At 39.0% G+C, this 419,716-nt stretch overlaps 1 protein-coding gene, 1 non-coding gene and 1 pseudogene across 3 annotated transcripts; 1 reads left to right on the top strand and 2 right to left on the bottom strand.

Annotated features, from left to right (window-relative positions):
• Window positions 1-14,819: 14,819 nt before the first annotated feature.
• DYNC1I1 (dynein cytoplasmic 1 intermediate chain 1) lies at window positions 14,820-322,375 on the bottom strand. Of its 2 annotated transcripts, XM_042977393.1 has the most exons (17): window positions 322,318-322,375; window positions 295,442-295,558; window positions 287,934-288,048; window positions 285,116-285,206; window positions 270,623-270,682; window positions 252,269-252,384; window positions 139,807-139,896; window positions 132,202-132,364; window positions 130,086-130,185; window positions 121,251-121,376; window positions 85,055-85,201; window positions 80,770-80,883; window positions 78,155-78,288; window positions 74,545-74,689; window positions 36,698-36,838; window positions 32,577-32,702; window positions 14,820-15,773 (listed from the first exon to the last, which is right to left on the bottom strand). In XM_042977393.1, the coding sequence occupies exons 2-17, from the start codon at window positions 295,547-295,549 to the stop codon at window positions 15,663-15,665; spliced, it is 1,887 nt and encodes a 628-aa protein (XP_042833327.1). In that variant the 5' UTR covers window positions 295,550-295,558; window positions 322,318-322,375; the 3' UTR covers window positions 14,820-15,662. The 2 variants fall into 2 exon arrangements, with proteins under 2 accessions (XP_042833327.1, XP_042833328.1); XM_042977394.1 differs by lacking the exon at window positions 270,623-270,682.
• Window positions 113,083-113,236, bottom strand: LOC122236805. Its single transcript, XR_006215054.1, has one exon. It is a non-coding gene; the product is annotated as a small nucleolar RNA SNORA62/SNORA6 family (small nucleolar RNA).
• LOC102968731 lies at window positions 264,124-264,923 on the top strand (annotated as a pseudogene).
• Window positions 322,376-419,716: the final 97,341 nt, after the last annotated feature.

Raw genomic sequence — 419,716 nt, 5'->3', positions numbered from 1 at the left:
GATTCTCTGCAGTAAAGGAGAAACCAGAGGGACCGAGAAGTCAAAGGAAGGAGATGGGGCCAGGGGACTGTGTTTCTTTAAAATCCTGGGCTTATTCTGTCCAGGATAGGCAGTGACTGGAGACACTTTGAAGGAGGCCTCATTTCCATCTGAGTTCTGCTCAGTGGGTGGCGTGACTGTGACATCCTTGAATAGGCCTGCAATCACCATGTGGTGAAAACCACGTCAAATTTGTTCTGGGTTTTCCTTCTTCCTGAAGTGACAGCACAATGCATCAGCAGTGCTGCGGCTGCCGTTCATGCAGCCGGTCATTGCCCTCCTTAACGCTGAGGAACTGAACGATGTGTGACTCCCACACGCTGCCTGCCCACCCAAGGGGGCCAGCCTCGGAGTCTTTCAGCTCTGCCCTAGGCCCGCCTCCTGGTTGCTTTGGGGGTGGGGGAGAGGCCTGATTTTTGTAGCAGCTTTTTTTTTTTTTTTCAAGGAGGGGAAAAAATGTGAAGCTGACCACAAAGTGAACACACTGATTCTTGGGTTCCAGTCGTGGCTGGGTTTCTTGAGGCTGGGTGGCATCCTGTCGCCAAGCTCATGCTGCACCTCATAACCCACAACCATTTGCTGAGCTCCCTGGGGTCGCCTTAATCCCAGCAGCCAGGGTTGCACAGGGGAAAATAAGAATTCTGGCACAGAAAGGAGTCATTTAAGTGCTTATTGCATTTCAAGCTTCAGTTTTTACTTAGCTAAAATATTTACCATTGCTGGAAAACAATGTTGAAAATTTTGTGCTTATATGTTATTTAATGGTGTGGCCTATGTAAACCTCAGGATGCTTACATTTTGACAGTCTTCTGGAAATGTTTAACAGCACATAACTCAGTGAGCAGGGAATAAAAACGGGAAGAAATTGTGCTTGAAACTGTTCGTAACCTCGTCCGGCTATAGGTCTTCAGCAAGTTGCAGTGGAATTCTTCAGGTAGAGGGAGTGAGGGTTCCCGTAATGGAATTTGAGGAGTCCGCTGCCTTGCAGGCCCCGTTTATCAGCCTTGTAGATAACCCTCTCTAAAAGTCATCCTGTGCCTTTTTTAACCGCAGAAGCCATTCTTTTGGGGATGCATTTGTATCTCTGCCACTGAGCAAAAGCCCACTTTAAATTCAGGGTAATCAAATGCTTTCAGGATGTGGATTTTTCCAAAGATGTTTAAAAGACGCGTTCATTGGTAAGAGCAGTGAAATGTTCTTTCCCCAAATGGTCCTGCCCACAGAGGGGGTGTGCCTTTTGTTTCCCCTTTGGGGAATAACCCAACCCTCACCAGAGAGTTCTATTTTCAATGTTAGGGAGGCTGCAGGGGGTCCACTGCTTCATTTTAAAGGCCAAGGCAGCTAAAAAGCATTGCACCCCTGTCTTTTAAAACCATGCAGTCTTTACTTTGAAATCCCAGACTGGGCTCGAACAAGGGTGGAGACCGAGGCTTTTGTTCAGTTTCCACACTACCTGGAACTTAGTAGCCTCTTGGTTATTATTTTCAAGGATGGATGGATGGAGTTTTGGGACATAGGTTTGTTTTGTTTTGTTTTTTTTCCAATGAGCAATCTCTGTTACTTTCCTACTTTACAAGCCTTTTCCGCTGCTGGAGTTAAAACCATGACTGAAAACAATCACAGTCTTCTGTATTGATCACATCCTTTAGAAGTCATAAATAGGTCTTTTATTAAAAAGTTACAGCTATTTAAAATTGGTTTTAATTACTTATGTTGACTTAGGAACTGTCATACAAACGAGAAGATATTTAAATTTCCTGATCATTGTTAAAAATAACAGCCTTTAAAAAATCGTATCTTTTGAGATTAGTGTCACGTTAGGGTTGAGATATGTCACTGTATCGTATGTTTTCCTTATCGGTGAATATTAATTATTTACAACTCATTCTCTTGGTTTCTCTCACTGCCTGATGTTTGTGTCCGTAGGAGCACGGTGGCAAGCTTTCCTTTAGAAGCTGCTGGGACAACGGGAACTCTCTTTCAAAAGGGTTTGTTTTTAGCTAATGCATTAATTGACTCCAAAAAAGAGTCCAAATGGAACACTCCACTTTCATCTGCTGGGGTAACCTAATAAAATAATGTTTGTTTTTAGATTCCCGGCTGTTAAGGGGGTTTTGCTCAAGGCAAAACCACAGTCCCCTCGAATAACTTCAGAAGGAAAGCTAAGAAGACACACTAATTGTGCCTGTCTGAGGCTTGCTTCTCCCGGGTCCCAGGCACACCCCTAGCACACTGGGCTGGCCACCCGGGCCTCAGTGCCCACCACCACTTTGATTCCATTAGACCGGGCTCCTGCCCCTTTGCAGGACGCTTGGTTTGGCAGTGGAGCTGTTCTAAGGTGATCTTAAAATAGACGCAAGCTCTCAGAACAGACTTGTGCAAGCATACCATAGTCTGTCCTGTATGGCGGGGAAAGGGAAATTCGGGGCTTAAGGCAAAAAGACTGATTAAAACACCATTCCCTGTCTCTTATCACTCCCCTCCACCTTCTTTGCTACCTATCCCAGCTCTTGCTCTGGTCTTACTGGGCTGCTTTCAGATGAGAGAGGGACAAGTCATTCTGCCTCCACCCTGGAGTATTTTGGCCACTAAGAACTCACTCATTAAATATGAGGCTTGACATGCCAGTCATGATCTCATTCAGTCCTCTCCACAACCCTTAAAGTAGGTACTGTGCTTTTTCCTATGCTACAAATGAGGAAACCCAAGACTCACAGAGGTGAAGTGTCTTGTGCACGGTCTCTGCTAGCAATGAGGGGGCTGGAATTTGAATCTGGGTCTGATGGCAGCCCAAGCCCTGTCCTTTACCTACAAGGGTTGCTCAGCAAAACTCAGTCCCTGAAATTCTTATGATAGTCTTTGCCCAGATTTCTTATTGGCCCCAGTTCTCAGAATCAGACGTATCACTCCTTAGCATAGAAGGGAAGGGTGATCACTGATTATTTACCATAGTAAGTACATTTGCTGATTCAGAGAATTGCAGAGCCTGAGGACCAGGTGAATCCTAACAAGCCTTTTGAGGTCCATCTTAAACTATTTTATGGCCTATTAAAGTCAGTAAAGAGAGCATTAAGGTAAACTCAAAGCATTTGCCCCATGGTAAATGTCTAAGATGGAAAGGTAATGTGGAAAAAGCAGAGATAAATTTACAGACTGTTACTGTGCAACGCGATATGATGTGAACTGAATTGGACCATCTTAAAAATCTCTACTATAATTAGAAAATGCCATTGTTCTACAGAAGTTGGAAATAATGGAAAACCAAGTTAAAAGTAAATATCTATGGGTACTTGGCCTCAAATTGTGTCTGGAGACAGTTTACAGAATGTGGGATTTGCTGGAATTACTTTGGGTTGTAAAATCTCCGTCACCACTAATGGTGGAAAAGTCTTACTGTATTCCCAACAAGTTCCCTGCACTCCCTCAAGCCAAAGGAGAGGACATGTCCCACTGCACTCTGCTGTCCCCTCCACCATTCTTATGTAAACCAAAGCAGAGTAGTGACTGACCCACACTAAAAATTAACTGAAAACATATATATATCTTACAGTGTGAATTTGTTTTGAGGCAAGATTTACCTACATAAGTTCTGAATATACAAGTGTGCTCTATCAATTTGAGAATTTAGATCTGACAGCCACTCGTGTAAGAAACTACTTTTTCTGATAACTTTGTCATTTGAATTAGCTTCAGAGTTCTAAAAGGCTTACCCTCTTGTTAAAGTAAAATCAGAAAAAATGAAAAGTTGGGGCTGAGAAAAATTGAAACGGGGTTCTTTTTTTTCTCTTAAGACAGAGGTGAAGTGATTGCTGATGCCTGTTGAATTTTATTGCAGAAAGTAGAGATTTCTCCACATGTACGGTCTCAGCCTTTGTCCTGCCTCACTACACAATGTATGTATTTCCTTCTTTCTAACTAAAGAAGCAGTTCATAGGCTAATATCTTGGCTGCTGTAGTCTGAGGTAATAAATAGTAGGGCAAACAGTAGAATAACCAAAAACTTTAGAGGATCATCTGGGGCATGAGATATCCATGGGGCTTTGAATAGCTCTAGCACATGCCTGAGCATCTGGAAGGACACACAAACATACTCAGAACAGTGCGTATGCTCAGGAGAGACCCAAGAAGGCCCTAAGCTCTCAACTTCCTTCTAACCTTGAGGCTCTCCAGAAAAAGGAAGTGAAGACTAATGCAGAGTTGTAAATGGACTACCTGAGTGTTGAAAGTGCACCTCAACACACATGAGCCCTTTGGCAAACACTGGAAGAGCCTTTTGGTTTTAGGCATTTACAGAAACCTCTGTCCACTTGTTGGCTAAATATCAAGTTAACAGAGATTTCTTTAACAAAGGGCCACACGTGGCACAGAATACATATTGTATGGAATTCAGAGAATTTGCTAAACAGTGATTACAATAAGCAACAACAACAAATCCTGGGGAGGGGAGGAAATCTGATTTCCAGAGTTGTACATTGTAAATATTCAAAACATCCAGTGTTCAACGAAAAAGTATAAGACATGTAAAGAAGCAGAGTATGGCATATACCCAAGGAAAAAAAAAAATCAAGAAGAACTCTGAGGAAGCCCAGAGACTGGATTTTTCTTTCTAGACAAAGGTTTTAAACCAGCTATTTGAAGTCTACTCACTGAATGGAAACCAAGTCTAAAGAACTAATGGGAAGTATAGAATGTAGTAGGCAGAAGAAAGAAGAAGCAAATGCGAGGAAGGAGCGTTTGAAATATGCAATCTAAAGAACAAAAAGGAGAAACAAGAAATTGAACACAGACCTGTGGGGCACCATCATGTATGCTGACGTTGCACATAATGGGAGTTCCACAAGGAGACAGAGGAAGGGCAGAATTGTTGAAGAGAGAAAAGTTGAAAACTTCCCAAAGTTGATGAAAAACAATCTGTCATTCCAGAAGCTCCATGAAATCCAAGTAGGACAGACTCAGAGATCCAGCATAAACACATCATAAACTGTCAAAAGTCAAAACCCGGGAGGCCATCTTGAAGCTACAAGAAAGAAGCAACTCCTCATATACGAAGGAGCCTAAATAAGATTAGCAGCTGATATCTTATCTGAAGCCATAGAAGCCAGAAGGCAGTGGGATGAAATATTCAACGTGTTAAAAAAAAATCTGTCAATGAAGATTTCTACTTCTGATAAAATTATTCCTCAAAGATGAGGGAGAAATAATATTCCCAGATAAGCAAAACCTGAAAGTTTGTCACCAGCAGCCCTGCCTTACAACAGGCTCCAAAGAGTCCAGGCTAAAATGAAAGGACACTAGAGGGAGATTTCAAAATAATAAAAGGGTCAGTTATTGAGAGGATATAATAAACGAAATATTTAAGTATCTAGTAACAGAGCTTCAAAGTGCATGAGTAAAAACAGAACTGAAGGGTAAATAGACAAATCACAGCCATATTTGCATATTTTAACATTCCCTTCTCAGAAATTGATAGAACAGAAAATAATCAGTAAGATTACAGAAGATTGAAACCATACTCTCAGGCAATTTAATCTATTTGACATTTTTAGAACCACAGGCCCAGTATCTGAAGAATTCACATTCTTTTTAAGTGCACGTGGAACATTGACCGAGCTAGACCATATGCTGGCCCATAAAATAAATCTTAATAAATTTCGGAGGATTTGAAATATAGAGTATTTCTTACTCTGTATGTTTTCTTACCAAGCAGAATCAAACTAGAAATAAAAACAAAGATACCTGGAAAGCTTTCCAAATATTTTGAGGTTAAACACACTTCTATAAAGCCCATGGGTCAAATAATACATTACAATGGAAATTAGAAAATATTTTGAACAGAATGATAACAAAAACACAACACATCAAAATTGGTGGGATACATACAGTAAAGGCAGTACTTAGAGGGATTTTTATAACTTTAAAGGCCTAAATTAGAAGAAAACAAGTGTTTTACAACCAATGATCTAATTTCCACTTTAGGAGGTAAGAAAAAAGGGCAAATTAAATCCAAAGTAGAAAGAAGAAAAAATGGACAAACTAAATAGAGAAAAATAGGCAATTCCAAAAGCCAGTTCTTTAACAGATTAACAACATTGATAATTAACAAGACTATTTTTTTAAAAAGACAAGTTACCAATATATCAAGAATTAAAAAGAAGACATCACTATGATCATATATATATGTGTGTATAATGATGCAATAGAAGACGAATGTTAATGAATTTGATAACTTAAATGGACACTTCTTGAAGAAACACAACTTGCCAAAATGGAACGAAAAAGAAATAGAAAATCTGAATAGTTCTATTTCTTTTAAATAAATGAATTTGTTATGGAAAAACTTCCTTCTAAATAAAACTCCAGGGCCACATGTCTTCACCAGTTAATTCTATCAAAAATTTAAAGAAGAATTAATACCATTATTACACTCTTGCACAAAATAGAGGATGTGGGAACATTTCTCAGGTCCTCATGTAAACATAATCATATAACTAAGACTGACAAAGACATTACAAGAATAGAAAATTAAAGACCAGTATCCTTAAGGAAAAATTATGGGAAATTTCTTAAGTTATCAGCAAATAGGGGACACCTGGGTGGCTCAGTCAGTTAAGCATCCGACTTTGGCTCGGTTCATGACCTTGTGGTTCATGAGTTCAAGCCCTATATTGGGCTCTGTGCTGACAACTCAGAGCCTGGAGCCTGCTTCGGATTCTGTGTCTTCCTCGCTCTCTGCCCCTCCATGACTCGTGCTCTGTCTCTCTCTCAAAAATAGACATTTTTAAAAAATTATTAGCAAATAGAATCTAGTAATGTATTTTGATCAAATGACATTTATGCCAGGATGGCAAGGTTGGATTAACATTCAAAAAAAACAATCGCCCAGTGTAATTCATCACATAAATAGAGTAGATGGAAAAATTCTATGACTATATCAGTAGATGAAGAACAGAAGTATAACCTATTCATAATAAAGCCTTTCAATAAGCTAAGAATAAAATGGAATTTCCTCATGATAAAAGTGAAACACTGCAACTCTTATAGTAAGATCAGGAAAAAGGTAAGGATGTCTTCCTTTACCTCTTCAGTACAACATTGAGCTAGAAGTGCTAGCTAGTGTTGTAAGGCAAGAAAAAAAAAAAGGCTGGAAAGGAAGAAATACAGTTTTCATTATTCTCAGTACAATTTTATATGTAATAATAGGATCTATGAAATCTAGAAATAATATACTTAGTAAATTTGCAAAATATAAGGTCAATATACAAAAAAACATTTCTGAAAACTGGCAAAAACTATTTGAAAAATAAAATCTAAATTACAACATTTACAATAGAATAAAAAAATTAAGTACCTAGGAATAAATCCTAAAGATGTGTACAACCTACATACTAAAAACTGTTGTGAGGCAAAGAAGACTCAATGAATGGAAAAACATAACCTGTTAATGGGTTGGAAGATGCAAAATTGTTAGTATGTTCATTCTTCCAAAATAGCATATAGATTAAATGAAAGCCAAACAATACGGTTTCCTTTTTTACATTTTTCAATGATTCTAAAATTACATGGAAACACAAAAGATCTAGCATAGCTAAAACAGTCTTTCAAAATGAATAACAAATTTGGAGAACTTACACTACCTGATTTCAAGACTTAGTAAAGGCTATAGCAATAAGACAATGTATTATATAAAAACAAATTGCTCAATGAAATAGGATAGTGGTTCCATAAAAATACCTGTATGTAGGGGCACCTGAGTGGCTCAGTCGGTTAAGCGTCTTGATTTTGGCTCAGGTCCGGATTTCGTTGTTCATGGGAACAAGTGCAGAGCCTGCTTGGGATTCTATCTCTCCCTTGTGGCCGCCCCCCGACACCCCGCCATTCTCATGTGCACACACATGCTCTCAAAAATAAACATTAAAAAAAATTACCTGTATGTAATCATCAATTGACTTTTTACCAAGGATGCTAATTCAATTTAATGATCAAAAAGAAAATGATTTGTTAGTATATATTGCCAGACTAGCTAAATATCCACAAACTTAAAAAAATAATCAGTTTCGACCACTGCCTCATTCCATACGCAAACATTAAGATACATCATAGAGCTAAATGTAAAGCCTAAAATAGTAAAATGTTTAGAAAAAAACAAGATAGTATCTTTGTGACCTGAGGCAAGCAAAGACTTGCTAGGAAGAACCGTAAAATACTAATCGGAGAGGATAAAAATGGGCAAATTGGATTGCAACAAAACTTGACATTTTTGCATATCACAGTATTTTAAGGGAATGAAATTCTAAGTCACGGATTAGGAAAAATATTTGTAACACATATATCTGACAAAGGAGTTCTATAGGGATTATATAAAGAACTTCCTTTAATAATAAAATCCAGTGTTTAAAAATGGCCAAAATATTTGAGGAGCTGTTTCACAGAAAAAGATGTAATTTGACACGTAAGAATGGCCAATAAGCACACACAGAGGTGCTCAAAACCACCAGTCATCACATATATGCAAACTAAAACCACAGCCTGATAGTGTTTCATACCCACCCAAATGGCCAAAATGAAAAAGACCAACAATACTAGATACTGGGGCAGTTTGGTACAGCTGGAACTCTTGATGCTTTGTTGGTGGGAATGGGAAATGGTACAGCCACCTTGGAGAGCGCTTACCAAGTTTCCTGGAAAGTTAAACAAAGATCCACATATGACCTAGAAATTCCACTCCCAGTTTACCTAAGAAAACATGTTGCCTACAAAAAGAACTGTACTAGAATATTCATAGCAATGCTAGACAAAAAGTCTTCCAACTCGAAATACTAATGTTCAGTAGCTGGTGAGCGAATAGATGAATTGCAGACTAGTTGTAAAATGGAATACCAGTCAGCAATTAAAAGGAACATATTACTGAAATATTCAGCACATGGACGAATTTCAAAGGAATTCTGTCAAGCAAAATAATCTAGTCATAAAGTAAGACATGCTGTGTTATTTCACTTACATGAAGTTTAACAACGTAACAGGCAAAACTAATCTGTGTCGACAGAAATCAAAACAATGATTGCAAGAAAGGGCCATGAGAGAATTTCTGTCCTTATTAAAATGTTCTGTATCTTGTTTTGTCTGCTGGTTACATGAATGTACACAGTTGCTAAAACTTGTTGACCCAAACACTCCACATCTGTGTATTTTATTTTATGTGAATTACCTCAATAAAAATAGAAAAACACTTTTTCTCATTTTAATTTCACTTATAATTTTTAATTCTCCCTCTCAGTACTCTAATTGGGAGCATCAGACGCTTTTAAACTCATCTTCAGTTGTTTGTTGTTACTTTAAACTATGACTTCTTATTGATGTTGATATTAAGCTGTTAGGGAACCTATTACTTTCACAGATAAACGGTTAGTTGAAAAATCAGAGGAATGACCTTAATTATATTAAAGGGTGAAATTTTGAAATATGTGCATGGAGGTTTATAAACTCAGTGCTTTCAGCCTTCTGGACAGAAGAAACAATGAGTACAAAGGCCCTATGACTAGAAGTGCTTGATGTGTCAAAGAGTGAGGTCAGAGAAACGGGAGTGGTTTAGCAAAGATTAAGTAACAGGATGTAAGTAAGATCAGATAACAAGTAAGAGTCAAATCTTATGGGGGCCTGTGGGCCGCTATCAGGATTTTGACTTCTACTCCAAGTGATGTGAAAGCCATTTTTGTGTTTTGTTTTGGTTTGTTTTTTATTGAACTAGAGTTGACATCTCATGTTATATTGGTTTCAGGTGTTCAACATAGTGATTTGACATTTAATACATTACAAAATGCTTAGCACGGTAAGTGTAGTCACCATCTGTCACCATACAAGTTATTAAAATATCATTGACTATATTCCCTAAGCTGTTCTTTACATCCCTGTGATTTATGCCATTGGTATGCTTTGCCTGAGGAGTTAAGTGTTGTAACAGTATCATTCAAGTGACTATATTGAGAAGAGGCTGAAGAGGTCACAGGTGGAAGCCAGGAGGTCAGTTAGGAGATCACTTCAAGAATTCTTGAGTGAGGTGATGGGGGCTTGGCCTAGGGCAGTGATGCGTATATGTACTTACTTCTGGCCACTTGTCCTTCCACACAAGGTATGTGACTGTGTGTATAACTCACAGCTCCATCGATTGGAAAGTTTTTCCCTCTTTACTGTCTTCCAAGGTTACCCTTGAAAATGGTTATAATGTAGCTGTCATCCATTCTTTTTTCCTTTTCTTTCTTTTTCTCTTTCTTTCTTTCTTTCTTTCTTTCTTTCTTTCTTTCTTTCTTTCTCTTCCTTCCTTCCTTCCTTCCCTCCCTCCCTCCCACCTTCCTTTCTTTTCCTTCCTCTCTCTCTCTCTCCCTCTCTCTCTTTCTCTCTTATTTTTGAGAGAGAGAGAGAGCCTTAGCAGGAGAAGGGCAGAGAGAAGGGGGTGCAGAGGATCTGAAGCAGGCTCCGCCCTGACTGCAGAGAGCCCAATGCAGGGCTCGAACTCATGAACCATGAGATTATGATATAAGCTGAAGTCAGATGCTCAACCAACTGAGCCAACCAGGTGCCCCAGCTGTCATCCATAGGTAAACCAGGCTCTGACCTTTCCTCTTTTTTCAGCCAGTCCTACCAAACCCATACTCCCCACATATGACCATGTACACAAGCATGGCCTTCCTTCTGTGTAGCATGGGAAAGGGGTGCTGGTGAAATCCTGTTGGGTGACATTGGACTTCTGGGTTCCTTGCTCATGCAGCTTCCTCATGCCCTCTGGTTCTGCTCAGATGTACATCCTGAATGCACAATTTCCTTCTTATGGAAGAGGTTTCAGGTGGATCTTTCTGACTTTATGACATGGTGAGGCTGACAGGAGTCGACTTATAATGGGCTGTTTGGATGTCTGGTATCTTCATATTCCATGGTGAAGAGCTCAACCTCTTCCATCACCCAGTCACATGCCAGGAGCTATTTCTCAAAAGTCACCTAATTCTTTGCTTCAGATAGCATGACTTTCCTTAGGAACCCATGGGCCACTGTTTTAATTTCCCTACTGGGGCCTGCCATAAGTTGCCATATTTTTTTCCCACCATTGACATTTCTAATACCATGGCATCAGCTGGTTGAATGGCTGAGTAGAGCTCCTTGCACTGCAGTTTAGATCTGCTGCAAGGTCCTTTCTTATTCTGAGCCCTACCCAAAACCTTGCAAGCCACCTGGTATAACAACAGACCAGAGCAGTATTCTTAGACACGGAGTGTGTTGCCTTGAGAACCCACAGAGGCCTACCAGGTGCTGTGCCTCCCTCTTGTGTTGGGAGTTCTAAGGGGTATCCCAGCATAGACCTATCCATTGGATTTCTAAAAACTCCCCTGAAGTAGCGAGTTCCCACATCTTCCTTGAAATTATCTCCCACCCTCTGGAGTATATATACCTTATTGGACTTCTGGTGCATTAGTCAACCCTTGTTTATCCTGCCCAATCAGCGTGATGCCATTGATGTGATGGATTAGTGTAATGTTCTCTGGGTGTTCAGTCAAGTCCAGACCTACATAGAATATGGTGTAGGATAAGAAGTGAACAGAGACAAAAGTGTAAATGAATATTGTTCTTATTCCCGCATAAGTATAAACTCTTTCTGATCTTATTATATAGTTGGAATAGAAAGTAATGCATTCATCAATCAGCCACATACCATGTACCAGAGGCCTTATTAATCTGTTCCAAGAAAGATTTCACATATGACACAGCAGCTATGATGAGAGCTCCTATTTGGTTTAGCTTACACTACTCCAGTTATTCTCCAAGATCCATCTAGTTTATGAAAGGGCCAGACTGGTGTATTAAATGAATAAATGTCAGGGACCACCACTCTGCATCTTCTAGGGCTTTAAAAACATCACTAATGTTTGCCATGCTCCCAGCCCTACCCTAAGATGTAATGTTTTTCATTTACTGTCTTGGCAGGAGGAGGCGGAGTGTGGCAGTTTCAGAGATCTCCACTTGGCCTTCCTTCTGTGTAGCTCTTACTCCAGAGGCCAGGGACCCAATGCCAAATATGTTAGTTCCAGTTGAACACGTAGGGATTGGGGAAATGGTCACTGTGTGGGTCCACAGACCTAATAACCCCATTGTGACCTAGAAATGAGTAAGGACTTTATATACTGCCTAGTCACCATAAATTACCAGTCTAACTGGGGACTGTGACACAGATTTGGGTTTCAGTCTGAACTGAGACCCTGTATCCAGTAGTTGTCGAGGTATCTGATTTTTCTTTCTGCGTTGTGCATTGATCTGAATCAATGGCCATAGGTCCCTTCAGGGAAGGACTGAGGAAGTCGTCACAATACATGTTTGCCATGATGTCCTTCCTGCTAGCAAGCTAGACACCTCTTCAGTCGGTGAGTTCTAGATCAAAAAATTCGCTCAGGTCTGGGTAATGAGCAAAGGATTGTGATTTTCTATTGAGGTAACTGATTTCAGCTTCTTGCTCCTCCGTTCTTACTTTTATGTTTTTGGTTATAGATGTTAAGCACCATTTGAGCGGACCTGTTTTTCTCTTAGGATGCCTTGTTCTTTGGATGGGTAAAGCCTCCTTAGCTGCTCCTCTGATCTAGCTGGCCATTACAGTCATTGTGGCTTCCTGGCTTCTGGGGGTTAACTACCACCAGTTAACTAGCCACTGTTATTCTAGGGTCTTATCCCCATAGATACTAAGAAGTCCTGCTCTGTGACTGCCTCTCAGCCTTGGTGTACAGAGAAGGTCACCACTAAAATTCCTAGAGATGCTTATGCTTTTCTCACTGGCTCGTTGCTGATGGTGTTGGTGAAGAGTGTGTGCTCTGGGCCTTCCTATGGAATATAATTCTTGGATGTGTCTTCTAGCCTTACATAATGTATCCATTCTAACCTATATACTTCCTTCAACCTCTTTGTTCTTTTCTGTACTATCGGTCAGGGCAACTCAGACATTTTCACTTCATGAAGTGAAGGCTTTTCAAGACTTCTAAGAACTACTGTATCAACCATCCTCCTCTGGGGTCTTTGCCAGAGTATAAAATCACATATCCTGAAAAAGTATTTCAAAGTCAGTGGATTCTTGCCTATCCAGTCTTACATTCTGGTTCCCTTAAACTCCTCAAAATCCAATTTCAGTGCTACTCCCCTGGCCCCTAATGGTATATGTTAATTCTTGCAACTCTTTTGGCGAATAGTCAATCTCTTTACTCTCTTATCAGGCCCAGCATGTCGTCCCCACCTAGATCATGCTGGGCAAGCCATCAGACAGTGATATTGGTCTGACCCTGAGAGAGAGAAGATAGGAGGGAGGGAGAGAAAGAGGAAAGAAGATTAGTTTTAGATTGCAGTACAGTTCTATAAGGTTTTAGTAGTGCTTAAGGGGAGTCCCTGAGCAAGTTACCTCTCAGAGAAGTTTTACATCTCCTAGGAACAGGACTGCCTCAGTATCCCTGCCGTGCTGTAGTCAGCTGAGAGAAACCTGTGGAAAGCATGACCTTCAGCAAACATGGGGGTGGATTTCAAAGCAAAGCAGCTGGAGCTGTCAGTCAGTTATAATCTCTGCAGTAGGAGATCAGAGAGGCAAATTTTCATGGCCACCACATCCCTTCCAGGACACAAGCCGGGATGACTTGAATAGTTGCGGGCTGGCTAGGGGTCTGTCTATCCTCATGGCCTCTACATGGTCACCTCAGGCCTGTGTGTGGCCCAGAGGTCTCAGGATAGTTGTGCTTCTTTTACAGATACTTGTACTTCTTGGCTTAGGGACCAAGAATGAGTATGCCCAGAGACCTAGAAGGAAGCTATAAGTCTTCTCACAACCGTGTCCTGGACCCCACACAGCATCACTTCCTCCATATCCCATCATTTATACCAGGTCAGCCCAGATTCCCCACGGAACAGCACTATGCAAGACTATTTTGGAGACCAGCTACCACAGTGGGATGTATATGTATATAAACTCATGTAATGTTTCACGTGCTTACTACAAGGCGCTCTGGCCTTTGTACTTTTCAGTCTTTACTCATGGAATCATTCAGAGTTTGGTCTGTAATAGCTACATATGGGTTATTGCTTTATTCTTGGTCGTGTGTATAAGCTTGAGAGACTTTTTTTTCCCCCTGATGCTTTTATTGGATTGTTTTTAAACCTATTTAAGACCCTCATATTTTATTTTTAAAAATTTAATTCCTGCCTTCAAAGAATTTCAATATCTATATACCATATGGCACTTCAAGAAAAAGCATATCATTATTTTTAAAAGAAATTCACAGTTCAAGGAGTCCCTACCACCATGGAGATTATCTCCCTGAAAAACTAAAAGTCTGTCTTGAGATGTTTTAATTCTCTCTAGGCATGAAATGATTTTTGAGAAAATTTTCTGTTAAAATTGTTTACAGACATATTTCCAAGTCCAATAGCAAGAAACATAAATTTACGGTGTAAATTTTTTAAAAAGAAATATGTAGACCATTTGGTATCTCCATCTTAACCTGTTTTTCTTATTTTAACATTTGAGACCGTCTTGGGGCAAGAGTGGCTCGGGTAAAGGAGATAAGGGAAAGCTTTCCAGAAAACCACACACATTCCCTCGTAAAAATAAAACCAGAGTCTTGGTTTAAGTCCAACCAGGCTGGTTGCCTATAAGTTCATTATCAATCTTTAACATGGCCCTAATGTATCTCCCCCACCTCCTTGTCATAGCAACATTCGAATCAGTCTTTCCCCAAGCACAGGATTTATCCACGCTGGTGCAGACCTGGTTTGGAACGTTTTATTGGCAATACTGGTGTCATATTCAGGAACCACAGACTCTTGTTGGACTGTGTTAGCTTGAATGACAAGTATCAATGGTCAACTATATTTGAAATATTGTCAAAGTACCTAGAAATAATAGGCATTAAAATTCATTCCGTTCATTGCAACGAACCTCTAAAGATTTCTTGTCCTCCGTGGAACTGGCATACTGTAATTGTTCTTTGGAACTTAATGTAACCTCAACAGCAGCAGAGAGACAATACAGTCCTCTCATTATGCACATGCTCTAGGATCGTTTATTTTAATGCTTTCAAATCAATATGTTCCATGCAGCACACCACAATAAATAAGGAGCAGCAATGTTCTTCTAGTAAATCCGTTCATAATGTGAGTCACCATGTAAAACACCACATCTCAAGTCTTTGGCCCTGTGCCATATCATGAAGCAAGCCACATCTGCACCTGATCATATCTGGCTTCATATGGATTTAATAGGACTATGCCAGAAGTGCATGTAAGAACAAATTTAACCAGAGGTTTCCAGCTATTAAATACAGCTACTAAGTAGTTAAAAGGCAACAACTAAACCCGTAAAGCCTCCCCCTCCCTTCCCCCCCATTTTTGAGACAAATAGAAAGATAGAAATGATCTGGTGAATTTCAGGTCAGGGGAAAGCAGGGTGGGATACATTTGGAATACTTGGAGCAAAGCTGGCACAATATGACACCCAAAATGTCACACAACACTGTTACTGAATGGACACTGGATACAAGTGGAATCGATGACCGCAGAGCTGAGTTCTAGAAGGCGAAGGTGGGGGCTAGGGTGGGGATGGTTGGTTTCCATTAGGCAGATAACTCAACGGTGCCTTCTTCCTCGCTATCAGCTCTGTTGGCACGAATCTCCACGAGGGTCCTGGCAAATCGGGTCCATTCATCATTGTGGGGAACTGCAAGCTGCAAAGCGATTAATGGAAAATGGTGAAAAAGGGATCTTAAAGGACTGAAAGCCTTGACGCCCACAGGACTGTTCCTCCTGAAGCAGCCATTTCCCTTGGAATATAAAGGAAACCAGATCTTCGTCTTCCTTGAATCGGCCCTGAAGTGTTGCTCTTAAACTGACAACTTAAGAGAATAAAGTCACTCATGGAATTTATGAAACTTAAAAAAAAAAAAAAAAACTTTTGTAAACTATACTATTACAGTAGCCAGTTAAAGAACTTTCAGTAATGAAAATTCATCATAAGACCAGAGTTAAAGTGAACATAGCAGATAAAAACTGCATATAATTGTCTAGGATTTTGAAATAACTGTGGTGTTGCCTTTCTAAGTCAATGCTATTGATCCTTTCTTAAAAGTGTTGCTAATGTGCTAATATGCATGGCAAAAGTATAGCTTACATATACAAAGAAATCTTACAATGAAATAATGATACGGCTTTTTCAGCAAGATCTTACATGGTGATAAGTAGCTAACATTTGCCAAGAGTTCTGTTCTAAGTGCTTTGCATGTATTAACCCATACCTCACAGCCCTAGGTAGGGTAATCTTGGTATTTCCTTTTTACAGAAGAAGAAATCGAGGCACAGAAAGATTAAATCATCTAAGATTGTGTAGCTAGCAAATATCAATGCCAGTGCCATCTAACTCCAGTATCTGCATCTCTAGACAGTATCCTATACTGGTTTGCCAAAAAAGGGAGGTTTATAAAATTTCCCAAAGCATATCTTCTTCTCTGCACAATTCAGTGAGGAGAAAATTAATCCCACCGGATACAAGCTACATGTATAAATTCTGTTAGCTGATTTAAAGGATAGTGATTTCTCTACACAGCATCCAGAAATGAACTGCTTAAAGATACATTGCGAATGTTTGGAATAGAGTAGAGAAGTATTTGATGATGAGAAGCATGATCAAGTAGAAGTCTGAATGGTTTTTATATAGAATAAAATTGATGTAGGATGTAGAGTGATTTTCTTAGAGGATTGCCCTGTAAGAGGGTATAATCCATCTATAGGTACTAGGTTCTATAAGCATTAATAACACATTCGTCTCAATATACATTTTTGAAAATAAAAAACAGGAAGCAAATAAAGCTAAGCTTTGAGATCATTTTTATAGCTGAAAAGTTACCTACTATATACAGCTAAATGATTAGAACTTAACATTTTTATTACAGGGGATGATAATGTCAGATGCTAAGACAACTTTTTGGAGGATGTCATCAGCAGTCTACAGAGTATATCTTGCAATTAGTGTTCTAGTACTGAGGTTTAAATGTTTCAGTAATATAATTCTGGAAATGATATATAGGTAGGGGAATAAGTTCTACTGATTTTGAGAAATGCAGTACCAATAAGAATTCTCATTTAGTCATATGAATGAGTTTTGAATGGTTACTTCCCTAGTTATTGAAATGAATTCAAATTTCTTCTTAGGCAATGACATAAGTTCACAATAGTATCGAATGACACTGTTACCCCCTTTGCTCAGTCCATTTTCCCTACTTTGAGCTCTTTTCCTAGGTTCCACTGATCTTCATTTTTCTCTTCAATTTTAGAAAATACCGTACTGGGGAAATGAGGCCTTCAAACTTCAAATGCTACTACAAAAGAGCTAACAAAAAGCAGGAGCAGCAAAGGGTTGGTATCATATTTATATGAAAGAATAGGTTCACTACTTCCTTTCTCTCCTCCAACTCCTAACAAGTCCTCCCAAAAAGAACCACAAAACTAAAGCCTAGGAAGAGACAAAGCCAATCATGATAACATGATTATGACTTTTTCCAATACATAAAGGATAATCAAACTCTAGCTAAGGCACCTCATAATTTCATATAACTTTAAGTCCTGGAAAAAAGCAGTCCTCACTAATAATACATTATACAATATAGAATAGAGTATATTGCTCTAGGAGTTTGGCTCTTTAACGTAACAGTATATTCTTGGTTGAAATGGTACAAGTTAACATATGATGCCATGCATAATGTTTTATTGATAGCAATATATAGAAACTATATGCTGAAATAAGAAAACAGGTAAATATGTTTCACATAGTTTCATCCAGTAGTAATGGCAAGGCCATTAAGAAACGATACTAATTAAGACTGTGAGCCATTAAGGTTTGAATATATGCCCAGATACAGTTTGAGACAGAACTGAGTATCATTTATGACGTTTAAGTTGCATATCTAACTGGTTGAAAGTGAATTTTATCAGATTTAAATGTTTCTAATAAAGGAACAAAAATACCCTACAATGGAACTACATTTGAGCTTTTCCCCAGGGATGGGAATAATAGTACTAGAATACCAACACCTGTCCTTAAAAGTACAGGTTTTCCCTCACAAAAGCGTTAATAGTATTCTAACATATCTTGTCCTCTCTTTGATCTGTGAAAGTTCCATTTAGGTTGGAAATATTAGAAGTTTAAAAAAAAAAATCCTGCCAAGTATTTTTCTGTCTAGAATACCATAAACTTCACAAAAATGTTAGTTTGCTTTGGTTCACAAAACACAAAACCACAACAAAAAACATTCCAGAGTCACACACAGTGCAAACACAACAGCTTCTAGAAACTTAAATTTACCTACCTCATCCTATTACACTTTCTCATTTAGTTGACTATAAAAATAAGCCACGATGACTGTAATGTTAGATTTAGAAGGTGAACTGCACACTGCCCCATTTTTAGAATTCAGTATCACCGTCAGGAAGCACTTTAAGAATAATCTTAGCTTGAATGTGTGAACGTTCATTCACAGGCTGTTTCCACACCCAAAGTAACAATTTTTGGCATTTGAATTACTTGTAGGTAAGATCAAACAGGGGTCCTAACAAACAAGAAGACCAATCCTTTCATTTTACATCTGTGGCTGTAACCAGCATCCATTTGGACAGAACTGTCCCTCTTATCCTTGGCAGTTCCTGGCTTTTCTAACCTGGTTCTCTCTGATTAGAAATGGCTGGAAAGGGGGCACCTAGGTGTGTCAGTCGGTTAAGCATCCAACTCTTGGTTTCAGCTCGAGTCATGATCTCATGGTTCGTGAGATCGAGACTTGTGTCAGGCTTTGTGCGGACAGTATGGAGCCTGCTTGGGATTCTCTCTCTCCCTCTCCCTCTCCAAATAAATAAATAAACTTAAACAAACAAACAAATAGCTGGAGGCTCAAGAGCAAAAATTCATTTCAGACTTTCTCTAGGACATCTTTAATCCAGTAATACCCTAATCATTAAGTAGGAAAATTCTTTGTTCATGTTTCTTAGTTAAAGAGTAAGACTGCTCTCATGTTCTTCTAACCAGAACACAAACGCATTCAATCAGCATGGACTGAGGACCAACTCTATGCCTGGCACTGTGCTAGGGATTAAAGATACAGCAGTGAATAATATTTTCTTAGGTCAAAATGTGTGAATACTTGCACAGGTGGGGTTTTTTTTTGTTGTTTTTTTTTGTTTTTTTAACTTCACTGACATTCAAAACATGCATAGCCTAAAATTTATTTTCTTACAGTGACAACCGTAACGTGTCCCAGTGTGTGTTGTGTGTCAAGTAAGTAGCAGGAAAGCAAATGGCATGTTAATGACAAGGCTTCAGCATCTCTTTAAGTTTCCATCAAGGCATTAAAGGCTAAACCTAGAGCATCACTGTGGATTTGTTTTCCACTTGAAAAAAACAGTTTAGAATAATTTTTGAACAATCTCTATTTCATGATAGGAAAAATAGTCACAAGTTTTTCATCATGATGAATAATTTTAATTAAAAGAAAAAAAGCACTGTGAAGGAAATGGCCCATTGTTATATCAAGGGAATACCATAAAGAAGGATTTGTAAAAATTCTTCCAGTATTGTACTGAACCACAGTGGATCTGGAAACATTTTCTGCCTTCAGATTCATCTGCCAAAGTCCACATCCTAGGTCAGGGATGATTCAGATTTTCCCAGTGCTTCATGTACAAGGTGCACCCAACAAGCCCATTCACACCCCCTACTAGAAGACTTTTCTAATTTTTTTTGTGAAATGTATAAAGCATTTTTATGCCACAAGCACTCATGGCTCTAATTCCCGAGATGATAAAATCTTCCCTCTAAGAGTGATGACCTTGTATAGATATGATATGAGCCTATTTTTAGAACCGAGGGAACTAAGAACATAGATAGTTTCTGAGGTAGCAATTTGGCCATAAGGAGGAGGTAAAATGGAGCTCAGATTTGGACAGGAGACTTAAGTCCCGTTCTCATCTTGGTACTGGCAATGGTCAGGCACTTAACCTCTCATTGCCTCAATTGTAAAATGAGGATGATAGTGTCTGACCCATTTATCAACAGAGATGTGAAGAGGATGAGAGAGGTAATCTAAGTGAAGAAAATACCATGAGTTCTTCATGGAATAGTCATGCATTCTTTCTCTTTAAACTGTCACTCAGATTGAACATGTTCTTCCAAATGATATATGTAAATGGCATGCATATCGATTCAATAGCATTTTTGTGGGTTTGTTTTTATTTTCTTAAAATAATTCTGATGTTTACTATGTGAGGACATTAAGGAACAAGGCATGGACCTCTTTTAACAGGTAGGAAATAGAAGACCGGGGAGCTAAATGATTTGCTAAAGATCGCCTAACTTTCACACGGTAGAATGGGCCAATCAGGAGCCTCGCCCCTTTAGGAAATGCCAGCTTACTGGCAGAATGGCAGGCAAGTAAGTGTTTTGAATCACCTGCTAAAAGAGTCTAAAGACTGTATTTAATCTTCTAAGATTCTTAGAAGATAAAAGGTCAAAAATAAAAAGCAAAAGTGTAAAAGCTGTGGAAATTTTATCGAAGTTGATCATTTTAGTCCCCTCGACTCCCTACTTCTGAGGCTGTTTCATGGATCTGCCCCTCCTGTCTGCCTGAACGGAAGAGAGGGCACCTCTGGATGCTGCCCCAGCCCGTCCCCCCCAAAACTAGCCTGACCACTAGGTGTCTGGCCTGGGTTTCTGGTGCACTTAAAGACAGGCAAAGATTGCAGAATAACTAAATTTTAAGAATGGAGCCAAGGTTGACTTTTTCCACCTCCAGTATCAGCCAGATCACAGTTTCTTTCCCTGCTTTGCCACTTACTTGCAGTATGTCCGTATGAAGACTGTTTTAACGTCTCCAATCTTAACTTCCTCATTTGTGAGAAAGGAATTTTGAGACCCATCTCCTAGGAGTGTTGCGAATATTAAATAAGAGACATGCACACCCCCTCCACTGCCAAATATAATGGGTTTAGCACAGTGCTTGGCACATTATGAAACTGGAGGAAATGATGGTTTTTTCCCTATTTTTCCTTAATGCTTATTCTCTTTTCCATTTGGGGGAGGTAATTTTTGCTCCTTTCCTTTTCTTTCTTCCATTTCCTTCTTCTCACCTGTATAGAGCTGCATTTCTTTTTAGAAATATACCTTATTTTTATTACATTTGATTTCTTGAAAGCCCACACAAATACTTTCCTAAATAGTCATACTTTTAATAATACCTAAAGTTCATGAGCTGGATATGAGGAAAGGGTTCTTTCAGATCACAAGAAAAATTCTGTCAGAGTACTTTTTATTGCTCATTTAAAAAATCAAACTTAAAGTATAATTACTCCTTGTAAATATACACATCCACAGATATGTCTACATATACATGCATATTTTTAATTTCTCAGGTACGCCAATCCAGCTTCCCCTAGCTCTGTCCTTGTTATGGCACTTTCTACAGTGGGATTCTACATTTTTAGCTCAAGTTATAAAGCTTTGTAACCACTGAACACGCTGTTATAAAAATCAAATGGCTTTTTATGACCAGGGTTAAATATCATTCATGTGTCCCTTTTTATAAGCACATGGCTAACAATTTTGAACAGTCCACAGTCAAGCCTCCCTCATTTGTTAGTAATTTTAAGGGGTTTATAGTACCTGGCAGCTGATTTGAAAAAGCTGCATTATCTGCAGTAACTCCTACCAGCTCAATGCTGAATTTTTTATGGTAAAAATATGTCTCGAGCATTGCTTATATAAAAGTAGGTTAATTTTTAAAAATCTTGGACAATTAAGACAGAAAGCTATTTCGTAATTTCAGTTTGGTTTCTCAGACACATTAAGCACGGCAAACAAATGAAAATGAGTAGGCCTCCAAGTTTGGGGACTAGTATTCCATCGATGTGTGGTTCATCAGCATCTTTGTAATCTTTTAATTAAATGGAGTCACTATAAAAAAGCCTGGGACGATTATGTTAGCCATCGATTATGAACAGGTAAATGACAACTTCTGTATGAACCCCAAAATTAAAGTTTTCTGTTAAAAAGATATCTTGCAAATTACCCTTTCACTTTAATATGCATTGGTTTTTTGTTGTTGTTTTTAATGCATTTACAGAGACCGTGGAAGCGAATGTGGGTTTCCACAGAGACTAAACCCCTCTAAGCTTTAAAAGGTTTTTTAAAAGTGCAATTATTAACGGCACCCCAAATCAGGAGATTGTGGATTTACTGGTAACACGTTTGTGTTCAGAGGAAGCCGATATTTCTTAGGACAATTCCCTTTGCCACACACACAGAGGGAAGCAAAGTGGGAGGTAACATGCAATGAAACAGCCGCTGGAAAGACCAAGCTTACTCGCTTCACATAAATACAAGCTCCACTGTATTTAACTCTTGGGGGAGTCTAGCATCACTGGTAACAACGGATGAAACCACGGACCAAAATTCCAAGCCAGAATGCAGTATACAGAAGGGGTAAATACACTGCAGTATTCCACCACAAAAAGATAGTCTGTGTGGTAACTTAGTATTTACAGCACTTTTAGGGAAGGCCAGAAAGTAGAAGTTACATTAGTCTCCATTCTGTAGCATCTGCTGTTCCTGGTCAGTAGGTTAAAATTTCTGTGAAATTTAGCAGCATGCAAACCGAGAGTAATCTGATGATTATTTGGCTATTTTTGGTGAAGAAAGAAAGAATTTATTTTATCATAAAATCCTATTCTAAGGGACCCCTCATCCACCCGTGAAGCTTGAGATCTCTCTGCGAAAGTTCTCTTCTCTAGTATCTTTAAATGGGTGGTTGATTTTTATAGCAGGTTAGAACACTACTTTAAAAAAAATCCATTACCACCCAATTAAGGAAAGAAGGACGAGACATAAAATCAAAGGTAAATAGTAATAAATATGGGTCTATATCAATTTCAATAAGTCAGCAACCATTGAAGGAAATAATTTTAAACACTATTCTTAAAAAATAAACACTTCTTCATGTTAAAATTTCACATTATAGGAAGCATGACAAAATTCTGGAGTTTTTACCTGCGGAGAGGGAAAAAAATCACACAGCTGAAGAAGAAAGAGTTAATTTACTAAGGTCTACGGACGACCTTGTTCACATTTGTATTAAAATCTCATCCTTTTTTCTTGAGAAATCTCTTAAGCATTATTTTTTTTCTATTATTTGGAACAATCTATTCCTCTGTCCAAAAGATGGAAAAAGTGCTAAAAACATTGGCTGATGGGCAATAATGGAAAATAAACTTTTAAAACTTTAATTACCACTCTTTTTCTAGAACAGAAAAGATCAAGAAAATGACAGGGAAATGAAAAAAGCATGGGCTACTCAAGCTAGTCTGTCATATTAGCTGACTAAACATATATCCTTTCTCTTCCTGATATTATTAACTATAGGTTTTCTAGTAAATTCCTAGCAACCACTGCATCTAAGCAGTTTTGACAAAAAGAAAGCTTATTGCTAAACACCTTAGAAACATTTACCGAGGTAATAAAAGAAATGTCATTCCCTCCTACTGAATGTTTGGGCATAAAAGAGGTATTTTTATAATGTAGTTCATGATTTACCATATCTATAGTGTCCAAAAAAAGCACAATGAAAAGGAAGCGTTTTTCCAGTGGTTTGACAACTATTTGAATCAGCTGTTAGGCTTTCATTACACTAGTGGCCAATCGCTCACTTTTAAAAGCACAAGAGGGCGGGGGAGTGGGATAGAGATTGGGGAAGAAGGACAAGCCCTCTTTTTAAAATGTTTTCTATATATCCTGCTCAGTGCAAACATAGTTAAATGGATTATTTTTCCTGTCCATCAGTCGATAGCCAACTTGGAGGCTGCATTCTGAATGCTTCACACAATTAAGCTTTCCCTTAACCTTCAACTTTCACGTGTGAAACATTCACCCAAATATTTATAGAGTGCCTGTTATGTGCCAGGCACTGTGCAAGGCTGGGCTATCCCACTCAAATAGACAATTGTTAAGTATCTACTTTGTGTATGTTTCTGTGGACATGCCACTCTAAACATTAGAAAAACCTTACTGAGGAATGTGATTAACCTAAGGAGGGCTGCCAAACTGAAAAAAAAAAAAAAATCTAAATCAAAAGGGTGGCTGGTTTTGAGGCTACTAGAACACGTTCACTTTTTTACCAAAGGTTCCTTAATGTTAAGATAAATAAAAATGAAGTATTTCATCTACATATTGAGAAACTATTAGCTGGCCATGAGGGAGAAAGATCTTAGGGAATGGACCACTGATCAGTTTTATCTGCCACCCTAAAAAGGAAGGGTGCAAAATTTCTTCAACAATGTTAAGCTTTGATATTTCCTAAATGATAAATAATTCATGTTTTAAAATGGAGAAGATGTTCTGATAGCTGACATTCTCAGAAATCCATGCAAACCTTCTTTGAAATTAGAATAGAATGATTCACTCCCTCACTTTGCAAGTCCCACCTATATAACATAAATATTTACACATAAACACGCATAGGCAGGTACTTGATTTCCTATCGTGTCTTAGATGCACCAATAGTAACACCTGTACTCCTGTAAGAAACAAACAACTCTCCATTTCCATCCAGGCCAGTGTTAATCTAGCCTCACAGATGATTGGAGCCGCTTCATGCTCGGCTGGTCTAAGCTGTGATTTGAGGCTACTGTTCTAAGCAGTAATTTTTCAAGATAAAATTTAGCAGTTTTGAAATTCTAAAACTAAACAATTTTGTCAGCCATGAAAAAATTTAACACTATAATTAATGACTGCTTCAAGATCCAAACTGCTATTGAAGATGACAGTTTGAAATCACAGAAGAATCATAAAGATGATTAATTATACAAACTGGTACTTGTTGCAGAAGGTTTATATTCATAGGCCATTTATCACCAAAATGGGAATATATGAGTTTCATTGAATATTGCAAATTACTATGCACACATTAATTTGGTTTTTATAAAGTTAGATATTAGGGTTTTCTTTCCATCAAATCAACTTCTCCATAATACATAAAAGTCGTTAAGTATTTTCTTATCAATCCAGAGAAAAAGTAGATTGAAAAGATATTAATCCTATAAATTCATTTTTATAAACTAATGTACCTGAATAAGCATACTATTTATATAATAATTAGTTTAATTACAGTCTTTTACATATATAATTATCAAAATGAAAACCATGACTACTACATTCACTATAAGATGAGTAATTATAACATTAATTGGAATTAATAGTGCTTTTTCTTTTTCCTTTTTCAATTAAGCACTTTTCCTAGAAGAAATCAAGTTAATATTAAAATTACAATCTTACATTTTAACCAAATTATCTTATTTCAAATACATGTAATTTATTATGACAAGAAAATGAATTAATATATTACTTCAAAGTAGCTTATTTTATGTAATTATATTTATTAGCACCCCAAATCTGCTCATACGGATATGCCTTGGTGTTTTTTGACTTAACTGCACAGTGCTGTGGCTATGGCAATTAAAAATTCAGGTAAAAACTGAAAAGTGCCATTGAAAATCCCAATGCTTTGTTTCTATGTCATCGAATATCTAGATATTGTCGACAGAACTAAGTATTTGGATTTTCAGTTTTTATCTGGATGTTTGGCACCACAGAATAACTTACGCCAAAGTCCTTTCTTCTCCATGGAGGGATATCAGAAGAAGTGTTTGGCATCGGCTAAAGAAAATAATATTGTTTATTCACTGAAGAATAAGCCAGGACTTGCAAAGACCTTCAAGAATCTAGCAACTTGTGGCCACACTCACTTAATGAGAAACACAAGTGTTTGGGGCGATTATAACTGGACCTTCGTAACCCGAGCCCAGCTCCCTCTCCCTTCTGGAGGCTCAGCCATGCTCTCAGCTTCGTCATCAGCGGGGGATAATAGCCTTCATAAAGCACCATCATTAAATGAGCTGATTTCAAATCCAGTTCTTTTTCATTATGGGACTCTTATTTGAATTAACCCCAAAATCTCAGTTAAACTTCATATGTTGTGTTCTGCACACCCCTTCCCCACGGAGCGGGGATTATATTCAGGGCACACACTTCTTGTGGAAAACTGACCTAGGCCCTGTCCTACTGGCAAACACAAAGTAGTTCCACAAAGCAAACAATTATCGACTAAGTGTAATCCACTTACAAACCAGAAACGCATTGTATTTATTTTGCGTCAAATTCTTTTGCACTCTCAGCACTGCCAGTTTCTCAGATGCCTCTATACTGAACTGATATTTTAGGTGCAAGAGAGATGGCTGATCGAATCGCTTTCTTTTATCCCTGTGCTAGCTGGCTGGCTACAGAAACTGTTTGAGGCACTTTTTAATAGTCCCTGGACATTACACCTGGACTACCATTCTGAAGTGTATTTCACAGGCCATTTTTCCTGTCGGGATCCCAAATAAACTGTCATCCTAATTTTTCATTTGAGCTTTAAAATACACTCAGATGAAGATTTAAATCGTGCAGGTACATTTAATCTCTCCTATTCACCTGCAGTTTTCCTTTCCAAGAATTTTGCAAGACCCTTGTAATATATTAACAAATGTCCAATTTACTGTATTTATTGAAATCTGTAATAAAATGACTGCTATTCTTTTAGCCCCCAAAGAGTCGTATGAAACAAGCGATTTGAAATGCTGTCAAAGTTCAGGGTTAAAATGCAAAGATGAATTCATGTTTCCTTAGGTAATTAGTGCGTGGGATACCAAACCAATAATAGCTAAGGGTGCACAGATTTATTCGTCTCCAAGTTTGTTTTTAAGTTGCCGTTTTATTTTTCAAGTTCTGCTGTAAGCTGAAAATGACTTTGGAATCTTATCATTTGGCTATTGTAGAAATATAATCAGGGATTTGAAACTTATGTGTGTTTATCACAACTGAAAACAAAATCTTCCCTGGAAGAGGTTAATGGAAAAAGAAATAACAGGAGGTGGAGAATAAACTGCTTTTTTTTAAACTGGAGCTGCAAACAGCATTCTAACTAATTCAGATAAGCAGCAAACATAGTTGTTAGGGGATATTTATGACAGCCCATCTATGTGACAGCACTGAAGCATTAACAATAGCAACGGGCTTTCTATAAAACACATCTGCAAGACAGACAGGTAGATAGGCTGACTATCAATCATCAGGACACGTGAATAATTCTATACTCACTGGCCCATGTACTATTAAAATCAGCTTCATATATATATATATATATATGTGTGTGTGTGTGTGTGTATACACACACACACACACACACACACACATACATACATAAAAGCTTGCTCTTCAGTAAAGGAGCCATGGTGGTGGGTAATTCTTATTTTTAATTCTTTAGAATATGTGTGTTCACACATCATTTAAAAAATCCAACAATGATTAACAGTCCTCTTTGGGTGTATTCTGAAGCGGCATACACACAGTATTTTCAGGTTATATTGGTAGTTAACTTATGACTTGTTATCTTCTCCGCGTTTCAGTTAATTGAATGGGATCATACAGCTTCACAACAAACAGACTGCATCCCACAGTTTGAAGAGAAAGATCCTCAAAACTTATTCAAGAGCGAGGCTCATCTTTAACTTTACATTTTAGAAAATTTAAATGGTGCATGCAAGCACTGTCTATTTTAATAACTTTTAAGATGCACAAACAGAATAAAAATTATAGCCAAATACAAGGGATCTTCTCTGTCTTTCACTGAATTCACATAACTTCCATTTATGCTAATGGGAGTTGAGCACCTGCTCCGCAAAGAAAATAGACCCCTGTCTGTGAAAATAAATGTGTGCAGTATATTTTCCAGCTACAATGCTGAAATCAAACAACCAAAAATGTGTGCTATATAAACAAAGCATCATGTGGCCTACCTGAAAACACTGCTGTTTTATACTTTACCTCATTAGTCATATACCCCAAGATATTACTCATACCTTAGCCATTTAAATGCAACAAAAAGGAAAAAAGGGGGTAGGGGGCAGATGGACATACTCAATCTGGTGATTTCAGTGAGCTCATACACAATCCTCTGTTTACCCCTTCAGAAGTTCATAATAAATTGCATCAGCAAATCTGGATTCGGGCCATTTCTCTCTGCCATCATCTTAAAAGTCATGGAAGATAATTGTATATAATAGAAGAGGGCATGATCATGTGCTGAGACTCCCGGTGGCAGCTGCAGCCTCAGCTGGGACAGGAGATGAGGCAGACGGTTGTTAACCACCGGTGGCACCCAAGTCCCTTTCTGCATGGCTCTTCTGGTTGGGCATCAGGTCTCAGAGGAAGCAGGTCTACCTAGACTTGAATGGGGACATCTCCACTGGTAGTCACAGAAGTCTCTTATCAGGCAGTACTTGATGATGGTGTGACAATTAAGTGACAGAGAAAGGCTGTCCCTCTCCACTCCAAGTGTAGTAGGCATCATAGAGATCTTTCCCCCAAACTCTATTATACTTTCGGTTAAAATTACGGTATGATCAAAACAAGGGTATGGGGAGTGAATGAGAATATCCATACGGTTTCAGCTCTGTTCTTCTGGGCCTCATGATGTTTATAATCTACAGCCTTTGCTATTCCATTCAACATTTTTAAATAGTCTTAAGACATAAGTAATAATAAGATCATACAACATGTGCTACAAATGACCACCTTTCTAAAGACTTCTCCTTTTTCCTAACAGTCTAGGTCAAGGCCATAATTTTTCATTTCTGATTTGCATCATGAGTAGAATTAAGAACAATACTCTTGTGGCAAAGACTGGCTACATAATTTTGCAGGGGGGGTGCAAACATGAAAATGTGGGGTGCCTTGTTGAAAATTTTCTGAACGGTTGCAAGACGGTGACAGCCAAGCATGAAGCCAAGCTGAAGGAACCTCTATGTACAGCACCTGTGAGACTGCACAGGTAACCCAAGCATGAAGCAGGAAGCCAGCCTCACTCTCGGAATAGGACCTTGGTGAGAGGGAGCCTGCTGCCCCCTCCCTCTCCTCAAATCAACCAGGGAGAAATGAACGTGAGGTGTCTTCCTGCAGACAGACACCTATTCAGTGTACTGAGGTCTCAAAGAAAATGGATCAACAAAGCATACTCTAGAAACTACCATTTACTTTCTTGTGCAGATTGTATTATAAGGCTTATTTAAAAGTGTTTCATCTTCTTTCTGAGAGGGTTCCATAAAGCAAGATTTTCCATCCAAAGGCCAGCATGACCCTGGTGAGGGGTTCAGTTTTAATGGGGACCAGAGGACCAATTCTGAATACAGATAATGGTAGCACAGTCTACTAGCAATTTGATCCTCAATGCCATATGTTTTCTTTCTCTCTATATTTTCCCCTTTTTAAATCACTTCCTGCTCAAACCCCTTCCCTCTTGTCACCCATGCACGAGCCTTAGATTTGACCTCAAATTCTAAATGGGGCCAGTTTGCTGTGAAGACACTCTGTCTGGCTTTCTGCAGTTTAGGTGATTTGGAAGGCTGAGGACACACTGCTCAGAGGGTGCCCTTCTCTTGTAAGTACAGCTGAGCTCTGTGAGTTCTAGACTGGTGAACGAGACAGCGGTAATTACAATAATGGCGGCATTTGCCCAGGAAGTGATCTGCCATCTCTCAGAAGTGGACTTCAGCTAAGCTCCGCTTCCCTTTCAGTACATGGAGACTCTATATATAGAGTTGGCCGTCAGAGATTTAGAATAGGCATTAGAGATGAGCAAAGAGAAAAGGACCTCTCCCCTTTATCTTTCCAAAGAAACAAATATGAGCTACATTTGTAAATACCTTTCAAAAATACTTAGGAAAAAAAAACTACAGTGAAGACAAAATTATCTTAAGTCTGAGTTTTTCTGAGCTATAGATTGCTTTGTGTATTGACTAAACAATACAGAAAAAAAAAACTGTTCAAATGTATAAGCCTATCCTGATTTTTTTTGGTCATTCAGGGAAGGACTAGAAGATTATATAATATTACCTACTCTCAATAAAATAGTATATCCTTTTTTTTCCGGGTAGTGAATTTGTAGGGATAAACAACCCTACAAATTGTTTGGCCTATTATGTGTCACAGAGATTTTTCTATAGTCTGTCTAGACTCCAGACAATAGACGAGACTGGTCTATAGTTGCAGACATTTCTATAGTCTGTAATATCACTTAGGAAAGTAAGAGCAATAATACAAAAATGAAAACCAGGCTGACCTGCCACTACGATAGTAGAAATATGAGTATAACAACACTTTACAATTTCGAAATGATGATAGCAACCTAGAAGGAAGTTTTAGCAGCCACATATCAGCCAAGGCAACTTTTGCAAAATCATTTTTTGCTCCTAAAATATGAGTCATATTTGAGTAATTCTGTCCACAGGCTATAAAATCACTTTATTACAGAACATTCTGTATATATGTCATATTGTGTTTTCTTATTGCATGGGGATTGCGTGTATGTATATATGTATGTACGTGCATATACATTATACATATATGTTACATATAGATAACAACAAATACATATATGTGTGTGTGTGTGTGTGTGTATATACATATATATATAAAATATCTGTGGTCAACGTAAAGATTTTTCAAAAACTTTTCTTGAAACAGACCAGATTGTTAAACTATTCTACTTTCCATCCCTCTTGGACAAAACATTACTGTTGCATATGATCTTAAGAGGATTAAGTGACATTATGTATAAAAAGCAAGGGAGGTAGAGAAAAGAGTTTAAATTTCATCTACTTTCTGCCATTTCATCTCTGAGCATGCCTCCACATCTATTTCTCTCCCACAATTACATTTGTTATAAACAAAAGAGAGAAAAAAAAACCTTGTTTTTTAATGTTCTTCTTTGCTAGCTTTTTAATTTTTTAGTAAATGAACTAATGAAGGAGGTTTTTGTTGTTGCTTAGTTTTATTTTGATGAAGACAGTGTAAAAGATGCATTGAATATAAAGAATAATCATTGAAGAAAACATTGCTATAAAACCATTGGCAGTGTTTTTGATTCAGAAGGTATTCTCTTTCCCAAAGACTCCAAACTACGTCAATAGTCACCAGACCATTTGTATCTTCACCACTGGGGATGAATATTAACAGAGTCTTTGTTGCTGTTGGGATGACTCAGCTTGTGGCATCGGGAGTGGTTAAGGAGGTGTCTAATGAAATAGATAACATGCAGTAAAGCTGAGAGGTTTCTGAATGTTTTACTTAGCAGTGCACATCCCCAAATAGAAAATTCCCATCTCAAGAGTCCTTCAGTTTCTCTTTCTGGCTGAATTAAAAGCAGCAGCAGCAACAACAACAACACCTAGTTCGTTTCAACATAATCAACCCCACATACAGTAGTGTATAATAAATCGTTGCAGTGTAGGACAAACCATCCGGGACTCTGCCAAATGTACAGAATGCCGACTGATGAAACCATACGGAACCTTGTCAGTGTGATCAGCTAAACCCATCCACCAGGCAGGCACAGAGTACTTCCTAGGTCCAGGGTGTTATACATACAAATGTGGTACATTTTTCCCCTGGAATGCAAATTCTAGATTCATATTACACCAGAATAGCATTACACAGCACTCTTGTTTTGTTTTGCTTGAAAGTTCAATATTTTCTTTGTCTTTAAGGAAAAAATTCTTTAACCTCATTGCAAATGAAAGCTTTTGTCGACACTTTCCCATTTAGTAAAAATAGATACGTTTAAGTACAATTGATTGATAATGTAATATTTAAATAAAGATAGCATAAAAATTTAAAGAGATTTATCTGAAATACAAGATATAGATTTTTGCTCTTTGATATGTGCCATGATGTTCAGGAATACTTCATATATAATGTAACACATTATGTACGTAATACAATGTAGCTATACCAGAGATATATATCTTGTAGAATAACTTTGAATATCATGAAAATAGTACAAATTCGGATTCACTTCAGCTTCTTTAATATATATACTATGAAGGGAGCACAACCTCAGCCTCTTTAATTGGCTACATTTTAACTAAAGAGTAATAGTATACACTTTAAGTGAACATAATGAAAACTGGACTTTTTGTTTGTTTAACAAATTCCAAATTCAATGCTAGCATGATGCATTGGACAAACTTTCCATTCTCGTGAAATTGGTGGGAAGTGCCATGCTTTATCACAGGATGGGTGGGAATTCTATAGCTCTCTGAAAGAGCCTGGATCATTAACTAAAGCGGCCCATGTGTGGAGACAGAAGACCAAATTAGGCCCTAAGGAAGTCTTACCAAACTCCCACTGAAGTCAGTGGAAATTTGTAAACGCACTTGAGAGGGCTCTTGTCGCCCACAGGTCATGTCAATAATTTCACTAGATCTTTAGACACACAAGTCAAAAAAAAAAAAAAAGAAAAAGAAAAAGAAAAAGAAAAGACAGAAAAAGGAAAAGAAAAGAAGGAAAAAGAAAAAGAAAAAAAACAAACCAAAACACCCAAACCTGTAAACCAAAAAATATGTACCTCTCCAACATCGTAGATCCAAATTCGGCCTTCTGAGTCTCCAACAGCAACTTCTTTCCCGGCTTGAGCCCAACGAACACGGTTTAGGGCAGAAGCCCCTTCAATGGCCACACTTGCTGTCGGGACCTGTCAAAGAGGTTACAACAGCAATAAAGAATCTCTGAACATGAATTTAGATACACAAATTTACCATGATACGTTTAACTGGGTGAGTCACCACTGCCTTCATGTGCATGAATATACATCCCTGTGCAGGGGTAAAAGGATTCATTGTTCTTAAATCATATGCTCCACTGAATTAAGGGGTAGAGAGGAGACACTTTAACAAAAAAGGAAAAGAGGGAGAGTCTTTTTCCATAGTCAATGGGCAATGAGTGACAAATATTTCTCCGGATTATGCAGGGTGTACATCCAACATACAAACACAGCAGCTAAATGTGATACTTCACGATCAGGTCATGATTTATGGATCGATGGAGAGAGAGATTTCAGGATTTACCAAGATTAAGGATACTATAAAAGGCAGGAAGGGGGTTTATGGTGGAATAAAGGTCATATTAATGTGTGTCTTCAGGGAAAAAATATGTATTGATCTCTCAAAACCTCATCAGGGAAGGGATGATCAGAAGAAGACAAAAAGTGCAGGTGGAAAAGCTTCAAAACCTCAAATTCTCCTCTTTCTTTTTTTCTTTTCCTTTTTCCTATTTTCCCCCTTCCTGTCAGTACCAGGATGGACGAAGCACTCTATAAGTTTGGAGATGTCCCCAGGCTGGTACCCTGATGGACTGCAGCCCCTGTTTGTAGAAGAGGCCTTCCATGTCCTTTAACAAACACTGAAACCTGCCAATGCTGATAATTACTATCATACTAATTATTGAAATACACTGAGGTGCTGAAATGGAACCTGCAGCATTTATGACAAGAGCCGTAGTATTCGGAAGACGTTTTAGGAGGCCCACCCCTCTGTATCAACAGTCGTGTAAACTCTTGTCTTTAAGTTTGGAACTTTATACCTGATGTAAAGATCGCATCTCTGCTTCTTCTCCAAGAACGTGGAATGGGAAATGACAACAGGCCATTAAAAAGCAAAAGAGTAAATGTTGAAACAAAAAGAAAAAAATAGAGTGAAAGGAGGGCCCTAGAGATCATCTCATGCCACTGTTTAAGACCTGTGTCTCCTAAACAGGTCGTTTTAGGATGGAAACTCGACGTACTGTGCCTCAGCTCTCCCGGCGTTCTGCTATTCAAGGAATTGAAACCATCTGTTTATGTGAGATTATTGACCCAATACCTATCTTTAAAATAGCAATAAAAACTCCATCATATGTAAGAATCTATGTTTAAACTTAATCTTGAAATCAATAAAAATTCTTTTACCTGCTTAAATCACTGTATGTCAATTGTGAGCAAAAATGTAAAACGAAAGTCCCCAACTCATTTATTTTTTTTAAAAAATACACAATTTCTACAATAAAGGTGCCTGCTGTGCCAGCAGGAGGTTGAATTTTTAACCAAACCTTTCAAAGGCCAAAACAATGTGAATTTAGATGGGCCATAATTCTGTCAATATGCTTTATTATTAGTGCGCTGCTCAGAAAACAAATCTGAGATTCAGCCATACAGTTTTCAGAGTTAGTTTTTAACAGCATAATTTAGGGAGATCGTACAGGATCATACTTTATAAACGTAACTCTGTTCAACATCAGATTTTATCAATGAACAATCTCAAAAATTGAATAAAAATTTTGAATCTTAATATGAATGTTAAAAATTAATCATTCAAAATAAACTGATTTCTGATACACTTTAAATTATGCCTGATACATTTTAAAGAATCGTATTTATTAAGAATTAAGTAATATATAAAAAACTGGGACAAATACTATTTTAGCCATTTAAAAATACCTTCATTTCAAGTATTATAAATGGTTAAAAAAAAGACTATCACAGCCTATTATATGTGCTAAAAAAGTATCAAATGCATGAAGGAAATGATAAAATATATTTTATTAGTTTTACTCATAATGACCCTTCAACAGCTGATCAATCTATAACGAAACTAATCCATATATTGAACTCTATCTCTCTTACTTCTGTACTTTGCTTTCACAGTTATTTTCACACTTTTTAAGGCTCAATCATTTTAATTGCAAAGACAGGTTATCTACTGCCTAAATTACTACATTGTGTGGAGTGATACTCAGGTAGGTGAATATGAACTATCCTTGCATAGGAGCAATTGGAATAACTTGGTCTAAAGGTACAGTAATTTCAACAACAGAAATCCAACATTCTGAAAGCAGAATTATGGTTACCACAAAACTAAGCAATCTGCATGGCCCATAATGATTTTTAAAAAATATTTATCTACAAAACTCTTATGTGGTTGTCCCTTGATACCTAGAGAAAGAGAAGGGAAAAATTATATTTGGCAATTAATTTCCTTTTTGACAATTTCATTGTGGACACGTTAAGTTCATTTTACCTAGAAAACAGACTACAAACAAAATAAGAACAGCTACATAGGAATTATTAAGGCATGGGTAGAACTCACTCCACTGCATTGTAGTTGGGCATCACCTAAACATCATTTCTACTAAATCTGATTTCTGATACAAGGGGTCTCCTAAGCCAACCTGGAAAACGTGTGTCTTTTGGTTGATTTAAGTGAATGAGTTTATTCTAGCAGATAGAAGCAATATGATTTTAATCAACAGTGATGAAAGATTTTGGGAAACCATCACAATGTGGAATAACAGCATCTTTCTATGAAGAGCAATAATGTTATGAACATTTCAACATCCAAAATATGATGGGCATTGCACACATTTATGCCTTTTGCTTATTTTCAAAGATACTTCATCACATAACTCTTATCTTTGTCACACAATTCTTGTAGCCAAAAGAAAATAAAAAAGACTCAAACTGAAATATTTGAAAATGTAACTATTTGGCAGTGGTCAGAGATGCATATAATTTTGCAAGTTACAGAGGCTCCATAATAACACCTGAGGGATATTTCCCTGCCCCCTCCCACAGAAAATACTAGGGGGCCTGCTCCTCCTCAGATCCTCCAGCTATAGGCTTCCTAATTAAAAAGGCTGAGCTGCTTCCTGCTCAAAACACTTCAAAAGACCTTTCTCTTGTTCTCCACTTGACATACAGTTTACATGCTTGTTCCCCTTACCTGTCCCTTCTTATTTACGGAGAGGTGCCCTGAATCAGAAGCTGGGAAGTGCTGAAGAGAACGTTTTATTTTTCTAAATCGAAGGACATTTAATATTCATGTTAAAAAAGACACAAGCCTTCTCCCCAGTAGCTGAGTTAGCACCTCAGTACTGTTGAGGGTGTGGGCAAAAGGAAAAATGCACATGGCAGAATTTTTTAAAACATAAATGTATATAGCATAATTTTTAAAAAGAATATTTCCTTATTATTAATTCCCCCCTTTAAAAAAAAGGGGGGGGGAGGCCATTTTTCACTTCTCTGAATGTGACATGTTGATATCCCGCTTTTTTTTTCAAACACTAAGTTTAACATACATGTTCAGAGTTGCAAACTATTGTAAAAGTCTGCCTGTAAGTTCAGCATTTTAGATGAAGATGATTTTACCTTGTAAAAATCAAATGGAGGATGGATCTAAACATAAAGGGTCAACAGAATCATCTTTTATGAATTTAAAATAGAAAGTGTACCAATAGCAAACACTGACAAATAACCCTTTTTAAAAGCTCAATCTCGAGTCAGCGTCCACAAAAGCTTACTTTTCCAAGTGCTTGCCAATGGAGTTATTTCAACACTGCTCTGAAATATGCCTGTGCATCCTTTCCCGCAGGGAAAGGCGTGAACACACAGCGTTTTGCTTTTTGCAAAGAAGGGTCGTCCATTGTCCAGGATCGGCCACGGTTTGGGGATGACGTGAGATGAAATGATTTGGGGCCAGTGCATCTGCCAGTTCCCTTCAGAGCAGTCAAGAAAGGGGGTCGGCAGCCCAGCTGCAGTTGAAGGGTCAGTCCAAAAAAGGCCGTTGGGGAGAGAGAGGGGGAGACGGTGAGAGGCCGGCTGCGCCCTCCTCCCAGCCCTCCCCCCCCCCCAACTCGGGCGCCTGCGCCGCGGCTCACCTCGGTGTCATTGTTGAGGTTCCAGAGGTCCAGGCGCCCCATCCCGTCCACGCAGGCAAAGAGCGCGGGATGCACGGGGGACCACATGACATCGTACACATAGTCTGCATTGTCTTCAAAGGAGTAGAGCGGCTTGTTGTGCTGTAAAGCAGAGAGACCGTGAAGACTTTGTGGCGCTGCCGCTGCCTCGGGCTGTCTAGCGAGCCTAATTAAAAACTTTGCACATTCACAAAGTGTCATAAAACTTCCCGAGATGAAAGTCCTCGAAAAGGTGAACCGCAGCTTTAATGTGACTAGAACTGTCCAGTGGCATAAATAAATACCGGGGGGCGAGGGGGTGGGTGGGAAGGGGGGACTCTTAGGGGACTGGGGGCTGGGACCGGCGGGGCAGGCGGTTTCAGACACAGGCGTACGAGACATTCCATGCAGGTGGACGGGGCTGCCCATTAGCTCGGAATTCTCGCCAGGCTACGCTCCGCGAGTCGCTCGGAGCCCAGACCCAACCGCGCTCGGCCTGCGGGGATCAGACCCGCGGGGATGCTCTGGAAGCCCCCGCTTGGCCCGGCGGCCCCGGACCTTTTGCATGGAAGGCAACGCCTGCCACCTCGTGGTCTTTTTCTGTAGCTGCATGTCTGCTTCCAGGCCAACTCCAGGCCAAATTCATACTTTAATGGTTCCTTTGCGGCGGGAATGGGAACACATATTTTGAAGGGATTTGTGTAGCTCTTTTGGGAGGTTAAAAATCTCGCGGTTCTAAGACCCTAGTTTCTCTGCCTCGTCAGGTGGACTGGCGTGGCTCAACGTAGAATCCCTGAACCTTCACAGATGATGAACCACATTTTCTAGATCACCCAGTATTTCCAACAGCCCTGAAATTGGTGCTTTGGGGGAAAACATTAGCACACCCCCCACTGCATACAAATGCTTCTACTCCAGAGGGATACAATAAATTAAAATGGCACTCTTGATTTCCAGTGAATATTGTCACATCAAAATAGCACAGAAGTCAGAGGCAAGTTTGAAAGTACACCAGAAATAAAACGTAATTGGACTTCATGAATTATTCATTCCATCTGGCTTGTCTTATTCTAATTTCTGCATAATGGCTTTACTAATCCCTGATCAATTAATGTAAAATGAAATTTAAATGATAATGAAAGCCCTAGAGATAAAAGAAATTAAGTATTCTTATATCCTCTGACAGAAATCTAAACAATGGGAGTTTTTTTCCACAATGTCTTCTTCATCCAGTCAGCTGTCTGTATTCTCTTCCTGGGTTCGGCTAAATGCCTGTGCAGGCCAGAGGAATAAGATCAAAAAATATAACACACAATATGAACAATCAAATCCTTTATGCATAGAATGTGCAAAGAATGTTTCTGTAGGTAACAGCTCCAAATGTTCGAGTGAACTCCCAATGTGTATGGGTAGCAAAGGTAAAATGCATAGAATGCACTTGCTGATGTGAAAGTGAGAAAAATCGGTGAGAGACAAAAACCTAGAGCAAAGATTTGTTAGGGTAGTAACTGTAAGTGATTTCTCTTTCCATGAATTATATCGCTTTGACATTGCTCAGAAATGAACACAATTCTAATACTATTATAGCAACACAGAAGATTTTAGATGGGCCACTGTGCATGCAGGGGGTAGGCAGTAGATGTGTGAGATGTGCTGTATTTGCAAGAAGTGTCTAATGGGGGAGTGATTTGAAAAAGAACATATGATATTGAGACCTCAGAAAGAATTAAGTGGACATCAGCCTTACATTTTTGTATTTTAATATTCTATAACTCTTTTATGCCAGAATGTTTATCATATACCATGCTTGCAGTGTGATTTTGAGGTAAAGTTACTTGTCAACTTGCTATTTACGAATAGCTTCTTTCTTCCTCTCGAGCTTTGGACTAGGTGATTCAAACTTCCTTCTCCAGAGAATCTGAATATCCAGTGACACCTTAAAGTGGCATGATTGTATCATTTTTCCTTACTGAGATGGAGTAGCTGGTCCTTCACTGACCACTTGTAAATATTAAATTCTAACTCTTAGTAAAAGACTATTCCCACCCCAAATTCTTGATTTTGTAGCTAGCCAGTCACTATTTGTTAAACAACATGAGTGACACAATTTTCTCAAAGTCAAAGCGTGGAAAAGACATACTGAAAAAAGTCGATTCTCAGTATCCTCTCTCAATAACCCAGCTGATAGCAGAACTGAGTATACAGAGGTCTAGATACAGACTTACACATCCAGACAGACATTAAACACAGATCATATTTACGATCCTTGTTTTGATCAATTATAAAACCACCCAACCTTCAACAGCCATTTTCTAGAAAGCTGATATTATTTGATACATTAGTTCTCCCAATAAATTACCCTGTTAATCTCTACTTTGCTTCTTTCCTTTTTTTCTTTTAGTTGCTGCTTCTGTGAGAAACCCAATCAAAATTGTAATACTTCCTGGAGACTTCACTTTTTAAACATCTGGAAATAACAGCCATTGTTCATGCTACCAAAATCCAATTGTCTCATGTTTAATAGTATTGTATTGAAATGCTAGTACTGTCTAGGTTTTTCTCCAATTTCCTTATTACCCCAGCCTCTAAGACTGAAGCTTGCATTGCAAAAACCACCGCCACGTTATTCTAGGCTGCAGTGTGGGCAAGTTTAGGGGAAGGAAGAAGGGCATACGTTTTCAAGGGCTTTGTTTTAACCTTGATAGATTCACAGGTTGGGAACGTCTTGGTCAGGATTGAACCCACTGTCAGGGGACCAAGTGGACTGACAGCTAGGCACCACTAGTTCCTGAGTACAGCATTGTGTGAGCTGTAGGCATGAGCTAACACCCCTCTTACATCCTTAGGCAGTGCTATTTTGAATATTAGCTGTACTTTTGTTGATCAAGGAATTCTTCATTCTCTTTTCTTTGGGGCTCAAAAGGTAACCTGAAAACCTCATTAAAAGTTTGGTGATGAGTGCACTCGTCGTGTTGAGCACCTGGTGATGTATGGAAGTGTGAGTCACTGTATTGTACACCCGAAACTAATACAGCCCTGTATGTTAACTAACTGGGATTAGACTAGAAACTTAAAATTTTTTTGCCTCAAATGCTTACTGTAAAACATTTTAGAGTAGATAAATAAATCATGAAATATCAACTTTTTCATCAAATGTATCAAAAGCATCAGGATCTAAAGATTCTGTTTTTGAAGTTTGAAACATAAATGTCTGCATCTACAAAACTGCTGTAGCTTTATCACCGGTATTAGAATACTACGAGTTTTGAAAAGGTGCACAGTGTGGCGACAGATCTGACCAACGATTTTTGAGGAGGATCCAGTCATATCATTTGTGTATATTAAAGCTGCAGAAGCTTGGGGATTTTAAATATTCACTCTGTAAAATACTCAAGGCCATCTAATAAGCTAAATATGGCTTCACAGCACATTACTGTAGAAAGCGTTTTTCAAAACCTTCAAATTTCATGAGACAGAAACCTCTTCACCCGTGTGTTTCCATTCCCAGTGCCGTGTTTAGTATCAGCACACTGTTAAAGAAGAGAGACAAGGACACTGCACTGTTACCTGACGCATTGCATGTGTGATGACACATGCCAGTGAACTAAAGCCACGACACCCTGTGCTTTAGACGAGTTTCCGGGGCTGTGCCAAAAATCCAAAAATATCCAGACACAGATCAGCTTGACTTTAACATCCTGACTCGCAGAGCAGAGAAGCGGGCGGCCAGTCACCTCCCAGACAGACATGAAGGGCAGGGAAGGGTAAATTGTTGGGTGTTTGTTCTGCATGACTCTACACACACATTGTCTAATTTAATCCGCATAAAATCTCTGTAAGGTAGACGGTATTTACAGAAAAGAAAATTATAGTTCAGGAAAGTTAGTAGCTTTCTCAAGGCCACGAAGATTGTAAGCGGTGGAGGTGGATTTGGTTCTCTGGTTTTCCTAGCTGTTTAAGCACATCCTTTATTTGAGGGAACCGTGTGGTCCTCTATAAGACATAGCAGTGGTCTTCGGTCTTCAGAGCAAATACAGCAGCTCTGTTACCTGTCGTTCTATTCAGTTCAACCAATATTTACTAACCACATGCTGTATAACTTGTAGAAAGGGTTAAAAAAAAAAAAAAACCCTCACAGAATGTCGGTTGCATTTCCCGAGTTGATTATTAATAGTCGTGAAGACGTTACCCATACAATTCCAAGCATCCTTAGCACCTTTTGACACCGGCAGAAATCTTTTTCTTCAAAAAACTGGGAATAGGATGGAATGGCCCTTTTGCCAGCAGGGATAAACAGGGGGCCACGCGATGGAGGGTCTAATAAAACGATGTCAGGAGGCAGAGCTCCGGGTTCCAGCTCACCAAATGTCTATATAGCTTCGAGTGAGGGGTTACAATTACACGATCTGAAAGCTGAGGATAACATGGGGAGTGTGGGCCAGAGAAGGTAGTAGGAGAAAGTGGACACAAACTACAGACCATGGAAAATTTCACTGAACAGCCTTGGACCTTAGTGTTTTCATCTATAAGATGGAAGGTGGGAGCTACTGACCTCAAGAGTTGCTGCTGGCTTTCTACGACTCTGTTCTGCACTAAGGATTGACTGGAATAAAGTTTGCAAAAGTTTTTTAGAAAGAGCTATTCAGAGATAAGTATTATAATCAAAGCCATCTTGATGCTCTGTGAAATCCGTTTCAGTGATTTTTAGAAATTTTTTATTTCATAAAAATATACATATAAAAATGTACCAGTGTGGTTTTTGGTGAAACACCGGACATTATGAAAGTAATAATAGGTCTCTTATTTGACCAAGTAAAGAAGGCATAATGGATATTAAGTTTACACGAGAGAAGGAAGCAAGGAGTGAACTCTGTTCCAGAGTGAAACTGTACAACATCCATGAACGTTTTACAATAAAGACTTGATGTCTAGATTTGAGCTTTGATTTTATAAGTATACTTCTGAAAATGACCAGAGCTGCATATTTTTCCAATCAGTTAACTATAAAATCACTTCATGAAAGATTAATTTCTATTTCTGATGTCAGATATATATATACACCGAAGTCACATTTAGAGAATATGTTTGTTTTATTTTCTCTGTGTTATTTATTTTCCTCTCATCAGAATCTCTAGGCATCCCAATAGGGTTTAGAATTTTGAAGGTTGGTGAATAGGAAGATTTGTGTTAAAATGCCTCCTAAAGCCTCCAAACACTGTGGTTCTTGAGGTTGTATTTGCCTCTAAATGATTAGCTTTCAAAGCAGATTTAGTAGAAATGTTTACCCAAACCATGAAAATTTCTTTTGGAGTAGAGGGGAAGTGGGGTGGGTGGTGGGGGGTAATGCATGGGTTGGTGGGGAAGGGGCCAGGAAACTAAATGTAGAATTTCTGTATCTTTATTCTGAAATAAAAAGAAAACAAATGGAATCTTACCTTGAAACTGTATCCTGTTGGGAAAAAAATGATGACCAAAATACTAAACAATGAGTAATAAGAAAATGTCCTTCAAAAATTGTCATGTGGGTTCCTGTGAAGTAATTAAAATAAATAGCCAGCCAGTTCTTCCAGGAAACATTAAAATGTGAGACCACAATATCACTTTAAAAAAACCACCAAAGGACCCCAAAACTTCAGGCTCACACAAAAATGGATGCCTCTACCATAAAAAGAAAGTGCTTAAACAAACAAACAAACCAAAACTCACAAACCAAACCAAACCCAAAAAAAACCAACTCTCTTGGCCAAAAAGAGGTGTTGTGAATTTGGTACTATCATTAGAAAACATTATTTGCAACTTAATTTGGAGTCTTGTAAAGCATAAAGTATCTTGTATTTAATCGTAATTTCTATGGCTAAATATTAAAACAGTACAGACCATACCTAAATGGCATCTTTGCCTGTTTCTATCATGATCAGAAATTCGAAAGTAGCCATAAACACTTTGGGTGAGTTGAGCTTAACAGCATATGGATAGTGTGTCAGTTTGCCGTTTACATGTATTTACCAAAAATATATTAGGACTTTAATTTGAATTAGTAAATTTACAGTAATTGCAAAGAAATTTATAGAAATCCAGGAATGTAGCATTTGTCTCTCAACAAATGTAGAAGTTTTGCTAAATAAGTACTGAAGCCACATAAAAGGTGTTCTTTGTTGCACTGCCTTCCTCGACTGCTTATTTGCATGGAAGAATCCTCCTAATCCAGGAGGCGCCACCAATAAAGAGGATAATTATCCATATAAAAGAATGTATACATATTCACAGGTTTTGACTAGTATTTGAGTGTTTAAAGCCACGATAAAAACTACAAGCTTTGCCTAATTCATAAAAGGAATATTTCCCGCACTGGCATGATTTTTATGAGTATCAGGTCTACCTAATGGTTTTTTAAATGGGCATTTTCAGGGCACCTGGGCAGCTCAGTAGGTTAAGCGTCTGACCCTTGATTGCAGCCCAGGTCACGATCTCATCGTTCGTGAGACAGAGCCCTGTGTCGGGCTCTGTGCTGACAGTGCCGCAGAGCCTTCTTGGCTCTCTCCCTCTCTCCCTCTCTCTGCCCGGCTCCTGCTCATGCTGTGTCTCTGTCTCTCAAAATAAATAAATACACTTAAAAAATAAAAAGTAAAAAGATAATACGGGCATTTTCATAGCACGAATCTGTACAGAATCCATTCAAAAACACTAAACAAACTGGGATGCTCTCTTAAATTGCTGTTTGTATCCATCTCAGCTGCTCTGGCTCTTTCGGTATGTTCTGCCTTCTTGCTTGAGTAGAGAGAGGGCAGAGAGGGTCACTGTATTGCCAAAACCAGGGGCAGCAGAATTGCCTCCTGAGTGCCATGGAGGTGGCTGGTCTCTAGACTGGTTCTCTCTGGACTGATAATTCTAAGGACCACGTGGCTGTAGGAGGCAAGGCATACAACAGAACCACTTTGGTTGCTGCTGCCCCAATTCTGTTTCTCCTATGGCTGAGCGGTTTCATATCCAACATGGTATCAGTTAGAAAAGAAGCATTCAGGATATGTACATAAAGATCAGGTTGCTTAGAGGCTGTATTAGAGGTGGGAGGGAAGGATGTTGGTATTAAGGATGAGGGGGTGTAGAAGATGATAACAGATTGGACCTAGAAGCAACCAGAATTGTGGTTGCATTATTGTCTTGGAGACTTGAAAAGTTAGAAGAATGAATACATAAGGCAGCACAGTTTTGTTTAATCATTTATTATTTAATGTCAAATTGTTTAGCTGCATTTTACTAGTGGGTAGATACAGTGGCAGAACATTTCACTCTTTTTTTTTTTTTAATGTTTATTTATTTTTGAGAGAGAGAGAGAGAGAGAGAGCGTGAGTAGGAGAGCGGCAGAAAGCGAGAGGATGAGAGAGAATCCCAAGCAGGCTCTTGCTTCAGCATGGAGTCGATGTGGGGCTCGAACCCATGAACTGTGAGATCATGACCTGAGCCAAAACCAAGAGTTGGACACTCAACTGACTGAACCACCCAGGCACTCCCAAGATATGTATAATTCTTAAAGAAAGATTTAAAATATATAAAATTATAAACCTAGATACATGCATTATATCTTGATTCATATTTATTTCTAAAGTGCCAGGTAAATATTTGCTATTCTCCAGAGCTAATCTGACATTAGTGGTCTCACTACACTTAGTAAATATGACATTTAGACAAATTTTGTTTTTGTTCAAGAAGTCCCATAACCCAGATTTGTCTAATCAAATGGTTTTAAAATCTAATGGTAAAATTATTTAAATTAAAAAAAAATTTAAACGTTTATTCATTTTTGAGAGATGGAGGGAGACAGAGCGTGAGTGGAGGAGGGGCAGAGAGAGAGGGAGACACAGAATCCAAGGCAGGCTCCAGGCTCTGAGCTGTCAGCACAGAGCCTGACGCAGGGCTCGAAGTCACGAACTGTGAGATCATGACCTGAGCTGAAGTCGGAGGCCTAACCTGACTGAGCCACCCAGGCACCCCAAATTATTTAAATTTTTGATTCTACTTCCTGCATCAGCAATTGCTGATCAGCAATATCTCATATATTATACACACACACACATACACGCACATAGAGGGCATATTTTCAAAGGGTCAAAGCAAGTAGGTTTGCACTCCTGTGTCTTCTGGTGTTAAATGTAATATATCTTTTATATTATATCTAGGGGTCTCTGGGTGGCTCAGTCGGTTGAGTGTCCGACTTCTGCTTGGGTCACGATCTCATGGTTTGTGAGTTCCAGCCCGCGTTGGGCTCTGTGCTGACAGTGCAGAGCCTGGAGCCCGTTTCAGATTCTGTGTCTCCCTCTCCCTCTCTGCCCTCCCTCCCTTGTTCGTGCTCTGTCTCTCTCTCTCTCAAAAATAAATAAACATTAAAAAAATCTATCTAATCTAATATTAGTATAGCTGATACTTGTATTTATTTCAATCATGGCATGGAAAAAACCAGTAAGGAGAATCCCACAAAGCAAAAGTTCAAAATATTCTGTTTAAGTGTTTATTTATTTTTTTTATTTTTGAGAAAGAGAGAGAAAGAGTGTGCATGTGCACAAAAGGGGGCAGGTGGGGGTGTGCAGAAAGACAGGAGACCAGAGGATGTGAAGCCTGACGTGAGGCTTGAACTCACGAACCATGAGATTATGACCTGAGCTGAAGTCAGATGCTCAACTGCCTGAGCCACCTAGGTGTCCCTAAAATATTCTGTTTATCTGTAGAACATATACTTCCTATTTTGCAACAGATTTTCTTACCTTATTCTGTTTCACCTAAGCCAAATTGAAATTAATTTCTTTAAAAAAAATTTTTTTTAATGTTTATTCATTTTTGAGAGACAGAGAGAGCACAAGAGGGGGTGGGGCAGAGAGACAGAGGGAAACACAGAATCTGAAGCAGGCTCCAGGCTCTGAGTTATCAGCACAGAGCCCCATGCAGGGCTCGAACTCACAAACCATGAGATCATGACCTGAGCCGAAGTCAGACAACTGACTGAGCCACCAAGGTGGCCCTGAAATTAATTTCTATTCAAAAAGCAAACAGAAGCTAAACGTGAGGTAAAGAGATTCAGGACATTGTAAATGGCCATGGGAAAATAAACTACATTAATTATGATCCCTGAACAAACTGCAAGTTTAAGAGGTCACATGAGGCTGGCCAAGAGGGACCCACACTAGGGTTTGGTCCCAAAACAATCACTTCGGGTGGTAAAGATGAGTTTTAATTTATCTTCCAACATCAGACATACAATGTAGTTTAAATCAGGAGGCGGGGGTGGAGACATCTTAGAATCTCATAATTATGAAGATAGTGTGTCTGTTATTTGTTATTCTCATTCTCTCTTCAGTATTGTTGCTTGGAAGGAAAAGGGTAGGGAAGGCAACTCATGAAATAAAAAGGCAAATGTTTCCACTCAGGTTAAAAGAGCAAAAAAAAGGATTCACAGCCCTGCTTGCACATTGGGAAAGCCCAGTCAGTTGAGTGAATCTTAAGTCTCAAAAGTGTTTGTACTTATATGGATTATTCACACCTTCTGTATAAATAACAGCTACAGGTACATGTTGGTGGGTGAATATGGGGGTGTGTGGGTAGGGGTAAAAGGACAGGAAGTATGAACACAGGCTAAGTCTGGCTATGACTTGATGATCACATTCTTGTGGTTTCTTTCAAAGTTAAAGTCTTCTCCCTGAGTGAGCTTAATAAAGGAACCCCTCATCCCCCTCAACCTCCACTCCCTCCCGCTAAAAAAGAAAAGAATTTGATGACTGGCACATGTAGTTTTATCGAAAGCCAATGTTAATGTTTGCTATTTAGTGCTTGGAAGGGAGGGTAAGGGGGACTGAAAATAAAGATGAGAGGAGAAAAAAGTCAGACACCACCTGAACGTCTTGTTTATCAGAAAGGCAGCCAGCAGGGCTTTGGGGTTGTGGGGGGGAAAATGCATTCTGTCGTCCGGTAAGTGTTACTGGCAGTGAACTATTGATTTTGTTAATCTTCTTTCCTATTTTAAGTGTTATGCTTAGATACTGGAATAGCAAAAACTTTAACTTGTGATTTTTATTGTGTTCTGATATTTTAAACATTTCACAAAATGTTAGCAGAAGGAAGTATGCTCAAGTCCCTTTGTTAGAATTATGTAATTTTTAGATGTTTTCATCTCAGTTTAAAATAATCTAACCCATTTTAACAAAGTAGGTTGTTTTACTTAGGATACCCACATGTATTAATCCACCAACAGTGGATTATTAAGGACCTACCATATGCTTTCCACTTTGGGCAGGCAATAGAAGAAATATAAGATCTACCTCTGTTCTTAGGGACTCACAACCCAGGTAGGAAAATGAAAATTGTGAAATAAAAGGAGAAGGATATTATCTATTTGGAGGTCTATTTTCTCAGTTTGTTTCAAAAGGATTTATGGTGTCTTACAAATTAAGTGTTCTATAAAGTTAAGAATAAACACACCACAGAGGCAGGTGGAATAGATAACTTTTACTAGGATTGTGAGATAAGCTGATTATTACAATCTGGTACTGAAACAGCCCTAAATGTCCTGATAACTAAGACAAAACACGTCGTAACACAAGAAGGTATGTAAATTTCACCATCTGAAGAAAGAAAGATTACAAATTCCTCCTCCCAGACACATTTTTTGGGAAAAACTCAAGGAGGAATTTACCATGTCTGTGAATCCCTGGAAAAGAGACTGGCTTTCTGTCTTGTTTATACCAAAGAAAGAGAACAAGGATATAGCCAGGTGCTAAATTCTGTGGTACAGATGTTCGGTGCCAGAGGAATTCAGAGATTCGGGGTGGGTGGGGTGGGGGAGTGGGTGTTGGTGGTTACCATGGTCTGATGTGGTCAAGGAAGGGATTATCTAGGACAGGTGATGGAACCCGCCTTGAAAGATGCCTAGGCTTTGACAGATGGTAAGGAAGCCCGTCAAGGAGGGGAAAGCAAAACATGCAAAGACCTGGCTGTGTAAATCGGCACGGAATTCCCAGATGAACGGAAAGGTGAAAAGTGGGGACAGCCTGGTGGACTCTGAGAATTTGTCCTAAGGAATAACAGGAAATAATTTGGTTTGTTTAGGGGGGGATTGGGGCCATGTTACGAATAGTCTTGAGTACAGCGTTCACACTTTTTGATGCAACGAGCTACTAAGCTATTAAACATGTATTGGTAAATGGGCAGAGCATTGTAGTTTGCGCTGAACTGATGCAGAGATGTCTATATTCAAGTGTTTTCAGCTTTTCCAGTGTGGGCAACTGAATGATGAATATCATTAATTGAGTAGAAAGAAGAACAAACCGAATAGAGGAGGAAGATCTAGTTTGTAATATTTTAAACATGGTGCATTTGAGTCTCTGGAGATGACACTCAGGTGAAGTTGGCAGTGGGAATGTAGGTCTGGGATTGAAAGAGAGGACAGGCTTGAAGTCCATGACAAGGAATCATTCACAAGAAATGCTGAGGGACAGGAGAGAGCAGGGAGGAAGGAGAAAGAGAAGACTGTGACAGAAATTTTGAAAAACTGGGCTAAGAAAGTGAAGAGGAAAGAACCAGTGGAGAGGTCTAAGGCAAATCCAAATCAAGAGACATAACTAGGGCTAGAGAGGGCTACAGGAATGAGAGGTAGAGAATATAAGATGAGTACTAAAAAGAAGCCACTGCACTTAGCAGTTAGGGGCTCATCTTGGTCTCGGAGCAAGAAGTGTCTGAAGATTAAGAAGGTTTGCTGAGGGGTGGTTGGGAAATGTGGCAGAGGTCGGTATGGATGCACATTGGCTCTTCAAGTGGTTTGGCAAGCTAAACCAAATTTTAGGACATGGTCGTGATATTTTAAGTTAACCCATCCATTAGATGTAACATCTTTGACATTTTAGACCATTTCTTATGAGGATTTATATCTCTTTTTAAATCTTTTAAAAAATTTATTTATTTATTTATTTATTTATTTTAATATGAAATTTATTGTCAAATTGGTTTCCATACAACCCCCAGTGCTAATCCCAGCAGGTGCCCTCCTCAATGCCCATCACCCACTTTCCCCACCCTCCCACCCCCCCATCAACCCTCAGTTTATTCTCAATTAAAAAAAATTTTTTTTTAATGTTTTATTTTTGAGACAGAGAGAGCGTGAGGAGGGGAGAGGCAGAGAGAGAGTGAGACACAGAATCCAAGGCAGGCTCCAGGCTCTGAGCTATCAGCACAGAGCCTGACGCGGGCCTCGAACTCACAAACCGCGAGATCATGACCTGTGATGAAGTCGGACGCTTAACCGACTGAGCCACCCAGGTGCCCCTATTCTCAATTCTTAAGAGTCTCTTATGGTTTGCCTTCTTCCCTCTCTGTAACCTTTTTTCCCCTTCCCCTCCCCCACTGTCTTCTGTTAAGTTTCTCAGGATCCACATAGGAGTGAAAACATATGGTATCTGTCTTTCTCTGTAGGACTTATTTCACTTAGCATAACACTCTCCAGTTCCATCCACGTTGCAACAAAAGTCCATATTTCATTCTTTCTCATTGCCAAGTGGTATTCCATTGTATATATAAACCACAACTTCTTTATCCATTCATCAGTTGATGGACATTTAGGCTCTTTTCATAATTTGGCTATTGTTGAAAGTGCTGCTATAAACATTGGGGTACAAGTGCTCCTATGCATCAGTACTCCTGTATTCCTTGGGTAAATTCCTAGCAGTGCTATTGCTGGGTCATAGGGTAGGTCTATTTTTAATTTTTTGAGGAACCTCCACACTGTTTTCCAGAGCAGCTGCACCAGTTTGCATTCCCACCAATAGTGCAAGAGGGGGATTTATATCTTGAACACTTGGCATCAAGCCTTGCAAGTAGGAGACAGACAAGATGTATTGAAAGTGGGTGATGAAGCAGGAAGCATCTAGGTGCAGTCCCATTTCTGCCTGACACTCATGAGAAGAGCCTTGAACTTTCTTCTCTTTGGACCTGCAATTCTTTCTTAGTCTCCTCAGGGTTAAACCTCTGCCTTCCCTGATTAAGTTTTGACTCAGCATCCTCCTTGGCCTACTTCTTGTTCTTCTGGCATGCTACTTTGGTTTCAGAACCTTTCCCCTCACTCTGGTACCTTGAAACCTAATCTCTGATGAAGGTCATGGTTGCTGCTCAGTCATGGCCAAGATTTCAGCAGGCTTGTCCACTATAGGCAAGGAGCCAGGAGCAGGGTACTATTTTGAAGAGGAAAAGTGATATGAAAAATAGTAATAGAAACTAGCCTACTAGAGACTTGGACAGCAGGAAATCTAGGCAGGAATTTCCTGTGTACTATAGGAAAATGTATGTCCTAAAAAACAAACAAAACTTATCCTTGGATTGAAAGCATCAGTATGTACCTGAGATGTTTTGTAAGATATACATGTCAATTGGTGTGTGAGTATTTGTATGTGTGTGTGTGTGTGTGTGTGAGACAGACAGACACACACACATACATACACACTTTTCCATGGAATATTCTTATTCTTATATACTTATTTGTCTGGAGAAGAGCAGTGATGTCCAGGAAGAGGAGAATGGTGGACTATGAAAACCCTGAATCCAAATAGCACCACACAGCAGCCTGATTACCCTGCACCAGTTAGTAAATGTATTCTGAACATGGTGACAACGGTGAAATGGGTCTTTGGATTCAGCGACCACAAAGTCACTTCTTACATTAACACCATTGCACCGACCATTCTTGTTACTGTCCCTCAACATCCACAGGTCCCTCAGGATTCTGCTGCCCCTGGGAGTCAGCCTTGGGTGGACTGGAGCTCTTCAGGCACTAGGAATGAGGTGTGTGTATGTGAAAGAAACTCATGGGGAATTTATTACTGTTAACTTTTTTGTCCCTAACCAAGGGTCAATTGTGATAATGAAATATTCTTAGCTCTTGTTATGGGCTGAATTATGTCAGCCCCAAAATTCATATATTGAAGCTCTAGCCCCCCAGTACCTCCGAATACCACTGTATTTGATGACAGGATCTTTAAAGAGGTAATTACGGTTATGGCGGGCCCTAATCCAATCTGACTCGTGTCTTTCTAAGAAGAGGAGATTAGGACACAAACATGCACAGAAGGAAGAGCATGAGAAGACACAGGAAGACCCCTCCCCACCTGCAGGCCAAGGAGAGATGCCTCAGAAGAAATCAACTCTGCCCATACCTTGATCTTGGACTTCTAACCTCCAGAACTATGAGGAGATAAATTTCTGTTGCTTTAGCCCCTCTTCTGTGGTACTTTGTCATGGAGGCCCTAGCAAACCAATACAGTTCTCAAATGAAAAGGAGCCTCTCTTTCTTCTTGGCCTCTAAGGCACACCCACATGGGCACATTCACCCTACAGTTCTGCACAAATGGAATTGCCCCAAGAGTGCAAGACACATACTGCTTCTGAGCAGCTATTTTCTCCTTCCTGAACGCGTCCCCTTGTGATCAGTGATGGCACTATCTTGCATTTTACTGCACCTTCCACTAAGGGGGCCTCTGGCGAATATAAAAATATCCCCCTTTTGGAGACGGCAGAGCCTCTTTTAAATTTCTCACTTAGCTTTAAATCATACCTGTAGTTCTGCAGTGTTGTTGAGACACTGGGGACAGGTGAGGACGGTGTGGGGGTGGGGGCGGTGAGAGGTGGGTGGAAAACTGTGGAATTCAATGTGATCTCAATACAAATGGGCCAAACCATCACAGGGATGGAACGAAACAGGAACCAGAAATTACAGTTCTGTTCAATTCAGTCATTTTAGCATGAAGACAGAGCTATTTTTTTCCGTGCTTGAGATTCGAGTTTATTTTGATTTAATCTTGTCACCCTCTGCAGGCTAAGTCTTGGCTCCCTTTTCTTTTAGGAAAGGTAGTTGGAGGGTGAGATGGGGGATGGGGTCAGAGGGCAGGAAAAGGCAAGGCAAGCAGGCAGGGCAGACGGAGAATGACTAGGGTCCTAAAGCTGAACGTTCTCATCCAGGGGTTGGGCTTAACCTTTAAACTCGAGCAGGCAGGCCCCTGCCCAGCTTTCCTTATCAGCCTCCTTAAGGCTAATTACTGCTGAATGGATTCGTGAGGTTGGAAAAATTTCAAAGAATTTTTGAATACATCTCTACAGTTCTCTTCTCTTTAACAATAGGATCTATCAAACAGCGAGGGGAAGGCTCTGTTTAAAAGCACCGACAGGGGATCAGAAGAATGTGTTTGATTGCTAAAGTGACTAATTTATTTTTACACAGTGTTAATGATGCTACAATAACCAATATCTATAGCCTGGTTTTGACAGTTTACTGCACGGGTTCTCATTGTTTAAAAAAAGAAGAAAAGGGGGGGAAAAAAAGAAAGTACGAAAGAAAGAGAGTGTTTTATTTTGCTACATTTCCATTTGTTAACAAAACTCCTCATAAGCAAAACCAGAGGTCATTAGCAAACAACCAAAACATGCCTGTCTCCAGAAGAATACAACTCCCTTCATCATTTAAAATAGAGCTCTGCCGAAAACCCAAATCATGACAAATCCTTAACATGAAAAATTCAGTGCAGACTTGAAACCACCTGACTTTACTTTGGGTTTGTGTTCCTTAAAATTACCTAGAAAATACCATAATCTTCTCTTCGTGGGGCTGGATGGGGGCCAGGGCCCTGGCTCCAGAGGCAAAGGGCAAAACTAAAAATCATGTCTGAACAGACAGCTCCACCCTCTCTCCCAAGTCCACTTGGCCCCGTGACAAAAAGCGAGGTCTAAAGCACATTCATCCACGGCCTGGGTTTTTGGCCAAAACTCAAGACTCTTATGGGACAAACAAAAATGAAATCCAAAATGTTATCACCCTCGCCTTTAGAAGTCAAATGGGCTTAAATGATCACACCGCATACGGTGAGTAGTTCACATCTGCAGGGTGATAGGGAACAACAGAGCCATATTAACATGTAGCTTTGTTTAGAAGGATCCTTAGCTGAGAGTTTAAATTCCAAATAAGTTTGATATTGTGTGTGTGCACATATGTGTGCATGCGTGTGTGTGTGTGAGAGAGAGAGAGAGATATTTCCACACCAAACGAAATGCTTTGAGAGTGAAAGGTAGAAGGCGGGCACTGGGGACTCCACTGTGGGGGCCTGTTTGCTTGGCGCCCCCAGACCATGGCTAAGCCTCTCTATGCCCTTCATTCTCCTTCACCGAAAGCTTCAGTTCTGAAGAACTCCCTCTCCCCAGTGCCCACCCACTCTGCCAGCCTGACTCTCTCTCTCACGCTTCAGATGGGTGAGAGCCAGGAGAGACTGTCAAGTAATTTTTACCTCCTGCTGAGCTAGTGACAGACTCAGTACAAATAGCTACATTGAGAAAGCACCTCCACGCCACAGATCGCAGGGCCAGCTCTCTAACAAGGCAGTCCTGGGCTATGATACCGCCATCTGGTCCCACTGGGGCAGATCAGTGCTGAAATGGTAAGGCCAGGCTTTTCAAATATGCTTTCCCCTCCTCCCCTAATCAAAACCCTGTGCTCTAGCCAGCCGTCTGCGTTCACAATCTCCTCTGCACTCTGAAAACCTTCTGGCCTTCAAGACTTTGTTCGTGCTGCTTTCTACCCTTGGAGAATATACTACCCTCTCTCCTCACACATTGTCCAATCCTGTGGTCCCAATCAAGCCCTGCTTAACCCACATTTCCCCCTCAAATACCCACACAGGCACAGAGATGTCTCCGTCCCCCAGGCCCCAGACGTTGTTTTCTGACTTCTTTTTAGGCACTGCGTCTGGGGCTGCCTTGGAGTCTGTCTAATGCAGTTATATTTAAATATATTCTTACTTCATTCCTAAATTGTTGTTTAGTTTTCCATGTAGAGTGAGGTTTTTTTTTTTTTTCCTTAAGACTTCATTATTCAGAGCAGTTTTATATTCATAGTAAAATTCAGCAGAAAGTACAGAGATTCATTTCCCACATATCCACACCCTTCACCAGAGTGGTATATTTTTACAAGTGCCGAATCTATAGTGATACATCATTATCACTCAAAGCCCATAGATTACATTAGGGCTCACTCTTGGTCAGATACACTGTATGGGTTGGGACAAAGGTGTAATGACATATATTTATCACTGTACAAGGCAGTTTCATGGCCCTAAAATGCTTCTGTTAGGGCAAGGTTTTTCAAATAATTCTGGAGGGCTGGGGGTTTAATTCTTGGGGGGAGGGAGATTCTAGGAGTTCTCTGGGAGAAATATTAATTTTATATTTTCCTTTAGGGAAGAGCCAAGAGATTAGGTTAACCTGCTTCGGATCAGCCAGATGCTGCTGCCTTGTAGATGTGCGTGTCAGGGTCAGGCCTGCGGGAGTGTTTCAGTTCAGTCATGGCAGCCTCAGGAGAGGAAACACTGAGGAACCGTGAATAGAAAATGACCCATTCGTCACTCTTGGAGTCATCACACAGCAGTGAAGATACAGTCACTGTATCACCACTTCACTTTCAGAGGAACCTGATGTGTCACACAAAGTTAATGTAGTTCATGTAAGTGGTTATTTTGGGGGGTAAATTTAATTTGTAATTTTGGGGGAGCCGTAAAATTATTTAAAAGTTATAAGCTATGGCTGATATATATTTTAAAACCCTGGGTGTCTTCTCATTTCTCTTTAGAATAGAATCCAAGCTCCTCCTTAGGCCGCAAGGCCATGTGTTGACCTCTGATTGCCGTCTCAACCTCCTCTCCTGCCATTCTAGTTTTGCTGAAAACATGGAGGCCTTTGTCTCGTTCCTCATACAAAACAGGTCAAGCTTTCTCCTTGCTTCTCAGCCATTTACATTTGTTCCCTTCACCTACACTAGCCTCCTTCCCCTCACCTTCACAGAGCAAACTCTTTTTCATCACTCATGTCTCTCAGGTGTCCCCTCCTTGGAGAAGACTGCCTCAGTCATCCATCTAAAGTAGCTGTCCCTGGGGCACCTGTGTGGCTCAGTTGGTTAAGCAGACAACTCTTGATATTGGCTTAGGTCCCGATCTCACGGTTGTGAGATTGAGACCTGCATCAGGCTCTGTGCTGAATGTGAAGCTGCTTGGGATTCTCTGTCTCCTCTCTCTCTTTGCCTGTTCCCCACTCATACTCTCTCTCTCTCTGTCTCTCAAAATAAAGAAATAAGCAGTTAAAATAGCTGTCCCTAATGTTCCGTCACTCTCTACCCCAACCCTGTTTCATCAGCTTCCTAACACCTACCACTATCTGAAATTTATTACGTGTAGATAGTCCTTATTTATGCATGGATTCTGTATTTTGGATTTGCCTACTCTCTAGGATTTACTTGTAAGCCCCAAATCAGTGTTTTGCAGTCATTCATGGACAAGAGCAGAGAGGAGAAAAATTTTTGTTCATTGCCTGGGCCACAGTAAGTCCTCAATACTTATGTATTAAATGAATAAATACAAGGTGTGTATACCTTATTCTCTGTTTATATGCATTTGAATTGTAAGAAAATAATTTATATAATAATAATAAGGTAATGCTGGAAGTTTTTTCTTTAAAGAAATTCTATTCTTTACTCAGGTTTGAGTAACAAAATGTATACTATGCATCCATTTGTAGCAGGAAACATGTCTCTTTTCTACTCTCGTGGAAGTCCTTGGCAGGAGGTTGAACACACATTAAGTCCTTCTTGACTGTTGGTTTAATGAATGAATAATCAATCAAATATACTATTCTTTTGATTAGAAGGATAGAGAAGGCAAAATTTGCCTTTACTTAATGGCAGAATCTTAATTGTTATCATGGGAGTGAGAACACAAGCCACAGACTGAGAGAGGATATTTACAAAAGACACATTTGATAAAGGACTGTTATCCAAAATATACAAAGAACTCTCAAAACTCAACAATAAAAAACAACTTGATTTAAAAGTGGGTCAAGACTTAACAGACGCCTCACCAAAGAAGATACACAGATGACAAATAAGCATATGAAAAAATGTTCCATATCATGTCACCAGGGAAACACAAATAAAAACGTCAATGACATACCACTTACACACCTATCAGAAGGGCCCAAATCCAGAACACTGGCAACATTACAAGCTGGTGTGGATATGGAGCAACAGGAACTCTCATTCACTGCTGGTAATAATGCAAAACACTACAGCCATTTCGGAAGACAGCTTGGAAGTTTCTTACGAAACTAAACATACTCTTACCGTAGAATCCAGCAATCCTACTCATCAATATTTACCCAAATGAGTTGAAAACTTATGTCCACACAAAATCCTGCACCCAGATATTTATAGCAGATTTATTCATAATTGTCAAAATTTGGAAGCAACTAAGGTGTCTTTCAGTAGTAAAAAAAAAAAATCCTATGGCATAGGAAGACAATGGAATATTACTCAGCACTGAAAAGAAATGAGCTATCAAGCCATGGAAAGACACGGAAGAACATTAAATGCATATCACTAAGTGAAAAAACCCAATTTAAAAAGGCTATCTACTCTAGAATTTCAATTATATAACATTCTGGAAAAGGCAAAACTTATAGAGACAGTATAAAGGTCAGTGGTTGCCAAAGGGCAGGGATAAGGATGAATAGGCAGAGCACAGAGGATTTTTAGGGCAGTGAAAATATTCTGTGTGATAATATAAGGATGAATATATGTCAACCTACATTTGTCCAAACCCACAGAATCTACAACACTAAGAGCAAACCTTAATGTAAACTATGAACTTTAGGTGATTGTTAAAAAAAATTGCACTGTTATTATATTCTTACATGTTTTGCAGTGACAATGTGTAGATCGGTATGTATACATTTATGTGTTCATATGGCTGTACAGTTGGTTGGACAGAAGGGGGAAAAGATCAGTGGAGTAGAACGATACATGGAGAATGCAGTTTTCAGAAATATCAATAAAGAAAGAACAGTGGTGTCTTTGTAGGTCTGTAGGATGCAGTTGTGTTTCAGTCACGGGGGAGCCTGAATGAGGATTGAAATAAATTTGCAATAAATATAAAACTTCAGAGTTTATTCTATTGTTAATCAGCAATATAACTGTTACTGGATTAATTTAATTTGTATGTAATTGGTTAAGGAGATAATCAGCCTACATTAGATGTTAACCATTTACTACTCTGACTGAAAGCAATGGAGAATACAGAATAGATATGAAATATGGCCACCGACCTCCAGAAAGCTCATAGTTCAGTGGAAAGAGGGAAACAATTAACAAATAAATACAACAAAAGACATTTACATTGTATTTGAGTGCTCAGGTTTTTGGTGTTGATTAAAGTTATAATAAGAATAGTTTCATGACCATAGAGTGATGCATTATTAAACCAGATAAAATGGTTAAAGTTATTCAAGCATCTGACTCCACTACTAAATGGCAAATAAAAATATTAAATGTTAAAACTGTTTTTTGTTTGTTTGTTTGTTTGTTTGTTTTTTAAAACACTGATTTCTGACTAACTCGATTATGATCCATGTGAGACAGAAAGAGAATGGGACTAAAAGGATATCTGAATCACTCCTCTCAGGACATTGGTTTTCTTTTTGAGAAAATTTGGGAATTAAACAGGGGATCTGTAGACTTCCCCTCAGGTCTGATATCTATGACTTAAACCAGATTTTCTCGTTGCCTTTCTTTCTGATTTCCACACATGGACTTTGATTCTATGAAGGACATAAAGTCTCTTTATTTTTTTAAAGTGGTGTATTTATTTAATCATGATTCCATGTGGTACTGGCATCGGACCTGACTTCACAGAAAGCTCTTTCCATGGCTTTCAGAGTCTCGTCACACACCTCCATCTCCAAATACTGTTTCTAAACACTTCATTCTTCCTATACTTCAGTCTCTCTCTATTTTCTCTCTAGATATATTCAAATTCATTAATCACTTCCGTCCTTACTAGATTTGTTTTTATTTTTGTTATTTTTTTGTGTTTTTTGCTTACTTGTTTGACATTATTACTGGAAACACAAATTGGAAAGATTGTATTTAGAACTTTTGAGACTAATGGTTAGATGTTTGTCCAAAAGGGTAGAAAACCATGAAATGCAGGTTGAGGTGTTTGAAATGATTAGGAAAGCAAGTAAGGCCATGTCAGTCAGAGTTTCCAGAGCTATGTTCCAAGGAATACTGTTCTCTCAGTATGCTTGGGCAAAAATGAGTCCCATATCCAGATAAATTTGGGGATCTCTGCATGCCATATATCCAGCCCATTTCTGAAGAATAAGTTAAAAAGACCTCCCTGCTAAAGATATTCGTTCACTTTAACTCTTTCAGTATCTTTTAAAATCAAGGAACTCTTTCTCCCACCATTAAAAAAAATTCCTGTTTATGTTCCACAAAATACAAACACTGTTTCATGTTGTACTAAAAGGAGATGGTAGAATGAAAGGTTATAGGAAGATTACCTAGGAGGATTATGTAGGAAGAATGAACATGGAGAGACACCAACCTCAGAGACATTGGTATTAATTTTGTCACAACCTTGACATGGTCATTCCCTGCTCTTAAGGAACTATTTTTCCAAACAGACAGACTTTTTGAAGGGATGGTGGGGGGCATTGTTAGAAAAGAGCATGGCTGTTCTAATTCATTACAGATGTAGATTAACACAAAATACTGTAGAAAGAAGAAACAAGATCATACACACGCACATACTCAATAGATATTTCACATTTCATTTTGATGGTGCATTTTGATGGATTGCTATATTAAAGAAATTGTCTTACTAGCAAAAGAATTAAAATCTCAGTTCATTTACAGATCTTTGTTAAAGGAGGGCAATTAAAGGAGAGAAAAATCAAACCAATCAGGTATAAATTAAATTTCGTAAGTGGGTAGAAGCCAAGAGCCTCAAGCATAACCTTCCTGGATTGGTGACCCATTACACCTCTTAATGTAGCTGGGTCTGGCAGAGTTGTAAAGGGGAAATCTGGTTTAAAAGTTAAGTTTTTAATCATTAAGGAAGGTCCTAAGTGAGGAGGAAACTGACAACTTATAAGAGACTTCTTCTTACTTTTGACTTGGGCTTAGTTCAAGCCAATGAACCAGGGGACAGGAGAGAACACTATTTCACTCTACCGCCAATTCCACAACATTCCTCTCCAGAAACTTCCACAGAGCTGGTGAGTTTCCAGTAGTAAACACTGAGGTCTGTTTCCCCAGAATTTATGGGAGGGCCTTTTACTCTCCTTTGGAAGAGAAAATAAGAGTTTTCAAAGATTAAGTGTATTTATTTTTCCTCTACAAAACTTTTATTTATTCTTTACAAAGTACTAGAAGAACGAGAACATTCTCCCAATTTTTATTGTCCTAAATTGATAAAGTAGTAATTTGTCCTAATGGTCCAATTCTACTCGTTCCATACTGAGTACAACCTTGGCAAACTAAAACATATCAGACACAGGATAGAGATGGACAAAGTAATATCCTTTCCGAAAAAAAGTGTGCAAATTGTACTAAACAGTCAACAAAGTTAAAGAAATAAGTAGAAATTGTAAAAGTAATTGGCATTAGAATATGCTAAGAAAAAATCCTTACACGTACTTTCTTTAGACCTGGGACAAATGACAGTTTCTCCATCTTCTTGTCCTGCCATATTTAAATCCTCTTTGAGAAGTCAGGACATGATGGGGCAGGGACAGGTGTGTAAAAACTAATGGGCTCCGGGTGAGAATTAGAAGCACCAGTGACACAAGTTTCTTGAAACTGGGAAAGATGAGGAAGAGAATATACCTTTGGCTCAAAAACATAAAAATAATTATAAGTTGATAAAAAGAAAAGTCCAATTGCAGATACACTGTAAGAATAAGTAGGGGCGCCTGGATGGCTCAGTCGGTTAAGCGCTGACTTGGGCTCAGGTCATGATCTCACGATTTGTGGGTTCAAGTCCTGAATAGGACTCTGTGCTGACAGCTCAGAGCCTGGAGCCTGTTTCCTATCCTGTGTCTCCTCTTTCTGCCCCTCCCCCAGTCACGCTCTGTCTCTCAAAAATAAAATAAACATTTAAAAAAATTTTTTAAAAAACAATGGAAGAACAAGTAAACATAAAGCTGGCAGAAAGTTCAGATGAGACAATTTTGCAGCAATCCATTCAAGATGGGGTCCCAGGGCAGCGTATTTACAAAAATACACCTAAAATTATGTGACAGCACTAGTACAATGCGAGTCATGTGGAAGTGTTCAGTTGAATGCAGCTTCTATTATTATGATTATTATCATCATTATAATCTTTATCATCATGATTGGGCTTCATCTGCATATTTACTTTATTTATTTATTTATTTATTTATTTTTGAGAGAGAAAGAGCATGAGTGGGAGAGGGGCAGAGAGAGAGAGGGAGACAGAGCCTTCTGAAGCGGGCTCTGTGTTGACAGCAGACAGCCCGATATAAGGCTCGAACTCATGAACCGTGAGATCATGACCTGAGCTGAAGTTGGATGTTCAAGGGACTAAGCCACCCAGATGCCTATCATCTGCATATTTAAGTGTAGTGGTGAATTGGGAAGGAAGCCTCATGAAGGGTTGCAAAAGCAAACATTCTTGTCAATCAAGATGCTCCTATTGAATATGGTAGAATTGGAAGAGTGTTCATTAATGCTCCAATCAAGCAATGTTGGGATAGGAGGGGCCAATGGATGTGTGGAGGAGTTAAGGTGGAACCTACATATTGCTGGTAATCTGATGAAGCAGTCATCACATGTAGCACATTATGCTAATGTTGTGGGTCAGAGTCCTGAGGGGAAGGTGACATGTCTTCAGTGCTTAGTCTCATTCTACATGACATTATGCAACAGGCGATGAGGCCCCATTTACCATGAGTTATGGTTCTTATCATCTTCAGAGCAAAGTCTATACTCCAGCATGGCATCACAGACTGTCTTTCATCATCTGGTCCCTTTTTGTCCCCAGAGGCACCCTTTTATTATTCCCTTCTAGTCACCTTGCACCACTGCTCCAGCCCAACTAAACCAGTTTAAAATCTAAATATCAACAAAAACTATATTTAATAGTAATAACTATATTGCTACTCCTTTCATAGTACTTACTACTCTCTGCCTGGCATTGTTTTGAGAGCTTTATATAGACTTAACTCATTCAAGCTTCCCAAGTCCCCTATGAGACAGGCAGTATTGTAATTGCCATTGTATAGATGAATAAACAGCAGCACACAGAGGCAGAGTAACCTTCCTAAAGTCACACAAGTAGGGTGTCAATTATCCCATGCTTTGGTTTTTGGATATTCAATTCCCTTTACTTGAATGTCTTTCCCTGTTCTCCCTTGACCTAAATCTTTCAAACCTCAGTTTGGATATCACCTACTTTGAGAAGGTTCTTTAGCACATTTCCTTCTCTATCCTTTCCCCATGAGCTTCAGTTTGAGTTAGGAATTTTTCTTATAAGCTATGATTTAGAGAGAGTTGAGCCCCCTTTTTTCGGGGGAGGGGGAGTCATATTCCACAAAGGACAGACTTTCCCAGGGGTATCTTTAGAAAGCATTCCTGCATGCACCTGGGCACCTGCATGCACTGAAAGGGGATTGCCAGCCTGTTGAGGAACCTCTTCTCTTGCTCACTCGGGTAAATACGCTCTTGAGTGCAAGACATGGCTAAGGACACATATTCTGGTTGCCCAGCTCTTCAGATCATTCTCACAAATTAATTGGAATCCTACTCATCTACTTTGTAAGAAAAATATTTAAGAGGCCACTCTGCTCCTGGATGGTTGCCTTAGATTTTTTTCCCCCAAAATTATATTTCTTGAATATTTCCTAGTAGGATTTTTAAAGCTTAACCTCAGTTTTCTAATTATTATATTTCTAAATTATGACTATGAGTTTTACTGCTCAAAACCACTGCTAACTAAATATTTGTTACAGTATGTCTTTAATATACATCTCTTAAAAACCCAGGGATTATTCATCCATGTATTAATTCAATGATTTATTAAGTGCTTACCAGGTGCCAAGCAGTATGCCAGGTACTGGGGATACAGACAAAATAATATGAGCCTACTTTCAGGGAGCTCATGGTCTTACAGGGAGAGGATAGAAATTCTACATACACCAAATGTGATTCAGTGAACAAGACAAAGCTATTTTTATTATTGCAGTATGTGTAATAACATTTTGTGTATTTAACATTTATTATAATACATAATCATCTCTGGTGAATTCATTTTAAAGGGAAAAAACAATGTTTTTCTTTAAAAACAAAATTTTTCCAATTTCTTTTATTCATAAAAAATTGAAATTATCATTCCTTCCTAGTAGCTAAGATGGAAAAAAAAATCAGGTAAGATTGTCATCTTGTATTTAAACTCTGGCAGAGGATGTCATTGTGAAATAGGTAATATTTATTGATTTCACAGTAGTTGCTTGGCAATTGAAGATTATCTTTCTAATTTGTGCAAAGTCATCATCCTTCAGGCACTTGGAAAATCTGGTTCTTAGATACTCCGTTTCATTAAAAGATTAGAGAGAGGACTGAGATGTGGGTTAATTGTACAGTGTCAAGACACATTTGAGAGAAGTTCATGGTTTCCATCAGTCAAATGTGTGACGTGAAAGATTCTTGGATAACAGCATCCCAGGGTGCTGTCCAGAAGCCACATCCAATGCCAACACATGGGTTAAGTCAGACTGTACACCTGACCAGTCAACAGAAAAGAATTGAATTTTAGGCCCCAAAGTTTTAACACAGAAAGGATTCAGAAGCTATGATCCATACAAGCGAAGAAATTCAAATTCTTTGAAGACTAAAGGAATAGACTGAGCTGGCAAATACACAAACAGTATCAAGAACCTAAATCCTTATGAAGCTGTACCAGGACCAAAATAAATATTAACTCAATATTTAATTGGAGCCCAATGAAACTTTCCAAACTGGATGCAATGATAAAAAGTCCAAAGACTCATAACTTGTCTAGCCACTAAGCTAAACTACAGTACAGGAAAAAAATTACCCAAAACCTCAGCAAACAGAAAAGCTGAGTGGAATAATGAATGTTTTAATCCAGCCAAGAGTTCATACTTCATTTCTAAGTATCAACTCCAGTATTTCTTGATGGATGGGAAATGTAATGGGCTAAGATATAGTAAAAGGTAAGAGTTGGTACTCAATTGAATTTATTCAGGCAATGCATTTCTTTTTATTATTTTTTAAAAGAATCATCAAAGATAGACTTTTAAGTATGCAGCTTTTTACTACTCTCTTAAAAACAGCCTCACTGATATATTAAAGAAGGATGCTCCAAGGGACTATTCAACATTACTGAAACAGCAAAGTCATGAAAGGAAATGAAAATGGCAAAATGCCCACGGATCAGGCAAGAAGGAGATCAGGGCAATTTTTGAAGGAGGAGGTTTAGTGGTGATTATGGAGATAAAGAGGTTGTAGGAGGTAAAACTGCAGTTGGTGGGAAAAGGCAGAAGATAAACAGGATGGGAAAGAGGCAGCAAGGTCAAGAGTGGGTGTCTGTGCTTTGTTGTGTTTTCAAAAAGTTAGAGGGAAGGGCAAGTTGGGCATATGGGGAAGAGAGACAGATGATGCTTATTGTGGGACTTCACATGGGAAGATCTCCCACGAGAAACTTCCATGTGGACAGGTAGAGAATTCACACTCTCTGTAACTTCCATGTTCTACCTGCACACACCCGTTAGGACACGTCTGATTGCTTGCTCTACCTATTGAGGTTCATTTGGGCCCTCTCATATACTGCCTCTGTGATAACCAACCATAACAATACTATTTTTTTAAAGTTGATTTATTTATTTTGAGATAGAAAGAAAAAAAATAGAGTGTAAATAGGGGAGGGACAGAGAAAGAAGGTGAGAGAGAATCCCAAGCAGGCTCTGCAATGACAGCGCAGAGCCCGTCTTGGGGCTCGATCCCAGGAGATCATGACCTGAGCCTAAATCAAGAGTTGGAAGCTTAACTGACTGAACCACTCAGGCATCCCAACAGCACTATTTTCTACACATGGTTATATTTTTACTCTTTATCCACTAAGGCAAGGGTCATTCTTTCTTTCCCTTGCATGGAGTTAAAATACAGTATGTTGATAATCAAAGTGATGAACAAAGCTCTCTTGCTATCAAAAATGGTTGTGCTACTATGCTTAAAAAAAAAAAAAAAGTACACCATTAATTATTTTGCCTTAGTTTCTGACCAAAAAAAAAAAAAAAAAAAGAAAAGAAAAGAAAGAAAAGAAAGAAAGAGCGAGCCTCTGTCACTACTTATTCTTTCTTACTAAGTTAACTCTGATAATGAAACCAGAAAGAATCGTGTTAAAATTTTAAGGTCCTGTAACACCGTTAGGTAGGTTAATTTTCCACCTACAGCCAATGCAGTTAGTTAGTGTTCATGGACTAAACCACTCTTTTGGGAACTGCTCAGAAGCCCAAATGCCCCCAAAATATACAGTATTATGTCTTTCCTTTAGCCTTTCCCAGTTCATAAATTCAACCTGTACGATCTTCATGGGAAATTTAAATGAAACCATATATAAAGTTCACAGTAATATTAATTTTTCAAATCACAAAGAGGATTGGCAATGATTAGCATTTTCTCCAAATAAGCTTTTCCATTAAACTACAGTGTTTCTGAAATCCTATGTACAGAAATTTTATGTTTTGGTCTTGATCTTTGAAGTCATAGCTTCTCTCTGTCTAAAAATGTGTGAAGTGCTACTGTCTCTTTGGCAATCACATTACTTATGCAGAGTGAGTGGATATGGACTTTGCTGCAAGCCTCAAGATTGCATGCATTTTGCTCAGTGTGCTAATTGCGGTGTGACATTCTCCCCTGGAATACAGATGTTCTGTCCTAATATTCTATATTTGTGTTAGAAATGTGAATTCTTGGTAGTAGAATATATGAAATGCATGTGTGGGGGTGCCTGGGTGGCTCAGTTGGTTGGGTGTCTGACTCTTGACTTTGGCTCAGGTCATGATTTTGCAGTTTTATGAGTTCAAGCCCCGTGTCAGGCTCTGCACCAGGAGCACAGAGCCTGCTTGGGATTCTCTCTCTCTCTTTCTCTCTCTCTCTCTCTCTCTCTCTCCCTCCCTCCCCAGCTCATTCTCTTTCTCTCTGTCAAATTAAATAAATAAACTTAAAAAAAGCTCTTTGGGGGTTATCTTTATGCTATGCTTATTTTTATACACAAAGTATTATATTGCAGCTACTTTTAAAATTTCACTCCTGACTGGTTCAAAGTCTTATTTCTTAGCATCAACTCTTTCTACCATCTGAAGGATTCTTTTTTATGTTATTTAATTTGCAACTTGCTATGTTCTGAATGTTTGTGTTCTCTCCAAAATTCATATGTTGAAATCCTAATCTCCAATGTGATGGTATTAGAAGGTAGGGAACTTTGGGATACACTGAAGCCATAAGGGTGGTACCTCATGAGCAGGATCGGTGCCCTTATAAAAGAGACCCCACAGTGCTCCCTAGCCCCTCTGCCATTTGAGGATACACAAGGAAGTGCTGTCCGTGAACCAGGAAGAGGGACTTCACTAGAACATGACCATGCTGGCATCTTGATCCTGGGATTCCCAGCCTCCAGAACTGACTGAAATATATTCCTGTTGTTTAGAAACTGCCCAGCCTGGGTATTTGGTTATAGCTGTCCAAAAGGACTGGGACATAATTTTAAGTGTGGGGGGATCAGTAACTTGATTATCAAGTGACCAAAACCTTCTTCACCTTTGTTTAAATGATCAAATGACTCCAAGTTGCACAATGAGTTTAAAATAAAGATTACCAAGTTAACCATTATTGTCAGAAGCATCCCAGAAATAATTACCCATCTGATTTTTGTCTCTGTTCTCCACCTATCTGAAAATTCTCATTGTCAATAAGAATAGAAAAAAAAAAAACTCAAAGCCTTGATATCTAGTATTTTCTTTCTTTTTTTTTAATTTCCAGTATTTTCAGAACAGTGTTAATATTTTCACTTTGCCCTTTATATGAAGACTGAAAGTTTCAGTAAGTCTTGCAAAAGCGACTAGTAATTTTAGATGTTGCTACCATTTCCTTTAAATTTTACACATGTTTAGATTAAGAAGAGGAAAAGGACTCTAGCAGGTGTTGCCAAGAGTATAAAGTGTAACCATTGCTCCTAGGACATCATCACAAGAGGTTATGATTAATTTGGTGTTTCAAATATATTCATAGTACAAATCTCTGACCAGAACAAGTAGGGTATTAATTGTACCAGGAAACCTGATTTGGGGAGTGGGACAATGATTTTCATTCTCCTCCCTGCCTCCTGAACTAGCGCCCCAGTTTCCTAACACAACCCTGAGGAGAAAGGACCCCTCAAAATAAATGAACTGTCCCACCAGCTCTGTAGGATGGGAGTTTCAGACCGAAATTCACATTGGATTAGAGCATGGCTCTTCAAATTCTGGCAGCATGGGGATCGCTTGGAGACTTATTAAAACACAGATTGCTGGCTCCTACTCTGTGTGTCTCTAGACATGCAGAATGTCTGGGGTGGGGGAGCATTAGACATCACCTATGAAATGCATCTTTGATATTTGGCCCCAGTTGGTCCTCAAATTGGTACCATCCAGACATCTTCTGGAGGCAGGGGGCTGTCCCTTCTCTTACATGACCTGCAGCTCCCCTCCTCTCCCTACCATATCCCACTTCCCATTGCTGTCAGTGGATGAGCACACCTCTGACCTCACCAGAGAACAGGGACCTTCTCTCTCTGCTCTGCCTTCCACTTGCATTCAGCTAAACCCATCCAATCTTTCTCCAGCCTTAGCAGTGTCCTGCCTCTACTCCCCTCCCCAACCCCACACTGGCACCTGATATCATCCTTCTCAATTTTCAGTCTACTCACTATCAATCTGCACTTTTCACTGGCTCCTCCATAAGATAAAAACAGAGAGGAAGACAACCATAAAAGACTCTTAATGACAGAGAACAAACCGAGGGTTGACGTGGGAGGGGGGAGGGGGCATGGGCTAGTGGGATGATGGGTATTAAGGAGGGCACTTGTTGGGATGAGCACTGGGTGATGAGTCACTAAATTCTACTCCTGAAATTGATACTACACTATATGTTCACTAACGAATTTAAATAAAATCTTGGGGGCACCTGGGTGGCTCAGTTGTTTAAGCATCTGACTTTGGCTCAAGTCATGATCTCAGTTTGTGAGTTTGAGCCCCTCATCAGGCTCTCTGACGCTAGCATGGAGCTCCCTTCAGATCCTCTGTCCCCTCTCCTTCTGCGTGTCCCTTGCTAGTTCTCTCTCTCTCTCTCTCTGTCAGCATAAATAAATAAAATCTTGGGAGAAAAAAAAAGCATAATAACCAAGCGTGGGCCTGGCTTTTCCTGCTAGCCACCACTCTGTCTCCTTCAGTTCTGGCCCCTAGTCTGAAAGAGTGATCTTTGTTTTCTTGTCTCCTGTCTGCTCTTCTTGTTCTGCAACCAGCCTCAGTCTGTCTTGAGGTCAATGTCACCCTCTTCTTGTCTTTTCCATCCATGTATTCCTTCTCTTCCTGAAGCAGTTGTGGTTCCCACGTTGTACCCTCTCTTCTTCAATTGACATTTTCTTCTTAATTTTCTCTTGGAATCAATGACTGACTATAGGTTGATCACTGCCATATCTAGATTTTTTTAAAAACGTAAGCTCTATGCCTAACGTGGGTCTTGAACTCACAACCCTGAGATCAAAGCAGATTTTTACCTACACTCTTAACCCTGAGTTCTGGTATTTTCGATTATCTTTTAGGAATTTCCAGGTGCCTCAGCTGGAGCATGCCCCAGACTGCTAATTTTCTGTCCCCAGCATAAGCCTGCTCTTCCTCTATTTTCTATCTCAGTCACTGGCACCATCAGTCTTTTACTCAGATGCCTAAGGCAGAAATATCAGAATCGTCATTGACTCTGCTCTCAAATCCAGTCACTTGGTCACATCTGCTTGTTTCTTTCTCTTAGACTTGTGTTCTCCAGAAACTCACCATTGCTGCCACTGCCAAAATTCTGACTCTCACCTGGATGGTCACACTAGCCTTAAAACTGGATGTCCTGTCTCTGGGCTTAGCATGCTTGTGTGGAAAAGATCACAGCTTTGGGGGTCACACTCATTTGGGTTTGAATACCCCAGGCTCTCATTGAGCACACCAGGGATGTTATTTCAACTCTCTTATGTCTATTTCTTCTTCTACAAAATGGAGCAATGCAACTACTCATGAGTTTACTGGGAGGAATTAATGGACTATGTATTGCATGTAGTATATTTAGCACAATGCCTGGCATACTGTATGACCTCAGTAAATGGTGGTCTTGCTCCACCACCCCCAGTCCCTGCAAATTCATCTTCCATAGAAAACTCCCTAGAATTAAGTTTTGATTAATTTGGTCCTAAAATGACTTGCCATAATTTATAAAATAAAAATAAATCTACACAACCAAGTATAGACCTATCTTTCCAGTTCATCGCATGTATTTCCTGAGTGGATCCCTACCTTTTAACCATACAGATGAAAATGGCTTCTTGTTGATTCAGCTGCTAGAATGCAGCCTTGTCCTCTGTTTGCCAGGTAAAGTGCTCCAACAAAGTTTCTGCTTCAATGTGAAGCCTCCCCTGACTGTGGTTTAATGATGAAATCTGGTGTGATGGGGAGGTGGAGGGTGGGCAATGCAATGTACTTTAATCCTTTCTTCTTGCTTGCTGTCCTCACTAGAATTTGCAAAAATTAGCATTCTGTTCAGAATTCCAGGCTCCTTTTTTTGTATCTCCCCTCCCTATTTTTGCTAAATTCTCATAGCATTGTCTAGAAATCTCTGTTAGTACTTGTTTTACCTGCACCAACCACTCAGTGCTCTCCCCCTTTCTAGATGTTTCCACCATGCTCTCCATGTCCCATTCCATGATGAACTCATTTGCCTCCATCTTCAGGCTTTTCATGGAAAGCTCCCTCTGCTTCCTGTCTCAGGGGAACCTCCCTCCCCACTTCTCTCATAAGCTCACCACCGCCCCTGCTGTGTCCTCCAGGAGAAAGTGTTCATTACTAGATATTCTATTTCAGAAGAGGGAGAGGGTCAGCTTCTTATTTGCTCTCCAGGGTGTAGATGTCCTATAAAAAGTCCTGCTTCTTTTAAGCTCAGGCCATTCTCTGTATCATCCTTACCTTTTCTGATCTCTCTTCCTAATTCACTGGTGACTTTAGCATGGGGCTCGCTATGTACTTTTCTATCCCAGTCAGACCCCCTCAGCTCCAATGAACTTCATGTCTGCTTGACTTCAGTTACAATATGACCACACCCTGGAGCTATTGCTTTGTTTTGTTTTGTTTTTACCACTTGGAATTATTTCAGTCGTTCATTACTAAATCCAAACATCCCAATTTTTAACAATAATCTCTTATTTTACTAATTCTCTTACTCAATTCCTTCCTTCATACCTATTCTTTGATCTTCTAGAGGCTTCCAACCCCTTGCTCTTTTACTTTCTCCTGTTTTCATTTCCCTTCAGCTCCGGAGCATAGAATCCTTAGCCTCTAACATCACACATGCTCTTGTCCTTATTTCCAATCTCATGTTCTATTGTCGCGCCATTGCACTCTGGGAAAGCTTTGGCCCTGGATCTAACTAAGTGTCCCCCTCATCCATATCCATATCTCTGCTGCTAATTTCTCTTGGAGGAAGTCGGCCCTGAAGATAGATGCCACTATAATTAGAATGACACCTCCCAGAGTCCATCTTTGCTTCCTTAATCAGCTCTTCCTCTTCTCTCCCATGGCCAGCTGCAACCTGCTCCCTTCAGCACCTCAGCTTCCCACTCAGCAGACTACCTCACATCCTGCTTCACTGAGAAAACCCAGGAGGGTTCCCTCTGCTTTCGTTCACCACACCTACCCACTTGCGTATTCATCCCCTTCCTTTCCTGTTCCTTTGTTACAACAGAAGGCATGCCACTGCCCAAATATCAATATTATCCGTTGCCCATGCTATGCATCTCATTTACCCCAACACCTTCAGGGCCCTTTCTCCATTTTACACTTGCAGGTTTTCTACTCTTTTTCTTTGCTGGCTATTCTACAACAGCAACATCCTCAAGTGTCTCTGTGATCTTTAAAAAAAAAAAAAAATAGAAAAAAGGAAAACTCTCTCTCTACCTCCCATCTTCCTCTCCTCATAGCCAAACTTCTCAAGTTTTCTTCAATGCTTCCTTCCTTCTCACTCACTCCTTAACTCCTTGTTATTCATGTACCATCCTCAACATGCCAGTGGAACCGTACTTGCCATGGGCACAGTGAGGCTGCCGAATACAATGGATGCATTTTAGTCTTGACGATACTTCCATGAAGTATTTGTTACTGTTGGTCATTCCCTTCTCTTTTGTTTATTTTTTTTTTAGTTTCTTTTTTTTTTACTATAGAAAATTTTAAATGCATTCAGAAATAGAAGAATATCAATATCCAGCTACAATACTTATCAATATAGCACAATTTTATTCATCTATATCCACATGCTCTCCCTTCCCAACTGATTATTTTGAAGCAAATTTCTTACATCATGTGATTTCTCTTGTAAGATTTCAGTGTGCATCTCTAAAAGGTAAAACCACTTAAGATGATCAAAATATAATTATCACATCTAAAAATAATAATCCGTAAATATCATCAAATGTTATAGTCAATTTTCCCATTTTCCTGATAACCTTCCACTTTTTTCAAAGGGTTGCTTGTCTGGATCAAGATCTATGCAGGATTAGTATTTTAAGATTGGTTGAAATGTCTCAAGTATTGTTTGGTTCTATTTTGTTTTGATACATAGTTTCCACCTCCATTTCTTTTATTTTCTTTGAAAAAAAGGTTTTCAAAGAAAATGTTGCAGAAAGGAGATCAGCTGTGCCATAGATTTCTCCACAGCCTTAATTTGACTGATTCCATCTCTGTAGTATTATTTAGTATTTAGCTTATTTATCTCCAATTGCTTCTAAATTTAGAGATCTGGTGGATTGATAGGATTTGAATTTTATTTGGGGGACAAATCTACTTCAAAAGAAGTATTCTATACTTCCATAACTGTGAAAGTTGTTTCTATTTTTATAATGTTATCAGCAATAATCATTACCTAAATCATTAGAGGTTCCAGAGTGGTGATAAGCAAATCTTATCTTCCTCTATTAGCTGGAATATTTCTAGAACATCCCTTTATCAATTATTTAGTAGCCCTGACATACAAATCATATAGAAAAGACAGAATAAATGTTTAAATCTTTCAGAATAAATAATTTAAATAATTGATTCTTTCTTTAATTTCCAAAATATTGAATTTGTTTCCCTAAAATTCTCCAAATATGACTAATGAGGTTCTTTCCCCCTTTTTTCAGTATTATTATGAACTCATGAATCTATTACCTTATTGATATTCTTTGGACAGAAGCCTATTCAAATTGGCTGCTAAGACCTTTGACAAGAAACATGCAGTGTTTGGTAGCTTCCTTGATTTCTATTATGATGAAATATTCCAGCTTCATTTTATACATTTCCTGCTCCAGATCTAGAATCAGTAATTTCTTTTAGAATCTCTGGTTTCTTTTAGTGAAACTGGTATTTACAGAGCACAATCTGGACACCAGGAGTCTCATTGCTATTGAATTGTTCATTGTTTCTGGACCTTTTTGGTAAATAGAGCTTTGAATATGTATTTTTTAGATTTAAAGGTTTTTTTTTTTTTTTTAACATTTATTTATTTTTGAGACAGAGAGAGAGCATGAACAGAGGAGGGTCAGAGAAAGAGGGAGACACAGAATCTGAAACAGGCTCCAGGCTCTGAGCTGTCAGCACAGAGCCCGACACGGGGCTCAAACCCACAGACTGTGAGATCATGACCTGAGCTGAAGTCGGACGCTCAACCGACTGAGCCACCCAGGTGCCCCTGTATTTTTTAGATTTAAAGGTAACATACACCACAAGTTTTTACTGACGCATACAACCTGTATTCAGGATTACTACAGAGATTTTACTCAATTCATGCATTTGTATCTTCTTTCAACCCAGCTGATATCACTCTTCAATGACACAAATGCAGCCATTTCATTTATCTCGTGATACAAATACAATGGTATGAGAGTAAAGTAACAATACAACCACCAGCAATGTGAGTATGAAAAGTAGTTAAAAATTTTTATCGAGTTCCTGTTATCTTTAAAATATATCCTTTTCGGGCTGTAGAGTCAAAATACAGGATTTTAAAGTCACTTTGAATCATTCCATACTTACTATAAGGGTTTGCTTCCTATTTGAACCACAGTAAGGGTGATTCATTTCATGTTACTTCACATTTTTTAGGAACCACTTTTAAAATTTATTTCATTTTGTAATTATGAAAAATATTTACATCGTTCCCAAACCAAAAGTACACAGTATTTAAAAAAAAAAAAAGTATAGCTATTCTCTTTGTTTCTTTCAGCCTCCTGCCTCCCTATGAGTAATAATTTTGTGTATATGTGTCTATCATTCCAACATCTTAAACATGTATAAATATTAAACAATGACAGTGTACTATTTATACTTTTCTCCACCTTACTTTTCTCATTTAAAAATACATCCTAGGCACCACTCCATACTAGTATGAAGAAACCTTCTGCATTTCTTCCTCTCCTTGAATGGTTCTCTCTTGTGTGGATGTTCACTACTTTTGATTTGTCCTGAGCCCTACTGATGGACTCTTGGGTCCTTTCCAGTCTTTTGCTATTCAAAGTAGCCTTTCAATGAATCTCCTTCTGCAGATGTCTTTTCTTATTTTTGCTAGTATACCTTTGGCATAGATTCCTAGAAGCAGGAATTGCTCTAACAATGAGCAAATATGCATGGTGAATTATTTTTTATATATTACCAAATTCTTCTCTCCAGTGTTGTGCCATTTTCCATTTGCACCAGCAATGTATGAGAATGGCTGGTTCTTTCTGTCTTATCACAGATTATATTGCTTTTGAATTTTTGTCAGTATGATAGCTGAAAAGAAGTTTCTCAACTTGGTTTTAATTGAATTTCTCTTATAGGTGAGTTGTTTTTCCTATAATCGAGGCCAATTATGTCCTCTTCTTCTCTATTCGTACCCCAAAGTTGTAATTTTTCCCCCTATTTCTTGGGTTGGTGCTCTTTTAAAAATTTTTCTTTTTTAACGTTCATTTATTTTTTGAGAGACAGAGCATGAGCAGGGGAGGGGCAGACAGAGAGGGAGTCACAGATTCCAAAGCAGGCTCCAGGCTCTGAGCTGTCAGCATAGAGCCCAGTGCGGGTCTCGAATTCATGAACTGCAAGATCATGACCTGAGGTGAAGTCAGATGTTTAACCGACTGAGCAACCCAGGCGCCCCAAGGGTTGGTGTTCTTTTAATCTTCTTTTCTAGTTCCTAAACAGTCCTGTTTTTCTGGATCTACTCTTCACATTTATTTTTTTTAAGTTTATTTAAATGATTTATTTTGAGAGTAAGAGAGAGAGAGAGAGCATGAGCATGCAAGTGGAGGGAGAGGCAAAGAGAGATAATCCCAAGAAGGCTCTGCACTGTCAGCATGGAGCCCTATGCTCCATGCCCTATGTAGGGCTCAAACCCACAAACCATGAGATCATGACCTGAGCCAAAGTCAAGAGTCAGATGCTTAACTGACTGAGTCACCCAAGCTCCCTGTTAGTCTTAACATTTCTTTTAAAATACACTCCTTGGACTATAATAATGATTGCTATTCTTTTTTTTTTTTAACGTTTATTTATTTTTGAAAGACAGAGAGTACACCTGCACAAGCAGAGGAGGGGCAGAGAGGGAGACAGAGGATCTGAAGTGGGCTCTCTGTCCCAATGCAGGGCTTGAACTCACAAACCCTGGAATCATGAACTGAGCCGGTCAGATGCCTAACTGATTGAGCCACCCAGGTGCTCTGTGATTGCTATTCTGACTGCTACTAAGTACGTACCCGCAGTCGAGAGGTCTCCCTCTGCTTCCATCCCACATATCAAACCGTCTGATGGAGATCGTGAATCGTGCCACCCAGGCACCTTAAATTTAACCCGCACAATGCTCTTTGCCGACGCGCCCTTCCTCTAATGTCTCCATGCAGTGAATGCCTTGATAGATGAGCACAGATTGCTAGTTGCTCTAGCCATAACTTGGGTTTTTTCCTGATGACTCCCTCTCTCACCATCTTTGTATCAGATCAGTCACCAATTTCTGTTGCCTGTACCTTATAAACAGTTCTCGAATCCATCTGTTTCCTTCCACCCCAAACTACTGGTTTATGCTGCTTTCATTTATTCCCTGGACTACTGCGCCTTTCTTTTAGATGGTCATTCCTTTCTTGGCTCTCCAACATGGTCAGAATTGCCTTTGAAAACACAACTAATACAGTGCCATTTGCCAGCTTAAAAGCCACCAAGGGCTCAAAAAACAAACAAACAAACAAACAAACAAACAAAAAACCCAAACCCCCAAACCAAAACACCAAGTCTCAAGTCATATTTCCATAAGTACATATGCATGTAAGTCAGTGCTTACCGAACCCACACTAGACTGCTCCAAGAGGGTCACCTCTGGGGAGAGGGTTCAGATGGTAGCGCGGGAGGGGATGTTGTGGGCAGGATTAGTGTTAGCAAAGAAGGACTTCCATTTTATTATTGTTTGAACTGTTGGGACTTTTCACGTTTAGAATGCTTTCAAGTATTACTTACATATTTTAAAATAGATAAAGTGGATGGAGAAACTGAGCTTTTAGCTCTGAGGCAGACTGCACTCACCAGCAGGCTGTGAACAATAAAACTGTCCTCTTTGCTTATGTGTTACCTGAGATCTTAAATCAGGGTATTCTTACCTTTGTGGTCCACAGTTTGACGGTCCAGTCAAATGATGACGTGACAAACAGGTGTGAAAAGTCAATTGGGCCCACAGCCATGTGGCAGTTAATTCCAGTCACTGGCCCTTGGTGACCTTCAAAGACCTCACCAATACCTGCTTTGCTGCACGAAGACCACACATGAATAGAATTTCAGTGACCTCTGCAAAGCAGCGATTAGTTAAAAAAAAAAAAACAAACCAAACTTGTCTCTGCATGATTACTTCTCTGTAATTTAGAAAAACAACCATAAACCACCAAAAATGAAACCACTTTCACAGTTATCTTGAGAGAAGTAAAATTCTTGACTACTTTTAATGATTAAAAAATAATATGGAGCAATATAATCTTTTTAACCTTCACAATTTAGTATCAAATTTTGTCATTTAAAATTCCTTTTTTAGAAGTTTCTCAAATCCTATCATCGTTGGTATAGCACATCAATGGAAAACATACATACTTTTTTATCTCAGAAGCTTTCATATTTATTTGATAAGACTCTTATGATGACATTGGACACACATTCCATTTTAACTCCTTCGGGAACCCCATTGGCTACAAAACTCCACATATCCTTGTATACTTGCATTTATCTTTTCAAGGGAATTTCTTAAATAAAGTTGACTATCTGAAAAGGTGCTATTTTGTGGAACCCCTTGCCCACCACAATATGATATGCAAAACTTCAATGTGATACTTAGAAAATAATGGTTTTGCTAAAAGAAGTTTTCAAGTCTATGAAATATAACTTCTGTAAGGGCTGGTGCTTGGTTTTTCTTGTTGCCAAGTGTTTGGCATATAGTATGTGCTCAATAAATATTTGTTGAAAGAAACCATAAAGGAAAATAGACAAACTTAGGCCTTCCTTCCCCACCCACCAAAAAAAAAAAGAAGCACACTTGAGAAGTAGTGATACATATTTTGAAAGTTATCCGAGGACATATGTCGCTTATTTAACTAAGCTGGGATTATTTCCAGCCCTGTTATCACACAGTAGTCTGCACATAATCATACCCACTTAAAAAATATACCAGAAATTCTGGATTTTAAAAATCCATGTGCATGAGGTTATAAATATGACAAATACTTAGGGATTGTGGAATCTAAATATTATGTCAAGAAGAGCGAAATGAATTAAGTTATTAAAACATTTGCGTTTCTGGAGCACCAATAAATGTCAGTGTGCTCGGCAAAATCTGAAATCATGAGAAAATGCTACAGTGCATGTTCCATGTAACAGGCACTCAAAAATTATTCCCAGTGAAACTGCTAACAGCAGTTCCACACGTGATCATTTAAACTGTTCTAAAGAACACGAGGAACTGATCTTTGAAGTGGCCCCTGGTGAGACTCCACTTGCTCTTAACAGCATCCTGAAAGAGTTTATAGGGTGCAAAATGAGGACCTTATTTAATTTATGGAAGTGGATTTTCACCTTCTCTACGTTAGTTGAAAAATAGAAATCTCCCACCACTCCCCCGTAGCCCTATGTGACCCATTTAAAATTACTAAGCCAAATTCTTGCTATGTTACAACTTTATTAAGATCTGTATTTTATATTTCAGATGGATGGACCAATGTAAGAAGCAAAATCAAGCTCGTTGTAAAAAGATTTGTGGTTTTTACCTTGGGTACCCTTCTTTGGAACCATAGTGCATATTCTGATTGTGCTTAAAAAGGACAATAGCCACAGAGCAAAAATGTTCATCATGTAAAACGGTATTCACATTAGAGAAATTAAAAAAGAAAAAAAAAAACCCCTGAAGGTTATCAATGAACATGTTCTGTAGCCTTCAGATAATTAAGGTCCTGAATTACGCCACCAGAACCTATATGCCTGTTGATTCTAATAAATGTGTAGATAGACCTGTGACTCCATAGTTGGTCCACAGCCCTCTCTGTGCCTCTCTTATGCCACGTATGACATTCTACCTGTACGGCAGATATTTGTGCATTTATCTTTCCCACTATCATCACTTTCTTGAAGGCAGAAACCAGGTTTAAATAATGTCTGCGTGCCTGGAAGCATCGAGCAATGTGCTTTGTTCAAAGTAGGTGTGCTGCGAATGTTTGCATGAATGAACAATTTTATCAGATCTTTTTATGCTCTCGTAAAACCTTAATGCATGGTTTTCGTCAGTTTTATGGGCATGGAACCATGAGGCATATCTTCCTACTCATCTTTAAATTATGTGAGCAGGGGAAATACTGCTTGTTGCTATGTGTAGAACAGTAGGAGCGTCACAGCTCATATTGTGTGAATGGAAGAATCACATCACTTATCGCTTCTACAAATCACAAAAACACAGGAGCATAAACTTGGAACAATTTCTGATTTCTCATTAAATCTAAATAGCCTGGGCTGAGTAGAAGAGATGAAAAATCAATTGAATTAGAACTCCTAAAGTGAAAGAAAATTAAGTACCAGGGCGAACACAGCGAACCTTTCAAGAGATGGTGAAGCCACTCATTAAGCCTTGCATGCAATTTTACAATAATTCTAATTATTGGATTCTACTTCATCTTGATGGTTTTCCAGGGGCATTTGCCGATCTCTCAACCAAGGCCGAATTCTTATCACTTACAAACTTCATGGTGACTTGCATCTCATACCATTCCAGCCTCCCTGAAGGGGAGGAAGAGCCCCAAGGCATTTCTCTATATTATTTGGAGACTGTCATTTCTCTATGCTCCATATAGATTTTTAGCTCCTCACATACCATGTGTCAGGCCCCGGGCAGAAAATCAATGATGAAATGGAAAGAGTTTAGTAAGAGAAAAATGGCAAATGAATGAATAGTTGAAATAAAATGCAATTAATGGATTGTAGAAGCAGGTATAAAAATATACAAAATAGCAAACCTATCTTACAGCCCGTGGTCCCATCTCATTTATTCTACTTAAATGTTCTCTATAGTACTATCATCTTAAGCCACATATTTCCTTGTGTATTAGTTTATTGTCTTTCACCCTCAATCAGAATATGATCTCCACTTCTGTTTCTTTCCTTACCACATCCTCATGATGTAAACGTGCTGGGCACATGGAAGGTTCTTAGTAAGAATTCCTTAAGGACATGAGCGAATGAAAGGAATGAAAATTCTGTGAAGCCATAAAGGAGGAAGTGGTTTTGTCTGCTTAAGAGAGTCAGGAGAGGCTTCAGTGTGGAAGGACCTCTGCTCTGGCTCTTGAAGTCCAAGGAGTTAATCAGGCCAAAAAGAGAGAAGTGCCAGACCTGATGGAAGAAATGGAGTGTGGGGACATATGGAGGTGTGTGGGATAAGCAATATTTGGGGGCTGTCTTCCCTGGTGTGTGTGTGGCTGGTGCCTGAAGGCTGAGGCTTGCAAGGGTCTTACATGATATGCTAAGAAGCTTGGACCTTTTTCCTCAAGGCCTGTGAACCATCCAAGGCTCACTGTGGTTAATGATCAGAGCAGATGGATGCCATAAGGTAATAAAAACTTGAGGTGTGCTTTGTATGCCTGCAGATATCGCCTTTCTCATAACGCAAGGTGGTTATAATCCAGAATGCGATAACAGACTTTCGGAAATGAGAAACACGTCATCAGTAAGAAAACACAAAATCACCTTCCATGACGGCAGGCTGTGTAGACCGTACCCTCCTCACTGCCAACCACGAAGTTATTGACGTCTCCCGTCGGGAAAGCCATTCCAGTAACAGCCACAGGCTTGGACTTATTGTACACCAGCTCCATGCTCTCCTACCAAAACACGGCGTGGTTATATTCCTTCTGTCAACTCCTTGCCATGCCAAAGACAGCATGGAAAAATCATTTGGCTAAGTCGTCTGTTTGCTTTTCACACAGCGTTACAAAAGACCCTGGCTGTGCCAGAAACCACGCTTTACTGCCCCTGACATTCATGCTTCTGTGTATCTCTGGTTTCAGGCCGGCTGAATCTCATCAGCGTGTGCTGCTGCTTCTTAAGTCAGGCAGAGATGACAGGTGAGAATTTCAAAACTAATGGTGCAGAAACTAAAGATAATACTGTAATGGTTACACTTGTCAGCCCCAGGCTTTAATAAAACACACAATACCCTTGTATTTACAAACATTTTCAAAATCAATTGTTCGTGAGAATACACGTGTATTAATATCAGATGTACTAAGCATATTGTCAAAGCAGGAGTGTGTGTCCTCCATGGACTAAAACCAGAAAGTTGTCACTCAAGTCATAAAAAACAGATTTCAAAGGGGACATGATTTCATGAAGGGCAACCGTTGGGTGTATAGGCTATATGCCTACAGAGGACGGTATTTAAATAAGTCTTTAAAATAACAAAGGAAAGCCTTTATTTTATCTAAGATTATTTTCAAAATCAGGAATCCATGTATCTTAAGAGACATTCTGCTGAATGAAGTTTAATGACAGTGAAGAGTAATTAAGTGTAACCAACATCCCTAAATGTTTCTGGCTATTTACATCAAAACAGCCTACTTTGTGTACCTGAAGTGATTTTAAAAAATCATTCTAGGGGATCATGCCATTATAGTTGCTAAGGAGTTTAGTCTTTTTGTGCAAATGAATAAGCCAGGTCGTCTTAGCCAAGGAGTCCAGAAATTGGCTGTGTGTGCTAACAGTCTGGGTAGATTGTGTGGTCATGTGACATGCTCGCAGTACATGAGATCCACACACATAGTGAGCGCATCAGGGAGGGGGCATTATGACAATACAGAAAACGGAACCATCCAGTGGTCTGCTCCATTGCTAAAATTAGCAGCAGGAAAGGTACGGTCTCTCGGTCACCCACTTGGAACACAGAGGGACCAAGGTGATGACTGGATGCTGTCTGCTTGCCATCCATGGATATACCATGAAGCTTTCAATCTCTGTACCAGGACAGGAGTCTGCAGGCATGCTAAAATTAATAAGAACCATCTTGTATCCCCTGTACGACTGGTTTTAACTTAAACAAGTACACATTTAATCAGCCAAATGGGCAATTAAAAATTCCTAACTAGAGGGTTCACTCTTATATCTGTTTGTAATCTCCATGCTTTTAAAAGCAGAGAACATATTGCTGAGAATTTTAAGACAAAGCTATAAAATACCCACACACAACTCCCAACTTGTATAATGGTAATGCTTAGTCAGAATAGATGAACTTAAATAGTAAGGAGCCTATTAGCTCTCTCTCCCCCCACCCCAAATTATAAAAAGAATTTACTTAGTCTTAATATTCTCCACATCTGTATTTTTGGAGACTTATAGGAGGCTGCTTATGGTTTCCACATTTCCTTATGTGTCTTGAAACTCCAATGTCTTCGAAAATTGGGAGGCAGACATTCTAGGGTCATTATTCCAGGAAAGGGAATAGGAATGTTAAAATTTCGAATTATCTCCTAGATATGTTTATAATTTTCCTGATGTTTCCTCACATTTTTGTCAAAGTCTCTAACAGTAAACTCTTCTCTGTGTTTTTAGTTGGAGGACAATGAACTATGTTTTTTACCATAAAGAAATGTGGACAGAGTGTGTCTATGCATGTGTGTATGTGTGTATGCATGCATCTTGAATACATAGATATATTCTGCAAGTTGCATTTCGATGGCTCCCTGCAGTGGTCTCTTACCCTTGTGCTTATTTGTTTGGTTTCCATTACTGTAATCAGTAGTGGTTTGGACATTTTGGAACATTTTCATTTTCAACTTCTCATTTGTTGAGCAAGGAATGGCAGGAGCCATCCTAACAAACATTCCAGAGGAGAAAACAGATGGTTGGACAAATTCTTCATACACACAGGCATCCGTCTAGGCTAAGGATGCAAGCAAGGGCTTGGGTTTCTGTTTTGTGGGGATACCTTTCCTTCAAGGCAAGTGCCCTTAAGGGATTGCTCTGTTGAGCTCCAACTTCGTTTGCATTTGTTTAACAATGCTTTAGGGTAAGTACAATTCATACCACAGGCAACTTCTATAATTACTATGCTTTAAAATGGATTATTTCATTTTCACTTGAAACTGACCTAAGGATTAACGTATTACAATAATTACATGATTTGTGGTAAAGGAAATGGGTTTTGGCTTCGGGAGGAGACTGCTGAAAGCAGGCCCCACTCTTTCAAGTGCATCCATTGGTTTTAGCTCCCATAGGATGTGAGGGTTTGGCTTTTAGGAACTATGTTCCATTAGGCAAGTATCTCTTTTAGCCAGGATGCTCTTATGTGTAGGGGAAAACAAACCCACCTGTGGAGTTGAGAGCATGTCCAGGCTCCAGGAACACATTTTACCATCGGTAGAGACAGTGATGAGGTTATGAGCATTCTGGGTCCCAACAACATTTACACAGTACACGGGATGCTGCAAAAACATAAACATGGAGGATTAGACGCCAATCCAGGAGGAAATGCTTACGCTGAAGTGTCAAACACATTACTCTAAAACAAGGATTAAAGGTTGACATAAGCCTACAATAATACAAGCCTCAGGTCATTTGCCACTTTTGATTTGAACCTGATTTCTTTCTAAAAGCTCTGGCATCAACATGTAGTAGTGGAAATACTTACCAAGCTTCACCTTGCTCAGTCAGAGGCGGTCCAACAGAGCCGAAGGAAGCTGCAGCCAATGATGACTGATGGGGCAGAAGCAGCACATAGTTTGGCTTCTAAGCTCACCATGAGTGATGAAAACAGACAGCTTTCAAAAGAGTGGAACTATTGACTTTTGGAAGGAATATGTGTTACTAAATCTGGAGTTTAATGCATTCTAGTCACCGTGCCAAACATTTGTTAACATTCTTTATAAAAAGTGGTTAATATTCATCAGCCTCTTTAATTTGAGGGGGAGATATTGGTAGCGGGACTTACTGGCACAGTGCACCTCGTGATAAAATTAGGTTCTTTTATGTTACTGCAAAATCTAGGATAATGATAGATTTATTTTTCAAAATATCATCTGGGCTACTACGGAGGCTTCGATTTGGCCAGGGCCTTGATAAAAGTCACTTATACATCCCGGGAATCATAAGCAAGATGCTCTTACCTCCTGTCATAACTCTAGCAGGCAATCCCCACTCTGTAGAATCCTAAATGGTAAGCTAAAATCATTTGCAGCTGCACATTAAATACTAAATGGAAGGTTAGCATAAGCAGAACCTAGCAGTAATGTGGGTTAGATTTCAGGCAGTTTAGCCATCACGGGCCAAACCACAACTTAGTTGGTGCCTCTCTGTGCAAATAGCTGACAGCCTAAGTCTTACTCTTGATGAGTTACTGTCCATAATACCTAGCCACAATGACAATGAAACAATCTTTAATATTGGAAAGTTGATATTATATACAGGATGGTTCCCAAACTATTATTATCATATAAACTCCTGGTCAGAAGGAGTCATAATAATCATCGAGGACAGCTACTCATTTGTCTCCACCAAGAGGTGGATCCAAACTCTTCTGAAACACCTTTCTCAAGGGTAACCAGTTTTTTGCCCTGATTCCTGGGGAGTTCTTCTTTCCACCACTGGGGATAAAGAAAGCTCAAGGAGATACTTTAGTTCAGTGCCTTCTGGGATCCTACAGATCAAGTCCAAACAATATTTATAGACTGTTGTTTTCTCACCCCTCCCTTCTAGTCTTATCTAACTCAGACTAATCATCGCCAATTCCTCCAATGGTTCTCGAGTACCTGGCTTTCAGGCTTTCAGTTCCCTCCTCATCCTGGTCACTCTCTTTTGAATATGTTATATTTTGTCTGAGATCCTCTTACAGTGAAGTTATGAGAAAGAAACACAAATGTCGACCTATATTCTGGCCAAGAAAATACAGAAATCTAGGGAGTGTTGAATTGTCACCTCTCATATGATAAAAAGTACACCAGTGGTATTGTATGCTAAGATTACATTTGCTTTTTTGGCAACTGTGTCATCCTCTCTTTTACCCATGCTGATGGGCATCCAACTGAATAAACCCCTAGGTCTTATTCACACCATATTCCTGCAGAAATTTTCAATCAGCCTTGGTGGATGTGGACAGTGGTGAGTACGTCAGGGATCTGAAACTCAATGGTATCTTGATCAGGTCTCTAAATTTCAAGAGGACCGACTGGTTGTGGGACTGTGGACAAGGGTTTTTCCCAAGCCTCTGGTGTGTGCAAAACCTGCAGCAGTGAGCGTTCAAACTCAAGGCCCAAGTCACACAGCATTCAAATCAACTAGGAGAATGGAGGAAACAAATTCTCACCTAAAAAGAGCAGACAGAAGAATGGAAGGGGAGGTCCAAACACTGTTATGAATCTGAAATCCACCTAGTGTTTTTCAGCAAGAGTCCAATGGGGTTTCTTTGTTAACCACCAAGCATCAACGCAAAGCACTAAAATCCTAGTGGACTGGGACTCCTAAGGGTGCGTATAGAAGGGAAAGGAAAGCATCTAGAAGAATGTATAGAGCCAACTGCCTGGAGTAAGAATGTGCATGGTAGCCCCTCCCTGGCTTTAATCAGTACTACTGGCCTGTGCTTTCATGAGTAATAAAACTTGGCTTAAAAGAAAAGAGAGAGATGTAAAGAAACCAGAAGTAGACACGTGGGCATGCCTACACACACACACATACACACACACACACACACACACACAACTCTATTTAATGGAAAGAAAAAAACTCAATGCTACAGCTCATTTTTCCAGTATAGATGCCAGATTGTTTTTATTTATTTAAGGAATAAACTTACTGTGTGGCAGAAGGGTTTTGCTTTAATTAGGATTTCCTGTTGTCCCAAATGCATATGTGTGGTGGGTGTGAAAGGAAATTAGTAATCTGTGGCAGGCCTCTTTTTCCTTAACCACTTTTGATCCTGGTACCAATCAGCCAGGCATTAGTGGAAGTTGAAAGGCAGTCACAAAATTAACTGTGCCCTTTTAGCTACGGATTCAACAAAATGCAGCAAAAGAGAAAAAAAAAGTTTTCTTTTCAAACAGAAATATGTTACTGTTTGATAATAATAGTATTTAAATTTTTTTTAATGTTTACTTATTTGTTTTGGGGGAAAGAGAGAGAGAGCGAGAGAGAGAGAGCTCTCACAAGTGGGGAAGGGTTAGAGAAACAGGGAGAGAGAGAATCTCAAGGAGGCTCCATGCTGTCAGCGCACAGCCCAATGCCAGGCTCCATCTCATGAACAGTGAGATCATGATCTGAGCTGAAAACAAGAGTTGGATGCTTAACCGATTGAGCCACCCAGGTGCCCGATAATAATCGTATTTTAGCTGTGATGATCATATCCTAAGTTACTTGAAAAAGAAAGCTTAACTCTTTGGAAGAGCTCCTGGATTTGGATTTTCCCTAAAAGCTTATTGCTCTAACATTTGGATTTATAATATTTGCAATTTCACAAGATAGGCTCATAAACACACCAGATACGCACATACAGCCAGGAAGAGGATTCATGCTACTTGAGCAAACACCTGCATCAAGCCGTCTTCTCCTGGGTCACAATTTTCTGTTATTAGTTTGGAGAAGTGGGGTAGGCAAGAGCAATTTTCCAAGATTCCCAAGAACTAGTTTCACCTGCATGTGTCTCAGGCCCAAGTCAATCAGAATTAGGGCTGACTTGGTATTTGTCACTTCCCATTGTCAATCTTACAAGAATGGAAGAATTTTCTTCTCCATGGTCTTAGGTAAAGCAGCTCCAGTCCTTTTTTAAAGCTAGAATGGTTTTGAGGCCAGCTGATGAAACAAATGAGGCGACCACATTAAGGAAATTGAAACAATAGTAGAGCTGTATTTTTGGGCATAATTTGGGCATTTCAGAGAAAGAACATCAGTTACTCTGAATGTCAAGGTAGCAAGGATTGATGGAGACATGCCTGTCTTCTCATTCCTCCTAACAACTGCTAAACACACCTGTCATTCTCTTAAAGGAAATGACAGAGTAGTTGTCTTATGAACACTATACTGAACCTCTTCTGCTAAATTGTGGGTAATGGTTTTGAGATGTTGACTTTTAACCCGAGGGATTATATTGTCACTGTAGACTTTACCGTTGAAACTTACAACCATGCATTCCAGAATTTAAAGTCATAGCACTCCCTCAAATCACAAATGGAAAAGGGCTGTTGGCAAAAGTCCCGTATACCATCCCTCGACATGAAATGCTTACTCCTCAGGGCCCATTTGAAAATACGAGTTTCCATGTTATACTGTTAACGTGAAGGGTTACTTTACAGCAATTTCACTGATGCCTCTTCCAAAGTTTCTCCCTGTGTCTTTTTCAGTTTTAATCCATCCTCACCTCACCGATGGTCTTTGGATCCAAAGAGATCCTTTAGATGTGCGGAAACTTGTAGACCATTAAGAGATTTTTTTTCCAAATTCAGTGCTTCCTTCGCCTACTTTTCACGCTGCTTTATTGGTCAGTCAGGTTACGGTCACTATAAATTACATACATTCCGGCTTGGAGTTACTGACTGCATCCGTACTTCCATCAGTCATCCCCTTACAGGGCTTGGGTGGCTGACAGGGAAGTGACAAAAGCTGACTTACAGTGTGTGCAGCAGCTGACAAGGGTGTCCTCTGCACCGGTGTCCTTCGATGACTGCGATTATCCCACAGGACAATCTGGCCCGAGTAAGTCCCACCAACCACCAAGTTGGGATGGAAACGAGCGAAGCACACTGACATCACAGAGGACTGGGAGGAGAAAGGGGGAGAAATGTGTACTGTGAAATGGTTGGAGAAGGCTTGTTTCTTCCTGAAGAGAAAACAGTTCATCACATCAACTCAACACATCCTGGAAAACAAAAAGCAGTTGTTAAATGCAAAATTAGTAGACCATTTTGTACCTAAATGCAGACTTTTTTCTTGAGAAGGTTGGTCAATGGTTACCCCTTGAAACTTGAAATTTGATGTCCTGGCCATGTCCTCAAATAGGCATAAAACCTATCTTATGTGCATCTTTGTTTTGTGGTATGTAAAGCTTGGTTTGTGGACACTTCCCATTTATCAATAAAATTGCATCAGAACAAATATTAATTCTCCACTAAAATCTTTACAAAGTAATTCTTTACTCTGAGGGCATGGCTACATGAAATTATACTATATACAGTGTTGGCAAAGCCTCAAGGACTTTGAGACGTGGTGCTTTTTTGGGATTTTTGTTTTTGGCTTAATGTAGACTTCTAGGAAGTATACTGACCTCAGACTGATCAACTGGTTCCTCCCTAAATTCCCTCACCTCCCATGGGCATTCTCCTGACCTTAATCCTGCCCACTTCAGACAATTCTTAATGTTATTCTTTGCCCTATTTTAACAAAGTCAGGAGTGGATTTCAGTCCAACTCTACTAGGGCCTGTCACAGCATCACGAATGTGGTTTTTGAAATTCCACAAAAGACTACTGGACACTACATTATATAGGAAATTACTTAGGACCAGGATACACTTAAAATCAGGTTAAGTTGGCTGTTTCACATTTGTTAAAAAGTCCATTTTTATTCCCATAGAGCTTTCATGTTTGCATTTATTTATATGTGGAAGCAATTGTTTTTAAGAAATGCATTTCATCCTTCCAATTAAGTTCAATGAATGACCTTGTGTATAAGAAAGGCACTGTACCAGGCATAATGGGAATACAAAGGTAGTCATTGCCCTCAATAAACTTGCGCCCTGATAAAGGAAACTAAAAAGCATGCATGCTGATGACCAAAACTGCATTTGCTGCTAGTTCATACATGCTAGTCCAAGCCTTCATATGAAATAGAAAAGGGTGCCTCTTTGCATAGACATAGTCACGTGGGAGAGGTACCTGCCATGGCTAGTGGAGAGTGAGGTGGATCTTTGTCCTCACTTGTCCCTTGGGTTTGATATCCTTGCACAAATTGCACACACAAGTGTGTGAACATGATTCATGCCATGACTAAATCACAGCAGCATGTGTGTGTGTGCATGTATGTCTTTGTGTGTGTGTGTGTGGGGGGTGAGTGTGGAAGATTAGCTGGGAGAGGGGAGAAAAGAGGAGAGTGGAAAGAGTGGATGGTTCAAGAGACCTCATGAATGGGAATGAATCACCCCTTGAAGTACAGATGGAACGCTCAGCATGTGGAGAGAAAAAGAAGCAGGCACTCCTGGGAGATGAGATGATAGGGAGAAGATTACAGGCACCCAAACAGAGGTTGGTGAACAGCCCACAGTCTTGTTTGGCTGGGAAGAAGGTTGCATGGTAGAGGCAGACGGTAGGGAATGTGGCTTAAGAGGCCACCCGGGCCGGACAAGAGAGGGCCTTGAATGGCAGACACTGTTTGGAATTTTTCCCACGAGCAACAGTGAGAAATCACAGCATTCTGAAGAAAAATGGGAGAGGATCAAAGGTTGTAGCTGATAAACCAGCAAAGCGGGAAAGTGAATGAAAAAACATTATGATCTTTTCCTGACTGGGAAGCTAGACATCCATTTCTAAAGAAGATCAGATCGACTATCAACCTAACTCTTCCTTGTCTGAAACAGCCTCGGATACGCTGAGGTAGAATAAAGAATGCAGACTATTTTTCAGTGTCATGTTTTCCTAGTTTGAATGATTTTCAGTTCCAATTCCTTGAACACGATTAGATGGAGAACATGCTTGTGCCCCAATCTGGTTTTCATAAAGTTCAAGAACAACTCTCAATAATGATACTGAATTAAAGAAAAAGAAAATAATGCTGGTCAGCTTCTTGTTTTACACATCCCACAGAAATGATTCTTAGTTTTCAACTGATGAAATTCTTATGTTGTTTGAGCTATGTTGGAAACATTTTCTTTAAAGCTTCAGACTTAAAATTATCCAGGTGGTATCAGCAACTGAATTTACCAAAGCTCCAATCAATATGGATAAAGGAATGCCATTAAATTAGGAAAATCTAGAATTCGACCACTTGATTGCTTTTGTGTTTCAGTTAATTCCCAGCAAACACTGTTCCAAACTTTGAACAGTTTGCTAAGAGACTAAACTAGAGAAAAGTAAGCAGTGGATGTACTTCTACGAAACTGAAACGCATAGTTGTCAATCACCTAGAATCCAACTCCAGGAAGTGAGAATGCTTTCTAATTCCTACTTTTTCATTCATTCACTCGTTTTTCATTCATTCATTCATTCACTCATTCATTCATCAAACACAACGCCCACTGAATACTAATGAAACCATTTCAAAGATTTTTAAATGTGATAAAAACTCCCACTCTTGAAATCAGAATTCTATTTGCATTTGACAAAAAGTCAAATTCATGCTAAACAGAGTCACAATCCTTTAGAGCCCTGGAGTTCTGCTACCAGCGTCTACTTTGTTTTGCTGCAAATCAATCTTTACAACATCTCCATGAGGAAAAAGAGTAGACACAATTTATTTTTATATTTGGAAGATTAGAAATGGAAGAGTAGTTATGTGATTGTCAATTTCACTTATATTTTAAGCTCCATACATTAATTATAATATGCATTCTACATATTACAGACTATAAAGGTTCAAAACAGATCTCCAGGGTATGCTACACTTGACATACTATCATTCATATGGAAACACTAAGGCAGTATGATCTCAATTATCTAGATGTAAAGTTTAAAATTTAGTCATTTCTTGAGATGTTTTTAAGTGCCCCAATGTTTGATGTAATGGTGACAAACATTTGGATGATTGACTGAATTTTTTATTTTTCATCCAAATGTTCAGGTTCTGTCAGTCACATGGGAACTGTCCCCTAATTGCAGAGAAAGCTCTTCTTCTTATTTGGAAAGTCTGCATCAACCCCGAGGAGTAAAGTCTTGGAAAAACCCCTGTGATCTCCTGCTGTTCGTACAGTTCCTGATCTACTTGTTGTTGCCAGTTGTCTTGGAAGTTATTGACTGTCAGCATAGACAGCAAAGGATGATATCATCCTGTCAGTTATATCGATTTGGTAAAGGGTAAAAATAGCATTCCAGAAGCATTGACTGACACTATTAAAATACGTGGGTTTTCTTGTTGTTCTCATTTGCACACTACATTTTCTGAAGACATATTTTATGGAAAACATTATCAATAATATTAAAGTTACTTTAAAAAATGTCATCACTTTCCTAAGCATTTAAAATTTTGTAATTAATTCAGTTATTCAGGGTCATAATAAAGTGCTATTAAATTGTATGGTAAATACAATTTAGACAAGCAAAATTAATTGAAAACAAGAAGCTTCCCTACCTTGTTATTCTTAGTTTTATAAGAATATGTAACTATATAGATATTTTTGGAGTTTTAACTTATTACTTATTTTATTTTATTCTTTAAAATATAAGAGGCTTAGATTTATTTTGAGAAACAGCATATGCCTTTAAACATTCAAATCAAGTAGTTTACACGAGTGGAAAAATAGTGCTAAAGTTGATGAGAATTTCTGATAATGTTAATGTCTAATCAGTATAAGTTTTTCTGACACCACAGTCGAACGTTTTTATAAGGCTAGTGATTTCATCAATATGGCTCAGAAATATGATTAACTAGTTACTAGTACGTTAAAAACTTGATGTAAAACTGGTGAGTGTGACCTGATATATTCCAACACAGGTAACACAGAGACAGTATCACACCAGGAACCACTGTATCCAAGGGGGCAAGCACCACATTTTGATTATTTCTGTATCATAATTCCATCGAATCAGGACAAGCAAGGTTTTGAGACTATGTTTTAAGGATCAGGGCGTCTCTAGTGACAGGTTCTGGTTTCCTACGCAGACATGGCAGCCCAGATGGTCCTGGGGAAACTTTATTTTTCAATCTTGAGCAGACCGCATGGTTACTGGCCGTCCCCGCAAAGGCAGGCTTCCCCTATGCCTGTTGCCACACGTTCACTTGCACACGAGCTGACCCACTAAAAAGGATTCCATACCCTCATCATCTATTTCAAGAAAAGGCAGTTTGTGTTCCCCCATTCACAGGGTGAATTCAGAGACGAGACGGGTGGAGACGCCACTTTCAACGTCTCCCTTCGCTCCCGACAAGCACAGCATTCAATTGCAGTCTGCCCCAACCCCTCCTTCAGCGGCTCTGGGGGCTGTTTTCTATTTTATAGAGCTAATCCTGGCCAGTTGAGGGTCGGTACTTCCCCTTAACCACAGACCCAGATGCCCAGGGCAAACAGCCTCTGGTCACTGTTGGTTGGGCAGCTTGCTCCTTATGTTCACATTTGATACGGTTGCCCGAGTCCTTTTGTGTATGGCACCCTGCCCACTCCCCAGCCACCGTGCCTGGGTTGGTGGGGAGAGGGGTCCTGCATTCAAAAGCATCTCCTATTTCAAGTACCATCTCTTCTGGGGAGAGGTTGGTCCCAAGAGGGAATGGCCATATTGTTGCCATATGCTCTTTAATGGTGGCTGACATTTTATTTGCCTAAAAGTAAATGCTTAACTGTCAGAGGGCTGTGAGGCAGACAGATCAGATGCTTCTGGCTACTAGTGAGCTAGAATATATTTCTGCAAGTACCTAAGAAACCCACAAAGATATTTCTTTTGTTAATGAAAACACGCATAATTAGAGAAAACTGCTGTCGAAAACCCCTCTTACAGGCAATCATGTAGCACCAGGCATCTGACAACATGGAAGGTGTGAAGGTGGTAAAGCCAAGACATGAGTCATGAATTGGGCACTTAACTTTAATTGAAATGAAGGAACGGGTCTCTTTTCCTTTCAGAGCTCTCTTTTCTTTTGCCTAAGTCTCTATCCCAAGGTGCACAGTTCATTCATCTAAACTCTAAGAGTGACCATCTACTGAAAGTTCTGACCCCATTAGCAATGGAAGTGCCCAGGAGCAATGACTAAATGAGCTTGCTTGCTACCTCTTGACTCAGTTTATATGAAAAAAAAAAAAGCAGCTGATTTTAATATTTGATTTCCCAAAGATTAGGAACCTCTCATTATGATCATCTTTCCTATGATCCCTTGGGATTTTTGTACCTTTCAGTAGTGAGATGCTTCCGTGTACCAAGAGACAGACCTGGACTGTGTACTGAGAATACAAAGTTGGTGGACAAACCACAATGAGATGCCCACGAGGATGGCTATGATTTAAAAGTGTTTGCATGTCAATTACACCTCAATAAGCTGGGGGTGGGGGGGAACCAAAGAAGGGGGGAATACCAAGCACTGGTGAGGATATGGAGAAATGGGAACACTCACACAATACCAATAGGAATGTAACATAAGGCAGTCATTCTAGACAACATGCCGGCAGTTCCTGAACAAGTTAAACACAGAGTTAACATATGATCCAACAATTCCACTCCTCGGTATACACCTAAGATAACTGAAAACATCTGACAATGCAGAAACTTGTACATGCGTGTTCATAGCAGCATTATTCATTATAGCCAAACAGTGCAAATAACCCAAACATCCATCAACTGAGGAGTAGATAAATAAAATGTGGTAAATCCATACCATGGAATATTATTCACAAATAAAAAGGGACACAGTACTGATACAAGCTATAACATAGATGAACGTTGAAAGCATCATGCTAAGTGAGACAAGTCACAAAAGGCCACATATTGTATGATTCTATTTATACGAAATGTCCAGAATAGGCAGATTCATAGGGACAGAAAGCAGATTAGTGGTTGCTTAACATGGAGGTCAGGGGGACAATGGGGAATGACTACTAATGGGCATAAGGTTTATTTTGGGGGTGATAAAAACTTTCTGGAATGATGTAGTGGTTATGGTGGCACAACTTGGGGAATACACTAAAAAAAAAACCCACTGAATTCTATACCTTAAAAGGGTGAATTTTATCTCAATTTTTAAAAAAGTTAGTATGCAGACACCTTTTGATTTCATGGAGCTTACCAACCTTATTTCTTATCTTCGGGACAATTGTCTGGACTATTTTGATCATTCTTTCCTCAAACAAAGTTATTTGATTTTTTTTTTACTTCCCCTTGAACATTTCCTTCAATTTCTACTCTTTGAGAGGCACTGAGGTGGAAAGGGAGGGTTGGCACACTTGAAGTCCCTAAAGCTGACCTCCTGCTCTGACGCCTGCTAGCTGTGTGAATCTTCTAAGCCTTATTTTTTTTTATTTTGTGCACATTTTCAAATTATTTATTTTAAAAAAACTATGGTGAAATACACATAAAATTTATCATGATAACCATTTAAAATGTTTTGTAATGTTTATTTATTTTTTAGAGAGAGAGAGAGAGAGACAGAAACTGAAGCAGGCTCCAGGCCCTGAGCTGTCAGCACAGAGCCTGACGCAGGGCTCGAACTCACAGACCGCAAGATCATGACCTGAGCCGAAGTCAGACGCTTAATGACTGAGCCACCCAGGTGCCCCTCATGTTACACCATTAACCACTGGTGTAAATGTTACACCATTTTTAAGTGTACAGCTCAGTGACATTAAGTACACCCACACTGTTGGGCAACCATCACCGCCATCCATCTCAGAACATTTTCACCTCCCCCAACTGTAACTCCATGTCCGCTAAACACTAATTCCTCATTCCTCCTCTAAGCCCTTAGCAACCACCATTCTACTTTGTTTCTATGAGTTTGACTATTCTGGGAGACTCACATACATGGACTAGTGTAGTATTTGTCCTTTTGTGACTGGTTTATCTCACTCAACACAATGTGCTAATGGTGTTAGTACACCCATGTAATGCTCCAAGTGTTACTACATTCATGCTGTAGCAGGTCCCATAATTCCCTTCCCTTTTAAGGCTGACTGATATTCCATTGTATGTTTATGCTCCCATTTTGTTTATCTGTTTACCTGTCAGTGGACATTAGGGATTGCTTCCACATTTTGGCTATTATGAATAATGTTACTATGAATATGGGTGCACGTACAAATATTTCTTCAGGATCCTGCTTTCAGTTATTTGGGGTATATAACTGTAGGTGGAATTGCTGGATCATACTCTATTTCTAATTTTTTTAAACTGTCATACTGTTTTCTATAGAGGTTACATTTTACATTCCTACCAGCCATGCACAAACGTTCTGGTTCCTCCACATGCTTGACGGCCCTTGTCATTTTCTACTTTCATCCTGTTTTGTTTTTTATAGTAGCCATCCTAATGGGAGCCTGAATTCTCAATTCATAACAGGAGAATGATAGTTCGAGCCCTGTCTACAAGCAGGTCATTTTCTTTGCCTCTGTTCCCTGGGGCTGTTGGAAGATTTGAATTTAGTAATGCAGTTTAAGACTGATAAACAATATGCCCCCATATAGTGCCACACATGACTACTTTGAGATTTGGAGAAACATTCCTGTGGAAAATGAAGGTCCAGAGGACTCCTCATTTTGCTTAACGAATCCTTCCTAAGCAATTCTCATAGTAATGCTTGCTCCTGCCTTGATGATCGAGGTTGACAAACTGTCTCCAGAAGTGTTACTGCACCTTTTGTTACATGGTTTAACTCTTTGGAGTCCTTATTTTTGACAAGCCCTGCTTCCTGTCTGGGACACTGACTCTATTTCCTTTTCCACAGACCTTCATGGCTGGTTATACTTCCTGTTGCGGGTGGCAATTCCAAGTCCTGATATTTAATAAGTTTGGATAATGAGGAAGAGAAGGAAGAGGGAAAATGGTGCAATGTTGGCACCAGAAATGACTGCAATAAAGACCAAGATTAGATTCATGTCACATTGTCGTTCATATGCATGTTCATAAGACAAGCACTGCAATTTTGGGTGACATTAGGATCTAAATTGTAGTTGGTAGTACATTCAGTGCAAGTACTTCTGAATGCCACAAAATTTCAGGGCAATGGGATAATCTGCACACTACTCCCAAAAAGTTTTCTGAAATCAGATTCTTTTTTTTTTTTTTAAGCATATTTCACACCTTGAATCAGTGCTAGGAAACTACTTATATGTGATGTGACTTTGTATCTAATTATTACTTACTCATCATTCACCTGTATCATCCATATAGGTGTGTGGACCCCTTAGGCTGTGTTCTAAATCATTGTTACTCCAAATTTGCTTGTACCTTAGCATCATCTGAAGAGCTTAAAAAAAGATTCCTCATGCTCAAGGCACATCCCACACTAACTAAATCAATTTCTGGGGGTAGGACTCAGGCATCAAAATTTTTAAAAGTTCCACAGGAAATTTCATGCGTAGTTAAGTGAAAAGTACGGTTTTAAATCAGTGGTTCTCAAACTTATCTGAACACAAGAAGCACTTAGAGAGTTTATTAAAAACAGATTCCTGGGTCCCAGCCTGGAACTACTGAACCAGGATTTCAAAGAGGCCTGGTGGTCCATGGATTTAACACATGCCTAGGGTCTTGTTGAATTGTTGTTGAGAAGTTTGGAGAACCCAAGTCGAAAACAATGAATTCGTAGACTATGGCCCAGTCACAGTGGGATGAGTTTCCTTTTGCATCAATATAGGCCATGCCTGGGATGTTTCCTTCATGGATCACATGCTTTTGGTCACAACCCGCCCAACAGAGACACATGTAGTATAATAACTGTTCATCTGCTACAATGCCTCGCTTAATTCCCTTCAATTTTATTTGCTAGCTTTTACATTTCCTTCCCCTTTCTTCTTCCTCTCCCTTCCTAAAAGATTGAGCTCTTAGAATAGCATCAATAAAAAGGGCAGTGAAGGTTTGGTTCCCAACTTCCCTTCAGCATCGCTCTTCACGCTGGCACCAAACATCTGAAAGTTCTTATTTATTAGTAAGAGCGATAACAAACATCATCGTCACACCATTTACATTGTTATGCGCTGCGGGGGTGTTCCAAAATTTTTGAGTACCTACTAAGTGCCAAACCTGGTATATATTGCTGTATCAGTCCTACTAGGTGAGTAATTTTTGCCTTCATTATTTCAGGTTAGGAAACCCAGGCATGGACACATAAAGCCACTGACTTGGATCAAATGAATACCAGGTGGCAAAGCCCAGATTTGAACTACAGTCTGGCTGATTTAGAAGCCAGTGTGCCACGAAACGTTGTGTCAGTTGAAAACCAGGTGCATTTTCTCTTGGAGGTACACAAACTCCCGCTCCTAAGCGCCACACCTCTGACTTCACACTGTGGGACTGATAATCACTAAGCCTCATTCATCCCCACATGGCAGACAGGGATTTGGGGCATCCTGGCTGCTACAGTGGCCTTGAGTCTCCAACCCCTCTCGGGCTGGACTTATGTTGCTGGTATAGAGAATGATCACGTGACTCAGCTCTTAGCCTACCAGTTGTGACAGGTGACAACAGAGCTAATTAGTACCAATTGTGGTGATATTTACCATGAGGTGGGTACTTCCTGCTGCGAACTGATTGAGACCAATTAATCATTTCATAGGAGTCTACTGAACAGCTAGCAGCTGGAAACCGATTGCATCACTACTGACAAGCTCTGTATTTATTGTCACTGCTTTGGGAGAAAAATGTTGTGTTTTCATCTTGTCACTATGCAGCCAAACCAAAAATGCCGTTCCAATACAACAATTTCTTCGTAAATGAGTGTTTATCCCCCAAATAATTATGTGAATTGTTATTAATTATTGTAGAAGGGAAGAGTGCCCCTGAAAAAGCATTAACAAGACCGACCCAACAGCAAGGTGGAAAATCTTGGCAAAAAATCCTTTAAAATGCAAAGCCATTCTGGGATGTCTGGGGTGGCTCAGTTGTTTAAACAACCGACTTTTGATTTTGGCTCAGGTCATGAGCTCATGGTTGTGAGACTGAGCCCTGCACTGGGCTCTGCGCTGAGCCTGGGGCCTGCTTGGGATCCTCTCTCTCCCTTGCACTCTGCTCCTTCCCTCCTTTCAAAATAAATAAAGAAACATTTAAAAAATAAATAAAATGCAAAGTCATTCTTAGAAAGTAACTGCTTCAGACTATCACCTGCACAAAGCATTGGAAACATTCCTTGTGCCAGGTGTTGGCCTGGATAGGACCCACCTGGTGTTACACTGAACAACAACTAGGAAATTCCTATTTCTTTATAAAAGGAAAGTTTGTTTCCTTTACAAACTTGGTTTATAAAAGGAAAAGTGGCTCCTAACCCCCCCTTTTTTAATTAATATATATATTTTTAATTTTAGTTAACATAAAGTACAATATTGGTTTTAGGAGTACAATTCATTTATCCATCACTTACATACAACACCCAGTGCTCATCACAACAAGTGCCCTCCTTAATGCCCATCACCCATCCAGCCAACCTCCCACCTCTCCCTCCGTCAACCCTTAGTTGTTTCTCCTTCATTAAGAGTCTCTTGTGCTTTGTTCCCCTCTCCCTTCTCCCCCACCTTCCCATATATTCATCCGGTTTGTTTCCTAAATTCCAATCCTATTTTAGTCATCACAACTAGTAAGAGTTCTATAGAGAAGTTGGCACAAATTTATATTTTATTTTTTCATAAATTCCTTATAATAGTTCTAGATTTTTAGAAAAGTAGTGAAGATAGAACAGTTTCCATACACCTCACACCCTTTTCCCTACCGTCAACACCTTCCCTGTTGTTACATTCATACAGCACATTTTTCACAAGGAACAAAGCAATATCGATACACTGTTACTGAAATCCATGCTTTGTTCAGGTGTTCTTAAATTTTACCCAATGCCCTTTTCCTGCTCCAGGATTCCATCCAGGAGACACATCACCTAGACATCATGTCCCCTAAGGTGTCTCTAGACTGTGACAATTTCTCAGACTTCTCCTGTTTTTGATGATTTTAACTGTTTTGAAGAGCACTGGTGGTCAGGAATTTCCTAGAATGTCCCTCAACTTGGGTTTAATTTTTTTTCTTATCATTAGGCCTAGACAAAAATCTTTTTAGGTCTTACAAACATTTGAACAAAAAGAAACCCGAGTTCCACGTCAGTTAGTGAAAGGGGATTATAACACACACACACACACACACACACACACAGTCCATTTTTATAAATTTGTTCTGAAAACTTTACTATGGATAAAGCAAGGTGGGGCTGTACCCCCATATCTGGAAATAAGGCTCACTAAAACATTCTCAGGTCAAAGAAGCTTTCTCAGTACAGACTTCTAATCATTTACTCATCATTTAGTGTGTTTTTTTCAGGAAATAAGAAACCCAGTTGCTATGCCTGGGCTGGAATAGGATTGTGTTGCAAGCTGAAAGTGAACTTTTGCTTTATAAAAAGGACAAAAAAGCATAGGAAGAGATGAATATAGGGGTTGCTTTATATGTTAATGAGCACCAGCTTTCTTCAAATCAAATGTCTAAATCCTGCTTAATTAAAAAAAAAAGGAAGTTGATATTTGGATATGTCATGTGTTGACATCCACCACTTTGACTTATGGGGGTACGAACTAAAGAGAACAGATTACTTTATTCAAGAGAGAAGGAAAAGACTTCCAATTTGACAGGAAAGAGTGTAGGCGGCATTAACTTCAGTACTTGTTAAAACATGAAGGATTAATAGCGAAAAAAGGGAGGGAAGAATTGTGAATGTCTCCAGCTCAGTATCTTCAAAAATGCTTGTGGTTTCTGAGAATGGCACACCCGACCACATGAAAGTGACACTAAGGGACTCAGCCACACGACTTCTCTAAATCCAGAGCTGGGACTGCTCTACTTTTACCATCAAACCATCTTACTTGAAGTGTAGCCACAAATTAAATTTATTTTTTATTGAAAAAGTACTAAGTCCTTACCAAGAGGGCAAACACAGCATTCAGAAACACTGGTCCCTCACCCCCTTCCCTGCCTCCTGCCCCCACCCCCACCCAACCTTGACAGAGTAAGCCATGTAAACCATGTAAAGAAGAGCCAGTTCGTAGTCTATGAATTTTTCCTTGGCCATGTACAAAAGGCAGTGATGGCTTTCAGCTGAATCTAACAGCATCCGGTTATCAGCTATTCTTTTTTACAAACACAATAATAAACAGGCTGATCAGATTCAGAACTGTTGTATTGGCAAGAATGTCTAAAAACGATTGCACGATAGATCTGTCTTGCTTTGTGGACAATTTCTTTCTGAATTTGTAGGATTTGGGTTTTACGCTTGAGATGCAAAAAGGAGGAAGAAAATACAGCCTCCCTCTGTCTGTCACTCAACAACCCCCTGCTGATAAAATAAATCTACATTTGGAGCGTCCACCTAAAGAGTCATGGAATGTCCCACATTAGATTATTACCAAGCCACTTAGATCAGAAATTATAGGGGGACCATTAAAAAAAAAAAAAAAACAACAACCTAAGGCATTCCACTATGCAAACGCTCTTCACATGGGTTTTTTGATTGACTGTAGTGGTTTTGCCAGCTGTGACAGTGGATGGAATCAGTTGGATCGTTTTAAATTTAGCAAGAAAATAAAAGAATTTTGCAAAAATAGGTCCTTTTTCATATTAAAACTACATGGTGAATACAGACCTTGGGGGAAACAAATGGGAAGTGAGGTCCTCCAGCCAAGAAGTGATGTGGCACAAAGGCAGAAGCAGCCTTTGTCTCTTTTCATCTGCCTGGAATTACTTAGATATGCTGATGCCTGCAGCATGGAGATGAACCAGATGACCTGTTAGACTGTGTCTAGCTTGGTGGTTCTATTGATACATTACTACTTTGAAGTGCTGAGAAGGACCAGAAAAAAATGGTGTAAGTGCCTGCTAAAAGATGAATGCAAGAGACAAGGGTGAACTGACTTTTGTGATTGTCACCCAATCCCGAGGCCCACCCAGCCCCCAATTTCCACACCAATGTTTTTTCCACTGAAGATTCTTTGATGTTTAACAAGAGACCCAAAGAACGAGAGAGACTAGAGTGTGGAAAGGGTTGGAAATCTGTCCTGGTTGCTCATTTCTAAGCAGAAAGAAATCCCCTCTCAACGTAACATGTAGGTGTACTTAGAAGACCAGAGGATAAATAGGTATCAAATTCCCCAGTGTTCAACCTGAGCTGGTTTTTATTTTTTATTAAAAAAATTTTTTTAATGTTTATTTATTTTTGAGACACAGAGAGAGACACAGCATGAGCAGGGGAGGGGCAGAGAGAGGGAGACACAGAATCCGAAGCAGGCTCCAGGCTCTGAGCTGTTAGCACAGAGCCCAATGTGAGGCTCGAACCCACAAACCACGAGATCATGACCTGAGCCGAAGTCGGATGCCTAACTGACTGAGGCACCCAGGTGCCCCAATCTGGAGCTGGTTTTTAAAAGAGTGACAAAATAGAGAAACAAATTCAGTGACAAACAAAAATGTATGAATAAAAAATCCTTTGGGATCAAATGGCTAAATTTATAGCACTTTTGAGATTTTTCTCTGTCCTTTTTTTGTCTCCCAGGGGAAAACCCTACCTCACAAAACTCAGAATGTACAAATTAAAGGCCATTCACATGGAGTTTGAAGCTTCTAGTTTTGGGAAAAGAGTGTAGAGCCATATGAAAGGCTGTCTGTCAACAGAATCCTGCCTGAACCATGTCCTTCATTGGATGATATGGGTGATAGTGCCGGTCAGCTGGAAGAAAGAAATGTGATGGTAATTCCTAAACACATGTGTCAGAGTAAATCCAATATGCATGCCAGTCAGTTATGATAATGGAGTGGAATACGTTACTTTGTGCATATCTAAATAAAAATACACACGGACAATATTTCTTTTCCTTTTCCCTAAAAAAATGATTTTATGTAAAGAATAGCAGCAGTTTTTCATAGTAATCTGAATTTTGTTTATAGACTTGTGATGATGAGCATTTTATTTTTGGAACTGGTTGCTACCATTTGCTACGAGATTCACAAAGTGCCCAGCGTTATTTCTCAAGTGTCGAAAAAAGAAAGGTGTCCAGTGTTCCTGGGGAACCAGAAACAATATGAAACCAGATGATGAAGAGTTAAGAAAAACTTCTCAGCCTGCTAATGAACTCCATCCTGCCTTGGTGAGACCACCCTCCTTTTAAGTAAGAGGTAATTTAATATGCATCTAACTCAGTTGTGTTTGGGTTTCATCCAATCTAAGAGTATCAGTGTGATAAATTATAATGAATTGTCTGCAATACTTCACAAAGTGACTATAACAGAACTGAAAAACAAGATCTCTCAGCCTGATTTTCCAACTCCGTTTGAATACTTTTTGCCTTATTCTTGTCAGACCACTCCGAAACTTGCAAATGTTTCTTATAGCTCCCTCACACTGAAAAGTTATGTGCTTCGAGCTCCATTTGATTAGATCCACAATTGTTGGCTGTCTCTATTAAATCAAGCCCCACACTTGAAAATGACACCAACTGTGAGACCAGCCAAATAATATAGCAAGAGAACTAACATGGCTTCTTTAGTTTCCAAAAGGTTTCTTTACATGTTAATTTCCTTTTGTAATCCACACTGTGTGCTCGGAAGTAGGTTAATGAAATGGCCTCCAAGCCTACTTCAGATTTTGAAAAAGCCAGCTGGATCCAGACACCGTAGTGTCTGTAGGAAAAATGGGCAGAGGCTGAAAAGGGGGTCAGGAAACTCAAATTCTAGCAGGGGCTTGTGGTACAGCTGTGTGACTTTGCTCACGTGACTTAACTCCTTTAGGATGTACTTTCTTCATTTAGGTTAAGAACCACTGTCCTAGGGAAAAGGCCTTTTCATTTAATGGCTTTAGGTAGCTCCAGCTCTTCAGAATGCAAAAGCAGGACTGTTATTCTACAGATGATCCATCCTACGATCTATAGATGATCTATCATAAATAACGAGGAGATTGGCATTAAGCTGTTTCCTGTGTAGGTTGGAAGACAGCAGTCTTTAGGGTGACACATGAAATTTGTGCGGGAGGACCAGGATGGGATTTTTTTACCCCTCCTATTCATAGACTACGGATGTGTAGAGATTCATGGGTTGGTGATCAAGACCAATTTTCTGTGCGAAAATCCTGTTAATTCTATCAGGCTTAACGTCCTCATGGGCAAAATACTGGGCATATTGGACTTGTAAGCCTCACAAGGGCAAGAGGTATGCTTTTCTTTTCTGTGTTGAGCTTTGTGCCTGAGACGGTTCCTGAGAACTAGTAGGTACTTGTATTCATTTCCTATTGCTGCTGTAACACTACCACACACTGAGTGGCCTCAAACAATACAAGCTTATTACCCTATGCTTCTGGAGGCTAGGAGGACTAAAACTGAGGGGAGAGCAGGGCTGCATTCCTTGCTGGAGGCTCTAGGGGAGAATCAGTTTCCTTGCCTTCTTTCCAGAGTCTACAGGCTGGCCCCATTTCTTGGCTCACAGCCATCCTCCATCTTCAAAGCAGCAATGGCTGGTTGAGTCTTTCTTCTATCACATCATTTTGATTCTGCTTCCATCATCACACTTCCTTCTAAGCCTGGCTCTCCTGACTCCCTCTTTCACTTATAAGGACCCACCCTTAAAATTACATTGGGCCCACCCAGATAACCTGGAATGATCTTTTCTTAAGATCTTTAATTCAATCACATATACATAACTGCCACATGAGGGGACATATTCACAGATTCCTGGTATTAGGAGGTAGACATCTTTGGGTGGCCGTTATTCTTTCTGCCTACCACAGTGTTCAATAAGTATTTGATCAACTTGTAAATATTTTGCAAAAATGGTAGGGTAAATACTTTGAGTTATTTGTAAGGTTAGCCAATTCCCATCACCCATCACTAACCAAAGTCATGGTCACGTGTGCATGTACACTTCTGATCCCGCTCAAATCTACAACCTTCATACTCATTCAGGCTCATGCTCACCTGACCCTGTTTAGGCTTTAAAAATGCATGCTGGTTCTATTTTACTCTCTTTCATCTGGTAGACAGAATATAATCTGTTGTGACAGATTTTCCTGACCAAGTTGAGTGAATTGCTCACTGTCACATACAGACAAAAACGGAGCCAGAATAGAGATGTAAAACCCCTTTCTACTTCCCTTGCATCCCATCTCATACTCAACTCTTTTCTCCAATTACCATTGCAAACAGATCAACCAACAAAGAAGAGAGGGTGGGAATCTTCAGGCAGAAGTAAAGATGCATGCATCATATTGCAATCCTACCGGTGAAAACCCAAACTTCGTTCTGTTATTAACAACCTCCAAGTCATGTACCTTCCCCACCAAAATAAATGCTTCAAATCGAAGCCACAGTCCCTGAACTGCTCTCCCACTAGAGATGCTACTAACCACCATGTCGATCAAGACCCATACACCTTCTGTCAAAACTCTTTCAGGTTTTTCTCTTGGCATTAAAATATATATGACAGCAAACTACCTCCAACTGCCACCCAATCCTCCTCCCACCAACACAGGTAAAGTTTCAGGATGATTTTGGCAGGCAACCCATAGGAACCTTAGTGGCGGACAATTACCTATTTTCATTTTGAAATTTTCAATTATTTTGAAGCAACTGATATTTTATGCAGGTTAGTTTGTGTCATTTAGGGCAAATTTCTACCACTTCTCAGTCAAAGCAATTACAGGAATCCTGTCTTATCTTTGACTTAACTGTAACATTCAGAAAGGGATGACAACCTACTGTATTTGTTTAATGTCAATTCTATCAAGGCAGCATATATAACTGGTATCAAAGAGTAATTGGGAATAATTGTAAATTAATTTAACACTGCACTTAAGATAACGACAATAAGGGATAAGTAATGAAAACTTGATTGACACGAAACAACACTTCAGCATTCAATACCCCAGGCATTCTCTTCTTTTAAATCTGGCAACCAACCACACCACATTATATCGGTGACAAAGTCCACAGATTTACTTACTGGTTATCTTAAGTACAAATAATATATCTCTCTGTGGCCTAGAGGAAATAATTGTGCGAGACTTATAAGGTGTAAATTCTCCAGAATAATTTTTCCTGCAGTTCTAGTAGATCACCAAATATTTAAAACCTACTGTTTGCACATATAAGCCTCCTGCGGTGGGTCTGACACAGCACATAGGCTCTCACTAAGGAATGTGAATTTATGGGAAAATCTAGTTCAAAGGTAAATAAACCTCTAATACGTATTTTTTTCCTTATTTAATTCCATATTCTTGATCATGAGCCTTAAAATGTAAAGAAACTGATCCGGAATTAACATCAAGAGGCAGGGAAAATAAACACAAAATAAAGTTTAATTTCTAAATAACTACTCCTGGAGTCAGAAAATGCTGTAACTTGGTGGTGATAATGTCTTTCACATGGCAAATACGAGGTACTGTGGAAAGTTCCATCTATGTCTATATTGGCCAGCTCAAATGTAGAGGTGAAGAACTTTGTCAAAAGGCAAAACAAACCAAAAAACCCCAAAAACCCTACAACTTTTTAAGGCAATGAGGCTAGGAAGGCAATGAGAGTTTCATTGTCCTGTATAATTTGAATAACTACCTGAGTTTTTCACCCCCCTTTCCAAACTGTAGACTAGGGTATAGCTAGCTACAAGCTGTCACACATCTGGAAGACTATTTTAAAACACATTCAAATGTTTTGACTACATGATGCCAAGCATCTGGCAATACAAACTTCTCTTAGGTATTTTTCTGCTATAGAATTCAGTCTGTGTAGACAGTCGTTGTGCCAGATTTTGAACTACATGTTTTATTTGCAGAATGACAAAAATATATATGCAAAGGTAAGGTTTTCCTTATGCTTTTGATTTAGGTAGACTTAACTTAATGATGTTAACAGAGTTGCCATTGATTCTTGCATTACTTGAACTACTGTCTAGTGGTGTTCTCCCCCTGTCCCCAAAAGCCCTTCAGTGGCCTCTACTGGTCAGTTCCTCCCCAGGAACATTCTCTCCCAAACGGACAGCATTCACTCACTTGTCTAAATAGTAACTGACTTTATTGGTTTCATTCCACAGCAAGGATGAGGGAAGGCGAGGTTTCTAGTTTTCCCTGTCTAATAGGAACCAGCCTTAGGCATACCTGTGGTTCACCACCCATCCCCAAACCATTTGCAGGATCTTGAGGTAGGAGGTAGGTATTCTTCATGTGAGGTCGCCCTCCTCCTAATGCAAGCTGGCTCAGACTTCCAAAGGCTGTTTCCACAAACTAACCTAACCATCCCTATCTCCACACCACTTTCACCTTTTCACACTAAGTCTTAAGTCAGATGACCCCCACAGTGGGGGGTGTTCTGGGTAAAATATGCACTAATTATTTCAGTTTTATAGCTTGCAATCTACTGCAGATCGCTCATTCTTGTTTTTGACCTAAGAGAACAGGGATAAATTCCTCACAGGCAAGGTACAGACCATATTCACCATTGTGGCCTTGGCACCTAAGCAGGGTGCTAGGCACAATAAAGGTCTGTTCAATTGTTCTGGATAAAATGCAGTCCATTCCGATGTTGAAGTAAAGATCACTACATTTCAACCTTGAATTAAACTTAGCCAGGGAGTCCAGTTTGGGCCTAAGCAGTGTTCGCAATTTGGATAATCATGAAGAGCAGGCGCATGGGGTGGGCCTGCCAGAACTCTAATAGCATTAGGGTGCTACTGGTAAAATATAAAAACTGTATTTTTTTTGTATTATGTATTATGTATTATGTACTTTGTATTATGAACTTTGGAGCCATGTATTATTAAGGCCTCCTTGACATAAAGACTACACACTTAGGGGAGAGAATCTCTGTCTCCCTGTTTGTGGACCACACCCTGACTGGCTTGTTCTGGAAGCTGCTGGGCTGTTCAGGGCTCTGGAACACGATCAGCAACAATGGCTCCGCAGCAATGAAAGCCAGCACATGGCTGTGAAGCTCGCTCCGGAGGTGTGTGACGGCAAGCCCTTGGTGTCTGATGGGGTGGGAGCATCGGGGAAAGTGGCGGGGCTTGGATGCTGGAGGTCCAGCAAGCTGCCTTTAGCATCATAGGCCATCCTTGAGACCTTATTCGTGAACATACTTGTGACTCCCACTGGGAAGGCCCAGAAAACAAGAGGGAGGATTTGAAGAGCCCAGAGAGCTTAAGTTGCAGATGGGGTGAGAACTATAGATGTATGGTTTATGCTGTTAACAGACCTCATTAAATCAGTCTGGTGTGGCTTAGGAAAGCCAGGATTTGACAGATAGATGGACTAATACATAGAGGGAAAATGAATTCGGTGACATCAAGCAATATAATATTTTTCTATTTTATAATATATTTAATAGCATAAGATGTTGCTAATATATTTAATAGCATAAGATGTTGCTATTTCCCTTTTAAATATATTCCAAATCAAGTATTTGAAGCAGTTTTATAATCCTCTGAGCTGAAAATATAGCTAAGACACTCATAGAAAGTCTCCTAGAGGATTAACAGTTCCATGGTAGAGAATGTATTTTAATTCAGAATTCGTCAAGTAAAGCAGCCTCCTCTGTAGGTTTTACAAATAAAAGCAACTGGTGGCTAATATTTCTAATCTTCAATCAGTTTTCTGTGGATGAAAAATCAGAATCAGGGATTATTGCTTTTACAAAGAATGTTTAGACATCCCAGTGACATGATCACTATATAAAATATAATTCAAATGATCTCAGTTTAAACACTGACTTTGACAGTAAAATCATTTCATTTTCTACTATGGAAACTATTTTAATAATTTTAACCACTTTTAGATTATATCAATTCTTTGAGATGAAGGACGATGAAGAAACAAACTAATCTCTGTAAATTGAGCTCCACTGCAAAAATGATCTCCATTCTTCAGCAGGGATATTAATGGGTAACCTTTTGAGGGCCTCTTCCTTGTATTTCTCTTCTTCTGCCTCTTCTGTCTCACACGGCTCAAAGGAAACCTAGCTCACGAAAACAGACTTACTTAATGATCCCCTTCCCTCGGCTTTCTCCCATTCTCTTTCATTCACATTCCCAACTTTACATCTCTCTTCTCATTTTCCTTGTTTCTTTCCGGGGAATGACCACCTCAAAGGATTAATTCAGAACAGGCAGCAGAAAACGGTAACAAGAGTGGGCAAATCAGGATGTGGATTTAAAATCAAGAGGTATTTTAAAGGAGGAGAGTTTCTCAAATTAAACATATGTTAAGAATATGGGTTTGTTGTTCATGGCATACCTGCTGCCTGTGATCCCACCCTCATCGGATCAGCCTTCAAGGGCAGAGCATTCCCTAGTGGAATAATAAATACAGCAGCTTGAGTGAACATGGATCTGGGCAGCCCAGCGACCCTCCTTTCCTCTTGGTCTGACTTCACTGTTGGAACACAGGTGGTCACTGAATGGCTGAAGTAGTGAAATGGATCGTGGCCCCTTGGGCTCAGAGCCAGAGATAGAGAGAAAATTCAGGTTCCAAAGAATCAGGCTTTGGGCACATAAAAATTCTAATGTTCAGTCCTGGCATTTATACTAAACTTTGCTTTAACTGATACTGCCTCTTTTCCAAGGCATCATCTTTCTTACTTTGTTATATGTGAACTAGGCAACAAAAATCCATTAGACTTTCGAAAAATAGGTTGTACGGATGCTTAGAGTGCTTCTCTTTGCGCTGACCTTCCATCAACTTAACAGTATGGCAAACTGTATTCTGTAAGTAAAAATGAAAGCCTTGCCTTATGTCAGCACTTTCATTCTTCCCGGTGTATCATATCAAGTAGTTCTCTGCTGTCCCAGAATTATGTGCCCAAATATTGTTGATAGGAACCAGTCATACTTATGCTCATTAAAAGGTTTCAGTAGGAACTATGCAGAATAGCGATATATTATGTATTTGTTCACATATATCCTTCCTTGCTTTGGAGGAGTTTTGAGGTGGAGAGCAGTAATTAAGATACTTATGATTTGAATGCACTCTACTGATAGACAAGATTCAACAGTCTTGGATCTCTCAGGATAAGCATCCCTGATATGAACATAAGAAATCCATGTGGGTTTTGAGGGAAATATTTTTAGTGTGGTGTTGAAATAATATAGGTATGAGAAGCTCAAGACCCCTCTCTCCCATTTGTTTTGATATTATTCTTAGGAAACAAGAGCTGCCTAACAAGCTGTGAAATTACCACAGAAGAATAAAGGATAACTGGCTTCCTTTTGCACTGTCTGAAAAATAGTACTTTCTAACTAAATGAATAGTGTTGGGGAACAAATGATTTCTGAGTCCCTCAAGCATTTCATAAAAGTCCACTTATGAAGTATAGCATATAAACAACAAAACCTTCCTAACTCTTCGTTAAAGCAGTCAGGCCTCTGACATTTGATTACTAGTTCAGTTTATCACACAGTCTTGGTGTGCATATATTTTCGTATTTCTGTAACAATGTCCCAAATCAGCAGAGAACCTGATATATGAAAATTCCTATATATACAAAAAATAGTTTAGAGGATGTGATTATTTGCTTTTCAAAAAAATTCATTTATTTATCAAGGTCTCCTTTAGTGAGCCATCTCTGATTGAGAACTGGCCGCCTTTCTCCATGTTGTCTGAATCTGTGATGTTTTAAAGAACTTGGCTCAAATGTCCCCCTCACAAAGGGAAGAACATATTATAATGTTCTAAAGGCAGGAGGTTTGTGTTAAGCCTGTCTCAGCAGCTTCAATATAGAGACAGGAAAATCCAACGAAACCCAGTTCCAAAATTTAGCAAGTCCTCATAATTTGAGCAAACACATTAAAGAAGATGCCATGAAGCAGGTAGACAGTATGATCAAAAGTGTGGCTTGGGAGGTCAGGGGAGGAGAGAAGGTAGAGCACAGGTAGAACTCTCCTTCCACTGGTCACCTTCCCCCAAAGTGAAGTCTCATCAATTTTAATGGCCATGGGTTGATACCACGTCGTTACACCTTCAATGAAGTGATGTCAAAGAAAGCCAGCTGAGGACAAAGATGGTGAGACACGTGAAGAAGGGGATGGGAGGGAGAATACTGTATTTATGTGTTCATCCCCACTCTTGCAGAAACCCAAAGTCAGCTGCCTTGCTTGAGGGATTGTTCCCCTTGACATTCCAAGGTCATGTTGCCTCTGTCCGTGATCCATAATCCTTTAAGACAAAATGCCATTCTGCTGCAAGCACACTGGAAAACTCTGCAGCACTGGCCAGAGATGGGATGGTTTGCTCTGGGACAGGAGCATGAGCAATGCTCAAGCCAGGCAAGATGACGACTTGGCAGGGGAAGACAGAATCGAGAAGAATTAGAGAGAATTCAGGCATCAAATAGGTGGTTGGCCCAGAAAATCACGAAGTTTCCTTCAAACTCTGAGATTCTACAATTCTGCATATTAATAGGTCTCATGGAAAGAGTGTTAACCCATATATGAGAAACAATGTACACACGAAAAGCAAAAGGGAAAACAAAAAAATCCCTTCCTACACCCCTTAGATTACAAAATGGCTAAACTATTTAAAAATGGTAATTTGACTTAGCTAGGGATTTCCATTTAAAAATGATTAGAAGATGCAACAAAAATATAATCTCTGGTTACAAATATTAAATGGGTATGGATGCAGAACTATGGGTCAGTAGTTAACATTGGCCAATGCAATGTCTCTGCTGCTCAAACAGAATTCAATTAAATTTATGATGGAAATCTCCATGAATGCTCACGAAGTATGTGCACAGGGTCTGTCCTCTCTCGCCTACATTTCTGTGTGTGTGTGTGTGTGTGCGCGCGCGCGCATGCACGTGCGTGCGTGCTTGTACTTTGCTGCTAACAGAGCACATTTGCTTTGACTGTGGAGCTCTTTCCAGACATTAAAAGCCACAATTCTAGTTTTTATACTTAGAAAACACTCAAAATGTGTTTCTTTCTAGGGGAAAAAAATACTGTGCCACCTTTGAGAGTCAAGCCCTTTGAATCCCATCAACTATTGTGGGAAAACTTCTGATTCTATTTTTGCAGAATCTTTGTCTCGTATTTTCTGAAAGGCTTTGAGCTCTTGCACGCACAATCTTCTAGCGGCAATTTTAGCACAGTTGAATGCTTTTATTTGTGTGGCAGGTAGGACACACGATAATACACATCACTAAATTAGTACTGTTCCCATACAAAAATTCTTTTCTAGGACCTGCTTGCTGGTTGCCTCACTGAGGGATCAGAAGGTGGGATACTTTGATTTTAAACACAAGGGAAGGGACAGTGGGAGCCAGGCTTTTAGTGATGGAGCCTTTCGGGGCCCCAGGGTAACTGTTACACATCTCGTGTGGAAGAACACAGTGTGTGACATCAGTGTCCACACACAGCCCCCACTGAGATTAAAAACCACATGTAAGGCAAAATAATTTACTAAAATGTTGACAAGAGCACTCTGTTTACGAAACATTATGTGCAGGGGGAAACGCTGACTAAGCCAAAGGGAAAACTTGCGTGTAAGCTGCTTATCAACTATCCTTAGCAAGGTGAGGCGATCTTGGCAGCACTTTGGGGGACATTTTGACTTCTCTTTGCTTCATGCTCTGGAGTTATTTTTTCTATTTTTTTTTCATGCTGTCTCTGTAACACAACCTCTTTACATAGTTTATCTCAGGAAATGACAATTGGCTGTCGAATCCCATACAAATTGATTGGATATGACAGCTCAAAGGAATAAATATTCTGCAGGGAAGAAAGTTTCTACTTATACTCTTGTATTTTCAATCCTTTTTTTTTTTTTTACCCCTTCTTCCTTAATTTTATTATTTCAATTAGATCATTTAAAAATCAACACATCACATACCAACCTCCCCTAAGAGCAATCATAAGATTTGATGATTTTTCTGATACACAGGCTAGGGTTTCAAATTTGCATTATTTTATCTACTGAATTAACTATGAATTCTAAACCAAACTAATGCTGCCATGTGTTTTTAAACATCTCTAATCTAAACCATCTGGAGAGGCATGGTTTTGCAAAGGCATCCTTTTCAGGACACTCTGTGGATTTTGTCACTGCTTGAGGTTTTGGCAAACCATCAACATTACTATAATTCTCTTTTATGAAATATAGCTTTTGACTAGGATTTTAGAGTCTTGGGTGTGTGCGTGTGTATTTATATGAGTGTGGGCACTTGTGTGCAGTTTTTGCTTCTGTCCCTTTCTTTTTTCAGAAGACGATATTTACAATAAACTTATTTTACTTTTTTAAACTTATTTAAAGAAACAAAGGTTTTTATTGCATATAAGGAATAAATTTTATTTCATCTACTCAACATAATGTCAGACCAAGTTATTAAGAAATGGAGAAGGACTAAGGAATCTACTCCTGAAATCATTGTTGCACTATATGCTAACTAATTTGGATGTAAATTAAAAAATAAATAAATAAAATTAAAAAAAAAAAGAAGTGGAGAAGGACTTTTAAATTTTTTTTTTTTAACGTTTATTTATTTTTTGGGACAGAGAGAGACAGAGCATGAATGGGGGAGGGGCAGAGAGAGAGGAAGACACAGAATCTGAAGCAGGCTCCAGGCTCTGAGCCATCAGCCCAGAGCCCGACGCAGGGCTCGAACTCACGGACCGTGAGATCGTGACCTGAGCCGAAGTCGGACGCCCAACCGACTGAGCCACCCAGGTGCCCCGAGAAGGACTTTTAAATAACCCACCTTACTGGATGTAGGTGCTGGGAATACTTTCTAAACAACTCATTAGAAGAAAACATATCAGCTTTAGAAACCACAACAAAAAAAGTGTAGATATAAAATTATTATGGCAACAATGATTTGTGGGCATGTAAGATATGAACTCAACACATTTATAAGGAGATTACAACTGAAAATTGACTAAGCTAAATATTTTGCCTAAGAAAAGCAACACCTTATTTATTTCTTTGGCTAATAATGCCCATTTCCTTTAAAAATTAGAAATCAAATACAAGCATGGTAAAAGCAAAGTGTAGACTACTTATTACAACAAAGGTTAGAAAACTTCTCCTGGAAGTAAGGATGATGATTCTACTTTCATGGAGTCTCTTCAATAATAATGCTTTCAGGTAATTTCAAGAATTAATCACAAAAAAATGGAATGGATAGCCTTTTGTTGAGAGTCATTGTCTGAAATCAATTAAAATAATAATGTGACTAATGGGGAATATGTACATCTCTGTAAGTTATAATGACGTGGCATGTTCAAACAACCACTTTCATCCAAAAATATTAGGCAACTTAAAGATACACATAAATCAAAAGGTTTTGGTCAAGTTTGTAGAGGGGAAAAAAAGGTCTATTTTTAAGAAATACAATGGCCTGGATTCCAGAAATGGATCTGTGCTTATGAGATAAAGATGCCAAAGCAATGCACTAGCACTCCTCTCAGAGGTGGTCGCACCTAGAACACTCTCAGTGGGTGCTAATGCGGCCTGGGGCAATACTACAGCCCACCTTTCTGTTGTTCACTGTTTCCTTTCCCGAAATGACATCCTCCATAGCCACAACTTTGAGGGAGAGGATTCCTTCCGAGACTCTTTTTTTTTTTTTAAGAATTCCTGATATTCTTTTTTTTAACTTGTTTTATTTTTTTATTTTTTTTTAATCTACATCCAAATTAGTTAGCATATAGTACAATAATGATTTCAGGAGTAGATTCCTTAGTGCCCCTTACCCTTTTAGCCCATCTCCCCTCCCACAACCCCTCCAGGAACCCTCAGTTTGTTCTCCATATTTATGAGTCTCTTCTGTTTTGTCCCCCTCCTTGTTTTTATATTATTTTTGTTTCCCTTCCCTTATGGTCATCTTTTTTTTGTCTCTTAAAGCTCTAATATGAGTGAAGTCATAGGATTTTTGTCTTTGACTGACTAATTTCACTTAGCATAATACCCTCTAGTTCCATCTACATAGTTGCAAATGGCAAGATTTCATCCTTTTTCATTTCCGAGTAATGCTCCATTGTGTGTGTGTGTGTGTGTGTGTGTGTGTGTGTGTGTGAGTATATATATGCCATATATATATATATATATATGGCATATATATATATATGGCATCCATATATATATATATGCCATATATATATATATAGCATATATATAGCATATATATATATAGCATATATATATATAGCATATATATATATAGCATATATATATAGCATATATATATACCATATATATATACTATATATATATCACATCTTTTTTATCCATTCATCCATCGATGGACATTTGGGCTCTTTCCATACTTTAGCTATCGTTGATAGTGCTGCTATAAACATTGGGGTGCATAGGTCCCTTCGAAATAGCACACCTGTATCCTGTGGATAAATGCCTAGTAGGCAATTGCTGGGTTGTAGGGTAGTTCTATTTTTAGTTTTTTGAAGAACCTCAATATTGTTTTGCAGAGTGGCTGCACCAGCTTGCATTCCCATCCTGATATTCTTTCAAACCTGCTTCTGTCTATATTAAAATGATGAAGGATAAAGGAAAAGCACAGTCTGATATTCCAGAGAATGAAAGCCCCATGTAGGGGGGCCCTGGGTCATATGTCTTTAGGAGGGACAGCTCTTAACAGGCATGCTAATTTGGTCTTGGAGGAAAGTAGAACATTTGTCAACCCCATCTTCCTTACTCTTGCTTCAGGGTCTCCAGAGTGGGTTCAGTATGGCAAATGGCCAGCTAGTCTATATAGACTTCAGTGAAGCCATATGAGCTATGTAGAGACCAGGGGGTTCCTTTATGAAGCCTGTGCCTGAGGCAATCAGAATGAGTAATTAAGCCAAAGAAGCAAATACATCTGTACCTAGCACATGGTGGAAGCAGAGTAGCAGGGATGATATTGAAGCCATACACCAGTACAACATTACCCGTTATCAAAATTTCAAGATCATTTTGTGCTTGTTGGTAAGATGCCTTCCTCATGTTCTCCCAGTGCTCCCCTGATTTCCAGTCACCCTGGTCCCTTCCTTCTGCACGCCTAAGTCACCGTCTCCCCCATTCAACAACTACAGATGCAACACCTAATACAAAGCGGGGCCACATCTGTGCTATCTGGATGGTGCCATACAGATTACTACATATTTGGAATTTCATTCCTGCATGTTACATCACTGTAGCTGACACTGAGCAAGCACATACTCTGTGCCTGCCACTAAGTGCTTTATATATATTCATTTATTTTACTGTCGTGTATGACTTGCCCATGGTCATAGAGCTTCTAGGTGGTGGGACCCAAATTACAATCCCAGGCTGTATGGCCTTATATAGCGTTTACCTGTCTCCTAGGACCCAGTAAGTATCTCATCATCATCAAGTTATGAAACAAACATTTAAATGATTGAGATAAGAGAATTTTGGAATTGTAACAGATTCCGTCTTCACCTGGCAGATCATACAAAAAGCACACACAGGGATCTGACCGGGGATATGACCAATGTGAGGGGAACTGGCCGAGTGATGGGAAATAGGGCATGGTGGGGACTGGGAAAAAGTGAATAGCTCTTGGGGAGAGAGGCAGCTTCTTCCCAGCTCCAGCAAACTGCTGTATGAGGACCTGGTCATGGTGGATACTCCATAAATATCTGTTGAATGAGTGAATAAGTGAATGAGTGAATGAATGAATCTAAGTTAGGTGAAATTCTTTAGGAATATATTCAAGCAAGAAAAATAAGAATGCCAAGGTTTAAGCTTCTTCCCACGTGACCATCATGCAATGATACTGAAACAACCATATGTAAAGAAATGTTCACCTACTACTATAAACCAAATTGTATCCCCCACATTTTTTTTACTTGTAGAAAGAATTACTATCAAACTCCACTCATTGGGCCAGAGAGCCTTGTGGTGTTAGCAAAAGACTTGCCCTTCATGTAACACACTACCAACACTTGTGAGTTCTTCGGCCAGCCAGCAACCTCAACTCCAAGCTCTCACAATGTCCAGATTCCTTCACAAACATATGTTGAAGTCCTACCCCTCAATGTGTTTTTAATGGGAGATGGGGCTTTTGAGGTAATTGGCTTTAGATAAGGTCATGAGGTTGAGTCCTCATGATGCTATTAGGCACCAGAAGAGCTTGCTTTCTGACCTCTCTCTGCCAAGTGAGGATATATCCAGAAGGCAGGTGTCTATAAACCAGGAAGAGAATCCTCACCACACCAAAATAGCTGGCACCTTGATCTTGGGCCTACCAGTCTCCAGAATGATGGGAAAATTATTTTCTGTTGTTTAAGCCACACAGTCTATGGCATTTTTTATGGCAGCCCCAGCAGATTAATACCCCTATAGAATCTCTTTTATCCCGACAATAATCTTCAGAGGTAAATAGAATTCGTTCCCTGAGAACACCCGTTCCCCTTAGACCGAGGCTACCCTGACCTCAGTGAATGGCTGGGTGGCAGAGTGGTGAGGACAAAGGGAGGGACAGGCTAGAAAGCTTGCTCATATTGCCGTCTGGCTCTCATTGCACAGCATCAGTAATTCCTGGGGCAATTCTCTGATGAGGCACACCTGGAGAAAGCCCAGTTCAGACAGTGTTAGTCCAGGGCATGGGAAAGGAAAGAAGGGCATTCAAGGACTGAATAAATCTTCAGTGTTGGGGTTCTGTGCCTTCAGTAATATATGCACATGAATGGGGCAGAGCAGACACTAGTTAGTCTCAGGTTTCATCATAATATTACACTGCAGCATGATCACTTGCAATATGAGATGGCAAGACAAAGGAAACACTTAAGAAATGATCTGTTCAAAGGTGTATTCTCATGGCATTCTCTGTATCAAATAGCTCACTTGGTCCCTCGTAAGGTGTACAGCCTCCTTCATTGCTATTTTCAGATAATGGATCGTCTACGATACAATCCATTTGCTATAATCCTGCTGATAATTCTAATTTCCCTAGATGGATTCCAATGATCAATTCTGTTTGTGCTATTTTTGGGGGAGAAGATTCCAGAAAGAGGGCAGATAAAGAGTGAGAGCTGGCAAGGCATTTTCCCTGCTTCCAGCTTCCTGGGCCAAAAGAGAAAAAGAAGCCCCTGCTGTTTGATTTAATAAGGATCAGTGTCTAGCTCAAGCCTCAATCATCAGACCAGTCATACTCAATTGGTATAAAAGAAGTATTTCCGAATGTCCGTGTTTCATTTCAGCACGTACATGTAAACTCCCTTAGGCTTTTTTCTAAAGGCACAAAACAGCCGCTGTGCTGCTGTTCCTCTTGTTCCGTCTATATAACTTGTATCTTTTTTGTAAGAGCTTAATTTTACATTTACACCATATGCATTCTTCAATTTTCCATAACTGTGTACTTCAAAAAGTGTATCATGATCTACACAGCAATGGTTGAGGTGTCCTCTTCCGGGCTTCTCCAGCCTGCAGTACCTCCATCATCACAATGAAAACTGGGTTTTAATTACATTAGTTAGCATGTTCTTTGTCTGTCCACTTTGTTCTCTAATGACTAAGCACCTATTATATACTTTGATTTTGTCACCCCGGGAACTCATTTTGAATATAGAGTCCTACTTGTCAGAGAACTTTCTATTCCTTCATCCTGTTACCCTTACAGGTAAAAACTGCCAGTTATTTTACCAGCAAAACATGGGTTTATTCAGGAAAAAACAGAATTGCAATCCAAGACAAACAAGGTGTAGCAAAGCCGTAGGCAAGAGGGGGAACAAAGGAGAGGCATGCTTTTTGAGGAGAAAAGGGGTAAGTTGGGAAGGCTGTTGTGAACTAAAATCCACTGGAGTAACCTGGGAGCTCAAAGTGTGGTGGCTTTTCATTGACTGTTGCCCATGCAGGGGATGAGGAAAGTGCTTCCTCCCCTGCTGGAGTAGTAGAGCAGCATCCTTGTGCAAGGTCAAGTCCGTCTCTTCCTCTTGGGTCTGCAATTGACTATGAGCCATAGGGCATGCATGAGACCTCCCCCTGTCAAAACCTCTTGACTATTTTAGTGAAGTTTCCTGTTATTAATTTTCATAATCCCCTCCTCTTTTTTACTTCTACTAAGTAACCTCTCCTTGCTATATTCCAGAGAAAAGCTTAGAAAATACCTTTTCTTTCCTTTTTTTTTTTTTTTTTTTTTTTTTAATCAGCCAGGCCATATGAAAGTTACCCTTCCTTTAAGTAAAATAAAAATCCCTGAGCGAGATTCTAACAATTCTCTGGTCATAATACTCCTTGGAAGATGCATTTAAATTAATTTATGTCTTTGTGTCTATAGCTGTTTTGTTGACTTGGATTATGGACCACAAGCTGGGCTGGGGAAGGGACAAAAACTGATGGGAGAAGAAATCAAGTTCATTGCAATAAACCTCATAATTCCATTGAGATGGCAGGAAGTCTCTTTTCCACAACGTGACAACATGGCCTCGACGACTCCCCCAGGTGACTCAGCAGTGTGGTCAGCTAGGACCAGGGCTGCAAGTCCTGACTTTCCGTCCCCCTGCTGACCACCAGTCTACATTCCCTCCTGTGTTATCATCACTCTTCGTGAGGGCATCTCTCTTCACGGTCAGCAGGAACCTCATCCAGAACCAAACACTGGAAGGCCAAAAGCCATGAATTGCAATCTCATCTGTACCCTTTACAGAATCTTAAGGAGAAGCAAAGCCACACATAAGAAGAAAGTTAAGTGAGGATTTTAAACACTGGCACCAATGAAATGAGTTGGGATCACTCCACTTCCCGGTTCTGCTTTCCCTCTGAAATGAGGAGGGTTTCAGGTCATTGTCAGTTTCAGGCCATTGTCAAATAATCTTTACAAAGAGACTGCTAAGAACAAAGAAACCAAATCAGGAAAAAATAAAAGTAAAAATAAAAACCTCTGACCAAGCCAAGCCTCTAAATATAGCTTTTCCACTTACCTCAATGCAGATAATTCTAAGATCTATATTCCTGATTCTATTCATTCCATTTAAAAGAGAAAGACCACACCAGGGTAAGCAATGCAGGGTGGTCAGAATGCATAATCTAATGACAGTGTGTGCAAGCCACTACAGAAGATGTCAGGAGCACTGCCAGACTGTGTGGTGGGCTGACTGCCTGATTTCTATGCACAGTCCACCAATGTTTTCCAAGTATGGACACAGCTCCTACAGAAATGAAAATAGAAAATGCAGGACCAGAGCCCACACTAAAAATTCAGTTTAGCAAAGACATGAAACTGCCCATGGAAGTAAAAGGTATTTGGCCTTGCTTTTCTTAACAGGGAGAAACGAATCTTCATACTGCAATCTTTTTATGATTAGGATAAAAGCCTGTCAGTCTTTGCAAAAGAACACTGAGCTGATGTCTGTGTTTTCTGCATTTGCTTTCTAGGGCCTGAAATAATGCTTTTCTGAGCTATTGGATTTGTTTGCAATTATAGTGTTCTGGAGATTATGAAGAATCAACAAAGATCAGCAAGAAATGGATAACTAACGCAATATTTAAAAATAATAACAGTATAGTCATCAAAAGGCACCCATTGCTTCTTCCTATCTACACTCCTTCTTCCTACTAAGCAAACTCTCTAACTTTGAAATTACTGGAACATCACAGATGAATGAGGAAGCACATTCAGACTACCTGATTTCAGCGAGATAGTGTCTAGAAGGGACCAGTTGTAGTAAGTAAATTTTACGGAAGATCAGAAAGGATGTAGAAGAAAAGTGATAGGTCAGTGAGTTGGGATTTTGGTTTTTATCGTATGTATTTTAATTCTGTGGGCTCTCCAAATCCTCCTTTATGTTGAGAAGATGGTAAGGAGAGCCATGGTAAAGGCCATGTCTAACTGATCTCTTATAAAATGGCACGCTGCCGAAAATACATCCTGTATGAACTACACAGCCTTTGCTCTCAAGCCCCATCTGGCCCCATCACTGTGGAGCATGGCCTAGCTGATGGCATGATATAGCTGGTAGAATGGGCCTTGGTTCCAGTATTGGTTCTACTGCTCATGAGCTGCAGAACCCTTCAAGTACAACAAAGAAGTAACATCTTGGCTCCTTCCCTGTTGTAAGGATCAATGAGATGATAAAGGGAGAAGCACAAAAAACGTAAATTATTTGAGTTCAGCGCATGGTAACCAAACTGCCCTTATTATTCCCCATCCCCCACAATAGTCATCCGCTAACTCATCTATGATTTCCCTGGCTGCCAAGTTACCCCTGGTTTGGTCTCCACTAACTCAGGCATACTCAATATTATAGCACTTAGGTTTTCTTTTGGTAGCTACTGGTATTACCTGGCTTTTATCCTACTTTCAAGGATATCCACTTAGCAAGGTGTCTCACTATCCCAAAATAAATGGTACTCTCCAATTCATATTCTCTCTATGTCATATTCAAGGGGGTCTTGAGCCCATTCCTGGAAAAACAACTCTGGGTCTTCTGATCATTCACCACAGAGGCAGATCCCAGCAATGAGTGAGTTGAGGAAAAGAGTGTGGGTCTCCAGGGTGAGGGTGGGTAAGTGGGAAGGGGCAGGAGCAGGGGAATTGGTTAGGAAATTTCTCAGTTTGAGTCAAGTAGGAGATCAGTGTCAGAGAAATAAAGTCAAGACACAGAGCTCTAGTTTGGGTCAAAGAGGAAAAGGGACATGTGGGGCAAGAAGAAAAGTCCCACACTTCCAAATAAAACAGCCAACTACTTTTGCCACCTTATCATCCCCTTTCTTCATATCTCCTCTACATCCTGGTGGTTCCTGCATATTCATATTCCTGCATATTCAAACGAGCTGGCAGCTTTTAAAAATGCCCAGGCTGGACCTCAGACTAATGAAATCAGAATCTCTGTTGGTGGAATGCAGACATCAGTAGTTCTTAGAGGTCCAGGTGATTGCAGTTTCAGATAAGAAGGTGAAAACAGCTCTGATCCATTTCTTCTCCATTCACCCGTCCCCCATGACACATAGCTAGAGATGTTACCTGGCTGAATCCCCTACTAATGCGGCAGGAGGCAATACATGTGCTTTGTGGTAAAAAAGACCTGATTTCAAAATTGGCTTTGCTATTCACAGATACCTGCCCTAGTTTCATGACTTCTCTGAGCTGCGGGTTCTCATCAGGAGAGTAACAGGGCTTTATGACAGTGAATGTAAAGATATAAAGAGTAGATTCTCAATACGTGTTAGTACCTTTTTTTTTTTTTCATAAATTCAATGTCATGGAGACATTCTCCATGTCCTCAAATTATTGCTTTTTCTCATGTCTTAGGAAAGCTCCCACTCACTTAAAGTCTAATAATTTCAAGGTTGATCTCTCTAGGTATATTTGCTTATTAGCCCAAAGTGATATGGAATTAGTAGGACTCCAGGAGTTATTAAAGACATTGATTTCCTGGATCGCTCTGAGGTGAAATTCAGGTATGATGGTTGATTTTATGTGTCAACTTGGGTAAGCTATGGCACCCAGGTTTTGGTCAAATACAAGTCTAAATGCGGGTATGAAGGTATTTTTAAATGTAATTTACATGTAAATCAATAGACTTTGAGCAAAGTAGATTATCCTTCATAACGTGGGTGGGCCTCATCCAATCAATTTAAGGCCTTAAGAGCAAAGACCAGTTTCCTGAAGAAGTACCAATTCTAAACCTCTGTCTCTGTCTTTATATCTATCTATCTATCTATCTATCTATCTATCTCCTATTGGTTCTATTTCTCTGGAGAAGTCTGACTAATAATACAGCAGGGATCCTCAGAAGGGCTTCATAATAATGTTGGCTATGCCCACTTCCTCCTTTTCCTCCACTTCAGAGAGGGATCAAAGCTCTTTCCCGTTCACCTTCCCAAAGTTGGTGATACATTCTACCCCCTACACTTAGGTCAATTTAAGAGAAATAATTTAGGATCAGAAACTAGGTACTGTGATGGTATTTAGCAATTAGGTTTCCTTAAGATTTTGTAAATGCGTCTCTCATGAATATGAAGGGCCATTTATATGAACTACTTGTTTATATCTGAGTAGCACAGTCATGATGTTCAATATCTTAAAATGTGTGTGGTTAAATTCTGTAGCTATCATTTGATACCTAGAATATCAGAGTCCTCACGGTCTTTTGCACGTGTCATTTAACCAACTCCAAAGTTTAAAAGTATTAGAATCCTCACTTTTCTCCCAGTGAGAAGGCTGGGCAGAGTTTAGAACCTTCTGGTCACCAGAAGAAGTGAAGATAATAATAGGAATTTGGGGGATAGCGGAGATATTTTAGTCAACATCTTTTGGTCAGATATGGAGAGTACTTTTTTTTTTTTTTTTTTTAATCAGGAGTTTATTTTCTTCTAAAATACACATATTGGATCATTTAAGGGAGAAACTAAAAATGAAATTAAATGTGCACTGGTGAAATCTTCAGTAAATGATCCCAAAGTTACCAGGACAGGAAAGAGAAGATGCTCCTTTCAGTCAATACTGGTATTAACTATTGTGTGATAAAATAGTTAATTTTAAAATTCCAGGCAATTCCAAAGACCTAGGAAGTCTGCTTTTTCATTCAGCATTATTAGGTTCCTATTGACCCTTACTACGACGCAATGTTGTGAATAGTAAGCATATTATTAAGTGGTTATCGTCACAGGCTACCTATAGCCAGTTAATATAATAAATTTAAAATATGATAGACATGTACATTGAGCAAAACAATAAAATGTGTTACCTCATGTTTTTAAAAAATCAAGATAAGCCTTTAACAGAATGAAAGTAGCTTAAATGGCACTGTTTTACAAAAATGTGCTTCTGCTTATCCCATAATCCTTTCAGTATTTTCCTGGTAATTCAGCAAACTTCTTAAAACTGAACAAAATTAGGATTTTGTGCTTCTATGTTTACAGAAAGAGCATATCAAACTGACAAATTTGATAATCTTAAAAAAAAAGAAAGAAAAAACTGTTCTTATTTCAAAGGTCCAAAAAATAAGGGTTATTTACTATGCCGACCTAGACTTCTTGTTGTTTTTAAGATAGTAAATTAGAAAAACATGGCCAGAGTTAGAGGTTACTCAATCAGGTTGAAGCTGGGACTTTTATTCCAGCAGCTCCTGTTCCCCAAATTATATCTGATAATGTTCTAAGTCTAAACATATTTTAGTTCAAAATGATACTCAGCTCTTAGATACAAAATGTCACTAAGCTTCCAAATATCAACAGGTTTACCTACCCTCCTCAGCTGGTGTATTTGTATTCAGAGTAATCTGCCACTCAATACCTCTGAATTGTAATATTTGAGGAACTGAAACTTTGAGCTGGTATGTTTGTTTTGTATTTTCCTATACATAATCACAGGATAGGAACATTAATAAAGGGGTTGGTGTATTGGCCACTGCAGAGGCCTATGATTTAGGTAGAGTCATGGCAACAAAGCAAAGCTGAATGTGTGCAAGTGTAAAATAGATCTCAGCCTGTACTGTGTTGAATAGAAGAGAAGACAAATGTGTCAAAAGACACAAGGAGTAAAATATCCAAAACTGTTTGAAATGATCATTTCTCAAAATTCAAGAAAGGTTCATGATAAGTACTCCCCTACACCAACTACAAAAACATTATTATCTGGAAGCAAGATGGCACCTGTAAACTTAAAATTGGCCAAGTTCCTTTGAACTATATCTCAAAGAGAGGAAGAAGCTTGAAATGGTAGTGATCTGAGGATGTCCACGTGGGTTGGCAAGCATATGTTGCTGCTAAGCAGAGGAAGTGGTACACCAGGATTTCTTCATAAGCGTGAGCTCTTTATAAACTCATCCTCATGAGGGCTGTTTTAAATAGAAAGAAAATGACACACAGTCCCCGACTGGGCTTCCTAACTGTTTGGAAAGAGTTGCCACTTTCCCCAAACGTTAGGTTACTGTGGGGGAATTTTCCAAAACTGTCAACAATTCCATTTTTATACTGGGTTCTTCCTCTCCACATAAGACAGATGCAAGGCGGCATGAACTATATTTGGTCTTGTAGGAGACGTAAGTTATTTTTACTATGCTGACTCCTACCTGACAGTGAAAGACGTATTCTGGTGTGGTTTTCTTAAACTTCATGTTCCAGACCAAGGCCACTCCATCTGGTTCATGGGGAGCATCTTCATTGTTGTTGTAGGAAGCAACCATCAGCTCGGGGTACTGGATGGAAAAGGTCACAAGGATGAATTATGTCAAATTGCCAACACAAGGAAACTTCCTTATTCCTACAGACACATGCTATATTACATCATTTAAATGACACCGTTTTTAAAATATAATTTATTGTCAAATTGGCTAACATACAGTGTGTACAGTGTGCTCTTGGTTTTGGGGTAGATTCCTAGGATTCATCGCTTGCAAACAGCATCCAGTGCTCATCCCAACAAGTGTCCTCCTCAATGCCCATCACCCATTTTCCCCTCCTCCCCCCCCCACCATCGACCCTCAGTTTGTTCTCTGTATTTAAGAGTCTCTTATGGTTTGCCTCCTTCCCTCTGTGTTTGTAACTATTTTTTTACCCTTCCCTTCCCCCATGGTCTTCTGTTAAGTTTCTCAAGTTCCACATAGGAGTGAAAACATATATCTGTCTTTCTCTGACTGACTTATTTCAGTTAGCATCCAGTTCCATCCATGTTACTGCAAATGGCGGGATTTCATTCTTTTTCATTGCCAAGTAGTATTCCATTGTATATATAAACCACATCTTCTTTATCCATTTATCAGTTGATGGACATCGAAGCTCTTTGCATAATTTGACTATTGTTGAAAGCACTGCTATAAACATTGGGGTACATGTGCCCCTGTGAATCAGCACTCCTGTATCCCTTAGATAAATTCCTAGTGGCGCTAGTGCTGGGTTGTAGGGTTGTTCTATTTTTAATTTTTTGAGGAACATCCACACTGTTTTCCAGAGGGGCTGCACCAGTTTGCATTCCCACCAACAGTGCAAGAGGGTTCCCATTTCTCCACATCCTCTCCAGCATCTATAGTCTCCTGATTTGTTCATTTTGGCCACTCTGACTGGTGTGAGGTGGTATCTCAGTGTGGTTTTGATTTGTATTTCCCTGATGAGGAGTGACGTTGAGCACCTTTTCATGTGTCTGTTGGTAAATGGCACTTTTTTTTTTATGTTGTGGCATACTTAATACCAATGACTACTTCAGCCTCTTACAATCTGCCGTCTGCTTCCAGTGTTCCAGGTGTGCTTACCACAGTCACAGATAACTACCAAACTGCACACACATTACTGGGTCTCTTTGCATTATCTGACATTCGGGCTGCTCCCTCCTTTCTCTTATATTGTTTTCCATACATCTTTCTCTCCTGATTCTTTTCCTCACCATTATTTTTAATCGCTATAGGTTATCCTTCTAACACCTATATTCCAGTGGGGTGGTGGACTGTTTTCTGCCCTTTTTACAAAACTCTGTCCATACATTCTCCCTGGGTGATCTCATCTACTCCAATGACTTTAATAAGCTTTAAAATGCTGACAATGTTCAAATCTATATCTCTAGCCTTGATTTCTCTCTCAGCTACAGGCCTTTTTCACACTGGAGATTTCTCTGAGCTATCCATAGACACATCAGATACAATGCATACAAAATGCATAAGAATGAGCTTATTGCCTTCTATAAAAACCTCTTACTCTTCTACTGTACTCTCTTTTTGGTGCCTTTCACCTAACATTCACCTAGCTGCCCAAACCAGACACTCCATGTTCATTTTTACTTCCCATTTACTGTGTTTTACTACCTCCTTAAAACCTTTCAAAGGCATATTTTCCTTCCACCCATAAAGGGAGGATCTCCTAAACTAATTTCTTATCTGAATACAAGCTACAGCTGCCTAAATAGCTTCCTTCTTGCAGACTTTCCAGGCCCTACCCTCACCACTCCATTCTCCATCCTTTGTTAATATGACTTTACAAAACATACATTGGGCTAAGTCACTCCTCTGCTTAAAAAACTTTAATGGCTCATCATTACTCTCAAGAGAAAATCCAGGTCATATAGGGTCCTTCATGATCGGTCATTTTCCACCTTCTCTGCTTATCTCTTACCACCTGCCCTCCCTCCTCAACCCCCACACCCTCATGGACTAGTTCTGGGGTTCATAGGTATAGCCTCTATGCCTAGGAGTTTAATACTCACTCTTACTAGAATACCTCTTACGTGTTGTTTCATTAACTCATTCTTTTAAAAAAAATTTTTTTTAACATTTATTTACTTTTGAGAGACAGAGAGTAAGCGGGGGTGGGGCGGATGGTCAGAGAGAGAGGGAGACACAGAATCAGAAGCAGGCTCCAGGCTCTGAGCTGTCAGCACAGAGCCCGACACGGGGCTTAAACCCACGAATCGTGAGACCATGACCTGAGCAAAGTCAGACACTCAATCGATGGAGCCACCCAGGCGCCCCTCTTTTTTTTTTTTAAGCATTTATTTATTTTGAGAAAGGGAAAGTGCATGAACAGGGGAGGAGCAGAGAGAGAGAGGGAGAGAGAGAGAATCCCAAGCAGGTTCCACACTGGCAGTGAGGAGCCTGACGTGGGACACAAAACCATGAACCGTGAGATCATGACTGGAACCAAAACCAAGAGTCAGATGCTTAACTGACTGAGCCGTCCAGGCACTCCTGACATTAATTCATTCTTTAAAATTCAACACATGAATCAAGTCCTTCAAACAATCCTAACTTTCTACCACCGTTCCTCATCTCTCATAGGCTCCCTTAGCATTATTGTGTGTTCCCCCATTAGAGCACTTGTCAAACTGTACTATGGTGTTTTCCCACTTATGTCTCTTACTAGTTTGTAAGCTCTCTGGGTGTAGGGACTTATTCTTATTAAGTTTTAAATCTAGTATCTTGTAACCTCTAGCACATAATCAACTTGTGTCAAAATCTGTTGAAATACAGATGCTGTTTTTATTTTAGTGACTCTGTGCTCAGTAGAAAGACATTATATTTAATCTTTTGTTGTCAAATAATGTCAAAATTAAAAGCATAAGTGCAAGAACCACAATGAGTAAAATAATAAAGACTCTAAAGTGAACAGAAATACCTACTTACCCTGTGTGAATTCTGTGCTGTGTGTGTAATTAAACAAGCTGGGGATGAATCTTGTGAGGGGTGTTTATGAGTTAGAATCCATTTCATGAAAATGCCATTCCTACCTGGCATTCCCATAAGGCGGCACCATTAAAAATAGCATCAGGATTATAGCAGATTATATCACTCTTTGCTCATAGATAACTTAATTTTCCATTCTTTCTCACTATTATATATATATATATATATATATATGTGTGTGTGTGTGTGTGTGTGTGTGTGTATGTATATACATACATATATTTATATACATACATATATATGTACACATACATACACATATACATATACCTACACATACATCTTCTATTAGAAGATGGTCCTTATAACTTTAAACATCAACTTTTTTTCTATCAAAAACAATTAAACCTGAGTCTTCTAGGTGGCTTTATTAATTTTGCAGCAACCTCAGCTTAAGAAAGCTGCAGGAAGTTACAATTGGTTGGTGCGGAGGAAGTATAATCCTACAAGACACACGTATGCAGCCACCAGGGGAAATAATCATTCTTTATTAGAAAACGTTCCTCAGTGGCTGAATCGAAAGCCCATTAGGAAAGGCCTTTTATTCAAAGCCCATTCAAAGAAACTAATATCCAGATAAACACAGAAGTCTCCAGGTTGTCCATCTGAAGTTTAACTATGTCACATGTGAAAGGCAACTCTATAAACACCAACAGCCCTGCCGCAGTGACCAATGAGCAGCCAGATGTGTCTGCAATAATATCCCACAGCTTCACATCTGGGTCTCATAGTTGGCTCCCACTTGTTTTTTTTTTCTTTTTTCCATTAAAAATAGTTAAAATCATTTGGCTTTAAAGCTTATTTTGAAAATAGGGAGAGTTTTAGTAAAATACCAGTGAAATGCCTTTCATGTAATTTCTATAACTGGCATCACAAATCCCAAAGATACTGATTTAACTCATATCTCATGCAGGCTTTTATGATTTCAAAGTCCCTTCTTATGTGCCTTTTCCCATTGTTTGTTTGAACATGACTAGTCCTATTTTCTTACTCTCAAATGAAAAGCAAATATCTGAACAATTATTTAAAACCTGAATGTTAAAATTATGATGTTAAAGGGAATATGAACAACTAGGAAGTTTATAGTTACTCATCAGGCTGGATTATCCAATCTTTAACCTAGGAGAATTTTACGTGGAGATTACCAGATCTGTTCTCAAGTTATTTGTTCTTACAGAGAATAAAATCAGACATTTATCAGAGAAGAAGGAACCAATATGTTTTCAGGCCCATTACGTGTCAGACGCTGAGCCGGGTGATACATTTACTCATTGGCTCCTTGCCATCCCCAAGAGCAGAGGTGGTTTTACCAGCCTTACAGATGAAGAAGCCGACGGTCTTAGAGTAAGTAACTCATTGTGAGTTATGTTGCTAATAAATGAAGATGTGAGAGCCTTACTTGAAGTCTGTTTGGCTTCAAAGGCCATGTCCCTTCTAGTCCACCGTGACGTGTCCAGTGCCTCCTACGTATATGTAATTCACTGCACCAGGTGAAATGTGCGACAAGAATGTCAACAATAACATGCTTAGCTCTATAGAAGCTCACCCTTACGTAGAGGGAGGAAAGGTAAGACACAAGTATGAATAACTACAATGCAAACTTAAAGGCAGAGCATGATAATGTGCTACGGTGGAAGTGTAGAAAAGGTTCCTTGGAAGTACAGAGGAGGAAAGAACCACCTTAGTTGGGATAGGATGTGGCAGGGAAAGAAACTGGAAAAGACTTCTAAGAAGAAAGGATCCATGCATTGGGCCTTATCAATGGGTAGATTATTAGGAGAGAAGAGAGAAGGGAATGTGGGCAAGGGTACAAATATGAGTGCAGGAGATGTATCTTGGTCATCTGCCTGGTTCACAATAATTCTCTCATTTTTGGAGATTCCCTCAGTACATAGGTATTTAACTTCTCAGGGACAATTACTTCATTGCAGGGTTGATACTTGACCCAGCACAGATCACATCCCCTGAACTGGCTATGGTAAATTTTGAACTGAGACACAGAACCTGTGGGCTGGCATATGAGTCAGGTTATGACAGCATCCTATTGGTGAGGTCCCTCAAGCGGCCTGGATCTCTACTCTTCCCGAATCCCAGTTCTTCTTTTCTGTGGATTTCCTAAGTGCATGGGTACCTCTCTAGTAAATCACCCGTTTTGCTTACGCTAACCAGAGGTGAAATTTTCTTAACTAGTGCAGCATGGAGCATATTCAGGAGGCTTCAGGTTGTTGCATTTGGCTTGGAGGTAGGTTATATGAGGATGTGAACAAGCAGAAAGAGCTGGAAATGTGTCTGGGCATCCTCATAGATGTTGCCAAGTACAGGCTGATGATGTTAGACTTTACTTTGGGGACACGAGGAGTTATATTCAGCAACTACTAATACTACTGCCACTACTACTTTCACTGGCCACATTTATTGAGCACTTTTCATGTACCAGATGCTTTTTAAGTCCTACTGCTTTAAGTACATTAACTCATGTAATAGTCAGCATATGAGTGAGGTATTTATACCATCATCTTATGAATGAGGAAGCTAAAAGTAAAGAGAAGCCAGGCAACTTGCTCAAGGTGATACTGAGAGTTTATAAGTAATCTTTACAAATATTAATCTGGTCAAAGTGCTTATAATGGATCAACAGTATACAGACTGGAGGTAGAAAGACCAGTGAGGAAGCCACTTCCTAAGATAAGCAAGAAGTAGAGGGCATGGCATAAAGTCAGTGTCAAATCCACCTGCTAGTGGACTTGAGCTGGTATCCATGGGAGTCTTCTTGCTACTATAAATTTGATTGGATGTGGAAACTAAATGAACTATCAAAGATTACTCAGGTTTGTACCCTGGATAGCTGCAAGGTTGGAGGATGCATTTTACATGGGAGAGGAGTATACATGGTAGGAGTAAGGTCATGGATGTGGTTTTGTACAAGCCTGGAAAAGCTATCATGCGGTATGTGGACAGTATTATTGGCTCACACTGTTCAGCAATGGTCAGTGAACGACAGGGCTGACAGAATTGCCCGAGTGCCACTGTTTCTTCCAGGGAATGATGTTTGGTGGATATTTACAAATGTTATAAAGTTAAAGTGTTCTTGCTCCAGAAGCCCAGAAGATCAAAGCAAAGCCATGCGGAAACCTTACGGTTTTTTCCTTGTTCTCCCCTCTGTTCCACTCAGGTAAACACCCTAGACATACAGGCCACTATTAGACTCTGAGACTGTTTCTCTTGCTCTTCTTTCTTAACATTACTGAATTGCATCCAGAATCATTTAGAAGAGTCTGCATCCCGTAACCATATACACCTGGTCCTTGGAACCCCATAAAAATCTTATGATGTAGGAGCCAAGGATTCCAATTCCTTTTTCTCATGCTCCACATAAAACATGCTTTTCAGAAATGCAAACCTCTCCTCTACAGTGTAGGTGAGTAGGTTATACAAAAATGGTGAAAAGTACATGTGGTCTCTCCATGGTAGAGTTTTTGCTCTTTACAGTTTCAGTTCTTGCAAAAGACGATCACACAGACCCCCATGTGGAAATAAATCCTTCCAAGGCCAATACGGCCATCACATGCTGCGGCCATGCAGGGCCCAGCCCCGCTGATGCTCTCTCCGCCAACTCCTCAGGGAGCATTACCAACAGGCCCCGGGAACACGGTAGAAGTCACCTTTGAGGAATGTGTCAGATAAGGTTCCTGTGTAATTTCCAGACTCAGAACAAGTGAACAAGCCGAGCTAAGTGTTTCCTCAGGCTTGGATCCGATTTCTGTGCATACACCCGAGCGTGCTCACAGACCACCCACACACTGGCGGGAAGTGGCTGGGCCAGCCCTGCTTATATTAGTCTCTGCACGATCATGCACTGTGTGCTCTGTTGTTTGCATGTAAAAGGAGGTTCAAGAGGAGAGAACACCGGCCCACTTGGTGGTTGATGACAGTCCAGTTGTGAGGGATTACACTCCTCTTCAGTTCTCCTGTTCCCCAGTAGGATTAAATGGGGCTCTTCACATCATCTGTTTCACAGCTCTGCCTAGAACACACTCTCCTCCCTTCCATTGGTCTAAATCCTAGTCTCCCAGAGAGATCCTGCACTTGCTATCTGCCCCATATCATTCAGCACTTATAACCTCTCTTGGTTCCAGATTCAAAAGTCCTTTGTGAAAGGCAGTGGTAAAGAGAATAGCCCTGAAGTGCAAAGGACTTGAGTTCAAATCCCCACACTACCACATCCTGACTGAGTGACTCTTAGCAAGTTACTTAACTTCTCTGAGCCTCAATTTCTTCAGTTGCAAAATGGAAATAGTAATGACTGCCTCATCTGAGTTATGAGGCTGAAATAAGGTAATGCCTTCAGAGCAGCCGGCATAGTGTTTAGCACATAAGAAACACAAATTAAAAGTTAGCCATGATTTAAAAAAAAAAAAAAGCTAGCCATGATTATTATTCCCAATAAAAACATACCCTATAAGAAAACAGAAACTGTGTTGCACATCCATGCCCAGAACTTACTCCTATTTTCCTCATTGCCATTATGTCATTGTCATTGCAGGAAGGAACATAGCGTGGTTGTTACAAACGTGGGCTCAGAGGTCAGACCACCTGGGTTCAAACTCTGGCCACCTCACAACTAGGCTGTGTGCACATTATTTAACTGCTCAGTGCTGGGTAATTTGTCAAGTAGTTGAGTTGGCTCTTCAGCAAAGTGACTTTTGATAAATTTGCCTACTTTCACTCTGAATACCACACTAAGGAGCATAGGATTTTCTCTTAGAGGCAACAGGGAGTTTTAATCCAGGGAGTGGCGTGATCAGATTTGCATTTTAGAAAGATTATTTGGCTAGGGGTCCAGAGGGAAAACCATAGATGAACAAGCACGGATGTAGAAAGACCACTTAGAAGGTTAGCATTATCACAGATGTAAGGTGATGCATATGAGTGGAGACAGTCTATCTTGGTGACAGACTGGGTCTGGAAGATTAAGGGGGGAAAGTTGCTAATGTTAATGATGAAAGTTCTGCTTTAGGCCCTTGGGTATATTGTGATGTCTTTAACTTAAAGAGAATGCAGGAGGAAAAAAATTCAGATATGTGAAAATAATGAATTAGTGATTACAGATTCTAGGAGACACCTGAGTGGATCTGTCTGGTGTGTAAAGTGGAATTTAGGAGGGGGACGGGTGGGAGATATCAATAGGCTACCATGTAGTGCTTGAATCCACAGAAGTGGAAGAGGTCTCCACCAGACAGCATATTGGGAGGAAAAGGAGAGGCTGAGGGCATGGCCACGAGGACCACAGCAGTGTACGAGAAAAAGAAGTTTTGGGGAAGTCTGAGAACTAGCAGAGAGTAATGTTGTGGAACTCAGTGGAAGGATATTGTTCTTAGAATACGAGGAAGTCAACTAAGCTGGCTGACAGAGAAGTCAGGGCAGATGAGGGCTTAAAATAGCCCACAGGATTTGATGGATAGGAAATCCCTGGTGACCTTAATGATAGCAGTTTTACAGACAAGATGGCCTGGCTCCTTGTCTGGTACCTAACACATAGTAAGAACTCAATGCATATGGATGACAGGGTGCAAAATTTAAACTGAAAGTTTAGTAAAATGGGAAAGAAAACCAAGAGGCATAGAAGAAGATTGTAGGTTGGTGAACACATCTAAAGTAACGGAGAAAATCTCTCATTTTTAAAATACAAATGCCATGAGGACACAGTCCAGTTTGTCTCGTCCCAACAATAATTCTTACCTGCAGGGACCAGTCCATGCAAGTGACTACTCGGTGCTTGGACCAATGCTCATCGTAGAATTGACGATTGAAAGAAAGGTTGGCTCCAGCCTGGACATCCCTAGGAGGGTTTAAACATCAAAGACAAATGTGATGCTTCAGAAAGGGGCTTTATCTCTGCTGCTCATATGGAAAGAATGAAATGGCAAGAGCATGGCACTCGCTGAGGCCAAAGCATCAATTTACATAGCAAGCGCTGATCATAAATAAATGAACTAACGGTGGTGTCCTTTGTGAAAAGTTTTCTCTAGCCTGGCCCAGGACAGGTTTCCATGTGTTGTTTTAAACCTGGTATGAAATGTCAAATAATTATTTGGCTCTCACCTTGGCCAGTCCCGAAAGCCTTCTCTTCCTCCTAATAAGTTCTATCTGGAAGCAGAGTTTACTAGAAATCTCCCAGCTACCAGGCGAGCAGAGCCCACTTGCAGATTCTTTGATATCAATACCACCTCATCTAGCCTTAGACCAGAGATGATATGCATGTTTCTATTTACCTGTGATATCTGACTGGTTGTAGAGTTGCCTCCCTGCTCAATAGCAAGTGGTAAGTTTTATCATGAGACAGGCATAGTGGAGAGTGGGGGATTCACCAAAAGTAGTAGATGCTTAACATAGACCAAAACATTATCTGGGCACAGGGATACATTTTGGCCAGTGTTTGCTTGGCTGATACTCAACTGGCCACAAAACCTCCTTTGCAGAACCCTGCACTGGTCATGCATTTGCTCCACAAGACTGAGTGCAAATTGAGTATTGCTGCTTCTGTGCCAGTAGCTTTTGGACCTGCACAAAAAGCTACCTATATTTCTTTAGCATCAGTTCAAAAATTCCTCCACACTCACTTTCTTCTGTTCATTTGCTTCATCCCACTGCCTTGCACCCTGTATCACTTGTCTTATACAGCTCTTGTTCAGATGGTGACTTGGCTCCAGACTATTTACTTGGGCTCCAAATTGGCTGACTTAGGACTCTTTTTTCCTGCTAACCCTTCTTCAACTCCACCACTGCAAACTCAGGCAAGAGGTACGCACACCCAAGTAACTGCCAGGCACCCAAAAGGAAACAGGACACAGAAAATCAACTGAGCCACAGAATAATGGCTTTTTCAAAGAACAAAAGCATCTCATAATGTGTATATGCAAACTATTAGTGCCTCTTTGGAGTAGTCTAATGATGCTGTCAACTGCTTAGAATATTTTCAGAACCTCCTTTTGAAACTGCTTTTGGAGCCTCTGTTACATTCCCTTAAGCATCCTCAATGATGATACACTGTTCTTTGAGAATGTATTTGAATTCTAGAAACAGCAAAAAGCCAAGTCTGATGACTAAGGCAGGTGATCTCAACTTTTCATATTGTTGTTGGCCAAAAGAAATCAGTGGCTAGATTTATTTCTTACAAATTCTTATAAAGTTGTTAATAAACCTGGCTAGATTTATTTCTTATAAAGCTCATAAAGTACTTTCCAGTATACCCATGGTGATGGTTGACGGCCGCTGCCTTTCACATTACATATGCTACGGTCTCAGAGAAAGTCATTTGGAGGATCATTTGCTTTTATTGATTAGTTTTAGATATATCCCTGCACAGGTGTTTCCTATAAGACATATACACATATACTCATGGTATCAAAAAGAAGGGTTGCGGTCTCTCTTAGCTGTTCCCCACATCAGTGAAGGGCTCCCATATCTCATGTTTATTTTGTTCAGCTTCCTGTTTGCTTAGACATCAAAAATAGATCTGCTGGATACAACACAAATCTCCTTTGCTGCTTATAAGAATGTTTTCTCAGAGGACAATGTACGTGACTCTGCCAGTCTCTATCACCTGGACTGTTCCCCAGATATCAAGTTCAAAAGCATTTCACGGAAGCACATGATAATTACAGGGAAACTCTAAGCCAGAAGTTATAACCAAAGCCCTTAGTCAAAGCTGTTCAGCAAGATCAACCCTGGAATTTCATCCTCCTCTGATTTGTTTGGTTTGAGATTTGCCTAGTCAATACATAAGAGAATTTAGAATCAACAATAATTTATTGCAGTATTTTTTTTTAAAAGAACATGCACACAAGAAACTAACCCATCTTTTTCCTCTAACTCTCGACCGCTGTAGTCAAAGAAGATGTCAGAGTCTTCTGCTAGTGCTCTTTCAATTACCCGTATTGTCCGGTCAAAAAAGATGAGAAATTCCTCTGAATGAAGGATCTGCTGTTTTTCTTCCTCTGTCAGCTCCCGTGGAGGGGCTTTTTAAGTAAAAGAGATTGTCAGGAAAGAAGAAAAGGACAATTAAAACATTTCAAGAGGAATCCAACTCTTGAAAGAGACTATTTACCAGAAAAGTGATCAGACAGTGAAATAAACCATTGTTAATATTGATTCTAAATAACTCCTAAATTCACACCAAAGGTTTTTATAGATGTTTCCCCTGATAATTACAAAAAAGATTTCAAAAAGACTAATTTACAAAAAAGATTTACAAAAAGACTAATTACTACTTTGAAGAGTTGAAAAATGAAAATGAAATGAAAATGAAAGTGAAAATGAAAACTGAAAATGAAAAATGAAAAATGAAAATGAAAATGAAAATAAATTGGTGTTTTTAGCAATCAATTCTGAACGTTACTTTCTTTAAAACAGAACTTGAAAAACAGCTCAAAGAGTACATAATAGAAAAATCTGTAAAACTAAACATATTGCATACTACTATAAAGCTGCACATGTGAAATCACTAAGAAGTATCTATAATATCATCTGGGTAGCATCTTTCCTCTCTCTACTAGATACATTCATTCTATTTTAGATGGTTAGTTGCTAAGGCCGGCTGACTGTTATATAGGTTCCATTCAAAAACTGAAACATGACCTTCCAAACCTGCTTTCACCTGAGATACCTTCTGCTTCTTTTAAAAAAAATTTTTTTTAAACATTTATTTATTATTGAGAGACAGAGAGTGAGTAGAGGAGGGGCAGAGAGAGAGGGAGACACAGAATCTGAAGCAGGTTCCAGGCTCTGAGCTGTCAGCACAGAGCCCGACGCAGGGTTCAAACTCACAAGCCGCGAGATCATGACCTGAGCCGAAGTCAGATGCTTAACCGACTGAGCGACCCAGGCTCCCCGATACCTTCTGCTTCTAAACAAATGTGGAACAAATAAACACTTCTAGAAGACACCTCAAAATAATTTTTATGCCTTTCTTTTCTAGCATGATTAATCTTACTGAACTAAATTTGAAGACATAAAATGAGAAAAAAGAGATTAAATAATTAGCAGTATGTCACAGTGTCTGAAAGTCAGCTAACCTCAGAGTCATGATTAGGTAACACAGACTGTTCCTTCAGTGGCAAGGTTTACATAAAATGATAGAGAAAGGATTAGGAACTCCCCCAGACCGAAAAGCCCTCAGAGGTAGAAACTGTCAGCTGAACCTCTGTGGTTCTTCAGAAACCCCAGTTCAACAACCTTGCAGAAAGCACTCAATACATGTTTGATGGCTTACTTTCTGTAGGACCAGACGGTCCTGGAATTTAAATGACAGGAGGAGGGTAGTGCAGTGCAATCAGTGTCGAGTTCCTAGAGGAGTCTCTCACCCACAGTCTTGCCCAACACTTCCGCTACCATCCCCATAACCATTTCTACCTGACCACTGGCTCAGAAAATCATGTAGGTGCAGTCAGCGGTAGCAGGTTTTATGCAACTTTTATTTGTTTCAATTACTAGCACCCCGAAGCCATTGTCCTGTGAAATCTGAACTGTCTGGAAGCCCTCCTGTAGACCCAAGGATCTCAAGCCTTTGATGTTCATAGTGTCTTCCCCCATCCCACCTCCCCGTCCCTGACCCAGACCACAATGCAGGACATCTGGCAGGTCTCCAGAATCTGTATATCTACAAGAAACTAGAATTATTATAATGCAGTTGGTTCACACCTTGAAAAATGCTCTCCGGACAATACTATAACGAAACATGATTCACCTACTAGAACAGACGATCATTTCACAAAACAGTTTACCCTGAAGTTTCTAGTAGTCCTGCATATAGTTAGATATATTTCTTTGCTGCTGAAGCCTCCAGGGCCCTTAATATGCCAATGTGTATTGGGACTCTCCAGGAACCTCCATCAATACCTGCTGAGCAGAGTTGCCCACACACTAGTTTGTGAAACGGTGAAACTGGCAATGCGTGGCTGTCAATAACAAGGACTCTACAAAACCAACCTGGAATCCAACATTGACTCTGCCCTTTGCTAACTTTGATTTTTTAATCAATTAAAGCTCTCGGAGTAGCAGTTTTATATAAAATGAGGTAATGATACCAAAACTTTAAGTCAAGCATTCAGTAACTGGTAATTGAGTAGTAATTTATTAGTCTACTTTCTAAAACTCCCATAAATGAGGCATTTGGATTTTTCACTCTTATGTAAGGTCAAGAAAATACTAAAACTACTAAATGTAACCAGGCAAAAGGAAAAAAAAAACCCAAAAAACTTTAGGTTCATGTTGTTTCGATAGTACTGTCACATAAATAAATAAACTTCACTAAACAAGGATACTATAGGGTCAAGAAGAATGTCTTATTCTAAAAGTCCATGTTCATATCTTAGTTACTATTGATGTATGACTTGAGACCCATCTGAAATTAAGCAGAGATATGGTCATTTGTTTCTCCTTATCCTTTTTAAAAATAATATTAAAAGTATATAACCTACTCTCTGTTTATCTTTTTGAGTTACTTCTATTTCACCTGTATCTTTCCTTACAGGTCTATTACCTTGAATAAAAAGTAGTATCTGTGTAATTTTCTGTAATTTTTTCTTCCCTGTAGCTTATTGTCACTTTGATCTCAGCTTTCAAGACATACAACTTCTTCTCTGAAAGAAACATAAATGGCTGATCAAAGTGTATTTGCAGAGGCCAAGTTCAGGTAGGTGAAGCAGTAACCTCTCCAGATATTATGTTTGACAATACAATATTTGGCTTGAAATTAAATTGCTACTGAAGCAAAACAAAGGATATATTTTATATTAAGCTTTGATGTCTAACAGGGATCAAATGACATGACTTGTTAGCATAAAATAATAAGATGCATGTACAGACAAGTACTTTTTGAAAGTCATAAACAATATTCAACTTAGGAATTAAATAGGGCTATAGTTATTTTTGATAAAAAAAATCCCAAACCTCCCATATTTAAAAATCTTTAAATTGATAAGTGTTGTTGCAATGTAATGAAAACATAATGGAGTATCCAGGAACCTCAACCAAAAGCTGTATTCAGAGATAAACCTCTCCAGACATCATATTTCATGAAAGAAAATTGGTTGATTAATGGAATCCGCAAGGTTCAAATTACAAGCACAAACAATTAGAATCAGAATTGTATTACTCCAGGGTAGACCCCAAATTCTCCCTGATATATCTGTTTTTGTAGCTTTTCCCTATCCCTGACACCTAACGAATTATTTTCAACATGTTCACTGCATAAAAAGGTATTAATTAAAGTTATAGCAAAAGACATATGAGAGCAAAATATATAATTTTTGGCATTGGCAATCATTGGTTTTTCTTATTAAGTTAAGCAGAGCTATTATAGCAGGTTTGTTGTTTGTTTTTGCAACACAAAACGTAGAGTATTTCTGCCAAGAGCTAAAAATATTTTATGCATGTAAAGTGGCCTTTTTTTTCCTTAAAAAAAGAGAGATTCTTTATGAAAAGTCAAACACATAGATAAAACTAACATCTGATCCAAATGGAAAGACAGTTTTCATACTTGCCAAAATTTACCTGAACAGTTATATTTAGCTTGAATAACAGCTGTGAAGACAATGTACTGAATTCATGAAATCTGAAGTTTAGAAGATGGTCTAAGTCTATGACTTCGTGGTTGCAAGATTAAAATCTAGTATACGTTTTATTTTAGAGTCTTCTTTTTTTTATAATAGAAATGTTAATTTCTCTTAGTTTTGTAGATGAAAATATTTGTATATGTGTCTTTATGATGATTCTATCCTATTTGGTATGTTTTCTTTAGTTTTTTTTTTATTGACATTAATAGGTATTTTTCCATTTATTTTTTTAATTTACTCTATTTACTATATATCATATTTTTTGGTTTCAGGCTTTGGGGATTTTTTTCTCTGTAAATCTATAAAATTCATAATGAAATTCACAATTTATATTGAGTACTTTACAATCTTTCCCTGAGTTCAAGAGCTATTTTACAAAAATATTCATTTCAGAAATGTCTTGCTTTGTTTAAAAGATACAGCTTTGAGTTTCAGTATGAAAAATTAAATCTTTTAAATATTCTTCAAGAATATATGTAAAAGACAAAAAATAAAGAAGTAAATTCCCACATAGCTTAAATATTAAACCCAATTAAATAGGGACAGTGGCTCTTAAGGGATTTTACTGTGAGATCATTGCATAAATATGAGCAAGAAAACCAAACCAAGCTAATAAAGAAGGATATCCTCCTCTGAAGTTAATGTGAGGTTTATGAGTTAATGTGCATTTACAAGAGCTAGGTCTGATTCTGTTGTTTTAAATCTCTAAACATGAAGATCCCTGAACACTCACATATAGAAATTTCCTAAAATTTGATTAAAAGCTAACATGTACCTGCTGTTTTCTCTACTCCATTGTGGAAAAATGGAGTGAAAACAGTAAAATATCAACCCTTATTTCTTTACTGCTTAGTGCATTTTGATATCACATGGGCAAAAATGTCAAAAGTTAGCACTGTTTTTTTTCCCATCTCCTGTTCACCGTTTTTTTTTTTTTTTTTTTTTTTTAACTCCAAAAAAGGCTAGATTTCTCAAAAATGTGCTCCCTGGTTTGAAACCGTGGATGTCAAGTTTCAGCCCAGAGCAAATTTTTATGGCTGAGTAATAAATCCCTGAAACTCAAGGTTCGTAAGGGAAGTGCTGACACAGCCCTAACTACTATGCAGCCGTGTGAATGGCGCCACGATTATATCTGCTAGAGATTCTTTAAAAAGTTTGCAAAATACTGTCTTGCTTAAAAAAAAAAAAAAAAAGCTAGAGAGAGTTTGATGCCAACATAAACATGCTTTTAACCCATTATGTGCTAATTTGCAGAAAAGCCATTAATAGAGAAAAAGGCACACAGAGCAGCAGTACAGGAAATGTACTTCAAACTCCTTTTTGACTTTTAACAGGACTTTAATCAATTCCATGAAGCATGAGTAACAGTTAAAACTGGAGGGTGTTTTTGCTCAGAACTTAAGAAGGGGGTTGCAGTGCTTTGCCAGAGAAGACAATTTGGGGATTGGGGCGGGGGGTGGGAGGGAATCTGTGCCAAGACACACACGAGACACCTTGGCTCCTTATCACCCAGAATAGCTTAAGGATGTTTTGCAAGAGGAAAAACCTTTTATTTGTTTATTTTAATAAATCCTGACTTGGTTTGTCTCTTGCTATACCAGTGTTAAAAAAAAGTTCTTACAATTTGAGGTAAAATCTCTCCAATCAAATGCATTTAGACTCTCTCAGAAAAAATAACTCTCATGCCTTCTGTGGATGCCACTGTTAAAGATGCTGAATCTATTCCCTGCCTTTAGTCGTAGCCCAGAACTTGACAGTAATCAAAATCATTCAATGCCTGAGCAGGCTGAAGTGAGTACATATGATCAATGTGTACCCATTCCTATAAAAGTCCCCAGCGACAACGGTGTGCCACATACTATGCTGGAGCCACAGGCATCTTTAATTTAATTTTTTTCTTTATTTCAGAGAGAGAGAAAGAGAGAGAGAGCGTGAGTGAAGAAGAGGGGCAAAGGGAGAGAGGTAGAGGACCTTAAGCAGGCTCTATGCTCAGCACAGAGCCTGGTGCAGGGCTGGACCCCACCACCTCTGGGATCATGACCTGAGTCGAAATCAAAAGTCAGATGTTCCACCGACTGAGCCACCCAGGTGCCCATCACAGGCATCTTTAAAATTTAAAAATCAAATGAACTTCTTATTTTTAAAAATTTTTTTTAATGTTTATTTATTTTTTGAGAGAGAGAGAGAGAGAGAGAGAGAGAGAGAGAGAGTTTGAGCAGGGAGGGGCAGAGAGAGAGAGGGAGACACAGAATCCGAAGCAGGCTCCAGTCTCCGAGCTGTCAGCACAGAGCCCGATGTGGGGCTCGAACTCACAAGCTGTGAGATCATGACCTGAGCCAAAGTCAGACGCTTAACTGACTGAGCCACCCAGGCGCCCCTCAAATGAACTTCTAATTAAACTTCTGTTGGTCTATATTTGGGACTCAGCAGGGAATATGGAAGTATCTTTTAATTTTTTAATAATGTATATTTATTTTTGAAAGAGAGAGACTGAGTGCAAGTGGGGCAGGGGGAGACACAGAATCTGAAACAGGGTCCAGGCTCCCAGCTGTCAGCATAGAGCCCAACGTGGGGCTCAAACCTACAGATCACAAGATCATCCGACCGAAGTCTGATGCTTAACGGACTGAGCCACCCAGGCGCCCCTGGAAAAATCTTTTAAATCTGCACTCTGTTTTCAGACATACTTCGTTTGTCGGTGAGAATGACGATTTCAAAATTCTTTTATCTCCTTGGGCTAAGAATTTCACAGGGACACAAACTTAGATTTTTAAGGATAGAGCACCTGGAGTATTGATTGTCTTCCCTTTTCTTTTTTCTTTCTTGCTTTTGACACCCAGTGCTATGTCAGGATGATACCATCATGATAAAATGTATAGTCTTTGCTGTCAACGGCAAATCCTGCTCATGCACTTCTACAGTGTGTGTCCTTGGGTAAGTTTTTAGACCTCTCTCTTCCTGGTTCTCCATCTATAAAGTAAGAATAATAGTAGTATCTGCTTCAAAAGGATGTTCTGAGATGTAGATAATATCTGTAAAGGGCACAGGAGAAAGCTGAGTACACGGGAAGCCCTTAATAAATGCTCATCATTATTATCACTGAAACATGGAAAGTTTCGCTCTTCATACAGGCAGAGCTATGGAAGCACACTTTGAACAGTAGAGTTAATAGTAATGATCATTGCTAATATTTCTGTGTACATCACATGAATAAACTTCAGAATTTATTAACAAAATAATTATATCTGCTTCTTCCCTTTACTATTATCATTCAGAATATCCGATGCGGTGAACTAGGTAACATGACAATTGATAACAATTATCTTATGTTTTCACTCTTTAGTAATAATTTTACTGAATTGTGACTGGACTTGTTGCTGGAATTGTGGCTAGCTTGCATTTTATTTACTTCTTTCTCTCGCACATGAGAAAGTGGCAGAGAAAGAGGGAAGGAGGGAGAGAGAGAGGGAGGGAGAGGGAGAGGGAGAGGGAGAGAGAGAGAGAGAGAGAGAGAGAGAATCTTAAACAGGCTCCAGACTCAGCACAAAGCCTGATGCAGGGCTCAATCTCATGACCATGAGATCATGACCTGAGCTGAAATCAAGAGTCAGATGCTTAACCCACTGAATCACCCAGGCACCCCTCTATTTTATTTACTTCTATCAGTCAAAAAATAGATGACTCTTGCTTTGGGGATTACAGTTTATGGTGCTAAATGTAATGTGCTGAAAACCTTCCACATAGGGAGTATGTGTTTAATTTTTACTTACCAGGATAGCCCCTAAGTTGGTAAAAAAAACAACAATAACAATAAATTGATGACTAATTTACCTCCCATACCATACCTTCTTTCACCTCCTGTTTTTGGTCTTGGTTTTCCAGTTCTGAATCATGGCCAACTTTAGGTTCTACCATTTCCTCATCTTCCTCATCCTCTAGAAGAAAGAAAGAGAAAAATGCATTATTTTCTTTCCTTCAAATCAAAGCCTTTGGTTGATGGTGGGAGGTAGGGCCAAAGGGTAAAGTTCCAATCATTTAGGGCAACTTCTAAGTAAATCAGTCCTCAATGAATGCCCAAGATATATGTTCATGAATATATGAATAAATTATCTCCAAAAGGGGCCTCTTTGAAAGTCCCCCAAGCTGCTGAGAAAACCACCCGAGTCGGCACCTGCTAACATCCATCTCCAGGCCCTCACCACATGGGATGTCTTGGAATTGCCTCTCTGACCTCTGAAGCTTCTTCAGAGATGACCCAGGAACAGATCTCAAAATGTTTCCACCTGGGGCACATTCTCCACAGGGAACACCTGCTGCACAGACGACTCATTTCCAATTTAATTCTCACCAAATTAATTTGTTTTTGACCTACAGGAAAGGGTTAAATACAGGTCTGACCCCAGGTCAAATGCCATTGGCAAGTAAACAACCAGGGGGTAGAGTCCCAAAAGTCACTGCCATTGGCCTGGGAGAAAGCAACCAACCTGAAATCGCATTTACACATTCAGAGCAGCTCATGCATTAATGTGAATTTAATGAGCACCAACAAATGGACCCAGTCTGCTACCACTGCCAGATGTTATAGTGCCCTTCCTGCCCTATGCAAATGTGTGCTCGTTCTGTCTGCTCTCAACCTGCCTTTCTTAGAGGCCCCTTTCATTATAGAGTGCTTGAAATCATCAGCCACAAAGTAGAAGATGTAGGGGGGAGTCAAGGTGTCACAAGAAAATCCAGTGTAGAAAAATAAAATAATACAAAAAATTAAAACTTGCTTTCACAGTTTAAAAAATATATTGTCTTCTCTCTTAAGTATAATATTCACTGTAGGTTATTTATTTCATTGGTTCAAATGGAATTTAAAAGAAATGACTTCACTTCCTCCCCTGCCCCTACATTCATTCATATATTCATTCATCCATCAAATATTTACAGACTTTCTGTAAGATCTCAAGCTCTATGGATAGTCTCATTTCCATCATAATAAATCCTGAGATTTACATCAACTAAAAATTTCAGCCCCAACCACTTAGGGAATGCATTATAAATGCATACCTAAATGCCCAAATAAATATCTATAGCCTGAAAAGCAACTCCAAAAGTCTGACTACATTAAGCAAGTGATCTGGGGAAGAAATATCAACTTTAGAAATTTGAACATATTAAGTGTAGCATTGCAATTTAGATATTAAAAATTTTTTAATGTAAATTTTCATTGAAATACAATACTCTAAGTGCATATGTATATACTGTGGAACCAACCTCATTACTTTATAACCACACTATAAACATATCAGGAAGAATGTAGAACACTTTTAAGGAAAATGGTCATTTATTAGTAACACATTTATTATCAGTACATTATTTCTAATACATACCTAAGAGGTAAAGAGTTGCACTTGGAATTTTGAAAAGAACACTGAGTTACTCTGATTTTTAGACAAATAAACCCTTAAAGTGTTAAGTTATAAGCAGCACATTTAAGTCCTTATCCATATATAAAGATATTACTGCTATCTACCCATTAACAACCTGCCTGAAAAGTCGTGAACCTGCACATCATGTATCCTGATCCAAAGACCTGACACAAAACCTTAGGAGGTACTAGCCTCCTCTTCTGGTAAACCTGGGATGGAGAGGCAATCTTCAAAAGTCCACTAATCTGCTAGTAAGTGGCTCTATTTCTGAAACTTCTAGAGACATTTATTACTTTTTTTAAAGTTTTAAAAAATTTATTTAAATTCAAGTTAGTTAACATACAGTGTAGTCTTGGTTGCAGAAGTAGAACCCAGTGATTCATCACTTACATATAACACCCCGTGTCCATCCCAACAAGTGCCCTCCTTAATGCCCGTCACACATTTGACTCATCCCCCCATCCTCCTCCCCTCCAGCAACCCTGTTTGCTCTCTGTATTGAAGAGTAGAGACATTTCTTTAAACTTACTGGATTTAGCAGCAATGCCCTGACACTTACAAAATGCAAGTAAATACAACAAATACAAAACTCATAGGGCATGTATTATGAATTGAGTCCTGTTTTGCCTTCTCCCCAACCAAATATTTGTATGTTGAGGTTCTAACGCTTAGGATTTCAGAATGTGACTTTATTTGAAAATAGGATCATTGCAGATATATTTAGTTAAGATGAGATCAGACTGGAGTAGGTGGGCACCTAATCCAATATTATAAAAAGGAGAAATTTAGACATGGGCACACATAGGGAGAATGCCAGGGGAAGCTGAAAAAGACTGGGGTGATGTTTCTACCAGCTAAAGAGTGCCAAAGATTGTTAGCACACAACCAGAAACTAGGGAAAAGGCACAGAACAGATTTTTCCTCACAGCCGTCAGAAGGAACCAACCATGTCAACACCTTGATCTCAGAATCACCTGGCCTCCAAAACTGAGACATTCCATTTCTACTGCTTAAACCACCCAGAATTGTAGTACTTTGTAATAGCAGCCTGAGCAAACTAATACAGCCAGTAGAGTGCCCTGCTTTCTATGACCCTATAAGGTAGTGGAAGAGATACAGGACATATACCATAATAACACCTAAGGCAAGGATGTAAAATCTAATTTATTTACCAGAACTTGGTACCATCAGTCTAACAGATGAAGAGAGAGATTAATCTCCCCCAAAGAAACTCACAACCACATCAAATTTTCAAGTTTTGTCTGGTTCTGCCTGTTTTCAGATCTACGATCTGTAACCATCAGGAATACAGCCTCCTTCGTCAGAGCATGATGTGAAATAGAAAGACCTTGCGGAAAGGCCTAAAGTAGAAGCTCAGTTGCAGTGTAAGGACAGGCTTGGAGAGGCTCTTCGAGGTGGATATGGCGTCGCCTCCATAAGAATCGCTCTTCTGCTTCTAAGAGGCAAGTGCACACAAGGCTCAGCTGAGGAGAAGTTAGGTTTCACATCCTGGACCGCTATATATGATGGGCTGTCTTATTTATTAAGGATACATATGCTGCATCCACATTCTATTCACATTCTCATGTTGGAATCCACTGCCCTGAGACCAGACTGTCAATGCCTACCACAAAGCATTAGTTCTCTGGCTGAACAGATTCACAAGTTGGGCAGGGATCAGCACATCAAAGGAAGTAATTGATCTGGGTCTGAGCCTGGAGTCTACATCTTGCCAGCCCCTCGATTTTACATAATTCATAGAAACTCTTGGAGGCCCTGTTTCTTCATCTGCTGAATTGGGATAATAATCCTTTCTTAAAATCCAGTGTTGTTGTAAGAATAACCAAATTAAATAATTGATCTGAACTTTCTTTTTAAACCAAGAGAGTTGGGGATACCTGTATACAGAAACCTCCAAACAAATGTTGCATTAGCTTGCATATCAACCAAACATTTATTGAGCACTTACTGTGTACCAGGTGCTGGGAATATGAGAAGGAATAAGACAGAAAAAAAAATCCCTGTGCTCATGGAGCTTCATTTGAGGTAGGGGAGAAAAACAACAAACAAATAAACAAAATATATATTATATCTGATAAATGTTGTGGGGGAAATAGAAAGCCAGAAAGGGAGACTGGGCATGCTGGTAAGGGGAGGAAGAGTTGAAATTTAAAATAGAGTCATCAGAAAAGGCCACACTGAGGTGACATTTGAGCAAAAAGTTCAAGGAGTCAAGGGAGTGAGCCGTGTGAAGATCTTGGAGAAGACCAGTAACAACAGATTCTTCCATCTTATTCTGTGGACCCAGGGGTTCAATGGGTCACGGTTTAAATTAATTTATTATCAGTTCCTTTGACTATAGAAAATAGCTGTGCTTTCATTAGAGCCATCTGTTTGTACATTCCCATCTTCTAGTTCTTAAAATGAAGTCGGTTTCCCCAAATGATTCGGGTTAGTATCACATTGTATCAAATTCTTGGGGCACCTGAGTGGCTCAGTTAAGCAAAGAACTCTTGATTCCAGCTCTGCGCTGACAGCATGGAGCCTGCTTGAGATTCTCTCTCTCTCTCTCTCTCTCCTCCTCCTCCCCCATTCATACACTTTCTCTCTCTCAAAAATAAGTAAATAAACATTTAAAAAATAGTATCAAATTCTCATCTTTCACAGCTATAAAGGTCTTTATTTTCAACATTAGTTCCTGGAAGAGTCAAAATGCAACATTGTGACGGAAAGTGTTCTATAAGGGCTTGGCTCTAAAAAGGGCTAGGTTTGTGATAGCAATGTGTAGGTTTATACACAAAGTATGCAGGAAAATCGCAGGTTATCTAATTATTTAAATAGAAAATTCTTCCCCAGAGAACGTTTTTGACTGAATGTAAGAAAACCAAATACTTACAGCGTTTATAATACGTGCAAAGTCCTACAATGAAATACTGTGAATAATAGAAAAACAAATAAAAATAATAATATCTGACCTTTTAAAGTGGTTAAAAACCAGTTGCAGGCATTAATTTTTTAGTGGCCACAGAATTCTTTGTCTTTCAGCCTTTGAAAGACACAAAGCAAGTGTTTCAGTGGATTTGTTAAGGAAATAAAACACAAGAGACTGGTTCGTTTCTCTGCATACTGATATGTTTGCCTTGCTCAGCAAAGAGAGTGTATTTTTCTTTAAGACTCTGGTTTCCTTTCTGGTGCAATTGGAATTACTTCTGTTGAAACCATTTTCAAAACAGTTAAATAACTTTAAAGAAAAGGATTTATGTAGACCCGCTACAGACCACTGATATATGAGTTGTGCCACTAGTTCATACCCGGTTACATTTCCTCTGAGATTGGAGGGGAAAAAAATTACCACCCATGTATGGTTTCCTGTACCAGGTCCACACAAGAAATTAAACTAGTGTAGGCAGAAGTTAATTACCTGTCAGTCCAAGGGGCTAATTTCAAACAATGGCATCTTTTAGACACTTTATTTTATTTAGCACCCAAATTCTGCTGTCCCCGGTCGCTGCATGCATTCCTTTAAAGTTGGGGAGATCTTTGGTAACCACTGTCCTTCTCCTGAAGATATCCTAAAGGTCTAAGAACGAACACTTGCATGTTCAGCGGCAACCACACATAACACACTTAGCACAAGGCCTGACCCTCTGTGTGAGCTCTGGAAGGGTTGTCTGCTCTAACCACCTGCGTTTCAGAGTGAAGTCAAGGTTGTCCATTTAAACGTGCTGCGGTCCTTTAATTGTTGATCTGCTCTGATGGCCTCAGAGTTGAGACTTTGGAAGGGGAGTGCCGGGGAATGTCTGTCACTGTTTGGCAATACAGTATGAAAACTCCTTTCTGCCCGGGGGTATCCCTCTTGCAGTACTGGTATATTGGTAACATGCTGAGCCCCCGCTTTCTTCTCCTGAAGCCCAAGGGGAGACATCTTCCTGCTCCCCAGCTCCTACTGACCAGAACAGAGGCAGGATCCAAGCGATAGTCAGACTGGATGTTCCTAACTGGGCCTTTGTCTTTGCAGCCAGGAGGCAAAACCAAGGGAATAGTAAGGATTAATTTTTGGCAGCATGCCGTAGTAGCAGCAACACCCGACATCCTGGCCAGATTGTTCCAGAGGTCCACGGTCTGGGTTCCCTTGGTCTCTGCTCCTTTTTAAGCCTGTTCCTTCTGCCTCCTGTTGATCCTGTGAGCACCAGATTTCCTTCCAATAAATCTCACCAGGGGTGATGTCAACACCAGATTTCCTTCCAATAAATCCCACTGGACTTAGTGCCTGCTGCTTGCAACCAGAACCCTGAGCAACACAGGGCGGCCCTCTGTGAAGAGAAGGGCTTGTTTTTACAAGGTCAATGGGTTCTCACTTTCCTCTGCTCTCTCAGGGACTGCAAAACCCCAGGACAAGAGGGTCTGAGTGCCCAGCCCTCACCCTTCCTGCCCAGCTTCTGGCTTTTCATGAGGGGGCTCTGGCCCCTCCATGTAAGACCATTGAGTCTGGTCAGGTGGAGGAAGGCTGCAGGGAGCAGAATGGGTCATTTCACTCTACCCTTCTCGATTCCAAAGGGCATCTTGCTGTTACCAAAGGGGAAGGCACAACGCAATAACACATGACTTTGAATCCAACAGGCTAATGACTCTAGATGCACAATTACTTTATGTACCACTTAGAAAACCGATTACTGTTAATTAAGCTATAACACATCATGAATTCTAACATGAAAAATTGTGAATGCTGGAATTGATAAAATAATTTGTGGCTTAGAAATGAAGAGAAACTAGCTTCCCAAAGATAAAAGGGATGGCAAGGACACAGAGTCAAGTCTAAATCAAGCTTGTTGGTATACTACTATCAGTGAACAGATTTGGAGATACAAGGCACATTTGTTTTAAAAGATATATTGCTTTCAACCTAAGAACAAATGCTCTAGCCATTTAATATATAATTCTATGTATAAATATTTCAGAGGATAACTGTTTTAAAAACATATATAAAATTTTTCAATAGAAAAGCAGCCTGGAGCCTGCTTCAGATTCTGTGTCTCCCTCCCTCCCTCCCTCCCTCCCTCCCTCCCTCCCTCTCTCCCTCTTTCTCTTTCCCTCTCTCTCTCTCTCTGCCTCTTCCCCACTTGCACTCTGTCTCTCTCTCTCAAAAATAAACAAACATTAAAAATTAAAAGAAAGAGAAACAAAGAAAAATAGAAAAATTAGGATTTATTTTTCAATTTAAAGCATAATTAACTCTAAGGAAGGTATTCTTTGCAGGTCTGTGCTTTGCTTCATCTTTTCTCATATCAAGTCCACTCTGGATAATACTTACACCCATGTCTTCCATCATCACCCACAAACTGAAACCTTTCCAGACTCCAGATTCTGTATTGCACATTCCAACATGAATGTATCACAGGCATTTCACATTTGACATGTTCAAATCAGAACTCCTGCCTTCTCCCGAGACCTGCTCCTTTGATTACTTTCTCTATCCTACCCTGTGGTACCATCATTCACATGGCTTCACAGTTGGGCACCAGAATATATATCACCCTTCAATTTCTCTTGGGCACCGGGACCTATAAGAAGGGGTCTCTAAGTCCTGTCAATTCCTCACTAACAGTTTTGTTCTGTATTTCTAGTAGTTTTATTTATTTTTTATTATTTAAAAAATACATCTATGTATATTTTCTACACCAAAACAACAACAATGACAAAATTCCACCAAACCAAAAACAAACAAACAACAAAACCAAAACTCTGTAACTCCCTAAAAATGTTAGGGTAAAATCCCATAACTCCTTGTCTTTTCCACCTCATCTTCTATTCTGGACAATGCACAACCACCCGATGTCCCAGTAGGTTCATGCCTCAAAAGCACTGCATGTAATTTTTTTGTGTCTGTGTTGGTCTTCCCTTCAATATCCAGGAGTTAATTATAACTAGCCTTTGGTGATACAATTCCAGAGCTTTAACACTTCCTCCCAACAAGATTTGTTGACCCCTTTCATTGTTCCACCACCCCACCTTGTACCTTGTATATATCTCTATGACAACACATCTCAGACCACTTAAAATTAAGTTTATTCATCTACCTCCACAACCAGATGTAAAGTCCCCAAAGACCTACTCTTGTTAGTATCATCAATGTCAAGTACTGAGACTAACAAAATCAAGACAGGTGCTTGATCTGGAAAGATAGTTATGAATCACATCGTATAGGACCTTGCATGACAGAGCAAGTTTGGACTTCTTTCTAGAGATGAGTATCCTCCTTTTAATAAACACAAATCTCAGGTAGTCCATATTATTTAAAATTTCAAAGGGAATTCAAGGCAATGGTAATGCCAAATATGGCTTTTAAAACCTCACTTATCTCCTTGCCAGTCAGCCCTTTATGCACATTCTAATATATTTAAGAGGTGGCTTGACTCTTGATGAAAACTATTCTTCCTAACCTTCCTTACAGAGAACCAGAGGCTTTTAAAAACACAAGAGAGAAAGTCTGATTTTGTTTAAGAATATGGAGGCAAGATGGAGAGTGGAGGAAATTGGGAAAGCCTGGAATAAGGGAGACAGTGAGAAGGTAAACTATAGCTGTAGTCCAAGCAACAGACGATGAGAACTTGACCTAAGATGGTTCAGTTGCCAATGGGCATGATGAATTGGACTGAATTTAGACATATGTTTATGCAACAGACAGTGAGGGCTCTCGTACAGAACTCATTCAAGTCACCCTATCCTTGGACCAACTTTGTGTACAGTTAGCCAACTTTGCCAGGAGTCCAAAGAGAGCCACCCTCCCGATATGTATCACGGCGGCCAAAATAAAGTATAACGTGCACCACTGAATGCTTACACAAACCAAGGTGAGCGCCTCTGTGCTTTAAAAATATGCAGGAAAGACATATTTTGTGGGATTTTCAGTAAGCACTTTGTTAAATATACTACATGGTAATATTTAAAAAACCTTCACTTTCTGGTCTAGAAAAATCTGGCCAGAGTAAAGAAAACATACATTTCTCATCGTACAGAGCGCTCCTGTTAACACTCTAGGCCACATCAGTTCTCTCCTGAGGCTCTAACATGACAGTACTTGGAAAGTGTACTTCCTGGTGGAATGACACCCAAGGCATTGCAAATGGGAGGAAATGAAAGAATATGTTCAAGACGAGAAAGGAAGCCAGAGAATAGTACTTTTTAGCAGCTGTTTCTGAAACTTGTAACTGTGCTGATATATAATACGTGTGCGGTAAATATGTGTTGAATTAAGCTGACACAGGTTAGCTAGCTCTCGTGGAAGGGCGGAGACCAGGAAGAGAACAATGCCCTTCTCAGAGATGTCCAGGCAGGAGTTCATGGGTAACTTTAGCACTTGATGTTTGGGTATGGGAAGGCTTGATTGATCTGTATTTCCACAAATTTTCCTGCTTAAAAACCTTTAATGGCTCCCTATTGCCTAAATTAGCTCAGCATTTAAGGCTCATCCCCGTTTGACCCCAATTTAATTCTCCAATGTTGCTCAAAGCATAATAGTTCTTGATTCAATGTGTATGAAATAGGCCAAGTTTGTTGTCAGTAACCACCCTCCATCCTACCCCTCTTCAGTCTTGTATATATTTCAGGCCCCCTGTCTCTCAAGCTTTCTCAGGAAGTCATGGAGTCTGCAACCACAGAGGAAAGCAGTTGGATGAACTAATTCACACCAATGGATTAGAGAATGACAACCCAAATCAATTAATCTCCAAAGGCAAACTACAGCTTTCACAGGACTTGGGAAGAAGAAAGATTTTGAAAGAGCAGAGCCAACCCTCAAATCAGTCCCCTATTCTACATTCTTGGAGGCAGAACCACCCATTGCACAACTACAGAAAGCAGCATTCCCATCGTGCTCTATGTGAATATGTGAATAGGGCTTCCTGGAGTTACATAGAGCAGAGACTCTGTGTCTATCCTTAACAGTCTTATTTGTATAGATGTCTACACACACATACACACACACACACACACACTCACACACACACACACAATCAGGGCAATAATTCAAAACACTTGTAAATGTAGTTCTTGGCTGCTTGGAAAGGAAGAAGCTCTAGTTTCTCCTGTTCAGACTTAAATCCTTTTGCTGCCTACTTTTGAATTTGGATAATCCTATACCCTATTCCTTGTTTCCTCTACCATTTTTCCAAATGTGCAAATATGTACTTGTTCCTAGTGGGAGTGCTGTTTGTGAAATGAAAACTGGGCTCCCAGGGAAAGAGATGCCATCATATTTACTTTCAACAGCAAGTGTAGATATGTCCCAGAGGAGGGTGAAGCTCAAGGTCTCCAGGTGCTCAAATGGTTATTGTGTTATGTTAACTGGTAAAAACAGAGGAAAATAAGTAGAAGCCTTTTAGAAACATTATGTTGCCTGTAAATAAATTGTTCATAACAAGAAAGTGCTACCTTCCATCTCTAAGAATTGTCAACTCTATTAATGTCAGAACAATGACATCAATCACGGCGCATGTAGATCATCCACTGTTGCATGTCCTCTGGTATTCTTTTTATTCATAGGATCAAATCTTGTTAGTTCTATCTCTTGGTATCTCTTACCTCTTATCTCTTTCTCCATGCCTAGCCGTGCTACAAACAGCATTGTCAGATTAACCCTATTAAACAGAACTCTGTTCACATAAATTTCCTTGTGAAAGCTGTGATGGGTCCCATCACATGCAGAACAAAAGCTGGATTCTTGGCCACATCTTCAAGTCTTCTACGGCCTGGCCCCAGCATGTGCTTCCTGCCTGAATTTCCTCTACTGACATTATGGCTGCTGCACAAACTTCCACATTCCAGCTACCCTTTGGTTCATGCTTCTCCCTCAGCTAGACTCTCTCCTTCCCTTCCTTTTACAAAATATGAGCCTAATAATGTGTCAGGCACTATTCCAGGTGCTGGAGACACAGCAGTGAACAAAACTTCCTGCCTCCATGGAGCGTGCATTCTAGTAGGGGGGGACAGATAACGGAGAAGATAAGTAAGTCAAGTATGTGGTAGGTTGGGGAGTTTCAAGTGCTGAAGAGAAAAAGCAAAGCAGGGAAAGGAGGCAGAAGTGGTAGGCATCACAATTTTTACACAGGTAGCTCGAGAGGTCCTTGCCGAGAGATCCCATTTGAAAAAAAACCCAAGGAACTGAGGGATCAAGCCTTGTGGATACCTGGGGAAGGCATTCTAAGTAGAGGAAACAAAAGCTCAAGGGCAGGATTTTGCCTGGAGTGCTCAAGCCCTCAAATGCCTTCACATCTTCCCCACATGTAAAATACAGCTGTACTTCAAGATCCGATTCAAATGACCCCCAGCTCCTAAATCTCTCCCATTCTCCCTCATTCGGAGGGATTTCTTCTTCATTTAAGGCTTCAAAGCACTTCATCTGGGTCTCTTTTAACTACTTTTTTTTTTTCATCTGAAGAATTATTATGTTTAAGATGACAGCATTTATCATTCTCCACTTGATCTACTACATATTTATTTTAAGTAGAATACCCCTGTACTATCATGAGTTTACTTCTCCAACTGAGAGTCTCCATTTCTTGGGAGTAGGATGCATTAATTACTCATATTTATTGATCCCAGGATGATTGTTAAGTATTTTTTACTGTTTTAAATGTTAGTAATCTCGCTTCTCCAGTAGTTCCAGTAGTAGATTTTCTGAGGGGTTTCTCATTGATTTAGCTGGATCCCAAATCTCCTCATTCGATTTCAGATTCTAAGGTTCTTTTCCTTGATCATGAGGTCTTGTCATCACCGACAGCAACAAATGTCAAAACTTATTCAGAGACTCTGTACACTCCTTGCGAAGTTCATAGTCCTTGGCTTTGTTTCTTGTCCTGGTCACTGTCATTAGATACTTACTCATCACCTAACACACGCTCAGACCTGTTCTAGGCCTCATGGAAAAATGATAGCTATTAGTTTATCAGATCATATGCGTCAAGCTTTGTGGTAAATTTTTTATGTCCATTACCCTGTTTAATCCTCATAAGGACTCACTGAGGCAGACACAGTGGGTTCTCTCTATATATGAGAAAATTGGGGCTAAGAACAGAAAGATGATCTGCCTCAGGTCACAGAGTTACAGGAAGCAAAAGAGCCAAGATTCAGACCCATGTTTCCCCAGCTCCCAAACTCTCTCAATTTACTGCTAAAGCCTACCAAACAGTATAAAGGTGGAGAAGGGAACTGTAATGGACATTTGTGGCTTTGACCACCCAGAATCCACCATCCCACTTCTTGGAATAATAGTCCCTTTATTCCTCTTTGGTGCACCCATCTCTTCCCAATCCCAGCTAAATAAATCCTACCTAAGATTTGGGGGATAATTTTGTATCTGAGGCAACGACCAATGAGACTTAATCTCAGTATTTTAATTTGCACCACCAGTAGAATGACCATATCATCTAGTGTCCCATTTGGGATACTTCTGGAAGGAATTCAGAGCAATGAATATTTAAGCAGGGCTGGCAGATTTCGTGAAGGAGGACTGCCTGGGTAAACTGGGACATGTGGTCACTCCCTGCAAGAGGGAAGTGGAGACCTCTCTTATATTGGACTGCATGACTATTCTAGCTAAACCAGGATACATGCTCACTCTAACCATCAGGAGGTGGATTCCTCTCCTCCACTGGACTGGTGTTACACTAATGTGGCACTGAAGCTGTCCTTCATCTGACATATGGAGCGTGAGCAAGAATCAGTAAATAAAACAGGGCCAAAAGACGGACAGTAGTAAGTAACAGTTTGACACCTAAACTGAACAGTAGCTGAAGCCATCATGTGCCTAGAATTTAGGGCCTAGATTTTTGTTCGTAAGAGCCAACAAAATTCCTTTGGGCTTAAGTGATTCTGTGTTGGTTTCTCTGTTCCTTATAACCAAAGAAAGTTCAAAAGGTCAATAATGAATCATTGTTGAGTACCCAATTTTGTATTCTGTATTTTCACTACATCATCTCCTGGAGCATGCAAACTATCCTGCAAGGTAGCACAGAGTTAAATGCAAGAGTTCCGTGCCATGCCACTCAGCTTCAACTCCTCCTACCATTTAGTAGCAACTTTTGGCTACTGACTCAACTCCTTGTGCCTCAGTTTCCTCAGCTGTTGAATACAGAATTGCCCTCCTTGGAAAATGACGATTTTTGAATTGCTTAATATATGTAAAGAACATTTTATATTATTGATGAGGAAACTGAGACTCAAAGAAGTTACATAAGGTGCTGAAACTCAATCGGCTACTAAATTATAGAGGCAGATTTTGAACCCAAGACTTTGAGGCGCCAAATTCCTTTCTGTTTCAGCACTGTGTCCACAATGTCTCCTGGTTGCTTGAACTAGGCTCTGAAGGATGGAGATACCTCAATGGTTTCGGAGGAGAGAAGAAGCATGGCCAGTGGAGAGTAAAGTTCATGAAGTGGCAAAACCGTTTAGGAGCACAGTTGAAAAACAAAGCTGCCCCCATGTTCTGTCCAACAAAGCCCAGCTTCCCTTTCCTTGCCTATTCCAGTTTCTGTGTGGCTTTAGCACTGCAAGGAGGCTGCATCACAATCCATGTGTAGGTTGAGAAGTGTTTCTATTTACTTCAGGGAGGTCCGCTCGGACAGTCTTGTTTTCTCCAGTACAAGACCATGCCTACGGGACATGCCCTCCTCCAGCTCAAACTGCATGGTTACGTTCTTCCCTTGCTGACCTGCTTCAACCGAGCTAGCTTCCTAGGCTTTTCTTGATCCTGCCAGGAACTTCCACGTCTCCTAGTTTTTGCATTTGCTCTTCCCTCTGCCAGGAATACTCTTCATTCAAATATTCACGTGTCTTTCTCATGACATTTTTAGAGTCCCTGTTCAAATGTCACATCATCTGTGAGGTCTTCCCTACGTGACCTATATAATATAGCAGCATGCCTCCCCCCCACTCTGCCCTGGCACACGGCACTTGTTCTCCCCTTACTCTGATTTTTTTTTTCATTTCAAAGCACTGGTTTTGTACGTTTATTTATATATGTATTTACTGTCTGTCTCCCACCACTGGAATGGGAATTCTACAATATCAGTGACTGTGACTCTTCTCTGCTGTATCCAAAGCACCCAGAAAACAGCTGGGTATGTGGTAGGTGTCAATAAATATTTGTTGGATGGTAAGATGACTGAACACACAAAGACCAGCAAGACAGTGCTGCATCTTGAAATAAGCATGTAATTCCTGAAGGCAGCAGGGTGATTGAAGTCCCTGTTATGGAAATCAGGACTCCTCCTACCCTACTACCACCTTGTCATGGATGTCCATGACCCTACAGATCTTGTTCCTTGCAATGGGAATTAACTATCCCTTCAGCATTCTTATTCTCTAGAAAATGGAAATGAGATCATGAGTACTTTTTACTGACTGTCATTTCAGCATTTTCTCATTCTGGTGTCCAGTCCCCAGCCCAGAGAGAACTGATACATTTTCCATCTGGAAATACATCAAAATTCATCACAGTCCAATTCTAAGGGAAGATCATTAGCACATTTGTTTGCTTTTATCCTGGCATTAACAACTCTATTTGGGGCTAAATTATTTCCCCTGGTTTCAATGTCAAGTTTTCCCATTGGCTCAAATATGAAGTCCCTTGTCTGTCAGTGCAATAATTTTCTATTAATTATAAAAGAAGAAAGCTGGCAGTTTGAGAGTCTTAAGGGAAGCATTTGTCTAATCCAAGAAACGGATTTTCCAGTTACTTGGACTAAGTACAACTCTCAGTTGTGGTCAGATTCACAGATTTCAAAGTGCCCCTTGTTTTTACTTTCTGGTCAGTCTAGACAGACATGGTTCTTTCCTTCATTTTTCAAGCTGTTGAAACACCACATTGGTCACAAGAATCTGAATCTCCAGAGAATCAGTGGAGCAGTCCTTCACCAGAGACTCCATAACTTTCTATTGAACACCCCTCTGAGTAGAACAACTTTGGTGGTGCTAGGAGAGACTTCACTTCGAAGTCTCAGTTTGAATGTAAAAATGATGCCGTGACAACACAAATAATGGTCACTACTGTCCTATCTGTAATGGAAACATAGTCAAGTGGTTAGAGCATGCAGTCTTTGCCTGTTCTCAGTTATTTCAGTTTCATGCAGAATGTCCTCACCCAAATGAAATTGCCCTTTTAAAAAAAAAAAAATTTAACATTTATTTATTTTTGAGACAGAGAGAGACAGAGCATGAACGGGGGAGGGGCAGAGAGAGAGGGAGACACAGAATCGGAAGCAGGCTCCAGGCTCTGAGCCATCAGCCCAGAGCCCGACACGGGGCTCGAACTCACGGACCGCGAGATCGTGACCTGAGCTGAAGTTGGACGCTCAACCGACTGAGCCACCCAGGAGCCCCTGAAATTGCCCTTTTAAACAGTAATTCTTCTATTCATTATAATTGGACAATGTTCTTGAGAACCTGCTATATGCAAAGCCTTGACTACATCTCATGTGGGCCACAGAAATGAATCTAGAGAGATGCTTGAACGCAAAAAAGTTTGGCATTTGAACAGAGGAATGACAACTGCATGAAAATATCTCCATCAGAGGAGAGAATGCCTGGAGAAGTGCTATGGGAATTCAATAGGGGTCAAGTTAACTTCTGGCAGGGAGAGTACAGACAGAGAGAGAAGAAAGGGAAACAGATTTTTTATGGACTTTAATTTTAGTCAGATCTTGAGGACTGGTGGCATCTAGCTGGGGATGTAGAGACAGGAATGCAGAGTATCATTCCAAGAAGAGGAAAGAGCATTGCAAATGCATGACAATAGAAAGATGTATTAATATCAGGATAAATACCAGGTTAAGTAAATACACATTTGCTATTTGATCCACTCAGCTCTGTTGAGAAACAGCACTTTAAATCCACATGGCTTCCACTAATGCCAAAGAGGGTTAAGGAATCCTAGGTACTTAGTAGTGCCATGACCCAGGAGGATGATTTTCCCATCAGACGTTTTGAGGTAGGTAAATTCTGTATACGTTTCTTCTCCGGAGATAGCATAGGGAGAACATGACCTTATTCATGATCGTTTGTTATATGATGAGTAAAAGATTGATTTCTAGGCTCCTGTAAGATTTATTTTCTCATCCGTAAACCAGGGATGCTAATTAATATCTATGCTAATTACATAACAAAGCTCTTGTGTAAAACAATGAAATAATGGATATAGAGATGCTTTATCAGTGGTTAAAGGGCTACAAGGTGTTATTTATTAAGGTTGGGTAATTGTAATAATAATTACAGCTTACTTGATGTCCAATGGCCCACATAGCCACAAAAATGTGCAAGGTTGGAAGAAGATTATGCAAGAGAAAAGAGGAGAGAGGCATTCCAGTTAGGACTCATCATAGAAACAAAAGGCTGGAAAGATCCACAGAGACAGCTATTATTGGGTTGTGGTAGGATTTGGGGATAAAGAGTGTAAAGTGCCTCACGCATCAGAAACAAAATACAAAACAAAGATTCAAATGTGTGAGACAGAGTCTAAGTCCTGTCGAGACGAGAAAGAGTGTGTCAGCTGTGGGTCATTAGACAAACGTTCAGGTAGAGCTGGGGCTTCCTGCAGACATGAGCTTGGCTTCAGAGAACAGGTAAGAGTAAGATGGGCAGGGGGAAGGGAAGAGCGGTAGCATGTATATCATTTAGGTGAGATGTTCTGGGTTTCCATTCCACCCAATATTTCCCTCTTTAAAGGCACATAAACATTAAATTCAGAATTGACTTTTCTCTGTACTCTTAGCTCCGAGCCCAGTGCTTGGGCCATAAAGGGACTCCTTACTTTTGTGCTGAATCATTCTGGGTATGTGACGAAGGAAGGTGTGAAGTCAGGAGAGAATGAGCACATATTCCAGGGGGAGGGAAGAAAGTTGTGTGATAAGGGAGCAAGGGACAAGAATGGTGGTAAGGCAGGAAGCTATGTGACAGCTTGAAAGCTAGGCTAAGGCTTTGGGTTTTGATGGAGCAGTGAGAGCAGGGAACTCACTAGATTTAAAATCACCATTACCTAGTAGCAGTATACTGGACAGGCTACCGCTTCAGCCCTAGCTGTAATGCAATCTTTAGGTGGACCAACAAAGGAGAAAGAAATAAACATGACCACCATGATTTAATCATGGTGCTCTATTGAAACATATTTTTTTTCTACCACACATGCCAACCTTCATTCCTGCCCCTGGCTTCAGTTGAGGAAGCCTCAGGGCTTTGAAGTATCACCTCCTATTATACAGGGAGGCTTTGTCATCATTTTCTGCCATTCCATATTATTCCTATAGCTTTCACATAAATGCAGAATCATAAAAAAAACAAACAAACATACACTTGAAAAGATCCATAAAGAGCTAGGGAGGTACTGTTGGGAGATTTAAGGAGTAAGTGTATGAACCTCATAGTATGGTGCTCTGAAAAGTAGAAAACTAGGTAAATGGAAATTACCATTCTTATTTTCTTCTTCTTTTCCTCCTCTTTCCTTTCACCTTCCTCTTCCTCTTCCTCCTCCACTTCCTCTTCCTCCTCTTTCCTGATGACCCAGTCTTTTCACTTAGTGGATGAGCTATGGCCATCCATGGAGTTCAAGGCTCTGCCCAAGTTCCCATAGCTAGCTATTCAGAGCTTGGACTGCAACTCAAATCTGCCAACTCTGTCCCCACAGCTCTCCCCACCCCTCATTCTGTAGCAGCAAGATTATCACAGGGAGAAAGAAGAGCCCCAATTCCAATTAGATTTGAAGCAGAAATGCACCTCTGAAGCGGATTATCTGACACTCTCATCAAGCTTCACCTCTCAAGATGGCTACTATTGCATTTACTTACCACCCCTCTCTAATCCAAATTTTTCTTTCTAAATGAAGTCATTAAACCATACAAAGTCATTAAAACACCCTTGTGACTTCCAGCCAAACCACTGCAGGCCATCAAACCTTCATAGAGCCCATACTTGGAAGAGGGAAGTTTGCAAGCACAGCTATGCACCATTAAAATTTGAAGATTCTCTTTTGGACAGGCTAATGAGAGCAAATCACTCAAACAGGTCTAGACGATGCAAGGTTTTGTACCTGGGTCAGAGCCTGCTGGGGTCCCACAGGTTTGGCTGCTCTCCTATCCATCTGCAAAGGCACTTTCTTCCCTGTTTTGTATAGTGTCAAATATTGGTCTTTTAAGGCAAAGTGAAACCTTCTGGATCCACATTATCCGCAGCTTCTGGGGGCCAACTGAGACAGGATATTTTGTGCTAACATACTCAGAACACCTCAAGTTTCCCTTACTGTTTTACTTTCCCTTCACTTGGAAGCAAGCAAAGCAAGTTGGCAAACAGTTTTCTATACACTTAGGGGGACAAGAACAAGGGAAGCTGGTGGGCCTTTTCCTCCAACCACTTCGTGTGGTGTTAGTGCATCCCTTCCACAATGTTGTTGATGTGATTATTCTAAAATGAAATTTGTGACTGTCATCTCCTTGCTTAAAATCCCAGATTTCTTCATTCTTCACATATGATAAAGGTCAAACTCCCTAACCTGGCATAGAAAATCTTCTGTGATTTACCGCCTGCCTAGTTGGTCATCCTTATGACAAACCACTCCCCTAGTCCAGGCTACATTACTTGCTAAATGACAAGCACTTGCTCACAGGAGGCAGTGTGTTAAAATGGTTCTGAGTACAAGCTCTGAAGTCGGGCTGCCTGGGCTCAGGGATGCTGCCTTGTGTAACCCCAGAGGGGAATTCTTCACATTATACCTAATATTTATTGAGCACTTAAGTGCTAGGCAGAATTCTTCCTAATGGTTATCGCACTTAATCCTTACAAAAACCTACCAAGTAGGTACCAGCCCTATTTAGCAAGTAAGGAAACCAAGGCTCACCTAACTTCTCTTGCCACATTAGTTCATGCAGTTGGTAGATGACAGAACTGGGAATATAAATGTGGGTCAAATTTAATTTCAGAACTCAGGTTTTTAACCACTCTGTCTCATTGTTCTTCCCCCAAACTCATCTTCCTAGATTCTCTTTTACTTGAGATTAAGAACCAGTCAGGGGCGCCTGGGTGGCGCAGTCGGTTAAGCCTCCGACTTCAGCCAGGTCATGATCTCGCGGTCCGTGAGTTCGAGCCCCGCGTCAGGCTCTGGGCTGATGGCTCGGAGCCTGGAGCCTGTTTCCGATTCTGTGTCTCCTTCTCTCTCTGCCCCTCCCCCGTTCATGCTCTGTCTCTCTCTGTCCCAAAAAATAATTAAAAAACGTTGAAAAAAAAAATTAAAAAAAAAAAAAAAAGAATCAGTCAATGAGCCAGCTGAGACAGAACTCTGGCATCCATTAGAAATGCCCCTTCTATGTCAAGTCCCTATATTCCATCAATTGATAGATTGGATCTTAATCGCTAAAATTTGGTCTTCTCCTTCCTCTTTAACCTACTGCCTTGGACTTGTTTTATGTCCCTATCAATTTCCTCCTGAATTACTGCTGCTCCCTCCTTACTGGACTCTCTGTTTCTGGTCTGAGCCCTTCCATTTATCCCCTACACTGTTGCTGAAAGGAGCTGCCAAAAGGCCCTGTCTTGTACCTGTTAGAATTCTGCTGGTGCATTTCCATCACGGCTTCAGGCCCAGCACCCAAAGCCCTGCAAGATCCAGCTCTGACTCATCCACTTCATATTATACCCTGCCCTGAGGATCCCTTGGGGCATTTGGGATCTCTTGTAGTTCTCCATATTGTGCTATTTTATCCCTCTGAGCCTTCATATGCATTTCTCTGTCTCCCTGGAACATTCTTACCTGCTTCTCCTTTCAGTTAACTCCTATTCATCCTTCAAAACATAGCCTTATGGCTTCAGTTTCATCTCCTCTGGACCACTTTTCCTGATCCCCATTTGATTCAACTGCTTCTCCTCTGTGGGGAGCAGCCTAGTCATTTATCATTTGTAACTGATGATTGTCTGTCTGTCTCCTCCATGTTCTAAACAATTAAAGAGCAGTAATGTTTTATGTGTCTCTCATTGTCAAAACTTGGTCAAATGCCTGCCATGTAGTAGATGCTTAATAAATATTTCTGTGTATTAACAGACAAGTTATTTATGGCACATCTTGGGACAGAGGCAATGTCAATTCTTACTGGTATAGTTTAAATATTATTTATCTTCAGATGCTGTACGTGGTAAGAACTGCCCTTTGATTGGCTCTGAAAATTCATGTCTAGAAAAAAGAGTTTTGATTGCTTTAATTAGAACTCAACTGAGTGTCTCAAACAAGTGGTGGTATACATATTTTTTGGTTACAGTATGAAGTATACATTCCTTAATCATTTTCAGAGACTCCTAAAGTTAAAGTTATCAGATCTTTCTGAGAAATAACAGCACATCTGGAATCCTATGAGAGTCTCCATATGATAGTGGTTCTCAACCCGGGGTGATCTTGCACCCCCTGTCCCCCACCAGGGGACATTTGGTAATGTCTGGAGATGTTTTTGGTTGTCACATCTGGGGGTGGTTGCTACTGGAATCTAGTGGGTAGAGGGCAGTGATGCTGTTAAACATTCTAAAATGCACAGAAAAGCCCCCCACAAAGGACTTAAGCAGCCTCTAATGCTAAAAATAGTGAGGTAGAGAAATCCTTGTTTATGGTTTTTCAGATCCACATGCTCTCTGAAGATACACATCTGAAACTGTGATGACCCAGGGAACTCTCAGCCTATATTCTTCCTTTCAGTGGAAGCTCTCATGAGGGGTGGTATTTCCTGTGGGTGCGAATGTGGCTTTAAGACCAAGGCCAGAACGATGAGCTCTTTGTGCTTAAGGATGGAGACCTTCACTCCTTTCAGAGCCTCCTTCTGTCCATGTCTTCTCCTATAAATCCCATGGTCAGCAGAACATACTGTTGCTCCAAATGAGTTTCCTCCTCCTGAGTGCTGTCTCCAGATGATGGATTCAGGTTGTAGGAGTCATTTCCCCCATCTTGACACATCCAGTTCATGTGAGTTATTGGGGGAGATAAAACCTGCATGCTTGCAGGCCTCAGCGTCCTCCTTCCTCAGGTCAGTAGGCTCGAGTCAGGAATTCCCAGACAAGACCCAGAGAGTGGTTTCTTCTGGAGAATGAATAATTCAGAAATCTTGAGGTGATGAGTAAGCAGCAACAGAAGGTAAACAGCTTGAACAGTGCATTTATTTGGGAAGGAAAGTTGACTTTAGGGTCAGTTATGTGATGCAAAGAAATGGAAATGGGGTGAGGGAAGCAGATTGCCCTGAGATCCACCTTCCAAGTACAAGGTTTTGGTTTTGAAATTCCAAACAACAACTCCCAACATCCTCTGACACTTGAAAGTTTTACAAAAAGTTCCAATGAATACTGGCTAATTTCTAGTGGTAATATTCCATGTAATGAGTATTTTAGCCTCATTTCATAGTAAAATATTTATAATCATCTGTTCCCTATATTACCTCTAACATATATATTATTAAAATATTATTATTTTAAGCTAAGGAACAGCAGTAACTCAGAATAAGGGTTTTTTGGTTACACAAGTCATTGATCTAGCTGGACTTTAAACTCCATATATCCAGGACTGCAGAACAACCAGATGAAGCAAATATTGATGTAGTGATCTGGCACCATATTGAATGAACTGAATGACTAACTTGATTATTAAATGTGTTTACTTTTTTTTTTTAATTTTTTTTTTTTAACTTTTATTTATTTTTGAGACAGAGAGAGACAGAGCATGAACGGGGGAGGGGCAGAGAGAGAGGGAGACACAGAATCGGAAGCAGGCTCCAGGCTCTGAGCCATCAGCCCAGAGCCCCACGCGGGGCTCAAACTCACGGACCACGAGATCGTGACCTGAGCTGAAGTCGGACGCTTAACCGACTGAGCCACCCAGGCGCCCCTAAATGTGTTTACTTTAATAGCATCATGTAGTTCCAAAAACCGATCAAATGAGGAGCCTTAATGAGTTTCCACTGTGCAAGTTGAGGGAGATAAAGGGGGTTAAATACAGCTCCTTCCCTTGGAAAGCTCAGAGTTCAGTCAAAGAAAATAGCATTTAAGCACTTAATACCACGTATTTACTCAGCAACTCAACATGTATATTCTAAGAAGATTCTGGTCTTTGTGCTGGGTGACCTGAGTGTCACAGAGTAACTTCTCCTTTGTGCTGAGATACAGTAACATATTTTTCAAGTCAAATACTGTAATACTTTTCAAATAGTAGCAACCTTTATTAGCTAAAGCATAAATCTTCCCAACTTGGCCAGACATACTAAGCAAGCACATGACTCTCAATATCAGGCACCACTTCCCCCTTCCTCCCCTCAAAGCTCCCAGAGATAAGGAATGTTACATACAAATGGAGCTAGGTTTATAGAAAAGCGCACCTTGCATTAACATCCTTAATACGCATTCAAGAGGGAATGAGAAAACTACTGTAGATTAAGTTCACATTCATGTGAAATAATGACACATTTAATATATTTTTTTAACCCTGAATTGAGCTTTTATTCCTTTCATATAAGCTGATTCTATCTGAAATTTTTCTGCGAACTGAATCATGTGTTTCTGAAGGTGAAAATTTTCATACATCTTTGCTTCTTAAGCAAAGTGATGGGCCAGTTTCCTTCTTTTTAAAAAATTTCTACCATGTCACAGACTGACCTTTTTGTAAAATACAATCTACATGAATGACTGGAAGTCACTGTAATGCTGAATCCCTAAATGTCTAAATGCTACTCTCGTTAGAGTGGGAGAGAGCCAAAGCATAAGAGACTCTTAAAAACTGAAAACAAACTGAGGGTTGATGGGGGGTGGGAGGGAGGGGAGGGTAGGTGATCGGCATTGAAGAGGGCATCTTTTGGGATGAGCACTGGGTGTTGAATGGAAACCAATTTGACAATAAATTTCATATATTAAAAATAAATAAATAAAAATAAAAGAAAAAAATAAATGCTTACTCTCACTTTCTTTACTTACTTCATTATGAGTTAAACAGTCTGTGGACTGGACCCTCTGTGGAGCACATGTTACACATATGATATTCATGTGACATATATGATATTCAAAGACATTTAAAAGCCATAGTAAAGAAAGTAACCATCCATGTATCTTTAACAGGAAAACAACAGATACAAAGTCAGAATATCCAAAATGGAAAATGTTTAAAATTTTTTTAACGTTTATTTATTTTTGAGAGAGAGAGAGAGAAAGAATGGGGAAGGGGAGGGAGAGAGAGGGAGACACGGAATCAGAAGCAGGTTCCAGGCTCCAAGCTGTCAGCACAGAGCCGGACACAGGGCTTGAACCCACGAACTGTGAGATCATGACCTGAGCTGAAGTCGAAAGCTTAACTGACTGAGCCACCCAGGTACCCAAAAAATGGAAGTATGTTTAAATTTTAGCATTCAGCCCTTAGTGCCTAGACATTTTAAATGCCTGGTCAACGTAAAGGTGTCGAGTGGCTAAAGAGCAAGAGATATTCTACAAACACTATTTATGCCGGCACTGTCCAATGGACCTTTCTGTGACGTTGGAATTTTCTATCTGTGCTGTCTGATATAGGAGTCCTGAGCCACGTGTGGTTATTGGGTACTTGAAATGAGGTTAGTACAAACTGAGGAACTGGATTCAAAATTTTATTAGATTTTAATTATTTCAAAATTTACATAGCCTCGTGTGGCTAGTGGCTCCTATACTGGACAGTGCAAGTCTGCCTAACGGTGATAGCGACAGAAATATTTTTAAATAAGCAATTTTTTAAAAGAGTTGGCATGGAAAACATTAAAGAGTGGAATTGCCTCTTTCTAGATTTGAACCCACAGACCCTATCTCTCTCTCCTTCCTTATCTGCTGCACCCTCCCCACCCCTCAATGTTCTGGCCTTATTACCACTTTGGAGTTCATGGTTTCTTTCAGCATCCACAGGGCTGTTGCCAGAGCAGTGGATGATGACAGAAAGTATGTGAACCCCTTTTCTGCAAAACGGCTCATGTTAATGAGGTCTCCCCTGTTCTCAAGACAGTCAAGGCTGCCTGGCCAACGTGTTGAACCAAGGTGTTTGTGCCTGCACAGAATTAAGTCACAAGGAAAGCACTTATTTCTGACAGCAGATTTATAATAGGAAAATCTCAGCAGGGACGAAGAGTTGGAGACCCCAGCCACAGGCTTTTCATAAACTTTGCCTTGATTTAGTGACTCATTCGACCAGCAAGGAAGGCAAACTGCAGAGGTAATCCTATCATCTTTTCTCCAACCAGCCCTGTTCCATCTTCTTGGCTTCCTCGCGCTGCTAACATGAATTCAAATCATCTGTGTTTAAAGTTAAACTCCATGATTGACAGTTCTTTATAGTCTCAGTCCTATTGAAGATTGTTCTAGATATCTATCAGTTATTACTACAAGCGCAGTATGATATTCAATACCGACAGTGAAAATTGTTTTTAACAGTGTAATGTCTGATCTGTTTTGAAAGTGATTTTAAAATAAAGAACTAACCATAACCAGGTGGTGAAAACCCAAACATGTTTCTTTTTTCTTTTCCTTTCCTTTCCTTTCCTTTTCCTTTCTTTTTCTTTCTTTTTTCTTTTCCCCCCGATAGAGCCAAGAGAATGCGGGAAGAGAAAGTAAAATATGTCCTGCAAAAGGCTGTCCTACTCATACGAAAAGAGACAAAGTATTTTGCTTTGATTTTGCAGCATCTGTTTCTTTAAAAAAAAAATGTATAGTAGTGAACAAGGTATTTACAGTCATTAAAACTTTGGTGATTTTATTTTTTTTTAAGTTTATTCATTTTTGAGAAAGAGAGAGAGCAGGGGAGGGCCAGAGAGAGAGGGGGACAGAGGATCTGAAGTGGGCTCTATGCTGACAGTAGACAGCCCGATGTGGGGCTCAAACTCACGAACCGCAAGATCATAACCTGAGCCAATGTCGGATGCTTAACCGACTGAACCACCCAGGCACCCTTGGTGATTTTATTCCTAAAAGATGCTAGAGTTACTTGTAAAAAATGCTATTGCCTAAGAGATTATGAAAATATTCTCTAATATGTGGGTGTGTATGGATGGATACTTGTCTGTTTTGTCCTCCGTAATATCCTCAGAACTAGAGCAGCTAGGCACATAGTAGGTGAATGAATATTTGATGAATGAATGCAAGAACTCATTAAGATATGGACCTAGCATTGTAATTCATTACTGTGCCTGATGAAGGCCATCAGCCTGTCTGAACAGTATAATACTGTTCCATGGAGACCAAGTAGTTTTTCAGTCTGGCCTTAAGCCAAACTCTGTTGGATAAGCAGACACTGAAGGTCTGATGTGATCAGTCATTTCCTGAGCTCCACTCTGAACTCAGCCACACACCTTAGCAAGTGTGTTGATAAAGGTCAACATGATGAGTAAAAAAAGGACAGAGGAAGAACGAGAGAGAGGGAACAAGCTCATAAAGTGGAAATACATTGAAACATTTGGTTTTTTTTTTATGCTTATTATGTGGCACCTACAAATTTTATATCTCCATTTACACAAAGAGGGTTTTTTTTTGCCTGATACAGAAATAACACAGCATTCACTTCAGAAGAGACTGCAAGGGGGAGGGGAGCATAAACGCACTGAGTGGGGCCATGCATACCCTTGGGTTTGCTGAGGTTTTCCGTTAGAACCTCCAGGTCAGGAAGTAGAAAGAGGTTGCTTTGGTTTTACTAGTAAAGTGGGGATAAAAGGAGTGGGGGGGGGTGGATCTGGGGCTCTGGGCTTGAATGCACGTCTTCATCTTGATGAAGCACCTCTTGTTGCTGACTTCCCAGTGGCATTTTCAGGATTCCTGTAATCACTAGTTGTCACTCTCCACCATTAGTGAAAGAAGGGAGTTGCAAAGGGGAGGAAAATACAAGCTAAAAAAAATCTACTACCTTATGTCAGAAGTGATAAATGCATTAACAGCGATTCAGAACAAATCTGAGAGTCGGAAGGACAAAAAGATGCCATCAAAAGGAAAAGAAGGTAAGCAGGCAATCTGGGGCCAAACTGGCCTTAAAAGAGCTAGAACGCAAAAAAAAAGAGAGGAAAGAAGGACGAGAAGAAAATGAAAGGAGAGAAAAAAAGTCAGGAAACAGTAAGAAAGATCATTTTGCTCTACCATCAGACTTATTCAGAGCCCGAGCACACATTTCAGAATCAAGCAGGCGACCAAATGCATATTAAATAAAAAGACCCTTCCTTGTTTGTCAATTTGCCTTTTTTTTTTTTTTCCCATCTGCAAATAATGAAACACAAATGGTTCCGAGGGAGACTGAAGGGAATACATTCCAGGAGGCTGTGGAGAACCACAGAGAAACATTTACAGAAAAGAAGCGTCAGGGCGGGGTCCTTCCTGACCTCCACTTGGCTGGGAATCTGGCTGAAGTCTCCCAGGCTAGAGGCCTGAGGGCGCTCACACACAAGTAACCCTTGAGAAGTGCAGCTCTTCGCTGCACAAACACCACAACACACAGAAAATCTGCTGTGTGGGCGTGCAGTCCTCCCACTTGAAAAGAGATGGTGATACGCCGTGTGGTGGAAAGATTTTCTTTCTCATTGTGTGAGCTGGAGGCATTTGCAAAGCGGGTAAGGCACACGTTTAGAATTGTGCCGTAAGAAGAGATACTTTAAACTTAACCTCAAATAAGAAGGTTGTATTGGATGTATTGTTTAAAACTGTACAGACAAGCAGTGGTAATGAAGGAAAGAAAAAAAGACTTCCTCAGGTGCTAAGCAAACTTTCAAAAGCCAAATCCGGAGAAGACTTATCCCAAATTGATCCTCAGTTGGACCACCCCTTGTTTTATCTCAACTGTGAAAACACAGCACCCCCAGAGCACACCCCATCCTTCATAAATACAGCCCATGACTTTCAAGGCCTTACGAGTTTTGTGAAGAGGAAGGCCAAGGCTATATTAAGGACGAGATCGAGTGAAGTCATGTTTTCTTCACCACAGATTTGGGGGCAGGCCTGGGGAGGAGAGCTGGAGCCTCAATGAAGAAATACCAAATATGCTGCCTAGTAAAAAATCAATTTCAATTATATCACAAAACTTCTGGAACTGGTGCTATCTACTGAGCAGAAAATAATGATAATAGTAAAGTGCTATTTATGAAAACTTTAAAAGGTATAATCACTGTTACCAAAATACACTGCTCTATTTTATTCAACCCTGTTCATTCTTAGTTCAACAGATCATTTTATTTTGAAGAGTTACATGACTAGTCACAGGGAGAGAAAGACGAAAGGAAACAGTGATGCTTTGCAAACAGGTACTGAACTTTTCACATACCCTGACATGGAGGTGATCTGAAACTTAAGTGGGTCATGATTATTCTACACTGGGTTAATTATCATTATCTTCACTGCTCGGTATTTTTATCAGTATGCTTTTGTTGGTGTTTCTCAACTGATCTTGGCCCTGACTGTCACTTCTGTTTTATAAGTAAGTATGGTTATAGTTCCACCTTTCCCAGCTGACCATGGTATTGCTTCAACATCTGTGCCTTGTCTCTTGGACTGAATGTGACCTCTTGACTCTCTGGTCATAACCCTTAATTCAGTTTTGCCAAACTCTGCTGAGAGAGTGGCAGATGTCAGAACCGGACCATGAAAAAGGAAACTCATGGTTCACCATTCCTTACTAGCAACACAAGCTACTTATTTATAAACATGTTAGACTTAATGGCATATATTGAACAGATATATCAATAAGCTTTTTCATTGATTATACCATACTAAAGTATATTTTTCGTCAAAAAAGCAAGGAGAAATAGATGTGGATGAGTCATGGCAAGTCCATTAATGTTCATGGAAAAAGCAAGTGAACAACAAACAAAATCAACCAAACAAACAGCAATAACACAAAAACCCAAAGTGAACCAAAGCACAACTTTCAAAATGTGCCTTAAAAATAGTGAGGAGTGGGGCACCTGGGTGGCTCAGTCGGTTAAGTGTCCAACTTCAGCTCAGGTCATGATCTGACAGTTTTGTGGTTTTGAGCCCCACATCAGGCTCTGTGCACTGACTATGTGGAACCTGCTTGGGATCCTCTCTCTCCCCCACCCCCCAACTCATACTGTCTCTGTTTCTCTCAAAGTAAATAAATAATAAAAAAAAATTTTTAATTGTGAGTAGTAACATTTTCATAGTCTAAAGATAGCAACTGTTGATCATGATATGTTCCTAATGCTCTGTAATAAGAGTCCTTTTAGAAATATAAAAACCTCACACAGCCCTTACATTTTCTAAGCAACCATTTCCCCTATTTCCTTTAAGGGATACATTTTTTTAAATGAAATATTTTTATTTTTTTTTTATCTTGTATAGATAAAGGAATTTTTTTTTTTAATTTACATCCAAGTTAGTTAGCATATAGTACAGCAATGATTTCAGGAGTAGATTTCTTAATGCCCCTTACCCATTTAGCCCATCACCCCTCCCACAACCTCTCCAGTAACCCTGTTTGTTCTCCATATTTAAGAGTGTCTTATGTTTTGTCCCCCTCCTTGTTTTTATCTTATATTTATATTTATTATATTTATTTATAATAATTATATTATATTAATTAACTATAATATATAATTATAATATAATTATATTAATTAATATTATATTATTTACATTATTTTTTGCTTCCCTTTCCTTGTGTTCATCTGTTCTGTGTCTTAAAGTCCTTATATGAGTGAAGTCATATGATATTTGTCTTTCTCTGACTAATTTCGCTTAGCATAATACCCTTTAGTTCCATCCACATAGTTGCAAATGGCAAGATTTCATTCTTTGCCATTGCCATTGCCATTCCAATATTCCGTTGTGTGTGTGTGTGTGTGTGTGTGTGTGTGTGTGTGTGTATATCTCACATCTTCTTTATCCATTTATCCATCGATGGACATTTGGGCTCTTTCCATACTTTGGCTATTGTTGATATAGCCATGCTATAAACATGGGGGTGCATGCGTCCCTTCGAAACAGCACACCCTAGGCTAAATGCCTAGTAGTGCAATTGCTGGTCGTAGGGTAGTTCTATTTTTCATTTTTTGAGGATCCTCCATCCTGTTTTCCAGAGTGGCTTCACAGTAAGCATTCCCACCAGCAGTGCAAAAGAGATCCTCTCTCTCTGCATCCTTACCAACATTTCTTGTTGCCTGAGTTGTTAATGTTAGCCATTCTGACAGGTGTGAGGTGATATCTCATGGTGGTTTTGATTTGTATTCCCCTGATGATGAGTGATGTTGAGCATTTTGTCATGTGTCAGTTGGCCATCTGGATGTCTTCTTTGGAGAAGTCTCTATTCATATCTTTTGCCCATTTCTTCACTTGATTATTTGTTTATTGGGTGTTGAGTTTGATAAGTTCTTTATAGATTTTGGGTACAACCCTTTATCTGATATGTCATTTGCAAATATCTTCTCCCATTCTGTCGGTTGCCTTTTAGTTTTGCTGATTGTTTCCTTCACTGTGCAGAAGCTTTTTATATTGATGAGGTCCCAATACTTCATTTTTGCTTTTGTTTCCCTTGCCTCGAGAGACGTGTTGAGTAAGAAGTTGCTGTGGCCACGGTCAAAGAGGTTTTTGCCTGCTTCCTCCTCGAGGATTTTGGGCTTCTTGTCTTACGTTTAGGTCTTTCATCCATTTTGAGTTTATTTTTGTGTATGGTGTAAGAAAGTGGTCCAAGTTCATTTTTCTGCATGTCACTGTCCAGTTTCCCCAGCACCACTTGCTGAAGAGACTGTCTTTTTTCCATTGGATATTCTTTTCTGCTTTGTCAAAGGTTAGTTGGCCATGTTTGTGGATCCATTTCTGGATTCTCTATTCTATTCCATTGATCTGAGTGTCTGTTTTTGTGCCAGTACCATACTGTCTTAATGATTAAAGCTTTATAATACAGCTTGAAGTCCATAGGGATACATTTCTTTATTAAAAAAAAAAATATCAAGCCTCCTAGGATTGTGATAAATATTTACCAACAGGGGAAAAAATTCAAAGCGAACCCATCTAAAAATCAAAGATTTCTAATATACCAGTTAAAGCATTTTGAAGATTAGATTATAGGAAAAAAAAAACAAAACAGAACAATGAGAGATTAACAGCAAATTAGTTCAAGGCCCTTTATTTAAAAAATTTTTTTTAAACGTTTATTTATTTTTGAGACAGAGAGAGACAGAGCATGAACGGGGGAGGGTCAGAGAGAGAGGGAGACACAGAATCTGAAACAGGCTCCAGGCTCTGAGCAGTCAGCACAGAGCCCGACGCGGGGCTCGAACTCATGGACCGCGAGATCGTGACCTGAGCCAAAGTCGGATGCTTAACCGACTGAGTCACCCAGGCGCCCCGACAAGGCCCTTTATTTAAAACAATTTTTTTCTAGTTTTATTGAGAAACAATTGACATACATCACTATATAAGTTTTAGGTTTACAGCAGGATTTGATTGACATGTATTGTGAAATGATTACCACAAGAAGTTCACCAACATCCATCTTCTCATATAAGTAGGATAAAATGAAAAGAAAGAAAAAAGAAAAATATTTTCTCCTATGATAAGAACTCTTAGGATTTATTCTCTTGACAACTTTCCTATATGTCACACAGCAGTGTTGGCTCTAGTCATCATGTTGTATGTTCCATCCCTAGTGCTTATTTATCTTATAATTGGTCATCTGTGCCTTTTTATCAACTTCCTTCAATTCTTCCTCTGCCCACCCTCTGCCTCTGGTAACAAATTAGATCTCTTTTTCTATAAGTTTGGTTTTGTTTTTGTTTTTGTTTTTGTTTTTTGTTTTGTTTTAGATTCCACATATAAGTAAGATCATACAGTATTTGTCCTTGCCTTATTTTGCTTAGCATAATGTTATCAAGATCCATCCATGCTGCTGCAAATGGTAGAATTTCCTCATTTTTTATGGCTGAGTAATATTTTTTTATCCATTCATCCATCAGTGGACGCTTGGGTTGCTTCTATGTCTTGGCTATTGTAAATAATGCAGCAACGAACATGGGGGTGCAGGTATCTTTTCAAGCTAGTTTTTTTTCCCATTCCCTTTGGATATATTCTCAGAAGTGGCATTGTTGAATCATATGGTAGTTGTATTTATATTTTTTGATGAACCTCCATATTATCCTCTGTAGTGGCTGCGCCAATTTACAACAACACCAACGGTCCACAGGGGTCTCCTTTCCTCCACATCCACCCCAGAATTTGTTGTCTCTCATCTTCTTGTGATGGCCATTCCAACAGACAAGGCCATTTATTAATCTCCAGGCCAAAGGGAAAACTAACAAGTGCACTGTTTTGTGGATTTATAGACCTCTACTATTGAGGTCCACTTTGGTTATAATGGATGTGGGTTTTTTGTAAAAAGGACAGTGTTTAAATCAGCTGAAAAAAATACATCTCCATCTCATGCATTTGCCTGCTAATTACAGTCCCTGGCAGTAGTAAAGAACAAGAACAAAATCCTCTCAAATCCTCACTGGTGAGAGCTCCATGCTGAATGACTTTCATCTCAGCATTTAAAGGAAATCCAGCCAAGCTACTGCACGGGCCTCATCTACCAGTTCTGACAATCCTCCGGGGTTTATTTTTTCCTTTTCCAACAATCTTAAGAATTTTTCTTGTAGGAAAGCAAGTCCTCATTAAAAGCCATCTACTCTGGTTTGAGTTACTGGCCACTGAAAGCCAAACATTCAAATGTGCAATAAATTAGCTTTCTTCAAAGATGGGGTTTCCAGAAAGTGTATGCATCACATTCTCCCACCCCTCATTGGCCCTGCCCAGGGCAGTCACGGTTTTCTAAGGATCAGTGCACCTGCATGAGTAAATGTATAAATCCCAAAGATTACTTATATGCACATTGTAAGACCAGACCTTGAGATGCATCTATTTCTGAAGTACCGTTTTCTAAGTACCTATATTTTTCATATGAACACTTTTACCTTGACCACATTCTCCTTTTTGTTCATCTCAATTTGATCTTGGCTCAAACGCAAACCTTGTTTACTTCTTCACAAAGCCCATACACTTCCTGACTTTCATCATCATTGTCTTCCGCTCTTGTATGCAATGGGCCACATACCTGCCCGTGTTGAGTGGGGTTGTCAAGACAGAAGGAGACCTAGCATGTAGGACATGACTCAGGAGACTTTACGGTCTAAAAGGAAACACCAGACAGATGTAAATGAAATTACATCATCACCCTGTAAACCCCATGCAGGCACTAGTATAAACATCTGTATAAGGCAGGCAGCCCATCCACTATTAAAGAGTTGCTGCATTGGTTGCTTCTTTGATGCCCACTTGTCACAAAGTTTGCCCTCAGCACTCATTTATTCCACATGCTCCAGTTTCCCCAAACCTGTGCTTGGGTCAAATTATGCCTCTTTGTTTAGAAATAACAATCATAGTACTTACCTCAGGAAGTTGTAAGAACTAGACATTGTTAATTCACCTACAAGCCTGTGCAAGCCTTTCCTCACACTAGATCTGCAGTAAAGGTCATGGACAGCTCTGGATGCATTTAGCCCAAGGCAGCTACACCAAACCTACTTCCTTTCTGTTCTAACAAATCAAAGGTGTTGACTCCAGACAAATCTAGTGAACTGTTTTAGTTAACAAAGCCATTTCCATTTTGTCATTTCTGAATGTGGTCTTTGGACCTCCACAATGCAGCTTGACAATATGCTGAATGGTAGTAGCACTGGTCCATTCAAGGACCTTGAGAAAGCAATGTCTTCCATTGTATCCATTCTCTGGCAGGTCCAAAGGTCCACTCAGATCTTCAGCTTCAGCCTGACTTTCCTGTCACCATCCCGAAGAGTTCAGAGTCTTTGCTTGGGATGCACCTGAAGCAAGTGTCATACACACATGCATATCAGTTGAGGTTATCTTGTCCTGAAGATCAGTATACTAACGGCTTCAAATCCTCAATGCCCTTGGGAGACTCTTGAGAATATCTCTGCCATGGAGGGATGATCATCTGTGGCTCCTGCTTCCTGCCTCTGCAGAATTGTTATTCCCCCACTCTTGATCACATGGCTTTTCATTCTTTTTTTTTTTTAAGTTTATTTATTTTGAGAGAGAGAGTGACAGCATGAGTTGGGGAAGGGCAGAGAGAGAAGGAGAGAGACAGAATCCCAAGCAGGCACCACACTTTTAGTGCAGAGACCGATGTGGGGCTCAAACCCATGAACCATGATACCATGACCTGAGCCAAAGTTGAATGCTTAACCGACTGAGCCACCCAGGTACCTCTTTTCATTCATTTCTGTCCCGATGTTGACCCCCAAATGGAACTCACCTCTTTTCTATAACGGCCACCCAAAAGAATCCATATGCAAAGGCCTGTTTTTGTAGGAGACTTTATGGAAGGTTTGAAGAAATGGAAAGAATTTACAATGCAGCAATGCAAACCACTTAGAAATGCTTCTTGGTCTTTTCTATTCTTAAAAGTTCCTTGGCCACTCTACCATGATGCTTGAAGAAGTATTTTCCTCCTCCTTTTTCTGTCTTCTCTCCCTCTCTGGTGCAAACTTCCACCCTGCTCCTAAATTTCTCCCACTGTCTTATGCAGAGGATTTCCACTGCCTTAGCTCCCGTACATGCCCAAGCTGGAAAAGAAGAAACTGGAGAGAGGTCAGGGTTCAGAGGAGTGGGGGATGGAGGACCTGCTCTGTCACCTTATGGGGACATGAGTTTCCTAGGGATTGAGGGAGCTGAGCATACCCCACCCCCAATCCTGCCATCTATAGTAGAGGCTCCGGGGTAGACCAATGGTGGTGGGGCCTAAGAAAGACAACCAAAGCATGAAGCAGTACTTCATGGATATCTTGAAACTGTATAAAACAGTTGGTTGTCTTATGTTTTCTGTAGCACAATTTGGTAATGATTTTGGCCCTAGTGTTGAAAAGACACAACACTCTCAAGGAAGAGAGACTATAAAGATGTAGACAAGCACATACACCAACATGATCAGGGATTTACAGTAGAAATGCACCAGAGATTCACAGAGCATTCACTGTATGCTGGGCTTCTTGCACACTCTATGTCATTTAATCCTCATCAACCATCCTTCACTGTTACTTCCATTTTGAGCACAGAAGACACTGCCACTCAGGGAAGTTAGTTAACCTGGGTTGTCCCTCCAAGATACTAAGATTATTATCTGCATCAGTTCTGCCTAGACTCATTCCCTTCAGTGATCCAGGGCTATCTTTGTTCCTTTCTTCATGCCTGTGTCTAACTTTAGCAGATGAGTGAGGTCTTGCTGTCTACTTTATACAAAAGAGCATCCCCCTTCCACCTGGCTCTCTGTGTCTCCTCTACTGTGCTCTTTTCTCCTCAGTAGCACAGACCACCATCTGACACACTCTGTATCCACTTGTTCAATTTATTATTGTATGCCCCCCACCACCAAGATCAAAGTTACATGAGGTAGGGGCTATGCCTGCCGTGTTCACTGTACTGTCCTTAGCACCGAGAAAAGGGCCTGGCTCAGGGTGGACACTTACTAAATATTTATCAAATGAATTAATTAATTGATGAATGAATTGTAATTGGCACAGCAGAGACTCTACTCTATTTTCAAATGGTGCCCTCAGAGAATGAATGGGGTTTATATTCCTTACATGCTTGAATATGTAGTAGATTTTGAGTGACAAGAATCACATCTTCTGGGGTGCTGATGAAGATTTTGTGGAGTAGGTAGGATTTTACAAGCTTTATTATATTTATCTACATGTTTATTTTAGCACCTCGTATCATCATGCTTATGTGTTTTCCCAAAACTCTAATTTAAGATGAAACCATCCAAATAGGAATAGCTTTCTCCTTAATTATTCTATATTTTGATAAACTGGTGTTTTTTAAAAAAAATATCCACCCCACTAATTCTTCACTAAAGAAACAAAACAAGCATTTACCCCATTAATCCTCCATAATAAAAAGACAGGTTCATTTCTTTTGTATTAAGTGTCTCTTGGGTTACAAAACACTTGATGTTTAATGTTAAGAAAATGAATAGTGCTAACTTAATGCTTCAGAAACTTGTCCTTTTCCCAGGAGTCTTTTTTAAAATAAAGAAAACAAAAACAAGGTATTCTGAAGTGAATTTATTATAAGAGATAGCTAAATTACATATGGCTATTTCATATCAATTACTTTAAAAGGTGTACATTTTCTCCTTCAAAATCCAGACCCAAGTTGACAACAACTATGAATTAAATTGAAGGAATAGTTATAAAAAATTAGGAATCTTGAGTAGGTCAAAGAGACTACAAATTTAGTAGAAATACTCTATTTAGAAGACTTTATTATTAAACTGATATTGTAATTTACTACAAAATAAAGCCCTTTCCAGAAACAATAAAACATAGAATAAACATTAATTTTCATTATAAAATTTTGAGGGGCAAATAATACCTCTTTTCCCCCCCTCTCCTTCCAAATATACACAAACTGTTTATTCTACAATGATTTTTGGAGTGCCTGAAAAGATACTATCATAAATGCATCTGATTAAGATCAAACTTTTATCCACAAGAAACTTGTCTTTAAATATAAATATCTCAGTAGGGTTACCCATTACTAATATTTCTCCTACTATCACTCTTTTATGCTACACTGTTACTAATTCTTGCTACTGTAATTAATACTGTTATGACCCACATCCCGCCCCACCATCACTAGCCCCTTATAGTTGACGGAAAGCTTTTAATAAACGATCTCATTATATCGTTGTAAAAGACCTATGAGATTTCCATACATAACTCACAGTTCATATTGCACATGAAAACACTGGGCAGAGAGAACTGTAAGGTTAAAACCTTGGCCAAACTAAAAAAGTAGCAAAGTCATTATTTGGAGCTGGGTCTATTTGGTGCCAAAGGGCCTTTTACAAAATTAGGATGTTACAGTAAAAGTATTCTAATTTTTTTAAATTTTTTGAGGAACCTCCACACTATTTTCTAGAGTGGCTGCACCAGTTTGCATTCCCACCAACAGTGCAATTGTGTTCCGGTATTATGGCTGGAGCTAGATTAATAATAGTAACAATAAAAACTTTAAGGACAAGCAATGTGATTTTTTCAATGTTTCTTCACTTCTAAAGCGAAAAGTTTCTTCATTCCCTAAAGAAGAAAGTAATAAAACTGATGTTAAATATAGGGAGATCAAAATCTCTCTCATGAGGATTGCAAACTGGTATAGCCATTCTGGAAAACAGTGTGGAGTTTCCTCAAAAAATTAAAAATAGATCTACCCTATGACCCAGCAATAGCACTGCTAGGAATTTACCCAAGGGATACAGGAGTGCTGATGCATAGGGGCACTTGTACCCCAATGTTTATAGCAGCACTTTCAACAATAGCCAAATTATGGCAAGAGCCTATATGTCCATCAACTGATGAATGGATAAAGAAATTGTGGTTTATATATACAATGGAATACTACTTGACAATGAAAAAGAATGAAATATGGCCTTTTGTAGCAACGTGGATGGAACTGGAGAGTGTTATGCTAAGTGAAATAAGTCAGGCAGAGAAAGACAGATACCATATGTTTTCACTCTTATGTGGATCCTGAGAAACTTAACAGAAGACTATGGGGGAGGAGAAGGGAAAAAAAAAGTTAGAGAGGGAGGGAGCCAAACCATAAGAAAGTCTTAAAAACTGAGAACAAACTGAGGGTTGATGGGGGGTGGGAGGGAGGGGAAAGTGGGTGATGGGCATTGAGGAGGGCACCTGTTGGGAGGAGCACTGGGTGTTGTATGGAAACCAATTTGACAATAATTTTCATATTAAAAAAAAAAGTATTCTACATTCCAAAGCAATAAATTTCCATATGTGATCATTCTGCATTTCCCCTAATATGTTAATCATCCTTTTTAGCCCCCAGTCTTTATCTTTTCAATATGAAAAACAATCCTTTATTTCATTAGCTAAACTGCAATGTAGCCACAACCAATGAGCTTCTGTCTTTGGAGACTCAGAACTTTATCAAGTTCGCCGCCACCGTGAATGTTATTATAACTTGAGAAATAGGTAGTTTATCAGATTAGCCTGCTAAATAAAGTATCAGTGAGCAAAGATACACAACCAATTTGTTATGTGTAAGATTTACCCACCTAGATAAAAATGCTCTTTGCCCTTCTCTGGGCTAAGGTAAATGAGAGAAAAATACCACTGACCAAATGGATGATAAGAAAACATAACAAACTGCTAAGGTCTCACCAAGAGGGAATTCAGGAGCATTTTAAGTTATGCACAGTAAAGGCAAGCCTCAGGCATAAGAAGGAAGAGATATACCCGAGTAATAACAAGTATAACTCCTTTTGCTGGAAGAGATGGGGACAATAAATTACAGTTCATGTGTACAGTAAATACTATGTTTAACCATTAAACTATTATATGATTAACATTTTTAATGTAAAAAGAAAAATATACATTGTATGTGAGTATATACATATATTGTGTTATGCATGTACACATACATGTGATGATGTATTTATGTTATCAAAATATTCGTACATAATATATATTATGACTACTATACACACACAGCATCAAAGTGCTAGCACTGCTGGGTTAAGATGTAATTATGTCTGCTTGTAAACATTCCTTTTTTGTTGTTTATCTTGCTGTATTTTCTATCTATTCAACATTGAAAATGGATTGCTTACAGAAATAAAAAGTAAAATGTAATACAATTTTTGCATATTTTTTGTTTTAATATTGTGCTGAATGATTTGGAATGTTTCAGATATCATGATACTTCATTCTTAATTACTTAGCAAGGATTTCATCAAACAAGCACATCCTCCTCCTAACCACAATCCCATTATCACACCAAGAAAATTAATGATGATATACCAATATTGCTTAATATCTGATCGTTATGCACATAACTTTACCTGTCCTTCAAATGTCTTTGATAGCGGCTTACTTTTTGAACCAGGACCCAAATAAGGCTCACATACTGAATCTGGTTGTTATGCCTCTTCAGGATCTTTCAGCCTAACTGAGCACTATCCCTAATCTTTGTTCCACCCCTCCCACACATAATTTTTTTTTTAAGGTTTTTTTTTTTAAGTTTATTTTGAGAGACAGAGAGAGAAGAAGAGGCGCAGAGAGAGAGAGAGAGAGAGAGAGAGGAAGAGAGAGAGAATCCCAGGCAGGCTCCGTGCTGTCAGCATGGAGCCCGATGCGGGGCTTGAACCCTTGAACCGTGAGATCATGACCTGAGCTGGAACCAAGACTGACGCTTAACCAACTGAGCCACCTAGGCACGCCACACATAATTTTTTTTAAACGATATTTGCTTTCGGTAGATATTCACATTCTTGTAGACTATCTCATATTCTGACTATGTGTAATCATTTCCTCATGGAACTTTTACAGTTTTGATTTGTGAAACTCCTTGTTCTCTGTGCTTTTTTCACAGCATCTTGTTCTTACTTTAGGAGTGTAAAATCATCTCTTATTACTCAAAATATATCAACTACAGCACTCTTTCCTGGGAGAGGGGAAATTTTCCTCTGTTCCTTGAAATATCTTTTTCCTCCAGACTACTTTTTGTTTGTTTTTATCTTTGTTTCATGTATATTTTACAAACACACTTGAAAACTAGCCACAGATGAAAATCACAGATGTGGTTGTCTCTAAATCTGGGCAATATCTTAATGTCTACTTCCCAGAGTCTAAACATTCGGAACTTATTTTTAAGAGCTGTTCAGCTTGTAGCTATTCTATCTGGGACTCTCATTGATCAAGTCCAGGGAGATAAATCATTGCTAACCACATAGCAACCAACCTTGGCTTTAGGTTTCCCAATTATTTTCTTTTCTTTCTTAGCATATCATCTGCATATATACTTGAATCTTTTTTGGTTCCTTATTTTATATGGCAAACACACATATGTTATTAATTTCTTAATAACTCTTTCCCTGTAATAACTATTCTTATTGTACATATATATCATTCTTGGCTTAATATTTCTTTGCCTAGTTAGTAGCTGGAGGAGAGTATAGTAGCAAATTTAAGGCATATGTAGTTACATCTGATTAGCTTTGCTAATGGACAGGAGGGAATGGATTATCTGTGCTATCAGATACTTCAGCTAAGATTTAAAAATTAAACAAAAGCTTCAGTGTTTTTTTTAAGTTTGAGATGCTACATGTAGTTTTTAATATATTAGTTTCATGTATATTTATCTCCTTTCCTTTTTCTGCTGCTAATAGTAAAACGGGTTGCAGGGCGCCTGGGTAGCTCAGTTGGTTAAGCGTTCGACTCGGTTTTGGGTCAGGTCATGATCTCACAATTTTGTGAGTTTGAGCCCCACATCAGGCTCAATGCGGAGCTTGCTTGGGATTCTCTCTACCCCACTCTCTCTGCTCCTCCCCCACTTGTGCTATCTCTGTCTCTCTCAAAATAAATAAATTTTAAAAAAAGGGTTTGCATTCTAAAGTGATGGTATGAGGTGGCAACTTTAAAAGTCAAGGAGAGATTAGAGCTCTCAGTTTTCATTTGCTTCTTCAGCCTTCATGCTGGATGGCCGGTATTTCTTTGTGCATGAACCTCTGCCTGAGAAATGGTCGCTTCCCCGTAGTCTAGACACGTGTTAAAATTCAACTTACCTCTAAATGATTTGCCACACCAGATTTTTTGAGGCGAAGATGGCGGCGTAGGAGGACGCTGGGCTCACCGCACATCCTGCTGATCACTTAGATTCCACCTACACCTGCTTAAATAACCCAGAAAACCTCCAGAAGAGTAGCAGAACGGAGACTCCGGAGCCAAGCGCAGACGAGAGGCCCACGGAAGAGGGTAGGAAGGGCGGAGAGGCGGTGGGAGCTCCAGGGACTGGCGGGAGGGAGGGAGGGGGGGAGAGGCGGCCCGCCTGCCAAGCAGAGCCCTCGAGTCTGGCTGGCAAAAGCGGAGGGACCGGACGGAGTGTGCTCCGACAGCAAGCGGGACTTGACATCTGGAAGGTTATAAGCTAACAGCTCTGCTCGGAGAATGGGAGGGCTGGAGGACAACAGGAGGGAGAGTTGTTGAGCCCCGGACGACAGAGCGCAGCTTGGTGGGGAATAAAGGTGCTCGCCAGCACCATCTCCCTCGCCCATCCCCCAGCCAAAATCCCAAAGGGAACTAGTTCCTGCCAGGGAACTTGCTTGTACCGCGCAAACACCCAACGCTGTGCTTCTGTGGATCCATCCCTCCAGCGGCTCTGACTCACTCCCGGTGCCGCAGGGCCCCTCCCGAAGTGGATCACCGAAGGATAAGTGAGCTGAGCCTGCCCCTCCCGCCCCTGTGCACCTCACCGATCCACCCCAGCTAATACTCCAGATCCCCAGCACCACAAGCCTGGCAGTGTGCAAGTAGCCCAGACGGGCCACACCACCCCACAGTGAATCCCGCCCCTAGGAGAGGGGAAGAGAAGGCACACACCAGTCTGACTGTGGCCCCAGCGGTGGACTGGGGACAGACATCAGGTCTGACTGCGGCCCCGCCCACCAATGCAAGTTATTCAAGACAGCACAGGGGAAGTGCCTCGAAGTCCCACACCACTCCAGGGACTATCCAAAATGATGAAACAGAAGAACTCCCCTCTAAAAAACTTCCAGGAAATAATGACAGCTAATGAACTGATCAAAAACGATTTAAACAATATAACAGAAAGTGAATTTAGAATAATAGTCATAAAATTAATCGCTGGGCTTGAAAACAGTATAGATGACAGCAGAGAATCTATTGCTACAGAGATCGAGGGACTAAGGAACAGTCAGGAGGAGCTAAAAAATGCTATAAACGAGCTGCAAAATAAAATGGAAATGACCACAGCTCGGATTGAAGAGGCAGAGGAGAAACTAGGTGAACTAGAAGATAAAATTATGGAAAAAGAGGAAGCTGAGAAAAAGAGACATAAAAAAATCCAGGAGTATGAGGGGAAAATTAGAGAACTAAGTGATGCACTAAAGAGAAATAATCTATGCATAATTGGTATTCCAAAGGAGGAAGAGACAGGGAAAGGTGCTGAAGGGCTACCTGAAGAAATCATAGCTGAGAACTTCCCTGATCTGGGGAAGGAAAAAGGCATTGAAATCCAAGAGGCACAGAGAACTCCCTTCAGATGTCACTTGAATCGATCTTCTGCACAGCATATCATAGTGAAACTGGCAAAATACAAGGATAAAGAGAAAATTCTGAAAGCAGCTAGGGATAAACGTGCTCTAACATATAAAGGGAGACCTATAAGACTCGTGACCGATCTCTCTACTGAAACTTGGCAGGCCAGAAAGGAATGGCAGGAAATATTCAATGTGATGAACAGAAAAAAAATATGCAGCTGAGAATGCTTTATCCAGCAAGTCTGTCATTTAGAATAGAAGGTGAGATAAAAGTCTTCCCAAACAAACAAAAACTGAAGGAATTCATCACCACTAAATCAGCCCTACAAGAGTTCCTAAGGGGGATCCTGTGAGACAAAGTACCAACATCACTACAAGCATGAAACCTACAGACATCACAATGACTCAACCCGTATTTTTCTATAATAACACTGAACGTAAATGGACTAAATGCACCAACCAAAAGACATAGGGTATCAGAATGGATAAAAAAAAAAAACAAGACCTATCTATTTGCTGTCTACAAGAGACTCATTTTAGACCTGAGGACACCTTCAGATTGAGAGTGAGGGGATGGAGAATTATTTATCATGCTACTGGAAGTCAAAAGAAAGCTGGAATAGCCATACTTATATTAGACAAACTAGACTTTAAATTAAAGGCTGTAACAAGAGATGAAGAAGGGCATTATATAATAATCACAGGGTCTATCCACCAGGAAGAGCTAACTATTATAAATGTCTATGCGCCAAATACCCGAGCCCCCAGATATATAAAACAATTACTCACAAACATAAGCAACCTTATTGATAAGAATGTGGTAATTGCAGGGAACTTTAACACTCCACTTACAGAAATGGATAGATCATCTAGACACATGGTCAATAAAGAAACAAGGGCCCTGAATTATACATTGGATCAGATGGACTTGACAGATATATTTAGAACTCTGAATCCCAAAGCAACAGAATATACTTTCTTCTCGAGTGCACATGGAACATTCTCCAAGATAGATCACATACTGGGTCACAAAACAGCCCTTCGTAAGTATACAAGAATTGAGATCATACCATGCATACTTTCAGACCACAATGCTATGAAGCTTGAAATCAACCACAGGAAAAAGTCTGGAAAACCTCCAAAAGCATGGAGGTTAAAGAACACCCTACTAAAGAATGAGTGGGTCAACCAGGCAATTAGAGAAGAAATTTAAAAATATATGGAAACAAACGAAAATGAAAATACAACAATCCAAACGCTTTGGGATGCAGCGAAGGCAATCCTGAGAGGAAAATACATTGCAATCCAGGCCTATCTCAAGAAACAAGAAAAATCCCATATACAAAATCTAACAGCACACCTAAAGGAAATAGAGGCAGAACAGCAAAAACAGCCTAAATCCAGCAGAAGAAGAGAAATAATAAAGATCAGAGCAGAAATAAACAATATAGAATCTAAAAAAACTGTAGAGCAGATCAACGAAACCAAGAGTTGGTTTTTTGAAAAAATAAACAAAATTGACAAACCTCTAGCCAGGCTTCTCAAAAAGGAAAGAGAGATGACCCAAATAGATAAAATCATGAATGAAAATGGAATTATTACAACCAATCCCTCAGAGATACAAACAATTATCAGGGAATACTATGAAAAACTATATGCCAACAAACTGGAAAACCTGGAAGAAATGGACAAATACCTAAACACCCACACACTTCCAAAACTCAATCAGGAGGAAATAGAAAGCTTGAACAGACCCATAACCAGCAAAGAAATTGAATCAGTTATCAAAAATCTCCCAAAAAATAAGAGTCCAGGACCAGATGGCTTCCCAGGGGAGTTCTACCAGACTTTTAAAGCAGAGATAATACCTATCCTTCTCAAGCTATTCAAAAAAATGGAAAGGGAAGGAAAACTTCCAGACTCATTCTATGAAGCCAGTATTACTTTGATTCTTAAACCAGACAGAGACCCAGTAAAAAAAGAGAACTACAGGCCAATATCCCTGATGAATATGGATGCAAAAATTCTCACTAAGATACTAGCAAATCGAATTCAACAGTATATAAAAAGAATTCTTCACCATGATCAAGTGGGATTCATTCCTGGGATGCGGGGCTGGTTCAACATTCACAAATCAATCAACGTGATACATCACATTAATAAAAGAAAAGATAAGAACCTTATGATCCTGTCAATCGATGCAGAAAAGGCCTTTGACAAAATTCAGCAACCTTTCTTAATAAAAACCCTCGAGAAAGTCGGGATAGAAGGAACATACTTAAAGATCATAAAAGCCATTTATGAAAAGCCCACAGCTAACATCATCCTCAATGGGGAAAAACAGAGCTTTTTCCCTGAGATCAGGAACACGACAGAAATGCCCACTCTCACTGCTGTTGTTTAACATAGTGTTGGAAGTGCTAGCATCAGCAATCAGACCACAAAAGGAAATCAAAGGCATCAAAATTGGCAAAGATGAAGTCCAGCTTTCATTTTTTGCAGATGACATGATATTATACAGGGAAATCCGATAGACTCCACCAGAAGTCTGCTAGAACTGATACATGAATTTAGCAAAGTTGCAGGATACAAAATCAATGTACAGAAATCAGTTGCATTCTTATACACTAATAATGAAGCAACAGAAAGACAAATAAAGAAACTGATTCCATTCACAATTGCACCAAGAAGCATAAAATACCTAGGGATAAATCTAACCAAAAATGTAAAAGATCTGTATGCTGAAAACTATAGAAAGCTTATGAAGGAAATTGAAGAAGATATAAAGAAATGGAAAAACATTCCATGCTCATGGATTGGAAGAATAAATATTGTCAAAATGTCAATACTACCCAAAGCTATCAACACATTCAATGCAATCCCAATCAAAATTGCACCAGCATTCTTCTCGAAGCTAGAACAAGCAATCCTAAAATTTGTATGGAACCACAAAAGGCCCCGAATAGCCAGAGTAATTTTGAAGAAGAAGCCCAAAGCAGGAGGCATCACAATCCCAGACTTTAGTCTTTACTACAAAGCTGTAATCCTCAAGACAGCATAGTATTGGCACAAAAACAGACACATAGACCAATGGAATAGAATAGAAACCCCAGAACTAGACCCACAAACATATGGCCAACTAATCTTTGACAAAGCAGGAAAGAACATCCAATGGAAGAAAGACAGTCTCTTTAACAAATGGTGCTGGGAGAACTGGACAGCAACATGCAGAAGATTGAAACGAGGCCACTTTCTCACACCATTCACAAAAATAAACTCCAAATGGATAAAGGACCTGAAAGCGAGACAGGAAACCATCAAAACCCTAGAGGAGAAAGCAGGAAAAGACTTCTCTGACCTCAGTCGTAGCAATTTCTTACTTGACACATCCCCAAAGGCAAGGGAATTAAAAGCAAGAATGAACTACTGGGACCTTATGAAGATAAAAAGCTTCTGCACAGCAAAGGAAACAACCAACAAAACTAAAAGGCAACCAACGGAATGGGAAAAGATATTTGCAGATGACATATCGGACAAAGGGCTAGTATCCAAAATCTATAAAGAACTCACCAAACTCCACACCCGAAAAACAAATAACCCAGTGAAGAAATGGGCAGAAAACATGAATAGACACTTCTCTAAAGAAGACATCTGGATGGCCAACAGGCACATGAAAAGATGCTCAACGTCGCTCCTCATCAGGGAAATACAAATCAAAACCACACTCAGATATCACCTCATGCCAGTCAGAGTGGCCAAAATGAACAAATCAGGAGACTATAGATGCTGGAGAGGATGTGGAGAAACGGGAACCTCTTGCACTGTTGGTGGGAATGCAAACTGGTGCAGCCACTCTGGAAAACAGTGTGGAGGTTCCTCAAAAAATTAAAAATAGACCTACCCTATGACTCAGCAATAGCACTGCTAGGAATTTACCCAAGGGATACAGGAGTGCTGTTGTGTAAGGGCACTTGTACCCCAATGTTTATAGCAGCACTCTCAACAATAGCCAAATTATGGCAAAAGCCTAAATGTCCATCAACTGATGAATGGATAAAAAAATTGTGGTTTATATACACAATGGAGTACTACGTGGCAATGAGAAAGAATGAAATATGGCCCTTTGTAGCAACATGGATGGAACTGGAGAGTGTTATGCTAAGTGAAATAAGCCATACAGAGAAAGATAGACACCATATGTTTTCACTCTTATGTGGATCCTGAGAAAGTTAACAGAAACCCATGGGGGAGGGGAAGGGGAAAAAAAAAAAAGAGGTTAGAGTGGGAGAGAGCCAAAGTGTAAGAGACTCTTAAAAACTGAGAACAAACTGAGAGTTGGTGGAGGGTGGGAGGAAGTGGAAGGTGAGTGATGGGTATTGAGGAGGGCACCTTTTGGGATGAGCACTGGGTGTTGTATGGAAACCAATTTGACAATACATTTCATATATTGAAAAAAAGAAAAATAAAAGTCAAGGAGAGGTAAGGGAAAGTCAATGTGGGGTTTCCAAAATTTACAAGTAAAATCCACCAAGGTGGATAATATTTTTGATGATATTGGCATTTGACTAGGTGACCTTAAAGTTCCATTCAGTTCTGGGGGTTCTTCATTCTATGACTTTGGTGTTGTATTCTATAACTTTGGTTTTAGTCTATGAATGGCTGCCTTCATTCTCTGTCTACATGAAGCCCAAACAACAACATAATTGTGTTTGTGAGAGCAAACTATTTATCAAACCATTTTATTTGTGGATATATAACTGATTGGTTTTCAATGAGCTGTTTCATTATTTTATATGTTTAGCCACAGTTTTAAATAATGGATGCCTTAAGAATCTTGCCCCTAGACCTACTAAGAAGAAATTCCTACTTGGATGTTGATTATGGTTTGTTTGCCTTGCCTTTCCTAGCAAGGGCTATAATTTGGGAAACAAAGCTCTTGTCTGTAATTTAATATGTGCCCCTAATACCTAATAATGTACCTTGCAGGAACTCAAGAAATACTTAGTGACCATCTATTAATCTGACAAAATGTCCAGTATTGTTTCACATCTTCCACTCATTGAGACTAGTCATAGCTGGTTGTGCTCAGGCTGTTTTCTCTGCCTCCACATGGTTTCTAGGCCGAGAAATTAAATAGCAGAGTTTCTTCTAGTCAATTCCCTCTTTTCCTCTGTTCCAAGACCAACAAGAGATTATTGCTGGCACTTAAAGTAGCAAAATCTCTTCTATTCTATTGTAAGATATGGACTGTGATTGTTTTCTAGGCACATCTTGCAGCCACACCAATGGTGACACAAACTGAACTAATGAATTAAAAAATAGGTGGTTCTGAGTATTGTGTTTCATTTCACGTTACTCCTTTTACTACTACGGGTCACAATAAACCTAGCTAAGAATAATGAAGGGGAAAAGACTGTGGGAGGCATAGAAAGAGGAAATTCAGGTGAGTGTCTCATCAACACTAAATATTTACCTGATTTTGTGTGAGGTTTAAAAACACACATCACTCCCTTCAGTGCAGTTTCACATCACCTCCACAAGAGTTTGGATTCAAATGGTATGTCTATCATAACCCAAACTATGAAATGTTTAAAAGGTATTTGCATGCAAATGCAGGTGTTTGCCAACCACTGTTGCCATTTCTAAAATGCCAAAAATGTTGATTCACAGGAGCATCAGTTGCTTTACTAGAAGCAAAAAGTTGCTAAGATGACTCCAGCTAAGGTTGTTTATTTGTAACCCAATGATACTGTGATGTACATGAACAAATGGCCTGACAGTGTCAGGAAGAAAAAACTTCCAAACTGCTTAGGTCATTGATCACTTTGGACAATTCTTTGTTGTGATTGCTGAGGCAACCTAATGTTTTACCAGAAACCTAACTATTCTATTATGAATTTTCATACTTAAATCATATATTTTTAAAGCCTACAAATACCAATTTTCTTACAAACTATAAAACTTCTAAACCATGTGCTATTGTAAGTCATATTCCCCTTGAGTTATAAAAATGCCAAGCTGGTGGAACTGGAGTCAGTTGACAGGGTAAGTCATCATCAAAACCTACTACTGTGATCTTACATAAACCACTTAAATTTTGTGAGGCTCAGTATCCTCATCTAGAAACTGAAGGGGCTCAACTTGATCACTGTGGAGTTTCCAGAATCTTGACATTTTATGGTTTAATGTTTCTAACACACAGACTGTAATCTTGACATTTTCTCTGACTACAGTTCACATGACGGCAAACTTACAAATACCTAACCTAAAGACACTTCTAATTCCCTCTTATATCTTTTAGGTAAAACAACTTTCAGTTCTACTCAGACCTTTTCCCAGAGTAAGCACTGCCTGGAAATCAGAAGCATTAAATGCCTGTCCTGAGTAATGTGCAGTGCCATGTTTTAAGTCCCTGAATAAGTTAACTAACCCCTCTTTCTTCATATGAGCATGATCATTATGTAACTTCTCTGCTGTAAAAATGTGCTCCCGGGTGCCTGGTGACTTGGTCTGTTAACCACTGACTCCTGATTTCGCCTCGAGTCATGCTTTCACAGTTCATGAGATGAAGCCCCACGTTGGGCTCTGTGCTGACAGTGAGAAGCCTACTTAGAATTCTCTCTCCCTCTCTCTCTGTGACTCCCCCCCCCAAACTTTCTCTCAAATAAATAAATAAACCTAAAAGGTTTTTAAATGTGCTATCATATTGCATATATTATTTTCCATTATTTACAGGGAAAAATAGAGATTTTTCACTGGTTTTTAATGCTGCATTCTTTTTAACAGTAAAAACTGAAAATAAACTGCATGTTCACCAATAGAGAATGACAAAATAAATTTAACTTCATCCTACTATGAACAATATGCAACAGCTAAATAAACATAATGAAATAGAACAGCATGTCTTGATATGGATGACAGATCATAAAGGCATATTGTTAAATGAAAAACTGCATGGTATAGAACAATATGTACTACATAATACCATCTATATAAAAATAAATAAAATTATATATAACTTTATATATATATATATATTAATATCACAAATAAAATTACATGTTACTTTAAATATATATAATTGCAAAGAAAAATATCTAGTACAGGGGTCAACAAACTTTTTCCGTAAAGGGCCAGTTGGTAAATATTTCAGGCTTGGAGGGCCACATGGTCTCTGTGTGGCTACATGATTCAGCTATTACAGTGTGAAAACAGCCTGAAACAATATGGGAACAAATGGGCATGTCTGTGTACTAATAAAACTTTACTTATAAAAAGAGGTGATGGGGAGCTGGATTGGAACTTGGGTCATAAATTGGCTGATTTTTGATATAAAATAATACATAGTAACCTGATTTAAGAGTTATCTATTAGGAGGAAGCCAGAACTGATGAGGAATAGTCAAGGGGATTTTTCTTTTTATCTTTATTGTTAGATTTTGCCTGTATATGGAGAATGTATTCATGAATAACCTGCATAATTAAAAACAAATTTAAAAGAATAATAATAATTACAATAATAATTAAAAGTGATTTCACTTGCCACTTAAAGCAGCAATACTCTCATTTGACAAACTTTTCTAAGATCTTCCCAATATGCATCCCATGAAGCAAACTTCCTGCCCTGAAAATACCAGGGTGTTGTTCTCCTCTCAGCTGTCCTGGGCACATCAAAGTATGACAGCCCAGAGCATGCAGGGCTGAAGGACAAAGAACACCGTGGCAGAATCACACTCTGAAAAGCTCGTGGAGCAACCAACCTCTCCAGTAAATGAGGACAAGCTGCCCTGTGTTATGTTTCCTTTTTAAATATTTTTTTTACATCAAAAACACATTGCAGGGTAGTGAAGACTTCAACGGGCATCCTACAAAAACAGGCTGCATAATTCTGATATTGAGAGCCAGCCTAGTTTTAATTAACTGCCAGTACTCAGCCACATCCTCAAGCTTCAGATAGCCAATAACAATCTTGTAATTTCTAAATGTGAATGCCACTCAGGTGGAGACCAAATAGGGAGGGTTTCAGCTTACCTTTTAAAATGTAAACATGAAATTTCAGATATCCATAGCAACCAGACCTCCCTCCACTTTAGACACCTCCAAAAAAGGGGGGGGGGTGTGGGGGGGTGAGGAAAATGCATTTCTGTGGTGGGTGGCATGTAGACAGTTGCCTATTAAAACGATAACATTGAAATAGAAACAGCCAAACCTTTCATCATTTATTGACAAACGACTTACAAGACTGCTAGTGAAATCCTTTAAAAACCTTTTCAGACATGTTGGAAATTAAGACGTCAGTAGCAAGTGAAATTGACAAGTAATTACAATTAATGCCACCACAATCATTAGTAAAACACATTTGGCTATATATTTGTATGGCAATAGTTAATAACAAAACAGAATCCTAAGAACACCACCATGCCCAAAAGCTATCTGATTTTTACTAATTTAGTGATGAGCCAGGCTAAAACAAAATAAAGAAATCATGCGCTGGGATACTAAAGCATCCTGATTCTGAAAAACCTTGCCGGCTCTGGATATTGGGAGCCCTGAGTCATTGCTCATTTCCAAGGTTGAGAAATCAGGGCTGTCTTTCCAGCATTCATGAATGTAACCTTTCTATCCAGTCACCATTTCCTTGGAAAGTGTTTTTTTTTTTTTTTTAATGTTTATTTATTTTGAGAGAGAGAAAGAGAGAGAGCGCAAATGGGGTGGGGTAGGGGGTAGAGAAAGAGGGAAAGAGAGAATCCCAGGCAGGCTCCATACTGTCAGCTCCCAACATGGAGCTCAGACTCACAAACTGTGAGATCATGACCTGAGCCAAAATCAGAGTTGGACACTTAACCAACTGAGCCACCAAGGCACCCCTGGAAAGTGTTTGTTAAAAGCCAGTTGTTAGAATCCAATTCAGTTCACAAATTAGATACTCTCCAGTGTAACATCAGCAGAATGGAAAAATAAAGGGTACGTTAATGGGGCAGGGTAATGGGCAAAATGAGGAATGGCAGAAACAGGCTTCTAGTTATGGAATGAGGAAGTCATGGGGATAAAAGATACCACATAGGGAATACAGGCAATGTTACTGTAAGAGTGTTGCATGGTGATAGATGGTAGTTATACCTGTGGTGAGCACAGCATACCGTATACACTTGCTGAATCACTATGTTGTACACTAAAAGCATCATGTGTCAACTATACTTCAATAAAAAAATAAATGGTACATTTATACAGTGGAATACTATATAGCCACGAAAATAAATGAACTACAACTACACACAAGAATGAGTTTCTTTCTTTCTTTCTTTTTTAAGTAGGTTTCCTGCCCAGTGTAGAGCCTAATGTGGGGCCAGAACCCCCGGCCCTGAGATCCAGACCTGAGCTGAGATCAAGAGTCAGATGCCCAAGTGACTAAACCACCCAGGTGCCGCAAGAATGAAGGGATATCAAATATAATGTTAAAATAAAGATACCAGACATGAAAGAATACATATTGTAAGATTACATGTGTAGAAAGTTCAGTACCAGGCTAATGTTAGAAAGTGGGAGAGCAGTTACCCATGGTGGGAGCGAGGCTGAAGGTGGCCTTCTGTGATTTTCCCATAGACTCCTGATACTTCTAATAATCGATCTGCAGGCTGTTTGCATGGGTATGTTCACTTTGCAAAAAAATCAAACTGTGTACTCTTGATTTGATTACTTTTCTGTATGCTTATTCTGCTTTCAAAGAATTTATGGACAACAGCCAACAACCCCAATAGAACAATCATTGGGCAGCAGATGTGCCAAGCATATGCTGGATCGAGGATAAATATGATAATCTTTATCTTCCAGAAATTTAGAGAAAGAAAGAGTGGGGGAGATGAATTTAAAAAGCAAAACTGCATGATTTTAACATGGCATGGGCTATTGAAGAGTTAAGTAGAAGCTCTGCTGGAGCCTCACTGTGAAAGAAGTCGACAGAAGGGGACACCAAGCCACACCTTGAGCAATGAATTCATAAGCACAGAGTAAAGGAAAGGGGGCATTCTAGGCATGAGCATCATGGGAGCTGAGGGCCTGGCAGAATGGAAGAGCAGGACGCACAGAGTGTTAGGAAATGAAAATCACCCACCTGGGGGGTGGGCGTTGACAATCACAAAGTACTCATCTTGATGTATTTGTTGAGTACATAACTTTTTCAAAGAGCACTTTTTTCATATCCAAGTGCAAGGCTCTCATCTTCAAAGAAGTACCTCTAAACACAGTTGAATCAACTATGCAGCACCAATAAGTTTGGGGGAGAGAAGAAGAGAGGGAGAAAAGAAAGAAGCCAGGCTGCTAACAAGAATATTCATGGCCAGCTCAACACCAGCAGCAGCAATAACCACCATTTATGCTTCACACTTGATATGCATTTTATCCTCACACCAATTCTAAGAGCTTGGAACTACTATTGTGTCCATTTGGTAGATGCCAAAACTCAGGCTTAGTGAAGCCTAAGGCCACATGGTTGGTAAACAGCAGAGTCACAGCCGGGACCCCAGGGATCTGATTCTGAGGCTGGCCTCCCCCAGTGGCCACATTGAGCTGCACATGGTCCTCGGGTGTTTGGTATCACCTCTCTCCTTGCAGCCTGTGGACCAGTCAAAACGCCCCTGGAAGGTGGGCTCAAGACAGTCACCAATCCACCCAAGTCAGGACTGCAGCTTCTCACGCCTTACAACATCTGAGAGGTGACCAAGTGACCACTCTGGAGAGATCAGGACAAGCTAATGGAAAATATCCTTCCCACACTGTCTACTTCCACCCTCCCAGCCTAAAGGGGAAAGCCGACCTCAGTGTTGCTAATTCTGCTTCCTGGGTGGAACAGTAGGGAGACACAGAAGACGTGACTATCCACCTCTGTTTCAGGCTGAGAGTGGCCTCCAGGAGCTTCTCACCTCCCACTGTTCTCACTCTGAAAGGTCTGTAAATCTTGTAGCACCTGGAAAATGTGCTTCTTGAACAGAGGTGGCTTTAAAAGGTGAGATATGTGGACTAGTTCAGGTCTGAGCCATAGTGAGCAAATACCTGGGGAGAGGTTATTGGGAGACCAGAAATGAGGACTTGGCATCCTTTTGCTGAAGCGACAACTGGACACTGAGGACACTGCAGCGCCATCTGAGAAATATCTTTAAAGAAATGTGTGCTATTCTGAGGGAGGAAGCAAGGCAGCATTCACATGGAAGGCATAAAGCTTTGTTTTCTAAGTCAGACTCTCCTTTTTATTTGTCCTGACTGTTTATCCCACAGTGAAGGGTCTGATAGCAAATGGCTCAAACCACGTTAAATGTGGCCGGCAGGGCACAGGCTTCCACCCCGCCCTACCACACAGCCCTCCTGCTATTTCAGGCCTTGGGTTCTGTAAAATAGATGCCACTGCCCTCCATCCTGGGTTGTGTGAAATTATGCAGTGGTTTGGTGAAGTCAACAAATAACAAGAATGAACCACATTTGGGGAAATAAAAAAGCAGCTGGCATCAGTTCTGGTCTTCAAAAGGCAGAAAATAAGGATAGCTATCCTCTGTTGCCTCTTATCTGAAAGTTGGATTTTTAAAAACTTTTTATTGGGAAATGATTTCAAATGAAGGGATAAGTTGCAAAAATAAAAACAGAACAAAGAACACCCATATGCCCTTTGCTCAGACCCATCTATTATTAATATTTTACCCCAGTTACTGTATCATTTGTGCTCTCTTTTTCCTCCATCCCCCCACCCCCTGCCCATACTTCTTTGTGTATTTCCTAATTCCTGGGATATACTCGTACATGACTACAGGACAGCTATCAACTTCAGTACATTGAACATTGATGTAACACTTTCAACTAATCTATAACTCGTATTTGATTTTGAAAGTTAGCCCAATAATGTCTTCCAGCCCAACACAAATGCTACCTCTGCCATGGTCCTATCCCTGACATTTTTCTCTCCCTTTGAGACACTTGTTTAGCACTTAGATATACTTCTCTTTTGACTATTATTATGTACTGCCTTGTATTGTATGGTCATTTACCTCCTCTACTAGACTGTAAGTTTCTTAAAGGCAGGGCAAATGTCTCTTGGATGAATTACCAGGTATGCATGTGTACATATATACTAATATTAATGGATATAGAGTTAAGTAACTTGTATTAGATGTTTTAAGACTTCCATTACATCATCTTAGGAAATGAATAGCTTTTCCTTCTTAGTCCAGGAAGATTCACATACTTTACCATAAGAACCTTGAAGTGGAACTATTAAACCCACAACAGTCTTTGCTCATGAGGTGAGATGACTTTGTTGAAATATGTTTATAAAAACTTCCTAGTGTTGTCATATATTTTGGGCACGTGAGAAGATGGGTTACGGTCTCAGGGCACCATCACAAATGAGAGACATAGTTTGGACAACACAGTCCATATGTAGCCATGCACTGGGCATTAAATTAAAGACAGTATGGCAAGGTCTATCTATATTGAAAGTCTCAGGAGGTGAGGGGTGCCTCTTCATGATTATAAAAGACCAAGGGTCACCAAGGTAGCTATTAAGGTAACTATGAGACAGAAAAGTTGGTTTAAATCACAATGTAATTTCTTATATCCCTCACTTGCATTTTACCCTCACTACAGTTTTGTGTACCTTTTATTCATCTAACCACATATAGAAGGATAAGATAAATTAGAACATCCTCAAAAAGAGTGTCAGAAAACTGTCCATGAAGCCACAGCTGTTCTACCTTCTCAAACAGAAGTAACAAATAGGTTTCTTTTTAAAAACCCTCTCAATTCTATCATCCGGCAATAACCACCATTAATACTTTGGTATAATCATTTCAGTCTTCCCTATGCATATGTATAAAACAGATATTATTTTATCAGGCTCAGATCATATTCACATACATTTTTTGTAAGCTATTTTTTCCGGAATATGTTTTATTTTATGTTTTCACTTAAAAGTATATCATAACCTGCCATTTTTAATAGATATATAGTGTTTCATTGTATGGATGTATCATCACGTATGTAACTAGTCCCCTAGCAATAGATCTATCTATATGTTTTAATTTTGTGATTGCAATATAAAACAGGGAGCTATTTTAGTTTCAGTTCTAGTTTTCAGAAGGTAGTAAATAGGACAGGTATCTTCTGTTGCCTCTTGTCTGAGAGGTGGATTTTTAAAAACCTTTATTGGGAAATGATTTCAAATTAACAGATAGGTTGCAAAAATAAAAACAGAACAAAGAATATCCATATGCCCTTTACCCAGATCCATCGATTGTGAATATTTTAAACAATGCTGCAATAAGAATTCTTGTAGTTTTAGTCATATCTCTTCTCTCATTCTTAATGACTTCCCTCAGGAATAATTCCTAGAAATGAAATCACTCAGTGTGTACAGTTTTAAAGCTTATGATGATAAGTATTGCCAAGCTGCCTTTCAGCAATATTGTGACAATTTTAACTCCTGTAGCAATGCCAGAGAGAGCCTCTTCACCGGTTACCTTTGCCAACACTGGGCATTATCTTTGACAATTAATTATATGCAACACGGCTCCTTGTTTAAATGTGGATTACTTTGATTTAGACATCACGTGAAGCATTAAATAGTTGAATTGGAAATTTGCAGTCTCATTTTGGGAGTTTGGGGCCATAAATATTTAAAAAGATAAAAAGAAAAAGTAAAGAAGATAAAACAATATTTAAACATTATTTTAAATCCAATAAAACATAATTCCATTCTACATAATAAAACAGGCATAAGAAGAAACAAGGAAGGTTTGTTCCAAGTTTAAGCACAATGTCACTTGTGAACACAGCTCTTACTCTGCACCTATGAAGGATCAGATCATTTTCTAAAGTGCCTGTCAAATTTTGGCTATTTTCTATTTTCTAGAGAGCTGAATGTTAAAAATCAATAGAAATGTTACAGCATTCGTGCCGCCTTTACAAGGGTTAGACAGACTCATGCCCGCAACTTTCAAAGCCATTTCTGTTTAGAATCTTGGGAAGGAACCTATTCCAAACTTCCAGAATCACAGCTGGCAGGCTATAATTTAGAGTTGCATACAGGATAATGTGTATTAGTCCATTACCAAGCTGTAAGTTGACACCAACCTTTGGAATTGCTTTCTCAGAGGAAATGTTGAAGAGCCAATGCCTCAATCATTTCCAACAGGGCTGGGAAAAACATTCAGACAACCCATTAGATCCTTTCATCTCACATTTTGATGATTTTCATCAAAAGGGAGGTGGAAAGGGGGTGATTAGACACAAATTTTCACTCCGGTAAAAATCCAAACATGTATTTTTAAGCTCAAGACATTGATAACATATTGGCAAGTTCTTGTCCTCACTTGCGTGAGCCATACAGCCACCCAGAATATCCTAATGGTAATGAACATGTCCAGAAAGAGGGGATGCTGAGCAGATACTAAAGCAAATACTGCAATCCAAATTTGACCACCAAAGGGCATTTTTGTGAATACCAACAGAAACCTAAGTCACCAAGGATCAGGTTTGAGATTTTCAGTTGCCAAAGTCTCTGCTGAATTGCATTCTAGCTGTGAGATGAGAGGGTTGTTCTTTAGTGATCTATAGGAGTCTGTAGTGGTTATACAAGTTTGGCTAAGGCCGCATTACAGTCAACGGAGGAACTCAGGGAGAGCCCACTCTAGGACAGGTCAGAAATGTAGGCTCCATTCCTGCCCACAGAGTCTAGGTTGCTTTTGCCACAATTCAGGAGAGGCCAGAAACTCTGGCGTCGGCCAATACAAGCTGACCACTGTGCTGTACCAGCTTTCCTCATCAACCGGATCCAAACTTTGTCTATGAACAAATAGAACCTGATCGAAATCTAAGCTTCCCATCAAAATAGGTGAAAAATTTCCTTCCATTCTTATCAAAAACAGAAAAACACTGTCTAGTATCTAGATCAGCCTGTCCAATGTAAATACAATGTGAACCACATATGTAATTTATAATTGTCTTGCAGCCACATTTAAAAAAATAAAAAGAAAAGATGAAATTAATTTTAATGATATATTCTATTTGACCTAATACGTCCAACATATTATAATTTCAATATATAACCAACATAAAAAATTATTGAGATAGTTTCCATTTTTTTCCACTCTAAGTCTTCAAAACCCAGCATGTGTTTTATATTTACAAAGCATGTCAATTTGAACTAGCCACATTTCAAGTGCTCAATAGCTTCATGTGCCTAGTAGCTACTCTATCAGAAGGAACACAGGGATTAAAAGGTGGATCAGTACTACCAAAGCCCTATAAGGACAATGCAAGGTGTAAAACACAGAACACTGTCTCCTGACCCTTATACTCCATAAACCCAGTAATGCAAAGAAACTTGGAGAGATGCTCTGTGAGTCATCCATTCAGTGACCATGCGTGCTTTCTAACAAGCTTGATGACACTGCATTCCAGTGAGGAAAACTGTTCTCAATAGTAGCTCCAAATGCAAAACCAGAAGCCTCTCTTGCTCCCCCCTTGACAAACAATGCAGCTGTAAAGAGGTGCCCAGTGTAAAGAACATACACAATTGTATCCATGCCATCATGGTGCCAATTCCTGAAAGCCATTATGCCAACATCAAGCTCCTGGAAGTGACTGCCATGCAGGGCCTGAATTTTAAAAATGTATTAGTAAGTACTACCTCATTATAATTTTCCCCTTCACTCAAATGCCATTTGTATGATGAAGTCATATAATTTCCATATGTGTGCATTTTGTTCAAAGCGATTAAAAAATGATGAGCAGGTATTATGAAGAAGTTTAAATTGCTTCCCCATAATGACATACCATTGTTTTAACTGTGTAGAGAACTCCTCAAAATAAGCTGTAAAATGTTGCTATCCCACAAAGATGATTCTTCAAGCACAGTCTTCCTCCATATAACACAACCTATAATTTAGCAATAATAATAACACTTTACAAGTGGATGGTCCTTTACTGTTTACAAAGCATGGTTTATACAGTCTCATTAAGCTTCACAAGAAACCTTGTGAGGCATGGATGGCAAAGCACAAATTCTTTGCCACTGGCTTTCTTCCAACATTTTACTTCCTTTGGGCACACTGACTATTTACCAGGTCAATGTAGGGGGTCTCTCTGTTTTTTTTTTTTAATACTATCAATGAATCTTTCAGGTTGTTTGACAAACCACGTCCTAATGGTCATTTGGTTTTCACACTGAATAAGTCAAAGTTCTTGTCCTACTCAATCCTGGTCAAATAAATTCTACTAGCCAAAGAAATTCCCTTATAATTCAGTTAATTCTCATTTTTAAAAATGGTAGGCTGAAGTTTTGACCCAAAGACTCATTTAGCCTTTAAGTCACTTTATGTGTAGTCCTGCCTGATGTGTAAACAGCCAAGCCTCTGAAGAAAAACTTCCTGTTGTCCAGTCTCACCAAGAAAAAAGGTGTGAAAATAAAAGGTCCCTGAAGAAATTAAAACTTGAAAGTCAAAAGACGGACTTCAGATTTTTCTGTTATGAGAATAGAGCCAGGAGAGAGGTTTGATAGGAAGAAATAAGAGACTAAAATAAGAGTCTTGCAAAATGAGTGTGCTCAAAACCAGATAACTCAATGCCCATTTTCAGGGAGGGGGGAAAATATATATATATATACACACACATATACACATATATATATGTACACACACACACACACATATGTATGTATGAAAACTAAGAAGGCTTTTGAAGTCATAAAATAATTAATTAAACAGCTCCACCTTTTTCAAAATCTTTAAACATTCTTCAAAAACTGGAGCCCTGGCTCAGCTGGGTGTTGCTTTTCCTTGGTATCTACACCTAAAACCCAAGGAAGAAGGTTGGAGGGAACATGTTTGTGCATGGAATGAACAACAGACCAGTTCGCTGACTGTGTATATGCTACCTACATCCCAGCTCACTGCCTGACACACAGCCCTGCTCCCCCAGCATGGAAACAGGAGGGAATGAGGAGAAGGACCTGACCTTCATGTGTGGCTTTCACTTTCTCTTATTTTAAATGCCACACATGGAGTACAGTAAGAATGCCAAACCGAGCAAAACAGGTTCTGGTTTCCTTAGTTAAACAGCTCTGTATAGCTGGAAGTCCCCTCACGCCAAAGCAAGTTAGCCAATCAGCCCTTCCCCAAAGAGTTTTGCCTTCTGTGTCTTACAGAAATGTAAAGTTACTCACTTTGGTGTAACCTTTGAAATACATTCAAAACATACTGGAGCATGTTTAAGGAGGTTTTTGAATGGCCAAAACCACCTTTCAGTATTAAAAATATTAAAAGAGAAAAGAAAAAATCCTGAAGAAAAATTTGATTTGCCATTTGATTTGAAGGAAGATTAAAATATAACATAGCAGCTGTTCAATTTTATGTCATTGAAATTCCAGTTTCATAGTTTTTAATTGCTACTATGAAAAATTCTTTGATTGCACTTGATGAAATTAAGTTTTGCCTTTTTAATGATTAAACATGGGAAAATTCAAGTGTGTTCTAGTTAAGAATTTAAATTATTGTGTGTGTTTAAGAGATGAAGTGAAATCTACTGAGACATTATTTTATCTCATGGCTAGATACAATATGCAGTAATTGCATACAGCACTTGCTGGCTCTCAGTTCTTTCAAAATGACTAAAATATTCCTTCAAAGAATAAGACAGCAAGGATTTACTGGGTTAAAGGAAAGGAAACCATAGGATCACACTGCTCATAACTATATTGTGACAACAGTTGTTTCAGAGAAGGAAAATGACATATTCATCATCACTTGTGTGATAGTCCCATGAGTCACTGGTCAGTCAACACACTCATAAATATGGTGCACATTCAGCTTCCAGGATTTCATTTTGGAAGACAACCAGGGTGTCTGCAGACAAGAGAACAGCCAGGGAACCCACTGGCTCCTCAAAGACCTCCAAATCACACAAAGATTTTTGATGATGAAGCCCAGACCATGTGTTTCTTGCTGTAGACAGAAAAATCCATCCCAGACTATAGCCGAAGACTACAATGAAAAAAGTGAGCTACAAAGGAAATAATGGATGTGAAATGGGACTGTTGGGCTACACAAAAGGGCTCTCCCAGAAAATGTCTCTTTGTCCTACAAATGTATGGCATGTTTAGAGATTTATAATATTTTTCAACTGTTTGCAGTCATAATAGCATACTATATATAGTTATGAAATAATAAAGCTTCAAAAATGTTGATAGCTCTATCAATACCCATGATAAATTTTACATCTCTTACGACCAGTCGCAATTTTTGGATGAAAAATTCATTACTTCATCTCAAAGGGAAGATGTTTTACTTTCTTTTAAAAATAACTGTGCTTATTAACACAAAAAATACAATGTCATTTCAATAAAGACTATAACAAACTTGATTTTATGAAGTTAGCAATCATATTAGCAGGGATTGTGCATACAGATCGAGAGAGACCACTTGATTATTATTACTTCTAAGCAATCACTGAAAACTATATAATTCTTGACTGAATTCTAAGGTGGCCACTCACCACTAAGTAACTCAGTTTCCTTCTTGGTGGGTGGTCATGGTAATCCTAAATATGGGGAGCAAACTTTCTCATACCTTGCACTAATAAACACTTTCACAAAGTAGAATACTGGGTCTATTTATAAGCAAAGTTAATCATGATATTCATACTCCACAAATAGCACCTTTAACAATTACAACTATATAAAATAGTAAAGCTTGGAGAACACGTGTTATCCAATTTAAAGTCATCTCTCAAAAATCAACCACGCATTAGGACAATAATATCATTGAAATGAAGGGCTAATACAGGATATTAAGGATTGCCATTTTATTTTATTTATTTTATTTATTAGTTTTAGAGAGAGAGCGCAAGCAGGGGAGGGCCAGAAGGAGAAGGAGAGAGGGAATTTCGAGCAGGCTCCATGCCCAGTGCAGAGCCCAGCTGTGAGATCATGACCTGAACTGAAATCAAGAGTAGGACGCTTAATAGACTGAGCCACCTAGGTGCCCCAAGGATTGCTTTAAAAACAAAAAACAAAAAGAAAAACGAAAAACAAAAAACCTTTAAATTTTAGAATAGTTTTAGTATTACAGAAAAGTTGCAAAGATAGTACAGAATCTTCTCATGTACCCCTCACCCAGTTTCCCCTATCATGAACATTTTATGTCACTATATCATTTGTAACAATTAATGAACTAATCTGATATATTACTATTGTCTAAAGTCCATCCTTTACTCAGATTTCCTTAGTTTTTACTTGATGTCACTCGCCTGTCTGAGGGTCCCATCCAGGGTACCACGTTATATTTGGTCATCATGTCTCCTTAGGCTCCACTAGACTAACAGTTTCTCAAACTTCCTTTGTTTTTGATAATGTTGAAAGTTTTGAGGATTACTGGTCTGGTATTCTGTACGATGCTCTGCTACTGGAATTTGTCTGATGTTATTCTCATGATTGCAGTAGGTTACGGCTTTAAGGAGGGAAAACTACAGAAGTAAAATGTCATTCCCATCATATCATACTAAGGGCACATGTCATCAATATGATTTATCACTGTTGATGTTAACCTTGATCACCTGGTTAGTGTCTATCTAGCTTCTCTATCATAAAGTTACTCTCTCCACCCTCTTTCCATACTACAGTCCATGGAAGGGAGTTACGATGTGTAATCCACACTTAATGAGTAGGGAGTTATGCTCCACCCCCTTGAGGACGTAGTATCCACGTAAATTCTTTGGGATTATTTTGTATGGGAGGTTTGTCTATTCTCCCTGATTTATTTAGTTATTCTATTATTTATTTACATCATTACAGACTCATGGATATGTCTTTTACACTTTGAGTTATAATCCAATACTCAGTTTTGAATCACGAATTCGATCCATTTCAATGATTTGCTATTATTTTGTTGCTCCAACTGTTGCAGCTTTGGCCATTGGGAGCTCTTTTCATTCACTCCTAAATGTTACTTTTTAAAAGATAACTACATCTTTCCTGTTTTCACTTAATGTTTTCCCCCAAATTATATATGAGAAGAACATGCCAATTTTCATGTTGGTTTTTTACTCTTTTAAATGTCAAACCCAGATTCTTAACTTTTGTATGCAATGGCCCACATAAAGAGGTCATCAGGGTGAGTTCTTTCCTTATGCAGAGGACTATCAAATTCTTCCCTGGAGCCCAACTATTCCTCAGAATGGAGACAATGGGCCATTCTAGGTATTCTTGTAAACTGTTGTAATTTTTTCTCTTTTACTTTGTTTTACATATTTTCCTATAAAGTTTTGGCTGTGTAAAAAAGCTAATTTCTAAATGTTTACAAATACAAAATTGAACATCACATCTAATTAACCTTATGTTTTTGAAGCTAACCTATTTGTGAAAATAGAATGGCCATCACATGACATTCACAGCCAAAATTACCATGGCCTATTTCTAACTAGACAAACCAGAACTAGCTTTTTTCTCACTCTGAAAAAACCCCTATGCCAGTGGCATTGAGTCTGTAATCAAATTCCATGTCTGGATTTTATTTTATTTCTTTGGAATACTGTAACTTATAGAAAACATTATTTAGCTATTTAAGTAGAATTAATTGCTAATTTATAACAATGCATAGCCTTATATAAATATATAAAAATATATAGCAAAATTCTAAGTTTACCATTGAGAAAAAAAATCATCCTGGTGTAATTAAATTTTGGTTTCATGAATATCTGGGGGTTGCCTGCCCTGTGCAAAGGTAACAGCTTACTCAGTGTCTCTCCCGTCTTGTCTTTCAAGGCAAGAGTAAAAGGGGTTTCTAAAACTGTTGAGCAGTACTCTTTAAGATCTCGTAAGATTTAAGTTCTGATACACTGCCTATTAAAATGGAGAAGGCATGAATTTAGGGATATGAAAAATTTTTAAATATTTGTTTAAAGGAAAAAATGGGAGAATGGGGATATAATAAACAAAAAAATGTGTCCCAACAATAGAGAATTTAAAATAAACAATACAAAGCAGCTTAGAGAAAAGTCAGCTCTGCATAAATGTCCCCCCAAGGCCTCAGCAAACTTCTGTTCACCTCTAGGAAGTTAGTTCTTTCTTTTTCCTGAGAAATTTCTTCAGCCTGACTGCTTAAAGGTGCCAACAGCAACAAACCAGGACAAAAAAGCCAACTGCTAAAAGACACACACACACACACACACACACACACACACACACGTGCACGCGCAGGCACACGCGCCCTTGCTCTTCCTGCCTTTTTCCTTCCACATTTCCATGATTTCCCTCAGGAACCAGAAGCTGTTTTGCCTCCACTAGGAAGAGTGGGGGCACCTCAGCCTGTCTTCCTTGGTTAGTAGGTAATAGAAGAGGATACAGAGAAAGGAAATGGCCAAAAAGAAAACTTCGGCCACTACAAGCCCACGTTCCCAAAATAACACCAGGGAGTGATAACTAGTGGACACTTAAATCTTGGGACAGAGAGTTTATAACATGGTCTATACAGTGTGGAGAGGCATAAAGAAAACCTGCCTGGGGAAAATTAAATTAGCTGGATCACTTCTCACTGGTAATAAAATTAAATGGATTCTCCTGTGAAGCAGAAACATAAGGCTTTTTACCTTTTTTTTTTTTTCCTTTCAATGTGAAGAAAGGGAAACAAAGGCAGAAGGGTCAATGGACCTTCTGAAGGCCACCCAGAGAGCCTCTTGGGCTTCAGCTTCTCTTTAAAATAAAGGTTTACTTTAGATACTCAAATAGATATTTTTAAATGTTGTGCAAATCCAAAACCTCAACCACTGGTCCCATGTTTACAGTTCAGGATTATACAGATTTCCCTTGGTCCTTCGAGGCCTCACCTAAGAGGTTTGATTGATGATCTCCTGCAGCCCCAGGCCAAGGGACAGAATGCTTCACGGAGAATGTAGCCATTAGCTAATGGAAGACATTTTTCATCCCAAGGAAGGACAGACAACTGCAGCCAGCTACAGGGCCAGCCAAAAGTGGCACCTACCAGCTATGAAGGACAGCGAGTGCCCAGTGCCCACATGGCGAAGAAAAACTGCATTAAACAGAGTTCAGATTCACCAAGAACTTTATCAGGGTGTTTTGGAGCTCCTTGACACCACCATAAAAATGAAATGCAGATGTGATTATCGTTGCATTTTGCACCACAATGTCTTAAATAACTTGGAAATGTTCCTGGTTGAGTAAAGGGTGGGGGAGATACCTGTGTAAGTGGTGGAGGTTCTAGAATTTCTTTGTAGAAAGAGCTTAGGTATAGCATTTTCTTTGGAAGGATACTAGGGAGAGAGTTGGCTAGAAATTTTTGACTTGAAACTGTGTTTGCATAACAGTTTATAAAATACTGAGGGGCTGTCAGTAGTTCATCTCAAAGAATGGAGGTCCTGGTAGAGATATAAAGGTTGCTCCTCGGTTTGGTTCTTAGCGTTACCACTACAAGAAGAGAAATGCCTGCACGAGAGGAGAGAACGCTTTTGAGTCTATAAATTCATTCCCACTTCCCACTGACTTCTGTCTACCAAGGCCTCCGACATCCCCTCCCCAGTCCACAACCCGATGGCCAAGGTTGCACATATATTTTCTTGTCATTGTACCAGGTCAGGGGATAACTGGCAAGGCCAGCTGGAAAGGGAAAGTGTAAACAAGTTTTTATTTTCCCCTTCTTTTGGCTCTCCATGAATAGAACTTTCACATAAGAACCTCAAGCTGATGGAAAAATTAGATAATCACACCCGGTTGCCCTGAACTCATCCTTACGGTGGGTCAGCTAAGGGCTCTGCAGATGTGTGAAGCAAAACTAATTGCCCAGTTTTATTGATGCCTTTGGGGAGATGAGATGGCAAAAGACACAAAGAAATAATTTTGAAAAATTTAAGACAGTGTTCTCATTCTGATTGCTTTGACTGAACAAAAATAATTTCCTTGTATGTTTTTAAAAGTGCTGAAATCAGGCAGTAAGTAGTTTTCTAAAAAGTAAACCAGCAGCGCCCTCTACTGGCTGTTTTCTGTAGTTGTGTGAAATCTAAAATAGGGCAAAGTAGCAAAGCTGGGTTGAAGAGACATAGGAGAACGTCCAAGGGGAGACTGTATGTCATGGAAAATCATTGATATTCACATACTAAAGGTTAACTGCGAAATCTTAGTCATTTATAAATGTTCAGGTAAGTACTCTAAGACATATAAAAACCAGGCCTTTATAATAGAAAATACATAAAGAAAATGGAGAACAACGTATTTTTAATAGAATACAAATGTCTACTGATTATACTACTGTTTTTATAAATAAACATATTCAAATATTAAACAAAATTTTCCCCTTTAGAGGAAACTGTACAAATAAACACATAGTGATATTTCTGAAATTCACATAATTTAAGCCAGTTTTTCCACTCTTATCCAAGTTCTGCTTACATACTCCAGTTTCAAATTTAAGGCAAGGAAAAGCTCGCCAATCAAAGGCTTTTATTGGCAATGGAAAATAAAGTCCCAAAGCCCACAGCTAACTGACTTTATATGGGAAATATTTGATTTTGAGAAATGTTTTTATACTTGAGAAAGATAATTTTTAGTTAGAAACATTTCCATCTGTGGTAGTTTCTTTTAAATAAATATTTTGAATACAGGGACCAGTATGACTTCTAACTGTTCTTTGTTAGGCAGTTCAGACACAATGTTCTAGTACTGAGCATATACTCCCATAGACAAATCAGTTCTCAAGGCTGTGTGAGCCCACAGATTCTTAGAGGAGGGATAACTGGTTATTTACCCGAAGGCAAATCAACCTCCTTTCATTTCGGTGAGTTCACCTCTGTTTTCTGTTGTTGGACGCATACTAATGAATAGACTACCAAACACAGCTCCAGTTTCTGTGCCTGTGAGCTGGAATGGGGGACACTTTTTGTTGACATGTCCCGACTTAAACAGAAGAAATATTCTAACCTTTTTGTTGACATGTCCTGACTTAAACAGAAGAAATATTCTAACCTTTTTGTTGACATGTCCCGACTTAAACAGAAGAAATATTCTAACCTAATTGAAAAGCAAACAAGTAAAATATTCTGTCTTTGTTCATGTATGGATTTACATTATATAAATGTATATAGCCATTTAAAGTGAAAAGGAAAAACTTCTGATTTCATTTCATTGACAGAGGAATTCTCATCTCTAAATTTACGGATTTTATTTGACTGCAATTTGCCAGAGTCTGGTAGGCAGTAGGCACTCAGGAGAATTAACTGAGTATTTTGGAAGTTTCTCACACAGGTCAGCTTGTATAATTTTTACAGTCATAAGGGAATAAGAGGATCATTTGGTCCATTCCACTCCATCAGGATGTGGCTGCTCTTAGTAGGCAATAAATTATTTCAAAAATTAGCTTTTTCAGAAGTGTACAGAAATACAACATAAATACTCGTTAATGATTTGGGTTCATAAAATGCAAATTAAATAGAAAAATAGAAGCTTCAGAGATCTACCTAGGTTCAAATCCCAGCACTACATCTCTTTATAGCTGTGTGACTTTGTACACGTCAATTAAACCTTCTGATCCTCTGGTGCCTTATCTGTTCATACTTTTCAGAGTTGTATTGGAGAAGATGTTTTAAGATTTCTGGCACATAAATGTTTAATGAATGATAGCTATTACTATATTTATTATTGTTATGTGTGTGTCCTCCTTGGCTGTCTTTGTGACTGTACAAAATCTTATGCTTTCTGAATTAGGAAGAGGTTAATTACCTCACATGGAAGGAAATGACAACACATGAAACAGCTCATTCGCTTGTCTCATTGAAGCTGTAACTGAGTTCATTCATGTCAGGGTCAAACAGTGTATCTTGAAGAGTGTAGAGTAGAAAATAAAATGCTGGATGACTGAATCAAAAGAATCTCATTTTGATTAAAAAGCAAACATATGAGTCACTTTAAAAGAAGTGTACAGCTGGGGCACCTGGGTGGCTCAGTCGGTTAAGCATCCGACTTCGGCTCAGGTCATGCTCTCTCGGTTCATGAGGTCAAGCCCCATGTCGGGCTTTGTGCTAACAGCTCAGAGCCTGGACCTGCTTTGGATTCTATGTCTCCCTCTCTCTCTGCCCCTCTCCCACTCATGCTCCATCTCTTTCTCTCAAAAATAAAAATAAACATTAAAAATTAAAAAAAAAAAGAAGTGTACAGCTGATTTTACTGGCTCACTTTAGGACACGATCACCAGACTCTGGTTGCTCAAGCAAGACCACCGTAGGTGAAGGCTGCAAGATCATGAGCCACAGGCGGGCACAGCTGGTACCCAGAGGAGAGAATACAGGGTAGACCTTATAAGAAATTTAAGGAAAACATGAATTAATGCAAATGCCAATTCCTCACAGGCAGATTTCATTCTCAAATTGCATACCAGTGAAGCCACTAATAAATTATTAGGTATCTTCATATTGAAATGCTTGTCCAACATTAACTAATTTGACCATATGATATTTTCAAAGGGATAATTATCATTCTCATCTTGCAGATGGGGAAATAAAGCAGGATGATCATCACATTTAAAAAGGAACATTATTTCATATTATGACTAACATCATATTCAGTTGCCAATTTTATTAAAGGGTGAAAATATTGTCTGCATACAAAAATGACATGACTGACCCCATATGGGCACGGCACGTGTTTTGAGTTTTCCTTTTTAATTATTTGCTCCCTCACTTAACCCACAACCCACAAAAAAGGATTTCAAGTGGCTTATAAAAAGAACCAAAATACAAAAGGATAAAATAAATAACCAAGGAAGTTCTGATGAAGAGAAATAATAAAGCCATGGACAAGAACAGCAGCCCCATCATATCCAGCCTCTGGAAGTGGCTCAAAGCTTCCTGGTGGATTAAGGAAATGAAAACATGACTCATGGCAGACATAAGACAAAATGTGCTTTGGTGTGTGTGTGTGTGTGTGTGTGTGTGTGTGTGTGTGTGTGTGTTTTCCAGGAGTGACAGGTCAGCTGCTTCTAGTGTGCCTCCTTGCCTGGTGTTTCCTGTCACCTATCAACCCAATGCCTACCTGAACTAATGTATATTGTTTTGGCCATGAAATAGGTCAAAGCTAAAATGTTGGCAAGTGGATCAAATGTACAATTCTGCCCAAGCGCAGAGCTTCTTGACTCTTTACACTTACGGGCACTTCACTTATGAGTTAGAGTGTGTTGTGAGCTACCGATCTCCTCAACCTAGGTTGAGGATGAGAGTGTCTCCTCCATTTACCACAGTGGGCCACACAAATATTGTCATTTGATGTCAGAAATATCAGGAAGTACATCTCTACACAACTAATGGACTAATAAACCATTGCTTTATTAGTGAATAGCCTCAAAATCAAGCTTATAACGCTAAAGATTGGCAAGGTACCATTTTCTTAATTCTCTGTGTCATCCATGCTTGGCATTCCCCGTGAAGCTCTTTTCTTTACCTGAATTCCCTTCCTTTCAGTTCTCACATCATGAACCACCTTACTTGGAGGCAAAGGCCAGTTTCTGGAATAAGGGTCAAGGTTCAAACTCATTTCAAGAGAACCCATACATAATATCCATCCATGAACCTGAAGATACAACTATATTAACATCTGTTCTTTCCACCCAGTGTAGAGCCATGAACTGGGCTCTGGCTCCTAAATAAAGACGCACATCATGAAAGGAACACTAGCTTGCCTTAAGTAAACAAACTAAAGGAAAAAGCCTACATAAAAATATTAACAGACTATCTTTGCCAATGGAGGTAGAGCGTGAATCAAGAGAATTTCATCATTTTTTTTTCCCACCAACTTGCAAAAGTTGATTCTCATTTTGGGCATGGGGGAGTAGCTATTTCCAAGGATGCATAAAACCAACCGATTGCCACAATGCTAACACACAGGAAGTTCAACTTAGTCTGCACCCCACAGATCTCCTGCCCTTAGGACGATCCTCCCACTGTTTAGAAGTTGATCCAAAGGCAGAGGAAGGACAACAGCTGTGGGATGTTAGCCCTGATTAGGGTTAGTGCTAATGAAGGTCTAGACACAGACACAGGCTGCACATTCTCCTCCTGCCTCACACTGGTCCAAAGAGAGGGGCAAGACTATATGCCTGGTTAGGACAGTTCCTTCTCCACTGCTAAGGAGCTGCTTGATGGAGATTCTTCCAGTGGGAGACTCTTCACATGATCAGACTCTTCAGTAGCAGGACTGGTCTCATTATTAATTATGCACCCTTTACACCATTGCAAATCAAGGGGTGGAAAGACGTGCTGTCTAACCTGAGCCACATTAGCTGTATGCCTTGAACAAGAAAGACTCAATGTCCTCTGTAGGAAAATGTCCTCATGCTGTGGAATACAGAACAAACCAAAGCAACCCCTTCACTCCCAAACTGTTTTTCCTTTTCTTTCTCAGCATCAGTGATTAGCACTAAATGATTAGCACTACATGAGAAGTCTTAAAAATAGATTGGGTTAGCTTACACGTTCATAGATTTGGATGCTTGGGATTCATCCTAGAGATGAGGAGTAACCTTTAGAAACTCTGAACTTTTCATACAGATCATTTGTAACTAATTGCAGAGGCCTGGAAATATTAGCCACATATGTGTGTGTGTTTGTATACTTTAGCCATAAATATACTTCTAATTTCACTGAATGATAGCATAGCCCCCTGTAGAGTGGTGGTTGTCAAGATGGAGCCCCCAGACCAGCAGCACCTGGGAACTTAGTACATATGTAGATTCTCAGGCCTCACCCAGACCTGCTGGGTAGGAAAGTGAAAAGGGGGATGGAGGTCTGCAATCTGGTTCTAGCAAAGGCGGTTCTGATGCTTGCTTAAATTTGAGAACCACTGCTTCCTAGTATTCTTTCCTATTTCCCTAGCTGGTTCAACCATTTTTCTGAAGTTAAGTTTGGACCTCTCTATCCTTCATGAGCCCTTTTCCAATGAGTCAGCCAGCTCTGGGGAGCAGTGCTTGGTTTTGTTCCTCCCATCCTTGCTTTCCCTCTTCTAACTTCCAACTGGCCATCCTTGACATGTGAAGGAATCATCCAAGTCCACACAAGCAGTGTCTCCATGCTCTCTGGAGACTCTGCACTGACCCCACTTCATCCATCTGCCTTATTTTCGGGCTCTGGATGCTTCCCTCTCCTCGACCTGATTTCTCTTTGCCAACATGACTTATCTCCTGGCTTCACAACACTTAGCTTTGGTCACTGACAAGTTCAAACCTCCAAACTTGTGAGTTTTCCCTGACTTCAAGATCCCGGCCCTATCCCAATATTTGGCAATTGTGGGATTGGCTAGTCTTGTTTGTTTGCTTTTTGTCGTGTGCCTAGCACTCATAATTCTAGCTATTATCTGAGTTCTAGCTGCACCCACACTTGGGTGAGATCACCTGTCCAGAACTTTTCCAAGCCAACCTCCTGAGAGTCATGGCCCCAAAGCGTAGCTTTCATTGTGCTAGCCAGCCCTTCTCACATCCATTTTTAAAAGATTATAAATCTTTCATATTCACCCCTGTCCAAAGGAATAATGGTCACAAAACAGGGTGATGACGGTGAAGATGATGATAGCTATTATCATGACAACCATTGTTTATTCCATGCCAGTCATGTGCAGCAGTGTGTTACATGCATTATTTTATTTCATTTTCAATACAACCTTGTGAGAAAGTATTGTTATTAGCTTTATTTTACAGCAGAGAAATCTGGTGCCTTTCATGGGCATGTAACTAACCAGTGATAGAGTTAGGACTTGTACCCAGTCTCTAACCTATAAATGGTCATAATACTAGTATTGATCCCTAAGCTTCCAAATGCCTTGACAAGGCATCCAAAGCCCAATACGTCCTGATTTCCCACTATTCTTTTATGAGGACACTCTACTCTATTTGCTCCAGCACACCAGCTTCCAAATCCTTGCTAATATTGGACCCTCTGCCTGGGAGGCCCTTCTCTTCCTTTGAGCCTCTGTCTGTTTTCATCCATGCCTCAGAGACCAGCTCAAGTTTTACCACCTCCAGAGTGCTCCACAGATAAGTGCTCACCTTATGTGAATCATACCTGTGTGGATGAAGGGCTGGAGTCATCAGATATTATAATAAGAAATACAAAATATATGGCAGCTGGACCAGAAGTCCTGAATGCCATTTCATCTGGGTGGGAATGGGAATAGATGGGGTAGTGGGAGAGTAGAAATCAAGTTAGGAAGTCATGTACTTCAGGTATGATGCTACAATGGCTAGAGTTAGAATTTTAGCTCTAGGAGTGAAAAGAAAGGGACAGGAATCAAAAAAGTATAAAGAAAGAATTCATAGGCCTTGGAATAGACTAAGTACGGGATGGAAATGGAAGGAGGGACAATTCTGGAGTGAGTCTTCCTTCTTGATAGGTCAAAGTAAGGAATGAAGCTTTCAACCCTATAGCATCCCTACTAGGATGACAGGGTAGGGGAAAGCAAGAAAAAGAGACCAGGGAAAGTCTTGTAGGGACCCAGCAGCACAGGGTCAACTCTGCAACCAGTCTCCTGACCTGATTCCACTTCCAAAGTGCTCTTGACGCCACAAGTGCAAACTAAATCTGCTCATTTGTTAAAGAGTCACTGGAACATTTGGATACCAATTTATTTAATGGGACAACTTCAATGAGATAATCTGTGATTTTATCTGTCATGGTTGTATTTTAACACTCATCTCCGTTCTCTGCCCATGTGTGCTTTCCATCCTCAATTAATCATTTAATTAACATGCTGACACTTCCTCTATGACAATCAAAGAAGAATGCAGAATTGAGCATCTATTAAATGCAGAAGACACTTTGGTTAACGAAGCGAAAGTATTCCAAGTGTAGACAGAATAACAGCACTCCAAAGATGTCCATGTTCTAATCCCTGAATATATGAATATGTTATGTCATATGACACAGGGAAATGAAGTTGCAAATGGAATTCATGTTGCTAATTAGCTAATTTAAGATATAGAGAGTAGCCTGGATTACCAAGTAGGTCCAAAGGAGGGGTCTTTAAACGTGGAAGAGACAGTGTCAGAGTGAAGCAATAGGAGAAAGACTTGACTGGGCATTCCTGCCTTTGAAGATGGAAGAGAGCCACAAGCAAAGAAATGTGGTGGCCTCTAGAAGCTGCCCAACACCGGAAGGTGGATTCTTTCCTAGAGGCAGCAGAAAGAATGCAATCCCTACTAACGCCTTGAGTTTAGTTTAATGAGGCTCATCCCAAGCTTTTGACCTCCAGAATGGTAAGATAACATGTTTTGTTGTTTAAGCTACTAAATTTGTATCATAACAGCTCCTCATGAAACTAGTAATCTCTTGGGGAGGAGGCAGGGCACGGGGATAGGCAAGAAACTAGTAAATCTACAACAAAAACGTGATTAGAAACTGAGGCAAATGTCATGAGTGAACAGATCCAGGTGCTGTGAGAGAGACCTTTTCAACATCACCACGCCAGGGCACAGGTACTTTCTGGGTGAGGGGGATCAGATAAGGTGCAGGTAACCAAGTGGAGACTTACGATTCAGACAAGTCAAAGGGCTGGAAAGCCAAGGAATCCAGCCAGGCAGAAGGAGTGCTCGGATTGTAGTCCTTGGTTAGTCAATGCAAAGCACATATCCAGAAGCCAAGAAGTGATGCAGTATAAAAGAGAGTAATCAGGGCTCTGGGGCCCTGGCAGGAAGGGGTCTGGATTCCGGAAGTCTGGGAGGAGCAAGAGGACAGTACCTGGAGTTCATCTCACAGACAGTGTCTTGTGCTTTTTGTGCCCATAGAGACTGATTGCTGTGTGTAGATATCCTGGGGCTGTGTTTGCACAGAGAATGAACTGCACTGGGGGGAGAAAAAGTCAGCTCTGTATTAGGTTGGGGGTATAAGAGAACACCCAGAGTTGCTTGTACGGTTATAAAATGCTTACTTAATTAACAAATTAGTATTCATATTTGATCTGGAAAATGAGCTACATTTTGGAATTAGGACAATGAAGTCAACAGAACTTGAGGGATATGGTAAGGCTAAGAGGGCATGAAAACACAAGTGGTTGCATTGTCTGAGGAAAAGGGTACTTATTGAAATACTGTCCAAGATTCAGCTGAGCCAATAGGCAGCTGCAGTGCTGGCTTCCTTACCCTTGGAAAGTGAGTGAGTGAGTAGTTGTGATCATGTATAGATTCAGTCGGGGTCTTCCTCTGCTAAGGACCATTCAGAGAGGCTCAGAGATAAGAGTGTGGCAGGCCTCCATTTTGTGAAATCACAATATGTTTTACTAGGAGGGGAGGAAAGCTAAGGCATCAGCAAACATTTCTTTATCCAACACTATTTATTGTGGCAGGTGGCAGGCAGTGTGCTGGGTACTGCAAGACAGACGCCCTGAGTTCATGCGGATTACGGGCGAATAACCCAATCAGGAATATAATTGTAGGTTACAATAAATGCTATACAAAAATAGGGTGATGTGTCTAAAGTAGGTGGTAGTGGGTAGAGAAGGAGTGGGTGCACTGTTGGGTCAGGAGGACATGACTGAGGAGGTTGCTTGTGGGCTGAGAGGCCCCGGGACTGTCCTGAGAGCTGCAGAAACTGTGGGTCAGGTTGCTGGAAACGGGGCAAAGGCTGTGAGTCAGGAAAGGACTCAATGCATCCAGAAGGAGCAGAGAAGAAACTAGTGATGAATAAGGATGGAGAGCGAGTCTCAGACCAGGTAATGCTGGCCTTGAAAGATATGGTAAGAGTTTAGATTTCATTTCGAGGGCAACTAGAAGCCATGCAGGGGTTTTAGGTAAAAGAATGCTGTGATTTATTTATATTTTATAAAAATCTCTCCAGCATCATCCTGTCCTTCTTCTGCCAGTTCTTGGTCTTTCTCCTTCCTCTCATTCATGCTTCAGGATCCAAATTCCTTTACATTCTGGGAGAGTAGAGGGGTGTGATCAGGTCAGTGTTGTCCACCCTGTATCCTTGGCTCCAGCACAAGGAAGGCATGTGGAAGATGCTCAATAAACATGTGTTAAATGAATAAGTGAAAAATGAATCTGAACATGTCTTTGTCTTACATGTAATCTGCAATAACAAGGTTCGTGCAGCCAAGGATGTGGTTAGAAAAAACTCCTCATTTCTACTACAAAATACAACTTGGATATTTTTAGTGCTCAACTTTCTTCCCAGTTCCTCCAGAGTTTTCAGCTGGGCTCACTTTGCTATTTCATTACTGGACTCCTCTTCTCCTCCCCATGAACTTTTGTCCTGCCATTCTTTCCCTTTCATTCATATTTGCTTTCAACCCAAGTCTGTCTTCGCTATTTAATCATTCTTTACATCCTCCCTTTTCTTTCTGTTCCGGTAACAGCCCCAGCCCAGACACTGTCTGGAGAGCAATTCTCAGCTCTTTAATTTCCCCCCTTGCAGTCCCATAGACCTTCTCTCAACCTCTATTCCCTGAAGTTTCTGTCTTGTCTTGAAGGTAGTCTTTTGTTTTTTGTTTTTCTGTGTGTTTTTGTTTTGTTTTGTTTTTAGAGGTCGAGATCACAGTTAACAAGGTACATTTTACTACTGGCTTTTGATAGAGCAGAACACTAGCTTTCCAGCACTTTCCACTGGGAGTGCCCTGTAGAAAGCCCCGCTCACTATGTATTTAAGCCTGGCAGACTCTTTCTAAGCCAGACGCCAGGGAGAATCACATCCAGGAATCCTAGATTCCTGGGCTGCATATGAATCCTCAAGGGCTGTGGATGCCCTCCTACATCTGAGGAATGGGAGAAAACCCTCCACACATACCTCTCCCCACCAAAAAGAGGCCAGACTACCAGCCTAATTCTACAGATCAGCTAGAAAACTGCCAGGTTGAAGAGATGTTCAACTGGTAATATTTAACCACTTGGTGTATTACTTCCTTTTGAAGGGAAACCATGAGTCATTTTTTATTGTTTTCTGACACAAAACGCTGCATAGTTTCCCCAAAACTGTTAAAATTATCTCAGTAATGCCTACCAATGTTTTTAAAATATTAGATATTTAGAGTATAACATATAGATGCTAAATCTACTTATAGATTCAGGTGCCATTCAGGTGCTAAATGCTTGCTTTTAGACTGAAATGTAGAAAAAATAACTTACTTGCTAAACTAGAGTTGTCCATGATATAGTTCCATAAACAAATACATTTATTGTTTCATTAAACCATATACAAAAGTGTATACATTTATACTAAATTTCAGATGTATGATCAGAAATACTATCTCCGTACATGGTTGCTTTAACAAAGTGAAGGAGAATATTTCATGATCTTCTTCCTTAGACAAGATACTCATAGACTGTTTGACTGAACTTTCCAACATCTAAACACCATTTTTTAAAAAGATTTTTATTTTTAAGTAATCACTACATCCAACATGGGGCTTGAATTAATGACCCTGAGATCAAGAGTCACATGCACTACTGACTGAGCCAGCCAGGTGCCCCTGTGTTTATTAAAATATAAATTATAGAAAGCAAACCATACTCATCAATTGTGTAAGCTTTTATATATAACATTTAGTTGATTTTTTTACTTGCAGACTTTTCATTCCTTTTATTTCTTACCCCTCATATTTTGTTTTTAAAAAAGTAAACTCAATTTGCCTATGATTTTCTAACTTTCCATCTGATAATTCCTTTAAACAATATTTACTGAGTGCTAAATACATAAAACACTTTCTGGGACACAAAATGTTGAATAAGACACATTTTCCCACATGGGGATTGCATTCTGGTTAAGAATTCATGGAATGAGGACCAAACTGACTGACTGGTACAAAGTGCAAGTTGGAGAATGAAGACTCGTACTAAGGAGGGCTACAAAATCTTTGTGAGGAGATGGGTCTTGGGCTTTGACCCATGGAATAGGTAAGGTCGAAACAATTAAACAATAGAAGGAAAAGCATTTGAAGGGTAGGAAACAGTAAGACCAGAGCAACAGGGACAGGTATGTTGACTTTAGTGAAGAGATCATACTAGACCGAGCCAAGGGCTCACAAGGAGGAAGTAAGGAGAGGTTAGGCAGGTAAACTGTAGAAGGTTTTATGTGCCAGCCTACTCTCCTGGAAGACAGAAGTCCTAATGTTTCTTCCCAAAATGCATGGAGTCACTCTGGGAATTATATGATGGCTTACAAAAGTACTCATTTCATGACCTTAACTCATTTTTCTGGTACTCACTTACTTAAACTTATGAGAATAATGCCCCTTAAAGCACTAAAACATGGGGCAAGAATATGTGCTTGTATCCAAATATTTTTCACTGTTTTTGCATTACCTGAGAAGAATGGGACAAGAAAAAGCAAGTAGCTCAGAGATCAACAGCCCTGTCTCTGAGCTGCAGATTTCAAAGGAGATGCTCTGCAAGCAGATCTCAGTAAGGAAGCTGGGAATTGCAGCTGCTTGGAGAGCTTAAGTGATTTAGTTTAATTCCTCTGTAAACTGTATTTTAAATGACTATGAAACCACATTTCTGTGACTGGTATTGTTTAAAGGGATGGAAGCCCAGCTAAAATGCTTTGGTTTTCTTTCATAAATACTCAGGTTTATTCCACTAAGGTTTATTCTCCCCCACCTCCTTAGTAGTCTCTGAGAGTCAGCTTCTTGCAAGTCGTGAAATGACTTGGGCTGCCCACTGTACATCTTGGGGGCTCTGTGCTTGGCACATGTGCCTTATTTTCTTGGAGGTCTAGTGGATTGTGCTCTTTCAGGTTGTCTGATAGGGTTGCTTTCTATAAATAGAAAAGGCAAGAGCAAACTCACTTTACTCTGACTTCCACAAAGATAAATGTTACCCTGCCTCCCAAAATATAAGTATTAAACTTAAAGATCTGTTTCTTACAGCAATGCTAATTCTTGATTTCACACTGAAGAGAAAAGCCCATTCTAGGAATGAGTGGAAGTAGAAAATAAATCCTTCACCACAATCAGGGACTCATTGCGAGCACATGGTAGAAAACCTCTAAAGGCAGTGTTTTTAAAACCATTGGAAAATTTTGATTAAAAAAGAAGAGCCATATCTGTGTGAAAACAGGAATCGGCATCAGTGAAAACTGAGCTTCTCTGTGTCAAGTGATCAAGACCTTTTTACCTTTATCTCATTTAATTTCCATGATTATCCTCTACAGTTTTCCCATTTTCAAATGTAGGAACTATAACTCAGGAAAGGAGAGGAAGTAATGTGCTCAAGATCATAGTTATAAGTGACAAAACAAGAATGGAAAGCCCTGTGTCTCTGGCTCACAACAGCCCATGATATACCCATTACACCACAGCAAGGAGGTTTCCAGAAATAGTAGAAACTTAAACACGTAACTGAAAAGGGCCATTGTCAGAACATGTCAGAAAAATTACAATTATTTCTCCCCAAAAAAGTATGTCTCTGAGTAATAATCTTAAAGGCATCCTTAGTGGTACGGCATGATAAGAAGGATCCCCCCAGAAGCATGCAAGCCAGTTGGAGATTTTAGACACAAGCAGATTAAGACATAGGCAGATTAAACAATTTATAAAAGACAATTTATCATTAATATGGAAATGAACGGTACAGGTTACAAGGCGATATAGTTGAGATGAAGGAGAGTTCTTTTTATGTTGGGGTGGTCAATGAAGGCGTCAAAGCAAAGATGAAATTTAGGGCTTGACCCTGGAAGATGGGCAAATTTTAATGTACTTGAAATGTTGGCAGGAAAATGAAATGTCATCTGTAAAAAAGAAAAAACCTGGACACAATAGAAGGTTATCAGAAGCTCAGTCTCCATCTTTTCTCCAAGAGAGACAAAGCCCCCAGAGAATGATTCTGGCAATAAAGTAGAAGATAAATCATTCAGCATGATCAGGGACCTCATGTGAGGGAGAGAGGCACAAGGCAGACTAGAACAGTCAAAATTAGAACGAATCTTTGAACCTAGTTGATAAGTTGGGGGGAAGAGTGGAAATAAAGTGGACTCTTAAAAAAAAAAAAAAAAAGGCCCAGAGATTATGGGTCTGCAGTTGACTAGGTCTACAACTCAAAAGTACAGAATCCTGTCAACACACATATTTTTAATTCCTGGGAGCTATCCAAGGTACTGACCGATTCCATCCCAATTTCTGACCCAGTGGACCAAGGTCTGTCCCAGTGTTTCTGCACATGTAACACATTAACCTCTTTACTTTTACCACTCTGGAGATAACTGCTATTTATGACTTCAGTTGCTTTCCAAGCCAACTTACACCTTGTCTATTTTCTGCTTCAGTTTATAATTCTAAGCCATCAACTTTATGCCCCAATTGGCATTCCACTAGGTAAAGAAAATAGTAGAGGCATTATAGGGAAAAATAACATTTTAAAGAAAGGTCAGAAACAATAAATTGACCCATGTGTTTAAACTAGTTACTGCTACAGGGAAATTGTAGAAATGAGCCTTGAAATGTAGGTTGAAATTAGCCTATAAAAAGTCTTCATCTCAATAATAAGGAATTTTGACTTTATAAAATAGGCAGTTTCAAACTTCTGAAACTTATTCAATGGGAAAGTGATGTGACAAAAAGAGTGTTGGGAATATCATGCCAATGGATTAGAAAGGAAATATTCAAGAGGTAAGGCAAATAGCTCCTTCTTTGGAGCTATATATCCATATCTATATATCTTTAACTAACAAAGTCTTTTCAGGGATTTAGGATTTCAGCAAAGGATTTTCCAAGAATTCAAGATCACATTCCATTCTTCTCTGTACAAAAAGTGTATTCCTAAATCCAAATCTAGTTATATTTAATCAACTTGTAAATTTAAAAAGAATGTTTTTCTGTTGTGTCCTGTGCCTGTCACTGACTGATAATGCATCTTTTCCTCTCCCAGTCTCCTGCCATTTTTGTTATTAATAATACGACCACTTTCTCAGTGCTAAATATCCGTCACTACTCTCATGCAAAATTTCCTCAGGTAAAATACATAACTTATAGCTCATTATTGTGTCTTCCTGAAACATAGCCTCCTACTCCATCCAGCAGTCCACCCAGCAGTTGCTTTGAGATCCTGCTGCCTCTATCTTCCATAGATAGAGGGAAAGAGGAACTAGAATCAAGAACCTGAAGTCTGGCTACAGTCCAGGTCCTTGCTAGAAGGACTCTGAAAGTGATGTAGTGTGGATTATGTAATGCTGGTGATCCTGTACCATAAGGCAGTTGCCATATTTGAGACAGTCTACGTCTTATATATCCCTTAAAATAAAGGGATCACTAAGCTCAGTTGTAAGAATAGTATATATATCTCCAACACAGTAAAGCAAAACTGGATTTTTAATCTTCTATTTTAGCTGCAAAATGTTGCCAAACTGTCAACACATTCTTAGGTCACTGTTTGCCTTTAGGCTCTCTTTGGTAGTTCTTTCTGCCCTAAGCCAAGTTCTTCCACAGGAACAGCCACTATTTCCTAGCATTCTGGCATTCAACTAACTGCATCTTGCCAATGATGCACATTCTCATTCTTCAAAGTCAAACAAAGAAAGATTTAGATTCTTCCCCTACTAGTTATTGGTTGTGCCCTTAGACAAGCTGTGCAAACTCTCTAATCTTCAGGTTTCTTATCTGTCAAAGAGGAATGGTTGGCCTTGTGCCTCATAGAGTTGTGGTAAAGATAAAATTAGAGATAGGAAGCACTTAGCAAAACTTGACAAAGGGAAGCATTCGATTAGGAATTGTGGTGGTAATGAGATGATGATGATATTCTATCATTTCTATTCTGACAGAATATTCATCTGAAAGCCAGTTTTCCATGGGTTGAAACACTTCAAACCTTAAGTCTCCCCTTGAGTCTGCCTCCTTATGTATGTTTACCTTTTATCACAGTGCCATATCTTTTCTTCATCTTTCCATTTTCTGGGTTCCAGTCCTTGGCATGAGTTACTACTGAGCTAGAACCAGGTATGATTAGCCTTGCCATGCTCTGCTGGAGGTAGACAAGAATGCATCAGAAAATACAAGGTGCCTCAGTCTTCAAAATAAACATTTTCCACACAATTTTCAAAGCATCAGGGTAAAATACGACAAAGCACTTTGGAGAGGTGGAGTTTGATCTAAGCTTGAAAAGTGGGAGAAGGTAGATATGTTCTTCTTTCCCACCTTCAATATATTTGCTACTAAGACAATAACTGTATTAAATTTGTCCCACACTTCAAGTTTCTACTTAGTGGGGGTAAAGGTAGCAAAGGTAGATATGGCTGTGGAGTACTTCAATACTGTGCACTACAAATGGCATGCACCCCTAGGATACCTCATGCCCGTTGACAATTTTGCAGTGCTCAATGACATTTATGACTGTCCCTAAGTTAGCCTGGAAACAACCAGTACTTTTTTATTTTTATTTTTTTTAATATGAAATTTATTGTCAAATTGTTTTCTATACAACACCCAGTGCTCATCCCAACAGGTGCCCTCCTCAATACCCATCACCCACCCTCCTTCCCTCCCACCCCCCATCAACCCTCAGTTTGTTCTCAGTTTTTAAGAGTCTCTTATGTTTTGCCTCACTCCCTCTCTAACCTTTTTTTTTTTTCCTTCCCCTCCCCATGGTCTTCTGTTAAGTTTCTCAGGATCCACATAAGAGTGAAAACATATGGTATCTGTCTTTCTCTGTATGACTTATTTCACTTAGCATAACTCCCTCCAGTTCCATCCACTTTGCTACAAAAGGCCATATTTCATTCTTTCTCATTGCCACGTAGTATTCCATTGTGTATATAAACCACAATTTCTTTATCCATTCATCAATTGATGGACATTTAGATTCTATCCATAATTTGTTGAAAGTGCTGCTATAAACATTGGGGTACAAGTGCCCCTATGCATCAGCACTCCTGTATCCCTTGGGTAAATCCCTAGCAGTGCTATTGCTGGGTCCTAGGGTAGATCTATTTTTAATTTTTTTGAGGAACCTCCACACTGTTTTCCAGAGCGGCTGCACCAGTTTGTATTCCCACCAACAGTTCAAGCCAGTACTTTTTTAAAAGCAAAAATTGAACTAAAAAGATAACTTTCATAGTATTCTCCACGATGGAAAGGTGGGGTTAGAGTTTTCAAATGTGGATTAAACCAAACTGAAATACGATGGCTGATTGTTTTAATAAACTGAAGGCATGCAGCTGGGTTTTTCCTTGGCAGTAATTCTAATAGCCTGAATAAAGAACATGTTGAACTCCCTACTATAAGGAGAAAGCACTTGGAATATTTCGTTAGGAACAGGAGACAAGTGGATTTAAAACATATCATGTTTTCAGACGACTAAGTTTCCCTTGCAAGGAGGCATGGTATAAATATTACTTTAAAAATGCCATGTTTCTTGAAATTGTATGGTTTCCCCAATATATAACATGAATGTAAACAAGATGTCTGTCAAGCATAGCTATAACATATTGCTTAACACACCAAACTTATAATACTCACCTATTATTCTCGGTTCTCTTAATGAAAGAAACTAAGGACACTGCATAAATTCTTCAACACATGTTTCATTTCTCCAGCTGCCTTGTGCTGTAGAACATCATGCTAACAAGAAGTGATGCTAACAAGAAGCTAAAACCAGTATAGCAAATGGGGCATTTAAATATATATAAACATACTGGCATTCACAAAGAAAGGAGTTATTTGGGGGGAACTAAATGGATCCCTAGACAGGCATAGTTTAGTTTAATATTCCATGTATTTTTCTACATGCTAACCGTTTTGGTCTTCTCAGTGGCAGAAAAAAATATTCTGTTAGAGAACAAGAAGTAAGCATGAAATTATCTCCTGGATTTGTATTCTAAACACAATTATTTGGGGGGAAAGTTAAAGGTAGCCACCTGAACTTCACCATCTTTCCTTGGTCACTCGAGGACCACTTTTAAATACCAGTATTCGCAGATAGCAGCAAAAGAAACAAAAGATTGCACTGTTTTTCTAAACAAACATCCAGGCAGCTCATGTGACTTCAGGGAACCTGGCCATTTTATGCACTGGTCCACTGGAGCTGGAGGATAAGTCTGAGGTCTCACATCTTACTCTCCTAAATGCTCACCAGGGAAATCAGTTCTCGTTGTTAACTGAGGCCAAATCTATATAGCAGTCATTTCTAGTATAAGTTCAGAATAAAGAAACGACTGGTCTTTTAGCCCAAATTAGACAGATACTTGGCCAACCCTTAAGCATAGGGAGACCCTCATCTAATCATTCAAGGCTTCGTTTGTCCATTCACGTCCTCTGGACTCCACAGCCTCCATCAGTAAGTACTCTCAGTGAGCAACTTTGTAGCAGAGAGTTGAACATCTTCAAAATGGCATCTTTTGTCAATTAAAGCCTGCTTCATATTAAAAGGGGGATTTAGGGTCCACATACACACAAAAAGCAACATATTGAAAATCAACTGTCTGCAGGGACGGGATTGGGGGGGGATCAGCTGGGAAAGAGCAAAACTATTCTTAGAATCAAAAGACCTGTCGACCTAATAGACTATTAGAAGTGGTGTTCAGCATACACTCTGCTTCAGCCTGAAGATTACAGTATACTCTGGTTCATTCATTATTGTTCTTTAATATGGTAAGTTGTAGCAAACAGATGCAATGATACAGTCTATTAAACATTCAGAGAACCCTGTCCCTTGACCTCAGCCTGTATAATGCCTCAGGTTCCAGGAAACCAGTCTCACAGACAGTCACAAGTTGGTCTGAACAGGTTCCAAAGAACTCTGCTCCAGCCCAACCAGGCATTGGTCAATTACTACAGAGCATCATTTAAACTGAAAGGGATAGTTATCTAGGCCTACAATCAGCTGGAAACAGAGCGGCTGCCATGTCAGCAGTCTGCCTTTCCCAGAGGCTCCAGCACACTTAGTTTGGTTCTTTTGTCACCAGTCATTTGCATCCAGGCTGACGTGGTTGCTTAAAAACAAAGGCTGCCAAGTTTGTTAGTCACACTTTATTTCCTTTTCTTCCTCCTCTATACCAAAGAAACAACCGAAAAGGAAATTAAAGATTCCTTTAATAGTTAACATTTCATTTTTATACCATTTCTAAATGGGGTAATATTTCATTAATACACTCAGCTTCTTTGGAAGGGCACAGAGCAAAGTAAATTCTTTGTTATTCCTTTAACAATGTACAGCTCATTCCCTGTATGCTATTTACACTGAAAATCCCAGGGGAGACAGATGGTATAGATCTTCCCCAAAAAACTTTTCATTCAGTTTTTACTAGAGTTTCTTTTGGAAATGGAGGATGGATGGCAAAGATTAAATACCATAGAATCCTTTTCCCAAATAAACCCCAAGAAAAGCCCAAGAAAAGAAAAGCCCAAGTCTGTTTGGGGATCAAACCCTTGTATTTTCCTGTTCTGATATCATTCAAAACGAGTTTTAATGGTGAGTGGATAGTTTCCATGGGACAACCATTTTCCACACAAATTTCCATTCCGAATAGCCTTAGCAATGACCTCAGCTTGACTCCAAATTTAACTGTACACATCTAACCTCAAGTGCAGCTTCTCCAGCAAACCCCAGGTTGTCCTTATTTTGCTTTCTAAAGCAATGTGTGTACTGTAACCAGTCCATGATGATGGTGATTATTATATTAATAAAGCTACTGTTCCTTGGAGATGTGGCTTTGTGGTTTCCAAACAGCCTTCTATCCTAGCCAAGAAGGAGGCAAAATTCTTGTACGGGTTGTTTTGCAATGGTTTGTGGCAAAGAACAGCAGAATGCCATAAGAAGGAAACAAGAATTAAAAGGGAAGGGAAATTTGAAGAAACACACAAACTAGGATTCCTTTCCAGTGGTATGCTAAGCATAGACTATAGAGCACTGCTGGAAATAAAGTAGGATGAGACTCCCAGCCCATGTAGCCAGAGGCGCCCTCTATAGACGAATTCTCCAAGTTTGTGGCTAGAGAAGGCAATGGAAATACATAGGCAAACTCCTTGCAGTCATCATCAGGGCAAAATTATGTGCTTCATGGAACAGATGATGTACGTAATACAGGTTAGCCCCTACCATGATAATAAGTATATTATTTACCTGCTAGTTCTGCCAGCTACTCTAAAATCAGGAACTTGGGGGAATGAGAAGGTGAGAGAGATTTAGAGGTAGAATACAGATCAGATAACAACGAGGAGTCAGAAATATCTGAGAGATATTCATACAAAAAAAAAAAAAAAGAACATTCCAAACTTGCTCTAAGATAAGAAATGTAGTGATGTAACTTTTCTTCTCTCTGCTCTGAATATCCTAACATGCTGGGGATCTTGAATAAAAGTGGTTCCACATGTAGGGTTATCCTTACCTGTGATTTTCAGCTGGTTAGTAGTTTCATCCCACAGTGTGCCCAAGGGAATGGTTTTGCTCTCCCACCAACTGTTATTCCCATCTCCATTTTTCAAGTTTTGACTGAGAACCTCAAATTGACAAAGTAAGAATGTCCTGGATGACTTCTGGCTTAGTGGGACCAACAGAGCAGACCTGGGAGTCTGGAGTGGGTAAACCTGGAATCCAATCTCCAGGATACCTGGTTTGTGGAGAGGCTAACCATTGAACTTCACAACATTTCTACTAAAGAGTGACCAACACAAGATTCTGATTTAATAGCCCAGGGAAAGTTCCAGGCATCAGGTTTTGTTCTTGTTTTCTTGTTTTGTTTTTTGTTGTTGTTGTTGTTGTTGTTTGTTTGTTTGTTTTTTTTTTAAAGCTCCCTTGGTGATTCTAATGTACAAGCAGAGTCGGGATCCCTTACACAGAGAAAGGTCTGTCATTGAGGACTTCCACCTCTGGATATAACAGGGTTCCCGCTCTGTTGCTTTGAAACTTTAGAAGTCCAAAGGAGTTTATTCATTTATTTAATTAATATCAATTGATTGTCTATAGTTTGTAAGGCACTGTCTTAGGTGATAGCAATATACAATGAACGAGACAAAGTCCCAGACTCATTCCTGAGTTTACATTCTTGGCAGGTAAAATATTTTTAAAGTATGTGGAGAATCTGAAATGTAAAAGCCTACCTTTGCCTGGGGAGCAGCAAATACAAAACCAAAACAAACAAAACAAAACAAAACAAAACAAAAAACAAAACCACATACAAGTAGCCAGATTGTTATCAATAAGGAATAACTTTTTTAAAGAGATTCCCGTTCCCAAGAAGAAATCATAGGGCCTCACTGCCAGGATAAGCAAAAACAGTCCTCATTTTTTAGGGCATTGAATTTAATCGATCTCTTCTTCCAGTCCATAAAAGTTTTCCTCTTTTACCTTGTGCATGCTGAAAATAGTCATTTTAAAAAGAAGACAAACTCACAATTTAAAAGTACATAAATAATTCCTCCGCATAATCTCAGGTTGAGGGAAGGCATGCAGCTGAAAGGGACTCTTCCCTTTGTAAAAAGCAGTAATTTCGTGGATTTTTCTTTCAGATATAAAAACAAAACAACAACAACATAGAATGTGGATCCTTCCCTGTTTACTATTTTACCCACACCATGAATTTTTGTAGCTGTCTTAATCCACAAATCTAGGAACAAGTGTCTAGTAAGACATCATTTAGAATGACTCATCCTTTATACCCAGTCACCTCAGGATGTTATTTATGTAAATGGAGTACAAAGGAGAGAAAGGATGGAGAAATGGGGCTTAGGAAAAATCAACCTTTTGGTCATGTTATCTAAACCAGGGACAGATCAGAAATACAAGAGAGTCTTGGAACAGGAATCCAAATTCAGCAGTGAGACGATCGGGTAAAAAACTCTGTGGGACTTCCTAAATTAACAGAAAACCCAAAGCCCCCTGCAGGTGGCCAAGTTTGATATCCCAATCATTAATATTTTACATGTGGAGTTTTCATTAGGACAAGTTTACCATATGATGGACAATCTGTGTATATTTGCAGATGTGGTGTGCGTGGCCGTCAACCCTGCGTGGAGAGGATAATTCCCAGCAATCTCCACCTGACTGTTGCTGAAGGCAATGTCCAATCAAAGTGCAGAGCTCAGCGAATAAATGAGTTGCTTTGACAGGAAATTCCAACAGCAATTTTAATTCTGATCAGGCTTCAGGAAATGGAAAGAATAAAAACACATCAATTATAGTGACAGGAAGTTTTAAATCACATGGCAAGCAGCTGCTGCCAAAAGATGTGTCTGCCAGCTTTGTTAAGGAGCCCGGTATTTTGGTGTGACCAAAATTTTACACCAAAATGTTATAGGCTGACATCACTCCCTAATTGCATGTTATCTCTCTACAAGGGTAAAGAAAATGACACGCTACTGAAAGCATATCATTATTACAAAAAAAAAAATAATAACTCAACTGTAGGGGTTTGGAACGCATTTTTAAAAATGAACACATACAAACATACTCCTCTACAGAGAAAGCAGATCTGCCTGCCAATTAAATTTTGACTGTCCACAGATCATTCAAACCTTGTTTAATCAACACTTGGGGATGAGTATTCATTCCATTTCATGATAAGGGGATATAGATCCTTCTTGAATAGTCTCTCTCCCTTTCTAGTGTATTTCTTAATACTTTTAATCTAGGTCCAAAAGAAAGGATGTCAAGAAGAAATCTTAAGCAACAGAGAACAAGTCAACACAGAATGGTCCATAGGGCTTGGTGGGGGTCGGGGCTGGAGGAGAGGTGGTTTTCTTCATAGTATATCGAGTAGGCTCTACTTTCAAAAGAATTTTAACTTAGAGTCACTCTAGACAAATTATAATATAAATTCATTTTCCTAAGATTTATAAAGTGCCTTTCTATAAAGTTCAAAGGGAGCTGAGAACTTTCTCTGGTTTGTTGCCTTTCCTGCTTCCTGCTTAGGAACCTGGGGATAGATGTTAATGACCATGTGCTCATAAACGGCCCATGGAAGAGGTTATAACTCAAATTCTACTTTTCCTCACCCAATTAAAGGCTTCCCCTTTTCCTAAAATTCCATGGACCCTGACATTTAACTGATAAAATCCCAGTTTATCAATCTCCATTGATAAACTAGAGACAAATTTTCCATGTTGGTCTTATAGGTTGGAGGCAATGACACCAAGCACGTATTTAAAAATCCAACTTCTAGGTAATATTTACTATTCTCAGTATGTTACACTAATATAATTAGTACGTCTAGCAATATTTACCAACATTTGACACACATCAGGTTTTAGAAATTTAAAAATATTCCCTTGGGTTGGATACAAACAAAGCAAATGTTATTTTTTAGCTTTTGTTTGAGACTAAATAGAACAGAAACAGAACTGATGAGAAAGATCATGGATTGACATTCTAAGCTTCTGGAGGGTAGAAGTAATAATTAAGAACCATTTGTAGTTCCCACAACACGTAGCAACACCATGAAATAATAAGCAACTTGCCTTCTGATTTTTCACCGGCCTTTCCTGTATTTGTTTTTGGGCTGCATGATTAGGTGGAAAGAGTATGAGATTCTGATTCAGACTGAGCTATGTTGAATCCAGTTCCTAGTGTTAAGCTGCTGTGTAACTTTAGGCAAATTTCTTATTCTCTCTTTGTCAGCTATCTCATTTGAAAGTAGGAATAATGATAGTATTTAATTCATAAGGTGGCTGAGAGGATTAAATAAAACATTGAATTTAAAGTACTTGGTGTAAGACTTGACATAGAGCAAGTATGTAATAGACATTAGATGATATAATAATACTTATTCTTATTAATGTTGATATTAATAATCCTCTCCAGTTTATCTCTTTGCCTCACATTTTGCCATGATGTTTATGACACTCAAGCTTGGTACATTTCTCCATGAAAATCTTTCTTTTAGCTTAGTGCTAAAAGAAAGGACACTAGCTTAGGGCTCAGGGTTCTTCACTGGATAAGCCTTAGCAGATGGTCTCCCTGTTCTAGTCCCATCTAAATCCCCTACATGCTGTGTCTAGATCTGCCTGAGAAAGTAGCTCTCTCCAGTAACCAAGCTATTGCCAACCCTAGTTTCTCTGCTGTGGCCAAGCTCTCTCTATAATTAGCCCAGCAGCCATGACTTCATAGACTGTGGAGGCTTAGTGCCTTCTGCTGGCTCTTCCTGCAAATAACTGTCCTGGGAAGGGAAAAATGGAGAAGATGGTTTCCCTGGCCTCCTTTTCTAGCTTTCCCTGAGCTCAGTCCTTCTCCAAGGCCAACCAGCCTTACTTTCATTATGAATCACTCAGATCATACCTGGCATAAGATGGGACTCATATTATTATTACCTACAGGAATCCATGAAGAAGTGGTTACTACTTAGGTTTAGAAGCAGATGCACACTCATACACCCTACACTTGTACTGGTAACAACTTTGGATCTCCAAGGATGCTGGATCTGGATGGATGAGTGACAGGCAGGTAATTAACAGCATCACAGGATAGTAGTATAAGACTAACATATTAAATAGCTAGCAAATTTCTTCATATGCAACAGCAGAGGACAGAACTCAGGGCGTCATCAGATATTCTATATTGTTTGGGAAATGGTTATCCACTGAGAGACCACATATATTTTCATTTCACTTCAAAATCTTTATTTCAGCCCTTCACGGGGTGGGTTCCAAACCCAATTCTCCCAAGTCCCAACCCAGTCAGCACACCACTGTTTCATTTAATATTTTTGTTTCCTGTTCTTGCCACTTGGCTTTGTTTGACATCTGTCTATATTAACTATATTTTTCATTGACATTACTAGCTTTGGCAGCTCAAAGAAACAAATCCTTTGAGTCTGGCTGTGCTATTCTTCGGTATTTCCTAGATCTCCAGGTTATGCACTGTCAGCAGTCTTTGTACCTAAACCTGCATGCTTGGTAGTTGACATTCATGGAGTGCCAGCAATGTGATGGACCTTGGATAGCAATGGGAGGAAGGTTCATGTTCTCAGCTCAGCAATTTATGAGAGTCTAAAGCCCACACAGCATTTCTTATTACATTCAACTTTAAGGGAATTATTGGCAGTGATATTTTACACTTGTCATTTGTAGTCTTAAAAAGGACTAGACACTTGCTAGCCAAACTGCATGAAATCCAAAAGGTCCTTTATAAAGTATTATTGATATTTCTGCTAAAAAGACATTATATCCTTCCCTACCCTTCCCTTCTCTGATTATAAAAACCCAGGGAAAATCTCGAGAAATATATGCACAAGACTTTCTGAGTCACAGGTCCATATTGCAAGTGCTAATTGAAGCACTCTTTTATTTATATTTTTCAAATTATTTTCATATAATTGTTGAGTGTTTCCTCTGATTTCTCAACATCACAGCCTTCAGAATTAATAAAGACATCTTACTTTGGAAATGAGTCTTATTTGAAGTATTTTGAGAGAGTTCTGACACACGCTAGTGTTTAGTATCCAAAAACAAAAAGTTATTTTTTAACCCTCCCTTTTCAAAGTCCACTGTGCCAAAATATATAGTTAGTAAGAAACTAAGAAAAGAAAGGTAAGAACCTAACAAATTTAACTATATTTCTATTTGCTTCTCTTACTTATTACTGGTTTTGATTTTTACCTAGACTAAAATGCAAAACAGTAAAATAAGCTTTCTAAATGGCTATTTCCTTTTGAAGACCATAATCTGTGTTAGTTTGCTAGGGCTGCCATATCAGAGCACCTAAGACTGGGGGTTTTAAATAACATAAATTTATTTCCTCACAGTTCTGGAGGCTAGAAATCCAAGATCAGGTGACAGCAGGGTTGGTTTCTTCTGAAGTCTCTGTCCTTGACTTGTAGATGGCTGTCTTCTCTCGGTGTCTCCACATGATCTCCCTTTTGTGTGTGTCTGCGTCCAAATTTCCTCTTCTTTCAAGCATATAGGTCATATTGAATTAGGGTCATTCTAATTACCTCATTTTAATTTAGGTGCCTCTTTAAAAGACACTATCTCCAAATACGGTCACATTTTGAGCTACTGGGGGTGGTTAGGACTTAAACATATGAATTTTGGAGTGACACAATTCGGCCCATAGTATCCACTAAAAATCCTTTTCAGGTATACCTTCTATTGCATCACAGATTTATTTCTTAGAGTTATGTTCAGGCTGAATTTTAGTAAACAAGCAGTTCTCAAACTGTGGTGCCTAGCAGCATCAAGTTCACTAGATAAATTGCTAAACATGCAAATTTAAGGGACACACTTCAAACTTTCTGACTCAGAATTTCTAAAGGGGTTAGAGGCTGAGCAGCCTGTGTTTTAACATACCTTCTACATGATTCTGATGGATGCTAAAGTTTGAGAACTATGTAAATTAACCACATGACAATTTTAACATACTATAAGAGATATTTTGAATGGAACACTGTAGTAGATTCTTTTACAAAGCAAAGAGCCTTTGTGAAAATATGAATAATCACCTTTTAATTTTTGTATTTTGGAAATTCTGAATTTTAATGCTGGTGGTTTTTTTACAGGAAGGCACATCAGTATTTCATCTAATTAAGTCTGATGTTCATTCTTGGCAATTATTTTGAAGTATGCATATATGTGTGAATATATATATTGCTAACCCATAACTTTAGCTTATTAATTTTTACTAGGTTCACTAGTAACTGCCTCCTGTGTTCTGTTTCAGTTTATTCAGGTCAAACCCCAATTTCAGTTCCTTCCAACTACTTCTCCCAAGCATTTCTCATTCCTTGAAAGGAGATCTCCCATGCTGAACTAAGCACCGATCAAAATTCTTTACATCACATTACTTCAGAATTACCAAAATTACAGATTTAAGTGGAGGTCCTTCCAGTTTTTTCCTCTTACATTCTAGAATTACAAATCAGTTCAATTGAGAAGACAGATGCTTTTCTGGCTATTTTGTGCTCAGGAATAGAAAAATTACCTCTAACAGTTACTAAGTCATGTTTTCATTGTTGTTGTTGTAGTCCTAAATATTTCAGCAGCAAATAATGAAACACACGAAACTCAGAGGTGGCTCACCAGAATGAATTTTATTCCTTTTGCAGACCACCAGATCTTTGACCATTTTTGTCTAAGAAAAATTATATTTTGATAAACACTTGCATACACACACACACTTTCTCACTCACTCATACACGCAGATGAGCACTTTACTCCTGTGGAGGCACTAGACAATGACCAGGTCACTACTCTTTTATCATCTAGTAAAAGTAGGAATTTTGACCTTTTCTAAGCCAGTTAAAAAAAAGCACCTTCAATCTAATTTTATTTTCTAAATGTTTTTTTTTCAATTTTTTTTAATGTTTATTTATTTGTGTGTGTGTGTGTGTGAGAGAGAGAGAGAGAGAGAGAGAGAGAGAGAGACAGCGTGTGAGCAGGGGAGGGGCAGAGAGAGAGGGAGACACAGAATCGGAAGCAGGCTCCAGGCTCTGAGCAGTCAGCACAGAGCCCAATGCAGGGCTCTAACTCACAACTGTGAGATCATGACCTGAGCCTAAGTCAGACGCTCAACTGACTGAGCCACCCAGGCGCCCCTAATTTTATTTTTCATTTAAACAATGTTTAATCATCTGAATGATATGCTACGCTTGATTAGTCTTTAGACTAATGCTATTTTCGTGAATCCATTCAACCTAAATGGAAATGGGATGTTCTAATATTTTTTTAGGTTTATCTATTTATTTTGAGAGAGTTGGGGTGGTGGGTGGGGAGGGGAAGGAAGAGAGGGACAGACAGAATCCCAAGAAGACTCAACACTGTCAGTGAAGAGCCCCATGTGGGGCTCAAACTCACGAACCATGAGATCATGACTTGAGCCTAAACGAAGAGTCGGACGCTTAACCTACTGAGCCACCAGATGCCCCAAGGTGGGGTGTTCTAAAGCTATGCTAGCCTGGCAGAAAGAGAAATAGAACATTAGTGGCCAGCAAACAGGGCCACTGTCATCAACACATGCTGAGTTAAGGAGATTTATTCTGTAGGACAGTAGCTCTTAACAACTCAATGGATCATAGAAACTTTGAGATTCTAATTAAAACTATGGAAACTTTCCTGAGAATAATGCACCCAGACCCGTGCACCTTTCTAAATATAGTATCAGTAGGCTTGCAGGTACTAAAATAGGAACTCTCATTGTTATAAGATAGACCTTGAATCTAGTCTTGGACTCCATTCGAACACCATCAGAAATGGAGGATGGATATTGACTCTTTTCTCCAAAGATCTGTGTAAAGAATGTTTGCAGTTTGAAATATATATACTTAATTTTTTTAGTCTGTAGTGTATAAAGAAATCAGTAAAACCTAGTCCCTACTCATGGGGAAGGGTGATAAGAGGTTGTGACAGGAGATACAGATGCCATAATGGGGCATAAAGACATTTTGTAGAAGTTTAAATGACAGCGATATGGCATTCCATTAAGGGCGGGGGGGGGGGGGAAGGGTAGAGCAAGAAAAGCTTCATTAGAGAAAAACATTTACAGGATGGGAAGAATTTTAAAGATGTAAACAAGACAAAAGAGGTGGAAGAGAGAAGAGAGAAAAGGCATTTCAGGAGAAAAGAACTTCAGTAAAAAAGCACAGTCAGGAGACAGAAGTTATTTTCCAAATCTCCTTTGATTAGAAAAGTGATCCTTAATCCTGGCTGTGCATTCTCACTGCCTGGAGAGTTTTTAAGACCCTACCCCAGCCCCATTAAACCAGAATTTCTAGGGGTGAAGCCCAGACGTCTGTATATTTTCATAGCTCCCACGTGTTTCTAACATGAAGCCAGGGTTAGGAACCACTGGACCAGAGCAGAGAGACTGAGCTGCAGACGGTGGGAGATGACATGAGACTTGCTAAGTAGGTCAGTTTTGTGCACTGGAGGGCCTCCTATGCTCACATGGCATTTTGCACTTAGCAAGAGGTCACAGAACATTTTTTGGGAAGGGGTGACATGATGAGAGCTGTCCTTTTGAATTATTTTTGGTGGAAAGCTGCCCTGTCATATACATTAAACACATACAGATTGAGTAAATAGAAATGGGACATTGACTCTCTCTTCCATGTCTAGTCATCATGGCAACAAAATGCCATCACTTATAAAGGGCGTTCTTCCAACATGTTCTTTGTGATTACTGCTGCTCTCTTCCATATGTTCTTCAATGAAACTGAAGATCTTTTCACCTATTTTCTCTTGATTATCTGGAATTCTCTAAAAAAGTTTTTTTTCCCACTTTTTGCCTCCTTGGCAAGGGTTTGTGCAGTCAGTTAAGCAGCACAGTTGGTCAATGTGCTGATGTCAAAATAAGATAACCCTAAAAATGCCTTGAAAAAAAAATATGTATTTTCTTCTAAAGGAAAGAGGCTGTCTGGTTTGAGGCAGAGTGGTATCATGGGAAGAAGCTTAAAGTCAGGAAGTACAGAGTATGGCTCCTGGCTTGGCTATTTGTCAGCAAGTTAAGCTCTCTGAATCTTAGTTTCCTTATAAAATGTGAGGTGGTGCAATCTGTCTGGCATAGGAGTGAGGACTGTAGAGAAAATATGTGGATAGCAGGTCGCACAGGACAAGTAATAGGAGCTCGATAAAAGGCAGCTGCTATTTTTAATTAATGTCACAAATCTTAAAAATCTTAAGATTTTAAATCCTCCTTAAAAAGTAGGATTCATAATATGGTCTTTGATAGCTCAGCTTTTCTTCAAAGAAGTTATTTTCATCTTCCAAAATTAGGGGACAAAAAATGAAGTGCAAAGAATATAAGTTTTTAAATGTCTTGCTTCCTATTACTCAATGACATTTTTAAAGAGATATTGCTACCTAAAACAATTCCAGTTTTAAGAAGCTAAGACCAGCTGTATATCTCACAATAAAATTTCTAAAGTAGCATGCCTTTCAAATCTGGAAAAAGGAAGGGTTTCTGGAAGTGAGAAGATATTTGGTGATTTTGAATCCATACATGGAATCTTTTATGGAAACATTAAGACATCTAGTTAGAATGTGTGCAAATAGTAATTTTTAAGCAAAGATTTACGAATACTGATCACAAGCATTGTGTTAAGCATTTTACATGGAATTTTATTTTTACATGTACTACATTTGATTTTCACTACAACCCTATGAGGTTTCTTCACTTGAAGAAACTAAGGCTGAAAGAAGTCACAGAGGACACTGCTATGTGTGCAGCCTGTAAGCTATTTTGTCTCTGTTATTTCTTTAACCTCTCTTCATTGTCATGCTTGGTGTCTGTTTCATTGACTTCTCAGAAAATCACAGTCCCAGATTCCCATGATCATTGAAACACTTCCTCTCTGCAATCTTACAGAGTCTCCTGACCGTGGCCCTGCTGGGTTCTACAAAATCATTTGACATTTTGTTATGTACTTAATATGGGGAATACCAAAGATTGCATTCCTTGGTAGTGTTTCACCATTTTCAAAGACTAAATATGGGGCGAAAAGGGTCAAAATGAGTTACTTTGGTGCTGTTCTCCTATCATTACCATCAAAGACTAATTTCTAGAACCAGAATTTGAGTCCATTCAATCAGAGGACTTCACTGATACCCTCTACAGAGTATATTAAATAATTAATTCTTTTAAAATATTAAGAAAATGAAGATGTCTTTATTTTTAAAAAAGACGTTAAGTTCTATCATTGATATCTTCCAAAACAATGTTTAAAATGGATGCTGAGAGCCATCTGTATTATAATTCTTGTTTGTTAGGGAAGAATTGTTAAAACTACCTGGCCAAATGAACTAAATTTTAAGAGGAAATTTCATAATGGCCTATTTTTTTTTTAATACTTCAAAGAATAATACATATCGCAGATCTTCCAAAGTGTTGCCAGATTGGAATTTCTTAAAAATCTTTCACTGCCAACATATTGCTGGTGTTGAAATACAATCCATGTCTCTCCCAGCTTTGACAAACATATTTAACACATTTATGCATACATTAGTTAGTGTAAACATGACTCACTTAAGTAGAGAGGGTTTTTTTTAATTTTAATATTTCATCACCATGTCATTCCATGGAAACTACCTAGAGGCTACTATGAGGGAGTTTCAAACATCTCTCATATAAAACATCATTATACATTAGCAGAAACTCCATTCAGTCAAGAAGAATGGCATATTGGCTGGAGGCAACTCTATAAACCACATGCAGTTTTAATTAAATTCATTAAAAATGCTGTGTCTCTCAGTAGATTTGAGGGCAGATAGAACCACTTAACAATAGCCAAGACCTAATCCAGTTTGTCAGAACTAATAATAATACAAATGCAACTTCTCACACAGGGACACATCCAAAAAAGTTCACAAATGAGCAATTGTGGTGATATTTTTTAAAGTAATATTTATAAATTATTGCAAGATGTTACCAGTCTCAGACCATGGTTGCAATGTCTAATTCCAATGAGTTGATAAAAGGTGCTATTAATAAAAAGGCACATCTTGGGCAGCTGACATAACTAATTGATCAAGTAATTTGAGTAAAAATACAAGATTTACTAGGAAACCCGGACAGGGATGAAATCACTCAATTTTCCAAAAGCCAGAAGGCCTTGAAAAAAAAGGAGACCACAGAACACTTTTATGTCTAACCGAAACCAAATAAAATGATCCCAGCGTACAAATAGGCTTCAGATGATATAATGTGACGAGAGATTTCAACTATGTAGGCAAACCTTTCATTTTCTTACCCAAATATGCCAAGCCAAGGATTACCAAAATAGAGAGGGAGGGGAAAAGTCCTATTTCCTCAGTATTTTGTCTCTAAGGGTGGCAAGGAACATTTTTTCTCTCCTCTTTAAATTTCACCATACCTCACTAAACTAATGCTCAACATAACACTTGGACCTCACGATCTGGGTTAAATAAAAAAAAAATAAGATAAAATGGACCCAGATGAACATGAATTTACCTAGGCTGACACTTCTAGAAATGGTTATCGGAAGATGCATCACCACCAGCCCACCCATGAATCCCTTCAGCAGCTCAAATCACTGCCTCTCTGGAGCACCTGAAGACAACTGGGACATTATTTAGTTTTACCAGATGACTCTGCTGAGGTTTCCACTGTGTGTGAACTAAAGAGAGAAGGAAACAACTGGTCAAATCCAGGTACTTTAAGAAATATGGCATATCTGTCCATCCTCTTGGGGAAACAGGCACATTCCCCCAAAACACGCTGTAACTAAGAAAAGCCCAATTTTGGCAAGAGCACTGTCCTGATCCATCTCATGAAGGGAAAATTGGTAATACATATGTATTTCCTCAGTCCTCCAGCATTGAAATCAATCTCTACCATTGAGATAATAGTTTAAGGAAAGGCATCTTCCAATCATTTTCTCACTGTATCTTCATAATATCTTCTTAAGGAAAGGGTTGAAAAGAGATGTGAATTTTATGATGTCTAGACATATCAAGAATGGTTGTTCAGGAGAAGAATGATTCTTTTGTAAGTAGAAGCTGTAGTGGAAAAAACAGGAAAGGAAGGGAATTTTAAATGGTACCCAAAGATAGGAAAACACATATGAATGTGGGTATCTTCAGCCAGAGAATTATGGAACAAAGGGAATTAAGAGATTAGTGATGCACAAAGCACATCTCACCCTCTGTGAACAGTTAATAAATTACAAACTCATACACATTCACCATATTCTTACATGTTTTGTATTTTCTTCCTGCCTTGGAACTCATATTACCCAGCATTCCATTCCATGCATGTCCATATGTCTGACCCCAATTGCTTACTTAATCAAGAATGTGAATGGATTTCCATTCACCAAATGACACTAGAGAATAATCAGGGCAACTTAGTTTATTCCCACTTTCCTTGAGCCATCTGCTAAGTCTTACTTCCCAATACCAGAAAAACATAATGGCAACAGCCAAAGCCTTCAGTATGCCACACTTCTAGAGAAAATGCCACTTGCTTTATTGACTACAAGGTATCAAATTTCACAGTACAACTTTTGGGCTGTTAAGTGAAACCAACTATTCTCCCATAGTCCAAAAACTTCCTGATTTTATGAAAAGGAAAGCCTCTCAGTTCAATTTGTTTTCCTGCAACAAAATTATCCAGATTGTTATCAAAGTTAGAATCCCGAACTCATAATTTCATAGGAAATCTTATTCCACATTAGGGCTATGATAATAACCAGGGGCTGATTTGTTTGTTTCCTTTTTCACAAGTCATCAAGTGTAACAGCTTTCATGGATCTTAGCCCTCACGAACACTTCCTAACTTGCACAGTCTCCCACAGACAGGTCCGACATTATACACATTCATAGACAAGTAAAAGAAGTTCAGAGCTCAACATCAAGTTGTCTTTATTACTGCTTCCACTCTGACCTTGAGATCCACTTCTATAAATGAGCTCCTTTCTTGTTGCTAGAATGTAAACCTCTCCCCTAAACACTGGTTACTTTCTTTTCATCTAATTACCTAGGGTCATTAATGTTATTCTCAGTACTTTCATCCCTCCAGAACTGATATCTTGCCATGATTTTCCTAATACTTGTTGAGATTCTTAGAGGACCAAATAAATAGCACCCGAATGAGAAATAAGACAAAGATAGAAGTGCAATTTGACCAAAATAACATTTTCATTATGGATAAAGTCTGAGTAAGAACGTAGTTTACTGAGAAAGCCAAATAGACTTGGCTAATTATTTTCCTGAATTAGGCAGATTTACCCACTCATTCACAGCTAAGGCCAGGCTGGATAGACCTCCCCATTTGAGTGTAAGAAGGACTAATGGCACAAGGGAGCAGAAAGTAACTTGTATGCTTGCAGGTATCCTCACTCCAGCAACAAAAGACAGAGACTGCCCAGCTTATATTTCTAAGCCTACTGATCAGATAAGTCACCATATCTCCTCTGAGGGTGGAGACTGGGGGTAGAGGAGAGTGAATAAGGGGTTGGCAAGAAGCCAGGGATATTACACTAACTGAGCTTAATACTGAAGGAAACAACAGATGTGGTCAGAAAGAGCAGTCAGTTGTTTCAATTCTCTCGTACCATGTGAGAGGCTTGGGTTAGATTTACAGGCTATGCACCAAGATAGCAGGGTTTGAAGGGTCAAATTAATAACACTATTCTTTCCTGTCCAAGTTCTGAATTAATTGAGAAGTAAGGATGAAAACAAAGACCAAACTATCATCATTACTACAGATAAGGGAGAGGCTGGCAATTGTAACTTACTGTGAAAGCAAAACTCGACTTGCCGTACCTCTCCCCCAGATTTGGGACCCTGGAAAGGCTCACATGTGGCAAAGCAAGCACTCTTACTGATGTCACTACCTCTACCTGGTCTGGAAATGACAGCAGTATAAAGAGACCAAATTTCCCATGCCTGGGAACACAGATTAGTTACAATCAAGAAATGCTGGCCATTAATTATTGTCCACCAATCTTCACACAATTCTACTCTATTCGGGGAAGAAAGGCACAGGAGTCAAGGGTTTTGAGGAAATTTTGCTCTTGCTGGAAATCAGAAGAAAAGAAATGTAGGCATTTCCTTCATACTGTGCTGCCCCCCCCCCCACACACACACACAATGAAGCCTAGGTCATATAGTTGAATGTCCATTGTCTTCAATTGGATATCCCAAATTTGAACCCTTTGTTTGTGTAAACCATATGGAGATGGTGTGGAGCTCTACTGCCCCCATTTCTATGTTCTTAGCTAGTTATTTGTTTACAACTTTTTCTGCATGCTTTATGACACAAGAGCTGAGCATGTTTCTCTTTCTACTTCTTGGTTGCCATCACTTACTCTACTTTGACAGTTTCTCTTCTTTGAAATTACTTGTTCTTTACTTCCTTGCTATTGCTCAAATAGAGTTCCTTTTCACTTAAGAGTTTTAATGCTAGCTACTATACACTATAGAAAATCAGCAAAGAAAAATACTGGATATTGGAACATTTCTTTAAATAACAAAATACTCGAAAGAGTTATTATTCCATAGTTATATATAATAAAATATAACTGATAACAACTTTCAGATTTTCATTGTCTCAGTCCTGACTCTCCTAAGAGGTGGTTTCATCCAATGTTTGCTAACAAAAGGCATGCTTGCTTCCCCTAGATGCCCATGGAAGACATCTTTAATTGACACAAGGATGGAGAATCAGACTCCTTCTCAATATAGCAATCCAGATGGTCACTACCAGTGTCTTGACCTTCAAGATGTATTTCTATTTTGGATAATTTTATCCTGTCATTTTTTAAAAATGTACCACTTACCATCAGAAGTTTTTGATACTATGTTATCTTCACATGCCAAATTTTCGGCCACCTCAGTATTTTCTCAAAAAAAGTTTTTTACAACTTTCCTTACACCTTTTTCCACTGCAAACTACTATTCTCATGGTACCATATTTCACTCTTGGACATCTCTTTGTAGGCCAATGCATGATCTCTTTTGGTTATAATTTGCTTGCCTATACTGCTACCATATTCTCCTATCACACACACTTGCCCACTATTTGTATCGACCCTGTGGAACCCTTTCTGGCAGTTCTGATGTCATCAGGGTTCCCACTGTCATTCCTGTGCCATCACTCACTAATATTCTAGAATGAGATTTATACCTGCCATTTTATTTTTGTTTTCTGTATATCTCATGTCTAGTTTTCCTTTTATTATTCTTTTGCTGCTTTCTTTTACATTAAGCAAATCTTTTCTGATAGAACATCTTAATTTTAAATAATTTTTTCACTATTTTTATTTCTTGCTTCAGATTTATGTTAACTTAATTCCAATGAAATGTAGAAATGTTACACCTATATTGCTCTATTCCCCTTCCCCATTTTATGCTATGTTATTGTTATGCATAATATATCTATACATGTTATAGAGCCAACAATACATTGTTATAACTATTACTTTATATAATTTTATGTATCTTAAAGAAGCTAAGAGAAGAAAGAAGCAATTACGTACTTATAGCTTTTTTAAATTTAGCCTTTGTACTTGGTTCTCCTCATTTTTTCTTATGCATTCAAATTATCATGTGTAGTCATTTCTGTAGGCAAAATGCAGCTTTGTGCCCACCCCCTTCCTTTGTGTGGCTACCAGCAATAAATTTCTACATATTATAGTTCCAGCAATATAATTCTATGCATAGTGTTTTATATAACTGTTATTTAAATTAGTTAAGAGAAGAAAGAAAAAGAAATATGCACTTATATTGTCTTCTGTAGTTACATAATAAATTGCCTTTACTTGCCTTCTTTGTTTTCTCCTGTGGATGTGAATTTGGGGTCACTTGCTCCTAGCCTGAAGAACTTCCTTTAGTGTTTCTTTTTTTTCTTTCCTAAGTTTTTTTATTTTTATTTTTGAGAGACAGAGAAAGAGCATGGAGTGAAAAAGGGCAGAAGGAGAAGGAGACACAGAATCTGAAGCAGGCTCCAGGCTCTGAGCTGTCAGCACAGAGCCTGACATGGGGCTCGAACTCATGAACTGTGAGATCATGACCTGAGCTGAAGTTGAATGCTTAACCAACTAAGCCACTCAGGAACCCCTAATGATTCTTATAATGTGGTTCTACTAGCAGCAAATCCTCTCAGTGCTTGTTGATCAGGAAATGTCTTTATTTCACCTTTAGTTTTAAAAGAAAGTTTTGTCAGGTTCCCATTTATCGTTGCCAGTTTTGACTTTCAGCACTTTGAATACGTTATCCCATTGTCTTCTGGCTGCCATTATTTCTGATGAGAAGTCAGGTGTTAATCCTATCAGGCTCCCTTGAAAGTGAAAATTCATTTTTCTCTTTCTGCTTTCAATATTTATACTAAGATGTGTCTTTCGTGAAACTCTTTGAATTTATCCTACTTGGAATTTGTTGACACTTTTGGGTTTGTAGATTAAAGTTTTCATCAAGTTTTAGAAGTTTTCAACCATTATTTCTTCAAATATTTTTTCCTGCTCCTTTCTCTCTCACCTTTGTCTGGTACTCCCAACACATAAATGCTGGTTCACCTAATGGTATCCACATTTCTCTGAGGATCTCATTTTTCTTCATTCTCATTGCTCTCTGATGATTAGATTGAATACTCTCTATCAATCTATCTTTGAGTTTGCTACTTCTGCCAGTTTAATTTACTGCTGTGCTTTCTGATTTTTTTTTTGAGTTTTTATACTTTTCAAATCCAGAACACATTTGGTTCTTTTTTTTATAACTTATATGTCTTTGCTGATATTCTCTATTTGATGAAATAATACAAGCACACCTTTACTTACATACATAAATATATGTGTATGTATATGTATATATATATATGTGTGTGTGTGTGTGTGTGTGTGTGTGTATAGAAAGAGAGAGAGAGAGAGAGAAAAACTAGTACTATTTTGAAGTTTTTATCTGTTGTATCAAACATCTGCTCACTTTCATAGGCAGTGTATTTTGTTTTGGTTTGTTTTTTTGCCTGCTTTTTTCCTGTCAGACTTTCCATTTTCTTTGTATGCCTCACATTTTTTGTAGTTGTTGTTGGAAACTGGTTATTTTAGTTATTATATAGTAGAAATTCTGGGCTCTGGTTGATTCCCTCCACCTCCCTCCCCCCCAGGAGTTGGTTATTATTATTTGCTGCTTTATCTGTTTAGTGACTAGAATTATTTTGGTATAATCTGTTCTCCCCCCTCCCCATATAGCGTGAAGCCTCTGACATTGCTCCTTGGAGGATGTAGCCTCAGACATGTGCAAAGTCATTCTGGAATGACAATATTTTTCAGTCCCTTAAACTATCCCTTTTCTTGACTATACTCCATCCTTAAGTTCCACTAATTGTTGGCAGATTATGCTATGTCATGGAGCACAAATTTCTCCATGGATTAATCCAATTAAATTCAGAGTCCTTTACAAAAATAGTTCTTGAGATCAATTTTTGAGACTATCTGATCCTAGGAAGGCTCTTCTTAGCTGTCTATTTCTGTGGTTCTATCTGGTAAACTAGCTAGCCTATGGTTTCGCTTCTATCTCAAATGCATCTACCAGTTGCTTCTTAATTGCTTTACACCATAACCTCCACTGTTTTGAGAATGTCCTTTGGCCTGAACATCCCCACACTCTGTTACAAATGAAGTCAGCTTCTTTGGGAAGAAGCTCTATGTTTTATGGACTGCCTTTTCCCCTGAACAAAATCTCTGAACCAAGGCTGTGGAACTGAGGGAGGGAACAGTGGCATACTTCTCTCTGAGTGACACCCTGCTTTCAGAGCTGGATGCTTGGCAGAGTGGGGTCCTGCTGTAGCCTCTGGTCTATTTGGTTTGCCTCCCCTAAGTGGAACCTCTGCTCTGCCTATGAATTAGGGTGAGGGGTGACTGAGGCCACAGAGTTTTTAGAATGCTGAATCTAAGGTAAAGTCTCCATCCCTCAAGTCTGGGCTAGGCTGAAGAAGAGAATACCCACCTCTCAGTTGCATTTGCTTGAAACTTAGGGTCTATAACATCTAGTGGCAGATATGGAAATGCTAATGTCCTGCCCCTCCCAGAAAGATAATGTAGCAGCCTTCCAACTGGGAGCTGGTGGGAGAGGCAGGTCTGTGTTCTTTGCTGCACTCATTTTGCTACAAGCTAAACCAGGAAGAGACAGGAGGGATTTCAAATACCACAGACTCTTCCTGTGCTTACCAAGTTTTAGTAAGTTTTCTTGAATAAATGTTTTTTTCATTTTCTGTATGCCCTTGGGATCATTTCCAGAGACTTTAAATAGGTGTTGTTTTTTGTTTTTTGTTCTCTCTGTGTGTGTGTGTGTGTGTGTGTGTGTGTGTGTGTGTGTGTTTTAATAATGCTCACTAGCTTTACTGGGAAGCAAATCCACAAAGCTCCCCATGTTGCCATGCTGGAAGTGAAACCTTTATATACTTCTTGAGTTAGTCAATATAGCAATTGTTATTCTGCCGGAAATAAAAAGGTTTATTATACCCTGTTATTTTCTTTAATCCTGGTATTTCTTGAATCTATTATTGATGAAGAGCAATGAACAGAAACATCCTCTTCATTTTGGCATGCAGTGGGACTTATATTTGAAGAGTATTAATGTGCTTTTCTATTTGTCTTTCTGAACATAATGATCTTCACTCTAGTCTACCTAGGGCACTCATTTGCTAGAAGAGAGATGAGAATTTGATACAAAAGAATGAAAATAAAGCAGCTCAGGCAAGATTCAGTTCCCTTCTCAAAACAGAGTTAGGTTTAATTGAAGGAGAAAGAATATTCCAAATTCCTTTTCCTTATCAGTTAGAATATCAGAAACTGTAAAGATCATTCCTTCCATGCACACCTTCCCCCAATCTATGGGGGAAGTTAAACACAGGAGTTTATTTCTAGGTAAGTGGCAAGGGAAGGAGCATGAAGAAGAAGAAGAAGAAGAAGAAGAAGAAGAAGAAAAAGAAGAAGAAGGGAGACATTTTTAGACATATCTGGACTTCCGCCTTCCACTTTCTGGAGAGAAGCATCGGGAAGGGTGTGATGTTAAATAAACTGAAAAGAGATAAGCACAGGGACCCTTGTCCTGTTTGGGAATCTAGGAGGAGACCATTATGCAGCAGGTCTCATTTGCCACAAGGCACCCCAGCATTACGGGTGGTTGGCAAGATAAAACAGAAGAACTGATGAGTGCTGCTGAGCCTCCATCAGATCCTCTGAGGTATGGACACTGAATCGAGGACCACTCTGCCATGAGGGTCTCCTGTCGTAAATAAAGAGACTATGTGGCTTGGGCTGGGGATTGACTTCTAGACCAGGGGCTGGATAGAGGACAGGGCATTCACTCAAGGTCTGGAGACAGTGAAAGCTGAGAGAAAATCGAATTATCAAGAAGGAACTCCTAGGAACATTGCCAAGGCAGAGGGACAGAAGCTAGTCCACCAGCCACATGCTGTAGCACTGGCTGCCGGCGCCCAGGTGGTCAAAGAACATTATATCAAAGAACAGCAGATGTAAGCCAGCTTACTGTCAAGGACTGGCAAGAGGCCAGAGTCCCTGTCATCCCTCCCACTCCACCAAGACCATGAGATCACGTAAACCTCACCTTTATCTCCTCTACTCTTGCCACGTTCTTAGGAAGAAGGTGGGAGTGACATTTGAGCGTTTCCACCCAGTTTTAACAGCACATGCCAATGACGCTGTTTAAAAAATAAGAGACTGCACTAACGTTCATTTCATACATTTTCTCCATTTTCCTTTGACAGCCAGTAGTATTATAGATAGCTGCAGACAAAATGAAGGGGTTCCATTCTCTTTGCACTTCTGATTTATAAGATGGGTAAATTCTATAGCAACACTGCAAATATATGAGCTTGCTGGGCACATAATAAATATAATTTTTTATCCTCCCTTTTTTTCTTTTCAGATCAGAGTAGGCATTTTTTAAATATATATTTTTGGCTGCCCAGCATCCAAACATTTTTTGGAAGGGAGTATACCAAAACAGATCAAATTAGAGTCAGAGCTTCCCTTAGCGTTATGGAAGTGGGGCTAGGGGAGTTATTCCTCTGCCTGGCCCCTCATAGTAATGCAGGGCATGTAACCCAGGTCTAGCTAAGTGGACTTCCATACCGCTCTTTAAACCTCAAGGGACTATTGTCAAGGTTCAGAGAGAAGTACAGGTTTTCAAGGCAACAGTGACTACAGAGATTAAATTCTGAGCGTAACTGTGAGTGTCCAATAACAGGAAGTCCAGGATGCTCAGGTCTTACCAGCCTGAACAGACATCAGTGGCATGACCTTGAGAGCTGCTGTCTCCATCAGTGTGGGCTGCCGTCACAAAATACCATAGACTGAGTGGCTGAAACAACAGAAATTTATTTTCTCACAGTTCTGGAGGCTGGGAAGTCTAAGATCAAGTTACTAGCCGATTCAGTTTGTCAGAGCTCCCTTCCTGGCTTGCAGACGCCTTCTCACTGTGTCCTCACATGGCCTTTCCTCTGTGTGTGCACGTGGAAACAGAAAGAGACAGATCTCTTTGTTCCTCCTCTTCTAGGGCCATCAATCCTATTGGATTAGGATTCTACCCTGATGACCTCATTTAGCCTTAATTACATCCTAAAAGTCTTATTTCAAATACAGTAACATTAGAGGTTAGGGCTGCCTTGCTTCTTTCTATTCCTGACCTAATTCTAATTCACCAATTCTATCAAGTATCTCCTATCTTTCCAACAAATCCTTGTTCTGTTTAGGCTAACCAGAGCTAATTTTTATTATTGGCAACCATGAACCCAGACTGGAACAGATATTAGTATCAGAAGACAATCACTCAGGGAATTGGTGTTGGTTATTTGCCCTAATAGGGGCTAAAGAAAATGAAAACTCAGAGTTTGGGAATGAGGACCTGTCAGCCATAACAAATAGCTGGATAATTTTTCTCCTGTGGTGATCTTTAATGAAGTGCCCATTGAAAAGAAGGATTTAAGGGATCAAAGTGTCACTGCCACTGAACAGTGTGAATGGCAGGAAGAATTTAAAGACATCAGGTTGAGGTGGATGCTTCTAATGAAACTGGACAGCTTAAAAAAGAGATGACAAACTCAAATCTCTATATTTTAGCTCAAGGCATTGACCCAGGGAATTTCTCTGGTTGTGATAAACATCTGCATAAATGTCTGCCAAAAATCAAAAGCAAATTTTAAATTTTGTGGGCTCCTGAATAAAGCCCTTTGAGTTGCCAGACTCACCAAGTTGCTCATGTGAAAGTGACGGGGCTGATTAGTAAATAATGGAAAACTGAACTTGGGGAAAACTACCGAGGCTTGGGCATAGCCCCAAACCACATTCTACACTAAGCCTTGCTTGACAACCGGAGGAGACCCACCTCATTTCTTTTTGCATCTTGGCCATCTTATATCAGGGCTGAGCCAGCTCTCTGGCTGTATCAATGGACCTTGATCATCCCACCTGCCACACAGAGCATCATCCCAGCAGGATCTGGAAAGTAAGCTTTCACTGAAAAAATAACTAGTACCAAGCTTCTCTTGGTTTCTGCCTGTCCTCTGAGCCTTCTTTTTCAATCTTCATTTTTATTCTGTCAGTTGCAGAATATCCTGCCATTCAAGCTCTTTCTTACTCAAATTAACCATAGTTTCTAGTGGTTGAAACTGAAGTCAGAAGCATTTCCCTCACCTCTTACCTTTTGACCTACTTTTCTTTTATTTCTTCCATTATCTGGTTCATAAGGCAGACAGTTGTGGTTAATCTTTGAGCCAAGTCAGGTCATCCATCCATTCCCATACCAAATATTAAGCACTGTGGTAGGCTCTAGTGGTACACAGAATTAATGTGTCTGTGACCAGGGATAAGGACCTATGAGAAGGAATGCCCTGAAGGGTCAAGGGGACTATATTTGTAAATGGACCTGGGAGAAGCAATTAGTGATCTAGGATTACATATTTACTTGATATCTGGTCTATAATTTGGTACTAGTTATTTTTTCAGTGAAATTTACTTAGATCATCCACCTACAATGTGTAAGACTTGGAGTCAGATTAGAAAAAAAAATCTTAGAACTGCTTTTGTGTACTTAACATGAGCTTCCAGTCCTGTAGCCTTAGTTGAGCCTCATTATTCATCTTCCTGCTATGAAGAGGCCCTTTAGGATACCTTAAGGTTGTAAGAAATACTAAAGGGGTGGATCCATCATAGTAGCTTTAGAAGAATAATGTTTTTATTTCATGCAAAATCATTTACTTCTGAACTCCATCAGCACATTAGCCCTTGACCTAGAGAGTATATTATGTTAGTTAATTAATTAAGTTAGTTAGCTAACTGATGGTTAAACAGAAAGTTACTAGACCATCTGCCTAAGATATAACAGTTTATTTTCCAGTATGGTATTGTAACCACGACAAAATCTCATTTTGAGCTTAAAGTTTACGTGATGCTCTAGAGCCATTTTTCTCAATTCCCATCCCCCTTGTATAGAACTACAAATAACAGAGGTATAGGAAATAAGGCAGTGTGCACCGGCACCAAGGCTTGCTCTGCATTTTTTTTTTTATTGCATTCTGGTTTCCTTTTTAGTTGTCATTTAGCACGCTTCTGTTTTTAATTGGAAAGAATATTTTGGATAAATTAATTTATTTGACTGTACCATCTATGGCACTATCACTAGGTGCGTAAAATAGTACGTTAACTTTTACCGTGAAGCTTCTCCTTTGGAATATCAAGACTGGCTAACATCTAAGCCAGTATTTATTTTAATGTGCAATCTAAATCAAGAACCAAGCCATCAAAGCTCTCCTGACCAACAGCTAAAAAGGTGTTTCAGAGACAGGGAAAACAACTATCTTTTTTTTTTTTTAACCAGAAAATTTGTCTATTCAATGTAATAATATCTAAAAAATAATGTCTAAAATGTCTATGTTCCTAAAGTAGCCCATCTTTTTGTGTTTGTTTGTTTGTTTTGGTTTGGTTTTGTCTTTCAAGAGACTTGCCAAGATGATACGAGGTTAACACTACTAAAGAAAACTAATATGCTAGGAGAGGATCCCTCAGCCACTGACCTTGTTAACAATGGGCCTGAAGCCTCTACAGTTAGCTCTGAAAGAAGATTAAAACTTTAATTAAGTGTCAAAGGAGAAATAGCAGGCATATTTCAAGAAAGCAAAACATGGCAGATGTCAATATTCTTCTGGAAGAGTACCAATTCTTATCTATGGAACTGAAACTAAATATGAAATTAATGTGTGTCATCTTCACTAGGGAGTTTTAATTTGCATCCAGATGCCAACATGGGTTACCTCCAAATACCTGGCTGTTCTTTAAATAGTATGTTTAGAGAATGTGGTCACCAGAAGAAGAACTTGAGCTAAGGCTATAACCCCAAAGCCTGTGGTCTCCCATGTTATCTTCAGAGGTTTTAGGATTTGCTTCCACTAAGAAATTATAACCCTAAGAACTGCCTGGTTTCGTATTTAAGGCTCCAAATAAATATTTCCACTTTGATTCTCTGGAAAATGACTTTATTTGGCAATTTTGTAACAAAGAGTTACGCTCTTGGGGCCACTAAGGTGTAGGGAGATTTAAATTTTTTTTAAGTTTACTTATTTTGAGAGACAGAGGGAGAGTGCAAATACACAAGTAGGGGAGAGGCAGAAAGAGAGAGAGACAGAATCCCAAGCAGGCTCCACATTGTCAGCACAGAGCCTGATGCAGGACTCAAACTCATGAATGATATCATGACCTGAGCTGAAATCAAGGGTCAGATGCTTAACTGACTGAGCCACCCAGGTGCCCACACTAGGCATTTTTAAATGTACCCAGTGAAAGCCATTACCAAAGTGATTTGCTATCCACCAGCATCCATTTGAAATTACTACAACAAAGTCTTCTTTAAGAGTCATTTTACATTGTTATTTTCTCACTTCCCCCACAGAATTTTGACCCAATGAAATATGTATATTTTTGAGAGTTTTTTTAAAATCTATTATCCTGTTGTATTTCTATGCTACCAAAACATGTTTATAAGTGGGAATTATTTTCTTTGTAATTTTGTAAAGCTCTGTGGTTAAAATGTTTTTCTCTATTATTATAACATTTTCATTAACTAATAATTTACAAAACCAAAGGAAACATATTAAATTTTTGGCACATCAGTATTGCAAAAACATAAAACCTCACTTCTTTAACAATTCTTCTTTTTTAATGTTTATTTGTTTTTGAGAGAGAGAGAGAGAGAGAGAGAGAGAGAGAGCACAAGTGGGGGAGGGGCAGAGAGAGAGAGGGAGACACAGAATCTGAAGCAGGCTCCACATTGTCAGCACAGAGCCTGATGCGGGACTCAAACTCATGAATGATATCAAGACCTGAGCTGAAATCAAGGGTCAGATGCTTAACCGACTGAGTCACCCAGATACCCCAGGTGTAGGAAGATCTAGAACTCAACTTTAAGCAGTTTAGAATTCAAATCTTGATCATTGTCTCCAATCACTTCACACAGAAAGAGAGGGGAGCAGGAAGAGGGAAAAGGGCATTAAGTGTAGAGAGCTAACAAGGAGGTCATACACGGTCTTTAGCAGTCCTTTGTATAGCATGAAGACACAGCAGAAACAATGAAAACCCCATTGTTTATGGGAGGTCTATGAAGGGAGAACCCAGAGGAGAGCCCACAATTGTCTCTATCATGGCAGAATGAAGCTTATTTGTGGACTTGCCCTCCTGGGCATACAACTTTGCTCCTGTCCAATCATCTGACACCTGCTTCGACATAGCTGATCTCATAAAAAGGAAGAGAATCTATGACATCATCATGCCCCTGGGGGAGCTCTCTATAAGTCAGGGAGGTCTCCTCACGCAAGTGTCTCTGTCCATCCATGATGAAGTGAACACCAGGCTGGCTTTGAAGGTCTCAGCTTCTGACTCCGTGAAATGCTGGTCTGTGGTAGACTTGAGCTTTCCAATAAAGGAGGTATTAACCCCGGGTGGCTACTGAGTACTTGAGATGTGGCTAATGCAACAGAAGAACTGCATTTTTACTTTTATTTAACTTCAAACACTGGTATTTGATTCTATTACTGAAAAGCTTTTAAATATGTTTGGGGCAACTGTGGCATATGAATCTGCTGTTTCAGCTGTAAATTTTAAGAAATCTAATTACTATTCAAGTATTTCCAATGAAAATTAAGTGTCTGAATTGGGATATGTCCTAAGTGTAAAATACAAGCCAGATTTTGAAGACTTAATACAGAAAAAGAATCTACAATATCTCATTGATAAGTTTTATACTGACTACATATTAAAATGATAATATTTTTAACATGTTGGATTAAATAAAACATTATTAAAATTAATGGCTCATTATGTTTCTATTGGACAATGCTAGACTAGACTACTCTAGACAACCCTCATACTTACAGCTTCTGTATTAAGTGTATGCTGAAGAGGATGGGAAGCCGAAGTGGAAATGCTCTTCAACCAGTTAAGAAAAAAAATGTTTTTAAAGTGCAAATGTGAAACAAGAACCTTCCTTAGCCACTTTTCTGCACACCTCTTCCAAGATCAAAGTATTTAAATAGTGTCTCTGCTCTCTGCACAGTAAAAACTTGGTGACTGCTTTGCTCTACCCTGGTCATCCCATGATTTTCTCCTTCAATTCTCAGAACTGTGCCATGTTCATCAGCAGTTAATGCTTGCACCAGCCCCAGGACTGAAATTAGTGGCCTGGCGGAAATGGCAACACTGAACTCCCCTTACCACACAATCTCACTCTCATGACTTTTCCTTTAAAAATCCATAAACCAATGTAGCCGTAATGCATAGATCATTCTCCTTCCTCTCTGAAGGATAGTGAATACCTTTTCTTCCTTCTTTCTTATTCCTCCAGTATCATGTCATTCTCCATTTCTTCCATTGATGTCCATTGAGCCCTTTCCTTGTGCCAGGCACTGTGTGCAGCATGGAAGTGAAGGACACACAGCCTGCTTCAGACAGACATTTAGATAATTGTTAAATGCAGCACAATAAAGGAGAAATGCACTGTGCCCACAGTAGGAGGGATGCCTACCGGAAGTGTAATTACCAAGGAGCTGACCTTTGACTGTTCCTTCTTCCTTTGACTTCCCAAAGGAAGGCAAATAGGAGAGATGGCATTCCGGGCAGGGGGGCAGTAGGTGCGAGTGTATGGAGGCTGAGGCTGTGTGGCACCTTGGAAAATGAAAGCAGGTTGGTCTTTCTTGGGTATAAGAAATAAGGCATGGGAAGGAAGTAAAAGGAAGGTGAGTAGCCAACATGAAGCCATTAAGTTCCCATTTATAAGATATCATGAAGAGGAGAGGAAGATCAGAGAATACCTCAAAACTATCAACAGGTTGTGTAAGTTTCTTCCTCCTCCTTCCAGAGCAGCTTACACATTACCAGCAAGCTAAGAAATCCTCATTCTCCCAGAGGTCATTATAGAACTTAGGAGTTTCCAATATGTCTGTGGCATCATCACCTCTGTCATTCAATAGCATTTATTGGGTACCTAGCATGAGCCAGTCACTTACCTACTATAATAAGGATGCAGAAGACCGGCTTCCTAACTAATTTCAGGAAGTCACAGTCAGTCCAGAGAGTATTAATAACAGGCAACGCACAGGTAGTTTGGCAGGGATGCATAATTTTTTCCTTTCTTACTACTTGGGAATAAAAGGCATGTGTTTAAAATGTTTTGGGAGTAGAAATAACCTGCTCCCCAAATCAGTGTTTCCTATTCTCAGCCTTTTTCTCTGCAACTAATGACCTAAATTTGAATTGAAAAAAAAAAAATAGTATTCACATGGACTTCATTCCCCAATCTTCCTGGTTTAAATCACTCTCTGGAGTGTTTCTCAGAACAGGCCATTATGATCACAAGTTAAGAGAATGTTGGTGGAGAAAAGAAGCTTAAGCTTAGGCAAAGTACCTTCCCCTTCATTTTAAAGTGGTAACATGTAAAAAACTGAATTCACTTGAACTCCATTGGATATAGAATGTATCAATGCTCTGATTTCACTCATTTGAATATTGTTGAGTTTCCCATAGTTCCAAAATGACTTTAAAAATAGTATTCTTTCCCACACTATGGGTAAAAATATGCTATGGGTCTTAGATACACCACAGTTTTAAATATTATCCATGCAAGAGCTTCAGTGTGTCATAAAATTCAGTAGTTCATTGTTTCCTACCTCCGAATGGCTGCAGTTGTCATGAAAACATTGCCATGGCTCAAGCCCCAAATCAGAAGCCAACCCAAACCTGCCATGTGGTCGATTCTCCCTGCAACTGCCTGCTGCTTTCCCCAAGCTCCCCCTCTGCCAGCTCCCTTCACCCAGCAGGTAAAAGGCAAGCAGTGGGCACATTTGTCAGCCAGGCAGCTGGGCGACTGCAGGCAGCCAAAGGTCAAAGAATCATCTGTGGTAAGAGGACAATTTGCTGAACCCAAATCTAAAGTTCTTCCAGTCTAAACCCATCGGGCAGTGCTTAATGTCTAGAGCTACAGTAGCTAGCTTTGAGTTCAAATCTGTATTGTGGAATTTGAACCATTGAAACACCCATCACCACAAAAAACCTCTATGAATCTTGTTAACAAAACAGGAAGACCTTCTGCCAATAGCTGAGAAATAAATTCCTTCTTTCCTGCTGCTTGGACCACAGCATAATGAGGGCTCCCAAGCTCTCTTTACAGTAATAAAACAAATGCCCAGGCTTTTCCTTTTGATGTGTTCCAGTTTAAAAGTTTAGAGTTGATGCCTTTTCATCCTTAATTTATCTTCCCTTGTAAATATTTCTGTACCCTTTCCAGTATCTGAAGTCTACACATTTTCAAAGTATAATTCACTCCTTCTCCGATTTCAGTTGTATAACTTTATGTTATGGGTCAAATTTTGGGCTAAATAAACATACCTCAGGCTACAGACCTGCAAATACCTCTGGCAGCAAATTAACTCAAACAAATGTTTTGGTTGGGTGGTGAGGTTGTTTTTTAATAATCTTTCTGATCTGCCTGGAGGTCCAAGGATAGCCTAGGTGAACTCCAAAAAGCTTTTCTAACTTTGTATTTTCTGCTACATTAATAGAAGGTTCTTGAAGTTGTTTAAGTGGTTGGTTTAAAATTCCACCACCAGAGGGTGCTACTTGTTTGCTTCTAAAATTCATTTCACTCTCAGATTTGAAAGATGGAGGCCCTGTCACCAAAGACTTGTCCCTGCAGCACCCAGTATTACCCAGGAAAGGTTTCCAGAAGACCTGTACGCAACGCTCTACTTCAAGGAATCAGACTTCACTTCGCTTTGGACATTACATGTTTGGAACCAAAATTGAAAATCTCTGTAGCTTGCACAAACCCAACTGCACTAATTTATATATTCGCTGTAAAGCAAGCAAGACATTCGAATCATTTTCCATCCTCATGACTTGTGTTCAGTATTTACTACATGATGACAATGAAACCCAAACTCAAACATTCTCTTCACCACACCAAAAAGTAAAATAACATAAAGTAAAAAGAGAATTTGCCTAGCTATGCCAATCATGCTGTTTTCCAACAATGTAAACAACTCTTACACACATACATCTCTTCTGCTTGAGTGTAATGTCTCATTTCTAGGGAGCATTTTATAAGCTTCAATTTCTCTTACTGTATTTTTTTTAATGACTGGGATTTGCATCTGACTTTTCCACTTGACGTTTTCTGGTATGCATGAAGAAAGCATGGAATTCACTTCCCATTCACCTATGCGGAGTGTGCATGGAAAACTTTTTTAAATTTTAGATTTTAAGTTTTAAATGGTAAGACACTCTAGTGTGTTGTCATCTGAATAGCAAAGCCAATCAGGGGTCAGCGAAGTTTTTCCATAAAGTTCCACACTGTAGTAAAGATTTCTGGCTATATGAGGTGTAAGTTCTGTGTCACAGTTACTCAATCCTACCATAACAGCAAGAAAGTAGCCACAAAGACTATAGACACCAATGACTGGTTGTGATTGTAGTTCAGAATACTTTATTTTGGGGAACAGGTGGTGTTCTGCTACTTGCTGACTCCTGAAAATGATGAATCTTAATGTACACATTGTTTTTATTGATAAAATTCAGAAAAGTTTCTATAATGTCATCCTGTGATGATTTTGTCCTTCGTCATACAGTTGTGACAAAGCGTGACCTAAGTGATCCATTTTAAAGCTCATGGGTCCTTTGGAGGAGTACCACTAGGCTCCCTGTCCAGAACTGTCAAAATCTGAGCCAAAGGAGATCTGCACTTTCAGTGTGTCATCATGTTTATGTCTTATGAAGATTGGTTGTGGTAAAGATATAAAACCAAGAAGGATGTGACACCCTGGCAATTTCTCCTAGAGATAATATGGAAAGCAAATAAAAGACATAGCTTATTTACCTTCAGACTGATGTGTAGCCAGAGGAGTCTGGGTCTCCTTGGAGTACGACACAACTTCCCTGGGCAGAAAATCCACCTGGGTAACCTTCGACACACCCAGCCTGTGCAGTCTTCGTCTGTAAGTAACAAAGGACAAACACTTAAAAGAGGGAAGGCGTTCTTTGCAGAAAAGCTATCAGTAATAACGCACAGGACCAACACAAACCCCAACCTGCAGTTTCTCAGTGCAAGGGGCTTGGGCTGGACGCTGGGACACTTGGCTTCTTGGCCCACGTTGGCCCTAATTTTCTGGTGATGTCAGATAGGTCCCTCATGCTGACCCTCAGTTTTTCTATCTGTAAAACAAGGTTTTGGTCTGGCTCAGAGGAGATGCTTCCATTCTGAGCACCTTTGATTTTGCTTGTTTTAAATCAATAAAGGGAATTTTCATTGGTAATACAAGATCCTAGCCTCTTACATGAGATAGACAAAGGAAAAGCAGTGATTCTCAAGTCAGAAGAAAAGAAAGATGATTTCTTAATGGAGTAACATGTTTGCTATGATAGCATCGAGAGGAGCACGTTCCAAGAAGGAGTATAACACTTCTCAGTTCTCCAGAAGAGGAAGTAACACAGATCAGCATGTGAATCTGTGTAAAGGCACATTGCTAAAGCATAGGTGAGTCAAGAGGGCACTGGGCTAAGAGTGACAGGATTTTAGCTTGGAATTCCCCAACTGTGACCATGTGCAAAACAATTTCTAAATATTTATGTCACGCTTCAAGTGTTTTCAGATGTTTCTAACATCTATCACGTCATCTGTTCTCACAACACCTCTAGGAGGCATATGGGAAGATGTTATCACCATCTCCATTTTATAGATGAGGAAAATGAAATGCAGTGTAAGAGACATGTCCAGGTATATAGAACTCATACATGGTTAAAGTACTGTTGGCCTGAATCCTGGTCCAGTGCCTTTTCCACAAAGCCAACTCCTACCTAGGGCTCTTAATGGTGGTTTCTGAGTTACTGCAGAAATCTGAAGTGCCTTCTGAGTCCCCCAGGAACATCCAAATCATGGCGGCAGCAGAGTCTGGTGGTTAAGCGCGTAGACTCTAGCCCCCCCACTTACCAGCTGTGTGTGTGATCTTAAACAAGGTGCCTAACCTCTCTGCACGTCAGTTTTGTCATCTATAAAATGGAGATATTACTATTACTTGCTATTAGGATCGTTATGGGAACGTATATATACGACACACATATGATGCATATACTACATATGTATTATGTGCACATATGTACATAATTTTCACACTTACATCTTAAAACAGTTTCTGGAACATTATTTTTAACAAATAGACTTAATATTAGGATGGGACATATTCTACTGTGTTTCTTAAAAATTTCCAGGCATAGAGTATGTATGCTTCTCTCTGACAGGTAATGAAAACTGAAATAAATGCATAGCTCAATAGCACATACAGGGAATCCTAGTTACACTCCCTAGTTCTCTATGGCCAGTAGAAGCACATTTTATTCATATTACTGTTTTTAATTATTACTAACAGATGGCACAGACTCATTGTATTTTTAGCACTTCTAGCAATAACAAAATTTTAAAAATGCGTGTCACAGCTGGAAATTTCCTTGTACAATCTCCCAAGCATTCTAGGAAAAAAGTTTTTCTTCTTTTCTAGGAGTTACTCAAACAACTGAGGTGATAGCACAGATGTGTACAGAGTAGATGTGCACAAAGTTCTCTAAACGCCGGTTAGAAAACAAGCCTGTTTGGCCATCTCTGAAGTGGCCATAACCAGGACCATAGTCGTAGCTGCACACAGGCCTGGGCCTCACAAGCCTCACTCACTCACAAGTCTGCACCGCAGAATGTCAGGCTGGGTTCCCAGAACTCCGTGCAGCCTCCTCACACAGAGTTAGTGGAAAACACACAAAATACACTAGAAACAAAGTTGCCAAACAAGGTAAAAGGCTCAAAGTTTCAAAGTAAGAAACTCAGGTATTAGTTTAACATCTTAAGTCAGAGAAGAATGTTTTCTTTCCTGAAATAGGTCTTTCTCCAAGCACTTGAAAAAACAAGCATGAATAGACACCCCAGGACTGCTTGGGGTAATGCCCCTCCTGCTGTTTCATAGCCCAGAGCATCTTTCTGAGGTCGAGAGAGGTCAGGCTGCATCACACAAGCAAAGATATGGAAAGAAATGTATGCTGGTATGACAGCCCCACCTTTTCAAATGAAGTCACCCCTGGCATGAAGGGATTGCCCTGGATCCTAGACTTCTATGGGCATCTATGTGAGGCCCAGAGATCTCCATACTCCCACTGAAAGGTACCTACACCTTCAGGCAGGGATTCTAGGGTTTCTTGCTGATGGGATATAAGCCATAGGCCTATCTTGATGGGTAACCATCAGCAGGCACTGGAAATAGGAGGCTGACATATAATTTGATAATCCACCATGGCAAATCAAAACCAACTGATAAGACAGTATGGCATAATGGTCAAGTCATGGACTCATTCAGAAACAAATACGGCTTCGAATTCTATGCTTGGTCACTTATCAACCGAACGGTAGGTGAAAGCTTTGAACAAGTGACAAACCCTACTAAGCCTCAAGTTTCTTATCTGTAAAGTGGGTACACATCACTGAGTGGTTGTGAAGACAGAATGAAGCTAATACTTGCAAAGCACTTACTTGTGTGCCTGGCACATAGCAAGCAGCTCCTGGCTTAAACATCTCTACTTTTAATTTATTTATTTTTGACTGGTGATGCTTGTATTTGTTTTAAAAAACCAGAGAGGACAGATTTATGAATGCTCTATATTAAACATTCTTTAAGACAGCAGATTTGAAGATGATCTCTTTCAATGAAGCATGAGAATCACCCACCAATGTCTTTATATGGGCACATGTATCCTTTTGGCTGCTTGGGAGACCCTATCTGCTTTTCCTTTAACTGAAAGCATTATCACCATGACACTTCTCAGCTGTCAAAACTTAGTCTGCATGAGTGAGCTTATCTCACTAAACAAAATGTTTCCTTTTCTCAATAACTATCAAAAAGTTTCCACCAGTCCCTCACTGATGCTGTATTTGCAAACCCAGGGTCCCAACTCAACCCATGCCATCAAGAATAAATAAAAGTTAAGTTGTGATGAAGTGATTCTCCACATGTGCCGATTGGTTGATACATCAATGAACTTGTCCTTTTCCCTTGAGGGTGATTTTGTCTCAAATGATTTATAATTTTAAAGCAACGGCTTATAATGCTTCTTACTGGGTAATGGATAGATTACTGTGTCTTTCCCTGCAGTCTCTACATTGATTCAGCTGCATTTATAGCAAATGCTTTTATACTTTGTGGCTATTCTGCTGTTGCTTTAGTAACTGTGTAGTTATAATGCAGATAAACACTTTTTATATATTATCTTATTATAGCCTCATTACAATTTTACATCCTATTCCATTTTTACACTTTAAAAAATTAAGGTTCAGCGATAGTAAGTCGTTTGCTCAAAATCACAAAGGTAGTAAGTGACAGACCCAGGCCTTTGGCTCTGTCAAACAGCAAGTTAAGGGCCATGTTCTTAGAAACTGTTCTCTGTTGACCCTGTCCTCTGATTTTTTTTCCTAATGCTTTATGAGCATAGCCTCACTGAGGCACACTCTTACAACCTAATATAGTAGAGGGTCAAGCACATGTGATCATTTTATATAAGTATGAGAAAGGATTCCTGAGACACAGCGAGGCCTATATTATTGGGACATAATCGAAGGATCCTGTTTGCAAGGTGAGCACCACACAATGGTTCCCAGTCCTAGCTGGTTCAGACAGGCTTGCCAGTAGGTGGCACCCTTCCACAGCAAAGACCTTCCTCTTAGGTGTGTTCTCTGAGTCCTCCATTCTGAGTATTTCCTAGACCAGTCCTGGGGCCTGCATGTCAGTGGATCCAGAATCCATCCATTTATACAATTCTGTGATCGAGGCCTTCTTCAACTTCCCTTTTTGTAGAAAAACATTTCTACAATTTTATCAGCTGAAAAAATTATTATAAAATGTTTAAGACATGAAGTACACAGTAGTTATTTCCTTTAAGTACAAACTTTGAGCACCATATATTTTTTATTTTTATTCAAGCCTTATCAATTCATATTTCTTTTATACAAGGATACTAATTAAACTGCTTAGCAAGAGAGGGGGGGAAAAAAACCAATGTAGCACTAATGTTACTATAATTCCTTTTCCTTCTAATCAGGCTATAAATTCCATACTGGCTCTTCAGTTCTGGCTCTGGGATCACTTAGCTGCCATCCCACTCCCCCTCCTACAAAGCTCATGCTCTCACCTACGTGCAAGCAGATACTTCTGCTATCACCCCTCGTACAGGCCACTATATTCACCTCTTTTCATGTCTGATATGACTGCAAGCTTGCTTATTTATCCCTTACTGATTCATCTCTGTAGCTTGGGCCTCAGTTCAGTGTCAGGTACAGAGGAGGCACTAAATCAATGTTTGAGGAAGGAAAGGTGGGAAGAAGAGAAGACTAGAAAAGGGGAAAGGCAGAAGGCATCCTACAGAAGTGTAAACTGAGATTTGAATTATCAAATGCCAGGTGGACATGGCATTATTATTAAATTATACTGTGTATTTTCACCTTGGTAGTTTATTCTAAAATAAGAGGCTTTAATAGAATTTTAAATACACCGAATTAAATGTGTATCATGTTCTAAATAATCATAAGAGAGCGAGTCAGTGTCACTTAAGAAGTACAATAAGGCTTCATATATTTGGATTCACTGTGACCACATTTAATAAATATAGAGGGAACCCAAACAGAAGTCCTAGAGCAGGGGCTCCCAAAGTGTGGTCCTTGACCAGCAGCCGCAGTACCGTTTGGGAACAGGTAAGAATGCAAATTCACAGGCCCCACCTGAAAACTACTGAACCAGAAACACTGCGGGCAGAGTCCAGTGATTCCAATGCCCATTAAAGCCTGAGTACCAGTGAGTTAGAAATACTGGACAGAGACTTCACCGTTTAACCATATTCACCTGGGGATCCCCGAATGTAGCCAATTCCTAGAGGATGAGGCCTTAGTCCCACTGAAAAGGGAGGAGAGGATGTCCCTGGACCAAGTTTATAAAGCTCTATGAGACGGGCCAGACGCAAAGATGAACAAAGATGAAGAAGAGGTAAGAGGCAGGCAAAGAGACCAGTGCAAGTCTTTCCTATATCTAAAAACTAAAGAGTCAGGCAGAGGATGCCAGAGACACTGGGCAATGAACCCCGATCCCTCACAAGCTAACTTGGCATGGTCCTAGAATGACAGAGGGCCCGTATCTCCCCAGGGCTGGGGTGGGACTCCCACTAAAAGTCCTGGAAGCCTCCTTGTCAACTAATCCTGTCAATTTGGCTTAACAAGCTGGCTGAGGAAAGTTGCAATGTTTCTTCTGAAAAGAAAGATCAGATTTTGACAAGGAATAAAAAAGTGAAGCTATCTGAAGTCTGAGAAGGTCACTGGCTGGTGCTCAGGATGTAAACGTTTCCAGTTCACCACAAGCTACCCAGGTTCTGTCCATTTGTCCTTGGTTGGACATTCTGAATCACAAGAAGAAAACTACTCCCTTGAATGAGTGGAGACAGACCCCCATTATTTTTTCTGTTTTGAGTTCCACTGATATCTATCCAACCACAGTAAGGTTAGCATGACTTTGCTAAGCTGCTTACAAAGTTTCGTTATTCAAGAAAGAGGAAAACCCCAAGTGTGACCTAAGCATTGTCTATGATGTCTACCAAAGTTGACGAAAATAATGGTTATATCCCAAATAGAAGGGTTCTGTCCTATCATTAACAGCATGAGAAACATGCGCATTGCCATTGGAATTCTAATAAATATATACTATGTGGCTCCCATTTCAAAAGTGGATGACAGTGAAGAAAAACTTCACTGATATTTTTTAAGTGTTTAATACTTTAAACATTCTTTAATACTAAAGAGAGAAAATACTTGCAAAGCAAAGCGTTATCTACCAAAATCGATACCCTGCTCTTGTGCCTATGTTCTGAAAAGGTCTCCATTCTTTTCAAAGCCACGAGCATCAGAACTTCAGCTTCTAAAGCCAGTGCACCTGCAACCTGAAAATATGGAGACAGCCATTGTTTTGGGCCTACATGTGGAGTGCTAAAGAACACCCACTAGTTGTCAAAGAAACTACTATCTATTGCCTTTAAAAATAAAGGTGGGGTGCCTCCAAGAGACTTGGAACTCATGCAGATAAAACCCAGAACAGATATTCTCAGAGACAAGGAGTTATTCAGCCAGATGCCAAAGTAGGTCAAGGCTAAGGAATAAAAGAATGTCTTCACTGGACCCAGACTCAATCCTGCTGGGTTTTATTCCTGCATATTTGCATGTGAATATTTCATCCCATGATACATTAATGGTGCCGCCAAAGAATGTTTCTAGTGCTGCTTCTAAAATTCCTTGAGGCTTCTCAAAGAAGATTTCCTAAGACAGCAAGAATGGGAATGGTTCCATTTTCCTTCTTGTCCAAACATCTTATGTGGGTATGCACAGTGTCTTTGACAACTGGCAAAGGAACCACTTCAGCCAACATCATTATCAGCAACCACAATTTTTGAAACATGACACTATCCCAGATCCTAACATTATGAGCAGAATAAAGAGATCAAACATATACATCAAAAGGAAAATAGGAATGAAAAGTAGCAAATAATAAAAGCCAACATAAGTGATCTGCACAGTAAGTGGGACAGGAGAGTATAATGGGCAGATTACCATGTGCTTCAATAAATAAAGTTTCACTGAGACTGAAGGCCTGATGTGAGTCTTGAAGGATAAGATAGGTGAGTCTACTCAGGTAGAAAGGAATGAGGAGGGTAACCTAGGGAGGCAGTCTTGTGCAAAAAGATCTGGAGACCAAATTCACATTTCATACCTGACAGATCAGGTTTTCAGGGAAAAAAAAAAAGTTTTAAGCTGAAGAGCAATGGAAGAGTAAGTTTTGAGAGGTACACTGTGAGCAGATTATTCTTAGAGGGCTTAAAATCTTGGGCTAAAGAACTTGAACTTCATGCTGTAAATAATGGGAAATTACTGAAAGTTACTGAGTAAGAAATTGACCACTGCAAAGAAACATTTCAAGCTTGTTAGCATAGCAACCATGTAAAGAATGGTATCAAATCTCTTTTTGACAAGTGAGCAACCAGAGGCTGTGTGTGGGACCTTACAAGCTGAGTGTGGGGGGAACCGCAAAAGGATCTACAAGCAGAGGGTGGGTGGGTTCAGTAACCAAAGAGAAAATCCAGGCAAAGCACTAATTCAAAGGACGCAGCCAGAGACATGGTTATTGGATTTGTGACCGGCAGTCTAAGAAATGTGGAGACTTGGTCCAAGGTGATAAGAAAGCACTCAGTAGTTATGGCACAGGGAACAGAAAGGATATGCCGTACTTTGGTGACTCTAGAAAAGAAATGAAGGTAGACCTTAGCAGTTTACTTGGTATGGAGGGTGAAGGAAAAGGAGCAGACTGGTGATTATTTCAAGGCCTCATGCCTTATGGGAAGAAAAGTGAATGGTATAACTGGAAGACAGAGGAATCCACAGAAAGATATGCTTTGGGGTAAAAAATGAGTACCTCAGTGGATGAGTTTCTGGTGAAGGGTTATCCCATTGTATGAGATATAAGACCAAAGCTCAGAAAAGAAGACAAAACAGAAATTATGGCCCTGGAAGCCACCAAATGAGAGTCAGATGAGAAAATGCTGCATCCATAGAAAGAAAGAATATAGGCAGCCAAGGGCACAGAAACTCACATAATATGAAATGACAAAGGGTAATTTGTTTTCCAAACACTGTACCATAGTATAATTAGTTGTGTCAAGGTGTGACATCTCAAGAACCGATTCCTTGGATTGGGAATGGGACACCACGTGGAGGAAAGGTGACGATGGGGCACCACACAATGGAAGTGAACCTGGCAGGCAGCCCCTTACCACACTCCCTTTATCACCTATGTTCTAAGTGGGTGTTTTCCTCCAAGAACTGGAAAGCAACTTGATGGCTGACCTTTTCTGATTACCTCAAAAGAGATGAGTTTCCATTTTCTATGTTCACATTTAAAAAAATCATTTGAGAGGTATTTATTTCATTTCCATGATATTTACTTCTTACTGTGCAGAGATATTAGTTTGGCAGCTAAAGTATTTTTGCTGAACAGAAGCAAATGTCAAGTCTGGCTCAGTCAACAGGCACAGCCAAAGGGTTTGCCTTGAATTTCATAACACAAGTAAATCTTGCAAATTTCCAGGATAAGAGAAAAGTCAAAATAGTCACGGTTACAATACAGCTTGGCAATATGAGTGGGGGTTCTGCTGTCACGTGTCCACCTTACAAAGGAAAACTGAAAGTTCAGAATTACAAAAACAGGCAGCACAGAAGTGTGTTCTCTCCAATATTACATAAAAAACAATAATAATATAAAAATTTGGTTGAAATGGCCTTTTACTGACTTAATATTCATGAACAACCTTCTGTAGAAGTTGCAACATAAAGCTATAAATTTAAACAATTCTTTAAGTCACTTAGGACCAAAGTATAAGCAGACATCCTTGCCAACTGGTCATACTCATTTTTCTGAAATGGAATAAAAAAAAAAAGAATAAAGTTTTATGAAAATCCTGCTGCTGGTGTGGAACTGAAAATATCCTCTACCTGCTTACTCAAGGTTCTTGAGAACAGAAAACAAAGACTGGCTGATAGCAAGTAGCTTCTCAAGAAATGTTTGAGGACTGGATAAATGAGTACCTTAAGAGGTAAGTAAAGTGTTTTCTCTCTCTCTTGTGACTTTTAATTGAATCTGTTAAAACCAGTTTATTGAAGTTTTTCATGGGTCAAATTTTACTATATACTTACAGACTCTGAAATGCATTTTACCATTACCTTTTGATACACACAGGTTATAAGCTGCTGTTCCATATTTCAATTTCCACAGAGTGTGTGATTAGGTGTTATTAAAAAGGCAGAGATTGACAGTTCTTGAGTTCCAGCCCTGCATCGGGCTCACTGCTGTCAGCTTGGAGCCTGCTTCAGATCCTCTGTCCCCTTCTTTCTCTGCCTTTCCCCCACTCATGCTCTCTCTCTCAAAAATAAATAAAACATTTTTCAAAAAGGCAGATATTGGGGTGCCTGGGTGGCTCAGTTGGTTAAGCGTCTAACTCTTGGTTTCGGCTCAGTTCACAATCTCACAGTTTGTGGGTTCGAGCCCCACATTGGGCTCTGCACTGACAGTGTGGAGCCTGCTCAGGAATCTCTCTCTCTCCCTCTCCCTCTACCCTTCCCTTGCTCACATGCTCTCTCTCAAAATAGACAAATAAACTTAAAAAAAAAAAAGGCAGAGATCATCCATATGCTCAAGAAGAATACAACCCACATTTTTCTCAAGAAAATACTAGACCTTGTTACATAGGAAACCTTAAAAATTAATTCAAACCAGGGATTTAAACATAATAAACAACATTTGGTAAAACTTGAAGAACAAGCAAAAAGAGGGTTACTTCATCAAACGCTAATGAGGTTATTACTGTTCTGTTAGTCAAATCAAAACCATTTTAAATGTGAAAAGTCCTCTAAAACTGCCTGTCTAGATTTTCTCAAACACCTACCACCCTCTTGAAAATACATGTTTTTCTAGTGCCTTCATAGAGCTACTTTAATTTCTATTCTTGACAGAGTGATCTCTCTATTTCTCCACAGCAGTATGGGATGGTGCCTCGTGGATTCAGGAGTTAACACTCGCCCTCTCTCTCAGCTGAGAATAAAGGAAAGGTTGAGAGGTAGGAGAGGTCACCACCTTCTACCAATGTCTCCCAAGGATAGAAGGCATCCCTAAGTGCCTCCTTCAGGAAGGAGCAGCCACATCCCTCACAGCAGGTTTCTTCTCATTCTCACTTTGTTCCAAATATTTTTAAAAACCTACCAAGAGTTTAATATACAATGACACAGAGGACATACAGTTGTGAGGCTCCAGTATAATCAGAAGGTACTAAATATTCCTATATGCTATTGGGTTTAACAATTTTGAGTGATGGGCCACAAAAGACCCTTATTGCTTATTGATATCTACTCGTCGTTGAGAATCTTTGCTTCCCTCTCCCCTTGTGCTGACTCAGCACATCTCCCTAAATACTGACAATCTCATGGTGGCATCTGTACTTATGTTTCCTACATAAAAGAACAAAAAATATTTAAAATATAATCCCTCTCTCAAACTTCCCCATCACAACCCCAAATTTCACTTCCCAGTTTATGTAGATTTGTTTCTATACTGTGATCTTTTAATTGACTCTTTTTATCCTATTATTTCACTTTCTACTTCTATCATCTTCAATTCACTTAATTTATTGTAATAGCATAAGAAAGCAAAGCATTTTTGGTACTTTCATAAGTATTTGGTTAAAAACCAAATGGGTCAAATTTATTTTCTCATTTTATTTGGAATTTTCTTAAAGCTTTCTTTTTCCTAAATGTCATATTATCTCCCTTATTTGTCTATGATGCCATTTTCTTTACTGATCACATAGATAACATACAAATCAGAATCAAGTGACACAATATTTGTCCTGCTAGCCAGGGTGGAGTGATAGAAAACAGATTTATTCTAAAAAAAAAAAAAAAAAAAAGAAGACAGCAGTTTGAATGAAACAACGGTTTGTAAGATACTGGGGGTCAAGCAATGATGAACACTAATATATGAAAGAGGGAAACAAAAGATGAGTCCAATAACTGCCCCAGCTTACTGCATTCAGAGAGTTCTCAGGCCATGGCGCAGAGAAGTAATCCAGGTGAAATCTAGCAGACTCCCTAAGTTAAGGAGACAACTGAGAGTCTAGGGATACCAAGGCAGTTAGAATTCACAGGACAGAATAATAGAAAGGAATACTACAAAAAGAGAAAACTCAAAAGATCTTCAAAGGGTTTCCCTTGAGGATTCAGCTTAGTGCTAATATAGTGCAAGTATGTGAGGAAATCATCTGAGGCCAAGGAAAGAACTACCTGAAAAAATTAAAGGTAACAGTTCTGGGCACTCACACAGTTAGTGCCTGTTCCCACCGACTAGGCTAGAAAACCTCAAGATTTATGGGTCATTGTGTACAGTGCAGGAATTAATTAGCCCCAGGCTGAGCACTGCATCAATCCCAACTAAGAAATCTTAAAAATAGGGCTTGAAAGGATCAAACTGTTTCCAAGTGAATTAACTGTATCTTAGAACAAATCTCAAGAAGATTTCTATAAATTCAGATATAGACAATACCTAACAAACTAATATTCACAATGTCTGACATAACCAAAAATCAGCAGACCTACAAAGAAACAGGAAAAAAGGACTATAATGAAAAGATATGTCAACAATTGCAACTGACCCAGAACTAAGACAGATTAACACTGTACTTCAAGTGTTCAAAAAGTTAAGTAGAAACATGTAAGATTTCTCCTTTTAAATTTATTTATTTATTTTGAGAGAGACAACCAGCACAGAGTTCAATCCAGGGCTCAAACCCACGAACCATGAGATCATGACCTGAGCTGAAGTCAAGAGTGGGAGGCTTAACCGACTGAGATACCCATGGGCCCCACGCATATAAGATTTCTTTAAAAGACCCAAACTGAACTTCTAGAAGGAAAATTACAATGTATGAAATTAAAAAGTCATTGAGTACTTTTTTTTTTAAATACTAGAAACCACAAAATAAAAGATTAGTGAACATACACACACATACAAACAATGGAAATTATCCTAAATAAAACACAGATCCCCTTTCTCTCTCCTCCAGCTATCCAAGATGCCGAAAGGAAAGAAGGCCAAGGGGAAGAAGGTGGCCCCAACCCCTGCTATTGTGAAGAAGCAGGAGGCCTAGAAGGTAGTCAATCCCTTGTTTGAGAAAAAGCCCGAGAATTTTGTCATTGGACAGGACATCCAGCCCAAAAGAGACCTCATGCACTTTGTCAAATGGCCCTACTACATCCAGCTGCAGCAGCAAAAGGTTATTCTCTGTACGTCTAAAAGGGCCTCCTGTGATTAACCAGTTCACCCAGACCTTGGACCACCAAAGAGCTATTAAACTGCTTAAGCTGGCCCACAAATACAGACCAGAGACCAAGCAAGGGAAGAAGCAGAGATTGCTGGCCCGGACTTACAAGCTGCCGGCAAAGGGGATGTCCCCACTAAAAGGCCACCTGTCCTTCAAGCTGGGGTTAATTCTGTCACCACCTTGGTGGAAAACAAGAAGGCTCAGCTGGTAGTGATTGCACATGATGTGGATCCTATTGAGCTGGTTGTCTTTCTGCCTGCCCTGTGTCATAAGATGGAGGTTCCCTAATGTATCATCAAGCAGAAGGCCAGCCTGGGGCACCTGGTCCACAGGATGACCTGCACCACTGTCACCTTCACACAGGTTAACTCAGAAGATGGAGGAGCTCTGGCTAAGCTGGGGAAGCCATCAGGTCCAATTATAATGACAGACACGATGAGATCCGCCGCCACTGGGGAGGCAATGTCCTGGGTCCAAAGTTGGCGGCTCGCATCGCCAAGTTGGAAAAGGCAAAGGCTAAAGAACTGACCACCAAACTGGGCTAAGTGAACACTGTTGAATTTTCTGTACATCAAAGTAATAAAAGGCTCTCTTTCAGCCCGTGTCAATTGGCAAACACCAAACCAAACCAAAACAAACAACGACACAGATAGAAAAGAAAAATAAGTAAATAAAGCAATTTAACCATGGAAAATTTTCAAGTAACCTAATATACATGTGATTTGAGTTCCCAGAGGAGCAGAAGGAACAGAAGAAAATATATGCAAAAATAATGGTAAAGTTTTTCCAAATTTGCTGAAAACTCTAAACCTAATGATCCAAAGACTCTCAGTGAACCCAAGCACATAAAACATGGAGAAAACTTTATCAAGGTACATAGTAATCAAATTGCTCAAAATTAGTGAATTTCTGCCTTAACAGAAGACCTTTCCTTTAAGAAATGTTAAAGGATATCCACCAGGCAGAAGTAAAATTATACCAGGTGGAAATATGGATCTATACAAAGGAATGATAAACATCAGAAAAGTATTTACTACATGAGTAAATATATAAGATATTTTTTCTTAATATTTTAATTTCAGTGATAATTGGCTACTTACACAAAAATAAAAATAAGGCAGTGTATGCTTTATAACAGAATTAAAAACAAAATGTATGACAACAATACCACGAAAATCAAGAAGTTAAATATAAATGTAAACATATTAAGAAGTTTTTGTACTATACAGGAAGTGGAACAATATCATTTGAAGGTAGATCATGATAGATTAAAGATATACATTATAAATACTAAAGCAACCACTAAAATAATAAAGCAAAGAGATACAGCTAATAAGTCAAGAAAAAGTTAAAATAGAATAATAAAAATTTCAATAATACAAAAGGAAGTACAAAAAATAATAATAAAAGGAAAGAAGAATACATAGGACAAATAGAGAACAAATATCAGTAGTACAGATTTAAGCCCAACCATATCAATAATTACATTAAATGCAAATAGTGCAAATATCCCAATTAAAAGACAGAAACTATTAGAACAGATAAAAATATAACACCCAATTACATGTTGTCTATAAGAAATGTACTTTTAATGTAAAGAAACAAATAAAAGTAAAAGTTAAAGAGTGAAAAAAGATATACCATGCTAACACTAATCAAAAGAAAGCTAGAGTGGCTAATATTAATGTCACACAAAGGAGATTTGGAGCAAAATATATTACCAAGGACAAAGAAGTTCATTTCATAATGATAAAGACATCAATTTATCGAGAGACATGAGAATCTTAAACATTTCTGCACCTAATACAATATTTCAAAATACATGAAGCACAATCTGACAGAATTGCAAGAAATAGGAAAACTCAAAACTGTAGTTAGAAATTTCACCCTTCTAGCAATAATTGATAGAGCCAACAAACAGAACATTAGCAAAAGATACAGAAGATTGAAACAACATAATCAACCAATTTGACCTAACTGACATTTATAGAACATTTATGGAACAACAGCACAACACATCCTTTTCAAGGGCACATAGGACATTTACTAAAACAGATCATACTATGGACCATAAACTAAGTCTGCACAAATTAAAAGGACACAAATAGTACAAAATATGTTCTGTAACCAAAAAAAATTTAATTAGAAATCAATAGCATAAAGATCTCTGGACAAAACCCAAATATGTGGAAACTAAATAACACACTTCCAAATAGCTCATCACTTAAAGATGAAGTAAAAAGGGGAAACTGGAAAGTATTTTGAATTCAATGAAAATGATTGAAATATATCAAAATTTGCAAGATGCAGTAAGTAAGGGGAATTTTATAGCACTACATACCTATGTTAGAAATGAAGAAAAGTCTCGGGGTGCCCGGGTGGCTCAGTTGGTTAAGCATCTGACTCTTGATTTCAGTTCAGGTCATGATCTCACAGTTTTGAGATTGAGCCTGCACCAGGGCTTGGGATTCTCTCTCTCTCCCTCTCCTGACCCTCCCCCATTTGCACTTTCTCTCTCTCAAAATAAATAAACGTTAAAAAAAAAATGAAGAATGATCTCAAGTCATTGCTCAAGTCTGCTTCTACTTTAAGAAACTAGAAGAGGAAAAGCATATTAAACATAAAGTAAGCAAAAGAAATATCAGAGTAGAAATTGGTGAAATAGAAAATAAAAAAATAAAGAAAATCAATGAATCCAAATGCTGGTTCTTTGAGAAGATCAATAAAATTGATAAACCTCTAGCCATACTTACCAGAAGACAAAGATATAAGACAAAATTTGCCAATATCAAGAATGAGACAGGTGACTATATCTACAGATTCTGTAGCTATAAAGAGATAATAAGAGAATACATATACAAAATAAGATAATAACAGAATACATATACAATTTTAGGCCAATAAAGTTGCCAATGGAGATGAAACGGACATATTACTTCAAAGATACAAACTGCCAAAGCTCATTCAGAAAAATACAGATTTCCTCAATAGCTCCACTACTATTAAAATTATTGAATTTGTTTTTTAAATAGTCCCCACAATAAAATCCCAAACTCAAACCATTTCATAGACGATTGTATTCTACCACCTATTTAAGGAATCCTTGATATTAAAATTATGTCACCAAAAGCATGATCCATAAAAGATCAAATTTGTAAATTGGAATTTGTCAAAATTAAACAGGTTTGTTTTCTTAAAGACACTGTTAAGAGAATAAAAAAGACAAGTCACAAGTGGGGAGAAAATATTTACAAACTACACATCGAATGAAGGATTGTATCCCAAATATATAAAGAACTCTCAAAACTCCATGATAAGAAAACAACCCAATTCATAAACAATAAGGGCAAACGATTCAAGCAGACATTTCATCAAAGAAGATATTCATGTGGCAAATAAACACATAAAGAGATATTCAACACCATTGTCACTAGGGAAATGCAAATTAAAACCACAGTGAGATACCACTGCACTCCTCTAATAGTGTTTAAAAAAATTAATATTTTTAAAAATCCAAGTCAAGTGTTGTCAAGAATGGGGAGGGATTGAGGGCTTCATGCACTGCTGGTGAGAATGTATCCTGATAAAACCGCTTTGAAAATACCTTGACAGTCTCTTAAGTTAAATGTACATGCACTATATGATCCAGCCATTCAATTTGGTGACATTTACCCAAAAGAAATGAAAATATATGTCTATAAAATGATCTGTACATGAATGCTCATCAGTTTTATTTGTAATGGGCAAAAAAAACCCCTGGAAACAACTCAAATGTACATCAAAGTGGCTGGATAAACAAACTGGCATATCCAGACGAAGGACTACTCAGCAATAGCAACGAATGAACTAGTGATACACATCTCACGTGAATCAATGTCAAAATAGTTATTCTGCATGAAAGAAGTCAGTCAAACGAGTGCCTATCGCATGGTTTCATTCATATGATATTCTAGGAAATATAAACGAACGTATAGTGACAGAAAGAAAACCAGTTGTTTGTTTTGAAGGTTGGGAGGAAGCAGGATGAGGGTTAAAAGGGCTGTGAGGAAACTTTTGGGGATGATGAATCTGTTTATCATCTTTGTTGTGGTGATGGTTTCATAAAATGTGTACACCTGTTAAAATTTACCAATCTGAGTAAATGTGTGCAGGGTTTTTGTTTGTTTTTTGTCAATTATACTTCAATAAAGCTGTTTAAAAAAATCAAGTGAATGTCAACTATCCTTCGATTAAAAAAAACAAAGGGACAGGGCAAGCCATGGGCTATGGTCAACCCCATGCCAAGCATCAAGAAGAGGAAATAAAATCTCCAGAAAAATCTTGTTGCCAGAAGTATACTCCATAAAACTGTGTATGAGAGAAAGACTGCCCTACACCAACTGTCAGAAAAGGGAAATTTTCACTAATCAGTATTTGAAATTGTAACTTGGCTAAAATCATCTCTTCTCTCAAATAGTCTGAATGCTCCTTACAAACTCTCTACGACCAACCACTCAGCGAACAGAAAATCTCATTTCTCATCTTTCTCTGACTCACTGGACCTGCTCTGAAGTAAAATGTGACAGGCAAGGTGGGAGCCACAGATACGCCACCTCCCCAGAGTAAGTCACAAGTTTTAATCTGCATAGTCAACTGAGTTTTAGCTTAGAAAACACATATAAATGGGAAAATTCCCAACTGTTCCACATCAGCAAGTGTAATTTAGCAATGCCACAATCTGTCTAAAAATCTGTTAATTTAAGCGCATCGGGTAGAGTCTGTGCCAGTTCCATCCTCTATTTTTTTTTAAACACAATGAAATATTGAAGGATTGCACTCTGAAATTCCCCTGAATTGTAACATGCTATATCTTCATGTTTCTGTGCTTGATTTAAGCCACATTTCTTGGTCATTCAAATAATAAAAATTGAAATATGACATACAATACACTACAAAACTAAATAGCCAAGAATTTAGTAATGTTGAAAAAGTGTTTTCGGTTAGCTACCTGAAATGTTGGGATATTTCTTTGGTTTAGCAGGCTTGTGGGTTTCCTGAGAATTCTTGCATACAAAGGGACACGGGCAGATGGCATTTAATCTAACACCCAGCCAGCCCTTCAACCTCCCGGGACACCTACAGCAGGCACTGACATTGATAGAAACCCACAGATACATGCCCAGGAATCTCAGAAATTCAAAATAAATAATAAATAAACAAACAAGTAAATAAATGGCCACTTTGAGATTTATGGGGTTAAATTTAGAAAAAAATGATAATTTTATAAAATACTGTAATAAAGTGTGCTATTCACATATGGAGGGACCGAGTGGCATATTTGGTAAATGTTTGTTAACTGGCTTGAGGGAAAGGGAGCAAGCCCTGGTTTGTAGCATTTGCCAATTTTTATAGTGTAAATACTTCCACCATGGCTGATTTCACTGAATGCAAAGTTGGGAAGAGAAACACACAGGCTGGCTGTCCTGAGCTTGAGCAAGAGCTGGTATAAGCACCCCTCTGGAAATATCTCATGCATCACTATGGCTAACTCCAGTCCCACAAGAGAAATAAATTCAGTTTCTAGGATATGCTTGTGTGTTTTATTCTTTGGGAATGAGTTTTCCATTCTGAAGCTATCTTTTAACCTGTGACAGTACAGTTCCATCTGGAAAAAAAAAATCTTTCCAATGTAGGCGATATTATCCGTCAATATTTGAGATTTCTTAATTTTGAGAAATTGAACAAATTTGCTTTTTCTTTAACAGGAATCTTTATATGTTCAAACTTAATTCAAATAAATGCTTCCTGTGACTCCCCAAAAAAGTAAAAAGGAAAGGAAACACACAAGACAAGACATTTTCATATCAATTTGAGACAAAAATTAACCCTAAGGCAATTTGTTAGTAGAAGCAAAGGATGGTAAGGGTATACTCAAATGTATCTCCTCCCACAGAATACTTGTGCCCCACCTTGAAGCAGAGGGGTGGGTGTAAGTTTATATTTTTGTTTTAGAAGAGTGTTGTTTTGCAGTGATAGGAATTAAGGAGAAATCAAAAGCCACCTTTTTGTGGTGTTTTCCACAAAGAGGGACTTTCTTCAGAGCTTAACTTTATAAGGAAAACTAACAGAAGGAAATAAACTTCTCCAACTGGAAGTTCAACAAAAGGGGAAAAAAAAAAAAACATGAGCAAACAACAGCTCCAGCATTTCAACACAACTATAGCAAAGAAATCATAAAAGGAGTAACAAAAGAGCAGACATATACCCAAGTTCTGAGTCTGACTGCAGCTGGAGCACTGAGGGGTCTGTGTCCCACTGCAGGGTCCTAATCGTGCAGCACAAAGGAAAAAGAACACAGAGAATTAACAAAAGGGGAGGGAAACAAACCAAACCAAACCATGTCATTCATCAAGGCAATGGCATCTACAGCACATACACAGAACATCTCCCCGCTTCTCCACCCCGCTCCAGCCCCAGGTTCAAGGAAGACCCCATGAATATCAAGTGACCAGAGAAAGTGAGGAGCAGTCCTTTCCTTTGAACATCTGTTTGATACTGGAAGTTATGCTTGTTTTCATGAAAGGAAGCCTTGAGCTAAATACTGACACTCTACCCACATCCCCACCCCTTTTTGGTTGGTTCTGCTTTTTACTCAAGCCTGACTGATTTGATCATGGAAACTGGTTCATGTTTCTCTGAAACCCTGGAGCCCATCTACACCTGGGAACATGGAGCATCTCCCTTGTGGAGAAGACACCAAAGGCAAGGCTGCAGGGGGGCCAGAGCAGGAGCGTCTGGGAGGTCAGACCAGATGGAGGCTGACTTCCAGGCCTGCTGAACTGCTGGCTTCCTCAAGTCAGTTACTGCAAGTATAATGCATTGGATTTAGAGGCTCACGAGTATTTTGGTGTTCCACTGAGATGATCACCAGCAATAACACTTGTCTCTATGATACCAGCGATATCATATCTTTTAAATATTTCACAAGAAACAGCACAAATTATCAACAGTTACCAAGGCATTCAGTTTTTCTTATTATTTCTCCTTCAAAATGAAAAGGGATGGGGAACCCGGGTGGCTCAGTCAGTTAAGAATCTGACTCTTTTTCACATTTCTGCTCAGGTCATGAACTCAGGGTTCCTGAGATCCAGCTGGACGTCAGGCTCTGCACTGACTGTGTGCAGAACCTACTTGGGAACCTCTCTCTCCCTTTCTCTCTGCCCTTCCCCCACTCATGCTTCTCTTTCTCTCTCCCAAAATAAATAAACATTTTAAAAAATATATAAAAAAAATAAAAGGGGATAGATCTTCTATAAACTGAGTGCACACAAGAACCTTTTTCAAACCCCATTACCTTTTGATTAATCTAAGTGTGGCCCACAGACCAGGAGCAGCAGCATCTCTGGGAGCTTGTTGGAAATGCAGACTCACATCTCACCCCAAACTCACTGACTGCACACTACTGTTTAATAAGGTCCCAAGCCGTTTGCAGGCGCCTTAAAGTTTGAGAAACCCTGCTCAGTTTCCTGGTCTCTAAAGACTTACCATGGCCTATGAGACAATTTAGTTTTAAGCTGACCTGGCCTATGGAAATCTTCCAAACATGTTTAACCACTGTCTCCCACTCACTGTGTCCTCTTTGATATTCTTCCCCTTAAGAGCTGTATGTCTTCCCTCAAATGCCACCTGCTCAGAGAGGATTTCCTTCTCTCACTACCTTGTAGCACTTCCTTGTCAGTCTTCATCCCTGTCCCTTACACCATTTTCCTTTCTTCATTACACCTATGGCTTTATTATGCATCAGTGTATTTATTACTGTTGGCTATTTCATCTAGATTTGAGCCTTACAATAGGTGGGGGTGGCTGGGTGGGTGGGCTATATCCCTAGATTATAGAGATATGCCTAGAAAAGTGCCTGGCATACATACTTACATAATACAATATTAGTTGAATGCATGCATGAGTGGATGGATGATCTCCCTCTGGTTTTCTACAGGGATTACATGCAATTATACCTATAAAGCTCAAAGTAACTGTTTGGTAAACAGTAGTTATTCTTATTACTACCACATTCACTATATCTACTACGGATATTTCTTTGAGTCAATATCCTACCTATAGGCTCCTCCTGCAAAGGTAACAGATGCAGAGTCACAGCTTTCCTTACCAGCTCTGGCTGTGCTCTTGTCCTCTTACCTGGACGTTCTGAAACATCACAACTAAAATCCAGTGAGAATACTAATCAGCCACTGTTTCTTAGACCAGTGCTTCTCAACTTTCAGTGTGCATACACATACCTGAGAATACTGTTGAAATGCAGATTCTGATTTAGTAGGTCTGTGACATTTCTAACAGGCTCCAGGGGACATAGATGTTACCAGTCTGTAAGACCATACTTTGAGTAGCAAGTCTTGACTTAGATCAGTGGGTTTTCAAACTCTGACAAGGATCAGAATGATATGGAGGGCTTACAAAACTACAGAATGCTCATCTCCAACCCCAGAAATTCTGATTCAGTAGGTCTGGGGTGGGGCCTGAGAAGTTGTACTCTAACAAATTCCCAGGTAATGCTTATAGCTGACCCTGGAACCACCTTTAGAGAATGACGGGGCTAGACTACTGCTTTCATTCGTCAGCAGACAGAAAGCATCGTAGATCCTCAAATATGTCAGCCTCTAAACCTGTGATTAACTCAAACCTGGCCTAAGGCCCAGGCCACTCTCAGACCAATTAAATCAGAATGTGCAGGGTGAGATCCAAGCATCTGTATTTCTGAAAACTCTCCAGGTGATTCTAATGTGCAGCCAGGGGTGAGAACCCCTGGTCTGGACTCTTTCTCTGCTCAAGAAATGCAGCCTTTTCAGGTTCTGGACACTGATTCCTTCACCTGTTTCAAATGGTGGAAGTAACAGAATCTGTTACAGTGATTCATATTTGCTAATCATGTATCCCTGGAAATCAAACCGCTTATCTTTAAGGGCATTTCTTTGGCTATAGACAGAACAGCAGCCTCTGGCTCTGGCTGACTGTGAGAAGCATTCCCCTATAAGGGGTGGGGTCAGCTACTTGGCCCTCAATTTGCCTTGAGGTTCCTTACAGGGCGACCTTTTTTGATCTTTTCACTTGTCCCAGGCAGGTGAAGAATGCAGCCGCTCCCAGGTGGTCTGGCTGTCCTGTTACTTATCTGACAGCTCATCTGTACTCACTGTATCCTTAAGAGGTAAAAATGATGATTCCATCAGAACCACTCAAAAAAGTCTACAGGTCAGCAGTCTGGAGTTTGCCTTTACTCAGGCAGAACAACAAGGGCTGGTCTATGTAACAAACCCACAGCGGTCCTGCCCCACAGTCACACATATATTATTTAGTAAAAGAAACCATAGTCATCGTCAGTAATGAGCAGTGGGATAGGGAGTCAAGCCAAGGATGCTACCAGGTGTGCCTCTTTTATTTTCTTCTCATTTTCCCATTATTATCTGTGGGGGTGGTCAGACTTGCACAGAATGCACTCTCTCTTTGAAAAAGAACTTAAAGCCAATACATTAAATGGGCAAAGGTTGTCTCTGTCTCCACGAGTAGCCTAGACATGTGTATGAAACGTGGGCTGAATGCCTTCTGTGCAAGCTTGCAGAACTTCTCCATAGATGGCAGGACCTTGGAGAGGGCCACGCCTGGTTCTCTGGGTGGGAGATTTGTGTTTGGGATGTGACTGTACTGTGCATCCTGACGGAGCTCTCTGTCCTCAGCAAAATGAAGATGCTGGCCTAGAGACCATTTAAAGGCTTTTTGTTCTGTTTTGTTTCTGCCGAATCTTTTAAATCATTGGATGATTATTAAACTGCCTTTCAGTTCTCTCTTCTCCAATTGGTACCGTTTTTATAACCAATTGACACAGACCTTACTTCCCGATCATCTTCATATCAAGTTAGTGTATCACTGAAAATAAAATGATGGTTTCCCCACAGCTTCTTGGGTAGTGTGAAATCTTGCCAGGTAGCTTATTTTTTTAAATGAGGAAGTAGTGAAATTGTAAGTAAACAAACATTTGTGAACCTCATGTACTACCCCAAAATATTGTTATACAGAAATCACCCTGCTTAGTAGAGTAATTGGTTCTAGTCAGTCATTTTTGGAATGGACCAATCAATGCATGCAGGGAGAGGATATTTTTGACAAGAGCATTCATTTTCTTATTCAATAAATATCTATTAAAGGCCTAACATATAAAATACTATGAAAGAGGATGAAAAGAATTCTCAAGAAAACTACAACTCTTATAGAGAGATAAAACATGTATAAATAGTTTGGTAGAACTAAGCAGAAAGTAAAACATGCCATATAAGCCACAGATATGGTGTGGGACACGCATGGGACTTGCACTTAAGAATCTTACATTTTAGTGAAGGAATGAGAGGTATGAATGTTTGTACTTAATGATATAATGATAACATAGACACAAAAAAGAAAGTAGTTGTCATTACTTGCCCAGGCCTGGCACAGTTTAAAGTTTCAATAAATGTTAGCTGAAAAAATAAATAAATGCCACAAGAAAGATGAATAATAATGACAGCTATCATTTCCTTTCAGTGAGTGTTTACTCTGTGCCAGCCTACCAGGCATTGGACTCTACTCATTATCCTTTGGAAGCAAGAGAAGAGGAACACTCTCCCTCTAAAAAGATCAGAGATTCCATTTGACCTGGTTTTGGAAGGACAGGGTTAAGATTTGGATGTAACAGACTCATTTTCATCAGTGCCTAGTTTATTGGGTTTAAGCAGTTGACACGGTTTACTAGGTCTATTAAGAGCCTGTTATATTTTAGGTGTCAATTTACCAATTTATCATGAGAACAATAACTGCCAGGCAGAGCAGTTACACACACTGGATGAAGTCTTCTCTCCTTGAAGGCCAGCATCCTGAGAAGCCAGATGACCAGTAGTGTGTTTGAGATTAGAGAAAGTAAAGCTGAATGTTTTACTACTACAGCTTTTCCCTGCCCTACCCACACCCCCACCCCCTGCCCCACATCATGTCTGCCTCTTTCCACAAAACAAGACATACTCCCACTCAGTGCTCTCAGAGTCTCCCTTTTCCCCCAGTTATGGGATTCCCAAGTAAACCCTTTCTGATTGATGAAATCTTTCTTTAACTATGTCTGTTAGATTTTGTCTTCTGTTCCTATATGGAAAACCATCCTGGCATTATTTGTTTGTTCATTTTTAAGAGCTGCATTTGTCTGCATTCATTAGGTTTAGGTTATTTCTTAGATTAACTCTCTGAGGATCTAAGAGAAGATTTCTGATCTTTCATGGAGAACCTGATGTTTGCACAGATTCAGAATAACCCAATAATTCTCTGCCTACTCTGGACTAAGGGGGCGCTGTCATGGTTCTATGGTCCCACAGTTAGATTGGCAGTTTGAGACCTTTCCCAACTTTGTTTCAAACTACTACGTACAGAAGCTTCCCACCTCATGGAAAGTAATCATTCACTTACTCGACCCTATACGTGCCAGACAATGTAGCCTCTGGCATCTCATCTCAAAAAGCCTACCATGTAACATTTAGTTTACAATTTGGGAGACAAGGTGTTTTTCAATACATTTTTTTAAAAAAATAGACAAAATGTCAAAATTCTTCATTAGCAGTGACCTATTCAGAGACTAACAGAACTTTATATTTTAAACTTTCTACCAATTCATCAGTAACTTCTTATAAAATTCTCCCTCCATTGGTCCAATTTTATTTGCCCAGTTTCGGTTTATTAGATAGAAGTAAAAGTTCAAAAACAAAACAAAACAACAATCATCCCTGGCCATTTGTTCAAAGTATAATTTAGGAGTGGAACACATGAAGTCTGTATTGCATATACCTTGCTCTCTGATGAGTGTGTAACTTCTCCCTGTTCAGCTTTTACCAACAGCAAGTTGCTGGTTTCCATTCTTCTTCCCATCTTTATTAAACCTCTGAGTAGAAAGCCTTGAAATTCTTCCCTAAAGAGTGTCTTTGCTTTGGCCTTTTCTTTGGTTGTAAGAAACTAATGACTGATAAATATTTGGAAGCCAGTAGTTAAGAATTCTGTCATTTGTCATGCTAACACTCAACTTGCATACACTTCTGGTGGCATTTAAAATCAGTTGAGTTCTTTTGAATAGCAGCATGCCAGTGTGTAGCAATAACAATTAACACAGAATTATTCTGGACTTGTTTTACTTCCAGAAACTCAACCTATGGAAACAAAACATGATAAGCAATAATAAAAACAAAAATGATGCTGATGGTGATGGGATGGTGGTGATGGTGATGATGATGACAACCTCCAAATCATCAAATCCCATGGCCAATTTTGGCATCCCTACAAAGCCAAGCACTCCCCATTCAGGGGTACTCCTTCCCTCACCTCTGTACCCTAACCCTAGGTCATCCCATCCATGTCTATTGACCTTCTGCAAAAAATAACCACAAAGTCCTCATCACTGTTGAGCTCCAAGTCCACTTTTTCACATGCCTTTTGGAGATACTCAAATGCACACCAGAGCCATTTCACCCTTTGCGTCTCATCTGTCTTTTGTTTCCTTTTCCACTCCACAACCCTTGTTTAGGCCTTCAAGGCTTTATATCAGACCAATACTTCCCCACCAGTCCTCAGAGTTGAAGGCTTTATAAAATTACAGTGTCCCAGGCCTCACCTAGACCTGCGGTTCAGGTACCTGTGTTTGTAACAACTTCCCAAGTGAATTCAATAAACAGCCACCAGGAATGGGAGGCAGGGACTGCAACTATCACAAAGGTCATCCTTTTTTTCCAGACTCAGCACCTTAACATGCATTCTACTTCCCATACTCCCCAGCCCTTTTCCATTGTGTACGCATTTCCACCATCTGGAATGCCCTTTCTCCCAACTCGACTTGTCCAAAGCATATGCATTCTGTAAGGCTCAGCTCAAATGCCATGCTCTCTAAATATATTTGTCCTCAATAACCTCATAACCTCATTCAGAAATAACTTGTCTCTCTGGGACAGAAATAGAGAAACACTTGGGCTTCTTATTTTGCAGTTCTCTTTGATAATCTACAGACCAAAACCTGGATTGAAGACCACATCTGAGGATGACTTACAGGAAATAATGAGCACTGTTAAAAAGCCCAAAGGTATCAGCATCAAGCCAAACACACTGATAGTCCCCACTCTGACTTTTTGCCCTGACTCCAGTGGCTGGATTTCTGCCTTGCTTCTGTGACAAAGTCCCCGCCTTACACCTCAATCCTATAACCACTGCCAGTAGTTCTCCTTCAGCAAAGTCCACCTTCAAGCAACTTGTCCAGCGACATTGAGCTATCCTGCTGTTACCTCTGTCTTCATCACTCTTCTTGTCCTGCACCCATCCTACCCAATATTTTGCAAGCTGAGCCTGTGCATAAGTATGTGCACATAGACACACACACACACACACATACACTCAAGTCAGTAAATATTTACCAAGTACCTAGTATGTGTCAAGACTCTATGTAGGGTAGTAATGAAGCAAAATCACTTGTCCCAAATGAATATACTACAAATTAATTATAGATAATTTAGGAATAATGGTTTATGACATCACTGCTCATCTCTATGAGTACAAATATTTGAGGGCTGTAATTACATAGCAATATATTCTTAGATGGCTTCAAATTAAACCTGTCAATTTACTGGAAACAGCCTCCTTACAAGTGAGAAAATTCCTTCTCTTTATCTTCCTTGCAGGTCCAACATTTACTGTGTATCTTTCACACAATAAATTCTTAACTATTTAGTGAATGAGTAGATCTGTTCTTGCCTTTTCTGTCAATGGGTGGGAGGAGTGAGGGCAAGTTGATTCCCAAAGAAATAGTTTTTACTTTCTTTACCAGAAAAGGAAAGAATAAAACAGGGCATGTCTGGCCTAACACCGTTGATGTTTCCCAAGCTGAGAGCTGTGCTGAGAATACAAAGGCGGCCAGCTATCTTCTCTGCCAAATGAACTCAGCAAACTTTATTTAGTCCCTGAAGCCACTGCACTGGACCTCAACTTCTCACACACATTCTTCCTTTTCTAAGGTGGAGCGACAGCTCAAGGGCAGGATACCGAACTCCCCTGAATCCCAGAGTCTCTGAACTCCTGTTCCACATGTCTTCTCTGTCAAACAAATCACTAGTCACTAATCAGATAAAACAGTTTGGGCCAGTGTAAGCATAATGCCAAATAGAAAGCCTCCAGTCAGTGTCACCCCCAAACACCTATTTTTCTAAGTGCCATTTCCAAAGGTAATGCACTGAATAATAAGAACGTTTAAAAACCTGGAATATCACTCAATCTGTCACTGTCCTTAACATGATGTCAATTAATTAAGGATGGCATTTAAATAATGTGTTCACGTTTTACTTTCCAACTCCAACTATTTCCTTATGTGGGATTGGCAATGATGATGATAAAGATCTTCTGATATCAGAAAGAAGACTGAGACAGTGAGATACATACTTATATTGGGTCTTTTAAAAAGTATTTTTCTCAGTTTACTGTGTGAGAATCTTTCCTCTGTTGGCTACCGAACACTGAGCTCTGCTACAGGCCACACCAAAGCCATGTAGGAAGCCCATCTGAGCTGGTTTCAAGAAGAAACTTAAGACTTCTCATCACAGAGCTAGGACATGTCTTTCCACATCTTTCATGGAGGCTGTGCTGTTAAGCAAGCAGTTTTTCTACGAGAAAGCTCAGCAACCCCTTGCTTGCTGTGTTACTGGGACCATAATGTGTATGCTTTTATAGTACATTCTCCTGAAGACAAAATAGTAAGATATCACAAATGTTTCATCCATTCACATGCTACATAAAAAGAAAATCATAAGGTGTGCCTTTTATTTTAATGTCCAAAGAGACTGAATTCTAACCAGCCTTGAATCAGTGATATTGGTCTCCCTGAAGTGCAACTAACTGGTGGCATTCTATCAACTTTTCCTTACATAATGGTAATTTAAAAAATTCTGTATATACAAAATGTTAATAGGCTTATTAAATTTCCTCCAAGGCTTATTAAATAATTACATTATTTTATTGTACTTTTTCACCTTTACCAAAACCTTAATATCTTCCCTTTAGCCTCTGCTTCATCAGAGCCCCTTAGAAAAGGATGATGGTTTCACCAAAAAAGGATCAAAAGTCCTTTGAGGCTTATCTAGTGCTAGAGAATCCTATGAAATTCAATTGTGTATAAAAACGAAAGTCCTAAGATTTTCTGTTGGGCATTAACCCCATGTTGCCTCTTAGCACATTTTCCTCTCCTGAAATCACTGAGAGAAGAAAGTGATAAGTAGGTGCAGCCCGCACAACTTGACCACAAACAAATTATTCTACTTTCCTTATTTGAGAGTTCATTGGGCAGTAGATCAGGGAAAGACAGAGTTTATCAAATATCTAAATTTTACCGAAGGATTCTGTCAACATGAAACTTAATATTTACTACATAGAAGCCTAGTGTTTAAATCAAACAGCATAGGGTGTGCAGACAACTGCTCCTTTGTCCCAAATTCTAATCTGGAGTGCACAAAAAGCTGAAAGTCTGAGTGACCTCTAATCCATTCCCCTTTATACCTTTGTTCTCCTGTTCAGTGCTTCAGAAGACATTTCTTCTGCTGCTGCATTTAGGACCCCTTGGGAGGGACCTTACCTCCCTAGAGAAAATCTATGGATATAAGAGTTCTGGTTAATAGATGCTGAGAGCTGGGAGGACAGGGATCGATTTTAAATACAATAGGATTATGTTGGGGTAATTGGGGAAATCTGAAAAAAAGTGTAGATATTAGATAAGATGAAAATGTATTGAAATGGAAAAAGAGAGACACTCAATTAGAAAAGCAAATTCAACAGCTTGTATAATGATATCATTTAACATATATATGTTTTGGACATATATATATTTTGGACATATATGTTTTGGACATATATATATGTTTCAGACATATATATTTTGTGAAAGAACATACACTAAGGTGTTAAGAATATACACTAAGAATATAATTTCCAGTTGTAGGAATATGAATTTTCTCTAATTTTTGGTTGTCCATATCTTCTAATTACACAAAATGCACGGATGTTTTTTCCATAATACTAAGAGGATATTAAAAATAAAATGTGAGGGAACTCAAATGTCCTAATCACTTGGAAAATAGAACTAATGATGGTGTTAAGACCATATACAGTTGAAAAAGAAGACAGAAATTAATTCTTTTACTACCATCACCCCATGCCACTTCTCACCAAAGGCAAACATCAGTAACCTCTCCTTCTGACTATTTTGCTATGGGATAGGTGTTATTATTATAATAAATTGTATAATATTAACATATTAACACATACTTTATTTTTCAAATCATTTTGAAAGTTTTCTTCCTTGAATCAGGTTTGGGACATGGTATTGCTTACACCCTGGTAGTCAGGCGAACTTTATGAGATCAATACACCTGCCTGGGTTTAGGCAGGCTAGTACAGCCTCCAATTTAGGTTTAGCCCTGAGAAGCCAAAGGAATCTTGGCTAACCAAGAGAAGGACCCTGGTGCAAAGTCCCCTGTGATCCATCCATGTGAATGAGAAGAATAAAGGTGGGTGAATGATTACCACTTAGATTCATTTCTGGTTGAATCTATGAAAGTTAGGGATTAAGAGTTGGACAACCCAGAAAGTGGTGTCCAGGGACATGGACCACAATCCATCCTTGGCCTTGTCACATTCAACTTTTTTACATGATTACTTAGATGAAGATACAGCATCATCAAACTTGAAAATGACGCCAACAAATTTTATGAGAGAATCTAAAGAGATCTCTTCCCACTGGAAACAGGTGAAAAAAAAAAAAAAAACCACAATAGCTAAAACTCACATATGCCAGACTCCTTTCTAAGTGCTTTACAGATACTAATTTATTTAATACTAATAATAACCTTTTGGGTTAAGTCACCTATCACCCTATAGGTGATATAGGGATATATCACCTATATCAACTGTTGTCAGAGATCATGTAGGGTAGTGGTATAGATTGTGAACATTTCTGACAATCTGTCTAAGTTAAAACCTAGCACTGTAGCTATGTTCTGTGTGAACTTGAGACAATTATTTATTCTGTCTATGCCTCAGTGTCCTCATCTGTAAAAATTAGGAAAATAGTTGACTCATTCAACCAACATTTATCAAATATCACTCACTCCCTGACCTCAAGGAACTTGCCATTCCTGAGGAAGGGAGACATGTATTATTCAACTAAATATAAGTCATTCTTCTTTCAGGGCTATAAAGTGCTAGATGCATCACTCTTGTGTATAAAAGATATAGGCTGTTGGTTTGAGATTAATACTTAACATTTTGCGAAAAAATATTTTTATTCTTCATTTACAAAAAGTTTTAAAATATGGGTATAGGTGTTTAAATTTCTCAAGTACCATTTAACTAAATACTACTAAATGATCACTCTTCCTTCTGTGATCTTTTGATATGCTGAATTATGGTAACACATTTTCTACACTAAAATATCCTTGAAATTTTTAACCAATCCTAATTAATCATAGCATAGTACCTTCTTAATACTGTGTTGGATTTCAGTTGCATATAGTATATGCAGGATTTTTAAATCTAAGTAAAACTAGTCTTCCAAATGTTTTACTAATAAAATAGATTTTTTAATATCTAAGAGCTTGTTCTTTGCCCAATATGATTAACTGAGCAATGATTGCTTCCACCAAAATTAAGAGAAAGAAAAATGCCACAAATGTAAATTGCAAATGAGAAGCAGGCAATGCCAACAGAAGCAGAAACTGCAAAACAAATTGTGACCCTTTAAGTTAAAATTAAATCACACTAGTATAATTGAAAAATGATTACATATTTCTACTTTCTATTCACTGGTTTTAAAACCTTTACTCAACTGCTCTTAAAAATCAATAAAAGTAATTTTTGTTATACTTGACTTTTTTAAAGCCCTACTTTAAACTTTTCCGTAAGGTATATTAAATGTGCCACTTTGCAAATTAACCACTCACAGAGGTTACATAAGAAATGTTTGCCAGTTTAGGCTCTGTAAAGAAAATTTCAGTTTTGGTTTTAGATTCTGACAGATGGATCAGAGAATGTATGTGCACCGTTAGGTAGGACCAGATGTGTTAATTTTATTTCTGAGTTATTTTCTGAAAGATTTTCCACTTTTCAAAGAGCCCAAATTCCACACACATCAGCAAATTTGTGACTATAGAGCTATATCCTCAGGATTTACCAAGTCTTTTTCCCAGTCATGTTTTATGACGTGTTAAAGTTAATAGTAATTGTTTTCAAAGAGGTTTCTTCTATAGAAAAAGATATTCCAAGTGGAATTTTAAAAACTGAAGTTTTAAGGTTCTCTTGAAATTAATTCATATCTATTTATAGAAGCAAAGACATAAACTTGCATGGGATTTTCCTTAGTCCAAAATAAGGGCAAGATATCCTAAGATATTCCTAATATTCCTATTCCTCAAGCAAATCTTGTGCTCAGTTTTTCTGAAAATCATCATTTCCTCAGTGTCAATTTTCTTGCATTCCTATGAAACCTGCATCCAGGAAGGAATCTGCTCATTGACTTCTAGTTGCCCACCCTTGCCAGAACGGTCCTATCAAGAATGGAAGCTAGTTGGAATTTACTCAGGGTGGGAGTAGACAGTACCTCTTCCAAAGTGATTCATTAAGTTACAAAAACATCATATAAGTGGGGGAAAAATGAAGAGTGATGTTCTCTGAGAAGAAATATTTGCTGCTGTCCCCAAAGCAGTAAGAGCATAGGTCAGCTTTCTCTACAGAGTTTTCAAAAGGGTTCATCAACTGTGAAGTCAGTAATAGAATTTAATGCTGCCAAATGCACCCCTTGAAGCTGAGCATTAATGACACAACACCATCATTGTATAGAAACAGGCAAATATATTAACTTAATGATAGGCCAATGGACCCCCTAAGGAATGTAATTATATTGTGCCAGCTCTTGAACAAATGTTAGATCTTACAGAACTGTGTTATTGTTACTTTTTTCCCTCCTCTCAAAGACCTTTTGAAGTGTTCAAAGCAAAAGATGAGAGAAGACGTGTGCTGCCCCCAAATCACAAAGGCGATTTGCTAAAATAAACCAGCCTGGTACCCACAGAATCTCTACTTCCATTTTTCTCAAACTGAAAGTAGTGTCCACTGGTTTCAAAATTCCCTGTATAAAACAAATACTCAATTCTGAAACACACCAACAGGCAGATATGGGTGAGACAATTCCAGTCTTACTTACATATTGGTTTCAGAAAGAAAAAAGGAAACATACACAAACAAAATGCAAAAACGCTACAGCTCAGGCTAATACTAGACTATTCTGATTTCCATATTTTTCTCTACCAAAATTGCCTCGGCCTCGAAATAATGTCCTTTCAAAAGAAAATGCTTATGATAATGTGTTAAATGGAAAAAGAAAAATGCAAAATTGTCTACCTGTCACGCAGTAACACACATGGTAACAAGAAATATACACAGGTAGACAAGGATAGAAAGATACATGGACAAGGCAAAGGCTGATTTGTTAGAACACTAGTGTGGTGGATGATTTTTTTTTTATTTGAAGTTTTAGTAAAGCATTTTATTTTATTTTATTTTATTTTATTTTATTTTTTTATTTTATTTTATTTTATTTTATTTTTACTTTTTTTTTTAATCTTAATTACGAGTCAAAGACAGAGGTCACAAATTGCCAGCCCAGAGACAAAAGCCGCCCCACAACTACTTTTAACAAAGTCATTAACGTTTAACATTAAGGAGATTTTTGCATGAAGCCCTTAATTTTTGGCTTCTAATGAAAAATGGAAAGATGTGGAAAAATCGGGTCCGTATTTCCACATGAGCTCAACCAGCCTGAGCTGTGAGGAGACCATCTGGCCTAGCCATGGTGCTTCCCAGCCAGTTGCCGCAGGCCCCCACGCCCAGCTCATTAACATCACCCGCCTGTGGCACCTGCATACGGGAGTCCTAGCAAAGGCAACTGGCTTAAGAAAGTTACCATGACTCCATGCATGTTAATGAGACTTCTCTTTTCTCTCTTCGCATCTTTGCCTTCTGGATACCCCTTCAGTGGTCAAATTAGAAAATGTCTATATATTCACTTTCAGAAGTTACCTAATCTTCTGAGTATATATAGTGTAATAAAAATCTGGCAATTGACTCAGAAGACAGAGCAGTCAACTCTGATGATCATAATAATTAGTAATAATAATAAAAACACTTTGGGGACTGAGTTATCAAATTAGTCAATACTATTAAGTCAATAAGCACCACGCTTAAAAAATTAAATTAAGGGTTAGAACATGTTAGTGTTCTATTAACAAAAATTCCCATGGAAACCAAACCAGAGTAGAATAATAAGAAGCTGGATATATATTCCACTTGCCTTTGATCCTTCTCTTTCTTTTAGGCCTAAGCTAATGGATGTGGTTGTGTTTGTCAAACAAGACACATGGTGCTAAATTAGCCCAATCAAGGAAAAATAAGGTAGAAGTTTATCATTTCTAGTACTCAAAATCATTTCTATGCCACTAAAACAGCAAGCCACCATAAATCTAAATATAAACTGACTGAGTATACATGCAGATGCATGGACATTTAATAGCACACAACAGAGTGGCATGGTGTTTTTTGGCCTCTGTTTTCTTATAATATTGACATCCCCCCTGGCCTTTGTTAGAGGGACAGTTCTTACCTTGTTAATGGTCCCAGGTCTCCTGAGTCTTGGCTTCCAGCTTCACTGGGAGTGCTCACTGATTTCGAAGAGGGAGACATAGGGGTTGGGACTAAATAATGAAAATAACAGGTATCCCATGTTAAAAAATGCAGCGACTGCACTGGAGAAGAGCAGTGTCAGACAAATCAAAACAAATGGGCCCAAATTAAAGTGGTTGTATGGCCAGGAGAGATTAAGATGGGGTAAGGAAAAAAAAAAAAAAAAAAAAAGGAAAGAAAAGGAAGAAAGTCAAGTGAATTTTTCATATTTTGGAAATTAAAATTTGAAATGAATTTAGACAGAATTAACTTAGGGATTCTAAGGCCATGTCCACCTTAACAAAGTGAAATGGAGAATCAAAATAGCTATCCAGATATTTCAACTCAAATATCTCTCTAGGGTGACCTATCCAGATAATTTCAATTCTCCACTTTATTTTGTTAGTATAGATGTGACCTATTAAAAAAGTGGGTGTCTATAAAACTTTGAAACATTATGGAATAAGTAATTCTGAATAATTTTAAATCGTCAAAGAGAGAGAGGAAAGTCTGTTGTATGTCTACATTGGAGGGAAATCAATTCTCTGTGGAATATAAACTGCATTTACTATGTGAGACTAAATGACAGATAGAGAAAGGGTAAATGTTAAACCTGGTAATTTAAAAATCTTTTTCAAAACAAAGGAAAATGCCAGGTGGCTTTATTTTTACATTTAATGAATAGTTTCATCCCATTGTATTGTTTACTGTGTTCGGAACTTGCTTCCCTTCGCCTGCGGCAGCGCTAGAAGGCACTGCCATGGGCACAAAAGTAAACAGCCATTCTAAAGACCGGAGAAATAAGTTCGAAGATTGAGGTCAGTGCAAGCTGAAAATCTGACACAAGGATAAGAAAAGAAAAAAGGTACAGGAAATGTAAATGTATATATATATTTTTTCTGTCCTTCAGGTACAAGCCAAACGTCCTTCAGATAGAAGCTGCACCAAATAGCCAAGATGGCTCCAGGCCAGACAAATTCAGGGGGTTCTCAATATCACACATGCCAAAGAAGCCATATGGGCAGAAAGAAACTTCAATACATAAGTGTAGATTCCCATTTGGTTTCAATCATGTGCAATTTCCTTTTATTTATTTAATAGAGTAAAGGGTTTAACTATTTTGTCCAAATCCTATAACACAACGGCAGATCTGTCATGGAACTGGGAATTTCGTGAGCTCCCATAATTAATTCACTGATTACCCTCCGTAGTAAGTCAGAGGGTAAGTTGGAGAGATGGATGAAAACTGAAAATGGGCGCCACTCTCACCAAGTCAGGAATGCAGGGATAGCTCAGAATTTGGCCATAGTGGTCATGGTTTAGAGATATTTAACTGTTTTGTTCTTAAAGTTTAATTGCTGGCTTTATTTATAATAGAGGAAAATAGGACATGCGACTATGGGGCTTAACCAGTGTTCACACTGCAACAGAATCTCAAAGGCTATTTTGAGGCAAAAACATAATGGATTACTGCAAAGTGTCTACATTATGTCACAAGTCAACTAAGTATTAAGAAGTTTGTCAGCTCCTCAAAGAAGGTCCATCAGCCAAATATCCCAAAGGTTACATCTTCCATACCATAAAGGAGTTAAACGAAGTAACCAACATCTTGTAGGGGCTCCTTCTATAATTGTTAGACATATGATTTTACCTAATGCAAACTGAGGGTCAGTATAAAATACTTTTTTATGGTGTTTTAATTGTGTGTATATATGTTAAATTATATCCAGTAACACTTAATAATTCATTAGCTTATTACATATTGCTTTTTCTTACTTATATTAATAAAATACTTGTCATTTTGTTGTACATGGGACAATTTTTATTCTTAGTTTAACTATGGAAATAAATAAAAATTTATTTTAATATAAAAGCCAATGGTGGGATTTAAAAAAACAAAAACTATTTTGAAATGAAGACTTGATATTGTATCTATTTATATGCATTATTTTTAAAGTCTTTTTTTTTTTTTACTATATTGGCTATCATGTAGTTTCACAGACACCCCAGGATTATCCTGAAATGTATGGAAAGTAAATGGATAAAGAGAAATAAAATAAATGATCACATGAGAGGTACACAATGAAGTGACAGAATAAACACATCATGTAGAAGTTTACCTTCAACACACATAAACCAAATAATTCAATATCCAAACCCTAGTCACAAAATGAGATTGTGGACAATTAACTACAAATGAATGAGTTGGAGGAGGGGTGTTGCAATAAAAATGCCAATTAGCAGTGAAACCAAGATCTACAATAGACTTGAATAATTTAAACTTGTTAAGTAGCTGTTAATTTGTCACTATTTTAAGTTTTCCTTCACATTTCCCACTGAGCTTTCTATTTTCATCATGGAATAATTCTATGCCTGTAGTGGTTATGAAATTCATAACCAGATTCACAGTATTTAGGTTGGCAGAGAGAGGCTGGGATTCAGTGATGGAAATGAAGAACAATTTAAGAAAAAAATTCCAAGATTTCTTGTGTTTACCATGTGGCAACTCGTTTAACAAGTATAAAATAATCTACTAGTACACAGTAGAGAAGGTTGACCATATAATCAGTCAATAAGCAGCAATCTGTCTTTCCATCTCCTTCCAGCCCCCTCAATTCCAAAAATAAATACAGCTGAACCATAAGCCACAGAATTTCTTCAAAAATAAAAATAAAAGAAACATAAAAGAACAGTAAACGCTGGACATGGTAAATCCCATGCAAGTCAAATTTAAGAAAACAGTAACACCGTTCAGGTACCTAGAGGGGGCTCCGGTGATATACCAATGCTTTGCAAAAGAGCCTCTGTCTCTCTGCGTTTGCGATCCAGATCAGAGTCGTCCTGAACAGGTTCTTTCTTTTGCTGCATATCAGCCTAAAAAGAGTAGATGCCAGTAAGAAAAGTTAATAACAGAACTAAGTATATGCTTTTCCTGGCTTAAACTGAAAGTGGTAAATGCGTGGCAGTGAAGACCAAGCAAAAGCCATAAATAGATATAATCATGTGTATAAAGGATGAAAAAACACTGCAACTGCTCCACTTAATAATTACTAACCCGGTGCTTTCTCTTTTGTTTGAAGGTTTTTTTTCCCCTGCTTTTATTGCATGGTATGAAAGTTTCTCTCACTCAGTTTTGAAAGAAACCATCAGAGTTAAGTATTTCTGGCTGGGATAATATGGATTATTCTTTTTTTTAATTCTGTTTGCCTTTTTCAACCCCATTGTCCCTTCTGGGAAGACATACTATCTATCAATTCTTGATGAGTGCGTGTTTATAATATTCACGCCCCATGTTGGAATTACAAAAACAAAGAATTACTGGGATCTAACTAAAAAATAAAACTAGTTCTGAAATCTGTAACTGTAAAATATAGTCTGTATCAGCAATCTAAGTTTACCATGGTTTAAAATAAACCATGCTACAATATTTATTGAGGCATGTGAGCAATATTGATATCTAAGTGTTGTAACTTAATTCTGATTTTCACAGGCTTCCATTAAATATATTAACTCAAGGGAGAAAATTATCTTGTAGAAAAATATAGAATAAAAAAAATCATTCAGAAGAAGTTTCCCAAATTCTGTCAAACAAACACAGGGCTTCATATAGACAGATCCTATGTCTGGTTCGTGTTTTCTATAGGATAGGAACAACAAAATACAGGTTAAAGAAGGTCATCGGTGGGATTCTGGGCTAATTAAACATTCAGGTCTTTTCTATTTCCTAACACAGTTAATTACTTAAGGCATTTATCCCACATCTGAAACATGGTAACATCCTGCTTCATGATAAAGCTTTGAGAGTTTACAAAAGTGAAGCTATCTTAAGGTTGTCAAAGCCAATTATCCAGTTACCAAACACACCCTCCTCCCGAGGGGCAAGTTGGGTACCCTAACAGGTATATTATCTGCTTCAAGGGTAGCCGGGTACATTTCAAAGCACCAAAGCATAATTTACATCTTGGCATCTGAAGCAGAAAAAGTCCATGCAACTTTTACTTCCAGATGACAACCTACACAATGATTATAAGCAAAATGCATCTCTGCACATAATGCTGGGCTCGACACTTTTGTTATTATTCATCTCAGGCTTAAAATGCTCTCATATTTGAAGTCTATCTGTCATTTGAGGAAAAACTGTCATTGTGGGGGTTGATGAAGGCTAATGAGAGCACTAGAGGCTTTCTGGCACTCTCACCTAGCCCAAAATTCTGAAATGACAGTTTAATCTCTATCCGTGAAGATAGCAAAGTTCACATTCTTTTCCAATTTTAACATTTAAACTTATTGAAGAAAGTTCCAAAGTGTATGCGCACAACAGAGGCAAAGATAGAACTAAAATAGGAAGGAGGGCCTTGCAGAGTGAGGATCTATATCAACATTCACATATCAGAAAGTTAAAAAAAGGAAGGAGGAAATCAAACAAAAGGGAATTACCATAGAAGTTACTGAAATACAAATGGAAAAACTAAGATAAGCAAAATCCATCTTAGGAAGCCAGTATGAAACAATATGATTTTACAGTGGAGAGTTTAGCCATCACTGGACTTTCAGCTTTACTGAGAGCAGATATGTGTTTATTTTGTTCACCACTATATCCTCACAGTAAAGCTGAGAAGTTAAGTGTCTAACTTGAGCTCCGGTCATTAGCTCTCAGTTCAAGAGTTTGAGCCTCATGTCAGGCTCTGTGCTGACAGCTCAGAGCCTGGAGCCTGCTTCAGATTCTGTGTCTCCCTCGCTGCCCCTACCCCACTCGTGTTCTGTCTGTCTCTCTCTCTCAAAATTTAACATTAAAATTTTTTTTTAACGTATTGAATAAATGAACAATTATCTCCCTTTGGTAATTGTTATTCTATAACTATAGAATCTCAGAATTCTACATCCTTCCGCCAACTGCACTCTGTTCAGCAAGCGTCTTTACAACAGCACTGTTAGGAGTCCTCTGAACTTTCAGTGACCCAGTGTTCATAACAGAGTCATTGCTATATCCTAGCAACAAAAAGAGTCATTAACCTTTCCTCATTCTTTTAACAAAAACATAGTGAAGGACAACAGAGTGTCAATGGTAATGAGACAAGGAGGTTCTAATGGAGCTTAAATAGAGTGAACCGAAGAAGATCTGCCTAATCCTTTCCTTTCCAATAAACTTAGAGTATATTATCTAAAACTTTCTGTCATGTATGTCCTATGCAGAAAGGCACAGATTTTTTTAAAATTTATTCTTTAAGCATTAAACATTTAAGAAACACACTAGAGGGCATGTCACACATCAGCATGCATAACCATACACTGTGCAAAAACAGCACACCTGAACTCCTCCTCCAAAATTTCATTCCTTTTCATACAGGTGCCTCTACAACTCATTCTCTGCCTTCCACCTTCTTTAATTCTTAAGGAAGAAGGCAATATAGTGACATATATTAGTAAGGACAAATGTCCATCTAGATGTAACAAAAGCTTAAGAAAGCTATCGGCACTCAAAGGTGACAAGGAAAATGCAAACTTAGGTAACTGGGGCTTATTAGAAATAAAGGCAATTCCTATCTGTTACCAATTAGTACCTTAAACTAAACAGAGTGATACTACATCCAAGGCAGTTAGTTATACCAAGTGCTCTAGTCACGAAACTTTTGATTTTCTCCATGTAATTACTGTAGAATCCTAATATATTTTAATGACTCAATAGGAGTGATTTCGCAGTGCTAGCAATTAAAAAATGTGCTAGGTGTCTTTCCCAGAAAACGATATTTCTGTTTGCAAAGAGTAATCACAGCTGAGACCCAGGGAGGAAAATCAAAGAAAGCAAATTTGTCAGCTGAGAACTGTCAGTCACTTTTTCAAAGACAGCTCCATAGTTATTAGAGGAACAAGTGAGGACAGGCCAGGAAACCTCTGTCTGTCCTACCTTACAGCAATCCAGCAGAAGGTCAAGGACAGGACGAAACTTCAGGGTGGCCCCATTAAGGACACCTCATTGCATTAAAGCCAATTTTTCATGAAGCTGGGACTGAATCTGAAATGGTGGCCACTATATTTATTTTGAAATCAGATTTCATCCATAATACCACAACCAAGAAAACAGTTGACATCCAAAGAAGCACAGAGTGGTAATTTTATACATGTATAGCTTTCTGGATTCTGTGGAGATAATCAACCTAGGTGGTCCTAACTCACACCAGTTTTCAGTCCTGGTAAAAAAATAGTCACTCAGATTGGCATTAAGAAGCATTTTGTTTCCTTTTTATTCTAAATTTGTGTCATTTAAAATATAAGCTTAAATAAAGTTAAAAATCAAGCCTATAAGTTAAGGCTATTGCTAACACTCTACAAACACCACAAAAACTAGACAATCTTAAAACTCAGGAGTCAGTGACAGTTGACTGGGGCATCCCATAGACTCAAGATCAGAATTTCCAAGGATATTTGCAGGAAAGAATTCCAGATGTTTGGAAAAGGTGTCTGTGACCAGCATCTCAGACTAGTGCTAACTAGTTGCTGTGTTCACTCACGCACTCAATCATTCTTTGTTTAACCCTTTATTGAAGTCCTGCTAGGTGGCAGGATCTGTGCTAGACATTCACTTGAAAAACACCAGCCCTGTCCTCAAAAGCCTGCCCTCTCTTAGGAGAGAAAGACGAGTGAAGATGCAAACATACTGCTTTGTGCTAACTGGTTTGATGAGGTCAAGGATAGGGGCTGGACTAACTAGTCATGGTGGGAGAAAGGTATAAGAGAAGGTTTTCTGGAGGAAGTGACGTTTGAGGTGAGAACTGAAAGACAGACAGTTAACAGTCAGGAGAAGGACAATAGAGAGAAGTAGGAGAATGGTACAAGCAGTAAGTAAATATTCACAAACTCCCTGTCAAGAGAGAGTGTGGCCCATACGGGATATGTAAGTAGCTGAGACTGGCCAGAATGTGGATTTAAGGAGAAAGAAGATGGGGTGAAAAGAAAGTGCTGTCTTGTCCACCCAGGATCTGATGACCACTATAAGTTGGAGAAGGGGTAGTAAAAGAATGACCCCAGGTTTCTGTTTAGGGCCACGGGCTGGAAGAGGGGATCCTTCCTGAGACTGGAGATAAGGGCGGCTACCCTTAAGGCTTTGACTTCTGGGGCCCAGTATCCTCATTTGAAAATTCCAGGTTTCTTGCAGCTACAAAATGCTATAATTCCAGGAAACTGGAAGACTTGAATTATAAGATCCGTCCAATAACAGTATTTTTGGAAAACGGCCTCATCAGCAGGATCCTGATAAATGTATGTAGCCAACCGTACGGGGTTGCATTCTCCTATTCTGGTTGCCAATCTCAAGAGCAGAATAACCACTGCTTCCTACTGACCAGTTCCTCTGTGCCTTATGTTCTCCTTACATCCTCACAGAACTCTGTGAGGTAGGCACCAATATTTTCCCCATTTTACACAAGGGAGAACAAGGTCAGAAGGGTCTCATACTCACTCAAGGCCATTCTGTGAAGGGCAGAGCCAGGTTTCCCAGCCACATCACCTCAAAAGCCTTGGGGCAAAATCACTGAATTTTCCCGCTTCTGTCTTACGGCAAAGTCTGCTCAGACAAACCAACTCATCACAGTCTACAAAAGTTACTCTGACCCAATTAAGGAAAGATCTTTTGCAGGGGGAAACGGGTTGCCGAGGAACAAGACAGGTTTTAAGGATGGTGTCATCCAATGAATCGCAAAGTCTGGCCCTGGTCGGACCTTTCGAATCAAAACCTTTGAGATGGAGAGTGAGGGCTCTGTACTGCCACGGGAGCCCATGGAGCAAGGTCAGGATATGACAGGCTTAACCCTGTGGAAACAAGGAAACTAAGACCGTTGCTTTAATTCCAGGCCCAGAAAATACAGAGCCCAGGTGTACCACACTCCTTACCACCTGCCACTGGCAACCTCCTAGGGCTCCATCTGCTGTGTAACGGGCCAAATCCCCATCGGGCAAAGCTGCCGGGTACAGAAACAGAAAGGATGGCCTGTTTCGATCAGCCTTGTTTGCCTGCAATTCCCCGTGCGCACCCGCCCCCCCCCCCCCATGGGTGAAGTGACAAAGACGAGGCAGACAGCATAATTTGGAACCGGATTTCCCATACCACATCACATTTTGTAGTAATTCTATGAAATCCAAGTTGAATGTTAGAATGTCAGTTTAAAAGGAAACTGGTTATTAGTAAAGGATAACAGGTGCTATAAAACTATAGTAAGTGTTGACATTTGAAGGAAAGGAAGCATAATAACCTAATGCCTTTTTTGGCTTTGCCTGGAAATGAATAGCCATTCCTTGTCAACTCTCACCTCTACTTCACTCAAAGACTGCATACATAATAGCAAAGATCACCAAGAGAAAAACATTATGTGCACTGTCAAGGACAAATAAGACTGTGGCATCAATCAAAGTGTAATGGAACGGGAGAGATGTGAGCTGGCAGGAGGCTAAAACACAATTGCAATTATGTTTTACTTTGTTGGGAAATAATTGTTCCAAATCTGTTACCTTGGTCTCCCACCCTTATAGTATGAAACAGAGCCTATCTAGATTGTAAGGCATCAAAAGACATTTTCTTTTTCCTTACAGAAAGACTCCAAGTATGGGACAGCTCTGGTTTCTAAACACACGAGTGTATCACACATAAAGTTTCCTTCTCAGAAAACTATTCCAAACCACCTTTGGCATCTGGTTTCTGTACAAGATGTGGGCTATTTCTACATGACCGCAACAAATTGGAGAATTAAAAATAAATTATTTGTTGGATTGAGCTAGGAGAAGAAAACATGACATGACAGCAACGCACTGAACTGGGAATCCAGAGCCCTGGATTCTGGGTGTGGCAGACAGAAAGTGATATTTCATCTCTGGGTTTCTGCTACTTTGTGGGCGTAACGAGGTGTGTCAGTAGAAAGCCTCTAAAATCTCTTCTAGTTTCAAAATGTCATAATTTTATGTCCATGGAGCAGAGTCTACTACCATACTACCTACCCTCTCCCCAAGACGGGGACATACTGCTTTCCCTCTATCAGACCTAGGATCCTTGTTTATGCTGAAAAACACACATCCTTAGGAAACCATGGAGATCCATTGGCATCATTTTTCTATTGTTCTCCTAAAATGTTCTGGCTAGTAGTTTGTGTGTGTGTGTGTGTGTGTGTGTGTGTGTGTGTGTGTGTGTGTTTTAATGTTTGTTTATTTTTGAGAGAAAGAGCTTGCAAGCAGGGGAGGGGCAGAGAGAGAAGGACACAGAGGATCCAAAGCAGGCTCCGCACTGTCAGCACAGAGCCTAATGCGAGGCTCGAACTCACGAACTGTGTGATCATGACCAGAGCTGAAGTCAGACATTCAACCAACTGAGCCAGCCAGGCACCCCAGGCCAGTAGTTTTGCAAAATTTTTTTCTTAAAACTAACACATATTGGGGCTCCTGGGTTGTTCAGTCGGTTGAGTGTCTGACCCTTGATTTTGGCTCAATTCATGATCCCACGGCCTGTGGGATCAAGACCCTCATCAGGCTCCATGCTGAGCATGGAGCCTGCTTAAGATTCTTTCTCTTGGGGTGCCTGGGTGTCTCAGTGAGTTGGGCATCCGACTTTGGCTCCGGTCATGATCTCTCAGTTCATGAGTTTGAGCCCTGCATCGGGCTCTGTGCTGACAGCTCACAGCCTGGAGCCTGTTTTGGGTCTGAATCTCCCTTTTTCTCTCTGCCCTTCCCCCGTTCATGCACGAGCATGCTCTCTCGCTCTCTCTGTCTCTCAAAACTAGACTTAAAAAAAAAGATTCCCTCTAAAATATAAATAAATAAATAAATAGATAGATAAATAAATAAATAAATAATTCTTTTTAAGAGCCCTAACACATATTAAACACTTACCAGAGCCTGGGTACTACCAAGTGCTTTACAAGATTAACTCTTTTAATTCTCACAACCCCACAAAAAATATATATTAGTATTCCTATTTTAAGGATAGGAAACCAAGATACAGAAAGGTTAAGAAATTTCTAACAATAGAGATTTCACGGACCACTTTCAGGTGCTATTCAAGTCTAAGGTGAACCTAGGGCTTGGAGACCTCTGGACCATAGGCGGTGCTTGGCCAGGACACAGCAGGTGACAACGATCTCGTTACTCTGGGTATGCAGATACCCATTCATTTTATTCAGAGATCCTAGAAGGATTCTTCTAGAGCATCCTCTTAATCATTTGACCAGTCCCTTAGAATCAAGTGATTTTCCTTTTTCCCTGCAACACCCCAATACCCAGTATTTACCTCTTTCTTTTTCCTCTCTTCTTCCTTCCGTTTCTTCTCTTCTCTTATCTGTGCTAAGCGCTGTTTTTTGCGCTCTAGCTCAGCTTTTAAGTCACTTTTGTCAGACATGTTGGTTTCCTTGGAGGAAAAGAAAAAAATGTGAATATATAAAAATAACTTTTCTGTATTATCATTGCAAAAATCATTCAAAAGCTTGAAAATGTGACTTTTTGACCATAACAGGTTGTATTACGTAGCCTATGTCGAAGAATCAAAGAAACAAATGAAGTTAGATCTGGTCTCATGCTATGTAAATATCTTCCTTTTTATGTATTCATAAATATTTGAAGAAATACAATGGTATAATCTGTTCTGGTCTGAAGAATAATAGCAACTTCAGAATAAGCAAGACACTTTCTGTGCAAGTTTCTTAACAAATAAACAACAAATAAGTAAATACGTAAATAAATAAATAAATAAATAAATAAATAAATAAATAAGAGAATCAAAAAAGAACTTTCACCATGACTTCCAATTTAGACGACAATGCACCAATTCATCCCCACACTGAGGAAAGAACATAGGCTGTCATAAACCCTTAGAGATGTGCCCTGCTCAAATTTCTATGGACTCTGTAAACATTCCTCCACTGAGCCTGGGCACATAGATTTCATTTTGCCTAGCATTATATGCATCAGGGAAGACAGCCACTAAAGACCTAACATGTTAATCTTCTTTTTCTGTAAAACTCCTCCCAAACTGTCACAATTAATTTTGTCTCCAGTACAATCCTATCTCTATAAAACGTTCATCTGCATACTGAACACAATAGTGCTTATCCTGGCACTTTCCCTTTCCAAAGCAAAAGATGTCTATGAACACATGAAATAGTAGGTAACACCATGGCAAGTTCTTGGGAAAATTTATCTGAATGAAATTTAATTTCTGTTAGTGGGCATGGTGATGCCAATGGTGATGATGCCAGAAATATTTGCAAATACAATATGTTCGGAGAATACTGTCACCAGTTACCAATGATTAAATTTGCCTGTTTCATGCTCTCAATTGGAAACTAAGAAAATGGAAACACTGAGAAATGAAGAACCCCCTTCTGACCCAAATTCCAAAAATAAAGCAAAAAAACAAAAAAAAAAAATCCAAAATGTCATGAATATTAATTTACATATTATTTATATGCAGCTATGATGAATATATAATGAATCCCTAAGTAGATGACAGAGGAATGAAAGGCAAAAAAGAAGCAAAGAATACAAAAGAATGAAATATCCTCAAACTTCCTGTCACTGCCTTTAGAAGGTAATCAAGAAGCTGCAGTTACCCTAAGACACACTTCCCCAAAAATACTCATAGTTGTAAAATGCACTTTACTGTACATATTCCTTCTGGTTCATGGTGTAATGGCAAAGAATTGTGAAATAATAGCAATAATAATCACAATAATTAATCTTTGTAATCAATTCATGAACACACCCTATCTTCATTTTTCAACAAATATCATCAAATAATTAATCTTTGCCAGGCATGGTCTAAGGCATCAGAGTACAAAGATGAGGAAAATCAGATTCTCCCCTTCAAAGAGTGCATAACTGCACTTTGTAGGCATGTGGGATGGCTGGAGATGTTCTCTGAGATACTGGCCTGTGGGCTTCTGAGTGCCAAACATTTATTTGTTATCACATTTAATCATAACAATCCAAGGAGACCAGTGTTGTTATTAATACCTTGCTTGCATTTCAGATAATGGAGGCTCAGCAAGACCTAAGAATGCATAGTCAGTACATGGCAGCGGCTAAATTCAAGCGTGCCCATGCTCTGAACTACTCCACTCTGCTGACCCCAACGTACAAGTTAGGCAGAATGCAGAGCAAAAGAATAATTAAGATCTACTAGAATGAGCAAGCATATGCTTTGAGGAGGAGAGGAAATGTAAGGTGGATATCAAATGAGGTCAGAAACTAGCAAAGAAGGGAAGATACCGATATGCAAAGACCTATAGAATGGGAACCAGCAGGCTAAGAGATGTGGATGAATCCAAGCCAAGAAATATAAACTTTAGTTGGTAAGAATGTATTTGTGGTGGCAACAGGTAAAGCCTTTGGAAGACAGAAGAGTTCCATTTGGTATAATGAGAGATGGGAAATCACAGCAGCTTTTTGAAGGGGAAAGTGACCAAGTAAAAATGGAATCTGCTTAAGCCTACTCTTGTCCCTGCCTGGAAAACAGATAGGAGCAGAAACTAGAAATCAAGCAAGCTGCCTAGAGGCTGGTGATCTACCTGGATCCATTGCACCTGCATGAGGATGGTGGGTGGATGTAGAGACCGAATGTAAGGAATGTGGGCAGATGAAAGCATGCTAAGAAGGAAGAAGTAACTCTTGATAGCCTTTAGATATGGAAGCAAAAGAGAAAGACTCAGACACAATTCAACTTTGAGAAAGCAAGGAGGATAGCAGCGAAGCTGGAAAGAGAAGGCAGGAAAGAAATAATGAAAAAACTTGTAGTATGTTGTGATTTTGGTGTCAATGGGATTTCTGGGCAGAAAGAATGCATAGATACTATAGATGGGATGAGAAGCTGGATGGGGACCGGAGCTGTGGAACAGAATTCTGAGTCATCCACCTACGAAGTTTAAAGCTGAATCACAAATTCAAAGTCCTACAGGAGCCAGGCAGATAACATGAGGACACAAAGCAGTGATTAAGACCAGGCAGAGAGGAAATAACCTGCCTGAAGAAGAAAGCTCTATCCAGCTCCATGGTTGACATGGAAAAATATGAATCAAAGCAGTTAGATCTTCTGATTTCTTTTTAAGAGAAACCATGGAACTGACAAAAATCAGGTTTATCACTAAAATATCATTTGCCAATAATTTTCAACACCAGTGGGCAAAATTCCTGGCAGGAGAAAATACGACCCTAATTCCAGAAGCCATCTGTGAAATTACAAATACTCTTCCTTCTCCCATGGGGACCAATCAGATTTATGTTTTTGACATTTTTTTGGCCGTCAGAAATGAAATGTCCAATCAAAAAGATCACTATTAAAGCAATAATTGTGTCATTCTGAACACAGCCAGTGGAAACTACTTAGAATTTTCTCCCACACATTTCCCCAGTTGCAATTGGACTTCTTCTAGTCCACCGAAAGGGCCTGCCACAAATTCAGCTATATACTATGGTCATTAAGGAGCAAACTATGTAATAAGAACATCCTATATTTGTTGTGATTTTCTGGTTGACCTTCATTCATGAGCAGGAAGTAAGGTGTATATTTAGTACATTTCTGCAAAAAGCAAAGTTCTTCTTACAACTGATAAACGTGTATGACCATGCTGGTAATTTAAGTTGGTGTTACCAGCCGCACAGCCAACATTTTTAAAATAAACAACAAAAACGCCAACGGAACTTTTAAAAAGTATTAGGTAGTGGTGTTTCAAGCAACACACTTTTTAAAGGTCGTAGAGACACAATGGCAAAAGATAGCTATAGAGTATCTTCCACTTACTGATTTTTTGGATCTACTCCAAAATAGACATTTTGCACCAACACCAAGTAGAATAAGAAATCTCAAGAGAACACCTCATAAAGGGTTTGGGAAGTATACATTAGAGTAAATGAATGGCCCTTTACACACAGTAAAAAGGCTGCAATCGTGGCACTAAATGCAGTGTCAGCACTAAACTCCCCAGGCTTTCCCGGGGGGCTTGCCACTCCGACTCACTAAATCTCCCTGCACATCAAGCAAAGCAAATTGAGGAGCAAAGCATGGGGGACATGAGTTATAGAGCTTCCTGTGGCTAATGTAGGTCATTGCAAAGGCAATTCTGATGCTCTCAGTTTAAGAAAATAAGAGTCAGAGCTACCCGCTGCTAATTATTGCTCACCTACTTCACACACACACACACACACACACACACACACACAAACACACACACACACACACACACACACACACACACACACACACAGCTGGTCTCTTTCATTTAAAAATTAAAAAAGGGGTCAGGAGAGAAATCACACCACCTCTGGGTGTAAGTCTGTTCATCAACCTACTCTGCCACCAACCATCCAACTACAGTTTACCTCTCCCTTGTCTTAGGAACAATTACAGCTCAGCCTCGCCCACTCCATCCATTCCAGGGTCAGATGATGTACTTTTATGATGCCTGCTCAGCTCTCCTCAGAGCAGAGTCCCATATTCCAAATTTGTTTTCTGTTGGTGACATTCCTCTTACCCACACTCTCTTACAACCTACCTTCACTTACCCAACTCTCACTTTTTACCTCCTCCCACCCTGGCATCTTAGGCCATGCTCTCCTACAAATTCTCCAGATTTACTACCGCTGAATACAACCCCACTTCATCTCTTTTCTTTCTTTTCTTGTCCCCCAAGTTACCCACCCCTCAACAAGAGATATCCAAAAGTTCAAATCAGCTACTCCATGTCCTCTGGGCTCCATACACTAATCCCCAACACTTATTATTATTTTTTTTTTCAAATTTCAGTTCTCTACTTCTGATTCCCCCCCCTTTTTTTTTAAAAGCAGAACATTATTATATTTCAACACACAACTTCTGTACAACCAAAATTAAAACATCACAGTAAGATGTTGGAGACAAAACACGGCATTTCATTTACAATGCATGGCGAATGGTTAACATTCCTTAGTCATAAATAATCTCTTACAAACCAGTAACAAAGACACTAATATTCCAAGGGAAATGAAAAAAAAAAAACAACACAGAGGAAAATGAAATAACAAATGACTATTAAGGTTTAAGGACATATGAAGATAATTGAACTGAACAATAACAGAATAAAAGCAACTTCTTTGTAGTATCACATTGACCAAGATTAAAACATTGACATCTAATGTTTGCACAGTTTTAGAAAAAAAAAACAAAAAAAACACTGGGAGACAAGATTGATGAGGACAGTCTATACAATTGGGGGAAAATCTCTACTTTTGACTCAAAATATAAATTTTGGATATGATTAATTCCAATGAAGTGGATATACTAGGACTATTTCAACAAATTATTTGGAGAAATTCAAAATAATTTACATATAAGCATGTTCACTGCACAGAAAATTTGTAGCTAATGGATTTCTCTTTTTATCCCTGGTTCAACCTTTATTCCCTTGCTTCACTATAACTCATCTCCACCCATCCTCCCAAATGTCTCAGTTCTTATAACTTTTGCTTCAGTCCATCTCTGAGCCCAGTAAAAGGCCATTTGATCTCAGTTAAATGAATCAATATAAGAAAAGAACTTAGAATCATGCCTAACAAATATTAAACACCCAAGAAAATTGTTTTTCCTCTTCCTCCTCTTCCTTCTCTACTTCTTCCTTTCCTTCTCTTCCCCTTTTTATATTATTATTATTATAATCATCATCATTATTATTATCATTACTATTACTATTACTGTTTTCTACCATGCCAACCCTTTCCCCCATCACTAAGTCCACCTTAATTCAATAACCAAAGTCATCATTCAAAGTTCACTGCAATCATTTAAAAAATATTACAGTGAGAAATACATTAAAGGTATATAGCACGTTACTGATTTAGTAGCAATATAATCAGAGTAAGAAAACCCAATCTGTGATCCAAGAGAGTCTAAGGCACTTCAGAGCAAATAGAAGGAGCTTCTCAATCTAATGGATTATAAAATGGAAGTTATGTGGTTAAAGAGATGTTACTCAAATAAAAATATTGTAAAAAATTAAATGCAGTCATTTAATTTAGTAATAGTAAAATTCTTCTCAATTTTTCAGTTGAACACAGGAATTACATATCAAGCTGTCCCAAGTAGACATCCTCCCGTATCTCACCCACTTCCGCCCAGAGGATGGAGAGGCACATGGAGAAATGGTTTCTTCTCTAACGAAGAAGTTAGTTGCAGGGAGGGTTAATCCTGCCATTCCATTATAGAAATGGCTCATGATCCTAAGTCTCAATGGAGGTAGAAATGGGGAGAGAAAAGAAGGAGGAAAATGTATGAGAGAAAAACATGGACACTGAGGAAGGAAGAAACAACACAAGTGATTTTCACACTGGCCCTTGTCTTTCCAGTTAACCTTGCATTTCCTTCACACTTCTTAAGTCCACACACATCCATAAAGAAAAGAAAGTTTTCAGTGTTTCTTGAATGCAATGAGACCTATAGCCTACATTTTCATTTTTGCATGTACCATCATGGGATGGTCGGGTCCTGTTTAGAACCAAGTATCTAACAGAGGAGAAGCAAAGGGTTTAGCTCTGTTTACACAGCTGCCAAGTAATAGACTCTCCCAAGGCTCAGCGTTTGAACAATATAGACTTCTATTTCCTTTTGGTTGTCTACGTTGGCAGCAGTTTGAGATTCCATTTCTAATGCTGGCATATGCAAATGTATTTTTAAGCTTAAAGTCAGAATCCTAGGAGGTTTAAATCATTGCCCAGCTGTGGCCAGACTCATTGAAAAAAATATCCAGAAACAAGTTCTCTTTTTCTGCCTGAAAACAATTGCTCTTGTCAGCTCTTTACTATGAGCTATTGAACTTTTCATCTGCCACTAGGTATGCATAAGAAATTTGATCTTTCCCAACCTTGTTTCACCTGCCTGGCTTTTCATAAAATGCAGCTGACTTCTCCCAACTGGATAGGTGGACAAGGGATGATACAGACCACAACCATTTGTCCATTTATACAGTGATATCTTGCCTTCTATAAAAGGAGGGTTATAGAAGTCTCAAGAGGGATTTGGCTGGTGAAAGACATGAGAGGGTTATTTGCTAAATTTTTACAGCCAACAGGACAATGTGAAAACAAAACTTTTTTTTTTTTCAGTTAATATTCTTTTTATTATGTAATGTGAGCTTGGTCGCAACAAGGTATACCTCTTCATCAGGAGTTAAGTCTAGAATATTTTCTGAGACTTGTTCCCTCATCTAGGTTGGGTTTTTTTGTTTTTTGTTTTTCGGGGTTTTTTGGAATTTACTGTCAAATTGGTTTCCATACAACACTCAGTGCTCATCCCAAAAGGTGCCCTCCTCAATATCCATCACCCACCCTCCTCTCCCTCCCACCTCCCATCAACCCTCAGTTTGTTCTCAGACAAAACTTTTAATAAAATCCATCTCATAGTCGGAAGTTGCCCGGGTATGGTCTACTCACACTGTTAGATGAGCAGTTTTTAAACGTTTTGCTTTCAGCATCCCTTGATACTCTTAGTTCTCAGTGACCCCAAAGAGCCTTTGTTTATGTGGGTTACATCTATCAACATTAACCATGTTAAAAATTAAAACCGATAAAACTTTAAATATCTAATAATTCATTTTAAAATAACTATAAACTTGTTACTAATATAAAATTTTTATGGAAAAAATAGCCATACTTCCCAAGGCAAAAAAACAAATAGTAAGAAGAGTGCAATTCCTTTACATTTTCACTTATTTCTTTAATATCTAGCTTAATAGAAGTCAACTGGATTCTTACAGCTGCGTCTGCTTCCAGTCTGTTGTGATATGCTATTTTAATTGTGAAGAAAATCTCGTCTCACATAAATATGTATTCCAAAAAGGAAGAGTATTTAAATAGCCTCTTAAGGTAATTGTGGACATTCTTCGATATTACACCAAAATTCAACAGATGTCAGTTTCCTAATGTTCTGTTGCAATGTAATTATGAAATGACATCAATTGATGAGCTTTTTGCACTCTTTTTGCACATTAAAATCTATTGGTCTATCTTAAACTTTGAATGAACCTTTGACCCATGTATGATTTTATAACATTATGCACTGGTTATCTAGAAAATTATTTAGAAAAGTATGCAGACTTCTCAAATGTTGATACATGCCACTCTCCAATATCCAAAAATCAGACTTGGTAATATCACTACCAAACTCTTAGGAAAACTCTTTAGGTATGGTAAAGCTGATATAAATTTTCAAAAATTCTGATTTTTGCTGCAAATCTTAAATTTTGTCATTAGCAGCAAATATTGTCAATTCTGACAAGATCATGCCACTCTCATTGATTTTTGAGAAAATTTCTGCCAAAAACCCAACTCTGAATAATCCTAGTTTGTCTGTGAATTGTACTTTCAAGTAAAAAACAAAAACAAAAACAGTGTTTCATGAAAAAAGGCAGGTAGTTTGGCTCACAACTCAAACTACTGCACAAATCCTATCTCGAGACAACCACCGAACTTTGGTAGGCAGCAAAAGTGCCTTATGTGTTCCCATTTGTCACACAGTAAAGACATGTGCTCAAGGGTAGAGATTTAACATAACATTTTTTTTTTTTCTGCTTCATGAAGGACATTCTTAAGTGAAACAGGGTTGGTTGGTTGGTTGGTTGGTTGGTTGGTTGGTTGGTTTAAACTGCAAGTGTGTGGCAGTGAAGGTTGATGCCAGTACTGGTCTAGTTTGGTGCCACTGTCTCAATTCCTGCTAAGTATCAGCAGTGTCACCCACCATTGTTTTCACACCATCACTGCAAATGCCAATCTGGTGAAAAAGAAAATAAAAATAACATTTTGTGAAAATTGTCTTGACCTTACAGGTTTCTGAAAACATCTTAGGATCCCCAGAGACCCTCAGACCACGCTTTGCCTTACCTGCTTCTTATAAGGTGGAGTTGATTCTAAAGCCTATAGAGACTGAACGAAATTTTGCTGTTGATATAAATAACCTAAACAGAAGGGTTTGAGTTCTTTCTTCTGCAGAAAAGAAAAAGTGAAAGACACAATAGTACAATCACTGAGAACAGAATATTTCAGATTAGAGTCAAGCAACTATAATGATTTGGAAATACCTGGAAGATCTAAGACCTGTGGATATAGCATACGGAAAAGTGGAATTACAGAAAGAGTAAGGTCTTGAAGGAAAGATTCCATAAAACTATATGTGAAAGACTTGCTTAAACCAGAAAATAGGTAAGGAAGAAAAACTGAGATGACTTCTCTCACTGCTCATTCTCCTTCTCCCCTCACTACACACACAAAAAAATTAATGGAGCTCACTCAGCCTTGCTATGAAGTAAACTAAACTAGTGGCTAATAAAATGCAGACTTCTATGTTGTGAAAAAAGTGTTTTTCTTTTGTTCTTTTGTTCTTTTGTTCTTTTAATTTTGCCATTTTAATAATTACAATTATACATGTTTGTTTCAAGACAAGAACATCAAACATTATACAATCCAGTACCAATATTTTACCCATAAATAGGGAAAGCGAGATGCAGAAATCTAAGCTCACCACCATTAAACGGACAAGTCAGAACTGGAAACACCAGATCTCCTTATTCTTGAATACTTTCGCCAAATAATGCTTCCTTTTCAGCGTTTACTTAAGATTTTACTCATTTGAATCAAAAGGAAGAGCTTCTTAAACAAAAGGCTTTTATGGTGGATCTTGATCTGTTTATATCCAGTCCAATCTTGTGGTCGCTCTCTACCACCACCTGGTGGCAGAAAGTGTAAATTGCATGGGAGAGCTGACAACACGAGAAAAGGCTTCACCGTTGAAATTGCCAAACACACCACCGCAGCCAATACTGGGTAGTTCAAGACTCCAAGAGTTTCATCCACAGACGAAAGATCTATTTATGTCAGTAGAGAACTACTGTTTTTGAGGAGGGGAAAAATTTTAGTCCATGAGTCTATGGACTCATCTATGTTGATTTTTCTGGGGTCCTCTTAATTTTACTCACACTGGGTTAATTCTTGACTAGGAAATCAAGCGATACTGCTAAATTAAGCCTTTCATATCTCTCTTGCTGGATTTGTGAGCTATATTTAAGATTGTTGTGTCTGCATATCATCTCTAGTCCCACTTGCACTGTTTCATGATTCTGAGCTACCCAAGTCGTACTGCTAAAGCTGTAAATCAAGCATTGGCAATTGCAGCACATTAAACAGAAGAGACTCTCAAGCACTCAGCACAGAAGCCCATTATGCTAGAGAGAAAAATCAATCCATAGGGTATCTGCCCTCTCATCTAGTTAACAGAGTAGAGATGAGAGCCCTTAGAAAGTAAAGGCCTCAAAAGCCGTTGTCATCTTTGCCAGAAAGTTCTGGAAAATTTTGAGTTATTTCTGACCCCAACAGTGCATCCCACCAATTTAGAGACTCAACAAGCTTCTCTTTGTTAAAAGAATTGTTCCTCAATTAAGGGAATCAGTCATTCGTATCTTAGAGTATCTTAGAGGAACTATCAGACAATATCAAGAGTCCTTAGGAAATGAGCATCTCAAGTAGCATCCTTGAAAGAGTATAAAACTGAAGATGGAACAGTTTGGACAATGAGAGGGCAGTATTTTGGCTCTGTGGCCCTAAGAATTAGGACAGAAAAGGAACCAGAAAATAGAAGAAAGGAGACAAGAGCCCTCTGGGGAATAATACCACAAGGGAAACTAGAACAAATTAAGAAGTGAGACCTTGAACAAAGAATCCTATAGAAGTACCTAACCTCAGGTCAAAATAGATGGGAACAATGCACCACCTGCCCAGGCCACATATCAGGTAAAGAAGCCAAGTAAATAAGGGTTCCATCACTATATATAATATGAGATCACGTATCTGGGCTCCTGGAAGTTCAAAAGCACTTCAGAGCAAACAGAAAGGAGCTTCTCTACCTAAATAGGCACTCTCGAGGAGTATGTGAAAAAGGGCGACTTCTCCACAGACCATGATGCACAGTGGCTCCTCAGCCTTATATTGCACACCTAATGGACATCCAATAAATACCTGCTGTCATATAAATGGTTAAAGATGGCCCCTATGTTATTCACTTATTGACATTATGCTAGGACCATCAGTTCAAAGCCTTCTAGCACCAAACACAAATTCTTACACATTCAGTTGCTTTAAATACAACTCAGATAAGCTTGTATTAGCCATTTAGACCCCACCTGCTTTACATATCCCACAAAACTACACCCAATACTTGCCAGCTATAGATAAAACAACCGCCAGAGACTCCCACCTGGCTATGGAACAGCATCACCTAATGGGTGGTGGTGCCAACCTGCAGTGTCCGGGTCTCCTGCTGTGCAGGATGTCCCTTCTCATGCAATAATATCCAAGTACCACCCACTAAAATGCGTTGTGCAATGCTGCCACCTCATGGTCCTGTCTTCCCCTTGATCAGCCCTGAAATCCTCAAACTCACCACAAAGCCACAGCCAATTTTCACCGTGCCTTCCAAATTCATCACCTAATATTTCCAAACCTGCCCTTGCCTACCCATGTCCATTCATGCTACCCAATACCAGTCTTCACCTGGCTCATCTGACAACCACGATGCTCTTCTAACTGATCTTCCTGTCTCCGTGCTAACCTTACTCCCTGATGACTTCCACATCCTCCACACTGCACTAGGGTGATCTTCCTGTCACTCAAGTCCAATGAGCTCACTCCCTTACCTAAAACACTTCGACGACTTCCTTCTAGATGCAAAACATGTCCCAACTCCTTACCATGTGCAGAAAATGCCCTTTTTGCCCATCCCTCTCTCCATATATCCCTCTACTTCCTAGTTCACACTTTCCTGTATCGAGCTGTTTCCTTCCTCTGTACCTTTGCAAATTCCAGAAATGCTCTTCCCATCGTTCATTACCTGGTGATTCCTATTCATCTTTCTCAGCTCAATCACATTCCCTCTAGAAAGGCCTCCTAGGGCTTTAAGGCTGGGCCAACCACTCTGCCATGAGCACCCAGTACATGGTCTGCTGGAGCATGTGCCTCCCTGCCTATGTTCTGTTTGTGTGATTCTCTCCTCCTGTTACATTGAAAGCTCCACGAAGGGAAGGGCCATGTCTCGTCTATCTCCATACTTCTGGTGCCTGGCAATGAGTGCTCCTGAACTGCTAAATAACCATTAGACAGGAATGAGAAATCTGTGATTTCACTATCAGGAATTTCCTGATTGTCAATAAATTGTGTCAGTGCATTATGCTTTTAAATCACCGAACTCAGAAGTTCTTCCTTATAACGCAACCAAATTCTAGTCCCATGGAAAGGGGGTGGGAATTGATTTTTCACCCACTAGTACAAATGTGCAACCAAGACATGATCCTAATGTTGCCTAATCCACTGAACTATCTTTTCCTAAATCACTACCATTATATGCCCATTGATGTAAGTTTTTCCTGTCTGGTTTACAATTTGAATCTCAGGTGTCTGACTCTAGAAGGATTATTTAGCAAAATCCATTCTATTTATAATTGGCAGCCTCTATTGTTTACCTTAACCAACAAATTCAAAAAATCTGGAATCTATTGCTTAGAATACCTTGAGGATAAATAGTCATACTGACAGTTGAGCATTCTTTTGTAAAGTGATGTAAAAATATCAGTGCTCTAGAACAGAGCCATATATTGTACTAGAAGCTGTTTCTCTGAGTTGCAAAGATGGTCAGTAAGCATGTCTAAAAATAAACAACTCTCAAGTAACCTGTGATCTTTAAAATAATTGACAACAAGCAAATCTTCAGACATGACCAGCTTTGGCTTTGACTCTGCTGTCTCCATAAAAGGGCCAGATTTTCCACGCAGCAAAGTTAAATCAGCACTGGCCAGTCGGCCTGCCTAAAATGGGCACTCTAGCCTGATAGAAGACACTGGTAAGTTCAAGCCACCCAGATGTTCTTGCACCTTACAAATAAGGGCAAATTTAAACTATCATACCAAAAGAAATACAATCAGGATATATTAATAAAAATAAGGGGAAGAAGAGTTTTAATGCTTAAATCATGAAGTCAGAGTAGATTTTCTCAAAGTAACTCAACAATATAAACGTTCGGAAAGTCAACCTGTTTTAATCTTCTAAAAATACAAGCTATTAAGGTATCTCGACCTCTTAAAACCAATTAATTCAATACCCTCCCAAATTAACTACGAAATACTGGTGAATTTGTAATTAAGCCTGCCTAATTTTAAAAACCATCGATCCCTGCTGATGTTATGTCGAGCAGAGGAACACTCCTCAGAAGAGGGACTCAAATCAACACCTCTGACATGTGCAAAGCCAGGATACCCTAGTGTCTGGAGCATGTGCTCTTAACTGCTGCATATGCCTGTGCTTTTAGGTTTTCCTCATCCTCCCTTGCTCCACTCTACTGGCCCTGGCATCTCTACTGGTTCATTCTTTCTCCTTTGTGTTCTTTCCTTGCTGAAGCCACCCACTTTATGTCAGCAGATTTTCTCCTCATGTTTGTTCTACAGGCGATAAACAGTAAGAAAGCTGAGAAAAACACAAAGCTACTAAAGATCCCACAAATCCGTGTAGTCAGTGGTACTACTGTGCTCACAGGACACAGGGAGAAGGTTCCTCGGAGAGGGTGACATAACAAAGTGTCACAGAGGAAGATGAGACCTGAGGACAGCAGAAGAGCAGTGTTTCCCAGGCAGAGGGAAGCAGAGACAAAGAAGGAGAGGTAGAAACAAGAATGGCCAGTCTGTGGGACAAGTAATTTGATATGGATGGAACACTGAATACAAAAGGTAGAGGAAATTGAGGGCGGAAATGCAGCCAGATAGCAGATCCCAAAGGTTGAGTGACCAGCCACCCCAGTTTGCCAGGAAGTGAGGGGGTTCTCTGAATGCAAGACCTGCAGTGCTAAAACCAGGAACCCCCAGGCAAACCTGGACAAGTTGGTCACCCTACAGCCAAAGGGCTGCTATGCCATCCTTTCGGGAGGTCTGAACTTCTCTGAGGCAGCAGGGAAACATGGAAGGATTTGAACAAGTACAAGACCAGGTATTTCATTCCTAGCTTGCAATACACACTACAAGAGCCTTTTTAGACATGGGTTGCAACTCACTGGTGAGTTACAAAATCAAGTCAGCTGGCAGGTGCAGGGAGCAGTTTTACATGGTAAGGGAAACTACTGTTTCATCGAACTTGTTTTGACATACATATACTCACTTTTAGGTCTGAATATTATTTATTATTGTTAGTTGCAGTTAAAGGCATTTGAGATATATTGAACTACATCAATTTTAAAAATGGCAGATTTTAAATTATAAAGTATTCTCTACCTTTGTCCATTCTCAGCCAACATTTAGCATGACAGGACACCCATAGATCATGATGATATTTGTACAGGACACTCGAGTATGCAGAGAAAGCTTTTCACCATCACAAGAGACTGACTTGGGCTCTGCCTATCCTGAGAGCCAAGAGATTAATATCCAAGTACACATGGAACCTGTAGTCCCTTTGCAGAGTACGGGTGGGAAAGCCTACCATAGAATGACCAAAGCAAGCTCAGCTCTATTTGTTTAAATCTACCAGAGAAAGAAAGTGGAAAAAAAAAAAAAATCTATCCCTGGATACTTCAAGGCACAAGCACATCAAGACAAATTATACTTAGAAAGATTAACTCGCTTTTCCAGTTACCCATGAATGTCCATAAGAGTGTGGAAAATCAATACTGCCAGAAATGCAGGACCATGACATATTTCCTGCAGACGTGTCAGCATAAATGCCGAATGACCCTAGGATTTGGGAGTTTGCTATTTGTCCCATCAGCACAACTTTTATATTCCTTTTAGAAAGCAAATACCCATCTGAAAAGCTTAGCTGCAAAATCCCAAGCCTGGCCCTGCACACAGCATTCTGTATGTGAAGACAGAACTTGGTGGTATGAGGCAGTCAGTGTTCACAACAGATTTCTCAACCAGTCCTAAAAGGCTTAAACCTTTCTGATATTCATGTGTATTTTTTACTTCAAGACTTTAAAAAAAATTTTAGCTAGAGTCACTTTCAACCATCTGTCTCTTTGAGTGAAAATAGGATGCAGGCTTGTATGTATTGGCTTTTGAAGAAAACCAATTTGGCAGAAAGAATTAAAGAGAAAGAAGAATTATATCTCAATTTTCAAGACCACACTAAGGCGTAACAAAATATCCAATGTAAGTAGTAACTTACAGGGACACACCTATCTCCTTTTCTACCCATTAAGCTGTCCCCAATCCTGACCATTCTTGATTGAACATCACTCAGATTAGATCTGTGTCACCCGGTCTTAGCCTTGGGAAGTGGCAGAGTTGAGACATATGAGTGACTGTCCCAATTTGAGTAGCATTACATGTGATGGGAGATGATGATAGCAGGTACACTCCAAGAATTTGGAAATAATGGAAATATGGCTTGATCACTGTCTGAGAGTTCAACTAGAGTTTATCTTAAAACACAGGACATCACCCAAGTTAGAACCATAATGACAGTACCAAAACATCACAGCTAGGGATGGCAAAATGTAATGGAGAACCACCACATAATTAGTAGTGAACAACAATAAAAACTGTTATAATTAAAGGAAAATGTATTTGAAATGATAGGAAAATAGGTGTGATTTTTTTTTCAGGTTTTCCGTAGTATGTCCAGGGAAAAGGACATGCTTCTCCGGTCGGTTGACAAAATTGCTTCTGTGCATCCATCAGGAGGCTCAGTACAGTTGCATCAGGACACCATCTTGAAACATCAGCTGTGACAACTGCTCCCCATGCTCTGGTTCCATGTACATCCAACCTTCAGTCTTCCACACTTCAGTTCAGTGCAACTCCTCAGTCAGCCTTCCAGTTAACTCAGGCCAAACACCTTGGAGCCATCCTTCATATCACTGTCAAATCCCATATCCGAACCATCAGCAAATGATTCAAGCTCTACTTTCCAAACCCTTCCACAATCAGCCTGATTTCACCACCTCCCCTGCCATCACCCTGTCCAAAGCACCAACATCTCTCATCCTTATTATTGAAAAAGCCTCTGAAATGGTCTCCTACCTCCTACCCTTGCTCCCTCTGCCTTGCAGTGTATTCTCAGCTACGACAGTAATTCTTCAAAACACAAGCCAAATCATGTCACTTCCTTGAATAAAGCTTGCCAATGGCTCCCATGTCAGCGTAAAAGCCAAAGTCCTACAACACTCTCCATGGCCCGACACGAACCAGCCTCATTACCTTTCAGATCTCATTTCCAGAGAGGTTGTTGCTATTCCTCAAATACATCAGGTACACTCCCACCTCAGGGACTTCACATTTGCTAGTTCCTCTGCCTGATACTAAAGTCTCTGAACAACTGGCTTCTTCAAAATATAAGTCAAATTTCACCTTCTTGAGGCCTTACTTGATGACCCTCTTCAAAAGAGTAAACTATTCCCCTCATTGCACCTGAATTCTCAAGTCTTTTCTACTGTCTTATTTTTCTTCACTATGTGTATTACCACCTAACATATTCTATACCACAGTTAATTAAGTATCCTTCATTGTTTGTGCCTTCCCCCAGAATTTAAGTTCCAATGAAGGCAGAGATTTTGTCTGTATTGTTCACTGATGTATTGCCAATACTTAGAATAGTGAAAGGTAGAGAGTTCATAATAAATATTTGTTGAATGAAGGAACACAATTGGCTTCGAAAATGTGTCTGCTTGAGCTCCTTCCTCTCCTCCCAGCCTCATTCTCTGTAAAGTGTCAAAGCTCCATTGGCTTTGAGATTCTCCTAGGTTTGCTCAGCACCCTCCTTCTCAACCCTTTTGCCGTGATCCGGTAACTTTAATTGCCATATGATTGCCACACCTAGAGTCTGCCTCCCTTCCCAGTTCTTTTGAATGTATTACATGATTGGGTCTCTGGACCAAGCATCCAGGATTACCCTTAATACTCTTTGGCTAGTACTGTCCCAACCATGCCCAGGTTGGGTACCAAGGACCTAAGAACCTGAGTTCTCAGATTTCAGATCACTGACCTATAAGCGAGGGCACTGTGATCCTAACATGGGAAGTTAGGTTTCTCTTGCCAGTCATTAAGTGGACAATTTATATTTGTTGCCTAATATATAGTCTATACTTGCACTGGGTTGTGTGAATTCGTCACTAGACTGCTCAAGAATTTTGGCTACATAAGAACACTCTAATATCTAGACCCTCAGAACTAAAATTCAAGACCTGAATCCTGACTGTGTGTATAGCTGACTGCTGACTGGCCCTGATGGTGGCTCCATCTCTGCAGCTGCAGTGCAACAGCTAACTTGCAGGTAAGAGTGTTGATGCCCAAGAGTGTCGCCTGCTCGTCGTGTTCTTAGCACAGGAGCATGAACCTACATGCATATGCACATACAGCCACCTGACCCCAAAACCCTTGGCAAATCAGAGCACGTTTTCTCCCCACCTGTCTGGTCCCTGCACAGTGACCCTCTATAGGAAAAAGCGGAGGGTGGAGGGGAAGAATGGGATGGTTTTCCTGATGGAAGGAGATGTGAGAATACTTTGGTTATCTGGGCAAGGTTCCCCAGAGACAGAAGCACACTAATCAACAAAATGTTCTAATTTACTGGGGCACCTAGGTGGCTCAGTCAGTTAAGCGTCCAATTTTGGCTCAGGTCCTGATCTCGCAGTTTGAGTTCGAGCCCCGCATCTGGCTCTGTTCTGACAGCTCAGAGCCTGGAGCCTGCTTCAGATTCTGTGACTTCCTCTCTCTGCCCCTCTCCTGCTCTCTCTCTCTCTCTCTCTCTCAAAAATAAACATTAAAATTTTTTTTTAAATGTTCTAATTTACTAAGAGCCAAGAAGTCCAAGTAGCTGGCTCCTGGATGCTAAATGTATCTTTATGTTAATGTAATTTAATGAATACTCACTGAGCCCCAGTGAAGCAAAGCACCATCCTGGATGCTGTCAGGCTTACACAAATGATTGACTTACATTTATCGCAAAAAGCTTATTACACGTGAAGGGGAACAGAACATCTCACCCCAAAATATGCCTTTTTGGCATAAGGATTATATGAAGCGCGTTACTTTTAAGAAGCAGCAGATACAGAAGAAGCTCTAAAAACCTAGTAGAAATTACCCTTTTGTAAGAGACACTTCAATTTATAAGGAAAGTTTGCATTTGTGAGTGTTCTCCCTCTCTGCAGGAAGAAGAGGACGATTCAGTCTCTAGGAACTATTATCAGTGAAGAAAGCATGGACTTAAATCTGTATAACACGCTTATTCTTGGTGACCTCCCATACCTGACTCCCCACCCTCAACATCTTTTGCCTTTAACTGGAAATGGTACTTAAGGTGGTGGCTTAATCCATTTTGGAGAGTTACTCAGTTTTCCAGGGTCTCTCCCATATATACAGGAGGTATACAAGTTATTACAATTGTTTTGTTTTCCTCCTGTTAGTCTGTCTTTTATTAGCGGCAGAGGAGGGGGGGGGGTGGAGGGAAGGTTCTCAGCCAAGAAGAACCTAGAAGCGTAGAAAGAAAATTATGTTTCTTTCCCCACATATAGTAGGATCTGAAAAGGGCAGTTCCACTGCTAGGGACAGTGGGCTAAGTGCGTAATAAAGGTTTAAAGCACAAGGAGGGCATGTAGGAAGTAGAGCAGAGTGAGTGAAGGAGGGGCCATGAGAACCAGACAGGGAAACATGGGTAGGATGCGAACTGGGGAAGCATTTCCAGAGGAAGGAGATGAGCATGAGAAAAATGACAGCCACAGGAGGTAGCAGTCTGAGCTTCGGGGAATGGCAAACAGTTTCATTCGACTATAGGCTAAGGTCAAATGGGTTCAAGGTGGCAGGGGTGCAATGAGGGACAAGCAGGAAAGGTTTGTGCTGGGTGTTACATTCTCAGGTGATAACTGAGATCAATTCTTTCTGCTCTTTGGTCCTGCCTCCCTTCAGAATCAAGTTATCTATTTTAAAACCTGCAAGGGTCTTGGAAAAAAAATCAAACATTTCCATGTGAAGCCAATCCAATCTATTCAAATGTGTTAAGCAATGCAAACAACTAGAATTAACACTTCCCTTCCATATCACACCTTTACTGTATATGATGAAAAAGTGAGAAATCAAGTGCTCAAAATAGACACTTTAGCATTTGTGATAAGCTCTTTGCATAAGATAGGCATTAGGGTGGGGACTCTACCCCGCCCCCAACCCCAGTAGGCTCCTAGTTCGCTTTTCTTCTTGCTGTAAAAAGAAAATGGTAGTTGGGGATTTCTGTCATATGCCTTTGAAATGATATATTTTCTAGCCTCTGCTGCTAGCAGGATAGAGCCAATCCTGAATATTATCAGGGCACATTAAGAGATTACTCAATGAACAAATACATGAACAAATGAAAGAGTGAGCCCTCAACTGCAAGATCATGTGGCCAGTTTGGAATGAAGCTAGATGCAAACATTTTGTGTTTGTTTTTAATGGTTGTCATAAGCTGTTAAATTTCCTTCCACCCGCCCTGACACTGCTATGGCATTCCCAGTGTCTGGCAGGAGTTTAAGGAATGTTTACCTGAATGAAAGAATGAATGATTGAATGTTACAACTTGAACAATTCCATGGGGAAGAAAGTAGACACGGATTGTCACATTTATTTTTCCAGTTTGGCATCTGCCCTCTTATTTATGCTGCCCCAAGTGAATGGCAAAACCTGGCCAGAGATAAGAGTGATGCAAAGCTCTCTCTAGTACATAAAATCACAGGTTCTTAAATCCGGAGAAAAAATAACATGGATATTACTAAATCCAGGTCTGGCCTCTCATTGGTAGAATAATCTCTTCACAGAAAATCCTCACTTCCCTGGTGACATGCTTGAACTCTCACTACCATTAAGGTAGCCCAGTCTTTTTTTCTTTTCTTTCTTTTTTTTTTTTTTAACTTGAGTCAATCAAAGGTTCTGCATTATATTGATATGAACTTTCCTTTTCCCTGGAAGTTTGGGCTAGAGAGGTGTCCCTCATACTTACTTGCCAAAAATAGAGTCCTCGTGCCCACACTTTCACCTGCTTACAACCCACAGGCTCTCTGCAGCATTCAGTCAAGTTCATTCACACTGTACTCAAGGAGTGGTGGGGGAAGGGAAGATAAAAAAAAAAAAAACCACAGAGGAGAGAAAAGGTGTACATCTGCCAAGATGAGCCACACAACCTCCTCTCCATCACAACCAGCCTCTAGCTCTTTAAACCTTCACCTGTGGTATGAGTCTTGAGCTCCTGCACCTTTTAATTTTCTGGACTCAAACACACAGAATGCTTGCATGATTTAGCCACAATGGATTTGCATCACAGTAGATTTTAATTTTACATCGCTTTGAAATGCTGGGGATAGAAGGAGGGGGGCTAGGAAATGTGTCCTCAGTAGACCTGAATTCCAGGATAAGAATGGAAGCCAACTTGATACTCTAAACAACAGTCTCTAGACTAAGGTTGCCTCACAAGCCAGGGAAAATGCAGGCTGACCCTTATGTTGTACTCACCCAGAGCCCAGCACTGCTCTGTTGGGCATAGACAAAAATGTTCAATAGGATCCTGATTCAGAAGGCAAGGCTTCCAGAATCCCAAGTATTACCAAGCCCACATTCATTTGGGGCCCAGAGACCCAACGGATGACACATTCAGGAAGTCAAATGTTTGTACTGAACACATCAAAATGATCCAGGGGAAAAAAATTTAAATCATATAAGAAATGGAAAATTAAGTAGGATTTATTCTTTCAGACTCACCACAATATTAGGAAGTGGCACTATTATTATCACTCCTGTTTAATAGATGGAGAAAATGAGATACAGGGAGGCCAAATAACTTGTCAAGGTCACACAGATAGTAATGGGCAATGCGGGGATTTGAACTCCAGCTGCAGAGGCCAGGATCTCATACTGCCTCTTGACCACTGTTGTGATTTGTTTTGGGATCAGATCAGATCAGACCCAAGAACAAAAAATAAAGATGAAGATAAAATATTAATGATTTTGCCTAGTTGACATTGGTGTCTGGTGAGCTTGAAAATTCAAAGAAGTGATTATTCAAAGAAGTGATTAGTTATTAATCACTTCCTTTCTTTGAACTTTGTTATTCCTCTATTAGGTATTTACCATGTTTTATCTCATGTGAGGTATGTGGTAACACATATCCACATGTTATATATATATTAAACTTTTCTATTTTTCCCTGATTAGACATCAGTCCCATAGTCCCTAAGGTCTATACCTTGTTCATTTTCATGCACCCACAAAGCATTCAGTTGTACTCATTATTCATTATTAGTAAAATCTAGATTTGGAAGCTCACTAATTCCAGAATGCTGTTATTACTCATGAGGCTAAAATCATTCTAATGAATTTCATACTCTATAAGAGCATTCTTTCAGGTACAACTAAAGTTGAATACTGAAACCACCACATGTGGGTTGCATGTCAGTGAGCTTCCTAGGGATGCCTTTTAGAAACTGTGGTTAGCAGCAGGAATAGGCAGAACCCAGGGAAGTTCACCCCCTTTTTTTTTTTTTCCAGGAAAGTTCACCCCTTTAATAGTCATTTAGGTTAATCACAAAAATTCCTGTTCCCCCACTCTGAAACTCTACCTAACAACTCGTTGGTAGCCAGGCAGGGCCATCTGATTTGCTTCTGTCAGTGACCATGTATGAGATTGGGGCAATATATATCAAGATGAAGCCTCTCTCAGCATGGGTCTCTGAGTGGGTCTGGTGAACGGGGCCCCTTGTTGGCTCACACCTGACATGTAACATGAGCAAGAAAAATCTTCTGTTGGGTTACTCTGCTGATGCTTGGTGGTTGTTTGTTACTGCATTGTGATGCAACCTAACCCGATAAATACACTCCTGTGGCCCAAATCCACTCCAATGATCCAGCATTCTCATTGCTCTCCACCTTTGGATTTAGTGTTGGTAACTGCAAGTACCCCCTTTTTATCATCCCCACCTGCACTTCGCTATGGAATGCCCACTGAGAGGGTGTGCCAAGGATTCTCTCCTTGACCAAATGGTAGTCAGTCTCCTCCAAGCTCTTTTTTAACTTGGCCTCAATCCCTTGGCATGCTTTCAAGAGTCCCATTTTAGCAAAAGTCCTGCTAAGTCAGTTTAGCCAGAATCCCCCACCTTCAATATCTGATCACCAATATCAAACTGATATCTGATGAAGTTCCTCATCCCCTACCATCTTCCAAGTGGTGTCTGATCACCTCGCCTGCCTTCAGCAAGAATCCTGTTAGGTTGGCTTATCCTGATTCCACTCCCCTTACCCTGGATGTTTCCTTTTAGTAATTTTCCATCTACTGACCCCCACCCTGCTCCTTGGCTATAAATCCCACTTTTCCTTAGTGTATTCAGAGTTGATCCCAATCTCTCTCCCCTACTGCAAACCTCCAGTGCAGGGGTCTAGACATCTATCAGAATAGTCCCCCTGAAAAAAAGCCTGCCTTACCATTTCTTTAACAAGTGTATGATTAACTTTTTCTTTAACAGGCATAAAGACTAAGAAAGGACTAATTGTCATTATTAACCACACGGTCACCAGAACATGTGTCCCGGTTAAAGCAACTTTCATTCTGAATCTTCCCCCAGAGAGTTTAGAAAATACTCTTTCCGTGTGCTGCCCAGATGTACCTGTCCAGGGTTGGGGAAGGCAGAGGTGGTATTGGCAATGTTAAGAGGTGATCTTTCCAATTCCCTGGCTTATCCCCAAAGCAAAGTTCTGCCCATTTTACTCAGGTAAATGGCTCTGCCTGGGCAGAGTGTACTAGGGAAAGGGAACATTTGAAGAAAGTATTTTCCTTTTCCCCTACAACTGTTTTGTAACCTGACTTTTCCATCTATTTTAAACTAAAACCTACAACTTGTTGTTCTTTCAATTTTAGCTATTCATACTTTTTAATTTTTAAAACAAGGAGTTCTCAAAGAAAATGGGTATGATTCTCCCCTTCAAAATCTACAGGGATATGGGATTTCATCCTTGTTTGATATGCCAATTACTTTTCAGCAGCATTTGAAAAATATTAAAAAGCTTAAAAGAGGAAGCAAGAAAATCTGTATTGGAAACCCCAAACCATGTCCCTGGGTGGTCCGTATTTGCATTGGGAGATTTAGTTTGGCATTTTAACTTATGTAAATAGATTCTCACTTTCCTCTGAGTCTGAAAGCATTCAAAGAGGGAAGATCACCTTTCCAAATCAGCGGTAACCTATACCCTCTGAGAGTGAACAAAGTCACACTTTTCAAGGAAACAGGCAGAGAAGTTTTTTGTTATTCTTTCTTCCACAAAATACACACCAATTCCCACAACCCCTTGCTATTTTGATACTAGTGGGGCAGACAGTGAAACGGGAGACGTGCCATCATTTTAAAAGGGGACACTGTCAAAACACACATCCCCCCACAGGGCCTGCTAACTAACTTTCCAGCCACCCAAACCACCAACTACTGAAATTCCACAAGCTGATTCCGAGACACAATCCCATGGTCATCCTCCAAGCATGGGCTCACTGTAACACTCAACAACTAGATAAACTTGTAAAGGCCTCTATATGTGCCTCACAGGATCTAAATTGCTTTTAAAAGGAGTGGACTTCATTCCATTTCAATTACTAAAATCTTCTGCTTCTTAAACAAAGAAATGGGTACTATTTCAGGTCAGAGTAGACCATCTAGCTTGCATTCTAAAAGGGAAATTGATGGTAGGCAAAGTCTATACAGTACTGTGTCACCATTTACTCATTGGGGCTATTTAAAATATACACATTACTCTTGGCTTCACTCTAGACATTAGCATAAAATAGAAATCTGACAAATGAATCAAAATCTCCCTTTCTCCCACTGGAAGGAAACAAAAGACACCAAACCAAAGATCAAAAAATTAGCCCAAGGGGCTCATAAAAGAAACAGAAGACTCAAACCATCCTGCCTGCCATTTCTAGAATGAAAAGTTGTCCCTTTCAAGATCCCTTTCTCACAGCAGAAATGTTCCACATGATCCTAATTCAGGAAGGCAAGGATTCCAGAATTCTAGGCATTACCAAGTCTACATTCAAATTGGGCCCAGACGTGCAATGGAAACTACATTTCAGGAAGTGACTGTTTTTACTAAACACATTAAAGTGATCCAAGGGGAAAGAATTAAATCTTATAATAAAAAGAAAATTAAGTGGGATTTATTCTGGCTAGTATTTCAGATCAACAAAGCTTCTTGAGCCTCCACCATGTGTAAGACCCTCAGCTGAAAGATACAAGGGTATCTCAGGGAGCCTGGAGTGTAGTGGGGGAAAGAAGCATGCATATAAGTAGTACAATTCAATATAAAAAAAAAAATTTTTTAAGCATACCTTTGGTTCAAAGGAAGGCAAGATCACACATATCCCTGAGAAGAGAAGGCTAGAGAATGATATAATTGCTGCTGGATAATAAGAAGCATCTTCCACACACTGAGTGTGTAACATGCATTGAACCCTGTTTTCTCATTATCTGTAATCCTTATAATAACTTTGCAAGCCAGGTATCATTATCCCCATTTCACAGATGAAGAAACTGAGGCTCACATAGCTTAAGTGAGATATCTGGCTTCTTCTTTCTTTTGTCTTATGCTGTCTTTCAGATGTTGTACTCTTATGTTGTAAAAGACCAAACAAGGAAATGGACTTAAATTACAACAGGAAATATTCAATAAAAAAACAGAGTGTCTATTGACATTTTGAGCAGGATAATACTTTGTCACAGGAGTTGTCCTGTGCATTGTAGGATATTCAGCGGCAGCCCTGACCACCACCTATTAGATGCCTGTAGCCACTCTCCCCAGTTTTGATAACCAGAATTGCCTCTAGACATTGCCAAATGTCCCTAGGGTGGACAATCACCCCTGGCTGAGAAACACTGATCTGAAACACATTAGAATAAGTCAATTTCTTCTGTAAATCACTACATAGGGGAAAGACAGCCTCAGGGCAGTAGATGGGACTTTGCAGGTCCTTCCAGCCCTGCCCACTTTGAGTCTGAACCACACAGACAGAAGGCCAAGGACCTAACTCCTGGCCACTGCCTACAATGACCCATAACATACAACACATGTGCTAAATAAATGCATGCTCTGATAATTGGCATTGTGTGCCCCTGGTGCCCATCAAGGGTTTCTAAGGACTGTGCAAGCATAAGAAGAACTAATGACATTTTAGTTTCCAGATCTGAAGCTTCTGTCTTTAATCTTTCCAGAAACTGACCTATCAGAGAACATGCCTGTGATTTAGAATCATTCAGGGCTTCCTTTCCCACCTCCATTTTTGCAAAAGCCTTTCTTCCCCATTACCAGAGGGGAAAAAAAAAACCATGACACTTGAAGCCCCAAATCCGACTGTGATGCTTGACCACAAGGTATAAATACACCCTTTTGTTGAGGAGCTTCTTCAGGTATTTTTTATAGAGAGATTGAGATAGTATTTAGATTGTAATTGAATTCAAAGAATTACATCATTTTATTTTTAAATATCCAAGTTTACAATATTCTGGAAATCACATTCGTTGTGATTCTTCAAGTTTACAATGAAAACAGTTAGATGCCAACTTAAAATGTGTAGCATAAGAGAGCAGCAGAATTTTTAAAAATCTTTAGAGGTTATAGAAGAAAAAAAAATTGAAGCATAATAAAGCACACTGGTATTGCTTCCCAGGCAGATCTGTTGATCAAGTGCAATCATCCTGTGTAGTGCCAGAGACTCATTACTTTATTATAAAGAATGCCCTTGACTCCAACATAAATTTCTGCTTTGTGTGTTTGCCACACTGATGGCATTAGCTGGTTTGTGCCCCCAAAATAAAAACAATGGGTCATTCTTTAAGAGTATAGTAAAAATATGGGTGAGGATAGAAATGTTAGGGATTCAGTAATATTTTGGAAATAAAACTGCTGCTTGTGAGGATCTCAGGATTGATAAGAACCAAAAACTAAAGGGTATGTAGGTTGTCTGGTAAGCAGAGGTGCTCCCAAGATTTAGTGCCAAGTTAGTGTTCTGGATCATGACACAGTCACTATATCAGCTAAGCCCCAGAACACTGAGCAGCTTCGAATTCAGCTTTGAAATAAATTCATCTTTGCAATGAACACAGTCTTGGTTTACATCCACTCCTGCAAAGTCAACTTTCTAGACTGTCCTCGTTGTAAACCGCTATGCATTTTGTGTGCAGCCTGATACCTAGTGACACTTGAGAATTAAATGTAGGGGCTTTAGCACACCTCAAGGGAAAGCAGGACTTGCTTATTCTCCAGTACACTGAGAGACGTCTAATTTTCTTGTTCTCTTTTGATAACACATCTAGGCTTTTCCCATCAGCACGTGGGGGACTCTCTGTCTTGAGGGACTCTCTGTCTTGCCACAATGAAAAGCTACACTAAACGGTATTTTTTGGCATCCCACATAGAAAAACAATGACATACGATGGGAACAGAATAAACAAACTTTGGAATCTGGCCAACCTGCATTTGAAATCCAGCTTTCCCACAAACTGGTTTCAGGTGGCCTTGACAAAGTGGCTTCATGTTTCCAAGCATCAGATTCTTTGTCAAATGAAGATAAAAATGTCAGTCTTACAGGGCTGTTAGAATGATTTGATGAACCTAAACATGAACAGGGTAAGTACCTAATGGATGGCAAGCAACGCTAAGGCTTCCTGCCATTCTTGAAGATCTCACTTGGTTGCAGCGTGCATTAGTGTAAGTTGGTGCCACCTCCCCCCCCCACCCCCTGCCTTCAAAATGCCTTGGTAGCAAAATGCCAACAATGCTCTGGTAGCTACAAACATTTTTTTCTTGATTGGTGCTCATAGCATAGTTTTGCCTTGTTTTCAACACATTCAGCTCCTAGCCCCTCTTCTAAACTGTGCCTCTGAACCAGTGGTTCTTAATCTCTTTTTGGTCACAAATCCCACACCCCGCCCCTTGCCACCAGAAAGTTGCATTTCTATACATATGCATTAAATTTTGCATCAGTATTATCGGGTTCGGTGACCACCAGAACACCATCATGTGTCCGCTCTCCACAATGCCTAGGACTCCTATTTAAGAAGCCTCCTCTGAACAAAGAATCAGGAGATGCTTTACGAACATGTGGGCTCCTCAGGGTTTGCACCTGGACAGTAGTGTCTATGTTCCAATGCAAGCTTCACTCTGACATTCTGGTGCCAGGCTTTCTGTAGAGAGGAAGCAAAGAAAATCAGCCCAGGATATCTATGAAAAGTTCTTAATCAAGAGGAATATTTTTTACATGGATCTGGGCAAAAGTTTATAAATTTCAAAGAAATAAAATGAGAGATTAACTTAATTCTCAAAAGAAGTGAACCCTAAAAGTTCATTGTCCTAGCAAAGTTCCCCAAAGAACACATTTTCTCACATTTTATAGGGGGTGTAGAAGTCACAACATTTTCTAGTAAAAGGGATCCCTGATCAAGGAAATGACTATTTACATGGCACTTGGGATCCACAAAGTATCATGGGTAATTACCTAATTTCATTAAGGAGAGAGAACCAAATTGGTACTCGATTTCAGAAGAGCTATAGTGCTACATTGAGTTTGCCATATCATCCATAGTTATCAATCTGCTGACAAAAAGTATGGCCACCATTGAGGCTTAAAGGACATGACAATGGTCCTTAGGGATGTTAGGTAGCAAACCTGAAAGAGACAGACGAGTTCACCTTTTTCTTGTTTCTGATAGGGGATGCTAGCAAAACTGGGTGAGCTCTGGTTTGGGAGTCAAACAGACCTGATTTGAACCCTGCATCTGCTATTGATTATCTATAACCCTGAATATGTCACTGAACTCAGTCACATCATCTATAAAATATGGTCAATAACATCTATTTCATAGGATTCATATAAGGATTAAAATGAAATAACATGAGAAAAGAGCTTGGTATTCAGTATATGAAAATTAACCAATATAATTGTTCTGTAGTATGGAAGAATAGATTCAGACTGCCTAGGGTTCAAATCCTGCCTCTATAATTTATCAGTTGAGCAATTTTCAAAAAAGTTAGTTGGCATCTTTGTATCTTTGTTTCCTCATCTGTAAAATAGGATTATAAATAATATATAACTCATAAGATATTTGTGGATTAAATAAATTAATACATGGAGAAGTAACGTAAAATCCAATGCCCGGGCCAAATGCTCAACGCATTTTAGCAAATGTTTCGGTAAGGTAATACATTTAGGAAACTGCTCAGTGTATTATTAACCTTTGCTTTACTTGACAGAGCAAAATGTAAGGCAAACAAAATGATGAAGGATATACTTAGCTTTGCAAAAGACCTTTTCCTCTGAGGCTAGGTTAAGTTATAGAAAGAGGGGCGCCTGGGTGGCTCAGTCGGTTAAAAGTCCGACTTCAGCTCACAGTCCGTGCGTTCGAGCCCCGCATCGGGCTCTGTGCTGACAGCTCAGAGCCTGGAGCCTGCTTCAGATTCTGTGTCTCCCTCTCTTTCTGCCCCTCCCCTGCTCATGCTCTGCCTCTCTCTGTCTCAAAAATAAATAAAAACATTAAAAAAAAAAAAAAAAAAAAAAGAAAGAAACAGGTGATGGAAAGAATCAGTAGCCCATTTAGGTAAATCACTTTGGATGAAGCCTATGCACAGTCTGTGTTGAGAGACATGGTTTGAAGACTTGGTATGTATTTTACAAGACCAGACAGAGAAGTATCCAAGATGAATCCCCAAAAATTACCTGACTCAGTGCTGGAGTCAAGGAAAAGGCTTATTGGGGCATCAGTCCATTGAGTATCCAGCTCTTTTCAAAAAATTTTTTTAAACATGTATTCATTTTTAAGCAACAGAGAGTCACAGAGCATAAGTGGGGGAGGGGCAGAGAGAGAGAGGCAGATGCAGAATCTGAAGCAGGCTCCAAGCTCTGAGCCATCAGCACAGACCCCAATGCGAGGCTTGAACCCACGAACCTCAAGATCATGACCTGAGCCAAAGTCGGACACTTAACAGACTGAGCCACCCAGGCACCCCGAGTGTCCAACTCTTGATTTCGGTGCAGGTCATGATCCCAGGGTAGTGGGACTAAGCCCCTCATGGGGCTTGTGCTGAGTGTGGAACCTGCTTAAGATTCTCTCTCTCTCTCTCTCTCTCTCTCTGCCCCTCCCCCATGTGCGCTCACACCTTCTCACTCTCTCTTTCTAAACTAAAATTAAAAAAAAAAAAAAAGGAAAGGCTTATTTATTAAATGTAGACTTGGGAAGAAATGTTTGGGGAAGTAGAAGGGCTGGTAAGAAAGTTGACAGAGCCCTCTCAGACACAAAGCATGATGACACAAATGCTGATTGACTTCCTCTTAAATTTTATTTTTGTGAGAGAGAGAAAGAGACAGAGAAAGAGAGAGAGAGCGCGTGCATGCACACACACACACACATGCACACACACAAGTGGAGGAGGGTCAGAGAGAGAGGGGGGGACAGAGGATCCAAAGTGGGCCATGTGCTGACAGCAGACAGCCCAATGTGGAGCTTGAACTCACAAACCGTGAAATCATGAGCTGAGCCTAAGTCCAGAGATTTAAGGAACTGAGCCACCCAGGTGCCCCTGACTTCTTCTTATAATCTCAGAAGTTTGTCAGAAACTAGGCACCAGGGACCACCACTGTAAGAATTACCCCACTTTCTTGTGGGTTAAATTTTTTCTCTGTCCATATCCCTAATAGTGATTATACCTGATGATGTAGATCTCAAACACCAAAGAGCTTCAGGACATGTTTCAGTAGAAGAGGAAAGGCTGGGGGTGTGGAGGGGCTGAGCCATCCCTGTGCAGTTGGGCACTGTGTGCCTGCATCCTTCAGGTCCAAGTGGAGAGGAAGCAGGTGCATCAGTGCCTGAGGCCCAAGACAAGGACAAAAAAGAGAGACATAGGGGATGTGCTGGGCCAAAAACTAGGGCCAGACTGGACAGGCTGTACAAAGCCTCTACTGGGCACCAAAATATATTGTCCTAACGTCCTAATGATGATGCTGCAAGATCTTACAGAAAAATGGCTCTTGGAGCACTGAATCCTCAGAACTTAAAAAACATTGGCAGGTTGGTTCCCGTGAAGAGAACATTTTGATGACTGAGTATATTTTTATTGAGAAACATGGTCAAAAGAGCAGAGTTTAAGGCCTTTGTTTCTCACACAAAGAACTTCTGGACAAAATTTGGCATTTTAAATCATCAGAGGAAGTATTAATCACATTCCCACCGGCACCCTCAGGATGCAACTTGCACTGAAGTCTCCATTCCGAATTTCCTAACGCTGTCTCTCACTATAATTTTCACAGTGAAAATATGTTCATAGACCGTCACCCATAGCTGTGCTAATATTAGCCATACGCTGTCTTCTGCAGTTACCCATGCCTTACTGTCAGCTATGCTTTCTGCTAATCTGGAATATTTGGGAGCAATTTTTCACAACCCTGAACTAGAATAAGTCTACAGTGCACACTTGAAAGGCATTCCAGGCAAGAAAATGGCTGGCCATTTGTTCTTGCCCCTTACCTAGATGAGGTAGAGGCCAGAATAGACTATATTTCATCTTTTGCATTTTTGCTGAGTCTCCGATTTCCAAAGTAATTTCCTGTCCTGATCCTGGGTTTCCACTTAACCTTATTAACCAAGACACAAGTCATGAGACTCTCGCACACTCAGTTCCCATCAGCGCTGCTAGGATCACTGCCCTAATGATGACGACGCACAGATTTATAAGGCCACAGCGATTCCAGAGTGGGGGTAGGAGAGCCACGCGGCTAGGAAGGTGTTTACGAAAACACATCCCCCAACCACACTTTTTTGCAGCAGTGAGAGAAACTGGCATCTTCTTGCGTGAGTGTTTAATTAATGCCCTGCTGGAAGTACATTCGCTCCCTCCGACTTGGCGGGTAGCAACAGCATCTAAGAGCTCTGCAGACAGCTGAAAATGTAATCAAACAGCATCCTTTCCCTTCCCTCTGCAGCTTCCCCTCCCCCAGGGGCCGTCAGCTGGTGGCCCACAGGGGTGCGGATCTCACCGCCGCTAGCCTTCTGCCGCCCAGGACCGGACCGAGGCGGGGCACACTGGGACGCCCCTCCCAGCCCGCGAGGTGGGCGACAAGGTGATGACACCACGACCCCTCCTCTTCTGCCCCCGCCTCTGGGCTCTACCGGGGGAAACTGCAGCAGGGGGGTGTCGCTGGGGGGGGGGGCTCTGGCCGCCTTAGGGCGCCGCGTGAGCACGCAGGAGCCTGGGGAGGGGGCCGAGGCAGGGGTCCGGCTGCGGCTGCGGCGGCCCAACTACTGCCCGGCTACCCGCGCAGACGACCCTGGGGCTGGGAGGGTCGAGGGGCGACGCGGAGGCGGCGGCCGGGAGAGCGCGACACCCCCCTCCTGTTTACCTGGACGCGCTCGGCGGCGGCGGCGGCGGCGGCACTGGGCTCCCCGAGCGAGCGCGGCAGCGGCCCCCGGGGGGCGGCGGGGTCGAGGCTCGAGCGGCTCCAGAGGGCGGCGGGCCCGGCGCGCGCAGGATGTGCTGTCTCACGCTGCGCCGGCCGCTCGGCTCGCGCTCCTCGGGGACCCAGCACTTCCTCTCTCTCCGCGAGCCTGACACTGACAGCTCCCTCGGAGCACCCAGTCTGCGGGGCTCGCCCCGCCCCCGCCCACGCCCTCCACGCCCCGCGCCCCTCCCGCGGGAGGGCCCTCCGCTCGCAGCCTTCGCACAGGTCTCGCAAGGGAGGGGTGGCGCCGGCCCAGCAGCGGGTGGCAAACCGGGGGCCTGGGGAGGTCAACCCGTCTATCTGTACAATCGGCAGGACTCACCTAAGTTGCTGCCAACAGAAGAGCTTCGGTGTTTTGGGAGCTGTTGCTGACATGCCAACATTGAACAACTTTCACTCCCAGACAACTACTTTAAGGTCATTTAAGTAGAAATAGAGAAAGCTCAGCTCCATCTGCTACACACAAAGACATAGGTCTGATTTATCCCCATTTTTTTCCCAGAAGAAAAAAAATGTATATATAGCTCGCCTCCACAACGTTGCTTCTTGGATTCCTAGCTGTTAAAAATCTGGGTAACCATTCTTGAACTCCCTCAAAGCTTACTGTAACAGCTAAGTGGTAAACCCAGAAATGGAGTTTGGGCTTCTAATCAGTGCAGATTTGGCACCATTTTATAGCTAAGTTTTTCGTTGTGCTTCTTGAATATCTGTGAGGTCACTGTCCACATTAACATGGAAGTTACTGAAGGACAAAGACTGTCTTCTTCGCTGTTGTATTCCCAATACCTACAACAGTGTTTGATGCATAATAAATGCTGAGTAACTGTTTATGAATTTATTTAATCAAGTGCTACAGTAATTTCAAAATAAATAAATATAGAGGTAACTATATTATTATACTTACTTATGAAATGGCCATCTTTTTTCCAATTTTGCCTTCCTGGCAAATTATTGTGACCATAAGTCTGGCTAAAAAATAGACAAGTGGAATGTCTTTTGAAAGAAGGAATTCAAGATATTGCAGAGAAAAAAACTTATGAAACAAACACTTGCCATTGCCATGTATTGGATACTTAATAGAAATCAAACTCTACTTACATTTTTCTTTTAAGTTTTTTATTAGCACTGTGTAGTAGATAAAATGTCATCCCCATAGTTAAAGGACTGAATCTCAAAGAAGTTAACTACTTTGCCCAAGTTCCCCAGCTACAGAGTGATGTCGCTGAGATCGGAACCCCTGTTCACCTGACTTCACTGCTTGTACATTACCAACTGGTATTACTGTCTCTCCAATATGGGGGTTATTGTATGCCCACTACCTGCCAAAGCTAGGAACTTCAGGTGGTCCAAAAATGAGGAGAATATAAGCCCTTTTTACAAAGAAGTTAAAATCCAGTTGAAGGTAGAAGGAAGGGTAAACATGTAACTAAAGGCAAACAGGGGCATCTGAGTGGCTCAGCTGGTTGAGCGCCCATGTCTTGGTTTTGGCTCAAGTCATGATCTCATGGTTTGTGAGATTGAGTTCTGTGGTGGGCTCTGTGCTGAGAGCAGGGAGCCTGCTTGGGATTTTGTCTCCCTCTCTCTCTGCCCCTACCCTCCTCATGTGCTCACACTCTCTCTCTTTCAACATAAACTTTTTTTTACAGGCGAACAATAAGGAAATGGCCAAAGCAATACAATATGTTAAAAGAACTCCAACAAGAGCTCATCTGGTTGGAGTGGGGAAGGTCATAGGAGAAAATTAGAATTGTGATTATGGATAATATTTGAAACAGATAGATAGGGGTTTAAGAGTAGAAATGAAGAGGGAAGAACATTTCCAGGCATAAACAAAGCTCTAGAAAAGAGAAACCACATGTACCCAGCAAATGCTGAGTGGTCCAGCTTTTTGAAGTATGGCAGACTCATGGGGGAGCAGATTGAGACTTAGGAAAGGCTGAAAAGAAGATAGTGGAATACCACCATTACAGATATTTGAGCAGGAAATGACATTTGGAAAGAGTCATCCAGGAGCTTCTATGGATAAAGGACTGAAACAAGTAAAGACTAATTCAAAGTTCATTTTAAGAACCTAGGTCAGGATTAGGAAGGCCTGAATTTGTCAAGTTGTGTTTATCATAATGGCTTATATCCCCAGCACAAATTTTTTAAAAATGCTTATAATTATTTTCATTATCATGTGTAGAGGCATAGTATAGATATTGGGTGTAGGATTAGAAATAAATAAGAAATGAATGATCTCTATATTCCAGAGACTCAAAATCTAATGAAAAGACGCAATTGGCTTTAATACCAAACAGGCTAATAAAAGTAGAATAAAAAAGGTAGAAAGACATTTGCCATGAGAGATCAGGAAGGGGAAAATGCCTTACAGTAGGGCATCCTCATGATCTGGAGGCATTTGTTGAAGAGGTTCTGGGTGTATGTGCACAGTTGGATACGAATCTTGACAGATGGCAATGTGCATTTCAGAACGGGGTTAGATAGCATGCATAGACTTTACCTTAGTTTTATTGATAGATCTTATTTTTTTAGAGTATTCTAAGTTTACAAAAAATTTACGCAGTAGTACAGTGTTCCCCCTATACCCCCTACAAGTCATAAACTGCTCATTGCAAATATACCCGTTTCACCTCTTAATCTACTTAATGCTCCAAAATTTGAAAGAAGAGCCCCAAGAATTAGTTAAATGGTTACTATAAAAAAACACGCCGGGCAAATTTCTAACTTACTAGCCTTTAAGAAGTTGCTAAAGAGTCTTGCAGAGAGACAGTGGTGTGGCTAAATTCCCCTACTCTGGAATCAGACTTTCTGAGTGTGAGCTTAAGTCAACTGCTTACTGGTTTTGTATATTTGCACACGTTAGTAGACTCTTCTGAGACTCAACTCTCCTAGAAGTCAAAAGGGGGTAATAATGACACTTGTCACCTGTGATATTTCAATGAATTAATCTATGTGAAGCACTTCACACAGCCCCTAGCATATAATTAGAAACATTCAATAAATGTTAGCTCTAGTTTGCTATTATTAGTTCAGTCTGCATGAAAAGTCCCAGAGCTTTGTACTCTCTAAATTCAGTGTCCAATCTGTGATATTACCAGACTTCAGGGACTACTGAGACCTTGGAGTCACTACCAGCCTTCAAGAAAGAGAGTCTTCTGTCCTCATGCACCTCATACATCAGTGCCAGATACAGGTGTGGCCCGCAGCTGGCTCCCTTGTCTAACTCACTTTCCTAGAACCCCATTTCACCCAGGTTCCAACAACATTCTTATGTACCAGATTTCTTCCTATCTGCCCGAGAGTCTCCTCTGCAAGTTTTTCTTCAGTCCATTATATCTTGGTTGGAAGAAATAAAACTGAAGATTAACCTCAGTGATCCAAAGGCTCTAACACCACAGAAAAGAAATGTGAGCCATCTGAGTTGGCTTTTCAAATTGAAAGATAACCAAGAGGAAAAAAAATGCTTGAAAATATTCTCCAGTTAAGACAACATATGTTCTAGATAGTGCTCAGAATAAAAACCTGTAAGGAAACTAATTTAAAACCACTGATGAATGTCATATATAGTTTTGTGTAGGATATATATCAAGTGAGACATGTTTTATGTATTTTTCGATTATATGACTAAAGATGGTCGGTTTGTGCCAAACCAAAACAATAATAGATGTTCAGAAAAAAAGGTGCATTATTAGTATTTTAAGATTTACTAGAAATCGAAGAGTGAGTTAGGATGAAATCAATGATTGCAATGTATAAAGCAACTCTTGCTTTTTGTCTTCTGGACACTTCATTACAGCATGTTGTCTTTGTTTTTATAGATGCAAAGAACCTACAATAAATAAATACACTCACATAAAATTTGCTATCAGTTTTGGAAGAATGAATTCAGAGATATCTGTTATATAGTTTTAGATTTTTTAAATGCTTTTTGAATAACTTCCAAAGACAACTCCACTTATACTATAATTACCTATATTTGGCATGTAATTGTGTTATAATCACCAACCCCCTTCACTTTTGCCTTCTTGTATCTGTCCCTCCCCTTCCCCCTTACATTTCCTTCCATCAGCTTTTCTTTCAAAGATGATGCTAAGCCAAAATGCATATGTTTTAACAATCCATAATAAAATGCAACCATGAAAATATCTACACGTCAAAAATACAAATCTTCAGATCTTAAAAAATCATTTTAAGCACTTAAATGTATAAGTACAACTCCATTGATTATAAGACATAAATTATTTTTCTTTAAATTCACTTCCGTCAGTGTCTGAATATAAATCTTTATTTTTCCCCAGCTGTGAAACTGGTGTCTATTTCTTTGTGTTCTTCCCCATTACTTGTTATTTCAAACGTACATTTCTAGGAATCAAATAAACCTACCTTGGGAAAAGAAAGTAACAACACTTTTGGTAAATTATTTCTCTAGATTCTTTCCTAGAAACAGTATTTTATTGTTCTTATAACCACTCCTCAGAAAGATTGTTCCTAAATCCTGATAGCTCTATCTTCCAGAGCTCTCCTAACACTTTAAAAAACCTATCTGTATTTATTTAGAAGTAAGTAAATATATATTCATTGGGACTGTTTGTGTGCCTTTAACCAGCAAGTCTGAATATTTTTCTTTATGGTGCTTCATTAGTTATTTCTCATGTGCTAACTCTTAATATTATTTGACTATTTGAAAAGTGAAATGTAAATAATTTGTATATCTTAGAAAGAAAATTTTATATATTACATGTTTCTCACCTCTTTTCCTTCTTATGCTTACTTCATTATAGAGTAATACTTTAAGAAGAATTATAAAACAGTCTGTATAAAATAACACAATTTTTAGTACTAAAGGAATGTATAGATCAGAGATATTAAATTGAGGTCAAGAACCCAGGCCCTGAGTCAAGAATACCTGGGTTAACTAGCTCCTGTGATTCACTAGCTATGTGGTTCTGCACAAATTGCTTAATCCTGTTAAGCCTCAATATATCTTCATGTGTAAAATGGTCATTATACTGCCCATCTCTTAAGATTGTAATAAGAATTGGGGCACATGGGTGGCTCAGTCGGTTAAGAGTCCAACTTCAGCTCAGGTCATGATCTCACAGTTTGTGAGTTCCAGCCCCACATCGGGCTCTGTGCTGATGGCTCAGGGAACCTGCTTCAGATTCTGTGTCTCCCTCTCTCTCTGTTCTTTCCCCTACCTCACTCTATCTCTCTCTCACTCAAAAATAACTAAACATTAAAAAAAAAATTTTAAAGATTGTAATAAGGGTTAAATGAGATAATTCTTATAAAAAATTGATACAGTGATTGGCAACAAGTAAATTTTAAATGAATGTTAAATATTGTTATTATGTGCATATGCACAGCAAAAGGAATGAAAGGTAACAGAAAAATATTACCAAAATGCTGGCTATTTTGGGTGATTCCACTACGGATTTTTTTTTTACATGTTCCAACAAGCCTGTTAGATATGAGGAATATTCCACTAACAGCATTAAGTCACTTAAAAACAATAGAGGTTTATACCATAAGCTTCTTTCTTTTATTTGTTTATTTTTTTACATTTATTTCTTTTTGAGAGATAGAGACAGAGTACAAAGAGGAGAGGGGCAGAGAGAGAATGAGACACAGAATCCCAAGCAGGTTCCAGGCTCCAAGCTGTCAGCACAGAGCCCGATGCAGGACTCGAACCCACCCACAAACTGTGAAGTTATGACCTGAGCCGAAGTCGGATGCCCAACCGACTGAGCCACCCAGGTGCCCTTAAACTTCTTCCTTTTAAAACTCCCTAAAACGTACACTAAATCTTATTTGGCAACAGTTACAATATACGTTGTAGACATCAGAAACAAGAAGCTAAAGATGGATGAAGGCTTTCACCTTCTTCCTAACAGAGGAGTCAGGATAAAGATGGAGTCAGGATCAAAGAAGATGATTGTGCCCTCTCACTTCTTGGATATATACCAAGTATCATGTTCTTTTCTCCCTGCACACCACTTCCAACACATACCACTTAGGTAGTTATTGTGCTACTCTGGTTCCATTGAGATGCAATGAGCCATGAAGGAATCCCTCCCCAGGGAGCTTATAATGATATGCTACAGTATTCTCTGGAACTAGAAATATACACTGCCCCTGTCTATCCTCCAGAGAGGTGCCGTTCACGCTAGTGATGAATGGATAGAGCTATGTGGCCAGCGGTGCCCTTGTGACCTCCAGGTCCTTGCTCTCCTGCATTTGCTAAGTATTCAGGTGAAATCCTTTATTTAAGATATGAGTTCATCGAGAGGACATGACCACCTGTTGACCAGCAAACTGGACCCAGCAATCAGAGACTCCTCACCTCCTCCCTCCCCGTCCTTGAAATGTACTTCTGCCCTCTTTTCTCACAGTGAAAGCCGTTTTCAAGGACAGCCTTGAGAGAGCAATGTTATTGAGAGAGAGAGAAAAAGAGAGCATGAGCAGGGGAGGGGCAGAGAAAGAGGGAGACACAAAATTCCAAGCAGGCTCCAGGCACTGAGTACAGGCAGTACAGAGCCCTATGCGAGGCTGGAACTCACAAACTGTGAGATCATGACCTGAGCTGAAGTCAGACGCTTAACTGACTGAGCCACCCAGGTACCCCATAAACTTTTAAGATTCTGGCAGGTGGGCATGGAGAGCTACTCCTCTTGTGGCCGCTCCAGACAAGCCTCTGATGTAAGTTCGCTTGTGTATAAAAATCGCCACTTATCAATCTTTTTTCCGTCTCTGTCTTCTGTCTGTCCTTGCCTTTCATGTATGGGGGCCAATTTGCAAACCAACAGGGTAACATAATTCACATTTTTTGACCAGATGATTTCTGAAAATACGGCCTATCAAATATAAGTTTAACTCATTTATGGGAAGATAGTGAAAGAAAGAGATTATGGTTCCATTTAAGTTTTTAGCAAGAAAACCAATTAGCACATGAGAAAGCTTTCAATATTTTAATGCTCCCCTATAAGAACAAGATCTTAAGGCTTACCCAGACCATTTCTTTGCCTCTTGCGTTTGCCTACCATATTTTGAAAGATTTCCAAATCGATACTTTAGATTGAATTTTTTATTATTGCAAGTGTATGTGTGTGTATTCAAATTTTGAATACTGGTCTGAAGTGAATAAAGGATGATTCATAAATATTTTAAAGAGTTAGCTGTATGTCCATTTGTCATGGAGCCTTCGGGTAATTCTTTGCTTTGCTTTCCTCAGTTTGCAAGAAGTGATCTAATAACAGTAATGAATAAACTTTTTTTCAATGTACTTTAAAGTTCAATTTAATTTTTCATCTTCTGTTAGTGAACTATACTTAATAGTCTCTTTTTCACATACCTTTTTTATTACGGTTTTCTTACCATATGGGTTAAAAGCAATAGAAGATAAAATATCATCAGCTGCCTAGAGGTACTGTATACCCTTCATTACTTTGACATCCTTCATATTACATAATCATTTGTAACTCAAGCTTTTTCTCTCACTAAAGGCTCATGTTGAGGAGATAAATTGCCAAATTGCTGAACTGTTCAAGTAGTTTCTTAATGTTCCAACTTGTAAAATATAAATAAGGTCATATAAAATCAGGTTGAATTAGATGATTAACTACCATTAAGAGTCTGATAACATTGTTTTTTTTTTTCTTTATAGTAAAAGAGTTAAAAATACAAATAAATATGTATATTTTGAGAAAATCCTTTGAAACATTTCAGGGTAACCAATTAATAAAAATCCATGTTTTGTTCAACAGAGCCAACAAATAAGAATATATTTCATGTTTCATTTCTGTGGTGGAGTGGAGGAAAAGAAAGAGAAAGACAGACAGAAAGTTCCAGAGAAGCAGAAATAAAGAAGAAGAAGAAGAAGAAGAAGAAGAAGAAGAAGAAGAAGAAGAAGAAGAAGAAGGAGGAGGAGAAAAATCAGAGACAGGGAGTCCATAAACTTTGAGATTAGACCTCATTATAAGGTAAAGTAGTCCTGTCATTATTTCAAACAATTTTGGACACTGGATCAATTTTAATTGGTCTAAAAAATGGTTTAAAATGGTTTAAAAATGTTTAACAAATGGTTTAAAAATGTTTCCATCTCTTCTTGGAAGGATATGGCTTACTTTTTTCTTTCCCCCCAAAATATTTGGGTTTTTTTTTTCAATTTTATTTAAGCCCAAGTTAGTTAACATATAGTATAATAATGGTTTCAGGAGTAGAATTTAGTTATTCATCACTTACATATAATACCCAGGGCACATCCCAACAAGTGCCCTCCTTAATGCTTATCGCCCCTTTAGCCCCATCCTCCCACCTAACACCCCACCAGCAACCCTCAGTTTGTTCCCTGTATTTAAGAGTCTCTTATGTTTTGCCCCCCTCTCTCATTATATCTAATTTTTTTCCTTCCCTTCCCCTATGGTCATCTGTTTTGTTTCTTAAATTCCACATATGAGTGAAATCAATATGATACTTATCTTTCTCTGACTTATTTCACTTTGCATAATACATTCTAGTTCCATCCACGTTGTTGCAAATGGCAAGATTTCATTCTGTTTGATCACTAGTAATGTTCTATTGTCTCTCTCCCTCCCTTTGTCTCTCTCTCTCTCTCTTTCTCTCTCTCTCTCTCTATGTACATATACATATACATATACATATACATATACATATACACTACATCTTCTTTATCCATTCATCAGTCAATGGACATTTGGGCTCTTTCCATAATATGGCTATTGTTGACAGCACTGCCATAAGCACTGGGATACATACACCCCATCGAATCAGCATTTGTGTGTCCTTGGGTAAATACCTAGAGGTAAAATTGCTGGGTCGTAGGGTAGCTCTATTTTTAATTTTTTGAGGAACTTCCATACTGTTTTCCAGAGTGGCTGTACCAGTTTGCATTCTCACCAGCAATGCAAAAGTGTTTCCCTTTTTCCAAATCCTTGCCAACATCCGTTGTTTCCTGAGTTGTTCATTTTAGTCATGCTGACTGGTGTGAGGTGGTGTGTCAGTGTGGTTTAATTTGTATTTCCCTTATTATGAGTGATGTTGAGCATCTTTTATTTAAAAAAAATTAACGTTTATTTATTTTTGAGAGAGAGAGAGAGAGACAGAGTGTGAGTGGGGGAGGAGCAGAGAGAGAGGGAGACACAGAATTTGAAGCAGGTTCCAGGCTCTGAGCTATCAGCACAGAGCCCAATGTGGGGCTCGAACCCACAAACCATGAGATCATGACCTGAGCGAACTCGGACCCTCAACCAACTGAGCCCCCCAGGGGCCCCTATTGAACATTCTTTGATGTGTATGTTGGCCATCTGGATGACTTCTTCAGAAGAGTGTTTATTCATGTCTTTTGCACATTTCTTCACTGGATTATTTACTTTTTGGATGTTGAGTTTGATAAAGTTCTTTATAGATTTTGGGTACTAACCCTTTATCTGATATGTCATTTGAAAATATCTTGTCCCATTCCATCGATTGTCTTTTAGTTTTGTTGGTTGTTGGCTTTACTTTTATTTTCAACCATTAAGGTTTATTGTTACAGATTTATTTTCCAATGGAATTTTTAGATTTTTATGCATGCATGAGGGGATAATTTAAGGTTGACACATTCACTCAACTCTTAAATGTGTTCTATTCATGAATTTACTAGATACATAGCCTCAGTGGCCCTTTGAATTTCGCAGCTCTTTAGATTGCCTTTTGCATATGTGTGAAATTGCTACCTCATTCCACAGTGCCCACAGTCAGAATCAGAATATACTTTTGAGCCATTTTCTCCAAATCAGATATAAAGTTTGGTTACATAAGTATTCTATCAGGTATAATTTATGGATGGACATTGTTTAAGGCAGGAAAAAAATAGGAACAATCAGTATTTTAACCACCATTCACAGATGACCAACTATTTTTGAAATCTTCAGATATCCTGTAAATAAGAATGACAGGGTGACAGGAGAAGAGAGCAAGGGTGGCCTTTTTTATTGGTTATAACATCATTGTCAAAGCAATACCAGTGTGTAGTTTATGCTTTATGGATATGAGTCATCCATAGGATATACCTCAAGTGTTGGAGAAATGAGATGGTTTTGAAACAATAGAAAAGTGGGGCACCTGGGTGGCTCCATTGGTTAGGGATCTGATTCCTGATCTCAGCTCAGGTCTTGGTCTCAGCGTTGTGAGTTCTAGCCCAGCATTGGGCTCCATGCTGGGTGTGGAGCCTACTGAAAGAAAGAAAGAAAGAAAGAAAGAAAGAAAGAAAGAAAGAAAGAAAGAAAGAAAGAAAGAAAGAAAGAAAGAAAGAAAGAAAGAAAGAAAGAAGAGAGAGGAAGAAAGGGAGAGAGAGAGAGAGAAAGAGAAAGGGAGGAAGGAATGAAGGAAGGCAGAAGGAAAGAAAAGCATAGGGTTTGGCTCTCATGAATGACAAATTGCTACTCTTGTCAATGTATGCTCCTTTTTTTTTTTTTTTTACATTTACTTATTTATTTTTGAGAGAGAGGCACAAGTGGGGGAAGGGCAGAGGGAGGGAGACAGAGAGTCAAAGCAGGTTCCAGGCTGTGAGCTGTCAGCTCAGAGACTGACACAGGGCTCGAACTCACAAACCGTGAGCTCACAAACCTGAGCTGAAGTAGGATGCTGAACCAACTGAGCCACCTGTGCACCCCAGTGTATGCTTTTCTATTATAACAACTAACATCCAATAAATAATTTTCCAGCACCTGCTATGTGCTGAGCACCAGGGATGCAGCTTACTACTATGTGATAGGCTCTTCCCTGTACATTATCATTATCATCATGCTGATGGTTGATGCACAGCAAAGCTGAGACTCAGGGAGGTTAAGTAACTTACTCAAGCTCTTACAGTTTATAAAGAGTAAAAGCCAGGCCCCTAAATCAGGATGTTTGCTTCCAGAACCCAAGAGCTTCACTTACTGTATAAACACTGTGTATCTTCTGGGGTTTCATTCAGTTGCTATAACCAATCTTGCATAGATGTCTCAGAACTGGAATTTAGGCCAGGATATCTAGGTCAGAAAACATTTACTTGACCTTGGACAAGTTATGTAATTTCTCTGACTTGGGTTCTTCATTTGTAAAATGAGAATAACACCTACCTGTTGGAGGAGGTCAATGAGATGACATGACTGTCAGTTGACCCTCAAACTTGACCCAGGCAATAGGACAATAGGAGGCCCCTATCCCTCTCCCCTGAGCTTGGAATGTACATTCTGTCTCCTGTTCTCAGAGCCAGAGCTGTTTCAGGGGCATAACTTGGGACAGCAACGTGTTGTTGAGCCCATCTGCGTGGTATACATGAACCACCCCGTTAAGGCCTATATATAAACTTTTAAGATTCTGGCAGGTGAGCTTGGAGATCTACTTGTTTTTGTGGCTGGTCACGATGAGTTTTGTACTGAAGCTCCCTTGCTTTTTCAGCCTGCCACCTACCAACCTGGAGTGGCCTGTCTCTTTCTTCCATCTTTCCCTGCCCTCTGTGTATGAGTTTCAGATTTCACCCAGGAAGCTGCCAAGTTTGGGAAGCAACACCACCTCACTGGACTGCCCTGAGCATTAAATGAATTAGCATGAGTGAAGCATTAGAACAGTGTCACATACATAGAGAGGATCATTGTTAAATCTTGTGAACTATTTGTTATTTAGCACTGTATTCTTACAGATTTTCAGTTTCCGGGGGTATTTGGTTTTTGTTTTGTTTTGTTTTTAATTCTCTACTTTTGAAGTTGAAAGATGGTAAGACAAAAATGGTAGCAGCTGTTCAGCTGTTAGTGCTAAAGGAAGAAAGCTGCACAAAAAGGCAATGGAAAAAACATAATTACTTCAAGAGACACTGAAAGGAAGAAAAAAAAAGAAGAATATCCCATGTTAGAAGAAGGGTTTCTAAAAGCTACCCTACAGTAACACACACACATGCATGCACATCCTGATAATCATCTCTATAGAAATCAAAACCTGGGGATTTGATAGTGCAAACTAGCACATTACATCCAAGACAATAAATACGACGACACGGTAAAATAAACAGGATATAATAATACAATCAGATATTCAGAAACCTCCCCACACTCACTCCCAGGCATTTTCTCCCTGCCACCTGCTCCTGTTCCTGAGGCAGCCGTGTTCAGGGCCGTGCTTACCTTGGGTCTGTGGCCTCCCTCCACCATGTCTATGTGCCTTGTATAGTCGGCCTTCTGCAGCTTGTGCTACACTCTGGCTTTTAAAAAGTTTTAATCAACAATGGTGTTCAAAGTCACGGTAAGTCCTCTGAATCCTAAACACAGTCAGCCCTATGGACAATTTTTACCGACCCTTTTGTAGCAATGGGTGGTAAGGAAGAAAAACATCAATTCTAGCAGCAAATTGCATGAGGCTGGTTATTACTAATTAACCATTACAAAGCCAATGGAGAATGTGCTCAGAGTCTCTAGAGTCAGTGCAAACTAATGCTGCTAAAAATGACCTCTTAGGATATGGCTCCATTAACTTCAAGTCTACGTTTCTTTTTCTGTTCTTATTCTTTCAATTTATGTAATAAGCTTTGACCTTTTATAGAAAGTTTTGATCTTTCTCTTTAAGATTCCTAAATAAGGGGCTTTTCTTCATGTGTGTGCATGTATGTGTGTACCTGTACATATGTGTGCTTGGTAGGGGCAGGTAGGTAGGAAGATAATGACACTCTAATATGTGTTTTTGAGCAAATGTTTAAGACCTTGACCAGGTCACTTTCTTACTGATGGCAGTACATTTCTTTCTTTCTTTCTTTCTTTCTTTCTTTCTTTCTTTCTTTCTTTCTTTCTTTCTTTCTTTTAATGTTTACTTATTTCTGAGAGAGAGAGAGACAGAGTACAAGCTGGGGAGGGGCAGAGAGAGAGGGAGACATGGAATCCCAAGCCGGCTTCAGGCTCTGAGCTGTCTGCACAGAGCCCTAAGAGGGGCTCAAACTCACAAATTGTGAGATCATGACCTGAGCCAAAGTCGGAGGCTTAGCCAACTAAGCCACCCAGGCGCCCCAGTGCATTTTTTTTTATCAATTCCAACAGCAAAGTTTTACAATTTGATGGTTCTGTGACTTGGTAACTGATCTCGTGGTTCACAGACATGCTTAGCACCTCTACTTGGTTTCTAACTATGAAAAAACCACGATGCCTTTGTTAAGTGGGAAGAAAGTAAAGTTAACCATTTAAGTGATTAATTTACAAAATGAAAAATCAAAGAAGACAAAAACTCCCACTTGCCAAGTCACTCAACATTTTACTAAACTCTGCTTTATAACTTTGGTCTAAAGTTGAGGCAGTATAACTAAACAATTCCAAAATACAGTGATTTAAAGACAATGGAAGCCATGCTCACTCAGAGACTCAGGTTCCTTCCACCTTGTTGCTTTGTTAGAGCCAGACCTTCGCCTGCACGGTGGAAGCCGGTCCCAGGTAAGGGGCGTATGGGTTGTATGAAGTGGGAAAGAAGGCAAGCCAGCCCACGCCTTATGGCCCAGATGCTGAAGCACACAGGTCACATCTCCATACACTTAACCAGGAGGAATTCAGTCATGGGAGCACACTTAGCTAAAAGGGTCTGGGAGCTATGTCTCTACTGGTACCTCCGGGAGCCCAGCCACGGGTCTTATACATAAAAGAGACGTCAAAGTTTGGTGGATAACCAGCTCTTCCTGCCACATCACCTGAGTTCCTAAATAAGACTTGGTAAAGTTCTAGATATTACTGATCATGTTTTCAAATATCCAGAAATAAGATCAATAATTTGTTTTGAAAAAAAAAATACTGAGTATAGGATGTAAGATGGCAGGAAGTAGATAAATAGAAAATCTCATATACTTTCAAAGAGATGTTTGGTCATTATTTTTCTGGAGGATATTTGGTAATTAGCCCAATACAACATCCTCAGTAGTGGAAGTTGAGGTGGTACAGTCAATTATTAAACGGCCTTGCCATCTGGTTGTCAAGCATACACATAGAAACCCACGGAGTGTAAAGAAATGTTCTGTATTTCAGAAAAGAGCCATATTTTCCAATACAAAATGAATCCAGAATGGTTCAGGGGTTTGAAAGTAGCTTATTTACTCTCTTCAACTTTTTCTCACATCTACTTTGTATATTTATGCCCTTTTGCCCAGGCTGACAGTGCTTTCCCATAAGCCCAGATCTTAGTAATCCTTGGGGAAAATCTTTCTCCTCCTATCCTCCCCCAATCAGCAGTTTGTAATTTTTACCTTTTTGACTCCTTTTCCCCCAAATCTGGTTCCTTTAGCAAAGCAAACTGTTAATCATTTGGATTCATCCAGATCTAGTCTGGGTGATGTGAATCTGGTAAAGTACCACAATGGAGTGTGCGTGAAAAATCAGCCCCTTCATACTGCCATATTGATCTCATCTTAGGATAACTCTTGTTCATGGTTTTGCTTTTTTTTTTTTTTTTTTTTTTTAATTCTCCTTCTCCAAGTCCTACTCAAGGTTTAAAAATAGTGAAGGAAGGGGGTGGGGAGTGATCTCCAGCTTTTCATAGGTCAGATAAGGCCTTGTCTAGGTTTCCTTCTACCCCTGTAGGGAGCTGTCCTTTATCCTCTGCTTTGAATCCTGAACCACCCACTCATCTTCAACAGTGCTCCAGGTTTTTCTTGGTGCTTCTCCTAAACACACTGATTAGGCCCAACAAGCCTACATTTTACCAGCTCAAAATTTAAATCCTTGCAGGAGACCTGGCCTCCTCCCTTTGGTGGGGTGAGAGCTATATCGTCCCTATCCACGTTTCAGGATTCTTGGCCCACATATCACTCTCGTCTTGCTCCTTTTATCCATTCATCTTCTAACTTCTCTCACAAAACCTAGAGGATTTCTTCCTGGGCCTCCCTGGGAGCATGTTAGTTCTGTCAAGGATGCTGCTGTCCCCTGCTCTGTATCAGCTTCCTCAGGAGTAGGAAGCTTGTGCCTAACAGACCATGCTTCAGTCTTTACTTGGTGACATTAGGAATTTGTTTACTATCAGTACTTGGTGACATTAGGAATTTGTTTACTATCAGAGCTCACTCCTAGCAGTCAGGTATCCTACCTGAGACCATGGCACCGTTCTTAGGTGACTAGGTGGTTGTTTTCAGTGTCATTTATCCTATAGCAGCAGGCAGCCTCTAAGCCTCTCAGAATTTTCTTTTACTTTGTTACATACGGGAGTGAAATTATTATTTTATTCCCATGTCGTAACCAGACTTTGAAGGAAAGCTGGCACCACTGTCAGGACCTGGAGATAAATAAGTAATAAGTAAAATAACCACCTTCTTAGTGGTATTGTTTTCAGGAACTAGGAAGTGTATTATGAGATTTGTTTTGTTTTGTCCTGTTTTTCTGGAGAGACTGAATTTGATTCTTTTTTTGAATAATGGAAGTTCAACCTTAGATTTTTGGTAATCCATAAATTAGAGGATAGCTCTAAACTATTTTATTCCTTTTAAATGTGTTGAGATTTGTTTCGTGGCCCAGGATGTGGTCTAGCTTTGTAACTTCCACCTGCACTTGAAAATAATGCATGTTTTGCTACCACTGGTTAGAGTGTAGTATAAACTGTCAGTTAGGTTAAGTTGGTTGTTCAGGTGGTTCAAGCTTTCTAGATGCTTTTTTCTTGCTGTAAGGATAAGAGTGATAGCTTCCAAGTGCTTTACATGTCACAGCTGAAACCAGAAGTTTCAAGAAATTTAGGTAAAACCTATACGGTAAACCCAAAGAAGCCCAAGGAAGGAAATTATAAAAATAAGGGCAGAAATCAATGAAGTAGAAAGCAAGCTTCTGATAGCAAAAGTCAACAAAAGAGGAAGTTGATTTGTTTAGAATTGATAAATATCTAAAAGACTAACCAAGAAAAGAGAGAATGGACAAATGTAAATATATCAGGGCTGGGAAGGGTGGATCTCACCAGAGATCTTCTAGGCAATAAAAGTAAATAAGAGTATATTAAGATATTATAAACAATTTTGTGCCAATAAATGTGAAAACATAGATTATATGGATATATTACCAAAAAATACCACTTATAAAAGCCTACAGAAGAGGAGCACCTGGGTGGCTCAGTTGGTTGAGCATCCGACTTCAGCTCAGGTCATGATCTCGCAGTCCGTGGGTTCGAGCCCTGCAACTGGGCTCTGTGCTGACAGCTCAGAGCCTGGAACCTCCTTTGGATTCTGTGTCTCCCACTCTCTCTGCCCCTCCCCTGCTCGCATTCTGTCTCTCTCTCCTTCAAAAATAAATAAACACTTAAAATTTTTTTTTAAAAGTCTACAGAAGAAATAGATATCAAAATAGACTGATAATAGTCAAATATTCACAATTTCTATAATGTAGATTAACAGTAAAGATACTAATCGTTAACAAAAACCTTCCTGTAAAGAGAACTCCAGGCTCTGATAGATACACAAACAAGTTTTATTTTTTAAAAAAGCAAGAAATAACTCTAAACTTTTCCAGCAAAGTACAGTTAGGGGAGAAAGAATGCATATGGGGTATTGAGCAGCCAGTGAACAGCTGATATTTGCCAGTGATCTTTGCCCAGCAAATAAATCCCATTTATATTGTGAAACAAAACAAAATAAAACCTGAAAACAACCCCGCCCCCACACCTCACCATATATGAGTTCCTGTAAGAGGCAGAGATTTTATCTCACTATGTTAACTAAAGAATACTAAATGTTTCCTTACTTACCTGGGATTTTGAATGTGGAAGAAGAAATACAAAGACACAGAGAAAGTTAGAGATAATTCATGGTGATAGAGTCAATATGGTGCCCAGCCACCACAGTGATCCTCATAGACTATTCCTATGGCACAACCATGGACATGCTATCTGCTTCCCAGTCTAGTGGGAATCCTGCCTGTGATTTGAGCCAAAGTCTTTCACGTTCTGTTCTTGTCAGATCTGTGAGCTACATAATAGCATTGTAATAAATTGTTTTTCTGTTTAGTTTCGCCCAAGTTCAGAGAAACACATATATGCATTTACTTAGTTCCATGAGGGGATATTGCTGAGAAATTACTAGCTCCTTCCACAGCCCATTTATGTAGTATTGCAGTCCCTTCCAGAAACTCTCATTAATTACTATTAGTTTATGCTATTCCCAGTGTAGGGCTCTGGCCTTTAGAGAAGACTAATCCTTTCCCCCACTTGAAGACTCCATTATTTTCTGTCACTTTAAATCTTTCCACTGAGCTCTTTCCAGACTTCCACTCTCATTTGGGATTCCTGTGAAAGTTTTAAGTTACTTAATTTATGGCTGCTGATAGATAGCATAGCCTTCAGGTTGTAAGTCCTTTCCATCCCATACAGCAATAAAATAGTATCAGAGATTTAGCATAGTAATGTAACAGAGCGCCTATACTTTTTATTTCTTAGCCTTGACCAGCCATAGAAGTAGAAAGTACAGTTTGTGGAGTTTCTATCTCTTGCTACCTATTCAGGCTCAATTTAGCACTGGTAAGGACATTAGCAGTAGTTTGATATAAGTCTACACTATATAAGATATTGTAACTCATATAAATCATAAAATTTAAGTACCATATCCTTCCTTATCTCTAAGAATTTTAATTTATGAGTGATGCAGCAGATCTAATTATCAGACTGAATCAACCTAGCTAATTCTATGGGTTTCTTTCCTTGAAGGTACTCCTGATGCAATATCACTTTCAAGCCTTCCAACTTGGCATTTATGTGAAATAGTATTAGGGTTGAGAAAATTCAGTACACCACTTAAATGTTCAGCATGGCTGCTCCTAGATTTTTTCTCACCTCTCTCACTGAAGGATCCAGAGGTCCTCAATACTTTAAATTCAATACTATTCCTTGGCTCTGGGCTCATCTCCTGTTGAGAAACAATGTGTTCATCATACGTCACAAAGTTGCCACAGTGCCAAACCTTATCAAGGTCAGTTCCAACCCTGCCTCCTTCAGTAGTCTATGTACTCAGGCTCCTTCCAAAGTCCCTCTGAGGACATCAGAACTTTCATGTATTTAATATTTCTTTCTGCTGTTGAAATGTGGCTGGGCTTTTAAAATACCCTGAGTCATTCTTTTAAAACTGGAAAAATTCTACCAGACGTGGTATCTCCCTTCTTATTCTCTGCATTTATGAGTATCTGACAATAAACCCTTATAAGACCACAGATCCTAGCCCAACAGTCTATGATATTCTGAATTCAAAGTACAATTTATTGGTCAAATCATTGTTTAGTTCACAATTCCTACCAAATCCCAATTTTTTCCAGAGTTTCCTGCATACCATGATAATTAGCTATACCTCAGGATTCTAAGACATGAATTTTCTGTCTTTAATTAAAAACTCTTAAATATGATCTCTTAAATCATTTATCTCAGGATGATTTTTCTTTTAAAATTTTTTATGTTTAGGGGCGCCTGGGTGGCGCAGTCGGTTAAGCGTCCGACTTCAGCCAGGTCACGATCTCGCCGTCCGTGAGTTCGAGCCCCGCGTCAGGCTCTGGGCTGATGGCTCGGAGCCTGGAGCCTGTTTCCGATTCTGTGTCTCCCTCTCTCTCTGCCCCTCCCCCGTTCATGCTCTGTCTCTCTCTGTCCCAAAAATAAATAAAAAACGTTGAAAAAAATTTTTTTTTATGTTTATTTATTTTTTTAATTTGTGTGAGAGAGAGACAGAGCATGAGTTGGGAAGGGACAGAAAGAGAGAAGGAGACACAGAATTTGAAGCAGGCTCCAGGCTCTGAGCTGTCAGAACAGAGCCTGACGCGGGGCTTGAACCCACAGACTGCTAGATCATGACTTGAGCTGAAGTTGGATGCTTAGCCAACTGACCCACCCAGGTGCCCCTCTCAGGATGATTTTTTTTCTAAAACATATTCCCTATTGTGTTATCCCATTCTGTAAATTCATGTACCTTCTTTCCTACATTATAGGTTTACCTTTAATAATTCCCTGTATTCTTTGTGCCCTAAAAAATCACCAAGAACAAAGCCATCCAAACTAATATCTGAAAGTCCTCCCACAGTTTCCCTGCTTCTAGCTACCTTCTATATAGCTGCCAGCACTCGTACACAGAACATGTTCTGAGATTATGGCTAATAACCAGAAAAGGCTAACTAAATAACATGTGTCTTAGCCTGGGTTTACCAGAAAGCAGAGCCTGAATAAAAGGTTTATGTCACAATACCTAATTGGGGAGTGTGATCAGGGGGCAAAAATGAGAGAAAATGGTAGAGAAATAGGAAAAAAGAAAAAGAAAAAAATGCATTATTGGTTTGGTTACCCCTTTGTGTGACTTATTGCTCAATCCCATGGGATTGCCTGATAGTAAATATTAAATTTATTTCAATATAATATAATTTACTTTAAAACTGGAATGTTAAGTTGTTAGAGAATATGTTCCTTGACCACGATGGTATTAAATTAAAAATCAATAACAAAAACTGGAAACAACCCAGTTACCCTTCAATGGGCGAATGGTTAAACAAACAAACCATGGTCCATTCATTCCATGGAATATAGTTAGCAATGAAAAGAAACAAACTATTGACTTAGATGAATCTCTGGAAAATTATGCTAAGTGAAAAAACAATCCCAAATTTTTACATACTGAAGTGATTCCATTTATGTAACACTCCTGGGATGACAAAATTATAGAAGTGGAGAACAGATTAGTGGTTGCCAGGAGATAAGGAGCCTGAGAGAGTGGGAGGAAAAGGAATGTGGCTGTAATGGGCAACAGGAGAGATCCTGGTAGTGATAGAAATATTCTGTAACTTGATTGTATCAGTGTCAATATTTTGGCTGTTTTTCAAGATATTGCCATTGAGGGGTAAAGTGTACGTGGGGTCACTCTGTATTTCTTACAACTATCATGTGAACCTACAATGATCTCAAAATGCTCAATTTAAAGAAATGAAAAAAAAAAAATAACCCCTCTCCACAATTCACGCGATTATCATTATTTCACTGTCATTCAAGTGCTAAAACCAAAATACAACCCCAAAATCTTACTTTCCACTTGTGTCTCATTCCATTAAAATATAGATGAGAACCTTAGTAATTAAAATGCTACTGCGTGCCAGAAGTTATCGCCATACCATGTGACTCCAGGAATTGGATCCTTGTTGCCTTCCAACTTGTGAGTGAACCAGTTTTGGAATCCCAACCTGAGGGTCTGCTTTCAAGGGCCACTGGTAATACTGTAGACTGGTTCCCCAATATGCAAACTCTTAGACAAATCTTAAATGCCAATACTTTATGGAAGAGGGTGATCCAGGAAGCAGAGAGACAGTGAGATCAAATCACATAAGAATCAAGAGCTAATACCAAGATGGATTCTCAAGATGGCCACTCCTATGGATGACTGCTTATGTGGTAGTCAGAATTCTAGAGATAGTCCCCAAGACACTCACCTTCTGGCTATTCAACCAAACACTAATCTAGGTACTACAGTGAAAGGACTTTGTAGATGGAATTAAGGTTACTAATCAGTTGATCTTAAAATAGGAAGATTATTTTGGATTATCCAGGCAGGTATAATCTAATCACATGCATCTTCTTAGAAGCAGACAACTTTTCCTGGCTGGAGACTGAGAGAAGTAAAAGATATGGAAAAAGGGGAGATCAGAGAGATTTCAAATGTGAGGAGGGTTCAACATGCTATACTGTCTCTGAAATGTAAGGACTGGAGAAGGGACCTAGGAGCCAAGGGCATCCTCCAGGTAGCAGCCAGCAAGAAAACAAGAACCTTGGTCCTGCAATCACGATAAACTGGATGCTTCTAACCACATGAAAGAGTTTGCATTCAGCTTCTCCCCAGATCATCTGGAGAAGAGTCTCTAAACCAGCAGACACTTTGATTTTGGTCTTGTGAAACTAAGAGCAGGGAAGCCCACCAAGCCAACTTGGACTTGTAACCTGTAGAGTTTGAGACAACAAATTGGTATTGTTTTAAGTCACTAAAGTTTGTGGCAATTTGGTATGGCAGCAACAGAAAATGAGTACAGTTTGCTGCCTAAAATGTAACTCCTGACTGAGTGCCTGAGAAAGAACCATTTATCCATTGAGTCTCATCTCATATTAGTGAAGGTGACTCCACAGGGTGATAACTGCCCTCCACTTTTGAGTTACACATGCATGAAAGTCCAGCAGTTTCCTACCATCTTCTCACAACATAGCATCAATTAAAAAGCCCTGGGGCAGGAAATGATTAGGGCAGGCCTGAGGGAAGGTGCTGTCATGATACACATGTAAGAAGTGGCCAGAGTCCAATTTGTTTTCATGTTTACGCCATAAAAGTGAAGACTGAGAGAGAGAAAAGAGCAACTATCTTTTTCAGGATCCCAGATCTATAATGCATCCAGCTGTGACACCTCTTACTTTGCACAATGTCACCATATGTGCTAGCAGCAGTCCCACTGAGGTGGCATAAGGGAGATCATTGAGGCCAAGGAGGCAAGAGCTCAAGGTGCTTGAAGGATCATTGTTATGAACTGAATGTCATGTCCTTCCAAAATTCATATGTTGAAACCTTAACCTTCAATGTGATGCTATTAGAAAGTGAGACTTTTGGGAAGAAGTTAGGTCATGAGGGTAAAGCCCTCAACAAGTGGAATTAGTGCCCTTTAGAAGAACCCTCAGAGAGCTCTTTCATTCCTTCCACCATGAGAGGACATGGCAAGAAGAAGGCAGACTGTGAACGAGAAAACTGGTTCTCACCGGACACCAAAGTTGCCAGCATCTTGTCCTTGGGCTTCCCAGCCTCTAGAACTGTGAGAAATAGATCTTTGTCATTTAGCCACCAAGTCTAAGGTATGTTTGTTACAGGAGCCTAAACAGACAAAGATTGTCATAGAAATAAATACCAGAGTAACCTGAGCCACTTGTTGGCAACATTTGGGCCCTGGTGTGGAGTAGAGGATACGGATAATTGTAGGGAGGTGGTGTCCCTCCGGCTAAGTGACTGCTGGGGCCCAGCATGAATTTCTCCACCAGGAGCCAAACCTTTTTATGGATGAGTTGTGAGGCTGGGCAGATGTTCCTGAGTCCTCTGAGGCATCGTGGTCCTTGTTTTTCTACTTTGAATTCCAAAAGAGAGGTTCCGACTTGCTGCTCCTCCTTGACACAACCAAATGCATCTACGTCCAGGCTATGGGCTGGGTCCTGAGAGCTGGCAATCCCCAGCCTACACGAATGTCATCTCTGGAAGTAGGTCGTCCTCTCCTGTGTGGTGATAAGAGTTACTCCACAGCTTCTCTTTCCCGTCTCTCCCCTTGTCCGGAGACTCCCTGGGCTCCAACCACCAAGCATTTCAGTCCGCCTTTGTCTTCTCCGATTTATTATTCTACATCTACCACTTGCCAGCTACTCAAGCTTGGGCCAATCATTTCAACTTTGGTTGCTTCTGTTTCTTCATCTGTAAGATGGTGACAAACAAAAAAAGGCAACACACATACTGTATAGGGCTATGGTTTGGCTTAAATGGGTTAATATAAGTCAAATGTTGAAAACAGCGTCAGAGTGAGGGCTTGCTAGTGGTAGTTAGTCGTCGTCATCGTGGTGGTGGTGGTATCAATATTATTTTTTTTTTAATTTTTTTTTAACGTTTATTTATTTTTGAGACAGACAGAGACAGAGCATGAACGGGGGAGGGTCAGAGAGAGAGACACACAGAATCCGAAACAGGCTCCAGGCTCTGAGCTGTCAGCACAGAGCCCGACGCGGGGCTCGAACTCACGGACCGAGAGATCGTGACCTGAGCCGAAGTCGGACGCTTAACCGACTGAGCCACCCAGGCGCCCCTAAATATTATTATTAAATAGCAAAATACCCATATCAACCTAAATATAGAGACTTAAATAAATTATAAACAGCCATGAAATGGAGCCCATACAGTTGTTTACAAATGAAGAAGACTTCACAAGACTTATTAATCTGGGTAAACTGCACAACAGCTTATCTAATATTTGTGTAAAACAATATGGCAAAGGAATATATACTTATATTTGCTTGAATATGCATAAAATTGCTCCAGAAAGATAACACAAGAAGCTAATAATAGTAGTTTTTCTATTGGGAGCATAAAAACTTGGCAGATGGGTGACAGTGATGAAAGAGATTTTTTCACTGCTCATTTTCATACTTTTCAATTTAAGAGCCATGTAAATATATTATCAGTTCAAAAATACAGGGGCGCCTGGGTGGCTCAGTCAGCTGAGCATCCGACTTTGGCTCAGGTCATGATCTTACAGTTCATGAGTTCCAGCCTGATGTCAGGCTCTGTGCTGACAGCTCAGAGCCTGGAGCCTGCTTCGGATTCTGTGTCTCCTCTTTCTGCCCCTGCCCTGCTCACACGCTGTCTCTCTGTCTCTCAAAAATGAAGAAACATTAAAGAAAAAAAATTTTTAGCTACAGAAAATACCTCAAAAGTGAAAACATAAAAGAAGGATTCTAACTTAATTCACTGGAGCTGGGGAACCCTGAGAGTCATACTGAAATCTAGGCTGCATAAAGGGCATGACTGGTTTTTTTTTCTTTGAGAATTTCTGATAAATTACAATACTGAGAGATGAGAGCTCACAAGACTTATCTCATGGCAAGGGTGGCATCTGCAGGACAAACTGAGAATTTATTGATTTATTTATCTTTGCTGAGCAGAAGCGCACTGCAGTGGGGCATGGCTTTAGGTGGGAGATCTTGGGTTTCCCACTAGAACTGATAGACAAAAAAGTTTGCGTAAGCATTGATGCAAAGACAGCAACAAAGGCAGGTTTCATAGAGGGCGTCCAGGAAAAGCACTTCTCATTCACTGTGTCTTTCAGCAAAGGCATTTAATAGCCTCCAAGGCATGGCTCCTTCAGGAATAAAATATGGAGAATGAAGCCCGTTTTTCAGACTTGTATGGATTTGAAAAAAAGTGTATGAAGTTCATTGTTTAGCTCCTGGCTGAACATTCTAGGAATTCAGTAACTAGTACCTATTAATATTGTTAATAGCCATGGTCCACTTGCTGCGAATCAGCCCATTTGCCACCTTCCAAAAAATATTCAGTCACACCAAGCATGACCTAATTTTTGAGATTATACTGAAGAGTCACAAAGCAGTCACCTGGGCAGTGATCAAGTGCCATCCGGGACCCTTCTCCCTTGTAGCATATGGCTTCTGGGACCCCTGAGTCCTTGCTCCAGAATTTCCCCTGATCCAGCAACTCCCTACCTGTGCCTCCTTCCCTCCTTCTCTCACTTCTTACTTGTACAGAACAGCTATCCTTCCATTTCACATTTCTGTCAGATAAAATTTTAAGAAATTGGACTGAGGCACCTGGGTGGCTCAGTTGGTTAAGCATGCAACTTTGGCTCAGGTCATGATCTCTCAGTTCATGAGTTTGAGCCTTGCATCTGGCTCTCTGCTGTCAGTGTGAGCCCACTTTAGATCTTCTGTCCTTCTCTCTCTCTTTCTCTCTCTCTCAAAAATAAATAAACATTAAAAATTTTTTTAAAAAAAACTGGACTTAAGTGAGTAGAGACTATGTAAAATACTATTCCAGCGGTGCCTGGATGGCTCAGTCAGTTAAGACTCTCAGTGGCTAAAATTAACAACTCAGGAAACAACACATACTGGCGAGGATGTGGACAAACGGAAACCCTCTTGCACTGTTGGGAATACAAACTGGTGCGGCCACCCTGGAAAACTTTTGTGGAGTTCCTCAAAAAATTAAAGATAGAACTGCCTTATGACCCAGCAATAGCACTGCTAGGAATTTACCCAAGGGATACAGGAGTGCTGATGCATAGGGGCACTTGCACCCCAATGTTTATAGCAGCACTTTCAACAATAGCCAGATCATGGAAAGAGCCCAAATGTCCATCAACTGATGAATGGATAAAGAAGATGTGGTTTATATATACAATGGAATACTACTTGGCAACGAGAAAGGATGAAATCTGCCATTTTCAGCAATGTGGATGGAACTGGAAGGGAATTATACCAAGTGAAATAAGTCAGTCAGAGAAAGACAGATGTCATATGTTTTCAGTCACATGTGGAACTTGAGAAACCTAACAGAAGACCATGGGGGAAGCGAAGGAGAAAAAAAGAAGTTTCAAACAGAGAGGGAGGCAAACCCATAAGAGACTCTTAAATACAGAGAACAAACTGAGGGTTGATGGGGAGGAGAGGCGGGGTGGGGGGAGTGGGTGATGGGCATTGAGGAGGCACTTGTTGGAATGAGCCCCGGGTGTTGTACTTAAGTGATGAATCACGGGAATCTACCACTGAAACCAAGGTCACACCGTATACAACATATGTTAGCTAACTTGACAATAAATTATATTTAAAAAAAAAAAAAAGACTCTGACTCTTGATTTGGGCTCAGGTCATGATCTCACCATTGTGAGAGGGACCCCTGTGTCAGGCTCTGCTCTCTCTCTCTCTCTCTCTCTCTCTCAAAAAGAAAAAAAAAAAGACTATTTCAGTAGGAAGAGGGAGACTTTCTATTAGGGAGGGAAAAGCTCCTCAAAGATCTAAAGCCTGTCAATGGTCAGGCAGAAAGGACTTTTGTTTTATGAGAAGACAAGGCTAGAAAAACTGTAAGTGGGGGTGGGATGTGCAGGTGGTGTAATCGGACAGTAGAACAGGAAATATTGTTAAGGAGGAATTGCTCCAATGCTCGCTTAACCTCAGGGGCCAGAGTTTAGCGCTCTGGCAGAAAGAGAGAAGGCTGACTAAAGTTTGGACAAGGTATGGAAGTGGGCATTTTTTTCAAACTAGCCGGTAGGGACAAACAATTCAGCTTCTCTGTGATGACAAATGATGGGAATTTGGAGAATCTGTGTCTGGTTTTGTCTTAAGCAAACAAGGGTCTTATCTCTGAGTCTTATTTAAGTTGTGTGGGAAGGGTGGTTCTTTGCAGTAAACCTTTTCTCAGAACACAAGAAAATGGGGGGATTTCTTAACCAGTGCAGTTTTCCAGGAGCACAGGGCTCAGGTCAAGTGCAACATTGTTACTTCCAAACTAGCACATCACACCTCACCTCCACTGCTGGATGTTTGGGGCCATTTATTCACCATTCTCTGCCTCTATTTCCTCACCTTTCTATATTTTCCAGGAGAAAGAATTACTGAATTATAAATTACAATATATGTAGTAATATACAATATGGTACATTATTATATATTATAATGTGATATTAATTATATGTTATTTGTTTTGTATTATAAAATATAATTATTATGTATAAAATATATATGTAACATATAGTATATATTTTATATGTATTATTATATATAATGATTACAATTCATATTACTGACGAGAAAATTGGATCCCTACAATTATATTAAGTTGCACACATCATATGTCACCCTAAATACTTCAAGATGCCTTTCCTAACGACATTCTTCCATGTAACCACAAGAACAATATCTCACCAAAAAATTAACCTCATTGGTATAACATCTTCTAATATGCAGTCCATATTCTCATTTTCCTAATTGCCCTCCAAGTGACTTTTATTGCTCCCTTCATCCCTGAAACAATATCCAATCTAGATTCACACACAGCATTGGATTTTAGGTCATTTTAGTTTCCTTGAGCTTTGCCACTCACAGTGTGATCCACAAATGAGTATGATCAACATCACCTCAAAATGCAGAATATTGGAATGCAGACTATCAGGCCCTGCCCAGACCTGCTGAATCTGAAGCAAGTTTTGAACCAGATCCCCAGGTGATCTGAATGCACCTTAAGGTTTGAGAAGCATGCTGTAGCACGGCACTTCCACTCCCCGCCCCGTGATACTGATACTTTTTGAAAAGTCTAGAACAGTTGTCTTTTTTTTCACTACTACCTTTATAGTCACTTATCTGAATATAAAAGTCACAAGCATTCTAGAATGTTTAGGAAATGGGTTTTTTTTTTCTTCTCCTTTGCACCTTTGTGTCTGAGTATGCTTTGATATGTTAAAAGCATCCTTTTCCTTTTCCCTCCTTTCTTTTGATAATGTAAATAACATATGAAGACACTATTGTAAAACTTTACATAATTTAGACCTCTACAATGAAAAGTTTGCATTATCCTTTATATTTTCTATCACTTGTATTCTCCTCGTCAGATGTTAGCTACTGTCAACTGATTCATATTTTATCTGTATCATTCAGGGTTTAGGCAGGGAAGCAGAACCATGATGAAAATTATGGAAAAAAAGACATTTACTATAGGAATCAAACCTTACAAAAATGCTGGAAGTGAGGAAATGAAAGTCTGGAAGGGCAGTCAGAGCATAGGGTGTGGGAAGCAATAGCATGGGGAAGCCCAGTCCTGGAGCTTGTAGGGAAAGCTGAGAAGCCAAGTGGGTCTGACCAGTAGTGTGGGCTCTGGAGTATGAGCTCGTGGAGAGGACTATGGGAAGCTATTCCTTCTGCATAACTTCCTCTCTGTGGATCCATAACCAAGCATCTTCTAATCAGCTCAGGGCTGCTATTAGACATCCGGGCCAGTGATCAGAAAGACCACACAGACGGGGAGCTTTGCCTCACCTTCAATCACCATATCTGATCACGGTAGCTTCCTGAGAGTAATGGCTGCTGTTTTGCTTCCATCTTCCAAATGTTATATAAATTCCCTTACGTCCACCTGTGGCTTGAATAGGAAAAGAAAGCACAATCCGGCACAGCATCCTAGTCAACCCCTTTAAATAAATCAGTACATATGTATACTCACATTCTTTGTAGAATTGGAATCACAATGTGCATTTTGTTTGCCACTTTCACATATTGCTTCACAAAGTCTTTTGAGGTCCTACAGTACATGTTGCACACGAGACCAAAGTACTTCTTTTTAGTTTTTGCATCCCCTTAAGGCAGTGGTTTTTCAAACCTTTGTGGTTCATGGAACTAACTAGTGTGTCAAAAGCCCTATTAAAAAGAATAGGATAGAATAGAATAGAAAATAAAAAAGTGTGTCTCCCTCTGTAAGGATAATTATTGCTTTGTGAAACATTTGTTTCAGTTAAATACATGTGTGTGCTGTGGAAACAGCCTGAAATACATAGCTTGCTGTGAGTAACAGTGATTAAGAAAAACACTGCCTTGAGATTTTCTTTTTTTTCTTTCTTCTATTACCTCCCTCCATTTTTTCGTTATATGTTTATTTTGACAGATAACCCAAGTTTGGGAAGGAATAGGTGATTTGGGGGGCCATTGGTTTTTGAAATAGAGAGAGAAACAGTTAAATTCACCTTTAAAACATAATATGGCTATAGATAGTATCTTATCTATTCTCAGTCCAAAGTTGCTAATGAGCATTAGAAGAAGGTTCCTCAGTAACCTGTGTAAGGAAAGATTTGTGTGACCAGAAAATCAAGTGAAGTGGCCTCAAAAGTGCAAAGAAATCTCTTTGGAGACTACTGAAAGAGATTACTAGATACAGTTTCTAAACTTCCAAAATCAACAGAACATATGCTGGTTTGTTTGGTAACAGAGACCTCTAGAGAGCTCATGTTAGAATTGCAACAAGATTTCCCCCCTCCCCCTTTTTTTTCAAATAATTTTAAAAGCTAACAACTTTGGTTGCCAACATAGATTTTTTGGAGCTCTAAAAAAACATAGAGATCATTTAATTCTGTGTGTGTGGGTCCTCCTATGATTTATTACTCACTTTTGATATGGCAAACAATTTTATAAACAATATCTAATGTGATTTCCACAACAATTCTATGAGGTAAATATTATCACTTTCTTCTTGGTTTTTAAAATTCATTTTAAAATGTATTTTTTATTTAATTTTTCTTTTTTCCAGCTTTATTGAACTATTAATTACAGATAAAAACTATATTTAGGTTGTACATGGTGATTTTTTAGGGTATTTAGCATGATTTATTATGCATATAATTTTTATGCATAATATTTATGCATATAATTATATTATGCATATAATTATTATGCATATAATGCATATAATAAATAAACATTGTGAAATGATTATCACAATCAGGCTAATTAACAAATCTGTCACATAGTTACCTTTTATGTGAGAACAATTAAGATCTACTCTTAGCAAATTTCAAGTATACAATACAGTACTAAAATCACTGTGATGTGCATTAGATCCCCAGAACTATTCATCTTATAACAAAAGTTTGTGCCTTTTGATCAACATCTTCCATTCTTTCACCTCCTGGCAACAACTATTCTACTCTCTGATTCTATGAGTTCAACTATTTTGATTTCATATTTAAGTGCCATCATATAGTATTTGTCTTCCTGTGTCTGATTTATTTCACTTAGCATAATATTCTCCACGTTTATTCATATTGTCATAAATGGCTATTCTCAAAAGAACAAGAAATAATAAGTGTTGGTGAGGATGTGGAGAAAAGGGAGCCCTTGTACACTCTTGGTGGGAGTAAAATTGGTATGCCATAATAGAAAACAGTATGGGGGTGCCTGGGATGTTCAGTGGGTTAAGCGACAGACTCTTGATTTTGGCTCAGGTCATGATTGCACTGTTCATGAGTTTGAGCCCGCCATCAGGTTCTGCATGGACGGCACGGAACCTGCTTGGGATTCTCCCTCTCTCCCTCTCTCTCTGCCACTCCCTGCTTGCGCACTCTCTTCTCTCTCAAGGTAAATAAATAAACCTAAAAAAAAAAAAACAAAACAGTATGGAACAACCATATAATCCAGCTATCCAACTTTTGGATATATATCCAAAGGAAGTAAAATTGGTATCTGGAAGAGATATATACACCCCATGTTTGTTACAGAATTATTCACAATAGCCAGGACATGGAAACAACCTAAGTGTCCATCGATAGATGAATGGATAAAGAAAACGTGGCACATATACGCAATGGCATATTATTCACTTTTATTTTGTAGAAGAAATGAAGTCTCAGGAAGTAGAGCAATGTACGTAAAAGCAGAAAGCTAGAAAATAACAGAACCAAATCTAAAATTCAGGACTCCAGAATACCCAGGTCAACAGTTGTTGGAATATACTACAATATCAACATCATTCACTTTTTTAAGTGAAAAGGACTTAAAGATCATTTAACTCATTTTCTGTTTTCCTAAATAGGAAGACAGACGCACGGAAAGGAAATAGTCTGGGGTCACACCGCGAGTAAAGAGCAGGGCCAAGGATAGCATTATTGACTCCTGGTTTTCAACCCCCAGCTATTCCAACTTTGACAAATGCCTACACTCACGTAACTACCATATTACTCAAGATGTAGAATAGTTCTATTGCCCCCAAAATCTCCCTGTGTCACTTCATAGTCACACTTCCTTCCTGTCCCCATAGCCTGCAGCCACTGATTTTTCTGTCCCCACCATTTGCCTTTACAAGAATGTCATGTAAATGGGATGGTAGAATATTGTAGGTTTTTTTTTTTTTTGAGTTAGCTTCTTTCATTTGGCATAATTCCTTTGAGATACATTCACATTATTGTATTAGGAATTTGTACCCCTTTATTGCTATCCCATTGTATGGATGTAATATGGTTTGATTATCCAGTCACAAAATTGAAGGATATTTGGGTTGTTTCCAGTTTTCGGTGACTAAATAAATTTGTTATAAACATTCATGATTAAATTTTATGGAGCAGAGGAGTAGGATTATTGTGTTGTATGATAAAGATAAACCAAACTTAAACTTTGTGAGAAACTACTAAAATGTCCAAAATGACTATGCCGTTTTGTATTCTCACCAATTATAGGTGTTCAAGTTGCTCTGTCTCCCTCGCAGCACTTAGTATTATTGTTTTTCAAATTTTAGCTATTCTGATATGTGTGCAGTGGTATCTCATTGTACTTCTAATCTGTACTTCCCTAGTGACTAATGATGTTGCACATGTTTTCATGCACTTTTTTCCCTATCTGTATATCTTCTTTGGTGAACTATATGTTCAAATCTTTTAATCATTTTTTATTAAGGAGTTTTTAATCACTATTGAGTTTTGAAAATTGTGATTATATATTCCTTTTTAATTCAACTTTTTATTTTGACATGATTGTAGATTCACATGCAGTTATAAAAAATGATGAACATCCTACCCATTCTTTCCTCAGTTTCTTCCAATTATAATGTCTTGCAAAACCGTAGTACAATATAGTAACCAGGATATTGACAGTGATAGAGGCAAAATACAGAACATTTCCATCAACAGAAGGAACCTATATATTGCCCTTTCATATCCACACCTACTTTCCATCTGCTTACATCCCTTCCTTAACCCTGGTTGACAACTAATCTGTTTTTTTTATTTCTAAAATAAAACTCTTAAATTTATTTCAATAATGTTATGTAAGTGGAATATTACATTATGTAAACTTTTGAGATTGGCTTTTACCATTCAGTATAATTCTCAGGAGATTCATCTAAGTTGTTTTGTGCATCAATGGTTGTTACTTTTGTTTCATTTCTCTATTTTTTTAATTTTACCAATTTCTGCTCTTTATTATTTCCTTTCTTCTGCTTGTTTAGATTTATTTTTCTCCTTTTCTTTCTAGGTTCTTTTTTTTTTTTAAATTTATTTATGTATTTTGAGAGAGAGAGAGAGAGAGAGCAGGGTAGGGGCAGAGAGAGAATCCCAAGCAGGCTCTGTGCTATTAGCACAGAGCCTCAATTGAGGCTTGATCTCATGAACCCTGAGATCATGGCCTGAGCCAAAATCAAGAGTCTGAAGCTTAAATGACTGAGCCATCCAGGCACTCCATCTTTCTAGGTTCTTAAGATGGAACTTTAGATTATCAGTGTAAGATTTTTTTTCTATCTTCTAATGTATGTACTTAGTTCTATAAATGAGGATTGTTTGATGATATATATGGTCTATCTTGATAAATGTTCCATGGGCATTTGAAAAGTATGTGTATTCTGCTTTTGCTGTAAAGAGAACTCCTTGAATGTCCATTAGATCCTGTTAGTTGATGGTATTATTGAGTTCCATATCCTGTTGACTCTCTGCCTAATTGTTCTATCAGTTGTTGACAGAAGTGTTACAGCGTCCAACAATAATTGTAGATTTGTCTATTTCTCCTTTGAGTTCTATAAGTTTTGTCTCACACACTTTTCAGCTCTGTTGTTTGGTCCATACTCATTCAAGATTACTCTCTTCTTAAATGGGCTGAAACTTTATTGCTATATAATGGTCCCCTCTCTCTTTCTGGTAATGCTTTTTTATCTGAAGTCTACTTTATGTGGAATTATAGAGCCATTCCTATTTTATTTTAATTAATGTTTACCCAATATATCTTCTCCCATATTTTTGCTTTCAACCAATAAGTATTATATTTGAAGTGAGATTTTTTTGTAAACAGACTATATAGTAGGTCATGTTTTATGATCCACTCTGCCAACTTCTGTCTTTTAATTGACATATTTATACTATTTACATTTAACAAAATTATTGCTATGTTAAGGTTAAAGTGTGAAGTTTATTTTTTATTTTACTTTTATTCTTTTGTTTTTATTTCTCTATTTTTCTCTGCCTTACTATAGATACATTGAATAGTTTTTAGAATTCTAATTTCATTTATTTATCGTTTTTTGAGTGCATCTTTTTTTGTATACTTTTTAAAATGGTTGTTCTAGCTATTACATTATGTATATGTAAACCATCATGGTCTACTAGTGTTATTATTTTACCAGCTCATGTGAAGCATAGAAATCTTTCTTTCTTTTGTGTTCCTTTCTCCTCTCCCATTTATAATCGAATTTTAAAAATATTTTCTGTAAATAAGGAGTGTTCTCCTCTGCATATCAGACGGTGTTATAATTTTTGCTTCAACTATCAAACATAATTTAGAAAACTCAAGTGGAGAAGGAAAGCCTATTGTATTTACCCATACATTTGCTTACCATGTTTTTCCCCCTTTTTCCTGATGTTTGAATGTTCTCTTATCCTTTTCTTTCTGGTTAGAGAAATTCATTTAACCATTCTTTTCTTTTCATTCAGCCTTTGCTGGTGGCAAATCTTCTCAGTTTTCCTTTATCTGAGAATGTCTTGAATCCCTCTGCATTTAACAAATATTTTCACCTGGTATAAAATTCTGGGTTGGCAATTCTTTTCTTTCAGCACTTAAATATAGTGCTACTTTCTTCTGGCCTCTGTGATTTCTAATGAAAAATGTGCTGTCATTTCAATTATTTTCCTCCTACAGGTATAGTGTCATTCCTTTTGGGCTGCTTTCAAGATTTTTTTGTCTTGAGCTTTTATAAGTTTATTTATAAAGTATTGGTGTATTGGTGTGCATTTCTTTAGGTTTATCCTGTTTGGGATTCACTGAACTTTTTGAGTCTATAGATTTATGTTTCTTGCCAAAATTTGGGATTTTTTTCAGCCATTATATCTTTAAAGTAATTTTTCAACACTGTCTTCTTTATCTTCTCTACATGGGACTCTTGACACAAATGTTAGCTCTTTTCTTATAGTCTAACATGTCTCTTTGTCTTCGTTAATTTTTTTTCAATTATTTTTCTCTTGTTCACTTGGGGTAATTTCAATTGTTCTATCTTCAAGTCACAGATTCTTTCCTCTTTCCCCTCCCTTCTAGTGTTGAGTATATCAATTGAACTTTTTATTTCAGTTATTTTATTTTTCAGTTCTAATATTTTAATTCGATTATTCTGAGCATTATTTATTTCTTTGCTGAGACTTTCCATTTCCCTCCTGAAGCTTTCTACTTTCAAAAATTTATTTTAAGTAAGCTCATGAGTATTTGTTGAAGCATTTTATCATGACTTCTTTAAAATCTTTTTTCAGACAATTCTAACATTGCTATCATATTTGTGTTGGCAGCTATGATTGTCTTATTTTCTTTCAGTTTGAGATCTACCTGATTCTTGGATGACAAAAGATTTTCTATTTAAACCTAAGCACTTTCATACTAAGTTATGAGATCCTGGATCTTATTTCAACCTTCTGTGTTAACTGCTTTTTTGTCATTACTCCACCAGGGGAAGGCAGTGCATTGCCTCATTCTTGTGGGGTAGAAGTATAGTCACTCAAATCACTCATGAGCATTTATAGTTTGTGCTGAGTAGGCATGGGTGTTCCAGTGCCCCCTGTGATCTCTACTAACACTGTGGTGGAGTTGGCTTTGTTACCACTGGGCAATGTGAAAATCCTGACTGTCCACTAGGCCTCCTCTGACACCACCCAAATGAGGAAGGGAAGGGTGCCTTCTTACTACCAGGTGGGATAGGAAGTCCACTGACACCGTGGTGGAAGGGGGCTTTGTTACAGAGCTGTAGGAATGAAAGTGCCAGCTCTCTGCATGGCCTTTGTTGATATCATTCTGGTGGGTGTGTTATGGGTCTTGTTATATTCTCCCAGGGTGGAAGTCTATGCCTCAACTCAACCCTTGCTGGCATGAGTGGGAGTGGAGTTAGAGTGTTTTCCTGTGGCGTTTGGCTGCAGTAGAGTAGTTATTGTCTAAAATGTCTTGTCTTTCTAGGTTGCTTCCTTTCTAGTTCTTAGCTAGAGATAGCGGGCTTTTGTTGTTGCTATTTTTACCTGTTCCCATGGGAATTTCTGGCTGGCTACTTCTTTATTACCAAGTCTGGGATATAGAAGACAAAAAGAAAACCTAGGGAATTCTCTACTGTGTTGTTCTTCAAGTGCCAAGGTCCTTAGTTTATCTGCATTCTTTTTACCACCTTACAGAGTTTTCTTGTTTTTTCATACATAGTGTCCAGGATATTTAGTTATAGTTATTGGAGGGATAGACAAGAGTACATGTACTCTATTTCTCTGGAAGTCAAAGTGATTGTATAAATTTTGAAAATATTTTCTCCCAACCTATGATGTGCTTTCATATCCTTAGCAATGTCTTTGGGAGAGCTGAATTTTTAAACAATTTTCTTGAAGCATAATGACATGCAGTAAACTGCATATATTTAAATTTACAATTTGGTAAGTTTTGATGCATATATACACTTATATGCATCACTACAATCAAGAAAATCACATATTCCTCATCCTCAAAATTGCCTCATTTCCCCTTTTAAATCTTCCTTCCCACTTGTAACTGCTCCCCCATCTCTGAGCAATTATTGCTGTTATAGATTACACTGTCTGCTATAGATTGCACTGCAATATACATACACTATATATTACTGTGTATAATCACTGTATATTACTTTGCATTTTCTAGAATTTTATATAAATGGAATCATATACTGCATACTCCTCTTTCTGCTTTCTTTCATCAAGCATCATTTTGACATGTATCAGTAAATCATTCTGTCGTACTACTGAGTAGTGTTTCATTGTATGGATATTTATTTATTTATAAAATTACAATTTACTTATATATTTACCCGTTGATAGGCTTGGTTTGGTTTCTGGTTGAGTTATTTCAAATAAAGCTCTGTGAACATTTGTATATGAGTCTTTTTAAAAATATATATTTCTTTTCCCTTGGGTAAGTAACTAATTATGGAGTGGCTGGATTACATGGGAAATGAATGTTTATGGTTTTTTTTTTAAGTATATTTATTTTTGAGAGAGAGACAGACAGAGTTTCAGCGAGGGAGGGCAGAGAGAGCAGGAGACATAGAATCTGAAGCAGGCTCCAGGCTCTGCATTTGTCAGCACAGAGCCTGACGTGGGGCTCGAACCCATGAACCGTTAGATCATGACCTGAGCCAAAGTCAGACGTTTAACCAACCAAGCCACCCAGGTGCCGCTGAATGTTGAAGTTTTTTAGATACCACCAAACTCGCAAAATTCCCACCAGCATGGTGTGGGAGCTTCAGTTGCTCATCATAACTGACAACATCTGGTTTTGGATAGTCTTCCTAATTTGACTCATTCTACTAGGTGTGTAGTGATGGGTATCGCACTGTGGCTTTAATTTGTATTTCCCCGATGGTTAATGAGAGTGAGCATCCATTTATGTGCTTAATTCCATGTATCACCTTTGGTGAAGTTTCTGTTAAAATATTTTGTCAATTTCTATTAGGTTAATTTTTTCCTTATTATTGTTGAATTTTGAGAATTATTTATGTATTCTGGGTACAAGTCCTTCATCACATATGTGTTTTGCAAATATTTTCTCCTCTGAGGATTGTCTTTTCATTGTCTTAACTGTGTTTTAGGGGCTTTTTGTTTGTTTGTTTGTGTGTTTGTTTATTTTGAGAGAGAGACAGAGAGACAGAGAGCAAGCAAGTGAGAAGCAGAAGGGCAGAGAGAGAGGGACAAAGAATCCCAAGCAGGTTTCATGCTGTCAGCGTAGGGCCTGATTCAATCTCCAGAATGGTGTGATCATGACCTTAACCGAGATCAAGAGATGGACACTTAACCGACTGAGCCACCCAGGTGCCCCAGAAATCTTTTATTTTGAGGGAATCCAATTTATTACTGTGTTCTTTAGTGGATTGTGTTTTTGATGTCTTATCTAAGAAACTTTTGTCTAATCCAAAGTCACAAAGATTTTCTCCTACTTTTTTTTTTGGTAGTTTTACCATTTTTAGTTTTACTTTTCAGTCTAAGATCTCTTTTGAGTTAATTTTTGTATAAGACTGTGGTATGGATTCACGTTCATGATTTTGCATAAGGATAGGCAACTGTTTCAGCACTATGGTTAAAAAAGCTATCTTTTCTCCACTGCATTGCCTTTGTGATTTCAGAAAACACACACACACACACACACACACACACACACACACCAAAAAACAAAACAAACAACGAAACCACAACCAAAAAACAAAAACTCAGTTATCCATGTATATGTAGGCCTTATCTCTGGAATCTCTCCTACCAGGGGTTGGCAAACTATAGCCTGTGGATCTAATATGAATAGCTAGCTGTATTTTTTTTAATGTTTATTTATTTTTAACAGAAAGAGAGAGATAGACACAGAGTGCGAGGAGGGGAGGGGCACAGAGAGAGGGAGACACAGAATCTGAAGCAGGCTCCAGGCTCTGACCTGTTTGTACAGAGCCCAACATGAGGCTTGAACTCACAAACTGTGAGATCATGACCTGAGCTGAAGTCGACACTTAACCAACTGAGCCACCCAAGTGCCCCGCTACCTGTATTTTTAATGTCTATAAACTAAGAAAACCTTCTACGTTTTTAAATGGCTTCATTTCAAATACATAAGAGCTTCGATTTTGCTTCTGAGCCACTAAGCCTAAAATATTTAACATATGTGGCCTTTTCACAAACTCTTGCTTTAGACTGTCCCATTGATCTATTTGTCTACTTTTACACAAGAACCATGCTACTCTAATTGTTGTAGCTTTATAATAATTCTTGAAATCAAATAATATCAACCTCTTTAGACAGCAGAAGTTTTACATTAAAAAAAATTGTTTTTAATGTTTATTTATTTTTTAGAGAGAGACAGAATGTAAGTGGGAGGAGCAGAGAGAGAGGGAGACACAGAATCTGAAGCAGGGTCCAGGCTCTGAGCTGTCGGCACAGAGCCTGAAGCAGGGATCGAACCCACGAACCGTGGGATCATGACCTGAGCCGAAGTCGGATGCTCAACTGACTGAGCCTCCCAGATGCCCCAGAAGTTATACAATTTTTACTACGGATTGTGCTTTTGATGAAATATGTAAAAATTCTTTGCCTAACCCAAGATACAAAGGATTTAGCTAATCTTTTTTTATACACGTTTTGTAGCTTTAGATATTACATTTAAGTCTACAATCCACTTTGAGTTAATTTTTATATATAGTGCAAGGTCTGAGTCGAAGTCTCTTTTTTGTCCCTCTGTATGCATGATGTCCCATTGTTCCACCATGATTTACTGAAAAAAACTATGCTTTCCCCATTTAATTGTCTTAGAATCTTTTTGTTTTTTGAGAAATTGAATTTTGTCCTTACAGTTAATCTTTTAACTGCAAATCAACTGGAATTGTGTATTTAGCCATGAAGTCAACAAAAGTTGCATAAAGCACATTACCTCCAAAGCTTTTGCAGCTGTAAGTTTGAGTGTTTTGAGTATTACGATTTTTCTTGTGAAATACAAAATTTCAAGTTATGTTTACTGTAACACTTTCTACTCATATAGTCATGGTTTTTATGCTCAAATTTAATTATCGTTTGGAAAACTAATGTTGTATTGAAGTAGCTATTTATAATCACTAAGACTCATAGTGCTTTCTAAAGCCCTTAAACACTTACTGTGATTCAAAATCAAGTTGTTATTTATTCTTTTTAATTTTACATAAGTTATTTAAATTAAAAACAAAACAAAACAGTTCACCCGTTTCTCCCACACCCCCATCCCTGTCTCTTGCAACTACCAATCTATTCTCTACATCATGAGCCTAGCTACTTTTTCTTTGTCTTATGTTATTCATATGATATTTATCTTTCTCTTTCTGACTCATTTCACTTAACACTCTTGAGGTCCATTCATGTTGAATGAAAAAAAAAATGAAAAAGAACAAAATAACAAGATTTCATTCTTTTTAATGGCCGAATAATATTCCATTCACCTTAATCCATTTGTGCACTGATGGATACTTAGGTTGTTCCATATCCTGGTTATTGAAAATAATGCTGCAATGAACACGAGGGTGCAAAATCTTTTTGAATTTGTGTTTTCATTTTCTTTGGATCAATACCTAGAAGTGGAATTACTGAATCATATTTCTATCTTTTGGGGGAACCTCCATACTGTTTTCCATACTGGTTGCAGCAACTTACATTCTCAGAAACAGTGCACGAAAATTCCCTTTCCTCCATATTCCCTTGTCTTCTTGATGCTAGCCATTCTAACGAGTATGAGGTGATATCTCATTGTGGTTTCTTTGCATTTTCTTAATGATTAATGATATAGAGCATCTTTTCATGTGTCCAGCTCTTAGTTTTGTTGATCTTTTCTATTGTTTTTCTAATATCTATTTCATTTACCTATGCTCTGATCTTTGTTATTTTCTTTTTTCTACTAATTTGGACTCTGTTCATTTTCTTTGAGAGGTAAAGTTAGGTTGTCTATTTGAAACCTTTCTGTTTTTCTCAGTGTAGGCATTTATAACCATAAACTTCTCTCAAATTACTGCTTTTGCTATATCCCATAAGTTTCGGTATTTTGTGTTTCCAATTCATTTGTTTTAAGATGTTTTTTATTTCTCTTGATTTTTTCTTTGGTCTATTGGTCATTTTGTATATGTCTTTGTTCAAAAAAATAACTCAAATTTAGTATTTCCTCATTTTTTTCTGTCTGGATGATGTATACATTGTTTAAATTTGCGTATTGACGTCCCCAACTATTATTATATTATTTTCCCCCTCAGATCTGTTAGTATTTGCTGAATATATTTAGGCGCTCTAATCTTGAGTGCATATATATTTACAATAGTTGTATCTTCTCGATGAGTTGACCCCTTTATCATTATTTAATGCCCTACTTTGCTCTTCTCATTATTTTTGGCTTAAAGACGCTTTTGTTTAATATAAATATAGCTACCCTCACTCTCTTTTGGTTTCTACTTGCATGGAATATCTTTGTTCATCCCTTCACTTTGAGCCTGAAAATGTCCTTAAAGCTGAAGTAAGTCTCTGGATGATAGCGTATAGTTGAGTCTTGTTTTTTAATCCATCCAGCCACTCTGTACCTTTTGATTAGATAATTCAATCCATTTACATTTATAGTATTTATTTATATGTGTGGACTTTCCTAAGGCCATGTTATCAATTGCTTTCTGGTTGTTTTATAGTTTTATAATTCCTTTTTTCCTTTCCTGCAGCCTATCTTTGTGAGTTGGTGATTTTCCATGGTGGTATGTTCTGATTCCCTCCTCTTTGTCTTTTGTGAACCTACTATATGTTTATGTGGTTATCATGATGCTTGCACAAAACATCTTATAAACAGTCCATATTATTCTTATAGCAACTTAACTTTGATTATATACAAAACTACACTTTTATTCCCTCCTTTTTAATCTTTTTAATGTTACAACTTATCTCTTTTTATATTATATTTATATAATATTTATATTTCTATAATTTAGATATTAATTTATATAATATTTTTATCTTATACTAGCTATATTCTTAATATTTTTCCTTTAACCTTTATATTATAGTTAAGTGGTTAACACACCATCATCTTACAGAATTAGAGCTAAATCTGGCTGCTGGCATATTTAAGAAAAGAAGAACAAATTATATTCAAAATAAGCAGAAAAAAAAGAAATAATTAAAATTAGGGCAGAAATCAATGAAATTGAAAATGTGAAATCAGTAGAAAAAAATAAGTTAAACAAATAGTTGGCTCTTTGAAAAGTTTAATAAAACTGACAAGCCTCTGGCCAGCTTCACCAAGAAAAAAAGAAGGATGCAAATTACTAATATTAGAAAAGAAAGAGAAAACACCACTACATATTGCCCTCACATTAAAAAGGTGAAAATTCTATGGACAACTTTAGGCCCACAAATTTGATAACCTCGATGAAATTTACAAATTCTTTGAAAGCTACAATCTGCCAAACACTAACAAACAAAAAAAAAAATAGACAATCTGAATAGGCCTATTTCTATTAAAAAATTGAATCAATAATTGATCACCTTCAAAAAAAGAAAGTGTCAAGACCAGATGGGTTCACTAGTGAATTCTACCAAATATTTAAGGAAGAAATTACACCAATACAATCCCTTTCAGAAGATAGAAACAGAGGGAATACTTCCAGACTAATTTTTTGAGGTCAACGTTTCCTAAAATTAAAATCAGAGACATTACAAGAAGGGAAATTAAAGACCAACATCTCTTGTGAACATAGATGCAAATATCTGTAATTTTGAAGGTAGATCATTAAGAATTACAATATCTGAACAACAGTCAAAAAGGCAATTGAAAAAAAATTAATAGAACCTTAAGAACCTATGGAATAATAATATAAGATATAACATTTGTGTCATCAGAGTCCCAGAAGAAGAGAGGAAAATGTGTGGGGCTGAGAAATTTTTGAACAAAAAATGGTGAAAAACTTCCTAAATCTGACAAAAGACATAAACTATAGATTCAAGAAGCTGAGTAAAGCACAAACAAGATGAACCCAAAGAAGACCATTCCCAGACATATCATAATCAAACTTCTGTAAACTAAGGACAAAGAAAAAAATCCTAAAAGATCCAGAAAGAAAAACAAAAACAAAAACAAAAAACAACCACATTTCAAATAACACAATTCAAGTAATAGTGAAATTCTTATCAGAAATGATAGGAGTCAAAAAGAAGTAGCAAAATATATTCAATTGCTGAAAGAAAAGAACTATAAACCCAGACTTCTATAGCCACCAAAAACAAAAACTTTTTCAAATGAAGACAACTTAAAAAAAAAATTGTTGTCAGTAGACCTGACCTAAAAAAATTTCTGAAAGAAGCTACTCCAACAGAAAGAAAATAATAATAGAGAGAAACCTAGAACATCAAGAATAAAGAGAGAGCCATAGAATGGGTAAATATATGGGTAAATAAAATAAAATATCATTCTCCTTATGAGTTTTGAAAAATTATTATTATGATAGTCAAGTGAAAGTAAAATTATAAAATTTTCTAATGTGTATCTACATAATTAAATAACATACTAACAGAGTGAATAAACACCACGACCAAACTATATGCTATTAGCAAGAAATTAATTTTATTTATTTGTTTGTTTGTTTATTTATACTGAAGTACAGTTGACACAGACTGTTACATTAGATTCAGGTGTACAGTCTACTGATTCACTAAGTCCATATGTGATGCTGTGCTCACCACAAGTGTAGCTACGATCTGTCACCATACAACACCATTACAATATGATTGACTATCTTCCTTATGCGGTAACTTTTATCCCTGTGACTTACTCCTTCCATAACTAGAAGCCTGTATTCCACTCCTTTTCAGCCATTTTGCCCATCTCCTCACCCACCTCCTCTCTAGCAACCATCAGTTTGTTTTCTGTATTTATGGATCTGTTTCTGCTTTTGTTTGTTCATTAGTTATATTTTTTAGATTCCATATATAAGTGAAATCATATAGTATTTCTTTCTCTCAGTCTGATTTCACTTAGCATAATACCCTCTAGGTCCATCCGTGTTGTCACAAATGGCAAGATCTCACACACACACACACACACACACACACACACGTGCACACACACACACATACATCTATATACATGTATGTAGATATATACATGTATGTATGTATGTATGTATATGTGAACGTGTGTATGTACCTACACACACCACATCATCTTTATCCATTCATCTATTTATGAACACTTAAGTTACTTCTATACCTTAGCTGTTGTAAATAATGCTGCAATAAACATAGGGGTGCATATATGTTTTTGAATAGTGTTTTTGTTTTATTAAGGTAACCAGTAATGGAATTACTGGATCATATGGTATTTCTATTTTTAACTATTTGAGGAACCTCCACACTTTTTTCCACAGGGGCTATACCAATTTACATTCCTATTAATCTACCTGTATGAAGGTTCCTTTTTCTCCACATTCTTGCCAATACTTGTTATTTCTTATCTTTTTTATTCTAGCCATTCTGACAGTGTAAGTGGTATCCCACTGTGGTTTTGACCTGCAATTCTCTGATATTAGTGATGTTGGGCATCTTTTCAGGAAATTCATTTTAAATATAATGATGTAGTTAAGTTAAAAGTAAAAAGGTGAGGAGTGCCTGGGTGGCTCAGTCGGTTGTGTCTCCAACTCTGGCTCAGGCCATGATCTCACAGTTTGTGGGTTCGAGCCCTGCATCAGCCTCTATGCTGACAGCTCAGAGCCTGGAGCCTAATTCGGATTCTGTGTGTCCCTTTCTCTCTGCCCCTCCCTTGCTCACGCTCTGTCTCTGTCTCTTTTTCTCTCTCAAAATAATAAATAAAACATTAAACAATTTTTTTAAATTAAAAAATAATAGAAGTAAAAAGATGGGAAAAGTATACCATTCAAATACTAATTAAATAAAGTGAGAGTGGCTATATTAATATTAGGTAAAGTAGACTTCAGAGCAAAGAAGATGCAGCACATTACATAATAACAAGGATCATCCATCAAAAAAAGACAACACAATTCTCAATGTGTGTATACCAAACAACCAATCTTTAAAATACATAAAGCGAGGGATGTCTGGGTGGCTCAGTCGGTTGAGCGTCTGGTTTTGGCTCAGGTCATGATCCCACGGCTTGTGAGTTCGAGCCCCGCATCGGGCTCCGTGCTGACAGCTCAGAGCCTGGAGCCTGCTTCGGATTCTGTGTCCCTCTCTCCCTCTGTCCCTCCTTAGCCCATTCCCTCTCTCTCTTTCTTTCAAGAATAAATAAAACATTAAAAAATTTAAAAAAACCAAAATACATAAAGCAAGAACTAAGAGAAGTGAAAAAGAGAAGAAGATCAGCAAGGATATAGCAGAACTGAAAAATACTATCAATCAATGTGATCTGACTGATATTTATAGAACATTCCACCCAGAAACAGTAGAATACAAATTCTTTTCTATTGCACACAGAATATTCACCAAGACCCTATCTTTGGTTTTAAGACAAGCCTCAGCAAATGTAAAAGAATTGAAATCATACAAAAAGTTGAAAACAGAAAAACAATAGAGAAAATCAATCAAATCAAAAGCTGGTTGCTTAAAAATATCAATGGAATTGATAAGCTCATAACAAGATTGATAGAGAAAATAAGAGAAAAGATGCAAATTACCAATGTTAGGCATGAAAAAGGGAATACCACTACAAAGCCTGCACGTATCAAATGAATGATAAAGGAACACTATCACTGACTGTACATACATACATTTGATCACTTCGGTAAAATGAATGAATTCCTGGAAAACCACATGTATTGAAACTCACCAAAAATGAAACCCATAATCTGAATAGTCTGATAACTACCAAATACATTAATTTAGAAATTAAATAGCTCCAGAAAAAGAAATCTGCAAGCCAAGGTGGTTTCAATGAACATTTCTCCAAACCAGAATTAACACCTTCTATGTAATCTGTTTTGGAAAATAAAGGAGGAGGCATGTCCAACTCATTTTATGAAGCTAGTATCACACTCATACCAAAATTACAGATATTAAAAAATAAGAAAACTATAAACATAAAAGTTCTCAGTAAGATATTAGCAAATTATATTCAGTAATATACAAGTATTCTGTATCTTATATATGTATGTATACGTAAGATATGTGTGGCTTATAGTATAAGAATTATGTATCACAACTAAGCAAGATTCGTTCCAGAAATAAAAGTCAAGTTCAATATTTGAAAATCAATGTAATCTGACATATTAATAGATAAAAGAAGAAAACCCACATAATTATATAAATAGGCACAGAAAAAGCATTGAAAAAATATTCAACGTAAATTCTCAGAAAACTAGGTATAAAGGGGCATTTCTTCAAGCTCATAAAGAGCATCTATAAAAATCTACAGCTAACATCATAGTTAATGGTGAATACACAAATGCTTTTTCTCTAAAGTTAAAAAGCAGGAAAGAATGCTCACTCTTATCACTCTTAGTCAACATAATGCTGGAAGTCCTAAGCAGTGCATAAGCCAAAAAAAGAATATCAGGCATACAGATAGGAAAGGAGTAAATGAAATTGATCCTATTTGCATATGACATAATTGTCTACATAGGATATCAGCAACCTTTTTCTGAAAGGGGGTAGGTAGTAAATTATGTTCAGTTTTGCAAGCAATATGGTCTCTGTCACAACTATTCAACTTTGCTATTATAGCATGAAGCAGCCATAGGCAAAACATAAACAAATTAGCAAGTTCTTATGAAAGTTTATTTATAAGAACAACGGGCTGAATTTGTCACCATCCATCCCTCAAAAACAAAACAAACCCAAAAAGCCCTAGAACTAATATGTGAGTTTGGTAGGATCAACGGATACAAGAGCAAAACACAAGAACTCAGTCATATTTCTATATACTGTTCATAAACAAATGGAAACCAAAATTTAAGAGATAAAATTAATTTAAATATTTTTTTTTTAATTTTTTTTTTCAACGTTTTTTATTTATTTTTGGGACAGAGAGAGACAGAGCATGAACGGGGGAGGGGCAGAGAGAGAGGGAGACACAGAATCGGAAACAGGCTCCAGGCTCCGAGCCATCAGCCCAGAGCCTGACGCGGGGCTCGAACTCACGGACCGCGAGATCGTGACCTGGCTGAAGTCGGACGCTCAACCGACTGCGCCACCCAGGCGCCCCTAATTAAAATATTTTTAAAAAATGAAATACCAGGCATAGGTCTAACAAAAAGTTTATAGGACTGTATGCTGCAAAGTATAAAATGCCGATAAAATAAATACCAATAGAATAAAGCAGCAATAAAATAAAGAGAAACACTATGTTCATAGATTGAAAACCTCAACATAGTAAAAACATCAATTCTTCTTAAATTTATCTAGAGATGTGATGCAATTCATATCAAAATTAATATCAAAATGTATTATTAAAAATATAATATTTCTGTAGATATAGTCCATCTTAATATAAAATTCATATGGAATGGCAAATAAACTAGAATCCGCAAAAATATTTTTGAAAAAGAAGAATAAAGTTGGAGAAACCGGAGTACCTTATTTTAAGTCTTATTGCGTGGCTGCAGTAATCAAGATAGGTTTATAGAGGTATATACACATGGATCAATGGAACAGAAAAGAGAGATTAAAAATAGACCTACACAAGTATGGCCAACAAAGTTTTTAAGAAATGTTTATTTATTTATTTTGAGGGGGATATGTGCAAAGAGAGAGTGGGAAAGAGAATCCCAAGCAGATTCCATGCTGTCAGCAAGGAGCCCAACATGGACTCAGTCCCATGAATGTGAGATCATGACCTGAGCTGAAATCAAGAGTTGGGCACTTATTGAACTGGGCCACCCACGCATCCCCATAGGTAACACATTTTTGACACAGATACGAAAAAAATTCAATGAAGAAAGAATAGCATTATCAACACATGGTGCTAGAACAGGTGGACATTCACAGTAAGAAAGATGAATTGTGGGGCCCCTGGGTGGCACAGGCAGTTAAGTATCTGACTTCAGCTCAGGTTATGACATTACAGTTCATGAGTTGCAGCCCCACATGGGGCTCTGTGCTGACAGCTCAGAGTCTGGAGCCTGCTTCGGATTCTGTATCTCCCTTTCTCCCTGTGCCTCCCCTGTTTGCTCTCTCTCTCCTTCTCTCTCTCTCTCTCTCTCTCTCTCTCAAAATAAACATTTAAAAAATTAAAAAAAAAAAGAAAGATTAATTGTGATGTAAACCTGCCAGCTTGCACAAAAATTAACTCAAAATGGAACATAAGAGAACATGTAAAACTATAATACTTTCAGATGAAATCATTCAGAAAAAATCTTCATGACCTAGGGCTAAGCAAAGAATTCTTAGATATGACTGAAACACTGAAATGGGCACTTAACCAAAGAGGGAATATGGGTTGCAAATAAGCATAGAAAGAACTGTTCATAACATTCATCATTCTGAGTGAGGAAAAGCCAGTATTTAAGGTTTGCATACAATATGATCCCATTCCTATAATTTTGAAAGGACAGAATTATAGAGATGGAGAAGAGATCAGTGCTTGTCAGGGATTAAGCAGGTAGGTGGCAAGAGGGTATGATTATAGAAGTGTGGCACAGGCAAGGGCCTTTGAGATGAGGGAACAGTTCCTTATCTTGATTATGATAGCAGCCATGTGAATCTATACAAGTGGTTAGATTTCTTAGAACTACAAAATGTAGCACAAAATGTAGCCTGGTGGAATCCAAGTAAAGTCTGGGTCAAGTCAATAGAACTGAGCCAATATCAACTCCCTAGTTTTCATATTGTAGAATGTTACTATTAGGAGAAGTTGGGTGAGGGGTATACAGGAACTTTTTGTACTATTTTTGCAACTTCTTGCAAGTCTATAATTGTTTCAAAAAATTATCACAAAGGAACCCATGAGCTGCCAATGCTACTGACCCTGCAACAACAATTTCATGCCAGTGACTTTGAAAACCTAGATTAAATGGGCACATTTCTAGAAAAATATTACTTACAAACCTGACTCAAGAAGAAAAAGAAGGTGCGCCTGGGTGGCTCAGTCAGCTGAGCGTCTGACTTGGGCTCAGGTCATGATCTCGCGGTTTATGAGTTCGAGCCCCGCGTCAGGCTCTGTGCTGACAGCTTGGAGACTGGAGCCTGCTTCGGATTCTGTGTCTCCCTCTCTCTCGCTGCCTCTCCTCCACTAGTGCTCTGCCTCATTCTCTCTCTCTCTCTCTCAAAAATAAATAAACATTAAAAAAAAAAAAGAAAATTTAAATACTTCATGTATACACATTTGTAAAAGTTGTAATACATTTCACACAGTAAAGACACCAAATATATTGAATCAAAATTACAATACATTTTCCCACAGTAAAAACACCAAATAAATTCTATATAACTTTTAAGAATAAACCTTATTCAAGGATGTAAAGACGTGACACTCCATAAGCCAATGTGAGTAATGTCGCTGATACCAACTTTGCCTCTCCGATAGAATATGTACTGCTAAATTGATTTTGTTTTCTCCATTATCTTATAATTTTAAAAATTATGTCTGTTCCAATGTTTCATTCAGAGTTTGATATTAAAGATACTTCATAAATCTGGTAATTCCTATCATCCAGGTTGTTGAAATCTCCATTACAGTGTCATCTGATCAGCCCAGAACCCCCGGGGTCATTATCTCCATCACAATATTTATGATATGCAGCACCATCTGCTTGGAAACACAGGGTTCTTTCTTCCCTTGTTTTTTTCCCCTAATTCTGTCTAGATCCTGCACTACTTTGAATCATAATCACCATATCCTTTTACTGCCTAGTTTTCTCTTCTTTAGTTAGTCTAAACATCATAGGAGCACAGAATCAACCCTCCTTCTATTTTAGGCATAAAAACTTAACTCTATACTTATTTTCTTTAAATAATCATACTTGCCTAGTTTGTTACCCTAGCAAATATTCCTTTCACTGAGTTACAAAACCTTTCACATTTATTCATGGTTTAAAATTACTAATGAATTTCTTTCAGCTCATGACCTCAAACTATTTTGCTTGAGTTTTTCACGCATACAGGAGCATATCACTCTAAAAATGTGATACTGTGCATATTTACATAAGGCTAACAGAGACTCAGAAGAACCTGTATGTTCTGAAGGTGAGGAAAGGTCAGGCTCAAGTTTAATTACAATCCCAGAGGAGAAAATGTCATGTCATTATGTGGATAAATACATGCTGGTGTCAGTTAGGTCACAAAAACTGTATCAACGTAATTCGTGATATTTTTCTTGCAAAATGAAACAGACACACAAGAGTTTTCAAAACCGGTCCCAAATATTGAGAGCAGTGAGGAGTGGGAAGATGGGCGGTGCTGGTTTGCTATTAAGAGATTCATGACAGCTAAATTGTTCTTGGTGTGATGAGCTTGCTCATGGGAAGTTGAGAAAAGCTAAATAAGCCTCCAAGTGGGGGCTGGGCTGAAACAGGACGAACCTTGTAGGGCGGCTGGCCTTGTGAGCATAAGGCTACTGAAGGATACTAAAGTACAAGACTATGCTGGCTACTGGCTACTGAATACTGACCATGTGCCTGGCCCCAGATTTAGCACACTATATGTACTCTTTCCAATATTATACAGCTCTTCAAATGGGGCATGTTTGTGCATGTGAAGATACTAATGCTCCCAGAACCCGCAGATTATTTACCTACATGATACAGCAAAAATGTGCAGCCTCAGCAATCTTAAGTTTATCTCACCACTCTGCACTTCCTACCTGGTGTGACCTGGGTAAGCATGTCTTTGATGCAGTCTCATCAGTCATTGGTAAAGCTTTTCTGCTTAACTATTCCACTGGGGACTCAGCATTCACTCTTGCCAATGCACGTCTCTCACAAAAACCTGATATCAACAAACAAAAATTCTCAGTTTGTCCTGCAGGTGCCACCGTGACCATAGACTATCTCTTTCTTGGTCTTCAGCTCTGACATCTCAAGACTGCCGTAGACCAGAAATTCTAGAAGATGGAAGAAACCACTTTATGTGGCTGACGTTCATATTCATAAACCCACACATGTGTTCCGAATTCTACAACTCCAAGATACGTAGTAGGGTTGTATTTTCCCTTTTTTAAAAAATCATTTCTAATGTTTTGAATAGAGAATATTTATATGATACAAAGTTCAGAAAGCATGGAAAGGTATATAATAATCTCCCTCTCATCTGGCCCCCATCTACCTAGTTCTTATTCAGAATGCCTCAAAACAGGTAACCACAGTAATTAGTCTCCTGTATCATTCCAGAGAATTTTAATGCATATGTACATACAAATATAAATACATTATTTTGCCTCCTTTTATTACATATGACAACATATGATACAGACTGTTCTGTACTTTTTTCCTACATAAACCTATATATGAGTTTTCTATAGTAATGCATAAAGAACCTCCTTATATCTTTTAAACAACTACATACTATTGCATTGTATGAATGTACAATTATTTATTTATGGGTATTTAAGCTGATTCCAATTTTATTGTCTATAATTATGTAATACTAATAAAAATAGCAATCGATTTTTTTTTCTATTGTTGCTGTAACACATTACCATAAACTTAGTGGCTTAAACAACCCCATTTGTTACCATATGTTCTATAGATCAGAAGTACAGAGGAGTTTGACTGGGCTTTCGGCTCAGGGACCAACCAGGAGAAAGTTAAGTTGTTGGCTCAGCTGGGCTCTTATCTGGAGGCTCCACTTCCAGGTTCATTTTGGGTGTCAGCAAATTTCAGTTCTGGGGGTTGTGGGACTGAGGTTCCTGCCTCTTAGCTGGCTGGCAGCCAGGAGCCCCTCCCTGATCCCCAGGAAGACTCATTCCCCTCCCACAGCCCCTTCATTCCTAATTAGTATGGACACGCAGCACCAAGTTCTTCTCACAGCTTGGAATCTTTCTGACTTCCCTTTCTGCCACCAGAAGGAGGAAGCTCTCTGCTTTTAAGGAGTCATGTGATTAGGGGCACGTGGGTGGCTCATTTGGTGGTTAAGCATGGAACTTTGGCTTGGGTCATGATCTCACAGTTGGCTCAGGTCATGATCTCATAGTTCATGAGTTCGAGCCCCAGGTCGGCTCTGTGCCAATAGTTCAGAGCTTAGAGCCTGCTTCAGATTCGGTGTGTCCCGTCTCTCCCTGCCCCTCCCCCGTTCACACACTGTCTCTGCTCTCAAAAATGAATAAACATTAAAAAAAAAAGTCTTCTAAAAAAAAAAGGGGAGTCATGTGATTCTATCAGACCCACCCAGATGATCTCCCTATCTTTTAGAAATCTACTTACTACGCTATCACTCATCTTGCATGTACAGCCTTTTTCCACATGCATAATTTATATTACATATCCTTTCTACAACCCATTGCATTCGGATGCTATTTTCATTTTACAGATTAATAATCTGAGAAAAAGAGAAGATGTGTAACTTGCCTATGGTCACAAAACTGTGAGTGGTGGAGCCAAATGCAGTCATTCTGTCCCCAAACCTGTGCTCTGGAGTATGTCCCCTTGCTGCCTGTTGCACGTGGAGCTGTAGTGGCTAATTCTTTAATGTTAGTCGTTGCACCACCTAGAGTCCTGCAGGAACCAGGATATGTTCAAAAGAGTTTAACTGGAGAGAGTATAATGAAGTGATCATCTACAGAGGGATGGGCAAGATTAAGGGAATCCTCAAAGGATGGTGAAAACTAGAGATGAAGCCAAATCCACAGGTGGTTTAGCATCTCTGGGATTGAAGTGAAAGGAAAGAAAACTGTGTTACCTGGGGCTGGCAAGAGCTGGGAATGTGGAAGACAGAAGCTGTGACCATAGAGGAACACAGGAATTGGCAGAATCACAACGAGGCAGGGTGGGGGGGGGGGTAGTGAGAGTAAGTCTCTGTCTGGCCTTTCCCTCCTCCTGACTTCCAGTCTCCTTGCATTGCTCAATCCCAACTAGAAGCCAGAGAGGAAAAATCCCAGGTGGTGCACTCTCTAAAGTTTAAGTGCTGGGGTTCAGAATAGGGTACAGAAGAATAGAGAATGGCAATGAGTGAGTTTGGATCATATGGTGGCTTGCTGTCCAGGGGTCAGAAATGCAGTTTCAGCTACAGCCCAGTTGCAAGCCAAATGGACAATATGTATTGACCGAAGAGGCTTTAATTCAAAACCCTCTCTGTATATTATCTATACTGGAATTAAAATTAAAAACTTGGTAATAAAAAAAACCCCTCAAGATCTTCCCTGTGATGTTGGGCCTTGCAGAACATTCATATAGCATCCCTATCTGCCATTGTCAAGTAAAGGCAGGACTGCTGGATCATATAAGTCCCAAGAGCAGGCCAGTTGCACCTTAGTCTCGATCCATGGTATCCTGGACCTACCTCATACTGTCTGGTAAGAACCAACTATTAAATTTTCAGAAATTTTGTGAGTTAGTTGATGTCACATTGGTAGCTTGGGATTAGCCATGATGGGAGTATTGACACCATAAAAGGTAGCAAATGCTACAAATTAGGGTTTTGTTTTGTTTTTTTGTTTTTTGCATTTTCTGGAGAACTATTATTTTTATTTTATTTTATTTTATTTTATTTTATTTTAATTTAATTTAATTTAATTTTATTTTATTTTATTTTATTTTATTTTATTTTATTTTATTTTATTTTATTTTATTTTACATCCACATGAATTAGCATATAGTGCAACAATGATTTCAGGGATAGATTTCTTAATGCCCCTTATCCATTTAGCCCATCCCCTCTCCCACAACCCCTCCAGTAACCCTCTGTTTGTTCTCCATATTTAAGAGCCTCTTATGTTTTGTCCCCCTCCATGTTTTTATATTATTTTTGCTTCCCTTCCCTGGTGTTCATCTGTTTTGTGTCTTAAGGTCTTCATATGAGTGAAGTCATATGATATTTGTCTTTCTCTGGAGACCTGTTATTAGACATTTATCAGTATACCACTGGCCTGACTATTTTTTGCTCAAGGCCCCAACAAAATTGGTTATCTTATGGGTTAACAAATAAAGGCGCTGCAGCAATGGAGCCAAATATGGAATATCTTGGCTCTAAATTCCAAAGAAGCTCACTATACATTGTCTCTATTTATTTGCAGTGATATTGTTGGGTGTAGCAACTAGTCTCTCACACAGATGCCCAGACCACTGACCCCTAGAGACTTCACTGATAGAACAGGTTTCTGTGCTTTCACAAGGTTTGTCTCCTCCTGTGTGGCATGCATGTGTCTTTCTAAGGTGCTTGCTACTTCCTGTTTACCAGCTCCAATCAGCACAGTGTAAATTTAATGGGTCTATGAGTCAAAATACTCTGATTACCATATGCACCCTGTGACTTGTTAAAATAATCATTCCCGTTTTATCTCTAATGGTCAAGCAAAGCCACTTTGATAACTACCATTCCAGGTAGATGACATCTACCATTTCCACTGAAATCAGGCTCATTTCTATGGAGGCATCTCCCATCACATGCCTACCAAATCTAGCTTTTCAAAATAGTGCTTTTTAAGGATGCTGCTGTTCCTTTCACCAAGGCATTCCTTAAAGTCTTGGTAAGTGTCTTCTGGTCCTCTTGCTGGCTATAATTGGGATGGAAGGTAGTTATGCAACCTATGTATAAATAGATCCACTTCTACATTCCCATCAACTTAAGCCTTTGAAGTATGTCTTCTACAGCTTGCTCAGAAAGTTCCACCATCACGGCCTCACTAGCTGTAGGCCCATCACCTAGGTTTCAAGTAACTGCAGCTAGTTGCTTGAGTCAACACATTAAACCACACACCCTTTGTGGGATTCACAATAATATATCTGGCCTGATACAGCCTTATGTTTCATCTAACACACTTAGAATCAATGCCAGTGTTTTTTACCAATAGTCCTGCTAATACAAATGAATATACTTTATCTCCTCCCAGAGAAGACCTTGCAATTCTCCCTTTGGACTATCCAGTGTTTAAGTATCATTATGGGTCTAGAGGTAGATTAGGGTTGGTGAGTCTGGGTGGAGGAAGATTTGGCTCCCCTTATGAGGTGACTGCCGTAAGTTTAAGTCAACAAGAGAAATGTATGAAAAGAAAGTCAAGATCCCTGGGGAAAGAGAAGGAAAGGATGGGCTGTTTACTCAGGGTGGAAAGATTTAAGGAGATTTCAGTATTCAAAATTCTCAGCCTCATGTATAGTTACCCAAATGCTCTTATTTCAAGTCTCTGAATCCCACCCTCATTAACTAGTGTCTTCACTGGCATATGCCACCTAGAGAGGTTGAACATTCAGCTAGTGCTGTTTCTCTACAACACATACAGTTGGTCTTTGGGCCTGATTTTCAGTCATTCGTGCCCTCTAAATAAGAATTATTTAAGGCCACCACTGAGACTTTTTGATTCTCTTGATTCTCTTCTTGTTCTTTGAGTTGAAAGTTGAAGTCTTTAGGCTAATTCCCACCCCTCCCTCTTTTTGTAAGCTCTCCAAGGCAGTCAGGAGAAGCCAGGATAAAAATTGTAATCCCCATTGTTACCAGAGCAGTCAAGACACATAGTCATTTGATCATGCCTTGCCATCCACTTGTACTACATCCTATGCCAGTAACTCGAGTAATTATGACATTGCTACATACCATGAATTGCTAGTACACTACTTCCTCTGGCAGTGGATATCTGTGAGATTATCAAGGATATGGGCAACAGAATCCATTTTGAGAGTATGTTCCTTTGTACCATTCTTGATACTGGTTAATGCATCAGTCAAGGCCCCCACAGGACAAAAATGACATATTCAAGGAATTTAACTGAAGAGAATTTAGTGAAGGAAATATTTTAAGATAGATGGTACAATAGTTAGGGTTCTCCAGAGAAACAGAACCAACAGTATAGATATAGAAAGAGATTTATTATAAGGAATTGGCTCACAAGATTATGGAGGCTGACAAATCCAGAATCTGCAGATCCAGTGTCCCAATCTGAGTCTGAGGGTCAGAAGATTCTGTAACACCAGGAAGAGATGATCTTCCAGTCTGAACACCTTCAACAGGAGAATTCTCCCTTATCAGTGGCAGAGTATTGGACTTTTGTTCTACTAAGGCCTTCAGCTGGTTGGATGAGCCTCACCCACGTTATAGAGGACAATCTATCATTCAGTCTACTGATTTAATGTTGATTTCATTGAAAAACATAAAACTATTACAGATAAGTAGGGTTAAGGGAACTGAAAAAAATGATGACTACCAGGGATTAGCTGTAGAATATACTTGTCACCAACATTTTGCCTTCAGGGACAATGGGGCAGAATTGGAGTCATTAGAGTCTGGTGATGGCTATAGTTATGGAAGGGGCCAATTGACATTAGCTGTAGTGATAGAGAAACAAAATCTCTTCCAGAATCACTCTTGTCAAGGCAGGAGTCTGTGGAATAAATATCTTGACCTCTATCTGCCTCTCCCTCTCAATCTCCTGCTGATGTTCCATCCCTCCATTAACATTAATCCCATCTGAAAAGTAGTCAGAGGTTGAGGAGTTTGTGTGATGCACTCAGTAGAGATCAGTCTCCTGGACCAAAAAACATAGCAGAAAAGGACTAAAAATGGAAATGGAGTGGAGAAGCAAATAAAGAATAATCAGAACATCGGTCTTTCTCTTGTACATGTATATACTAAATTCATAGAGGTAGTCTTTTTGGGTCAAAGGGCAAATGCATTTGTAATTTTTATAGACTTTCCAAATTTCTCCACTTAACGATTGTAGCAATTTATATATGATCCAGTCCTCTATGTGAATGCCTTTGACTCACCACTTATCCAACCACATGTTATCGAGCGTTTGGATTTTTGTCAATCCAGTGGGTGAAAAATGTTATCTCTATGAAGTTTTCTTACGCATTTTTTTTTCTGAAGGGGCATAACATATTCATATAAGTTAATAAGAACCAATTCAGTTACAAAGTAGCAGAAAACTCAGCTTAATCTGGTTGAAGCAACAGAGAAGAAAAAAGATTCACATTAAAGAAAAGTCAGTGGTTGTATTGAGAGACATGCCTTGACCCAATGACTCAAAGGATGTTATCAAGCCTGGCTTTTCTCCCTATCTCTCTGTGTTCCCGTCTCTGCTTTACTATCTCTCTCTTTCTGTGTCTCTCTCCCCTTCCCTCTGTTTGGCTCTATTCCCAGATGGTCTCCCTCTTGTAGTGGCCCCAGACAGCACCAGGCTTTTGTCCCCACAGTTCCAAGTTCAGCACAAAGACCTAGACCTGATTCTTGTTGACTTCGCTTGTATCACATGTCTGTCCTTGAACCATCACCAGGGCAGGGAGACGTGCTGCTCCATGTGTCCAGGCCTGAGTCACAGGATCACACACCTTCCTACCTAGGCCTACATCTTCAAAGATGGCCATGTCAATATAATGCAGCGCCACTATTTACAATAAAAGTTGTGTTCATCCACATCCCAGAAGGAGATGGGATAAACAGCCCTAAGCTCATAAATAAAGCAGTTATTGCCCCAGTCCAGAATATGCAGGTGACAAGTATTCTTAGTTGGGTCCTAATGTGGCTTCTCATAGTCCAGCAAATGATGATTAAATGAAAACCATCACTCACATTATACATTTACAGGGAGAGATAATGACAATTGAAATAAAAACCTTCCACTTGGAAGAGAGAAAAATGGGGAACAGCCCACAGTGGCCTCTGACCTTGAACACTTACCAAGACTGCTGACTCTGAGGTGAAATGAGCTCATTAGTCATACAATGTGACCACTCTGGAAGGCTCTCCCTTCTCTTTATCTTCCATGGGCCCAGGTGAGGTGGGGACCTTTGGTGAAGATGCTTCTTTATGGTTGCATCTGTTTAGCATCTTATTTCCTGAAGGAGTAGGTTTGCAGGCCTGGAATAGCCTCAGAGATTGTACAATTGCAGGCTACTCTTTGTTAGGTTAAGTTTTATGTGGCTGTGAATCTCCCTTAAGATGTCAGGAGGCAACAGCCCTGCAAGGTATTATTATCCTCATTTCATACATGTAGATTCTACAGCTCAGAAAGAAATGTGAAGTGGCTTTGCCTAAAGCCATTCAGCTGGGGAATGATACAGCCAATATTTGTGAAGAGGAGTCCACCTTTTCCCCTCTGTTCCACAGTGCTTCCCTGTGTACCTTATAAAAAAATAGTTTTTCTGCAATATCTCTATTATTATTAGCAAAAATTTCATATCTAGCAACTCTAGTGGGAAATTCATGTTCACTGCCTCTCCTCCATGCCCTACTAAATTTCTCTGTCAATCAAAGTAAAATAATGAAAGAAAAAAAGAAAAACACAGAAAAATTCTCACTTTGTCCTGCAGGTGCCACCCTTGTCATAGAACATCTATTTCTAGCTTTACAGCATAGATCTCTCAGGGCTGCAATATACCAGAAATTCTAGAAGAAGCAACAAACTGACTGCAATTTATGTAGTTCAGTGGCAGCATCCATAACCTGTTTTTATTGTTCTGTAGTTCCTGGGTACTAGTTAGGACTTGTTCAATGTTTAATTCATTTACTTTTTGAATAGGTAATATGTTTATGTGACTCAAAAACAAATGAAAAGTACAAAAAGAATATAGTGAAAAACTTCCATTTCACCAAGTCCACACCAAGACTACCAATGTTATTAGTTTCTTGTGTACTTTCCAGAGGATGTTTTATTCATATACAAGAAAAGATTTTTTTTAAAGCCACTTTCTTTTATTCTGTGTGTTAGTATATACACTATAACATTTTCACCCATCTTCATTATTATATACAATGCTGTAGCTTGGAAACAAGTTTATTAGTATGCAAACATTTTTTCTCTCCCCCCCCTTTTTTTTATAGCTTCAAAGTATTCCCATTGTATGGATGCACCTAAACTTCTGGACTCAGTTCTCCACTGATCAATATGTAAGTTGATTTCTTTGCTATAAAAAACAGTGCTAAAATAAGTAGCCTTATGTATAGTTCATTTTGCTTGTGTGTGAAATATCTGATGACATTTGAGAATGCATGTATTTGCAATATTTATAGGCATTTCCAAATTGCCCTTCACAAGGCTTAATCCAGATTATTCTCCTGCCAGGGATATATGAAGTTGTTTATTTCCCCACAGCTTGGCCAACACAGTATGTTTGGGGATTTTTGTCAATCAATCTGAGAGTGAAAAAAAGGTATCTCAGTTTTGTTTTTTATTTTTCTTATTATAAACGAGTTTGAACATTCTTGCTTAAGAGCCATTTGAATGAATTAGAATCCCTTTGACTGCAAGTGATAGAAAGCCCAATTCCATGGCATAAGCAAGAAGATATTTGTTTTCTCCTGACTAAAAAGTTTGGAAGTAGATGTAGAACTTTCAATGGGCCTTATTTGAAAGATTTAAATGTCACCAGGGCCTGTGATTTCTCTTGTTAGTTAGCTCATTTGTGTTCTCTCGCTCTCTCTCTCTCATTCTTTTGCTGGCTTCCCCTCTCACTCTTTTGCTTCAGATCCATTCTGTCTATACCCTATCTTCAAACAGTCTCTGCCCTAATTCATACTGACTTGCATTGAACTGGGCATTCAGTACTTTGATTTTCCAGGCTCGAGTCACATGACGGAGTCAAAATCCCACCAACTAGATGGAGTGAGTGAGGGATGGGCATTCTGGCTGTTCAGTGGAAGATCAAAGAGGTGTTACACGGAGCAGGATGAGTAAGCACTGGCTGATGAACAACACAGATTGGTGCTGTATGTAATCTACTCCCTTAACACCACAACATCTACACAGGTACCCTTTTATTCACATGTATCCCTTGAAAAACACACATGCCAAAATTGTAATGCAGCCATAGTCCATGCTGTAAAACTGTACTCATCCCCTTCCCAGAAGGAGACATAGTGACTTATCTAGTTATTGGTCCAAGTCCAAGATTTCTCGGTGATGGGCAGTCTCCTTGTCAGGTCCTGATGTGACTCCTCTCAGCCCAGCAAACTATGGTTCCAGTATAACCATAATACACACATGAAGGGTCAGAGTAAGAACAGAATAAATACAACAAAACATCCACTGGACAAGGAGGAGAGTGGGAAATGGCATAAAGTGGTCTCTGGTCCATGGCATTTCACATGACATACAGGAGAGGAAGAACATATCCCTGACAAGGAGGTAATGTGACCTGGCTATTCTGGTCCTCTGGAAGGACCTCCTTTGTCCTGTATCTGCCATGGTCCCTATGGACCTGGTTACTATGGAGGAGGAGGCCCCTTCTGTGGGCTACATCTCTTTAGCAGCTCTCTTCATGTTGGAATGGACCTGGGGTGGGGGGGGGGTACATAGGGGGTTAGGATTACCTTAAGCGTTGAATAATTGCAGCATGTTGTTTGCCAGACTTGGCATTTCTCTAGCAAGATAAGTCTCTTAAAACACTGTAAGACACTAACCTGCAATATAGACAGCATAGTTCACATTTTACAAGAGTACGCACCATGGCTCAGAAATATTAAGTTCCTTTACCTAAAGCCACACAGCTGGGGAGTAATAAAGAGTGGATGACAAAGCCGCTATTTGCAACCAATGTTGTTTATCTCTAAGGCCTATGCTTCCACAATGTTTATGTAAAAATTATACTCACAATAACTAGCAATCCTAATGGGAAAAATCACCACTTCTCCTACCTATGCTTTGCTAAACTCCTCTCCTATTCTTCCCCATTCCCTGGACCCAAAGGACAAACAAATTGAGGTATTCTGTTTGTCCTGTAGGTGCCGCTATAACCACACGATGTTTCTCTAGTTCTGCAGTCTGATCTCAAGACTGAAAAGGATCAGGAATTCTAGAAGATGGAGTCCAGTCTACATAAAATTCAGTCTAAGACCCCCCTCCCACTCATGGATTTAATTTCCCTGGCTTCAACATATAAGTTAGGACTCTTTTCCCCTGAAATTTTATGTCTTTCATTTTTGAATAGGTTATACAGGCATAGGTTTCAAAAAATTAAAATGTACCAAAAAGTCTTCTTTGAAAAAAAATCTCCCTCCATTCCCCTCCCTTATCTACCAATTTCCTCCTCATAGCCTTTACCATGGTAATTCTACCAATTTCCTCCTCATAACCTTTACTATGGTAATTCATTTTTTTGTCTATGGTCCCAGAGATTGTAATGCATATGCAGCTAAATATTAACACAGATTCCTTTCCCCCATTCCTTTTTAATCCCATTTCCAGCCTGCTATTCACATTCCTCTGTTCCTTTTTTTCTACACAACTATATATTATGAGAGATTTCCATGATACGTTCTTAAAGAAACTTAGTTCTTCTAATGGGTTTAGAATTCTCCACTACGTGAGGGAAACCAGTTCTCCATGAATGACGAACATTTAGGTTGATTCTTGAGTGTTTGCACTTCCGAACACTGCTCCACTGAATAACCTTGTGCACGTCTCATCTTGCACGTGTGGATTTATACACCTGCAGGACAAATTACACAAAAGCATAATTACGAGGTCAAAGGATACATATATTTGCAATTAGACAAATAATGTCTAATTTGCCATCTTTAGGGATTGTTAATTCACGCTCTTCCCAGTAAAATAAAATATTTCCCCACAACTTGGCCAATATAGCGGGTGATCAATTTTAGTTTTCTTTTTTTGCCACCAGGTGGAAAATACTATCTCATTTTTAATGCATTATCTTTATAATGAGTAAGGTTGAGAAGCTTTTAATATGCCGCATTAGAAATGATTAGGGGTCAGGGCATCTGGGTGGCTCCGTCAGCTGAGTGTCTGACTTCGGCTCAGGTCATGATCTTGGGGTTCATGAGTTCAAGCCCCACACTGGGCTCGCTGATGTCATCCTGTCAGCGTAGAGCTGGCTTAGATCCTCTGTCCCCCTCTCTCTGGCCCTCTCCTGCTTGTGCTCTCCCAAAAAATAAATAAATATTTTAAAAAATAAAACAATAAAATAAAATTTTAAAAAATAAGAAATGATTAGGGGTCTTTTAACTACAAGCAACACCCCCCCACCCTGACCCCACAAAAAAACAAAAACAAAAACAAAAGCATAACCTCACTCTGGCTTTAGAAAAGGGGATTTATTGACTTTACAACAGAAAGGTCAAGGATAAATGCAGAGCATCCAGCATGTCTGGATCCAAGAGTTCAAACAGCGTCCTGAAGCCCTGCTTGCTTTCTTTCTCTCTCCTGCTCTACCCCTCTCTCTATATGCCTCTTCCCAGTCTCCCTCACTTGTTGGTCAGGCAAGATCCAGGACTGTATCCTTGAGACCCTTCTGTGGGCTGTGTTTATTTAGCATCTCACTTCCTATTGAAGTGGTTTCAGAGAAGGCCTGGGGATACCAGAGGCATGGAGCACTCACAGGCCACTGGTGGGGTCAGGGTTGGTACTACCTCAGTGACTCAATTCACTTCTAATATTAATAGGCACCAATATGATCAGGTAGTTTTATCCACATTGTACAAGTAAAGAAACTATGGATTTTAAAAGATATCAGTGCCTTTGCCTAAAGCTGCACAGGTAGTCAGTGATAGGGACAGTATTTGTATCCAGGTGGATATGACAGTAAATCTACAGACATTAGCCAAGTACTTTTGTTCAGGAACTCCAGTGGAAAACCAATCCCACCCCCATCATGCCTTACAGCCAGCTCTTAGAAAAAAATAAAAAGAAAAAAAGAACCAAACAGAAGATTCTCAGTGTGCCCTGTAGATGCCACCATTGCCACAGGATATCCTTTTTTCAGCTGCGCAACAGCTCTTCAAAGCTAGATTCTAGAAGATGGAAGAAAGCCTGCTCCTTCTATTCATGCGGCTGATATTTCAGCGCAAGCATTCCACACAGAACTTAGAATTCCAGAACCCCACTCTGCTGTGACTGTATCTTGCTTTAAAAAAATATCTGTTGAAAATACTTGTGAAGAGTTTATACAATTCCAAAAATTTTTCAATACAGTGAAATAAAAGGTATACAGTGAAAAATCTCCCTCTGAATCTTATCCTCTAAATATTATCTTCCACTGTCCCACCCGATGGATAGCTACTCCTCTGTTTCTCTTCTGTCTTTCCTGAAAGATTCATACACATGTAAGCAATGATGAAAAGATGTTTCTTTCCTCCCTCTCTTTTTTAAACAAATATTTTACATGAATATATGCACTTACACATTTTTCTCTTAGTATAAATTGAAGATATGTCCATATTAGCACAAAAAGAAATTCCTCATTCTTTTTTACTGCTCATATATTCCTCTGTATGGATGTACCTAATTGTTTCATTTATCCAGACCCTTATTAATGGATGTTTAGACTGAATATTTAGTGTTACAAACAGTGCTGTAATGAATAAATGTCTTTTTATTTTACATGCTGTAGAAGTGAAATTGTGGAACTAAAAGGTAAATGCATTTGTAATTGTGATAAACATTTCCCAATTACCTCCCTTATGATTGTACCACCTTCATACTTTCACCAGTAAAATATCACAACTACTATTCCTCCAAAGTTGGTCAGTATCATGAGTTATCAAGATATCAGTTATTTGCAAATATGATAGTTGAAAACTGGTATGTCAGTGCGGTTTTATTTTTATTTTCCATATTGTGAGTGAGGTTAGGCATTTTTTCATTTATTGAAGACCCATTGGATTTAGTTGAGATTTTTTTCACTTGCAAGTCTAGAAAACCCAACTCCTCGTGACTAAAATGCAAAGAAGAAATTTATTATTCACATAACTAGACGTGAACGTTCTTGGAGATGGAGATCTCTCTCTGTCTCTGTCTCTCTCTCCCCCCAGCTTCACTCTATCTTAGATAGGCTTCTTTCGTGTGGTGACCCCTGGAGTTTGTCTTAAAACTTCACAGCTCAAGGGCACCTAGGTAGTTAAGTCAACTGACTTAGCATCCTACTCTTGACTTCAGCTCAGGTCATGATCACAATGGTCATGGGCTCAAGCCCTGAGTTGGGCTTGCACTGAGCAAAATTGCTTGGGATTCTCTTTCTCCTTCTCTCTCTGCCCCTCCCCTGCTTGTGCTCTCTCTCTCTCTCAGAAATAAATAAATAAGCTTTAAAAAAAAAAACAACCCAACTTCACAGCTCCAAGGTTAGCAAGAACTTCTGAACCAGATCCTCTTATTATTGACTCAAATTGAATTTTATGTTTGTATTATTATGTCTGAAGATTATAGTGTTCTGATTGTCTTGGTCTGAGTCAAATCTCTCTTGTGCCAGAGATGGGGTCAACTTTACCCACACTAATGTGGATTAAGGGTTGGAGTTAAGATTCAGGGATTAGGATTAGGATTTCCTTGAGGAAAATTAGAATTGTGTAACATAAAGAAAAATGAATGAATACTGAAATAGGTACCTAGCCTCCACACTTATCCTTCTTGTGTACATATGTCTTAAGAAATGCTCATATCTACAGAAAACATTAAAAATAATTTACCCCTTTCTAGATGGGTGCAACCTATTCTTTATTGCTTCAAATCTGGGATACATAGGTGATACCCAATCTTGGTCAGATCTAGGCTTGAATCCTCACAATTACAGGAATTTTTAGTAAGTGTTATATTTACTGTAAATAAAATATTAGAGCAATTTCTACTAGATCATAATATTAGTCACTCAATCGATACACAAACTATTCACTGATTAAAAAAATACTGTAATGATAATAAGAACTATATGGGAAATGTAGAAAATGGGGAACACAACAGTGATGACCAGAACATTACCCATATTGTGTCTTAGAGTTCCTTAGTGATACAATCTAGTCATTCTGTTTTTTTCTCTAGGCCATTTTTCTTTGTTTGAAGTAGTCTTATTGGGCTGTGATCTTTAATAGCTCACTTCCTGTTGGAGTGAGTTTGGGGGACCTGAGATTGCCATAGGGATTGAATATCATGGACCCGTTGTAGCTGAGTTTTAAAAAGAAAACTTTAGTGAGCACCACATTGACAAGGGTGGTGATAGTATCTGCATTTTACAAATGGGTAAACTAAGGCTTGGAGAGGTTAGGGGGTCTTTGCCTAGTTACAGAGGTATGAGTGACAGGGAGAGAATCAGAATCTTTCTTTAACACACTGCCATCCCAAACTGCTGTCTATAAAATAGCTTTGTTTGCAGAGTTTACATTATTAATTATTAAAACTTTCATTTCTAGCCACAGCAAAGGGAAACCCAGGATCACAGTCCCTCACCATGTGTCTTAAACTCTTCTGCCTTTAAAGGGGGAACAAAGTAACAAAAAATTCTCAATTTGTCCTGTAGGGGCCGCCTTAATCACAAAATATCTCTTTTGAGACTGCAGTCCTGAGCTTTCAGGACTGCAATAGACCAGAAATTCTAGAATGTAGAAGAAGCCCAATAGGTCAATATACATCAACAGTTCAGTGCCAGGATCCCTACACACATGATTAGTTCTAATGAATAAGTCAGGACTCTGTTATTTTCTTTTAAATACATGTACTGAATTTTTTGAATAAGTAAAATACTTATATGATTCCAAAATAAAAAGAATAAAGGGATATTCACTAAAAAAATCTCCTTTTTAAACTTGCTCCCTATCTAAGTTCCCAAGCCTGCTTCCCAAATATTTAATAACTCATTAATATCCTGCATACCCTTCCAGAAAGTTACATGTATACAAATATATATTCTGTCTCATTCTCTTTTGATACAAGTGATAGCATAAAAATAATTGGTTCACAGAAGAACATATTTTAAAAATACTACACATCAGAATAAAAATTCCTGAATGTTTTTTTTAACATCTTTATAGTATGCCACCATATGGATGTATCATACTTCATTTAATCTCTTGAGAAGCATTTAGTTTGATTCTTATCTCTAATCGTTACAAACAGTACTGTAATGACTAACCTCATATATATGTTGTTTTTCACATGTGTAAGTACATTTGTAGAACAAATTTCTAGAAATGGGTCTTCTGGGGCAAAAGTCCATATATGTTTAATTTTATTAAATAGTCCCACATTGCCCTTCAAAAACATTATAACCAACTTATATTTCATCAGAAACGTTTGAGGATGCTTATTTTTTCACAGCTTATCCATCATGGTTATGTTACCAAAAGTTTGGATCTTTTGATCTAATTGATGAAAAATGGCATCTCTTTCATTTTACATTTTTTTGATAAGATTGAAGAATTTTTCAAAAGTTTAAAACATTTTCAATTTTCAACTGATAGATTCAGAAAATCAAACACTATTAAGCTAACGGGAAACAATGGTGATTAATTTTTTTGTAAGGCATGTAAGTACTTCATTTTAGCTTCCAGATTTCTGGTGACTTGACCCTGTGTAAAGTAAACCTCTGAGAAGCATCTAGGTTTCATCTTCCCCTCAGTTCCTGTGCTACAGAACAATGATGGTGTCTTGGTCCTGGGGCTGTTATTCTCCTCCCAGATGTTAACCAGTCACCACCAAATGTGGGACTCTGGGTGAACAGCTTGCATGGAGGTATGGCAATGAGCTACTTACATTAATGAGGTTTTTGAGGGGGGACAGTGGGGTGCATGGGGTCCAAAGCTGATGACCAAGAAAGAATTCTTGAAGACATCTTTGGTGCAAAAAGGTGATTTTATTAAAGCACGGGGACTGGACCTTGGGCAGGAAGAGCTGCCCCCGGGAAGGTGAGGAGAGACTGGTTACAGACTATGTAGTTGGGGGAGGTAAAGTCCAGGAGAAGTTTCCAATGAGATTTTCCTATGCTAAAGAAAACTCCCAGGATACTGGAGGCCTAGCTATTGTCAGCTAGGGTTTCTCCACCCTTCTCTCCTCACCCCAGCAAAGCACTAGCATTAAGACAGTAGGGAGTTCCTGGTGAAATGTTTTGTCTGTCTGCCTCAAGTATTTGTTAATGGGTTGCACGTTATAAAGAAATTTAGTTCTATCTGCCATTTCCTTCTGCCTTTGTTTCCCACATCACTATGGAGGGATGATGTTGGGACTCCAGGAAATAAGAGCCTATAGTTTTCTGGAGATTAGGCTCTTGATTGCCTTTTTAGTAAGATATTTGTAAATAGATGGAGACTCAAGTCCTGCAAGACTATGATCTTTATCAGTTAACCATTTGTATTTCCCCTTTCCTTTGTTCTTGGGCAGCCAGGAGTGCCCAAGGAATATCACACATATCTCACCTGGCGGTGGGGGAAGGTTGTTTGCGGTCTGTCAGCTTGCCTTAAGCTCCCTCATCAACAAGACTCATTCCACCTAGGAGTGGATTTTTCTAGCTATTTCTTTGCTTCTCCTCAGCATGTAGATCAAACTCCTTATAGAATTAATTTACTCAGTCTCAGGCTCCAGTTCAAGATGGTTGCCATAGTCACTTGGTCACACCAAAAGTGTTTTATCTTTTAAACCCAGCAAAAGCAAAATCACTCTATTCTTTTGTTCTCTTCCCCAGAATGTGGTCCATATTTCTTCCTTTTTGGTCAGCCATTTCCACAATCATCTCTTCCCACCACTTCCATAGTCCTGTATGTCATTTCAAAATTACCACAACATACATTTATCATCATGTGTATGCTATTGTATTTATTATACAACACTCATCCCCACTCATTTGCTTTACTTACCTGGCTCCTATAGTTAACCTGTCTTTGGACCTATAATTAATCTTTTGTATAATTTGAGGGAGCAAAGCACAGTAAAGGTCACTTTCAAATTCCAAGTCCAAATAGAAAGAGGAAAAAACATTCTGGAGTGTAAGACTATGCCTACATTGATACAAAACCAATTACTTAGAAAAAAAAAAAACAACTGTTGTCCCTCCAGGAAATTCAATTATTTATTTCTTTTTTACTAAATTGGTTTAATTGACCAACTGTTTTGCTTTTAGATGAACACAACTTCAGACTGCTGTTTTATAAGCTAGTTAGAAGTCACAGACTAATTAGAAAAGCCAGGAAGTCCGTGATAAACTAGAAAATATTTCAAAGGATTAGATGAGCCTCTTCACAAAGAGTCTTTGTGTAGAAGCTGTACATGTACATTTGGGAAGAACATGAGTTTGGAGCCAGCAAGCCTACATCAACTATAATTTTAGTCATATTTTTTGCTGGGGTGCTTGAATAATTATTAAACCTCTCTGAGCCCACATATAAGATCATTAAGAATCTATTTTCATTTACTAAATATTAATTGAGTCCACTATGATGTAAGCTCCATGACATTTGGAACATAGTAAGTAGCCAGTAATATTTGTTGTAGTGTTGATTATAACCTCGACTATGTGCTATATCCCCTGTGTACGAAGGGTGATCAAGATATAGCTCCCTATACTCAGGGACATTTAGGAACTGTATGACCAGCCAAATAAGAAAGCAGAACATTTCAGTATCTATAGGGGTTAGTGCAGGGAAGAACATATGAATTTGGGAAACTACCATCAATTCCCTATCCCTATACAGTAGCATAGAGGCAGAAAGGAATGGTGAGCCATGAGTTTGGAGAGAGAAAGTAGGGATATATCATGAAGGGTCTGGTGGGTCTAACAAAGGCATTTGTCTTCCATCTCAAAGCAAAAGGGAACCCTTGAAGAGTCTAAGCAAATAAGTGTCATGATTGGACGTGTGTTTTCAAATGTTTTCTTTAGCTGCTATGTGGAGAAAGGACTGAGAAGGAGCAAGATTCTGTAGAGAAACCAGTATATGCAAGAAAGAGTGGTAGCCTCAACCAGGAAAGAGCAGTAGAGATAGAGAAAAGAGAATTAAAATGTAGAAGCTAAGTGTAATGATTGCTTAGTTGGGGACACCAACGGAATAGGAGGAAGCTGAAATTTTTAGCTCTTATAACCATGTGGATAACAGTGCTATTCACATAGATAATAAGCACAGGAAGAGGAACAAGAACTTTTGGGGGAGGCAACGGGCAGAAATAATGAAAAAAAATTACATGTGATAATCATGTGATATTAATGGTATATCTGTTGGAGCTGTTCAGTTGGCTGTTGCAGATATGGATCTAAAGCTCAAGAGAGACATTCATGAGATATCAGTTTGAAAGTCATTAGTATGTAGATGCTAACTGAAACTAGGAGCAGATGATATTGGTCAGGGTGAATGCACAGAGCAGAAAATAAGAGCCTAGAGTCTACAGTGGCCTTAGGCCCAGCAATACTCAAGGCAGTGGCTGTGAAAAATGGCTACATGCTGAAATCACCAGGGAACTCATAAAGAACAGTGATGCTAGAACCCTACCCCAGACCAATTAAATCAGAATCTCTGGAGCTGGGGTCCCAGCACGAGCATTTGTTGAAAGCTTCCCAGGTGATTGTAATATACAACTATGGCTGAGAACTCTGACTTAACGGGTATGTCGAAGCAGGGGAGAGTTTGGGTAAAAACCCAGATAATACGGTCTCGTAGAAGTTCAAAGGACAGAATCTTTAGAAGAAAGGGAGTGGCCAACAGTGTCACATGCCTTGAATAGTAGCAAAAATTATCACTGATGGTTTGAACAGTATCAGGAGCAAAAAATTATTGTCAGATTGCTATAGATTATTAGTTAGGATTCTGATGCTAAAAGCCTCTAATAGCATTGGCTTAAATAAGACAGAAGTATATTTCTTATTCAAGTCCAAGATATCTGAGGATTATCAGTTCGGTCTGGAATGGTATTCCATTGTTTCAATTCCCAAGAGCCTTCCACCTTGTTCCCATGTCATGTGTGGTTCCCATGTTCCCAAGTTCTTTTCATGACCCAAGTCAGCTGCCAGTGTTTGAGTTATTTCATCCACATTCTACCAGTAGGAAGGAGATAAAAAACAAGAAGTGCATACTCTCTCATTTTAGGATAATTTCTCCAAAGATACACATACTACTCCCTATCCAATCAGTCAGAATCTAGAGACATGGACACACAGCACAGCAAGGGAAGCTGGGAAATAGAGTCTTTATCTAGATAGTCCAGTGCCCAGCTAAATATTGGGGTGCTATTTCTATGGAAAATGGGGAGACTGGACTGTGGGGACAGCTAATATTATCTTTTAAAATAGAGTTGATAAATGAATGGGAGCAAAATAAAAACAATGTAAGAAAGTCTTTGAAGATTTTTAGCTTTGAAGAGGAAAAGAGCATAAGGCATTCACCATCTGGGGACAAGAGGATACAGTGCAGTTCTAAACAATGGTTTGAATGTTTGTTGATTTAGAATGGAAGAGACTAAAACATGTTAAAAGGTTAGTAAGAGCACTCAAAAGAAAGAGAGGGTTTGCAGTCAGAGAAGACACAGGGAAGCTTGATAAAGCCAAGTACCTGAGAGGCAGGGAAGGGCGGGCTTCCTTTTTTGAGCTGAGTTTCTAAAACTTTTTTCATTCTTTACCACAGCTATCACAAACTTTCTTCATTCTCTTCAAGTCTCCCGCTACACTACCTCGGTCCTAATTCTTAGTAGATAAACTCAAGTCCTACACTGAGAGAAGGACCCATAAACTTCTTTCTGCCCTCCTCCAGAATAACTGTATCTGTACCCAGTCTCCTACCCATTCTCTCATCTAGAGTTCATCCTGCCAACCTGAGCTCTAGGACAACAGCATCAGTATTCCTGAAAGCATGCTAGAAATGCAGACACTTAGACCCTACCCAGACCCGCTGAGTCATAATTTGCATTTTAACATGATAATGGGAGATGACTAGAGAAATACAGAGTGGTCAGATGATGTTGAGGGCTTAAATGAGGGTGCAGACCACACACTAGTGGTGAAACGGATCTGCGTGGTTGTATCGCTTTCTCTAACAGTACTCAGCAGCCCAGGTGTAGAAGCATAAAAAATGGATTAACTGCTTTGAGAAAGAAAAGTGATTCCATTCGGAGAGTACCTAGTGCTGTGTCTGGCACCTAGTAGACCCACCAAAATGTTAACACCCACATCTCAAATGCAAACCATATAAGGTATGAAATAATATTAATAATTGTTGAGGGGTGTCACCAGCTGCCTTTTTCCTTACATCCTTTCTTCATTTATGTCAGTGAATATGCCTATTACCTACGCATGCTCCCTTATCTCTGGAGTTAGGAAGCTCTGCCATGCTTATAAATAATCTGCGGTGCTTTTTAAAGACAGATTTCACCTACTTCCAAAGATTCCAGCTCAATAGATTTGGAGGTAAAGGAGTATATCTGTAATTTTAAAGCATTCTCGATGATTCTGATGCACCTGGGCCATAGACAACAGTGAGAAATACTGTCCTCAATCAGGTATCTTTGCAATTACCGTCCTGTTGCCTTTGTCATTCTGTCTGGTACACCAGAAATTCCTCTTTTCACCCTTTGCTGACGTGAAATCTCAGTTTAATACTAGTGTCTTCCAAGAATCCTTAGCTATCCTTAGCAATTTTACCCCATAATTAAGGTACTTCTGCAGCATTCTGATAGAGATGCCTACATGATATATGCATGGAGGTACCCTGTGCTTGCTCATTATGTCCTGTGACATTACATTCCCCAGTCTTCCACGGCCACTTTGGACTGCATTCTCTCTAAGTGTAGGTAGGGGTCTTATCTCTGACTAGAGCACAGTTTGACACTGGAAGGAGCCCAGTAACTGTATGCCAGATGAGTAGATAGGTGAACAAATATCACAATGTATGAGAATCAAGAAACAGAAAAATTGACGGCGATACCAAAAGCAAGCAATGTATTGGAAAATGAAGATGTGAGAAAAGGAATAAAATAAAGAAAAAAAAAATGGGTTTAGCAGGAAGAGAATCATTAGAGCTTGGAAGACAATGTGGGTGATTTAATCACAAATAGTTTTAAGAAACATGAGAAAAGGAGTCTGCAGGCAACTTGAAATAGACTCTTAAGTACCTGACAAACCTGAGAAAAATAGGTAGCGAGAAAATCAATGCATTGAAACCCAACAAAGCTTCAATGTACCATCCCTTTTCAATCACTTGGAAGGAAAATGATGTTTAGTACATCCTCCTTCTTCATGTTTGGACCTTTAAATAGGGTATTTGGATTCACAGACTGTAGCCAGCTCAGATGGTCTCTCCTTCCAGCACACTGCCGTACTTTTTAAATGACACCAGGCTTCCAAGCAAGATTGATTGTAAACTTGAAAAGGTTATATGTGATGTAATGAATAACACATGCTACTCCCTCAAGCACGTCTCTGAAACGGCACACACTCAGGATCCTGTATGTTATCATAGTTTAGAATAAAGATTGGGAAGAGATCTTGCAGGCAAGCCAAAAGAAAACTTCCCATTATACTTGCTTAACACACTGCTCTATCTTGAATTCATTCACTCATTGAATGCACAGTAATTAAAAACTGACTATTTTTGGCGTTCTGTAAATGTTTGTGAATGAACGGGTGGATGAAAGGATATTACGTGCCAGTCACAATGCAAGGTGCTATGAGGATAATAAGATAAACATAGGACGTAATCTTAACAGAGATTGCAATCTAGTAAGGGAAATCAGACATAAGCAACACTTTTCTAAATCACATGTGATGGGCCATCAGAGCGTTACACATTTTACTGAGAATATAGACTACAGGGAAAACGGGATTATTTCTAATTACAGTGCTGGAGAACTTTTATAAGAAATAGTATTAAACTGAAACTTGAAGAATCTGGATGTGCAGATCTGCGGGGGTGGAGTGTTCAAAAAAGAACATAAGATAGACTGTGTTGGAAATATGTGGACGTTGGAGAAGGGATTAATTTGAATAAGATCTGGAGTTTATGAGGATGACATTGGGTAACCATATTGGAAAAGTACACTGAGAGCTTCCATAAAGGTTTTTTAAAGTTTTTGATCCATTAACTTAGCACAGGATCAGGAACTGCTAAGATTTTTGGAATGTTTACTATGGAACAGACACAACGTAATTCCATAAATTATCCCACTAAGGTTTCACAATAACCTCATATGTAGGTTCATAAGGTCCTCCTTATCAACATATAATTGGTGCTGGAAAAGACCAGTTAAAAGATGCTTCTTTAGATGGAAAACATCATTTCGTGGTAAATTGTTGGGGAAAAGTGTTTGATCATTATCTTTAAAAATTAACAATGCACCATATATTTATTTTACCTTTTTTTTAAAGTTTATTTATTTTTCACAGAGAGAGAGAGAGAGAGAGAGAGAGACAGAGCATGGGTGGGGGAGGGGCAGAGAGGGGGAGACACAGAATCCCAAGCAGGCTCCAGGCTCCGAGCTGTCAGGAGATTGCAATCTAGTAAGGGAAATTCGATGCGGGGCTCGAACTCACGACCACAAGATCATGACCTGAGCCGAAGTCAGATACTCAACCGACTGAGCCACCCAGGCGCCCCTATTTATTTTACCTTTAATCAACAACACATATATAGTATAATTTCAACTTTGTGCTAATTCTTAAAACTAACAAAGAATAGTTCAAATGGGGTTTTTTTCGAGGATGAGTGTACTTTTTCCTAGAAAATGACATGATTGCATAATGCAATATCCTTTTTTTTACATTTATATTTTCAACATGATCATAAAGAATCCTGACTATGTAAAATCATTTGAATTCTTCATGAATTTTCTCAGAAATATGACGTAAAAATTATTCTCCTTTGAAGCGCCTATCATGTCATTGTTCTGGTTAATTTTCTTTTCATGGAGTGTTAACGTGTTTAATTCTGTCAGATATTTACCAATGGCTTTGTGTGTAAGTCAAATAGTTTTTCACTTTTGCTGACCTCATGACATCCTGCATCATTTGCACTGTTTACATTCTCATTTTACAGTCAGTTGCACTATATTCCTAGTGGTCGTTACCATTATCTGAAAATGCAGACAGTTTGGGACACTTCAGTGGGAGTCTGACAGTCTTTGACAGGCAAAGCCAAGGCACTTGAGTGGGGAGGGGTCAGTTAAAGAGGTCAATTCACTAATCAATATGTTCATATTATGGCATGGTTTATTTTTCTACAAAAGCTTGAATCATAAATATTGAGATAGTGAGAACTCCCTGTATGTTAAGATTCCTATTACACAGATGTGATAACTGAGACCCACAGAAGTCAAACAATGTGCCTATGGGCCATATAGCTGATAAGTGATAGAACCAGTATTTGAAGGCAGTCTAACTGGGTGTTTAACCAGTAAGCAGTGAACGGGTGGGTCAAGTGTTTTTAGCTGTTGATTGGGGGTAAGTCACCACCACAAGTTTACAAAACATGGAAAGCTCATCCTGCTTACTTGTAAGTGATCTTTCCCCTAAGTTTTGAAATTACAAAGATTCTTAATTTTCAGTCTTTTATACCTAACATATGTAGTCAATGTGTTTAAAGATCTTTAGCTCAACCCACAAGTTTTGATATAATAATCTCTTCATTGACCCATAAATTATTTACAATTATGTTTTTAAGTTCCTAAACAGAGAAGGAGGACACTCTTTTGGCTATTCATTTTTCATTTTATTGCATTGAGATTTGAGAATATTATCTACACGATGTAGAATCTAAGTTGAACACTGTTTGTTAAGAATTGTTTTGGAAGCTTATGGAGTCAGTTTTTGTAAATGACATACATGTGTTTAAAAAGAATGTGTGGGGCACCTGGGTGGTTGAGTGTCCCACTCTTGATTTGGTCTTAGGTCATGATCTCATAGTTTGTGAGTTCGAGCCCCATGTCAGTCTCTGTGCTGACAGTGAGGAGCCTGTTTGGAATTCTCTCTGTCTCTGTGCCTCTCTGTCTCTCTCTCTCTCTCTCTCAAAATACATAAAAACAAAAAACAAAAAACTTTAAAAAAAAAGGATGTGTGTTTTTTAACTGTTAGGTATAGGATTCTACATAAGTATAGTAGATCAAACTTGTTAATTTTCCCGAAACATAGTCTAAATCTTTATAATTTTTTTTAAAAAAAATTTTAATACATACTTATTTTTGAGAGACAGAGAGAGACAGAGCATGAGCAGGGGAGGGCCAGAGAGAGAAAGAGACACAGAATCTGAAGCAGGCTCCAGGCTCTGAGATGTCAGCACAGAGCCTTATGCGGGGCTCAAACCCACAAACTGCAAGAACATGACCTGAGCCGAAGCCCGATGCTCAACTGACTGAGCCATCCAGGTGCCCCATCTTTACAATTTTTTTATTTGCTTAATCCATGAATTACAGAAAGAACTGTATTAAAGTCTTATAATGTGATTATGGACTTGTCAAGTTTTCATTGTAATTTTGCCAATTGTTTTTATTATTTTAGGTTTATTATTTTGAAGTTTACAACTTTGTATCTTCTTGGTGATTTTGTTCCTTTTCACTACATAGTGTGTTTTTTCCCTAATATATATACTTTAAAATTTGCTTAAAGGCTATTTTGTCAGATATGTTATAGCTATATCAGTTTTCTTTCTTTTTTTATTTTTAGGATTATTTATTTATTTTAAGAGAGAGAGAGAGAGAGAGAGAGAGAGAGAGAGAGGCAGAGAGAGGGATAGAGAGAATCCCAAGCAGGCTCCACACTCAGCACACGACCCTGCAGAGGATTTGATCTCACAATGCAAGACAACACTCAACCAAGTGAACCACGCAGGCACCCCTCAGCTTTCTTTTTATTAGTGTTTTCCTGGAATAATTTTTCCATGTTCTTAGTTTCAGCTTTTCTGTGTCATGTTTTTTCCATGTTCTTAGTTTCAGCTTTTCTGTGTCATGTTTTAAGTGTATCTGTTATAAGCAATGAATGGAATTGATTTTTTAAAAATTCATTCTAATCCTATCTCTTAACTGGAAATTTAGTTTACTTATATTTATTATGATTATGGATATATATGGGTTGATTTTTGTCACCTAAAGCATTCTATTTAACACACTTTTTTTGTTTCTTCTACTTATTGTCAGGATTCTACCTAATTGATAGTTTTCTTTATCCTTCACTGTCCCTCATTTAAAGGTTATGCATTCTATTTTTCTTCCTTTAGTGATATCGTTAAACTTTTAACATGAATTCTTGACATCACAACATCTAAACTCAATCAATATTTTACTCTCTTAGAATGCTTTAACTCCAAACTTGAATTTTTGACATTCTATTGTGTGCTAGTATTTTTGTTTTGTTTCTGTATCTTCAAATATGTCACTCTTGTCATTGCAAATGCTTAGATATACCCACATCTTTATGAATGTCATTGCTCATCACTGCTTCTTTTGTCTATTCCTTCTTCACAAATTCAATTTCCTTCTTTATGAAGTATATCACTTTTAGTTCTTTTTAGCAAGGATCTCTGAATGATAAAACTTTCTAGCTCTAGTGCAAAAGAGATTCTCAAATAGCAATTTAGCTGAGAATACAAATCTAGGTTGATAGTTAGTTTCTCTTAGCACTTTGAATATCTCTTCCCACTGTTTTAATTAACAAATTTTCTGTTTAATAGCTGTGGCTTGTTGATAATACAGATTTTGTTTTTTGTTGCTTTTAAGATTTTAGTTTCTACAGCTTCACTGTGATGTGTTTAGGTGTAGATTTCTTTTTATTTATCATCCTTGGACACGATGCAGTTCTTGATTCTATAAATTCACATGTTGTATCATTTCTACAAAACTCTCACAGCCTCTCACAAATACTTCTTCCCCATTTTTTCTATTCTATCCTTCTAGCACTCCTTCCTATGAAGGGAATGGGGACCTTCTAATTCTACCTTCCATGTTTTGTAAATCTTGCTTGGCTTTCTTTTCTATCTCCTAATTTTCCGATGCTACATTCTATCTAATATCCTCAGACTGAGTGTCTAGTTCAGCAATTATTCAACTGTCTAATCTACTATTCACTTATCAGTTTAAAAGATGATCTGTATTTCTCTTTCTTATTCTTAATTTAGAATGTGACTATTTGGGGCCTATATTTTTTTGATCCGTCTTGGGGTTTCAATTCTTTCCCATCTTTATGATTTTAAACATACTTAATTTATATTCTGTTTCAGATTGTCATTCTCTTATCTCCAGTCTGGGTGGTAATTCTGCTATTTTTGCTCACTCTCACTCATCATGAATGCCTTCCTTACACACTTAGTAATTTTTTATCATAAGTTCTCTTTTTTAGCATGACTGTTTTTTTTTTTTTTTTACTGTGAAAATCCCATTATCGATTGCCTTGTTGAGTGTCCCTCCAAAGTACTAGGTTTTTGGCATTAAGTTGGGCTATTTTTGCCCTAGAGACAATTTTTATATTAATTCCTCAACCTGGGGTTGAGGGTTTAACCTAATAGGACAGGTAAAGTTCAAACCTTAGCGCTATTTGAGGCACAGATTTACAGTATTAAATCATCAGAGATGACGTCCGGTTTGATTTTTCTATGCAGAACCCAGGCAGAAAAACATATAAATGTATCTGTTATCTCTCTTTTCTAGGAAACAAATTTATTTCTTTGTCCACCTTGTACTGAAGGTACAGTCCTTTTAGAGCATCGGCTTTATGTGGGAAGAGTTCCAACTTTCTTCCTCATTTGCACCCTCTATTAGTCTGCATGGGCTGCCATAACAAAATGCCCTAGACTGGGTGGCACAAACAACAGAAATTTATTTTCTCACACTTGGGAAGCCTGGAAATCTGAGATGAGGGTGCCAGCAGGGTAGGGTTCTGGTGATAACTCTCCTCCTGGCTTGCAGCTAGCCTTCTCAAGGTGTCTTCCCATGGCAGAGACACAGAGAAAGCTCTCTGGTGTCTCTTCTTGCAAGGGCATTAATCCCATCAGACCGAGACCCCACCCTCATGACCTCATCTGACCATAAATACCGCCAAAGGTCCCTACTCCAAATGCCATCACAAAAAGGGTTAAGGCTTCAGCATATGAATGGGGGAGTGGGAGTGACACAAACATTCAGTCCATAACAGGCTTTGTCTACCTTTCATCATGGACATTCAAACCAGCCTTCTAGTTTATCAAGAGCAAGGCCCTGATTCTCACCCACACTCCATTGCGGCACCTACCCTTAGTCCTCTGGTCTACCGTCTTCACTACATTTCTGGAAACTAGGGACTTCTTTTGCTCTCTTCGAATCAACTGTCTAGAATGTTTAGCTTTTCAAGGCTTCTAATGTTACCTTGTTGCCAGCACCAGAAGTCTCTCACATCTGGTCTTTATCTCTCATTTGTGTGACCTAAACAAGTCTTCTGAATTTCCATTCCTTTCCTATTAAAGAAGGATGATGCACACAAGTATAATTTTCATTCATCTCACACAGTAATTCTGAGAAAGAGCAATTAGAGATAGCAATATGTTGCAAATTAAAAATGTTAAATATAGCAAAAGCAAATAGAGATTCTCTAATAATGCATTTTAATTATAATGCATTGATATAACACATTTTATCTGAGGATATTAAAGTGTATTATAACTACATTATAATTCCTTGAAGAGACTATGAATGTTTCCACCCCAGCAACCATAGAACAATAAAAGATCATTTGAGATTCGATTGTAAATTAAGTATTATTGACTCCCTTTTTAAAGATTATAAGTACAATTTCTAGAATGTTATACTATTGGTGCAGAGAAGGGCATTTTTCTCAGGATGTGAGTTGAATAACTATAGTGGTTTATTTCAAAGATGCACCCTACAGGGTAAGTAGTTCTGAGAAAAGTGAGAAGGAATTAAACAAACAAACAATCTGTTGGAGGCAGTAGAAACATTGGGAACTGGGGGCCCTGGAGGCCCTTTAGTGTCTTGCTATATCCCAGTGGCTCTGGGACAGATCACATTCTCCCAGTGCCTTTCTTTTTCTCTCTAAAAATGGAGAAAAACAAAGTATGCTGAAATGTTATTTACTATTAACCATGAGGTCAAACCCAGCAGGGTTACTATCTGGAGAAGAAGGTAAATGGAGAAACTGAGCTGGCCTTCTTCATAATTTACAAAAGGCAGATTTTGGAATTTAGATCCATATAGTAAGATTAATCCTTCAAAGAACAGGGCTAAAATTCATGAAATCAAAATGACTTCCGTGGGATCCTCCAGAACAGAAATTAGATCAAACTCAAGCCAAACCTGCCTTTAGAAACAGGTAAGACTTGGTCTTAAAGATTAATTTACAAAACAATCAGGAAAAGGGGATGGTACCAAAGGTTAAGTCCTTCTTATTAAAGCCCTCAGGCATTCTCCCTGCTTGTATTTATGGAATGTGTCTTCACTGTAAATACCTAGAAGTGATATTTAGGTAACTACAAGGCTATACCAGTTGCTAAAATATAGAAAGACTTCAATACCAGTTGAAAAAAAAGCAGCTGTCCTACAAGTGTCCAAAGTGCTCTGGCCACTCAGCCTGTTTCTAATTTCCTTGTACCTTCCGAACCAAATCTCTTCAAAATAAAGATTAACTCCTGGCAGTGCACTCCAGAGTATGTTCTGAGGAGATATTGGGATACCATTGATTAAGTGTTTTGCATGTTGTCTTAGTCTAAGTCTGCAGGTCTAATTCAAATCAGAGTCTCCAATGTTTAGATTCCAATGTTCAGATTCCAATGTTTAGTCTTCCAACTTCCAAGTCTTCCAATTATTAGCTTAATAATCTGATTTTGGGGGAGCCCCATACTTTGGCTTAAAAAGCCTATTTTGACTTTTTATCTTCCTGATCATCATTGCTGCAGTATGTAAATACTAGTGGACCCTAGAGTTTTAGATCTTACAAGTGAAATAAATAAATTTTAAAATATTTTTCAAACCATCTTCTGCCACTGTTATGCCACTAAAAAAGAATAGAAGGGCACAAATTCAGAATAAAATCCCCAAAGAACTCATGAAAGACTCACCATATTGTCTCTCTTTCTCAATTCACCAAGGACTAGTAAGAAATTAACCATAGACTGGTAGTGATCAGTGGTATTCGCAAACCTGTACTGTATTCCAAATACTAATCAGTTTCCAAGCTTAGGCCAAAAGAAGCTCGCCCGATTCAATCGTTTCATTTGCTCATAGTTTGGTATTATAGACCCTGGACTGCACCCTACCTCTGAAGTGTAAAATAAAGACAATGTTAAGTGTTGGTAACATCCTATCACTTCCTCCCACGCTACTGGAGATGAATAGGAGCCATACGATTCTAACATTTACACCTAGTTCCCTGTCCTGAGGCCAGGCTGAGTCCGGTATTTTGTAGCCCATCCTTTTCTCCTTTCTATGCAACATATTGGCATTGTACACTTATTTATGTGTGTATTAATAACATAGCTTTCTGGTAATGCAAATTGCTGTACTAGCAATTTGAAAATAGATAGTTAAACCTGATATCAGGAAAACTAGTCAAAGCCATCCCTATGGAAAATATTTCACTGGCTTTGAATACAAAGTACCTGTAAGGAAGGACCTTTCATCTCTATACTCAACTGCATTAAAGAATGAATGCTTCTAAGGCATGTTATATAACTACAGAAAAAGGAGTTTATCTGACACTTGATAATTTTACCAAACTATATGGGGAGGAAAGAAAAAGCTTTAGTAGCAAAACAGAAAGACATAATTGATTACACTATTAAGAAGCTGTTACAACATGAAACAAACATCATAAGATCGTAAGAAGACTCAGCTAATAATGTATTTCTGACATCAATAAAAATAGTTGTTTTTCATCTGGGTTGTGAAATTTCTGATTTGTTTTAGCCTCACGTATTATTCTATTATGGCGTGATGATTCTCATTATGCTTCCCTAAGCCCTATCAACAGATAGAGTCTAGACTCTAATTATCTCTATATTTAGTCAAAATAGTCAGGCTTCATCTGTTTCCAGAACAGTTAATGTATTTGGCTCATTACTCTGAAAACACTGAGTACAATTTAGCTCACTAAAAATGCGTCCAGCATTAGCTTATGTAAGGAGCAGAAAGGTCCACTGTGTGATGAGTTTATTCTTTTCCTATGGCAGTGAGGAAATAATAGCTATTATACTTGATCACTTACCATGTACAGACACCATGTACACTTTTATATGCATTATTCACTTAGTTCTCACAACAACAAATTATTATTCCCATGGAATATTTAGAAGCTTACCTAGAGTCGTGCACCCAGGCAGATGTGGGACCATCAGATTCCAAAGCCTGAAGTTTTAACCACTATGCTATAGAAGAAGTACTTGATTCCAAAGACTCAAACTTTCTTCCTGATGTTCATACAGACCGCATACAGTTATGTCCTTCAACAGATGAAATCTGGTACTTCGACTCTGACATGACATTACTTTGAACATGAGGATGTCATTTATTTTATTTTATTTTTCCGGGAAGAGTTAGTCCCCTGTTCAGAATCCTTGAATGAATTTCCATTGCTCTTTGATATGAATTTCAAAATGTATGTGCTCCCGGACACTTGGGCTGTCCTCTGTTCCAGTCTCCTTTACTTTTTCTGGTTTAACCATGCCAGCTTTCCACAGTTCCTCTAACACTCCAGGGGACATTCTCCCGTCTTCTTCCCTCCAACTCTGACATTCCCTTTTCTCCTACTCATAAGTCAGTCTTGGTTAAATGTCATTTAAGAGGCCTTCCTTGACTCTCTAACCTAAATCAGGTCCCCCCTATACTGTTTTTCCATAGGATCCTTTGTAGCCATTATCATAGTTTATAAATATACACTTAAATATATACTTAATGTCTCCTCTTACTAAAATGTCAGATTCAGCAATATCAGGAACTGTGTTGGTCTTGCTCATCACTCAATACTCCTAAATCACCCCCCCTTCCACCATACTTGTCACTAAGGATTACTGAATGAATGAATGAATGAATGAATAGTGATAATTTATGCAGGTCCTTTGTCTTTTCAAGCAGAAGCAAAGGCTAGTCTGTATCCATGAAACTGAGCAAAGCTGTATGATCACATGGGCTTGAATCTATGCTTTTGGCTCTGGCAGTAGACCGAATGTTTTGGTTTTTCCTGAACCATATCCCTGAAACTGCTATTCAAGAAAATAAAAATAAGCATGGGACTAACTATTCTCCAGAAGTTACTGTAATCTTAGAGCATGATGGAAGAAGAAGGGAGACTGCCTTATATTTTTGGACTTGTTAATACTGACCATAATGGTTAAAGACAGTACATAAAGAAATCTGTCTTGAAGATGGTGCTGATAGGGGCGTCTGGACGGCTCAGTCTGTTAAAGTGTCTGACTTTGGCTCAGGCCATGATCCCCCAGGTCATGGGTTTGAGCCTATGTCAGGCTCTATGCTGACAGCTCGGAGCCTGGAGCCTGCTTCGGATTCTGTGTCTCCCTCTCTCTCTGCCCCTCCCCTGCTCATGCTCTCTCTCACTCTCACTCTCAAAAATAAATAAACATAAAAAAAAAAATTTTAAAGATGGTGGTGATAAAGATATATTAGTTTAAATTTTAGACTCATTTCCTTATCATTGCAAATAGTCAAAATAAAGTATGTATAAGTAGGATTAAATAACTATGTATAGGATTATAGAATTAACAATATTTTTAGAGAACTTGATAAAAAGAAAAAGGCCTTGGTGACTTTGAGGTCATTCATTCTTAATACTGAGGTCTACAAGCTTTGTACCTTTTCTATACCTATTACACATTAACTGTTATTTTATGGGAGTAAGTGGGTTGAAAGGAGGCCCAAAAGGAGAAATGTCCTGTTGAAAATCTATTTCATATTGAATACTCTTCCATGAGAAATTAGCTTTTTTCATTATAAAGATAATTCAAGTTCATTATACAAATTTTGGAAACAATGAAAAATATAAACAGATCATTCAAATCCCAGCAATTTCAAGAAAAGCTTAGGTAACATATGGTGTATTTCTGTTCAGTCTTTTTGCTGGGTAACTTTTTAACATAGTTGCAATAAATTTATACCATACAAGATTGATTATAGTTTTTGAAGTTTGTCATTTATGATTTATAAAAGGAAATATGCATTCAATTACAAAATATTTTGGGAAAATAGATAAAATACAGGAAAAAAGTGAGTATTACCCCATATGCCACTACCCACAGATAACTACTAATCCTGTTTTGACATATGTCTTTGCAATCTTTTTTAAGGATATTTTCTTAACTTGGTATATCATATCATATACATTGATTTTATAGCAGAGTGAACACAGAGATATTCACAGATTCTAGAGTGTTGCAGAAAAATTTCTGAGGGCTAATATTTGCTGCCTATTGCAATTCTCTTTAGTCTCCCCACATGGTTCAATAGAATGAAGCATTCTATAGCACCATGTATTTTATTTCAAAACTTCCTTTGTTGATTTCATGAGTGGGCTAATACACAAGATTGGATTGTCAAATCAGACACATCTGAAGTGTACCCACACCGTAACAAGATCTATTAATAATTTCAGGACATGAGAAATCAAGAGGCAAGGACAAAGCAGGCAGTGGTCTGGGATGTCAGTGGTGGCTCCATGGGTCCTTTCTTCCCACATCAGACATGTACTCTCTGACCCAGAATGATAGATTAGGCTTCTGATAAGGTTTTGTGGTTTACCTCACAGGGCAGGAAGAGTGCTTAAATTATGAAATATCTCCATTTTATACTCCAGAGACTTAAGTAACTTATGTGAGCTTCTTTAGGGAACCATGCATCATAGATCTATAGACTCTGGGTTTATTTACTAAGTAATCCTTAACAAGGACATCCTGCTAAAGCATTCTATGGGTAAGAACCCCCCAAATAATATCTTTTGGTAAGTATTATTAGTCTACTTACCTGGAATTCTAGATGACAAGGAGATTAGACTGGATTAATCTGCCTATTTCCTTCTCCCTGGCCTAGTTTGTCCCAACACCCTAAATGAAAGTGAATGGATCTCAGACAGGCTTTTTAAACTCTTCCATTCTAAGGAACAGGAATAGAGAAAAAAGTTCATACCATTTAACTCTGCATTCTCCTACTGCTAATTCCTGCACAGAAGTAATTTACAGTGAATACATAGTCAGTGGTTCTATTCCTCTGGTACCCTTTCCCTCCGCCTTCATTTTGGAAAAATTCTTAGCCATTTTCTCTCCAAGCATTGCCTCTAAACTGTTCTCTTTTTCCTATCCCAATCGAACAACAAAAAGTGTATTAGAAACTCCTAGAATATTACATAGGAGCAAACCTAAGTGACCTTGGGTATGGCCATGACTTTTTAGATACAATACCAAAGACAAAATCTATGATAAAAGAATTAATAAGTTGGACTTCATTAAAATTACAAATTTGTGCGCTATGAAAGACCCTGTCCAGACAATGAAAAGACAAGCCACAGGTTTGGAGGAAATATTTGCAAAAAACATATCTTATAAATGACTGTTATTTAAAACATATAAAGAGGGGTGCGTGGGTGGCTCAGTCAGTTGAGCATCCGACTTCAGCTCAGGTCATTATCTCACAGTTCGTGGGTTCGAGCCCCGCATCGGGCTCTGTGCTGACCTCTTGCTCAGAGCCTGGATCCTGCTTTAGATTCTGTGTCTCCTTCTCTCTCTGCCTCTCCCCGGCTCACGCTTTGTCTCACTCTGTTTCTCAAAAATAAATAAATGTAAAAAAAAATACATATATATTATATATATATAAAGAACTCTTAAAACTCAACGATAACAAAACAATCCACTTTAAAAATGAGCAAAGGACCTGGGGTGCCTGGGTGGCTCAGTCAGTTAAGCGTTCAAGTTCAAATCGGGTCATGATTTCATGATTGGTGAGTTCAAGCCCTTCATCGGGCTCTGTGCTGACAGCTCAGAGCCTGGAGCCTGCTCTGGATTCTGTGTCACCCTCTCTCTGGCCCTCCCCCACTCACACTCTGTCTCTGTCTCTCTCAGAAATAAACATTAAGAAATTTAAAAAATAAATTAATAAATAAATAAATTAATTAATTAATTGAAAAAAATAGGCAAAAGACCTGAACAGACACCTCACCAAAGAAGATACACAGATGGCAAATAAGCATATGGGAAGATGCTCCACCTCATGTATCACGAAAGAATTACAAATTAAAACAACAGTGCCACACCACTACAGATATATTAGAATGGCCAAGCTCCAAAACACTAAAAACACAAAATACTGGCCAGGATGTGGAGCAACAGGACTCTCATTCATTGCTAGTGGGGATGCAAATGGTACAGATGCTTTGGTAGAGTTTATGGTTTCTTACAAAAGCAAACATACTCTTACCATACAATCCAGCAGTTGTGCTCCTTGGTTTGTACCAAGATTTGAAAGCTTATATCCACACAAAAATCTGCACACAAACATTTATGTGGTAGCTTTATTCATAATCGCCTCAGCTTGGAAGCAACCAAGATGTCCTTTGGTAAGTGAATGAACAGTGGAATATTATTCAGCCTTAAAAAGAAATAAGCTATTATGCCATGAAAAAAGGCATGGAAGAATCTTAAATGCATATTACTAAGTCAAAGAGACCAATCTGACAAAGCTACATACTGTATGGTACCAACTGTATGACATTCTGAAAAAAGCAAAACTATGGAGACAGTAAAAGGGTCAGTGGTTACTAGGGGTTAGGGGGAAAGTGAAATAAATAGGTATAGCACAGGGGATTTTTAAGTCAGGGAAACTACTCTGTATGATATTATAGTGGTGGATACATGTCAGTATACATCTGACAAAACCCACAAGATGTACAACACCAAAAGTGATCCCTCATGTAAACTAAGGGCTTTGGGTAACAATGATATGTCAACGTAGGTTCATCAGTCCTAACAAATGTACCAGTATGGTGTGGGAGTTTGACAGTGGAGGTGGCTGTGCATAGAAAGTGGGTAGAAATATGTGGGAAATCTCTATACCTCCCATTGATTTTGCTATAGGCCAAAAACTGCTCAACAAATAAAGTCTATTTTTGAAAAAGTGTGCCACATTTTCTCACTCTAACTTTGGTGACAGTTAACTTCTTTTTTATATTTTATGTCTTTATTCCTTCCTCTGCTCAATTCTGGAGATTTCTCCTAACCTATATTCCAGGTTATTAATTTTCTTTTCAGCTGTGCCTAATCTACATTTCAATCTGGGTAGTTAAAAAAAATTTTTTTTTTTAATTTATTTTTCAACGTTTTTTATTTATTTTTGGGACAGAGAGAGACAGAGCATGAACGGGGGAGGGGCAGAGAGAGAGGGAGACACAGAATCGGAAACAGGCTCCAGGCTCCGAGCCATCAGCCCAGAGCCTGACACGGGGCTCGAACTCACGGACCGCAAGATCGTGACCTGGCTGAAGTCGGACGCTTAACCGACTGCGCCACCCAGGCGCCCCAAAAAATTTTTTTTAAGTAAGTAGAATTTAGTTTTTAGAGAAGCTTTAGGTTTACAGAAAAATTGAGTGGAGGGCAGAGTTTTCATACACCCCTTTCTCCCCCATTATTAACATTTTGCATTAGTGTACTGGCACATCCGTTACAGTTGAGGACCAATGCTTGTACATTGTCATTAACTATAGTCCATAGTTCGTATCAGTATTCACTCTTCGTGTCTTGCAGTTCTATGAGTTTTGACAAGCGCATAAAGTGGCGTCTCCACCATTACAGTAGCATACCTACTAGTTCTACTGCCCTGAAAATCCCCTCTGCTCCACCTATTCACCCCTCTTCCCCTTCCTTCCATCCCTGGGCCCCGGCAGTCACTGATCTTTTTACATATCTATAGTTTTGCCTTTTCCAAAATATCGTATTTCAGACTTGCTTCCTTTACTTTGGAATATGCAAGGAACATTCCTTCATGTGTTTTCGTGGCTTGATAGCTCATTTCTTTCCTACTGTTTTTTGGGGGTGTTTTTGCTTTCATTATTTTTTTTTTAATGTTTATCTTTTGAGAGAGAGGCAGAGCATGAGCAGGGGAGGAGCAGGGAAAGAGGGAGACACAGAATCCGAAGTAGGCTCCAGCTGTCAGTGCAGAGCCTGACACGGGGCTCAAACTCACCAACCTTGAGATCATGGCCTGAGCTGAAGTCGGATGCTTAACCGACTGAGCCACTGAGGAGCTCCTCTTTTTTTTTTTTTTTATGTTTATTTATTTATTTTGAGAGAGAGAGAGAGGGAGAGAGAGCACTAGCAGAAGAGGGGCACAGAGAGAGGGTGAGAGAGAATCTCAAGCAAGCTCTGTGCTGTCTGTGCACAGCCTGATGCAAGGCTCGATCTCACGAACTGCAAGATCATGACCTGAGCTGAAATCAAGAGTCAGTAGCTTAACCAACTTAGCCACCCAAGCGCCCCTCATTTCTTTTTACGACTGACTAATATTCCATCATACAGAAACACCAGTTCATCTGTTCACCTACTCAGGGATATCTTGGTTGCTTCCAAGTTTTGGCAATTATAAATAAAGTTGCTATGAACATTTGCGTGCAGGTTTTGTGAGGACCTAAGTTTTCAACTCATGTAGGTATATACTTAGGAGTGTGTGGACTGTATGGTAAGAGTGTGTGTGGTTTTATAGGAAACGTCCAACCGTCTTCCCAAGTGGCTGTACCATTCCTCACTCTCACCAGTAATCACTGAGATCTCCTACTGCTCCACATACTGGCCAGCCAGTACTTAGCATTAATGTTTCGGATCTGGGCCTAGAATTCTAATAGACGCATAGTGGTATCTCATTGTTTTTTTTAGTTTGTAATTCCCTAATAACGCAGGGTGTGGAGCAGCTTTCCATATGTTTGATTACCATCTGCATGTCTTTGGGAAGTTTCTGTTAAGATCTTTTGCCCACTTTTTAATTATCCTGTTGTTTTCTCAGTGTTAGGTTTTAAGAGTTTGTCCACTTAATTGTTAATGTTGTTATTATAATTTCTATTTCTAAAAGTTATATTTGATCCTTTTAAAAATCTGCCTTGCTAATTTATTATAGTTTCCTATTCCCTGAAGTTTTTTGTAAGCTTTTCCTTTATTTACTTAAACTTACCAAGTTATTGTAAAATATTTGCTTACACTTCTCATCCCTTGTCTTATGGCTCTGTTTCTGCTATTTTTTTTTTTTACTTTTTCATACACACTTATCTCCTTTGCTTGTGTGCCTTGTGATTTTAGACTGTGGGCTGTATATTGTCCTTGAAATGTTATTTGTGGAGAATCTTTGAGGCCTTGGTCTAAGACCTATTTTGATTAATATTAAACTAAATTCACGGTTTGATGTTTTTTGAACTTCTTGGATGATGTGAAAGCAGACTGCAGATCTTCACAAGGGCCGGTAGGTAAACACAGCTTCCAAGGGCAAGAGACAACAGCAAAAGCCCAGCTCTGTTGTCATGTAAATTTTTCATGATCCTCCTCCAGGTTTTCTTTTCAGGTTCCCCTTCAGGCATCAAACCCATCAAACCGACTCAACAACTTGTGAATCTCGGGACACACTGTGTATTTTTCTACTTCTCTACTCTTGTACATTCTGTTTATGTTCTGGAATAGTCTGTTAACTCTATCTCTCTTGAAGTCTAATTCGTGGTGGGCCAAATTCTAAATGTCACTGCCTCCAAATCAACTTTCCTCTTCATCCTAGATGTTTTTCCTGCTAATACTCAACAACCTCTCTTATATACCAGACTGAAGACATGAGATTGAAGCTTTTATAGGCCAAAAGCAGTTGTATGTTGTCAATTTCATAGAAGTCAACCTAAAACCTAGTGCAACACTTTGCAAACAATCAGCATGTGCCTAATAAATATTCACCTAAGGGGCACCTGGGTGGCTTAGTTGGTTAAGTGTCCTACTTCAGCTCAGGTCATAATCTTGCAGTTCCTGAGTTCAAGCCCCACATCTTGCTCCGTGCTGACAGCTCAGAGCCTGGAGTCTGCTTCTGATTCTGTGTCTCCCTCTCTCTCTGCCTCTCCCCTGCTCACGCTCTGTCTCCCCCTCTCTGAAAAATAAATAAACATTAAAAAAACAAATAAATATTCACTTAAATGAGTGAATGAACAGTTTTATAAAAATAAATGCAATATGGTCCATCAGTGGAAGAAGAGAAGTCTAACTTAATACTTTTGGAGTAAGGAATATAAAATTTATCCTTCTAGATGTATGAAGAAATATGTGCATATGTACACAATCTTCATATATATATGAAATTGCTCAAAGAAATCAGAAATCCCTATGGCTAGAATTCAAAGAAGAATAAGGACAGTGAAAGTATCAAGAGTTACCCATGCTTGCAGCTCAAATTCACTTTATAAAGCTGGATGGAAACTGATAGCCTACATATACTCAAATGTACTTTGAACTAATTGAATACAAGGGACTCCTTAAGAACAAAGTGATATTATGGCAAAAAGACTATTGAAACATCATATGGTAATTGGAAAATAAAGTCAGGGATTGCAATTTAACTTAAAAATTAAAGGAAATTCATTTAAGAGCTCTCTTGGCATTTCACTTCTTGTTACTAAAAATCTCCTTTTAAAAGCCGGATTAACCAGATTGTCCATTAACATTGATCACATTACCTAGATAATTGCCAAATCTCCATCGTACTTAGGCTGTGTGAATGCAGCATAATGTAAAAGGAAGAACAACGAATCTTGATGCGTAACATACCCTTTCCACACAAACTTTTTACTATTTTTAAAGCAATCCTTTCTGCCATGTCCCTACTGTTCCTTAGAACTGCCTAATATTACATAAGCGTGGAACAGAGCCATTAGCAAGGATTTCTCTGATGCCATAAAAGCAGTGCCCCTGCTTTGCCCTCTTATGTAACGAAGGACGGTGTTCAAAGATAAATATGAACGGGACTGTTCTAAGATTGTTTTAGTAGTATCTGCAATAAAGACTCTGAACTGGAAGGCAAAAATCCTCCTCCGTTTGTGATTTGGCTACTTCACTTGACAGAGCTGTCCTTATGGCTGAAGCTTTTTATCTCCAGGGAAACAAAGAATGTACTCTGAGCTCAGTGCTAGTCTCCCACAACCCTCCCTCTTAAGAGAAAATGAGTACATTTCGTACACCTGCAGAACGGGAATAATTTAACAATAACTGAAAAAGATGATTACAACTTTGATACTTGACTCAACGAACTGAGACATATCCACCTGGAAAATTAGGAGTCTTGCCTTTTGACACAATTACTTAAAAAAAAAAATTGTGGTGATGTTTTCTGTGCGGGTGTGTGAGATTGTGGTTACTTTCCTCTTAATTTGCTCAGGTTTGTGTGTGTGTTGTACCGCTGGTGGATAAACTCTAGCATCTCTACTATTATAAACCAGAAGAACTCTCAGATGTATATTTAATGGCCATTTGGGGTGTTTACAGTGTCACAGAAGCTTTTAGAACATGTTTGCTGGAGAAAAAGAAAAACAAACTGAATCAGACTGTTTGATTTACAATTACTACTAATGAGGTGTATAATCTTTGGCAGGCTCTTGAACCTATTTTTTAACCTTATCTTCCTTTCTATAAAGTTAAAATGAGACTATGCCCCTTTTACTTTATCAATATGCAGTGGGGATTAAAATATATTTCATAAAAGCTCTTTATAAGGTGCAATATAGCATGCATACATAAGGTATTACCGTTGTTAATTTCTGTCATAGAAAGATAAAAACGTAATGAGAACAAAGAATACTTTGAGAACTATCGGTGTTATGCATCACTTAATAACAGGTTGGTTTTATTTCCCAAATTACTTTCTTTTGCTGTTCTCCTACAATATTATTCAGACCGTTAAGGGAAGATGGTGCATCGTGTGAACAGAATTATGTATGGCCTATTCTGTAATGCAAGTGGGAGCTCTGTTCTCTGATTGTGGCATTATAATCTCCCATTATAGCATGCACTGTAAATCATCCTGCAGACAGAAGACAGGGCTGAATCCTCACATAACCTGCAAACAGTGACACTCTTTATAACAAGGTTACACTACTCTGTCCTCGGCATGATGGCAATCGTCTCCAGCATACGTGGCACTACATTTCCATTAGACAGTTAGATATAACGATCAATAAAAGAAGATCTATTTCTATTCCATGGAGCAGCTTCTAAAAGGGGCACAATGAGGAAAAAAACACATCAAATGAAACAACAGACTGAGAAGTTCAGAGCACACCAATCAAACCAATAATAAAATAATAATACTTTATACTTGCATGACTCTTTTTTGGTGAAAAAAATAAGTCTTCTCATGATAATTTTATTTGATCTTCACAACCTCATGGATTAGGAAGGCAAGATGTGCTTCTTGCCATTTTTAGAGATATTTAGAGGGGTTAAATGACACAGACATTTTCCAATTCCTACTATTATTCTCTAATATTTCTTTTTATGCAAAAGGCAGACAAAAAACATTGCAATATTTTTAAGTATATTTTTATATTATATTTTCGTGTCTTACCTTCTCCAATGGAGTTTGTGACTAGGTGAGTGTAATGTAAAATGAAAGGAGAGACAAGGAGAAAACACTAAAATCGTGTTCTTCAAACTGCGTAAAATTGTAATGTTTTATCTTCGCATATTTGACTTTGGAATGGCCATCTAAGATTAGTGTGTGGCGTCCAACAGATAATTTTTCTGTAGTTCCAATTAATTTGATTTTGATCATTTTACTTTGTGTGAGCACCTTCAAATGCATTGAAATGAGAACTATCTGTTGTTTGTTTTTAATGATTTCCCAGTGATTTTCCGCATTGCCATACATCCCTCCATATGTCACACACTCATGCTACTTTCTACGTCGCTCTTACCCAGTAAATAAGTAACAAATACATGCATGCGTACGTTAAGGATTGGTCAGATAATCTTCTAGTTTCTGTCACAAAAATGATCTCTTCCATGCCTCGAGGAAATTTTGGGTTTTTCAACAGAGAAAGATCTCTTTAATTAGGGCCTGAACATTTTGGGAACAGTGCTTTGAAAGTGTACGGGGCGCCTGGGTGGCTCAGTGGGTTAAGCAGCCAACTTTGGCTCAGGTCATGATCTCGTGGTCCGTGAGTTTGAGCCCCGCGTCGGGCTCTGTGCTGACAGCTCAGAGCCTGGGGCCTGTTTCAGATTCTGTGTCTCCCTCTCTCGGACCCTCCCCCGTTCATGTTCTGTCTCTCTCTGTCTCAAAAATAAATAAACGTTAAAAAAATTTTTTTCAAAGTGTTGAATGGAAGGAGACCCAATGAAATAGGATAATACCATCCATAACTCTGTGACTTCTGAGTATTTCATAATCAATACTCTTTCAAAAGTTAAGAAACCAAGGCTCAAAGAAAGTAGTGCAGCAAAGAATTTGGTGCAAGTCATCTGGATATACACCCAGTATCCTTCCTATCAGACATTTCTTTGCTACCTCATGATCCTAAGAATCTAGCTGCCAGCTACCTATTAATTAATCTGCTAGAAGTTATATGATAATTAATGATAGGTGCTTAGACTTAATGCTTCCCAGAGTCACTGAAAAATCTGGAAACTGGTCGGGTTTTTTTGTTTTTGTTTTAAAGAACATCAGCGTCCAAAAGAATGAAATCATAAAGATCAAAGGACAAATTGGAAGGGTTGACATGTTTGTCCATCCAATGCTCCTGTTAAGTCACATTCTAAAGAGTGTTTGTTGATTAATTTATGTATTGTGCAGGTAGGAAGGAAGGAAGACAAAAGCAAAGCAAAATATTATGTATCTGTTCATGTCACATGCTGCTTTGAATCCTGACCCTACAGAGATGTCCTTTGTAATATTCTCCATAACACAATCTCAAAGGGTCTAAATATAACAAAATTACATTCCTTCGGTTAATTTGTTTATTTGTTTGTAAGTATATTCCAGGTTTGAATTAAGTTTTTGCTTGGAAAACACAATCTATTGCAGGTTTTAACATTTTCTGTCTTCTGTATACTGTCCATGGAAGCCCAAGGAAAGATTTGAACTAATTTTTGCTTATTTTATTTCTTGCCTACTAGGTTCTCCCTTTCATTCCATTTTCCTTTACCTCAGTCAAGGCTACCCTGACTTTAAACTTGAATTTGGATTATGAAATCCTGGGGCAACACTAGGTGCTGTACTAGCTAATAAATAATATTTATTTAGTGTAGACATTGCATTAAAGATTACATAAAGGTGATTTTCATACTTGGAGATAATTTTTTTAGTCTTTCACTTATATATTAATATGCAAAAAATAGGGTTTTACATATTTCAATTTGAATATAATTGTATTTGAGTATAAATTGAATATAATTGGTATTCTTTATAATCCTATGTATTTTACTTTGTGCATTTAAATGTATTTTTCTGATTAGGATTCTATCTCATACTGCTAAAATGTCCATGGCATGAAATTGGTTAATAAGTTTTCCTCCACATGCTGGGATACTGCAGGTCAAACAGAAGACAACAGCCTCAAAACACACATTTCTAGAAATTTAATAACACAGATACAAAAGGGCCTATTTGTTGTGGTGGTGAAATACAATTAATTTAAAATAGAGGGAGGAAGTACAACGTATAGATACAACATATGTGAACTTAGTTCATAAACTGTGGAAGATTATGTAAATAATGGTGTTATTCTTATCACTGTTAACAATGTTGAAATGCAACTAATGATATTTACGATCTCTTGAAAGTATTCCTTTAGCCAAGCTTTATGAGATTTTTAGCATTTCACTCCTTTGGTAATAAAGTTTTTGGGACTCCTGGGTGACTCAGTCAGTTAAGTCCGACTTTGGCTCAGGTTATGATCTCATAGTAGGTGGGTTTGAGCCCCAGGTCGGGCTCTGTGCTGACAGTTCAGAGCCTGGAACCTGCTTCATATTCTGTGTCTCCCCCTCTCTCTGCCCCTCCCATGCTCATGCTCTGTCTCTCTCTGTCTCTCAGTAATAAATAAATGTTTTAAAAAGTTTAAAAAAAAAAAAAAAGAAAGTTTTAAAAGAATAATCTTCAGAGGCACCTGGGTGGACCAGTCAGTTAAACATCCGACTTGACTTCGGCTCAGATCATGATCTCCTGGTTTGCGGTTTGAGCCCAGCTTGGGGCTCTGTGCTGAGAGCTCAGAGCCTAGAGCCTGCTTTGGATGTTTCCCTCTCTCCCTACCCGTCCTCTGCTCACATTCTGTCTGTCTCTCAAAAATAAAATAAAAATTAAAAAAAAATAATAAAAAATAAAAGGATAATCTTCATTCAGAACACAAACTGAATTATAAATTACATATATTCCTCCCTAAAAAGGACAAGATTTACATATATTTAATATGATAATTTCCCCATTTCAAATTCTGTGCTCCATATTCTGGCCCATATGAAAAATGGCAGATTCTGGAAAAATACCATGTAATAACACCTCTTTAATTTAAAATATGAGATTTTTAAAAAATATGTTTTTCTATTCCTACAATTTTCTCTGCTGTTAAAGGTTTTAAATTTTAAAGTCAGAATTTGATTTTTTTCTACCTTCATTCCAAAATTTCTTATGAAGGGAGACATACATATCACTCTAGACAAGAGACAGTTCATGGAAGAAATGGAAGAAAAAGCTGAGGAACTCATATTGATAAACAGATTCAATGCAATCTATCACAATTATACTTGGTTTCTTTGCAGAAATTGACAAGCTCATATTAAAAAAATTCAAGAGACCCAGAATAAAATAACATAAAATAGCATAAAACAAAATAAAATAAAATAAAATATAAAATGAAATGAAATGAAATGAAATAAAATAAAATAAAATAAAATAAAATAAAATAAAACAAAAATCTTGGGGCTGGGGGAACAAAACTGGAAGGCTTAAAACTCCCAATTTCAAAATGTACTCCAAAGTATCAACAATCAAGACAGTGTGGCACTGACATAAGTGCAGACATAGAGATCAATAGAATCAAATCAAGAGTCACAGAATTAACCCATTTATTTCTGGTCAATTGATTTTCAACAAGGATGCCAACACCATTCAATGGGGAAAGAATTGCCTTTTCAACAGGTGGTGCAAAGACATCTGAATAGCCACATGCAGAAGAATGAAGTTCAGCTCTTACCTTATATCATATTAAAAAATTCACTCAAAATGGAACAAAAACATAAACATAAGAACCCAAACAACAAAACTCTTAGAAGAAATCCTAAATGTT

This window comes from Panthera tigris, chromosome A2 (genome assembly GCF_018350195.1).
Source record: "Panthera tigris isolate Pti1 chromosome A2, P.tigris_Pti1_mat1.1, whole genome shotgun sequence".
Taxonomy (NCBI): Eukaryota; Metazoa; Chordata; class Mammalia; order Carnivora; family Felidae; genus Panthera; species Panthera tigris.
Note: the sequence above shows the minus strand (reverse complement) of the source record. Positions and strands in the feature narration are given on the sequence as shown.

Bases quoted from the DNA above. Each gene is read 5' to 3' on its own strand.
- DYNC1I1 (XM_042977393.1), bottom strand. From the start codon at position 295,549: ATGTCTGACAAAAGTGACTTAAAAGCTGAGCTAGAGCGCAAAAAACAG. The intron at 132,365-139,806 runs GTATGGTATGGG...TTACTTAAAAAG, and splicing joins AAAACAGGAGGTGAAAGAAG to CCCCTCCACGGGAGCTGACA. The intron at 74,690-78,154 runs GTGATTTTGTGT...GTCTTCGTGCAG, and splicing joins ACAGCCTGCCGTCATGGAAG to CAAAGCAGGTATTGGTGAGG.